This window comes from Schistocerca cancellata, chromosome 1 (assembly GCF_023864275.1).
Source record: "Schistocerca cancellata isolate TAMUIC-IGC-003103 chromosome 1, iqSchCanc2.1, whole genome shotgun sequence".
NCBI lineage: Eukaryota > Metazoa > Arthropoda > Insecta > Orthoptera > Acrididae > Schistocerca > Schistocerca cancellata.
The window spans coordinates 730,267,322-730,844,037 of NC_064626.1; the positions used below are offsets into that span (position 1 = coordinate 730,267,322).

At 40.9% G+C, this 576,716-nt stretch overlaps 3 protein-coding genes and 1 non-coding gene across 8 annotated transcripts in view; 2 read left to right on the plus strand and 2 right to left on the minus strand.

The window, feature by feature from the left end:
• The first annotated feature begins 76,865 nt into the window (after nt 1-76,865).
• On the plus strand, nt 76,866-326,191 carry LOC126185227 (carnitine O-palmitoyltransferase 1, liver isoform). 5 transcript variants are annotated; one of them, XM_049928110.1, is made up of 17 exons: nt 76,866-77,059; nt 152,589-152,682; nt 242,202-242,376; nt 246,734-246,870; nt 260,218-260,512; nt 260,829-260,950; nt 265,495-265,696; nt 267,330-267,529; nt 273,453-273,657; nt 278,417-278,524; nt 278,725-278,750; nt 289,921-289,998; nt 306,457-306,571; nt 307,599-307,733; nt 307,854-307,988; nt 313,427-313,786; nt 324,777-326,191. In XM_049928110.1, the coding sequence occupies exons 3-17, from the start codon at nt 242,236-242,238 to the stop codon at nt 324,864-324,866; spliced, it is 2,349 nt and encodes a 782-aa protein (XP_049784067.1). In that variant the 5' UTR covers nt 76,866-77,059; nt 152,589-152,682; nt 242,202-242,235; the 3' UTR covers nt 324,867-326,191. The 5 variants fall into 5 exon arrangements, with proteins under 5 accessions (XP_049784067.1, XP_049784072.1, XP_049784069.1 ...); XM_049928115.1 differs by lacking the exon at nt 289,921-289,998 and adding an exon at nt 290,764-290,826; XM_049928114.1 differs by lacking the exon at nt 76,866-77,059 and adding an exon at nt 77,124-77,141.
• Nucleotides 191,185-192,237, minus strand: LOC126098486 (micronuclear linker histone polyprotein-like). The gene has a single exon (XM_049910600.1). The coding sequence runs from the start codon at nt 192,235-192,237 to the stop codon at nt 191,185-191,187; it is 1,053 nt and encodes a 350-aa protein (XP_049766557.1).
• Nucleotides 326,192-391,443: 65,252 nt separating the features above from the next.
• LOC126098652 (carnitine O-palmitoyltransferase 1, liver isoform-like) overlaps nt 391,444-576,716 on the plus strand; it is a 201,462-nt gene continuing 16,189 nt past the window's right edge. The window contains exons 1-14 of the mRNA XM_049910601.1: nt 391,444-391,630; nt 469,707-469,825; nt 483,500-483,633; nt 497,719-498,013; nt 511,993-512,114; nt 516,790-516,991; nt 521,698-521,897; nt 531,570-531,774; nt 533,553-533,660; nt 549,857-549,882; nt 563,366-563,437; nt 569,116-569,230; nt 569,310-569,444; nt 574,562-574,696. Coding sequence (XP_049766558.1) covers nt 391,444-391,630; nt 469,707-469,825; nt 483,500-483,633; nt 497,719-498,013; nt 511,993-512,114; nt 516,790-516,991; nt 521,698-521,897; nt 531,570-531,774; nt 533,553-533,660; nt 549,857-549,882; nt 563,366-563,437; nt 569,116-569,230; nt 569,310-569,444; nt 574,562-574,696 — 2,055 coding nt within the window. The remainder of the gene's footprint in view (nt 391,631-469,706; nt 469,826-483,499; nt 483,634-497,718; nt 498,014-511,992; nt 512,115-516,789; nt 516,992-521,697; nt 521,898-531,569; nt 531,775-533,552; nt 533,661-549,856; nt 549,883-563,365; nt 563,438-569,115; nt 569,231-569,309; nt 569,445-574,561; nt 574,697-576,716) is intronic.
• On the minus strand, nt 413,935-414,007 carry Trnat-agu (transfer RNA threonine (anticodon AGU)). The gene has a single exon. It is a non-coding gene; the product is annotated as a tRNA-Thr (tRNA).

Below are 576,716 nucleotides of genomic sequence, written 5' to 3' on the forward strand. Positions count from 1 at the left end.
ATGGGATACATGCGGACGTGCATTGTCCTGTTGGAACAGCAAGTTCCCTTGCCGGTCTAGGAATGGTAGAACGATGGGTTCGATGACGGTTTGGATGTACCGTGCACTATTCAGTGTCCCCTCGACGATCACCAGTGGTGTACGGCCAGTGTAGGAGATCGCTCCGCACACCATGATGCCGGGTGTTGGCCCTGTGTGCCTCGGTCGTATGCAGTCCTGATTGTGGCGCTCACCTGCACGGCGCCAAACACGCATACGACCATCATTGGCACCAAGGCAGAAGCGACTCTCATCGCTGAAGACGACACGTCTCCATTCGTCCCTCCATTCACGCCTGTCGCGACACCACTGGAGGCGGGCTGCACGATGTTGGGGCGTGAGCGGAAGACGGCCTAACGGTGTGTGGGACCGTAGCCCAACTTCATGGAGATGGTTGCGAATGGTCATCGCCGATACCCCAGGAGCAACAGTGTCTCTAATTTGCTGGGAAGTGGCGGTGCGGTCCCCTACGGCACTGCGTAGGATCCTACGGTCTTGGCGTGCATCCGTGCGTCGCTGCGGTCCGGTCCCAGGTCGACGGGCACGTGCACCTTCCGCCGACCACTGGCGACAACATCGATGTACTGTGGAGACCTCACGCCCCACGTGTTGAGCAATTCGGCAGTACGTCCACCCGGCCTCCCGCATGCCCACTATACGCCCTCGCTCAAAGTCCGTCAACTGCACATACGGTTCACGTCCACGCTGTCGCGGCATGCTACCAGTGTTAAAGACTGCGATGGAGCTCCGTATGCCATGGCAAACTGGCTGACACTGACGGCGGCGGTGCACAAATGCTGCGCAGCTAGCGCCATTCGACGGCCAACACCGCGGTTCCTGGTGTGTCCGCTGTGCCGTGCGTGTGATCATTGCTTGTACAGCCCTCTCACAGTGTCTGGAGCAAGTATGGTGGGTCTGACACACCGGTGCCAATGTGTTCTTTTTTCCATTTCCAGGAGCGTAGTTTCGGAACTACTCAAGCTCTTCACGATTTTCAATGAGTAGATAACTCTGGTCCCACAAGTCTCTCACCCCAGTATTACTGGCATCTAGCTGCTCTGCTTGTACTGGTTGATTTCTTGAATGGAGTCTCTTTCATCGTAAACTTGGTATGTCTTTCTGTATGGGTAATACCAGGTTCTCCTGCAGCTTGCATAATTCCTTAAGCAACGTCACAATTCTGCGGATTGCAGGTGGATGGATGTCACTCAGCAGAGTAAGCCAATAAATCGGTGTTGGTTGGATTGCCCCAGCTAGTAATCGCATATTGTGGTTCAACTGAATGTTGATAAAGTTGGTGTGGCAGCTGTTTAGCCACACTGGGGCACAATACTCAGCTACTGAGAAGACCAGCGCAATGGATGATGTGCGCAATGTTTCTGCTGTAGATCTGCGTGTCATTCCACACAATTTCTGAATAATATTGTTACGAGTTTTTATCTTGGCAGCAGTATTTTCTAAATGTTTTCTATATGGAAGGATGCGGTCAAGGGTGACACCAAGGTACTTAGGATACTTGTTATGACAAAGAGTGTTTCCATTAAGTTTCACTCTGAGCTTCACATTAGCTTGTTTGTGTGTCAGATGGAATGTACATACTTCAGTTTTGCTTGTACTGGGTTTAAGTTGTCACTTTCTGAAATAGATGCTCGTAACAGCTAGATCTTCTGTAAGAATTGTCTCCACTCATTCAAGATCCTTGGTTCTACAAGCAAGAGCACTACTGTCCATATAGCAGAATTTTGTTGACCTGGTACTGGGTACATCAGAGACATATAGTTTGAATAATAGAGGGGGCTAAGACAGAGCCCTGTGGTAGACCATTTCTTAATTTCCTGTCCTTACTCACATTTCCTTCCATGTAAACACAGAAATATCTATTATTTATCATGGTGCTGATGAAAGTTACAGTTTTTTGGCATCAGACTGTTTTAAATAATTTTTATATCATCCCATCTCTTCAGACTGTGTCTTATGCCGTGGTTAGGTCTATGAATGCGGCAGATGTCCTCACAATTTCTTGGAAACTAGCCTGTATTAAAATTGTTAGGGCCAGTTCCTGGTCACAGCAACTTCTCTGTGGCCTGAAACCTGCTTGCTCAGCTGGGATATGTTCCAGAATGAAGCCTTTAATTTTATTATACATGAGCCTCTCCAAGAGTTTTTAAGTACAGCTCAAAAGGGAAATTGGTCTGAAGCTTTGAAGGTGGTCAGCTGATTTACCTGGTTTCAAAATTGCCACTATTTTTGTTCTCTTTAGCTCGTTAGGCAGTGATCCACTATCTAGGATGTTGGAGAAGAAACGGACCACCCATTTTTCCCACCATTATCCATGTTTATTAGACTTTCTTGATGTATATTATCCAGACCAGGTACTTCGCCATGTTTAGTTTGTTTCAAGGCCTCATCCAGTGCATTCATTATAAATGGTGAAGAGAAATTGCATTCATTTGGGCATTGAGCTTTTAGAGATGTGAGTTCTTGTTTTATTTTGGAAGTATGTTGTTTGTCACAGGATGGTCTAGATGTTTCAACTATATGGTTAGCGATTTAGTTACCTGAAATACCATGTTTCCGCCCAGGTTTATTGGAGGCTCCACCAAGCTTATGCAGAAGACTTACATGCCTTTCTACTTGAATGTCTGAAGTTTACATTTTCTACCATCTCACACCATCGTACTCGTTTAGCAGTGTCAAGACTTTGGAGGAGGTCGTCTGCAATATCACTGTCACCAGCTTTGCTATTTGTTCATAAAGTTGTTCACATTGTTCATTCCAGTGTGGTATATATTCCTTTGTGTATCCACAAGGGGTAAACTTCTTAGCAGCAGTAAGTACAGCCCTGATGAATCGAGGGTAGTTTTTAGGTTCTGGTGGAATAAAATAGATATATTTATCTAGGTGGTCAGCATAACTCCGCCAATCAGCCTTGCGGAAGTTCCATCTGGCTCACAATACAGATCTCGCTATTGGGGCAGAGAGCCCCGTATCATGGATACTGGCCTGTGCTGGTTGTGCGGGAAATTAAGTATGATTTCTCTGGATATAGGTACTGGGTGCCCTCTGCAATCCTGGGCCACAAAACAAAGATTGGGGTTGTAATCTCTTCACCAAGCGGCCGATATGAAAGTTCCCAAAACCTTGGCATCATAAACCAGGTACAGATTTTCATTTTCAGCCCAGTCATTGAGTGCAATACCACACTCATTGTCACGTGCATGGTTCCAGTGACCATGGTGACTTAAAATCTGCAGCATAAATTGATGGTGGACAGTAACTGACAGAACATCCAGTGGCCATGGCACATTGATGGCTCGTAAATGCTATTTATAATGGTCTCCTCCACCTCCGTAGAGATAAAATGGATCTTGTTTCCTGAGTTCGTTGAAATGAGACATGCATGCTCGATATTGCTCCTTACATACATGGCAACACCATACACACTGTGATATGTAACACCCATAAGATTGTAGCCATGGATCCTGCCTCTTTTTACGCAGGTCTTCCATTGTTGGAGCATGTGTTTCCTGGATTAGAACTATGTCAGCATCATTATCTACAAGGAGTTTAGATAAGTACTCACTTTTAGCTCAGCTAATACCTTCTATGTGTAAATGGCATACTCAGATTGAAGGGCCAAGTCTTACTCAGTTGGTCCTGAAAAGGTCCATTTTGTAAAGCTTTTTGCTTTTGATTTGTCTGCATGTACTGGTGAAGGACATGGTTCAGTTGCTCCAGTCCAGGATGATACCGGTGATGGGGCCATTCCTTTGCAGCTGGTTCTTATAGATTGCAGGAGGATTAGGAAATGTGAGAATGTGGTGCAGGAAGCTGTTTGTAGACTAGGTTTGGGAGCTTGTACCTTTCTGTGAAGGATTTTATAAGTCCTTCAGTGAACTGGGCAAGGGAATTCTCGTTACTGCAGCTAAGCTGTCCATGGGTGGCCAAGCTAAGTTGGAGCCTCTTGACACCCCAAACCCCTTGTCTAGTTCATTAATGATATGAACCAGAGCCAGAACACCAAATCCTCATTTATCCACTGTCACACTACCTTAACTCCTACCCATTTCACATAGTCCTCTGCAGCTCAACGTGCCATCTTCCTGGACATTCACTTCCACCCCACTGGGGCTCCATCCATGCCTCTGTCTAGATGAAGCCCACAGACCATTAATGGTACCTGCATTTTGGCAGTTTCATTCCTTCCACACCAAAAATCATTCCCATTGAGCCTGCCCAACTGTGAACAGCATATCTGTAATGATGAAAGTTCCCCTGCCCAATATGGGGAAAGACTCTTGAATGTATTCACTGACTGGCACTATCCACCAAAAAAGTGTTCAAACAATTTTCTGTACTGTATTGTCACAAACTCCTAAGCAATCCTCCACCCTCTCTCTGACCCGTCAGCAGCTACTCTCAAACCCTTCCTCTTGTACACATAAGAAAATGGTTGACATACTTGTCTTTTAGTTCTCCAACTGGGAACTGTACAGACTGAATTTACCAGAAAAATAACTGAGGCAACTGATGTTCTCGGACAGAGAGTTTATAATAATAAAAGTGTCTTCTCTCAGAACATGAATTATGTGTCTAATTGCAAGTCAGACTAATTACACTTCCACTGTTAAAAGCAGTTGCATTAGTACAGCTGTCCTGACTCACAGTGTTGTGTCTGTGACAATTAGGAGTATCTCCTTCCATTCTGGTGCCTTTTGTCCAGCTAGTGCTGCATTGGGACTGGTATGGTACTTTCCAATTTTGCAGAGAGCTGACCATGACCATCTATAGGCTTTTATTATGATGGAATCACCACTCCCAAAGGCTTGTGTTGCATGTAGTGTAATCACATATTCAAATGTGACATTGATTTATGAAATATATGTGCATCATGTATCTGACCGCTATGCCACCCAGACACAGTGGTCACGATGTCGCTCAGTATACCATAGCATACCTTCCATCAGACCCAAATTCTCAACTTGCATAAATTATGATGGAGACAGCCAACGATCACTTCAGTGCAGATGCACACCAATCTCAAACTCTTATGGGAATCAGTGAGATGCCACAAGTAATGAGGCTAATGAGCAGAGGCAATACATCAGTAGTGGTTGCTGTAAGTTGAGAAACTGGGTTTGATGGGAGGTGTACAAGGATAGTCATTTCAGTTGATGTGACCACTGAATGGTGTAGTGGTCAGCATACCTGCCTGGTAAACAGGAGACCCATTCTCAAATTCTGGTCTGGCAAAAATTTTCATCTTGCTCCATTGATATAAATCAGTGCCCATTGGCAATTTAATTCCTTTGCCCAACAGAACAGACTCCACATGAATATTAGAAGACAAACATGGCAAGATTGTCCATTATAAACAGCCAAAACCTTCAGTCATCTGGAAGTTGGCCTCTCTGCACATGACTGAGTGAAGTGGCCCAGCAGTTAGTACACTGGTCTCTTAATCCAGAGAATAAAAGGACGTAGCTATTTCCTTCCTTCATTTTTCCCCATCTGAGCTTGTGTGTGTGTGTGTGTGTGTGTGTGTGTGTGTGTGTGTGTGTGTGGTGTGTGTGTGTGTGTGTGTGTGTGTGTGTGTGTGTGTGTGTGTGTGTGGGCTCGCGCGCTCTTAAGCACAGGCATGCGTATGCACGTGGCTGCACCATTGACACTATGTCATTGTGCTCAAAGAACTCTGTGAATAGGAATGCACCAATTGCGTTTTATTGTTTTAAATTCATAATGTTTTGTCAGAATGCTGATATGGTTACTAATGTTCGTCAGGGCATTTGGGTCTTCATTCACCAAGTCTTATATGTACCAAATATTGTCAGTTTTGAGAATAATTATCTCTTATTATCCAAGCAGTGCTGCTGTTTTCAAGGGAATTCCATGATTTGTTTCATATAGAAAGATGTATGCTGCTGCCATAAACACTGCAGAACCAAACAACATGGACCAGATTCCCACCAGTCATCATACGAAACTACGGTCGTCTATGCGACTTAAACACGCAATTCATGAAGGCACACAACCCCAAAACCTACCACTCAAAACTTTCTGGAGACCACGCCGCACTGTACATGGCAAACAGAACAGACTACACAAGCCTCGTTAGCTTCCTCAAAGCTAACGGAATCGAGCACATCATGTACAGGACCCTAGATGAGAAGACACAACAGTACGTGATAAAAGGCGTTTACATCACAACACCAAACGACACTGTCAAAGACGAGCTTTGTGCACTTGGCTGGGACTGCGTGAGCGTCAGCCGAATGCACGGGTTCCGAACACGTCAACCACAGCCAAACTGCATGGTTGAGCTGGCCGACACGGCCGCCTCGTGTGACATTCTGAAGCTGAAACTGCTGTTTCATATGGTCGTGACGGTTGGATTATACGAACCACCGCGCGTCCCCCAACAATGCCACCACTGCCAGAGCTTTTCGCACGTGGGTCGACGCTGCAGCATGGCGCCGCACTGCAGAAAATGCGGTGGCAGCCACACAGCACAACACTGCAAACTGAGACCCACAAAAGTGCGGCAACTGCGGCGAAGCCCATGTGGCTAACTACAGGGGTGCACAGCATACCTCTAGGCTCTGTGGCGGAAAAGCAACAGAAACACCACCGCTATCACCCGCACAGGTCTAAGACACACACACACACACACACACACACACACACACACACACACACACACACACACACACACACACACACACACAACGGCGACCGGTAAGGGCGGAGTCTCCTTTGCTGGCGTAGTTAGTGGGAGGGGACGGGCAGAGCACGCGCAGAGCGTGGTAAACACAGCCAACACATCCCCAATAGCAGAAACACAGACGATGCAGACAATGCAAGAAGCTGCACCCGCACCAGAAACCACTACACAACCAACCCTAAACAACACAGTGCCAACGTCTGATACCACTGACGCTGACACACACATGAGAAGACAGAAAACGCATCTACACAGGGAAACCTGAGACCCCAGTGTAGGAGGAGGAGAAGAAACAAAAATCCCAGGAATAACACGGGCTCACCAGAACAACCACACCAGCAACAGAACACCAACACAAGGGAACACAACCCGGACAGACAGACCAGCACACCCACGACACACCCACTCACCACAAATGCAACACAGGCACCAATTGCAGCTACACAAACAAGCAATACCCAAGCCAGCCCAAACCCAGCACCAAGACGTTTACCAGCGGCTGCCAACACAGCACCAAACTCACAGGCTGACACAAACAGTACCCTCACCAACATTGAGAGAATATTGGAAACAGTATTCCCCCAAAACCCAATCGTCGGCTACCTCGTAAGAGCGATCCCGATCATCAGTACACTCATCTCACAGCTTACGTCAGCCCAACCGGGCCAGCATATGACTCACATATTAAACGCTGCAACAATGCTCTTTACTACCTCCAATGGCTAACACACCACCACTGCCCCCTCACGCTAACAACCAAATACTATCACAGATCCTGTTCTGGAATGCAGACGGGATCGAAAACAAAAGAGCCGAACTGGCGGCGCTAATGGAGAGGAGGGGTATCCCCATCGCTCTCATACGCGAAACTAAACTCAAACCGCACAACTTAAACTTCACCGGCCACTGCGGCTATCGTACCGACCGAATGGATGGCAGCGGTGGTGGCGGAACGGCCATCATTGTACACAGAAACATAGAGCACACGAACATTGAGCTCCCTATACTTGAAAAACTAGAGGCTACGGCCATCATGGTCAAGTTCGACGGAGCTTACACAGTGCTGATATCAGTCTACAACACACCTAGGAACATCAGCACATGAGATATCAGCTCACTACTTAACATAGCACCGCGAGTAATCGCCACTGGTGATGTGAATGGCTGAGGTTGTGAATGATCTGCCCACAAACCACACGCCTATAATACTGCACACGGAAGAAAACTGCAGAACAACGAACCACGCAGGATACTGAACTACAATCGTGTGAATTGGACTCTGTTCAAGGAAACGTTGATAGTCGTATTCCTGAAACTCACTAGATTACACAAACAGAACAAATCGATGTGGCTGTTGTAGCTCTCGTCACTGCTGTCCAAGACGCAATGGCTGACGCCATACCAATCCGACCACCACAACTGCCTCAGGAGATACTGAACACTACCTCATTGAGAAAGCGTCTCAGGAGACATTGGCAGAGGACCCGGCACCCGCTGTATAAACAGCATGTTAACAGGCTCCAGGGAATCATGCGGGAGAAAATACATACATTTAAGAACACACAGTGGGATCAAAAACTCGCTGGGATGGATACTACATGTCCTGGAGTGTGGCAATTAGCCCGACACTTCACCAGGGAAAAACACTACCCCACCTACTCCACAGAGGAGAAGGCAGAGCTCATGGCCACTACACTAGCAGCGTCTTTCACACCGAACCTGGCTCCTTCCGACCCAGCATTCACACTTGAAACTGACCAGGTGGTTACACAGCTTGTAGCCCAGCCAGCGCGCACCGAAATCAGATGCACAACAACAAATGAAATCACATGGGCTATTATGCACTCCACCCCTAGGAAAGCCCCTGGTCACGATGGTATTCAGAACCGCATTCTCCAGGAGCTCACGGTCAAAGCCATAGAACATCTCACCTACATTACGAATGCCATCCTCAAACACCAACACTTCCCTGCCTGTTGGAAGGCGGCCAAAGTCCTGATGTTCAGGAAGCCAGGGAAAGACCACTTCCTCCCACAAAATTACTGACATATCAGCCTGCTGAGTGCGCTCAGTAAGGTCGTTGAGAAGGTGATTCTAAAACTATTCACTCGGTTTTGCATTAACAATGACACCCTGAGCCCAGAGCAATTCGGATTCAGGAACCACCACTCGACAACACAACAACTACTGAGAGTCGTGGAATACATAACACATGGCTACAACACGAACAAAGCAACTGGATCGGTGTTCCTTGACATCGAGAAAGCTTTCGATCGTCTCTGGCACAATGGCCTCATCCGCAAACTCACGGACGCTGGGTTCCCCGACGGACTTGTATGTCTCGAGCACTCATACCTCACCAACAGAAGTTTCAACACTGATATTCAGGGTAAACAATCGACACAACATATTATCCAAGCAGGGTTACCCCAATTTAGCATCCTAGGGGCCCTCTTGTTTAATCTCTACATTAACGATATTCCAATGACACAAAACACGACAGTTGCCATCTACACGGATGACACAGCCATCCTTGCGCAAGACTGGAAAGCATCAAATGTTAATAACAGACTACAGACAGCACTCAGAACTGTCGAGCCTTGGTTGGAGAAGTGGTGTATTAAAGTAAACGTCAACAAGTGCAAGGCAGTTCTGTTCACTCGCAGGCCAAAATTACTGCGCAAACACCAAAATTGCAGACCAATAACACTACATACAAGCCCAATATGCTTCACTGCAAGAGTCAGATTCCTCGGTGTTTGGCTAGACCAGAAGCTTACATGGGGGGACCACATAAAATACATGACCAACAGGGCAAACGTGAGGCTCAAACAACTCTATCCTATGCTCAACAGGAACAGTACACTGAATAGGAGGGTGTTTAGGACATTATACATGACACTGATTAGACCGCTGATGACATACGCAGCTCCTGTCTGGCGATACGCAGCATCCACACACCTGGACCACCTCCATAAAATACAGAACAAGGTATTATGTATCATAAGCAATGTTCCCCGATACACACGGACAGCGGACCTTCACTGAGAATACCGATTGGAGACTCTCCAGGAGGTATTCAAAAAACTCGCCACACGACTGTACAAGAAATCAAGTCACTCAAACAATCCTCACATCCTACACCTGGGCAACTACGACCACAACCATAGGTGGAAACAGAAGCGCCCAAAGACACTCCTTAGGGACTAACCATCTATGGTAATTTCGTAACTACACAAACGACACATTGAGGCGAGCCTCTGCCATGAGAACTGGCAATCGCAGGGAAGCCATACACAACTCACAAACAAATCCCCAACACATATCACACTGCCAGTTCCTTCAGGACCATCGAACTGACAAACCTACAATGACATGGCTATGTTACAGGAGCAGCAGCAGCAGCTGACCCAGGAGACATCGTCAGCCCAGCAGCAGCAGCGCTCAGCTCCTCGACAGGACTGATCATTCCATGACAATCTGGCATTGCTTCTATGGTACTGATGCATGATACCCAACCGCTAACATAACCTCACCTTGCACTATCTGTCACAGATAGCAAGAAACCGCTACTGCCCATACTACCCAACCTGACACTGTCGCACGACGGTTCAATCCCGTCTCCGGCCATCCTGATTTAGGTTTTCCGTGATTTCCCTAAATCGTTTCAGGCAAATGCCGGGATGGTTCCTTTGAAAGGGCACGGCCGATTTCCTTCCCAATCCTTCCCTAACCCGAGCTTGCGCTCCGTCTCTAATGACCTCGTTGTCGACGGGACGTTAAACACTAACCACCACCACCACCTGACACTGTCGCAGAGGTTTTTTTTTTCCTTTGGCACTTGCCTTGGCACTTTTTTTCTCTCTGCCCTTCAAACCGCTCTTCTTTCAAGCTTGACTCCGTCGAGCTTTTTTGACCACTTCTATCACCCAGATGTGCACATACTAATGGGTAACCCTACCCAGACGTACGGATAACATCGCAGTTCCTCGCTCCTGCGATCTCTTTGATTCTAAATACTAACAATGCAGAGGTGACAGTAGACCTTTTGAGTTGGTCACCACGCTTTTGCGAGCATGGAGGGGCTGACACCTTAAAAAAAAAGAAAAGGGCCATAAACACTGCTGGACATGGATCTTTAGTACTTCACAAACCTCAAATCACTTCCTACTCGGGTGCACCATGTAAAGAGTTGAAACAAGTGAGTCACTAAGGCATGGTCTTGACTGAAAGATGCCAAAGCCTTCAAATGAATGGTTGCCAGTATTGTTGCAGTCATGTGATAGGCATTTTTATGGAGAACAGTCACATTCCCAGATAACATTCCAGATCTTTCCATATGACGGTATACACTAGTAAAACTGGGTGTTATTTAACAATAACTACATGTATTATCAGTGAGCATTTTGTTACAACAATTTAAAATACATGGCCTTTAATAAAATTCTACTTTGTGTCAGCATTTGGCATGCTGTTTTCATTATACCCCTAAAAAAATTCTGAATTTAATATTTATATCACAAACAACTTCCAGCAAACCTAACACAGCTACTATGCCAGCATATTGCATCTGTTTATAAATATTGCACCTGGATCATGCAACAAACATTAGTATTGCACCCAGGTCAGTTCTGATTGCAGTAAGTACAACTAAGAAAAACTGTCAATAGAAAGCAGTCAATAACTTGATTGCACTTCTTTAATGTAATACCTAGTCATATCTCTGACAAAAAAAAAACAATAAAAAAAATTCAGTACTTGTTCACTACAATCAAAAGCACAAATTTTCAGTTTTTGCTAATGCTATTGTAATCAGGGACAAAGTTAAATTGGTGGAGTTCTGTTAATATGGAATGAACAATGAAAATCATCAGAACAACACTGCAGCAGATTGCTCTTGCAAAATACAGCAGCAGTTTTACTTTCATGTGTACTTCATCAGAATACCACATACAAGAAATTAAATTTAAACTACAAAGTTACGGCAAAAAGTATGTGAAAGGAAGTTGGAAAATGTGGTACAGAATGTCAATGGTAGAAAAAGTTTCACAAAACTGCAAAAATTCTGTAGTTGTTCTGCTTCACTCTCTGAAATGTACAAGACATTTACTAGAAGACAGGAACATTAAAATTTACTGAAGAAAAATACACAAGCTGTTGTTAAAGAGGGACACAAAAATGTCACTGAAATCAGTGAAAGTATGTTTCTTTCAATTTTGTTTTTTAAAGTCAGTTTTATACACTGAAGCACCAAAGAAACTGGTATAGGCACGCTTATTTAAATATAGAGATACGTGAACGGGCAGAATACGGCATGCTGTTGGCAGCACTTAAATAAGACAAGTGACTGGCACAGTTATTAGATTGGTACTGTTGCTACAATGGCAGGTTATCAAGATTTAAGTGAGTTTGAATGTGGCATAGTTGGCGCACAAGCGATGGGACACTGCATCTCCGAGGTAATGATGAAGTGGGGGATTTTCGTGTATGGCCATTTCACAAGTTTACCATGAATATCAGCAGTCCTGTAGAACATCAAATCTCCAACACCACTGCAGCCAAAAAAGATCCTGCAGGAATAGGACCTACAATGACTGAAGAGAATAATTCAACTTGACAGGGCAACCCTTCCACAAATCGCTGCAGATTTCAATGATGGACTGTCGACAAGTGTCAGCATGTGAACCATTCAACGAGGCATCATTGATATGGGCATTCTGAGCCAAAAGTCCACTTGTGTACCTTTAATGACTGCATGACGCAAAGCCTTTGCCTTGCCTGGGCCCGTCAATACCAACATTGGACTGTTGATGACTGAGGACATGTTGCCTGTTTGGACAAGTATTGTTTCGGATGGATGGACGTCTACGAGTATGGAGACAATGGACCCTGTATGTCCGCAGAGGACTGTTGAAGCTGGTGGAGGCTCTGTAAAGGTGTGGGGCACGTGCAGTTGGAGTAATATGGGAACCCCTGATACATGTAGATACGATTCTGACATGTGATACATAAGCATCCTGTCTGATCACCTATATTCATTCATGTGCATTGTGCATTCCGATGGACTTTAGCAATCCCAGTAGGACAATATAACAACCCACATGTCCAGAATTGCTACAGAGTGGCTCCAGAAACACTCTTCTGAGTTTAAACACTTACTCTGGCCACCAAACTCTCCAGACATAAGCATTATTGAGCATATCTGGGCTGCCTTGCAACATGCTGTTCAGATAGATCTCCACCGCCTCATACTGTTACAGGCTTACGGACAGCCCAGCAGGATCCGTGGTGCCCATTCGCTCCGGCACTACTTCAGACATTAGTCAAGTCCATGCCATGTCATGCTGTGCCATTTCTGCGTACTTGTGGGGATCCTACATGATATTTGGTAGGTGTACTAGTTTCTTTGGCTCTTCAGTTTATCATTGTTTTAAAAAAGATATATGTGATGTGAAAAAAGGTTTATGGATGGTAAAGTGATGTTTTATGTGTGAAATAGATTGAAAAATGAGAAAGTTCACTTGAGAAGGTTCAGAATTAGAACTCTGTTACAAAACTTGTGCGCCAGAGGGTGAGTCTTGATCTTTATGTTGGCTAGGTTCTCTAAGTGATGAGAAGTCATTGACAACATGAAGAGATACGACAAATTTCAAGTTAAGTTGGAAATTTCACAGGAGAAAAATGATAAAACAGCATATGAAGCCTGCAGGTTATTGGTTTATGAAACATGCTTCCTCTAGGTGGCTCACATTAGAACAATCAGGAGAAAGACTTTTAGAACAACTGTCAGCTGTTGAAAAATACTTTCTTAGTTCATAGCCCAGCACAGAAACAAGTTGCTGGGTTTCCCGAAATACCAGAATACTGTTAAAATTTTTTTTAATTATATTTGCTTGTGCAGTGCTTGCACATGTGGAGACACAAACTCTATGGACTTCTATCCCCAAGAATATTGCTGCAAAAATAGTATATCTGGATCTTGGGCATTGTGTTTCGAGATGCCAAGTATAAATAAATATTGTGTATGTGAATCGGTAATATTGACAGTCATTACACATCATGAACATCATGTTTGTTACACAAATCCTACATTTGTGACCCCAAGTTTTTCGACAACCACACTGTGACATTTTCGTGTGACCTCGACCCGATGGTCAGCCAGCTGCAGTCAATGATAGCAAGTGTTGCGACTGTTTATCTAATGACTTTTCACCGCTACAAGATGGAAGTTGCAATTCTTCTGTATTTAATACCTGCACAGCACACAATCATTTTCACATCAGTGCACACATAAGGGCTACAATATTGAACATCCATTGACCACAGTGTCTTTAACAAAAACTGAAAATAGTTCTATGAGGCTTATGTGGACATAAACCTAGTCAGACTGCATAACAATGGCCGTACCCTACAGCCCACGCCATTGTCGAGTGCAATATTCAACCTGATATACATTCAGCTAGTATTAATCCTACCTGTAAGTCTCCCTATTAACTGAGTGACTCTAGTGCTGGGTAACAGTGATTTTGAACATAATGGCATATTTCTGCAAACTGCTTTTGCTCTCACATGTCATGCAGGTGACGTCATGGCAGCTGCACCACATACCACGTTACACCTGGGGTATGTCACGAACCTACTGGCCGCACCACTCCCCACACCCCAGCTCACACATTGATACACTGATGCCGACCGCATGCACAACATGACCGCTTTACCACAGCCACACAGCAACAGCTACCTGGTTACCACAACAGAGGCATCAACACCATTACGACCACAAGATGGATATCAGAATTGCAACTTGACTGCTAACCACCTGCACTGACAGTGAGGGGTGTCAAGTTTGAGCCAGACATCACTGCTACACCTGCAGTGAACTTCATACAACATGGGCCAACAATCTACCACGAATTTATCCAGCTGATGATGATTACATGACACACTGCCAATTCTATGGGCACACCACACGGACCCTATGTGCCATGACGGCCTCCAACTGACCGTGACTTCACCCGACCTACTGCGATGCGCGTTACGACCGAGGAGTGCGACGCCAATAACACAGACTTACTTGCTGCTCCACGCACACCGCGCGCTATGTTTCATTACACTGATGCCACCACAACTACTGCAACAGCTGTGACACAACTAACAGAACAGTGTCTGCAATGGACACACAGACAAACACCGCCAGAAAACTGTGATATCCAACAGAAATATATTTCTCTGCAGTCTGCTGATGCCTCTATACATCACATGGCTGACAACACAGATATATCAGCCACACCATGATACCTGCCATTCCATGAGCGTGACATCACCACCCAGCCGCCTGTGCCACACGCTAGACCACTGCTCCAACCAGAATATCACACCACACCATGCTGACAGGTTTAACAAATAGTGGCCATACCTCATCAGGCCACCACAGACGGTCCGAGCAATGCGATGCAAATACTGCATGGTGACAGCTCAGTGGGACTAACACAAAACAACCAATACGGGTACCGCCCACCGTCTAGCAAACTCCACCTGCCACCACAGACTCACCAGATGTGTGGTTTGCTTTATGTGAATGTATGATGACAGCAGGGGTCAAGGACGACTAGAGCAAGCTGTTAACACTTCTCAGCCATCTCGGTGAACAAAAATACTCTGACTGCACACAAGTATGAGATGGTGAAGTCACTAATATTACAACAATTATCACGCACTCTGGGGCAACAAGTGCACCTCGTCATGAGATGACTCTGGGCGACGACACACCATCAGTGTTATGGTGCAAACTGCACCTGAAACTGATAACCTAGTACCAGACCCAGCCCTATGGTCATTATGGTTACACAAACTCCTATAGCAAAAATACAGACAGCACTTCAAGTACATGCAGAAACACCATTGGAAACGCACCTACAACTGGCCGATAGGGTGCTGGTGCTCGCACACCATCGGACACTAATCAGTGTGTGTAGGTACATGGTGAAAGACCCCTCGGATATGGTAAAGCAAAAAAAAAAAAAAGAAGAAAGAAACAGCAATAGACCATAAGCATTGGCAAAGACAGTAATTATGAGTTGAGTTGAGTTGTTTTGGGGGAAGTGACCAGACAGCGAGGTCATCGGTCTCACGGTCTCATCGGATTAGGGAAGGAAGTCGGCCATGCCCATTGAAAGGAACCACACCAGCATTTGCCTGGAGCAATTTAGGGAAATCACGGAAAACCTAAATCAGGATGGCCGGACGCAGGATTGAACCGTTGTCCTCCCGAATGCGAGTCCAGTGTGTTACCACTGCGCCACATTGCTCGGTGACATTAATTATGAATGCACAGTAAGGTGCAGACAAATGAACAAAAAATATCATTCATTTTTCTTTGTACACGATTTTGTACATGGAATGATGGTTAAGATGTGTAGCTCAAAGTATGAAGTATTACAAGTGTTATTTATTGTATGTCAGTCTGAATAAGAGAAGACTTAACAACAGTATTAAGTATTTTTATTGAAGTGAAGAAGAGACAAGTAAGGACGTTTTCCTTCATTTTTTGACATGTGCTGATGTCCTTGAAGTCATCTGTGTGCATCTACAATTGAAATGTAAGAGATGAAGTCCAAATAGTCTAAATTCATACATGCAGAACAATTCTAATAATGCAATTGTACACACATCAAAAAAATGTTTGCATCGCCTCGGTTCCAAGAGGTCCGGAACCTGTACAGAAGCTTGGAATAGATATCAACATAAAAATCTTTTCTGTCCTTTTCATTGCTTATGAAAACCCAACATTGCATGTTGTACCACCATACAGCGAGATCTTCAGAGGTGGTGGTCCAGATTGTTGTACATACTGGTACCTGTAGTACCCAATAGCACGTCCTCATGCATTGATACATACCTGTATTCGTCATGGCATACTACCCACAAGTTCATCACGACATTGTTGGTCCAGATTGTCCCACTCCTCAACGGCGATTCGGCGTAGATCCTTCAGAGTGGTTGGTGGATCATGTCGTCCATAAACGGCCCTTTTCAATCTATTCCAGGCATGTTCGATCCATTATCCTGAAAGAAGTCATTCACAAGATGTGCACGACGGGGATGCGAATTGTCATCCATGAAGACAAGTGCCTTGCCTATATGGTTGCACTATTGGTCAGAGGATGGCACTCACGTGTTGTACAGCCGTTATGGCACCTTCCATGACCACCAGTGGCATACGTCGGCCCCACATAATGCCACCCAAACACAGCAGGGAACCTCCACCCTGCTGCAGTTGATGGACAATGTGTCTAAGGCATTCTGCCTGACCACATTGCCTCCAAACACATCTCTGACGATTTTCCAATTGAAGGCATATGCAACAGTCATTGGTGAAGAGAATGTGATGCCAATCCTGAGCAGTCCATTCAGCATGTTGTTGGGCCAATCTGTACTGCGCTGTGTGGTGGTGTGGTTGCTAAGATGGATCTTGCCATGGATATCGGGAGTGAAGTTGTGCATCGTGCAGCCTGTGGCTGCACAAAAACCATTATTCAACATGGTGGTGTTGCTGTCAGGGTTCCTCTGAGCCATAATCCTTAGATAGTGGTCATTCACTGTAGTAGTAGCCCTCGGGCAGCCTGAGCGGGTCGTGTCATCAACAGTTCCTGTCTCTCTGTACCTCCTCCATGTCCGAACAACATCGCTTAGGTTCTCTCTGAGACACTTGGACACTTCCCTTGTTGAGAGCCCTTCCTGGCCCAAAGTAACAATGCGAATGCGATTGAACCGCGGTATTGACCATCGAGGCATGGTTTGACTACTGACATGAGATGTGTACCTCCTTCCTGGTGGAATGACTAGAACTGATCGTCTGTCGGACTCTCTGTCTAATAGGTACTGCTCAAGTATGGTTGTTTACATCTTTGGGTGGGTTTAGTGACATCTCTGAACAGACAAAGGGACTGTGATGCAAAACGTTTTTTGATGTATGTACTATTACTTTAAATTTCTTTCCATTCATATCTTTTATTTATTATAATACAACTGGCGACCTGAGTGCCATGACTTCAGGGCACCAGTTGTAAGTAGTGTTTGTTAATTATTGTTGTATTAAGAAATTTCTGTACATTGTTATTGGTCATAAAAAGTAATTATCTGTATTTTCTGTTTGCATGAATCACAACGGGGAGCAAGTAAAGCAAAAAGGACAAATTGAGGATGAAATTTTGGAAAGGAATAAGAATTGGACACAGGATATGTAAAATTTTCCATAGTAAGCTGTTTTGTTTGGCGCAGCAAAGGTAGGACGGCTACGCAAGTTGCTTACATGATTACGCTAGGTAGAGCCTGTTTTGATGTAGATAGCAACCTTTTCCTCATTATTCCCTTCCTCGAATTTTATGGTGGAAAATTTACAGGAATTTTTCAGTGTGATATGCGTGATCAGTAAAACATAAAGAATTGCAACACAATAGTTTTTGTATCATAATAGGCGTAAACAGGCTTTAACATCGTGTAAATTAGTTATCAAGTGTAATAATTAGCATATGAAATTTTAACATTTTTTATAAAGTTTTTATTTTTGCATATCATACAACATGACAGAAAAATATATGTCCATTTTTGATAGAAATAGCGAAAACACAATGGGCCAAGATGGCGTAGAATTGCGAGATCGAACAATTGAAGTTCAGGCGCCATGCACGCCTGTTGCAGAAAGTTTAAGTAGGTGAGAGAGGAGTGTCGCACGTGTGACAAATGATAGCGACGCTCCACAGCAGAATAACCTTCATGACACAATGTTTACAATTGTCGAGACAATGTCACACAGCTCCCAGAGCGATGCTATGAGTGTGAATCCTGAATCCTTCCTGGTCAAGCTGACAAAGTTTTATGAATTTATTCGTAAAAGTGAAGACAGTGGGAATTAAAATGTCCTGTGGTTTCTCTCCTGCTCCAAGACGGCCCGTTTGACGTCCTACCCCCTTAAAGTATTGCTTGCAAATCCAATGATTTTTACCTGTGCCTCTTCTCCATTCTTAACTAGGCCTACTTGAAATGGGCAACAACCCAAGTCACTGCATGACGAGTCACAAGTCATACAAAAATCTAAATTAAAGTCTGGATGGTCTTAAATGTTTGCATTCGCCAATGCGTGCTTAATGTTATCAAAATCTTGCTGGTACTGCTCAGACCAAATCCACACCTGATTCTCCTTAAGTAAGCATAGGAGATGCTTACTGTTCAATAGTAGTTGTGACAGGAAAAGTCGAAAGAAAGAACAGTCCTAGCAATGACTTCAGTTGTTTTTTAGTGCGAGGACTAGGAAAATTCCTAATAGCGTCCAACTTACCTGGATCAGGGCGTATACCTTGTACATTAATTATGTGTCCAAGATACCTAATCTCACTACAAGCAAATTTTGACTTCTTTAGGTTAGTTGTTTCACCAGCTTGTGCAAATTAATCCAGAATCTTTTCAAGGGTATCAAGATGTTCATTCCAAATCTTAGCAGCTATCAAAAGATCATCAATATAATGTGTAACAGTCTCAAGTAACTCGTCATCAAGCACAGTATCCAAAGCAGTAATAAATACGCCTGAACTAATGCTCAATCTGAAAGGAAGAACACAGAATTGATATGTTTGCCCCCGAATATGAAAGCAGTATATCTTCTGGAATTAGGAGTTACTGTGACTTGTCAAAACGAATTTGTTAAGTTGAGCGTGGAAAAGTACTTAGCATCTAAAAATTTCTGTAATTGTTCCTCTAAATTTTCTGATTTAGTGTGTACAGGTCGTATAATTTCATTTAGGGCACATGCGTCCAACACCACTCTAATATTTACGTTAGGCTTTTTGACAATAAGTAATGGGCTACAGTAGGGAGATGTGGTAGGTTCGATGAGTTTCTACTCTAACATCTGTTTAAGTTCTTACTACACCGCATGTCATTGAGATAGTGGCACATTATAGGTTTTGTGATAGAAGATTTGGTGAAGCGTGACTTCAGTTTTGTAAACATATGTCTTAATGACATCTGGTCGGTTGGTAAAGACCTGTATATACTTAGATAGTACTTGATAAAGCTCATTATGTAGCCATAGGTTGAGTGAATCCATTGTTATTACTGGCGAGTAATAGCAGTGGTTTCACTCAACTTATGGCTAATCAGTGTTTTCAAGTCATCACATTCTTTATCAGGTGCGAGTGCCTGTAAGTTTGTTCCGTCGCTCTCTTGCAAACATTTAATTTGTACCCTGTACAATACTTGTATATTTGAGAGTCCTGGTATCCAAGTCAGTTGTGATTTTACTGCCCTTATGTCTAAGGAAACATTAACATTTCGAAAAGTCATTTATACTGTCCTTCTCACATAACATATCTAAACCTATAATACAATTGAAGGGGTCAGAGAGATATAGTCATAAGCCACATCGAACTAGTTTTGAGATACAGCGAGTTTAAAGTTCCACAGAGGTCTGAAAATGTGTAATACAAGATAGGAACCTTATTTCTACTGCAAACACTTGCTTAATACTTGCAAAGCATGTTGTTAAATAGTCAACTCTCTGCATGCTATAAAATACTAATTTTAAAATGATTCTAATTAAGATGTAGTCAACGGTGGCTTATGGCTATATCTCCCAAAAAATTGTTTAAAACATAAAGTATGAATTTGTAAGGATTTATTTTAACTACTCTTACACAGCAAGCAGAATATATAATTTTTACACATTAATATATACATATCAGGTATCTGAGATATATAAATTATTTCTTCATTGATACAGTTACATCAAGGAAGTTCCTCTACCTCATCATTGTTCACGTTATTTCCAGTACATGACAGAAAGAAATCTTGATTTGCTGCAGGTATGTATGGCATAAGAGACAGTACATCATCAATTTTTTTCTCGTTAAATGGTAGTGGCTTTCTGTACTTTATTGGCAGCTGATATGGATCTGGTTCAACTAGCCTTCCTTTCTTTTTGACACGAATGTCCACTGACATGAAAGCTCCTATATCTGAATAAGAGTGCTTTACTCTTAGCTTGAAGGGACCTTCAGACTAACTTAAATTGAGTAGCTTCACTGAAATGGTGGGGATCTCCAGACGTGGATTCTGTACGTTTTGAGATTAACGTCTTCAGGCTTTCCAAACTTCTGAAGCCTTCTCTTTCTATTTTAGTTACAATGAAATGTTTTAGTCTCGCAGATTTTATTACTTCTGCCAATTCATCTGGAGTGTACAATATTCGACGTCTGTTTCTTGCATACCGTTCAATGCGACCAAAATCATGATAGCAAGGTAGCATGGTGTGACCTACCACAGGGAAGTAATGCTGGACAGAATCAAATCTTTTGGTAGCAACAAGGGACCTGTCCAAAGCAATAACAGTCCAATTCTTTGCCTGACCCTTGCAGTCGTCTGTGATTATGTGGACATGTTTTGTCTGAGGATTAGTTATCTCCAAGTACTTCAATAAGCAGCTCCCAACCTTATCTGAACCCCGTCCTCCATCTTTCTCGCTCCACAGAAACATATAACCCTTATTTGACCCACAGTCGTGGATACCATAGTTGTATGTCCATATTTTCCTCTTGTAAAATGGTGGATCAACTGTTAGTTTAGGTGTGGGAATGTTTGCTGCATGTCCATTGCTATCACATGATGCTGTTTCGAATTTTCTTTAGCCACAGCAGTTAAAGACGCAATCATATTTTGTCACCTGTCAGCCTTTTTGAGATGCAGTTCATATTGTAGTTTCTTTTCTGTGACTTCTTCTGCATATAATTCTGGGTTATTTATTGCAATTAGAAATCCATCACATTTTGAACAGGTGTCACTTTTTGGTAGTTTGAAGCCTATGTTAAATTCAGATACGATAATTTCTCTGAATTTACTTTCAGATACTGCAGGAACCTGCTTTTCCTTGCAGTATTCTGAGTATTTATCTCTAAATAAGGAAGCAATTGTGAGCTCACAATCTAAATACACTTTATTGGGGTTCTGTTGCCTACTGTAATGACTGTTATATTTCGGTATGGCATTGAGAAATTCTCTAACACTTTGTACAGCTTCATCTTGAAATTTATGTGGGTAGTTTCCATGTTTTCCTGAAAGTAAAAAAAGATGAGCTTATATCCTCTTCCTAATAGAAATATTTGTATACTACTCAGTTTGAGTACATCCCTAACTTATAGCACAGAGTAACATACAAACCTCTTCCATCTTCTTTTGGCACTGCAAATCCCTGCTTCATTTGATGTTGTAAATTCCTCACTCTTCGTGCATGTATCTGTTAGCCATGAACCCTTAATAAAGCTTCCTTGCAGATCATGACTTCTATTCCGCATACCCTCACATTATAAGAAAATGTAACATCCCAGGATGATATTTTCTTGGAAGTCTTTTTTGGATAACTTTAAAAGAAATTATGACAAATATAACAAAATGAAATAAATATACAAAATATTAAACCATTTGTATTTAAATAGTGAACAAACCTCCGCTTTTTCAGTTCCATTTTCATACAGCTCATCAGGTAAGTATTCTGGGCATTAAAGTTTCCTATATCCCAAAATGAAAAATGTTTTCTTCCTCTCCAAGCGGTTTTGTGAATTATTTATTTAAACAAGTACAGGGACTTCCTATAGTAGCAGCCTGAACAGTCTTGTGGGCTTTTAAAGACTTATACTGCTGACCAGCATTTCGTCGACGTTTTCCTTTACTTTTCTTCCACTGATCAATATTTCGCTTTCTTTTCCGTGAAGGCTTTGGTTTTTCGGGTGATTCTTCATTTATTCTACTTATTTCAAGCTATAATATGAAGAGCAAAATAGTCTAAGAATTTGCGTGAGATATAGTCATAAGCCACACAAAACATTAAATTTCGCTAAAATCACATTTATGAGAAAATATTTTTTACACATCTATTGCCTTTGAAACTACATTATTGCACCATTAAGCAGCAATATAAATGTGCCCATCGAGTTTCATCATTAACACACAGGATGGCTGTCAAATGCGTTGGCAATGTTGATAGAAACAAAGTCACAAGCCACAGGAAATTAATCACCAGAAATAAACCGTTTTATATACTTACCGAAACATCATCTGAGCTGGAACTGGTAATCGATGGATGCCAAGATTCATCACTGTCAGGATCCAATGGGTAAAGCTCTTTACTTCCACTAATGTCTGTGTCAAATATGTGTTGAAGCCCCGAAGACACTTAAAAACGTTCCTGACCCACGAGCCATTTTGCTGTGGCTTGTGACTATGTATCTTCTGAATCTACCACCAGATGGCACAGCATAGAACTGCACTCTGTCATAGCCTGCCATCTGTTGCAGTAACACGGAACTTTTTCAACACATTGTGAAGAAGACATTGTTAAGAATGCCGCAACATGAAAAACTCGATTTCGTGAAAGTTGTGGCTTATGACTATATCTCTCCGAGCCCTTCAATTAGTAGCTAGATTCTGGACCACGAGGAATGGCCATTGTACTGTTCCATTGCCTATCTTGACGGTCACAACTCTACTAGACTTATTAGCTACAGAAGTTAAAAATATTACGGTTTTGAACAGAGAACTTTGGGGTGGGTTGGAACGTGTATCGGAAAGGCAGATTAGCTACCGCAGGAGGTGGTGTCTTTATTGCAGTTGACAAAAATATTGTGTCTACTGAGGTCGAAGTAGAGCATGATTGTGAAATTATCTGGACACGTTTAACAGGGCTAGGAGAAATTAAGTTAATTGTTGGGTGTTATTACCAGCCACCAGGTTCCACCGTGACAGTTCTAGAATCATTCAAAGGGAGTATACACTCTGTATCGCAGAAGTACCCGGATCATGCTATATTAGTTGGAGGTGACTTCAACCTACCTAGTATAGACTGGGATGTCTATGGATTCATTACAGGTGATACAGACAAGCCATCGTGTGAATTACTTTAGAACACATTATCCGAAAACTGTCTTGAACAGCTAAATCGGCAGCCAACATGTAACAGAAATAATTTAGATCTGGTAGCCACGAACAGACCAGACATCATTGACGGTGTCAGTGTTGTGACAGGGATTAGTGATCATGATGTTGTCATTACGACTATGGTTACGAAAGTTAAAAAGTCGGTCAAGAAGGCTAGGAGAGTATTCTTACTAGAAAGAGCAGATAAGCAGGTGTTAGTATCCCACTTAGTAAATTTATTTATTTATTTATTTATTTATTTATCCATCCGTGGAACAATAAATATTGTATAGATGTCGTCAGTTTACAACTCATGAGCACACATTTACATTTACAATGAAACAGGTTTCTCATATTTTGTGTAGTTTTTAACTAGTCATACACACATTTATAATTACATAATATTTTCGTGATAATGTCATATGTTGCTAATAATCTACATCTATGTTAAATATTATTTTACAGTATAACAACTTTTACTTACTAAAAAGGTTTTAAGCTTTTGTCTGAAAGTAAGGGGCTCATTTATTTCTTTAATTTCTTGTGGTAATTTGTTATACAGTTTTATCCCATTATAAAATATACTTTTTTGCGTCTTTGCCTTGTTATTTCTATCTAGATGGAGGTGGTAACAAGCTCTTGTTTCATGGTCATGTATTAGGCTGTTTGTGTTGTACATGTTGAGATTTTTCTTAATGAACATTATGTTGTGAAAGATATACTCACAAGAAACAGTTAGAATGCCTAGCTTTCTAAATAATTCTAGACAGTGGGCCCTGTTGTTGCTGTTTGTTACTATCCTTATGGCTCTTTTTTGTACTTTGAACACAGTTTGTATGTTACTGGCACTTGTTCCCCAAAACATGATCCCATAGCTGAGGACTGAGTGTAGATATCCGTAATATGTTATTTTAAGACAGGTATTATTGCATACCGGTGCAAGGATTCTAAGAGCATAGCATGCTGTGGATAATTTCTTTGTCAAAATGTTGACATGGTTTGTCCATTTCAGTTGGCTGTCTACATTCATCCCTAAGAATTTGGTACTTGTTACACATTCTAATTCATTATTATTAACTTTTATTCTAGTGGCGTTGTGTTTTTTGTTCAATTGGAAGTTAATATAGTTAGTTTTCTTTACATTTAGGGTTACTTTATTTTTTAATGACCAGTTGTGGACATCATTGAGAGCCTTGTTTGCTCTTTCTGACAGTTGTGTTGGATTTTCACCTGTTATTACTATGTTGCTGTCATCAGCAAAAAGTATTTTTTCTCCATGTCTGATACTTTGTGGGAAGTCGTTAATGAGTATAAGAAACAATGTTGGGCCTAATGCACTTCCCTGTGGGACGCCTATATTCACATTTTCTGGGTCAGACAGGTGTTTTATAAGGGAATTGTTTGAAACTTGTGATATCTCAACTCGTTGAACTCTGTTTTCCAAGTATGATTTGAACCATTTCTTTGTCACACCTCTTATTCCTATTTGCCCTAATTTGTGAAGTAAGATTTTGTGGTCAACTGTATCAAAGGCCTTGGACAAGTCTAAAAAGATACCACTTACATTTTCACCTTTGTCCAGTGCTTCTAAAATTACTTTAGTGAATCGACTTCATTTACTTCCGGTACGATGGACGTGGAAGAATTATGGGCAAATTTTAAACACATTGTAAATCACGCATTGGAGAAGTATGTGCCGAAAAAGTGGGTTATGGACGGAAAAGACCCACCATGGTTTAACAGCGCAATTCGGAGAATGCTCAGGAAACAAATACAATTGCACTCGCGGTACAAGAAAGATCGGGAGAATGAGGACAGGCAAAAGTTAGTAGAGATTTATGCTGCTGTAAACTACCACTACCACCGTCATACCTTAGCAATAGATCTTGCTGAAAACCCAAGGAAATTCTGGTCTTACCGAAGTGGGTCGAAGGCTTCCATCCAGTCACTCACTGATCAGTCTGGCCTGGCAAAGGAAGACAGCAAAACGAAAGCTGAAAATTTAAATTTAACATTTGAGAAATCTTTCACGCAGGAGGATCGTACAAACATACCGCCGTTTGAGTCTCGTACAGATTACCGTATGGAGGACATAGTGATAGGCATCCCTGGGGTTGTGAAGCAGCTGAATGGGTTGGAAATAAATAAATCGCCAGGTCCTGATGGGATTCCAATTCGGTTTTACAGAGAGTACTCTACTGCATTGGCTCCTTACTTTTGAAGGTATTGAATATACCTGGACCAATCTAACTTGCCATTAATTAGAATGTCCAGGAACTTCACAGATTCAGAAAGTAATATATTTTGGTTATCACTGTTCAAATGCGTTACTTTCATTTTCTTGTCGAGATGCACGAAATTGCATATATAGAGTTTTTTCGATATTTAGATTTAATCGATTCGACGTAAACCAAAGTAAGATTTCTACAAGTACACCATTACATCTATTTTCTAGTTCACTGGTTATTTGGCTTTCAAGCAGAATAGTGTCATCAGGGGACAGAGTAAAGTTGCTCTCAGTTTTTGTACAAAGTAGGAGATTGTGGATGAAGATAAGAAACAGTAAAGATCCCAAAACAGAGCCTTGTGACAATCCACATTTTATGTGCCCCAGTCAGATGAAACATGGCAGCCATCAGTACCATCAAGTATCATTTTACGATTTATATTGTGTAGAAATGATTCAGTCCACCTCCTGATGCCATGATTCAAACCATAAAAATCAGGCTTCCCTAAGAGTGTATTGTGGTCTACACAGTCAAAGGCCTTTGACAAGTCACAGAAAATTCCAATACGTGACTTTTTTTTTTATTTATTGGCTCAAGTATTTCATTTGCTACAGAGAAAGTAGCCTACTCTGTTTTATATATATATATATATATGGTTTATGTAGTAAATGCATAAATAGATATGCACAAGTCAACAACATATAATAATTCAAATATAATAGAGGGAAACATTCCATGTGGGAAAAATATATCTAAAAAGAAAGATGATGAGACTTACCAAACAAAAGCGCTGGCAGGTCGATAGACACACAAACATACACACAAAATTCAAGCTTTCGCAACAAACGGTTGCTTCGTCAGGAAAGAGGGAAGGAGAGGGAAAGACGAAAGGATGTGGGTTTTAAGGGAGAGGGTAAGGAGTCATTCCAATCCCGGGAGTGGAAAGACTTACCTTAGGGGGGAAAAAAGGACAGGTATACACTCGCGCACACACAAACACACACATATCCATCCGCATATACACAGACACAAGCAGACATTATATATAATTGGGTCATATAAGGTGTGGTCAACTTGCATCTTGTTGTAATAAATGAATGGCCATATTTAATGAACCCTAACAGTGCACATGTTCCACTTCAGTTAAAAAGTGATTGTTAAATACATTAGAAATTGTTACTGGATTATGTATCAGCTTATCTCTATGGTATTTTCATTTTTATTGTTCTTGGTGCACTCTCTCTTTATATATTCCAAATTGATTTTATTTTGTTCTTAGATTTATCAATTTCAGATATGATATGTAAGCTTCTTGATTCATTTATCACTCTTTTCAAAAGTTTACAGTACAATTGAGATACTATCTTTCAAGGCATTTGTTTGATGCTCTTAATGAGGCATATAATTTCTCTTAGTCCTGCAAGAAATTTTAATTCCTTCGGTAATCCAGGGTTTCTGGAAGAAACCTTAATGTTCTTCTTCACATTTCTTTTTGGAAAAATCATTTCAAATACAGAGATGAATTCATTTAAGAAAGTATTAAATTTGTCATTTACATTTGTTATCCTATACACTGAATCCCAATCAATCTGTGACAAATAGTGATTGAAGACTGAGTTTCAGTGTTTACACATTTAAAGGACTGATAGATGTAGGAAACTTTTGTTACTCACATTGATGCTGTTGACCTTAAGCAAGCTGGCCATCATGATCAGAAAGACCATTTATGACTTGACTTATATCTGCACTGTTTATTCTATTATTGTCAATAAAAATATTGTCTACAAGACTGTAACTCTCATTTGAAAGTTAACCATAACAGCCAAATTGTAAGAATTCATTAAATGTTCGAGGTCATTCTTGCAAGTGTTTTCAGTTAAGAAGTCAACAGCAAACTCCCCTGTATCTATTACATTTCTGTTTCCCCTAGATAAATTGAAGTTTTTTGGTACATGTAGTTCAATGAATATAGTCTGCAGACATAATTCTGACTGGGGAGAAATCATGTATGGGGCTACTCAAGGCTCAGTCTTAGGTCCACTATTGTTCCTCACATATGTAAACAATCTTTTGTCCAATCCACTGAAAGAAGAATTAGTTCTTTTTGCAGATGACTCTAATATAACAACCCATCAAAGAATATATAAAGAAACGGAAGAAATGGCAAACAGAGTTCTTAAAAGTATTATTGACTGGTTTCCTGCAAATGGTCTCACCCTCAATTTTGAAAAGGCACAACATACTTAATTTTGTACTACACCAGTGACAAGTGTAAAAAATGATGAGCAAATAATGAATACAGTGGAAACTTCATAATTCTTAGGTGTATGTGTCAATGAGAATTTAAATTGGACAAAGTACATTGTGGATCTCCCAAAACACCTTTGTTCAGCCAGATTTTCACTTAGAACTATTGAAAATCCTGGGGAGAGACAAAACCAATAAGTTGACATATTTTGCATCTTTTTATTCTATAATGTAATATGTAAAAGTGTTCTGGGCTATCTCGTCTTTGAGAACTAAAGTCTTTGTTACTCAAAAATGTGCTGAAAGAATGAAATGTGATGCTCACCTGTAATCATATTGTAGACAATTGTTTAAGGAGATAGCATCTGAATATTGCTTCACATTATATTTATTCCTTCGGGGGAAGTTTTTTGTAAATAATCTGCGACAGTCCAAAAGCAATAATGACGTACATAATTACAATATCAGAATGAGGAATGACATTCATTATTCCACATTAAGCTCATCTTTAGCAAAGAAAGGGGTGCACAATGCTGCAACAAAAAGTTTTGGTCACTTACCCAGCAATATAAAATGTCTGACAGATGACAAACTAAAATTTAAGAACAAACATAAAGTTTCTCCATAACAACTCCTTCTATACTGTATAAGAATTTCTATTATTGTAATGTGTAAAAGATGTTGGGCAAGAACTACTAACTCACAGCCGTATATATTTTTTGTTGAAAAGAAAACTTACAAACGTTCAGCATGTAACCATATGTACAAATTCATTTGGGATGTGAATGTAAAATGACTCATTCCATGTCATTACATTGTATTGTGCTAACTGATCAATGGAACATGAAACTAACTAGTGGATAAACCTTTTGCAACAACTAAACTGACTTACATTACCATGTACATGGCTGACTAATGGCAACACTTGGCTGTTCACAGTCCAGCACTTCTGACTGACTGGTTGCAATAGGGAGAATTTACAGATATCCTGGTACTTATGGTATCACTCATAATCCAAGAAGCCAATACTACTACCCAAGTCCAGAAGGTGACCAAGTGAGCTAGTGAAGTGGTTAGCATATTGGATTCACATTCAGGACAATGATTCAAATCCCCATCTGGCCATTCAGATTTACTTTTTCTGTGATTTCCCTAAATAGCTCCAGGCAAATGCTGGCACACCTGATTTCCTGTGCATGCTTTCAAAATCTGAGCTTGTGGTCTGTTTCTAATGATTGCACTGCCAATGGAACATTGAACTGTAACATTCTTACCTTTTCAAATAAGTCCATATGGGTGCATGGTTAATGGCTGCACACACAAATGGAAGAGGTTGCGTGGACACAGCTCTCAGCCTGTTACATCCCATAAGTGGCAACCTCACCATTCTCTCCACATTGGCCAGTGTTTCTGTTGCATCAGCTGTTTCGATATCTCTCATCTCGGATTGGACAATCATGAACAAAATGTGAAGGCTCTCCATACTTTTGGTAAAGGTACCACTTTGATCAGCAAACAATATACATGAATGATCTTCAGGTTGTAGTCCCTCCAAAATATTACTGACAGTTCCTACTTCATTGACCTTTAGGCACAATGCTGAGATAGCAGTTCTAATTTGTTCATTATATTGGACAAGTGTCTCACTGTGAGCCTGTACCTGGAGAAGACGTTTTTAGCAAGCTCATCCCTAATCCTACTGAATAAATTTTCTTGCACAATCTTTTCACATAAACATTTTGGTGTGCCACCATTATACAAAACCTCAGCAAACCCTCTTGAGTTAATGGACTTAATACTTTGAAGAATAACAGAATGAGAAACTTGAAGTATACAGGCATGATGTTCTAATCAAATAGAGAACAAGAGTTTAAAAATCCCTTGGCCTGTTTCAATAGATAAACTACCTATGTGCTGAATCATGGGCAAAATTGGGTATGGTAATTAATTAAACTGTTTTGACATCTCTACACCACCAATCCGTAAGCTGACTCTTGTGTTATGACTCACCTGGGAAAGATTGACGCTTACTATCAAACCAAAAGTAATGACCATTTTTTGCAAAATACACAAAATTGAGTTTTTTGTCATTTTTCATTGTAGCAACCATGCTCTGCTACCACTGAAAAGGTTGTGAGTGAGGAGCTGGGAATGGAAATTTCCAATAAAAACCCGTTGTCCGTCCCTTCTACCCTGTACCCTCCCCTGCTCTTTACAGAAAATAAAATTTATAGAAGTTTATTGCCATAAAGCTTAAAACAAGTAAACAGAAATTAATTAAAATCACATGCTCTACAGCACTAAAATAATTTATAAAATACGTATTAATGCACCCACTTTACAATAAGCAGCTAGCATCTGTCACCAAAAGTCTTAACAGATATACCATCTGGTAAGATGATGCAATTTTACAGTTTTTTCAGGATATTAAACTGGCAACTAAAACATTTGAGAAACTATCATAAAACAAGAAAACAGGTAAAACATACACAATAAAATATATGTATATAGAAACAATTCTTAAAACCACTGGCAGTGAACTATGACAGAACCTCAGGTTATAATAGTTTGTCCAAAAGTAATCACATTTTTTTAAACATTCTTAAAGGAAACATGTAAGCATCTCAATGGAAAACACAACCAGAGCCAGACAGCACTGTAATGCCACTGAAAGAGCAAATGATTGCCAAGGTCAGTCCATGGGAACACACAAGTCACTCCCCAATCCTTTTGTTTTGAAACATTTCTCATAAGATTAAACTTCATTTGGAGTTCTGACTGTGGTGTAGTGAATGAGGTAGACAACTACTAGCACTTCCAACTATAGCAATTCACACCAAGGTCTCTGCAGGTGCTGTATACTGAATGCTTCTCCTGTAACAAACATGAAGGTAGGAGCACAAAACCTGTCAGCCTGAAACTGTCAGAAAGCAGCAATGAATATCAGGCTTCACATACAACACAAAGAAAAACATTGCTATGACCCCACTGAAGCACCTACATCACAGTTACTAACAGTTTTGCAGTTAATCATACTTAAAGCAACTAAGTGAGGAACACACACTGACAGCAAGAGTGAGCTTGCAGTGCTCTTAAATCAGACAGGAAGGGAATGTGCACTTTCTAGTGGAACATAACAACAATTGTTGCTAAGTGCAAAGATATAATAGAGGAAAGACCTCTCTTAATAGTCTACATTCTCACTTTGAAGCCTGTGGAATGGAAATTACTGCAAATAATAAGTCAGTTATAACTTTGGCAGTTTACAGGGCCCCTGCAGGGAAAATATGTATCTTTCGAAATTATATAGTACAAATTATGAACCAAATACATTCAAAACACAAGGATTTAATTATTATGGGTGATTTTAATATTAACTTCTGAACTACAAATAATAGCAGAATAGAACTAGTGCACCTGATGGAATCATTTAACCTAATTTCAATAGTTAATTTTCCCACTAGAGTAATTAGTACTTGTAAGAGCCTAATTGACAATATATTACTGGACAGATACTGAAGCAGCAGTATTATTGTAAGATAAATTCTCAATGGTCTGTTCATTTATTTGAATCCATAAGACTAGCCCATCAAAAAGGATGACTATAGATTGTACTGCAATATTTTAAAAAGCATAATAAAAAAATAACGGCTGAAAGCAAGGGGAAACTACCGCCGTAATTTTTCCCAAGGGCATGCTGCTTTACTGTATGATTAATTGATGATGGCGTCCTCTTGGGTAAAATATTCCGGAGGTAAAATAGTCCCTCATTCGGATCTCCGGGCGGGGTCTAGTCAAGAGGACGTTGTTATCAGGATAAAGAAAACTGGCATACTACGGACCGGGGCGTGGAATGTCAGATCCCTTAATCGGGCAGGTAGGTTAGAAAATTTAAAAAGGGAAATGAATAGCTTAAAGTTAGATATAGGGGAATTAGTGAAGTTCGGTGGCAGCAGACTTTTGGTCAGGTGAATACAGGGTTATAAATACAAATCAAATAGGGGTAATGCAGGAATTGGTTTAATAATGAGAAAAAAAATAGTAGTGTGGGTAAGCTACTACAAACAGCATAGTGAATGCATTATTGTGGCCAAGATAGACACGAAACCCACGCCTACTACAGTAGCACAAGTTTGTATGCCAACTAGCTCTGCACTTGATGAACAAATTGATGAAATGTATGATGAAATAAAAGAACTTGGTTCAAGAATCATGAAAGAAGGTTGTATGCATGGAAGAACCCTGGAGATACTAAAAGGTTTCAGACAGATTATATAATGGTAAGACAGAGATTTATGAACCAGGTTTTAAATTGTAAGACATTTCCAGGGGCAGATGTGGACTCTGACCACAATCTATTGGTTATGAACTGTAGATTAAAACTGAAGAAACTGCAAAAAGGTGGGAATTTAAGGAGATGGGACCTGGATAAACTGAAAGAACCAGAGGTTGTAGAGAGTTTCAGGGAGAGCGTAAGGGAACAATTGACAGGAGTTGGGGAAAGAAATACAGTAGAAGTAGAATGGGTAGCTTTGGGGGATGAAATAGTGAAGGCAGCAGAGGATCAAGCAGGTAAAAAGATGAGGGCTAGCAGAAATCCTTGGGTAACAGAAGAGATACTGAATTTAATTGATGAAAGGAGAAAATATAAAAATGCAGTAAACAAAGCAGGCAAAAAGCAATACAAACGTCTCAAAATTGAGATCGACAGGAAGTGCAAAATGGCTAAGCAGGGATGGCTAGAGGATAAATTTAAGGACTTAGAGGCTTATCTCTTGAGGGGTAAGATAGATACTGCCTACAGGAAAATTAAAGAGACCTTTGGAGAATAGAGAACCACTTGCATGAATATCAAGAGCTCAGATGGAAACCCAGTTCTAAGCAAAGAGGGGAAAGCAGAGAGGTGGAAGGAGTATATAGAGGGTCTATACAAGGGTGATGTTCTTGAGGACAATATTATAGAAATGGAAGAGGATGTAGATGAAGATGAAATGGGAGATATGATACTGTGTGAAGAGTTTGACAGAGCACTGAAAGACCTAAGTTGAAACAAGGCCCCAGGAATAGACAACATTCCATCAGAACTACTGGCAGCCTTGGGAGAGCCATTACTGACAAAACTCTACCATCTGGTGAGCAGGATGTATGAGACAGGCGAAATTTCCTCAGACTTCAAGAAGAATATAATAATTCCGATCCCAAAGAAAGCAGGTGTTGTCAGATGTGAAAATTACCGAACTATCAGTTTAAGAAGTCACAGCTGCAAACTACTAACCCGCATGCTTTACAGACGAATGGAAAAACTGGTAGAAGCTGACCTCGGGGAAGATCAGTTTGGATTCCGCAGAAATGTTGGAACACGTGAGGCAATACTGACTCTATGACTTATCTTAGAAGAAAGATTATGGAAAGGCAAACCCACATTTCTAGCATTTCTAGACTTAGAGAAAGCTTTTGACAGTGTTGACTGGAATACTCTCTTTCAAATTCTGAAGGTGGCAGGGGTAAAATACAGGGAGCGAAAAGCTATTTACAATTTGTACAGAAAGCAGATGGCAGTTATAAGAGTCGAGGGGTATTGTAATTCTGTCAGAGACAGCAAAGGACTTGGAAGAGCAGTTGAACAGAATGGATAGTGTCTTGAAAGGAGGGTATAAGATGAACATCAACAAAAGCAAAACGAGGATAATGGAATGTAGTCGAATTAAGTCGGGTGGTGCTGAGGGAATTAGATTAGGAAATGAGATACTTAAAGTAGTGAAGGAGTTTTGCTATTAGGGGAAGCAAAATAACTGATGATGGTCGAAGCAGAGAGGATATAAAATGTAGACTGGTAATGGCAAGGAAAGTGTTTCTGAAGAAGAGAAATTTGCTAACATCGAGTATTGATTTAAGTGTCAGGAAGTCATTTCTGAAAGTATTTTTATGGAGTGTAGCCATGTATGGAAATGAAACATGGACAATAAATAGTTTAGACAAGAAGAGAATGGAAGCTTTTGAAATGTGATGCTACAGAAGAATGCTGAAGATTAGATGGGTAGATCACATAACTAATGAGGAGGTATTGAATAGAATTGGGGAGAAGAGGAGTTTGTGGCACAACTTGACTAGAAGAAGGGATCGGTTGGTAGGACATGTTCTGAGGCATTAAGGGATCACCAATTTAGTACTGGAGGGCAGCGTGGAGGATAAAAATCGTAGAGGGAGACCAAGAGATGAATACACTAAGCAGTAGGTACTGAGATTTGAAGAAGATTGCACAGGATAGAGTAGCATGGAGAGCTGCATCAAACCAGTCTCAGGACTGAAGACCACAACAACAACAACAACAATTAAAAAATTCAAAACTATGTACATAACATCTGAAATTGATAACTCAAATAACAAATCAAAGACATCTGACAAGTTACAGAAAGGGAGAGTGGTAAAAAAGTAGAGTACATGACTGACATAGAATTGATTCAGGAGGGAAGTATTGTAAAAAATAGCGAGGAAATTGCTAATATCTTCAATAAACCTTTTTTAACAGCTCTTGAAAAAAATGGCTGTGAAGGCTCAGTAGGTGATGTGACAGCCCTCCTGCACACAATGCCAGAGTTTGCCAGTGGCAGATAACCCCCATAACAATTAGTGAGATCAATAAGACAATCAGAGAGATGAAGTCAAAAAACTCTTGTGGGGTTGATTATATTTCAACAAAGATACTTAAGTGCTGTCATGACTATATAAATGCAGTCTTGTGTCACAATTTTTAATGAATCCCTAAAAGAAGGTATTGTTCCACTTAGATTAAAATATGCCTGTGTGAAACCACTTCTCAAGAAAAGAGAAAAAACTGATGTAACAAACTACCAACCAATATCCCTGCTAACAAGTTTTTCAAAGGTCCTTGAGGAACTGGTAAACAGGAAAATTGTTGATCACCTGAACAGCCATAACATTGACAGTCAATGACAGTTTGGTTTCTAGCAATGCCTATCAATTGGTGATGCTGTTTTCTCTTTCACCAATCAAATTCTCGAAGCTCTTAACAGAAAACTGTTACCAATTGGAATCCTATGTGACCTATCCAAAGCTCTTGACAATGTCAACCATGAAATTTTGCTAAATAAAGTAGACTACTATGGGTCCAGTGGAATAATGGGGACATGAATTAAACCCTACCTTACAGATAGGAAACAAAGGGTAATAATTACTGACAGTAATGGACTCCTAGCTTTATACAAGTGGGGCAAAGTCAACATAGGCATGCCTCAAAGCTCAGTATTGGGACTGTTACTGTTTCTTAAATTTATAAATGACCTGCCACCCTACACCATTCAGTGAGCAAGTTCACTCTATTTGATGACAATACTTCTCTTCTAGTTGATAAAGCAATAGGGAACAATCAGCAAACATCTGTGAACAATCCATTTGATGATATTCTGAAATGGTTTAACTGTAATGGACTCTCTCTGAATATAAAAAACTCATTATGTACAGTTTCATATGACACATAAAGAACTGGGGGATATACATATAGAATGTAGTGGGCAACAAATAAAGCAAGTTGACTCAGCTAAGTTCCTGGGTGAGTACATAGACTGCAAACTAAATTGGTCCAACCACATCCTAGATCTAAAAAAAGGTTGCATTCTGCAGCATTTGCCTTGTGCATAATTGCATCAACCACACATAAGGAGGCCATAAGAGCTGCTTACTTCAGATATTTCCATGCTCTTTTGTCTTACAGATTCATCTCTTGGGGCAACCAGTCCTTGGTAAAAAGAGTTTTTATTGCTCAGAAGAAAGCTATATGCATCATGAGTGGTGTGCAACCAAGGCACTCATGCAGGAATCTGTTTAGGAAACTACAGGTATTTACAATGATATCTCAGTACATATACTGCTGTGTATGTTTCATTAATAAAAACCACTCTCTCTTCAAAACCATGGTCACAACACAAGGTCAAATGATGACTTTTGTAGTAACCTTATACAGAAAGGAGTAAAGTATACAAGCATCAAAATTTACAATGCTCTACCCAGTGTCATCCAAGTCTTGCTCCTGAAACACCAAAGTTCAAGAGCAAACTGAAGGAATACCTAATACAAAAGTCATTCTATTCAATTAGTGAATTTTTTAGTGCATAGGAGCAAGTTTTTATTATACAACTGAGTTAGCCATTCAATGTAAGCATAAATGTAAACTATTTGTTGCTGGAGTGTTGTTATATTGTTGCTCAAATACTTGACATTGCTAATTTGAATGTGTACACCTAAGTGTTAATTCTGATGTATGTAATATGTTTTTATTTCTTCTAGTGTTCCATGTTGTTACTATTAGTTATGTCATGAATTAACCATATTGTGTACTGGTGTATTGTTAACACTGTAAAAATACTGACTCGTTCCGTACCATTGCAACTCCATTGCTATCTAGATCAACGGAATCCACAATAAAATAAAATAAAAACAAAATAAGTAGGTTCTAAAGCTACCCTGTTCTGCCATATAATTTAAATATTGTTGAATAACTGTAATAATTAAAAACAATCACAGTTCTGTCTGTGTACACAAGACACAGAACTGATTTAAAGAAATTACAGGACACAGGTGCTAGGTTATTGTGTTAACACTGTATGATGTGAAAGCCAACTGTTGAAAATAATACTCTTCAAATGCTCTTCTTATGTTTGATGCTATTATTATTGTTGTTGTTGTTATTGTTGCTGCTCATTGTTCTGAAATAAAACAGGATTTTGCCAAGGGTGTGCTTGGACCTAGAGATGACAATATTTTAATCTTCTTCTTGGTCTCAGTATTCGGCTGTAGTTCCTTCACCCAACAAAATTGTCAATAATATAATTTATCATGTTCTCAAAATAATGTAACCAGGTATAAATTAAATTCTTTCAAATGGAACATCAATTAGAATTACTATAGTATATATGCTTTCATTCTTAAATACCGTATTTACTCGAATCTAAGCCGCACTTTTTTTCCGGTTTTTGTAATCCAAAAAACCGCCTGCGGCTTAGAATCGAGTGCAAAGCAAGCGGAAGTTCTGAAAAATGTTGGTAGGTGCCGCCACAACTAACTTCTGCCGTCGAATATATGTAGCTCTACACAGACATGCTCTGTAGGCACAAAGATAAATACTGGCGCCAAAACCTCTGCGTCAGTAAATAAATTTAAAAAAAAAGGTGGAAGACGAGCTTTTTTTTCTCCGCCCCGAGTTTTGACCACTGCATTTTCATACATTATCCAACGAAGTAAATACAAATTCCGTATTGTTCATCTTCGAATGTATTAGAATTTCAATGTACTACGAAAATCCGACTGGCAAGACTGTTTGGGATGTTTTTCAATATGGCCAACTCTACGTTCTGAATTTTTTCCTACCTGTGAGAAGAGATGGTTGCTAATAGTAACCTGATGAAATGTGAATCACAAGAAGTATTCTCTTCACCATTCACCATAAGAATAATACGAATATAAACATTTTGCCATGTGTTCTTCCGTGTTTGTTGCTATCTCATTTAAATCCTGTCTGCCTAATAAACTACGAAACTAGAGTGAGACAACAGCAAACGCGGAAGAATACACTTATCGTGTCATGTTTATATTCGTATTATTCTTAGCCTAATAGTGATACAGTCAGAAATGAACCACGGCAACTGACTAGATTTTTAAATCTAAGATGACTCTAATTTCTGTGCAGAATTTGATGTACTAAAGAAGCGGCCGCAAAGATTTTCAAACGGAGAAAAATTTTCGCCTAACTCTCGTTCAGAACATGTTCTATCACACGCAGCCTATTATTTGGTTCTTGTTGATCATTCTCAAAGAAAGCAGCAGTGTAAGTAAACAACAAATAGCAGTCTCTTGACATTGCTTCGCTAATGAGACGATTCGTCTCTTTTTAGCTGTAAGCGGCGGTAGTGCGCACAAAAGCAAGCCATGCCGCGAACGGGGACAGGCCGTAAACACGCACTATCATAATGTGACAAACAATGCATGACACAGTACAGTGATGCATTTTCAGCTTAGAGTGACGTAAACACCTATAACAGAGAAAACGGCACTTATCAGATCAAACAAAATAAGCAATCGATTCAAACCAGACGAAGCACGTGAAAAAGGAAGGGTACCCGTATAAATACGGACGGAGCGCCTGACGCATAGCAATGGCTACCTGGTAAAGCTTAACTGCTAAGCTTACGACTCGAACCAAACTACTGTAGCTGTATCGTCTTTCATTCGACCTAAATTGTGTCTCGTATTACAATGGACCAACTTTGTTTCGATTTGGAGGTGCGGCCTAAAACTTTTCTGTCCCCTTGAATTTCGAGTCTCAAATTTCGGGTGCGGCTTAGATTCGGGAAATCTTTTTTTCCTTTGTTTTGAGTCTCATTTTTCAGGTGCGGCTTAGATTCGGGTAAATACGGTAACGTCAGTTCAGTTTTTCACATTTCTTCATACATCAACAATATATTTCATATGAGTGCAAAGCTGAGTCTTACTTCCCCACATCTAATCATTAACACAGATACATTACAATTTCTGTCTTCCAGTAAAGTTAGTTGCAGCATGGTTCCTATTCAAGTGCAGATAGTGAATTACCACATGATTTTCCACTTCATCAATGGGCTGCACTTCATTTTGTTTGGGCTTCTTTAACGGCATACTGTGGCCCAAGGACTTTCATGTACACCAGAACTACAGACATGTACTTACAAACAACAAAATATTAATTATATAATTTCATTTTTTTCAGGTGATAATTAAAACTTTATGATTACCTCTAACAAGATGTTTCTTTGCTCGTATTTATAAAGGTTCTTCTCTAGTGTGTATTATTGTGGAGATTCCATATGTATCTTATATAATATAATTACCATTTTCATCTGTAATAAAATGAAGCATCAAATTTGCAACCCATTTGGATGTGTCAAGCCTATAAATGTACCATGATGTTGTGTGTAGGACACAGAATCTGTGGCAAATGCAGAGCAGCTAGACATGAAATTATAATGTTTTCTTCATTGTCACAAATTTTTTCAAAATATTTTAGCATTGTACAGGGTGATCCAGAACTCCACCAACATAATTCAGAGGTTATTCAGGGATATTATCTGAATATTTTTGTATAAGGACATGTGGTCACCAGTGGTTCTGTGCACAATACTTGCATTTCATTTGATTTATTGAGCCAAGTTATCTTTGTAACTCTATTCCGCAACAGCACAGATGTCAACAATATGTGTGTCGTGTTTGGAAAAAAAATGTGTCCTATTCGCTCTCTATTCTTGCTGTAGACAACTGTAATGCCTACTTTAATCTTTGCCCTCAAGCTTGTATTCATTACTGCTTGGTCTCTGTCAGGTTTAGTTTTCTGGCAGTGTAAGGTGTATGTTAAAAATGATGCACAGCATTGTGGATAGATCTGCTGATGAAGAGATGGCCTGTATGCTCCACATGAACATGATTCACTGAATGCAGTGGAAGAGCGACATGACAGTGTCATACTGAACTGTACCCACAGCAACGGCAACCATATCACAGTACTTTTGCATCTGAGGATTGTTACATTACTCTCTTTTTAGTGTTGTACATTTGGGTGATTGCACATTAAGGATTTTTCACTGTTGTGAAGGTGTTTTCACAGAAACAAAGGTAATTGGGGTAACAGTCTAAATAAATCAGAATTAGATTGTTATTCTGTAGTCAACCAAGGGAGACCATGAGTCCCTTGTGTGAAAATACACTGAAAATATCCTTGAGCAACTGCCAAAATTTTGTCAGTGGCGTTTGGGCTCATCCTACATATAGGAGAAGAGAGAAACAAGGAAAAGAGCAATGGAGTGGATGTACCAAATCAATGACTCAGAAACCACTTTGTTTGTTTCAGTATCCACTAATGTATTGAAGAAGGCTGGTTATGAGAAGAGTCATTACCTTGAAGAAAACAGTCTATTGACACACAGTCAACAAGGGTTTAGAAAACATCGTTCCTATGAAACACAACTAGCTCTTTATTCACATGAAGTATTGAGTTCTATTGACAAGGGAATTCAGATCAGTTCTGTATTTCTGGAAGGCTTTTGACACTGCACCACACAAGCGGCTCATAGTGAAATTGTCTGCTTATCGAATGTCGTCTGACTTATGTAACTCGATATGTGATTTCCTGTTAGAGAGGTCACAGTTCGTAGTAATTGATGGAAAGTCATCGAGTAAAACAGAAGTGATTTCTGGCATTCCCCAAGGTAGTGTTATAGGCCCTTTGCTGTTCCTTATCTACATAAACAATTTGGGAGACAATCTGAGCAGCCGCCTTTGGTTTTTTGCCGATGATGCTGTCGTTTATCGACTAATAAAATCATCAGAAGATCAGAACAAACTGCAAAACGATTTAGAAAAGATATCTGAATGGTGTGAAAAGTGGCAGTTGACCCTAAAAAACGAAAAGTGTGAGGTCATCCACATGAGTGCTAAAAGGTTACACGATCAGTCAGTCTAATCTAAAAGCCATAAATTCAACTAAATATCTAGGTATTACAATTACAAACAACTTAAACTGGAAGGAACACATAGAAAATGTTGTGGGGAGGCTAACCAAAGACTGTGTTTTATTGGCAGGACATTTAGAAAATGTAACAGACCTACTAAGGAGACTGCCTACACTACAATTGTCAGCCCTCTTTTAGAATACTGCTGTGTGGTGAGGGATCCTTACCAGATAGGACTGACGGAGTACATCAAAAAAGTTCAAAGAAAGGCAGCATGTTTTGTATTACCGCAAAATATGGGAGGGAGTGTCACAGAAATGATAGAGGATTTGGGCTGGACATTATTAAAAGAAAGGCATTTTTCGTTGCGACAGAATCTTCTCACAAAATTCCAATCGCCAATTTTCTCTTCTGAATGCAAATATATTTTGTTGACACCGACCTACATAGGGAGGAACGATCACCGTGATAAAATAAGGGAAATCAGAGCTCATACGGAAAGATATAGGTGTTCATTCTTTTCACGCGCTATGCGAGATTGGAATAATAGAGAATTGTGAAAGTGGTTTGATGAACCCTCTGCCAGGCACTTAAATGTGATTTGCAGAGTATCCATGTAGATGTAGATGTCATCCCTGAACTGCTGTAAAATGAACCTCACACCAGTATTTATGCCTAAAATCACTTTCAACCTTCTGTATCTTACTACCATGTATTATAGATGAGTTGAGCTACTCCACTTCATATGCAAGATAAAGGAAGCACTGTCATTGGACATTGTCAAACAATTAAAGTAATGTTGTTGGTTGCTTGAGAAACATGATGGAATTCATGATCAACTTAAAATGTAACATTCATTAGTGGCTACAAAAGTGGATACTCAACTTAATGTGCCTTGAAGTTTATAATTCGAGATATGTATTTCTTCACTACAAGTTGGCTCCTTGAAAGACTGTCTGGGCTCTTTATGTGTCAGGAGCAAATCATCAAATTGATCAAATAAAAAGGATGTGGTTGAAACAGTTACCTGCTTCAAATAAAATTGTTTACTTGCATCACAAAGATGATGTAACATTGACCCTACAAAATCCAAGACAATACTGGCCATACCATTGTTGTTGCAACTGGTCCTTATACGTACATATTTTAACAATCAGAATATGAAAGTGTCATTGTTTCAAACAGTAATTGTGAAGTTTTCAATTAAAAGCTGATTGGTTTTCTAAGACAAGTTACAGAATTTACATTTAAAATTTGTTACAGTCTTCCCAGAATCATTAATGTGCCAAAATACTACACTTATCATCATGAAATTACATGAAACACCATTCCAAATAATGTTTGAATTAGAAAATTTAATAACTTTTCAAATACACATTTGATTATGATACTAACATTAACCCTGCATCTTTACAGTTAGCTGAACAATAATTACAATCAGGTTTGTGCATATGAATTTGTAAGTACAGGTTTTAACATTTGTTGCACATATTTTCGTACAAACAGTTTTTGATGTTTCTGAGTAACAGCCATTTTTAAATGAACACACCACCATTTCACTGTATTGTTGTTTATTTAATTATGACCCAGGTTTTTGGCCTTTTATGCCATTTTCAAGTGACTGAGTTTATGTCAGTAACATATACTGCAGAACATCAAGCTCAAAATTGGCCCTAAATATTCACTCCCCATGAAGCACCTGCAAAATCATAATCTCGTAAAAAGATCAGGAAATAATAATGGGAGCATGTCTCTGGCATTTTGTGGGAAGTGGATATTTTTCTTAAATTATGGCCAATTTTGAGATTGACATCCTGCAATACATGTTAATGAAATAAACTCAATCACTTAAAAATGGCAAAACCTGCATCCTAATTAAATAAATAACAATAATGTCAAATGGCAGTGTGTTCATTTAAAAAATGTTTTCAGATAGTTCCAATATTTTGTCGCATTTTTATTATATTGCATCATAATTATGTACCAAGTTTTCTAATCACAGAAATATATTGCAGTTATAGTATTACAATGAATGCTCATGTGTTTGTGCTACTTTGCATAATCATTGTAACATAGTATCAGATATTTTGATATAATCAGAATTGCAGTTTCGTTAAGAGTCATCTTATTCCGATACTTTACAAGCTATCTAAGGGAAAATGAAAAGTCCTATCCAGACGATGTAAAATTAGGTTCTGTATAAAGCACTTTATCTCAGAAACCATGAAAGCAAAAGTTTTGAAATTTTCAGGGATTGCAGGTACTTTCATTGTGTAACTGCTGAAGTTATAGGAATTTAATATTATCTTTTACAAGGGAAGATACATTTTTCTTTAAGCTTGATTTTTCCTTTTAAATTTCAGTCCTATGTTCCCAATAAAATATTAAAAACATATCTATACATATCAGAAATAACTTCAAATGGTGCAGAATATATGTCTGATATATCCTGAAAATTTCAGCTTTCTATATTGAGCAGAAACTTAGAAATAGTACCTTTTATATTGAAAAAACAAACTTATGCAAAACAGAGTACAAAGTTGAGACATAAAACCAGTCTACTGCATAGCTTGGGTCCTCTTCGTCTTCGAGTTGTATTTATTTATTTATTTATTTATTTATTTATTCATCCGTAGACAACTTGTGTTATATGGATGTCGTTAACTGTATACATGGGATGAGTATATACATAATAGTACTTCTGGTAGTACATATTTCTATGGTGCAACTTAATCGTTTGTACACAAAACAAATACACACCAATCTTAGTTACAAATAAATATAAATTTACAAATGTATTCTTGCATGGATTACACAAAACAAATACACACCAATCTTAATTACAGATAAATATAAATTTACAAAGGTACTCTTGCATGAATTGAGGTGAACACATGTCATTTACAGTATTCTTTGACAGTATAGTAACATTTATCTGCTAAATAACTTTTTTCAGCTTTTCTAAAGGCATGTATTCCAGTTTCAGCTTTGATCTCCTCTGGAAGTCTATTATACATTTTTATTCCATTAAATAATAAACTATTTTGGGTTTTTGTTTTGTTTTTTCGTATGAGATGCAAATGGTGGCAGGATCTAGTTCAGTGTTGGTGTATAGATCTGTTTTGTGTGTACTGGTCAATGTGTTTCTTTATATATATCACAGTATGAAAGATGTATTCACATGGTACTGTCGAGATTCCCATGGTTTTGAATAAATCAGTACAGTGAGCTCTCTTGCTGCTTTTTGTTATTATTCGTACAGCCGTCTGTTGCAGCTTGAAAATTGCTTGTATGTTCTGCACATTTGTACCCCAGAAGGTTATGCCATAACTAATTATTGAATGCACATATGCATAGTATGTAGTCTTAGAACATGAACTATTACATACTGACATAATTATCCAGAGTGCATAGCAAGCAGTAGCAATTTTCTTTTCTAGTGCTGCTATATGGTCAGTCCAGTTAAGCTGTGAGTCAACATGCATTCCTAGGAATTTCGTGTTTGTGACACAATCTATAAGTTCATCTTTAACTTTTAGGCATATGCTATTATGTTTTTTATTTATGTGGAAATTAATACTGTTTGTTTTTTTAATATTGAGGGTTAATTTGTTGCTTACTACCCACTTGCATACATGATCGAGAGTTTCTTCAGCTTTGTCTCTCAATTTGTTTGGTGACTCATCACTGATAAGGATGCTGCTATCATCTGCAAATAGTATTGCTTCCCCATATTTGACACTCTGGGAAAATCATTGATATATATTAGGAAGAGTATTGGCCCTAACACACTTCCCTGAGGGACTCCTATGCTAATATGTTCCGGTTTGGAAATGTGTTTTGTCAATCTGCTGAACTTCATTTTTGAGATCTCTACACACTGTACCCTATTTTCCAAGTACGATTGAAACCAATTATTTACTGTTCCCCTTATTCCTAGTCCCTCCATTTTGTTTAGTAGTATTTTGTGGTCTACCGTGCCAAATGCTTTGCTAAGGTCAAGGAATATGCCTGTTACATGTTCGCCTTCATCAAGTGCTTCTAAGACAAAATTTGTGAAGTGAGCTACTGCTGAACCTGTGCTTCTTCCTGGCCTGAAACCAAACTGTTCTTTACACAGTAGGTTGTACTTCTTTAGGAAACCCATTAGTCTCTTTTTGATTATATTTTCTATTACCTTGGAAAAGGATGAGAGTAATGAGATGGGCCTTTAGTTTTCTATATTTTCTGGATTGCCTTTCTTAAATAGAGGCAGGACTTTTGCACATTTTAAGTATTCTGGGAAGCAGCCTGCAGTGAAAGATTCATTTATGACGTGTGCCAAAGGATGTTGTATGCTGTCAATGCAGTCCTTCAGTAAGCACACTGGCACTTCATCTAAACCTGCTGATGTTTTATTCTTTAGATTCTTCACAACCATCCTTACTTCTTCTGTAGAAGTCAGTAACAGTAACATTGAGTTAGCCATATAGTTCAATTTTTGTTCAGGCTGTTTTTTGCCAAACTTTTGCTGTAGCTTGGTAGCAACACTGCTGAAGTATTCATTTACAGTATTTACTAGTGTATTTGGGTTATGTATAATAGCACCATTATGTTTAATTTGAATGTTTACTGTTTTTAATTTATTACTGTTTGTTTCCTGTTTGGTAACAGTCCAGGCTGCTTTAATTTTATTTTCTGCCTTTTCTATAATACTGTCATTGTGGGCTTTTTTTTGCATCTCATAATACTCTTCTGTATATTCTTTTGTATGTGTGGTAGTAGTTTAGGAAACCAGGATCACTATGGTAGTTTTTTAACCTGTTCAGTTGTTTGAGTGTTGCAGAGGATTTCCTTATTCCTTTGGTCACCCAGGTATTTCTTTTGTGTGAGTGTACTGCAGTTTGCACCTTTGGGAATGCTTCATCAAATCTGAGTTTAAATAGTGACATGAATTTAGAAAATTTCTTATTTACACTAGTTTCAGCATACACTTCTTCCCAAGTTATACTGTTTATTTGCTTGGCAAATTCTGATCTGTTTGGTTTGGATAAAACCCTTCTGTATGTGTATGTTTTAGTTGTATTGTCTATATTTATGTTTAATTTTAGGATTTGACAGGAGTGATCAGAAAGGCCAAGGTTATCTACAATAATTTCACAACTTTCTTTATCTATGTCTGTGATGATGTGATCAATTGTTGATGATGAGTTTTTGGCTATCCTCGTGGCTCTGTTAACTAATGGTCATAACTTATAACAGCGCAATATATTCAAGAATGAGTTACAGAATCTATCTGGGTTTTGTGTGTTTATATTTAAGTCTCCACAAATGAGAACCTTCCCTTTATGATTCGAAGCCATGTCTAGAATCTGGATTAGTTTTGTAGTGAAAGTATCTATATCACCACTGGGTGAACGGTGAATACATATTATAGTTAACCTTTGTGCCTCATCTGTCTTGCTTATCTCTATGGCTGATATTTCTTTGTGTTTTTCCTCACTTACAGAATTAATATAATTTCTAATTTTATAGGCAATTCCTTGCTTAACATATATACACGATCCACCACCTCTAATGGTGGTTCTACTATAATGACATGCTAGTATATATGAGTTTTACTAGAGAGCTAATACTAGAGAGTGCAGAATACTGTGATTGAAAGTAGCAGTGGCATCATACACCCCAAAGTGTAGAGTGTATATGCCTACAAACACATTTTTGGGTGAATGAGTCCAAACGACATTGTTCATAGACTCATTTGTATTCTGTGTCCTACTATACAAACACTTTCAAAGTAGATCAGTGTTTGACAAGTCATTGAATACTGGTTTTACTGCCTCCTTAACTTCAATAGAGAGGCTGTTTTGATGATTACATTTCCCATGAGTTACTAAACTCTTATTGTGTTTACACCTGCTAGGTGCAAACCATACTGGGATTCATCATTGTTGAACAATGTTTGAAAATACACTGCCTGTATAGATTTCTTCATTGCTTCCACACAATGAGTATATTATCTAATTGTTTAACCATAATAATCTTGGAGTATCTTTATAGCTTGCATTGGCATTCTATCCTTGCCACCAATCAGTTTCCCATCACTAATGCAAGTTTTCCCTAGTGATAACTTCAGTTTTTTAAGACGGTTCTCTTCTGCACATGCCCCACACACTCAAGTTTGTTTACTTCTACCCCATCTCCATATGGTTTGGATGCCCCAGCTTCATTATAGGGTTTGCAGTTTCCATCACTTAAGTAACAGATGTCCCATACATCATAACATAGTTAAGACCATTGAAAAAGTTTCTTCTTTCCTGCCACCTCCATAGCTCCACCTGTACCACTGAAATTTGCTGTACAACTGTCTAAATGAAGTTGCTCTTGTCTTTCTAGACACCTACAAAATTTGGACATAACGGCAATATCAATCACTTCACCTTTGTCCACACTTGTGGCAGTGGTAACACCATTTTTTGAATTGTGGCCCCATTTTCTCCAAGAGCTATCAAATGCTGCACATATATCCTATTCAATGTCAGAGTTTATATTTTTAACACTGCTTCCTCTACTGCAGTTTTCATACATTTATTGGCAACACCTTCAGCTGCAGACCCTAATGTATAAGTGCTAAATTTTGATGGGGTAGGAGGCAGGTTTATTACCTCACATAACATGCCACTGGGTGCTATTCTCTCCCCAATGGAGAGTAGGTAATATACCAATCTAATATTGGAACTGTACTTTTTGTTGTTATTGTCAGTTGTAATATGACATGAAGAAAGAATACTAAAACTATATTTACAATATTTAAAGTTAAATCTAACTCTGCAGCTATTCCGAAATGTTTGGTTATTTCTAAGTTTAAGCCTTTAAACTTAAATTGTTTGCACAATACCTTGTTCTCCAAAACACTGGATAAAATAGAAATATTGCTTATTTCAAATTCTTCACTGCCATTATATATCTCTGTGTGTGTGGATGGATATGTGTGTGTGTGCGAGTGTATACCCGTCCATTTTCCCCCTTAGGTAAGTCTTTCCGCTTCCGGGACTGGAATGACGCCTTACCCTCTCCCTTAAAACCCACATCCTTTCGTCTTTCCCTCTCCTTCCCTCTTTCCTGATGAGGCAACAGTTTGTTGCGAAAGCTTGAATTTTGTGTGTATGTTTGTGTTCGTTTGTGTGTCTGTCGACCTGCCAGCACTTTCATTTGGTAAGTCACATCATCTTTGTTTTCAGGTATATATATATATATATATATATATATATATATATATATATATATATATATAATAGAAGGAAACATTCCACGAAGGAAAAATATACCTATATATATGTGTGTGTGTGTGTGTGTGTGTGTGTGTGTGTGTGTGTGTGTTCAGTTTCTGTTGGGAAAATCTTTCCTTGGGTGTAGCAGTAGACCTATTGAGGTTAGGAGCCACTGGTGAACAATAGATCACATATTTGTTTCTTTGGTGTTTTACACTTTTTCGTCCAATCAACATGGTGTTTGAATATTCTGTTATATTTCCTAGGCATTTTATGATTACAATTCTATTAGTAAGTAATCTGACTGCTGGAGATAACAGTATAACAAGCTTTTCGATTCAGATAACAGCTCCTCCAAAAAGAAAAGTGGGCTTCTGGAAATAGCTCCTTTGTAATTTACAAATGTCTGCTTGTGTCTGTGTATGTACAGATGGATATGTGTGTGTGTGTGTGTGTGTGTGTGTGTGTGCGAGTGTATACCTGTCCTTGTTTCCCCCTAAGGTAAGTCTTTCCGCTCCCGGGATTGGAATGACTCCTTACCCTCTCCCTTAAAACCCACATCCATTCATCTTTCCCTCTCCTTCCCTCTTTCCTGATGAAGCAACCATTGGTTGTGAAGCTTGAAATTTTGTGTGTGTGTCCAGCACTTTCCTGTTTGGTAAGTCATGGAATCTTTGTTTTTAATATATTTTTCCCATGTGGAATGTGTGTGTCTATATATATATATATATATATATATCTCTGGAAATTGAAATAAGAACACCGTGAATTCATTGTCCCAGGAAGGGGAAACTTTATTGACACATTCCTGGGGTCAGATACATCACATGATCACACTGACAGAACCACAGGCACATAGACACAGGCAACAGAGCATGCACAATGTCGGCACTAGTACAGTGTATATCCACCTTTCGCAGCAATGCAGGCTGCTATTCTCCCATGGAGACGATCGTAGAGATGCTGGATGTAGTCCTGTGGAACGGCTTGCCATGCCATTTCCACCTGGCGCCTCAATTGGACCAGCGTTCGTGCTGGACGTGCAGACCGCGTGAGACGACGCTTCATCCAGTCCCAAACATGCTCAATGGGGGACAGATCTGGAGATCTTGCTGGCCAGGGTAGTTGATTTACACCTTCTAGAGCACGTTGGGTGGCACGGGATACATGCGGACGTGCATTGTCCTGTTGGAACAGCAAGTTCCCTTGCCGGTCTAGGAATGGTAGAACGATGGGTTCGATGACGGTTTGGATGTACCGTGCACTATTCAGTGTCCCCTCGACGATCACCAGTGGTGTACGGCCAGTGTAGGAGATCGCTCCCCACACCATGATGCCAGGTGTTGGCCCTGTGTGCCTCGGTCGTATGCAGTCCTGATTGTGGCGCTCACCTGCACGGCGCCAAACACGCATACGACCATCATTGGCACCAAGGCAGAAGCGACTCTCATCGCTGAAGACGACACGTCTCCATTCGTCCCTCCATTCACGCCTGTCGCGACACCACTGGAGGCGGGCTGCATGATGTTGGGGCGTGAGCGGAAGACGGCCTAACGGTGTGCGGGACCGTAGCCCAGCTTCATGGAGACGGTTGCGAATGGTCCTCGCCGATACCCCAGGAGCAACAGTGTCCCTAATTTGCTGGGAAGTGGCGGTGCGGTCCCCTACGGCACTGCGTAGGATCCTACGGTCTTGGCGTGCATCCGTGCGTCGCTGCGGTCCGGTCCCAGGTCGATGGGTACGTGCACCTTCTGCCGACCACTGGCGACAACATCGATGTACTGTGGAGACCTCACGCCCCACGTGTTGAGCAATTCGGCGGTACGTCCACCCGGCCTCCCGCATGCCCACTATACGCCCTCGCTCAAAGTCCGTCAACTGCACATACGGTTCACGTCCACGCTGTCGCGGCATGCTACCAGTGTTAAAGACTGCGATGGAGCTCCGTATGCCACGGCAAACTGGCTGACACTGACGGCGGCGGTGCACAAATGCTGCGCAGCTAGCGCCATTCGACGGCCAACACCGCGGTTCCTGGTGTGTCCGCTGTGCCGTGCGTGTGATCATTGCTTGTACAGCCCTCTCGCAGTGTCCGGAGCAAGTATGGTGGGTCTGACACACCGGTGTCAATGTGTTCTTTTTTCCATTTCCAGGAGTGTGTGTGTGTCTATATATATATATATATAGTTATAATAGAAGGAAACATTCCACGAAGGAAAAATATATCCAAAAACAAAGATGATGTGACTTACCAAATGAAAGTGCTGGCAGGTCGACAGGCACTGTGCCTGTCAACCTGCCAGCACTTTCATTTGGTAAGTCACATCATCTTTGTTTTTGGATATATATATATATATATATACACAAAATTCTAACTTTCGCAACCAACGGTTGCTTCGTCAGGAAAGAGGGAAGAAGAGGGAAAGACGCAAGGATGTGGGTTTTAAGGGAGAGGGTAAGGAGTCATTCCAATCCCGGGAGCGGAAAGACTTACCTTAGGGGGGAAAAAAGGACAGGTATACACTCACACACACACACATATCCATCCACACGTATACAGACACAAGCAGACATATACAGAGGCAAAGAGTTTGGTCAGAGATGTCAGTCGAGGCGGAAGTGCAGAGGCAAAGATGTTGTTGAATGACAGGTGAGGTATGAGTGGCGGCAACTTGAAATTAGTGGAGATTGAGGCCTGGTGGATAACGGGAAGAGAGGATATATTGAAGAGCAAGTTCCCATCTCCGGAGTTCGGATAGGTTGGTGTTAGTGGGAAGTATCCAGATAACCCGGACGGTGTAACACTGTGCCGAGACGTGCTGGCCGTGCACCAAGGCATGTTTAGCCACAGGGTGATCCTCATTACCAACAAACACTGTCTGCCTGTGTCCATTCATGTGAATGGACAGTTTGTTGCTGGTCATTCCCACATAGAATGCGTCACAGTGTAGGGAGCTCAGTTGGTAAATCACATGGGTGCTTTCACACGTGGCTCTGCCTTTGATCGTGTACACCTTCCGGATTACAGGATTGAAGTAGGTGGTGGTGGGAGGGTGCATGGGACAGGTTTTACACTGGGGGCAGTTACAAGGGTAGGAGCCAGAGGGTAGGGAAGGTGGTTTGGGGATTTCATAGGGATGGACTAAGAGGTTAGGAAGGTTAGGTGGACGGCGGAAAGACACTCTTGGTGGAGTGGGGAGGATTTCATGAAGGATGGATCTCATTTCAGGGCAGGATTTGAGGAAGTCGTATCCCTGCTGGAGAGCCACATTCAGAGTCTGATCCAGTCCCGGAAAGTATCCTGTCACAAGTGGGGCACTTTTGTGGTTCTTCTGTGGGAGGTTCTGGGTTTGAGAGGATGAGGAAGTGGCTCTGGTTATTTGCTTCTGTACCAGGTCGGGAGGGTAGTTGCGGGATGCGAAAGCTGTTGTCAGGTAGTTGGTGTAATGGTTCAGGGATTCCGGACTGGAGCAGATTCATTTGCCACGAAGACCTAGGCTGTAGGGAAGGGACCGTTTGATGTGGAATGGGTGGCAGCTGTCATAATGGAGGTTCTGTTGCTTGTTGGTGGGTTTTATGTGGACGGACGTGTGAAGCTGGCCATTGGACAGGTGGAGGTCAACGTCAAGGAAAGTGGCATGGGATTTGGAGTAGGACCAGGTGAATCTGATGGAACCAAAGGTGTTGAGGTTGGAGAGGAAATTCTGGAGTTCTTCTTCACTGTGAGTCCAGATCATGAAGATGTCATCAATAAATCTGTACCAAACTTTGGGTTGTCAGGCCTGGGTAACCAAGAAGGGTTCCTCTAAGCGACCCATGAATAGGTTGGCATACGAGGGGGCCATCCTGGTACCCATGGCTGTTCCCTTTAATTGTTGGTATGTCTGGCCTTCAAAAGTGAAGAAGTTGTGGGTCAGGATGAAGCTGGCTAAGGTAATGAGGAAAGAGGTTTTAGGTAGGGTGGCAGGTGATCGGCATGAAAGGAAGTGCTCCATCGCAGCGAGGCCCTGGACGTGTGGGATATTTGTGTATAAGGAAGTGGCATCAATGGTTACAAGGATGGTGTCTGGGGGTAACGGATTGGGTAAGGATTCCAGGCATTCGAGAAAGTGGTTGGTGTCTTTGATGAAGGATGGGCTAATCAGCATCACCCGACTTAATTCGACTACATTCCCTGATGTAGTAGAAAAACATGTAGTAGAAAAAATGGCAAGAAAAGATTAGGTTTAAACAATGCATAACAATGAAAGAAAAGCTGTCAAACTTACTAAAATACAGCAGACATTTATCCCTACTTTTTAGATGACAAAATCTCAGTCATTGTTTTTTGGCATAATGAAGACAGTCTGTTTCACCATTGTCTCGCAAACATCAAATCAGCAGGTGTAGCAGTGGGCTGTTGCTCCAAATAAGATAGCGCGAGGTCAAGGGCTTCTGTTGTGTCACTGTGTGGCATCAGCTCTCCTTTGTCACTTTCAGGCTCATTGTCACTTCCGTCACAGCAGTCCACTTCTTCCTGGTCTTGAGTCACAGCAGCAACTAAATCAGCATTAGTAAGGTTCTCCACACATGCCCTATCCACTGCCATCCAGTCATCTATGTCTCCTTCACTAGCTTCTTCACATCTTGGAATTGTCTGTATCATTTGTAGTAAATTTTCCTCTTCATTTTCAGCTAGGTTGTCCTGAAATTCAAGAGATGTCCACAATTTTCTCCACAATTTTCTCAGAGTATTTTCTGAAATATTCTGCCATGCCTCAGCAGCCCAATAAACAACATCCTTCACATTGGTCTTTTTCTTTTTGTCACTAAAGGAATGCTATCATCTTGGATCAGCATTCTTAAAAATTCTTTTCTGTAAATCAGTTTTAATGTTTGCTGTATGCCATGGTCCATTGGCTGTAAAAGTGGTGTAACATTCAGCGGCAAAAACTTCACCACAATTTATCCATCACATAATTCCTCAGTGCTGGGGTGAGATGGTGCATTATCAATCAAAAGGATTGCATGGGGAGACAAATGAATTTCCTTAGAAAACTGTCAAATAGAGGGAACAGCTTACCATCCATCCATGCTTTTTCTGGCTGTGGTAATATACGGGCAGGGACTTCATGTTGCAGTTTTTAAAAGGTCTGGGCCTATCAGATTTGCCAATCAGCATTAAAGGCAGCTTGTGATTACCAGCAGTGTTTCTGTATTTTATAAAGTCTTTGAAAAATTAATATACGTCAGGATTGTCAGTCACCTTGAAAAATTTGCACTAATTAGTAAACAAGAATTTGGTTTCAGATCAGGCATATCTACAACTGAAGCAATTTACGCACTTACAAATAATGTTTTAGAATGCCTTGACAAGAAAAAATTACCCGTTGGCATATTCTGTGACCTGACTAAGGCTATCAACTGCGTTGATCACACAATACTTTTAGGAAATGCAGCCCAATATGGAATCCATGGACAAATGGGTAACTGGCTCAGATCATATCTAGAAGACAGACAACAAAAAATAGTATTAGGTGTTAACAATCTACAAGTAGGAGAGGTAGAGTCTGACTGGGGAACAGTAGATCATGGAGTTCCACAAGGGTAGTCCTTGGTCCCCTCCTATTTATTATATATATTAATGACCTACCCCTGTCCTCAAATAGTGCTAGCAGCATCACAATGTTTGCCAGCAAAACTTCCACTGACATAGAGTTAAATGCCAACCAAGAACTTGCAAATGCTCCGAACTGGTTCACGGCAAATTCGCTAGCAATAAACCTCAGGAAACAAATTACATGCATTTCCAATCCAGTTACATAAGCCCAGAAGAGATTAACATTGCACACGAGAGCCAACAGTTGCAGAGCGTTCAGTGCACAAAGTTCCTAGGCGTTCACATAGATAACCAGCTCAACTGGGAATTCCACATACAGCAAACACTAAAAAAGCTTAGCTCAGCAACATTTGCCATCCGAATAATCTCCAAAATTGGAGACATCAATGTATCAAAGTCTGAGTATTTTGGCTACTTTCATTCAGTGATGTGCTATGGAATAATCTTTTGGGGCAACTCACCACTTTCAAAAAAAATTGTGAGGTGATCCACATGAGTTCCAAAAGAAATCCGTTGGAATTTGATTACTCGATAAATAGTACAGTTCTCAAGGCTGTCAATTTAACTAAGTACCTGGGTGTTAAAATTACGAACAACTTCAGTTGGAAAGACCTCATAGGTAATATTGTGGGGAAGGTGAGCCAAAGGTTGCGTTTCATTGGCAGGACACTTAGAAGATGCAACAAGTCCACTAAAGAGACAGCTTACACAACACTTGTTCGTCCTCTGTTGGAATATTGCTGCGCGGTGTAGGATCCTTACCAGATGGGATTGACGGAGGACATTGAAAGGGTGCAAAAAAGTGCAGCTTGTTTTGTATTATCACGTAATAGGGGAGAGAGTGTGACAGATATGATATGCGAATTGGGATGGAAGTCATTAAAGCAAAGACGTTTTTCATCGCGGCGAGATCTATTTACGAAATTTCAGTCACCAACTTTCTCTTCTGAATGCGAAAATATTTTGTTGAGCCCAACCTACATAGGTAGGAATGATCATCAAAATAAAATAAGAGAAATCAGAGCTCAAACAGAAAGGTTTAGGTGTTCGTTTTTCCCGCGCGCTGTTCGGGAGTGGAATGGTAGGGAGATAGTATGACTGTGGTTCGATGAACCCTCTGCCAAGCACTTAAATGTGAATTGCAGAGTAATCATGTAGATGTAGATGTAGATGCTAATGCTGCTTCCCACTTTTTCTATATGGCTACCCCAGGATAATTTTGAATCAATTGAGATTCCAAGGAAATTAACAGCATTTGAGCTCTGCTCAGGTTCAGTGTTATTATTCCATGATACATACAGGTCTTGTATTTTTTTCGGTTGACAGAAAGGGAATTAGCTTTACACCAATTTTCAGCTTTGACAGTGCACTGGTCTGCTTCATATTTCACCTTCTGTGCTGTTACTGCAGTTATACAGACTGCAAGATCATCTGCAAATAAGTAAGTCCTAGTTGACGGCCCAACTATGTTACATGGTAAGTCATTTATATAAATAATAAATAGAATTGGGCCAAGTACAGAACCTTGTGGGACACTCATGCCCACAGGTAAGTAATCTGATTCTGCACCATTAAAAACCACGTTCTGCACTCTATTACTTAGATAAGATTTTATCAATTCCAGAGCACTTCCTGTAAAACCATAGAATTGCAGTTTGTTCAATAAGATTTCATGAGACACAGTGTCGAAAGCTTTTGATAAATCAAAGAGTTTATTCTGAACCACTAGCTTGCTTCACACACTGTGCTAAAAGTGATAAGGCAGATTTAACAGTTCCTAACCCTGATCTGAAGCCAAATTGACCATCAGTGAAGATTTTGTTTTCTTCAAAGTATTTTACTATTTGATTATTTAATATAGCTTCTATCACTTTAGACAATATTGGCACAATTGAAACAGGCCTAAAATTATCACAACTTGAGAGGCTGTCTTTTTTGTGTATTGGAGTGACTTTAACAAACTTTAGTGCCTTTGGGAACTGAGCCTCCAAAATACATGTATTTACTACATGTGTTATCAATTCTGGCAGTTGAACTGAATCTCACTTTAACATGGCTGAACTTAAACCATAAACATCATTACTAAAACTGTTCTTCATTTTCCTCAGTATATTAGTAGCATCCTGTACCTTGACCAGTTTAAAGCTAAATGTACTTTCAGGCTTTGTGGTGTTTCTCAGGTAGTATTTATGGTCAGTGGCTATATTGGAAGTGCCAATCACCTTTATTATTTCTTGCACCTTCTCAGTGAAGAATGTATTTAACTGTGCAGCATTCAGATTACTGCTTACAGCCTGTGAAGTCATTTTCCTGTTGAACTGACTGTTAATGATATTCCACATTGCACGTGTCTTATTTTCAGATGGTAGTATTATATCTTCATTTTTTTTTTACACCTAGCTTCCTTTAAGGCCTGTCTTAATCTTTTCGTTTTCACTGTGAGCATGTCTTTAAATACTTGAGAACCTGTACTTCTATACCAGTCATAATATTGATCACACTCCCTCTTGATCTTCAACACCTTTTCGTCCTTGACCTTATTTCCTCTAAGTGCCTTTTTATTATTTAGTAACTTAATGGGAAAGGACATCTTAGCATATACAGAAAGAGTAGATATGAGTTCTTCCACCTTTCTATCTATTGCATGTTGTCGATAAACCTGCAACCAATTACTTTTATCAATATGAGACTTAAACATATTTATATCTATAGCAGTTATTCTACTCCAGTTAAATCTTTTATCTGTTTTATTCTGTGACTGCAAAAGAAAAACTTTTACATCAGTTAAATTGTCACTTTTTGGTATATACACATTTACTGAATTTATGAAGTGTTCATTGAGAGTGTTACAATTAATTGCTTGCGTCACTGTTTTTATTCATGTAATTAGTCATTTGCAGTCATTGTAAGATAATTTATTTGTGTTGTGAATAGAAGCAGACTCAGTATGAGTGTTTTAGAACTAAATACTTTGTTTGTCCCATTCTGTGTTACAGTTTATTCCTGTAATGCTGTTGGTCTCTGCAGTAATTTGCTTTCTGTTGTATAGATGAGACGCCATCCATGCCAGAGATATTCTATTAGGGGGGGGAAACTATATTACGAGACTGTTTGACACTGATTCTCTCTCTCTTTTTTTTTTTTTTTTTTTTTTTTAAAAAAAGGGAGAATTAATAAGAATTTAATAAAATTTTGATGTCATTTCATTCATGTTTCGAACCATTTTTGTAATTTTTTTTTTTTAATTTCAGCCAAAAATAACAAGGTTATGCTGTGATGTCTGCTGAAGATTGTGAGTTCAGAGTTTCATCTGAAATCAAAAAGGTTTTGATTTTACATTAACTTATTTTCTAAGGACATGAACCTCATTACAAGTGAAATTATGAAAATTAAAAATTTTGCAGGCATTGGAACAATTTACTTCAATTTTCATGATTTTTTCTCTAATTATGCAAAGAAAAATACCCTTAAAATCTTGATATCATCTCACAAGTTGGTTCATATAATTTTTAATTTTATAAAAAATCATATTATCAATTTTCATAATTATTGGTCCTATACTTTTAGAGTTAGACTACACACAAATGTGAAAAAAGTCATTTCAAGATAAACACATCTGAAATTTAATTCTCGGAAACTAGAAATTCAAGGAAGTTAACATTAACATAAAATGCTTACTGATTAATCTGTGATTCCAGCACCATATAGTAATCCTCATCCTTCCTCATAGGCTACATTTTGTTGTTGCAGCAGTGCTTTCCGAGCTTTCCGACCTTCCTTTGATTCCAATGAACTACATCGATTCTGCTGGCTCACACAGTGGTTATCCATTTGTTCGGTATAATTGAAACTTTGCAGACCTACTACGATTCCTGCCTCATTCATGATCATCAGAAGGGATGAATTTCCTTCACTGAATAAGCCTGCTGTTAAATATGATGCCAGTTCAACGACTTTTAGTTTTGAGTGCAAGTGTTTAGTAGCTAATCGCCAAATAGTGGAATTAAAAATTTCATTTGCATTTTGTGAGTGGCCGCCTAAACATCTCTCCAGTAATTCATCCCTTGATAAATATCGAGCCTGTACCCAATGTGTACTCAGTCCTATGCCCATAAAATCTAAATGAATGCAAACTTCACTTTGAAATTTTGACAATGTATTCTTGGATAGTTAAGCTAATGATTTATGCAATAAAAATAAAAAGATTGGACTTTTTGAACCACCTAATGTGTTTTCCCCCTTAATACCATAATAGTCAAGTATCCTAAGCAGAATTCTGTGATTCAAATAATCAAATAACCGTTCAGTGTGGCAGAATATCACATTAAAATAATTTTTATTGTTTAACACACCATCAAGATAACTTTTAATAAAGTAATACCTGGGAACAACAATGGATGATGATATGAAGTGAACTGATAACATAGGCTCAGTTTCACACAAACAAAATGCCAGGCTTCAGTTTGTTAATAATATGTTGATAAAATGCAATTTATCTATCAAAAAATATCTATACTGTAATACTGCACAAATGGATTGATGTTTGAAGGGGAGGAGGTAATACTGTGTTTGGGGCGCTCAGTAGCATCTCATGCCCTCCTTCACCTGGCCCTCCAATTTCTACTAGAGAACTGAACAAATATAGGGCCCCCTCAGGGAACTCAGTCTGGCGGACCTGAGATTCTTGAGAGAGGGCTAGTCAGTACCACTTGTACTGTATAACTATCAGACCTGGTCATGTCTGAATAACCATTGTTAGGTATGTCAGCAGAAAGTTGTTTGCCAGGAGGAATGGAGTTACAGGTCTCCAAGCACTTTTTGATGCAGTTCACATGCCGTTCAAGAATAACAAAATATACTTCCTCCACTTACTACTCCAAGGAAATTTTATATTTTTGGGCAAATGATTGAAATCTTTTGTTGCTGCATATTGAACTTCTTTTTGAGACACTGACAGCTTTAATAATTGGTAATAAAGGTCACCTTTCCCTCTCCATGTAGCAGAGATGCTGATTTGCAGAAAGTCACAACAAAAAGATTCTCACAGTTATAGCTTTTGGCCATTAAGACCTTTTTCAACAATAGACACACACACACACACACACACACACACACACACACACACACACGGTGTGGTGGTGAAATGATGGTTATGTAGTTTCAGAATGGAACAGGGAGAGGGCTGGATGGGTGAGGACAGTGACTAACAAAGGTTAGGTTCACCCATCCAGCTCCCTCCCTGTTCCCATTCCAGCACTTTACAGCTGTCATTTCATCACCACACCCAGTCTCTTCGATTTCTCTCCTTTTCCACTATCCCCCCCTCCCCACCACCTTCTGCCTGCCCTCTGCCTAAGCTGCAGCACTTCATTGTCCACCATCCCCACCACACTATCCCTCCCCCTCCCTGCCCCAGACTCCGCCTTACCTCCACCCAGTCGCCTATCCCATCATGCACTGGTGCTGCTGCTCTCAGTGTGGTTTCAGTTGCCTGAGAGTGCAGTCATGTGTGCAAGCTGTGTTTGCATGAGTGTATATGTGTGTGTATATGTGTGTCTATTGTTGACAAAGGCCTTAATGGCTAAAAGCTATAATTGTGAGAATCTCTTTGTGCTGTTCTTATCTGCGACTCAGCATCTCTGCTATATGGTGAGTAGCAACTTTCCTTCTCTAATATTGTTACATTCTATCCTGGATTTTCCATTGTTTTATTTCGTCTTTCCCTCTAGTGTTGTAGGTATCTGGACATCGGGCTGTAAACAACTTACAAGTTCATGGCACCCTCCATCGGTAATGTTGGAATTCAATATGATGTTGGCCCACCCTTAACATTGATGACAGCTTCCACTCTTGCAGGAATATGTTTAATCAGGTGCTGAAAGGTTTCTTGGGGAATGGCAGCCCATTCATCACGGAGTGCTGCAGAGAGGAGAGATATCAATGTCAGTCAGTGAGGCTTGGCACAAAGTCAGCATTCCAAAACATCCCAAAGGAATTCTGTAGGTGTTCCATAGGTGTTCAGGTCAAGACCCTGTGCAGGCCAGAACATTAAAGGGACATTATTGTCGTGTAATCACTCTGCCACAGGCTGTGTATTATGAACAGGTGTTCAATCGGCATGAAAGATGCAATTGCCACCCCCGAACTGCTCTTCAACAGTGGGAAGCAATAAGGTGCTTAAAACATCAATGTAGACCTGTGCTGTGATACTGCCATGCAAAACAACAAGGGTTGCAAGCTCCTTCCATGAAAAACATGACCACACCATAACACCACCGCCTCCAGATTTTACTGTTGGCACTACACACGCTGGCAGATGATGTTCAACGGGCATTCACCATACCCACACCCTGCCATTGGATCACCACATTGTGAATCCATGATTTGTCACTACACACAACGTTTTTCCACTGTTCAGTCATGCAATGTTTACACTCCTTACACCAGGCGAGTCATCGTTTGGCATTTACCAGAGTGATGTGCGGCTTATGAGCAGCCGCTTGACCATGATATCCAAGTTTTCTCACCACCCACCTAACTGTCATAGTACTTGCAGTGGATCCTGATGCAGTCTGGTATTCTTGTATGATGGTCTGTATAGATGTCTGCCTATTACACATTATGACTAGAGATGGGCAAAACTGTTCTTTTCAGAGATTGGATCAGAACTGCTCACTCCCTGAAATGAATTAGCTCTTTTTCATGACTCACCACTCATTTACAATAGAAAATAAATGGAAGGCACATTGCCCTTTAAACTTGGGTTATTCCAGTACTATACCTGTATTTTGATCTTATTTGATCCTATTTTGAAGTTACACAGATAATGAGTAAGAATTTTGCATTGTTTATTGAAATTTCCACGATATGACAAAGTTTTTGATTATTGATTTATTTTGCACTATCGTGGTTTTTTGGGTGATCGGAAAATGTTGTAACTTGAGATTTACATTAACAATATATTTGGCTATAATGTATTAAAATTTCATTAACCTCATACAAATACATCGCAAGCCATATATTTTTAAAGTGAACGTTTCCTTCCAAAGACGCCTAAAATCGCAAAATCCGTACCAGAATAAGAAAAAAAAAATATAAATTTGACTGTAAAACGAAAGTGCTGCATATAGCCTTACGCAGAATAAAACAAGGAAAATATTGGTGTATCACATTTTGCGATACGTTTATCGGTTCGCTCGTAATTAAAGCGTAAATTCGAGTGTCCATAATAAAAATCCTATAGTAAGAGGAGTCATCAGGAACCTAATCTAATCAGTTTAAACAAATAAAAATAAAGTAAAAACAATTGATGTATACATAACATAATAATGTAATATACATAGCGGTATTACTACGAAGAACAATATCCAGTAGGGATGAACTCCGATGCAGAGGCGCTGAGTCGAGCAGGTCGAGCCGCGAGCTGTATTACTGCGTGAGCTGAGACCGCAGAGACCACAGTGACACCTGAGTCGCTTTGCTCAACGCTCTGGCTAGAGTCAAGACAGTGGGGTGAGCGTTGAGCGGGCGAGTTCCGAGGGTGGGGGGAGCGGTGAACTCACCCGCTCCGAGACAAATCGTCCGTTCCCTTGCGAGCAGGTTGTTGCAAGTAGTTCCTATGTTATCCGCTAGGTGGCTCTCTGTCCTGTTGCTCGCATCAACTGCCCAGAGGGCAGGACGTGCGACTGAAATGATTGCCGACAGAGTGCGATGCGAAGTTAAGCTGCGCCAGACACTGCACGCGGCAGACGACGCACAGAGACGGCACGGCATATGTGAAACACAAAATCCAATGGGGCACTGCACAATGCAGGCAGCCAAGGTAGAAGCAGGGCAGAGGCCGGCACTGGATGTGTTGTGTGGCGTGCACTGTGCTGTGACCAGCAGAGGTGCTGCTGATATGCTCCGTCTCTCTCTCTCTCTCTCTCTCTCTCTCTCTCTCTCTCTCTCTCTCTGTCTCTCTCTCTCTCTCCCTCTCTCTCTGCCGTGGGAAACGTTTGGAGCTACCGTTCTTTTTTTCTGAATCACTGATTGTTCACTCCTTTGAAAGATTCAACTCTATTAATTAGTTCAAGAGCGGATCCCCCATCTCTAATTATGACCCTCTTCAACTGTCGGTGGTCTCTGTCTGTCAAAAGACAAGGTCGGCCTGTATGCTTTTGTGCTGTATGTGTCCCTTCAAGTTTCCTCTTCACTATCCCCATGGGAAACAGTGGACTCAAGGATGTTAAGGAGTGTGGAAATCTCGCATGCAGATGTAGAAACAAGTGACACCCGGTCACCTGACCATGTTCGTAGTCCCTGAGTTCCGCAGAGCGCCTCATTCTGCTCTCTCACGATGTCTAATGACTACTGAGGTCGCTGATATTGAGTACCTGGCAGTAGGTGGCAGCATAATGCACCTAATATGAAAAACCTATGTTTTGGGGGGTGTCTGGATACTTTTGATCACTTAATGTATGTACATCACTGTTCTTCGCAAATTTTGATGCATTATTTATGACAAATTCCATCATTGAATATATGTATTGTGATGGTGCAGTTAAAAATGCCTAGCACCTTGAAGAGGTACCAATGTGACATCTGTGGATGAACACCACATATTATTCTTACTACTTGGTTTAGTGCAACCATTACTTTCTTTCTAAGTAATGAGTTACCCTAGAAAGTTGTTCCGTGAGCAATTATTGCGTGGAAATATGGAAACTATCACAGGAGGTTGAGTCATTCGTTTTCAAGTTTAGCAATTATACGTAGAGCAAAAGTAGCTGAAAACAACTACTTGAAAACCTCAGTAACAAGCTTCTCCCAGTTCAGCTTTTCAACAAGACGTACATCCAAAAAATTTGGAGTATTTTACCCTATTTACTGACTCCTGCTCTTTTGCTAAGTCAATTGTTGGTGTGACTCTGTTGTTAATTGTGCACCTACAATAGATAAACATCAATAACACATCTTGCGATTGTATCTGATTTATTATTAACATAAGACACTATGCACAAAATCAATAAACACATAAGAAGCATCCGTTCACAGACGAGTTAACACACTGGCTGGTCCAAAGGTCTCTGAAAGTCAGAGAGTGCGCACTTCACCAGAGCTGATATCTGCTAAAGAGACCCCTACCCCTTCGGTGTGTGGAGCAATGCGAACAAATGAAGGGGAGGTGAGTAATCGCTTGAGGAATGTGAGAGATGATGTAATCCCCGTACCAGAGTAGAGTGTGCAGCTGAGGACTGAGACAGGAAAGGGGGGGGGGGGGGGGGGGGGAGAGCCAGGGTGTGGTTGTTTTTAAGGTGCATCAACACAGGCAGTAGACATCATTGAAGTGGGGTATTTGATGGAGTCTGCTGGAGATGGAGCAATGTCCACAAGGGGCATGTCATAAAAAGTTGTCCAGCATCCAGGCAGGCTTGACCCGTTGCAAGGATACTGTCTGAAGTTTTCTGTGCAAGAGTATCTCCATTGTGTTGGAGCTGCAACTCAGGACCTTGTGAGGGTCCAAATAACAGAGGTGGAGTGCTGCTTGGACCATATCATCATAGAGCAACACAAATTGACATGTAGTAAAGTCTTTATGGATGAACACTCGAGGTTGAGTGAAGAGCCTCGCAGGAGGTGTGTAAAGACTGGCTGCATGAGAATGAACATGTTCAACAAGAGCAGGCAGATTGTCAGATAAAGGATAGTAGGTGTCCTTGATCAATTCGGCTGGGAGGACCAAAGGCTCAGTTCAGTGAGCGAGGTATCGAGATCATCTCTGTGGGCGGACTGGATATCCAGAATGAATCATTGTAAAGCCTTGGACCAGAGGGCACCATGGCACATTAAAGCTGCCTTCCATGTTCTGTGCAATCGTTCAATGAGGCCATTGCTTTGTGGATGGTAAATAGTGGTGTGATGTTTGGCCATACCGCACAAGGCACAGAGTCGAGTAAATAACTAAGGCTCAACTGGCAGCTCTGATCTGTCATGAGAGAAGTGGGGCAACCAAAATGAACAATCCAGGTTGTGACAAAAGGTCAATCAGCCGTGTCTGCAATAATGTCAACTAAAGGAATGGCCTCCACCCTTCAAATGACATGGTTTGTCATTGAGAGAACACATCTGTAACCCTCAGAAGGAAGAAGGGTCAAACATGTCTATGTGCATGTGATAAAATTGTCCCTGAGGGATGTTGAGCTTCCCAAGGGGAGGTTGGGCATGTCTGCCACCCTTGCTGCTTTGGTACGGAAAGCATGCATGTGCCTAGGTGCAGCAGTCGTGTTTGACACTTGGCCCAACAAAACGTTCAGTAACAAATCATGTGATAGCCTTGATACCAGGGTGGGCAAGTTCATGAAGGGCTGAGAAAATAGTGCGTGATAAGAGGATGTTAACAAGCAGACAGATATTGCCAGTGGAAATGTTACAGAGAATTGGGAGGGAAGTGCTGACCAGGTTACATAGCTCAAGTGAGAGTGAAGTATTGGCATCCTGGTGTAAAAGTTGGATATCATTGTCATCAGCTTGCTGGCATGCAAGGTTATCCAGGTTGAGGGGCAATGAGGTGATACTGATACAAGAGAGGTAATCAGCCACAACATTGTCTGTGCCTTGGATATGGTGAGCATCAGTGGAGTACTGTCAAACAAGATCCATGTGTCACAACTGGTGGGGCAGAAGGTCCCGCATCGGGCTACAAATAGCATCCATGAGGGATCTGTGGTTCACATAAACTGTGAAGGGGTGACCCTCAATGTCATGATTGAAGTACTTAATGGCTTTGTACACTATGAGTAGTTCACGATCGAAGGCTGACCGCTTGCACTGGGCCTTCATCAGGTTCTTAGACAAGAATCTAAGCGGCTGAGTAATGTCACTGACTTGTAGTTGGAAGCATCAGCTGTGAGAGAAACAAGTGTGTCAGGTACTGAGTGGGCCAGCATGACTGCTTTGGGCAATGTGGTTTTGACCATCTCCGGTGCCCCCTGTAATTTATGTCTGCTGGAAGTATTCTTGTCTGCAAGTCCATCACTCAGAAGAATCTGAATAGATGTGGCATGTGGCAGTTGGTGCTGGTGGAAATTCATCATCCTGAAGAAACACTGAAGTTAAAGACCAGTCCTCAGGGAGAGGTAGGTTAAGAATGAAATCAAAATGGGCAGAGGTTGGTAGGACATCTTCAATGAAGACTGCATGCTCAAGGAATGTGATAGTCGAATTGCTCAGCTGTGATTTATTATGATTAATTTCCACACTGTTGACAGCCAGAATAAAGAGAATGTGCTCAAGGTGCTGTAGATGTTCCTCGACAGAGGAAAAAATGAGGATGTCACCTAAGTACGCATAATAGCGAGGTAAGTTAAACAGGACATAGTCGATAAACCGCTGCCACATTTTGGCTGCATTTTTTAGGTGGTGCAGCATGAAATAATATTTGAAGAGGCCAAAAGGGCTAATGATAGCCATTTTGGAATATCTGATAGGTTAATTTGTATTTGGCAGTAGGCTTTGTGACAGTCTAGTACAGTGAAAGTGTTAGAGCCTTGGACCAGCTGGATGAAATTCTGGATGTGGGGGATCAGGTAGTTGTTGATGATAGTAAATGCATTGAGGGACCTGTAATCACCACACATGCAAAAAACTCCACCCTTCTTAAGAACAAGGGGAGTGGGAGAAGACCAGTTATTGTTGGAGGTATAGATGATTCCCAAGTCCAAAAGATCTTGCACAATCTCCTTGGTGCAACAAAGTTTGTGAGCCTGAAGGTGCCAAGCTTTATGATGTACCAGAAGGCCTTCAGTGGTATTGGTTCTGTGGCACATGCCATTAGTGATAGCCGCTAATAACTTGTCACTGGGGATGGGCATGGTGGTCAAGAGGGGAACTTCAGTGGAAGGTACTAACTCACTAACCTTGGTGTGAGGGGTGAACTGCAATATCAGTGATAGCAAGGTACAGTCAGAGGAGTCAGCAGGCAACAGATAACTAGCTGTAGTGGGAGATGTGGACTGCAGCAGCAGAAGTGGTGGGATGCAATTTGCAGAGTTGGAAGGTGCTCTGTCACTAGCAGCAGTATGAGATGTGCATTGCAGCAGAGGAAGTGGAAGGGCAGGGTCAGAGGAACCCCACTGAGTGTCAGCAGACGACAAACTGAGCCCTTGACAGCTCAGTGGATGCGAAAGCGAACTGAGAGCACAGCTTCACATTTTGGGCACAGACTGCATTGCACAAAAGCTTGATGAGCCGTGTGGTAATTTGTGCCAAGAGCAATGCACACTCAGAGAGAGAAACCAGCGACAGGTCAGGAGAGGAGGACGCCTGCGGTTGGTGGGGTCCAGTGGCACATGAAATGTGGGAACCTGAGGAATAGCATAGCAAAGCAGACTGTAGGTTCGGGGATAGGTCATAATGGTTTAAGAAATCCAACCTGATGACTGGGGCATTGACATGTATGATGCTGAATGTCCAAGGGAAAATCTGATCCTGGGTAAACTGAAGTGACATGTTCATGCAGCCATTGACAGTGATGAGATTTGTTAGCGGCAACCAGAGTGAGTTTAGCTGGAGAGAGTGGAAAAGTGTCAAAGTGGTAGCTATGGCACTGATACCTGATCCCACATCCATAAGGAAATGAAGACTTGAGTTGATGTCCATGACATACAGTTGACTTGCCACAGGAGGTGGGATGGGAGTGGAGTTGTGGTGGGACATGGCACCAAAATGTGCCCACCCATCTCATTTGGGTAAGTGCAAGGTGACGCAGTTCTGGGTAGCATCCCTGAATGTGGCATGGAATCAGTAAAATGGATAAAGTGGGTGAGGATTAGGGGCGGGACCGTCAGTAGCCACCGGTGAATACTGCTGTGAGACGGAAGTCTGTTCAGGTGTCAGTTTGGTTGTCATTGGTGGGCATCATGGAGCTGCTGCTGGTAGTGTGGGTTGGAGACTGCCATATACCGGTGCCGCACAATGTGAAACTACTGTATAGATTGAGAACTTGGATTTCAGAGTGTCCATCATACGTGACAGAAGCTGTAATTGCAATTCATACAGCAGCTTCACCAAGCACAAGGTCCATAAAGCCACATCTGGCATCAACTTGATGTTGACTTGTGTGTGAAGATATCACCGAAGTTGAGAGTGTTCATTTGCAGAGATGCTCCTTATGAATTATATGGTGGATGACTACAACTGGTGGTGTGAGAGGTGTTCAATGAGACAAGCCTTTGCCAAAACATGTACTTATATTCAGTAGGTAGCGACAGTAACAGATCACTGATGAGGTCATTGTGATCATGGAGATGATTTACCAAACAGATAAATCATGCACTGTCATTGGTGAATCTGTGGATGTTGAGAAGATTGTCAACAAAGGCAAATCATGCCTTCAGATTATCCTTTTGTAGAGCTGATGATGATGATGATGATTTGGGTTGTGGGGGCACTCAACATCATGATCATCAGCACCCTGACGAAAAGTCAACATGCAAATCTCATGGGTGGGGATGAAGGCTGTCTCCACATGCGGAGCAGTTTATAATGTATTAAAGTCTGCCGCCCTTCCCCACCAGTTTAGGGATGAGGCCTAACCGTTCACAAAATTTCACTACTCTTGTAGCACTGGTATCAGTATATGCGAGGATGGTAGGAAGATCTCCAGCGAGACCGAGGGCTGCCCTAATATCAGTATGCAGGACACACGTAGCCACAATATGCTGAACTGAAAGTGTCATGCCACAAACTTCACAGAATGTTGGGTCCTCCCACCGGAGCAGGAAGCCATGTTGAAAGGGCTATGCCTGATGCACAGTATGGTAAGAAAAACCTCCTTCCAGTGGTGAGGATGACATGAACTCTGCCAAGTCTTTGTGGCCGATTTTCCCACTGACGCATGATGCATCTATCAGAAAATAAGATAATGGTGTGCAACGGGATGGGACATTGATGGACAGCACCATCCCAACATGCTTCCTTGGCAGCTTTGTCAGCCATGTCGTTACCCTGTATCCCAATGTGGCCAGGGACCCAGCAAAAGATCACCACCTTGCCACGGTGTTGGAGGCGCTGTAAGGAGTCATGGATGAGCTGAATCAGTGAGTCTACCGGATACATTTGGTGAAGTGCCTGCAGTGCACTATGAGAGTCGGAACAGACAAGAAAACTTGTATGGTGATGTCTGTGAACCCTCTCCAGTGTCATCAGAATGCCATATAACTATGCAGCATAATTTGTAATTTGTTCTGGAAGACACATTTTAAACACCCTATCAGGGAAAACTGCAGAACAACGAAGAGCATTCTCCTGCTGGGAGCCATCTGTATAAATAATGATAAAACTATGGGACATACTTAAAATAGCGAAAACAAAGTTTTAAAAACCAAATCTGGAGCACAACTTTTCGTGTACTGTGTCAAGCTTAAAATCAGTTTGGGCCTCTGAAAATACCAAGGCAGCAGTGCATTCCATCCCTGGGTCTTTATTTTCATGCCCGAGAGATCCAGATCTTTGAGACAGTCTGTAGCACATATACCAAATGACTGATTCACTTGGGCCCAATTCCTGAACAGTTATTCGAATATGGTTTGGATCACTGAACTAAATGCCAGTGACTGAGGTGACACTGAGATTTTCAGCACCTGGCGAGCCAAAAGGATACATCGCTGAATCCAGAGTGGTGGTTCACCAGCCTCTGCACACAGACTCTGAACTGGGTTAGTCCGAGATGCTCCAGTCGATATCCGAATGCCCTCATGGTGGATAGCATCTAACATCCAGAGGTAGGAAGGACAGACTGACCCATAGACCACGCTGCCATAGTCTCAGCATGATCGAACAAATGCCCTATAAAACTGCAGGAGGCAGGACCTGTCAGCTCCCCATGTATTTCCACCAAGGCATTTCAAAATGTTCAACAACCGGAAGCTCTTTGTTCATACGTCTTTCAGGTGTGGGAGCCATGTTAATTTAGAGTCAAATAATAAACCCAAAAAGTGCACAATGACTTGAAAACGTAAAATATTGTCCTCCACTGTAAGCTCTGGTTGGTTAAAACTCCAACGAGCACGATTAAAATGACACACATTGTCTTCTCAGGTGAGAACCAAAAACCAGTTGTCTGGGCCCAGGTTTCCAGCCTCCTAATGGTCAGCTGTAGCTGCCTCCTTGTCATCGTAAGATCAGAGGAAGAGTAGAAGATTGCAAAGTCATCCAAAAGCAAACAGCTTTTAACAGGGCTCCTGACTGCGGAGGAAATGCCATTGATAGCGATGGCATACAATGTGACATTGAGGATACTGCCCTGGGGTACACCATTCTCCTGAATGTAGCAATCAGAAATGGCATCACCAATGTGATAACGAACACGCTGGTCCTTGAGAAAGGATTGGATCAGAAGCGGCAGTCATCCATGTAGTTCCCATTCATGAAGTTAGTGAAGGATGTTGTACCTCCAAGTAGTGTCGTATGCTTTTTTGAGGTCAAAAAACACACAAACTAAATGGTTTCAGCATAAGAAGTACTCATGTATCGCCGTCTCCAGTAGAACTAAGTTGTCAAGAGTGGAACGGCAGCACCTGAAACTGCACTGGGAATGGCTCAGGTGACCTCGGGACTCGAGCAGCCAGATGAGGCGGCGGTTGACCATGCGTTCAAGAGTCTTATCCATACAACTGGTAAGGGCAACACTCCGATAACTGTTAGGGGCGCTATGGTCCTCGCCTGGTTCCCAGAATGGAATTAATATTGCCTCCTTCCAAGTCATGGGGTACTGTTCATCAAACCAGATCTGATTGAAATGACAGGAGCTGATCTTTCGCTTCAGGGCACAGATGACGAAGAACAGTATAATGGATCTCATCAGGTCCTGGGGCAGTGTCTTTGGCTGCAGATAATACTGATTCCAGTTCCCCCATGGAGAATGGAAGGTTGTAGACTTCCTCATTACACGAGAAGAAATTGAGCTCCCTCATCTCTGCAGACTGAAGGAATACCTGAACAGCAGGATGTAGTAACAGTAAAGAAGTGTTCATCTAAAACATGAGCCATGTCTTCTGGCATGTCCACCAAAATCCCATTATTTGACAAAGCTGTAAGGGGATGTGAATTACCCTTGCCTGAAATCAGTCTTATTGATTCCCAAACACGCACAGCGGAAGTGGACCTATTAATGGAAGTCGTGAATTCCATCCAGGAAGCCCTCTTCCATTCTTTGATCACTTGCCTTGCATGTGCTCTTGCAGACCTGAAGGCATGAAGAGTGTCTAAGAACACACTGTGATAGTAAAGATAACCCTGTAATGCAGGTGTGTCTGTGACTTTAAGATGCATTTGTTGGAAGCAGATGCAGAAAAGTTTATCCTAGACCAGCAGCTGCAATTCTTCCAAATGTGAGCGATATCCACTCAAATTCCACTGCAACACAGAAGTCCCTGTGGAAGCCATTGGTTAGCGATTGTGGTTCTGTTCTTTCTCCCTCAGAGGCGGTGATCTACCGAGGAGGTCAGGGGGAACATTAGCCAATTCTGTGCTCTCTGGATCCTCTGATTGGAAGTCCATATTCTCAAGAGCATAGTCTCCATCAGAAAGTGAGAGAGCTTGTTGATCCGAGGGTTTACCTACCGCTTTCTTGGACTTAGAACTACTTTTCGAAGGATGTTTTTCTTTACTGACAGGAGGAGGCACTTGCCTGGGTTGCGAGGATGGCTTAGTTGGGTTCTGATGTTCGGGAGTAGTATGTGGCTTAGGTGGTAAGCCTATGGCTGATGGCTTCCGAACGACATCAGTTGCAAGTGGAGCGCTTCCCCCCACAGGTACATTGACAAGTGCATGTGCTCGTACTTGAATCTGTGGTCTGAGTTTGTGTGGAGGCCTTACACATAGCGATTGGTGTCTTAAGAACTGATGCAAAAGAAGTAGCAAAAACCAGTGGTTGCATGGCTTTGAAAGCCTTTCTAGCTTCACCGTAGGGTATGCACCTCTTTACTTTCAGCTCTTGAATTTCCCCTTTCCTCGTTGTAAACCCCACACTTTCTGTCCACACTGGGTGATCCGCAGAGCAGCTTACACATTTTGGAGGAAGTATACAAGAAGTCCCTGACTTGTGAGCGGAGCCTCCACAATTGCCACATGTAGCCTTCCTGTTACATCCCATAGTGGTATGGCCAAATCTTTGACCCCTGAGGGGATTTGTAGAGCTGGCAGTTCAGGGTATCTGCCAGGTGCCACCTGTTGTATGGTAGTTAGCAGAGTGTAGACTTGATGGATTTCTTGTGTTGAGTAATTTGTGGGGAGTGCAGAATCTGGATTGTGCGCAATGTGAAGTAGTCCTTTGCCTGAAGTCTCAGTTGCATGGTGAGGACAGTGGCCGCAGGTGGTGAAAGGCGTGGACAGTGCGGATGCACTGAGAACTGCCATAGCAGAGGTGGCTGGTGCCACCATGACAGAGAGCAGATTAGTTACACAAACATGGTTGTAGGATGACATGATGTCATGGACTGGGGTGAAGGGGGCAGCCGGTGCCAGTGCAGAAGCAAGTGGAAGGCATACTGCAGCTGGATCAAAGCATGATGCAGCTGACATGGAGACGTCATAGCCCACCATGGGAGGACCAACCAGTGTCACTGAAAAAAATGCGGATGACGCAGGACATATACTATGAAACCAACGTGAAAACATATGCATGAGCAGTCAACCGGAATGGAAGATTTTGCACTCATTTATGAAACTGCGTATCAGATGAGTGCGGATAACAGTTCCAGGAAGATCCAAACAGTTATGAGGTACTGTAACTGCACTATCCTAAACACGTATGAAGTCAGTGTGTTACACAAACTGTTGCACAGAGTGTTCATTTTGTAGTGCGGTATTATGTGTTGGCCATGTTTAACTGGGTGAGGTAATACCAGTCATACTGTAGCAGGCTGAAGAATAATGAAACTGTTCATGTTTGACATTGTTTCTTATTGTAGATGCAGCAGGCACCTGTCATTCATACACCAGTGTGGACATAGGAAAAACAGTGTTCGATGGAACATTAGTAAGGTGATCCATGTTGTTGTAGAACAATGCATAGTAAGCACACAATAACACACAGAAGGAAGTCATCACTCTTTGTTATTGAGTTTCCACTGTGATTAATTATGTGTCTACAATGGATAAACACCTGTAACATTCCTTGCAATTTTATCTGATTTATTATTAACAAAAAAATAGTATGCACAAAATCAGTACATGCACAAGAAACATGAGTTCTCAGAAAAGTTAACTCACTGACAGATCTCAAGATCTCAGAAAGTCAGAGACAGCATACTTTACTGAAGTTGATGTCCACCACAACTCTATTTGTTGCAGAGAAATGAATATCTCTTCTGTTACTTTCGCTCTAATGGGATTTATTATAAAACTAATGTATCTGAAAAAATTACCAATTCTGCTTGTTAAATGTTAAGTGGAAGGTCATTCACACATACAAGGAATAATTAGTCAAGTTTTAAATTAAAACAATTATCTGTTTCAGTCACTTTTATTTTCTCTTCTTTACCTTCATTTCACTAAAAATAAGTTGTTATTGTCTCACATATTATCATAATATGCCACTGAAGTCTTACATTCTAAACAATAACATTATATCAAAGCTATTTACACATAATTGTGTAGAGGTTAGTGAAACAGAAACATGGTGAAATGTCAACCACCAGGCTCTGAAAGGGATATGCTGGACAATACACTCAGAAAATTCTAAAAGCATGTTTTTACTGGTTATCTAGTCGATTGTGAGAGAAAGAAAGTAGTGGATCTAACCGTTTTTATTAAAAAGCTAGAATATAACTAAAATTTCATCGGAATAATTACAGAGGCACTCCACAGTTTTCTAAGACAAGGCATGTACATTCATACTTTGCAAACCACTGTGCAGTACATGACAGAAGGTATTTTTAAAGTTTCTGCCTGTTCCATTCATGTATGGGGTGTAGGAAAAATGATTGTTTAAGAGTCTATGTGCATGTTGTAATTAATATAATCTTGTCTTTGTGGTCTCTACAGGAATGATAAATAGAGGTCTGTAATACATTCCTAGATCCCCTGCTTAATTTGGGTTCTTGGAACCTTGTAAGCAGTATCTATCTTTAAGCACCTGCAACTTCAAGTTTTTTTTTTTTTTTTTTTTTTTTTTTTTTCATCTTTGCAATTATGCTCAACTGTGGATCAAATAAATGAGTCATCATTTGTGCTGTCCTTGTCTGAATGCAGTATTCCAGAATGGGGGAAAAAGGAAATTTGTAATGAATCTCTTCTGTAGACTGATCGCATTTTCTCAGTATCATACCAATGAAATGAAGTCTGTCAAAAGCTTTAACTAAAACTGAGCCTATGTAAAAAAAAAGTCTGTGCCTAGTTATTGGAAGAAAGCACAAGTCACATCTGTCAAAAAAAGGTCAGTGGGAGTGATCCACAAAACTACCATCAGTATCCTTGACATCCATTTGTTGTATAATACTCTGAGCTAAAATGTAATGTGGTTGTCTCAAACAGTGTGACCTCCTCCATGCCAACTATCATTGATTTGGAAAACACTGGTCATGCAAAACCCAACTTGTGCTTTCCTCACATGATATCCTGTAAGCCATGGATCAAGACAATCAGGTAGATGCAGTACTTCCTGGCCTCTGAAAAATGTTTGACTCAATACGCACCAACACTTACTATTGGAAGTACTGTTGCATGGTGTAGCAAGTGAAATGGGATGGAGAATCAGTGGCAGAAAGAGAAGTAGCTTTAGCTATGTCCTAGAAAGGTGTGTTGGAAGCACTGCTGATTTTTTTGTAATTGGTGAAGCAGTAAAACAGGTGATTTTGAAACATCCATCAGCGATACAAATTAATTTACAGTGTTATAAAAGAAATACAACATGAATCTATAATTCTTGCAATTTAAAATGACTTTCACTTGAAAATGACATCACATAGGTGGCCGCCATTATCCTTCACATACATTTAAAGTGTTTTATGCAAGTTAGACACAACATCTTGTAGGACTGGTACAGTACTGGAATTTGATTAACTTCCTGCCACATTTTATTCTTCAGTTTCTGGATGGTGTGAGGTGGGTGACACTGGAAGATCTGGGATTTCAAATGATTGCAAAGGAACAAATCACATTCTGAAAGATCAGGGGATATTGGAGGCCAAGAAATGTCCCCTGTTCTTGAATATGAGATGACCAGGAAAAAATGGTCTCTACCACATTAATGGAATGCCATGAGGTATGGCATGTGGCCCCATCTAATTTGGAAGAATGTCTTAACAGTTACAGGAAGCTCAGCAAGCTGTTGTACTAGGCAATGGTTCAACATGTGAACATGTTGTTTTGTATTCATAGTAAAAAATTGTCACAATTGCCTTCAAAAAATAAGGTCCTATGATTCCAAGACATGATATGCGACATCACACTATGCTTTGTGGGTGTGACGTGGCATTTCATAAAGCATTTCAGGATTTTTGCATTACCAGTATTAAAGTTTTGCTTGTTAATAAAGCCTGACACACAAAAATTGGCCTCATCATTCATGATCAAATTGTTGCAAAGGCCTAGGTTGTCATTCATTAGTTCCACCAATTTCTGGCAAAAGCATAGCTTCTTTACATGGCCATCCACATTCAGTGCTTGGACTGGTTGAATTTTGTGTGTGTGGTATCACAGTTTCTTATACAGTATTCGCCGTACAATGTGATCTGATATGTCAAGTTGCAGCACTTGTTTGTGTTCTAAATGCCTACGACTTTGGCTGAAGGCTTTTTCCACTCTTGCAATATTATCTGCTCTGCACACGTGTTTTGAATTTCTATTCCTCTTTCACACTGTATCTCCTGTTTCCTCACTGCGTGGTCATATAGCTGTTGTTATTTTTGTAAAACTCCTTCACAACAGTGTGTTGTTCACAGTCCATGATGCTATCTTGACTGAACATTGACATCAGGGTTGATGGCAGTTTGTTGTCAAGATGGCATCACTTGCATTTTCTCACTCCTAATGTAACATGGTATTTCCAGGGCAGCCAAATTGCCTGTTTCACTACCACACCTATTGTATAATGACTTTTCATACACAATACAGTTATCTATAATGAATTACTGTTAGAAGAAAGAAGAATTAAAAACAAACATTCAATCAGGTCTTGATAATAAGATTTCAGTGTAGTGCTTTAAATATCCAGAAACATAAAATTGTGCACGTCACAAAATGAAAAAATGTAATATCCTGTGGCTATAATAGCCTATATAAATAGTATTCTTCAGCTCATAAAAATAACTAGGTGTAACAATTTGTCGGGAGATGAAATGGAATGATCACATAGGCTCAGTCGTCTGTAACACAGGTGGTTGACATTGGATCATTGGTAGAATACTAGGAAAATACAATCAGATTGCTTATAAAACACCTGTGTGACCCATTCTAGAATATTGCTCAAAGACCCACATCAAATAGTACTAACAAGGGACATTGACAGTGTAGAAAGAAGAGCAGCATGAATGATCACTGGCTTGTTTGACCCATGAAAGAGTGCGGTAGTGTTGCTGAAATAAACTGAACTGACAGATGCTTGAAGATAGTCACAAACTATCCCATTCAAGCCTATTTATGTTCAAGTACTAGCTTAAATGAGGAATCTAGAAATATGCTAGAGTCCCTGTGTTTTTCTCCCATAGGATAATGAAGACAAGATTAGACTAATAGCAGCTCACAGAGAGGCATTTAAACAATAATTCTGCCTGCCTCCATAAATGAATGGAGTGGGAAGAAACACTAATAGCCAAGTCATTGGACGTATCCTCTGCCAGACACTTCACTTAAATGATTCAAATAGTGATATAATAGTCATACGATAGGCCCTACTACATTTCTGTGTTTTGTGAAGTACAAATGTACAATTTTACATTTGTGAACATTCAAAGCAATTTGCCAGTCTTTGAAATCTATGAAGACCAGACAGTATTTGTATTGTTTAATTGTGATAGTTTTTCTCTACAACATCAAGAGTCCCAATCGTTGATGAAATCTTGTTGATTCTCCAAAGAAATGACCCCAGTAAGGGTAAAGAATCTAGTAGCCTACAGTGACCTCTGTCAAATTGTTTCTAAATTGGACCACATTTAATGGATTATATTAAAGATTACTATTAATCATTGGCGTGATCATAGTTAATAATTGAAAAATACTGTAGAACATAATCATAACCTATGACAGTCAGAATACTGGAGAAAATTCACTGCAAGAACAATAATAAGACATGTATGAAACTAGTAAATTCTATCCAGTATAAGAGAATATCCAGACTCAAAATCTGAAGCTGTGTTTGTACACCACAGTGCATGTGAAACATTTTTATCCATTGCCACAAGTGGTATTAATGAAAGAGAGATTTCACATAAATGTTAATTACCTAGATTTGTGTTGAGATATTTGTCTAAATGACATTTGTAATGAGAAAAAAATTGAAATCTGCAATGCCTGCAAAAGAAGCAAAAACTATTCATACGGAGATTTTAAATGGTAACGAATGTACTCCAATAAATCACCGGCAGTACCTGTGTGATTCTTTATGATGACTTGTGATTAAGGCTTCGGGGGAATGTTGAGAAAATAGAATCAGACAAAACACAGTTTGGAACTTATAAGTACCTCAGCAAAATCAAACCTGAAATTTTCACTCTTACGAACAGTTATAAGGGAAGGAAATTATGTACCCTGTAGGTAACCGTACCCTTCTTTCACCAACATTAAAAGCGAACTGGAAACATGATGGACCAAAAGAAACCTTCCACATACGACTTGGTAATGTGACAGGAAAGGTGATTTGTATTACTATTTTGAAACAGTTGTTGTCGTGACTGAGTATTTGATGCCTTTTCTCTGCTCCCGCGAAGAGAGCTAACCGTTACTTGGCAGTATATAGCCAATGTAAGAAACGTGTAATCACATGCCGATCAGATGCGCTATGCAACACAGGAAACCTTCACGATTGTTAGTTTGTTTGGCATTATTAATAAATACGTTTCAGTTGCGTTATAAAAAGGAAAACAGAAAGTAAAACTATAAAGTATCACCAGAAAACTGGCCGATCTTTAATACAACTGATGACGAAAACGGCATGCATTGGTAATTTTATATCGAAGTGTCAGGAAGGAAAATACATTAAAAATATTTATTACGAAAATGATCATTTAAGACGCCTCGGTATGTAACTTGTGTCTATGGTTGTCATTCATCTTTGATGTTTGCAAGGCTCTTCACGCTAAATAAACTTCGTTCGACGCAAATGCGTTGGAACTGCTTTGACTAAAGAGAACACTAAATTTCGAGGGGAGGGAACTGGGAAGCACCGCGTATTCGCTTGTGCGTTTTTTAACTTTTTGTGTGAGTTTCGTTTGGAAATAAATTGTGATTGTTCTTTACAAGTTTTGTTAAAATCAAACTTTCGCCGATAAGAAGCAGTGTTCGAGGAAAAGTCTAGAGCCAGCAGCCCAGTCCCACGCAAGGTGAGAACTGAAGAAATAGTTTTGTTTGTAAACATGTATGCTCGCCGTCAGCTGAGAACGTGAAGTGCGGCTGTTTAGCAGTGTAAGTTTTCGTGTATGTTGTAATTTGTTACATTGATTTTTTTTCCTCCGTCAGCCTCCTATCAATCTGAACACTAGATTTGCGAAAATATCTCGTTTAGTTTTTGCAAATATTTGAGGACGGATCGAAACGTTAATTCTTTCTGCCCCACTGCTTAATCCATGTACAGACACAAAAGTGAAAGTGGTATCCTTTGTAATATGTAGTTTCATAGATCCTGGTTGGCATTCACCATTACTTTCATTACATTTGGTGTCATTGAATGCATTTATCAAACAAATTACCAGAAAATTGAAATTTTTTTTTGCTTCATTGCTTACAAAATGACGTGACTCAAAGAAAGAGAGAGAGATCAGTTTTTGAAAGGGCCTTATACCGTTCTTTAGTAGCAGATTGATAACGTTCACAACTGAAGAGTGATTGATCATATTTAGTCATTTCATAATAATGTCTGAAAGTGATGTAGGGTCAGTCGTCGTGCCCATCAAGTTGATGAACGTGTCATAAGAATAACTTTGGGTTGTTTATTACAAACTATTTTTAGCAGAGAACTCATACTTAGGAAGTGTACTGCTTAAAACCCTGCCCAGCCTTCAAGATTTATGTTTCGTCTGTTTCTCGTAAATCATCTAACATGAATCTTTCAATGGTTACATTGAATTCCTTTTCCAACATAGACAGTGTACATTTCTTATGCAAACAGCACCTCTGTCAGTACATATATCTGTTTTCATCAGATGCTTGGACTCTTCATTTCCAACTGCAAGGACTACATTATTTGATAAGTAAATTTACACCATGAAATGTTATTAACTGGCAATTAAAAACGTTGCCTGAGAGGAAAAGTTTATTTGTAATACATGTCTTGGTTTAAAAAGGCACTGTAAAGAGAAGTGATATTTATGTAAAGCAGTCTGTGAAGCCTGTCACAGTTATCGTAAGAAGTAAACTACATAATAAACCATGTGATACTTCCATTTGCAGAACTGTTGTGTGTTCACATATTAAATATACCAAGAAAATCATAGATCTAATATGTTTCTAGCATTAGCATGCTTAATATAATTGCCACTTGACTGAACTTCAATTGGTGCAGATTTAAATACAACTTTTCTTTCATGAGGAAGTAGTACAACATGACTTTTAAGTAGAAACGAGTATAATTCACATGGTACCATTATAAAATGGCAATATAAAATAATGAATAGTATGTTGGTGATGTACACCATTTACATGATACAACAAGACTGTGTGTAGGATATATGAATAAGAATCAAGGGACTGGTCACAACAAAGTTACCTTTGTCATTTGTAGTTAATGTTTGGTATACCCCATTATGAAGATAGAGGTATGTGGCATGAATCAGAATATAAAGTAAAGAGAGAATTAGCAGGCATAAAATGTATTTATTTGTATGTTACTTGAACAACTGCCCTTGGTATGATTAGATAGGCTAGAAAGAAACATAATAAAATTAGAACAGTTATGCCCTTCTCAGTTTTAGCAAGTAAAATAAATCAAAATCATCCCCATTCAGGTATCTGGGTGGGGACTACTTGGGAGGAGGAGGAGGAGGAGGGGGGGGGGCGAGCCAAAAAGAGAATGATGATAATTATGGCCTGCTTGCTACATAGGAAAGAGTAGCCTGTGACAAACAACTCTAATCTTAATTTGTAAACGGCACTTTTTCTGTCTACCAAGAATTGTTTTTCGTGTGTAACGAATTTTTCCAGCTATGTATTTCACTCCTTTTTGTGTCACATTTGATTCAGTCTGTGAAGTATGAGCTCATACTAGCCGTGACAGTGCTCAATTTGAATGAACGTTCACTATCTGTCAGATCATTACGACTCTATATTTCACCCGTCACAAGCAATAATACAGTAGAGCATGCTATAACTGCCTTCTCCCGCCTTCAGCTTGTGAAATGCGAGTGTCTTCGTTAGCCAGAGCATATTTACGAGGCCGGAACTTAATTTACTTTGCACGAAGCAGAGCTGCTTTAATGACTAACAATTTATTAAAAGTGGGGCATAGTCTGTGTACTGCACACGCGCACACAGGCGACGTAGCATTGCTCTGGTGATGCAACTTGTTTGCTACCAGCTTGGCATGACAGGTCGACGGACTTTGGCCCGGCGGCAAAGCACACATTTGCTGGTTGGCCGTCCAGCTCCCGGCCAGTTGTCGAACATCACAACAGCTGTTGTTCTGTCGGAGAACACGTAATTAAAAACTTGTTTTGCCGAACCCAGAATTTAAAGTGTTTGTCAATATTATTTATTGATGATATCCTGTTTCTGTATAGGTATTCTTGTAATACTGTATGGGTCACTTTTTAAATTGGGAGAAAAAGACGATAGGTCCAAAAGTTCGCTAACACAACTCTTTCTCGCCTACGAAGTCGGAACATACTACGAATGTCGAGGGTATATTTTAATTTGGCAATTTTTCGTAAAACCGGCCAACTTGACTTTTGCTTTGCTTGTCAAAACGAAGGTGAAGGGGGTATTACAGGAGGAGAAATCCTTTCTTAAAGGACATTGATCCAAATAGCTCGGGTTGTACTACTATGTACGAGGTGTTGTCATAAAGTTCTAATTATTATATCGAAAAAAATAAAGTTACGTAAATTTTAATTTTTGCTTGGTACATGTATGGAGATCTGATACTGATTGAAATCTCCTCGCTACAATACCTGAGTGAGTCGTTAAGGAAGCCGAAACAAAATGACTCTGCCCATTGATAAACTGGAATCTCGTGCGATAATTCGTTTTCTGCAGCAGCAGAAACGTTGCAGCTGTCAGGACAATCCAGATGACTTTAGCCATCTGGACTTGCCTGACACTGTTGTAACCTTTCCACTATCGTGGAGAACGAACTGCACGATACTCCACTGTATCGACGGACTACGTCATTTTGATTTGGCTCGTCTAGCGGCATGCTACGGTACTATGACGAAGAGATTTCAATATCTACCAAAGGTGCTGACGCTTATGTGCAAAACAAAGAAAAAAAATTACGTCACTGTATTTTTCCGAAGTGATAGTTAAACGTTTATGAGTATCCCTAGTAAAGGTCTCTCACGTGAGCGCGATGAAGACTGCGAATGGGACCAGGCGATCACAGTTACAGAACGGAAGCAGCAACAGTCTGTTAACGTTAGTGACCAGGGAAGCATCATCGTGGAGGAAGGGTTGATTGGTACTGCTGTGACGATATTTACAGGTGGGATTGGGAGAACTTTTAGCCCCTTGGCATAGTGGCATCTGCGAGATGTTTTATTTGTTAGAACAATGCAGCGAGCATTCAGAAGTAATTATGGACAAGAACTGCCATGTAAACAGAACATTGTACAGTGTATCGACAATTTAGGGACTCGGGACTCTGGTTCTCTCTGTAAACAGAGAAGTACCGGTCGATCAAGTATGCCAGATGCAGTCGTGGAGAGGGCGAGGGAAAGTTTCGTACGCAGTCGAAGAAAATCAACGGTCTGCGCAAGCCTTGGAAATTGGAATACGGCAGCAAACTGTGTGGGAGATTCTGCGATAGCGGTACCGACTGCAGCTCGTGCACCAATTAAAACCATAGTATTATATGTCGGAGGGAATTGAGGGTAGTAGCTATAACCGTATGATGATTCATCATCAGATTAGGGCATAGCATCATATAGTAATGTATGCAGTTTCGTTCTTTAAAACTTCATACATACGTCAAAAAAAGCCTGTGGTTTGGAGCTGGATGAAAAGCTTAACCAGAGGCTCTGTCGATTCTGCAATGGTCTCGGGTGCAAATTTCATGTCCTGTGGCACCGGATAGAGAAACGTAGGCATCCCATTAATACGCCGGGCGTTTTCACTCAGCAGAAGCAACTGCTCGTGTACCAGAGTTCGTATGGTGTGTACATCGTACTTTTTGTGAATATATTAGACTAGCTGACAAACCCAGCATAGCCTGGGTATTTATTTGGCCAAATTTCTGTCAGAAACGAAAACAAAAAATGAAACATGTTTGTAGTGTAACGTCGAAAAAAATTTCCTTTCAAAGTATTCGTGGGAACGCCTTTGAAATTATGGACTATGCATTAAGTACAAATGTAGGAGTACAGTACCCCGAGCAGTTTCTGTATGCTGGGCGCAGATGCTTCGCGTGTCTACAACGAGATTTTGTAAACGCTTCTTCATAGCTCTGTAGACGGCTATTGCTTTAGCCTACAGCCATTTGCGCTTCCCAGTTAAAAAATGTTACGAAGCACTGCCAGGTGTCAGGGATTTCCGTAAATTGACTCGACTGTAGGAGTGGCTTAGTATTCAAGAATAAATGTATTAAATCTTGATACGGCGTTTCTTTCACGTATCGCAGTATATAGGACGTCATATATCTTTTTTTGAACTATGTGTTCGTACTATGATATACGCTGAAGAGTCAAAGAAACTGGTACACCTGCCTAATATCGTGTAGGGCCCCCACGAGCACTCAGAAATGCCGCATCACGACGTGGCATGGATTCGAGTAAAGTCTGAAGTAGGGCTGGAGGGAATTGACACCATGAATCCTGCAGGGCTGCCCATAAATCCGTGAGAGTACGTAACAGCACGTGGCAAGGCATCCCAGATATGCTCCATAATGTTCATGTCTGGCGAGAATGATGGCCAGCGAAAGTGTTTATACTCAGAAGAGTGTTCCTGGAGCCATTCTGTAGCAATTCTGGACGTGTGGGGTGTCGCATTGTCCTGCTGGAATTGCCCAAGTCCGTCGCAATGCACAATGCACATGAATGGATGGAGGTGATCAGACAGGATGCTTACGTACGTGTCATCTATCAGTGTTGTATCTAGACATATCAGGGATCCATATCATCCCAGCTACACACGCCCCACACAAATACAGAGCCTCCACCAGCTTGAACGTTCCCCTGCTGACATGCAGGGCTCATGGATTCATGAGGTTATCTCCATACCCGTACATGTCCATCGTCCATCCGCTCGATACAATTTGAAACGAGACTCGTCCGACCATGCAACGTGTTTCCATTCATCAACAGTCCAATGTGAGCGTTGACGGGCCCAGGCGAGGTGTAAAGCAATGGCTCGTACGTTGACACTTGTTGATGGCCCAGTATTGAAATCTGCAGCAATCTGCGGAAGGGTTGCACTTCTGTCCCGTTCTAGCAGGATCTTTTTCCGGCCGCATCGATGTCGGAGATCTGATGTTTTACCGGATTCGTGATATTCACGGTACACTCGTGAAATGGTCGTAGGGGAAATTTCCCACTTCGTCGCTACCTCAGAGATGCTGTCTCATCGCTCGTGCGCCGACTGTAACACCACGTTCTAACTCACTTAAAACTTGATAACCTGCCACTGTAGCAGCAGTAACGGATCTAACAACTCCGGCAGACACTTGGCTTATAAATTACAGGCTTTGCCGACCGCCGCACCGTATTTTGCCGTGTTCCGTCTCTGTGCATCTCAGTGATTAAGACATCATGTCTCCTGAAGGATGATAGTTCTTAACCCTTTAGCGATTGTCGCCTGACTGTAGGAGATTGTCGTGCCAAGTGTGGTTGAAATAGGTCCAGTAGTTTATGGGAAGTTGTGGAACATTCACACATACATGCATTTTTATTATATGTACGGATAAACTCCACATTATACCGGAGTAGTCAGCAACGGGTCACCTGTTCTTAACGAGGGCGACACAAATTATTGCTAGTTAGAAAAAGGAAAAGAAACCAGTAATGGTTAACTGCAGGGGTGTCCAGGATAAATTTGCAGAGTTACCTCTCATTCAGTAACGTTAACCCTTTTGCTACGATGAACTTCTGTAGAAGTCGGGAGCGAATGTGCCGCTCAGCCGGTCATATTTCTCCGCTTCACTACTCTCGTCTTGTGTGGAAATTTGACCTCTGCACCATCTAGCGGCTTTGTTCAAAGTCTGTAGACGGCAGTTGCTTTCAGTTTCAAAGCGTCTAATCAGAAGCGACGCGTTGTTAACCTCAGTTAGTTTCTACTAGAATTGATGTGGTAGACAAGCGATATACTGTGGAGGAAGCTCTTTCTCTCATACTGGGCAGTGACTTTCAAGATGAACGCGAATCATCATCCGAATCTGGCGATGAACATGAAACGCCGAACGCAGCTGCTTCTACATCAGGTACACGTGCTACTCCAGCTATTCCATTGACATCCCCAGACTTGGATTTGTGCACAGATACGACGTACAACATCAAAAACATATGTGATTTGTATAAATATTTTCCCAAATAAATACATATAAAGTTCAATAATTACGGTAACACTACGAGTGTGAAAGCAGGACAGAGTAGCGCCGCGGGGAGCGCGAAAAATATGCCGTACAACGGGCACGGTCGGGCGGGACTGATGCTCGTCCACAGCGCACGACGCAACAGTCACTGCGCCGACGTGAAATGGTTAACAACCGCTCGTTAACACATGTAGCAAAAAGCTGGCTGAAACCATAGATAAGTAGCAGTGAACTATTCTGAATGGACTGCATAGGCTGCGTATCAGTGCTTTGGCTAACTAAGTAGTGGAAGGATTCAGAGAAAGCTGGGAAAAAATCTCAATAAATTCTACGATCATGCCATAGTGACGTGACGTTGTATTAAACGCATTCTCAGAAAATTATTTGGAGGAGCTGATGGGAACCTGACCAGCGAGAAAGACTAACTGAATTCACTCCCAGTGAACAGTTCCAGAACTTCTCAGTTCATTGAGTGTAGAGGTAAGAAACGGCGACCGCAATGTTATTACAGCATCGTTGATCACTGGTGCCGTACGGGAAATTTAGAAATGCAGAAAGGCACATCTACTGGTTCAGATTCGTGGAAAGAATCAAGAGAAAGTGGAAAGTTCAAACATTTTATGTTGTGATTTCTCTGTATCCACGATTTTGGATTTGCACATAGCTGTTGGCAGTATGACTCAAAGCGCGGAGTCAAATTAAAATAAAGCAAGCTGAAAAATGCACCTATTGGAACACAGAGAAACTGAATATGATTACTACAGAAGACTGACAGAAAAGTGGGTAACCATGTGCCTCAATCCTCTTTCCGCCCTCCCCACCAAGAATTTTGGTGCGTGGACACATTCGCGCTCTTTTAACATAGAACATTCTAAATCGTTTTACCCTGTCTCTCATCGTAGTGAAGCCTCCGTACTCAGCCCCTCCCTCTAACTGCCATATACAGGGTGAGTCACCTACCATTACCGCTGGATATATTTCGTAAACCACATCAAATACTGACGAATCGATTCCACACACCGAACGTGAGGAGAGGGGCTAGTGTAATTGGTTAATACAAACCATAAAAAAATGCAAGGAAGTATGTTTTTTAACACAAACCTACGATTTTTTTAAAAATGGAACTCCGTTAGTTTTGTTAGCACATCTGAACATATAAACAAATACGTAATCAGTGCCGTTTGCTGCATTGTAAAATGTTAATTACATCCGGAGATATTGTAACCTAAAGTTGAAGGTTGAGTACCACTCCTCCGCTGTTCGATCGTGTGTATCGGAGAGCACTGAATTACGTAGGGATCCAAAGGGAACGGTGACGGACCTTATGTACATAAGAGACTGGAACAGCACATTACGTCCACATGCTAACACCTTTTTATTGGTCTTTTTCACTCACGCTCATGTACATTACCATGAGGGTGAGGTACACGTACACACGTGGTTTCCGTTTTCAATTACGGAATGGAATAGAGTGTGTCCCGACATGTCAGGCCAATAGATGTTCAATGTGGTGGCCATCATTTGCTGCACACAGTTGCAATCTCTGGCGTAATGAATGCCGTACACGCCGCAGTACATCTGGTGTAATGTCGCCGTAGGCTGCCACAGTACGTTGTTTCATATCCTCTGGGGTTGTAGGCACATCACGGTACACATTCTCCTTTAACGTACCCCACAGAAAGAAGTCCAGATGTGTAAGATCAGAAGAACGGACTGGCCAATTTATGCGTCCTCCACGTCCTATGAAACGCCCGTCAAACATCCTGTCAACGGTCAGCCTAGTGTTAATTGCGGAATGTGCAGGTGCACCATCATGCTGATACCACATACGTCGACGCGTTTCCAGTGGGACATTTTCGAGCAACGTTGGCAGATCATTCTGTAGAAACGCGATGTATGTTGCAGCTGTTTGGGCCCCTGCAATGAAGTGAGGACCAATGAGGTGGTCGCCAATGATTCCGCACCATACATTTACAGTCCACGGTCGCTGTCGCTCTACCTGTCTGAGCCAGCGAGGATTGTCCACGGACCAGTAATGCATGTTCCGTAGATTCACTGCCCCGTGGTTTGTGAAACCCGCTTCATCGGTAAACAGGTAGAACTGCAACGCATTCTCTGTTAATGCCCATTGACAGAATTGCACTCGATGATTAAAGTCATCACCATGTAATTGCTGATGTAGCGACACATGAAACGCGTGAAAGCGGTGACGATGCAGTATGCGCATGACACTACTTTGACTCAGCCCACCGGCTCTCGCAATGCCCCGTGTACTCATGTGTGGGTTCATGGCAACAGCAGCTAACACACCAACTGCACCCGCTTCTCCTGTGACGGGCCTGTTACGGACCCGTTTGTGTGCTGCGACCATACCTGTTGCATACAGTTGGCGGTAGATGTTTTGCAATGTGCGGCACGTTGGATGCTCTCTGTCCGGGTACCGTTCTCCATATACCCTGCAGGCTTCAGCTGCATTTCGTCGACACTCGCCATAGATGAGTATCATCTCTGCCTTTTCAGAGTTCGAATACACCATGGTCACAGTTCCTACAACACTACACTATCACAGACGTCTGGTAACACGATGTACTACAGTTGGTCTGCGTGCGGAGACGAATGCAGAATAACAATAGCAGCAAGCGCTACATGCGGACATTGCGACAGCTAGACCAAACCACAACAGTGCACTACAGCCACACTCGTAAACACGGTCGTCATCGTAAACATGTCCCTGCAGATGCTGCTCACCGATCGTGGCCCGTGTTTGTTACAACACGCAACTGAACGTCGGAGGTTTCAAGCGTCAACTTTGTTACAATATCTCCGGATGTAATTAACATTTTACAATGCAACGAACGGCACTGATTACGTATTTGTTTATATGTTCAGATGTGCTAACAAAACTAACGTGGTCCCATTTTAAAAAAACGTAGGTTTGTGTTAAAAAACATACTTCCGTGCATTTTTGTGTGGTTTGTATTAAACAATTACACTAGCCCCTCTCCTCACATTCGGTCTGTGGAATCGGTTCGTCAGTATTTGATGTGGTTTACGAAATATATCCAGCGGTAACGTTAGGTGACTCACCCTGTATATATCTTCCACCCTCTCCTTTTTCTCCCTTTCTCCTGTCTGTCTCTCCACTGTCACCTGTGCCCCTTTCTCTCGTTCTTCTGTACCACTGTCCCCTTCTCGGCCACATTCACTGTCTAGCTGTCCTACTAACATCGTCTTTGTCCCATTCTTTTTCTCTCCCATTGCCACTGTCTCCATTTCTTTCTCACTTACAGCCTGCTGTCTCTTTTTGACCATCACTGTCTCATCAAATGTGTCCTTGGGGATGATTTGCTCGGGGTTTTGATCCCTAGACCAGGAAACTTTAACGTGTTGGTGTAGGGATAGGGCAGTTTTTTTTCGTTTTGTAGTTCACGGGACTACGAGGGGGAGGGGAGGAGGAGGCGGAGGTCCAGACCTAGACCCCAATCCCCACCCCGAAGCCAGTGTATGGTTTCCACTCATTGGTGTTTTTCATTTCCACTGTCTCTTCTCTCTTTTAATGCCACTGCTACCACCTGCCGGCCGCGGTGGTCTAGCGGTTCTAGGCTCGCAGTCCGGAACCGCGAGACTGCTACGGTCGCAGGTTCGAATCCTGCCTCGGGCATGGATGTGTGTGATGTCCTTAGGTTAGTTAGGTTTAATTAGTTCTAAGTTCTAGGCGACTGATGACCTCAGCAGTTAAGTCGCATAGTGCTCAGAGCCATTTTTTGCTACCACCTCGACCCATCTGTCTTTCTGTTTTACTACCATCGTCTTTCATTGAACATTACTATCGCTTCTCTCTTTGGCTCTCTCTGCTATTATCGTTATCCATCTCTTTTTCTCTTTCACTGCCACTTTCTCTCTCGCATCATCACTGTCTCCACTCTCTTTCTGTCCCACTGACACAGTCTACATCTATATCTACATATGTACTCCACAAGTCACTTTCCTGTTGCACTCTCAAATAGAGCGAGAGGAAAACGGCTCTCTCTACGAGGCCTAATTTGTCATATCTTATCGTAGTGGTCTTTACAGGAAGTGCATGTTGACAGCACTAGAATCGTTCTACAGTCAGCTTCAAATGCCGGTTCCCTAAATTTCCTCAGTAGCGTTCCTCGAAAAGAACGTCGCCTTCTGTCCAGGTATTCCCATTTGAGTTCCTGAAGAATCTCTCTAATACTTGCATGTTATTTGTACCTATTGGTAAGAAATCTAGCAGCCTGCCTCTGAATTGCTTCGATGCCTTCCTGTGATCTAACCTGGTGCGGATCCCAAACCCTTGTGCGGCACTAACATGCTATATACGATCTTCTGTACAAATGAACCACACTTCCCTAAAATTCTCCCAGTTAACGGAAGTAGACCATTCGCCTTACTTGCCACAATCCTTACATATGCCAGCCGTTTCATATCGCTTTGCAATGTTACACCCAGATATTTAAACGACGTGACTGTGTCAAGCAGCACGCTACTACTGCTGTAACCGAACATAATGGGTTTGTTTTTCCTAATCATCCACACTTTTTTCTACATTTAAAGCTAGCTGCCATTCATCACACGAACTAGTAATTTTGTCCAAATCATCTTTACACTACAGCATCAACAGCAAACAACCGCAGATTGCTGCCTACCCTATCTGCCAGATCATTTATGTATATAGAAAATAATAGTGGTCCTATCACTCTTACCGGGGGCACTCCTGAATATAGCCTACTGTGATGAACACTCGCCGTCGAGGTCACCATAGTGGCTTATATTGCTTAAGAAGTCTGAGCCACTCTCATTCCTGTGAACCTGTTCCGTATGCTCGTACCTTCGTTAGCAGCCTGCAGTGGGGCACCATGTGAAATACTTTTTGGAAATGTAGAAATACGGAATCTGTTCGTTGCCTGTCATTCATAGTTTGCAGTATATTATGTGAGGAAAGGGGAAGCTGAGTTTCACCGAACGGTTCTTTTCTGAAACCGTGCAAATTCGTGAATATAAGCATTTCGGCCTCAAGGAAATTTATTGTATTCACACACAGAATATGCTCAAAAATTCTACGGCAAACTTATGTTAAGGATACTGGTATGTAATTTATCGTATCAGTTCTTTTACTCTTCTCATACACTGGAGTCACCTGCGGTTTTTTTTTCGGTCTGTTGGGACTTTTCACTGGGCTTCTACTGTCTGTGTTTCTGCTGCTCCTTTTCAGTACAAAAGAGCGCGAACATGTTCGCATGCCAAAATTTTGTTGAGGAAGCAGAATGAGGATTGAGGCAGCTGGTTCCCCACTTTCCTGTCAAGAGTCTTTAAAAGATGAGCATATTCGCCTTTTTTGTACTACTACAGGAGCAGTTTTCAGCTAGTCGCCTTCTTTTCTCTATTACAGCAGTGTGTGCTGCTTATATCCAACGAATTCTATAGGTCAGTAAAGTTCTGATTGTTCATTACACTGTTGGACCTCCTTTTTCCCGGCTTAGTGCAGCAGCTAGACGTAGCATGCACTCCACGAGTCATTGAAAGTGCCCTGCAGAAATATTGAGCCATTCTGCCTCTATAGCCGACCATAATTGCGAAGTGTTGCCGGTGTAGGATTTTGTGCACTAACTGACCTCTTTATTACGTTCAATGTTGGGCGATCCGGGTGGCCAAATTACTCGGTCGAATTGTCCAGAATGTTCTTCAAACCAGCCGCGAACAATTTTGGCCTGGTGACATGTTGAACTGTCATTCATAAAAACTGCATCGTTTTTTGGGAACATGAAGTCCATGAATGGCTGCAAATGGTCTCCATTGGCGATGATTGCTATGCTCAGGAGAATGGTGTGCCCCAGGGCAGTGTCCTCAGTGTCACATTGTTTGCCATCGCTATCGGTTGCATTTCCTCCACAGTCAAGAGCCCTGTCAAATGCTCTTTGTTTGTGGATGACTTTGCAATCTTCTACTTTTCCTCTGATCTTACGACGACGACAAGGCAGCTACAGCTGACCAACAACTGGTTTTCGGTTTTGCCCGGAGAAGACTACATGTGTCAGTTTTAACCGTGCTCGTCGGAGTTCTAACCAACCAGTACTTACAGTGGGGGACAATATTTTACGTTTTAAAGACACTGTGCGCTTTTTGGGTTTATTATTTGACTCGAAATTAACTTAGCTCTCACACCTGAAAGAAGTACGAACAAAGAGCTTCCGGTTGTTGAACATTTTGAAATGCCTTGGCGGAAAAACATGGGGAGCTGACAAAACCTCCTGCAGTTTTATAGGGCATTTGTTCGATCACACTTAGACTATGGCAATGTGGTCAACGGATCGGCCCGTCCTTCCTACCTCCGGATGTTAGATGATGTCCACCATGAGGGCATTCGGATATCGACTGGAGCCTCTCGGACCAGCCCAGTTCAGAGTCTGTGTGCAGAGGCTGGTGAACCACCACTCTGGATTCGGCGACGTATCCTTTTGGCTCGCCAGGCGCTGAAAATCTCAGTGTCACCTCAGTCATTGGCATTTAGTTCAGTCATCCAACCTACCTTCGAACGACTGTTCAGGAATTGGCCCCAAGTGATGCAGCCATTTGGTATACATGCTACAGACTGTCTCAAAGATCTGGATCTCTCGGGCATGAAAACACACACCCAGGGATGTAACGCACTGCTGCCTTGGTGTTTTCAGAGGCCCAAACTGATTTTAAGTTTGACACAGTACACGAAAAGTTGTACTCCAGATTTGGTTTTTAAAACTTTGTTTTCGTCTGTTTTAAGTATGTCCCGTAGTTTTATCATTATTTATACAGATGGATCCCAGCATGAGAATGCTCTTGGTTGTTCTGCGGTTTTCCCTGATAGGGTTTTTAAAGTGTGTCTTCCAGAACAATTTACAAATTATGATGCGGAGTTATATGGCATTCCGATGGCGCGTATATGGCATTCTGATGGCGAGTTTTCTTGTCTGTTCCGACTCTCTTAGTGCACTGCAAGCACTTCACCAAATGTATCAGTTAGACCCGCTGATTCAGCTCATCCATGACTCCTTACAGAGGCACCAACACCGTGGCAAGGAGGTGATTCTTTGCTGGGTCCCTGGCCACATTGGGATACAGGTTAATGACTTGGCCGACAAAGCTGCCAAGAAAGCATATTGAGATAGTGTTGTCCATCGATGTCTCATCCCACTGCACGCCATCATCTCATTTTCTGACAGATGCATCATGCGTCAGTGGGAGACTGAATGATTGCAGGTGACAGACAACAAACTGCGGTCGCTCCAATCAACCACAAAGGCTTGGTGGACCTCATGTCAGCCTCGCCGCTGGAAGGAGGTTTTGCTTGCCAGACTGCACATCGGGCATAGCGCTTTCACACATGGCTTCCTGCTCTGGCGGGAGGATCCACCACTTCGTTAAGTTCGTGGCGTGCCGTTTTCAGTTCAGCATATTGTGGCTACGTGTGTCCTACATACTGACATTAGGGCAGCCTTCAGTCTGGCCGGAGATCTGCCCATCATCCTCGCAGATACCGATACCAGTGTTACAATAGTGGTTAAAGTTTGTGAACTGTCAGCCCTCATCCCTAAATTGGGGGTAAGGGAGGCAGACTTTAATACGTTATAAACTGCTCCGCATATGGGGACACCCTTCGTCCCCACCCATGAGATTTGCATGCTGACTTTTCGTCAGGGCGCTGATGACCATGATGTCCCCTCAACCCAAATCATCATAATCAGTATTAGGGATTTCAATATTCAGAGATGTACCGTGTCAAGAGGGTCTGAGAATACCACATATCAGGTATTACCTCTCAGCACGGGCAACACAGTGGCTGACGGCCTTCATGTAACGACCGAGAGCAGCGCTGTGTGCATAAAGTTGTCAGTGCTAACAGACAATCAACACTGCATAAAATAGCCGCAGAAACCAATGTTGGACGTACGACGAACGTATCTGTTACGTCAGCGCGGAAAAATTGGGCGTTCATGCGCTGTGGCAGCGGACGACCGACGCTAGAGCCTTTGCTAACAGCACATCACTACCTCTAGAGCCTCTAGTGGGCTCGTGACCATATCGGTTGGACCCTAGACGATTAGAAAAAGGTGACCTGTTCAGATGAGTCCTGATTTCAGTTGCTAAGAGCTGATGGTAGGGTTAGAGTGTGGCGCAAACATCACGAAGCCATGGATCCATGTTGTCAACAAGGCGCTGTGCAAGCTGGTGGTGACTCCATAATGGTGTGGGCTGTGTTTACTTGGAATGGTCTGGGTCTTCTGGTCCAACTGAACCGATCATTGTTTGGAAATGGTTACGTCCGGCTACTTGGAGACCATTGGTAGTCCAACAGCGGTGGAATTTTTATGGGTACTTTGCGCTATGAGACCAGGCCTCAGTTGTTGAATCCCATCGAACATTTATGGGACATAATTGAGGAGTCAGTTCGTGCTGAAACTCCCTTTCCGGCAACGCGTTCGCAATTGTGGACGGCAATAGAGGCAGGATGGCTCAATATTTCAACAGGGGACTTCCGACGACTTCTTGAGTCAATGCCATGTCGAGATACTGCACTACGCTGGGCAAAAGGAGGCCCGACGCAATATGGGAGGTACCCATTGACTTTTGCCATCTTAATGGACTTTTACAGAAATAAACATAAATAATCTGCTATGAGATGCCCAATCAGCTTCCGCGCACGCGTCGTTTCGGATCTCTCTGATTGGTACCAAAGGCCACAATAGTGGCTGTATAAGCGGAATACCGTCCCTGTCGTGGCAGTCAGCCGTTTTACTCCTGACGACAATAGCGGGGATGGCCATCGAGAGTTCGAGAATTTTATTCGAACTCATGCGGCTTGAGAACCGAGAAGATTTTATTCAGACATGCCGCCGCGAAAGACTCGGAGAACACAAGAAGTGCGTATAATACACTGAAAAGCCGTAGAAACTGGTACTGGTCCCCCGCGAGCACGCAGAAGTGCCGCAATACGACGTGGAATGGACTCGACTAATGTCTGAAGTAGTGCTGGAGGGAACTGACACCATGAATCCTGCAATGCTGGCCAGAAATCCGTAAGAGTACGAGGGGGTGGAGATCTCTTCTGAACAGCACGTTGCTAGGCATCCCAAATCGGTTTAATAATTTGGTGGCCAGCGGAAGTTTTTAAACTCAGAAGAATGTTCCTGGAGAAACTCTGTAACAATTCTGGACGTGTGGGGTGTCGCATTGTCCTGCTAGAGTTGCCCAGGTCCGTCGGAATTCACAATGGTCATGAATGGATGCATATGATCATACAGGATGCTTACGTACGTGTCACCTGTCAGAGTCGTATCGAGACGTATCAAGGGTCTCACATCACTCATACTACTCACGCTCCACACCATTACAGAGTAAGCCGGCCGGTGTAGCCGTGCGGTTAAAGGCGCTTCAGTCTGGAACTGCGTGGCCGCTACGGTCGCAGGTTCGAATCCTGCCTCGGGCATGGATGTGTGTGATGTCCTTAGGTTAGTTAGGTTTCATTAGTTCTAAGTTCTAGGGGACTGATGACCACAGATGTTAAGTCCCATAGTGCTCAGAGCCATTTGAACCATTACAGAGCCTCCGTCAGTTTGAGCTGACATGCAGGGTCCATGGATTCATGAGCTTGTCTCCGTACCCGTACAAGTCCATCCGCTCGAGACAATTTGAAATGAGACTCGTCCGACCAGACAACATGTTTCCAGTCATCGACAGTCCAACGTCGGCATTGACGGGCCCAGGCGAGGCGTAAAGCTTAGTGTCGTGCAGCCATCAAGGGTACCCAAGTGGGTCTTCGGCTCCGAAAGCCCATATCGATGATGTTTCGTCGAATGGTTCGCTCGCCGACAGTTGTTGATGGCCCATCACTGAAATCTGCAGCAATTTCCGGAAGAGTTACACTTCTGTCACGATGAACAATTATCTTCAGTCGTCGTTGGTCCCTTTCTAGCAGGATCTTTTTTTCCCGCCGCAGCGATGTCGAAGATTTGATGTTTCATCGGGTTCCTGGTATTCACAGTACACCCGTGAAATGGTCGTACAGGAAAATCCCCACTTCATCGCTACCTCGGAGACGCTGTCCCCCATCGCTTGTGCTCCGACTATAACACCACGTTCACATACATTTAAATCTTAATAACATGAAAGTGTAGCAGCAGTAAGCGATCTAACAACTGCGCCAGACATTTGTTGTCTTACAGAGGCGTTGCCGACAGCAGCGTCGTATTCTGCGTGTTTACATGTCTCTGTATTTGAATATACATGCCTATACCAATTTCTTTGGCGCTTCAATGCGTAAGGTTAACTCACAATCATATCCCATCCAACGCAAGTTCACTTTACACTTTTTTTTATATAAAAATGCACAACATTTTGGCCACACCTAAAGCAGATTTTAAAAAAATGCAGTGTTTGATTTGCAAGTACAAAGAATTTCGTTTTTTGTAAGGTGGTTACGCCGAGTAATTTTCGGGTTAAGATAGTTTGTTTAAGCGTGAAATGCCCAAATACGAAGACAGCGCATCATAGTTTTATTGGTGATACAATGGCGAATAAAAGTTTAGTTTGACGATCTCAGAACCCTTGCCATGTGTTCGCTACGTCAGTTAAAACCACATTTACGTCTCTGCCACGATACTACGTGCATTAAGTATGATAATTTTGAAGCTCTGGAGCTCGGTAACGGATAATGATATGGAAAAAAATTTCGAAGCTCCCTGAGAACATCTTAAGAACAATTCGACTATTGTCCGTGGATAGGAATGATAGAAGTGTCCATTCCCAGAACTGGTACTTTTGATACCCAAAATCATGGCTTTTCTGGGTTTTCTCAAGAACTTCCAGTGACAAAACGGTGCTTTTATAAGCCGTCTAAGACCCCCCATAGATCACTTCTAATGCAAAAGAACCAACATATTTGCTCATTTCGCCCGGGACGAACGAAGTGTGTGATATTTAAATTTTGCCATGTGCTGCAGGCCAGGTAGAGTATGGCCGCTCTGATAGGTATGCAAGTGGTTGCTAGGCCAAGGGCTGTGATCAGTGGAACCCGAGATATGACCGTCTGAAAAATCACGTTTTCGCGTTCCTACAAATTTTTAAGTATTGTTCGACGTTCTAGGACTCCTATCAGGTTAGATTAACGGAATAGATAGAGGAGTTTCGAAGAGAAGAGTTGCACATACCTTTCTTGTTTAGTCAGCGTGGTTGTGTCGTTGAAATGATCAAAATAATTCCACTGAAGACGGTCCAACGAAGGCGTCGAGCATCGCACAGAACTTATTCCTCAACAATACCTAGAGCTCACTTTCCACAAGTCAGAAATTATATCACATTTAAGAACACACGTCTTGGGGAATTACCTCAACGGTAAAATTAGGGAATTCGGGATTGTACGGGAAGGTACTGTCCGCGAATGGGATATGAATGGTGGAAATCTGTATTACTAAACAGGTGAAACGGTTACGCGAGTCCTGTTGCATGTTGCCTATCTAATGACTTCCAGGTGCAACAATAATTTATTTTTCAGAATTTCATTGAACTATTGACCGAATTTAAAATACTGTCATAATCTACTCATTAAGAATTATTATCTTACGTTAAAATTTCAACACATTATGTCAAAAGTTAGAACTGTGTGTGTGTCTGTAGGCAGCTTAACTCTCTGCGCCCTAATTACCCAGACTGTATTCGTCCATGACTTGGGAAAGGGAGCACTTAGCAACTTCCACAAACTTTACACATAATTTCAAAACTTTCTGAAAATGTGTTCTCGAGTTTCACAATTGGGTGTTTGATTCTTTAAAGAATCAGGAGTGCGGGTTACTGATACGATACTGGTACAACACGTACTGTCCACCACACATATTACTGAGTTTGTTGATGAACATGTAGGTATGGTATAAATAAAACAGGATGTAGGGTGCAGCGAAATTCGCGCACTCGGGCTTCACAGCGCGACGTCTCACATGCCAGTGATAAAAAAAATCTCTCTCCCAAAATTTCGTCCGGCGAGTACATCCGGCAGAAAAAGGACGTTAAAGAGTGGTAATCTGGCAACACTGTAACCACATGTATGGTAACTACCTCTGTCAGTACATATTAATCGTGTTGTACAGTTTGTGCAATGGGCAGAATTTTGGGTTAGCATGCAGGAGGTCGAGGGTTCTATCCTGGGTTGGGTTGCATCTTTTTATTTGCTAATTTCATTCCGACATTTCATACTGTAATGTACACCGTTTCTTAGATCACATGTATCCTAAATTTACAACATTAGGTAACGCTAAACATAACAAATACGTGGTTAGACAAATAAAAAATACAGTTAAAACAATTGATCTGTCATAGGACAGAATAACTACAAAACAATATCAATTTCGAGATGCTAAAGATGACAGCGCAGTACAATAACACATCATCTACTTGTCATGAGCGCTCAGATGTCGCACATTAGAAACCAGTGAAAATAATAATGTCCATATTAATGACCACATGATCTTCACAACAGAATACATTGTCCTCAGTACAACAGACGCTCAAAGCGACCTCCCTGCACGTCCAAACACTTCGAAATCTGCCGGATCATACAGCTCTGGACCCTTCACAGCGCAGCTGCATCCACATTAACAAGAGCAGCATGAATACGCGCTACCAATTCTTCCACATTCATCGGTGGAGTAGAGTACAAGTGCTCCTTCAGGTGTCTCAACAGGAAGAAGTTCAGGGGATTTAGGTCAGTTGAACGCGGTGGTCATACAACTGGACCTCCACGTTCGAGCAATTTCCCTGGAAATGTTCTGTCCAAATACTGTCGCACATTCATTCCAGAGTGTGGAGGTGTACCATCATATTGGAACCATATCCTCTGCCGAACATGTAGTGGAACGCCGGCCGCGGTGGCCGTGCGGTTCTAGGCACTCCAGTCCGGAGCCGCGCTGCTGCTACGGTCGCAGGTTCGAATCCGGCCTCGGGCATGGGTGTGTGTGATGTCCCTAGGTTAGGTAGGTTTAAGTAATTCTAAATTCTAGGGGACTGATGACCACAGCAGTTGAGTCCCATAGTGCTCAGAGCCATTTGAACCATGTAGTGGAACATCTAGCAGCACATCAGGCAGATAGTTTGAGAGGAATGCATGATACCTTCGTGCAGTCAGCCGGTCAGGCAACATGTATAGGCACAAACACTTGTCGCCCAATATTCCAGCTAAGACATTGATACCAAAGTGAACTTGACATCGACAGTCACGGATGATGTGCGGGTTAACCTCACACCAATGGTGGGCATTGTGCATCTTGAAGACACCCTTACGAGTGAATGCTGCTTCATCCGACCGTATTACGGTGTTCACGACGTCATCATTGGCTTCCTGTTGTTGTTGCAACCATTCATAGAATTGCATTCGCTGATGGCTATCTGCAGGATGCAGGTGTTGCGTGAAAGCATAATGATAGGGTTACAGCCTATTCTCGTGCAGCACGTTAACAACTGTGCATTGCAAGACACGCAGCTTCCTTGCTAAGCCACATGTACTTCGCTGAGGTTCTTGGTGTATGACCTCCAGAATAGCTTCCTCAGTAGCTGGTGTATGGCGAGTCCGTGGATGACCTCTGTCACGCGATGTTGGAAGGAAAGAACCTGACTCCCAAAGGTGCAGCTCCAGATGACGAAACACATTTTTTTCTGGATGGCGTTGATGAGGATATGTAGCACATTTTCAGGAGCAGAAACACAAGCCCGGTTATCAGATGCACCAAGGTCCAGAAGCGTATCCCCATATTCATCATTTGTGTGTGTCATCCGTCTGCCACACTGGTTTAGAGATTTACAATTAGAAAATTCTGTACATGTATGCGTGCATATTGGAGTCTGTCACAAGTGCGTTACTTCGCTCACAACTAGTCCCTGTCTGGTGGACAGTGCATACGATATAAACATGCTGTCTGTCCTGTGGGCTGTTACACCTAACGTGCATTACACCTCTGACAGATATTGTTCTGCATGATTCATCCCGACACCACTAATTCTGAAATGTTTGGTTTCGAATTACACTTTTTTCTAACGATAATAGACGTGTGATGTTTCCACAATCCCATCAATATAATGCACTGAAATACGTACTAACAGCATGCGGTTACCAGACTCAGTGTTGAAAGGCATAATTAGTGGGACCATGGTGATAACACATACAAATAGTAACCGAGTTTGAACATTATTCACAAAACACGCTGCTAGTCCAACTGGTACCGTAAGGCCATAACGAAATGTAATGGTCTTGAACGAGGCAAGAAAAGTAGTTGGTACTGATCTATGGGACTATTGGAGGAGGGTACAAAGGAAACAGGTTTTGCATCTAGTAGATGAAGTGGTGCGAATAAATTCACGCTCAAGACGTGGAAAGGGCTTCTTTCAGAGCTGACCAGTGTCCCATTTCTACGATTGTATTATGTAAGTGCAAATGTTCCTTAGAGGATCCGCTGCAATCGCTGTTGGCGATTAAGATGCCACATACCATACCACCTGTACTGCATTTACCAAATAAAAAACATATGCATGAAACTAGGATCGAACCATCGACCTCCTTTATGCTAACCCAAAACTTTATCCACTGCACCAACTATACAGCACTACTAATATGTGCTGACAGAGATAGTTACCACGCATGTGGTTACAGTATTGCCAGATTGCCTCTCTCTCTCTCTCTCTCTCTCTCTCTCTCTCTCTCTCTCTCACACACACACACACACACACACACACACACACGTCCTGTTTCTGCCGGATGTAATCGCTGGACGAAATTTTGTGAGAAATATTTTTTTTTAATCGCAGGCATGTAAGGAGTCGCGTTGTTCGCTTCACCTGTATACAACTTCACTTTATTTGGAGTGAAATAAATTATAGAAAATAAATGTTTTATTAGTGGGTTTAAAGCGGTTAAATGTTATCACAAACTTCTTGGTAGATCTTAAAAGGCCTGCAATAAACATTTCCATTGCCCTCGGAAACAACCGCGGGCCTTTTTTTGCTTGAGTGTCGGAAGTAAATGGCTTTGAAATAGATTTACGTAAAAGAAATGTTGCGAATAACAGCTTCGGTACGGACCAACAAAACTTGAAAAGTAATTTACGAGCCCCCTCCAGAGGCGGTATGTTTGTGGTAATTACCTGCATATCCACAGGTTCGGAATTCAAGGTTGTGTCCAGATTGTCGTAACTTGTTACATTTGCATCGGCGTACTCATTGGATAGTTTTCGTGGTAACTGTAAGGTCTTGTTTGCTCGCATGGAAGATCGGTGGAAATGATAAAGCAGAAAATGTAAGTGTGGGGTTTCTATTATCTGTTTATTAAATACCCGTAAAAAGAATGTGTAGCTGTGTTTCAGACACTCGGTCGTTTTATTTTATTTTCGAATCACTGTTGCAGCATACGAGGGGAAAGTTCGAAAAAGACTTTCTCCACCACCACCACCACCACAACTGAATACGCCTATGAGACCAAGTGCAGTCGAAATAATGTGCCGAAGAGGCAGCTTGCCCATGTGCGGGGTTAAATATACATAGTAAGCAAGTTTATTAAAATGAATAGTAAGCTATTTATGTTTCTACGAAATAATTTAAACATTTACGTTTCAGAGCACTCTGGAACTTCCAGAATGAATTTTCACTCTGCAGCGGAGTTTGCGCTGATGTGAAACTTCTTGGCAGATTAAAACTATGTACCGGACTGAGACTCAAACGAGGCCTTTCCCTTCCGCGGGCAAGCGCTCTGCGTCGTGAGTCGGGCTTGGGTAACTTAGTCGGCAAAGTGCTTGCGTCGTGAGTCGGGCTTGGGTAGCTTAGTCGGCAAAGTGCTTGCCCGCGAAAGGCAAAGGTCCCGATTTCAAGTCTAGGTCTGGCACACAGTTTTAATCTGCCAAGAAGTTTCACTCAGAAGTTCTCAGGTACTCTCTGTCATAGTTATGTATGTGTGTAAGAAATCATTTGAACATTTATGTTAAAGAACTCAGAGGTTCTCGAGTAGTCGTGGGAAATACTGGAGATAAATGCATTTGCAGGCTATAAAACTTACATGACGCGTTTTTCTTTGCCGCCATTCTTTTGTCGATTATGAAACTACATTAATTTTTGAAATAGTGCTGCTGGTTCGGGCGTAACTCGTTCCGGTGGTAGTGTGGCCATATCAGAAGCCATTAACTACCTTATCGTGTTTAGTGATGCTCTTTATAGTAGTCCTCCCGCCAGTAGGATGTTGAGCTCTAACAAAGAAAAGATTGTGATGGAAGTTCACAGTTCACAGGATTAACGCGCCGGTAAAGATGATTAAACTGAAGATGCAACTGCTCGGAACCGATTATTGTTTTAGAACTTCCATTTATTCTGTATTTATACCAAACTGCTTAGACATGCATGCCATTAAGATCAGTGCCGTTTTAGCGGCACCGCTAATTTCAGTTTTGAATATTGAACTGGATTAATTTTAGATGTGTATCTACAATTCAAGCGATTTTTTGTCGCTTGTTTATTGGAATTCTAAGATACTGAGAGGAAAAGGAATTAAAACCTACACTATGCGTGATTTTCGAACATCATCGATCTTCATGTTGGGCACAGATAGCTATAACACTCGTATTTAATTTTTGTGCTCTTGGTTGCTGCTTTGAACCTTCATACAGATAAATCAGCATTCTGACGAAGTCGTAGTATAGCACTCGATCGATCTGAGATGTACATATAGCTTTTCGGCACAGAGAAGAAGAAGTATTACTACCAGGCCGCCTGAACTTATTTAACCATTATTTCCAAATCCGTGTTTTAATGGTCAAATGAAGGCTTGAAATAAAAAAGGCTCTAAGTGCCAAATCATGAATTTGAGGAAAATGAGTTTTAAGTATACTAAGTAATAAATACGGTATTGCAGTGTCTATGCGGGTATGTAATATCGTATTTATCCGCAGACACCGTCCAAGCTACTTTCAAGTGAACTGTCTCACCTGTAAGGGAATATATGTGATGGATGGACGAATTCAGGTTGTAGACGCATTGTTGACGACGTATGGAAGTTTGGGTCTGGCCATAAGTTGTGCTCAGATAGCCTAAAAGTAAGGCTACCGCTCGTGATAAGCAGGAAATCCGGGTTCTAGTGCCGGGTACGGCACAAATTTTCATTGTTGTTACTCCATCGTACAGAATGTATAGGTAATTAACGGTCGTAATTGCACTATTTAAGTGTTTTAGTTGAAAGTTAAGCCTATTATGGGTCTAGTTTCCAAAGAAAATTACAAACATTGTGTTGTAAGAGAACTAAAAACTTACTGAAATGCAATGAAAAGCTCTTAGTGCCACGGTTCAGTACTGAGCAAAAAGATAGTAGAAGTTCATTCTGCTTTTGTAAAAGTGTATTGGCCATTGTTTGTCTGGTACTGCATCATTTCAATCAAATATGTCTTCTTTTTTCCGTCCAGGACAGGTAGTTGCATTTCCCTAATGTCCTGTACTCAAAAATGGTTCAAATGGCTCTGAGCACTATGGGACTCAACATCTTAGGTCATAAGTCCCCTGGAACTTAGAACTACTTAAACCTAACTAACCTAAGGACATCACACACACCCACGCCCGAGGCAGGATTCGAACCTGCGACCGTAGCAGTCCCGCGGTTCCGGACTGCAGCGCCAGAACCGCTAGACCACCGCGGCCGGCCAATGTCCTGTACTTCTACATCTTTTCTCAAAATAGATATACTTTCTCCGGCCTCAATTTCCTTTAAGCTTCTTCTCTTTTTAGCTCCGTGAGGCTTATGTTTATTTTACTCCAGAGCCATTGTACTTAAGATCCGTTTAGATTTGCTGTGTTTATATTACAATCTGCTGCTTTGTTGAAATCTAAGAAGTCAAATGCATTCATGTTGGTGACAATAAGTGGCATTATTTGTCTTATTTCCTGGCGATAAATGGCTGTATTTGTCTTCGTTGCTGTATCATGTTCTTTACATCTTCTTGAACAATATGTCTGGTAACGTAAGAATAAACATTCTGCCCAGTTATGGTGTATATTAGCGACTAGTGATGATGAGGCTTACCTCCTGTGGTGGACGATCTTGCACAGGGATACACTTATTATTTGAACTTACGTATTCAGCCCATGTATTTTTCAGGTTTCTCCTCGTTGCCGCCACGGTACCTTCTCCTTTAATTCGTGGTTTCTTTGCTCTCGAATAATAGCACACATCTACCCCGCAGTTTTATCTAACAATGAGGAGTAAATGGGCGGAACATAGGCCATTCATATATTAACAGCAGTCGCTTTTAAACCGGACGCCATATGTTGATTGCATTTGGTACTGCATTTTTATTCATGGCAGTTTGAACCTTTTGTACTTTTATTGGGATTGGCATATAGATCCCATTTCACACAAAACTTCGAAATTCCTTATTAAGGCACTTAGAGCCTTTTTTATCCCAAGTGTTCAATTATTGCTGAATCTCAGAGACTTGTGAAGAGATCTCTCTCTAATTCTGAAACCCTGTCCCTGGCGGACGAAGCCGCAAATTGCGGGAAGCCAAGAAGCAATTCGTACCGTGCGTCTTGTGTTCGTGCTTGTAATTGGTTGCGGCACGCCTGCTCTTGCAGGACCGTCGCTTTCACAGGATGAGTGGCACATGTAGGAGCTTGCAAGTAACGTACTCTGAAAGCGTAATGTCAGAATTTGTCGTTTGAAGTGTGCAGCAGTCCCTCTCCCCTTCCTCCATCTGTTCCACTTCTGAATATCTCTTATGCGTTTGGTCATTGAAGGATCACTCATGAGTCCGAGAATGGATGTTGTTTCGTATTATATCAGATAGAGACTTTCTTAACTACTCTTGAAACTAAAATTTCATTTCGATGATCAATTTGCAAAGAACTTATAGTGCAAGTACGTCGTGAAGCGGATTTGGTTTTGGAAGAAATTCGTACAGTTGAACCAAATTGATTCCAAATGATCGTCTAATTGGGTGTGACAGGCTAAAGGTATAGTTTTCTACAGTAAAACTTCAGTTTGCCTTTCTTTGTATTATTTCTCTAAAACCTGCAGCTGGGTAAGACATAATCAGGGGAACTCAATGCAAGGGTAGCCGAAGCCTTGAAGTTCACCATATGCCGTGAAGTATCTAAACAATTAAAAGAATTGTACCAAATCTGCCCTCATATTAAATCTATGTATTTGTTTAGCAAACATTGAGGCCAGAGATAAAACTTATATTGTCATATAGTAAGCGAGCTGAACTAGTTGGCCGGTACTCCCAGTTTGCGTTAGTTCTATAACTAAGAAAAGGACTCATATGTGTACCAGGGACCGTAGAACTACTTCTGTTAATTACAAAGTTATGCAGTAAAAGAGTATAATATTAAACGACAAGTTGATCTCCGTTTTAGTGGACGATATTCTTTGTTCCTGTTTATGTAAACAATGGTTGCTTGTGAGCACTGTGCCTAGGAATAACGCTATGTAGAGAGCCTACTGGCGTCCTGGGTAAAGTGAAAAGTAGCTCAAAGAGCAACTTGCACCATGTAGCGATATCTTCCCAGCTCAAAAGCGTCGTAACAAGATTGAAACCGAAGTTGTAACCAAGAGCCTTGTCTTTAGCGCGCAATGTTCTTACCGACTGAGCTATCAAAATATGACATGTATTCTGTCTCCTGGCAGTTACACAGAAAACCGCACTTCGATGCAGCATCAAAAATTTGTTCTGGAGACAAACACTAAAGCGGTTTTGCCATTTTTCACAATTTCTCCAAGGACAACTAGTTCTGGCAGAAATGCAACAGAGAACTGGAAAGTACGAGGGAGATGCTGTATTTGTAGGCGAAAGATGTGAAGGCGGGATGTATCCCATGCCCCAATATCTATAAAAGCCTTGCCCACAAACGGCAGTTGTCCGGGTGGGTGCCCAGATCCGACACACAGCTTGTCGAAGGTGATGTTCAGTTGGGTTGACAGTCAGAAATGAGTCGCCAATGGCTGCTACTTGAGTGAAGGAAACTGGAGTGCGCGACTTCGGTTAGGGTACATCGGGAAATAAAATACTTTGAATTTTTGAGAATTATATTCGTTATACATCTTTTCATATCGTTAGTCAATTCCGCAGATGACGGATACTGAATATTTTCACCTTTCCACATATGTGGAATAAGGTCTTTGAAATTCATTTAATTAACATGCGCAACAATTTTAAGTGTTTTAAAGCAATAATAGTTATTCAATCTTACGTTTCAAGGACTTCGTTGAAACGTCTCTCACAGTGTCTCCAAATTTGTTGGAGATACTGTAGATTCCCGGCGTTTTACTGTACAAATTTCACAAACTGTATATCCCATATTAATGGAATTATGTGTAACGACTTTTTTTAATTGGACCGAACGTAAAATTCACGCTGCGCTGTAGTAGTAGATTTCGACATTTTAAAACAGCACCACAATAAAGCCGCCTCCTGCATCGACGACACCTTCTTATATTGTATTTAATACTTCGATTTAGCCTTTCACAGAACTGTTATTCCCATGTTTCCTGTCTCATTCGTTTTTGTTTTCCAACGGCCCACTCCCAAGGATAATGAATTCAAAAAGAAACAGAAAGAGTATAAATGTTACCTGTGCTTACCAATCTCTTCGTAGGCCAGTAGTATTTTATATGATTGTCATATCCTTACCACATATATCAGATTAAAAAACGAAGAAATGCATATTCGATATTTTTAAGAATGCTATCCGGCGATGCCAATCTTGATTGCTCTACCCGATCCCTCAGGGGCCGGGCGGGGGACAAGTTTGAAATTTTAAACTGGTGCATATAATTTTTATTGTAGATTCGGATTCTAAGATAAAAAATTAACTTTTGCATATAACACCTTTGTCGTTTCGCGAGAGATGGCGCTGTAATCGACAAATAGCACAGTAGAGTTCCAAACCAGTATTATCTTCAGAAAAATGCATTGGATCAAAAACGTGAACCAGACATGTTCAGTAACTGGAAAAAGCTTGTTTGAGCTGTGTCCTCTCACCTTTCACTTATTTGTAACAATGTTTTCCCAGTAAGTGTTCAAATTTGTCGCCGCTCACTTCGATGCACCTACTTGCACGCACATAGAATAATTTGACAGAACTGAGAAGTGTTTCCGATGTAATCTGCCGACATGCACTGATACGCTGAATCGTGTTATGGTGCGTTGTCAACCCTTCATTATAAACTTCACTATTCAAATAACACACAAACAAAAGTCAGGCTAACTAACATCTGGTGATCTTCCAGGCCAAGACACTCGACCGCCTCTTCCGATCCACCGACAATATTATACACGCGATCTAATAGTTCCCGTGCTGCAAAATAATGTGCTGGACAAACATCATGTTGGATCCACAGTGTTTGTCTCAGGTTCAGGGGAAGGTTTGCATTCTGCAAGAAAGCAACGCTGAACATCGTTCTCCAAGACTGTTCGGTATTTATCACCTTTTAGGACGGAATCGATAAAGAGTTCCACACCAAACAATCATCTTGGCGTAATCATTGCGGCGTTCCCACATTCTAATAACGCATGTTGTGTAAATTAGCAGTAACGTGGTTCGTGGAGGTCGACTCTTCAGAGAACAATGTCCGAACAGAGAAATTGGAGTCTCTCTGCATTTGATAAAGCGGGTACTGATAACATGTCACTCGGTTCTGACAATCATTGCCATAAAGATCCTGATGGAGGGAAATATGAAATGGATGAAATTTTCTACGTTTCAAAATCCGGCAAACAATAGTTTGAGCAAACAGTAGTGTGACTAAGTCCATATTCACGGCTTAATTGCCGAATGCCAGTGTCAGCCTTATGAGTCATTGCAATTAATATCGCAGTGTCTTTGTTGTCTCTAGCAACTAGTCTTCGACGGTTCCATTTTCATGGCTGTACAGTTCGCTTGGTAGGTAACTGTGGAATAACCCGACAAAAAGAAGCGTGTGATCGCACCGTTTTTGGAAAACGTTGAGCACAGAGGGGTACGGCATTATCGGCATTCCTGCCATTTTCTCCATAAATGTAAACTATTTCAGTTTTCTCTTCCGTCATAATAGCCCGCGTTGTAACTAACGGCGTAGCACAGGCGCTGAAATTCCAAAATTCCTGTGGGTGCATATCAATGGCGAAACGTGGTATACGTTTTCAGGGAATTTCGATATTTTAAAAAATCGTTTCCCTTTATTTATAACATTTTATGAACACTGCGTATGTCAAAAGAGATGTACTGTGATAAAGTAAAATATACCGGTACTATAGATGAAATGAAATGAGCACTGGGGCAATCCTGGAACCAAGGCGACGCACTGATCGAATGTCGGCCCACAAAAAGGCCTCTGGGACTCCCTGGCCCGCAAGGTCTGTCACGGTTGTGGATTTGGGTTGTAAGGGTAAGTTGCTGTAATGAATATTCTCAACATAAGTAATCTTGGCATTAATTTATTTTTCTGTATAAAATTATTAGGCGGCTTTTCTACTTTTAATTACTATTAAAATTCCAGTTAGATCTGTAATTAGCATGTATTGTATAATTTAAACAATTTATATGCACTATGATTGCAAGAGACAGTGATATTATGAACACACTACTAAAAGAAAGTAACGCATTCATACAAATTAAAACGAAAACAATCTTCATAAATACAGTTCATTTTAATTGTGTTGCAGAAAGAGCAGTAGGAAATGTATTTGTAATTGCGAAGATGAAACATCAGTTATATATTGGAATGACGAGAATGAACGGACCGGGACTCGAACCCGGATTTCCCGTTTTACGCGAGAGGTCATCTTGACCGCCTTTCCTTGTGCAGTGGCCATGCAGATCTTCTCTGTCGGTCCAGTTTTAATATATGTACCACCGAAGCGAGCACACCTTGGCTATCCGCGCTTGAATCACGGTCAGACCCAATCTTCCGTATGTCGTCGTCCATGTATCACAACCTGCACTCGTACGTTGTAGATACCACAGTTGGAACTTTAATAGTGGCAACTATTTATTTACAGCTCATACAAAATAGATACGTATTTCAAAGTTTTACTGACCTTCAAAGTAGTCACCAGCATTGTGTATAACCCGTTGCCAGCGCTGTGGAAGTCGTAAGATACTCTTAGCAGTCCCAGTTGTGTTGACAGTTCGAGCGGCGTGGCCTATTGCCCGAAGAATTTGTAGCAGTTCAGAAGCGAATGCCGTGAAGTGTTTACTTCAGTTTAGAAATCGGGTTGCACTCACGAGGGCTTAAGTCAGGGGGTGCAGTAGGTGGTAATAACACTTAGCAGCCCTATCAGTCAAACAAATCAGTAACAGCTTGCACTTTATGTGCTTGAGCATTGTCCTGCAAAATGATGGTCAGGTCCTGCAGAAAATGTCATCACTCCTGTCTCTAAGCTGGTCGTAGGTTGTGTTCCAAAAATGAACAACATAGAGATAGAAGTGATGACACTTTCTGCAGGACCTGACCATCATTTTGCAGGACAATGCTCAAGCACGTACAGTGCAAGCTGTTACTGATTTATTTGACTGATGGGGCTGCTAACAAGTGCTATACCACCTTACTGCATTCCCCTGACTTAAGCCCTCGCGAGTTCACCTCGATTTCTACACCGAAGGAAACACTTCACGGCATTCGCTTCAGAACTGCTACAAATTCGTCGGGCAATGGACCGCGCCACTCGAACTGTCAACACAACTGGCACTGCTAAGAGTATCCTACGACTTCCACATCGCTGGCAACGGGTTGTACACAATGCTGGTGACTACTTTGAAGGTCAGTAAAACTTTGAAACACGTATCTATTCTGTATGAGCTGTAATTAAATAGTTGCCACTGTTAAAGTTCCAACCCTCGTATTTCCGTCCAGGGAGGACACATTTCTTGAGAAACGAGGGTCTGTTATGGGAAATAGCAGTGCCTGTGTTGTTAAAAAGTACGATGCATGCCCGAACTTCTTAATAACACAGCAGACACTGCTATTTCGTAGAAAGAACTATGCAAGGATGATATTGACTTAAACAGAAACTACAAAATAACTCTCTCTCTCTCTCTCTCTCTCTCTCTCTCTCTCTCTCTGTTCGTTTAGTCGGTTCCGACTCTTCGTGACCCCATGAACCAAATCACGCCACTTTTTCCTGTCTTGCACTTTCTCCCGTAGACCTTCCAGGTTGGAACACATTGCTTCTGTGATGCCATCGATCCATCTCATCCTCTGACGTCCTCTTCTTCTAGTTCCTCTCCAAAATAACTATCTTTATGTAAACAATAATAATAATAATAATAATATAGAATGTGAAAAGGCAGTTGAACTACGCAAAAAAGCCTTCGTAAAATACAGCTCGAATAAGAACGAGGAGAATCACCAAAACTTTCTCGAAACACGAAAGATTTGGGGTAAAATTATCAGACAAGAGAAAATATGTAATCCAGCAAATAGAATCAATAGAAACAGATTTTAAAAATTATAATACACGTGGATTCTACAAGACCTTCACAAACCAAATTAAATGGTGTCACCGTCAAAATGTTTGCTTCCGAAAACCAGATGGGAATTTAGTACTAAGCGATGAAGAAAATTGTGAAGTACTAGCCAAGTATTTTGAAAAACTACTAAACTGTCCAGAACCAACAGAAACCCTCCCAATATCCAACACCAAAGCCCCACAACAAAAGGATTCTTCACCACCAAGAGAAGAAGAAATTATCAAACACATAAAGAAACTCAAAAATAACAAAGCCTCTGGGAGGATGGAATTGTGACCGAATTTTTCATAAGTCTAGGGCCTAATTCAAGAAATGACCTAGTAAGAATTATTCAAAATATATGGGTCACCGAACCTAAAATTAATCACAAGAATAAGGAAGATGCAAGGCTTCAAAAAGGCCTATGACTCAAGCCACAAACCCACACTATTTAGGATTCTTGAAGAAAAAGGACTGGATCGGAAAATACAGAAAATCATTCAGTAGACATTAACAAATACTAAATCCAAAGTGAAATTTAAGGTAAAACTTTCAAAACCATTCGAGATAAGAACTGGAATTGGACAAGGTTATGGGTTGTTGTTCTAAGTAGTTCTAGGTAGAGTCATGGCAGAATGGAAAAAGAAACTTGAAGAAGAAAATTGCTGGAAACCAATTTCAGTAGGAACCAAAAAAGTAACCTACCAATCCCCTACGCAGGCTTTGCGGACGATCTCACAATAATGGCAGATTCTTGTGAGATGGCTATAAAACAGATAGAAACTCTAAAAGAATGCGCAAAGTAAGTCGGCCTGTAGATGGCATTACAACAACAAATTTAGAAATTTTCAAATTACAAACCAAATATGGCGAAATTAAGAGTATCACACTTTAAATATCTAGGAGAAATTATCTCTGAAAAATACGCAGAACAAGAAAGAATACAAAAAGCTCGTAAAGGTTTAGGTTAGTGTGAAACCTATATAATAAAAAATCTTATCCTTAAATACCAAAATTAGACTTAACAAAACAGTAATTAAAGCATCAATGTTATATGCCACCGAAACCTTGGCACTAAACAGCAAAACTGATATAGAAAATCTAAAGAAAGAAGAAAAAAAAATAATTAGGAAAATTTTGGGACCAAGATGGACCGAGACTGTATATAGACTACAGAAAACGTGTGAAATTGAAGATTATTCTAACGTAGAGACAGACATAAGGAAAAGACCCTCAAATTCTGTGGCCACATAATGAGGCTTCCCGAACACAGACTAACAGAAAGAATAGTAAGATACATAGATTCCCTCGCTAATGGAGGAGAATGGATCCAAAAGGTTAAAAAAGACTTGTAATTAGCCAAAATCACCAAAAAATAAATACACATAAGGAATAATTTTAGAATAAAAGTAGGAAAATCGGAGGTTAAACCAGAGACAAAATCCCGAAGAACAGGAACAAAATTGAGCTAAGGAAGAAGAGCTAAATTCTCGCAAACAATGAAAAACTGGTGGGCATATAAAAACAAGAAGAAGAACGGGAAATGAACCATCTTTACTTAGCGTCTTCCACACTGAGAACTTTGCGACTAATAATAATAATAATAATAATAATAATAATAATAATAACAATAATAATAACGACATGTTAACGTTTTATAGTGAAACAAATTCCTTCTTACGTCACTTGCACTTAAGAATGTGTTTGCAGTTTTGATAATGTCAGTATTTTTAGACATTTCTTAATGAACATGCAAAATTACCAAATCATTCAAACCTTTTTGGGGTAATTTTTGACCACAAAAACGACTTCATTCGCCAAACTGCTGGAAAGTGACCGCTAAGAGGTACAAGAATAACTGGAATAGTTACAATCATCCGTACAGACTTCACAAACTCTGTATCTCATGCATGGGACCACTGTTTTTTTTTTCTTTTATTTCAAAACTTTGTTGAGTCTGACAACCACTTCTTTCTTCGTTCTGCACACATCCTAAAGCATGAAATGTTAGCTTGCCTATATCAAAGCCCCATACAACTGCAGAATTCGATCAGCCCAATACATCCCATACCAAAAGCTTGAAGTTGCGAAATAAACCCCAAAAACTTCGTTTGAAGTCTACTATGTAGCGAATTCACAGCCACACCAATTATTTAAAAAAATATGTATCTTTACATTTCCTCCGGTGTTTGATACCCATGAGGATCACTACCATTGTCGTAGCGTTTAGGTGTCTTCCTTTTTCTAGGCAAAACTGGTTCACCAATGTTCAGATTCTCCGCTTTCGTCGTGGTTTCACTTCACAACTCGTAGCTTACCGGCAAAGCATCCACTGAAGTTTTAATTTCTCGATACGACAATGATTTCTTCTGAAAAGAAGAATGAAGTTGTTCAATCCTGCCGAAAACTGAAATTAATATTTTCAGGAGATTATGAAATCTGAATTGATGTAGGTTTGAAAAATAGCCACTAGCCTACCCACCGACTTCACTTTTTTTCTTCTGACAGCTCTTTCAAAACTTTCAAGAGAACTTCATAATTCCTTTCCAACGATTTTGAATAGCTCTAGGGTCCAACTGAGTAAACCTACTTTGTAATCCTGTCAATTGTCCAGCGACATTAATCGCGCCATCATAACATTGCAATAAACATGTCTTCAACGTGCAGATTTTTATAGACAAATCCGAAGCATATGGATATTGGTTCCTTCACTGAACCGTCGGAAGTCTCATCTACAACGAGAGAAAAATATTCTGCCGCGTTAATAGATTTCACAATATTTTGCTGTACATCGCTGGATAATGAAGAGACAATTTTATTCAATATATTGTGACAAACCCAATTATATATAGTTTTGTGCAGCGAAGAGCGGGCGCATTTACTGTCCTGAACAGCACAACTGATGACTATTCCATGCTTCATCTGTGTGACCTGGAATTGCTGTTTCTCGCTGACTTAAAAATTGGAGGGACGTTGTTATCTTTAAAATCGCCCGTAGTGCGTTTTTCGTATCTCCTAATTTAGTGTTGAGATAAAATATGACACATTGGTTTCTTGTTTCTCAGATGCCAGAGTATTCATGGCTGAACGATGAAGCGTATATATCTATTACTAATGTACTACAGGAAGTGGAAGAAGACAAATTCTCGGGTTCCTAATTTTTTTTTAACAGGGCATGCTTTTCACTACGGCATGTTCAGTGCCAATACTATCCACCTGTGATACAGAAGTAGTACGGATTTATCCGTAGCGACAAGCAAACCCACAGTTCGAATTCGAAAGTATTTAAAGAAGCAATACTCAGTATTGTGTTTCAGCTTTCCACACGCGTCCAGCAACCGTGTCACGATTGAAAATTGCGAAAATTTTTGCCTGACGAAGAGCTTGTGCTCCAAGCATCTGGTCAGAGGACACTTCTCTTTGTCTTATTAACACGCTAACACCCCTGTTTTTGTCAAACCGAGAATTTCCCAATCTACCATCTAAACTCCCGCGGCCTTCCATTCTCTCGAAGAAGAAACAAAACTCATGAGGCGACTTTGTGCAACGTATATTACGTGGTGTGGTGTCTGGGACTTCTATGCGTAAAACTGAGATTTATAGGGTAAATAACTTGAAATATTTAAGTTATGTAACATTTTTTTTACAATTAGTTCACTGTTGTATAAATACTTCTCGTTGATTTTTTTGCACTAAATAAAACCTGCAGTATTTTGCATTTTAAAATCGCGTACTTTCGTAAGCTTTTTTTTTTTTAATTTTACACATTAGCAAACTTTAGAGAATTGAATTTTACTTTCTGAAAATTATTGTATAATTGTAACTGATAAATTTGCACATAAAACTAAATTCTAGAGTTTAAACTTGCACATCACTATCGAATTCGATAGGACAAAATAAAAAAAAAAAACTGCAGAATTGACATTCACTGTTGGGATCTACATTTTCCTTTACCCCAACTCAGAAAACAGATAATCTTAACTAACACTAAGCAGGAAGGAGTCCAACACGACTGTTCCGAAGTTCTTCCCCTGAATGAAACTACCGTTCGCCAGCAGAATTGTGATCACTGGCTATTGCAAATTCGTCACATTTTTCTACTACTTCTCGATCTATATCACTAACATGTTTCTCTGTTCACCAACCAACAACTCATCAAAGTTAGGATCTTTAAAATTTACATATTCCTCCGAACGCATTTTGTGAGCTAAGGGCTAGATTGCATGAAAACAACTTCACTTAAATCGTAAACCACGCTGCTTTTATCTGATTAAAACAAAAAAAGGATAAAATCAAATATTAAGGTAGCCGGTCACAACTGAATTCCTTGGGTTTCGGTTTATCGGTATTAGTGCTCAGTATCGGCAAGTACTTATTTTAAAACAATTGTTGAAGTATGGAGTGGGCGTATTCCAGCTTGTCACTTCTAAGGGATCATAAAAGCGAACGGAAAATACGAGATTCTATTCACAATATTATTTCCATTGTTATTTTGTGGACTGCCTTTGACTTGGCCAGCGACAGGCAAGGAAAGGGCGAAAGTGTTGCTTGGTTGCCTTTGCACAAACACATTTGACACAAACAATTATGTTTTAGAGATTAGAAATTTTAGCTTCCATCTGAATGTTTTAATAGATTATTGTTTTTTATAATGGCTAGCAAAAATTTTTATTTTGCTGTTACTAGACGAAAAACCTGTGCTCGAGCCCAGGAGCACCCACATAGTCGGTGCGCATGAAACACAGGTTGTGAAGGAACGTATTTAAGGAATGACGGACTCTGTGTATAGATAAATTCAACTAATGAGTGAGTGAATGAATGAGTGAATGTTTCAAATAGCTACTCGGAGAAAACTACAAAACACCGAATCGTTTGGCACACATGTCTCTTTTTATGTATTTGACCCACTGCATATTTCTCGAGATAATTCCGTTTTTGATCTCAATTGAGTTATTTGTCGATTATCGCTGTAGCGCCATCCATCATACAACGAGAAGTTATATATTTTTTCTCATAGAATCTGATCTGTACTGATAACAAAGCTGTAAAACTGTCATATCTGTCGGTTTCTATGTTTGAACATGCCGATCTCCAAAACTGCTAGGCAAATTTTCGTAGCGTTTGCAAAGGCAGCTTGGGCATAGCTTAGGAGCAATGTACAGTCTTTATTTCATCAACATCGGATCACAGAAAAAAATATATCGTGATTTAAAGTTGTATCTAAAATTGTATGCTCAGCTTAGTAGTTCAGATGTTAATCATTGCAGCATAGTACACCAAAGAACCAATAGGTGGGGCTATTATGTTTTTTTTAACTCAGCGATAGATGTACTTTCGGAAATTTGTGTATTTGACAGAATTAAGAGGCGCAATCTTATCTTTACGAATATAAACAAACAGCTAATATGTTGGCTAGGATATACGGATTTACTGATTTCATTTTGTGTATTGGAAACTTACCGGCATTGCCTTGCTTCTTTCGATAACTCTTATTAATATTGTTTGCTAGGAAAAATGGTTTTATTTAAGTTAGCTTAGAAATTTAGGCGCCTACTCATGACATTCTAATTTACTTTTTGTTCACGAATAAAAATGCTTAAAAAACGCCAGAGTCGTTCTGAATACAACAGAACGGCTAAAAACAGAGGGATATGCAGTCTCAAGAGTCCAATCAAGATTGAGAGGTGAGACTTGCTGACGACGCGAGAACGTCAGGCTTTACCCTGCTCTTTGGAAACTGCTTCTAAACACGAGGTGCGACTTAACTCTGATCGAGGGCGTCATGAATTATCTCGCTCCTTAGGACCTTTCACTCACCGAGGCTTAAAATTACTTCTCTCAAACTTGTCATAGAAGTGGAAATTTTGACAGCTAGCGGCACAGGTGAGTGAGTATTTGTACCCCAAAACCAACTTGTTTTTTTTTGTGGTCTTCAGTCCTGAGACTGGTTTGATGCAGCTCTCCATGCTAATCTATCCTGAGCAAGCTGCTCCATCTCCCAGTACGTATTGCAGCCTACATCCTTCTGAATTTGCTTAGTGTATTCATTTCTTGGTCTCCCTCTAAGATTTTTACCCTCCACGCTGCCCTCCAATACTAAATTGATGCCTCAGAACATGTCCTACCAACCGATCCCTTCTTCTAGTCAAGTTATGCCACAAATTTCTCTTCTCTCCAATTCTATTCAATACCTCCTCGTTAGTTATGAGATCACTCATCCAGTCTTCAGCATTCTTCTGTAGCACCACATTTCAAAAGCTTCTATTCTCTTCTTGTCTAAACTATTTATCGTCCACGTTTCACTTCCATACATCGCTACACTCCATACAAATACTTTCAGAAACGACTTCCTGACACTTAAATCTATACTCGATGTTAACAAATATCTCTTCTTCAGAAACGCTTTCCTTGCCATTGCCAGTCTACATTTTATATCCTCTCTACTTCGACCATCATCAGTTATTTTGCTCCCCAAATAGCAAAACGCCTTTACTACTGTAAGTGTCTCATTTCCTATTCTAATTCCCTCAGCATCACCCGAGTTAACTCGGCTACATTCCATTATCCTCGTTTTGCTTTTATTTATGTTCATCTTATATCCTCCTTTCAAGACACTGTCCATTCCGTTCAACTGCTCTTCCAGGTCCTTTGCTGTCTCTGACAGAATTACAATGTCATCGGCGAACCTCAGAGTTTTTATTTCTTCTCCATGGTTTTTTTATACCTACTCCGAATTTTTCTTTTGTTTCCTTTACTGCTTGCTCAATATACAGATTGAATAACATCAGGGAGAGGCTACAACCCTGTCTCACTCCCTTCGCAACCACTGCTTCTCTTTCCTGTCCCTCGACTCTTATAACTGCCATCTGGTATCTGTACAAATTGTAAATAGCCTTTCGCTCCCTGTGTTCTACCCCTGCCACCTTCAGAATTTGAAAGAGGGTATTCCAGTCAACATTGTCAAAAGCTTTCTCTAAGTCTACAAATGCTAGAAATGTAGGTTTCCCTTTTCTTAATCTAGCTTCTAAGATTAGCTGTAGGGTCAGTATTGCCTCACGTGTTCCAACATTTCTACGGAATCCAAACTGATCTTCCCCGAGGTCGGCTCCTACCAGTTTTTCCATTCGTCTGTAAAGTATTCGCTTTAGTATTTTGCAGCTGTGACTTATTAAACTGATAGTTCGGTAATTTTCACATCTGTCAACACCTACTTTCTTTGGGATTGGAATTATTATATTCTTCTTGAGGTCTGAGGGTATTTCGCCTGTCTCATACATTTTGCTCACCAGATGGTAGAGTTTTGTCAGGACTGACTCTCCCACGGCTGTCAGTAGTTCTAATGGAATGTTATGTACTCCTGGGGCCTTGTTTCGACTTAGGTCTTTCAGTGCTCTGTCAAACTCTACACGCAGTATCATATCTCCCATTTCATCTTCATCTACATTCTTTTCCATTTCCATAATATTGTCCTCAAGAACATCGCCCCTGTATAGAACCTCTATATACTCCTTCCACCTTTCTGCTTTCCATTCTTTGCATAGAAATGGGTTTCCATCTGAGCTCTTGATATTCATGCAAGTGGTTCTCTTTTCTCCAAAGGCCTCTTTAATTTTTCTGTAGGCAGTATCTATCTTACCCCTAGTGAGATAAGCCTTTACATCCTTACATTTGTCCTCTAGCCATCCCTGCTTAGCCATTTTGCACTTCATGTCGATCTCATTTTTGAGACGTTTGTATTCCTTTTTGCCTGCTTCATTTACTGCATTTTTATATTTTCTCCTTTCATCAATTAAATTCAATATTTCTTCTGTTACCCAAGGATTTCTACTAGCCCTCGTCTTTTTACCTATTTGATCCTCTGCTGCCTTCATTATTTCATTCCTCAAAGCTACCCAGTCTTCTTCTACTGTATTTCTTTCCCCCATTCCTGTCGATTGTTCCCTTATGCTCTCCCTGAAACTCTGTACAACCCCTGGTTCTTTCAGTTAACCAGGTCCCATCTCCTTAAATTCCCACCTTTTTGCAGTTTCTTAATCTTCAGTTCATAACCATTAGATTGTGGTCAGAGTCCACATCTGCCCCTGGAAATGTCTTACAATTTAAAATCTGGTTCCTAAATCTCTGGCTTACCATTATATAATCTATCTGGAACCTGTCAGTATCTCCAGGTTTCTTCCATGTATACAACCTTCTTTTATGATTCTTGAACCAAGTGTTAGCTATGATTAAGTTATACTCTGTGCAAAATTCTACCAGGCGGCATCCTCTTTCATTTCTTACCCCCAATCGATATTCACCTAATTTCACCATCTGAATAATTTCTTTTATCTCATCATACATTTCTTCAATTTCTTCGTCGTGTGCAGAGCTAGATGGCATATAAACTTGTACTACTGTAGTAGGCTTGTGCTTCATGTCTATCTTGGCCACAATAATGGGTTCACTATGCTGTTTGTAGTAGCTTACCTGCACTCCTATTTTTTTATGCATTATTAAACCTACTCCTGCATTACCCCTATTTGATTTTGTATTTATAAGCCTGTATTCACCTGACCAGAAATCTTGTTCCTCCTGCCACCGAACTTCACTAATTCCCACTATATCTAACTTTAACCTATCCATTTCCCTTTTTAAATTTTCTAACCTACCTGCCCGATTAAGGGATCTGACATTTCACGCTCCGATCCGTAGAACGCCAGTTTTCTTTCTCCTGATAACGACGTCCTCTTGGGTAGTCCCCGCCCGGAGATCCGAATGGGGGACTATTTTACCTCCGGAATATTTTAGCCAAGAGGACGCCATCGTCATTTAACCATACAGTAAAGCTGCATGCCCTCGGGAAAAATTACGGCCGTAGTTTCCCCTTGCTTTCAGCCACCGAGAGAGGTGGCGCAGTGGTTAGCACACTGGACTCGCATTCGGGAGGGCGACGGTTCAATCCTGTCTCCGGCCATCCTGATTTAGGTTTTCCGTGATTTCCGTAATTCGCTTCAGGCAAATGCCGGGATGGTTCCCTTGAAAGGGCACGGCCGATTTCCTTCCCCATCCTTCCCTCACCCGAGCTTGGCTCCGTCTCTAATGACCTCGTTGTCGACGGGACGTTAAACACTAATCTCCTCCTCCTCCTTGCTTTCAGCCGTTCGCAGTACCAGCACAGCAAGGCCGTTTTGGTTAGTGTTACAAGGCCAGATCAGTCTATCGTCCAGACTGTTGCCCCTGCAACTACTGAAAAGGCTGCTGCCCCTCTTCAGGAACCGCACGTTTGTCTGGCCTCTCAACAGATACCCCTCCGTTGTGGTTGCACCTACGATACGGGTATCTGTATCACTGAGGCACGCAAGCCTCCCCACCCACGGCAAGGTCTGTGGTTCAGTGGTAGGCGGTGGGAGGGGGGGGGGGGGGGGGAATCCACTTACACCTTACTATTTACCATTTCGCTTTCAACATGTGCCATTCCCAGTGATCTTAGTTATACCATGACCATAAACAAAGCACAAGGCCTGACGTTGCGCATTGTTGGCGTGGACCTTAGTGTCTGCTTTTCGCACCGTCATCTCTATGTGGCTCTTTCCTGTGTTAGGGGAAAGAGGAAAAAAAAAGGCTCTTCCTTCATGTCCCCGATCAGACTACTTCGCTGTTTCTACTTCGGATTTTAAAGTGACACCTCGACTCCACCATCTGGGGTTGGGCAGGACCGCAGGGGACTTAGTATTGGTTACGCTGGATAACATTTTTAAAACTATTGAACATATATTTTTCTGTTTTATAACCAATGCGTGATTTTTGAGATTTAGTTGTATAAAAACCGCCCTTTATATGAACTAGCGTCGCGTAAAATATCCCCATCACTGTGTTTATGTCTTATTTCCAAGTACTTAACATCCTTCACTTCCTAGGTACGACACTTGCTACACATATAGGGCACAATGAAGAGACTAATCCACATTTTAATTGAACGGTAACGAGTAAATTAACTTCCCCGCGTGTGTAATAAACGTCTGCCGTTTTCAAACGACGACATTTGGTTTTAGAGCCATGCAATCAAACTTCATCAACTAGCTTCCTGAATGCCATTGTCTGGAAGGGGAAGCCAATAACTGCTTGATGCGAGCGCATCTGTTTTGGCTGTATAGCAGCGATCGAAGTCGACGCTTCTCTGTTGTGCGGCTGGTGGTTGTTTATACGTAGGCTACAATTGTAATTTAACTGTGGTTAGTTAATTATTGAGTAACGTGCAACTTCATTTATTTCGGAATTCTTTGTTTTTTGCTTTAGTCGTTCGCAGTTCTGGTTAGTTCGGTACCTATCTCTGCCTGACTGGACGAAAGAGCCCTTCGTACCTCTCCTGGATAAACTGAACATTACGGTAACAAACACTTAAGTTTTTCATTGACGCAATATATAGGTCACAAGATGTCCTGAGGAAACAATTCAGACTGTTTCTCTTCAGGAAACAAATACTGTAGCTACCGTCATGATACTTCCAAATGCAGTAACGCACGTTATCAGGTCTTCCATCGTGCGTACTATTTATTACCAACAATTGGCATCTCTTAAAATACTTCTCTTTTCTTTAATTTAACTAATGCTGGATTTTTTAAACCTTGATAAACATTTTGACAGTTATGAAAAAGATTTTTGTTATCTTGAAGCGACATTGTGGGGACAGATCCACCTGAAAGATCCTGACTTCGTTCTACTGTGTGAGGTACGACTCTATTTCTGTGAGAATAAATACAATCTCTTGGAGTTCCTACATCTCGCCGTTAAGCATCTATAGTCTTAACAATGAGTTTTACGATGGCTTCTTTTATGAGCACGCGCCAACTCGTTGGTCGTTAATGTGGAGTCTTCAGATCTGGTTTGGTCGCGAAGTCTCCGTCGGAGAGTATGCTGAATTTTACTGTCGCACGCCGGAAGAATATTGAACAGTAATTCACACGTAGGGTATGTTGTCCAAGATTGAAGCATTGAGCCGGCCGCGGTGGCCAAGCGGTTCTAGGCGCTTCAGTCCGGAACCGCGCGACTGCTACGGTCGCAGGTTCGAATCCTGCTTCGGGCATGGATGTGTGTGATGTCCTTAGGTTAGTTAGGTTTAAGTAGTTCTAAGTTCTAGGGGACTGATGACCACAGATGTTAAGTCCCATAGTGCTCAGAGCCATTTGAACCATTTTTGAAGCATTGATGACATTCCAAGTTTTATTCGAATCTCGTGGCATGATTTTATTACTGTGATTCTATAATACCTTTAGACAATGGTTATATTAAAATGATAGAGGTTTTGAACGGTCCGATCGAAGTTTTGAACGGTCCCTAGTGGTTCCACACTGTATACTCCAACAAAAGCTGTAGTCAAGCACATTCGAAGATCACGTTCGATGGGGTTGCAGCACACGATGTCCTTAGAGAAGGGCTGAATTACCTGTACGTCTCCGCAGTGTCAAAGGTTGTCAAGAACGTCGCTGTGTTGCAGATTGCACCTAAAACTGTCGTTTGTGTCCGCGAAATATGTGTAAATGCTCGGTCCAGGGGGAGGGGTGGTTTCATTGACGCCCTTTATGCCAGTTCCTGAGACCACCTCTTGTCGATTCTGAGCGGTGGTGTGTCTAGAAGCTTTTCCTCAGCCAGCCATAAGAAAACCGCGTGATTTCGATGTTGGACGTCGCGGTTCTGACCTTCATTGCAGAGGCGTCAAGAGAAAGTGGAAATGTTGGTAAAGGGGGGGGGGGGGGGGAATGGACCTTCTCATCGCGTCAGATGCCAACATGGGATGATTAACCTACCTAACAGCTCACATGAACTTCCGGCCTCTGGCTTTTTTTGGTGACATCGCTGTGCGCCATGCTTTTCCATTACTACCTTTGAGCCAAATTTCACTTTTAATGCATCGCAATGGGAGAAAATGGAGGAGTTTAAAAAATTACCCTTTATTTCTTTTGCCCCATGCACTACTTCTCACGGTACTTTCGCTCACCACAGTCATCCACACGGCACGGATAACCACAAAAGTTTTATAACAGATACAAGGCAGGCAACGTCCCACACCTAGGACCTTGCCCAGGAAAGAAATGTGCAATTCCCGTATCAACCCTAACCCTCGTTTCCCAAGCATGGGACTGACTTTGATTTGACTCTCAGTGCACACTCTGCAACTACCTAAAACCGAGACGCTTCTCTCGAGAAGTCTTAACAAGAGGCCTACTAGAACTAAAATAAGAGGTATCAATATTCCTATTATACAAATCAGTAACGTGAAAAGTACGGTAAGTAATAACATTATGTACATTAAAACTGTCCAGACCACCGATGCTTTCAATGTAACCGCAACGAACAATAGCCTAAGTAATCCAACCGCAGCCACGTAAAACAGCATCTTTCTTCGTATTTTCCATATCTTTGTGAAACTAAGCTATAGATACAAATAAATAAGTAATAAAAAATGTTGGAAAATGAAAATTTTGTTTTCTCTGGGGCTGCTCTATAATGCTGCGGCATCTGCAACCCTGACACATGCAAAGCGCTTCCGGGCTACTGAACAGAACACGCAGGTAACATGCAAATTTCTTCATTTTCGAAAACTCAATATCGGGTAAGCATCGCTGAAATTCAGAAAGTTTTCCTTCTCCATGCCTCTCTTTCAACAAGTCATTTGCTTCCAAATAAGTGAGCTCCAATTGTACGTCAAATGGCACAACATCAAGCTTATATTCTACGGAATACCAGGAACAGAAGAATGCTACTCACAACTCTGTTAAGATCTGAAAATCTCTCCAAAAATGCTTCAGGTCACGAATAATTCACATTTTCGGAAAAATCAAGATTAACGTCTTGTGTGATATAGCACAAAACTCTTTGAAGCAGTAAAAATGAGGAACCTTCCAGTTGTGCTTCAAACATTGACGGATTTCTCCGAAATCCTTTGATGATTCTTCAGAGATCACATATCAGTTCAAAATGGTTCAAATGGCTCTGAGCACTATGCGACTTCTGAGGTCTTCAGTCGCCTAGAACTTAGAACTAATTAAACTTAACTAACCTAAGGACATCACACACATCCATGCCCGAGGCAGGATTCTAACCTGCGACCGTAGCGGTCCGCTCGGGTCCAGACTGTAGCGCCTAGAACCGCACGGCCACTCCGGCCTGTTCAGTTCACTCATGTCGGATATAATGTCGACCAAAAATCAAAACCTTGACAGTTATGCAAGATCTGACAGCTGTGGATCACGTGTGTCGTTTTCAGTGAGAAAAAAAAAAAAACATATATTTCGTGTCGGTGTTTGTAAAAATGAAACATGACTTCATCGCAGATGAGCCACCTCACTGCGGTGTGATAAAGCAAGTCACAGAATACATATTTAGTTTCTTCAGTAAAAGCCTGGAACTGACGGTGATGGAGGGCATGCCCCCGAGTGAAGCTAGCAGCAGAAACAACTAGTTTCAGTTCACAGGAATTATCCAAGTCTTACCCACGGAGTATTTGCTGATGTATGATGCAGAGTATGAACAGAACGTCCAGCATTTGCAAATCTTCCAACTGAGTCCTGATTTGCACGACCAGACCCGTCCTCACTTCTGCCAAGTTTTTTCTTCTGTCACCTGTAACACCTAGGAGCTAATTTTTTACACTTCCATGAAAATATCTTTTCCAGTTGTTGTTCTCCTTGAACGAACACGAGAAGCCTTCTCGCCTGTCTGTAGCACTGTGTTCTTTCCAGTTCTTTTCTGTACACAACTGAACTTGCTGAAAGGCTGATAGTTCGAAGCAAATCGACTTTCGTAGGACACAAGTCATTTGCTGTTTTTCATCACACACTCTTCGATGAAGTTTCCATCGGTAAACGGTTTTCTTCGTTCTGCCATCTTGTGCGGTATGTTGTTAACTTGCATAATGGCAGATTCGTTTACAGCAAACTTTGTAGTGAACAGATTTCTTTGGGTTTCAAAGTTCCATGTGATGGACTCTTATTTCTCAGAGTGTAGCTTTCTAGAAAAGTTTAAAAATATTGATAGATGCTTTGTTCAAGTGTGACGCCGAAGATTGTACTCTTTCGAAACGGCAACACTTTCGCTGCGTATTGTGCGAATAGTTTTCTTGTCCTTTGTTGCCGCGAAGTAGTACTCATCTCCCCATTACTCATTGAAAATGTGACACTCGGGGTGCAGTTTTCTTGTCTAACAAACCATACGAAAAGGAGAAGTACGCGGGATCTGAAAATGAAAGAGATATTGAATTATAAACACAAAATCTTGGAATGGCACAAGCTAAGCAATAACTATAAACAACAAAGTTTAGATACAATAATTTAAAATTGAACATGGCAAATGTAAGGTTCGTAGCTGCCAGGTCGTCTCCGACCGTGTGGTAACTTAATACATAATACTTGACTTTAAAACGTATCACAACATGTCGTGGTCCATAAGTTTTATCAAACAAATATAATCACCGTCGGTGAATAACGTGATTGATGTAATCATCCACTTATTTCGACAGCGTAAGTGTGGGTAAAGGAAGGAAGTTGACAGCTCACTTTGCAAGGATCACGTTCGATCGGATTGCAGCTCCTCGTTGTCCTTAGAGAAGGGTTGAAACGTCCGGAGGGTGTCAACAGTGTCAGCGGTGGTTGTTGCGAACAGCCGACTGGGGATGGCAGTTGCATTATATTGTTGTTTCAAATCGTCATTGCTCGATGATGTAACATTTTGAAACTTCCAGGCAGATCAAAACTGTGTGCCGCACCGAGACTCGAATTCGGGACCTTTGCCTTTGGCGGGCAAGAGCTCTACCATCTGAGCTACCCAAGCCAGTACCACGTCTCGTACGCAACATTTTATTTGTACGATTAACCAAATCTGTAGCATTCGTTCGTTCCTCTGCATTTTCGACACCTCCACTGATTACAGGTATGTCCTGTGGGCCAAGATTAATGAATCGCCAATACGGAGTTTGTCCTTTGGACATGGGTTATGAGTCGCCCTGTATATGTTCTCTCCGAAGATCCGAGATTATGTAACAGATGGTGTCTAAGGAGTTGCCTGCCCATAGACGCCTAGGAATCGATCAAGGGTTGTCTCTGTACATGTGCATGTCTCAAGTGCTCAGCAAAGGTGCGAAGGTGACACCGAGCGTGTTGCCGAACAGGGCAGTGGGAGGGGGGGGGTCCTTAGAGGGGTCCTTTGCTGTTTTATTCACGCACTGTCAATGTCGCACACCCGTCGCTGGTCCCCACCTTCCGTGACGAGACGACATGAGGGCGCAAAAAGTGTAAACACCCTTTGCTGCTTCGGATCACGTTCAAATTTCACCGAATAGTTTCGAACGGTCCCTATTGGTTCCACCGGGGATCAACAATATTGTAGTCGCGCTACGCTCGAAGATTGTTGAACAATTTGTCGCCATAGATTGTAATTTTCACATATTAAAGTGATCTCTAAGTAAAATATTTGTAACTTCCACGATAGTGTAATTCAGCATACTACTGCTGATACAATACCACATAGAACTTGACGGACCAAATATGCAGTGTTCCTTGCATGCAAGAACGCGTTCGGTAAGGAAACGTAAGAAATTTCTCCTCCAATTAATCCTACGCTAGGAAACACACAAAGCGAGCTGACCTCCACCCACTTTTTTCCCTACACTCACATAGACGAAATAAGTGGATATGTCAATCACGATAATTGTTAAATGATTCTCAAATTAACCAAGGTGAACAGAAACAAAAAAGAACAGTGAAATTGTTGTTGTTCAACGAAATCCTGAGCACCCTGAAGTGAAGCCTTTCTGTTGCGTGTTTCGAAATCACTTGGTTCTTTCGAACAGTTGACAGGTTGTTGGCGTGGCCGTGATATGGCGTCACTGGCACGAAGATGCCAATCTGCGTCCCAGCACGGGGCTCGAATTAGTGCGGACTTTGGGCCACCAGTGGCATCCTGCTCTAACCGAAGCAGCATCTCGTAACGCCGTGTGGTTGGGGCCTTTAACGTATGAGGCTGATACTGTGCATAAGGAACCAATCTAATGGCCGTGAACCGTACAATTTCTAAACACTGTTAACAACCCGCACATATTGCTACTTAATGTAAACACCGCAGTGACGTCCCACGATTCGAGAGTGACAGACTGTATTAAAAGTCGATAAGGACTTTGTAACTCACTTGTCGGTTTTTGTCTCTTAGGTTTTCGTCAAAATTTTCATCAGAAGCGCCATCTTTTGTTTCGAGAAGTCATACGACATTGAGAAGGCACTTTTGTGGTTTGCGGTGAAACTTTTTGGCCACTCTGTCAAATACGAAGGCCACGAACACGGACACAGTGCAGTCTAGCCTACTTTCCCAGTATTTTGCCAGGTAAATGTTTGGTTATGAAGCGGAACGTTCGCTGCGTCTGTAGTCTTGACTTTCACCTTAACCAAATTTTTACTTTTTTTTCGAGTAGTATCTTTGAAAAATTTTGTCACGGGCGTTACGTCAGTGTGCTTCTCTCGAATGGCGGTAAACTAAAGGACAACTTGTCGGTAATCAAACCATAGTTTCTCGAGAAGAAATTGTTCGGGCACTTTTTTATCTATGTTAAACACAGTTATACAAACATTAGCAACAAAACAGTCCCCTACCTGTAGCCCGCTTGGCCTCTCAGCAGCAATCGTTACGAAAAATCCGATAACCTGACGACACCCTTAAAAATTAGAATATATATTGACGGTCGCACTATGCTAAACGTCACAGCCATCTCAGCATGCACATAAGCTGCTTGTTTGGTGAGGTTACCGATCGCTTCCGCTATGATATTTTGTCTCGCCGTAAGACATGTGTGCTGTATAGCTGCCACTACATTTTCCAAATTTTTCAATGCTGTTAAGTCCACGGAGCACGCTGACGACGGAACCGAATGAAACCCACACGTTCTAACAGTAAGTCGATTGAGTTCTGCAGGTGAACGGTGTTGGTCACAGAAAGAAAGAAAAAAAAAACGAGGATAGGACAGAAGAAACTACGAAAAGGATATCGCCATGTTTTTTATCGTTATAGAAACGTTTCGGATGAAGTGAGGTCCATACGCCCGCGACTACTGACTATTCTACGCAAAAATAGTCGGCTACGACGAAACTTAGATGCTTGAACCTTAAAATCCCGAGTGAATAAGAGGTTCATGTTCTCTCTAAATTCGGAAACTCAATTGTCGGGCTCGATACTTCTCATCAAAAAACAAACAGTGTGTCTATTCGAAGTCCTCCTATACATTATTTTCGTCAGACCTTGTAGGAGAATCAGCCTGAAACGGCCACGTACGAGCACGGCTAACCCAGGGATTCCGATCTTTGTGGTAGTCAGCGCCGACAATTTTCTTGTACCCCTGTATCAAATCATATTATTTCCGAGCGCATAGAGAAAAGTATTGAGTATTTTAAGGTATTTTAAGTGGGCAGTGATCGTACGCTCATTTGAACGTCCCCTGAGAGTCCAGGCTCCTTGAGTTGGGTTTGCTCACTTTTATATTCAGCAGGTAGCTGATGCTTTGGTTTCTCTTCATCTTCATGGTGTGTGCTTCGATAGAGATTCAGTGTGTGTTAAATGTCATCGGGAACCTCCTAGGCGTGTTTACATGTTAAAGAATTTTTGTTGAGTTTTGTCCCGGCGACGTTAGGAAGGAAGCAATAACGTGAGAATTCCTTCAAGGAGGATCGACGCACCGGAGATGTGCTTAAGGGGTTATCCTTTTTGAAAATTTCAAGATTTTTTTTTTTCATAAAATGTTCATTGGGATGTCCCACTTGTCACAACAAGAGCTCTTGACCTAACTTTAAAACTGTGCAACTCACTGGTACAGCGTGTGTGCTTGTAAGTCACTCACTGTGTGTGCCTAGTAGGATAGTAGTGGGAGATGTATGCACTGGCGTTTTATTTGTTTAGATACATCGCACCGATTCGCTCAAAGATGTACTACCGCCGCCGAGTGCCATACAGTTGACGGGCATCGCTCTTGCGTCAATAGAGATATGCTGCGGCTCCGCAGTCCGCACCGCACTGCATCCATCTGACAACTCCGCGCTGTCCCGCTGCTGTGCCAACCAATCAGCCAGCACAGCTTCACGTCACATAACGTCAGACGGTGGAGCTGGACAAAAATATGGAAACATTGTGAGAAATGCATGCAGATGATAGTCAAGGCTGCAGGTTGCACTGTTGTACGAACAGCACCTGTGTAGTGTACCCAGTTGTGGTCAGAACAGTGTTCTGTCCAGTAGTGAGAGCATTATGTCGAACGAAATGAAATCCAACGTAAGTAATTTGTGGGTGTTCGTATGCCGTAGCCAAGGTAGTCGAAGTGTTTGGTGTGTCAAGGGGCACCATATCGAAGATTTGTATCGCTTATAGGGAAAGCGGAAAACATCATCCACTAAGTCACAACACAGACGAAAGTGTGTGGTCATTGAAGAGGATTGTGACTGAGAATAAGGAGACTACAGCTGCAAAAGTCACTGCAGAACTGAGCGTCACACTCGCGAACCCTGTCAGCAGCAGAATAACACGAAGGGAGCTCCATAAGCAGGGAATCGCAGGCTGAGTTTAAATTTCAAAGCCACTCATTAGTGCTGCAAATGCCCAAATAGGAAAACATTGTGCCACATCCATAAAATCTGGACTACGGAGCATCAGATGTATCTTGTTTCACACAGTTTCCAACTTACCAAGAGTAAAATATGGTGGGCTGTGGCGTAACTAAGGTTTTGGGGCCCTCTGCAAATAAATTTTGGGTTCTTTGTTTACTAACACAAAAAACAAATATGAAAACGTTAGACATCCAAACACCATAATTCAGGTTAAAAGTGAAGTAAACTGATCTGTTGATGAACAGTCCATCGCGCCATTCACTCTCTCCGTCTCCAAATAACCAGCATGCTACACAATACACTACATCTAAAGTAGGGAAATAGTATGTCTGGGGCTGTAGCCGTGAAAGAGCTTCCTTCGCACCACTGAAGCCATTACATCACCACCTCCCGCTCGCGGAATAGAGCTGTGGCGGAACAAGGCAACTGGAAGTAAAAACCAAAACTTAAAGGAAGAGCCCACTGCTAGTTTCCAGCCACCCTACCAGATGTTGAAGACTTTGAACAGACTACTAATTGGAGTCACAAAACTTGAAGCACTGGGACTACGTTACTAGCAATCCAACATGCGGATGTGGAGTACTTAAAGATGCGGAATACCTCTTGGTCTGCCCGAAGTTTCCTTGAGTCAGCACGCCGAAGGAGCTGGTTTCAGCAAATGTTCCAGCAATCAAAACTGCCCAATTTTGGACCTCAAAAACAATTTGACATGCACAAAGTCTTGTATATATAGTGTAGATGTGTTTTAAATTAGTAAATAACTGTACTGTACTGCATACAAAAATAATAATTGCCCAAATCGTTTAATTTTTGAACATAGCATACTTATAATGATAACCACAGCTAAACAATCTTTTGGTCTTAGTGTTATTGAGGCTTGAACGATCTAATAATTATAAATGTTAATTTAGACCCTTCAGTCATTGTATCTTGGAATAATTCTGTATGAGTGCTAAAAGATACATTTTGCTGATTAGATTGGAAGTTGAGAAGAATAATATGTTGGTAAAATGTCAAATCAAAAACACCTTCAGACGTCTATATTTCCAATTTTACATTAATTTGTTACAAGTTTCGGCGTTACACTAAACCATATTCAGGCTCTCCGACCGACGTGTGGGAAAAATCCCACCTATTGTACAGTCGAAATAGGAGCCCGCATACTATCTATGGTATCCACAGACTTTTTTTTAACAACGCGATCCCTTCGATCATCACTTGCAGACTGAAATGCAAGTGATGATCGAAGGGACTGCGTTGTTAAAAAGAAGTCTACGGATACCACAGACTTAATGTTGGCCCCTATTTCGATTGTACAAGAGGTGGGATTCTTCCCATACGTCGGTCAGGGAGCCTAAAGGGGCGTATTGTAAAACCGAAACTCGTAGCAAAATAATGCAAATTTGGAAATATGGACGGCTGAAGGTGTCTTCGGTTTGACCCCGTAAACATCACCGAGCGAGGTGGCGCAGTGGTTAGCACACTGGACTCGCATTCGGGAGGACGGCGGTTCAATCCCGTCTCCGGCCATCCTGATTTAGGTTTTCCGTGATTTCCCTAAATCGCTTCAGGCAAATGCCGGGATGGTTCCTTTCAAAGGGCACGGCCGATTTCCTTCCCCATCCTTCCCTCACCCGAGCTTGCGCTCCGTCTCTAATGACCTCGTTGTCGACGGGACGTTAAACACCAATCTCCTCCTCCTCCGTAAACATCCTACGTAAAGATGGACTGTTTGTTGGTGGTGAAACGGCATCTCTTGCTGGTGTTCCGGTTTCAAATAGTGTTATCACCAGTTCATTTTCACAGCTGGTATCGTGTGCTCTGTGATCCTGGAAAACGTCAGACACGTCCTCCGTTTCGTTCAGACTTTTCCCCGACTTCACTTTCATTACTAATTTAAATACTTCTGTTTTGGACGCGGAGTTGATTTCTAGAAGATTGTAACTGTCTTCATTGTCTGTTCAACTTCTTCGTCTCGACAATCTTTTAACTTTCTCTTTTGAGCATCACTTAAGAGCCAGTTCAAGACATTGTGTTTTTAGCTTTATGCAAACGTTTAGATGAAGAGGAAATAAACTTTACTAGACAGATAACTAACGTACACAGTTGTAATCTCAGTGTCACTTTCTATTAGCAGGTTCGTTGCACTGTAACCTGTGCTGCCAGGTGTTTGATATTTTACCAAACTGTTCAGGGTTTCAGCCTCATGTTCGGTTTTCGGTATCGAAGTATAAATGGTTCGGCATTTTTAGAATTCCATTCATATCACTAATTTATTTATTGATTTGCAAAATTATCAGAGGGATTAAGGCGGTTGCTTGCTGCAATGCCTCTGTGGAAAGGGTCTTCAGTCACTTGAATCATATATGGCCTGAAGCTAGAAACAAATTGAACGCGGATATGATAAAAGCAAAATTATGCATTTGTTGTAATTTAGATCTCGCGGAATACAACGACTTGCACCAAAATATTAAAGTTAACAAACATACGCCCAAAGATGTAACTAGCAATAATGTATTTTTTAAATTTTACTTTACCCATGAACCATGGACCTTGCCGTTGGTGGGGAGAGGCTTGCGTGCCTAAACGATACAGATAGCCGTACCGTAGGTGCAACCACAACGGAGGGTATCTGTTGAGAGACCAGACAAACGTGTGGTTCCTGAAGAGGGGCAGCAGCCTTTTCCATAGTTGCAGGGGCAACAGTCTGGATGATTGACTGATCTGGCCTTGTAACACTAACCAAAACGGCCTTGCTGTGCTGGTACTGCGAACGGCTGAAAGCGAGGGGAATCTACAGCCGTAAATTTTCCCAAGGGCATTGAGCTTTACTCTATGGTTAAATGATGATGGCGTTCTCTTGGGTAAAATATTCCGGAGGTAAAATAGTCCCCCATTCGGATCTCCGGGCAGGGACTACTCAAGAGGACGTCGTTATCAGGAGAAAGAAAACTGGCGTTTTACGGATAGGAGCGTGGAATGTCAGAACCCTTAATCGGGCAGATAGGTTAGAAAATTTAAAAAGGGAAATGGATAGAATAAAGTTAGATATAGTGGGAATTAGTGAAGTTCGGTGGCAGGAGGAACAAGACTTCTGGTCAGGTGAATACAGGGTTATAAATACAAAATCAAATAGGGGTAATGCAGGAGTAGGTTTAATAATGAATAGGAAAATAGGAATGCGGGTAAGCTACTACAAACAGCATAGTAAACGCATTATTGTGGGCAAGACAGATACGAAGCCCACGCCTACCACAGTAGTACAAGTTTATATGCCAACTAGCTCCGCAGATTACGAAGAGATCGATGAAATGTATGATGAGATAAAATAAATTATTCAGATAGTGAAGGGAGACGAAAATTTAATAGTCATGGGTGACTGGTACACGATAGTAGGAAAAGGAAGAGAAGGAAACGTAGTAGGTGAATATGGAATGGGACTAGGGAATGAAAGAGGAAGCTGCCTGGTAGAATTTTGCACAGAGCATAACTTAATCATAGCTAGCACTTGATCCAAGAATCATAAAAGAAGGTTGTATACATGGAAGGAGCCTGGAGATACTAGAAGGTTTCAGATATATTATATAATGGTAAGACAGAGATTTAGGAAGGTGGTTTTAAATTGTAAGACATTTCCAGGACTCTCACCACAATTTATTGGTTATGAACTGTAGATGAAAACTGAAGAAACTGCAAAAAGGTAGGAATTTGAGGAGATGGGACCTGGTTAAACTGAAGGAACCAATGGTTGTAGAGAGTTTCAGAGAGAGCAATAGGGAAGAATTGACAAATACAGGGGAAAGAAATACAGTAGAAGAAGAGTGGGTACCTTTGAGAGATGAAATAGGCCACAGAGGATAAAGTAGGTAAAAAGGCGAGGGCTAGTAGAAATCCTTGGGTAACAAAAGAGATATTGAATTTAATTGATGAAAGGAGAAAATATAAAACTGCAGTAAATGAAGCAGGCGAAAATGAATACAAACGTCTCAAAAATGAGATCAACAGGAAATGCAAAATGGCTAAGCAAGGATGGCTAGAGAACAAATGTAAGGATGTAGAGGCATATCTCACTAGGGGTAAGATAGATATTGCCTACAGGAAATTGAAAGAGACCTTTGGAGAAAACGAAAACCACTTGCACGAATATCAAGAGCTCATATGGAAACCCAGTTCTAAGCAAAGAAGGGAAAGCAGAAAGGTGGAAGGAGTATATAGAGGGTCTATACAAGGGCAATGTTCTTGAGGACAATATTATAGAGATGGAAGAGAATGTAGATGAAGAGGAAATGGGAGATATGATACTGCGTGAAGAGTGTGACAGAGCACTAAAAGACCTATGTCGAAACAAGGCCAATTTGAACTACTAACAGCCTTGGGAGAGCCAGGCCTAACAAAACTCTACTATCTAGTGAGCAAGAAGTATGAGACAGGCGAAATAATCTCAGACTTCAAGAAGAATATAATAATTCCAATCCCAAAGAAAGCAGGTGTTGACAGATGTGAAAATTACCGAACTATCAGTTTAATAAGCCACGACTGCAAAATACTAACACAAATTCTTTACAGACGAATGGAAAAGCTGGTAGAAGCCGACCTCGGGGAAGATCAGTTTGGATTCCGTAGAAATGTTGGAACACGTGTGGCAATACTGACCCTACGACGTGTCCTAGAAAATAGATTAAGGAAGGGCAAACCTACATTTGTAGCATTTGTAGACTTAGAGAAAGCTTTTGACAATGTTGACTGGAATACTCTCTTTCAAATACTGAACGTGGCAGGGGTAAAATACAGGGAGCGAAAGGCTGTTTACAGTTTGTACAGAAAACCGGATGGCAATTATAAGGCCGCGCGGGATTAGTTGAGCGGTCTAAGGCGCTGCAGTCACGGACTGTGCGGCTGGTCCCGGTAGAGGCCCGAGCCCTCGGGCGTGTGTGTGTGTGTGTGTGTGTGTGTGTGTGTGTGTTTGTTTGTCCATAGGGTAATTTAGGTTAAGTAGTGTGTAAGCTTAGGGACTGATGACCTTAGCAGTTAAGTTCCATAAGAGTTCACACACATTTGAACATTTTGCAGCTATAAGAGACGAGGGGCATGAAAGGGAAGCAGTGGTTGGGAAGGAAGCTAGACAGGGTTGTAGCCTATCCGCGATGTTATTAAATCTATATATTGAGCAAGCAATAAAGAAAACAAAAGAAAAATTAAGAGTAGGTATTAAAATCCATGGAGAAGAAATAAAAACTTTAAGGTTTGCCGATGACATTGTAATTCTGTCAGAGACAGCAAAGGACTTGGAAGAGCAGTAAACGGAATGGACAGTGTCTTGAAAGGAGGATATAAGATGAACATAAACAAAAGCGGAATGAGGATAATGGAATGTAGTCGAATTAAATCGGGTGATGCTGCGGAAATTAGAATAGGAAATGAGACGCTTAAAGTAGTAAATGAGTTTTGCTATTTGGGGAGCAAAATTACTGATGATGGTCGAAGTAGAGAGGATATAAAATGTTCACTGGCAATGGCAAGCAAAGCATTTCTGAAGAAGAGAAATTTGTTAACATCGAGTATAGATTTAAGTGTCAGGAAGTCGTTTCTGAAAGTATTTGTATGGAGTGTAGCCATGTATGGAAGTGAAAGGTGGACGATAAATAGTTTAGACAAGAAGAGAATAGAAGCTTTTGAAATGTGGTGCTACAGAAGAATGTTGAAGGTTAGGTGGGCAGATCACGTAACTAATGAGGAGGTATTGAATAGAATTGGAGAGAAGGGAAATTTGTGGCACAACTTGACTAGAAGAAGGGATCGGTTGGTGGGGCATATTCTGAGGCATCAAGGGATCACCAATTTAGTATTGGAGGGCAGCGTGGAGGGTAAAAATTGTAGAGGGAGACCAAGAGATGAATACACTAAACAGATTCAGAAGGATGTAGGTTGCAGTAGGTACTGGGAGATGAAGAAGCTTGCACAGGATAGAGTAGCATGGAGAGTTGTATCAAACCAGTCTCTGGACTGAAGACAACAACAACAGCAGTGTTTTATTCTGTTCACACTCATCTCAGCGAATCCTTTCGTCAGTTTAATCTGGAAATCTTGAATTTAACGCGAAGTCCGTCACAAAGATACAAAAAAAGTATGAGGGATTGTTAGTAGGAGAGGCTATTGTTGCAAACGTCAATGGAAGGAAATACACAATGAAGAAGGTAGCGCATTCCAGAGCGTTGTCTGGCGTAGCGGCCACAGCTTATGCAGAAAAATAGCACTGGTGGAATCTGTGTGCTACGTGCTGTGCTGGCCAACACACGCTGCAGCATTCTGCACGAAATGTTTGCTGGCACACTTCTGTTCGCTTCTCCTTAATGAGTTTACACGGATAAATTGAATACAAGAACACATTTTCAAATGAGTCGCGTAAGTTAGTTTTGATCCCCACAAAAGAATGGGCCGCCCATTAAAACGTCCCCCACGTTCGCACTGCAGGGCCGTTATCTTCACCACTGATGGTGGGGGTCGGTAATGATTTGGGCAGTCGTATCGAGGTATTTCTTGAGCACTATAATAAATCTGCAAATTCTTATTACTGCAAGGATTATGTGACCGTTTTGGCTGATCTATGTGCATCCCACGGTACAGTGTTTGTTTGCGAATGCTGATGATGTGTTCCAAGACTACAGAACCCTGTCAAGCAGCTCGCATCGTCCAATAGTGGTTTTGCGAACACGAAGATGAATTGTTGCATCTCTCTTCGCCACCACAGCCACTAGATCTCAATATTATTGAGCGTCTGGGATATACTTTGGAGAGAAGGGGCCGTGATCGCTGTCCACATCCATCATCGTTACCGAACTTCCCACTATTTTGCAGGGGAATGGTAATAGAGTCTCGTGAGGACCTGTATTTGTCCATACCGAGAAAACTGGAAACTGTTTTGAATGTCATTGGGTTTGTTCAACGCGATAGGCGTGGTAATGTGTTGTTTTTCCAAATTTTATTTTTCCAACCCCTGCATGTATAACGGCGTTATGTGGGAACGTGAGTCACTCGTATTTTGTGCTAGTGTCACGTACAGCCTCTCGTCACTATCAGCGGTAATTTGAGGGCTGTGCATATTCTGAACAGATTCTCAAACCTGTTGTGCAGTTCTGCAGGCAATATTTCGGTGACAGTTTCGCCTTTCAAGTCTGTAATGCACGAGTACACTACTTCACGCACACCTCTTGAGCATCTTGCTCCAGGAGGCAAGAATCAGCAGAGTTGAAAGATATGCGACATCTGCTAACATGAATCCGACTGATCATGGTTGGTTGCACCGTGTCGCCGCAGAAGCCTCTCTCACACACTGGATAACCTACTAGGCCGACGACGAAGAAGGGTGTGAGGGTGTTCAGCAGCAACATCTCGACCTTCTTATGCCGAGCAGGATGCAAGAAGTTGCAACTCGCACGCGGGAACGACCTTTTCCTGAATTCTACGCAGCAGCAGATTTTGAATTCGCGCACTTGTGTTTTCGAACAGACTTTCCTGTATTTTTGTTACTTGTTTTTAACTCACAGCAATGTTTTTTAGTTACCTTATGCTGTTTTTTTCGTTTCCTGCTCACCTTGAGTTTAAGCCCTAGCATTTTAGCTGATGTACATGCGGAAAACTTTCTGAGCCGTTTATCAGTAAGGTACAGTGTTCAGATGTGGATAACGCAAAATAACATGAGAGGCGAGCTGTAACTGAGCATAAGCGTAGTCACTGAACTCTTCTGTGGCACAGTTGCACGATGAACAGTAAAGCGTTGTCAGGATATTTATTGATGATCGCGTATTTGCCAGAAGCACACTCGCGGTATCTAAAATTCCTGCATGTCTACCAAGTTCCGCCGGCAATTGAGCGCTTTTCAGCAAAGTAGGCGTATCTATAACGATGCATGTTTAGTTTATTCCAAGAGCTGAAGTGTCTTCACTTGTAGCACTCACTGCGTACTAAAATTGTACATGGTTCTCCATTACGAGATATTAGTTGTAGCTTTTGGTTTGTTGTAAGACGAAGGGGTTATTGCAGTCATAGATTTTTTGAAAACATGAAATTACTAGATGAGATATTTATGCTTGTCTCAAAAATACGCGAATGTGAGACTTACACTTAGTCTCCCTGAGCAAACAGTTTCTCTGTTCTGTCAAGAGACAGTCGGTCGAGTCGTTGACGAGTGTCTGTTGCAGCGAATGGCGTTCCCGGCCGAGGAACTCGCCGCCTGGGCGGCACGGCGCGGCGCGCCCACGTGTCAGGTTGGCGCCGGATGAGCCCGCTGTGGCCCACTTCTGGCTATTCCCGGACACCGCAGAGCACGGCGAGAAAGTTGGACAGCCAGTAGCTCTCCCCATTGACATTCTGCCGAGTCCACACGGCGCGATTAAGATGACGCCGTAACCTGAATAGCGCGCTACTCTATCGTTACTTTCCTGATACTACATACAAAACATCAGTAATCTGGTGAGGCCACTCCTAAACCACTAGCCTATTCGCACAAAGTTCTGGTTGACTCAATTGTCTCCCGTATGACAGTGGGTTAGTATTACAGAACAACTTCAGGTACCCAAAATGTTTCCGTGGTGTCACCTGTTGACAGGGCAAGTTGTAGTATAATGCGTGGTGACCGTTAAGATTTTCAATTTTGAATAACCCTAATGTTGCTGATCTGAAGAGCTGTAGCGATACAGCAGTCTGTATCAATAAAAGGCTGATCACCTTTGGTATCAAATTTGAGACGTTCTTCACACATCGAGATGCATATATGTTAGAATGATATAGAACAAACCCAGACATATTATGAAATATAGTAATATTAGTGTGATTCCATAGTTTTAACGTGCATATCGGGAAGATGTTCAAAAGCGTTGGGCTGGACCATAGTAGAGCTGCTTTGCTATTGCTTCCCACCGACTTCACATCTTACGTTGCGCTCATTACACTTGTTTTAGATACGTTATCGACAAGGAGAAATATAATAGGAAGGCCAAGACTGAGAGAGAGATCATCTGGTATCATGGGAATGAAATTAATATTTAAATCAGCTCCATTTGATTTATATTACAACACTGCCGCTGGTTGGAATAGTAATACAAGTAGCAATTGTATTTACATTCCACTTTACTTACGTAATGGTCAATAGTCTAATTGTTACGATGTACGCACTACGTATCTCAGACGTGGATCTCGCGGTATCGCAGCCAAGGTTTTGATGGTTTCCCTTGGCTGTATGGCGAATGTTGGAACACTCCATCAAAATCCTCTAGAAATAAGTTCCCAGTCGTGAGCTATGTCCCCCTCTTCCTCCCACCTATTTCCTATTGAAGATGCACAGACTACATGGCCTTAAAGAGGTTCCCTGTGTAATGGCAATCCCGCTCTTTCCGTAGTGATAAAAAAGACAAGAAAAGCCATTAGATTGGTTATTGCACCGCTTTGGTGTGTGCTGATGTAGGCATTTCAGATTTGTAATTTGTCTTCGTTGTGTACTTCAACGAAGTCGGATGTGTTTCGTTTGAACGTCACCACAAAATATTGTTTGTCCTTTACATTCACATAGCTGTTTTCGTTGGATCCTTGAGCTCCATTCTCTCGTGTTCCATTATGTAGATAAATATGCTTATTTAATAGTTTCAATAGCAAGACGAGGTTGCAAAATGGGTTTCTGAAAAATAAATAAGTTGATCGCTGACGATTTTTCTCCTAGTGTGAAACCAACACTGCAAATTCCGCACAGGCTTTTTTTCGGAACTGATAATTTAAGTAAGAACGTCGCTTCTGCTGCGCTATTTCTGCCTAGAATGCAAGTTATTGTACGCGCGTCCAGCATAATTCCACTAGGCGTTTCCGGAGCGAGGAGTGAACAAGAAGACTCAGTCTTCAGCTGTGAGAAAAACTCTCGCCTCGGCGCAGCCATATGGCATTGCAGCTGTGGCCACCCAGAACCGTGGACTATGCTCCGAAATTCCTGAATCTATATATAGGACTGGTCCACGGGCGGCTTTATGGGCGGGGGGGTGGGGGGTGGGGAGCAACAGCTGAGGGGGCCAAATCTTCGCGTTGGCCGTCACCTGTGATAAAAACATGTATACTCAACACGCCCAGTACAGCTATCCAAACACGTGTGATTCTGAAAAATGGATCAGAATCGAATCTTACCAGACTCCCGGCGCCCTGCGTAAGCACAATACGTTAATTAAACATTTAAATTTGATTTTCTCCCTGTCTGCGTAAAACAGGAGACTTTTTTTTACTTATTAGCGGAAACAATCGCCCTTCGTCCTGTAACAAAAGTATCTGTGAATGATTTCCTTCATTAAGATTCAAAATTGGTCCTCTTCGTCGCAACCAGGAAGAGCTGCGATGTTTGCCGTTGACTGGGTGCTTACGTGACAGCACGAGAGGAATCGCAACTACACTTGAGCTCTATGTGATGTGCAGGTGTGCATCGCTATAATGTCATTATGTTGTCGACATTGTAGTCCCTTCCGGCAGCTGTTCGGTTTTACGCTGTGTGAATGAAGGGTATTTCACAGCATCCGTTGTTTGGTTTCGTGGGGAACACCGCTAATAACCGGAAACATTTCGACGTCACCTAATAACTTTTTTGCTGCCCTATTTCGGCCCAACGTTTCCTAGGAATCACTAAACCGGTAACATGTTACTTGTCGTCTTAAACTGTGTGTCTGTGGGGTAACGTCAGTGATGCGACGTACAAGCGGCAGTGACCTGGCAGTTATTCGGTGCAGTGGGATGGCTACTCCGCGCAGTGTGGTTCAGAGGCGACTGGAAGCTATATAGGCGGTATGCTTCCTCGCACATAGTGGCATATAACACACAAATGCTGTTGCTTTTTGTACGAGGGTGAATCAAATGAAAATCTTAAATTAAAAAAAATATTGTTTATTGTGCAGAAGTGGTACAAAGCTGTATCACTTTTCAACGTAATCTCCCTCACGCTCAATGCAAGCCCTCCAGCGCTTACAAAGTGCATAAAATTCCTTTAGAAAAAAATTCTTTTGATAGTCCGTGCAACTACTCATGCACCACGTGGCGTGCCTCTTCATCACAACGGAACTTCTTTCCTCCCATTGCGTCTTTGAGTGGTCCAAAACATACGGAAATCACTTGGGACAAGGTCTGGTGAGTGATGAGGAAGACACTCAGAATGCAGGTCTGTGATTGTTGCAACTGTTGTACGGGCAGTGTGGGGCCTTGCATTGTCATGTTGCAAAACTATACCTGCTGAGAGCAATCCACGCTTTGATTTAATTGCAGGCCGCAGATGATCTTTTAGGAGATCTGTGTATGATGCACTGGTGACAGTGGTCCCTCTAGGCATGTAATGCTCCAAAATGAAGCTTTTTTCGTCCCAAAAGAGAGTCAGCATAACCTTCCCTGCTAATGGTTCTGTTCGAAACTTCTTTGGTTTTGATGATGAGGAATGGCGCCATTCCTTACTCGCTCTCTTCGTTTCCGGTTGGTGAAAGTGAACCCAGGTTTCGTCCCAAGTAACGATTCTTGCAAGGAAGCCATCACCTTCTCGTTCAAAGCGCCGAAGTAGTTCCCAAGCATCAACACATCGTTCTCTCATTTCAGGAGTCAGCTGCCGTGGCACCCATCTTGCAGACACTTTGTGAAACTGGAGCACATCATGCACAATGTGGTGTGCTGACTCATGACTAATCTGTAAACATGTTGCAATGTCATTCAGTGTAACTCGGCGGTTTTCCTTCACTATGGCTTCAACTGCTGCAATGTTCTGTGGAGTCACAACTCGTTGTACCTGACCTGGACGAGGAACATCTTCCACTGAAGTCACACCATTTGCGAACTTCCTATTCTTGCTGCTGTGACAAACATGCATCACCGTACTGAACCATCATTCTTCGATGAATTTCAATATGTTTCACACCTTCACTACGCAAAAACGGAATAACAGAACGCTGTTCTTCCCTGGTACAAGTCGTAAGTGGGGCGGCCATCTTTACACTGATACTGCGACGGTATTTGTGCATCTGCACTATGCTGCCACCTACAGGCCATTCTACATCTACATCTACATTTATACTCCGCAAGCCACCCAACGGTGTGTGGCGGAGGGCACTTTACGTGCCACTGTCATTACCTCCCTTTCCTGTTCCAGTCGCGTATGGTTCGCGGGAAAAACGACTGTCTGAAAGCCTCCGTGCTCGCTCGAATCTCTCTAATTTTACATTCGTGATCTCCTCGGGAGGTATAAGTAGGGGGAAGCAATATATTCGATACCTCGTCCAGAAACGCACCCTCTCGAAACCTGGCGAGCAAGCTACACCGCGATGCAGAGCGCCTCTCTTGTAGAGTCTGCCACTTGAGTTTGTTAAACATCTCCGTAACGCTATCACGGTTACCAAATAACCCTGTGACGAAACGCGCCGCTCTTCTTTGGATCTTCTCTATCTCCTCCGTCTACCCGATCTGGTACGGATCCCACACTGATGAGCAATACTCAAGAATAGGTCGAACGAGTATTTGTAAGCCACCTCCTTTGTTGATGGACTACATTTTCTAAGGACTCTCCCAATGAATCTCAACCTGGTACCCGCCTTACCAACAATTAATTTTATATGATCATTCCACTTCAAATCGTTCCGCACCCATACTCCAGATATTTTACAGAAGTAACTGCTATCAGTGTTTGTTCCGCTATCATATAACCACACAATAAAGGATCCTACTTTCTATGCATTCGCAATACATTACATTTGTCTATGTTAAGGGTCAGTTGCCACTCCCTGCACCGAGTGCCTATCCGCTGCAGATCTTCCTGCATTTCGCTACAATTTTCTAATGCTGCAACTTCTCTGTATACTACAGCATCATCCGTGAAAAGCCGCATGGAAATTCCGACACTATCTACTAGGTCATTTAAATATATTGTGAAAAGCAATGGACCCATAACAATCCCCTGTGCCACGCCAGAGGTTACTTTAACGTCTGTAGACGTCTCTCCATTGATAACAACATACTGTGTTCTGTTTGCTAAAAATTCTTCAATCCAGCCACACAGCTGGTCTGATATTCCGTAGGCTCGTACTTTGTTTATCAGGCGACAGTGCGGAACTGTATCGAACGCCTTCCGGAAGTCAAGAAAAATGGCATCTACCTGGGAGCCTGTATCTAATATTTTCTGGGTCTCATGAACAAATAAAGCGAGTTGGGTCTCACACGATCGCTGTTTCCGGAATCCATGTATGATTTCTACATAGTAGATTCTGGGTTTCCAAAAACGACATGATACTCGAGCAAAAAACATGTTCTAAAATTCTACAACAGATCGACGTCAGAGATATAGGTCTATAGTTTCGCGCATCTGCTCGACGACCCTTCTTGAAGACTGGAACTACCTGTGCTCTTTTCCAATCATTTGGAACCTTCCGTTCCTAGAGACTTGCGGTACACGGCTGTTAGAAGGGGGGCAAGTTCTTTCGCGTACTCTGTGTAGAATCGAATTGGTATCCCGTCAGGTCCAGTGGACTTTCCTCTGTTGAGTGATTCCAGTTGCTTTTCTATTCCTTGGACACTTATTTCGATGTCAGCCATTTTTTCGTTTGTGCGATGATTTAGAGAAGGAACTGCAGTGCAGTCTTCCTCTGTGAAACAGCTTTGGAAAAGGTGTTTATTATTTCAGCTTTATGCGTGTCATCCTCTGTTTCAATGCCATCATCATCCCGGAGTGTCTGGATATGCTGTTTCGAGCCACTTACTGATTTAACGTAAGACCAGGACTTCCTAGGATTTTCTGTCAAGTCGGTACATAGAATTTTACTTTCGAATTCACTGAACGCTTCACGCATAGCCCTCCTTACGCTAACTTTGACATCGTTGAGCTTCTGTTTGTCTGAGAGGTTTTAGCTGCGTTTAAACTTGGAGTGAAGCTCTCTTTGCTTTCGCAGTAGTTTCCTAACTTTGTTGTTGTACCACGGTGGGTTTTTCCCGTCCCTCACAGTTTTACTCGGCACGTACCTGTCTAAAACGCATTTTACGATTGCCTTGAACTTTTTCCATAAACACTCAACATTGTCAGTGTCAGAACAGAAATTTTCGTTTTGATCTATTAGGTAGTCTGAAATCTGCCTTCTATTATTCTTGCTAAACAGATAAACCTTCCTCCCTTTTTTTATATTCCTATTAACTTCCATATTCAGGGATGCTGCAAAAACCTTATGATCACTGATTCCCTGTTCTGCACATAGAGTCGAAAAGTTCGGGTCTCTTTGTTATCAGTAGGTCCAAGATGTTATCTCCACGAGTCGGTTCTCTGTTTAATTGCTCGAGGTAATTTTCGGATAGTGCACTCAGTATAATGTCACTCGATGCTCTGTCCCTACCACCCGTCCTAAACATCTGAGTGTCCCAGTCTATATCTGGTAAATTGAAATCTCCACCTAAGACTATAACATGCTGAGAAAATTTATGTGAAATGTATTCCAAATTTTCTCTCAGTTGTTCTGCCACTAATGCTACTGAGTCGGGAGGTCGGTAAAAGGAGCCAATTATTAACCTAGTTCGGTTGTTGAGTGCAACCTCCACGGCTCCACCTATAAGAATTCACAGGAACTATCCACTTCTACTTCACTACAGGATAAACTACTACTAACAGCGACGAACACTCCACCACCGGTTGCATGCAATCTATCCTTTCTAAACACCGTCTGTACCTTTGTAAAAATTTCGGCAGAATTTATCTCTGGCTTCTGCCAGCTTTCTGTACTTATAACGATTTCAGTTTCGGTGCTTTCTATCAGCGCTTAAAGTTCCGGTACTTTACCAACGCAGCTTCGACAGTTTACAATTACAATACCGATTGCTGCTTGGTCCCCGCATGTCCTGACTTTGCCCTGCACCCGTTGAGGCTGTTGCCCTTTCTGTACTTGCCCAAGGCCATCTAACCTAAAAAACCGCCCAGCCCACGCCACACAACCCCTGCTACCCGTGTAGCCGCTTGTTGCGTGTAGTGGACTCCTGACCTATCCAGCGGAACCCGAAACCCCACCACCCTATGGCGCAAGTCGAGGAATCTCCAGCCCACACGATCGCAGAACCGTCTCAGCCTCTGATTCAGACCCTCCACTCGGCTCTGTACCAAAGGTCCGCAGTCAGTCCTGTCGACGATGCTGCAGATGGTGAGCTCTGCTTTCATCCCGCTAGCGAGACTGGCAGTCTTCACCAACTCAGATAGCCGCCGGAAGCCAGAGAGGATTTCCTCCGATCCATAGCGACACACATCATTGGTGCCGACATGAGCGACCACCTGCAGATGGGTGCACCCTGTACCCTTCATGGCATCCAGAAGGACCCTTTCCACATCTGGAATGACTCCCCCCGGTATGCACACGGAGTGCACATTGGTTTTCTTCACCTCTCTTGCTGCCGTATCCCTAAGGGCCCCATTACGCGCCTGACGTTGGAGCTCCCAACTACCAGTGAGCCCTCCCTCTGCGACCGCCCGGATCTTGCAGACTGAGGGGCAATCTCTAGAACAGGACAAGCTGCCATGTCAGGCCGAAGATCAGTATCAGCCTGAGACAGAGCCTGAAACCGGTTCGTCAGACAAACTGGAGAGGCCTTCCGTTCAGCCCTCCGGAATGTCTTTCGCCCCCTGCCACACCTCGAGACGACCTCCCACTCTACCACAGGTGAGGGATCAGCCTCAATGCGGGCAGTATCCCGGACAACCACAGTCGTAGTCCGATCGGGTGATGCGGGGGACGAGCTGGCCGTCCCCGACAAACCCCTATCCGGACCCCCACAGTGATGCCCATTGGCAACAGCTTCAAGCTGTGTGACGGAAGCCAACACTGCCTGAAGCTGGGAGCGAAGGGATGCCAACTCAGCCTGCATCCGAACACAGCAGTTGCAGTCCCTATCCATGCTAAAAACTGTTGTGCAAAGAACGTCTGAACTAATCTACAGAGAGCACAAACAATGCGACACAAAATTTAAACGGTTATTAAAATACAAGATTGCCTAGTAAATTCAGTAATGCTGCTACTTGCGCACTGCTGACACACTGCTCGGCGGCGGAAGGAGACTACGCGATTTTACACTATTCAGGAACTAAAACGTGATGATGCTACAACTCTCAAATACTATAATACGCCCGAAATTTATGAATTAAACAATGCAAGTACCAAAAACACGCAAAGAAATTAAGAATTAAACTATGTAACAAGTGAGTGAGCTAGGAGTATACGACTTGCTGCTGCAGCTGCTTATCCAACGGCGGCAGGGAGCACACTCTGCACGCTGTATGTAGCACGCTTACAAATTTACTGGGTAACGGCGCGAAATTTCGATTTGTTATTACAAATTTAAGGTTTTCATTTGACTCACCCTCGTACGTGGTTTTGCATGGAAATGTTAGCCTGCTGACGGCAGTTAGTCGTTATTTACTTTCTGTAAGGTCCCTGTATGCGTAAAAAAATAAAGTAAAAATCTGATTTTTATAGATACTGTACGTTAATGATTTACTACTGAGGGTACCCATAAGCGGCAAAGCGGTGCTTTGATGGCAGAAGTTGTATAACGAAGCAACTAACAAAGAGTGTTACAAAAACATTCGTCCAATTTCACAGGATTATGCTGTCTACATGAATTAAGAGAAAAAGTTCAGGTTTTACGCATAGGACTATATAGTTTTTAGTTACAAAAGAACCACTTGTTGTTACAGGAGCACATGTTTTACATGCTTGCACGTACTACGCTGGGATTGAAGTTTTCATTTGTCTTTCACAAATGCCCACCGGACGATGCTCTAGCTGGTCGCATACCTCTGCGAGCGTGTATGCTGCCGTTATACGGCGCTGCGGTTCACCGAAAGTTGCTGAAAGGGGAGGCAGGTAGGAGCACTCTTTCACAACTCCATTCCTCCTAAAAGAAGGTACAAACGACATACCGCAACATCAGCCGCCCTTGAGGCCCGATCAGAGCGAGGTGGCGCAGTGGTTAGCACACTGGACTCGCATTCGGGAGGACGACGGTTCAATCCCGTCTCCGGCCATCCTGATTTAGGTTTTCCGTGATTTCCCTAAATCACTTCGGGCAAATGCCGGGATGGTTCCTTTGAAAGGGCACGGCCGATTTCCTTCCCCATCCTTCCCTCTCCCGAGCTTGCGCTCCGTCTCTAATGACCTCGTTGTCGACGGGACGTTAAACACTAATCTCCTCCTCCTCCTTGAGGCCCAATAGTGCAATGCGAGCTCCGTACGCCTCTTATGGTCAATCCATTGTTGCTCATTGCGAGGAAACTGCTGTTACATGCATGTACCACTGCGATGTGTTCAGTTTTGTTCAGAATTGAAACATTCGCAATGTTACCGAAATTCTGAAAACCGGCCGATCTTCCACATATCCAGGTACTTGATTCCTACAACAATTTTTTCCTCAGAAATAGACGGGCCGTAAATCTTTTCTCGTTGAGCGTCGTAAAACACACTTATCTTTTTTAGTCTCTTTCTGGTGCTTGACTATAGCATGTGGTTGCTATTTACCCTATATTGTTAGTTTGTTAAGGTTTACTTTTCCACTGAAATAGGAAATAGTGTCTTATAACTGAACACTAAAACTTCTATCTCGACTCCCACAGTGAATTTACAAAACTCCACACACGTTTATCACTATCATGATAATCTTATATGGTTTAAAATAGAAATGTCGCCAAAGACACAAATGAGCGCGAAAAAAAAAAACATGAACTGTTGTCGTTGTTGTGGCCATATTATCTCGACGTACTTGGGATAATAAATAGGCGAACGAGCTACTTGCACCAGGCACATCCCTACTGGAAACTTAGAACTGGCGCGAAGCTAAACTTTTAGTTTCGACGCGTTAAGTTAAAATTCGTCGTCGTATCTGTACTCATGTAAGAGATACAGTCTTGTCAAATAGGGTGCATCTAGTTGCAAAGCACTGTAGGCCTCTGTGGGTGAGAATCAGTTCATGATTCAAGCCAAATAAAAATCAGTTTATCATATGCGTTCTGTTAGAGATGGCTGCGCAGCGGTAGCGAAGGCAGCGGCTGGATGTCATCGAATTCCAGGGAATGAACACTGAAACACTCGAAGGAGGCACACATTCCTAACAGCCTACAGCATAAAAACACAGTTACCGATTAACGAGTCGACCGTCACGCACTAGAGTGATTATGTGAACTATTTTGTTTTGTGAATATTAATTTCAATTTTTAGAAGGAGAAGTTTGAAAAAATATTGGTAGATAGGTAATGAACTTGTCGTCAACCCCCTTAAAACAAAAAAGAAGCAGCCGGCCATCCTATGACACAAGACGCTAATCATCCGAGCCGAGTTTTATTTCTTTAACAGCTGAGTGTCGGCGTTGCCATGCTATTTATCTATTCCAATCTTCTGTTAGTCCGTCTCCTTCTTCACCCACTTTCTGTCCATCTCCTCCTCCCCCCTCTCCTGTCCATCTCCTCCTCCCCTATCTCCTGTCCATCTCCTCCTCCCCTATCTCCTGTCCATCTCCTCCTCCCCTATCTCCTGTCCATCTCCTCCTCCCCTATCTCCTGTCCATCTCCTCCTCCCCTATCTCCTGTCCATCTCCTCCTCCCCTATCTCCTGTCCATCTCCTCCTCCTCCTCTCCTGTCCATCTCCTCCTCCTCCTCTCCTGTCCATCGCCTCCTCCTCCTCTCCTGTCCATCGCCTCCTCCCCCTCTCCTGTCCATCTCCTCCTCCCCTGTCCATCGCCTCCTCCCCCTCTCCTGTCCATCTCCTCCTCCCCTCTTTCTGTCGAGCTTCACCTCCCTCCCTCTGTCTGCTCCCCCTTCTGTCCATTTGCTTCTTCCCCTTCTGTCCATTTCCCCCTACCCCTCTTTGTGCCCATCTCATCCTCCCCCCTATCTGTGCCCATACCCTCCTTCGCCCTCGCTGTGTGGCCGTGTCCTCCCCTATCTCTCACAACTTTACCACGCTCACTCCAGTAGGTGATTGGTGGGTCTTATCCCCACAATCTTTCTTTCCAGATCGTAATTAATATGTGTACCAGATTTGGTTGAAATCTTTCCAGGGTTTTAGGATGAGCTTTATTTTGCCCTTGGCTTTGCCCACATAGCACATTTCAGATATAATTCCCGTATATTTAACATATTTTACACGTATTTGTCCGCATATTTGACTTTTATCTCTAGCGAATTTCGCTTACAGTTTCGTTTTCACGCAGCTCAGTTTTTATGACGCCATATCTCCTGAACTATGTGCTGTATAATAATATTATGGTTTAAGTACATTCAGTGGTATATTTGAATACTTTATGCGAATTGTGTGCCGGCCGGTGTGGCCGAGCGTTTCTAGGCGCTACAGTCTGGAACCGCACGACGGCTACGGTCGCAGGTTCGAATCCTGCCTCGGGCATGGATGTGTGTGATGTCCTTACGTTAGTTAGGTTTAAGTAGTTCTAAGTTCTAGGGGACTGATGACCTCAGTAGTTAAGTCCCATAGTGCTCAGAGCCATTTGAACCTTTTTTTTTTTTGCGAATTGTGTTGCGAATAGAGTTAGTAGTAAATGAAAAACGTAATAAATTAAAACGTCTTCCATGATGCATTTTTTCACGCATCTTAGTATTTACGACATATTTCTTGAAGTATGAGTCGCAACTTGATATAATTTTTATCTAAATTTAATGGTATTTGTGAATGCTGTCTGCAAAATGTGTCGCAAATGCATTTAGTAGTAAAGAAGTAATAAATTAAGCTGTCAAGCTATATGCGGCAGTTTTACTGTATGAACGTCGAAAACGTAGTAAGCAATAAACTTTTTTTCCTTTCATCATTATGTGGGTGTCGTCACCGACAAAAAGTTTCGCAAAGGTTGGAAGTTTTGTGTAAAGTGCGTTGCAAGCCTCTAAGTGCTTTCATTCTCAAATACTAGATGGGTTATGGGTGGGAATTCGCTCGTTGTGGGCTCCCCTGGTGCCCCCTGGTGCACACCGCACAGTACGCAGATGACACAGCCTTCTACACTCGAAATACGAACAAGGACCTGGTCATCCGTAGGCTACAGAGGGTTTTAGATGGCACACAAACTTGGGCCCGTCGCTGGCGCATCACCATCAACTCTGAAAAAACGCAGCCTATGATGATCACCCGTATGCTCGGAAGGCATGGACCTCCTCAACGCCCCCCCCCCCTCCACCTACACCTAAACGAAACCCAACACCCCTGCCGCAGAACCCCAAGTACCTTGGCGTAACACTGGACTCTCGTCTTACGTGGAAACCCCACATAGACGAGGTCCACAAGAAGGTCTGTGGCAGAATGTCCATCCTATACCCTGTCCTCAACACATCGAGTTCCCTTACCTGCTCTGTAGGAGTGAACATTTATCAGGCCCTCATACTGCCAGTAATGTAATATGCGTGCCCTGTCTGGGGATACGCGTTGAAGCAGCACCTGGACAAACTCCAGAGGCTGCAGAACCGCGCTCTCAGGAGGTCACTGCACCTACCCATGGGTTTCCCCACCGACGATCTGCACGCCGCAGAAATCCCACTCCAAGATCTGGCAAGGGCTTTCCACGAGAGCTCTTCCAGATCTGGAAATAACCTCATCCACTCCTTAGGTCGGTATGACATGTCCCGCGATAAGCACAAGCGCCCAATGACGATCTTCGACGTCTAAGTCGAAGAGAACATCCCTATATCCAATTCCTAATCCTCCTCCCTCCCCCACAATACCAATCATCTCGCCAACCTCAGGCAAGTACCAGACACACGCACAGAACATTCATCACATCACGCAGACGCCCAGAAACTACAGAAATAATCAATCACACAGGTACATAGCGGAGTAAAAGCCGTAAAGCTACAAACTCCCCCACACACTTCCCCGAAGAGGGGAAGATATTACGTGAGAGTGAGACAGCAGTGAAGATAATCAGTTGCTCCTGGCGATGACAATGGAGGCTATCGTCGAAAGCTTGAGATTTTATCCCGAATTGACGTGGAAAGAAAACCGAGAATGTTTTACATTTAACAGTCACAACGTTTGCGCTGTTGCTATTCGCAACATACGTGATTTGAGTGAAAAGCGACGGCGTACTGCTCGTGACAAGGTTACAGGAACTGGAATCGTTGATGTAGATCATCGTGGGCATCAGGAGAAGACACGAAGAATACGTGACTCAGACAGAGACGAGGTAACGGCACACATTAACCGTTTCCCAGCCAGTGCAGCAGAGCTAAAAGTCCACATAGGAGATACTCAGATTTAAATATATCCAAAAAAACAAATTGGAGATCGTCCAGTTTCTGTGTCATTTTATCGTCATATCTTTAACACAGTATTTAATCTTGGATTTCTTCCTCCTGCATCTGACACCTGTAACTATAATGGCACAACGAAGCGACAACCGGAGACAATGAAGCAAGACATCGTTTCCGAAGACCCTCTATTAAAGCAGGAACAGAGTTTGCATGGATGCAGAGCTATGATGGCACAAGCACTGTTAAAACAAATGGGTGACAACAAGGATCCAACGGTAGCTGCTGTTGCCGTAGACATGCAACAGGTGCTTCCCACGCCCAAAATAAGTTGCGGAATCCGATTTTACAAGAGGAAATTATGGACAGCTTTAATGCATCTTTGGGTTGAAAATACTGGAAAACGAGGCTCTGCTGAAATTGAAAGTTGCCTCGTGCACTACATTGAAAGTAAAATACCACCAGAAGTGAAGACGTTATGTATTTACAGCGATAGCTGTAGTGGGAAGCATAAAAACATGAACATGGTTCTGATCTGCCTCAGATACATCCACGCAGACCGTTTCTCAGCAATGGAAAATGACTTCATGGTTCCCAGACACTCTTATCTTCCTTGTGATCGTGATTTTGGGAAAGTAGAATTATATCTTAGGAGAAGTGTTTACTGAGATTCAGACTGGCCGATAAATATGAATTTGCAGGAGTAAGAACCATTTTGATTTCAGTATGGTAACGAGAGACAAGTTCAAAGATGTAGGAATTTTGCAACAGCATATAACGAAGCGGGATGTTCCAGGCACGAAGTATACAGAGGGAAGAGTTTTTGTTTTCTCTGGCAACTACAAAATGGTATTTGGCATTAAAACAACTTACTGTGGAGAATATTATCAAATGCATCTACAAACCGAATACGTACACTAAACCTGTAGTCGTTTCACCAGAAAAACTTGCAGATCTTCGCCCCCTTCTTCCGTACGTTCCCGCGAATCATCAAACATACTTCACAAGTATATTTACTAATCAAGAAAACATCTATCACACACCAGGAGGAGAAGAGGAGGCAGCAGTGGATGACACTTGACATTACTGACATATTCGTTTCTCACAGCACAAATCAGCCTGGAAGAGTACCTTTATAGCTACCAATTGGACGACTGGCTGTCGGGCAGTCTGCGGACCAATTGAAGCAGTCTGCTTAGAGGCAGTCCAGTCCCACCAGTTTATCGTTCGATAGTTTGGCCTGAAGTGTGCGCCTGCCCTAAGATTAGGTGAAGCGGGGCTCGTCCGAAAACACTGCATTTTGCCACTCAGTTTCTGGTCAATGGAAGCCGACACAATGGAATGCGTGCCACCAGTCCAGCGCACAGCGGATGACGTCGAACCGTCGATGCAGACATGTCCACACCTGTTGCAATCCGCGGTACCTACATGCACACCATCTCTTTACAATAGGAATCATTTATTATGCTTCCACTGTTCTAGGAATCATCTGTTTTTTTGAGTCATTCAGACCGTTCCTTCTAGGTACAGCAATTTCCAGAAAAATTAGCGTATATAGCGCTCTTATGTAGAGATATTTAAATTGCCTTAAATTTATTAATGTACTTTCGTGTTAGAATCACTCCTTCAGACACTTTTTCTCTCGACTGTATTCCTTGACGAAATGAGCCATCTATTTACAATTTTTGAAGTCGCCAACAAATTATATTCACTGAAATTTAAAGTACAGAAAGAAGTTAAATTGCTGCTCGAACTGTGGGTATCCGTCAACTAATACTTTTCCAGTGCCAGACTTACTATAAGCCGCAGATCACCCATCAGCCTATTACCTTTCTACAACCTCGTGAACGTGTCAGTCTAGCTACTTGCCAGAAAACATCCTCTGCTGGAAGAGAAACGTGTTGGCATCGTCACCTGTGTCAACACCGTTTCACACAAATATTTACATAGCTTTCACACGATTGGCCTGACGGAAGCGTTTGAAGCGGTACAGGAAAGAGGCAAAATCTTGTCATCCATGCACATGAACATTGCATCAGATGTAGTTACAAATATTTTTTTGACCGTGAGATTTTTTTAGCTTGCTAGCCATTGTTCTGAACTGTGGGGGTATCCATAAATGTAGAATAGTTTCACTACTATACTTTATCCACGTACATACACTAGAAAGTCTGTGCAGTCTTGTAAGCTAGTGTGGTTCGTGGCAGTTTTGCATTTTGCACTTTGTACTTGTAACTTTTATTACACGTTTATCGAGATTGAACACATAAACAGCAGAATTTGAGTTTTTTGTTGTTATAACATGACTGTTTATTATCTAAGGGTTCATGTGTCATGTAAGACTTTAAAAGACATTTGTTCTATATGTAAGATCCTAATCGAGATTTGAGTAGTTTGGTGACTACGTAACTGAAAAACATTGATGTTTATTATTAACTAAAGCCGCTAACAAACAGATAGTCGTGTAGACGATATTTCCTACTTCATGTGCGTTGCAGAGTAATATCCATAGTATAGTGCCGTAAACAACAGAAGTTGATAATAACGAGAGCCCCGTTCATTTATCAGTTATGCAGTTGCTATTTGAAACTATATGGCTGATCGTACAATAATGTGTTTTTTCAGTTGTAGCATAATGACCAAATAGAGCAATTATCTTTCCACTTGCTTTACGTAGCGTTCACAAGTTTTTCACGTTGTGAACGCCATGTTACCTGTGCTCATCTAGAAGACGATGTACATATGAAAGACAGTGAACTCTTTTATTTTGTCATTCGCTGCGTTTCTGTCTTGAAAAGCATAGCTGATAACTATTTTCGCACAACGAAATGGGGATCACTCATCTCACCGAGCTGCTTCCGTTATGTCGAAGTGTCACCCGTCGACGCGCTGCAAGTAAGCAACATGCAGCTTTCTATCTCTGAGGCTTTCAGTCTCTTCTGCCTTTAATTGTCGGTGTATGTGGTGTTTTAGGTAGGTCTGTTTCACGGGAGCGAAAAAAATATGTGCTGTCCAGTTTAGACCTCTGATGTGACTGCCACTAGAACAGTTCTGGATATGATGAATAGGATTTAGGCCTCAAAGTACATCTTGTCGTCCTAAAAATCCGAGCGCTCACTGATGTGAGGTGGATCGACGGTAAGATCGTGACTTTGATTTGGCGAGCGATGAAACTTCATGTCTAGCCGTTATTGTATTGGATGATAATTAAGATGGCGTACTGCGTAACAAAATGTGCTTTTGAACGAGTTCTGCTTCAACCAGGCCTACCGTGATTTTTTTTTTTTTTTTTTTTTTTTTTTTTTTTTTTTTTTTTTTTTACGAGTGTTTGTCGCAACAGTAATTGGCAGAATCTGGCATGCAGTTTGTTGAGAGGGATAGTGGACAAACGTCATGTGTGATGGTCTGGGATGCTATGTGTTCTGTACTCCTCTGACAGGAGACAATCTGCATAGTGATCCCATAAGGGAGATATTTGGGCTGAGTTACTGCCTCATTTCAGGCAAGTCGGCACGCCATATTTTAGCAGCACAATATTCGACCACATGGAGCGAGGAAAGTGAAAGCGTCCTTCGAAATATAGGTACCACTCCGTTGCGTCACCAGGCTTGCACATTCGCCTGGCAAACAGTGATGATTTTACAGGGACTCGCATTGTCCAGAAATATATTCGTTGTCTCTTTGATGCCGTGACACGAATGTAAAAGGCTCTGCTTTCTGGACGTGGGAGCGTCACACCATCTCAGAGTCGGAGCTCAGGTACTGTTCCACATTCCTAACCATTTATGCATTATCACCTACAGCTTCCTAATTATTTTCAGTTACTTTTATCTGTCTTGTTATTGCTATTTTCACTACTTAGAGCACGATTTAATAAAACCGTAAAAAGTGATACACGCACCAGACAGCGTCAAAACAGAAAACAGTATCAGTCTTGATTAGCAGTGCCTCTGAGGAAACAATTGGAAACTATTGATGATTTCCACATAATTCATTTTTGCTTAAGCCTCAACTCCCAGTAAACCCAAGCAATACGAAATCATTCAGAGTGACTGTGACTACAGAAAGGTTGCATATGAAATTTTCTGCTGTTCACAAACCTATTTGGTTTCTTCTTCTTAAATTTGTTTTCTGCATATCTCATTGTAATGCAGTATTTAACCCCAAGAATACCGATGCCCTCAAAGCGCCGTTGCTATCGCCAGTAAAAGCACAGCATTTATTGTTTGTCCCGCCTACGAAACGTCCCTTTGACCTCCCCATATTGTCGTTGTTCATGTAGGTTTCGCTCTTTTGTGTTTTTACTTGCATTTTCAGAAGCTCCGTTTTCAGTCTGTCTTCATCCATTATTGATACGTGTTCCTGTCTCCTCTTTTTACGTGATACCCTATCCTGTAGTCTCTAATCCTCTGCCCTGTTATTTCGTTTAGTGCCCTACGTTCACAGAACTAAATCAGTGTTGACCCTGTCATTACTGTATAGAATTTAAACGTTGTTTCCCATCTAATATTCGCATAGCTCCTCTTGATTGCACCACATACATACATAAATTTTAGGAACCGTCGACTGGTGCCGTCATTGGAAGTGTGTGTACTGTTGCAACCTAGTCATGAGAATTTGTAAATCAGCTTTTCCGTCTATGATTAGTTTCAACTATCAGTTTTTCTTTCTTTTTGTTAGACGTAGACGACAGTCCTATGTCAGTGAATTTATAACCGCACTGACAACTGCCTACAGTCTATTTGTTTACTATACTTTGTAGCGCGCTGATTGTTGTGTGTGAGTTGCTCTTCCTTATTTTCAGGTATATGTGGAGATGCTGGAGGTTCTACTCGTCCTCTAGCAGAGAACAGGTGCAGCCCTTTGTACCTTCGGACAATATCGATTGAAATTTCACTGTAAGTGTTGTAACACATACAGGAAGACTGCTCCAAGTATAAATACTTAATACTTGTAACGATAATTTCGGTCATTGTCTTCGGTTGTTAAAACTGTCTTCTTGTGCTTCTTACGTAATACAAAAACTATCTTTCATTTCAATGTTCCCAGAAATAATGCTTAGCGATGCATCGCAAGTATCAGTTTGGAAGAAAATACGGAATTTTAATACCTAAAATTTCGTTAATATCACAACTACATTATGATAGTATTATGTGTGAAACAGTCTTTTGTGCTCTTCTTCTTGCAGCAATAAAGTTATATGTTAGAAGTGTATATTCGTGAGAAATTGAACTAGTAACAGTTCTCGGGTTGAGGCTAGAGCAATTCTACCACTGCGGTGAATGCAATAATTTGGCATGCCACTCGGCAGGGAAGCTGCCAAACATTATATTGGTCTTTGTAATAACAGTGTGAACCATGAATTCCTCGACTGCAGGAAGGAGGGGGTTGGTTAGAAGGCCACAGTGCGGCAAATTACTCCGCAGTGGAAGGCGGGGCAACAACAGGTGAGCAGCCATGTATTATCCAGAAACACGAACAGGCTGCAGGGTACAGAAGTCATAGCACGCACAACCGTACGTTTGTCCACCACTGGGCATTGACATTGACATTAACATGGGCATAGGAGCACCGCCATTAGACGCGCTGGACAAAGGTGGACTGGGCTGATGACTTTCCGCCGACAGGAGGTTGTAAGTACATCGAAAACCACTTGACATAATGCATCTCACTTCCCAATATTGCGTCGTATAGGCAAATGTTGGACACTGTTTGCTGATGGGTGATAAATGGAAGTGGGGTCCTTGATAAGTCTGCAATAGTCTCTCACTGGCATAGGCCGAAGGAACATACTACATGTGTGACCCATAGATGACTTCGCCTAGATCGTATCGAGGATATCTGGGGCACCATCAAGTGAGATTGTTGATCAGTCGTGGATTTGGATGAGTCTGCAACGCTTTCCCTGTCTCGTGGAGTCCGCCACGACGCCTCGCGGTCGTCTTATAATCCAGCCAACGGAGGAAAATTAGGAGGAAAAATCATTTAGTCTCAAAATTGAGTACACTGGTAGGTGGCAGTGTCATGAACAACACACTAAATATTCTGACAGGTGGATGTGAGCGTTAGCGGATGGGACCTTGAAAGTCACTTCTTTACGTTCTTCTAGAATAACTTGAAAACCACTACTTCTGTCAAAAATGTTTCCTGATATGAAATAAAATAAAACGGCTCTATTCATTTTCTTCTGGGCCTGCTAATTTCCATATTTCAAGAAATGGAAAAGTCGCAGATTACTGAAAATAGTGTTTACTGCTAAATAAAGTGGGTTAAGAACAAACATTAAATGTGCGTACCACAGCTAAATACAGTGTTACGTTAGTATCATTAATAACTCATATCTGTATTCCATATAGCAATAAAGCATTTTGTGGAAAATAAACACCGCCGGGCTTGTCTGCGCACAATGTCACCATCGATTCATAAGGCATGCTGCGGAGGTCCGTATAACTTTGTGAAACATCCTGTAGTCGCTTCTTGTGACATTGGGGGATAGATGGAGTGGGGAATCACCTGCTTGCTCTTCCGTTTGCAGACCCACGAAAAAGGGAAGTGCATGCCCACAATCTGGCAGCCTACTTTCCCTCGTACTTTCGCCCTCTACCCCCCCCCCCCCCCTCCCCACACACACTCAACTTTTCACCCTGTTACACCCCCAGAACACAGTTTATCCCTTAATATGCTTGTACTCCACTTAGATGTGATACGCAGATTTACTATTTGTTCTTAACCCATTTTATTTAGCAGTAAACATTAATTTTATATCATTAAAACACTATTTTTAAAAATCTACGATTTTTCCATCCCCTGACGTGGAATTTAATAGTTCTTGAGAAAAAATGAATAGGACCCTTTTTGTAGGTAACTGAATATCGTTTAATTTCGTACCGGGAAACATTTTCGCTAGAAAACGCAGTTTTCGAGCTATTGTAGAAAAACTTAAAAAATAACCTTTAAAAGTCCACTCCACACCGGTCGGGATTTTTAGTGCGTTGTTCATGACACCCCCCCCCCCTCCCTACCGCTGTAGAAATTGTGACTAAACGGTTTTTCTATCTGTTCAACCGTTTTTGATCTTCATTAACTGGACTATTAAGGGCGGTTGTGGTACTTGATATCCGGTCCGTGTCCATAATTCAATTGCTCTGCGGTGTACGGCATATGGATATGTATGTTGATTGTTAGAATATCGCATGTGTGGACAATCTCTTTTCTTCCACCGTCTCATTATCATTTTGCTGAGGTTCAAAGAGTGGAAATACATAAATAAAACAAATTACTATTCAATGAATTTAAAGGAGTTGCTCCTCCACATTACATCCATCTTTTATTAATGCTTTGGTATGAAAATTATCATTTTGCACAGTAGACGTGCATGTACGTCTTACTTCAAACCATTTTCCCTAGAAACTGTACATTAGATAAGTTGATAATTGTTTAATTGCTGCGATCTAGCCTCTTATCATTTATTACCGATATTCAGAACTATCGAGCAAAAACTGACCTCTGCGCCATAGGCTCATAACAAAATCTCGATATCAATGCTGCCACTGGACAAAGCGCAATACCTACGCAACTGAAACGTCGTAACATTGTAAAAAATATACACATGAGACACTAATCAGAGAGAGAAAGAGAAAGAGAGAGAGAGAGAGAGAGAGAGAGAGAGAGAGAGAGAGAGCCTCATAATTTCTTTCCAGGCCATGTTAATATGAGTTATGAAGTTACACTGCCCTCTGGCATCTGATTTAAACACGCTTTGTTGATTCAGTCGAGGAGCACATGTATTGTAGCATCTCCCACTTTTTGTTTGATTAAATCCAGGGAAAAGTGTGTAAACCAGCAGGAAGCATTTTTTATTTTTTTCTACAGCGTGGCTTATCCGTTTTAATGACTTTGTGGTCCCGACCCCGAGCGTCGAAACTGCTGACAGGTGAACAGTATCTCACCTGTTCTTTGAATTTAGTTTTTTGCACATATCGGTTCCAGCCGACAAAAATGCAAGTTCTACTGGATGTAACACAGACATCGTTAAGACAATGTCACGAAGAGAGAGTATTATAACTTTTAATACGGTGTAGCTCTCTTTACGAGCAGGTGCTGTCTCTGTGGTGAGAATCCGTATGTTTGTTCGTGGCATTATAATTATTTTTATATCATTTCACACAGCCACCTGAATCATAACTTTTTACGACAAAAGGTAAATGCAGTGGTCGCGGAACTGACGGCCAATATCTTTTGGCAAGTACCAGCCGTATCGCTCAGAGTGAACAGTGGTTCAGAAACAATCTGAACTTCGTATTGACCACCTTAGGTAGTAAGCTTGGCGCCGGGATGTAACTTGGCATCAACTAAAGTTAGTAAAAGTCGCAAAATTAAGAAGAAAACATATTACTAACGATACTGCGAGGCCTATTTTATTCCGAATTACGATAGAAGGTTCCTTCGGACGTGCATGCAGGCTACTACTGTCATTATGAACCATATGAAATGTATTCGCATTTTGGAATGTGAGCAATCATCAGCTATATAATGGAATGACGACAGTGAAAAATTGTACAGGACCGGGACTCGAACTCGGATTTCCCGCTTATCGCGGTCGCCTTTCCATTTGGCTACCCGAGCATGACTGACGGCCAGACCCAGAAATGGTTCAAATGGCTCTGGGCAATATGGGACTTAACATCTGAGGTCATCAGTCCCCTAGAACTACTTAAACTTAACTAGCCCAAGGACGTCACACACATCCATGCCCGAGGCAGGATTCGAACCTGCGACCGTAGCAGTCGCGCGGTTCCGTACTGAAGCGCCTAGAACCACTCGATCACCACGGCCGGCCCAGACCCAAACTTCCATACGTAGTCAGCCATGCGTTTTACAGCCCGTACTCTTACATCCATTATGTATATTTTACTTGAAAGTCGCTTGCGCGGTGTCACGATTTTGCAGTGCTTGCATGTCCGAAGGAACATTACTTCGTAATTCGGAATGACACAGGCACTGCAATATCCTATTTATCCGCCGAAGTTTGGTAAGCGAACTCCTCTGTACGGGAATATACATAATGGATGTAAGAGTACAGATTGTACACACATATACGAAGTTTGGGTCTGGCCTTGAGTTGAGCTTGGGTAGCCAAATGATAAGGCGACCGCTCGCGATAAGTGGGAAATCCGGTTTCGAATGCCGGTCCGTCACAAATTATCATTGTCATCGTTCCATTATACAGCCGATGGTTGCCCATATTCGCAACTGCGAAAACATTTCAGGTATTTCTAACTCTACATCAGTCATAAAGAACGAATGGAGTCGCAGTTGAACATGGTTCATTATCACTAAAATTACGCTGTTGTAGATAGATTCGTAACTTACATGTTTTAAATCGACTGGGGATATAAAATGTAGACTGGCAATGGCAAGAAAAGCGTTTCTTAAGAAGAGAAATTTGTTAACATCGAGTATAGATTTAAGTGTCAGGAAGTCCTTTCTGAAAGTATTTGTATGGAGTGTAGCCATGTATGGAAGTGAAACATGGACGATAAATAGTGTGGACAAGAATAGAATAGAAGCTTTCGAAATGTGGTGCTACAGAAGAATGCTGAAGATTAGACGGGTAGATCACATAACTAATGGGGAGGTATTGAATAGAATTGGGGAGAAGAGGAGTTTGTGGTACAAATTGACAAGAAGAAGGGACCGGTTGGTAGGACATGTTCTGAGGCATCAAGGGATCACAAATTTAGCATTGGAGGGCAGTGTGGAGGGTAAAAATCATAGAGGGAGACAAAGAGCTGAATACACTAAGCAGATTCAGAAGGACGGAGGTTGCAGTAAGTACTGGGAGATGAAGCAGCTTGCACAGGATAGAGTAGCATGGAGAGCTGCATAAAACCAGTCTCAGGACTGAAGACCACATTAACAACAACCCGTGTTAAATGCCATGTCGGTCTCAGTGGAGAACATTAAATTGTGGAAGACGTAAACAGTGAACATCCGTGTTGGTCAATATGGCGAATACCTACAAACGACATTGAAATAGGCTGATGAACTCTGACGACAGAGGGCCCCTGCGAATCTCCTGTACGCTTCAGTGCACTGGGCGCACGCGCTCGTCGCGGTTGGAGTGGGGGAGAGCTTTCTCCGGAAAGCGTGTGAGCCGGCGGCGTCCGCATTGTACGCCCACTTCCGCGTGGCCGCTGCCCGACCTTTGGCCACCTCCTGTTGCGCTGCCACGAGGTCACTCGACTGCGCGTTGTGGAAGCGACGATCCTGCCGCCACTCCGTCTCCTAATGGCAACGCTGCCCGCCGCTGTACTTTAACCGGGGAGTGTTCTAGCGCACTGCTGCCACATCCAGGGCTCGCTGGCACCGCTGTCTGCTGGGGAAAAAAATTAAAAGGAAAGAAAAAGTCACCGTCACCGCCTTCCTGACACATCGTATGCGCCTCCCAACCGTGTCATGCTAGCTTGCTGCTTATGTTGACGGCGCTACAACACCAATGTCATTTCAAACATCTCTGTTTTCTCTAGTTATTACTAAACTTGAAACAGTTTTTACTTCTTGCAGGAATCGTCGCAAAACAGTTAAACACTGGTTTAGTAGGCCGGAACTTTGTAGTCATAATTTCAGTAGGACGTTTTTACAAAATTTTCGTGATTTCTATAAGTGACGCTATAGAGGCTCTGGGACAGTTTCCTAAGAAACGGCCAATCACTCATGACATCTGATTATTTCCGTGCTTGATGCTAACCGCTTCATTTTCGAAGTGCTATATGTATACTGTATATTTCAGCCTAGTCGTCTTAAGTCCTTTTCCACCACCCGAGACAAAAAATGTTCAAATTTGTGTGAATTCTCAAGGGACCAAACTTCTGAGGTCATACACACTACATAAACTAACTTATGCTAACAACAACACATACACCCATGTCAGGAGGAGGACTCGAATCTCCGGCGGGAGGGGCCGCGCAATCCGAGCATGGCGCCTCAAAGCAGGCGGCCACTCCGCGCGGCCCACCCGAGATAGATCTCAGTCGTTAATGAAGTTGCTATCTCATTAAATTGTTGGTTTCCTTCCTTCGCTGCGAGCTGCGTCCTGTAAGCTGCACCAATCGTCGTGTGTGAAATCTAAAGCACGGAGAACTTGGTTCACAGAGGGAACATTGAGAACACTGACTGCCCATAGGAGGCATCAGCCAGCGGACGTCGCTTTGCATTATAAAGGAGAGGTTTGTCTACGAGTCGCCTGCTACTTTTTCACGCATGGACGAGTCCACGTCTGCCGATTATTTGGACTTCCTGTGGGTTATTCTTGTGGTGGATTACCAGCTGCTCACTGTTCATGGGTCAAGGACTAATCACGGGAAGCGCTAATAGCCAGATAATTGTTTCATGTATGAAAAAGAAATCGCACCTTTGTTTCTCTTCAAAGAGTTGTACCAGTCAAATTCAGATAAGGCTTAGCAGTAGGTGGCAACATCAAGGTAAAATGTTCGTTTCAGCCTTATTGGCGTCATCATATGCTTTCTTAACGTCGTACGACGTATCTTAACTTTTACGACATAAACAGGCGAAATTCATTTGAACAGCAAATAGTGGAAATGTTGAAGCGGATGATCACTGTACTACGTAAATCTAGAGCAAAAGCAAATATTTCCACTATCAAGGAGACCTTACGGACTGGCCTCTTTCGATTGTCTTCCTAAACTATTTTCACGTGGGGCTCCCAGAACCGTATTACGTAAACCGACTTCCCAATACTGCTTCTGGTTGGTCCTATAAACACACCAATGCGTTTTCTCGGAACGCGATTTCGACTTGTGAATCGGATTTCCGTTCCCACGTAAACGCGCAACCGTTTGTGAAACGTGTTTGGATTCTTAGGTTACGTCGTTTTTTAAAAATATTTTCATCTGATCTGGACTCAGTTACCTTACTTGCAGTAGAGGAAAAGCAGAAATATTAGACCGAGCGTGACGTTGTCTACCTCTAATATTTATTTGAAGAGAAACGGCCATTGTGCTGACTATATCAGAAACCACAACTGCTGATTTCCAGACACAATTTGTGTCAAACAACTGACGATCTGGGAACCGATATTTGACTGGCCTAGCAAAACCGCTTCAAGCCTTTACATGTAAGCACAACACGACAAAAAAACCTTTGATGATTAGATTTCGAAGCGCGGCTATTATAACACATTTATTTATGCACTACGAACATGAGTTCCGGCAATTTAGTGTGTAACGTAAATGTCATTTTACCTAGAAGTTACATAAATTCCATGTTCATTAACAAACACAAAATTTAATTAACAAATACTTTATCATAATTTTAATAAAAGTAATATATTCTTATTGTCTCTTATCAGATGAATAAGCCCATGTACAAAAAATATATATATATTTATAATTTGATGCAAAAATACGAAACATCAGATAGAAAATAATTTCTTATTTCTACAGATTGAACAGTGTTAATCATATTTTTTAGAACAGTACGACAGTCTACAAGTCCGTATAAAATTTTATTTTTGTTCTGTTAGCGATTAAAAATAAAAATACACTCCTGGAAATGGAAAAAAGAACACATTGACACCGGTGTGTCAGACCCACCATACTTGCTCCGGACACTGCGAGAGGGCTGTACAAGCAATGATCACACGCACGGCACAGCGGACACACCAGGAACCGCGGTGTTGGCCGTCGAATGGCGCTAGCTGCGCAGCATTTGTGCACCGCCGCCGTCAGTGTCAGCCAGTTTGCCGTGGCATACGGAGCTCCATCGCAGTCTTTTAACACTGGTAGCATGCCGCGACAGCGTGGACGTGAACCGTATGTGCAGTTGACGGACTTTGAGCGAGGGCGTATAGTGGGCATGCGGGAGGCCGGGTGGACGTACCGCCGAATTGCTCAACACGTGGGGCGTGAGGTCTCCACAGTACATCGATGTTGTCGCCAGTGGTCGGCGGAAGGTGCACGTGCCCGTCGACCTGGGACCGGACCGCAGCGACGCACGGATGCACGCCAAGACCGTAGCATCCTACGCAGTGCCGTAGGGGACCGCACTGCCACTTCCCAGCAAATTAGGGACACTGTTGCTCCTGGGGTAACGGTGAGGACCATTCGCAACCGTCTCCATGAAGCTGGGCTACGGTCCCGCACACCGTTAGGCCGTCTTCCGCTCACGCCCCAACATCGTGCAGCCCGCCTCCAGTGGTGTCGCGACAGGCGTGAATGGAGGGACGAATGGAGACGTGTCGTCTTCAGCGATGAGAGTCGCTTCTGCCTTGGTGCCAATGATGGTCGTATGCGTGTTTGGCGCCGTGCGGGTGAGCGCCACAATCAGGACTGCATACGACCGAGGCACACAGGGCCAACACCCGGCATCATGGTGTGGGGAGCGATCTCCTACACTGGCCGTACACCACTGGTGATCGTCGAGGGGACACTGAATAGTGCACGGTACATCCAAACCGTCATCGAACCCATCGTTCTACCATTCCTAGACCGGCAAGGGAACTTGCTGTTCCAACAGGACAATGCACGTCCGCATGTATCCCGTGTCACCCAACGTGCTCTAGAAGGTGTAAGTCAACTACCCTGGCCAGCAAGATCTCCGGATCTGTCCCCCATTGAGCATGTTTGGGACTGGATGAAGCGTCGTCTCACGCGGTCTGCACGTCCAGCACGAACGCTGGTCCAACTGAGGCGCCAGGTGTAAATGGCATGGCAAGCCGTTTCACAGGACTACATCCAGCATCTCTACGATCGTCTCCATGGGAGAATAGCAGCCTGCATTGCTGCGAAAGGTGGATATACACTGTACTAGTGCCGACATTGTGCATGCTCTGTTGCCTGTGTCTATGTGCCTGTGGTTCTGTCAGTGTGATCATGTGATGTATCTGACCCCAGGAATGTGTCAATAAAGTTTCCCCTTCCTGGGACAATGAATTCACGGTGTTCTTATTTCAATTTCCAGGAGTGTATATTATTTTAATTAAAAACTTATGATGTATTTGTTAATTACCATTTCTGATTGCTAATAAATATAGAGTGCAACTGAAACTGACAATACTCTAACGAACGAATTAGCGAGTATAAGACTTTTACGCAATGCGGTCAGCTACCGGCAATTATATTAAGAATGCTCAGACCTTTTCTACTTAACAGCTGGGAAATATTCAGATCTTCGAATGCCATTTTTTCGAGTTGCATCGCAGTGCTTTAGGAAATTGTTGTTTGGGAATAGCTTTGGAATCCCTAAGTATGAAGAAAATCGGAGCGGGTTATTCTTTAAGTTCTCATCATCAAGAAAATAGAAATGGAAGAACAGGAGGAGAAAAAAGAAACATTCAGTGTTTAAGAATTGTGAAACAAATTTGAGGGATCGCATTGTTGTACAGGCTGTCGATGAGAATTGAAATGTGAGCTACTGTAATATCGAGACATAAAGCTTTATTTTGTTTCTGCTATTAAGAAAGTTAATCTACCTCAAGTTTCAGATGAACAACTGTGAGATAGTTATCTCAAACTCGAGTGCTTAACAGTTTTTCTTAAACTATTGGGCGAGGGAAGAGGATGGTAACTGGAAGAAATTCGGAACCTAAGAACCAAGTCCTTTGTGGCTATTATTAATATAGGACAGTTATATTAGAGTGTAGATGTTTGGTTTCTAACGACTTGAAGAAACGACGGTCCAAACACTATGTAAGGTAAACTACAGTTTGAATCTTCAGAACTTGTAAAAGATCTGCAGGCTAGATTTTCGTGTGTTTGCTTAATAAAAACGTTTTCTCGTGATCTGTAGATCTATCACTGTCATACATACTTTATATTCTATCTGAGCAGGCCTTATAAAGTCTACAGTACAGTAGTCTGCGTTCCCGCGTATTAATCTAAGTTACTGCGAAAGATTGTTGTTGTGCTCGGTTCCTGACTCGTAATGAGTGTCTCAACACTCTGATGCGGAAGCCGGTGTCTCAGCAACGCGGTAGCTCTTTTCCGCCGGCTGGCTGCGGCCAGCAGGTAATTGTAACGGTCTTTCATAATCGCCCGAGTGAAAGGCCACCCGCTATTGCAGCCAGGAGCCACGGCGCTAGGTGGGCGTTACACGGGCTGCCTTGCTACACTTTAGGCTGTATCTTCTCTCAGAAACCACACACAGATTTGAGGACAGAGTCCATCGCGTCGTCCAGGATTGACTGACACGTGTGCTACCACTGTGACGGAGAAGTAAGAAAAAATGGTCACGTCTGTGTGAACGGTGACTAAGTTATTTTGTAAGCTTTTTAGTGTCCCTCAGTACTGATTCGCAGTTGCTGTGGGCAGACTCGCACTTGGCAACTCATAATGACCACAAGAAGGGTACTGTGAAAGGGTAAGTTAATCGCACTCACGAACTCTGCAACTCTGTACATAGGTAGCTGCACAGCCCAGCCCAACCTTAGATCTGAGTCAAAAGGTGTGGTGTTCCTGGCCCCCAACTGAACTCGTCTGTCCTGTGAACGACAGCAACTCTCTTACCATCTGTGCAGAATCTCATAGTGTTACGTTGTGTAGTTCAAGTTAGTCTTCCACCCGAAAACTATGGCAGGAAGTCTCGTTTTACAACCTATTTTTTGTGACTGTGGTAATGTACATTTAACCTGCGACGGTTATAAAATCAAACTTTGAAGAGTTCTAGGAACTGAAGAACGTGGATGACGATGCTGTAGTAAAAATTCATATTTATCTGTTAAATGATTTACAATAGGGAGCGACAACTTATTTTCGTGTTTGGAAAGCACCTGTGGAATCTCTCTTTTGTAAGCTAGAACGCTCGATAACAGAAGAATGTTATCGAATACGGTTAAAACAAAAGGCAAAGCTTTGAATGGAAGGCCATCTAAGCTTATACACATCGAAGTAGATGACAGCCATACAACCGTGAAGACATTAACAAGGGAGGATGTAAGTATATTATTCGCGCTTGTTTTTTAAGAGTGTGCCGAAACTGCGAAAGTCCCCGTTTGAAATTCAAGGTGCATTGTCGCAGACGGAGGTGACGTCTACGAAAGGCGAAGCCTTTGTCCTTAATGTTGTTGTCTTTAGTCCTGAGGCTGGTTTGATACAGCTCTCCATGCTACTCTATCCTGTGCAAGCTTCTTCATCTCCCAGTTCTTACTGCAACCTACATCCTTCTGAATCTGCTTAGTGTATTCATCTCTTGGTCTCCCTCTACGATTTTTACCCTCCACGCTGCCCTCCAATGCTAAATTTGTGATCCCTTGATGCCTCAGAACATGTCCTACCAACCGGTCCCTTCTTCTTGTCAAGTTGTGCCACAAACTCCTCTTCTCCCCAATTCTTAATAATGATACGGAAAATTGTCGTCTTGTTTTTTCAGCCGGCTCCAATTTACAATACCAATGTAAGCAGAAAACAGTATTGACAGTTGGTACTTTGCAATATGCAGCGAAACACTTTCTCCAGTTATTAATGATCCACAGTAACTTTGGGCGTTAATACGTACCATAAGTGTTTAGCCTTGTAATAGATAGGACGGAATCATATTTGAAAATTATACAATGTTTTCGAGATGAATGTGGGAATAGGCAAATCTTTTAATCCAAAAACGTTGGTAATTCTCTTCGAACAATCCATCCATAAGAGTATTAAAGTTGCCTTTCCATCAGACAAAAATACTGGTTGTCGGTTTTATCTGGCTGAATCTTGGTAAGTACAATTGTAGTTGCTGTAAGAAAACCGTATAACCGTTGGGCGATAACTGTCATAATTAGTATAGAATATTATTTGCCGTTTTTTAAAAGATACTGTATTACCATTATTCCTAAAATTACGTTACTTCTAAAATCAGCTATATGTCGTTCACGCTACCAAGGGTTGTGTACATTGCTTAAGCTGTGGATCTTAAAAAACTTCTGCCGTTTTGGTTTCCACAAACTTTACCTTTTCTTACATATTTCAGATGGTTTGGCTTTGGTGCACAAAGACTAGAACAGTGAAAAAGGCCAGTGGCTGCATTACGTATTTGGGATTAGTTCTGTAAATCCGCAAGATGTTCCTGATGATTTTGTTCGTCACCGAATTTGTTGATAATCTAAGAACCTCCTCACCCAAACATCTTCTCTTTTGTGACATGTCCGAAACATGAACAAACTGATGCCTACATAAGAAATAACTCTGCAAAAAATGGCCGCATCATCAAGACGGACTCAAAAACCAAAGAGAGGCAAGCTGTCCTACAACAGAACTTAGATTTACACAGAAATGGTGAAATTGGCAAATTGGAATTTGTGAAACGTGTTTCATACAAGATAAAAGAAAGGCAGTTGTTTTCAGGAAATATTTATGTGAAATCTGTAATAAAATTTTTGTGTTTATGTGTGATTTGTTTTCTTTTACATCTTTTTTGGTCCAGTATGTACAATATCCTTTAGACAGTTGTAAATAGTGACAGAGGTCGTGCACTTGCTCCCTTCAGGTTTGGAAGAGTTAGCGAGTTTGTGCAGTTGCTCTGCCACGAGCAGGTACAAGTTGCTGAGTTCGCGCGAGCCGCTCAGGAGGCGCTTTGGGAAGATTTGCCGAATTCGATTGTTTAGTTTTCTGGCTGCAGGTAGAAATTGTTGAGTTCGGGCGAACCGCTTGCTGTCCTTTGCAGTGAACGTTACGCAGCTGATATCGAGGAGGTGGGAAATACAAGAAACTTTTACTATCTTGCATGATCTTCATCTACAGAATAACTGAGACATGAATTGTAGGTTTGTGAAAATATGTCAACATAATTTTTCCCGGAGAAAATATAATTTGTTCCAGAATGCCAATATTCTGTATGCTTCGCGTATGATGTGTCTTATAAGTTACTGTTATTTAACCTCGAATCACCCTTCCCTAGCCGGCCGTTGTGGCCGAGCGGTTCTAGGCGCTTCAGTCCGAAACCGCGCTGCTGCTACGGTCGCAGGTTCGAATCCTGCCTTGGGCATGGATGTATGTGATGTCCTTAGGTTAGCTAGGTTTAAGTAGTTCTAAGTCTAGTGGACGGAGAGATGTTTCTGTGTCTGCAATCATTTACTGTCAGATAATTTTTCCTTTGTGATTGCGTGAGTAGAGTTCCACGTTACTTACGGTGAATGCTTCCTATCTGTGGCATATGAAAGGTGCTATATAATCATTATTTGACAATAGTAAATATACAGGTACATTGTACGATTGTCATGTTATGGGCTGAACCGTCAACAACTCTAATGACTTTAGCTTATTTGAAAGTGTGGATCTCTTAGTAAAGATCCGAATGAATATAAAAAAGGCGCCAAAATTTAAACAGGCTCCAAGGAACTATTGTAGAGAGGAACTCATTTACATCGTAGATGTCAAGATACTCTTTCCACCTAAATGCGCAACGCACGGCCTACCCTTTATCGGTTATTTATGAGCGGTTTGTTAAGCAATTTCGTGTAATACTACTAATAAACGCCTGAACGAGTGTTTAATATAATTATGACTTCTTACTCATATTTACGAACTGGCGTGAACGAAAACATGCGAATTACTGCATAGTTATGCCCAGTTCCTTTGGTGTAGCGTACTTCTACATGTATACTGAATGAAATGCATACCTGTACTTGTTACGGATATTGCCACAAAAATTTGTCTCTCCATAGACAAAGCGATAGAAACTCTATGAAATGATCAGAGGAGGAATCAAAATCAAACGCTATCTCTGTTTCTGCCTAATTTCAGAATGAGTGGTTGTATATCAGCACGAAACTGATATCAGACCGATAACTTACGCAAGAATAATCGTGTTTAGGCGCCGGGAAGACGTGAAAATACTTATTGGGTGACACAATCTCTTGCTTTTCCCGTGCGGTATGTTGACAAAAAATGATACCCCTCGTTAAAAACTACACTGATAAGCCAAAATATTATGGCCACTGCCCACCGCGATGTACACTCCTGGAAATTGAAATAAGAACACCGTGAATTCATTGTCCCAGGAAGGGAAACTTTATTGACACATTTCTGGGGTCAGATACATCACATGATCACACTGACAGAACCACAGGCACATAGACACAGGCAACAGAGCATGCACAATGTCGGCACTAGTACAGTGTATATCCACCTTTCGCAGCAATGCAGGCTGCTATTCTCCCATGGAGACGATCGTAGAGATGCTGGATGTAGTCCTGTGGAACGGCTTGCCATGCCATTTACACCTGGCGCCTCAGTTGGACCAGCGTTCGTGCTGGACGTGCAGACCGCGTGAGACGACGCTTCATCCAGTCCCAAACATGCTCAATGGGGGACAGATCCGGAGATCTTGCTGGCCAGGGTAGTTGACTTACACCTTCTAGAGCACGTTGGGTGGCACGGGATACATGCGGACGTGCATTGTCCTGTTGGAACAGCAAGTTCCCTTGCCGGTCTAGGAATGGTAGAACAATGGGTTCGATGACGGTTTGGATGTACCGTGCACTATTCAGTGTCCCCTCGACGATCACCAGTGGTGTACGGCCAGTGTAGGAGATCGCTCCCCACACCATGATGCCGGGTGTTGGCCCTGTGTGCCTCGGTCGTATGCAGTCCTGATTGTGGCGCTCACCTGCACGACGCCTAACACGCATACGACCATCATTGGCACCAAGGCAGAAGCGACTCTCATCGCTGAAGACGACACGTCTCCATTCGTCCCTCCATTCACGCCTGTCGCGACACCACTGGAGGCGGGCTGCACGATGTTGGGGCGTGAGCGGAAGACGGCCTAACGGTGTGCGGGACCGTAGCCCAGCTTCATGGAGACGGTTGCGAATGGTCCTCGCCGATACCCCAGGAGCAACAGTGCCCCTAATTTGCTGGGAAGTGGCGGTGCGGTCCCCTACGGCACTGCGTAGGATCCTACGATCTTGGCGTGCATCCGTGCGTCGCTGCGGTCCGGTCCCAGGTCGACGGGCACGTGCACCTTCCGCCGACCACTGGCGACAACATCGATGTACTGTGGAGACCTCACGCCCCACGTGTTGAGCAATTCGGCGGTACGTCCACCCGGCCTCCCGCATGCCCACTATACGCCCTCGCTCAAAGTCCGTCAACTGCACATACGGTTCACGTCCACGCTGTCGCGGCATGCTACCAGTGTTAAAAGACTGCGATGGAGCTCCGTATGCCACGGCAAACTGGCTGACACTGACGGCGGCGGTGCACAAATGCTGCGCAGCTAGCGCCATTCGACGGCCAACATCGCGGTTCCTGGTGTGTCCGCTGTGCCGTGCGTGTGATCGTTGCTTGTACAGCCCTCTCGCAGTGTCCGGAGCAAGTATGGTGGGTCTGACACACCGGTGTCAATGTGTTCTTTTTTCCATTTCCAGGAGTGTATTTGCAGCCTGGTGACGTTGCGGGCACGTCACGCGGTAACAAAAGTACGTAAGCAGAGCAGACACGGACGGGGTCACCCTACCGAAGATATGGGCTGCAATTGAGATAGGTGATTTTAACAACAAAAAAATCCCAGAAGATTGGAGTAAAGGGGTCATCAATCCTCCGTTCAAAAAGGGCAATCGACGAAAATGTGGGAGTTACAGAGGCATCACGCTACTGTCACACCCCCTGAAGCCGTTAGAAAAAAATCATAGAAATGAGACCTTGGTAAGGTAGTAGATCCTTTGCTTGAGGCAGAACAAAAGTGATTCAGGAAAGACCGAAGTGCTATGGAGCTTATTTTTGCAGTAAGAATGCTGACAGGAAAGTACTGGGAATATAGAAGAAATCTTGTGATCATATTTCTGGACATTGAAAATTATAATGATAGTGTTCTTAGAAACAAGTATGGGAATGTTCGGATGACGTAAAGCTGCCAAGCTACCTAACTGATACAGTCAAGAAGCTACACCAAATGTGCTACAGCTGTGTCTAGATAGGCAACGGACGATCAGAATGGTTTGAAACAAAGAGAGGTGTCCAACAGGGAAGTGCCCTATCACCACTCCTGTTTGTAATAGTAATGGACAAAATCATAAGATCTGTCAAGAAAATAGACAGCGAACGAAACGCCCTAGTTTTTGCTGGTGATTTGATAGTATGGGGAGAGACAGAAGCTGACGCACAGAAGAAACTTAATGACTGGAACAACACATTTAAAATTTTCAGGTTAAAAATAAGTAAAACAAAGATAGTAGAAGTGATCATCAACAGGCAAGGAACAAACTCACATATATTTCTAGGAGTCAAAGTAAAATCTGTTTTAAATTTCAAGTTCCTAGGAAGCGTGATGTCGAAGGACAACACCATTAAGCAGGAGGCATTCAGCAGGACACAGAAAGCTTCCAGTTTTTACAGTCTAATCAGATATCTTACCTGTGAAGATAAAATGCCACGAAAAGCAAAAGCGACTCATGCACCACAACTATTTCGTACCAATCCTTACACGTGGTTTAGAAACCTGTAAACAATGGCCTTAGCAGAATTCAGGCAACAGAAATGAAATTCATTGGAACTATAAATCAGACAACTAGAAAAGACAAAATGGGGAATGACATGAATACAAAAAAGTAGCTGGTATCGAGGTTCCAGTTACCAGTGTCATAAGGAAATACGGGCTTCAGTGGTGTGGGCATATGAGAACGAACGGCGAAAGACCTGCCACAGTGTGTTTCAACCTGAACCTCGTAGGAAGAAAACCACGGGGAAATTATAAGAAAACGCTGGATAGAGACTGTAAGATCACAGGTGGCGGAGAAAGGACACAAATGGGAAGTTGTCCTGGAACAGAAGATGTATGAAGACAGAAGGAAATGGCGAGCGCTTGTACACCATACTAGGGAAACTGGAGTTAGAAAACGGGAAAACGATGATGGTGACTTTCACTAAGGGCAGATTATTATTACGGAGAGGCTGTGAACGAGTATCTCGAAAACGGCGAAGCTTATCGAGTATTCACGTGCTACTGTCGTCTGCATCTAGGGTGAGAGGTAGAAGGGCAATGACTCTTCACAGAAAGTGGGGTTTGGAGGCTTGACTGCTGGTAGATGGTGGTACGTAGCATCTCTGCCGAAAGAGCACAATGCTGGTGCACGCACAAGTGTTTCAGAGCACACCGTTAATCGTACGTTGTTGAACATGGTGCTCCGCTGCAGACCACTCCTAGTGTACACACGTTAACCCAACGACATCGTCAATTACGACAGCATTGGGCACGGAAATATCGGGATTCGACCGTCGATCAATGGAAACGAATCGACTCTTCGGGTGAATCGTATTTTTGCTACACTAGGTCGCTGGTCGTCTCCACAAAATGCATCATCGAGGTGAACGGCGGCTCGAAACGTGCAGCGCGCCCCGGACGCTGGCTGGTGGGAGCAGTATTATGCTATGGGGGATATTATCCTGTGGTTGCATGGGACCTGTGATAGTAATTGAAGACACGCTGACAGCTGCGAACCATCTGCATCCCTTAATGCTTGATGTCTTCCCCGACGACGATTTCATCTTTTAGCAGTACAGTTGTCCGTGTCGCGGAACCAGAACCGAGATACATTAGTTTGAGGAGCATTATAGTGAACTCATGTTGATGCCTCGACGACCAAATTCGTCTAATTTAAATGCTATGAAACCCATCTAGGCCGCTATCGGGGGCCTTCACTATGTACGCAAATCACGTTATTTACGTGAGTTACATGACCTGTGCTAGAAATCTAATGCTACATACCTCCACAAACCTAGGCATCAACAAACTATCGGATCCATGATACGGAGAATCAGTGACATATTTCGTTCCAAAGACGGACAAACAAGCAGATTGTCATAATGTTTTGCCTCATCGGTGTACGATTAGCGGAGAACGTGTAATTTGTTGGGTTCCGTATCTTAGTCGGTAAAAACGGAACCCTTACAGGATCACTTTGGTGTCCGTCTGTTTGTTTGTCTGTCTGTCCGACTGTTCAAAACCCTTGGTCTGTGGTCTGTTGGCGATACAATATACGTTAGCTTCTAAGTTATTGTAATCAAAAGCTACAGCAATTTGTTTCGTATTTTGATACTTGCATCTCACGCATTAAGCGTATAGGACACTTCCCCGTGACGTAGAATCATGAAATTTGGCAAGAAGAAATGGTTCGCAATACAAGTAAAGGAAAAAAAGCAATAAATTGTTAATTTATAATTATATCACAAGAAAAAAATATTTTGTCATTTGTAATACGACTTCAAACGTTAAATTAAAACACTCTCGAAAGTCTTGGAATCCGTGGGACCAATATCTTGCCCGTATCAATGTCGACGTCACTCAAAATTCGTCAAGATCCTCTAGTTCCGGAATGGATGAACTGTCTATATACATAACATGAATTTTAAATTCGGAGACATTTGTATCTATTACCATAAAACGCTATTGTCGTTTATAACAAAAATGAGTATCCCCATTCTGCGATTTCACATGCAGAACACGAAGTAGATGTTATAGGACTGCTAACACTCGTACAGTCTGCCATGCAGTCCTCATACACCTTAGTTGACGTAAATGTGATGATCATATAGTGCCATTCGGGAGTCCCGTCTCACTGTGTTACATTGAATTGATATACAAGTTTTAAATAGAGAAGAAAGTGGAATTAACGTTCTGAAGTATCTTAAATCTCTATCCCCCGAAAAAGAACATGCATGCTTCCGAAGTTTTGAAACGTAGCTCCAGTATATTCTTCAAAGATGAGTCTAAAGATTTAATTACCTTGTGTCAAAATATATGATTGAGAAATTTTGACGATTCTGAAAAAAAAATTCCAGATTGATTCTGCAGATGCTGTCAAACATTCTTCTGACTGTATTTAAACCTGTAAATACATGAGCCGTATCTAAAGACTGTAGCTTATCTTAGCAGTTTTACTGTAACTGTACGTGGTGGTGAATTGAGAATCAAGCGCTGCCTCAAAGCAAGAATGAAAGTAAGATTATGTAGACGAACTCAAGAACAAGTGGAAGTTTTAAGGCTGTCCATGAGGCGTGCTCGGATAACAGAAACAGTGGCGCACTGATAGCGAAAGGCGTAAATCCTAGTTCAAGTCCCGGTCCAGCGCACAATTTTAACTTGTCATATGTCTTCAAGAGGGGAAAAAAAATGTCAAGTGAATATGATAAAATTTTCATGACGTTTGACCGAGGCTCAATTCTCCAAGGAAGTGTCTCCATTTCTTGCATGTAACGATAGCTTTACTTCTGTATAATACGAGAACGGCCTCATCTCATGTCAACGTTATCATTCAAAAAAGAAAATGTTGCTTCTTTATGTAAATTCATAGAGAGAACAATTGTGCTTCAAAGATAAGTGCTTGTTCAGAAATTATGTTCCCATCAATAGACAAGCCAAAAAGATATGTTAGGAAGCTTGATTCTTTGTGGGGCACGTTATACCTTGATAGAAGAGCTGGAGAGCCACCTGTGTTTTGTAGCACAAAATGAATGTCAGATATTCATGACTGGTATAACTCCGTAAGTGAAGAATTTTTTTTTACCTATAAGGATCCTGACTTTATCACTACAGTATTTCATTATATAGGGTGTCGCATGAGGAACGGTGAATATTCAGTGATACGACAGGAACGATCATTCGAAACCAAACCGTCTAGAAAACATAGGCTCTGAAATGCGTACCTTAAGAGCGATTAGCAATTGTTCATCTTAGATACTGTGAAACAAATTTATTCTACTGGAAGCTCTTTGATTTTCATATTTTGGAATGAGGTAGTTTGCACCAAAACAAGAAAACATTATATAGTGAATATGGACTCTAAAGTGCATACTTTAGGAGCTATGCGCATTTGCTCAGTCGAAGAGAAGTGTTTTACATTAGCGAAGATGAAAAAGTGATAATAGCCCTTAAGATATCAGGGCCGATATTTGATGTCACGAAAAGACCAAAGTTGTCTGCCGATGCCCACAATCTATGGTAGTCTCGTCAGACAGGCCACAATCCAGTGCAGATCTTTACGATCCAAGGAACTTTCCCACCTTGGCCATACCGGCCATACCGTGGGAGGAAAGCATAACCAAGATACTTACAGGCACGTCCCTCCTCAGTTCCTTTTTGGCACCTGAACAGACGGAGGGTCCTTTCGCTCTACTAAGCCAGTTTTATTTGTGGAGAATAATGAAAACTTATTTCGCGAGTTCTCTTCCTTAGTAAACTACGAAGTGCTACCGTCTTTGACTGCAGATCCTACCCAATCCCGGGCGTTATTCTCTTGTTACAACTTGATGTACCTGTTACCATAATACTCCATCAGAACATGGTGGATAGTTTAAGTTTTATTGGAACTGAACACTGCAGAGAAATGAAGAACTACGCTCCGACACTTGGAGAAGTGAAAAATCTACTTCGTACGAAGTGTACTTAGACGCCTGCCGGGCGACCAGGTTGACAAGAGTATTTATCGTCGCTTTTGAGGAGGATTCACTTCCAGAGGAGGTCAGTTTCATGGTTTCCGGCTGCGGTGTAAAGCCGTATTTCCCACCCGCCATGCAGCACGATTTATGGAGAGCGTGGCCGGCCACCTCACGAAAACTCACTGTGTGTGCTACCACCTGTTTGTGACATTTGCGCGAAAGTCCACACTCCTCGATCACCGAAATGTGATGCCCTAATTAACGTATGCAATACACAGCAACTGAAGGTATCTGATCGCCTGTCATGTTTCGAATCTCGGAAAAAAATACATTTATTTATATCTTATCTCCACGATATTGACTGTGGCAAGATCGTCAGCAAACAAATCAGTCTGTGGAGGCGATAAGCCCTGTCCTCTAGTGGATACTGCAGCATCATCTGCGGGAACCTCGGCTTTCCGGCCTTGGCCGAAAAACAACATCCTCCTCTGGCGTTCAGTTTTGGGAACTTTCCCTGCAGAAACCTACTGACTACGACGCGACACCAACCACTGGCTGACGAAGTCATTGATTGTGGATCCCAGAGCTGCCCACTCCTGTTCCGCAGCTACACCCACAGGTGATAAGTCCTCACAAGATACTCGACTACCAAAAGCAGTGAAAAATAAAAAGAAAAAATCTCGCGTGAAAGCTACTCCGGTGACCGTGTGGGCGCCAGATCCCCCCAAGCTGTCGGACCCCGAACGATGTTCGTTGATGTTGTTCCATCCCCACTACTAACAGACAGTTTAAACTGTTTTCCTGCCTCTTCACGCCTAATCAGGATACTCTTAACGTGATTATTCAGTGTAATTACATTTGATATTACCGTCACCTGCTAGAACTACAACTAATATCCTACTGTTCAACGATCTGTGTTGCTGTACAAGAAACACACTTCGCTGACGACCATACTCCAGGTCTACAGGATTAACGTGTATTCTGTCGGAACCATACTGGTCCCGAGAGAGCATCTGGAGGGATCTGTGCTTTGGGTCCTACAGATGTCATCAGTGAGTAGATTCCCAAAAGTACCACATTGGAGGCAATAGTATTGCGTTAACAGGCGACCGCAGTGATCACAAATTGTAACGTTTATTTACCCCCAGATAAGACACTACATACCTTGAGGTGATCATCTTAACTCACCAACTCTCCCTCCATCTTTGGGAATTTCATTGCACACTAATTCCTGTGGAGAAGTACCACGTCGTCTGGTATGGGCTTTCTGGCTTTTTTCCTGTCTTGATCAGTCTCTCCTCAGTGACGGTACTCCTGTCCACTTCAATGCCGCCCATAGCACCTGTTCAGCTTTTGACCTTACGATCTCGTCCCTCAATCTCGTGGCTTCGCTACGATGGTCGCTAGACGACGATCTTTGTGACTGTGACCACTTTCCGACGATCCTGCCACTTCCTTGTCACCGCCCGACAGACCAGTTACCACGTTGACCTATTTGCAGAGCCAGCTGGCGGTTGTAGATCTCAGCTGTCTCCATCGCCCCCCTCTCTGTCACATAGCATCGACGAGATTGTTTGAGACGTCCCCCCGCAATCACTCGCACCGCTGGAACTCCCCATTCTATAGCCCGTGTCCTCAGTCGACCAGTGCCATGGCTAACCAAAGACATAGCAATATCTATTCAGGATCGTCTAAGGGCTCTGCAATGGCCAAAGCGACCTTCTCCACACACCACCCTGCTCACGAACTTTTAAGCGACTCATTGCTGTGGCTCGCTGACTAAGTAAGAAGGAATGCTGGCAGCGCTATGTCTTCTCATCGTGTGCCTCATCATCCCAAGTGTGGGTCGAGCTTCGTAGTCTAAAGCGTCGTCAAAGCTCAACAACTGTTCCGCTTCTACTCCTTCAAGTGGTATGTATACCATGCTTCAGTTCTTTCTGAAAAACTTAAGACTCACTTTGCGACAGTGTTGATCTTTTCTTTTTATTCAGCTACATGCCGAAATATTGAGTGCCACGTTGAAGATATCTCCTTCTCCTTTACCCGCCATCACGCCGTATTATACAGCGGGTTTCACAATTCCTATTAAAAGTTTCTAGGATTTGTAGAGAGAGTGAGTAGATAAAGTTGTCTTAAGTAACCCATGTCCAGAAATGGACCGTTTGCATGTAAAATAAGTTTGAAGATCTAATCACTTTCAAATCTCCCGCTTCGTTGTACGCTCACAATGGAGATAATGAGCTCTGAGTTGTGTGCTGTACCGGTGCTGCTGTTTGTTGCACAAGGTGTGCCTTTGACGCATGCTTTATACATACGGTCCACAACCCCAGGTGTGCGTCGGTGGATAACCACTGTCAAGCCTTCTAGTTCCAAACGTACCAGTTCCTCGCAGCCGTTGTTCTAATCGAACGAAAATTGTATGTGAAGGACTTAGGCGATATGGAAAACGTTCTCGATGCATGGCGTTGTGCAGCTCTGCTATTAGGCACCGTGTAGTGAAGCGGAAGATATGAAAGTGATCCGATCTTCGAACTAATTTTACATTATATCCTCCTTTGCGGGGGAAGTAAGATCTCTCCTTACTTGGAGATGGGACTTCATCTGGTGGGCTACAGCACCCTCAAATAAACTCCACGCTATGAAGGAGGCTACTCTTGTATGGCGTTCCCCTTCCGTTCCTCCCGGAAGGAAACCATCGTTACATACCGCCTCCGCATAGGTCATATCAGGTTAATCCATAGTTTCTTGCTATGTACTGAGTAACTCCCATGTTGTCATTGCGGAGCCTCACAGACAATAAGCAGTTCACAATTTGGGAAATGCCCCTTACCTTTGCTTCTCCATGCTAAGCGTGATCGTCCATATTCTCAGCCTGTAACACTGGCGGGCGACGTACAAACGGTTGAAGTTTTTTTTTCCCTCAGAGAAAGTGAGTTTCATTCTCAGATATAAAGTTTTAAACTACATTTGGACGCTGTCAGAGTAGATGGGATTGGGGCGTTTCCCGCCGCGTGCTGGGTCTGGAGAACCCTCTACTCTATGTCCTCTACCAGCTGCCTTAGTCATCCCTCTTCTACGCTGTTTTAATGGCTGTTAGAAGCGGTTGGCCCTGTTTTTAGGGGTAGCACCCCAATGACGAAGAGACTTTAAGGATTCTTCATCTTTGATGCTATCTGATTATGAAAGAACAGTTGAATGGATTATTATTCTTCCTCCGAGGCAGTGGATGTTATTCCCATCGGTAACAATTTGACTATAACGGATAAGAGAACAGCTGTGGGAGGGACTTCGCCCGTTACATGCAGAACCTTGGGGTCCCCATCCACCTAGTGATCAGATTATTTCTGTCATCTTTTTTGTTGTTTTCAGTTTAATTGATGTTGATTACGTTTTTAAACTTCTCGTTTTTACTATTGCGAATATCCGTGCCATAAGGCCTTATTTGCACCATAACTGCCTTACTCCTTAGTCGGGTTGGCGGAGAGTCAGATACGGGTGAGCTTTCTCTCGCCACAAAGGAGTTCTGGGGGAGCTCTCTTCTGCTCCCTATCCTGCATACCGTCCCGATCCGTATAGTATGATCTCTTTACTTCTCAACTCCGGCATCAATATGGCTTTCAATGCCTCTAATTTATCATCCCTACATACTTTCATAATTCGATCAAAATTCTGGCTGACATCACTAACTCCCGATGACCCATCTCTAGACTGATACCTCGCCGTTTTGTCCGTTAACTCCCCCCCCCCCCCCTCCCCTTCTTGCAACCAACCAGGTAGTGGAATCTAGCTTAGCAGAAGTGGGTCGTCACCCATAGGACTGCTCATCGATGAAGTAAAAGTGAATCATTCTGTAAACACAGTGAAGACTGACTGAATGGCTGAAGTATGAACAATCTGCAGGAGCTGCTTTGAACAAGAGAAATCGGGAATCGAGCTCGGGATTACAAAGAGTTAGTTAGGCGTTACAAAAATTTTGTGTGACGTGGAGTGAATGGGGGTGGAACATGTTTACACTAATGTGGCTGTGGATTCTTGTCTTTTTCACCATTGTGCTCAGACTTGAGAGATTGGTGGCTAAGTGGATACAGGAAGCGGCGTGTATCTTTCTGTCCAGTGGTCGAATAAGTGCTTGTCTGAGTGCAGTTATTTGTAGCAGCAGAGCTCAAACCAGTAGAGCAGGACTGTGGAGTAACATTATCTAGGGAATGAGCATCCAGATTTTATCGCCAACATATATTACCACCAAATGGCACGCGACTATTGCGCGGCTTAAGGTTTAGCTGTAAATGCCCTGTAGACTTTAAATATAATTACGTCGGTATTGCAGACAGATCTCGTTCAAAAGTACTGCAGATGTTAGATACCTTAAGAATTTGCAAACCATGTATGGAATGAACTTGGCTTAAAACTTCGAAGAGATCAACTCAAGGGCATGTCACTTATTCGCGACAAATGTCACAGATCAGATATCCCTGTTTTAACAGGGAAAGAAGATATAGCCAGCACAACTTTTTAGGTTTTTTACAGAACTTTATCGTATTTTCTAGTCTTTGTATTAATAAATTATGCTGCAGTGGCATTGCGAAATGGCCTCCTCCTACGCTAAAGTGAAAGTGTCCTATATTATGGAGATAGGACATACAGCAAATTAGCGTTATGTACAACACATTGAAGGATCTTAAGGGGCGAAATTCACCCGTTTTTACTTTCTTATTGAATTTTTCTAATCTTTGTTCATCCTTTCAAAAACTAAAATATGAATCGCTTGTATTCATTGCGACATGGAAACTTTGTTTGACTTCTTTGAAATAAGCGCTATGTTTTGGAAAACTGATTGCTGCGAAAGAAACGACTGATTGAAAAATGTACGCATGCTTTCAACAGCTTGACTGGCAGCATGCTCCTGCACTACCGAATTTCTCCAGCAGCTGTTTTGTAAATATGTAGGCATGTAGCCATATAAATTACCCCTATATTTTTATGCCTTTTGGTCTAGCGGTTCTGGCGCTGCAGTCCGGAACAGCGGGACTGCTTCGGTCGCAGGTTCGAATCCTGCCTCGGGTATGGTTGTGTGTGATGTCCTTAGGTTAGTTAGGTTTAAGTAGTTCTAAGTTCTAGGGGACTTATGACCTAAGATATTAGGTCCCATAGTGCTCAGAGCCATTTTTTTATGCCTTTATTGCAATGTGTCTCGATATTAATCGACGCACAAATCGCCCTTTAACTATGAAAAGCAGCTTTTCCTCCTCTGAGGAATTAAGATTTGCCACGACAGCAACAACAGTGTGGCACTGTTACTGTTCCTCAAAAGTTTCGGCATAGTGCAAAATATAAATAACAGATTCATACCAACGTCACATGGCTGTTTCGGTATAATGTTGTCAATATGCGCTGTTAACTATGTTCACTCTGTAGATTATTCTTACTCTATTAACAGTGCCAAATGTAGATTGTAATTAACCTTGGATGGCGTGCTAAACCGAGGTTGACTATTCGTGTTTAAACAAATTAATGGCCATAATAATGAAGGACGTTTGGCAACAGTGTTTTCTTCACTACCCGTAGGATTATGATGTTGGTTAATAGCATTACGTGGGTCCCTCATCGTCTGGACCTGAGAGAAGAGTGCAACAAGCTTCTTCGAAGGGAAGGAGAGGAACATTTAAAAGCACGGTGCATTCAGTTAAGTTTTCTTAGTTATCATGAAGTGGATCCTTATGTATTTAGGCGACTGTTCTTCGTGCGCGACCAGCTGGAAAATATCTGCCGCAGTGAAGTTTGGCGTCACAAGGTGACGTGCTTCTGAGATAGCTGCCGCCAGCTTTCCAGGACGGAACGCTGCACGCCGCACGTGGCGGCTGCGGCTAGAAAGCCGCCTATTGAGGGGAGGGGGCAGCCGGCACCGTGGTGGAGGGGGCAGAGGCACGCGAGTGGCGGTACTCCGCGCGGCGTCAGTGCGTGAGTGTCTGTGGCGCTGCGAGTGCGTGCATTGTGCGGGCCGCCAGCGGTCTGCGTCTAGGAACAGGAGCGCAGTCCAGCCCGACAGCCACCTGTTCACCTACAAAGTGAGTAGTAGCCCAGCCACCAGGCATGTGCAGGTCAGCGGGAAACGCGCCCCTGGGCTTAGGCAACCCAGACGAAGATCCGATAAACTGTATCGTCTGTCGTCGTCATACGTACCGTTCATTACTTCAAACAAGTATTACAGTTGTTCTGGACTCACTACCTTACGCTACGACGATACTGATTATGGTTTCAGTGTGATTTTGCTGTGCTAATTTAGCCCAGGAAACATTTAACAAATGTGTCGGTTTTCATGGGCCTAGGAACTTCGTGAATACTGGTGATGGTTTCAATATGATATAACTATGCTAATTTACCCTGAATACATTTATAGCAATTCACTTCCGAAACGAAACTGTGGCAAGCTGCGTACCTGTACTAGGAACTACATTGGAGGAAGACACTGAGAGTGAGCATACACAGTGTGAACACATGTCATAATTTTGAAACGTTTCGACAAGTGATGATGTGTTTATCTGCAGAAGCATTGCAGCAACCCTGGTATCACTCAACGGAACGGTGTGCTTTATCAAAACAAATTCGAAATATACTAATATTTGACAGGAAGACGTAAAGATACCAATTTGTGTTAATATCTCCGTAAGGAAAACAAATGGTCCTGTGTAAGAAGGGCAGACCACATTCCCGTCGTGTCATGTTTACATGACAGTGGAGATAAGCTATGCAGTGCCGGTTCCTTCACCTTCTCATTTAACGCCAATCCGTGTTAAGTTATTTAAAAAAGTATCGCAGCAAATATTAGGGAGCATCACGTCTCGTATCTTTTTGAAGAACAAAATATTCCTCCACTGGCGGTAATCTAGTTTCGAAATGTAACCTTTCGTAAAACACTAAATGCCTCCACTTATATGGGACGCACTGCAAGCTTTGATCCATTCGATATAATTTGGGTGTTTCCGTCAGCATTAGATAGCAACACAGTAGCAGGGTGTTTCGGGATGAATTCATAACATTCATTTGTAGAAAACTGGACATGTTTCTTGGGAGACATAGCGTAAATTTTTCTGATATTTTATATGTAGTGCTGTGCCGGAACTATCTAAGCAGTGGTCTAGATAAGTGTGCAGGACTTGCTTCGGAAGTAGGCGAATAGCGTTATGCCTCGTGGGTTCGTCTCTTCCGAGTAAAATCCCCGTATTCTCACCTTACGTTGTTTCAGCTCGTAGTGACACCAGCGCCTCCGTACCCGTAGTTACCAAGTATTCGGCCGCTTTTCAGACCTTGCTAACGTAGTGAATCGTCGCAGCGATTGCTTTTCTTCCATGAAGTGTCGTTGCCGTTCGGTGCTATCACTGGCCACTGCCCCAATTCCGTGGTTGAGATAAGCTGTGTGGATACCAGAGGGCGTACACACACACACACACACACACACACACACACACACACACACACACACACTGCGGAGTCGCGAAGCGAGCCAAATCATCACGATAACGTTTTGAAAGACTGTGTGTGGGAAAAGTGTCACATTTTTTGTGTATCTCCTCAAGATTCTACTTCAATAACTGCATCGATCTCTTTGAGTATTCAATGTCCATCCGTTTCGCTTGTAATAATCTTCCGCGTGTTCGTTTTGATATGTGTGTAACACTTGTTAGGATTTCACACCATAGAAAAGCGGCATAGAAAATAACTCGTTGATCTTGTCCACAAATGAGCGATTAAACATAATCACACTTCAGAGTAGTTGATTCTCTTCGCTAGAGAATTCGAAGTGCAGTTTGTTGTTGGTAGGTGTAAATTAAAATTTATTATAGTTCCCGCTGTTAATTCCCCCAAGACAGTTGCCTTTTCACGTGCTGTATGTGCTTATTGCATGTGTTCACTGCTCTCTCTTCTTCTTGTTCAGTTTAAAATTAGGGCTAAAGTCGCTGTATTTATGCTTCGGCGAGTAGCTTTCTATGTAGATATGCCGTAACCCAAGAGTCGAAGTCCTCCGGTCCACTCTCGGAATAGAAAACGTCTTGGCAGTGTCCACTTCCACTGTGCCACTATGCTTACATGTTGCGGCCATCGTTGCATAGCAACGCCATGCAATTTACTTCGACCACGGTTACACTTCGTGAAGGTGTGAAGGCAGCGTTCATCGATATTACAGTATGAACCTCAAAAACGGTTTCACGGCATTGCGCTTGTTGCTGAGCTAATGCGTTATTGACAGCTGTAATGAATTCCAGTTGTTTACATTACCGGGGAGGGGGGAAGAGTCACTTCTTACGTTAGTATAAAGCAAATGAATATAGCCTCGAACATGACCATGACAAGTAAGCATTGTGGTGTTCTCATCCTCTTTCGCTTGATGAGATATGTGCTTGTAAGACTTTCAGTATTATCAGTAATTGGTATACTGGCAATTAGGTAAGAATTGTGTAACTACGATGACACTGGTGTTTGCATGTCATTAAGCCTCATGACGTCTCGAGAACGATTGTACAAATCATTCTTCGTCAACCTCAAGGGTTGCCAGAGACGCCCTCCGCCAAAGTGACCTCTGTCTACGAAGAGACAAAGCAGTGAGTAGAATCACCTAACCTTCGAATCACCTTAGGTAACGAACCACAGTACCGAAACCTACCGCTCGCTTGAACTTTGTAGTTCTGTAGTGATGCCTTCGACGTGTTAAACCAAATATTTCCGCCATGGAAGAAAACAACTGTTTAATTAAGTAACAAAAGAGGAAGAGTACTCTTTAGAGTTCAAACGAAAAATATCGAAATGTAAATTTTCTTATGGGTCACGTATATCACAGTTATTGAGTTTTTCACAATATCTTTTAATTCCTTTTGCAATTATTTGTGTGATATATTTTTATTTAAATGGTGCTATAACCTTACATTTGTAGCCTTTTTTGTGTTGCAGTCAACTCCTAAGGAGCATCTCGCAAAGTATTCTTTCTTCTGCCTCTTATGCAGATAGCATCACAATTGATTTCACAAAATACTGAAAGTCGTAATTATCAGAATACTCTTTGAATGTTGATGAGTACAATAATAATGACAAGATAAGCATTTAGATCGTAATAATATCTTGGTAAGGTAAATTTTTAATGAACAAATTTACCCAGCACCGTGGGCGCTATAGATGGAGTTTGAGTAAAAATTGCATTGTAATAGAAAACGACAAAAAAAGCATGTGAACATAAGAAGGTGAAACTAACGACAGGAGTAACAAGTGAATTCGCTGAAAGAGGACATGAGGAAGGAATGGAACATGAGAGTGGCAAAAAAAAAGTAACCGAATAATGAGGAAGTCATTGTTTAATTATGTGGCATACAGGAACTAATTTATGCCACATATAGAGAAACTACTCCGATTTTAGTGATTAAGATGCAGTCTTGTGAGATAATATGCAGTTAAGTGAGTAAGAAGCTAAAATTGTGAAGGAGGTAAGTATTCTTTAATAAGGAAGAAAGTCATACAGAAGTCTTTTCCGAGATAATAGCGGCCCTTTTCCTTGAATAGATAATAGCGACTCTGTTCCTTGAATAAATAAAAATATCCTTATACAGTTTTAAAACTTTCGAGTTCAAGGCTTTTCGTGTGGTTGTGTCAGTTGCATACGTGCAGCTACTCTACGGGTTAAACATATCATAAACACTTCGCTTATGAAAATACTGTAGCTCACATAATGAAGACCTAAAAAATGTCGACTGTTGAAAAAGTTCGCGTAGTCTCACATTTTTGTGTAGTGGGAGTGGCGAGCGTCAAAAACAACATACTAAAAATGCTGAGTGCTGGGGTGTGATGTCTTATTCATATTTCCTGTAGACTAAGAGTTTTCGCGTTGCAGGGGATGGAAGAGTCGCTGACTCTTAAAAATAGTGTTTTCATGGTATAAAATTGATGTTTATTATTCAGTGAAGTGGATTAAGAAGAAACAGTGTAGATGTGTACCACATGTAAGTACAGAGAGCTGCATTAAGGGCTAAGTCGTGTTCTAGGGTTTAACAGGGTGGAAAGGCGGGGCTGGAGGTTAGAAGCATGAGGGAAGATAGGTCGCCGGATTATGATTATGCACTTCCCTCCTTCGTATGTTCGGAAAATGAAGAAGGGCAGACGATACCCCACTCTCCGTACCACGCTAAGTAAAAAGAAAGTAAGTTCAGGATATTTCACAAAGTTATATCGACCTTTCCCCAGCTCGCCTTATGAATCCCCGTCGACGCAGCGCTTAAATACTCCCGTGGTGGTGGTGGTGGTTTTTATTTTCCACGAAGTGCCTTAACACTACATTGAATATAGATATGAACTGATAACAGAGTAATACAGATGCAACAAAAACATATGCACGGAATCTACGTAAATCTCTGCACACTGTTCTACACCGCTACAGTGAACGGCAGTTGTCGCGTTCTACCCGGAAAGGCGCCTTCCCCCACCACGAGTGCAGCTCGCTTTTCAATTTAGAGGCTGACTACCCCTATATTGCCCCCAACATTACCTCTTACGTGAGTAGACAAAATAACTTCAGTGACCTGACTTGGTGTAGGGGAGACATTTCCAGCTTCCTGAGTGAGTATTTACTTGCAGTTGTTAAATGAGTTCTTATATAAAAAATCTCAACTGCTGGAGCTGTCCACTATTTGCTGAAGTAGAACCTCTCACACAAATTTTTAAGTCTCTTTGTTCGTATGTCACTATGTCTTAAAAGTTATCGTTAAATCGTGCGTGGGCATCACGACGTACTGATTATGACCGTGTAATTTGGTATACATGTTTGTCATTGAGTAACTATTGATCAAATGTAGAATTTATTTCATGCATGCCGGACATTTCATGTGGACCACAGAAACACTTTTGAACAAACTGATTAGCAAATACAGACCTTCAATGATAATTTATAGATTGGAACGTGTTTTCTGTGCGTTAAATGCGTGTGTTTCCAGCCAATTCCCGTTCCTGTGGACTGGTCGTTTTTATTTATGTAGAGAGGGAAGCCTATACCAATTTACTTTTCTTGTTTTAAAATGCATTTTGTATGTTTCAGAAGTAAATTGTAACTCCTCATGCAATACTAAAGTCGCACAGTGAATATCAAAGCTGTACGCACAGCCTTCATCAATATGGTTAGGCATACCTAGTTTGTGTGTGCCTTCGTTGCCATGGTTGCGAATTCACATTACTTCGTAGCAGTATGATTAGAAATAACGCAAATGCTGTATAAATGCTGAGACGGAGCTGCTGCCACTATCCTCAGCTGTTAGAAGACCTGTAGGTCGCGCTTACGCAGCTATGTACTCTGCTGGTCTGGGTGCAACGGCAACGGAAAAACTGGTTTGTCAAGTGGGGCATGCCAAACGGTGCACCTCCCGTGCACTAGCACTATACTCTGTTCATCATAAGAATAAACCTGATGTAAACAACCACAAACGCGATGATCGGTCATAAGCCGCAGCACACCGTAGCGTGATAATGTGCAATTCGTGGATCGCTGGTTCATGTCTAGCCAGATTCATCTTTTTTTCGTTTTATATACTTATATCTCGTAATTCAAACAGTCATCATCTTTTTTAAAGAATAGAGCCCCTCTCCTTGTTTCTAATTACATATTGCACGCGAAATTCGTGCTTTCATTTCAAATCTAAATTCTTAATTATCGAAATTTTATCAAATATTGTTAATAAAGGTTGCTTAAATTAAGAAAACATAACAATTTTATTTTTAGGGCAAAAATGATAAATAAAATGCTCTTTATTTGCAATATGTCCATTGTTTTATACCACAGATGTGGTATCACATGAACCCGAGTGGTAAGTGTCGTATAAACATGAAAAACAATCCGTTTCACAGCCTCGGGCACACCATACCCCATGCTGCATTTTTACATTTTCCATTGTACCATTACAATAATAATCCAACAAAACTGATCTGGAGCCCAGTTACCGGATTTGGCCCGACAAGTAACAAGACTGTTAAGCTTCCAGATGTACTGGAACTAACGCACGCAGCTTTTTCATACGTCGCTGTCGAACGTTGGCGGGATATAGAAAGGCATGGCGTAAAAGCAGAGGAGAAAATGCAGCGCGTGGGTGGCCTCGTGTATGCTATTGTTGATCGACTCGTTATCAACGTAGCGGATGGCAGTACCAGAACTTAAATGTATTTCACGGATTCTGATGAGGAAGCAGCTAAGAGATTGGCTGGTTCAGATGGCTCGGAGCACTATGGGACTTAACTTCTCAGGTCATCAGTCCCCTAGAACTTAGAACTAATTAAACCTAACTAACCTAAGGACATCACACACATCCATGCCCGGGGCAGGATTCGAACCTGCGACCGTAGCGGTCCCGCGGTTCCAGACTGTAGCGCCTAGAACCGCTCGGCCACTCCGGCCGGCAGCTAAGAGATTACCAGACGACTGACGGTAATTAATACCTTCAGTGACTTAAGTATTCAAAAGTACGGAGAAATCCCTGCAGTATGCTATGCATCAGAAAAATTATGCTGTGTTTAAATTAAGAATTTTCATCACTCTTTAAGTTAAGAATTTTGATCATACTTGTTTGCAACTAGAATGTGTTAGGTGAGAGCGAGAGCATTTTATGCTCTCCATCTGGCCACCTAAGAAGCGTGCTGTAGTGCTGGAGTTTTGCCGAATATTATTTCAGTCTCTTTAAAAATTAAATAACATTCGACATTTCTTCGCTCGTCTCTTTTTTACGTCTGAGCTGCACCTGCTCACATCATTGCAGGTTAGCTGCACCGGCAGGCTGGCCAGTGCTGTCAAAGATTAATGCGTCGGTAAAGCTGTTGTCCCGCATTGTCGCGCAGTCTATATGCGTGTAACACAGCAGAAAACGTAACCTTATGATCGTACTTGACTGTATTGGACACAGCTTGTCTAGAGCTCCACGTGAAACGAAATCCAACGAGATTCGAGCAAACGCGGATGAACACATGGCGTAATGTGAACATCAGGTTCATTCTTATGATGAACGGAGTGTAGCCGTGGTATTGAGACAAGGACGGCAATATGGATCGGTTTAGTGCGAGGGATCGCCCAAAGCAGAAGGCAAATTCTGCGGGTTGCCCACCTTTCCGCTCCAAGACGTCTTAGAGACACACATGAAATATGATCTGAAATCGGTGAAACAACTGCACCAGCATGACTCTTCCTTGTATGCTAGCTGTACCGCTTCAGTAGATTCCAGACATTAACACACAGAACTAAAATGTACGGCGCTTAGAATAAAAATCTCTTGCGATCGGTACGGCCTGCAGAGTTTGCCATTCACCGTATCGTATTAGAAATTGAATTTAAGAACTCAAATGGGAATCTGTTTGGAAAGGCGGCGTATTTCTCGTGAAACCTTGTTGGGAAGATTTAAAGAACCTTCTGTTGGAATGTGTGTCCGCGACAACTCCGCGCTGCTGCCTCGCGTAGGAGTCATGAGAGTAAAATAAGAGAGATTAAGGCGACTACAGAGGCGCACAGACAGTTTTTCCCACGATCGGTACGCGAATAAAAAAGGAAAGAAAATCGATAATACTGGTACGATTAACAGTGTACACTACGACCAAAAAACGACAGCCGAACAGCGACGAGCTGACGGAAGCGTGTGCATTTAAACTAAGTTGGTGCAGCTGATAAGGCTTATGCTATCAGCAGAATTACAAAACCAACAGGAAAAAATACAGAACATAAAAAAAGTAGAATAATGAAATTTCGGGAATACATTTGTCTAGGTGTCTTGGTATAGGTAACTTAAGTGATTAACATTTCGAGATCACTTATTAATGTAAGTGCGAGATAAGCCATTGCAAACGTGAAATGCTGCTACATTAATAACCGGTGTAACCGCCAGAATGGTGAATGCGAGCATGCAAACGTGTATGCATTGTGTTGTACAGGTGCCGGATGTCAGTTTATGGGATGGAATGCCATGCATATTGCACTTGGTCCGTAATTACAGGGAAGGTTAATGCCGGTGGTGGATGACGCTGGAGTTGACGTCCGATGATGTCCCATATGTGCCCCCATTGGAGACAGATCTGGTGATCGAGCAGCCCAACGTAACATGTCGACACTCTGTAAAGCATGTTGGGTTACAACAGCGTTAAGTGAGCGGGCGTTATTCTGTTTTAAGATACTGATGGAATGCGGTCCTTGATGGCAGTACAACAGATCAAATCACCAGAATGACGTAGAATTTTGCAGTCACGGTGCGTGGACTAACTACGAGAGTGCTCCTGCCGTCATACGAAATCGTACCCCAGTCCATGAATCCAGCCAGGTGCAGGTCGTGTGCGTAGCACGCAGACGGGTTGGTTGCAGGCCGTCAGCTGGCCGCCTCTTAATAAACAGACGGGCATCGCTGGCACCGAGGGACACCCAGGTTTCATCAGAAAACACAGCAGACACCCATCTTCCCTCCAATAAACTCTCGCTTGGTACCACTGAAGTCGCAAATGTCGGTGGTCTGGAATCAGTGGAATGCACGCTATAGGGCATCTGGCTCTGAGCTGTCCTTGAAGTAACCGATTTGTAACAGTTTTTGTTGTATCACTGTGGTGCCAACTGCTGCTCAAATTGCTACTGCAGACGCAGAACGATGCGCCAGAGCCATACGCCGAACACGATGGTCTTCCCTCTCGGTAGTGCCACGTGGCCATCCGAAATCCTGTCTTCTTGCGACCACTCTGCCAGCAATCATGAACAGTGGCTACATCCTGCCAAGGCTTTTTTGCGGTATCACAGAAGGAACATCCAGTTTCTCATAGCCCTATTACATGACCTCTTTCAAACTCAGTAAGGTGCTGATAATAGTCTCTTCGTCATCCTAAGGGCATTCTTGTCTAACGTTAACTCGCTACGTCCAGTCTCAAAGATAACTAACACTCTCCACCGCTACAGCGTGTATTTAAAGCAAAACTGATTTGCATCCTCATAGTGGCGCTGCTAGTGTCACTCTTATGCGACTGGTACGAAATTTGAATAGACATCATCTTTCAGATGTAGAAACACGCCTACCAAATTTCTCTTATGTCACACAACTCCTTCTTAGTGTGGGGATTTTTTGTCCAGTAGTGTATTTTAATTATTTGAGGATAATCTTTTTCAGATCAACAGTCAGACCTAAGCAAACTGTAATTTTCTATGCAATGGCTGGTTACATCCGACGAAAGTTTGATTATTAAATCAACTCTAAAAACACCGTAATGCCGTCACTTTAAGGTAAGTGCATGTAGTACTGTAAGGTGCAAATCTAAAGGTCACATGATTCAAGTTTTGCTACTGTATAGAGACATAAAAGAATTTTTTTTCAAAAAGGTATAGTACATCAGGCAGGAATGCCAGTGGAGCTCAATAGCCACAGTGTAATAGAGCAGTAGCTTGGTCGGGCGAAACCGCGCTGCTAGGTACACCCAAACACTGTCGCTTAACGGACGAACTTTCGTGTGCTCGTCGCTGATTGGCCGCCGTATTATGGCCGTAGTTCCACAACGGTGCCTTTCCGGCCTATGGTTACCAGGAAAATTTTATTTCGTTCGGCGTCCCCTACCCTACCATGACCTAAGTGTAGATGCAAGTACCGTGTCCAACTTTCTTGTAAACGAATGGAGGATTCTCAGCCAGAGCGTCCGTCAGTTCTGAGAGTGTCTGGCGTGTACATTTCCTGATCTGCGCAGCGCGGTGGTGAACTGTGGCTTTCCCCTGAGACATTCACGGGCGATGGTTCATTCGTGCATCAGGTGCAGTCACGTAAAATATTAAATTCGTATTTGTAAAATACCGAAGCATTAACGAGAGGGTCCCCGCATTGGTATAACGCACAAGTTGCAGCACTGAGCAAGCTGACATAGTGGTAAAGACGAAGATCTTAACGTTCAGTAAGACATACACAGACGGAAAAAATCCAAAAACCAAGGAGTCCTGCGAGATGAACAAAAGTTGGTGGGCGTGTTTTTACATCTGAAAGATGTCTATTCAAATTTCGTACCAGTGCCATAAGAGCAGCGCTAGTAGGGTCACCGTGAGAATGTAAATCAGGTTTGCTTTAAATACGTGCTGTAACGGTCTTGGGCGTTAGTTACCTTAGAGATTGGACGTAGTGAGTTAATGTTAGACAAGAATGCCTTTACGAAGATGAAGAGGTCATTAGCAGCACTTCACTGAGTTTGAAAGAGGTCTTGTACTAGGGATACGAGAAGCTGGATGATCCTTCCGCGATATTGCAGATACACTTGACAGGGATGTAGCCGCTGGCACTTGATTGCTGGCAGCGGTGGTCACGGGAAGATACGGCCGCAAGAAGACCGGGATCTGGACGGCTGCATGGCACTACCGAGAGGGAAGATCGTCGTGTTCGGCGTATGGCTATAGTGCATAGTACTGCTTCTGCAGCAACAATTTGAGCACCAGTTGGCATCACAGTGACACAGTAGTGCCTTTAAAATCGGGTTCTTCAAGGACAGCTCCGGGCCAGAGGCCATAAGGTGTCCATTCCTTTGACCCCAAATTACCGCCGTTTGCGACGTCTGTGGTGTCAAGCGAGAGCTCATTGCAGGGCGGAGTTTTATCTGATGCCAGTTGTGCCTCGGTGCCAGTGATGGCCGTGTGTTGGTTAGGAGGCGGACAGATCAGCACATGCAACCAACCTGTCTGACACACTGAATCCACACCTGGAGTTATGGTCTATGGTGCGATTACGCTTCACACTTTTGCGTATTCCAAGCACTCTGACTGCAAATTTGGCGTCAGTCTGGTGATTCGACCAGTTGTGCTGCCATTCATGAACAGCATTCTAGTGGGTGTTTGCCAATGAGATGACGCTCACCCACGTACCGCTGTTGTAACCCAACATGTTCTACGGAGTGTCGTCGACATGTTGCCTTCGCTTGCTCGATCACCAGATCTGCCTCCAGTGGAGCGTGTATGGGACGTCTTCCACGCCAGCATTAACCGTCTCTGTATTGACCGACCAAGTGCAACAGGTATGGAAATCAAAAGAATGTTGAAATGTGTGTGAAATCTTATGGGACTTAACTGCTAAGGTCATCAGTCCCTAAGCTTACACACTACTTTAACCTAAATTAGCCGGCTGGTGTGGCCGTGCGGTTCTAGGCGCTTCAGTCTGGAACCGCGTGACCCCTACGGTCGCAGGTTCGACTCCTGTCTCGAGCATGGATGTGTGTGATGTCCTTAGGTTGGTTAGGTTTATGTAGTTCTAAGTTCTAGAGGACTGATGACCACGCATGTTAAGTCCCATAGTGCTCAGAGCCATTTTTTTAACCTAAATTATCCTAAGGACAAACACACACCCCCATGCCCGAGGGAGGACTCGAACCTCCGTCGGGACTACCCGCACAATCCATGACTGCAGCGCCTTAGACCGCTCGACTAATCCCGCGCATGGAAATTCATCCCACAAACTGACATCCGGCACTTACATGATACAATTGTGTGCTTGCATACAACTTTCTGTCGGTTACACTGGTTATTGATGTACCAGAATTTCACATTTGCAATGAGTCTTCCCAACCTTACATTAACTTTTGGACTTGCAACTTTATCACTTAAATACGTTACCTAGACAAATGTAGTCCCGAAATTTCATGACCTTACATCAATTATTTCACGATGGTGGGATTTCTCCCCATGTTTAGATCCCTGTCAATGCATTCATATTCAGGTTTGCGGTTTCCATGAATCGATTCACGCGAAAGCTTGAAAATTTGCTTCGATCTGAACATAAAAAAGTCCTTCCCCATTTCTGATTAATCGAGGAAGTGCTTCACCTATCCTTCTCCCACTTACAGTAATAATCTGGAAGAACTAGAAAAGTTATTCTTTGAACATGTTTGTCCGCATGTATACATTTCGCCTACGGAAGTGCGCAGTCATTCAGTCGGTCAGTCACTTCCTCTAAGTAACGTCTGTGAATGAGACAGAGTGTGAGCCAAACGAAACTGGCACCGCTTTAGCTCCCCATGCCGCCGTCCCTAGAGGTCGTTCGCTGCCGGCCTCCTTGGCGTTCTCAGCGCTTCCTGCATCGCTGAGGACAGCGGGTTATTGCTCTCTGCCGCCCGCGCTGCCAGCGCAACTGCTGGAGTCGTCTTCTTGTCTTTCGTCGTCTTCTTGTCTTTCGTCGTCTTCTTGTCTTTCGTCGTCTTCTTGTCTTTCGTCGTCTTCTTGTCTTTCGTCGTCTTCTTGTCTTTCGTCGTCTTCTTGTCTTTCGTCGTCTTCTTGTCTTTCGTCGTCTTCTTGTCTTTCGTCGTCTTCTTGTCTTTCGTCGTCTTCTTGTCTTTCGTCGTCTTCTTGTCTTTCGTCGTCTTCTTGTCTTTCGTCGTCTTCTTGTCTTTCGTCGTCTTCTTGTCTTTCGTCGTCTTCTTGTCTTTCGTCGTCTTCTTGTCTTTCGTCGTCTTCTTGTCTTTCGTCGTCTTCTTGTCTTTCGTCGTCTTCTTGCCTTTCGTCGTCTTCTTGCCTTTCGTCGTCTTCTTGCCTTTCGTCGTCTTCTTGCCTTTCGTCGTCTTCTTGCCTTTCGTCGTCTTCTTGCCTTTCGTCGTCTTCTTGCCTTTCGTCGTCTTCTTGCCTTTCGTCGTCTTCTTGCCTTTCGTCGTCTTCTTGCCTTTCGTCGTCTTCTTGCCTTTCGTCGTCTTCTTGCCTTTCGTCGTCTTCTTGCCTTTCGTCGTCTTCTTGCCTTTCGTCGTCTTCTTGCCTTTCGTCGTCTTCTTGCCTTTCGTCGTCTTCTTGCCTTTCGTCGTCTTCTTGCCTTTCGTCGTCTTCTTGCCTTTCGTCGTCTTCTTGCCTTTCGTCGTCTTCTTGCCTTTCGTCGTCTTCTTGCCTTTCGTCGTCTTCTTGCCTTTCGTCGTCTTCTTGCCTTTCGTCGTCTTCTTGCCTTTCGTCGTCTTCTTGCCTTTCGTCGTCTTCTTGCCTTTCGTCGTCTTCTTGCCTTTCGTCGTCTTCTTGCCTTTCGTCGTCTTCTTGCCTGTCAACGAGGCAGCCGTGTGATTAGAAAAGTCCGTAGAAAATTGAACGAGTCTTAAACCATACATGATGGCGAATACCTCATAAGAATAATTGTACAGCTATTTTCAGTATTCAGTAGTTGACCATATAGATGTTCGGTATTTCCGAAATAATAAATGGATACTACCATCATACAGCATAAACAGATCGCCTATTTCTTGAGCAGCGGAAACCGAATATGCAAATTAACAGTGAAATAAGAACAGCACATTTACAAATCTGTATCCACATTTACAAATCTGCCCGCGAAAGGCAAAGGTCCTGAGTTCGAGTCTCGGTCCGGCACACAGTTTTAATCTGCCAGGAAGTTTCATATCAGCGCACATTCCGCTGCAGAGTGAAAATCTCATTCTGCAAATATTGTTTATGGATTCTTCTGTCACTTGTTGATGGAACAACTAATTGCACTGAGGTGGCAAGTCACAGGATACCTCCTAGTATCTTGTCGGAACTCCTTTCGCCCAGCGTAGTGCAGATCTCGACGTAGCATGGACTCAACAAGTCGGAAGCTCCCTGCAGAAATATCGAGGCATGCTGCTTGTACTGCCGTCCATAATAGCGAAAGTCTTGCCGATGCAGAATGTTTTGCACGAACTGGCCTCTCCATTACGTCCCTCAAAAGTTCGATATGATTCATGTTGGACCATCTGAGTGGCCAAATCGTTCACTCGAATTGTCCAGAATGTACTTCAAACAATCGCGAACAATTGTGACCCGGTGACGTGGCATCGTTGTAAGGGAACATGAAGTCCATGAATGGCTGCAAATGATCTTCAAGTAGCCGAACATAACCATTTCCAGTCAATGATCTTTCTCTTGCACCAGTGGGCCCAGTCCATTCCATGTAAACACAGCCTACACCGTTATGGAGCCACTACCAGCTTGCACAGTGCCTTGTCGGCTACTTGAGACCGTAGCTTCGTGGATTCAGCGCCACACTAGAACGCTACCATCAGTACTATATTCGGGACTCATTTGACAAGGCCGCGGCTTTCCAGTCATCCAGCCGATATGGTCACGAGCCCAGGACAAGCGCTGCAGACGTCGTACTGTTAGCAAAGGCACTCCCGCCGATCGTCTGCTGCTATAGCCAGATTTCGCTGCACTGTTCTAACAGATACGTTCGTTGTACGTCCCACATTAATTTCTGTGGTTATTTCGCGCAGTGTTCGTTGTCTTGTCGGTTAACACTGACAACTCCACGCAGACGCCGCTGCTATCTATAGTAGGTGAAGGCGGTCGTCCATTGCATTGTCGGTGGTGATAGGTAATGCCTGAAATTTGGTATTCGCGGCACACACTTGACACTGTGGATCGGGGAATATTGAATTCCCCAACGATTTCCGGAATAGAATGTCCCATTCGTCTAGCTCCAACCACCATTCCGCGTTCAAAGTCTGTTAATTCCCGACGTGCGGCCATAATCACGCAGTAAATCTTTTCACATAATCACCCCAGTACAAATGACAACTCCGCCAACGCACTGTCATTTTATACCTTGTGTATACGATACTAGCGCTGTGTGTATCTTTGCATATCGCTATCCATGCCTTTTGTCACTTCAGTGTGTTTTTAGAAGAAAGCATTTCTTTTGGGAAGAAATTTGACCTAAATTATGTGTTTCCCTTTTTCAAATGAAGCATGTGTCGAACAAACTGGATGCTTCATACTCAGTTGGCTTCATGTTTTTAATGGCAGTATAATGTCGAAAACTGCAGATAAAATTTAGTATTGCGGTCATTGTCGCATGACTGTGTCAAATGATTACCGACGAAAGTCGAACCTCACAGACTGGATTCTGATGTTGTCTTAAATGAAGCCTATACCGGCGGTAACTGAAAACTATAAGAGGGAAGCTACTTGCGAACGGACCATCGAAACGACATTTTAGTGATGCAACTCCACGTGCCCGTCTCCGTGGACAGTAAGATCAGTAGCACTGGGTTGCGGATTGGTGGGGAGTGAGTGTATCCTCGGCTGGAACGTCAGCCGACGCCTGCGCATAGCAGGCGGCGCCTGAGCACTGGGTCACGCTTCGCGACTAACGAGGGGCAACTTCCGAGCCAGCACGTGCGGGGCGCTTCTCCACAGCAGTATGAAGCTTATTCGTCCCACATGAGGTTCCCTCTTGTTCATCTCACAACTAGCACAACATACTGCGGACAAAACTCCAAATAACGGTTCTTTTGTCGCATAATCAGAGAAGGAATGGAGCTCCGGTGAGTACCCGGGCAGACATCCATGAGACAGGCAAAATCGCGTCGTCCTCCAACGAGATTTGACCTAACTGTAGAGCCAAAACCTCATGCCTCGATGGACGCAGGCAACGAACAGGGTCGGTGAAACCGAACTTCCGTCTGTGGTATTCGTTCTTCCGGGCACTGATAGGAAGGGTCATTGACCTCACTGCGTATAGGGGCATTGCCCTCTGACATAGTATTTTGTTGTCTAGCTAGAGCATAGGTCTGTGGTGGGACAACACACCTTAACTGAGTGTGTTGTATATTCTGATGAGAGGCCAGCAGTATATTTGAGAGGCTCTTAAAATATGTGAATTTTATGTGCTCTAAAGTAATCTATTTATTTGAGGAAGTTGATATTAGTTCAGTGACCACAATTTTCTTGTCTTATTTTACCTAAAACTTTAAGGACTGACATTGTTCAAGATTTAGTGCGCACACGTTGTGCTTACTAGCAGAAACGTGTAGATTTTTATAGTTTAACCGCACTTGTGTCAAGTTATTTTGGGTGGACGCTAAATACTAAGATATCGAGAACTGAAAAAAAAAAAAAATTATCACCACCACCACTGCCTCACTACCGAAATTGCGAATGAACCTGACATGCAGTAAACAGTGCCCTAACAAAGAAATCTTTCAATGAACTGAATCGTGGCAAATTTGTGCAGCTTCATAATTAATAAAGTTATGTAACTCATACAACCTATATGATGTAACCTTTTCCAGATAAAAGCCCGTTTTAAAGACAATTCTCTTAACAACACTTGCCGAGATTACTAGTTAATTACTTATAGACATATGGGAGGATCAGTTTGAACAGATGCACTTTTTAATCCCAAGTTATCCTTGTAGTGTAAAAGGATATTATCTTTTAACGGATGTGTGTGTTTTGGATATCATATTAAACTGAAACAAATGACCTAAAAACCCCAACAAAACATTGTCTAGCTGACAGTAAATTGAAAAGGAATGAGTCGAAAAGTAATTGATTTTCTGAGAAGTAATCTGCATATACTTTAAACCTTTTGTCTCAGTGGATGATATAAATACTTTTCTTTATGAGGCTTATGGAACCACAGTAAACTGTGCGCATTTACGTGGTACAGTCTCGTTCTTTCCGAAATTATCCCTACTGCTGTATCTCTCAAGATCATACAAAATGTGTTCGCAGAATGTGAAGCTTCATTTGCAGGACGGTGGAAAAGTGTAGCTCCAATAAGTGAAGCATATTCGACGCCATTTACGAGACGTTTGAGTAGATTTTTATCAGCCAGAAAATAAAGTAGCAGGACGTCACCCCTTGGAGTTCAACACACGCTGTTCAGTCCTGTTGTTTCGTTGTTCCATTTCCGTCTTGGTGAGTTGTAAAAGTGCGTTTGTGCTTTGTTTTTCATTGAAATTATAGAATTGCGGCTGAATACTATTTTTGTTCCATCATCATAAACGGTAACAGACCAAACTTTGTCCTAAGAGACGGCGCATTCGGAATTCAGCTTATCATCTTCCTTCAGCAATGCACTCGCTTCTTCATTCAAGCGGCTACGTCGGTGCCTTCGCTATACTAAGAAGAGAGTCCAATTGCTGATTCTCAAAACGCCACAGTGTAACGGGTTTCCTGTGCTATGCAAGTTGCTTTGTGAGCACTGCCCCTGCATTGCACGTTTCTGTATTGATCTTCTTGTATGCTGATGCACGGTCACTACATGCCTGAGGCATCCTATTTTTGTGAAATACTACATTTCATTTAGTACCTCCATAGCTCTTCTGTGTCTCTATGGTAGATTGTACGTAGGTAATTGATCCACTATACATTGACCGAGTTGTTAAGAGCAGGTACCCTACTACCGAATACTCTTCTTTCTCGCGTAGGCAAATCCCCATTGTTTGCTTTCGACTTGCGTGTCACTGTCTAAAGTCTTCTTTTGCATTTTCTAGTTCTTGTAATGTTTCTCATTCTCGACTTTATTCGCGCCTACTGTAAATCTTTTTGTCCGATTTGCTTTTGTATCAGTTGCTCCCAAAAACTGTGTTCATTTCAACTTTTCGGCTTGTATCTGACTTCTTCCATCAATCGAATATATCTATCTTCTTTATGCTTCCACTGTCATTTGGTCCAAACATTCCATCAAAATCTTCACTATTGTGTTTTGATTTCGTTGCGACTTTTCTCGCTGCTGATTGCCTGTGTAAATATCATGACGAACGAGCTGTGGTACTTTCATTAACATCCACAATGAGATATGTAGTATCGTTGCCACAGATACTACTACAACGCCACGCCAGCACAAGGTTGGTAGCCCGTCGTCTGCCGAGCACAGCGCTCTCTAGCGGGCTGTGCAGTTCGACGGATCTGGAGTGTACCTCGTTCTCTTCTTAATTGATTTCAACCTAGGCAGACGCACTTTCATAATCGGCCCTCAGCCAGTTCTGTAATGTTTGCATTGATTCTCTGAGGAGGGCCCATCAGGCTTAGTCCCTGAGAATATGTTGTATTAGTTCATGGTATTCCATGTTACGAGATTGTCAGTTCATAGCTGCTGCTGCAGTCCTACGAACTACTGAAGATTAGTAATTTCGTTGTACTATGTGTTTCTTGAATAATAATCCTTCTCTCTAACAGTGTGCCGTACAGCATATTATTGCGTTCTGGACTCCTTCAGCTCGTATCAACTTGGCCTCCTACTTATTTGCATTTAGTAACGAGCTGAAAACACCCACGCGTTTTGTGCCTCTAAACAGTGAGACAATAAGATATCCTGTGCAGAGTGTGTTGCGTGACTTTGAAGAAGTGAAGCAAACTACCCCCTCCTTGTGACAGACAGCCAGTCGACAAAAGAAATTTCAGCTACCACCTGTCCACTTCTGCCGCTTTCAGTGGGAAGAGAAAAGGATGCGGGACTGGTAAAAAAAGAAAAAAAAATCAGTGATGGGTGTCACAGTAGAGAATCGAGGGGTGGTGGGAGGGGGAGAGGAGGTAGCACTTCGCTTATGAATGGTCACCAATCAGACATCCTGTTGCGCCAGAAGCATCGTCATCAACAAGGGGTGACAACATTTACACCAGCGTCACTAGAATTTTCAAGAAAACTTCACCAACGTAAATAATTTTGCCCCCCCCCCCCCTTTCCCGCCCCTTTGTAATTTTTCGTGGGATCATCTGTCCCCTACTGCGGACATCCACGAGTCCGATCCTGTGCCAAACTCTTCATCTCAGGGCAGTAGTTACTCGATGTCCTCAGTTAATTGTTGGATATGTTCCAATCTCTGTTTTCTTCTGCAGTTTTTAAAGTCCACAGCTCCTCAAGTACCTTGCAAGTTGCTCTCATGCCCTGTCATCCTGCCCCTTCTTCTGTTTATTGTTTTCTACACGTTCCTTCCTTTCCAATTCTCGGAGAACCTTCTCACTTTTTATCTTACCAATCCACTTAAATTTCACCATCCTTTTATAATAGCACATCTCAAACGCTTCAGTTCCGTAATTTACCGATTTTCGTTCTGCCTATGATTCTCGTAAGTGCAGATGTACCAGTCTCAGAAATAACTTTATGAAATTAATACCTCTGTTTGATACTACGTTAGTCTGCTTATTATGTGCTCGTTGCCTCGTACATCATGTGTTATTTTCTTTCAAGATAACAGAATCCCTTCACTTCGTCCACTAAGTGCTTCCTAAGTCTGATGTCAAGTTGATATCATTGATATCCTTTGAACCTCAATTTTAATTCCACTGCTGACACTTTCTTCAATTTCCTTCATTGTTTCTTTGGTGTACAGGTTTGTGAATGGCAGAGAAGAAAGACTTCACTATTGTCTTGACCCATTTTAATCCGAGCACTTCTCTCTTGGTCTTTTATTCTCATCCTCCTCTGCTTGTTGGTGTACATGCTGTACGACTGTACTGCCCGTCTTTCCCGTAAACCAATTTTGCTGAGGATTTCAAACTGTTTGCACCATTTTACATTTGCGAAAGCTATTTCAACTCGACGAATTCTATGACAGTGACCTAATTTTTGTAGGGTTTGCTCTACTATCAACCGAACGTTCAGAACACATCTCTAGTGCCGTTACCTTTTACAAAACCAAACTGATCGTCATTTAACAGACGCTATTTTTTCCAGTTTTCTCAGGTTGATTGTATAGTAGCTCAGGCTTTTATTTGCCCTTGCTGTATTCGGTATTATGTGGATGATATTCCCCTGAAAGTTCGATGATGCGTATTGAGTGTCACACGTTCTACACAATAACTTGAATAATCGTTTGGATGCTATTTTCTCTATGATTTTAGGAATGCTGTATATTCCTTCTGCCTTTTCGATCATAAGTCTTCCAAAGCTCTGTCAAACTCAGATTCTATTGCTTGATCCTCTATGTCCTACAAATTGACATACATTTCTTCTTCTATTGCGTCAGCAGATAGTCTTTCTCCTCATATAGGTCCTCAGCGGACACTTTCCATCTTTCCACTCCGTCCCCTGCGTTTATTGACGTAATTTCTTGTGTATTCTTGGTGTTGACGTCTTTGCTTTATATATGAGCGAGGTTTCTACGGCTGCCGCCGCCTCTCGCATCCCAATATCCATCGTTCACGGTCATTCCAGTCTGCTTCATTAAGACCTTTCGTCGCCGTTGCTTCGTTGACGTCACTTATTTGTTACATAGTTTAATTCTTAATTTCTTTGCTTGTTTTTGGTACTTGCATTGTTTAATTCATAAAATTCGGGCGTATTATAGTATTTGAGAGTTGTAGCATCGCGTTTTAGTACCTGAATAGTGTTAATTCGCGTAGTCGTCTGTCTTCTGTTTTTGTTTTGAACGGGCAGTGTCGGTTGGTCACAGCCAGTGTGCTCCCTGCCGCCGTTGGATAAGCTGCTGCCAGCAGAAAGTCGTATACTCCTAGCTCACTTATTTGTTACATAGTTTAATTCTTAATTTCTTTGCGTGTTTTTGGTACTTGCATTGTTTAATTCATAAATTTCGGGCGTATTATAGTATTTGAGAGTTATAGCATCGCGTTTTAGTACCTGAATAGTGTAAAATAGCGTAGTCTCCTGCCGCCGCCGAGCAGTGTGTCAGCAGTGTGCAAGTAGCAGCATTACTGCATTTACTAGGCAATCTTGTATTTTAATAACCGTTTAAATTTTGTGTCGAATTGTTTGTGCTCTCTGTATATTAGTTCAGACGTTCTTTGCACAACAGTTTTTAGCATGGATAGGGACTGCAACTGCTATGTTCGGATGCAGGCTGAGTTGGCATCCCTTCGCTCCCAGCTTCAGGCAGTGTTGGCTTCAGTCACACAGCTTGAGGCTGTTGCCAATGGGCATCACTGTGGGGGTCCGGATGGGGGTTTGTCGGGGACGGCCAGCTCGTCCCACGCATCCCCCGATCGGACTACGACTGTGCCTGCCCAGGATACTGCCCACATTGAGGCTGATCCCTCACCTGTGGTAGAGTGGGAGGTCGTCTCGAGGTGTGGCAGGGGGCGAAAGACATTCCAGATGGCTGAACGGAAGGCCTCTCCAGTTTGTCTGACGAACCGGTTCCAAGCTCTGTGTCAGGCTGATACTGATCTTCGGCCGGACATGGCTGTTTGTCCTGTTCCAGAGGTTGCCCCTCAGTCTTCAAGATCCGGGCAGTCGCAGAGGGTGGGCTTACTGGTAGTTGGGAGCTCCAACGTCAGGCGCGTAATGGGGTTCCTTAAGGATATGGCGGCAAGAGAGGGGAAGAAAACCAATGTGCACTCCGTGTACATACCGGGGGGAGTCATTCCAGATGTGGAAAGGGTCCTTCCAGATAACATGAAGGGTACAGGGTGCACCCATCTGCAGGTGGTCGCTCATGTCGGCACCAATGATGTGTATCGCTATGGATCGGAGGAAATCCTCTCTGGCTTCCGGCGGCTATCAGAGTTGGTGAAGACTGCCAGTCTCGCTAGCGGGATGAAAGCAGAGCTCACCATTTGCAGCATCGTCGACAGGACTGACTGCGGACCTTTGGTACAGAGCCGAGTGGAGGGTCTGAATCAGAGGCTGAGACAGTTCTGCGAACGTGTGGGCTGCAGATTCCTCGACTTGCGCCATAGGGTGGTGGGGTTTCGGGTTCCGCTGGATAGGTCAGGAGTCCACTACACGCAGCAAGCGGCTACACGGGTAGCAGGGGTTGTGTGGCGTGGACTGCACGGTTTTCTAGGTTAGATGGCCTTGGGCAAGTACAGAAAGGGCAACAGCCTCAAAGGGTGCAGGTCAAAGTCAGGACATGCGGGGACCAAGCAGCAATCGGTATTGTAATTGTAAACTGTCGAAGCTGCGTTGGTAAAGTACCGGAACTTCAAGCGCTGATAGAAAGCACCGAAGCTGTAATCGTTATAGGTACAGAAAGCTGGCTGAAGCCAGAGATAAATTCTGCCGAAATTTTTAGAAAGGCACAGACGGTGTTTAGAAAGGATAGATTGCATGCAACCGGTGGTGGCGTGTTTGTCGCTGTTAGTAGTAGTTTATCCTGTAGTGAAGTAGAAGTGGATAGTTCCTGTGAATTCTTATGGGTGGAGCCGTGGAGATTGCACTCAACCGAGCTAGGTTAATAATTGGCTCCTTTTACCGACCTCCCGACTCAGCAGTATTAGTGGCAGAACAACTGAGAGAAAATTTGGAATACATTTCACATAAATTTCTCAGCATGTTATAGTCTTAGGTGGAGATTCAATTTACCAGATATAGACTGGGACACTCAGATGTTTAGGACGGGTGGTAGGGACAGAGCATCGAGTGACATTATACTGAGTGCACTATCCGAAAATTACCTCGAGCAATTAAACAGAGAACTGACTCGTGGAGATAACATCTTGGACCTGCTGATAACAAACAGACGCGAACTTTTCGACTCTGTAAGTGCAGAACAGGGAATCAGTGATCATAAGGCCGTTGCAGCATCCCTGAATATGGAAGTTAATAGGAATATAAAAAAAAAGGAGGAAGGTTTATCTGTTTAGCAAGAGTAATAGAAGGCAGATTTCAGACTACCTAACATATCAAAACGAAAATTTCTGTTCTGACACCGACAATGTTGAGTGTTTATGGTAAAAGTTCAAGGCAATCGTAAAATGCGTTTTAGACAGGTACTTGCCGAGTAAAACTATGAGGGACGGGTAAAACCCACCGTGGTTCAACAACAAAGTTAGAATCTACTGCGAAAGCAAAGAGAGCTTCACTCCAAGTTTAAACGCAGCCAAAACCCCTGAGACAAACAGAAGCTAAACGATGTCAAAGTTAGCGTAAGGAGGGCTATGCGTGAAGCGTTCAGTGAATTCGAAAGTAAAATTCTATGTACCGACTTGACAGAAAATCCTAGGAAGTCCTGGTCTTACATTAAATCAGTAAGTGGCTCGAAACAGCATATCCAGACACTCCGGGATGATGATGGCATTGAAACAGAGGATGACACGCGTAAAGCTGAAATACTAAACACCTTTTTCCAAAGCTGTTTCACAGAGGAAGACTGCACTGCAGTTCCTTCTCTAAATCGTCGCACAAACGAAAAAATGGCTGACATCGAAATAAGTGTCCAAGGAATAGAAAAGCAACTGGAATCACTCAACAGAGGAAAGTCCACTGGACTTGACGGGATACCAATTCGATTCTACACAGAGTACGCGAAAGAACTTTCCCCCCTTCTAACAGCCGTGTACCGCAAGTCTCTAGAGGAATGGAAGGTTCCAAATGATTGGAAAAGAGTACAGGTAGTCCCAGTCTTCAAGAAGGGTCGTCGAGCAGATGCGCAAAACTATAGACCTATATCTCTGACGTCGATCTGTTGCAGAATTTTAGAACATGTTTTTTGCTCGAGTATCATGTCGTTTTTGGAAACCCAGAATCTACTCTGTAGAAATCAACATGGATTCCGGAAACAGCGATCGTGTGAGACCCAACTCGCTTTATTTGTTCATGAGACCCAGAAAATATTAGATACAGGCTCCCAGGTAGATGCTATTTTCCTTGACTTCCGGAAGGCGTTCGATACAGTTCCGCATTGTCGCCTGATAAACAAAGTAAGAGCCTACGGAATATCAGACCAGCTGTGTGGCTGGATTGAAGAGTTTTTAGCAAACAGAACACAGCATGTTGTTATCAATGGAGAGACGTCTACAGACGTTAAAGTAACCTCTGGTGTGCCACAGGGGAGTGTTATGGGTCCATTGCTTTTCACAATATATATAAATGACCTAGTAGATAGTGTCGGAAGTTCCATGCGGCTTTTCGCGGATGATGCTTTAGTATACAGAGAAGTTGCAGCATTAGAAAATTGTAGCGAAATGCAGGAAGATCTGCAGCGGATAGGCACTTGGTGCAGGGAGTGGCAACTGACCCTTAACATAGACAAATGTAATGTATTGCGAACACATAGAAAGAAGGATCCTTTATTGTATGATTATATGATAGCGGAACAAACACTGGTAGCAGTTACTTCTGTAAAATATCTGGTAGTATGCGTGCGGAACGAATTGAAGTGGAATGATCATATAAAATTAATTGTTGGTAAGGCGGGTACCAGGTTGAGATACATTGGGAGAGTCCTTAGAAAATGTAGTCCATTAACAAAGGAGATGGCTTACAAAACACTCGTTCGACCTATACTTGAGTATTGCTCATCAGTGTGGGATCCGTACCAGATCGGGTTGACGGAGGAGATAGAGAAGATCCAAAGAAGAGCAGCGCGTTTCGTCACAGTGTTATTTGGTAACCGTGATAGCGTTACGGAAATGTTTAGCAAACTCAAGTGGCAGACTCTGCAATAGAGGCGCTCTGCATCGCGGTGTAGCTTGCTCGCCAGGTTTCGAGAGGGTGCGTTTCCCTATGAGTTATCGAATATATTGCTTCCCCCTACTTATACCTCCCGAGGAGATCACGAATGTAAAATTAGAGAGATTCGAGCGCGCACGGAGGCTTTCAGACAGTCGTTCTTCCCGCGAACCATACGCGACTGGAAGAGAAACGGGAGGTAATGACAGTGGCACGTAAAGTGCACTCCGCCACACACCGCTGTGTGGCTTGCGGAGTATAAATGTAGATGTAGATGTCTTTCCAGCATCTCGCAGGTCTACCGCGCTTTCTTCTTTGATGTGGAGTCCATTGGCATACCCGTTTTGGCCATCTTGTGTCTGGCATACGTTGTAAGTGACCATACCAGAGTAGGTACTTCCTTTCTATGTAGTCTAGGATTGTGCTTTTGACATTCATATCCTCTCTGATCCTATCATTTCTAATATGGTCAAGTCTGGAGTATCCACAACTCCGTCTCCATAAATCCATTTCGACAGCCAGCAGGCGATCTTTCTGCCTCTGTGTTAGTTCCCACAACTCTGCACAATATGTTGTGATACTTTCAATAATTGTGTGGTAGATGGTATGTTTTGTTCTGCGCGTTATGTTTTTGTTCCAGAGAATACCATTTAGTTGTTTTATGGCTCGCTTGCCCTGGCCTATTTTATTGTTTACATCATACATACTTCAACCATTGGAAGACAGTGTCACTCCCAAGTACGTAAAATTATGACACCGTTTAACAGTATCAGAACCGAGCTGTAAGTCGTTAACAGTATTTTCTCCCACTTTCAGATATTCTGTTTTAGATACGTTTATGACAAGACCACATTTTTCATATTCTTCTTTTAATTTGCGGAGCATGTAATTTGCATCTTCCTCATCTCCAATTATTAACACTTGTTCGTCAGCAAAAAATACAGTGAACAAGATCTCGTCGTCTATAGGGACACCCATTCCTCCGCATTTCCTTTTCCATGATTGTAGTGCCTCCTCTAGGTAGATCTTAAAGATTGTAGGGGCAAGTAGCCGGCCGGAGTGGCCGTGCGTTTCTAGGCGCTGCAGTCTGGAACCGCGCGACCGCTACGGTCGCAGGTTCGAATGCTGCCTCGGGCATGGATGTGTGTGATGTCCTTAGGTTAGTTAGGTTTAATTAGTTCTAAGTTCTAGGCGACTGATGACCTCAGAAGTTAAGTCGCATAGTGCTCAGAGCCATTTGTAGGGGCAAGTGTGCATCCCTAGCGTAGTCCTTTTGTCACCTCAAACTCTTGAGATAGTTGATTTCTCACTTTAACCATTGCCGTACAACCTTGGTAGAGGAGTCTGACAGCTTTCACATAGCTCGGTGACACATGCTTTTAAGTCTCCGAAATGGTGTCGTCCTGATGATCACTTCTTTTGGATTTCCTCCCATTTCACCAGCAACCATTGCACTTTAGCTTTCTTGCATTTCCTGTCGATTTCATTTCTAAAGTGGCTTCTACTGCTGCATTCCTTTCTTTTACTAAACATTTTTGTATTTCCTTTCTTCGTCGGTTACTTTAAGTATTTATTCTGCTACATACAGTTTCTTCGCTGTTACTTTTCGTCTCTCAGTGTACCTCTATCCAAAGTCCATAGTTATCCTGTTTAGAGATGACTATTTATCGCCAGCAGAATTGCGTATTGTGGTATTCATTATCTCTGTATTTACAGCCTCAGAGAACTACGAACGCACATGGCTACTCCTCAAAACTTAATGTCTCACCTCCTTGTATGTTGATTCTATGTGACGATTCTCTTAACTTCGGTCTACTTTTGACCAGAAGTAAACTGTAAGTGAAGTCTGTATCTGCTCTTCGGTATGCCTTCCATTCCAATACCTGTTTTCAGAGTCTTTCTGACCATTCTGTAATCCAGCTGGTATCTTCTTGTGCTCCCTGACCTATCCAAGTATTCCCCTTTCGTGTTGTTTTTGGATAGTGTATTTGCATTTATCAGCTGAAATTTATTACAAAACTCAAGGAATAGTATCGTCTCTCATTCCTATTGTCTAGCCCCTATTCTTCCTTAACATTATTGTATTCCCCTGTTATATCGTTACAGTCCCTTCTCATTATTAGATTTTCATCTGCCTTTACGTTAACTTTAGCCGTTAACTTCCTTCATGTTGTCAGTCTCGTCATCTTCTGCTTCTGGTCTCAATAGATGTACGTGAACTATATTTATATGCCTTTTATCTCTGTTCTGACGAAAATAATCTACTGTTCGCAGTGTATCACTTTCCTTCCTACATTTATATTCGTAACGAATCCTACACCTGTTACATAATTTTCGGATGTTGATGGTATTATCCTACGTTGATCTCGAGAGACCCCTTAATCTTCTTTCTGTTTCGTTTCACTGATCCATACTAGATCTTCTGAGCTACATATAGTTCACTGATATTTTGCAGATACGTGCAGTGGTGTTAAAAAAATGGCTCTGAGCACTATGGGACTTAACGTCTATGGTCATTAGTCCCCTAGAACTTAGAACTAATTAAACTTAACTAACCTAAGGACATGTGCAGTGGTGTATGTGGATACTGTCAGCAAAATGTGTTGCGGATAGAGTTAATAGTAAAGAATGCTGAAGTTTTACTAAATGAACGGCGAAAAGGTAGGAAGCGATAAACCAATGCCAATCGCGACATTGAATTCCGCCTATTGGTGTTGCGGCACGTAACGTGGTAACTGAAGTTTCTAAGTGGAACAGACGCGGACGAAGGATAACGCTAGCGAACATATGGGCTGCAAATGGGGAAATCCGTTGAGAAAAGCGACTTTGACAAAGGGCAGATTATTATTATAACGGAGAGCCTGTGAACGAGTATCTCTAAAACGGCAAAGCTGTTCGAATGTTCACGTGCTACTATCATGAGCATGTAGGGTAAGAGGTAGAAGAGCAGTGAAACTACCACTAGGGGCTGAATGGTCAGAAGTCCACAACTCTTCAGAGAACATGGAGTTCGGAGGCTTGTCTGCTCTGTAAAGTAGGATAGATGGCGATCTGTGGCATCTCTACCGAAAGAGCACAATGCTGGTGCACACACAAGTATTTGGGAGCACGCCTTTCATTGTACATTATTGAACATGGAGCTCACCAGCAGATCACCTCTACGTGTTCACACGTGAACTCAATGGCATCGTCAATTGCAAATGAAGTGGGCACGGGACCATCGAGATTCGATTGTCGATCAATGAGAATGTGTCGGCTCTTCGGGTGTATCACATTTTTGCTACCTAGGTCGTCTCCACACACCGCGTCATCGACGTGAACGGCGACTTGAAACGTGCAGCGCACTACAGACACAGGTTGGTTCAAAAAATGGTTCAGATGGCTCTGAGCACTATGGGACTTAACATATGTCATCAGTCCCCTAGAACTTAGAACTACTTAAACCTAGCCATCCTAAGGACATCACACACATCAATGCCTGAGGCAGGATTCAAACCTGTGACCGTAGCGGTTACGCGGTTCCAGACTGAAGCGCTTAGAACTGCTCGGCCACACTGACCGACTGTTTTGATCAATGTGACTACTTTGCGATTAACGTCTTTGCTATCGGAATACCGGCATAAGCCCCTGAGCCGTTCTTTTGTTGGACGTTTTAATATTTGCACTGTTGGTGTAGGTCTAGTTACGATGTAGGTACTAATGTCTTCTCCTTAAGTTAACTTTATGTGAGTATTAAGCCCAGTGTGCTTTTCTTAGGTACGCATCGCCTCGGTTGTGTACTCCCCTTCCGCGTCACCATAGTTCAAATTTGTGTATAGTAAAAGGCGCTAATTTAATTGCACCTCGTAAGTACATTGACTTAATGCACTCAAACCAAACTTATAAATCTGTGAAACTAATGCGGTTATGGTGACGGCGAAGATTTCAGTATATTTTGAAAAGTGGGTTGCAGGGATTGGCAATGTGAAAGCAAGCACACAGGAGCGCAGTCATACTTATTATGGGATTTTTAGTGGCCACGATAAGGCTACTTTGAAGTGAGTAGCCTGGCTGCGTAGTCGCCTCCCAGCATCCATAATGAGGACACTCTCAGCAGGCATTGCTGATAATATATCAGTCTAGGAAAGCATAGGTGAACTTGAAAACCCAGTAAATGCATATAAAACAAACGCTATAGACTACCTGAAGCATAAAATGGAAAGAAGGGGGAAGGTCGCATTCAGCTCACTAAAATAAGCAGGACGCCAAGAATACTTCCGATGTCATGGGTATGAGAAGAAATGTCTATCAGTACCTTACCTCTTACGTTACAGAATAAAATTTTCCCTCTGCAGCGTAGTGTGTGTTGATATGAAACCTCCTGGCAGCTTAAAACATCCAGGAGTTCTAGCCATGCAAGTTTCACAGAAGGACTTCTGTGAAGTTTGGAAGGTTGGAGACGAGGTACTGGTGGATGTAAGGCAATGAATACAGGTCGTAAGTTGTGCTTGGGTAGCTTAGTCGATGGAACACTTGACAACGAGAAGTAAAGGTCCCGAGATGGATTCTTGATACAGCACACAGTTTTAATCTGCCAGGAAGTTTCACTTGTTTCATCGCTTCATTGTGTTGGGAGTAAAGTACATATACAAGACGCCGTTAAACTCTGATTGAGAAAATTAAGCAGTTACGTACACACTTGAACCACATTAGTGCTCCCCCTCCCCCCCCTCCCCCCCAGTGGGGGCGGGGGGGGGGGGGTACGAATAGGCCCGAGGTATTCCTGCCTGTCGTAAGAGGCGACTAAAAGGAGTTTCACGCGTTTCGGCCTTTATGTGATGGTCCCCTGTGAGGTTTGACCTCCATTCTTCAAAGGGCACCTTACATAGTGCATCGTGTCCATCGTGCATTGACCGAGCGGGGTGGCGCAGTGGTTAAACACTGGACTCACATTCGGGAGGACGACGGTTCAATCCCGCGTCCGGCCATCGTGATTTAGGTTTTCCGTGATTTCCCTATATCGCTCCAGGCAAATGCCGGGACGGTTCCTTTGAAAGGGCACGGCCGACTTCCTTCTCCGTACTTCCCTAATCCGATGAGACCGATGACCTCGCTGTCTGGTCTCCTTCCCCAAACCAACCAACCAACCAACCAACCAACCATCGTGCATTGAGATCTTTAGCCCACTTTCTCGTCGTCGCATTTCAGTCCCGCTCATTCCCCATCTCTTGGGTGAAGACACCTTCCTGGGTGCGTTTTCCACCATGTCCTATGCAGTGTCGCTTTCTGTGCCGAAAATGACCATCGACTTCTGTGCACCTGATATCCAGCACGGTAGCCAGTCCTTAGGGTGGGGCCGCCATGTACCCTATTGGTGTAGCCCCCTGACAACACAGGGATCGTTCTGCTGACGCCTGCGTCGTCAACTCCCCACGTAATGCCGATGGGTAGATTCCCATCCCCCTGCGGCATCAGGACTCTCGGCAATGGCCATCCTGCCAGGTGGCCTTTGCTGTGGCTGGGTAGCGCCCGTGGGGAGGGCCCCTGGTCGGAGTGGGTGGCATCAGGGCGGATGACAAGCGATGAAGCGTATTCCATCATCTCTTGCTGGTGGTGAAACACCAGAAGTCTCAAAGCATTCACGAGCTCAATTCAACGCACAGGAGTATGACCCCAAATCGTTCCCCTCCCTGGCCACACCATGGGAGGAAAGTCTGGCTAAGGATGGCAGAGGGCCTTATTCGCCACAGTACCTTATATGTTAGAGAGCTGATGGGGAATTTTCCATGATGATGAAGTCTCAGTTTTTTGTTCAGCATTTAGAGGACAAATTTGGGGAAGTGGAGGGATTGTCCAAAACGAGATCTGGGTTAATCTTGATCAAAGCAGCATCCTCTGCCAAGTCACGGACGTTACTCGCTTATGACAATTGGGGGATGTTTCTTTAACCATCACGCCCCATAAGATCTTAAATATGGTTCAAGGTACCATATTTCACAGGGACCTTCTTTTGCAGTCCGACGATGAGCCAATTTAGAGCGGCGAGGTGTACATATTATCCGGCGTGTCCGCCAAGGTCCAAAGGATAATCAGGTTGCCACTGGTGTCTTCATCTTGGCCTTCGAGGGTGATACATTGCCCGAGAAGGTCAAGGTGACGGTCTACTGCTGTGATGTAAAGCCCTATATCCCTCCCCCGATGTGGTGCTTCAAGTGGTGGTAGTTTGTTCATATATCTTCCCGCTGTACTTCCAGCGTCACATGTCGAGATTGTGGACGCCCATCACATCCCAATACTCCATGTGCCCCGCCTCCCATCTATGTCAACTGCAGAGAGCACCATTCACCTTGCTCGCCAAACTGCAGGGATCTCCAGAAAGAAAGGAAAATCATGGAGTACAAGACCCTGGACTGACTGATCTACACTGAGACTGAGAGAAAATTTGAACGCCTGCATCCTGTACTTATGACATAGTTGCCGCCGCTACAGCAGTTCTGGTACCATCAGCTCCACTAACCCCAGTCACATTTCAGAGCTGGAAGACTACACCTACCCCTTAATGGTGGAGGGGCATTTCCCTCCCCATTGCTCCTGCACCACCTACTTCGGGAGCAATACCACCACCACCACCCCTCCGCCCTCCCCCAACCATCGGAGACGTCCGTACCCACTTCTAAGCTGGAGAAGCGTAAGTCTTCTTCGGATTCTCTCGCTAGGAACGGGTTCTTTGGGGTAACTCCCGTCCCAGGTTTCTGCTTGTGGGAAAGATGACGCATACCAGTGTCTGAAGAGCTCAAAAGCAGCTGGTCTTACGGCTTCACACTCATCCTCAGTCCTGGAGACTGAGCCAGTGAAGACCTTCCAGCCAGGGAAACCCAAGGACTAGCGAGAGAAATTCAAAAAGAAGACCCCAAAGACCAAGGAAATTGCGGTGGAACCCACACCACCACTGCCTACAAGCTCTGCATCTGAGGATGGGGTGGAGATTCTGGCGTCCGCTGAAGACCTAGATGTCGCCAGACCCTCATACACAATGGATATAGATTGCTCAGGCAAAAGTCGGTGGCAGGGAAGGGTGCCGCGTATGTCACTGTACAGCACGTCAAAGCTCCTTAATTGCTTCACCGACTTCAGGCGACCACCAATCGACTGCCTTTCGCTGGGGGCACCCTAAAGAGCGAGGGATTGTGTTTTCTGCCACACGACAGTCACCTGCTCAACTATCACATTGATGTTACCGTGTGGGGGAATTTCAACGGTGACAGCAGAGCTGAAAGTTTCCCAAGCCGCCTTGTTTAAAGCATCTGGGCAGGCATCTGTGGGCATGACGCTGGGCAGTGACAGGAATATGGGGAAATGGTCACTACCACACAGGTCATCATGTGCTCTCCAGTGGGGTCATCATGTGCTCTCCAGTGGATATATGGGAGACGTCCTGGGCTGCAAATTGATAAATCAATGGCTGAGTAACTACCTCGAGCCATACCGAAATGTGTGGCGGCCCCAGTATTTAAGAGGCAGAGGTCGAACTGAGACAGTAAAGTTTCAACATCTCTGCCTCGCCCAGTAAGCACGGCGTCACCCTACAAGGAGTTACAGGCATTACAATCTCCCAAAAGTAGGAGAGATTTAGGGAGCTGATCAGTCAGTGCAGCTAATATGTTCAGGGGTGCTCCACCATTTGAAGGAAGATATACATTATAGAAAGTTATTTCTTGCGTCGTCGGTATTCTGACAACCACAGCTTCAAGAGGGGTTTGAAGGGGCACAGTTTCACTACAGACTTAGTTTAGGACATATACGTAAACTCCACCTGACACTAGATTGTAGTCGCTACAGTTCGTGTAATATCCCTTATAGCTTTGGAGCTCAGGGATCCGGATTGCCGGGAACCATGTTTCCTGGACAATGCAGATAGCAGGTGTAAAGCTTAACAGTTGCCATAACTTAGCCAGGCGGTGGAAAAAACCGCCGCAGTTCCATTGGAGGATGACGTCGTCGTGATACAGGGAAGGCACCGAACATTCAATGAAGCAGTTTACACCTCCGGGTCACCTGCTGCCACCGACTGACCAGTCTACATCCATTGTGCCTGAGGGTCCGGCGAGATCGAGGTCCTCAGCGGACGCCAGAATCTCTACCTCATCTGTAGATGCAGAGGTTGTTGGTACCGGTGATGTGGGTGCCACCGCAATTCCCTTGGTCTTGGGGACCTTCTTTTTAGATTTCTCTCGCTGTCCTTGGGTATCCCTGGCTGGAAGGACTTCACTGGTTCAGTCTCTGGGATTGAGGATAAGCATGGACCCCTACGACCAGCTGATTTTGGGCTCTTCAGCCACTGACAGGTATCATTTTTCCCAATAGCAGAAATCTGGGAGGGGAGTGACCCAATGGACCCTTGTCTAGCGATAGAAGCCGAAAGAGATTTACACCATCAAGGGGGAAGGTGTAGTCTTCTAGTTCTGAGAGGCGACAGCAATGTGAGGAATTGATGGGGCGACAACTGTTCTTGTAGCGGCGGCGTAAGAGGATAGCCACAGGATACAGGCGCTCAAATTTCCTCTTAGCCTCAGTGTAGATGTGTCGGTCCAGGGTCTTATATTCCACGATTTTCCTCTCTTTGTATAAAATCCTGCAGTCTGGTGAGCAAGATGAATGATGCTCTCCACAGTTGACACAGATGGGAGGCGGAGCACATGAAGTATTGTGATGTGATGATTTGTAGTGGAAGTCTTCCATGCAGTCCTCTCGCAGGGAATCAGTTGTCCTCTGCCGGCCTTGCGTTGGCCATACATATCTAACGCATGGCTACCTACTCCGTGGCCAGGACCCACCCACCTCTGTGTCGCTGTGGCTCCCAAGCGACAGTCGTCCACCTCTTGCTGGACTGCCACTTTCAGCCGCTGTTTGGCGGACTTTCAACTTTTCCAGCTCCCTACCTTCGGTGTTGAGAAACGATGCCTCAGCGGCTACTTTAGTTTTACGTTTTATCCGTGAGGGTGGGTTTTATACTTCTTTGCAGGTTTTGCGCATGTCCTTTGTCCCACTGTGTCCTCCACCCTAGTGCCTTTAGGGTGGAAGTTTAAATGTCTTGCAGAGTGTCTGGCTTTTCCTTTTTATTCTCGTGGTCAGCCAGCCAATGTAACTTGTAATCTGCCTTCTTGTTTTATTCTCTTCTGTTTATAGCGTCTCTCTGTTGTTTTCCTTGTCCTCTTTTGTTCCTTTTAGTGTTCGTTGCCTGTCCTTCGTTCTTGTGCTTTTCCTTTTTTTCCGTTTTGTGTTATATGTATCGTCTGTTTTATTCTCTCACTTACGGCATTGTATTATTAGGAACAAGGGCCGATGACCTCGTAGTTTGGTCCCTTCCCCCCCTCTTTTAAACCAACCACATTAGTGGCAAAATTTTATATCGTTAGGTCGTTTGGCTAGAGTTCGTAAGGATGAGCAGAAAAAGAAAAGTGAAAGAGAAGTTGCTGATAGTAAGCATAGTTAAAAATATAAACCAAGCAATAATTCGCCGAAAAATACTGGAAAAATAATGTTCTGGTTCATAACAGCTTTTATTTAGTTCTCGTGGATGCAGTGAACTCAGTGGTAGTATAATACTATGTTGATTTGTTGTGTGATGCTTAGAAGCTTCGGGCATTCTCTCCATTCTGACGACACTGTCCCGGTAGTCCTCAATAGAGACGTAACGAAGGTTAATTTCAGCGCGAACTTGGCTGCTGACGACCAAATTCCGCGCAGTATTCGACATCAGTTTGCGGTCTCGTCGTTAGAGTTCTTCGTAATCTCTGGGGAAAATAAAGAAACTTATCGTTAGACTGAAACTGTGCGCTGATCGTGAAGGGTGCTTTGGTGTCTCAGATGTCTCTTTTTTTGTCTTAAGAGATGAGAATTGTTGGCTCATGTGTTTAAGTTTTTCGTAGTTGACATCTGTTAAATGCTTGTCAGAATCTTTTGTTCACTTGTCGTAAATTCATGCAAGTATATTGACATAGCAAATGTCTTGATATAGTGGGGCACAGATAGCGCAGGTGTGTTCGACGCGCGCCCCTATCGATTGAAACTGAGTTGTTATTCGTAATTTACAGTGAGCGTTTTTTTATACCGTGTAATGTGTACTGTTTCACAGTTGACTCCAAACTAAAGCTTGTAGCTTGTCTGGCACATGCTTTGCACAGAATAGCTGAAAATAAAGATTCCTATGTAGTGAAGCGGATTCTGCAATACCCAGTGCAAAGAAGGCGACCATTAGAGGTGCTAGGAGAGCAAAGAGTTTCATCGTGATTTTACTAGAAACACTGCTGCTGCTGCTCCCCAAAGCCATTTTAGCTAGGTGGGATTGTATCTTGTTTATATTCCTGTGACATACTGCTATGATCACTTGGAAAGTGTTATGTAGGTACTTAATTCATCTGTTTCCTTGGAATCATGTTAGCAAGCTACTGAGTTAAGAAACGCTTCGTTGCATAATTTACAGAAAGCTCAAACGAAGACAGTAAAAACACAAAATTATTTACAATAATGTAAACAATAAATAATTCGTGCCGCCGCACGACTCGTAAGTTAACCACGAGGATTGTACTACCTGGAAGATATGTTTCTCATTTTATGATGAAATATTTAAGGTTCTGAGTCAAAGTGTATAAACCTAATGTCATCCAAATTCGAAGTTTTAAAATTTGCGTAATACAATATGACACAGTTAAACTATATCTGAGAGAAATTTGGAAGAAACACTACCAAGTTCGTCGACGAGATCTGTGACTCAAGACTTTTCTTCATCCAGTGTAAGATACTACATTTAGAGTAAACCATTACTTGAGGTTTTCATTTACTCTGAAGGATTTCATCAGACTACTGATACCTGTAATTGTAATTTTATAATTTTTGCACAGGTTTCGCTTGGCCTGAACCTAAAGCATACCATTCAGGTCAAGGCAGCTTTTGTACATCAACTCGTATTTCAGTAAGCTGACATCAGTATTGAGTTATTGCCACGAACAGGGCCACTTTGGTGTCTGCGCTGGAAATATACGATTGCATTATTAACGAGAAGCAGTTTATGTTTAAACTCTGGCAGGTGGATGAAGGGGAAGTGAGGTTTACGTTTTATTGATACTGGTATCAGCGCGGTGGCAGGGGGAAATCAGAGAAGCGTGTGGAGGAGTATACTTCTGTTGACATTGCTGTATTGACGTTCTATCCGCTCCTGAGGTCACGTGTAGTCTAGAGAAACTTTACAAACATGGAAAATGTTATGGCCGGAAGGGAGGGAAGTTCAGAGAATTTGTAAAATTTTTGTCAGTATCTTGTAAAAGATACGACGATAAGTCGCTAAGGAAGGTGAGATTATTGCCGTTGATGTTGAAAATAGCGGTTATAGTGTTCGTCTTTAGGAGTTTCTATTTTATATTATGGCGATAATCCGGTAGTTTTAGTGCATACATGCATGCATATTTTGGCTAATATCAGAGCGGATCAGTTCGCTATTCGTCGCGCGCGCACACGCAGTTGCACTTGAGACATTAACCCCCCCCCCCCCCCCACTCTGTCTTCCGCACATCCCCCCTCTCGTCCCCGCCAGCCCCAGTCACGTTGTTACTTTGCGACGAGGTGCCAATGTACACAATTGAAGAGAAAAGGCTGTTGAACATTGTGACAGGAATCGGCGCTAGCGGCAACTGTTAATAGTATTTCCGACTGTGGCTCAATTAAGATATGAACCAGCTGTCACTTTTCCTTATTACAACGTTAAGTATTATATAAGAAAGTAAAACATTTGAGCGTACTTGGTGGACTGATAGCCACCGTCTCCGGCGCTCTTTGCTCCCGTTCGAATACTGTGTCCACTGTAGCGATAGAGGGTCATTGACCTCCACTTGGCGCGTGTCGGACTCGATGTGGCAGCTGCAGGCGGTTCCTACAATAAGGCAGCAGTGCTTTGTGCGACACACGGCAATGAGGAGATAAAGCAGAATATTGCCGAGACATTGACCCGACGAAGGAGAAACTCTCATCTAAACGGTGCATTACAGGAGATCTAACGCGCATGCAATGGCTGCACATTCCTGTTATTTGTTCACAGTGGCCGTCTTCTGTGAATTACGCTCCGTAATACACCGTTTGTGCAGCTTACCGCAGCAAATTCGTTTTCAGCCATAAACTAAGTGTCTAAGCAGAGTTTAACCTGTTGATCGCGTTTGTTCGCCGTTTCAATTTGTTTCTTTTCACGTGAAGCTGTAAAACTTAGTCAGCGGTGATTAGTACAGTACAGTGTCTTTCTTTCATGCTCATTGATCGGTAGGGTTCAAATGGCTCTGAGCACTATGGGACTTAACATCTGTGGTCATCAGTCCCCTAGAACTTAGAACTACTTAAACCTAACTAACCTAAGGACATCACACACATCCATGCCCGAGGCAGGATTCGAACCTGCGACCGTAGTAGTCGCGCGGTTCCGGACTGAGCGCCTGAACCGCTAGACCACCGCGGCCGGCCGATCGGTAGGGAAATTAACATTGCAGGGAAAGGCGAAACCTGATACTGACAAGTGACCGACTCCGACAGCTGAGAGTCTTACGATGGACCGTCAGTGGCATCATTTATGTCCAAATTCCGTTAGAAACAGCCTGTCGAAAGCTGTTTTCCGCGCCCGTCGGATCCAAATAGAAGAGTGCTGTTGTAGTTTCCTGAACAACACGTCGTCCTATTTCGTTCCATATCCTAGTCCAGAGCCAGCTTATGTTCCGTCTTGGATGATCCACACGATTTTAAGCTATGGGGGTCCTTCCATCAGAACAGGTAAGCCCCAGGTCGGTATTATGAAGTCACGGAGATCAAGCGACTTTTCTGATTAAAGTGCTTACAAGGTTTAGGAGTGGAATAACGAATACTTGGGCCATTTGTTTCTCTGTGTAACGGGAAACCCTTCTTATGGATGGATCTTCAAGAGATCTGTGGCAGAAGTTCAGGAAAAGTCTATTCGTAACAAGAATCTGCAAGCAGGCTCGTCCTTGGAGGACGGCACCATGGTGACAGCGACAGTAGATAAAAATAAACATTTATTTTATAGAATTTGTGCTTGTTCTTGTGGTGTATTACGACTTAATTCTGAAATGACAATGCAACTGGGCATACGCAAATATGACCTTTCCGTATACACATGATAATCGAGGTGATCCTCTGAAACATGTTTCTCTGCGTTCAATCAGCTTGTGACCGACTTAATATTTCTTTGGATTTCTACAGTCTATAACATCACACTTTTATGATGGACAGTACCTATTAAAGTTAAATGTTTGTGGTGGCATGGGCACGTTACTGTATTGAGAAAATCCTGGCAGCTGTCAGGGTTGCTAGTGACCTGTTGATCCTTAGTCTCAAACCTTATAATTTAAAGCAGCTCTGTTTTCGTCATCAGAACACCGCTTGATTTTTGTTTGTTTTACAGTGTTTTATCGTTATTTCTAAAATTTTCTCCGCCGAAGACTTCTGAACAGCTTGGCTGGAGGCTGAAGAGCTCGTGCGTGGAAAACAAACAACTTTGAAATCGACGATATCAGACTTGACGGAGACCTTGCTTCAGGCTGCAACACGAGCATGAAGACAGCTGTTAAGAGTGTTCAGGTTTCAAAGCGAAGTACGTAGGCGTGACTGCTCAAGTATCGCCGTTATAAGAGAGACAACACAGTCACCACACAGAAGGCAACGATGACACATCCACACTGTTAGAGTGCCGAGTCGCATGGCTGAGAGCTGGAAATTAACAAAATTTAATTTCTAATATTGTTTATCGGCTTTAAGAGTACGAGAGTAATTGGAGAAGCGAAATCACGATACAATCATCGTTTCTCTAAGAACAGAAATTTTACTGTATCGTAAAATATTCACGGAACAAAATATTCACGAAACATTATCTATCTTACACATACAAAAGAAAACGGTTCAGTTAAAAAAAAAAGGAAAACCCTTGGTAATAATTTTTAGTATGATAAACAAAAGCCTTCGGATTGGAATCTGGAACACTTAACTGACACAACAAACTGCATTAGCACCCGCCTCGCTGCGTCACTTAACGATCTTCTTCAGTTAATTTCCTTAGAAATCCAGTGAAGTGAACCTGTCCGTTGAGAGATTGCTAAAGGGAATGCTGAATTTTCCATAGCGCAGACTGAAGACATGCGCGGAAAAACGGGCTAACCCTCAAAAATGTAAAAACTTATACACAAGTGCTGCCATCTGTTGCTGGGTACAGGGACTATCAAAAATGGACATTAATCTCGCCCATCTCACCCCCAAATATCACATTGGGACGTAATACAACGCGGAGAATTTCTTGCGTTTCGCTAGATATGAGTTCTGTAATGTCAAAAACGGGCTAACCTTCCGCTGCCCTCCGGCTTCCTTCCAACGGAAAGAAGCTGAACGAATGGCTGAGGTGCACGATAGCCAATACTGTGCCATATGATTAACAGACAATAGATAATTCATTGTACTTTGAAATGTTTTGGAAGCTGAGGTAGATTATATTGGAATTAATCAAAGTATATAATCCTTCTGTAATATTTAATATTAATTACTTTATAAAACTAGTTTAGAGTGTTAGAAGTGTCCAGTTGGCACTTTCAGTATAGAATACATGGCGGATGTAGGAATGGAAACGTTGACGAAAATATGAAAAATCAGTGGAAATTATAGATAGAAGAAGCGTAAGCCACAGAATTGGTGCAAAGAAGTGGAGGAGGAGAAGAAGAAGAAGCGAAACAGTGGTAAAGAGTACAGTAGTTATAAGGGTGTAGTGAAAAAGGCAAAATTACAAAGTTCAGATTGAGACTATGCGAGAAAATGCTTCGATATTGTACCTGCAGGTACACGGGAGAAGTTGTTTCTTGATTTCCGAAATCTGCGTAGCAATGATCTTCAAAATTGTTATATATTTGGTTATGTGAATATGAATCCTGTTAAGCGGAGGTATACTGACGATAAAGAGAGAAGTAGGCGGCAGTCAACCAACATCTATAAGATTACTGTAGGTGTAGTAGACGTTAGAGTTTGGAAGAAATATTCTCTAGCAATCTTCGGTAAGCAATACATACCTGTCCAGTATGAATCAACAAAAGAAAACATCTGGATTTCCTACAGTTAGTATCTGTGTTTCATTAGGCAACAAAACAGTAGACCTACAGTCACAATGATAGATTTATGCGTAACATAACATTAAAAGCTAAATATTTTATTTAAGGTGAATAAGCGTGAGAGGCATCTACATCTACACCACACTCCGCAAGCCACCTAATGGTGTGTGGCGGAGGGTACTTTTCGGTACAACTACCTGATCCCGCCAACACTGTTCCACTCGCAAATAGTGCGTAGAAAGAATGATTGTCGTAAGCCTCTCTATTGGCTCTAATTTCTCGAATTTTCTCCTCGTGGTCAATATGCGAGATGTATGTAGGGGGAAGTAATATGTTATCCGACTCCTCCTGAAAAGTGCTGTCCCGAATTTCAATACCAACTCTCTCCGTGCTACACAGCGTCTCTTTTTTAACGTCTGCCAGTGGAGTTTGTTTAGCATCTCCGTAACGCTCTCTCTCGCCAGCAAAACGATCCCGAGACGAAACGCGCCACTCTTCGTTTGATCTTCTCTATCTCCTCTATCAGTCCTACCTCATAGGGATCCCAGATAGATGAACAATAATCAAGAAACGGGCGTACAAGCTCCTTATAAGCCACGTCTTTCGTGGATGAGCTACATTTCCTTAAGGTTCTTCCGATGAATCTGAGTCTGGTGTCTGCCTTTCCCACATCTGTTTTATATGGTCATTCCACTTAAGGTCGCTCTGGATAGTTGCACCTAAATATTTTACGGCAGACGCTGTCTCCACCTGTTGGTCCTCAATAATGTAGCTGTACAGTAGTGGATTCTTTTCCTATGTATGCGCAATATGTTACATTTATTTACGGTCAGGGTCAACTGCCAGAGCCTGCACCAATCATCATATCTCTGCAGGTCGTTCTGCAAATTCTTAATATCTGCTGGCATTACTACATTGGTACAGACAACTGCATCATCTGCGAGTAGCCTTAAAGAGCATCCGACGCTTTCTACTAGGTCATTTATATATATTTTAAACAGCAACGGTCCTATCACACTTCCCTGTGGTGTTCCGGATATTACCTTTACATCTGTCGATTTTGTTGCGTTAAGTGCAACGTGTTGGGTTCTGTCTGCAAGAAAGTCTTGAATCCAATCGCAGGTCTGCTCCGATACTCTGTAAGATCGTTTTTTTTTTTTCATTAAACGGCAATGCGGAACGGTGTCAAACGCCTTACTGAAATCAAGCAACACGGCATCAACCTGAGCTCCGTCTTCCACTGCGCTGTGGATCTCATCGAGAAACAGCGAGCTGAGTTTCTCAGGATCTCTGTTTGCGGAATCAATTTTGATTTTTTAGAGGAGATGTTCATTTTCGAAAAGTAATAGTTCTTGAACATAAAACACGTTCTATAATTTTACAACATACTGACGTCAACGATATAGGTCTATAATTGACGTAACAATCGCCAAAATAAATGCAGGGAGGAGGACGAGAAATTAGCATGGGCTCATTACGAGTAAATAATTTTCCTAGGCAGTCAAGTCACTACTCCAGCAGAAAGAACTCCTACATGACGTATCTGTGTGCAGATCTAAGCATTAGCAGGATGTGTAGTGTTTATCAAAATACGTGTAAAGACAGCAACAAGGAATCTCTTAGCCTTGGCATGTATTTTAAAATATTTTACCAGTTTTTCGATATTGGCTTTGCAAAACCACGTGTAGGCACCTGTCAAGTTTATCATCTTAAGGTGCAAATTTCATGAGAGAAAAACGGTCAGAAAGAGAAAGAACTAGAAGCAAACTTGAACTTCGATGGTAAACAGGCTAGTGCTGCCTATGAAAATCTGAAAACGTACTCAGAATATGCAAAAACTTATAGTTATTTTCTGGTCATTTCTTTCGTTAAGAGATGCATTGTTTTGCGGTATCAGACTATGATAGTGGCCATTGCCTCGATCCACCTGAAACATACGTGAAGCATTATCACTAATTTTTCCTTTTACAGTACTTCTTACTACAGTTAACCATGAACCATGGACCTTGCCGTTGGTGGGGAGGCTTGCGTACCTCAGTGATACATAGCCGTAGGTGCAAACGCAACGGAGGGGTACTTGTTGAGAGGCCATACAAACGTGTGGTTCCTAGAGAGGGGCAGGGGCAGCAGCCTTTTCAGTAGTTGCAGGGGCGACAGTCTGGATGATTGACTGATCTGGCCTTGTAACACTACCCAAAACGGCCTTGCTGTGCTGGTACTACGAACGGCTGAAAGCAAGGGGAAACTACAGCCGTAATTTCTCCCGAGAGAATGCAGCTTTACCGTATGGTTAAATGATGATGGTGTCCTCTTGGGTAAAATATTCTGGTGGTAAAATAGTCCCTCCATTCGGATCTCCGGGAGGGGACTACTCAGGAGGACATTATTATCGGGAGAAATAAAACTGCCGTTCCATGGATCCGAGCGTGGAATGTCAGATCACTTAATCGGGCAGGTTGGTTAGAAAATTTAAAAAGGGAAATGGATAGGTTAAAGTTAGATATAGTGGGAATTAGTGAAGTTTGATGGCAGGAGGAACAAGACTTCTGGTCAGGTGAATACAGGTTTATAAATACAAAGTCAAATAGGGGTAATGCAGAAGTAGGTTTAATAATGGGTGGGGTGGGTGGTTTTGGGGAAGGAGACCAGACAGCGAGGTCATCGGTCTCATCGGATTAGGGAAGGAAGGGGAAGGAAGTCGGCCGTGCCCTTTGAAAGGACCCATCCCGGCATTTGCCTGGAGCGATTTAGGGAAATCACGGAAAACCTAAATCAGGATGGCCGGACGGTTTAATAATGAACAGGAAAATAGGAATGCAGGTAAGCAACTACAAAAAGCATAGCGAACGCATTATTGTGGCCAAGATAGATACGAAGCCCACACCTACCACAGTAGTACAAGTTTATATGCCAACTAGCTCTGCAGATGACAAAGAGATTGATGAAATGTATTATGAGATGAAAGAAATTATTCAGATAGTGAAGGGAGACAAAAATTTAATAGTCATGGGTGACTGGAACTCGATAGTAGGAAAAGGAAGAGAAGGAAATGTAGTAGGTGAATATGGAATGGGACTAAGGAATGAAAGAGGAAGCCGCTTGGTAGAATTCTGCACAGAGCATAACTTAATCATAGCTAACACTTGATTCAAGAATCATAAAAGAAGGCTGTATACATGGAAGAGGCCTGGAGGATACTGGAAGGTCTCAGATAGATTATATAATGGTAAGACAGAGATTCAGGAACCAGTTTTAAATTGGAATACATTTCCAGGGGCAGATGTGGACTCTGACCACCATCTATTGGTTATGAACTGTAAATTAAAACTGAAGAAACTGCAAAAAGGTGGGAATATGAGGAGATTTAGGGAGAGCATTAGGGAACGACTGACAAGAATGGGGGAAAGAAATACAGTAGAAGAAGAATGGGTAGCTTTGAGAGATGAAATAGTGAAGGTAGCAGAGGATCAAGTAGGTAAAAAGACGAGGGCTAATAGAAATCCTTGGGTAACAGAAGAGATATTGAGTTTAATTGATGAAATGAGAAAATGTAAAAATGCAGTAAATGAGGCAGGCGAAAAGGAATACAAATGTCTCAATAATGAGATTGACAGGAAGTGCAAAATGGCTAAACAGGGATGGCTAGTGGACAAATGTAAGGATGTAGAGGTGCATATCACTAGGGTAAGATAGATATTGCCTACAGGACCTTTGGAGAAAAGAGAACCACTTGCATGAACATCAAGAGCTCAGATGGAAACCCAGTTCTAAGCAAAGAAGGGAAAGCAGAAAGGTGGAAGGAGTGTATAGAGGGTCTATACAAGGGTGATGTTCTTGAGGACAATATTATAGAAATGGAAGAGAATGTAGATGACGATGAAATAGGAGATATGATACTGCGTGAAGAGTTTGACAGAGCACTGAAAGACTTAAGTCGAAACAAGGCCCCGGGAGTACATAACATTCCATTAGAACTACTGACAGCCTGAGAGCCAGGCCTAGAAAACTCTACCATGTATTGAGCAAGATGTATGAGACAGGCGAAATACCCTCAGACTTCAAGAAGAATATGACAATTCCAATCCCAAAGAAAGCAGGTTTTGTTAGATGTGAAAATTACCGAACTGTCGGTTTATTAAGCCACAGCTGCAAAATACTAACACGAATTCTTTACAGACGAATGGAAAAACTGGTAGAAGCCGATCTCAGGGGAAGACCAGTTTGGATTCCGTACAACTGTTGGGACACGTGAGGCGATACTGACCGTATGACTTACCTTAGAAAATAGATTAAGGAAAGACAAACCTATGTTTCTTGCATTTGTAGACTTAGAGAAAGCTTTTGACAATGTTGACTGGAATACTCTCTTCAAAATCCTGAAAGTGGCAGGGGTAAAACACAGGGAGCGAAAGGCTATTTACTATTTGTGCAGAAAGCAGATGGCAGTTATAATAGTTGAGGGGCATGAAAGGGAAGCAGTGGTTGGGAAGGGAGTGAGACAGGGTTGTAGCCTATCCCCAATGTTATCCAATCTGTATATTGAACAAGCAGTAAAGGAAACAAAATAAAATTTTGGAGTGGGAATTAAAATCCATGGAGAAGAAATAAAAACGTTGGGGTTTGCCGATGATATTGTAATTGTCAGAGACAGCAAAGGACCTGGAAGAGCAATTGAACGGAATGGACAGTGTCTTGAAAGGAGGATACAAGATGAACATCAATAAAATAAAACGAGGATAATGGAATGTACTCGAATGAAGTCAGGTGACGCTGAGGTGATTATAAGAGGCGTTCAAAAAGAAACGAGTCAGAGTCTGCAATGTGCAAACCGGTGACAGGAGGGTAATATCGTGGCGTGTGTAACGAGATATGGTTCCGACCAAAGCGTGGAACTTCACAGCCCGTCGCTTGAGTCACACGTGTGCACGGCATGTGACTATACAGAGCTCGTAGCAGCATGCATCATTCGTCCAGCGCTGCCAGTCGCATTGCAGACAGTGACATGGAGGCGTCAAAATAAAACACAGAGTTTTTGTTCGTTTTCTGACAGTGGAAGGAGTAGGAGGAACGGAAATTCATCGACGAATGTCACAAGTGTTTGGCGAACACTGCATGTTCTCTGCAAACGTCAAGGTGTGGCACAAGCGCTTCAGGGAAGGACGGGTTTCGTTAGCACGGTCTGGAGCACCACACTGCATTACCGCTGATATCGTCCAGTTGGTGGATGCACTCATTACCCAGGACCGCCGAGTGACAGTGAAAGCCATAGCCGCCGTGGACGTATTGAGCGTCAGAAATGTTCACACCATCATGAAGGAACGACTGCACAATCGCAAAATGTGTGCCCAATGGGTGCCCCACAGTCCTCAACCACATCAGGAAGCATGTCGAATGGCCCACTGCCTTGCTCATCTGCAGTGCTATGCTCGGGAAGGGAATGCGTGCCTTGCACAAGTGGTGGCTGTAGATGAGTCATGGTGTCCTCACTTTGAACCAGAATCAAAACGACAAAGTCTTCAGTGAAAGTACCCAGGATCACCACCGCCACAGAAAACAAAGGCCATCCTCACGAGTGCAGGAAAGGTTGTGCTAACGTTCTTCTTTGACCAAGATGGCCCCTTTCTGATTCACTTCCTGCAGCACGGGGCAACAATGAATGCCCAGCGTTACTCACAAACCTTGACCACACTTCGCCAAGCGATCAAATCAAAACGACCAGGCAATCCCACCCGTGGGGTCATTCTGCTCCACGACAATGCAAAGCCTCATATGGCCAACACAGTCGCGACACTCCTGCAGAAATTCAAATGGGAGGCTCACGACCACCTTCCATGCAGTCCGGACCCCTCCCCCTGTGATTACGCCATTATTGTTCCCCTTTAAAAGGCTCTGAGGGGCAAATGATTCACCTCGGATGACGACGTCCAGCTGTACGTGCGGAACTGATTAAACCCCAGGAATTTTATGAGACAGCCATTCACCGCCTTGTGCCACAGTCTCAACAGCAAGGGTACAGGTTTCTGTAATTATACCTCTGGCTCGTTTCTTTTTGAACGGCCATTATAGATTAGGAAATGAGACACTTAAAGTAGTAGATGAGTTTGGGAAGCAGAATAACTGATGATGGTTGAAGTAGAGTGTATACAAAATGTAGACTGGTTATGGCAAGGAAAGCGTTTCTGAAGAAGAGAAATTTGTTAACATCGAGTATAGATTTAAATGTCAGGAAGTCTTTTCTGAAAGTATTTGTATGGAGTGTAGCCATGTATGGAAGTGAAGCATGGACGATAGTTTATACAAGAAGAGAATAGAAGCTTTCGAAATGTGATGCTACAGAAGAATGCTGAAGATTAGATAGGTATATCACGTAACTGACGAGGAGGTACTGAATAGAATTGGGGAGAAGAGGAAATGTGGCACAACCTGACTAAAAGAAGGGACACGTTCTGAGGCATGAAGGGATCACAAATTTAGTATTGGAGGGAATCGTGGAGGGTAAAAATCGTAGAGGTAGACAAGGAGATGAATATACTAAGCAGATTCAGAAGGATGTAGGTTGCAGTAGTTACTCGGAGATGAAGCAGCTTGCACAGGATAGAGCAGCATGGAGAGCTGCATCAAACCAGTCTCTGGACTGAAGACAACAACAACAGTGGTAATTTGTGGTTGTGGTTGTGGTTGTTTGATAATGTACAAAACAAATCTTCACATATTATTGTTGTTCTTTATTATTATTTTTCATGTTACGTTACAATATAAAGGATGTGACAAATCAGAAACAATAACTGGTCCATACCGTATGGATTTCCGTTAAAAAAAAAATAATATATTTCTTCCAGTCTCATTTACACAACCCCATTTTCTCCATTTTTAAATAGTGTGGCTTAGGCCATTTTTCCGCGCATGTCTTCAATTGTTAAAATGTGCACCTCATATTGTGAATTAACTCTGAGGAAAATAATGCCCTTTGTCATAACTATCAGGCGTTTCTTCTTTGAACTTTATGCGTGTTTGTATTAGGTCTACAATTATCGATTTCATTGCTTGCGAAGTTTATCTTCTGCTCAGTTACTAAACGTAACTATAGAATAGGGCACACAAGTTTTTTTGGCTTCCTTTATTTTCAGTTTTAGTAAACAGATTGTGTTTATACTGCTTCCCAGACGTTAATTGTAAGCTTTCTTTTCCTGTAATCGTGTATGGGAAATCGTTCATTTCTTCTTTGTCCGTTTGTATGTTTTGCGATTCTTCAGATGGAAAAAGTTGAAATCTTGAGTTGCGAGAATGAAATACCGTAACCCATCTTCCGTTTGAATGGTACCTTTGTTCTGTCAGGGGGATTCAGTTATCAGTTATACTAACAGCAAATGATTGCTTAGAAGTTATGCCGCCTCTGCTTGGCTTCCACAAATTTAAAGATCCTTGAGAACTTTTTGAAATATTCAGATTGGGCAAGCTTATTCCCTCGAAGTTACACTGGACGTATTCTGTCACTTCGCATCATCAAACTGCTGTTACAGTCCATACTAATGAAATAAAACATTATTTATAAAATGATAGAGTTCTTTGATGTCGTGGGATGTCATATTTCACGTTCTTTTTGTGTATAGGAAACAGGTATTACCTGGAAAAAGCGGGACACAAACCTACCAAGAGTATGACAGAGCATCTCTTTTTGGTGATTTTGTATTGCATCATACTGGGAACGGTGGCCGTCGGCAGCGGTAACTTGTCCAGGTTCATTGACACAAAGCTTAATGGAAATAACTAATTATCTTAACTGTTTTCTTATCGGCTTGCGACACCGCTTGATAAAGCAGCGCTACTTGTGTAATCTGGTTTCGTTCTGTTATATCGAGCTTGGTAAGTTTGTTTTTGTTATAGGTAAGTGCCTTGGCTGCTACTATGCCGACATCGAACTCTTCCTTCCTTATGCTTATCTTTCCATTTTCGGATACATAGCACTTACATCATCTCAGTGGCGGCTCATCAAAAATTTTACGAGTGTGCTGCAGTGTCGTGGTCTAAAAACTTTTGACTTACAAGGATAGTAATAGTAACTAAACTGAATATATTAACATATACAAATTAGTCTGTTGAAATAAATTTGTTATTAAATTCTTTCAGTGTATCTGTTGTTCCCAGATTCTCATGTTTCAACATGCGACTATTCACATTACTTCTAATCATAACCACTTACATCTCTGATACTTCAGCGATTAATAATCATCTTGTTTCTCCTGCACCTACCGTGACGATGTACTATGCTTGATTGCGCACATTTTCGTCTCGTATCTACTCGCTACGTGTTTCACGATATTGTTTATGAGTTAAAAACATATCTTTTGATGGACGTGTGGGCGATTTCAAACTGAAATAAAGTCAAACGTGGCGTGCTGTATAGTCCTTTTCGCTCATTCGACCTTTGTTGATCTAAAGTCCGAAATTTATCGTTTGTCTCGTGACTGAAACAACGGAGGGGAAATATAAATTCACAGGGAGAACTCAGTGAAGATTTCCATGTCTGTGAATAATTTTACGATGTATTGCTCCTCCTCGTAATTTGCATTTATAACTCATCACTTACATTTGACGCTCCAGTAACTGCAAAATTGCCACAAGTGACAAAAGGCGTTCATTTTAATCGTGGCCTACGCATTGGTAATAATCAGAACTGTGCTTTAACAGTACAACTCACCATTTTAATCAGTCAGTCAGGTTAGTGGGTCTTACATTTGATCAAAGGCTTAAAAGACTAACCTACTTGCCGTACCTTAAAGTGACTTAGAATCGTTGACATTTTAGAGGGTCTCACTGGAAAATTCTGGGGTCCAGATGGGTCTTGTCTGCCAACAATTCCATAAAGCAATCGCCAGGCCCCATGCAGGACTACAGGCGTTCGATGCATGTTTCAGCCGAAACTTCTAACTAAAGATTTTAGACGCAGTGCATAATGCTATCATTGGACTGGCAGTAGGAGCTTATAGAACAAGTCCTATCCCTTGTCTCTATTCCTGCCTGTCGTAAGAGGCAACTAGGAGTCTCGCACGTTTCGGCCTTTATGTGATGGTCCCCTATCGTGTCTGACCTCCATCTTTCTAAATTTTCCCGAAGAGTGAGCCAATTGGGGAAGGGCGCCTTACATTGTCCATCATGTCCATCGTGCATTGAGATCTTTGCCCAATTTCTCGTGGTCTTATTGCAGTCCCGCTCATTCTCCATCTCTTGAGCGAGGACACCTTCTTGGGTGCGTCTTCCACCATGCACTATGCAGTGTCGCTTTCTGCGCCGACGATGACCATAGAATTCTTTGCACCTCATATCCAGCACGGTAGCCAGTCCGTTGTGGTGGGGCCGCCATGTACCCTGTTGGTTGTAGCCCCCCGACAACACAGGGATCACTATGCTTGATGCCTGCGCCGTTAACTCCTCACGTATGCCATGGAATATGTGCTCATCTCCCTGGGACATCGGCACTCCTGGCAGGTGGCACCCCTGCCAGGTGGTAGTCGCTGAGGCTGGGTGGCGCCCATAGTGAGGGCCCTTGGTCGGAGTGGGTGTCATCAGGGCAGATGACACGCCATGAAGCGTAGTACGTAATCTTTTGCTGGTGGTCCGCCGCCAGCAGTCTCTAAATGCAAATTGTAACTTCAGTGGTAAGAAATATGACCCCAAATCGTTCCCGTCCCTGGCCACACCATGGGAGGAACGCCAGGCTGAGGATGGCAGTGAAGCTTATTTGCCCCACTACCTCGTATGTATGAGAGTTGATGGGGAATCTTTCATATCCTTGAAGCGTCAGTTTTTCGTGGAGCATTTGGAAGACAAGTTTGTGGAGGTGGAGGCCTTGTCCAAAAAGTGGTCTGGGTCAGCCTTGATAAAAACAGCATCCTCTGCCCAGTCACGGAATTACTCGCTTGTGAAAAGTTAGGGGATGTTTCTGTTACCATCACACCCCATTAGAGCTTAAATATGGTCCAGGGTATTATATTCCACAGGGACCTTCTTTTGCAGTCTGACGACGAGCTGCGCTGTGCGCCAATTTAGAGCGGCAAGGTGTTCATTTCATCTGGCGCGTCCATTGGGGTCTGAGGGATAATCAGGTTGCCACAGGTGTCTTCATCTTGACCTTCGAGGGTGACACATTGCCCGAGAAAGTCAAGTGATGAACTACCGTTGTGACGTCAAGCCGTATATCCCTCCCCCGATGTGGTGCATTAAGTGCTGGGAGTTCGCCCATAAATCTTCCCGCTGTACTTCCTGCGTCACATGTTGAGATTGTGGACGTCCATCACATCCCGATACTCCATGATCTCTGCCTCCCATATGTGGCAACTGTGGAGAGCACCATTCACCTTGCTCGCCATACTGCAGGAATATAATGGTGGAGTATAAGACCCTGCACCGACTCACCTACACTGAGGCTAAGAGGAAATTTGAGCGCCTACATCCTGTGGCTATGACCTCCTGGTACGCCACCGCTACGAGAACAGTTGTCGCCCCCATCAGTTCCCCGCATTCCTGTTGCCTCTCAGAACTAGAAGAGTACACCTGCCCCCTGATGGTGGGGGGCACTTCCCTCCCTGTTGCTCCCACACCACCTACTTCAGGAGCAACACCCCCACCTCCAAACATCGGGGCTATCAGTCCCCACTTTTGAGCCAGCTTCTCTCGCTAGGAAGGGGTCACTTGGGTCACGCCAGGGAAACCCAAGGAGCAGCGAGAGAAATCTAGAAAGAAGGTCCCCAAGACCAAGGGAATTGCGGTGGCACCCACACCACCGCTACCTACAAGCTCTGCATCTGCGGATGAGATGGAGATTATGGTGTCCGCTGAGGACTTAGATCTCGCCGGACCCTCAGACACAATGGATATAGACTGCTCAGGCAAAAAGTTGGTGGCAGCAGGTGACCCTGAGGCGTAAACTGCCTCATTGAATGTTCAATGCCTTCCCAGTCTCATGATGCCATCCTTCAGTGGAATTGCGGAGGTTTTTTTCCACCGCCTGACTGAGATATGGCAACTGTTATGCTTTACACCTGCTATCTGCATTGCCCTCCAGGAAACATAGTTCCCGGCAATGCGGACCCCTCCCCTCTGCGACTGTAAGGGATACTACAGGAACTGTAGCGACTATAATCGAGTGTCAGGTGGAGTTTGCGTTTATGTCCTAAACTCAGTCTGTAGTGAATCTGTGCCCTTTCAAATCCCTCGTGAAGCTGTGGCTGTCAGAATAAGGGCAACACAGGAAATAACTGTCTGCAATGTATATCTTCCTCCGAATGGTGCAGTATCCCTGAATGTATTAACTGCACTGATTGATGAACTCCCTAAACCTTTCCTACTTTTGGGAGATTTTAAGGTCCATAACCTCTTGTGGGGTGGCACTGTGCTTACTGGTCGAGGCAGAGATGTCGAAACTTTACTGTCTCAGTTCTATCTCTGCCTCTTAAGTACTGGGGTCGCTACACATTTCAATGTGGCTCATGCTAGTTACTCGGCCATTGATTTATCAATTTGCAGCGCAGGACTTCTCCCATCTGTCCACTGGAGAGCACATGACGACCTGTATAATAGTGACCACTTTCCCGTCTTCTTGTCAGTCCCCCAGTGTCAGATCCACGGACTGCCCAGATGGGCTTTAAACAAGGCGGCCTGGGAAACTTTCAGCTCTGCTGTCACCGTTGAATCCCCCCCACACGGTAACATCAATGTGATGGTTGAGCAGGTGTCTATTGTGTGGCAGAAAACACGATCCCTTGCTCTGCAGGGTGCCGCCGGCGAAAGGCAGTCCCTTGGTAGTCGCTCGAAGTCGCTGAAGCAACGCTGAAGCAATTAAGGATCGTCGACGTGCTCTACAGTGACATAAACGGCACCCTTCCCTGGAGCACCTCATAGCCTTTAAACGGCTCCGTACCCGCATTCACCAACTTACCAACGTCGGAAGCGGGAGTGTTGGGAGGGATATGTCTCGACCATTGTGTGCCATACGTCACTTTCCCAAGTCTGGGGCAAAGATCAAACGTGTTTTCGGGTACCAGACACCCCCAACAAAAATGGCGTGTTATCTACCGACGCAATCGCGATTGCCGAGCACTTTGCTAAGCAACAAATCTAGCGAAGCTAGTGAGCCACTTCTTACATCTTCCGCAGCTACTGACCAAGCAATTTGCATTTAAAGTTAAATAGATCAAATAATTTCCAGCGTCGGCATAATTTTCGTCTTCCAGCTGAACGAAACAGATGCGTATAGCCGATACCGAGGTTTTCCCACAGCGCAAGCAGCCATGTTGAATGGTAAGAGACCAAGAATAAAATTGAAATTGCTTGCGTACCGTAAGCGGAATACAGCAAATTTGATCAACCAGCATACATGCCATTATATTTCAAACGAGCTCTCTAAAACGGCAGTGGGTTACTCTAACGGCTTCAAACAAGGGTACTTTGATGTTCCTTCGTTTTCCTAGACAGCGCCGTAAAGATTCCCATGTCAGCAGAACCCAGTGTCTTCAATGCTGAGGTACATGTGGTGTTAATCGCTATCAGCCTTATTGTATATGGCCGTTCAATGACCTTCCTAGTGAGTGACTTGCAGAGCACCCTACAGAGCGTCAAAAGAATGTACTGAACAGAGAAATTGGTTCAGAACATGGACAGCATGTTGTTTCCACATGAGCATAGGAGAAGATGTGTCACTGCGGCACATAGGGGCACGTCGTAATTTGCTGTAATGAGATAGCAGATGCAGCAGCCAAGCAGATTTTTGATGAAAATACGGTCACCTCATGTGAGATTCCCTTACGGCAAGTTACGTCGCTGGTGAGGAAGACAGTCAAGGGATGTTGGAAGAAGAGTGGCTGGCAACGAGTGAAGCTAAACTACGGATGGTTGAAGTGATCATCCGACCGTGTAGTACGTCTATCCATTTACTCAGACGAAACGAAATTATTTGTATTGTAAAAAACAGTAATAGGTTGCAGATACGACTGTTTTTACAGTAAACTTATAATAAGATTGCTGTATCAATCCACCACCATGGAAATTTTTGAAACGGCATCAGTTTATCTAGTCACTACCATTCAACCCATTGCTTCCTCCTGAATTCAATGCATATGGTGTGTCTGCGGTGTTGTTGTTGTTGTGGTCTTCAGTCTTGAGACTGGTTTGATGCAGCTCTCCATGCTACTCTATCCTGGGCAAGCTTCTTCATCTCCCAGTACCTACTGCAACCTACATCCTTCTGAATCTGCTTAGTGTATTCATCTCTTGGTCTCCCCCTACGATTTTTACCCTCCACGCTGCCCTCCAATACTAAATTGCTGATCCCTTGATGCCTCAGAACATGTCCTACCAACCGATCCCTTCTTCTGGTCAAGTTGTGCCACAAACTTCTCTTCTCCCCAATCCTATTCAATACTTCCTCATTAGTTATGTGATCCACCCATCTAATCTTCAGCATTCTTCTATAGCACCACATTTCAAAAGCTTCTATTCTCTTCTTGTCCAAACTATTTATCGACCATGTTTCACTTCCATACATGGCTACACTCCATACAAATACTTTCAGAAACGACTTCCTGACACTTAAATCTATACTCGATGATAACAAATTTCTCTTCTTCAGAAACGCTTTCCTTGCCATTGCCAGTCTACATTTAATATCCTCTCTACTTCGACCATCATCAGTTATTTTGTTCCCCAAATAGCAAAACTCCTTTACTACTTTAAGTGTCTCATTTCCTAATCTAATTCCCTCAACATCACCCGACTTAATTCGATTACATTCCATTATCCTCGTTTTGCGTTTGTTGATGTTCATCTTATATCCTCCCTTCAAGACACCATCCATTCCGTTCAACTGCTCTTCCAAGTCCTTTGCTGTCTCTGACAGAATTACAATGTCATCAGCGAACCTCAAAGTTTTTATTTCTTCTCCCTGGATTTTAATACCTACTCCAAATTTTTCGTTTGTTTCCTTTACTGCTTGCTCAATATACAGATTGAATAACATCGGGGACAGGCTACAACCCTGTCTCACTCCCTTCCCAACCACTGCTTCCCTTTCATGTCCCTCGACTCTTATAACTGCCATCTGGTTTCTGTACAAATTGTAAATAGCTTTTCGCTCCCTGTATTTTACCCCTGCCACCTTTAGAATTTGAAAGAGAGTATTCCAGTCAACATTGTCAACAGCTTTCTCTAAGTCTACAAATGCTAGAAACGTAGGTTTGCCTTTCCTTTATCTTTCTTCTAAGATAAGTCTTAAGGTCAGTATTGCCTCACGTGTTCCAACATTTCTACGGAATCCAAACTGATCTTCCCCTAGGTCGGCCTCTACTAGTTTTTCCATTCCTCTGTAAAGAATTCGTGTTAGTTTTTAGCAGCTGTGGCTTATTAAACTGATTGTTCGGTAATTTTCACATCTGTCAACACCTGTTTTCTTTGGGATTGGAATTATTATATTCTTCTTGAAGTCTGAGGGTATTTCTCCTGTTTCATACATCTTGTGTCTGCGGTAGTGCGCCATATTTTAACGGAATGTTGTTTATATGATAAGGAATCGTGAAATGGTACGACTGGAGACATCCCCTCTGGTTTAACTTACGATCGGACGAGTGTAGCAAGGGTTTCAAAATTTTGTGAGCAATCGAAGTTTGTATGAAACACATTTTAAGATTTGAATGGCTGCCTCTTCCCGTTTATTTACATTAATGGTTACCCAGCCACGTTTAACGGGAGAAGTTTGGCACCTCAGTTCAGTTAATCCTCATTTTATGAAACAGCATTTTATGTTAAGGTTAACATACTTTTATTTAACTGTTAGTACACGTGCTCCAGTGTGCATCCTAAGCACATATTCAAATTATAAATAATTTTAATTATCTAAGAAGTAACCTGTTATTAGTTTACGTCCAGTAGTCCAACATAATTTAGCAGACGTTACTGAAGTTACTGTTTGTTGCACTAACGAGAAAACAGTATAACTACTTACTTTCGTTAAATTGTGGAAGCATTTTAAGTGTTCTGTCGTTAAGATTGCTGTCTGGTCTATAAATTTTGTTGGTTTTGACCCATTACTTCAACTAAATTAAAATCTCAGGACATAACAGCAGTTTTGTTGTTTTGTAGTGGTGTAAAGGAAGACTCGTATGTAATTGGTCGTTATTAACAACACGACTTTTCCCTCATTATTAACTTCCCAGCGACGAAAGAAAATTCCTCAAAATGTCTACAACCCGACACAACAGGAGTGACGTGTTGACGTTGGAAAGGATTGGGGAGGCTCTGTCTGCCCGCCTTGCGTTCGCAGGCCTGACTAGGAAGGGCGGCTCTCTTCGCCATTCCTAACGTTGACATCGTCAATCCATCACGGGTGGGTGATAAGACAACTTGACAAAATCAACAGTGTCTTCGTCAAAAGAGAATCCCTCCTTGAAGATATCAACATTGCTGTTGCGAACACACTACGGGAAAGAGTGGCGCCGGTATCTCAAAGCGACCTCCACTTCTGTAAACATTTACATCCGAAGTCGACCACCTTGAAGAAACTTGCGAAGCTCAGGGAAGAAAACTGCAGAAATACGAAGAGACCATCAGTTGCATATCAGTTTATGCATGGTACTTCTAAAGCTTTAGTTGTCCAAACCTCAGTACCCAGGAAATCCGTACAGTGCCATGGAGTTAAATCTACGATTTTGTAGATTCGAAAGTGTTACTAGACTACATACAGCACTCCTCACCCTAAAGGTAATAAAACAAATTTCCCCTTGTTTGAGGATTTTTATTGCATTCTGCGTCGACATCTGGATACACGAAATCAGCTGAAAGACCTACGTGACTAGTTAAGACCGGTGTGATCCGTAGAAGGGAGGTGATGGCCATAATAAGTATTAATGGCATGTGAATTATGCAAGGTAACGCCCCGAGAGGTAGATTGGTGGTGACGTAATTGTGCAATTTGGTAGAGGACTATCGACGTAATGTTCAACAGGAAAATAATTATTCCAAAAGTGGCACATTTATGTGATAAACATGAGTACCACAGAGCAACAAGCGGTATCTGGTGCAGTGTCGTGATGTTACAAGCAGTTCTCATATATAATTGAATCTAATTTTGACGAAATTAAGGGCAGTTGTAATATAGTACTTGCCAAATAATTGTTACTGGTGCTGATGCGAAATCTGTGAGGTGGAAGAGTCGTGTGACGTATGAACACGATCTACTACCGTAAGATGTGTTAGGACAGCTAAACCTGCTTGCGTGAATAGGGGTGGTCACAACTGCATACAAGAACAGTGCAAATGCAGTTACCAACAGAAACGTAACGTAAGCAAACAGATTGGGCATGAAGCGAATCCATAGTTGGACTATAAACAAGAATGTCACTACTGGTGACCACTGTGCAATCACATTTGATCTAGGAATTACAGATGCTGATTGGACTGAACAAACTTCCGCGGCAACTGTTTTTGATCTGAAACGTCCCGATTGGGGTCTCGCAGTACTTGTAATACGAGATAGGGATTTCGATTGCATCATGATGAAAGCAGTGTCGATGAAATTGCAATACGTTTAAGATAAAATAATACCCTGGAAAAGCTCATCAAATATTTCAAAAATACCAGTTAATGACGAATTTTCCAGTTTAAGAAGAACGATACATGAAACGCATTGAGTTGACCTATGATCATAAGGAAGTTGAGAACGTGAGCCAGGTGTAGAGAATTACCGACTGTTTAAAGGAAAGCCCAAGGAAAGAATTATTAGTCTTAAACAAATGAATTGGGAACATCTGGGGACAAATATACAAACCGATATCAGGAAAAGTAGTCATCTAAAATTAATTGAACTCGTCGAAGAGTCGATAGAAGTCAGTGAAACGTCTCTGGACACTTCTTCCACATGACTACGCAGCTACAGGCGATTACAATTACATTCGCTTTCGAAATCAAATGCATTTTGAATATCTTAACAATGGCGCTGTACATGTCCGAAAGAGTGGACACCGCACCCATAATTTTATGTATTCGCCTTGAGGGGTATAAGACTATTTCATTAAAGGTGCATACTGCCGTTCGTCCCGTTTCGGTAATACAATGATACTGGGAGCAATGGCGAAAATGAACGGAGTCACATCAGTGGTCAGTAGCAGTTGGGAATTTGAATCGGACGGGGAGGCGTGTACGGATGGCCGAGACGGTCAAGGCAACCATTCGCGAAGAGCGGAGAATCCGGTTTCGAATCCCGGCTCGCTACATCATATAAATTTCCCTTTAGCTGTACTTGATTTCGCAGGGCAACACGTGACCTCAGTCATCTTTAAGGTGAGAAATGGTAAAGTGCCAGGTCCTAACAACATTTGCCCCAAAATCTTTCAGGGTGCAGCTCCGCAAGTGTACCTCCTTTAACGTCTGTTCTTAAGGACTAATTCATATTAAGGCATATACAGGAGTCTGGAAAATCATAGGAGCAATAATCAGAGACGATAAAGACGCGTCAGACTTGAAGAAATCAGCTATCATAAATACCTGACAAGGTACCCGGAGAGGCTTCCGTGTGACTGTTGACACACAGGGAGCTTCATGGGCTGCGCTGTCACGTCTAGATTCAGATCGGGTTGTCGTCGCAGGTCTTTTTAAGAGATGTGGCCACCTAAACGTAGACATGTCACACACATCCAAACAGCCAATGATACATTTCCACGGGCGGTATCACAGTAACATTGTAAGGAAAGACTTCTTTGAGCCACCCATTCCATATATTATATTCATGCCGTTGAATGCTCTGTAACTATCATCACAACAATTGTCGTCGTCGTCGGCGGCGTCGTCGTCGTCGTCGTCGTCGTCTTGAACAAAGAAATATTCCTTCCTGGCGTTTTATCACGAAGCCGCATGTGTACTGCAGAAAGTAACGGCCAAGTATTCAAAGCTTATAGTTGAAAAGTAAGGATCAAGGCCTTAATTGTTTACTGAATGTTGTTAGTACCTGTTTGAAAGACATAGTGATGCCAAAAAATTTCAGCTGGCTGTTTTCACCTTGGATAGAGTAGCTCCAGATATAAATCCTCGCGATAAATAATCACAATGTCACACTTATTCTACACCTTAAATTTCGACTATCATGGTAGAAATGAGAGAGAGAGAGAGAGAGAGAGAGAGAGAGAGAGAGAGAGAGAGAGAGAGAGGGAGAGAGAGAGAGAGAGAGAGAGAGAGAGAGAGAGAGAGAGAGAGAGAGAGGGAGAGAGAGAGAGAGAGAGGGGGGGGGGAGAGAGAGAGAGGGGGGAGGGAGAGAGAGAGAGAGAGAGAGAGAGAGAGAGAGAGAAAGAGAAAGTAGACGTTCATCCTACCCTCGCGACGACGTCTTTATCTGACCTTTGGATATCCTACGTTTCACCCTTTGCCTCTCTTTCATATCCATAATCATCCACATCAAGTTAATTGCAGCACCATACGGCACACATTTATCTCAATCGCTAAAAACGGAACCCTTATAGAACCAGCTTTTTGTCTCTGTCTGTCCGACAGGTAAGACCCGTTTCTCTGAGTAACGGGTGGAGGTATCAAGTTAAAACTTATGTCAGGTACACTGTCTACGGTCCCTTAGCGGCGTAAAAAATTTAAGCTTGTAAGTTAATGTGGTCAAAAGATGCGCCCATACAGGTTACAGATTTTGTTACTCGCAAACTCACATGTCAAAACACTTCATTAATCACCTACATACGCTTCGGATCTGGTGGTCTAGCAGTAAAGCGCGTGCCTGGAATCCGAGAGGTCACGGGACCGAATCTCGGTCGGACCACGGATTTGTCAGTCTTGGTTTTAACCTAGCCTTCACCTCTCATCGATGTGAGTCCCCAGAAACAACACGTGGTTCGGATTCAACCTTAAAATCTGGGTCTCCTTTCCCCCTCTGGATAACTGGGTTAGGTTAGGGACATGCCAGCCGCCGAAGTGGCGTCCAGGCCATTATTATCTGTACACATTATTAAATTTGTACGGAAACCTTAAAGCGCAAGTCTTACTCTTACTAGTCCGGCTTTTTTTCTAAACAACGTGCATAATTGGTTGTTGTACCTATTGTTTCATCTTTTCTTTCCTGTCTTTTGGGAGTGTTTAAAGGGAGATTCTCAACCTATTTGGGGGCACGGATGTCTAATTAAAAAATCTTAAGTACTTCCTTTACAGGAATTAACTCTGAATTTGGTTAGTAGTTTGCACATTTACGAACCACTTCATTGATCCACATCATCTCTCGTAAGTATACCAGAAGTGGTGAGAGTGGTATTTGGGTAGTGCTTGAAGGAGTCACAGAAAAAAAGAGGCCAGTGTTATAAAACCCACAGAGGAAGTATCCTTATTGACTTTTATTTTTTTCCAGTTTGCGTTTCATGATTTTTTGCGATCGATGTATATGTACCTAATGATTTCAGTATAAGACTATATCCTGCGTTTGACGCAAGTCGAAGAGGTACTAAAATCAGAAAAACGGGAATGAAGACATTATTTTCAAAAGATTCGACAAAATCATAATAGTAGAGGAGAGTATTACAGACTTCCAAAATTTGGATTGGAATAGACGGTGATCCCTATGCTCGTAATGTCATCAGTATTTGTGGAGTGCTTTTTCGGCCATTCAAGCTGGTTTCGAAGCCATACACCTTTTGTGGGAGTAAGAGGTGTGGAAGAAGAATACGACGTTTGGCACGTCGTAACATAATTGTGCAAAAATATTGCGAGACTGATTGAAACGGGAGTTCCTCCACTCTTCAAATGACATCAGAAGCTCTTAGCTCCAAAGACACTGTTTAGCAAAATTATATGTATTAAATAAGATGCTTCTCCCACAGTTGGTTACAGTTGTGGCATTAAGATATGGATGACTTAGCAGTGTGCACAGCAATAGTGTGAATATATGGGAGGGAGCGTGTCTCCGTGGTGAAATTTACGAAACATGATGAGCGGATAACTTTGTGAGAGAAAGAGACTTTTCAACCAAGGGCATTACATATTTGCTCACTTTTCAGATCCCTGTTATTACAGCTTTAATACTCCACATCTACTGGAAGACTGTCGTAGATTGTTGTTTCACTGTTATCTGTCATTATGAAGGAACTTTTCGCGATGTATGGCAAATCGTTGTTAGTCAGTACCATGTGTTGGACCAGCTATCTAGCACTTTTGAAGCACAGTCTCCCAGCTGAGACATGGAAATATGCGAAAGTTACACAAATCATCGTTCGCAAACGCTGTAGGTTACATAAGACTTAAGTGTTCACCGGCACAGAAATAAACCGAACTTTGGACAGACGAGAAGGCAGCTGCAAATTTTCAGCAGTGCAAAGTCGAAGGCACTGGGTATTTTTCCTTGCTTAATCACTGCCAATCATGACCACGTGCAGTGAGTAGAGCTGACTGACGACAAGTCAGCACTCTGCAACGCCGCTAACTCGCAATTTTTTTTGGCATTTGACGGAAATTGCTGTGCAGTGTTCTTTTAGATCGAGGTTATGTGAAGCTGAGAATCTTTGAGGACTTTATACGTGTCTTCCAAGGAGAGTGCTGATCTTGCATTATATTTCTGTGATTTCTTACAGTAAGAATTTAATCTATACAAAACGTCCTGGCAGGTTAAAACTGTGTGCCGGACCGAGACTCGAACTCGGGACCTTTGCCTTTCGCGGGCAAGTGCTCTACCCGCGAAAGGCAAAAGTCCCGAGTTCGAGTCTCGGCCCGGCGCATAGTTTTAATCTGCCAGGAAGTTTCATATCAGCACACACTCCGCTGCAGAGTGAAAAATCTCTATCTATACGGCTGGCTCCTTAAAGCCAAGACTGAATATCACTTCACTCCACGTCTCATCATAAAGTGGAAGTTACATTAATGCCTTTTGGGCTGTCCTGAACGAAGAGAACAATGAAAAATAAACAAAGCCCTATTTTAGATGTTTTGCTGAAGTATTGAAAAATACGTAACTACTATTGAATCTATAAAGCACGTGTCAACATGCTAAAAAGGCAAAAGGATGCTTGGGGAAAAAATACACGTTGAATACAACGTAAAAGCTCTTACATAAAGATCACAAGAGCAGCTTAAATTAATTTGGAAGGACATGAAAGCGAAAGCAAAGAAAATGAAATCTAAATGTAATCGAGAACAATTTCAAACTGGCAGTGGAGTAGGTGAGATGAAGATAAAAGCCACATGGTTGTTGATATGATCCCGTAAGTTTTCGAGGGGATAGCTGGAGTTAACGACAATTTCACATCTGAAGATAATGTGATACTTTCAAGCAACTCCGATGATGGTAAGTGCTCTGAAATTAGCAATGAAACTGCTGAAGGTGGAACTTTATCCCATAGTCATGAACTTGACCTGCGTTCAAATTTTGCAGCAACTCTACTATTGTCTCAAATCCGTGGAACTCGGCCATTGGCTTACCACGTTCAAAATCTTCATATTGGCATCACAGATGATTTGTGTATTGATAGAAAAGAAATGCTTGCGATTTCTATATAGTTCTGCTTGTGCTTCGGAAGTACAAAGTATGGGTGTATGTACACAGTCTGTGGCCCCTATGACATTTGGGTATCCACCAGTTTGATAGCTTCCCGTTTGTTCTTTGATATATTTTCTTGGCTCTGTGGCATGGACACGTACAGTGGCTTTAAGGCAATTAAACTGTTTATCACACTGTTAAAAGCTCTTCCAGCAGTAGTGCGATGGATATTAATGAGATCCCCTGCTAGATTTGATAAGTACCTGTGCGAAACATTTGCAGTCCACATAGAAGTTGCAGCCCAGGAGACAAAGCACGGTTCTTGTCAGAATTATGCTGTAGTAATGGCTCCAGCATACCGAACAGCAGCTCAAAATATTCCTTACGAAACCCAAACCACTCTTTGAAATCACTGTCGCTGTAGATCACAAATGGGCCTCTTCTCTCCATTACAGCCCCAATTCTTGGGATGTTCACCTCTTCCTCCATCTCCATATATTTTTCGTAGTCCAGGTAGTCCATAGAATTCGACAGTTAAAACATAGAACTCATAGATTGCACCTTAGTCTCTTACTTTACTCCTACTAATTCACAGGAGTAAATTTTGGCCCTATTTCCTCCTTAAGTTACTCACGTAGTAGCGTACTCTTCAATGGTGCTTCAATAGAGTAAATAAATTTACTTCAGAAGTAAATTAAAAGTTTACTCCTGGAGTAATTTACTCCCATAGTAATTTACTCCCATAGTTCAGTACTATCGACTGGAAGTCGCCGATTTCCTTCTCTCATAATATCAACTAACTAAATTTCACTTACTCCTGGTTGGTGCTTGCCACACTAAATGTAGTATGCCACCAATTTTGGAAGTTGCCATCCCTTTTAATGTATTGAATATGTTTGCTGAGTTTAAAACTATAAATAATACATGGCTGGCTTTTAAATTACATCATCACGAAGACGGCAGGAAACAAAGGATTAACTGGCATGAAGTGTGCCACATGCTTGGATATACTACTAATTATCATTCCTGCACAAGCCACGAAGAGGGTAGGTGTAACGCCATATAAACTCTGAGTGTAAGGAGGGATTAAAGCAGTGGTTTTATCATTCACAAATCGGATTTGAAAATTTATTGTTTGAGAGATGATCATGGTATGCCTCTAATAAGAAAGAGAAACACCTTTCAGTACATGTTGGAATTCACCAGTAGCAGCATTGTGACTAATCGGGACTGCGGTTTATCGTTCAGTGTAATTGAAACTCATGTTGGTCAGGATTCCACTAAAGTCACGTGAATATGGAATCAATAGGTTCAGGAGAGCCATACTGAATGCCATGAAGGATCTCACTGGCGTCACATGACTAATGCCTGACAGGACAAGATTTTTCACTCGGTCATGCAAGCAAAATATTGTCACTAACATATTTTGAGTCAGGAAATGGGCTTGTTCGCAGCAAGGCACCCACACGGACAATGTGACGACATTGCTGTCAGCATGACAACTATTATCACGGATTACCTTGAGCAGCAAAGTCACGCTGGAAATGGAGCATTCAACTATATAATATTGGACTGGAATGAGGAGTAGCACCACTTCGTCTTTCCAGATGAGTCACAGTTCAGTGTAGAGCATCATGACGTATCTGTGTGTGGAAGCTCCAAGGAGAAAGAATGTTGTCAGATTCCGTTCGTCATCATTGTACAAGCCGAGCATCTGACGTGGTGATATATTGTGCCATTAGGTACACGATGCAGTCACCACTGGTTCTCATAGCCAGTAGTGTGGAAAATCGCTGTCCTATCTTTGAGATCTTCATGACAATCTATTTCATCGAGATAATGCAGGACCATGTGTTGCCTATGCTGTCTTGACCTACCTTGACACAAGAGAGCATTTCACTGTTGTCGAGGCCAGCACGTTTCCAGATGTCTCAACCATTGAAAACATTTGGTCATGGGCTTTTGAGATTATAGCAGGCTGTTACTCGCCGGCCACTACAGGTAATATAGCTGAAGTTGCATGGGAAAAAGTAGCCAGTATCTGACATCCAAGCTCAGTTTGACTCGATGCCAAGCTGGGTTATAGTCACTGTTGCTGCCAGAGGTGTCAGCTCTGTGTACTAAGTTTCGAACCCTGCATAGCCCTAAATAGCCCATAAATTGAAACATGTATTCTTCCTGTTATACTTCACATTTGCAATCATTAAAATCTTGTAATTTGATGTCCTTCCTTATGAGACAGTTTTAATGACTAGCAGTGTATTTAACAGAAAACATTGAGAGAAATTACAAATTTATCACCCTGTCACATATTTATATGTCTTTCTGTTTTTGTGACAGGTTACAACTTCTCTGGCAGTGATCAGGTGCTGCCATGGCGGAAGCCCACCAGGCAGTAGCATTTTCCTTCTCAATTACCCACGAAGGGTGGGATGTGAACTTCGACAGAGAGGTTCTTCATCTAGTATGGCAGTCAGGCGTGCGATCCTGGAAGAAACGCTTTGCCAGATTCAAGGTATGAGAATCTTTCACTTTAAAGTGGCTGGTAGTCATAGGGCTTATTTTTGACATACAACTAACTGATTGTACATTTAATCCAAAGAGGAATTATGATAAACTTATTGTAGGTTAAAATTAAACTTTTACAGTAACATTCTTCCACTGAGGATAAAAATAGCTACTGCAGACCTCTAAATACTTGTTACTGTGTGACATGTGGAAGCCACTACTTTAGAGTTTGCTCCTCTTGTGTGAGGTAGACAGTTCATATCCCTATCTGACCATGTAAATTTACGTTTTCCATATGCTCCCTAAATAGTTCAAGGCAAATGCTGGGATGGCTCCTTTGAAAAGGACAAGGCCAATTTCCAAGCCTGTGATCCTCCTTCAGTGATCTTGTTGTCCAGCAACTTTAAACCCTAATCTCTCTTTTCTTTTTGTAATTTGATGTGATCACTATGTTTTCTATTAATCTAGTTCCAAACATATAGCCTGTGTGGAACATTTGCTTTGGAGAATGTGCCTGGTGGAGTTAAATCAGAGTGAAAACAGACAGAAACACCCACTTCTGTGGAACGATACATTTAAAAGTATAAAAAATGTACGTAATTTCCAAAGTGTTAGTTTCTTCTTCAGGGAGGAAAGAACAAAGGTTTCTGTATCCATTCATGCATTGAGATGTATACTGTTGGTCTATATAGACACACAAACACACACGTGCTTTCATGTGTTGCTCTGCCTTTGAAGTTTTAGGATTTGTCTGTGGTTGGAGAGGGCCATGAGCTGAAGGCAAAGAGTGGCAAAGGACAGAAAGAGAGATGGCAAGAGCAAAGAAAGATAAAGAACAGTGTAGAAAACAATTTTACATGATGTTTACGTACCATGGATGAAAAATGGGTCCACCTTATTGCACCGGACACTAAACTGGAATTTAAGCACCATTCGTGCGTAAAAGCTGGATGCTGTGTCCACACCAGAATTAGTGAATTGGATTTCGCCTGCAGGAAAGGTTGTGGCCAGTGCTTTTTGGAAGGTATAATATGTTCTTCCTTCTCAGTGGTAAAAAAATAACTAGTGAATATTACTAGACGATACTCTTGATGTACTACATTAAAAATGGTCCAGCACAATGAAAAAGTACTTTGGCAGTGCAAAAACTTGGAACATTCACACTATTTACCAAATTTGGCCTCCACTACTTTCTGTCTGTTCATACAGTTACAAACATTTTTAGCTGGATAATATTTTGCTTCCAATGAAAAGATTATGGTAGGCTTAGAGTTCAACAGTCTTCCTAGAACTGCATTTTAGGTATCAAATGTACTTATTGCAAAAATGTTACACAACATTTGTTCACCTTAAACAAGTCTGTGGAAAAATAATTGCATTTTTACCTCCAAACACTCATTAACAGTGATCCATAGAACTTTTCCCTGTGGCTTCATACATTTGTAGGTTCCCTCAGATGACACAGAGAAAACTGAATTACTTTTCATACACTAGTCACATCGTGAAATCACTTGTGTTGAAATACACTGACGACTAATTAAGAATTCTCTCCAACTCCAGAGGTCTCAGATCTGATCCACAGCCAGTCCTATGTTTTTTATCTGTCAGTTATGACTTTGTTCACTTCTCACATTGTTTGTTATAGAGAGTTGCACCATGCCTCAGAGCCCACCTTAAACTGTAAGTCCCCCCATAATTGTCTGAAGAAGTCATTTCAAAGGCTGGAGGAAGGCAATGGGATACCACCCCCAATAGGATCATGCTTATTAAAGCACTCTGTTGTTCAGATGATGACTTCTTTACTTTACTTATTATAAGGGCACATTCTACTCCACATCTGTACTTCATATTGTTCCACATACCTGTTACACTGGAGCACATGCTCTATTTGAGTAATGCTGCTGCTATTGGAGAGCATACTAAGTGAAAGCTGGTACAGAATACTGAGCAGTCATTTTATTTTTATTGTCACTAACCATTATGAATATATAGCTTGTCTGTTACCATTGACAACTATAGGCAAACACCGCTGCTCTCAGTTGTTCAGAGAAGGCTATCGGCCACTATGTTGTCCATGGCAAGAGGTAATGCCTGAAATGTTATATTCTTGGCACACTCTTGACATTGTGGTTAATGGAATATTGAATTCCCTAACAATTTCTGAAATGGAACGTCCCATTTGTCTAACTCCAAATACCATTCCGCATTCAAAAAGTCTGTTAATTCCTGTTGTGTAACCAAAAATGACAACTCTGCCATTGAACTGCCCTTTTATACCTTGTGTATGTGATACTACGACCAACTGTGTATGTGCATATCGCTATCTCATGGCTTTTGTCACCTGAGTGTATCTTACTGAAATCCCTGGATGGCTTTCCATGATTATCAACAAAATGGGGCATAGAATATTGTCAGTGTACCACTGTGGTGGAAGGGTACCATGGATGACAACCAAAGGGGTCCAGCTGTGAAAAGAAATGGCACGCCAGACCATCTCTCATGGTTATCAGGCCAAACAGCGGGTGGCAATCAGGTTGGTATCTCTCTGCTGTCTGGGGCATCTTCAGACTCATCTTAGTTTGTTGTTGGGGCTCAGTTTGAAGCAGGACTTGTCAATGAAGACAATTCCATTCCAGTAGATTCCAAGCTGAAGAAGGTGTGTCTGGAGATGCTCCTGTCAGCAGTGGGGTATCAACTTGACTGTTGCCTGACAGTTGGCCCAACAGTCAGGAGTAATCATCTGGGGTGTTATTTCTTTTCATCTCTTTGGTTGTAATCTGCGGCACTCTCATTGCACCACAGTACATCAATGATATTCTGCTCCTATGGTATTGCCCATCATGGGAAGTCATCCAGCAAGATAATGCCCACCTATACACAGTGAGAGTTTTTACTACTTGTCTTCACGCTTGCCAAGCCCTACCTTGGCCAGCAAGGTCGCAGATCACTCCCCAATTGAGAACATTTTTGGAACATTCCAGCCATCTTGGGATCTTGATGATCTAACATGCCAATTAGGCAGAATTTGGCATGCTATCTCTCAGGAGGACACTCAACAACTATATCAATCAATGCCAAGTCCAATAATGGTTTGCATAAGAGCCACAGATGGAGCAATCAATTATTGATTTGTCCTGTCTGTGAAGCCCTTTCTCTTGAATAAATCATCCAGTTTATCACGTTAAAGGTACAATGCATGTATCACTGAAACGTGTGTTTTCAAATGTGAAATGTTCTAATGGAAATTAATTTATTCCTGGTAGATAAGTACAATGTGTTAGACAAGGTTATGAATCCTGTGCTTGTGTTGAGCATTTATTTGAGTATTGGTTCATCATACTGCTTTTATCTTTTAGTAAGTTTAATAACTGTGTACATCTCACTGCAAAGTAAATAATTCATTCCAGTACCTATACTGTTGAGATCATAGGAGCCAACAAATCCTTTTTTTGTGAGGTTAGCACTTCAGCCCCACAGTGAAAAAGATCACTTGTGTGTTGCATGGAAGTAGGCAGTCTGCTAAAACATTGAAGGGGATGGGTGATAGATGATATGTATTCAAATGTAGAAAGCAAATCATGGAGTTATGCTACCTTTAGTGTGGGCTAGTGTTCAGGTGTGGTGAACCATAAGCAGTTGTTGAGCACAATCCATTCTACACCTCTGCCATCACAGTCAAAGTTTTGGAAATGATCTAAACAATGTTAAATTAGAGCTATCGGCATTGATAACGATGCAAAGCAGCAGCTGCCAGATTTAAATTGTATGGCAATGCTGTGTTAACTCTTTATTTGCCATTGTTTAAAATTTTGAGAAACACATTTTCAGTGTTTTTTTTTTAAATGGATGCCTGTGACTAGAATGATAAGGTGGTTTAGCTATGTTTCAATACACATATTCCTTCTTCATTTGCCAACTTTAAAGATCTGAAGTCTTCACCTAGGAATACTCAGAATAGTTCCTTCAATATGAAATCTTGTTATGTGACACCTTATCAATTCTGGATGTCCCACAATCTTGATGATATCAGTGCACATTTCATTAAAACTGACTGAAAAGTGTTTTTAAAAAGTCTTTGATTTCAAAGCTTATATAATAATATTATTTGTTGAACTTAAGACATGCCATTCAAACAAAGCTTTCAACAATGAGCACTTGCAGAATATGGTTTCTCGAGTAATCACCCGTTGTGTAACTGCCTCTCTCCTGTGTTTCAAAAAACATTTGGTTGAAAATCCATGGAAACACAGAATTAATGACTGCATTGTCTTTATTGATTGTGAATGGTGTGTGGAATTTAATTTCTTTGACTTTAAAAGTTGTTAAATTTGATTTAGTAATATTAAATTTATTCTCTTTTACAGAATAACATAAAATGTGGAGTCTACCCTGCTCCCCTTCAAAGCTTGTGGGCCATTGTTGGTCTGTTCACTGGGATGCATTTTTCAAAGCTGGGAATTATCCCCAAAGTTGTTAATAAAGTGATTCTTCATATTCCATGGCAAGTACTAGAATTTGTGATTTGTAGCATGTAAAGAAATTAATTATTAATTATTGTTATTAATTAATTTCTTTGCTGTAATTAACATTGCTTTGTAATGAAAGTGTTGTATGCAAAATAAGGTGAACCGACAAGCCTTTAACACTAGAGTGTCCACAGCTCGTGGTCTAGAGGCTAGCATTACTACTCCTGGATCACGGGGTCCCAGGTTCGATTTCCAGCCTGGTTGGGGATTTTCTCCACCCAGGGACTGGGTGTTTGTGTTGTCCTCATCATTTCATCATCATTCATGAAAGTGGCGAGACTGGACTGAGTAAAGATTGGAATTTGTACGGGTGCTGATAACCACACAGTTGACTGCCCCACAAACCAAACACCATCATCATCAACACTGGACTATTACCTGCCTCCTACTTAACAGTTGAGCAGGAGCAGGATACATTGTAATTTGTTTGGGAGTTCTCAGTTATTTGCTGATTGCATTCATAACATGAAGTTTTGAATCAATCAGATTTTTTTTCTGCACACAAAATTTGCTTCCAACTGTATAAATTGACTGTTTAATGATGTAAGTGATTATATTTAATTTAATCTGTAGTCCTGTATCAACTTCTCACGATTATCTTCTCACTGTTTCTATATCTGTCCACTCTGTTCCACATCTCTTCTCCTGTTGTTTCACTTTCCGGAATTCAGCCTTCCATTGTGCAGCTTTTTTGTATGCTGCTTCTTGGTCCCATGCTTTATTCCCATACAAACTCTCCTCTGCATCTCCTCGCTCTCCGACCAACGTACCACCGATATGCAGCTACTGCTTCTCTACATTCAATATTTTCATACCTAATGCTGTTACCCATCTGTGAAAGTCACTCAGTTAGTTGCAAGTGAAACCTCATAATTTATTGTGTAACCCCAAACAGTAGCAGCCGCATGAAACCCAAATTTTGCTATAATAAGAATAATGTTTTTAACCAATCTTGTAAGAAATTTACATTTTATTTTTTCCTTCTAAAGAATGCCCCAAATGGCTACCAAAAGGTGATACCAAATTGTGAGAGATATGGTAAATCTGGATACCGTCTTTGAATTTAATGCAGATTACAAATATTTTCTGCTTTATTATTTTACAATAATATGTCTTACACTTCCAGGAAGCACTGCAACACTGTAGTCCATTTTATTTTCTAAACAAGTTAATTTTTGTAAATTTAATTGACATGTAAGCTTTAATGCTCAGTATAATGCCTACCACCACAACTCCCTCTGGCCCCCCGCCCCTTCTCTTTCCCATTTTCACTCATTATTTAATCTTTCTTACTGTAGTGTGATTAGATGTGATTAATATGCATACCTTCAATGGTTGCAAAGCACAGTTGTTGTTGTTGTTGTTAATATTAGCATTTATATTCATATCTAATCATACAACAGTAAAATTAAGTAATTTAAAAAGTCCAAATAATGCTTCCAATACTCCCGTAAGATATTGGTTATACATTTATATGCAAAATAAAAATAGCACAAAAGTCTGCTCAGTCAAGCCCAAAGCTGACAAGAGGAGAGAGCTTGTGAACAAACAGTTGTGCTAATCTCTGTTTAAGAGTGGATACAAACTAACATCAGATGTGAGTGATGCAATAAGTCCCTGTAGTACTGTTCATCATGATTTATAAAACATTTTCAAGCACATTATTATTTTAAGGATAATATTGATGATGATGATTTTATGTTTTATCACTAGTCTGACACTTCCCAAGCTTATAAGACTGCAAGATATATCGGTGAGTAATACGTGGAGATTCCAGTATTGTGGTTTTTTGTAGTTGGCAGATACATATTGTATCGGTGCCAGTGGTTTCCTAGTGCCTACTAAAATCATTTGGCACTGCTCCCAGTGTGCTGAGATCTGCTGGGACCATGGTTAACTGTTTCACGAGCTTCTGCACTTTGGATCTTCTGCTGAATTCTCAGTTCTGGATTTGATGGTGTTAGTTCTGATGGCTTGTCCTTGTGCAACAAAAATAAGTCATTCAGTTTGCTTCTTTTAGTTCCCCTGGTCATTCAAAACAATCTCTTTCCTGTATCTGTTTTGCCTTCAATCTTCTACAAAAACTACCCATGCAGTGCTTAACTTTGCAGGCTGTCATTGGAGAACACCTTTCCAGTATTTATTCTACATCTGCTTTACTTTGGGAACCTTTGTTGTTGACTTTAGTGAGAACTTGTTCTTTGCTAGCATTCACATAGTCTGCTAATACATACTTTCCTTCTTCCACTGTCTACCTCAGTTGCAAGAGTCCTCTACGACCTGCTTTTTTGGACAAGTAAAGCCTGTCAGTATCATTGCTAGGTTGAAGTGCATGGTGATTTGTCATGAGTTTTCTTGTTTTCCTGTTCATGTGGTCCAGTTCTACTTGGGTTCAGCTCACAAGTCCTGCAAGTGCATCTGTGCCTTGATGGATGATATTGGCACCATTCAGTTTGCTTTTTAAAATTTTCATGACACTTCGAGTGTACTCTTTGCTGACCACATTTTTTACATGCTCATGCGTGATGTGACCCAGCTGTAAAATGCGTAGATATTTGTGGGCTTCTGCGTGGCAGCACTTCATGATTTGTCCATTTGTTATTTTCGCTTTCACTTTGCAATATTTATTATTACTATTACTATTATTATTATTATTATTGTTATTGTTAAAATGTCAGCTTTGTTAGCTTGTCTAATTCTCAGTACTTTACTCATAAAATTGCTTTTATTGCATTAATAGTAGGATGATATTTTTTTCTGAATGTTCTGCCATATTTCACATTTAGTGCCACCTGTTTCACCAGTATCAGAAGTTTGGAATGTGATGCAAGAAGTTACTGTTTTAGCACTGACAAAGATCATTTTGATTCATCAAGTATTCCATTTGTAGTATTGATATTCAAAGAGAATCCATGAAAAATTGAAGACATTTTCATGCATTTGTACAGATACCCAAGGAAATATATGAAATGTAATTTTTAATACGAGTTTTTGCTTAGCTGAGCCTGTTCTTCATTTTTTCATGAGTGAAAATGAGGTATATTTTCTTGTTTCCATCTGCACAGATGAATAATAAAGAAACCTTATGTTGCACCTTCCTAAAGATCCCATAAAGTAAAAATTCTTCCCAGCAGCTATGACTTCAATACCCATACAGATTCTCCTCTATCAACAGTTGAATATTAAAATTAATTATTATGAGTTGTTAAATGAAGTAACCTTTGCTATGTCTTCATGAGCCCACGCGAATAATAAACGGCTGTGAAAACACACTTGACCTCTTAGCAACAAATAATCTTGAGTTCATAAACTGCACAGGGTTGTTGTAGTGAGATCAAATACTGTAACCCCAAAATCCTCCAAAAATAAATGAAAAATATACCTATTCAAAAAAAGAAGATAAAAATTCACATGTAGCCTTCCTTAGAGACAATCTCCATCCCTTCCAAATTAATGATATAAGTGTAAACCAGATGTGGCTTGAATTCAGAGAAATAGTATCGGCAGCAATTGAGAGATTTTTATATATATATATATATATATATATATATATTTAAAAAAAAAAAAAAAAAAAAAAAAAAAACAACACGCCAAATTTAAACGGATGCAAAATCCGGAAGATTGGTGATCTTTCAACTAATAAAGTCATGATAAGATTAAAACAAACTGCAAAATGATTTAAAAAAGATGTCTGAATGGTGTGAAAATTGACAGTTGACCCTAAATAACGAGAAGTGTGAGGCCATCTGCATGAGTACTAAAAGGAATCAGTTAAACTTCAGTTACATGATAAATCAATTAAGTATGTTATTGTTGTGGTCTTCAGTCCAGAGACTAGTTTGGTGCAGCTCTCCATGCTTCTCTATCCTGTGCAAGCTTCTTCATCTCCCAGCACCTACTGAAACCTACAGCCTTCTGAATGTGTTTAGTGTATTCATCTCTTGGTCTCCCTCTACGATTTTTACCGTCCACGCTGCCCTCCAATACTAAATTGGTGATCCCTTGATGTCTCGGAATATGCCCTACCAACTGATCCCTTCTTCTAGTCGAGTTGTGCCACCAATTTCTCTTCTCTCCAATTCTATTCAGTACCACCCCATTAGTAATGTGATCTACCTATCTAATCTTCAGCATTCTTCTGTAGCATCACATTTCGAAAGCTTCTATTCTCTTCTTGTCTAAACTATTTATCGTCCATGCTTCACTTCCATACATGGCTACACTCGATACAAATACTTTCAGAAAAGACTTCCTGACATTTAAATCTATACTCGATGTTAACAAATTTCTCTTCTTCAGAAACGCTTTCCTTGCCGTAACCAGTCTACAATTTTGTATACTCTCTACTTCGACCATCATCAGTTGTTTTGCTTACCAAACTCATCTACTACTTTAAGTGTCTCGTTTCCTAATCTATAATGGCCGTTAAAAAAGAAATGAGCCAGAGGTATAATTACAGAAACCTGTACCCTTGCTGTTGAGACTGTAGCACAAGGCGGTGAATGAGTGTCTCATAAAATTCCTGGGGTTTAACCAGTTCCGCACGTACAGCTGGACGTCGTCGTCCGAGGTGAATCATTTGCCCCTCAGAGCCTTTTTAAGGGGAACAATAATGGCGTAATCACAGGGGGAGGGGTCCGGACTGCATGGAAGGTGGTCGTGAGCCTCCCATTTGAATTTCTGCAGGAGTGTCACGACTGTGTTGGCCATATGAGGCTTTGCATTGTCATGGAGCAGAATGATCCCACTGGTGGGATTGCCTGGTCGTTTTGATTTGATCACTTAGCGAAGTGTGGTCAAGGTTTGTGAGTAACGCTGGGCATTCATTGTTGCCCCGTGCTGCAGGAAGTGAAACAGAAAGGGGCCATCTTGGTCGAAGAAGAACGTTAGCACAACCTTTCCTGCACTCGTGAGGATGGCCTTTGTTTTCTGTGGTGGTGGTGATCCTGGATACTTTCACTGAAGACTTTGTCGTTTTGATTCTGGTTCAAAGTGAGGACACCATGACTCATCTACAGCCACCACTTGTGCAAGGAACGCATTCCCTTCCCGAGCATAGCACTGCAGATGAGCAAGGCAGTGGGCCATTCGACATGCTTCCTGATGTGGTTGAGGACTGTGGGGCACCCATTGGGCACACATTTTGCGATTGTGCAGTCGTTCCTTCATGATGGTGTGAACATTTCTGACGCTCAATCCGTCCATGGCGGCTATGGCTTTCACTGTCACTCGGCGGTCCTGGGTAATGAGTGCATCCACCAACTGGACGATATCAGCGGTAATGCAGTGTGGTGCTCCAGACCGTGTTAATGACACCCGTCCTTCCCTGAAGCGCTTGTGCCACACCTTGACATTTGTAAAGAACATGCAGTGTTCGCCAAACACTTGTGACATTTGTCGATGAATGTCCGTTCCTCCTCCTCCTTCCGCTGTCAGAAAATGAACAAAAACTCTTTGCTTTTATTTTGACACCTCCATGTCATTGTCTGCAATGCGACTGGCAGCGTTGGACGATTGATGCATGCTCCTACTAGCTCTATATAGTCACATGACGTGCACGTGTGTGACTCTAGCGACGGGCTGTGAAGTTCCACGCTCTGGTCGGAACCATACCTCGTTACACACGCCACGTTATTACCCTCCTGTCACCGGTTTGCGCATTCCATCCTCTGGCTCATTTCTTTTTGAATGCCCCTTATAATTACCTCAGCGTCACCTGACTTCATTCGACTACATTCCATTATCCTCATTTTGTTTTATTGATGTTCATATTGTATCCTCCTTTCAAGACACTGTCCATTCCGTTCAATTGCTCTTCCAGGTCCTTTGCTGTCTCTGACAATTAAAATATCATCGGCAAACCCCAACGTTTTTATTTCTTCTCCATGGATTTCAATTCCCACCCCAAAATTTTATTTTGTTTCCTTTACTGCTTGTTCAATATACAGATTGGATAACATCGGGGCTAGGCTACAACCCTGTCTCACTCCCTTCCCAACCACTGCTTCCCTTTCATGCCCCTCGACTCTTATAACTGCCATCTGTTTTCTGTACAAATTGTAAATAGCCTTTCGCTCCCTGTGTTTTACCCCTGCCACTTTCAGGATTTTGAAGAGAGTATCCCAGTCAACATTGTCAAAAGCTTTCTCTAAGTCTACAAATGCTAGAAATGTAGGTTTCTATTTCCTTAATCTATTTTCTAAGATAAGTCATAGGGTCAGTATTGCCTCACGTGTCCCAACATTGAATCCAAACTGGTCTTCTCTGAGATCGGCTTCTACCAGTTTTTCCATTCATCTGTAAAGAATTTGTGTTAGTATTTTGCAGCTGTGGCTTATTAAACTGGTAGTTCGGTAATTTTCACATCTGCCAAAACCTGCTTTCTTTGGGATTGGAATTGTCATATTTTTCTTGAAGCCTGAGGGTATTTCGCCTGTCTCATACATCTTGCTCAATACATGGTAGAGTTTTCTAGGCCTGGCTCTCAGGCTGTCAGTAGTTCTAATGGAATGTTATGTACTCCCGGGGCCATGTTTCGACTTAAGTCTTTCAGTGCTCTGTCAAACTCTTCACACAGTATCATATCTCCTATTTCATCATCATCTACATTCTCTTTCATTTCTATAATATTGTCCTCAAGAACATCACCCTTGTATAGACCCTCTATACACTCCTTCCACCTTTCTGCTTTCCCTTCTTTGCTTAGAACTGGGTTTCCATCTGAGCTCTTGATATTCATGCAAGTGGTTCTCTTTTCTCCAAAGGTACTGTAGGCAATATCTATCTTACCCTAGTGATATGCACTTCTACATCCTTACATTTGTCCACTAGCCATCCCTGCTTAGCCATTTTGCACTTCCTGTCAATCTCATTATTGAGACGTTTGTATTCCTTTTCGCCTGCTTCATTTACTGCATTTTTACATTTTCTCATTTCATCAATTAAACTTCTGTTACCCAAGGATTTCTATTAGCCCTCGTCTTTTTACCTACTTGATCCTCTGCTACCTTCACTATTTCATCTCTCAAAGCTACCCATTCTTCTTCTACTGTATTTCTTTCCTCCATTCTTGTCAGTCGTTCCCTAATTCTCTCCCTGAAGCTGTCTACAACCTCTGGTTCTTTCAGTTTATCCAGGTCCCATTTCCTCAAATTCCTACCTTTTTGCAGTTTCTTCAGTTTTTTGAGGATGATGCTTTCTGCAAAGAAGTAGAAACACTAGAAAATTTTAGTGAAATTAAGGAAGACCTGCAAAATATTGCCGCTTGATGCAGGAATTTGTAGTTTACTCTCAACATAAACAAATGTAATGTTTCACACATAAATATTCAGAAAGACTTAATAAGTCTGTGATTACACCATTGCAGGAGAATCACTTGGAGGGGTAACATACACATTAGTTTGGTATCTGTACCAGATAAGATTGATAGAGGAAATAAGGAGATCCAAAGGAGAGCAGCGTGTTTTGTCAGAGTTTCATTAAATAATTATGAAAGTGTAACACAGCTGCTCAGCTAACTCCAACGTGAGCCACAAAGAGGCATTATGCATCATGGTGTGGTTTACTGTTAATATTCTGAGAGCATATGTTCTTTGGAGGGTCAATCAATATATTGCTTCCTAGTGCAAATATCCTGCAAAAAGACCAAGTAGGTAAAATTACAGACTTTCCAGTTTACATGGAGGTAACCAAGAACTGCTCTTAACATATACCATTTGTGACCCCTGGAACAGAAAAGAGGGGAAGTGGCACTAATACACAAAGTACCATCCACGACACACCATAAGATGGCGAGCAGAGTGTAGACGTAGATAACAATTTTTACAGAAACGTTTCTAAAATATAATTCCACTTCCTTGTCAGTATTCTTAAATACTAATGTCAGTAGTGTTTATTTCAAATAGTTCTGTTATCTTGCAGAATGGGTGTTTCAATAACTAATCATAACTCTTAATTTAAAAATACAACAAGAAGCAAAAAGAGTTTAGGTGTTTCCAGACTTTGTCAGTCCAATGTTTCAGTATATTGAACTCCAGTTTGCTCTAGTGCTGTGATGGTGTCTGTTCTTTCAGGTGTCAAACGCACTTAAGTTGCTTTTAACATAAATTAATGCTGTATAGGAATGAAAATTTATGAAAGTTGGTATCTTCAATGTGATAAAAAAGGCATCGTCAGTGTTCTTTGGAATTCACTTTGCTTATTACTCTGATATATAATAAGAATGTCACCATATCAGTACATCTTAGGAGATGTAAGATTGAAAAAGGCCAAATTGTGCCACTTTCAGGTACTCATTAGTGACTGCATGTGTCAGTTTCCACTTCAGACAGAACACAAAATGTATTTTATTGCAGGTATATCTTCCTCCCAGTTTAATTTGGAATCAGTGTGAAAGCCAAAAATTTACTGATTGACTTTTTCATCTTTAGGGTCCCAGATGTAGCACCCTGCACAACTTAACCCTGCTGAGCCCTCATTCACAAGTAATTGATAGAAAAAAAATTAATTATTTCACATGTTGCTCTAGATCTTCAAAAATATGAGTACTACAAAAACTAGTGGTGTAGCACAATGCTCAAGGTACATTCCTAATACACAAGGGGTTGTAGGTTCAAATCTCCTCAGGTTTCATGAAATTTTTTATTTTTTAATCTATATTGAAATGACTTTGCTCATTATTTTCATTGAATTAGTTAGTTTAAATGTAATTCTTTTCTTTCTAATTCTTTATCAAATCATTTTAATCATGGCTTTAACTTTCTGATTTGCTCTAATTTTTATTCATTTAATTCATCTTTTATCTGGAATCTTTGTTCAAGTGATCTTAATTATTATTATGTATTAACTGCAATTTAATTTTTTCCATTGTATCATTTTATATTTCCACTCATGTTATTGCATGCACCATTTTTATTCCTCATTTTTGCTTGAATTTATTGTACTGACAATCTCTTCTTTCATTTAAATCTTGAATTGCCTTATTTTGTCCATAGTGGAACAAGAAATTATGTTTTAAGTGTTTGCATGATGATTACAATCCCAAGAAGATGTACATCTTGTAATGAAAAATACATTTTTGACACCTTTGCAGTGTCAATACAAATAGGTTATTTCACATTTTGCTTTTAAGCAGTAGATCAGCATGTTTGAATATTGTGAAAGAGAAATAACAATGATTAAATTCACATGAAAATACATTCCAAATGGGAAAAAAGTGAAAGGAAATGAAAATGAGGGCAAATCAAAAAGTTAAGACTATGATTAAAGTGACTTTAGAAAGGATTAAAAAGAAAGGAACTACAGTTAAACAGATTAATGGAAAATAATGATAAAATCTTCGATAAAGATTTAAAAATAAAAATTTCAGAGTACCTGATTAAAATCAAACCCAAAGCCTTCTGCAAATCATGAATGTACCTTAACCATTACACCATGCCACCAGTCTGTACAGTAATTATGTTTTTGAAGCTCTAGAGCATCACATGAAAAAACGAATTTTGTTGTTGATTTATCACAAACAAAGGTCCACCAGGGTGAATGGTTACAATGTGTGATACATGGAACCATAACTTACATCACTATATAGATGGTTTCAAAAACCCTAGGGGCCTCTACTTGTAAAATTACAAAGTATCAGAAACTAGGTAGCTATTTTCAAATTCAGTTAAGACTGGTTAACAATTTCAGTGACAGCAGAAGCAGTATTTTTAGTGTTGCAGTACAAACTATCCACTAGCAAAGAAATCATGCTTTTCAGAATTGTTGCTCAGCTGGTTTTCTGTAAGAAGCTTGAAATCTTTGGAGAAAACAGTAACAATAAAAAGTGATTGGTAATTCTGGGGCATATGCCTATCTCACTTTTGAAGATTGATAAAATTTCAGCAGAGCTCAGTGGATCAGGGAAAACTCCAGATTTTAATGTTTCAGTTATTGAAAATAAGTGTTTGATAGGTAAGATGTCGTCATCATCATCATCATCATCATCATCATCATCATCATCATCTTCGTTTCCCCTCTATCCAACATCTGGCCGGGTTGGGGTATCAATGGTACTTCGCCACTTTACTCAGTCTTTCCACCATTCTTCTTCCACAATTTGGTTCTGTAGCAGGTTTCTCCTCCTTAAACTCGTCTCTATTGTATCAATCCGTCTTGTTCTCGGTCTTCCTCTTGGCCTCTTGCCCTCAGTCTTGAACTCCATGATTCTTCTTGGTGTTCTTCTCTCTCCCAACCTCCTCCTATGCCCAAACCATTTTAATCTATTCTTTTAATTTTCTCTGTCAACTTCTCCACTCCAATTTCCTTCCTAACATCTTCATTTTTCACTCTGTCTCTCCTCATCTTTCTAGCATACTTCTCAGAAACTTCATTTCACTGGATTGTATCCTACTCTCCTTTCTTCTAGTCATAGTCCAAGTCTCTGAGCCATAAATTAGTGTGGGTGTGAAGTAAGTCTTGCATAACACCAGCTTGCACCTCATTGGAACTTCCCTTCCCCGCACCAAGCCCCTCACACACTGGTAAAATGTACTACTCTGTTGTATTCTTTTGCTAATTTCTGTCTCCAAATGAGCATTCTCCGGTATCGCACTTCCTTGTCTTAGTCCCGTCACATTCTTAAACCATCCAGTTCTTCCAACTGGTGTCTCACACAACTAGAGTTTTTTTCATACATTGCCTGGATGACTTCAAGTGTTTGCTTTCCAGCTCTCCTTCTCTTCAAGGTTGCCCATACCTTTTCCTTGGGAACGCTGTCATATGCTTTCACTAGGTTGAGAAATGTCATCACCCTTCCCATACTCCCAATGCCTTTCCATCAACTGTCTCATACTAAAGATTGGGTTCACTGTTGATCTACCATAATGAAAGCCATACTGCTCCTCTTCTAACTGCCCTTCCACTTTTTCTCTCACTCTTCTTTCCAGTATCCTCGCCATTATTTTTGCTACTTGGGATATGAGTGTGATGCCGTGATAGTTGTCACATACTTTCCTGTCACCCTTCTTGAAAACTGGGATTATTATTCCCTTTCCCCATTCTTCAGGTACACATTTTTGGGTCCAAATGCATCTTATTAGTCTACATAGCCACTGTAGCCCAACTGATCCAGCTGCCTTTATCATCTCCACAGTAATTTCATCTATCCCAGGCACCTTTCCTGTTATCATTTTTCTCAGAGCTAGTTCCACTTCTAACATCGCTATATCCTCCTCCTCCTCCAGACCCCTGCCCCCCTGCTATACTTCTATTCCCTTTCCATTGCCAATCTTCACATTCAGTAATTTATCAAAGTACTCTTTCCATCTTTTTCTTATCTCCTTTGGTAGCATTAATAGCTCTCTGCTTTCCCCTTTCACTAGCTTTGTGTATGTTTTTTCCTTCCTCATATTCTTTATAATTCCATATAACCCCCTCTTACCATTAGTAACATCTTTTCCCAACTCTCGAGTGAATTTCTCCCAGCTTTTCCTCTTTTCTTCTACTACAATTTTCTTAGACTTATTTTTACTATCCTGGTATTTCATTTTACTTTCAGCTGGTCAGTCTCTGTTCCATTCATGCCAGGCTTTCTTCTTTTCTTTTACTGCCTCCTTCACCCTCTCATTCCACCATGGTGTCTCCTTTTCCTTTACCCTTCCAGACACTCTGCCACAAGTCTTCTCAGCAGAGCTTACAAATGCTTCTTTGAACTTACCCCATTCCTCTTCCACATTGCCATACTCAATGTTAGGGATTTTACTCTTAAGTAACTCCTTAAACTCTTCTTGTACCATGCCATCCTTTAGTTTCTACACTTTTATTTTCCTTTCCCGTTCTTCCTTTATGTCTTTCAATTCATCGGATCTCATCTTTGCCACCACCACTCGATGGTCTCCATCAAAAGCCTCTTCTGGCAGTGCAGTTAACGTCCGTCAACTGTCTCCGATTTTTCTTTTCCACCAGAAGGTAATGACAGTCTTCGTTCACCTATCACCCCATCCATATCTCGTTATCTTGGTAAGATGTATTTTTTTTAAAATTATGTTATTTGATAAACAATAACAGTCCATATTCGTGGAACTTTGACACAATATTTATAATAACCATGGGAGTGACATCTTTCTGGTGGAAAGCACCCCTCCTAAGTGGCCTTAGTGCCAAGCATGTGTAATGCACATGTGTCATTTTGCTCGGTTCCGTTTTTCTTGTTTTATAATAGCCCATACTGCCTTGAATTTGTGGGAGCAACTTTTATCTAGTATTCACAAGCATGTTTTTTGGCCAAGACCAGTTTTCTTATGTAATGTCTGTAAGTAGTGTCATTCAGTTGGACAAAAATTTTCCTACCTTCTGTACAGTCTTAGTATCTCTTTCCTAATGTGGCCCAGCTCATGTGCATGCAGTTTTTACCTTTGATTTTTTATTTATCTTTAGGGTTACTTTTTGCTGATTTTGAACAGGAAGTCCCTAAATAAGTGAGCTTTTTAAAGAAAATTTTTGAAAACTGTTCAAACAGTCTCTTTCCCACTCTGTGTTTTGTACACAAAGTCTCATCTGATGTCACATGACCTATCAGTAAGTAAATTAATAAATTCATCTTTCTGGCTTCTTATCTAAGTAACATTTGGCTTGCTGGTGATTCATTGATTGATGTGTCTAAATTTGACCAGTGTTAAAAGCAGTGGTTCACAATGTGCAAGAAGTCCAGCAGCAGTTGACATACATACCGTTTGAAAAATCAGCTGCAATATTAACCAAGCAAGTGTCATTCAATGTGATCTGTAGTTCACATAATGTAGGTTCAATTATCTTAACACGTTAAAAATGTTCTTTTAACTGGCTTATCAATGTTGCCATCTATGTGTTAAAATTGCCACAGGTAATGACTTCTGTTTTAGATTTCAGTATTTTTCTCATAAGTAACCCTTTTTGACAAATGCATTTACATCAATCCCTCAAGATATATTTAAGCTAATGCTAATAACCAACATCCCAGTCATAATTTGTATCACATGCATCTTCTATGAGAAACTTTGTGCCGTGAATGAAACAAATTATTTTGTATCTAGGCTGGATACATGGTTTGCACACATGTAAGGAAAATATTACAAATCAATTGTATGAGCTGTTGTTAGTGACAGATATTCAAGATTCACATATTGTTTCCATATTCCTTGTTCAACAAGTTTTATTGTCAGTAACCCTCAAAAAAATAAAAATTAAAGAAATAAGTGCTCAGCACCTGTAATAACTTATTTCTTGTGTTGAATAAGAACTACATATAAAATTTTGGAATAAATTGATTTTTGATATTGTTCAATCTGATAGCTGAAAATGTGTAGGTATCACCATGGACCGAGGCCAACAGTTGCCTGGGAGGTAGCCGGATGTGCCTTACTTGGCATGGGATCGTGGCTTAGCATTATCTTCACTGTAAGATATTCACTGAAGATGTTGCTCATGTACAAGGGATGGATGTTTGAACAACGTGGCCGTGGTAGCAGAATTTCCTATTCAACAAAACTGTGGATGGTGGCAGTTAAGGTTTTGTCCTCTGGTGGACGACCTATGCTATACAGCTTCCAGGGCTCACTGCCTCGTCTACCCTTGCCCACCGTACATGACACAATGTGCAGGGTGAGTAAACAGTTGCTCATATTTGCTTTGAATGTGTAAAGACAGAAACATGTAAAAATTCACTAGCCTTTTTAGAATCCGAGAATCCATCTGGAAAGTATATACATGTTGTCAGCTTCTGATGCTTATTCTCATTTCTCTAACCTGAATATGTTTCTCATTAACAGTACAACATGTTGTAGCATACATTTTGCACCATTAGACCCAATGTGATTTTCTGGTAAAACTCACTAAGCATTGTTCGTAATGTATTACTCCATATTATTTTAATTTTTATAGTGCTTCTGAATGTTACATGTTTCCTTCAAAATTTCAGTACCTTCGCAGCATTCGGCCACTGTGTGATGATGAACGTTACTCTAGAATGGAAAAGCTTGTTGCTGAATTTGAGAAAGGCATTGCAAAAAAGTTACAGAGATACCTGGTGCTTAAATCATGGTAAGACATTGTTTACATTCAGTACATACTATTAAATGAATGTCATTGAAAAATGAGATTAACTATAGTCAAGTTATGAAGTTAACTGCTTCACATTAGTTCTTACCAATAACAAGCTCCCCTCTCCCTTTCAACCCATCCGATTTGTTCAAGAACCAAGCTTCCATCTATACCTCCCGAACTACGTAGCATAAAGTGATATTATTTTGAAGATACATTCAGTGTAGATACTGCCGGCAAAAAGTGTTTCAGAAAAAGTTAGTAGGAAAGAAGTATTACTTTAAAATGTCAAGCCTGCTGCTGCATTTTTAGTGGATGAACAGTGAAAATGTAGTAAGTAATGAATGTCTTTTCTGTCATTGTTTTGTGGGGGGGGGGGGTAACCATCAAGAAAAAGTTTCATGAAGGTTTGAAATTAAGTGTAAAATTTTGTTGGAAGTTGCTAAGTGCTCTCATTCTCATATGGTGGATGGATATAGTCTAGGTATTTAGCATGTCGTGAGTTACATTGCCTTGTTATTTGAGTTCTTGTGTTAAACCTTTAACATAAGGTTATTGCTGTTAATGAGTATATTACAACAGCACAGGGTGTACATAAAGTCCGGGAACACTTTCAATTCTTTATTGCACAAGAACTAAACATTGTACAGATGTCATACATATTGCATTTTGAAGAGAAACTCTGAAAGCTTTTTTTGCAAACATTTGATATGCAAACCATGAGTGACCCAGCAGACGTCAATACGGTAATCAAATTCTTGCCATACCCATCCCAGCATGGCATTGTCAACTGTGGCAGTCACTTCCCATATTCTCTCCTACTCTGCTACATCACATGGTAGAGGTGGTACATACACCAGATCTTTAATGTGTCCCCACAGAAAAAACACACATGGAGTGAGTTCTGGTGATTGGGGAGGCCATTTCATGTAACAGTTGTCCCCTTCTGTAGCATGGCCGATCCAATGATGTGGCAGCTCCATGTTCAGATACCTATGAACTTCACGATGAAAATGGGGTGGAGCCCCATCCTGCCAAAAGATGAATGGAGAGTCTGATTGCGTTTGAGGCATCAGCCATTGCTGCAACATGTCCAAGTAGGAATATTCAGTACAGTGCTCTCGGTAAAGAAGAGTGGCCTGTACAGTTTTTGACATGACAAGGCTCAAAAAAACATTTACCTTTGGGGAATCATGCTCAAATTCAATGCAGTCTTGTGGATGCTTTGTACCCCAGATTCAACAATTATGCCTGTTCACTTTCCCATTATTGTGAAAAATGGCTTTGTCGCTAAAAATTAAGCAATCAACAATTCTATCCTCATCCTCATTCAATTGTTGCAACTGCCAACAAAACTCAAAATGCTTGTCTTTGTCGTCATCATTGAGCTTCTGCACTAACTCCAATTTGAATGGTTTCACAGGCAGCTTCTGTCACAGGACTTTCCACACTGTCATTGGAGCCATTTCGATTTCACGGGATGTACGACGCACCGATTTCTTTGGACTCCTTATGAATGTCTCTCGTACATGCTCCACATTCACTTCACTCACACTGGGATGTCTGCTTCTCCTTGCCGGGCACAAGCAACCCATCGTAACAAATTTGTTGTGCCAGTGGTAAATGGCCTTCCTTGTTGGTGGCTTCTTACTGTACTTGGTTCTAAAGATCCATTGAACAACTGTAGAAATATTGTTTTTGTCGAACTATCCCATCAAAGGCAGGGCTACCCGTGAAACCAGTCATGTGATTTACAAGCTAAGTTGCAACCATTGTGTTGCATTGTATGTAGGCATGACAACAAGCTGTCTGTTCGCATCAATGGTCACCGACAAACTGTGGTCAAAAAACAATTGGACCACCCTGTTGCTGAACACGCTGCCAAACACGATATCCCTCATCTCCATGACTGATTCACAGCCTTTGCCATATGTATCCTTCCCACCAACACCAGCTTTTCTGAATTGTGCAGGTGGGAACTTTCCCTGCAATATATCCTACATTCCCGTAACCCTGCTGGCCTCAACATTCGTTAGTCACTGTACTCACCCATCCAACCCCTTCCCTGTGCCCATTCCAGCAACACACAGCAGTCATTTCACCACCACACCCAGTCTTTTAATTTCTTTTTATTTCTCTCCTTTCCGCTACTTACCCTCCTCCCCACCTCCTGCCCTCCATCTAAACTGCAGCACTTCACTATCCGCCACACCCACTGTACCATCCCTCCCCCTCCCCGCTCCAGCCTTCTCCTTACCCCCACCCAGTCGTCACTCTCATCATGCACTGGTGCTGCTGCTCGCAGTGTGGTTTCAGTTGGCTGAGACTGCAGACGTGTGTGCATGTTGCATTTGTCAACTTTCCTCCTCTAATATTGTTATATTCCATCCTGGGTTTTCCATTGTCTGAAACATTTTTATACATTTTTCATGCATTAACAGTGTCAGATTTGCGCCTGATGTAGAAAACTGGAACTAAGTCTCTTTCTGGCATTTATGCCTACCTGCTGTGTATGTAGTGGCAATGCAGCTAGTCCTCCATTATACTTGTGTACTCACTCTTCTTTCTATGCTGGTCAAGTCCATTTGTACTTGACATGTCTCAACTCTCCAAGCTTATGGAGATGACAGGTTCGGAGATGCCACAGGACCCACTGGTAAGGTTAAATTGAATATACAGGACTAATTTCTGATCTCTTTTATGCAGGTAACTAATTCACCGGGAACGTCTGAACACTAATAAGAAAATAACAGATGAAAATAATTGAGACATTGATTTTTTACATAATTCTTCTTTATAAGTGAATTATAACACATTTAACCATGGATTTCATAAAAAGTTTTTTCATGACAGACAAGGAACTTCAGGCACTTCTAAGACAGTATGCCATGGTTGTAGTTATTATTATTATTATTATTATTATTATTTATTATTATTATTATTTCTGTTTATATTATTAAAGTCACTAAATTGTCTTATGCTATAAAAAATTCTGTGTTATTTTGTCAAGGTTGATAACATTACCTAAATAAAAAAAAAGCTTCAAATGACCCAAAAATGAGGTTAGTTTTAATTGGATAGATCATATTCAGTGACCATATGTCTTTCAGCCAAAAAAAAGTTTTAAAAAAGATGGACTATTCTGGGAGAACAATGTACGTAACCAGACAAAGCAAGACATTGTTTTTATAGAGCTGTAGATGAATGAGGTGAATAGCTTAATTGCTGAATGTCAGGTTACTAACTAAAAGCTTCATGATCCCTAGTTGGGTTTTGAATTTTTATGGCTTTTCACACCTCTACCAGTAACATTGCTTTATGTTCATGAGAAAATGTTAAGTTGCACCATACTTTTGATTCAACATTAAACTGTAGGCCTCTCTCATAACTGGCTGAGTGAACTGGCTTACAGATCAGAGGAAGACGAGAGCATACAAAATTCATTTTCACAGTTGGACTATTAATGTGGTGCTGTCAGCTTACCTATGTGATCAGTGAGTATTGCAGTTAATTTTTAACCAGAGTTTTTATGTATTTATATGCATAATTGACATAATGTGAAAGCCTTTGTTTTTGAACTCTGAAAGCATTGGCATGTACCACAACTTGCTACTTTCACTGTGGTCAGTGACAATTTCATTTGCCATTTTTCTTCTCAGCTTAGCATCACTGGCCAGATTATTTATTTTGTTCATCAATAACAAAATTGAATCATTGGAAGTATAATACCTCTTTGAACGTTCATCTAGAAGTGACTTTGCATTATGAAATCTCATTCTTCTTGTCCATATTTCCTTCAATAGGAAATATGTTTTAAAAGATTCTGCCTTATGACTGAAGGGAAACAATAAATTGTGTTTCACTCCAAAAAGAATGTTTTTAAAACATGTTTCCTCATGGATACTTGTTAGTAAAATGATTCAGATTTTTTCCTAAGTACGCCCCATATCAGTTGATGTTGCAAAATGAAAATGAGCAAGTTGGAGGCATTGTGTGTGGAAAATACCCTTAAATTGAAGCTGGGTGCAGCGGTTTGTGACTTAATCACATTAATTTATTATTTCTTTGATTTTTGTCATAGATTTGAACTTGCACATAAATCATTCCAATTTTGCAAAAACTCAAGAAAAAATATTCATTTTCCACTGATTTAAATTCATCATTTATTTAATCTGCAGATTTGGAACTGTGCTACAGTTGTTTGAGATCTTTTAACTGTCACTATATGGTCATTCACTGATCATTATACTTCTTTGCATTTTTATTATAATTGTCACAGAGCTCTCATTTATTTTATCATCTTACAGGATAATAAGTTAACTTTCAAACTAAAGAAAGCATAACAGGTGACAATAACAGGAATTGTAATAGATATCAGAAAATTATGATTATTTGGAAAACCAAGTCCACTTAATAGTTTATATATAAATGTTAAATTTTCCTAAGTTTGTGAAAACAGATGTGTCAAAAATATGAATAATTTTAGTGAATGAAAATATAATTTATAACATACATTTAACTGTTTTATTCTGTATATGTTTCAGGTGGTCTACAAATTATGTGTCTGACTGGTGGGAAGAATATGTTTACCTTAGGGGAAGGTCACCGTTAATGGTGAACTCAAACTTTTATGGTATTGATGCCATTCTCATGTACCCAACACACGTGCAGGCTGCACGAGCAGCCACATTAATTCATGGGTGCCTACAGTTCAGAAGACTTATAGAGAGACAGGAGCTGGAGCCAGTAAGTATTTTTTCCCGTTAGTGTTTTTTCATTTTTGATCCTTGCCTCGTATGATTTTAGTCAAAAAATGTAATTGATACAAGGAAACATGATTTATTATGAAACAGTGAAGATAGATAGTGTATCAGGTTTTGGTTGCAAAATTTACCAAATATTTTGATAAACATTACACGTATTCAGTAAAAAACTGATTGTCAACACGAGTGCAGATACTTATCAAAAGTGCTGCTGTGTATATTTTCTGTCTTGATGCTTCAACAGAAGCTAGTGACAGATGTTTGCTGGTGTATTCAGTATAGCTTAAATTTATGTTATGTTAGTGTCATGTTTTCTGTTTTCTGTTGAAATGGAAGTTTGTCTTTTAGTTACTCTGTGAGTGACTGTGAAGTGTGTAGTAGAGCTGTTATTTGTTGTTGCATATATTATTTCTTTCTATTCCATTCTTGGGCAGAGTGTGGGAAGAATGACTGCCTGTATGTCTCCCCTATTTTAATGTTACTTTTATCTTCATAAGCTGTATGGGTTTAATATGTAAGGCGAAACACACCTGATATTAAATTATTCTTTCTTACAAGGGGAGTATGTCAGCTCTAGCAATTGTAAATGAATAAAAATGATTTTAAAATATGGAGATGTGTCTATTGCACCACCTATCATGGTTATTTATCTTTCAAATTTTGCATTCATGTTTCATGTTTGAAGGTTAATGAGTCAAAAAGATTGCAGAAGCACAAGTTGCTGAAAATAAAAATGATACCATGGAGTAGACCTTCCGACTCAAAAGAATCATAAATTAAATACTATTGAGTAAAAAACTAAACATTTACTTGAAACAGTGGGTGTCAACATGTGCATTATTTAGAGTGGTATTTTTCCCAAAACTGAAGTTACTGTGTTGTATGTTATTCCTTAATGCACCATCGTTCTTTTGTAAGTCATAATTCAAGTGCAAATGTGGAGTTTCAATGAAATGATTAAAACACAACAGAATTGAACAGCTTGTGGCAAAGATAAGGATAATATGATCACTGTAGTTTTTGATGGTAGACGAATGCAGTGTGGACACAGAAAATGATGCAGCCTGTCTGCATGTTGTCCTTTTCGTGTGTGCGTACTGTTCCATTTTTTTTCCCCTCTCCCATTTTAAGTTGAATCCTAAAGGGAGGGGGGGGGGGGGGGCAGCCAAGGGAAAGAATTAATTTTGATATATGCCTTTTGAAATTATAGATGTTTCTATTATGAAAATTGAAGAGACAGAATACAGAAAATATACTACTATAAGAATATTAGATGACCACTCATCTTAAATATATATTCATAACCAGTGGCAATACTTGTGCATGCAGGCATCCATGCTCTGAACTTTTGACAAACAATGTAAGCCTGAGAGCTGAAGGTTTTTCAGCTCTCCTCTGTATGCCTCATAATTTCTCACATCTTGATTTTAAACTCGAGTGGTCATTTGACACTAAACGTATTGTATGTCTCTTAAAACTGAAATACTGATTTTCTTTATGTGTTTACAGTTGCTAAGCTGTTAATTTCAAGATTCATTGAGACCTGTTGTCTTGGTTGCTGTTTCCATTTTTACAATATGTCTTGAGTAATTGTTATATTCTTTCTTCCTATACAGATTCTTATACAGGGCTTAGTCCCACTTTGTTCATGGCAATATGAAAGAATGTTTAATACAACCAGAGTTCCTGGAGATGAAACAGATCGCATTGTGCATTATAATGATTCAAACCACATTGTTGTGTATCATCGTGGTCGCTACTTCAAGGTGCCGATTTACTATCAACGCCGTATTTTGAGACCATGTGAAATAGAAATGTAAGCATATCTGTACATATTTTAAATAGTGTATTAAGCTCTCTCTCTCTCTCTCTCTCTCTCTCTCTCTATCTATCTATCTATCTATCTATCTATCTCTCTAACTTGTTTATAACTAACAGGCACCTTTCCCAAGTTATGCTGCCTGCCCCATCATTAGTTTTCTCTCATGTCTCCAACTAAATACAGATGAAAGTCAAACAGTCTGTCATGGAATATTTAACATTGGCAAAGCAAGTAAAAGGAAATATTTCAACTAATAATAATGTAAGAAATCAAAAAGTATTCATTTGGTAGTTGTAATGGCATATTATGCAGTGAGATTTATAATATTTTAGAAAATTTTATTACACAGAAATATAGATGTAAAAGGAAGAGAGATAAGTGCACCAGAATGAAACTGTTGTCTTTTTGGAGAAAAGGAGAGTATTTGTCACTCTCGTGTACTATTATTTTATGGTAACTGTAGATTGTGGAATATAGGATGAAATGATTACTGTATTTTTTCGGACTGTAAGACATACATTTTCTTTGAAAAATTTCCTCCAAAATTCAGGTGTGTTTTCTACTAGAAATTAATATAAAAAGTCCAGTGTTTGATTTAAAATTCCCACCAGTCTTAAAAATAGCCATATACTTGATGCTGCAGGAAACATTCCTCTATCTGGCAAAATTGGATTCAACTGGCAACACCAGTGCACTGGTGCGACGAACATGAGTTGTTGTAGGGATTGACAAGTTTGCTAACACTGCCTACTTTCTGACCCGCCATCACAAACCCAGAACACTATCTCTAGCATATCATGCATCAGTGCAGTCTACAGTGCCAGGGAATTTGAACTGAAAGTGATTTGTATTATCAATAATAGTCCAATATTTTCATTAGTCACTAGTTTTGTGATGGAAAAAGTAAGAGGTCTTCATATGATGCAGGCTATAAATTAAAAGTAATAGTGTAGACAGAACAACATGCAAACAGAGCAGCTGAGCTGCATTTGGCTTCCAACAACAGAAAAAACCATTTGTGAATTGCAGGCCAGTAAAGAAAAACTGAAAAAAAGAGGAAGACTAAATTTGCAAATAGGGGACTGAATGGAAAATGGCCAAAATAGAAAATTATGTACTGAAATGGATTCAAGGACACCATCAAAATGGCGTTGGAATTAATACAGCAATGATTCTAATACACACTCGCTAGTGCTAGTGCTAAAGTGGAACTTAGTCTGTTAAGGGTGGAGTTGGTTGGTGCTTTAGGTTTATGAAAATCAAAATACCTCAGAAAGTGCCACAAGAGTATGAGAGAAAATATTATCTTTCCATCACTTTATTATTCAACATTGAAAGAAAATGAGTGTGGAACTAAGCCAAATAGTGAATATGAACAAAACTCCTCAGACATTTGATGTGCTGAGTAACACAACTGTTGCTATGAAAGGTGCTGAAACTGTATCTATTAAAACAGATGATCATGAAAAAATACTCTACAGTGCTGTCCTTTTGTGGTGTGCTGACAGTACTAAACTTAATCCAGTGATAATTTTCAAGAGCGAAACAATGTCTAAACCTAAAATACTGTCAGGTGGTGTTGTTCACATACACGACTAGGGTTGGATAGACAAGACTGGTATAAAATTATAGATTAACAGTGCATGGGAGAGAAAGAAAGGTGCCTTATTGAAGAGGAGCTCTCTTTTGTACTAGATTAGCTTTAGTAGTCATTTGAAAAACTCCATGAAAGAGAAATTGAGATAGGGAAATACGGTGATTGCTGTTATTCTGGGAGGATTTACTTCACAACTGCAGTCTCTTGATGTCTCGATAAATAAACCACTTAAAGTGTGTATGAGAGAGGAATAGAACAAATGGATGATGAATGAAACCCAACATGAATTCATGCCAAAGGGATCTTTAAAATGACCTGCAAAGTAACAAAAATGTAAGGAAAGACAGATTGCTACTTGCCATAAAGAAGACGTGTCAAGTTGCTGCCAGGTACAATTAAGACACCCACATAAAGCTTCATATCAGCACTTGCCCGCGAAAGGCAAAGGTCCCGAGTTCGAGTCTCGGTCGGGCACACAGTTTTAATCTGCCAGGAAGTTTCAAAAAATTTGTTATTTGTATGAGGAATGAGGTAGTGGATTTGGAACCTGAAGGATGTTGCGGAATGTAGTGTTCAATAGCAGCAACACTATGGGTGTGAGGTATGTTGATGTATAGGAAGGTAGCATCAACAGTGACAAGTAGAATCCAGGAGGTAAAGGCGTGGGAATGGTGGAGAGTTGGTGAAGGAAGTGGTTGGTGCCTTCGATGTGGGACACTGGATTACATGCAATTAGTTGGAAGTGTTGATGAGTGAGGACCGAAACTCTTTCAGTGGGTGCACAATAACCAGCCGCAATGGGGTGTCCAGGAATGTTGTTGTTGTGGATTTTGGGGAGCATATAGGAGGTCAGTATTTGGGGTGTCATAGGGATGAGGAGGGAAATGGGTTCAGGGGAGATGTTCTGGCAAAGGTCTAAAGCTTTAAGCAGGGATTGCAGTTTGTGTTGGATTTCTGGGGTGGGAGTTTATAGGTGTGCTGAGCTTGTGAGTTATTGGTTGCATTTGATATTTAGAAAATTAAGGTTGCCAAATGATGTAGCAGGCAAAGAGAGAAGTGTTTTATCACCTTTTAAGATTTTGTATGATCTATCACTTACTTCTTAAATTGTTGGATTGTGGATTTTAATGTACTGACAGGGCAACTGGATATACCAGGGCTTTTGTAAGTGATCAGTCGGACACACTATCGTAATTTGTTACTTTGGCCTTCTGTTAATCTGTACAGCTTCAGTCTCCTCTCCCAAATCCCTAGGTAGCCAAAGGATTCGATGGTCTCCTGTCACTCATTGTTAAGTGAACATTGGGCAATGGTGTTTTATCTACTTTGTTACCTTTTTTAATTTTCATATTATAGGAAGAGCTGAGGGTGGTTTCCATCTGGACCAGCATTGCTTCTAATTGTTCTGCATCTTCACTTAACACTGCAATATCAACAGCAAATCTCAGCATGTCTATTTTCATACCATGAATTTGAATGCCTCCTGTGTCTCATCTCTCCCTAGCTTCATCTGTTGCCCTCTGAATGTAACTATTGAACAGGACAGGAGAGATTGAGCAGCCCTGTTGTACACCCTGCTTAATAGCAGCTTCTTCTTGATGTTCGCCACACCTTATTAAAATGTCCTCTTCTCTGTATGGTCTCTGCAGGGCTTTTCTGTCCTTATACTTGATGCCAATCTCTCTCAGCATCTTAAAAAGTTGTTGCCAGTCTACCATGTTGAATGCCTTTTCTAAGACAAAGAAGGCAATATATGTGTCTTGACCCTTCTTTAATCTTTTTTCAAGAATTGATCATAAACTGAGTATTGATTCTTGTGTGCGTACACCTTTTCTCAAGCCAAATTGTTCAACTGTAATCATTGCATCTATGTTGCCTTCTATCCAGCGTAGAATGCTAGAAGTCAAGATCTTTGAGGTGTTTGTTACCATCCTATCTTGTTCACATCTGTTTGCAGATGCTTTCTTTCGCATTGACACTGTCTCACAGTTTTTAAAGTCTGTTGGGAGCTCCCTGGTTTCGTATATAAATTGTATGAGATGAAACAGTTCTTCATATAGCTGTTCTTGAGTAGCGTTGATGAGTTCTGATGGTACAACATCAACTGCAGTAGCTTTCCCAGGTTTTAGGTGCCTGACTGAAAGGTTGAGCTCATCACACAAGATATAGTCTTCCTTTTCTTCTGGATCAATTTCCTCAATGTTCTCTAGTTCCAGTACATACAATTTTTCAAGGTATTATTTCCACCTTTCTACTATGTCTTTCTGCTCATATAATAATAATCTATCTTCATTTTGGATTTGACTGTATTTTATTTGTCTGTTTCCAAAGAACTGTTTAATTGATTTATAGGCAGATTGTGGCGTTCCTACCTTGATCATTTCATTCGTTTCTTTGCATTGGTCCTCCAAGAATTGTTGTATAGCCTTTTTCAACTCAAGATTGATTTCATTCCTCAATGCCCTTATGTTGCATTTGTCCTTCCTCAGTGTTGTCTTTTTTCAGGTTACATCTTTTTTTATTTTTGCTATTATGTTTTATCATCTGTCTCCCTACTACTTCATTTGCTACTCATAGCATATTGCTTTTGAAGGACTCCCATCTTTCTTCAACATTTCTGGTGTTGTTAATAACTGTAACCATGTTTGTTTGTTATTCGTATGTCAACATAAACATATTATCCTTTATTCTGTTCAGATTGCATTTCTTACAGTTCATTTCAACAGGTTTCTGAATTTCAGATCACATTCTCCTGTCACTGCATTATGGACACTGTCAATGTCTGAGCCTGGGTAGCTTCTACAGTCTCTTACTTGGTTGTGGAACCTTTGTCTAACTAGAATGAAGTCAACCTGATGTCTCTTCCTATCTCCAGGGGCTTTCCATTTATGCCTTCTCCTTGGACCATGTTTACAGCACCTTTTATCTCATTGTACATTCTTTCCACTTCATCATCATAGGTTGATGTCAGCATGTACACTTGGATTATCACTGTCTTGTGCAGTTTTGTGTCAAATCGTACAAGTGGTACTCTTCCGCCTATTTGTAGGTTATCAACCACTCGACATCTGAGATCCTTGGAAAGGACCAGTGCTACCCCTCCTCCTCTCAGTCATTCCTTTGCACAGCCCCTGTGTATAACCTGTAGTCACTACTCCAGAAGTCTCCAATGTCTGGCCATCTCAACTTTTGCATTCCTAGTATTTCAGTTCTCATTCTTATCATTTCCAGCTTGAGGTTCTCTAGCGTGCTGCGTCTCAGGAGTGTCCGGACATTCCATGTTGCAATTCATTTTCTTGTATTCTTCATAACATTTATTTTATTGGAAGCACAGACTTCTGCAGTCCTCTCCCGGAGATCCGAATGGGGTACTATTTCAGAATCTTTTACAAAAGCGTGCGTCACATACATTTCTTAAATGAAACAAAACTGCTGTTTCTTGGGATATCCTGCAGGTCTTTAATGTGATGGTTTCCCCTAGCCTTCCACATCCTATAGCATTGACTTGTGAAGAGTTATTCCGTATTTAGGAGAATGTCCTTCCTAAGGATAGAGAGTGCCCTACATCTCTACTGGCTCATCCACCCACCAAAGTGACCATTGGCACTTGGGAGAGTGAGTTCCTTATCCCAGAAGTCATTTGGTCCTTGTGCTCATTAGCTGTTTGTATCAGATGTTTCCCTCTCCACTACGGGGAGGTGAGCATCCGGATTTTTCCTTCATTGAGACTAGGACCAAGATGGTATTTCCTAGTCTCTCCAGTTGTTTAGAGAAGGATTAATGTAGTTATCAACCTGCAAAGGTACTCAAGAATTAATTTACAAGTCACATTGTGTCTTTCTGTTACATAACATGTGCCTTCTGTTTGATATTTTGTAGCTAAGTGAGCAAATTCAGGCTGTATTAGATGTTCCCATCTCTTGCCTAACATAATCTCTACTACTTCTGCAATAAAACAAATTGGCAGAATCATAAAAGTACATGTTGGGAAGTATGGGCTGTTGGATAATAAATGATATCCTGTATTTAGTAATAAATCCATTGTTACCTTAAATGTGTTTCAAATTTGATGAGTCATTGTTTTTATCTCCAAGAGGAATGTTTACATAGTTAATGAATCGTAATAATATTTGTTATGTTGTAGTCAATGTTACGGTTTCATTTCTTATCTGGCTGTTAATTTGCCAGTCTTCTAATCATTTTTTGTTGCTCATTTTGTGCATTAATAGGCTCTTATTAATAAATAAGATTTTATGTCCAATACTGAATATTTTTACGCAAATATGACTTAAAAATGGAAAATGTTACTATTGTTTGCAGACAAATAAAAAAAATTTTAGAAGACACTTCACCGCCAGCACCTGGGGAAGAAAAGTTAGCAGCACTGACAGCAGGAGAACGTACGCATTGGTCAAAAACACGAAAAGAATTCTTTTTCAAGGGAACTAACAGACAATCTTTAGATGCCATTGAAAGGGCTGCCTTTGTTGTTGCTCTTGATGATATTCCATATGAATATGATGAGGTAAGCTGATGAATTGTGAAATATAGTTATACACAGTAGATTGTATATACTAGAATACAGTAACAAAGATGCGGGAATCATCATGGCTCAGTTTCTGATTGGGTTGACACAGAAAGGATGTTAGTTAGAGTGAATGATACTCATTTGAGACAAACTAACTGTACATACAAAAAGTCACACTACCTGTAGGTGCTCCAGAATATTCATAAATATGGAAACGGTGATGACTTTGAACAAGAGAATGGTGTTATCCAAGACAGTGTTTTAAGTGTGACTGTATTCTTTGTTTCTGGACAACTTCTCTATATTTTTTCCCTCGTAAAGCCTAGCAATGGCAACTCATCAGCTGCAGGTCACGATCAGAAGTTTGGAGGAATAGACAGAGAAGAGAGATTTTAATTTATCAACAATGTAGACTGTGTCTGAGTCTTTCTTAACTGTTCACGTTTCTTTTGTAACTCACTTGAGTTGAGGATGTAGGGCTTAATTCTCATTTTTAAAGGAACAGTGAGGTTTCTGTGGCCCTCACATTTAGTTATAAGCTTACCTGGTTACCATACAATAGGGACTTGAAAGCTTGCTACCTAAAATCCCTTAATAGTTTAAAACACACTGCTGAAAAAAAAATAATACTGCACCTGGAAAGACTATGTTGATTTTGATGTGATGACAGCATATGCCACCTGGAGGATAGTAGATGCACTGAGAATGGTTTTAACATCATCTACCAACAGATAGCATAGTGCCCTGGTTGCCAGAATGCTATCTATGTGTACCTTGTAATAGGGCATGCTTTCAGCCAGAAGGTTCAGTGTGGTGCAAACATGTGAAGCAAGCAGGCAACCATACAACAGAGGCACTCTCATGCTTCCTGAATGTCCATGCAGTACAGACACACGCCACGTACATCAAATTGTAAGGGCAGCAGTGGCAGCATTAACAGCTGCCACAGCACAGATAAGAGGGCTTGTGAGTCCAGACATGTCACACAAACTGTTGTGAACCAGTTATTAGAGTGGGACTAAGAGCGCACACATCTCTAGCCCATCTTCCACTCATGTCAAAGCATCAAACCTCTGTGGCTTAACTGGTGCTGTCAGAGGATCACTTGCAAGATGGAATGGCACACGGTGGTCTTCAGCGATGAAAGCAGGTTCTGCCCACACTCAAGTGACCATCGTTTGCATGTACAAGGACTACCCAAAAAAAAGGAAAAAGAAAACACAGAATAACATTACCATGGGTGGAGCTTGTGTAGAATGCATTTCTGCCACTAGGAGTGTATACCGCAACTCATTGCCAGTTCAGTGGCACTTGTGTTGTCGACCTCACTTGTTCTGTTCATCTGCAGTGATTGTTTTTGCTAGTGCTGTTTTGTTTTTTGTGATGGTAAGTTTAAGTGAACAGCACGCAGCTGTGAAATTTTGTTTTCTACTCTGTAAAAATGCTGCTGAAAGTGTTTTAATGTTGGAAACAGCTTACCAAGATGATGCTATGGGAAAAACTCAAGTGTACGAGTGGTTGCTGTATTTAGAAATGGCGACTTGTCGATTGATGACAAACTTCATTCTGGACGCCCATCAACTGCCCGAATGGACAAAAATATTGAAAAAATTTGAGAGCTTGTGCTCACAGACCATTTGATCAACTGTTAGAGATTAGTGGCTATCTTGGAGCTCAGTTCAGCAAATTTTAACAGAAGATTTGGGAATGAAGTGGGTAGTTGCCAAGTTTGTTCCTCAGGTTCTGACTGACAATCAAAAGGAAAGATGAGTTGAAACATTGTGTTTTGAAACACCACCTTGAAACTGATCCAGATTTTCTATCAAAGGTCATTCATTACTGGTGACGAGTCATGGTGCTGTGGTTATGAGCCAGAAACAAAGCAACAGTCAAGCCAGTGCAACATGTCCTCTCCACTGTACTGTGTCCAAAAAAAGTCTTGAAGTCAAATCAAACATCAAAACAATGCTGATTTTCTTTTTTGATGCCAAGGGCTTAGTTCATTCAGAGTTTGTTCCCCTAGGTCAGACCAGCAATCAAACCTTTCATTTGGCAGTTTTAAAAAGATTGTGCAACAGTGTTCATTAAAAACGAGCTGGTGCCAGACAGGAGACTTGTTCTTCCATCACGACAATACATCTGCACACAGCCATCTCTGTTAGTTTTCGGCCAAATATGACATAGTTCCCCTGTTCCACGCACCTTACTCGTCTGACCTTGTTCCGTGTGACTTTTTCTTATTTCCACACATGAAAAGGGGTATTAAAGGACACTGATTTGGTAACACTGAAGAAGTCAAGTAAAGAATGAGGGAGAAGCTTTCAGCCATTTCTAAACATGACTGCAAAAACTATGTCAAACAGTGGAAGTGCAGGTTGGACAAATGTATTAGCTGGAATGCAGAGTATTTTGAAGGGGATAAGGTAGGTTTGTAAACAATTTGAAAATATATAGTTTTTTTTGGTAAGCCCTCATAGACCTGGTGAGTGCTGCTTGTAGAGTGCATTCATCCAAGACAACATTGACCCCATCTGCAGTCCTTATAGTCTGGGGTGCGGTAAGTTACAACTCTTCATGTTTGGTGTTTCTGGAGGGTACACTGGTCAGTGCTCAGTATGTGCAGAATGTTGTTAGACCCATTCTTTTGCTGATCATGTGTTGTTCCAAAAGGATAATGGTTGCCCACACACTGTCTGTGAAACCCAATGTGCTCTGCAAGATGTGCAGCAACTTCCCTGGTGAACACAATCTCTGGACTTGTCTCCAGTTGAGTAGGTGTGAGATATGGTGGGATGAGGAGTGACTTGTGTGACTCATGAATGAAAAACTCTTACAGAACTATGTGAACATGTCGAGCAGGTGTGGCATAACTACCCCAGGATTATATTCACTATCAGTATGATCGATTGGATGCCAGTGTCAGTTCCTGCATTGTGTGTGTAGATGCTACAGCACACACTGATATGGGTGTTTCAGCATGGGTTTATACCTGGTACCTCAGAGCCCCTTGTGCTATTGACCTGTGAATGTAATCATTTCATGTACTCCATCTGCACTGTTGCAACAAAACTGAGTGAATTGGAAAGCTCTACAATGGTGTACTAATTTTTTTTTTTTTCAGCAATGTAGATTTAGCCACAGTTCATGGGGAGCTACTACCCTATTTCATAGGGAGCAGACCGCACTTTATGGCTCCAGTTTTACAGAGTCTTTGTGCAAATTCAGCTTGATTATGCATGCACTTTGTATGGTTCTGTAAGACCTTCTTGTATAAAAATGGTGGATATTGTGCACCATGAAAAAATGAAGTTGGACATTGGTGCCTTTAGAAACAGCCCCATACAAAGTCTCTGTGATGAGGCTAGTGAGCTGCTGCTTCATATCAGATGGCAACTCCTCATGGAATGATAAGCAAAAGCAATCATTGATTGGCGGCACCACGGAGTGCTGTGTCACAACGACCCTATATGTTAAATTAAAAGGAAGGTCAGCGTTGGCCGTAATATTGATGTTTTGTTGATATCGGAATCGATTTTCGATCACATAGTGATCATCTTCAGTGCTGTGGTGTACAAATTAAACTCAGACACTGGTATTAAGTTATCAATAACCAAAACTGAGAAGCGATCACAATGAGTTATAAGACACTGGTATCAAGTTATCAATAACCAAAACTGAGAAGCGATCACAATGAGTTATTGTGATTGCTTCTCAGTTTTGGTTATTGATAACTTGATACCAATGTCAGAGTTTAATTTGTACACCACAGCACTGAAGATGATCACTATGTTATCGAAAATCAATTCTGATATCAATAAAACATCAATATTACGGCCATGTAATCTTCAAATTTTGCTGCACCTACTGTGTCGCATTCTACGTGGGCATGACTAACAAGCTGTCTGCCTATATCAATGGCCATCATCAAACTGGCCAAGAGACAGGTGGACAACCCAGTTGCTGAACATGCCACCCAACACAATGTGCTTCACTTTAATGACTGCTTCACAGCATGTGCCATTTGGATTCTTCCTACCAGCACCAGCTCTTCTGAATTGTGCAACATATTCTTTGTTATTGTAACCCCTCTGGCCTCAGCCTATATGCTTCTTTGCCCCCCCCCCCCCCCCCCCTCTTTCCCTATGCTGCCACCAGCAGCCTTATCTGACCCCCAACATCCTTGCACACTTCCACTGGAAACATTAGCATCTTCCCCCCATTCCTCTCCCCCTTCCTGCCCCACGCCACTTGCACATCACCTACCCCAACAGATTGCTGCTTATGTCAGACACACTCGCAGTCAGCCCGCTAGTGGCCAGAGACAGTAGCCATGTGCGTGTAAGTTGTTGTGTGAATGTGTGAGAGTTCTACTTCTGACGGAAGATTTGTGAGGTAACAGGCATATTAAAAACTAGTAACTTACAACTGTGTAGTTGGAAAGATGTTTCTTACCGATTAAAATAAAGGCATACAATTCAGTAGTCCTACAGATTTTTTGTATCCCTGCATATTTATTTTGTAGATTGTGTGCTGTAGACATTCAAACTGTTGAGTCTGTGATATTTTGGGTAGAAGTACACCAAACCGTATTTATGCATGACGAGAACTGTTGTCTTCAAAAATATTTACATATAGATATGAGAATGTTAGTGTAATTAAAGCTACTCAGATTTATCATTGTTATCTAATGTTTCTAAGAAACTTTGATGACAGCAACAAAAATAATTAAAAACTATGGTGTTTTAATCTCTTGCAGAAAGATCCTAGCAAACTAGACAAATTTGGACACATACTACTTCACGGAAAAGGCTATGATCGCTGGTTCGATAAGTCTTTTACCCTTTGTGTTGGATCTAATGGTCGTGTAAGTGTTATTACTTGTTTAATACATTTATTATTAGTAATATTTGGTTTAAATGTTTGTGTAATATTCTTAATAATGCAAATACGTAGAAATTTTCTGAACTGTATTTACGATTTCATGCATATAGTATTTCAAATGTGAATGTAATATATGTGTGTGATGTGTACATCCATTACATGTTGTTTACTTTTCTCTTTCAGATTGGTTTCAATGCAGAACATTCTTGGTGAGTAGCATGAACAAAGAGTCCAATTTTCTTGATACTTTTTAAATCTGTGTACTGGTATTTTACAATAACGATAATAATAATACAAATAATAATAATAATAATAATAATAATACATCAACACAATACAGCTACATCCAAAAATATATATACAACTACAGAAATCTGTAATTATTGATACATGTTCAATTACCCGAAAGTTCCTAAATGCAATGTAACATATATCGTACAGTTAAAAGGAAGTCATGCTTGATTAAGGTCTGCATCACTTTCCATTTTTAACCAGACATAATGTCTGAGAAAGAAAAGAAAGGAAGAAAGAAATAATAATAATAATAATAATAATAATAATAATAATAACAATAATAATAATCATAATCATATAAAGTTTACAAGCATTCTTCAAAAGTGATTGGAGCAGTGTTGCAAAGCAGTTTGGAACTTGATTCTCTCTCCAGTTTTTCTGATTTCTGTAAATCAATTAAAGCAAATGCTGGGATAGTGCCTTTGAACTATACAAAGTCAGTTTTCTTCTCCATCCTAGTCCGGTATGCATTTGTGATTAATCTTTAATGATGTTTTCATCAATGTGTATGTTAAACACTTATCTTTCTCCCTTCCTTTTATAAAATGAAGAGTTCAACAATATAAAGATGAATTGTTATATCCAAAGCCAGTTAAAGCTTAAATAAAAAATTATCTGTGGAACTTGTATTTTGACACCACACTTACCCACTGTTTATTAAACGGTGGGTTTTTCTGAGCTATTCATCTCATATTTTTGGAACTGTTTAAGATATATTTCTCTTTGACCCTGATGTATTGTAAGAAAGTCCTCACTAAAGGATGTATAGTCTTCTTCCATAGCGTTGTTAGAGAGATATCGGTATCGATATCACATTTTCAGATGGAACTATGGTAATTCCTACTGTTAATATTGTGTATATGAAAGAGATGAATTGAGTCTTTTTCTCTTTAAAATTCAAAACGTAGTTTAGGAGTGATCACAATATTTAGAACTTAATATTTATATGTTTTGGACATCAAACTTATTGCTGTATTATGCGAAAATTAGTTACCTCACACCTAAATAAGGAAATAAGTCATGTCAGATAAGGTAGAGAATCCCCTCTGACCGAGGCAGGGTGAGGTTATTGGAGTTTATCTAATTGGTTCTTGGTTCATCGAAGAAACATTAATAGGCAGCAGATTTGCACAATTTCTTTGTGAAGTGCTACCGCTCTTCTAGATGAAGTACCCCTTGAAACATGTAAATAACTGGTAGCAGCAGGATAGTTGTCCAGCTCATCGCTCACTTGGGGCTAGGAAGGTGCTCACCTGCTCTTTACTTGTTCTTGAATGGGAAGTGAAGATGGCATCAGTTGGCCTGCATGTTCACCTGATTTGACACCACAGGAATTTTTATCTCTGCATTAGCCTCAAAGATTAAGTCTTCACAGTAGTTATGATGATCCAAGATATTTTTAAACTTTGCATTGTTGTAGTATGTGCAACGCTATCAAAGGAATCTCTTTACTTTGCCTAGAAATCTCAGCACCAGTAATTGCAAATGTTTATAGCAGTAGAAGATGGGCATTTTGAAAACTGTGGCATACATGGAATTTTATGAACACTTTATTTTGTGAATTCCATTCCACTGCTGTTCCTGATGTAATTTTACAATATAAGTGTGCGAATAAAATCTTCTCAGGCCTCTAGTTGTGTCAAGTGGCTGTATATCCATGAGCTTTTGGCCAAATGCTCCTCAAACATTGTCAACTGTTTGCTGTGTGGCTGCTGTCACAATCCTTATATATCCATGGTTCTAACTGTGACGTTACTGGTGGTCAGTTCAACATCATATGAGACAATACCACTGTTCTGCAACTACCAAACACACTTAATCCTTGCTGTGCTCAGTTGCAAACTGCCATTTGTAGTGATGATGATAACAGATATTTTAATCAGGGTAGCTTCTTTAATTGTACTATCACAGAAACCATTGGCCTTTGCTGATGGCATAAAGTTTCTGATACCCAGACTTTGCACCAGTGTCCTGGTTTAAATACTAGACCTCTCCACAATGTCGCATGAAGTGAGGGCATGAGAGACAGTGGTACATCTGTCAGATGGGAACATTCAGCTCTGTGGCCCCTTGGTGCTCTTTGAGAAGAGCAGTCTGTGTGCCGGCACAGAGCTTTACCCTCTCCTTTCTAGCATCATCTCTAACACAAACATGACTCTGCACTATGCACACACATTACAGTCACCTGGACTTAACAGATACACCTATGCACACAGTTCTCATACTTTGTGAAGGAAAGGTGCCTGTGGGTGCAAAGTACAAGGAAAACCTTTAGATTTCGGTAGCTTTAACTGCTCTTCAGGGTCTTCCAGCCATTGGTGTTATACAACTTCATTTGTTATTAGTCTTTGTGATAAAATAGGGGTCGGTGACTGCAATTTTGTGTCAATTTTCCAATGAGCATTCAGCTAATTCTGATTTCTCCAAATAGGCACCTCTTTTGTGCACACAGTCTGCCTCACATAATGTTATCTGCACTCAAAAGGTATTTTCTGTAAATGTCAATTGTGAGGCCTACAATTTCTTTCACAACTGGATGAATTACTTGATTTATGTATCTTCAGGAGCCACCTAATCTTCCCTGCCACTGAACCTCAGAAAGGCAAAAATGCAACTTTTTACTCTCCTCCTTTTCAGCGTTCCAGTTGCTGATAGATCTTGAAATTGCTTTCAATATTTGTTTGTTGATGTAGCCATGCATATAGTTCTTGTGCCAAGTTTTAAACATCAGAAATGGCTTCTGCTCAATGAACCAAGATCCTGTCACTGATGCACTTTTGGAATGAGCAGTGACAGCTGTAAATATGCAGATGCCAGTTTGTATGAGATGGTTTCCTGTACACACTGTAGCTGAGAACATGTGTTATGTTTCTGTCAGACAAAGATGTCAACCTACACTGTAAAATACACAAAATTGCATTCAGTGACACTTTTATCATCACAAAGGCTAATTTTTCTGGGGTAACATAATTGAAGGATCTATAAAGAGCAAAAATCTGATAACATCATTAATAAAGATGGCAGTTTGCAACTGAGCACACTGTGGAACCCAACCACCATGAGATTGGAGTGGGAGCAGTAAATGTAGGACAGAAACAGATTGAGCGCCAGTGTGTCATAGCCAGTACCATAACAATTCAAGGATGAGGGCAGCAACTACACACCAATCAATTACCACTTGACCATGTTTAGGATCACTCGGACAATAGTCTGTGTCTAAATAAATGCTTGACACAGCAGGAAGCCAGAGAGGATTTTATTGAGTCATATCACCTCAAGACCATATATCCATCGTAGGTGTGTATCAAATTAAATTCCTATTATGTAAAGGTTTTTAACTACTGCTACCAGTCACAAAAACTGTTAACTAATGTATTATTTAATTACTGTGCAACATGTTTCGAGGGTATACCTTATCATTAGGCTATATGGTATTACAAAAACAGTTTCACAATAGGTTCATGCAGATGTTAAAGTCTTTTCATAAATGCTGTGGTTATCCTGTGGAAGAAGAGAACAATTAGTAAGAGGTGATGTCACTTTATAAGCTGGAATGATGTTTGCATGAATGTGTTTTGTAATTAGCAATTGACAATATTTGCATTGCAAATGCAAAGTTGCTTAGTGTGTTTGCTAGGTGCTCGTTGTGTGCCTGCCAGCTCATATTTTTATCCAATAATTTGACTAAATCAAGTTCTTCTATATCTCAGTTGTTGTGAACAATCTTAATCTGCTCACATTTTGTCTGTCTGGTTTGGAATTGCATCATGTGAGTCTTAGATATGTTTAGATGCAACCCATTTAGCTGATGCCAAGTTTCTAAGGTACTGAGGGTGCCGAGACGGATTTGGGAATTTTTTCCGACATCTGATTTGCAACTAAGGCAAAAGTATCATCTGCAAATAGAACTGGTAACTCATTAATATGGAGCCATGTGAACTACCTTAATATATTTTCTTCCAGTGGGAATAGTAATTTGTACCATTTAAAAAAATGCTGACTCTTTGTTTTCTGTTTGTTAAGAATGATTTATGCCATTGTAGGGCACTGTCCCTAATGCCATACTTTTCAAATTTCTAAATAACTAATGTGTGGTTCACAGAATCAAACGCCTTTGTGAGGTCGCAGAAAATTCCTGCCACCGTATTGCTCTTGCCTAATAATGTACTTATTTTCTCAATGAAGATGTTCACTGCATCTGTGGTGTTTTTCCCTTCTTGAAAACCAAATATATTGTTTAGAATATTTTGCAATGAAATTTTGGATTTGGGCAACAGCAACTTCGTCAAATATTTTAGGTATGAATGGGAGAATTGAGATAGGACGATAATTTCCTATCATCTCTCTTGATCCATTTCTGAAGAAAGGGTTGACATCAGCATGTTTCAGTAACTTTGGGAAACAGTCCTCTTCAAAACACTGATTTATTATTTGAACTAATAGGTTTGCAATTTTGTTGTGTACTGCTTTAATAACTTTGGTGGGTATTCCACCCAATCCTGCAAATTTTTTGTTTTTTAGTGCTATGATTGTGTTTTCTACAGCCTTCATAGAAACTTTCAAAAATTTTGTGAATTTTTCAGACTTCTCATTTAGCCCAAATGGGTTTACTTTGTTGTAATAATCTGTTACATTCACATCAGACTTTGCTACATTTATAAAGAATTCATTAAAGACTCTGGTATTTGAGTAGGACTTCCAAAGTGTTTCCTTCAATGTTAATTTCTGAAATTTCTTGGTTACAGGCTTTAGCACATAACCCAGATTTAATGACTGATTTTGTTTGCATAAGGCAGATGTCAACAGTATCCCTTGCAGTTCTGGGATGTCATACATTGGTCATACTTTCAGGACTGTGTATTGAGCATGTGTGTCCCACACACTTAAAACAGTTGACCAAATCTGCTATTACAGCACACTGCCATGGTACCATTCATTGTATGAAATACAACATGGAGTTTATAACATGCACTTACAGCTATTGAGATAATGTTATTAAGGAAGCAGTTGAGATTAAATTAGTGAGTGACCTTGTAAATAGAGACTGAAGTTTTTGCCTAAATTCTGCTTGGAATGTTGCTCTCTACCTGGTCAGACAATGCAGAACCAAGAGTCAATTCTACTCAAGCAGTGGTAATTAATTTTCAGTTTAGGTAACTTCTGACATCAGTCATCTTGGGTTGTGTGGTGGCACAAGTGATTTTGTGTGTGTGTGTGTGTGTGTGTGTGTGTGTGTGTGTGTGTGTGTGTGTGTGTGTGTGTATGTGTTGAGAGAGAGAGAGAGAGAGAGAGAGAGAGAGAGAGAGAGAGAGAGAGAATAACCAAACATCTGTTGGAGAAAAACTTCAGCAGATATAATTTCTCCTTCCTTCTTGTTTCACTTATTGTATTTTTGTGGTTATGAAAGTCGGCATATATTTTTTGTCACATTGTTACGTTCTTCATGTTCCTCAAATTTTATCTCATCTGCTAATCACAAGGAACCTTTTCACCAATGATACTAGTCACTGCTATTTGACATATATGGAAAATTAGGCACAAAGCAACCAATAATGTTTTACAGTAACACGATTTAATATGCATAAAACAGAAACTACTTCATAAGATCACGTTTCTTGTATGGGATATCAATGTGGGAACACCTTGTAAGTTTCATAAGACTTCCTGTAGCACAGAGAGATAGTTTAATATCTGTCTCCAATCATGGTGTAATGAATACATTGATCTCCATATTTCAGAATTTGCAGCTGAATTGGTGCCATCATCACAACTTCCCTAGCTGTTTTCCTCTGTTGTGTCAAATGCATATCCCAATTGCCTAATATCTGAACTCCAACCAGTCTGTGAATTAAAGATAGGCCACATGCCACTTGTGTTATATTGAATATTTCCTGCTGATGACATTGATTTTGTGTTGAGTGTCTGCTCCCAAGGTGTTACTGTTATTGGAGTGGTGTTATTTCCAGCTTGAGCTGCCTACATTGAGTATCAGCTTCAACTCTTTAGTTATTCGAAAGTGTGTACCTTTATTCTGCAAATTACCTGGCACTCTAATCTCTTATCACCACATTTATTGCATAGTCCAAGAAGTTTTGCACCAACACCACTAACACAGCATAGTAGACAAATTAATTTTGTTGGAAGAATTGATATACACAGAAAACCACATTTCTCAATATACTAAGAGTACTTGAAAAATATAGATAGAAGGAAACGGCTAATGTTATGAAAGACTGTCTGGCACACAGTTTTTCCAGTCCACATTTTGGTCGGGTTTCAAAAAGTCACAAGCTGAAATTTGCACTCTACGCACATGAGATGATCACTACAAAAAATATCAGCTGTTGAAGTATTGTGGGAACAGCAGATTTCAGAAATCTGAAGATTATCAGTTTCATTGAGAACTCTTGAAAGATCACAATTATTACATATTCAAATGTACATTTTGTTTCATATGAATTTTGTACTGATTCATAATTTTACCTGGTAGCATTATTTCAGTGACATATGAGAGCTGCCCCAGAAGTACACAGACTAACAAAGTTTGGGAAAAGACAATTTTATTTCTCTGGAAAGTCTCCTTTCAGCTCAATACACTTTTCCCATTGATTGTCAATAGTTTCAATACCCATTTCATAGTGAGAACTGTTGGTCTTCGCAAAATAGCTATCAATTGCAGACTCCACTTCATGATTGTTGGTACTCTTTTTATCACGAAGCCCATTTTTTCAAGTTTGGAAACAGAAAGTAATTGGAGGGAGCTAGAACGAGGAATGGGTGCATGAGAAGACAATCTGAAATTTAACTCATTGATTTTGACATGACGATTGTGTATATGTTAACTGGTGCATTGTCATGATGAAACAAAACTTCAATTTTTGCTAAACACAGCTGTTTTTGTATCATTTTAACACAAAAATGCTGAAATAAGTCTGTATAATGCTCATCATTCATTACTTTTTTTTTTTTGAAGATTTTCAGTGAAAATTATACCATGCGTATCCCAAAAAACTGATGTTGTGAATAGCCTGCAGATAAAACTGTCTGTGCCTTCTTTGGAGACACCTCTCTTTACATTCCAGTGTTTTTACTGTACCTTTATCTTATGTGTGAAGTGGTAGGCCCATGTTTCATCCAGGGTTATGAACTGGTGCAAAAACTCAAATTTTATTGTTGTGAAACACTCTAGTGAAAAATCCTCACAACACTGTTTTAGTTCCATTGTGAGTAAACACAGTACCAATTTTGTGCACAGCTTGATTTGATTTGGACAGGGAATCTAAAACAGCTTAGGTCCAACCCGCCACTGCCTGCATCGAAACCGAGTTTATTGTGTGGTATCACTCCCTGTATATCTAGTAAAGCCAAACAATGGCCTTAAATAGTGCAAGGATCCCTTTAGCAGGTTTTTGTCCTGAAAATTCTGTATCTTTTGCTCTCCAGTGCCATGCATTTGAAGATTAGGTGTGATGCAGTTTCTTCACCCTCATCACAGATCCCACATTTAGGGTCTTCTTCCATTATACCCATTGTGCGTAGTTGTTTCTTGAAATTCCCATAGCTGGTCATCAGTCCAGTCATGAGTTTGATCTCTTTCCTGTTCAATCCCAGAATTACAGAGTTTCTTTTAGAACATGGCTTGGGCATCATTACCTTACCATGTTTTTGTTTATGGACCTTGGTCCAATATTCTACGTGCTATTTCCTGAGCCATTTCCATTAGTTCTAGTTTGATCATAGTGTTGGTGATTGTCAGGACAGGTTCTGGTCCAAAAATGGAGTTGTTGCCCCCATCCTGGCCAATCTTGTCAGCTTGTTCATTGCCACGGATCTCTGAGTGGCCAGAGACCCACACTAGGTGTACCCTATTGCTTCCCTGTAACTCCACCAGAGCCCTGTGGCAATCTGCAACAATCTTAGATCTTGTTGCGGGAGCTGCCAGTGATTTCAGGGCTGCCTGGCTGTCTGATTAGATGTAGATGCTACGGTCATTGTAGCACCTATGCATATTCCCCTCCACAGATGCCTCAATTGCAGTAATTTCAGCTTGGAAAAGAGTCCAGTTTTCCTAGAGAGATGATGCCCTCCAGTCTTGGCTGAGCTCCATATGCCCCTGCCCCAATGCCTTGGTCTGATTTTGACCGATTGATGAACCAAACAATGTCCCCCGTATGGTGTTGAACTGTTTCTTCCCACTGCTCACTGCTTCCAATTATTATATTGTAAGGCTTGTTGAAGCAGTTGGGATTTATTATATAGTCGGCAAGCTTTTCCTCAGCCATTACTGTGTTTACCTCACTCACTATGTTAGTGTGTGAGTCTGGATATCCTGATGAAATCCAGTTTTTTTTCAGTTTTAAGTATGTTGTATGCCCCAGCTGCTGCCTCCATCTTGACACCAAAGGTGTAGTGGAGGCATGTCCAGCATGGCTTCCAGCCCAGCAGTTGGTGTGCTGCTAATTCCTCCTGTTATGGCTAAGCAGGCCAGTCTCTGCACCTTAGCAAGCCCCTTAGCTGCAACCTACAGTTCTACCTTCTTCCACCACACTATGGCCCTTTAGAAAATCCTAGGTCTAACCACTGTGGTGTATACACAGTTTATAGCTTTGGGGCTTAGGCCCCAGTTTTTATCACAAGCCCTTCAGGTACTCACTAGAGTACTTTTTGCCTTAAAGCAGCACAAGCACACAATATTGTTGATATTCCAACCTGGACTTTCCATTGTAAAAATGAAATAAGGCATTAAAAAATATTGATATATTCTGATATTAGAATGCTTAGTCATGGGCAGCCTTCACTGTCATCACGCAATGATAGACGATGACAGAGTGCACATATTGATACCACAGTTAGGTACACAGAGCTACGATCAAGTCTGAAAAAGAGAACTGAACCAGGAGAGCAGATAAAGATGACAAAGAAGGGATTTCTGTGAATCTTAGCAGACAGCTGGCACCATTGGTTTGTAGTCATAGCACAAGATACTTGAGCTTGCTGAGCAAATGAAATGGTATTTTTATGTGGATGACATTACTGTTGGAAAGTGATAAATGTCTGTAGTAAGACATGTCTCTGATGGCGACAAAGCTGCGGCTGCTTGTCTGCCTCAAAGTTCAAACTGAACAGGCAGGACATGGTGATAGCCAGACCTTTTATGGCTTAGTTGACACCATACTCCTGAAAGCTTTTGACTTCAAAAAATAGAGCCATTGTCAACTGCATGAGAGGGCAAGAGCTGAAGCAAACCTGCTGAGACAGAGAGCTGATCACATCAATTTGCCGACAGAGGTTTCCTTTTCTGGCCCAATTCCAACCACTGGGAAGGCAGATACTGCTGTTTCTCTAGGCCACTACAAGGAGGAAGAACGAATGTTTAAAACTTAAGTAGTTTTGAAAAGTTTCCATCATTTTGCATAAATTATTAACTCCTCTCAAAATGACAACAGTCAAAACTTTCTTCCAGAATTTGGGTCCTTAGCATATTGGGAATCATTATCATGAAGGTGCTTTTCTCTTGGAAATTTTATTAGTGGTTTAAATTGTGACTGAATTTTCAAGTAACTTCAAATAAAATTGATAGGGAAATTATAGGTACTCCAATGGATTAGCTTAGCTACCAAAGGATGCTGAATCTGTCATGTGATTAATTGCTTATTAATCATTACTTGACTCTCTTTGTTTGTGGCCTTGTGTGGTCACCCAAGCACGTCTCACCACATGGTGATCCTGAGGAGGTCCATGGTGTTACATGTTCACATTTTTTGAGAAGTAATGAATTTTAGGATATAGTTATCCACATAAGGATGAACAGTATATATTGGTACAGCAGTGAAGGGTGGTTGTCTCCATGATGTGAATTTTCCTTATTAAAAAGAACCATAGGTCTGACAACTTCAGCATAATCAAACTCCTTTTTTTGCCCACTGCCCCACACCGATCAAATAACTGTCGGCTGATCTTGTTGCCATTGCTTTTTTTCTGTTATTCATAACTTTTATGATGAAACGCAGCGCGCGCGCGCGCGCACACACACACACACACACACACACACACACACACACACACACACACACACTCTCTTTTATATAAGACTGTCCAATTTCAATACTGATTGTAGAAATCTAATACTCCATTTTGCTTACTTTCTCATATTACAAGCAGCCTATGCTTTTTTATTTTTCCTTATATGAATAATTGTTGATGGTATAGAAAAGGAGAAAGTTGGTGTTGTGGGTCAGATGTTTGACTTTCTTCCGGTTTAAATTTTGTTAGTTAAATATATATGTAAATATGTGCCATGCAGTATAATCTTAGCTTGTATTTCACTTTAAAATAAAGTTACTGTTAGTGCGGTGTTGAATGAAGAGAAACAGGAGTGTGCTGTTCCCTCGTTGAAGTACTCCTATGTTTAAAGTTTACATTAACTTGAATTAATGGTGCATTTTGTTTCTGATATTGCACACAATTTTAACATGCAGTATGTTGTCACACCAGAAAAGTAATATTTCTTGATTTGTTCACTGCAGAATTCAGTTTTAAATGACTTAAATAGAATTGTCTCCATAACTGTGGACACTCATTTTATAACAGTGGAGGATATTGAGTGAGACATAGAAAAGAAATTTCACGATGTCTGAAGTTTCAGTTGTCTTTGTTAATGACTGAGTATGTATAATGAGGATGCATAATGGCTCCTGCCTGCTAACATTATTCATTTGAAATATATGTCTGTGTGCATTCCTTATAGTGGCAGGCATGTAAAGACATTTACTGAGATAGCTTGTTAGATTTACTGTATTCCATTCTCTACTATTCCACATAAGAGCTTGCTGAGCCTCTTCATACATGCTGAGTCAACTCTGAAGAAGACTTTACAGTTGACTGTTACATGACTATATATAATTTGTATACTGCAGATTCACCAATATGTGGTCACCAGAGAATCCAGTTGAAGAGTTGAAGTGGATAACAATACTCTGTTATTTTTAGGTTATGTCCCTCAGTGGGAGTAATGTGGAGTCATTAGTGTGGTTTACAGAAACCTGATGGTGCAACATGTGAAAGGAGTGTGATGGGTTCTTGCAGGGCAGATGCAGCTATCATGTCGCACCTGTGGGAATACGTTGTGGTCGAGGAGGCAGCAGCAGTTGCAGCGAACAACTGGTAAAACACAACTCCAGCAGACCATTCTGTAGGGGTGATTTGTTTTTGAGGTTCAATTTTCTGTTTGGGCAAATCTTGCAAGTTTTCAGTATAAAAGCCTCAGCAATGTACATTACATAGCCAAAAATTTAACTTATTTGTTAATACTAGCAGAAAAAAGTTATATACACTTACTTGTGCTGTGAATTTTGCTAATCCTGTGCCAAATACTGTGCAAGAGGTGCCAGAGTATTGCATGTGGTACCACTATAACTAGCACAGAAAGTTTCAGTTCATGCAGTAGCATTTTATTTGTTTTTAAAAAGTGGCTGAGGATTTTATACATAGTTTTGTGCTAATACAATTATGACTTGTGAAAAATGCATACCTCTGGTTTTGGTTTATTTTTCAGGTTTATGTGCTGTAGCTACTCTCTTCTTTTAACATTAATTCCATTCTGTACCACTCTCCTGAGGAGCTTGGTGTGGCCTCTTCGTAGCCCTTTTCTTTGAAGCTTTGTATTTGTTTTAAAATGTGCATGTGTAATGTTTGTATCTTTTTCTAGTATTTTTATTTTATCTGTTTGTGTATTTTCAGAAATAGCATATACAACCCAATAATTTCAATTATTTCTTATTTCTGCAAATAATCCTTTCTTCTTATTTGCAGTTCTCCAAAACATTTGATTTTTCTTCTTGCTATGCTGAATATATTGGCTTCTATTAATAACCACGCTGTTTCTGTCTTACGTATAAAATGGCTGTGACTCTTTTCATTGGTTGCCAGGGCTGATGCACCAGTCATGGGCCATTTGTGGGAGTTTTCTTTTGCAACTGAACTCGAGTTGGGGTATGGTTTATTTTTTTCCTTCTGTAACAAATTTCTTAATTCTTGTATTACCCTTGCTTTGCACTAGTGTAGTTCTTTCTTCTGGGCCTCTTCCTTTGCTATGTAGTTCCTGGTTTTATTGAATGTTTACTACATTTTGATGTCAACCTTTTTTCATATATGGTGATGTATGTGTGTTTTTTGTGAAACATATATTAACATTTATGAATCCTATCCAATGTCTCCAAATTTCTTGAAGTAGGAGCATGATAACAGTTTTAATATGAGTGACTTTAAATGATAAATATAATGTATTACATATATTGTGTCATGACATTACCTTTAAGATGAGAAAGAGTAACTTTAGATGTACCTCAAGTGAGTGTTATATAACATTTAAAATTCATGATATATATATTGAAGCCGAAATTTCAGAAAATCTCCCACTGAGATAGGCCAAAGCTTATTGCAGGGACTAAAAATTTGTAGACTGTGATGACAGCCAGTATGAGTGCCATAACAGTACCTTCCTCCTCCCACTCTGCCCCCCCCCCCCAAAAAAAAAAAAACAAAAAAAAAAAAAACACAAACACACTTGTGCATGCAAACTGCATATAGCCATCACACCATACGAATAAAAGGTACTAGTAGGTACAGACAGTAAACATAAATTTAAAAAAATAAACACTTGTGAGGATGTGAAGTGTATGTAGTGAAAAGTGCACATAGAAATCAAGAGAAGAACTTCCTGGACTGCACAGGCCACCAGTATGTAGGCCCATGATGGCACATACATGAAGGAAATACCGTACAAAGTTCTAAGTGGAACCAAAAACCATCAAAACCTAGAGTAAGTGGTGCACCAAAAGCGACTTTTACCTTAATGTTAGGGAATTAATACCAAAGACTGTAATGCAGAAACATACAGACAAATTAATCATATAGCTATCATAATTAACCACATAGCTATTACATACATATGCAGTAAGGAACAAAATATGTATTGAAGTACAATGAAGATGTTTCAAAAATAAAAAGGTGTATGGCAATCAAGCAGCCTTTTATTTAGATACAGACACAGACCTGATACACTTAGATGATGATGTAATCAATTTAGTAACCTAGAAATGACAGATACAAAAAAAGAAAAAAAGGAAGTACCTTACTGAGAGGCCAGTTTAAGGTCGAGGAAGCCTAAAAGCCCTGATGAACGCCAGAATCCTGTTAAGTAATTCGTGTACTTTTTGAAAGTTATTATTCTACTTCCATATAATATGTGATGATGACATCTAATAAAATTTTGTAATCACATTGCCCCATAAACAAAGTTTTCGTGTCTTATACATATATAAAAGAGAAATGAGCATTGTTTATAGTGCATTGTGCTCATATTTTGAGAGTCACACTAATGAAAAAGGAGAAGAAAAAGTGACTGTTAACAACAAATATTATATCTACTATTTCTTTTATGTAATAACCCAGTGACACCTTCCATAGGTGCACGTAAAAACACCTAAAGCTGTTATTAGGACACTAAAATAAACCTGATAAAATTTCTAATTACTGGTTGCTGCAATTGATTGCACAATAATAAATCTGTGGAATTAGACCTCACACTTACAAATAGTGGTTCCTCCCCATCTACTAATCAAAAGTGATACAGGAAAGATGGGAAATGGTGATAGTACACAAAGTATACCTCCACCCCTACTCCTTCACCACACACCAAAAGGTGGCTTCCAGAATAGTATAGATGTAGATGCAGATCCATTTGTAACTAATTTCACTATTTTTTTTCTTTTCCTGTGACATTAGTTAACAGAATACATTTGCTACACATTTTTCTTTCTCATGTATAACAATTTCCAAGTTTTACTGTTGGCCAGTGTGTGTAGTTTAACCTGCCTGGCATAATATTATCAGTAAATTATTCCATTATTAAAACTGGATTTCATGTTGACAGTGTTCTAATTTTGTTATCAATACTTGGTAAGAAATAACTTTAAGTAATTTGTACAATAATTTTGTGTAATGAAACATTGAGTTATTTAGCTGTGGTGACTTACGCACATTATAATACAGGAGCCACAGGGAGTAAAAGATGATATGATAGAAAATGAGAAACAGGAATATCATCTAACTAGGAAAATGGAAAAAAAGAAAAAAACGGGGAATACATGGAAACAATAATGGCTTATAAGCTAACAATTATGGTGGCAAATTAATTAAAAAGCAAATGTAGTAGATTTTAGACCGTAGATCGTTACCTGTTTGTTCACAAAGTAATTTAAGAAGTGAATATGCAGTGATGCATCTTAAAAACACAAGTATCAGCATATTAATAAGAATTGATTGAATTAGATTAATAAATTGCAGCATCAATAATGGTAAATAATAATAATAATAGTAATAATAATTAACAGTAATAATAGTAATAGTAAGATTCCGTCCTGGGTCAAAGAATATTGGGAGTAGTGGATCAAGGGAACTTGGCACATGCAGCTGTTTGTGCATCCTCACCCTGGTACACAGGGTATGGCTGAAAAAACAACAACATAATCGTTAGAAACGCAACAGCTACTATGAACTTTTTTAATGACAATACCTTGCAGTGTTGTGCGGACTTAAGATAGGTTAGTGGAGTCGGAAGAGGATGGAGATGAAATAGGATATATTTAGGAGTATCAGAAATGTGAAACGATTTGAAAGAGCAAATAGAATTAAAATTTGGACATACGTTTAATACGTAGGTGGCAGGGGCAGGGCAGGTCGCAGGGGTAAAATACAGGGAGCAAAAGGCTATTTACAATTTGTACAGAAACCAGATGGCAGTTATAAGAGTCGAGGGACATGAAAAGGAAGCAGTGGTTGGGAAGGGAGTAAGACAGGGCTGTAGCCTATCCCCGATGTTATTAAATCTGTATATTGAGCAACCAGTAAAGGAAACAAAAAAAAAAAAAAAAAAAATTTGGAGTAGAATTAAAAGCCATGGAGAAGAAATAAAAACTTTGAGGTTCGCCGATGACATTGTAATTCTGTCAGAGACAGCAAAGGACCTGGAAGAGCAGCTGAGCAGAATGGACAGAGTCTTGAAAGGAGGATATGTGATGAACATCAACAAAAGCAAAATGAGGATAATGGAATGTAGTCAAACTAAATTGGGTGATGCTGAGGGTACTAGATTAGGAAATGAGACGCTTAAAGTAGTAAATGAGTTTTGCTATTCAGGGAGCAAAATAACTGATGATGGTCGAAGTAGAGAGGATATAAAATGTGTCGACTGGCAATGGCAAGGAAAGTGTTTCTCAAGAAGAGAAATTTGTTAACATCGAGTATAGATTTAAGTGTCAGGAAGTCGTTTCTGAAAGTATTTGTATGGAGTGTGGCCATGTATGGAAGTGAAACGTGAACGATAAATAGTTTGGACAAGAAGAGAATGTAGCTTTCGAAATGTGGTGCTACAGAAGAATGCTGAATATTAGATGGGTAGATCACATAACTAATGAGGAGGCATTGAATAGAATTAGGGAGTAGAGAAATTTGTGGCACACCTTGACTAGAAGAAGGGATCGGTTGGTAGGACATGTTCTGAGACATCAAGGGATCATCAATTCAGTATTGGAGGGCAGCGTGGAGGGTGAAAATCATAGAGGGAGACCAAGAGATGAATACACTAAGCAGATTCAGAAGGATGTAGGTTGCAGTAGGTACCGGAAGATGAAGAGGCTTGCACAGGATAGATTAGCTTGGAGAGCTGCATCAAACCCGTCTCTGGACTGAAGACCACAACAAAAACAACAACACATTTAATATAAAGGTACAGATCAGGAAGGAACTTAAGGTGATGATTATACTGTAAATAATACATTTAAAACAAATATTACTGAAACTGAAGTAGTCTCAGGCATAAGCAGCAAGGCTGTTTTAAAATACCCCATGAAATCCATTTTAGTTCATGCACAAAAATGCTCACATTCTATTGACACAGTAAAAGTTCTCTATTAAGAGGTACAAAAACTGATAAATGACAGCATATCCTGCTGCAAAATGATAGAGGATTTTAATGTAAAAGTAGGACAACATCTGAACAACAGCTTCACTGGGAAAATTTTGATATCATACTGTAAACGGCAAAAACTCAAAAACTGGTAGGTATTGGAAAATGCTGAGAACAACATGCTTTTCTTAGTGCTATTTGGAGAAGAAAATGGATCAAAATACACCTTGCAGAGATGAAATTGAACTAAAATTGAAAGGCAGACAGTTGCAGATACAAAGTGAGAAAATGAAATGAAAACTTCATACAGAAAAGAACAACTGTTAATGAGAAAGAGAGAACTTCAAGCAAACAGTAATAGGTAAATAATTGGCTACTGTATGGCAACTTAAAAAAGCCATGGAAAATCCTCAATGACCAGAGAAAATTGTTGATTTGTGTGTGTGTGTGGGGGGGGGATTGTTTCAGAATGCCTTTTGTCCAAACGCTTACTTGTTTAGCAGTCTTTTGTTTATTGCTGTCTGTGGCTCAAGATCTCCACTATATGGTGAGTAGCAGTCTATCCTCTTAATATCAAATAAAACAAAACTACGCGAGAATATCTTTAAGGGAATGTGGGAAGATGCAATGAAAATGTGATAGGAGAAGCAACAGAAAACAGTGAGAATGAGAAGAAGAAAAATGCTCTTATGTTGGATGGACACCATATTTTAGACACCATATTTTAGCAGTTAACATACCAGAAACTAGTAAGTAATAACAGAAAAAAAATCTCGTAGAACCAACTGAAAATTTTTTAATAAATTTTTGTTGTTTAAGAGACAAAGCAAAAACACAGATAGATGACACTGACAGTAAATACAAGGCAGAAGTAATGCCAGATGAGACACACAAACATGTTTGGGATACAAGGAAAGAAAAGTTAATAGAAAAGAATAGAAAAGATGATAGTTCAACAATGTAGGAAAAGATAAGGGGACACGTGAACTTGCAGACAGACACAATTAAGACACTTACATAAAGCTTTTAGCCACAGCTTTCATCAGCAAAAGAGTGTCACACATCATTCATACAAGCAAGGAAGCACACCTCATGCAACCCGACTGCCAACTCCAGCATGTTGGGCCTGAGATGCAATGAAAATGTGATTGGAGAAGCAACAGAAAACAGTAAGAATGAGAAGAAGAAAAATGCTCTTATGTTGGATGGACACCATATTTTAGACACCATATTTTAGCAGTTAACATACCAGCATGTTGGGCCTGAGATGCTGGAGTTGGCAGTCGTGTGCATGAGGTGTGCTTGCTTGTGTGTATGAATGATGTGTGATTCTCTTTTGGTGATGAAGTCTGTGGCCGAAAGCTTTATGCAAGTGTCTTTTAATTGTGCCTGTCCGCAAGTTAACGTGTCTCCTTCACGGTATCTGGCAATCTATATTTTCATGCGTTGTTGATATTCCTATCTGAAGTGTTCATTTTTTGAAAGATGATATTTCAATAGAAGTAGTTAAATAAAATTTATTTGGAGTATTCCACTAAGCTGTCTCTTTTGGTGCTGTTCCTATTTACATTATGTAATCAATTTTGGAGTTACATAACATTTTAACCCATTGTAGGATTCATGATTTGTGTTGTTATTTCTTAATCACTGAAACCCTGAAAATCACTTTCTTCTATACGTGGAAGAACTTTCCTCCATGGTCGAACTAATGTATGTGGCTTGACTTCCTGCCAGGCATCGGAAATCTTGTGCATGGCATTTAAAATTGTCAGCTTTGTCCAGAATGCTACCAAATCATCCTCATCAGCTAGGATTCTCAGTAGACCAGCTCGGTAGCACTGTTTTACCAATAGAATTATGCCTTGGTCCAGTGTCTGTATGATGGCAGTCATGTTAGGATGTAAAAACTTAGTTATGATTACACTATCAGATATAACAGTCCTCTTGTTGGGGTGTGAAGGGGTATTATCAAGCCTTCTGTGGCAAACTTTTATCTTCTAGAAATTGCCATACTTGCAATACAAAAGTGTGTTGAACCGGTTTTTGAAAATTTCACTATCTATCAATGCTCTTTTGTGTTGTAATAAAGCACAGGGAGAGCCTTAGCCACAATTTCCTTGAATGCTCAAGGTTTTTTTCAATTTCCAATGACTAGTAGCTTCAGTTTGAGGTTCCCAGAAGCATTAGCAGTGCACAAAATTGTAATGCATTTCTTAGACAACTTATATCCAGGAGCACAAACTTTGCTCTTGAAAGCAAGGGTTCTTGTTGGTAGACATACAGACCACTTTTGTGTGCATTATAAATTTGGTTTGGTGTGAAATTTCCTTCTTCTTCAAATAGTTGGAACTCTTTCCAGAAGGAATTGGCTGTCGTAACATTTGAACTAAGTTGCTCCCCTTGCACTGTAAGTTTAACCCTAGAGATTCATGAAAAAATTTAGCTCTAGTGGCAAACATCACACCAGAAACAATGACACCTTCAGCTCATTTTTGACTAAACAATTGCAAAAGAGCAGTATCTAATTCATCAAATGTATCTCTCTTCATGCTTTTTCATGTAAATGGTCCAGAACTAGGATCACATTTCCTGACAAAATCCTGTATTTGCTGCTTATACTTTTTAATGTCCCAAATAGTCTGCATTACAGTACTATAATCAGCACTAAGTTTTGCAGCAGTTTCCCCCTTTTCAAATTTTTCAATTAACTCTAGTTTTTGTTTTAATGTCAACACATTTCTTTTGTTTCTCCATCTTCTCTTCTACAAACTTCTTTTAACTTGAATCATTGCCACTTACACACCTGTTATCATAATTCTAAGTTTGCTTCCGATTTACACAGATGATGTTGGCTGATAACAATGGAAATGACACTCTGTTGTCAGGTGCCAGTTGTTTAAATAATGGAACTGACACATTGACTCACTAAGTGTGTGTGTGTGTGTGGGGGGGGGGGGGGGGGGGGGGGGAGTGATTTGAAAACCGGGTAATCTGCTCATGAATAATCAGGGGTACACTGTGTTTTGGTCTTGGTCTTTTATTATTTGTTATATGTCAGCAGTCTCCTATTTTCATTGTAGATAACAGAAGTTTAGGAATAAAAAAAAACAGTACTAGTCTTCTTACTGAAAAGACAACAAGTGAAATATCTGAAAATGTCAACAGATGATTAACAGAAAATGGATCTTGGATTTTCATTAGATTTAGACAAGATTTGGTACAAACAATCCAGTACTTCTCATAGAATTCCACAGCTCATAGAAATAGTACCAAAACAATGAAGTACAGGAAATAAATGCTGCCTGGTATTTGGGACCACAAGTTGATCACAACCTTAATTGGAAAATCAACACCCTATAATTAATGAAGTCCCTTAATTCAGTTACATATTAGTGTGCTTAATTACAGCTATATGTGATTTAAAATAATGAAATTAACTGCATTCTGCTTATTTTCATTCACTAATGAGCTACAGAATAATGTCCTAAGCCGTGAGTCTTTCTACTGGTTCAGTGCTGTCACCATCTTTTGCTGTCCTCCATCTTTCCGCATCTTGCGTTTCTCTTTTCATCTTTGCATACCTATTACATTACATGCAACATATTTTATAATCCTTAGTGTATTCTAGTTTTGGTGTATCCCTAATAAGTTTCCCTCCTACTGTTCTTTATGGGGCCTTATAAATTATTCTTGGATGCCTAATCAAATGTCTCATTAACCTGTCTTTCAGAGACTTCTTTCCTCACCTGTTCTTTTTAGTACTTTTTATATTTACCTGTTCACTTAATTTTTCGTTTTATATTCTTGTGTCCCATCATGTTTCAAATACTTCCATCTTCTTCATCTTCTAATTTCCAGTGATTTGTGTATCTCTTCCTGACAGTGCTGTACCACAAACATAATCTGCCTGTAAATTCTTTTTCAGTTGCATATCAATATCCATAACAGCAGAACTCCTTTAATGAAGAAAATATTTCACCTGTGCCAATCTACTTCTGACGTTTTCTTTGATTTGGGCTTTCTGATGTTTCATTTGCTTTGGGCATGTGATGTGATCTTGTTTCTTAACTAGGAGACTTCTTTCACTACTTCTACTACTGTGTTGTTTCCAGTTTTGATATTTAGCTAGTTGTTATTCTCTTTTCTGTTACTCTTCCTCTCTCTTGTCTTTACTGTCCTTAAGCCATGTTCCATGCTCAGTATGTTACTTATTTGTTTCAACAGGTCTTATGTTTTCCTTGCATCCAGCCAGAAGGACAATGTCGTCTACAGATCTTAGCTTCGATGTCTGTCCCCCTTGGAATTTTATTCCTCTTATAGAGTTTTATTTCACTTCATGTATTGCTTCCTTGGCATCCAAATCGAACCACAGCAATGTTAATCTTCAAGCTTGCATTACATACTATCACTGTACTTTAGCCCCAACTTGTAAGAATTGTGAATGTCTTACTCCACCTTCATGTTCCATAGCCACTACAACTTCAAGCTTTCTTTCTATTCTTCTGGTATATCTTATACTGTAGCTCACTTGTTTGTCCTCACATCTTTTTTGTGTTGTGTTAAACTCTCACCATATTACAGGACCATGTTATTTCTTTCACATCAGTTTTATCCTCTATTTCTATCATACTATGGGACATATCTCTCCATTGTACAAGTCTTCAGTGTACTCTTGCTACCTGCCTGCCAATTCTTTTGAACCTTGTAGGTTCTTGTGAACAGTGTAAGTTAGCACCTATTTGTTTTACTTCTTTAAAATAATGTTTAATATAACTGTGTGTCATGTCAGTTTTTTCTACTGTCTTATTTCTTACAGTATCTTTACATGTTTCTCTCACCTATTCTTATTTGTCCTGGAGTCATTCATGGCTTCTTTGCCTCTGCTTTTACTATATATTTGATTTCCTTTTTTATTATATTCCTCTTCATAAGTGTTTTGAATGTGCTGTTGCTGGACCTACTGCAGTGTGGACATCAACTAGCCTACTGAATAATACTTACTATTCTACAGTGTACATATGCCATTACATGAAGAGATTTCAATGGCAAATTGATCATTATTTCTCATATAGGAATATTAGAAATAAAGGAAGGATGTGGATAACGAAGTGGGAAAGTAGTGATTCAAAGATCTGAACTGTACTGGTCACTTTTGTACTGATTTGTCAGTGTGTAATTTAAGTGTGGTCCATGTGATGAACGCCCCTTGGATATCTTGGTTTGCCCTATATGAACTAAGTAACAAAGCCTTTGAAAATATGTTGTGAGTTGTGATACTCATCATAGAACATTCATTAATGAACAGTCATCTTTGTTATAATGGTTATTGCATGTAATGTTGTTACCAGTAATAGGCACTTGAATAATTGGACTGTCATCTCCATTGCCATAGGAAAGACTGAATTGGAAGTAGGTTGAGGAACACAGACCAACAAAAATCAGCACCTGCTTGGAAACAAAGTGTGTTATTTTTGGCATTTGAAAATGGGAAGAAGTATGTTGTAGGAAAATGAGAAGTAAACATGTGTGCAAAAGAAAGCACAAAGTAGAGTGAAAAGTATGACTGTCACAAAGAAATCTACTAATGCAGCAAAGAAAAGTTCACAAGTGGGAAAAAAATAAATAATTTGGAATCAATTTTAGTATCATCAATCATGTGTGAAACAAAGGAAAAGTGAATATACAAAAACTTGCTATTTTATAAGTTAAATTTGGAAATCAGGTATCTGATACGTAGAACAACTAGATAAACAAAAGACTTTCCTGAAATGGATAAAGTAATTTGACTTCTTCAAAATGTGCAACATCTGAAAAATTAAACAATTCTGCTTATTGTTTGCTTAGAAAGCTCGCGTAGTTCAGATTACACAGTCAGTCTGTTCCTATATGAGTACTATGTAACTATAGAACTGGAAAACTTAAATATAAATGTGTCGGACTAGCATATTCCTAACATAGAATCAGTATGGAATGAATGATTCTATTTGCTTGTAAAGATGACTTCGATACTAATATATTTAGAGTAATGTATGTTTTGGAAACCTGTGCTCAGGAGCATGTGTTGATACAGATCTCTTCAGAGTAGTGTGTTACTTATAAATTTGGTATGAACAGTGCCATGCTTCATAAGAAGTATTATTGCAGGTGGTATGCTTTTGCCTTCCTCTAACCTTAAAGCTAACTTACTTAGTCATTTATAAGGAACCTGGAGTTTAGTGTGGAATTTAAGCCATAACATACCTTGACATTTTTCACAAATAGAAAGCACTGCCTGAGATGAGTCATTTCCTGTATCAGAAAAGAAACTAGTGATGTGGGGATTGAAAGGTGAACTTTGCAAAATACTCAAATATTTATTTTCCCTGTTGTGTATAAATTATTGTGTGCAATAATTACCAATAATAGGAGCTTCTCAAGGGAACTAGTGAGACTGAGGTATGACACAAGAACAAAGTATTTTTGAATACCTATCAGAAGAGGGTGCATGGGATGATGTTCAAAGTGAAATTTCACATATTATGTTTTAATTTCTACTGGATTTTTGTAAGAAATGATATTAAAGAGAAAAGGGTTGTGAAGGGAATGTAATAGCTAGTCCATAAGCAATTTTTCTGGTGACTTTAACTTGCTACATATTTTAAGAAAAGTGACAGTGACTAAAAGTTTAAGATTGTTGTGATTATGTCAGATATTAATAATCCTAGCAATATTGCAAAGATAATAAACAAGGGACAAAACAAACAGGCATAGGGTGAAATAACCATGAATGACAATTTGTACATAGTAAGTGATTTCGATAGTTCTAAAAAGTGCAGATTTGTCAATCACTTTTCTTTAAAGGAAGCAAGTTACTACAATGTGGCCTCCAAGTAATTTTATCAAAGTGAAATGTGATCCACTTTTAATTTTGTGTTGTTGTGTTCATTAGTCCAGAGACTAGTTTCTCTTCGTCTCTGTGTAATTACTGCAGCTTGCATCCATTTGAATCTCCTTACTATAGGTGTGCTGTGCTATCCCTCTAAAATTATTACACCTACCCCCCTCCCCCTCCCTCCCTTTCCACTACTTTTCCCTATATCATTACCAAATGCCTTAGGATTAGTTCTATAAATGCACCCATTTTTATAATCAAGTTGTACCATAAATTTCTATATTTTACTTTCAAATTTTAAGGTTAAGAAAATCGTTTCTCTGAAAATTAAAGCTGTGGTTAGTAGTATTTTTGACATCTTTGATGTGGGGAGTTTTACATCATATTTTTGAGCTCTACTGTAGTTAGTATGACATGGCATATGCCAGAGATTGTCGAGTATTAGTAATGACATTCTTTTCCAACAACTTGTGGAGGCTCTGTACTCAAATGGTAGAAGTGCTCTGTAGTTGTTAATAACAAACTTATCAAACCACAATTTGGATTTCAGAAGTATCATCATCAGCCAGTCCCATTAATGCATTCTCACCAAATAATAAGACTTAAAACACTCATTCGCTCAATCAATCCAGAGCGTTTTAGTTAGCTACTTAGATCTGTACATCATTGTGTTGCTGTAGAAAAGATACAGAGAGAAGAGTGATATCTGTCATTGAATAAATCAGAAATAATGTAATCAAGGCTTCTGAACATAAAAAGACAAAAACACCACCAAAATTCCATGATCATAGACACACTAGGTATATAAAATGACTGAAAAGAAAAAAAATTACACCCAAATCATTTCCTGTCATTTGTTGTCTTTATAGTTAAAATTTTGTAATAACTGAAGGTCATCCTACATTGTCGTGTTATACCATGGTTTTTTCCCTTTTCAATAATGCTCTGTGTTGTCATTGTCGTTTTCGTCGTCGTCGTCGGCGTCTTTAGTCTGAGGGTTGATTTGATGCGGCTCTCCATGCTAACCTATACTGTGCAAGCCTCTTTGTCTCTGCATAACTATCACAACTTACATGCATCTGAAGATGCTTACTGTATTCAAGCCTTGTTCTCACTATGCAGTTATTACCCCAACACTTGCTTTCATTATCAAATTGACAGTTCCTTGATGCTACAGGTCATTTCCTATCAACCAATTCCTTATTTTAGCCATGCTGTGCCATAAGTTTCCCTTTTTCCTCAATTCGGTTCAGTATCTCCCCATTTGTTATTCAGTCTACCCATCTAATCTTCATATTCTTCTACAGCACATTTCAAAAACTTCTATTCTCTTCATATGTGTACTACTTATTGGCTATGTTTCACTTCCATAGAAGGCTATGCTCAAGATGAGCCCCTTCCAATAAGATTTCTTAACACTTAAATTTACATTAGATGTTAACAAATTCCTCTTTTTCAGAAATGCTTTGCTTGCTACTGGCAGTCTTTATTATAGTGGTATATCCTCTCTACTTCAGCCATCATCAGTTATTTTTCTGCCCAAATAGCAAGATTCCTCTGCTACTTGTAGTGGCTCATTTACTTATCTAGCTCTCTCAGCAACATCAGATTTAATATGAGTATATTTCATTACCTTGTTTTACTTTTGTTGATGTCCTCCTTGTAATCTCTGTTCAAGACACTATTCATCATGTTCAACTGTTCTTCCAAGTCTTTTTGCTGTCTCTGCCAGAACTACAATGACGCCGTCAGGTCTCAATCTTTTTATGTCTTCTCCCCAGATTTTGATTCCCTTTCTCAATTTGTCCTTGGTCTTCTTCACAGCTTGTTCAGTTTGCAGATTGAATAACATCGGGGATAGGGTTTTACCCTGTTCCACTCCCTTCACAAATATTGCTTCCCTTTTATGTCCTTTGACTCTTACAACTACAGTCTGGTATCTGTACAATTTGTAAATAACCTTTTGCTTCCTGTATTTTATCCCTGCTGCCTTCAAAATTTCAAAGAGTGTAATCCAATCAATATTGTCAAAAGGTTACTCTAAATTTATAAATTTTATAAACACAGATTTGTCTTTCTTCAACCTATCTTCCGGGTTACATCATAGGGTTGTATTGCCTTGCATGTTCCTACATTTCTCTGAAACCCAGACTAATCTTCCCTGAGATCAGCTTCTAGCAGTTTTTCCACTCTTCTGTAAATAGTTGTCAGTATTTTGCAACATTACTTATTAAACTAATGGTTTGGTAGTACAATGTTCACAACTATTAGCACCTGCTATCTTTAGAATTGGAATTATTACATTCTTTTTGAAGTCTGAAGGCATTTTGCTTGTCTCTGTACATGTAATACTATCTCCTTTAAAAGTTTCAAAATGCACATATAAAAACTGAGATTTATCTGTAATTTGTCTGTCCTTTTGAACATGCCCGTGGGATAGAAATTCTTCATCCATCTAAAAAAAATATGTAATACCATGTAAACAAACAGTTGTTAGAGGCAACTACCAAAATTTTCCTTCAGCCACTTCTACAATTTGATGTCGTGGGTATTGATGTGTGGACTGAGATAAAATTTCAGTTTATTCTTCTGTTCCCATTTTTATTTTCCTTTAGTGTGTTGAATTTCTACAGGTTTGATACATTTGTTTTAAAGTAGACAACTCATAATTAGAATGCTAGAATAATCCTCAGTCACTGTGACAGTTACAATTTAATATTTGAAAAGTATACACACTGTTTAAAAACATGATCTTCCAACAGCACTAGTAGTCCACAGATGGTGATCTCATTTATTTTGTAACATTTTATAGCTTTTCTTTTTTCCTCTGTGGCTGTGGTATCCCTTGTCACCCAAAATCTTAACTTACTTTTTCCTTTCAGAAAGTTCTCTTTTTGCCTACATTTTCTCACTTATATTCTAATATGGAATAGTAATTACATAGTTCCAATCAGTTGTAGAGCTACTTGCCACACTTTCGAGTAGACTGTCTCTGACTCTACACTGTATCCTTTGAGTAAGCACTCCATTTCTACCACAAAAAAAAGTATTGTGAATATGAAAGATAAGTAATATCTAAAATCCTCTCTTGTAATAGGTTACTCCATTATCTGCAGCTGTAGCAATTTGAGTGTTTTTCGAGTGACCTGGTACAAAATAACCATGTCCTGATGATTCTCTTTAGATATAGACATTTGGTGTAATAAATTGTCTGAGAATATAATATCCTAAAAGATTGGTTGAGTTTCCATTTTTTGCTCACTAATTTTGTTTCCAGGGTACTATTGATCTTTTGATGCTTCTGCCACGGTGTCTTTGGAAAGGCGTTCAGTAGTTTTGGCAATCATAAAGTCAGCACTTTCTGAAGATGCACAGTGTGATTAATATTATTTATGGTCCCATAATGAAAACACATTCCAACTGTATCTTTTACTTTTGTTTCTTTTCTACTCATAATGTGTATTTTTACATGGATGGGCAATGTTGATAAGGTACAATCACAGCATTATTTGTGCATATGGAAAAAATTTTATGCTATTGTACATTAATTTAATTCATTGGACATAATTCTGTCCATAGCAATATAGTTGTTTTTAAATCCAATTTAGTAATACATTTATTGTTAAGACAAGATCGTTGGTCACATTGGTATTCATGTGTTTATAATCATTTGAGAAAATGTACTGCCTAAGTTCCCTTTCAAAAGTATTTCCAATCAATGTCTTCAAATTGGGTGGTAGCAAATTATGGAAAATAGCTTCTTGACACAAAGACTTTTTGATGTTAACATTAATCTTCTGTTAACAATATGAAAATCTATTTTGTGTTTCATATCACAGTTGTGTATTTGCGTGTTGTTATTTGTGATTTTAGTGTCTTCTTTTCCAAACATACTAGTTTGTACCATATATATGGTATAAATTGTGAGAACATTAAAGCTAATAAGTACACCTTTAGAAGTTGTTTCTGATTTCACTTTCACTGTGATCCTCAAGGCTCTCTCCTCCAATGTAAAAATTCTTTCATATTAGTTTGGCAGGTCCACAGTGCTCTTCCATAACATAATGAATAATATATTAATCCGAAATACACAGCCCTTCAGGTTCCATAGTTCAGATAAGGAGATAACCAACTTCATACACATAGACTGGGTATTGATTTATTGCAGGCATGAAGCCTACTGCTTCCATTATTGCCTGTCATGCCTGTAAGCCCAAGAACTCATCGCAAACAAATCTTGAACAGAATCTCATCATTCAAGGATTTTACCTGTTTGAAACATACAAACTTACCACAGAAGATAAAAAAATAATTTTAGTTTAAAAGTTTTTGTGTGTGATGTAAAATATATTTCCACTTTAACGCTAATTTTTTCTCTTGCTTTCACAGGCCACATTATGGGTGAGAACTTTTATATTTTTCGTATGCTATTAGACATAAAACTCGCATGATTATGTTTCAGAACATTAAATTTATTGTTGATTGTTTATAGCAACCATTATCAGATTGAAACAAAACTAAAAAGTTATGTTGAGTTCATGAAAAAGCCAGACATTTTACTTGAATCTGTTTATTCCTGATTCATTGATACTTTTTGTCATCGTTTTCTGAAATAATATTTGCTTTTCTTTCTCTTTTGTCATTAGTGTGGTACTTAAATTAAAAGTATACAATATGCAGACAAAATAATCCTACTTTCAAATAGGGATATTAAATGTGTGTGTTTTTTCTACAGTTGTTATCAAGGTACCTAATAAACCTTTCTTTTAAATTTATTGAACAGTTACACAAATGACGGCCACACTAAAGGGACTCCAGAATTCACTCCTCCTGCACCTGTCAGATTACAGTGGGATCTGAAGCCATCATGTATTACAGCTATTGAAACTTCTTTGCAGGTATATCATAGCAGCTGCCACCAACTCCTCTTTTTTTTATGCACATATGTCTGTTAATGTGGTTTACATATTCTGTGGGTAAGTGCCACCTTATGAATGAAAAAATTTAAATTTTGATTATCAGTTGGTTGAATGACTCTGTCACTGTGATTATTTCCTCCGGCAATGTTTTGTGTATTTGAAAATGCCAAGCTGCACCATTGTGTTAGTTTCACATTAAGCTGTATGTGTTCATATAACTAGCTGGGTGAGTGCATTCAGAGGTATGGCGAAGGCAAGGGTATGACAGTTCCAGTGGAAACTACATCCAGTAAAACACTGTCTTGAACAAATTAATTTTTTGTGACAGCTGCTTTACTTATGTCTGTTAATTAATGTTATCAGTTGTTTAAAAGAGTCTATCAGTTCTGAAGCACATGTGTTGACAGAAGTTAAATTGTAAATACAGTTTGTGCTAGCAAACAGAGCAGGTTCAGTTGTCACAGAAACTGACAAGAAAAGCATAATTTTCTTATTGTGTGCTGATTCATTGTGGGGCAACATCACTTATTGTTCGCCCAATTTCTCAGAACAATTTATTGACAATGTAGGAAAAGATAGATTGCTACTTACTGTAAAGATAACATGCTAAGTTACAGACAGGCACAATTAAGCCACTTACACACAAAGTTTCGACCACAGCCTTTGTCAGAAAAATACAAACACACACCAATCAGTCACACAAGCAAGTACACCTCCCACACAAGACTGCTAACTTAAGCAGCTTAAGCTGCCGGAGTTGGTAGGCACGTGTGGGTGAGGTGTGCTTGCTTCTGTAAAAGAATGGTGTGTGTTTCTTATCGTACAGAAAAAGCACTGCGTGTTAGAGAGAGGTCTCACATAGTTGTGTGTGTTTTTCTATCAGCCAGCAAGTTTCCTTAACCTCTATTAAATATTTTACATACATTATTATTAGATTTCAGAAGAGTACTTTAATTAAAGATTGCCATTTTGTATATTCATAATGTGATGCATTTCTCTTTTTCAGGTTGCTAATGGGTTGCTGAATGATGTTGACTTGCGAATACTCGTCCATGATGCATATGGAAAAGGTTTCATGAAGAGTTGCAGAACTAGCCCAGATGCATATATCCAGATGGCTTTACAGCTTGCTTATTACAGGGTATAGATTTTTATGTTTTTGGAGGCTCACATGTATGAAGTAATTGTAACTAAAAATATTTTTAATCATGTATGATTCTTCACACAAAACCACAAAAACATTTGTGCTTCACATTTTTAGGATGCTGGGAAATTCAATCTTACATATGAAGCATCAATGACAAGACTCTTCCGTGAAGGAAGAACGGAGACTGTTCGGCCATGTACTGTTGAGTCATCTGCTTGGGTTATGTCAATGATGAATCCCAAGTCAACGGTAAGATGGAATTCATTAAATTGCAGATGACGTAAATCAGTTTACTGTCATCTAAACTAGTGTTAAATTGCTTAAAGTCAATCAGTGCAAGCTGGAAAAATTTTTGGTGCAAAAATATGGTATTGTTGAGCAAGAGGTATTTTTCACATAATGACTAGATCACAATTATTCTGAATATCTCATCATATGAAGAATATTGTTAACAATGTATGAGGTGAAGCTATAGCTTTGGCTGGGGACTGGAGTACTTTATTTGTATAATGTATCAATAACAGTCTTATTGCTAATTATGAAGTAAAGATTGATGTGAGCTGAAATAGGGCTTCAAAATAATTCGATGGCGAAAGTTGAAAATTTGTGCTGAACCGGGACTTGAACCCAGAACTTCTGCTTAACATGAGCAGTTCCCTTAACCCTGTCTGTCATCTTAACACACTTTGCATTGACCAAACCCTGCTTGCTTGTAGCTAGTCCTGTATTCCCGCTGTGGGGACAGTAGGTTACTGTGGGTAATCTAATCCCAACAGTGAACCCTGCCTCTCTCAGTTCAACCTCCATACAACTGTGATCCATATGTGGTGACCAGAGGTGTGCATGGGTGGGGTATTTAGTCCATATCAACATCATGGTTTTGAATGGTATGGCTTCTGACCAGTTTTTTTGTTGTCCAGCACTAAATTGGCAAGCCTGTTTTGCAGGGTGGCTGTATCCTGTTGTTGAACCAAGTGAGGAGTGACAGTGGCAAGCCACTGGACTCTCAGGAGGATCACAGTTCAGATTCCAACCCTACCATCTGGAGTTCGGTTTTCTGTGATTTCCATAAATTTCTTGGTGAGTGATGGGATGACTCCTTTGAAAGAGCACGGCCAATTTCCTTCCCCATGTTTCTCCAGTCGTAGCTTGTGTTCCTGACCTTGTTACTGATGAGATATTTTTCTACATCTGCATACATACTCTGCAAGCCACCGTTTTTATGCCTCCTTATCAGCCCTTATCTCACATCTTATATTCATGGTCTTCAGGCAAAATGTATGTTGGTGGCAGTATGATTGTACTGCAGTCAAATTCAGATGCTCATTTCTAAGTTTTCTCAATAATGTTCTTGAAAAGAACATCAGATTCTCTCCAGGGATTCCCATTTGAGTTTCCGAAGCATCTCAATAACACTTTTGTGCTGTGCAAACCTACCGGTAACAAATCTAGCAGCCAGCCTCTGAATTGAATTGCTTTGATATCTTCCTTTGAACCGACCTAGTGCAGATCTCTAAACACTCAATCAGTACTCATGCATAGGTCGCACTATTGTCCTATATGCAGTCACTTTTATAGATGAACCACACTTTCCTAAAATTCTGCTGATAAACAAGTCAACCATTCATCTTCCCTATCACAATCTTCACATGCTTGTTTCATTTCACATTACTTTACAAAGTTATGCCCACGTATTTAATGACATGACTGTGTCAAGAAGCACATTATGAACACTTTATCCAAACATTATAGATTTGTTTCTCGTACTCGTCTGCAGTAACTTATATTTTTCTACATTTAGAGCCAGCTGCCATTCCTTCACCAACTGGAAATTTCGTCTATGTCATCTGGTATCATCCTGCAGTCACTTATCTTCAACACCTTGATATACATCAGAGCACAATGAGCAAACAACAAAAGATTGTTGCCCATCCCGTCCATCGGCTCATTAAAGTATGTAAAAAAGTAATAGTGGTCCTAACACACTTCCCTGTGGCACTACAGATAATACCCTTGTGTCTGATGAACACTCGCAGCCAAGGAACACATACTGGGTTCTATTATTTCAGAAGTCTTAAAGTCAGTCACATATCTGGGGAAACTATTCCACATGCTCATGCCTTTGATAACAGTCTGCAATGGGGTACCATGCCAAATGTTTTCAGAAACCTATAAATATGGAATCTGCCTCTTGCTATTCCTCCATAGCATGCAGTATATCATATGAGAAAAGGGAAAGCTGGGTTTTCACATGAGCAATGCTTTCTAAAACTGTGCTCATTTGTGAGCATAAGCATTTTAGCCACTAAGAATTTTATTATATTCAGACTCAGAACATGTTTTAGATTTCTGCAATATATTGATGTTAAGGATACTGGTCTGTAACTTTGCAGGTCTGTTCTTTTACCCTTCTTGGGTATAGGAGTCACTTGTGCTTTTTTCCAGTCACTTGGAACTTTGTGCTGGATGAGACATTTGCAATAAATGCAAGCTATGTGAGAAGCCAATGCTGTGCAATGTGTTGTTGTTGTTTGTGTGGTCTTCAGTCCAGAGACGGGTTTGATGCAGCTCTCCATGCTAGTCTATCCTGTGCAAGCTTCTTCATCTCCCAGTACCTACTGCAACCTACATCCTTCTGAATCTGCTTAGTGTATTCATCTCTTGGTCTCCCTGTATGATTTTTACCCTCCACGCTGCCCTCCAATACTGAATTGGTGATCCCTTGATGTCTCAGAACATGTCCTACCAACCGATCCCTTCTTCTAGTCAAGGTGTGCCACAAATTTCTCTTCTCCCTAATTCTATTCAATACCTCCTTATTAGTTATGTGATCTACCCATATAATCTTCAGCGTTCTTCTGTAGCACCACATTTCGAAAGCTTCTATTCTCTTCTTTTCCAAACTATTTATCATCCATGTTTCACTTCCATACATGGCCACACTCCATACAAATACTTTCAGAAACGACTTCCTGACATTTAAATCTATACTCAATGTTAACAAATTTCTCTTCTCCAGAAATGCTTTTCTTGGCATTTTATATTCTCTCTACTTTAACCATCATCAGTTATTTTGCTCCCCAAATAGCAAAACTCACTTACTACTTTAAGTGTCTCATTTCCTAATCTAGTACCCTCAGCATCACCCGATTTAGTTCAACTACATTCCATTATCCTCGTTTTGCTCTTGTTGATGTTCATCATATATCCTCCTTTCAAGACACTGTCCATTCCATTCAGCTGCTCTTCCAGATCTTTTGCTGTCTCTGACAGAATTACAATGTCATCGGCGAACCTCAAAGTTTTTATTTCTTCTCCATGGATTTTAATTCCTACTCCGAATTTTTCTTTTGTTTCCTTTACTGTTTGCTCAATATACAGATTGAATAACATCGGGGATAGGCTACAACTCTGTCTCACTCCCTTCCCAACCACTGCTTCCTTTCATGCCCCTCGACTCTTATAACTGCCATCTGGTTTCTGTACAAATTGTAAATAGCCTTTCACTCCCTGTATTTTACCCCTGCCATGTTCAGAATTTGAAAGAGAGTATTCCAGTCAGCATTGTCAAGAGCTTTCTCTAAGTCTACAAATGCTAGAAATGTAGGTTTGCCTTTCCTTAATCTATTTCTAAGGTGCTGTGGAATACACTTTGTAAAACTGATCTGGGATTCCATCCGTACCTGGCAACATATTTGTTCCCAACTTCTTCATTTGGGTCTCTGTGCCATAGATGCTTATCACTACATTCTCCATATCGGATCAAGTGACAGTATGTTTGTATGATTCTTCTGCATGAATGTTTTCTTAAACGTGGAATTTTAAATGTTGGCTTTCATTTTGGTGTCTTCAACTGCCACACCAGACACGTCAATGAGTGAATGGATGGTAGCCTTAGACCTGCTTAGCAATTTTACATAGGGCCAGAATTTTCTCAGGTTCTCAGCCAGATCTTGTGCTAGGGCATGACAAAGACAGATGCACGAATCTGTAATACCTTTTGCCCCTCATCATTTGCACATTCTCTTGTGTACAGCGAGTGCAGCAGCCTTTGCTTCCTCAGCATTTTGCAAATTGGTGCTAAACCATGCTGGGCCTTTTCCATCCTTAATCCACTTACTATGCACATAATTGTCCAGAGCACAATTTACAATGTTTAAAGTTTGCCCATAATTCCTCTATGTCCATCATACTTGAACTAAATAATGGCCATTCATTGTCTAAGTGAGATGTTAACAACTGCTTATCCGCTCTTTCTAACAGAAACACACATAGCCTTCTTGACTGATTTATTAACTTTTGTAACCATAGTCACTATGGTGATGACATGACCACTAATCACCATCTCTGTATTGATGCCATCTTTAAGGTCCAGCCTGTTTGTAGCTACCAGGTCTAAGATATTTCCACTGTATGTGGCCTGCCAAACTAGCTGCTCAAGACAATTTTTAGAAAATATGTTCAAAAGTACGCAAAACTGTCCATCTGTACCCATGCAATGTAACAAGCGTAGACATCCCAGTCTATATTCTGTTGGTTAAAATCACGTCCCACTAGTATTGCATGAATATTTACATGCTACTGACTAAAGACTTCCTTTGAATGACTGTAGAAGTGACACAGCAAAGTCAGGTGGCTGGTAAAAACTTCCAACAGTTAACTTGGTTTTTTCTTAGTCCTGTTATATGGGAGAAGATAACTTCACTGTCACACTAAATTTCAACCTCAGTAGAGACAATATTTTTGTAAACTGCAATGAACTTTCCCCCTCCTATGGCCTAATCTCTCCTTCCAATAAACATTATGTGACTCTCTAAATATCTCAGAGTTTTCTACTTCAAGTTTTAGCCAACTCTCGGTTCCAAGAATAAACCCCATCTCCTTTCTGTTGTGATTATCAATAGCAACAGCAATAATGTAGATGTCCCCTGCAATTCTTTCTGATAGCAACAGCTTTTCCTAAATCAAAGTACACACATTGCACCCATAACTGTTTTGCTTGTGCAAAGCACTGTTCCTCGGAGAGGGAGAGTCCTTTGAGTTGTGTGTCCCTGATGAGGCCACCATCAAATACACTGATATCACACACATTTTCCATCTTGCAAACAACTTTCAAGCCAAAATCCAGTACAAAATCTGATGATATGCTAGTCATTTAATACACTGAATTATTCCTTTCATTGTGGTGACAAGAGTGCCCTCTGTTCAACCCAGAAACTATTTCTAATTCAGTTGTTCATCATGTTTCATTGAAAAATGTGAAACAACAGGTTAATTTTGGGTTTCCCAATGTTGATACTCCCAAAATTTATTGGATTAAGAGTGCTGTTTAATTTGTTGAGATCGCTCTTCTAGTTGCCAGTGGATTTAGTTTGTCATTTATTAATGTGTAACTTCTTTATTATGTCAGCATTTCATGATTTACAGAAATGTGAATTTCTGCATGAAGGATAATTGATTTCTTAGTAAAGAAAACTTAAGAGTTATTTTCTGTATTTAATAATTGTGAGTTTTAGCAAAATCAACAATAAGAATTTATCGTCCCTTCAGTGTTCACTTAAGGTAAATTGTAGAATGATGTTTTGAGAGATAAAATATCGTCATAAATAATTTTAGTTATATTTAGATATAAGTACATTTTGTATTCTCTGTCTTTCCCATTTAACACAACTTCAACTTTTTTCCAGGCATCTGAACGTATAGCATTATTGCAGAAAGCATGTGAAGTACATCAGACTGGATACCAGCATGCAATGTGTGGGAAAGGCATAGATCGTCATTTATTCTGCCTCTATGTTGTGTCAAAATACCTTGAAGTAGACTCAGCATTCCTGAAAGAAGTGTTGAGTGAGCCTTGGCGTCTCTCAACATCACAAACACCTCATGGGCAGACATCAAAGATGGATCTAAAGAAATATCCTCGCTGCATATCAGCTGGTGGTGGATTTGGGCCTGTTGCTGATGATGGTTATGGTGTATCATACATCATAGCTGGAGAAGATTTGCTCTTTTTCCATATAACATCAAAAGTTAGCTCCCCTGAAACGGTGAGTTTTTAACTCATTCATATATGAAAATAATTAGGGCTGTACCACCCAGTTAACATGTTTTGCCGTCAGTTCAGTCTTTTAAAGCTCATGCTTTCTTGGGAAAAAATACATGATTGTGTTTCTAGGACCAACAAAAATAATCATTTTAAGCTTAATTGTAAACAGCACTAACATCAGAGTTTTAGAAATACAGAAAAAGCTAATAAAAAATTAAAGTGAAAAAGAGCAACTGAGGAAAAAAAAACTGTAATTGGAAAGAATAGAAAAAAAACTATGCTGGGAGAGTGGGGTAGGGAAAGAAAAATATATTGGGCTGATGGTCACAAGAGATTACAACAAAAGGGACAGTGAAAACAATGACACAATGGCTATTTGGGGTTTACTGTGCCAAGGTTACATGAATAAGCTCAAATTGTACAGGAACTGTGAATAGTATTGGAAAGTTAATGAGGATGTTGCTACTAACGAGAGTGGCAAGTGCTATTGGCACCTTATATAAGTGTAAAGCTGATTACAGGTAGAAGATAGCTTGATATCTTATGATCATGAGGAATTTACAGTGTTAGGGTCTTGTATAGCTTCCCACATTTTTTATATTAATTATGCATTACATATTTTTGTAGTTTTGCTGCTACTCATGTGACTTACCGATAATTCTCCTCACTTTGTAATTTTGTCTGCGTCTACAAGTTTTTCACAAACTGTGTGTTGTGATTCCATTTCCCCACACTGCCCAAGAAAATATTTCTGTTCTCACAGTTCAAGATTTAGCATTTTATTTCTTGATACAAGCTCTATGGTTAATGCAGATGATATACTTGCACAGACCTATTGGCTGGAAAATCTAGCAAATGGTTTTCTTATTTGATACTCAAGTACTATGCGTACGAATGTTAGAAGGAATCACCTCTGCAAGATTGCTGAAGTCGTATGCAGTGGAACCTTGCACAGTGAGCAGAATTCATTCCAGAATCTTACTCCTAGTGTGAAACACTTGTTAAGCATAACAATTACCACATATAAATTAATGTAAAATATGATACTGCGTTCCATGCAGAAAAAGTACAGAAAGTTTTATCTTACTCATGCCACTTATTCAAAGAAAATTATATATATAGTATTATGTACTTTATTATTCACAATACATAACCAATTCTTTTTTACTATGAAGCTATTTATGGTCATTCGTTCCTGCTGATGCTTCAATACTTGGCAAAAATTCGACACAGCATTATCATCAAATAAATTTGTAGTGACTGTAGCCACTGCTTTATTGGGATGGTTATTTTCAATGTCAGATGCAACTGATTTCCATGCTTCCAGCATTGCACCAGATTGTTACTGCTGTGTTGTTACTACCTACTCCTTCTCTGAATAACTTCCTGCTGTGAAACACACTGAAATTCCATAAGCTCTTCGGTGGTCATTTTGGTCGTTTCTTGGCTGTAATCTTCCACAAGCTCATCAATATCAATGTAAACCACTTCTAGTCCTGTGCTCTTGGTCAAAAACAATCTCATTGACTACAGGCTCCACAGGTACTGACTCGAAAGCCGCAGAATCATACTTGAAACACACTCCTCCAAAGCTTCTTCCACCCAGAAGTGAAAGTTCTCTTGGTAATCCATTGCCACGCCTTTTCCATCATATTGGCACATGCAACGATCTTGAAGTGATATTTCCAAAACTCTCTGAGAGTGAGATACGTAGCTTCAGTCAACTCAAAGCAATGCTCAAAGAGTGCTTTAGTGTAGGGCTTCTTAAAGTTAGAAATAATCTGCTGGTCCATAGGCTGGAGTAATGGAGAGATATGGGAGGCAGAAATTGAATCTTAATGAATTGCAATTCTTCAAGGAGATCGTCTTGTAGGCTTGGAGAATGGGCCGGAGTGTTGTCCATAACAAGAAAGACATGGAGTGGCAGATTCATCTCTAGCAAATATTTTTTCCCGCAGAACCAAATACTTCGTTGATCCAATCACGAAAAAGATCATGTGTCACCCAAAATCTGTTGTTGGACCTCCAAATCACATTTAACCTGCTCTTCTGGACTTTACACTTCTTGAAGGGTCACGGAGTTTGTGAATTGTAAATAAACAGCAGTATAATTTTCAAATATCTGCTTGCATCAGTGCAGAATAGCAATGTGGGACGGTCTTTCATTGACTTGTGACCGGGCATTGCATTCTCCTGTGCTGTTATAAAGGTATGCTTTGGCATTGTTTTCCAGAGTAGACCCGTCTCGTCCCAGTTAAAAACCTGTTATGACAGATAACCCTAAGAATCTATGAGCATCTTGAAGTTGGTGATGAAATTCTCTGCTGCCTTTGCATTGGAGCTGGCTGCTTCACAATGCCTCACAAAGTTGTGGATGCTGGTTCTTCTGTGAAACTTCTCGAACCACCACCAACTTCCCTTAAACACTTATTCAACCACTAATGATCTTGGCATCATCTTAACAAGGTCGACAAAAATCATTCTCACCTTCTCATAACTAATGTTATCATTAATAGTGTCATTGCTAGTGATTCTCATTTATACATATGAGGAAATCTTTTGACATAATCCAGAATACAAAACTGTTAGAATAGGCCTGAGGTATTCCTGCCTGTCATAAGAGGAAACTAAAAGGGGTCTCACCCATTTTGGCCTATATGTGATGGTCCCCTGTAGAGTTTTACCTCAATTTTTCAAAATTTTCCCAAAGAGCGAGCTAATTTGGGGAATGGCACCATACATGGTGCTTAATGTCCATCGTGCATTGAGATCTTTAGTCCACTTTCTCGTTGTCACATTGCAATCTCGCTCATTCTCCATCTCTTGGGCGAGGACACCTTTCTGGGAGCATTTTGCATCATGCACTATGCAGTGTCGCTTTCTGTGCATTGCACAGGGACATTCTTTTGCAGTCTGATGATGAGATCCGTGCCAATTTAGGGCAGCAAAGTGTTCTTTTCGTCTGGCCCATCCATCGAGGTCCGAGGGATAATAAGGTTGCCACCAGTGCCTTCATCTTGGCCTTTGAGGGTGACACCTTACCCGAGAAGGTCAAGGTGATGGTCTACTGCTGTGACATCAAGCCATATATCCCTCCCCCAATACGGTGCTTTAAGTGCTGGAAGTTCAGCCATATGTCTTCCCGCTGTACTTCCAGCGTCACTTGTCGAGATTGTGGACGTCCATCACATCCCAATACTCCATGTGCCCCGCCTCCCATCTTTGTCAACAGCGGAGAGCATCATTCACATTGCTCGCCATACTGCAGGATTTTACGGAAAGAGATGAAAATTGTGGAATATAAGACCCTGGACTGACTGACCTATACTGAGGCTAAGAGGAAATTTGAGTGCCTACATCCTGTGGCTATGACCACATCTTACGCCGCTGCTATGAAAACAGTTGTCGCTCCCATCAGTTCCTCGCACTCCTGTCACCTCTCAGAACTAGAAGACTACACCTGCCCCCTTGATGGTGGGGGGCTCAGGGAAAAAGTTGGTGGCAGCAGGTGACCCTGAGGTGTAAACTGCCTCATTGAACGTTCCATGCCTTCCCAGTCTCACGGTGACGTCATCCTCCAGTGTAATTGCGGGGTTTTTTCCACCACCTGGCTGTGCTAAGGCAACTGTTAAGCTTTACACCTGCATTCTGCATTGCCATCCAGGAAACCTGGTTCCTGGCAATGCGGACCCTTGCCCTCCGTGGCTATAAGGAATACTACAGGAACTGTAGCGAGTATAATCGAGTGTCAGGTGGAGTTTGCGTTTATGTCCTAAACTCAGTCTGTAGTGAAACTTTGCCCCTTCAAACCCTTCTTGAAGCTGTGGCTGTCAGAATAAGGACGACACAGGAAATAACTGTCTGCAATGTATATCTTCCTCCAGATGGTGTAGTATTCCCCAATGTATTAACTGCACTGATTCATCAACTCCCTAAACTTTCCTACTTTTGGGAGATTTTAAGGTCCATAAGCCCTTGTGGGATGGCACCGTGCTTACTGGCCGAGGCAGAGATGTTGAAACTTTACTGTCTCAGTTCGACCTCTGCCTCTTAAATAATGGGGCCACTACACATTTCAGTGTGGCTCATGGTAGTTGCTTGGCCATTGATTTATCAATTTGCAGCCCAAGACTTCTCCCATCTATCCACTGGAGAGCACATGATGACCCGTGTGGTAGTGACCATTTCCGCATATTCCTGTCACTGCCCCAGCATCATGCCCATGGATGCCTGCCCAGATTGTCTTTAAACAAGGCGGACTGGGAAACTTTCAGCTCTGCTGTCACCATTAATTCTCCCTCGCATGGTGACAAGTGATGTGGTGGTTGAGCAGGTAACTACAATGATCGTCTCTGTGCCAGAAAATGCGATCCCTTGTTCTTTAGGGTGCCCCATCAATAGGCAGTCACTTGGTGGTCGCCGGAAGCCGCTGAAGCAATTAAGGAGTGCTGACGAGCTCTACAGCAGAACCCTTCCCTGGAACACCTCATAGCCTTTAAATGGCTCCGTGCCAATGTTCGTCAACTTATTAAACGATGGAAGCAGTAGTTCCGGGAGAGATATGTCTCGACCATTGGGTGCCATACATCACCTTCCCAAGTATGGGCAAAGATCAAACGTGTTTTCGGGTACCAAACCCCAACAGGTGTTCCCAGTGTTAACATAAATAGCATGTTATCTACCGACACAAACGTGATTGCTGAGCACTTTGCTGAGCACTATGCTCGAGCCTCTGCATCGGAGAATAACCCCCCTAGATTTTCGCACTCTCAAACGGTGGCTGGAAGGGAAAGTGGGAAAGTCCTCTCATTTACTACACACCACAGTGAATCCCATAACGCCCCATTTACAGAGTGGGAGCTCCTCAGTGCCCTTGCACATTGCCCCAACACAGCTTGTGGGCCAGATCGGATCCACAGTCAGATGATTAAACATCTATCATCTGACTACAAATGACATTATCCTCATCATCTTTAACTGGATCCGGTTTTATGGCATCTTTCCATCGCAATGGCGGGACAGCACCATCATTCCAGTGCTCAAACCTGGTAAAAACACACTTGATGTGGATAGCTATCGGTCTGTCAGTACTCACCAATGTTCTTTGTAAGCTGCTGGAACGTATGATTTATGAAAAGCATATGACAAGACCTGGCAACGTCATATCCTTGCCACATTGTACAAGTGGGGTCTCTGAGGCCCGCTCACGATTTTTATCCAAAATTTCCTGTTGCTCCGTACTTTCCGTGTCCAAGTTGGTTCCTCCCTTAGTCTCCCCCCCCCCCCCCCCCCCCTCCCAATATCCCGGAGAAAGGGGCTCCACAGGGCTCTCTATTGAGTGTCTCTCTATTTTTAGTGGCCGTTAATGGTCTAGCAACAGCTGTAGTGTTGTCCATCTCACCTTCTCTATATGCAGGTGACTTCTGCATTTCGTACTGCTCCACCAGTACTGGTGATGCTGAGTGGCACCTACAGGGAGCCATCCACAAGGTGCAGTTACGGATTGTAGCCCATGGTTTCCAGTTTTCAGCTGCAAAGCTGTGTGTTAAGCACTTCTGTCAGCGTTGTACCGTTCATCCAGAACCAGAACTTTACCTTAATGACAATCCACTCACTGTAGTGGAGACATATCGATTCTTAGGACTGGTTTTAGACATCCGATTGACTTGACTTCCAGCTTAAGCAGAAGTGCTGGCAGCACCTCAATGCCCTCCGCTGCCTGAGCAACACCAACTGGTGTGCCGGTCACTCTACGCTGATGCAGCTCTACAGAGCCCTTGTTCAATCCCACCTTGACTATGGCAGTCTAGTTAATGGTTCAGCGGCGCCCTCAGCATTGTGTTTACTCAAACCAGTGCACCACTGTGGCATTCGCCTAGCAACAGGAGCTTTTAGGACGAGTCCGTTGACCAGCATCCTTGTGGAGGCCTCAGTCCCTCCATTGCTTGTTAGTCGTGCACAACTGCTGGTCTGTTACATTGCACACATTCATAGTTCTCCTGCGCATCTGAATCGCCATCTCCTTTTCCCACCCACGGCGGTTCATCTCCCGCATCAGCAGCCCAGGTCAGGGCTGTCACTTGCAGTTTGTGTACAATCCCTTCTTTCCAAACTGGAGTCCTTGCCTTTACTTGAGGTCCATTCACGTACACATTGGCCACAGCTTTGCCTTGACCTTTCACATTCCCCTAAGGACTCAGTTAACCCTGCGGCTCTCTGCTGCCACTTCCTCTTGATTCTTTACATGTACTGAGGCCAAGAAGTGGTTTACACCGACAGCTTGATGGCTGATGCTCACGTCTGCTTTGTGTGTGTCCATGGAAGACATATTGAAGAGCATTCCTTGCCTGATGGTTGCAGTGTTTTCACGGCCGAGCTGGTGGCTATATCTCGTGCTCTTGAGCACATCAGTTCATGCCCTGGGGAGTTGTTTCTTCTGTGTAGTGACTCCTTGAGTAGCCTACAAGCTATCGACCAGTGCTACCCTCATCATCCTTTGGTAGTGACCATCCAGGAGTCCATGTATGCCCTGGAATGGTTCAGTCATTCAGTGATGTTTGTCTGGACCCCAGGTCACGTTGGAATCCCAGGCAACAAACTTGCCGACAGGCTTGCCAAACTGGCTAAGCAGAAAACGCTCATGGAGATCAGCTTCTCTGCAACTGACCTGCATTCAGTACTATGCCGCGGCTTTGGGTGATGAAATGGTATAACCTATTCATGCACAACAAACTGTGCCATTAAGGTGACTACGAATGTATGGCAGTTCGATGCAGGCCTCTCGCAGGGACTCTGTGGTTTTCTGCTGGCTCCGAATTGGACACACTTGGGTGACACACAGCTACCTCCTGCACTGTGATGACCCACCTCAGTGTCGGAACAAGGGACTGATGACCTCGCAGTTTGGTCCCCTCCCCCCCCTCCCCCCTTTTAATCACCATCCAACCAACCAACAAAACTGTTGTTTAGATACTCTTGTCACTCCCTGTGAAGCATCTATCTCCTTAATCTTGTCCTTGTTCTTGAGGATACTGCCAACAGTTAATGTACACTGATCATATGTGCGTGCTGGATCAGCAACGCTCGCAACATGTTTGGGTTTCTCAGTGATTTTATATTTCATTTCTAAGGTAATTTTCTTTCTCTTACGGTCGTCTTCTCATGGCTTTATCTTTGGACACATTTCTACGAAGGTTATTAAAGTTTGCAAACAAAGAAACACTGTATGGAAATGAGCTTAGAAAAATGTGTGATCACAAGCTGCACTAATATGGTAGCAGAAAGAGTGCTGAACCCACACTGCAGTACATACTGAAGATATTGTCATACAATTTGGAAAGACATCTTTGATATTTGTAGGTTATATCAATATCTGTGTCTTCACCATATCCAAGGCTAGTTTCTAATTGAGCTTCTATTGAAGCTGAAAGAGTTATAGTGCCTAATTCTATAATGCCTATAGCATTTGGCAGTCAGTGTCTTCTTTATCAAATTGGAGACGTAAGGATGGAATTTTGGTTTAGAAAACTGTGAGAGTGTAGAACATTTTAGGATACACTGTGGTGCCTTTCTGTATATCTGACTGATGTTGACTATATTGAAAAAGTGTGTTCCTAATGATGAAAATGAGAACAGTCCTGTTGTTACTCTTGTTCATCTGCACCATCTTAAGTATGCCTTGATTAACTGCTGTTCAAGTGCACTTTCGTAAATTATTAATAAATCCCTTACATTATATCTGTATGATGAGCAGCATCATTTGTAAACCATCAGAGATTATGTGTAATTTGTCTTCCAGGCTATTTGTACAAAATGCATTTAGCAGCAAACCTGCCACTGCTTGTGTGTGTGAAGAATATTTCTCACAAAGAATAGAAACATTATTCTAGATAATCTAACTTTGTCATTTGTTCTGCTACCTTTCTCATGGGCGGGGCAATTCTCAGTAATATGCTTCTCATTTTAGCTATCTTTTTTTGAACTTGCATGTTGTAATGTAAAAGTGATATAGAAACAAAAATAAACATATTTATGTACATTGGTTGTGATACACTTCTTCGCCAGAACTACATTTGGCCGATCACGTTAACATAGCAGAGCAAAACATATTGTATGGGTATCCACCAAAACATAAATGCAATGTGACACACAAGCCATGAGATTTAATTGGATTTGGCACACCTTATGAAATCTTCTAGGTTACTTAATAAATTGACAGGAAAAAAAATTGCGACTCCAAGGAGTAGTAGTTTACAAAAGTTGGTAGGCATGTTTCCACATCTAAAACATGATATCTGTTCAAATGTCATGCCAGTTGCATAAGAGTGGCACTAGTAACGCCACTATGAGGAAGCAAGTCAGATTTTGTTTTAAATACTCACTGTACTGGCTGTAAGCATGAGTTATCTTTGAAATTTGACGTAGTGTGTTAGGTTTGTCAGGAATGACCTTACGGCAACAAAGATTCCATTTCAGCACCTCACTGTGCTTGAATGAGGTTGTGTAATAGGACTATGGGAAGCTTGATGTTCCTTCTGTGATACTGCAAAAGGACTTAGTGGAATGTGGCCATTGTACACGATTGCTGGGAGCGGTGGTCGCGAGAAGACCAGCTTCTGAATAGCCATGTAGCACTACCAAGAGGAAAGACCATTGTGTTTGGTGTATGGCTTTGGTACATCATACTGTTTCTGCAGCAGTAATTTGAGCAGAAATTGGCACCATAGTGTGAAACAACAAACTGTTACAAATAGGTTACTTCAGGGCATGCTCTGTGCCAGATGCCCTGAAGCATGCATTCCGTTTACCCCAAACCACTGGCATTTGCAACTTCAGTGGCATTAAATGAGAGCTCATTGGAGGACAGGGTGGGCATCTGTTGTGTTTTCTGATGAAAGCTGTTCTGCCTCGGTGCCAATAATGGCCTCATGTTGGTTTGAAGGTGGTAAGTTGAGGGCCTGCAACCAACCAGCCTGTGTGATAGACACACTGGACCTACACCTGGAGTGATCTGGGTGTGCTTTCATATGACAGTGGGAGCACTCTCATTTTATCATGCACCCTGACTGTAAATTTGTACATCAGTCTGATGATTTGACCTGTTGTGCTGCTGTCCATCAACAGCATTCCAGGGGGTGTTTTCCAACAGGGTAACATTCGCCCACATACCACTTTTGTAACCCAAAATGCTCTACAGTGTGTCGACACGTCGCCTTGGCCTCTTTGGTCACCAGATCTGTCTCCAGTTAAGCACTTAATGGGACATCATTGAATGACAATCCCAAGGTCATCCACAACCAGCATTAACTGTTTCTCTATTGACTGACCAGGTGCAAAAGGCATGGAACGCCATCCCACAAATTGAAATCCGCCACCTGTAAACCACAATACAGCCTTACAGCCTGTTTGCATGCTTGCACACAACTATCTGGCAGTTAAACCAATTATTAATGCACCAGAATTTCATATTTGCAATGGCTTATGTTGTGCTTACATTAATGTGTGATCTCTCAAAGTTAATCACATAATGTTTCCTAAACAAATGTATTCTTAAAATTTCACCACTCTACAGCAATTTTTTTTCTTTTTCTTTTTTTTCCCATCTGTGTATGTTATCTGAGGGGAAAAGAAAAGACAAGATAAAATAATAAGCAGTAATTTATGAGCAGTATTTATCTACAAAGAAGTATCCTAATTTGCAACATTCAGTATTCCATTCAAGCAAATCCATATTATAATAATAATAATTATTATTATTATTCTAATAAAAAGCTTGTGTTTGAAACAATTTGGGAATTATGTGAAATTTAGTTTGGTCAGCTAAGTATACAACAAGAAAAGGCACAAACAATATTGATGTAACTTGACGTTGCTGTTGAATGTGTGCTAATTTGTTGTACAGATTGTCTTTAAACTCAAACCCCTTAAGGCCTAGCTACAGGTGATGCAGAGATTGGGGAGATGTGGAGGAAGGGCGGAGTGGAGAAGGGGGGGGGGGGGGGGAGGTGTGAGATCTTGGAAATCTATCATTTTCACTCATTTAGATTCACTCACATGCTGTTATTACACCCTTTGTCACTGAAAAGGCACTAGCAGTTGCTTTCATATTTTCACTTTGTTTGACGGCTCTTTACGAATTGAGCTTGTAGCACAGCCCAAGAGATCACAGCTAGAGTCCACCATATGCCATCTGTTTGCAGTCTTACTATTATTGGTATGCAGATGTCAGTGAATAGAATAAATTTTAACTCTGCAATGGAGTGTTCAGTGATTTGAATCTTCCTGCCAGATTAAAACTGTGTGCTGGGCTGAGACTTGAACCTGGGATGCTTGTCTTTCACAGGCAAGTACTCTGCGAGCTTAGTTATCCAAGCAAGACTCTTGACCTGCTCTCACAGCTTTACTTCCACCAGTACCTCATCAGCTACTTTCAAACTTCACAGTTCACAGAAGTTCTCCTGCAAGTTGATGGATTACCATTCCTTGAAGAAAGGATCTTGCAGAGATATAGCTTAGCAACAGGCACATCTCTGCAATATCCTTTCCTCTACTATTGATTGTCCTGCACGGTTGCTGGAGGAATCCAGTAAGGTTTTGAAGGTAGGAGATGAGGCAAAACTGTAAAACTGTGAGGGCAGGTCATGAGTTGTGCTTAGATAGCTCAATTGGTAGAGCACTTGCCCACAAAAGCCAAAGGTTACAGGTTCAAGTCATGCACCAGCATCCATGTGTTAGTGCACAATTACATTGTTACATTGGCCAGAAAATTATACTCTTAAGAATTATTTAAATCCTCAAGAATTTGCTGATGTTCTCAGCATTAATGTTACAGTAATAATGAGGTTTTGGTGATAATATGGATACCGTTGATAAGTGGGTGCAACAAGTCATCTCAAACGTGAATGAAAGTGCTATAGAGGAACTTATTATTGTAGTAGTATAACATTTAAGCCATGCATTACTTTAAAAAGTACTTTTTTCTTTGATTGCAGGATTCTAGCAGATTTGCTGAACGTATCTGTACAGCACTGAGTGACATGAAGTCCTTAGTTGAAGAGTGGAAGAAGCAGCAAAAGAAATAACACAATGACTGTACTTGTGAAGTTTCAGTGTGTTGATCAACTTGGGCAAAGGATTGACAGCAGAATTTCAGAAATACGTTGAACACATGTTTGGTGCAGGAATATCAGGTATAATGTGGGAGATGAGCTCATCTGTTGTTGGTTTTTAAACTTTATCTTGTCTAATAAGTAATGACATTTTAATTTTATGTGACAAACATCAGAGTGTTATCCATCAGTATTTATGTACTCATGTTACATCCTTTTTCTTGCACTTTTTGTAGAAAATGCCTATGTTGTCATTTCTTAAAAAGTGCAGCCTGTAAATAGTTTAGGAAGTGCCTAATCAAAGTGTAAAATAATCCTAATGTAGGGTACAGTTATACTTATGGAGTATTTGACATACTTGCATAATATATGCAGTACTTTTCATTTAGGTGAGGAATGCACACAAGTACTTTTTTATAAGCTCAAGTTATTTAAAGTTGCAGTGTTTAACAAATAATAATACGAGAGTTTTGTGGGGGAGAACTTACAACCACAGAATGTTGTAGCACATTATTTTACTTCATAGTTGTTATTTCCTTTCTTCCAAAGAACTGACAAACATAGCAATGCAATTTCATCATGCAACCTATCAATGCAATGTTGTGTGTGTATGTGTTTGAATATTTTTGTATGTATATTTGTGGTTTGAAAACGAATGGTATGTTGCTGTTATACGAAATGAAATATAATATTATTGTTAACACCATTTATAAAATGAAGTGTGACTGACTATGATCAAAATGTCAGAGACTCTTGCCTTGTATTGTGTGGAGCATTCACTTCTCATTCAGAAAAAGCATCTGAAGTAATGACATTTGTAGTTCTCTAGCATTACCTGTATGTTGAAACTGTCGTGTTCTTTCTTTTCTCTGTGAAAATCACTTTCCCCAACATTGCTGAACTAGAAAAGAAAATGATATTTAAAGTGCCATCTTATGAATTATTTAGTTTTATTTTTTATCTGTTAATGACTATGTGATGGGGGGAAATGTCAAAACTGTCATACACTTAACAAGGGACTTCCTGTGAGATGAATGTTAAACTGTATAACAGCTTACAGTGTCTGATGTATATATTCTACTATACTTTTGTACGTCTCATTGACTATATTCAGTACATTTCTCAGCACTGTGTGCTGATATGTTGTTCTTGTTGTTTTTGTTTTCAGCCTTAAGAAAGAAAAATTGATCCATTTGCATCCCTTTGAATTCAGTACCTTTTTCTTGAAACCTGTTTGGGAATAATTTGAATAAAAACATTTTTATTACAAATTTGTCTTTCTGTGACAAAATACAATAGAGAGCTTTAAAATTTATAACTTGTGCTTGTTTTGAATTTCCCTTACATGTATCCTGTACCTGGCACTATGCTTCCATACTTTCAGAGAGTAAATTCTCAGCACCATGAGAAACATGTCTGTTGTCATGGTTTTATATACCTAAGAAGCACACTCCTCTTTATTCTTAATATATAATAAATACTTGATCTAAATGATTAATGGAAAATCTCATATAAAGATGTGAAACAAATACTAACAAAGAGATAGAGGGGCTGGCCAGTACTTACCTCAGCTCAGTACACCTGATAGATACACATAAAACAGAACCGAAAATTTTTACGTTCCTAGCTTTCGGAACAAATGTTCCTTCATCGGGGAGGAGAGAGGAGAAAGAAAGGAAAGAAGGGAAAGGAGATTCAGTTACTTACAGCCCAGGTTATGAAGCAACAGGGAAAGGAAAATAGGGAGGTTAGCAAGGATGGAGGCATGGTTGTCAGAGGGAAGCCAAAGATATTCTACTGTAAGTACTGTGCCAGCTTCAAACCAAAGAGGATCCATACAGAAGTAAAGAGGTATATAGTATAAAGATAAACACAACTATGTAGGATGAAAAGATGCGTGAATGGCTAAAGAGGAGAAGACTGAAGAGTAAATGGGAGTGAGGTTGTTTAACGTAGGTTCAGTCCAGGAGGATATCGGGATGAAAGGATGTGTTGGAGTGCAAGTTCCCATCTCCGCAGTTCAGAGGGACTGGTGTTGGGTGGGAGAAGCCAAATGGCACATACGGTGTAGCAGGTTCTTAGGTCCCTAGAATTATGCTGGAGGGCATGCTCCGCTACTGGTATTGGACATCTCCTAGGCAGACAGTTCGTCTGTGTCCGTTCATGCGCTCAGCCAGTTTAGTTGTTGTCATACCGATGTAAAAGGCTGTGCAGTGCAGGCATGTCAACTGATAAATGACGTGTAGTTTCACACGTGGCCCTGCCTTGAATTGTGTATGTTTTATCAGTAGCGGGGCTGGAGTAGGTGGTTGTGGGGGGACGCATGGGGCAGGTTTTTCAGTGGGGTCGGTTACAGGGGTAGGAACCGCTGGGTAGAGAAGGTAGTCTGGGAATATTGTAGGGTTTAACAGGGATGTTACGGAGGTTAGGGGGGCGACGAAAGGCAACTCTGGGTGGTGTGGGGAGAATTTTGTCAAGGGACGATCTCATTTCAGGGGTTGACTTGAGAAAGTCATATCCCTGGCAGAGTAATTTGTTGATGTTTTCGAGGCCAGGATAATATTGGGTGACAAGGGGGATGCTTCTGTGTGGTCTGGGGCTAGGAACATTGTTGTTGGACAGGGAGGAATGTATTGCTGGGCCGGCCGGAGTGGCCGTGTGGTTCTGGGCGCTACAGTCTGGAGCCGAGCGACCGGTACGGTCGCAGGTTCGAATCCTGCCTCGGGCATGGATGTGTGTGATGTCCTTAGGTTAGTTAGGTTTAAGTAGTTCTAAGTTCTAGGCGACTGATGACCTCAGCAGTTAAGTCGCATAGTGCTCAGAGCCATTTGAACCATTTGAATGTATTGCTCGGGAGATCTGTTTGTGGACAAGGTCTGCAGGATAGTTGCGGGAGAGGAAAGCACTGGTCAGGTTATTGGTGTAATTGTTGAGGGATTCGTGACTGGAGCAGATACGTTTGCCACAAATACCTAGGCTGTAGGGAAGGGAGTGTTTGATGTGGAATGGATGGCAGCTATCAAAGTGAAGGTACTGTTGTTTGTTTGTGGGTTTGATATGGACAGAGGTGTGGATGTGAGCTTCAACAAGATGAAGGTCAACATCCAGGAAGGTGGCTTGCGTTTTGGAGAAGGACCAGGTGAAATTCAGATTCGAAAAGGAGTTGAGGTTATGGAGGAAATTAAGGAGTGTTTCTTCACCATGAGTCCAGACCACAAAGATGTCATCTATAAACCTATACCAGGCCATGGGAAGCAGCTGTTGGGTCTTCAGGAAAGCCTCCTCCATGCGGCCCATGAAGAGGTTGGCATAGGACGGAGCCATCCTGGTTCCCCTGATTTGTTTGTAGGTCTGGCCTTCAAAAGTGAAGTAATTATGGGTGAGGATGAAGTTGGTAAGTGTGATAAGAAACGAGGTTTTTGGAAGATCTTCGGGTGGGTGTTGGGAGAGGTAGTGCTCAAGGGCAGAGAGACCATGGGTATGTGGGATGTTTGTGTAAAGGGATGTAGCATGTATGGTGACAAGAAAGGTTTCAGGTGGGAGAGGAGTGGGAATGGATTTGAGGCGTTCTAGGAAGTGGTTTGTGTCTTTGATGTAGGATGGGAGTCTGTGGGTGATAGGTTGGAGGTGTTGGTCTACCAGAGCTGAGATACGTTGTGTTGGAGCTTTGAAGCCTGCTACAATGGGACAGCCAGGATGGTTCTCTTTGTGGATTTTGGGTAATAGGTAGAAGGTGGGGGTACGTGGCTCAGGTGGAGTGAGTAAGTCTATGGAAGCCGTTGTGAGGCCTTGTGAGGGACCTTGGATTTTGAGGATTTTCTGCAGCTCAGTCTGGATGGAGGGAATGGGATCCTGGGTAACAGCTTTGTAGGTTGAGGTGTCGGAGAGTTGACGCAGTCCTTCTGCCACATACCCCACACAGTCAAGTCCCACAGTTGTGGAGCCTTTATCCGCCGGGAGGATGACAATAGAGCGGTCTGTTTTCAGCTCCTTAATGGCACGGGATTCAGCTGGGGTGATGTTGGGGGTTACTTGCTATAATTCTCACGCATGATAGATATATTCACATGCCCCTAAGGTGACAAAGCAGTTAAGATTGCTTCATGGAATAAGGGTAACACTGTTAGAGGTAACTTGTAATTCATTGTGATTGTGTTGCCTTTGTTGTTTTTATTATACACTGAAGAGCCAAAGAAACTGGTACACCTGCTTAATATCGTGTAGGGCCCCTGCGAGCATACAGAAGTGCCCTAACATGATGTGGCATGGACTCGACTAACATCTGAAATAGTGCTGGATGGAACAGACACCATAAATCCTGCTGGCTGTCCATAAATACAGAAGAGTATGGGAGGATGGAGATCTCTTCTGAACAGCACGTTGCAAGGTCTCCCAGATATGCTCAGTAATGTTCACGTCTGGGGAGTTTGGTGGCCAGCGGAAGAGTTTAAACTCAGAAGAGTGTTCCTGGAGCCTCTCTGTAGCAATTCTGGGTGTTTGAAATTGCCCAAGTCCATCACAATTCACAATGGACATGAATAGATGCAAGTGATCATACAGGATGCTTACGTATGTGTCACCCATCAGAGTCATATCTAGACATAAGTCCCCTGCTTACATGCAGGATTCATGAGGTTGTCTTCATATCCGTACACGTCCATCTGCTTGATACAATTTGAAAGGAGACTTGTCTGACCACTCAACATGTTTCCAGTCATCAACAAGGCATAAAGCTTTGTGTCATGCAGTCAAGAGTACACGAGTGGGCCTTTGGCTCTGAAAGCACATATCGATAATGTTTCATTGAATGGTTTGCAGGCTGACGTTTGTTGGTGGCCCAGCATTGAAATCTGCAGCAATTGTGGAAGGGTTGCACTTCCGTCAAGTTGAACAATTCTCTTCTATTATCGCTGGCCCCATTCTTGCAGGATCTATACCAGCCACAGCGATGTCAGAGATCAGATGTTTTACTGGATTCCTGATACTCACGGCACTCTTGTAAAATGGTTGTATAGGAAAATCCCCACTTCATCATTACCTTGGAGATTCTGTATTCCATCACTCGTGTGCAAACTATAAAACCACATTCAGACACACTCAAATTTTGATAACCTGCCATTGTAGTAGCAGTAACTGACTTAACAGTTGCACCGCACACTTGTAGTCTTATGTAGGCACCATATTCTGCCTATTTATATATCTCTTTATTTGAATATACTTGCCCTATACCAGTTTCTTTGGTGCTTCAGTGTATGTGTCTTAGCACCATGTAAATACAGGGACTCGTATGAGGCTGTATCTTCAGGGGCAACATAGAGGGAGGAGGGGTTGTTGTATATGTTAAAAATAACATTAAGTTCAAATGTACTGAAACCAATAGTTTCTGGTTAGACCAAAACTTGGCACTTTGTGCTTGTGAATTGCTGCTAACTGAAAAGAATTTTGTAATCATTGCAGCATATAAATACCCACAGGGAAGATAAAAGAAAGCAAGGAATAGTCTGTGAAGATACTAATTTTAATTTTGTGAAAGTAACAAATTAAAAAAAAAAAAATACGAATGTACTTAACACTTATAAACTGAGTTCAGTTATTAATTTTCACACCAGAATTACACAGGAAACCAGTATACTAACAGAAAATGTATGTGTAAGTGAACATTGATATAAATGTTGATCCAATAGTGAGCAACTTCTCATTCCATGATGCACAACCGGACATTCTTAATAATTTGCCTGATAATAATGAAATGATATCTGTGCTCTGTATCTGATCTCAGTGACAACCACAAAGTGAAAATTGGAAAACTGACAGTAATTAATGTATGCAGACCTCCAGTTATCTCTTGGCCTCCACAGGAAATTCCAATATCACCACTTCCTGCCATATATCTCAGTGATTTTAACTGTCACCATAATCATTGGAAGTATAATGAAAATGGTGAAATCATCATAAATTTGTCAGAAGACAATAAATTATATTTGGTGTTTGATGCAACAACAAGTGGCAAAAATCTCATCGAACATAAGCCTTTCAACAGCCAATGTATATCTTTGTGGAGGACTAATCAAGTTTTCATCATTTTCTTTGCATGATGTGCAAATAATCTAGAATTCAACACATTTTTTGAATTTTGTTTACTGTATTAGTGACAAATTGAAGAGATTAATGTAATCCATCTCTCAGATTTTTAGTAACTAAAGTAGTCGATCAATGACGCAGTGTATTGCAAGCACCCAGGATACATTTTGTTTTAAATAGTTTGCAAATCTACATTAGCATCCAAATATCACAGGTGCTCCATTTTCTGCCACTGATATTGTATTTGATAAACAGACTGCTTTTTCCATGAAATAGTTATTTTAAATATTGATTCAGCATTAGTCTGATGTCCACTTCTCGCAAAGTCCGTAATGCAATGGACATAAGCCAATAATTTAATGCTTCATTATCAGGTAAAGTTGACTCGTCCAGTTGTATGGAGAAATGGGTTGTTTGCTGATAATTACACAAGATGCTCTCAGTATCAAAACCCCTGTCATCTGTAAACCTCTGAACTGCGTTGTCATCTATAAATCTCTGAACTGTGTTGTTGCTCAACTGAATTCTTGTGATATATTATAAGCAGGTTTGTGTAGAACAGTTTTCAGAACCTCTTCTGTGGTTGACAGCATTAACCATTCCATGATGATGGTATGCATTCCAGATTTCAATGTAATTCTCAGATAATGTAAGATGCCCGCAAATCATCATCATCTCTCTGTGATGTTGAAGTGAATATGCAGTCTGCTGTGGGCCTCTTTCAAACTTCCTCTCTAAGTATTTGAAAGTATTTAAAATCTTTACCCATTTTATTTGGGTAACACTTGCTCAGATTAAACTCCAGCTTGGATGGTTTTGTGGTGTCATTGCTTAATACCTCGTTACATAAAAGGCACATAGGTAATCATTTATCTGACAACAATGGGATAAAAACAGCCAAACTTCAAATAATCAACATTTCTTTTTAGATTGGGTTATGCTAAGTTTCAGTTATCTCTGAATGAAGTTAATGTGATGAGATCAAAATCAACCCTCTCAACATCAAGTCATGATCGGCATGACTATGCAATTGAAGGAACTAAAAAAAAGAAAAAAAAGAAAATCTAATAGATCAATTACTTGCTTTACTCTGGCACTAAAAAAAAGAACACCATGACACTGATTCATTTTAATTCACTTTATCTCCTATGGTACATTACTGCAGCCTGTTCACAAACAGATGAATGAGGAAGCCTTAGTTCTGGGTCGGCAGAAGTAGCTTGAAGTCGATAGATTTCAGCTGACATGATTGTTTTGCAATGCTGTGTTCTGTTGTGTCACAACTCGCTACACCTCTTGAGAAATGATAAAGTGGTTCCTGGTCCATCTCAGGCAGCTTCAGATAATCTTTCCACCCTCCATGTGGAAGTAGAAATGTAATTAATACTGTCATAGAATGCTGTGAGCAGGAGAGTAAAAATGAAGAGTTGCTTCACCCACTCTCTTAGTCAGTGAGACAAACTGAGGCACACAGAAGCAAGCTTTAGCTTTGTGAGCATAATTCATTATTTAGGTTGTGACCTACCTAAATGGAATCAACTCTCTTACATCCCCATTTAAATTTAATGCTCCCCCAATTATTTTTTTCACTGACATGGTCCCCTTGCTGATTGGAGTCGTCCTCTGGTGGTCAATATATAGCACTTTGGGTATTACCGACCTAGAATGAACTTTAGAAAAACAAAGTGGGATTCAAAACTTCATGGCAGATTAAAACTGTGTGCCGGACAGAGGCTCGAACTTGGGACCTTCGCCTTTCGTGGGCAAGTGTTCCACCGACTGAGATACCCAAGCACGGCTCACGACCCATCCTTACAGTTTCAGTTCTGTGAGTACCTCATCTCCTACCTTCCAAACTTCACCTTCCAAACTGTGAGGGCGGGTCGTGAGTTGTGCTTGAGTAGCTCAGTCAGTAGAGCACTTGCCCACAAAAGTCAAAGGTCCCAAGTTTGTATCTCAGTCCGCACACAGTTTTAATCTGCCAGGAAGTCTCATATCAGTGCACACTCTGCTGCAGCATAAAAATCTCATTCTGGAAAGTTGGATTTATTTGCTAAAATCTGGATGGATATCTTGTTGGGATTCCCCCAAAAGCAAGTAACTATGGGAGGTTTGTTGGAGCCATGGTAGGTGCAGCAAATAAGACAATCCCTAGGGGCTACTGCAAGCAGTACATTCCACGTTGGAATGAAACTAACAAGAAACAGTATGATGAATTTCTAAAAAGTAGTGATCTGGAAAGTGTGTGTAACATACTTCATAACCACGATACAGTCAGAAATAGTAAGTGGAAGAGACCGTTGACCTGCTCTGTTTTCAAACATCAAGTAGAGAAGCATGCTCAGTACTAGGGAAGTTCCATGGAAAAAAAATAAATGCCAACACTTTGTATCAGCTAATAGGATTGCATCAAATCTACTGTCTACATCAGGGCACCAAGGGATAAATCTCATACAGGATATAACCAATGGAAACTTACATGGTTCCAAAAGAACACCAATGAACAATCTGAGTTCTCACGAACTTTCTGTGACTATGAAATTTCTGCTGTTCTTAAAACTCTAAAACCTGGAAAGGCACTGGAAGTGATGGAATCCATCCTGAATTTCATCTGCCTTGTGGGATCTATGCAAAAAGATGGCTGACGGATGTCTTCTCCGACATTATGATACCTGGTTCAGTCCTACAAAAAATGAATCAATCAAAGAACATAACAATACTCATCCAACTCGCCAAAGAACTATCGCCTGCCTCACTACTTAACACTGTTTTTGGGGTCCTTGATGGAATACTTCTGATTAGTACAGTGATCTTTCAGAATCTCTGTGTTCAGCAAGCTGTATTCCAACCAGGACAGAGCTGTGCTGATCAAGTCTTAATATTAAAATAGTATATTGAAACAGGATACCAAATGAGCTACAAAACATCAATTGCTTTCGTTTATCTAAGTGTAGCATATAACATAGTTTGGAGGTGTGGGTGGTTTCATAAATTATTACAACTTATTCCGTGCAGACTAATTGACAACTTGTTTGCTGGAAGATCATTTACTATAACTACAGGAAAAGACCTTAACTGTACAAAAGTATTGAATAATGGCTTACTGCAGGGATTTGTCTTCATTCCTCTCTTTTTTAAGTTTCTTATATTCTTCCAACACAGTCCAGAAAGTTTAGCTATGTAGATGACTGGATAATAGCTGCCCACCTTAAAACCTTCAAACAACTGTTGAAATCCTCAGTCGTGCTCCAGATATCTTGAGTCGGGATTACATAACTGTCCGATTCCACCCATCTACTTTGACCCATGATGTCATCAATATGGCGGAAATAGCTATTCCAATCATCTCCAATGTGGCGCCTATGATGTCACTACACACACACACACACACACACACACACACACACACATACACGACAAAAAACATGAAAATACCTATAAATAAGACAATAACATCTCCTTCCAAAAATACATTCAAACAAATGAGACAACTGCAGGAAACTGGGGGTTTTATGGTGGGGACAAGCTAAATATAACAAAAACAGCACGATCCCAAAACGCACAAAATACCAAAAGTAATTACAACATGCCACAAAGGAAGTAGGTTACAGTACGCTTGTTCGCCCACTGCTTGAATACTGCTCAGCAGTGTGGGATCCGTACCAGATAGGGTTGATACAAGACATAGAGAAGATCCAACGGAGAGCAGCGCGCTTCGTTACAGGATCATTTAGTAATCGCGAAAGCGTTACGGAGATGATAGATAAACTCCAGTGGAAGACTCTGCAGGAGAGACGCTCAGTAGCTCGGTACGGGCTTTTGTCAAAGTTTCGAGAACATACCTTCACCGAAGAGTCAAGCAGTATATTGCTCCCTCCTACGTATATCTCGCGAAGAGACCATGAGGATAAAATCAGAGAGATTAGAGCCCACACAGAGGCATACCGACAATCCTTCTTTCCACGAACAATACGAGACTGGAATAGAAGGGAGAACCGATAGAGGTACTGAAGGTACCCTCCGCCACACACCGTCAGGTGGCTTGCGGAGTATGGATGTAGATGTAGATGTAGATGCCACCACACCAATAAAATCTACACTTCTCTTGACCTATATAGGTCAACCACAGATGACAGTACCAAAACACTAACACCTACAGCTAAAACTATGAAAATTTGAATTCACTTTCCCTTGAGATATATAGGTCAAACACAGCTGACAATACCAAAACACCAATATGTACAACTAAAACTACAAAAATTGGAATTGGTCATTTCCCTTACGTATATAGATCAACCACAACTATTGATACAAAAAAGCCTACAACTACGAAAAATAAAACCAAAACCTAACACCTCAAAAATCTAAACATCAAACATCCATACATAAATTAATGCACATTCAATACACAATAAATGCATAAAACATCTCAATTCAAGAAGAATGGGGGTGGGGTGGGGTGGGGGGGAATTACTTACCACCACACACACAAACACACACACAAATGTGCCAACACTGCCACATGTACACGTCCCTGGTCGGAAGTGCCGGAACTCTGGTCAATGTCATGTTCTCGCGACAAATACTACACTTCACAATCGCAGCAATCAGTCAAAAAAACTGGAAGAATTTAATAATGAACAACATGTCCTCCCCCATCTCCAACAGCAACGCAGCACTGTGATATTTCATCATAATATCCATACCTAACAACAGAAGCCACACAATAAAATGAACGTCTTACTGCACCTCAAACAGCAAACCAGTAACACCTAACGAAACCACCAAACACATCAACAAACACAACCAGCTCATAAAGTCCACACCGTAGTGACGTCACACTCCACAACACCCTTATGCCATGGGTCAAAGCAGATAGGTGGAATCGGATGCTTCCATTGACCCCTCGAGTCAATACCTCTTTAAATGGAGATAACAACATAACTCAAATAAAACAGAAGTTGCATGTTTTAATATGTCAAATAGATGGGCACATAGAGCTCTTGATTATTTTGAGGGGTCAAAAGTTCATCATAAAAAAAGGTCCTTTTGATCATGTTAGACCGGGCACTTTCTTTTAAGGAACACTTAATGTGAACATCTGCCAAGCTTTAAAATGGAAATAACATATTCCTTGAGCTGTGTGGCACTAGCTGGGCATTGTCAGCAGACACTCTTTGAGTGTTAACTCTTGGATTGGTATACTCAACAGCAGAGTACTGGTAATCTGTCTGGTTTGAAATCAATGTGTGAAAAAGATAGAAGTACAACTTAATGAAATCATAATCATTGTTAGCAGGTTAATAAGATATACTCCCACATACTGGTTTACTGTCTTGAGTGACATTCCATCTGATATTAGATGGAGGTGTATGCTACTATGTGAATATCAAAAGTTTCTTGATAACAGCAGCCTTCCAGTATTGAACGGTGTATTCCTTTTGGAGTGAAAAAGATTAGGATCAAGGCATCCCACTCATATCACAACCAATATTCTTACTGAAAATGATTTCAATGCCATCAATGAATGGAAATGCTGTTGACAACAAAACTGTCCTCTACAGTAACTTAAACTGCCCTGCATCCAGGAGAAACCCCTGGATTTTGACCAGCTTGAGGTGATGTGGACTGCCCTAAATCATATCTGAATGAACCATGGAAGGTGTGCAGACACACTCCACAAGTGGTGAAAGTCTTCTGATCATTATCTTGTGACTGTGGTTCAGAAGACAGACAATTAACTGCTCATGTTATTTCAACATCTTCCTCACATGCCTACACACATCATTTGGAAGAATTCCCGGCAGTGACAAGAAATGTGATAAAACATGTAAAAGACTTTGATATTCACCAATAGATACCGTCATTTGTGTCATGCTATGGTGGAGAGCTATGTTGGAACATTTATATGAAGTAGTACAGTAATCTTTCTATAAGTATAGCTATTCTCATGATTCAAAAACTCTTATTCTGTGCCATATGATAAATAAGTAATCATGGAAAACAGAGTAATTAATGAACAAACAACAGTAACTATCATGGCAGCCTTACAGGAAACAGTAGGGATGTGTATCATGTATGGATGCCAATTCTGATTTCAATGTACTTATAAATGGATTTTTGTCTATCTTTAATAGCAACTTCCCCAAGAAAATATAAAATATGCTCATATAAAATCTCTTTGGTTTTCAGACTGTGTCACTTCAAATAAAACACTTGATCCTTTAACAGTTCTCTCTGTCATCATCATAAAAAGATTCCAGATGCTCCTATCATACCATCCTGTGTAGTTTCTGTTTTTACTCCTGATGACATGGGCAGAGACAATTGTTGAAACCTTGAGAGATTTGTTCGAAGTGTCATAGCATGAAAACAGAGAAGATTTTATCCAGGTGTGCTACTGTGAAAGATTCTGAGGACATTAAAGTATGGCACTAATAGCACACAAAAAAGCCTTGGATTACAAAAGGAATCAAATTATCATGTGCAAGGAATAGAAAGTTATATGAAATGGTTAAGACAAGCAGAGCAGTAGAGCCGATTTCATGTTACAAGAAGCTCTGTGATTTATTATGGACAGTAATGTGAAAAATATAAAATATCTTTGTGTAATGTCTGATATTACTAATTTGATATTAATAATTCAGATCATAAAATTAAATCTACACTCCTGGAAATTGAAATAAGAACACCGTGAATTCATTGCCCCAGGAAGGGGAAACTTTATTGACACATTCCTGGGGTCAGATACACCACATGATCACACTGACAGAACCACAGGCACATAGACACAGGCAACAGAGCATGCACAATGTCGGCACTAGTACAGTGTATATCCACCTTTCGCAGCAATGCAGGCTGCTATTCTCCCATGGAGACGATCGTAGAGATGCTGGATGTAGTCCTGTGGAACGGCTTGCCATGCCATTTCCACCTGGCGCCTCAGTTGGACCAGCATTCGTGCTGGACGTGCAGACCGCGTGAGACGACGCTTCATCCAGTCCCAAACATGCTCAATGGGGGACAGATCCGGAGATCTTGCTGGCCAGGGTAGTTGACTTACACCTTCTAGAGCACGTTGGGTGGCACGGGATACATGCGGACGTGCATTGTCCTGTTGGAACAGCAAGTTCCCTTGCCGGTCTAGGAATGGTAGAACGAGGGGTTCGATGACGGTTTGGATGTACCGTTCACTATTCAGTGTCCCCTCGACGATCACCAGTGGTGTACGGCCAGTGTAGGAGATCGCTCCCCACACCATGATGCCGGGTGTTGGCCCTGTGTGCCTCGGTCATATGCAGTCCTGATTGTGGCACTCACCTGCACGGCGCCAAACATGCATACGACCATCATTGGCACCAAGGCAGAAGCGACTCTCATCGCTGAAGACGACACGTCTCCATTCGTCCCTCCATTCACGCCTGTCGCGACACCACTGGAGGCGGGCTGTACGATGTTGGGGCGTGAGCGGAAGACGGCCTAACGGTGTGCGGGACCGTAGCCCAGCTTCATGGAGACGGTTGCGAATGGTCCTCGCCGATACCCCAGGAGCAACAGTGTCCCTAATTTGCTGGGAAGTGGCGGTGTGGTCCCCTACGGCACTGCGTAGGATCCTACGGTCTTGGCGTGCATCTGTGCGTCGCTGCGGTCCGGTCCCAGGTCGACGGGCACGTGCACCTTCCGCCGACCACTGGCGACAACATCGATGTACTGTGGAGACCTCACGCCCCACTTGTTGAGCAATTCGGCGGTACGTCCACCCGGCCTCCCGCATGCCCACTATACGCCCTCGCTCAAAGTCCGTCAACTGCACATACGGTTCACGTCCACGCTGTCGCGGCATGCTACCAGTGTTAAAGACTGCGATGGAGCTCCGTATGCCACGGCAAACTGGCTGACACTGACGGCGGCGGTGCACAAATGCTGCGCAGCTAGCGCCATTCGACGGCCAACACCGCGGTTGCTGGTGTGTCCGCTGTGCCGTGCGTGTGATCATTGCTTGTACAGCCCTCTCGCAGTGTCCGGAGCAAGTATGGTGGGTCCGACACACCGGTGTCAATGTGTTCTTTTTTCCATTTCCAGGAGTGTACGTCCATTTAGTGCTCATGCAAATATAACTATGACAGACTAAGAAGTGCACACAGTGCTAATGTGGCAAAAGGTAACAAGGTGGCATGCAAAATTAGCCATAAGGTGCGTAGATGATTATGAAGCTATATAAAGCAAATACATTAAAATGCATACTAGATGTGATCAGAAAGTATCAAGAATTTTTGATTTTCTTACAGATTCTTTATTTATTCATAATCAACATCAACTTTGCCCTCTTCAAAATAATCCCCGTCAGATATAATGCACTTGTGCTAGCACTTTTTCCTATTTTGGTAGTGCTTCTGAAATTTACTTTTCGTTATGGTGTGAGATTCCATTTTTACCTTATCAGTGGTGGTAAAACAATGTCATTTCATCATTCACTTCAGCCACAGGAACAGAAAGAAGTTGCAGGGGGCCATGTCAAGCAAATACAGTAGCTGAGGCAATATAATGATTTTGTTTTGTGCAGAAAAATCATGAAAATGCATTGAGGCGTGAGTGGGAGCATTATCATGATGCAATTTCCATGAGGAGTTTTTTCCACAATTCTAGTCATTTTCTTCGGACTGCTTCATGCATACAGTGCACAACTTCCAGGTACTATTCTTTATTGATCGTATGACCATAAGGCAGGAACTTGTGATGCACTATTCCATTGTAATTGAAGTGCCCCAGCAGATAAATGCATGAGCCTAAATGAGGGAATTTGGATTATTATTTATTTATCATACAGCTTTTAGTAACTGCAGTCTCTGAAGAGATGTCTGGTCTGCATTTGATGCAGCTCATTTCATTTATGCAGAGAAGCTAAGTCTTTAGTGAACTGGAATCTGATGGGAAAGAAAGGAATTTGGATGAAAATGGCTATTGCCAGTAGTAAGGAACCAACTCCACACTTGCCTAAGGTGAAAATTGGAAACCACAGAAAAGCCATTTTCAAGACTGCTGGCAGATGGATTCAAACAGTTTCACTTCCTGAATCCAGGGATTGCTAACCCAGAACCTCAGCATCCACAGCTACCTCAGTTGGTGTAAAATTGGGAAAAAACTGGTCATTGTACATTGTTTTAAAATAAAATATACTGCAACAAAAGACTGAATTCTAATATTGCATATTTTTCATTTATCATGCGTGTTAGGTGATTTGATAGTGCATGAATTCATGCATATTTTATGATTTAATTGCACATGAAATTCCTGTCTTCAGTTGTTATAGTGCTACCAGGGCAAAAATAGAATTTGACCAAAAGGGGGGGGGGGGGGGGTTATGCAGAGGACAGTCAGCTTGGACAAATTCAAGCAGCCTGCTGAAAAAGTATTTTAGAAATGATAAAGCTATAGAATGTGCCTTATCACATATCCCTTCCACTCTAAACAACGTAACTGATTACCGCCCGGGTAACCAGTTTGGGTGATATTTTACAGACACATCCAAGTGTATTCTTATGGACTGTAATTTAATGTTATTTGTAATGATGTTTACTGCTATGCTGCCTTGTGAACTGCTGAAATATTGCAAACCCACAGTTCTATAAGTCTCCAGATAATGACTCCAGTGCCAACATTAAACTACTATAGGTAGGTAATTACAGTACTATAGTAGTATGTACATACTTTTAACTTACTATAATGCTAGTGGATGAATCAAAATTCTTACTTGTAACAAACTTACCCATTATTAGAAACTATCAGTACAAAAACAAACAAACACTGTCCAAACAGGCATTGAAGTCCCAACGGTGCCGACCAGGTGCTGTGTCATTCTCAGCCCTTAGCTGTCACTGGATGCAGATATGGGGGGCTTGTGGTCAGCACACCGCACTCCTAGCCGTTCTCAGTTTTTGTGACCAGTGTCGCTACTTCTCATCAAGTAGCTCTTCAATTGGCCTCACAAGGCCTGAGTGCACCCCACTTTCCAACAGACTCGGCAGACCCAGACAGTGATCTATCCAAGTGGTAGCCAAGCTCAGCAGTGCTTAACTTCTGTGATCTGACGGGAAACGGTGTTACCTCTGTGGCAAGGCCATTGGCCACAACACTCAGCACAATAAATAACAGCAACACTTACATTAAATTCAGTGACAAGTACAAAATGAACTAATTAATGAAACAACGGCAGAACTGAAGTAAGGCTAATAATGCATAATAGTTGGTCTTGGATAAAGTAGAGATAGGTGATAGCCAATAGTGCCATTGATAGTTTAAATCTGTCAACCCTCTTGTTGACTTGAAAGTGCATTACATTTTTTGTTTTGTTATTGAAGATCAAAATATCTTTCCATTTCATTAAGGTGATACAGAGGTCCGACACCAAGAAGAGAATTTTTAAAGGTAGGTACACAGCAAGAGCCATGGATACTTTTGCATCCTGTTTTGAATAGCAAAAACCCACAGTCAAATTTTCAAATATGGTGCTTATAACACTACCAGTTACTACCAAATTAGCAGTATACCAATAATGTTACTCCTTTGAAAGAATGCTTATTTGACCATGACCATGTGGAATGGAACCATATCAGACTTTTTTTCTCCCAAAGATTTCTATTGAAGGGAAGCAGTAGCAGAACAAAGGAGAATCAAACCAAGATTCTATTAATAATAAAGTAAACTGCCATTACCTAAAAGGATAAGGTTGATAGCCTAATTAGGCAAAGCTGTACCAAGGAATAGCATGCTTCATAAAGAACGTTAACTATTAGGATTGACTATACTTGATACTGAAATTCTGTATTACTGATAAGATACAAGGCAGTAGCACAATTTAGCAAGTAATGTAAGTGTGGTTGGACATGAACTACACACGAATAATATTAATACATTTAGGCAACAACTGGCTCTCAATAACACTTACTACCTGTACATTACAGTCGGAAGCTAATGATAATTGTAGGTAAATGATTACTAATGGTGGAGCAATACTAACTTAGACAATGGGTTCTTTTGCCAGCTTAGTTATTGGAAATAATCATAATTTATATAGTTTTCAAGTTCTTGTACTTTTTGGAGTGATTATTATTTGTACACTCAAGAGCATACATGTTCTTATACTATTTAGCTCAGGTGGGACATGTGGTACCAGAATCCAATATAGTTTGAATAGTATAGTTCACACGTTATACGAATAAAAATAATACTTCTTAATTACTCTTATTGTAAGGCTGAACACTTCAGTGACAACACAATGTGAGAAACACAATTAATTATATACACTCAAACTTATAAACTTTGAAACCTGCACAATAATTAATCCTTGTGCTGTCCATTCAAAGTCTATTAGACCGTACATCAAACTAATGCTCACTAAATAATTATGAAATTTGCTGTACCAAAAAGTTTATTAACTGTTGTGAAAGTTTACTGAAATTACTTTTCAGTTCAATAATTCAGAAATATCATAGCACTTGGGACAGGAATCTGTCTAGGTAAATGACTAAGGATAAAATACTAGTGCTTAACACAGAGTTTATGGAACACAAACTTATTATTGAAAAAGAAACCACACAACTGTTGTTGTTGTTATTGTTGTTGTTGTGGTCTTCAGTCCAGAGACTGGTTTGCTGCAGCTCTCCATGCTACTCTATCCTGTGCAAGCCTCTTTATCTCTGAATAACTACTGCAACCTACTCTATCCTGTGCAAGCCTCTTCATCTCCGAATAACTACTGCAATCTACATCCTTCTGAATCTGCTTAGTGTATTTATTTCTTGGTCTCCCTCTACAATTTTTACCCTCCTCGCTTCCCTCCAATACTAAATTGGTGATCCCTTGATGCCTCAGAACATGTGCTACCAACCAATCCCTTCTTGTAGTCAAGTTGTGCCACAGATTCCTCTTCCCAGTTCTATTCGGTACCTCCATATTAGTTATGTGGTCTACCCATCCAATCTTCAGCATTCTTCTGTAGCACCACATTTCAAAAGCTTCTATTCTCTTCTTGTCCAAACTATTTATAGTCCATGTTTCACTTCCATACATGGCCACACTTCATACAAATACTTTCAGAAAAGACTTCTTAACACTTAAATCCATACTCGATGTTAACAAATTTCTCTTCTTCAGAAATGCTTTACAGCACTCAACTGATTATTTGAGATGAAGTTAGTGGCAGTGTTTTTCTACTGTGGCTGTTCAAAAAAGGACACAAAAGTATTCATGTCTCTTGCTGTGTAACTAGCTTCAAAAATTCTCTTTTTAGTGTCAGATTTACATAGTACAGAGCCAGAAAATTATATCATGGATAAGCCAAATTATACCTGCATCTGAGGCTATGTTATATAATCTTGTAGTTCTTCTTGCCTCATTCAGTTCCCAAGATGCAAACACTGTCTCCCAGCCACTGACTGACTCTTGCCATAAAGGAGCCTTGTTATTCAACCATCAATTCCATCTTCTGTGTTCCCGACAAGCTAGTTTCATTGCAGATGGGCTTCCCTCCATGCTTTAAATGGTTGCAAACCTACTTTCCCTATGCTTGAACCAATAACAAGTGAAGTTTTAATGTTTCATCCTTTTACAGGACATTATTTTTTAAAATTGCAGCCCTAGATTCATTACATTGACATAAATCAACATAAATAATGAATAAAACATTTAAACAGTGGAAAGTCCAGGATAGAATATGAGACTATTATGAAAAGAATAGTTGCTACTCACCATATAGTAGAGATGCTGAGTCGCAGGTGGGCACAACAAAAAGACAGTCTTTTTGTTGTGCCTATCTGCGATTCAGCATCTCTGTTATATGGTGAGTAGCAAATAAAACATTTAATGATATGAATATAATAGAGGGAAACATTCCACGTGGGAAAAATATATTTAAAAAGAAAGATGATGAGACTTACCCAACAAAAGCGCTGGCAGGTCAATAGACACACAAATAAACACAAACATACACACAAAACTCTAGCTTTCGCAACCAACGGTTGCCTCGTCAGGAAAGAGGGAAGGAGAAGGAAAGACAAAAGGATATGGGTTTTAAGGGAGAGGGTAAGGAGTCATTCCAATCCCGGGAGCGGAAAGACTTACCTTAGGGGGAAAAAAGGACAGGTATACACTCGCACACACACACATATCCATCCATACATACAAGACACAAGCAGACATTTCAAATGTCTGCTTGTGTCTTGTATGTATGGATGGATATGTGTGTGTGTGCGAGTGTATACCTGTCCTTTTTTCCCCCTAAGGTAAGTCTTTCCGCTCCCGGGATTGGAATGACTCCTTACCCTCTCCCTTAAAACCCATATCCTTTTGTCTTTCCTTCTCCTTCCCTCTTTCCTGACGAGGCAACCGTTGGTTGCGAAAGCTAGAGTTTTGTGTGTATGTTTGTGTTTATTTGTGTGTCTATTGACCTGCCAGCGCTTTTGTTGGGTAAGTCTCATCATCTTTCTTTTTAAATAAAACATTTATATAGATGTTACATCAAAGAGCTTGGTGATACAGAAGTCACATTGAGTAAAAAACTGAAAAAGAAATTGGATAAAACATATATAGGTACTAACAAAAATGCTGTTACATGCTGCCCATTATTCCATTATTCAAGCAAAATTTAACGTCAATTCTTTGATCCACTGGAAACGTATAACCTTTTTGACTGTCAGCAATAAACTAAATACTCAAAACAGCTGAAAATACAAACATACATGTACCAACAATAAAAAAAATTAAATTTGATGTATAAAGCCCATGAAATTAAAAAAAAATCCTGTTACTTTTTGATCACACCACATATATGAAAAACATAGGAAGCCATACAAATTACAGAAAACCAAATATACATTAAGATGCCCATATACAAGCAAAAGAATAAGGTAAAGTGATGGTAGCATGATACATAGCGAGTTACGTATGTCACAAAGGCCCAGTAGTGCACAGGAAATTGGCTAAAATTAAAGTGCATGTACAGCACACACATTCAGTAACCAACAAACTCAAACATCAAGGCACCAGAATCAGGAGCTTCAAAAAGAAAAATCTATCTTTAGACATTGAAAATAAAGAAATACAAAAATGTAAAAAAGGAAATATGCCACATACAATAAAATAAATCCCCTAAAAGGTGCTATAACAATCTTCTCCCTCACTTCTCTCATCCCAAAGGGGCAATACTAAAATAATCCTGTTGTGCAAGATGACCTATAACAGAAAACAGAAAGTATCACTGCACCAACATTGTAAAAATTGGTAACATTAAATCATAATACACTTGATTTTTACTAATCTAAAGATCTTTTGGATGAAATGATGAGTGTTATGAACCTTTTTGTTTTGGAAAATAGTCAGTTGATAACTCAGACACATGAAAATAATTTGCAGAAGTTAAGGAGAGTTTACTTTCATCCTGTTAACAGGAGTGATAAGGAAATGAGTGCACATTTTTCCTTTGCTGAGCATGTAAATATGCTGGAGACATATTACTGTAATGCAGCAGTGAGGCTTACTACGTAAAATTCTAAAAGTATAGCATCCAATGGCAGCTGAATGACAGGATGATTATGTATTTGGTGGCAGATTTAAGAATGGACTTGATGCTATGACTGGCAGCAACTCAGAACTTAAAATGATGCATAGGTACCCATAAAAAGTGGATGATAAAGACCAAGTGACTTCAAATTTTACTAACAAAAAGTTAAGATCAGAAGAAGTATTAATCGTTCATCCTGATAATGGTAATACATCAGTCATCATTTGTAGAAAAGACTATATCACTAAGACCTCCAACATCCAACAAATAGATGATGACCCTACCTTGTTCCAAAAATGAGTGATGAATCCTAAGATACCAACCCTTTGTGCTCAAATTAAAAATAAGGACAGTTGCCTGATATGTCTGTTAACTGGCAGTATAAGGAACCTATGTAAACCTTGCTCCAAATACATGTTGCAATTATTACATAAAACATGCCTATGAGGACAATTTTGCAATTTCTAATAGAAAGGAGTTAGTTTAGATTTTAAATGACAAAACTTTCCCACCTGATTGCAGTTTGCTCTCTCTGGATGTTAAAAACTTGCACACAAATGTTCGTTTGAATGAGACAATCATTATTATACAAGAATTCTTTTTAGATATCATTTGATGAACTCAGGTGAGACAGAAGTAGCAGTTGCATCTCACAACTGCTTCTATTAACAGTCATTATTGTTATGAACAGAATGATGGTTTGCCCATTGGCAGCTGCTTAGCAAAGTGTCTCACAGACATTTTTGTCAGTCATTTGGAGTGTAAATATTTTAGGCAGGATGATAGCATTTCTGATCAGGTCCTCTTCTGTCGCTGTTATGTGGACAATATCATTCTTGTCTTCAATGGCCCTGTCTCTGACATTCCATTACTAACCAAAGAATTTAATGCCTTACACCCAAACATGGTATTTACACATGAAGCAATGAATCATAACAGTACACTTAATTATTTAGACTTGCAGCTTCATCTTGATGGGGATGAACTTCTAAATGACATCTATTATAAATCCATGACTAACAACGCTATAATTCACACCTCATCCTGCCATTCTCACCAGTGCAAAATGAGCTTTTTCAGACATGTGGTACACTGCATTAGTGAGATACTGCTCAGCCCATCTTCCATAGAAAAAGAATAAGGGAACTTGAAACTCAACACTGTAAGCAGTCCTTACAGTTCTTCAATAGTAGATAAAGTGTGTAAAGAAAAAACACCAGCAATAGAGCGTAAAGGTCTTCCCGCCTCATTATTTTTGGAATCCAAATTTATGAGGATTCTGTTCATGGGGAATCTCTCCTATGAACTGGCTAATCTTTTTAAAAACCAGGACATGTATGTTGTATTTACTGTTGGTAATAAAATTCAGTAGACATGTGTCCATTATGAGTGCCACCACAGAGATAAGCATGCAGTATCTGGTGTGTACAAATTGGAATGCAGTGATTGTGAAATGGCATATACAGGCCAGACTGTCAGAATGGTTAAGACTGGGTTCAGTTAACTAAGAAAGGCCAGGCTAAATAGCATTCCACTTTCGCTGAGCATCTTAAGTCAAGTGGGCACCAGTTTCCCACATTGGAAAACTTGAGTACTGTGTCTTGTTCAGAAGGCGAAAAGGCTGAATCCGCTCAAGGTGTAAGGGATTGTTAAACACCTTTATGTAGATCAGGATAATTTGCTGAATGATAAACTGAGTAGTAAAAATTGAGTGTATTGTAATTCATTGTTACCAATTTTTACGATGTTGGTGCATTATACTTCCCGATTTCTGTTACGTGTCACCTCACACAACAGGATTTTTTTAATGCATATATGCAAACTGAAGTGATGAATGAAAATTTGTACTAAGGGTGGGATTCGAAACAGGGTTTCCTGCTGACTAGGCAGATGTGCTAACCAGTATGCCACCTTGATACGTGCCTTTGCACTATTGTGCGGACTACCCTAGTATGTGTCCCTCCTCAGTCCACATACCCATTCACATCTCATTTGGTATTACTCCTAGACTTGAACGGCAATAGACTCTCCCAGTTGTCCAAAGCCACCGTGCCAGGGTGGTGTAGTGGTTAACACATTTGCTTAGTGAGATGGAGACCTGGGTTCAAATCTCAGCCTTAGTACAAAGTTTCATTCATCATTTCAGTCTGCATATATACATCATAGATGTTTGAGACTTTAAAAGGTCTGTGGAACCATATAGTTTCATTTGATTGTTTTAATATTGCCCTTTTGATGTAGGAGAAGTTTGGGGAAGATTGTTATGATGTTATTTAGGAGCTTTATTTTATTGTATGTGACATATTTTCTTTTTTACATTTTTATATTTCTTTATTTTATGTGATATATTTTCTTTTTTCCATTTTTATATGTCTTTATTTTAATATCCAAGAATAGTTCTTTCTTTTGGAGACTTCCAATTCTGGTGCCTTGTTGTTTGAATCTGTTGGTTATTGAATGCATGTGCTGTACATGCACTTCAATTTTAGTTAATTTTCTACACATTACTGGGTCTTTATGACATGCTTGACTCACTATGTATCATGCTACCATCACTTTACCTTATTCTTTTGCTTGTATATGGACATCTTAATGTATATTTGGTTTTATGTAATTTGTGTGACTTTTTATATTTTGCATATGCATTTTAGTTTATTTATTTTATTTAGCTTTATACTCATGTTTGTGTCTTATAGCTAGTTTTGCATGCTGTCTGGTAATCTCTACCATACTAGCAAGTGCTATGTGTGCTTTTTAGTCTGTGACAGTCATATATATTTGAGTACTAAACAGACCTATTGTGCCATGCACAACTGATACCGTGTTTATACTTTTGTAAGTGTGGTCCAATGCTGTGCTGCTGTGGCCATCTGCTTAAGGTAAATATACTGTTTCTTGAAACTTCCTTAAAGTTTTCCTGTCTTCTACATACATGTTGTGCATTATTGTCGTAATTTCTTTCCTTTAATTAGGTCCAACTCTCATACTTTAAGACTATATGACAGATGGGTTTTATATCCAATTACTTTTCCATAAATTTTAACATACATTTTAGTTTAATTATTTGCATAGTAGAATAAGATAGGATGATGTCCCTCCCTGCATTTATTGTTTTCAATGGCTTCTTTACTTGTTTTGTAGATAATATGATTATGTCCCAAATGGGTGAAATGCATTATTGAAATGAAATAACTTTTTCAGTCAAGACTGTGTTTCGAGTTCAAATAATTCAAAATGATTGTTATACCAGCCAGCCAGAATGAAATGTAATAAATTTTAAAATTTAAATGACAGAATACTGCCTACTGGTATTTCCTGTAACTTGCTGGAAATATTTGATAATACAATTTGCAACTGTGTCCTATAGTGGCTCAAATTTTATGATATCAAAGATCTTGTTGGCACTTACTTTTGATGCTGTCTAACTGAAAAGTTGCAGTGTTTTGCATTAAGAAACTCAGTCAGTGCATACAGTGAAACAGCATCTTCAGAATGAGGAAAAATCACTACAGGTATACCAAGGGGATGAATACTGGGTTCAACCTTGTCCTTGTTTTGTTTAAATGACTTGACATCATATTTGCAAGAATGAGGTATTATAGTCCAGCCTTATAGAGAGCTTTCAAAATTTGAAAATGTAAATAAAATTTTCTTAAAAGCTAGTAACTGGTATTTAGCAAATGGACTGTCACTGAACTTAGATTTAAAAAAAAAAAAAAAAGAAAAAAAGACCATGTGATTCTGTACTTGGGATTTGGTGATTCTGTATTTGTGATTTGGTACTGCACACCATTAAAAATGATGCATGAGGGTAAAAAACAAATGAAAGAGATTATTCAAAACTATAAGGTCTTTATATTGATCAGAATCTGAATCAAAAATCACACGTTGCAGATCTGAACAACTATACTCAGCAAATTTTACATTATGAATATTAAATTTTGTAGGTGAAACTGTCAAAAGATTGCCTTACTTTTCCTGTTCTTTCTGTTATGTTATACATCATAAAATGTTCATTCCATAGAAGTGTGTAATAAGGATAATATGTGGTACTCACTCCAGAATCACTTATAAAAGCTCTTTAAATACCTGGACATATTGACAACAGTTTCACAATACATTTACTCCTTTGTGAAGTTTGTTTCCAACAATACTGAAGATTCCTGGCTTACTGTTGTATTGGCAAGATTGCAATGGATAATGATAACTGTTACTGCAAGTAGCATGCTGACACCTTAGCATCTGCCAGCTGATTTATTGGTCCTTCAATTGTTGTGCCTGAGCTGCCAGTTTCTGCAGTATCACCTAAAAAATAGTGGCTTGCTACCATATCTCCCTCCTTTGTAACACCCGGTCCCTGTGTCTTTAACTTAGACCAGTCTGCAAAAAGATTCTGTCTACACAGACAACAATGTATAATATTTAGAATTTTTCTCCTTAAGCACTAGGTGGAATGAGCCACAAGGTTCAGAGGCTGTGAATTTACTCTACAGCATTTAGCTCTCTGGTCCCAAGTTCATACATGCACCACAATTCTCCCAAGTCTTTTCTTATAACTAGTAGGTTACATCTTCCATTCTCACTTTTAACAGTCAAACGGTTCCTCGTAAAATTGTACATCGTGACTTACAGCTGCTACCATCACCTCTCGTTAGATGTGCCATCATGAATTTTCTGTACACTTCACTTAACACCACACTGATTTCTCAAGGATCCTATGTCCATCATTAGGAAAATATTTCATAACACTACTCGTATTTCACTGTTCATGCACAGCAATGATTTTCACTCTCCTTATCTATCGTTTGTACCTTGTGCACAATTGGTGATACCATCTATTGAGATCAGCACTACCGAGGGCTCACTTGCATGGACGGCTGTCCACCTAAGGTAGATAAAGGATGCACAAAACAGTCAGAGCTGCTACGGTGCTGGATATTGTGACATTCAAGGTCATGGCCATCTGATACTGTTTCCTGATTCTGCTTCACACTGAAACTCATCCTTCTCGGGTTGCTAAGAGCTGGTTCAGGAAGAGGATTAGGTCCAACTTCATGGTGTTATTGAGCTTGGTGGAATTTTGCACTGGGAACACTCATAGCAGTTTTTCTGGCCAGTGCACCAGTGTCTTATGTTTAACCTAGTCATCTCAGTAATGGTAGCTGGTAGATGGAATGTCAGTCCTGTCATGTCATTAACTGTCTCATAATTAATAACTCACTGCTATGCAGTTCAAGCCTCGTTGCCCCTGTGAGTCTATCCTGCTTGTACCAATTTGCTCCCAACTCTACAGTGTTGTACACTGAGTAGATCCAGTGTAGCCCTGCTTGCTAGAAGTAGGATTGAGACTCCCTATATGTCACACTGATAACCCTAGCCACCTGTTTTGCCTAAGGACAACTGAACTTCACCTGTGCCCAAGCCAGCCTGCATTACTCAGGTTAGGCATATTGTAATCTTTTCTGTCTGACAGTGCTGAAGTTCCTCTGCCACCATTACTGTGTGCCCATCCTCATCCTTTGATAATAGAATTATTTCCTTTGTTACTACCTGTATAAATTTTTCTAAGATTCCCCACCTTAATGTGTAAAGTTGAGTGGTGAAACTCCTAAACTGTGTGTGACCGTTAGCAATTGGGTACTGAATCAGCACATATAGAATGCTTGGTCTGTCTTAACTTCCCCTGTTGATATGTCATAGTACAGCAATAAATTTTGCTTGCACAACTCTGTAATGACTACTACTTCTGGTGGTATCTCCTCCTGTTCATTCCATAAACCAATCAGATACTGCTTTGGGCAAAAATTGCTGAACTTAATTTTCCATGTACTGTGTAGTGAATGGCTTTTTGGAAACTCATCATTACTACCCCCTTATCCCAAATGCTGTCGGCTAACTATTATAGCAACATTGTGTCTGTTACCCTCATGCCCACTACATCCACTCAAGAGTGTATAATTTCTAGAGCCTGATTCATGGTGTCGAAGTTGACTTTGCTTACTGCACTACCTCATTCATCAGTTTCCATAACACATGGATATTATTCAAACCTAGTGTTCCAAAGTTGCCAGCTGAGTGGTATGCCACTCCACCACCACCTCATTCCCATTTTGCAGTTCGGAAAATGGTTTTCAGTATGCTTCCCCAAGCATCTAACCAACCCCTCTTTCATTGCTGCAAGGTGTGTGGCTCTACATCTATTGCTTGCTGCATCTGCCCTCATAATCATTTGTATGACTTGTGCAATTTATTGTATTCACCCCACTTCTCTCTGAAAACACTTTTTCTCTCTGTACATGTTGCAACTCTGAAAACAGGTCCTAAAATTTCCTCACCTAGCTTCTTATCATCCATAAGTTAAAAACTAGTGGCAGTGTACATTGAGGACCAGTGAGAACCACATCTTCTTGCCTAGTAAAATGCAGTCTGCTTTCCAGTTGTGAGTCTCTCAGTGACCTCACTGCACCTTGGGTGAAGAGGTAAAGCACTGTCACCATGAGAACTCCCCTCATTCTCAACTCTGGTACACAGCAACCCAGCAACAGGGAGCCACAGTTATTCTCACTTCCCTCTAAGGAAATGTCTACTGTCACCTGACATAATTCTTACACAATCATTGACCATGAAATCTATACATAAAACTACAATACCTGAAGCACACAAGAGCTTATTCTGTTCATTCTTTTCATAGCACAATGCTGCTTCCTAACAATCACAATCTCTACATCTCAATGCTACCTAACTTCACAACCAATCTGCAACATACTGCAAAATGCACACAATATTACACCTAATTTCCTCGACCTTAATTCGTATGGTACTTCTTGCACAGTTCACGCAACGTCATTGCGCCCCTCCTTACTCTCACCTCTTATCTCCTTTTTGTTTGCTGTGGGTGCTGATACTAATGGCAACCTTGAAAAGGTTGTATGCGTCCAGTGTGAACTGTTGTTGTTCTAACTGGCAACTGAAGCTTGACACTGATTGATGACATTGTGTCTATCACTTGGTACATCCCTGGTAATTTGTCACAAACATTTTTGTTTTACCCTTTGGGGTATAAGGAATTGATAACATTACCAATTGCCCTAGCATAAACTGCGTGTAATTTTCCAGTACTTTTCCCTACTACATCTTGCCCCTCAAAGGCTTTGTTATTTGCTTTCTGCACATGCCTCCATACCTCTCTTAGTGTCTTGGCGAAACAGTGAACTGGCTGTCCGTCCTTAAGCCTGTCCCACGCGGAGTTAAGATTCGCTGCAGTACTTTTTGCGGCTCATGTGACAGCTCCCTTGAGGACTCTGTTGTTTGCTAGCAGGCTGCCCTGCAGGGAGCTGTGTGTGTTTCCCGTGATAGGTCAGGTGGCATTTTTCTTGTGAGGCCTAGTCGGGTTCCCTGCATGCTACCTACACTGGCCAATCAGGAGTCCTATTTGGCGACTGATGTCACAACCTAAAGGGCGGGAGCTCTGAGACATCAGTTAACCCTCGAGACCAAACAGAACGTGCCACGCCCGTTGGCTGACCTGCGATCTTTCTTAAAGGATTGATAGAAACTGTTAGGTAAAAAAAAATTATTCTCACACATGTTATAGTTTCATTCGTCAGCTTCACGATGAACTGCCTATAGTTTCGTTAACTGTCATATTTACTGTGATATTTTAGGATTACGTAAACTACTGTAAGAATTTCTGGAAGTTTACAGTGAAAAATAGAGGTCGCTATGAATTTGCGTTTGTTGCTTGTTAGGTCATATGTTGCTGCATTTGAAACGTAGCAAACATACGGAATTTTCCTTTAAACTTTGAAAATTGCTGCTATCTATCATCAATATAAAGAAAATTGATCGTAAGTAAGGCGCCTTGTCCCGAGCTCCCACGCTAGCGAAAAGGCTAGAACAAAATATTCAAAAAATTCCTTTTACCTCGTGGCAAACGACAGTATTGGAACAAGAGAGTATTTCGCCGTATGATTAATATGCGATATTCAAGCGACTACAGATTTTTTCTTTTTTTTCAATTGAGTAGCCCAGATGCAAAAGCCGCTAACTGCATGTAATCGAAACTGAGATAATCGCGAAAAACTCGCCCCATTCAAACTATTAAAGACTTAATTTATTTTTCAAAAATAAGTAAAAAGTTATTAATTACCGGTACCCAGTGTTAATGGCTGAAATCTGCGATGAAGTTTTATACATTAAGATCTCAAGTGAAATATGACTTAGCGATTTTTGCATCCGATTAATGTAGTTAGCGGCTGTTGCAAATGTATCGATCCAATTGTGAAACAAACATTCGGCTGCAAAACCCGCTATTCGGTAATATGTTAGGAACCAGGGAAGGATGGAATTTAATTATTGCGAATATAAACAGAATACGTTTTATTTCAAAGAGAAGTCTGAAAATTCAACAAAACTGGCAAATAAAAATACGAAGGTGACATTATTTTATCAAGAAAAACTGACTTATTTAATGACAAAAAGAGATCAGAAATGAATGTTCAATATTAAGCTTTTTTTCTAAAAAAAATTCATCTGCGTGCTCTCGACACTAAAAGATGTTGTAGGAAATACAATAAGTTCCAAACTACATCTTAGTGAAACATCGATAAAATTTTTAGAAAATGATAAAATTGATGGAAAGTTGCATCTTAAAATAGCGAAAAAAAAATTGTAGGAAATGAAAGTGGCTGAAATTTGCTTTTAAGTGGCATCGACCTCAACACTGTCCATCAACTCAAAATCGCTTCCTGCTTTCTCCTCGTTCAGAGGGCTGGCAGCAGTAGGAGCGACCTTAGGAGTGCCTTCCTGCTCGTCTAAGAGTTCGTCGTTGGTCGCCCAGCTTTCACCAAACTGAAGATACAAAAGCTTTTCGAGGTCTCCGAAGATGGCTTCTGAAAGTTATACACCGGGTGTGATTGGTGTTGGGCCGTTTGCTTTGCTGAAATTTTTTTCCCTCTTCAGGATGCTCTTCCCCTCTTCAGTGAAGACGATTTTTTTGGCTTTTTGCATCTGGAAATGCCAGTTACGAGTCACTTTGACTAAGCCTTCCGTATGTGTTATAACAATTAGCGTCAACACAGTTTTATTAGTATAATATTGCTTTAATAATACTTTTCATGTTCTTCCCTTTCTGTTCGGAAACATTTCTTTTTCACACGCCGCTTCCTTTTCTGAGAGGGGTCGTCACCCTTTGTCTCGTTCTGGTTATTTTCAACTACTACTACGGGTTCGATTTCTTGCAGAATTCATATTATTCCAATTATTCCCGCGTCGTTTGTACCATCTTCTGCATTTAAACCGTCCATAAATTCACCCATTTTCTTCAAGAAACTAATGCAAGTCCATCAACACACACACACTGCTGGTCAGCTGGACTGTGATTGTGATCACCGGTGTAGTTTTCTAACAGTTCATCGGCAGCCAAAGCTTCACTGTTGCGTACGTGTTCGGTACTGCACAGCCAAACTTAACTCTGAATAAGAAAAATATCCCTTCTAATTCTAACAAACTGAAATTTAGGTTCGAATGTCTAGATTGGTAAGTCTGACGTCAGTTGGCGTGCTTTGCAGCCGGACATGGCACGGCGACCGCCATGCCTGTTGAAATTTGGTGGGCTTGTTCCCGCAGACAATGTGCCGTTAGTGGCCTTTGCAACCGCACACGATTTTTTACAGTCATTTTCAACGGTTTATAGCGGGTTTTGCACCCTGAAACCTATTCCATCGTGCAGAAGCCGAAAAAATCTATACGGCAATGTTCTCAACTCAAAATCGACAAAAAATGCATTATTCAATTGAATAATGTAATATTTAAGCGCCCTCAGTAGCTGGTAAAATGAGAGTTGCTGTGGCTTTGGAACAATATATGTGAAGAAATTACAGTTTACTTTTATACCGAGACTGGGGACTTTCACAAAATAGAGACATATGCACTATGTGATCAAAAGTATCCCGACACTTGGCTGAAACTGACTTAGAAGTTCGTGGCGCCGTCCATCGGTAATGCTGGAATTCAATATGGTGTTGTCCCACCCTTAGCCTTAATGACAGCTTCCACTCTCGCAGGCATATGTTCGATCAGGTGCTGGAAGGTTTCTTGGGGAATGGCAGCCCATTCTTCACTGAGTGCTTCATTCAGGAGAGGTGTCGATGCCGGTCAGTGAGGACTGGCACGAGGTCGGCGTTCCAAAACATCCCAAAGGTGTTCTATAGGATTCAGGTCAGGACTCTGTGCAGGCCAGTCCATTATAGGAATGTTATTGTCATGTAACCACTCCGCAACAGGCCTTGCATTATGAACAGGCGCTCGATCGTGTTGAAAGATGCAATAGCCGTCCCCGAATTGCTCTCCAACAGTGAGAAGCAAGAAGGTGCTTAAAACATCAATGTAGGCCTGTGGTGTCACAGTGCCACGCAAAACAACAAGGGTTGCTAGCCCCCTCCATGAAAAACAACGACCACACCGTAACACCAACGCCTCCGAATTTGACTGTCGGCACAACTCACGCTGGCAGATGACGATCACCGGGCATTCACCATACCCACATCCTGCCATCGGATCTCCACATTGTGTACCGTGATTCGTCACTCCACATAGCGTTCTTCCACTGTTCAATCGTCCAATGTTTACACTCCTTACACCAAGCGAGGCGTCGTCCAGCATTTACTGGCGTAAAGTGTGGCTTATGAGCAGCCGCTCGACCACGAAATCCAAGTTTTCTCACCTCCCTCCCAACTGTCATAGTACTTGCTGTGGATCCTGATGCAGTTTGGAATTCCTGTTGATGGCATGGATAGATGTCTGCCTATTACACATTACGACCCTCTTCAACTGTCGGCAGTCTCTGTCAGTCAACAGAAGAAGTCGGCCTGTACGCTTTTGTGCTGTATGTGTCCCTTAAGGTTTCCACTTCACTATCACATCGGAAACAGTGGACCCAGGGATGTTTAGGATTGAGGAAATCTCACGTACAAACGTATGACACAAGTGACACCCAATCACCTGACTTATACGTTCCGTGAGTTCTGCGGAGCGCTCCATTCTGCTCTCTCACAGTGTCTAATGACTATTGAGGTCGCTGATATGGAGTATTTGGCAGTAGGTAGCAGCACAATGCACCTGATATGAAAACGTATGTTTTAGTGGGTGTCACAAAGTGTATTTACACCAGTTACTGCTTTTTGATTCTATTGCAGTTTCAACTGCATCAGAATTCTGGTGAGATGAGTATTTATAAACTCAGCTGTATTTTGGCGAAAGAAACCGATTAATATGGCAACACAGACTCTTACGCATTACTGAAAACTCGTCACTGATAACGTTTCTCAGAAGAAAAATATAGGTGGTGATAAGTCTACTTCGGTTGAAATTTCGTTGAAATCCTATACCCCAGTGTATTTTTAATGACGAACGATATGCACTGAAACTAGGCTACGGATTTTATTTCTATATCTCAAAAATCTAAGAAATAATGAAAACAGTTAACATCAAATAACACACCATCTTTTCTTTCCTATTCCTATGCAGAATGAGGGATTGTACTTTTCATCACAAAAATCTTTTAGTGTGTCAATAATAATAATAATGTCGTGTGACGAGGGCTTCCCGTCGGGTAGACCGTTCGCCTGGTGCAAGTCTTTCGATTTGACATCACTTCGGCGACTTGCGCGTCGATGGGGATCAAATGATGATGATTAGGACAACACAACACCCAGTCCCTGAGCGGAGAAAAATCTCCGACCCAGCCGGGAATCTAACCCGGGCCCTTTGGATTGACAGTCTGTCGCAATGACGGCTTTTTTTTAAAATCTTATATTGTTCGCTTTTGTTCGTTGCATATGCTCGGGGCGGACGTCGTAAGACATCCATTTAAGTTCGTTGTTGATCGATTAACTCAGTTTTTTTATTACAGAGGGCACGTAACCCTCTGACCGAACACGCTGAGCTACCGTGCAGGCTATCTTTTTTTTTTTTTTTTTTTGTTCGTTTTTGTTCCTTGTATCTGCTCGGGGCGGACGTCGCAAGACACCTGTTTCGATTCGTCGTTGATTCATTAACTCAGTTATTTTATTACAGAGGGCAGCTAACCCTCTGACCGACACGCTGAGTTACCGTGCCGGCTTCCACTCAGCTACCGGGGCGGACAGTTTGTAATTGGTAATCTGTTTACCCCTTGATAGGTAGATGACAGACTTCTGCAATTTAAATGTTTTCATATTTCTCAGATCACTGAGACACAGAAATGAAATTCTTCAGCCAGTGCCAGTCCACATCGTTCATTATCAAAAATACACTGGAGAACAGGATTTCATTAAAATTTAAGCAGAATTATCGATTTATATCCGCCAGATTTCTTATTCTCTTCCATTTTCTTCAGAGAGACGTTATCAGTGTCTAGAGTTTAGAGTAAACGGTAAGTTCTCTTGTTGCCACGTTCAAACGTGCTTCTTTCACCAAAACGCAGCAGAGTTTGAAAATATTCATGTCGCTGACATTCTAATGGAGTTGAAATTGCGACAGAATCATAAAACAGCAACTGATGGAAAGACAAGTCAAGAGTTATGAAAATGCCCATTATTGGTATAAAAATAAAACCACAGTAATTCTCTTTTCACCAGCTATCAATGGCATTTAAATATTACATTACTTCAATGAAAAAAATTTAGTCACTTGAATGTTGTTGTTGTCGTCTTGAGTCCTGAGACTGGTTTGATGCAGCTCTCCATGCTACTCTACCCTGTGCAAGCTGCTTCATCTCCCAGTACCTACTGAAACCTACATCCTTCTGAATCTGCTTAGTGTATTCATCTCTTGGTCCCCCCTACGATTTTTACTCTCCATGCTGCCCTCCAATACTAAATCGGTGATCCCTTGATGCCTCAGAACATGTCCTACCAACCGATCCCTTCTTCTAGTCAAGGTGTGCGACAAATTTCTCTTCTCTCTAATTCTTTTCAATACCTCCTCATTAGTTATGTGATCTACCCATCTAATCTTCAGCATTCTTCTGTAGCACCACATTTCGAAAGCTTCTATTCTCTTCTTGTCCAAGCTATTTATCGTCCACGTTTCACTTCCATATATGGCTACACTCCATACTTTCAGAAACGAATTCCTGACACTGAAATCTACACTCGATTTTAACAAATTTCTCTTCTTCAGAAACGCTTTTCTTGCCATTGCCAGTCTACATTTTATATCCTCCCTACTTCGACCATCATTAGTTATTTTGCTCCCCAAATAGCAAAACGCCTTTACTACTTTAAGTGTCTCATTTCCTAATCTAATTCCCTCAGCATCACGCGAGTTAACTTGACTACATTCCATTATCCTCGTTTTGGTTTTGTTGATGTTCATCATATATCCTCCATTCAAGACACTGTCCATTCTGTTCAACTGCTCTTCCAAGTCCTTTGCTGCCGACCGCGGTGGCCACGTGGTTCTAGACGCTGCAGTCCGGAACCGCGCGACTGCTACGGTCGCAGGTTCGAATCCTGCCTCGGGCATGGATGTGTGTGATGTCCTTAGGTTAGTTATGTTTAAGTAGTTCTAAGTTCTAGGGGACTGATGACCTCAGATGTTAAGTCCCATAGTGCTCAGAGCCATTTGAACCTTTTTCAAGTACTTTGCTGTCTCTGACTGAATTACAATGTCATCGGCGAACCTTAAAGTTTTTATTTCTTCTCTATGGATTTTAATACCAACTCCGAAATTTTCTTTTCTTTCCTTTACTGCTTGCTCAATATACAGATTGAATAACATCGGGGAGAGGCTACAATCCTGTCTCACTCCCTTCCCAACCACTGCTTCCCTTTCATGCCCCTCGACTCTTATAACTGCCATCTGGTTTCTGTACAAATTGTAAATAGCCTTTCGCTCCCTGTATTTTACCCCTGCCACCTTCTGAATTTGAAAGAGAGTATTGCAGTCAACATTATCAAAAGCCTTCTCTAAGTCTACAAATGCTAGAAACGTAGGTTTGCCTTTTCTTAATCTAGCTTCTAAGATAAGCCGTAGGGTCAGTATTGCCTCACGTGTTCCAACATTTCTACGGAATCCAAACTGATCTTCCCTGAGGTCGGCTTCTACTAGTTTTTCCATTCGTCTGTAAAGAATTCGCGTTAGTATTTTGCAGCCGTGACTTATTAAACTGATAGTTCGGTAATTTTCACATCTGTCAACACCTGCTTTCTTTGGTATTGGAATTATTATATTCTTCTTGAAGTCTGAGGGTATTTCGCCTGTCTCATACATTTTGCGCACCAGATGGTAGAGTTTGGTTAGGACTTGCTCTCCCAAGGCTGTCAGTAGTACTAATGGAATGTTTTCTACTCCCGGGACCTTGTTTCGACTCAGGCCAAACAGTGCTCTGTCAAACTCTTCACGCAGTATCATATCTCCCATTTCATCTTCATCTACATCCTCTTCCATTTCCATAATATTGTCCTCAAGTACATCGCCCTTGTATAGACCCTCTATATACTCCTTCCACCTTTCTGCTTTCCCTTCTTTGCTTAGAACTGGCTTTCCATCTGAGCTCTTGATATTCATAAAAGTGGTTCCCTTTTCTCCAAAGGTCTCTTTAATTTTCCTGTAGGCAGTATCTACCTTACCCCTAGTGAGATAAGCTTCTACATCCGTACATTTGTCCTCTAGCCATCCCTGCTTAGCCATTTTGTAGTTCCTGTCGATCTCATTTTTGAGACCTTTGTATTCCTTTTTGCCTGCTTCATTTACTGCATTTTTCTCCTTTCATCAATTAAATTCAATATTTCTTCTGTTACCCAAGGATTTCTACTAGCCCTTGTCTTTTTGCCTACTTGATCCTCTGCTGCCTTCACTACTTCATCCCTCAAAGCTACCCATCCTTCTTCTACTGTATTTCTTTCCCCCATTCCTGTCAATTGTTCCCTTATGCTCTCCCTGAAACTCTGTACAACCTCTGGTTTAGTCAGGTTATCTAAGTCCCACCTCCTTAAATTGCCACCTTTTTGCAGTTTCTTCAGTTTTAATCTACAGTTCAAAACCAATAGATTGTGGTCAGAGTCCACATCCACCCCTGGAAATGTCTTACAATTTAAAAACTGGTTCCTAAATCTCTGTCTTCCCATTATATAATCTATCTGAAACCTGTCAGTATCTCCAGTCTTCTTCCATGTATACAACCTTCTTTTATGATTCTTGAACCTAGTGTTAGCTATGATTAAGTTATGCTCTGTGCAAAATTCTACCAGGCGGCTTCCTCCTTCATTTCTTCCCCCCAGTCCATATTCACCTACTACGTTTCCTTCTCTTCCTTTTCCTACTGTCGAATTCCAGTTACCCATGACTATTAAATTTTCGTCTCCCTTCACTATCTGAATAATTTCTTTTATCTCATCATACATTTCTTCAATTTTTTCGTCATCTGCAGAGCTAGTTGGCATATTAACTTGTACTACTGTAGTATGTAGTAAGCGTGGGCTTCGTGTCTATCTTGGCCACAATAAGGCGTTCACTATGCTGTTTGTAGAAGCTTACCCGCACTCCTATTTTTTTTATTCGTTATTAAACCTACTCCTGCATCTAAATCTACATCTACATCCATACTCCGCAAGCCACCTGACGGTGTGTGGCGGTGGCTACCTTGAGTACCTCTATCGGTTCTCCCTTCTATTCCAGTCTCGTATTGTTCGTGGAAAGAAGGATTGTCGGTATGCCTCTGTGTGGGCTCTAATCTCTCTGATTTTATCCTCATGGTCTCTTCGCGAGATATACGTAGGAGGGAGCAATATACTGCTTGACTCTTCGGTGAAGGTATGTTCTCGAAACTTTGACAAAAGCCCGTACCGAGCTACTGAGCGTCTCTCCTGCAGAGTCTTCCACTGGAGTTTATCTATCATCTCCGTAACGCTTTCGCGATTACTAAATTACCCCTATTTGATTTTGTATTTATAACCCTGTATTCACCTGACCAAAAGTCTTATTTCTCCTGCCACCGTACTTCACTAATTCCCACTATATCTAACTTTAACCTATCCATTTCCCTTTTTAAATTTTCTAACCTACCTGCCCGATTAAGGGATCTGACATTCCACGCTCCGATCCGTAGAACGCCAGTTTTCTTTCTCCTGATAACGACGTCCTCTTGAGTAGTCCCCGCCCGGAGATCCGAATGGGGGACTATTTTACCTCCGGAACATTTTACCCAAGAGGACGCCATCATCATTTAACCATATAGTAAAGCTGCATGCCCTCGGGAAAAATTACGGCTGTAGTTTCCCCTTGCTTTCAGCCGTTCGCAGTACCAGCACAGCAAGGCCGTTTTGGTTAGTGTTACAAGGCCAGATCAGTCAATCATGCAGTCTGTTGTCCCTGCAACTACTGAAAAGGCTGCTGCCCCTCTTCAGGAACCACGCATTTATCTGGCCTCTCAACAGATACCCCTCCGTTGTGGTTGCACCTACGATACGGCTATCTGTATAGCTGAGACACGTAAGCCTCCCCACCAACGGCAAGGTCTATGGTCCATTGGGGGGGGGGGGGAGCACTTGAATATCGCAATAGATATAGAAGTTTGGCATATTAATCATACGGCGAAATACTCTCCTCTTTGTGCACTATCATTTGCCAAAATCTTGTTTCAATATCTGAAACAGTTTTAAGGAATATCTCATTCTGGCTTTTTCGCTGGGCGCGAGTTTGGGAAGAAGCGCTTTATCTCAAATCCATTTTCTCGAGATTGGTAATAGTTAGCAGTATCATTCAAAGCTTAAACAAAAATTCAATATATTAGCTACGTTTCGTACGCAGCAATGTATGACCTAACACGTACCAAACACAAATTTATAGCAATCTCTATTTTTCACTGCAAACTTCGAAATTCTTGCAGTAGTTTACTTTTTCCGAAAATATCACAGTAATATTAACGAAATAATAGGCAGTTTATAAGGAAGCTGGTAAATGATGCTATACGATGTGCGAGAGCCCGCCGGGTGGCCGAGCGGTTCTAGGCTGCGCTACAGTCGCAGGTTCGAATCCTGCCTCGGGCATGGATGTGTGTGATGTTCTTAGGTTAGTTAGGTTTAAGTAGTTCTAAGTTCTAGGGGACTGATGACCTTAGAAGTTAAGTCCCCTAGTGCTCAGAGCCATTTGAACCATTTGATGTGCGAGAATCAAATTTTTTTCCAAATACAGATTAGAAAGATTAGAAAGATTGTAGTTAGGCCAGCTCGTGCCGTTCACGGAATCAAGCCAGCCAGCTAGCTTCCGCGCTGTATCCTAAGAGGTTCAGCATGTGAGACAGCCATCACCACCTGCAAGCCAGCAGTCACGCGCATCATCTAGCAAACTTACGGTGAACCTTACTCCATTGAGACAAGTTTTACTGATTTTCAGTGTGATCATGTCAAACAGTGAAGGCATCTTTCTTCCATACATCATTTCATAAGGGGAAGACGCAGAACTAGTGCGAACCTTCGATTTGTAAGCTGCCAGAACAAATGACAAGTATGTTTCCAAATCATTATGATGAGAGTTCACATAGTAAATCTACATTCTGTCAGTAGTACAATACACTTGTTTCTCTCTGCCATTAATATGTGGGTGCTGCGGACTAGCTCTTACTTTCAAAACCCGTAGCAAATGGCACAGTTGTTTCATCAAGTACGACAAAATTTGTTCCCTGATCTGTGATTACCATCTCAGGTATACCAAACTTGAGCAACGTGTTGTTGACCTTGGCTTGCACCACTATAGTTGCTTGCTGATTCAGAACGGCGATCATTTCCTCTTACCATGAGAAGTGGTCAGTTATCGTCAAAATGAAATGGTTTCCCACTGTACTCCAGTTAAATGGGCCTATGACCCACTCCTATGATCTAAATGGTTTATTTGCTTCTAGTAGCCTTTGTAATGATACTTGATTATGGTTCGTATCTGCTCGCTGTGCACACTGTACACAATTCTTTACGTATTGGACAGCGTCTTCTTGCTTCCATTCCGCCAGTACCATTCACTACCATCTGGTTTGTTGCCCTCTGACCTCCATGCCCAGACAGAATGTGGTCATGTGTTTCTCTTAATACTTTCTCTTTGAGCTTAGCTGGTGCTACCGTGTGCAAATCCAACCTAGTTGACTTACATAACAGGCTATCACAAATGCTGATCTGCAGCGCCATGTACAGCTTGCAGTTGGCATTAGCAAATGGTTCAAATGGCTCTGAGCACTATGGGACTTAAATTCTGAAGTCATCAGTCCCCTAGAACTTAGAACTGCTTAAACCTAGCTAATCTAAGGACATCACACACATCCATGCCCGAGGCAGGATTCGAACCTGCGACCGTAGCGGTCATGCGGTTCCAGACTGTAGCGCCTAGAACCGCTCGGCTACTCCGGCCGGCTCGGCATTAGCAGCTTGCACTGCTTGCCACTCAGTGAGGTCATTGCGGCCTAGCATCTCAATTACTACTACCATCCTGCTCAAACCATTGGCTTTCTGTGTGTCTTGCCTAACTTATGTACAACTTCATGATCAAATTTGCTCAACCTTGATGCTCACCTCGTGAGCCTACTAGAAGTGTCCTTCAATTCTAATAACCATTTTACTGCTGCGTTATTGGTTGCCACCTTGAAATTCTTCCGATACAAACAGCACCAGAATATCTAATTCAATATATTAAGCTGAGTATTTCTTTCTCTGTTGTGGAATAGTTCTTTTCTGCTTTATTCAGTTGTCACAAAGTGTAAGCCACTGGATTTTCTTCATGATTTACTACCTGACTTTAAAACACACGCCATTCCCTGATTGGAAGCGTCATATGACAGTACAAACATGTTCTAATAGTCTATGTCAAAGATTCTTTCAGCCCATTGAATGCGACTTGGTACTTTTTCGCCCACTCAAATTTCGCACCTTTTTTCAATAGTTGCATGAGTGGCTGTGCAACATATGCAAACACCTTCACAAATTTTGTATAATTAGAGAGCGCCCAAAACTACTGCAGCTCTTTATTCACCTTGTTGTTGTCGTCTTCAGTCTGAAGACTGGTTTGATGAAGCCCTCCAAACTACTCTATCCTGTGCAAGCCTCTTCATTTCCGAGTAACTATTACAACCTACATCCTTCTGAATCTGCTTACTATATAAATCTCTTGGTCTACTCCAACGACTTTTACGCTCCACGCTTCCATACAGTACTGAATTGGTGATCCCTTGATGTCTTAGAATGTGCTGCTTCTAGTGAGGTTAGGATCTGAAAAATCTTGTACCGCTTGTACCGATCTCAGGTCAGTCTTTACCCCTTCTTTACTGATTACATGTGTCAAGTAGCCAATTTCCTCCAAGACAAAAGGATACTTCTCCTTGCTTGAGATGTGCAGCATGTAACCTTTGAAAATATGCTCTCAGATATCCCTCGAGAAGACAATTATATCATTGAGGTTTATCAAAAATTTCTGACGTTTCAGCTCTCTTAGTACCTCATCCAAAATCTGCTGAAATGTTGCTGGCGTATTCTTTATTCCAAAGGGCATCCTCTGGTATTGATAATGACACCAGGGGACCGTCTTCGGCTTGTCCTCTGGAACCACTTCTGACTAATGGCACCCACTCCTAAAATCCGTGACGGAGAAGTATCGGCACTGTCCCAAGGTAATTGATGATACCCGTGACATTCCAGTATGATATTTTCACTCTGCAGCGGAGTGTGCGCTGATATGAAACTTCCCGGAAGATTAAAACTGTGTGCCGGACCGAGATTCGAACTCGAGACCTTTGCCTTTCGCGAGCAAGTGGTCTACCATCTGAGCTACTCAAGCACGACTCACACCCCGTCCTCCCAGCTTTACTTCCGCCAGTACCTCGACTCCTACTTTCCAAACTTCACAGAAGCTCTCCTGCGAACCTTGCAGAACTAGCACACCTGGAATATAGGATGTTGCGGAGACATGGCTTAGCCACAGCCTGGGGGATGTTTCCAGAATGAGATTTTCACTCTGTAGCGGGGTGTGCACCGACATGAAACTCCCTGGCAGATTAAAACTGTGTGCCAGACAGAGACGGCAGAGCACTTTCCCGCAAAAGGCAAAGGTCCCAAGTTTGAGTCTCGGTCTGGCACACAGTTTTAATCTGCTAGAAAGTTTCAACCATGATATTGATTACCGGGTATGAATCTGTTGCCGTTTTACAATTAAAATGTCAACAGTCACAGCAGAGGCTGTATTTGTTGGAACTGTATGATGACTTTTTGTGGATGACTATGATGGTGGCTCCCCATGGACTAGTGCTCTCTCCTATTATTCCATCAGCTAGCTGTTGTTGCTTGATGAACTCCTCCATAATTGCCTGTAAGGGCTGTGGTATATGATACACTTTCAGATGGACTGGTGCTTCATTTCTTGTTGGAATTCGATGTTACTACCTTTTCAGTTCCTTCCAGATGCTCTACCTTCTTGCATAATGCAGATTTAGCAGCGGCCAGTGGTCATGATTCACATTTGACGTGTTCCAATCATGCTCCTCTATTTTTCACTACTGACAGTCTCTTTGTAAGATTCATTTCACTGCGCCAAAATTATCTAAATTCATGGATATAATTTTCTCGCCGTCTCCATCTTGTATGTGCACAGTGCTTATTCTCACAAAACAACGTAATGGCTCTATTATACACAACTTATCAATAGGCAACTCAGGCCCTGCACTCAATCAAAGCAACTTCCCAGCGCCCCCTGGCACAATATCATGTTAATTGAGCTTAAGTGCTTTTGTATGCAGTTTAATTGATTTGTTCTCTTAGTCAGAAAAACGATGCAACAGTATTTCACTGGTGACAGTTCCCCTAGCTGGAATGTCGTCCCTCTAAATTCCACCATACGCCGCTGGAGGTCAAATCTGTCGTGATCTAAGAGACAGCGTAATCCCAAGATCATACAGCAACCTTTACTTACATGAGACACTACTTCATCACATTGTTCAGAATGAACCGCCCCAATCTGAAAGTTTAATACTGCTGAACCTTATGTCTTCACATCATTGTGTCTCATCCCAAGCAACCTATGGTGTGGCAGGTTCAATATCTTCTGACCTATGAAGTACTGACATACCACTGACACATGCACCCCTGTTTCCATCAAAAACTTATATTTTCTGCCTTTCAAAATTCCCACTGTGCCACATTTCGCCTCTGCACACGTATCTGTAGCATCAAAACTTAGCAGGAATGCTGCTCGGCAGACTTAGGGTTCTCTTTTGTGTTTAATGACTGTCCACTTACCCCTTGTCTAGGTTTATCAGTGCTTCCACCATCCCATTGTTGGCATCCAGTCACGTCATATCTACCTCACTGAGGCTGCCAACAGTGTTTCTGGACGTGCCCTGAGCGTCTGCATCTATGACATTTCATATTAGTGGAAAGCACCCCTCGCTTGTCACACACACATGTTGCTATATTAATTTCTTCAAGTTACATAGCCAGCCTAACAGCAGTGTATAAGTCTTGCAGGATACATGTCTGAACCTTTCTAGATGTATCGAGCGACGGGCCACTCAGGAAGGTATCTAGTGCCCTATCTTTTGCTTTTGGAGAACAATCTTATTAACCTCGTCAGTGTCCCCCAATTCGTATATTTCTACATTACTCTCGCGATTCCTATTTGCGAAACCTTCTACTGTTTCACCATGCTTTTTCTGCTTAATTGCTCACAGAAAAATCACACACACTTTTGCTTTTTATGCCGTTGTAGCCGGCCTTCCTTCAACTGATTAAATGACCGTGCATTCCTCAACCCCTCTGAACACCGAACAAACGTTTTTGCCTTTCCAACCAATCATAATTTCGTTACCCGCAATAACTGATAATTTGACAAACCTCCCATCCACGCCAATGGTACCACATCATTCAAGAAAGATATTACATCCTCACTGACTTAACAGAAACAGAAGTAATTAAGTTGGTTGTGACTGGAACCATCTGAGTATCAGTCTGCTCAGTTAACGCTAACTGTTCATCTTTAATCACGATATGCCCTAATAACTCCATCTTATCTGCTTTCAACCATGCTGTTTCATTAAGTAAAAACTGTAAAGCGTCCTGCTGGACTAAACCCTGTGTCCCAGACTCTGTCACTGTGGAACCTATATTCGCAGCATAAAAGAAAATATAACACAGCATCAGCCAACACTAGCCCACACAGTCACAATCACAATACAACAACCTACACGTAATGCTTCATCATGAGCCATCTCGATTCTGTGCTTGACTTAGTCATATGGTCATACTGTTGACAACTAAAACTCATTACTACCACTGACTCAGCACAAGGTGGGATGTGCCCAAGTAAATTACATTGGGAACAACTTGCAGAACAGCTTTACTAACGTAACATTTATATTCCACCTAGAACCCATTTCCTCTGCACGCAAAAGTATAATCAAACAGTTCGTCCACTCATCCTACTGTGTGATGATACTTCGAATGCGGCTGTGACGTTGTGCTGCATGAAAATCGAATCTGTGCAGCACTGGGTTTCGGTTGTGAGTCGTGGCGGGGTTGCAGGCTAGTGGCAGCTCCGATAAACAACATCAAAAATCAAATATTTTATTTAAACTCACGTGACTACACTCATAGCGCCACGGTGAGGCAGCCAAGCACCCTCTCAGCATGTGATCAGGACGGCGCGCTTTGCATAACCAGCTGTCGGCCAGTAGGTCTTGACGTCTGCATCTAGGGAAATTGGTACCAGGAGCTCGTTCAGCGATGCATCCTAGTTGGACGTTGCATGGCGGCTCATAAGAGATGCCAGCGGTGCGGAAAACTTTCGGAATATTTGCAGCAGATGACAGCCTCCAGTGATGGATCACTTCTGTGGGGGACAGTACGTGGTGCCAAGGCACCCGTGCCAGTGCAGAATGGTGAGCGAATGCACCGTCCCTGTCTCGATCTGCTGCCCTCCAGGGCAGACGTTTAGCTGCTGGTGGAGTGAACATGGCGGCAGCGCACCAGAGGAAGGAGGACTAGGTGCTAGGTAGACAGTGCGGCTCAGGAGGCTCGAGCTCGTGGCGACTGCTCGCTGTGCATATTGCTCCGGTACCTAGTGCAGACATCTTGTCGCGGTAGGCGCTGCAGGGCTGCCGGTACCTCTGCTAAAACCGACTGTCATTTGTAGGGGTTAGGACCTCAAATGTGCTGACACATTGCTTTCAGCGTGTTCGGAACAACAAATTCATGGCCCAGCAACGCAGGAACAGTCTGGCCCATCTTGCAGGAGCCCTTTCTTACTGTTGCATTGACAGGATTGCGGTGCTTGGACTGGCCCGCCTCACAATGCATAAAGAGCCCTGTTTTTGCCAGCAGCTAGCTGACACCTCCGTCGGCGGCTTATGGCTACTGCGGCTTAGTTGGTAGTTACCGCAGTAAATCCCAAAAAATAGTAGCGGCACTAGAACTTTTCATCTCTTCTGTTATTTTCCATTTCCCTGTTTCAGTCGGTTGTTGTCTAATGCTCCCTTTGAAATTCCACTCAACCTTTTGTTCTTTCAATTCAACCAGGTCCCATCTCCATCATTTCCTACCTCTCTGCAGTTTCTTCGATTTTATTCTACGGTTCATAACCAATAAATTATGATCAGAGTCTTCGTCTGCCCTTAAAGTGTTTTGCTAAAACCGACTGTTAGTTCTGTTATTTTTCATTTCCCTGTTTCAGTCTGTTGTTGTCTAATGCTCCCTTTGAAATTCCCCCCACCCTTTTGTTCTTTCAATTCAACCAGGTCCTTTTTTCCATCATTTCCTACCTCTCAGCAATTTCTTCGATTTTAATCTACGGCTCATAACCAATAAATTATGATCAGAGTTTTCGTCTGCCCTTAAAGTGTTTTGCGCCGGCCGCTGTGACCGAGCGGTTCTAGGCGCTTCAGTCCGGAACCGCGATGCTGCTACAGTCGCAGGTTCGAATCCTGCCTCGGGCATGGATGTGTGTGATGTCCTTAGGTTAGTTAGGTTTAAATAGTTGTAAGTCAAGGGGACTGATGACCTCGGATGTTAAGTCCCATAGTGCTTAGAGCCATTTTAACCATTTTGAAAGTGTTTTGCCGATTAATATCTCATATTGTAATATTTGCTGTACCATTCATTATTTATCTGTATGCCTCGGATGCCCCCACGTACTTTCCGCGTATACAACCTCCTTCCAAGATTTTTAAACCAAGAGTTACGAATAATTAACGTGTGTTCTGTGCAAAACTCTGCCAGGCATTTCCTCTTTCCTTACTTTCCTCCAGTCCATGTCTTTTGCTATTTTTCCTTCTCTTTCTTTTTATACTATCGAACTCCAGTTACCATTACAATTAATCTTCAACTCCCTTAACTATCTGAATAATGTATTTTATTTCATCATACACTCTTTCCGAGCTCTCTATCATTTGCAGTGTTAGTAGGCTTATATACTACTGCAGAATCTATCTTGGTTGCGGTAATGAATTCACGTTACTGTTCATAGTAGCTTATTCACATTCTCATTTTCTTATTTCTTATTGAACCTAATCCTGCATTCCCTTATGTGACATCGTGTTGATAATACTCTACTGACCAGATGATCTGTTCATACTGCCACTGCTCTTCACTATTCCCACGGCACTAATAAAATAAAACCAAACAACAGACTGCTCACATTCGTCATTGACTTCTCCCCAGCGGAACTGAGCTACTAGGTGCCAACTTGATAATCATTGTTTTTGGGTGCAAAGCTCGTTGATTATTCTGAATTATTGACACCTCCTTAATATTGTAATATTATGCACTCTTGCGGGATAAGGAGTTTTGACTTCGTGAAGTGCGAGGAATGTCAATCTGATAGCAAATTTTAGTGATTTAAATAACGCTTTGAGTAGTTTTGTTATATCCAATATAGCTGATGTACATACACATAGCACATAAGGTGAGGAACACTGCTGTTTTGAGAAAGAAATTGTTAATGTCTCGTTTCGAATTCCACTGACTGGAGGTTGGTAATCATCAACTGGAGGTTAATTCTTTTCTTTGATTACAAAAAAATTGAAAAAAAGAGAATTCTAGACATAGGGAAAAACCGTTGCTTGCAAAACATTCTTGATACCTGTTATTGAATAATAATTCGATGCATTAACAGGGTAATTAATAACGGGCCCTAACTAGGTAAGACGAGATGGATAAAAGTGAAACAGCAGGCTCTTTAAAACAGGGGTATCCAACCTTTTAGCTTACTTGGGTCGCACTAGAAGAAAACGAGTATTTTTGGGCCGCACATAACAGAGGCTACTTGACACTAACAAAATCCGGTCGGAGAGGAAAAAAGATAGATAAATAAAAATTTAAGAAAAACAGGATGGACCGATGAGAGAATTACATCGTGTAGCTGGAGTTTCAAATTGAAACTATTCAGTTACCAAAAGTATACTTTTTTTTACCGATATGTGATAAATGCTCACTTCTTCGTCCGCATTGATACTTGCTTTGGGCTGCATGCGACCCACGGGCCGCGGGTTGGACACCCCCGCTTTAAAACGTGCATCGAAGTATCTCTGACACTCTGCACTGTCTTTTCAAGTGCTAGTCATGTAGTGAAATATTATTGATGAAATTTTAGGAAAATAAAAGATTAATGAGTCTGGTAAAATCTAGTAAGCTGCAGAATGTACAACAACATGGCAAGCAGTGTTTATTTTATGGAATATCTATGGGCGTTTCGGAACAGACTACCATTTTAAAACAACACACCTTTTCTCCAGTGGCTTAAAAGAAACCAGACGTATACGCACTGCAATACAACAATATGTGGCTGTAACGATTATTCCGGAAGTAATACTAGATGAAGGTAAAAAGTCATTCGAGAGAAAAAAAAAAAAGGTGGGGGGGGGGGGGGAGAGAAGGCGCCTACAGTGGAGCTTTAATAGAAATGATTGAAATTGGGGGGGGGGGAGTAATACAAAACGATCTTGTAAAATAGTAATTTAAAGGATGCCTGCAGAGGAATAAAAGTTCCTAAAACTGGTGAAATGTTATTATTCTACTTCATAAGAAAGGAGCTAAACGAGCCATATTAAACTATAGACCTTATTGGCCTCTTCTCCTTAATGTTCAAGACAGTCACTAGATTATCGCCAGGTGTGTAGGAAAAACGTTTTACTCAAGCAAATGAAAAACCCAAACTTTAGAAGTGGATATAGCGCAATGGATTATTTCCAAATCCTGAATGAAATTACAGAATGAAGCGATTAATTTCAACTACCACTTTGTCTGCGATTCATAGCTTTTTAGAGAACTTTTCATTCAGTTCCAACCAAATCTGTACCAGCAGCATTTGACCTGCCCTACGTTAGTACAGTGAAGAATATGAACGTTAATGTACGAGACTTCTAGTTGGGGGTGGATTGCTGAGATGCAGAGTTTACAGTAATCGAAATATCGGTCGCAAGCAGGAATATGACAGCGAAGTAAGGAACACGGACGGGATATGTAAAACTCACAGGTAAAGTGTACCCACTATGCTGTTAGCGCTTTTCAAGTGAGTCAAGCGCCATCATTCAGCCATTCGCATTTAAATTAACCAAAAGATCCAGACCCGGCAATTAATAAAATCACTGGCAGTAGACGGCTCAGGAGCTCTCTTCTCTTCAATGTCTTGAGTTAGTTATAAGTTTCTTGTTAACTGTTCATTTTCTGTTTTCAACATTCGAGAACACAGCATAAAACACGTCACTCTGAACTCGTGTGTATTTTTTATAATTACTTTACTTACTTACTTACTTACTGTCCATGAGGTTGCTTTGGGAGAAAACCATCAACTGCACAGGTCCGGCAAAGCTCTACACCACAGCACGAATGATTCACTTTGAAGTTTGTACTGCGAAATACACATTCCATTTACTGTGGCAACAGCATATCTTAGTACTTTATTGTCAGATAAGAGAGAGACAATGTTTACCTCTGTTCGATCGGTCGCGAATACTGCGTTCAATTTACAGAGATCGTCAGAGATAAGCGCATTTAATTTTTAAATACAGACACCTTCGACCAGACAGGGACAGGACTGTGGGCGAAGTACGAGTCCAAAGTACGCCGGTGCGTCGCGCTGAGGACGCCCAGTCCAAAAAGAAGTCGACTTTTAGCAAAAAAGAATCGCAGCAGATAAAGTAAAGAGCTCCCCAGCACGTGCAAAAATACGCTGCGACTGTGCTGATCAGTAGCTCTGTAGCGGCGCGTTGGTCGGACTCAAAGAGCATTAGATAATTTTTCCACTCTCTTGTAATAATATGTAGAGGTGGTATCTAGGCTACCTCTCATCAACTTAACTCGGAAACATATAGAGTTACGAAAAAGGAAATTAGCTTCTAACGACACAGCCTATAACATCGAAGTCGTTAGACACGGTGGACAAGTTTGAACTCGATAAGAAGAGGCATGAAGGCGGCTGTGACCTTTTCTAAAGAACCGTCAATGCACTTATCTTAAATAATTTAGAGAAACTGCAGAAAACCTAAATACGAGGATTGGAACTTAAATAGTGGCAACTATTTATTCACAACCGATACAAAAGAGTTACAAGTTTGTACCTGTTACTGTCCTTCAAAGTAGTCATCAGCGTTGTGTAGAACTCGTTGCCAGCTATTTGAAAGGCGTAGTAGACCGTTAGCAGAGCCTATTGTGCTGATGGTGCGAATGGAGCGGTCTAAAGTAATAGTGATTCTCGTGTACGACTGTGATGGTGTTAACCTAACCTAACCTAACCAATGCATCACGTTCCTCCACAGCAGACCGTCAATGCACAGTATTTATTACTCTTCGTTTTTGGAGCATCACCTGCGACGAGCTTTGCGAAAGAAGCGACGACGCTTTTTGCGCAACCCACCCATCATTTTGAATGACAATGCGCGGGCGCATACAGCGCAAACTGTGGCCGCTCTGTTCGGTCGATGGAACTGGGAAGTACTGTACCATCCACCATACTCCTCGGACTTAAGTCCTTGTGACTTTGATTTGATTCTGAAGATGAAGGAACCACTTCGTGGCATTCGCTTCGGAACTGTTCCAGAGATTTGACAAGCAGGAGACCGCTCCATTCGCACCATCAACAGAACATACTCTGCTATCGGTATACTACGCCTTCCACATTGCTGGCAATGGGTTCTACACAACGCTGGTGACTACTTTGAAGGACATTAACAGGGGCAAACATGTAACTCTTTTGTATAATAGGTTGTGAATAAATAGTTGCCACTATCTAAGTTCCGACGCTCGTATATATGTCAGAATACGATTTGAACTCTTCATTTCTTGTCGAATGTTAGTGCAGTTTGCTACCAACTACCCTTCCGAGCATATATATATGCCTGAATATTACTGAGATGTTTACACGACACATATGGGTTCATCTGTAACAATACACCGAGTTTTGTGAAGCTGCAGGAGAAGGCCACCAAGGGCGCTGTTGAACTTTCTCTCGAGAAATTTTGGAAAAATAAATTCAGAAAACTTGAGATACGTGCATGGAGAGTTCTTCACAGACGCAGAAGTAATTATAGGTGTTCTCCAGTGACGCGTGATAGGACCATTAACTATTCGTGCTGTAATTTAATGACTTAGCAGATAGCATTAATTACATTCTCAGGCATTTTGCAGATGATGTGGCTACTTGGAAGTGTCGATAAAAGTTATGGCAGTGTCTAGAAGGACCTGGAAAATATTCAGCGTGCTGCAAAAGCCGACAACTAGCACTTAGTACAAAGAGTTGTAAAAGTATGCACTTCTCAAAACGTCAATAGAGTGACTGCGTTTGGCTGCATAATTAATGAATCACAGCTGGGGTAATTTGTGTCACATACATATAGGTGTAGCAACCACCAGGGTTGGATTTACGGACAGGCCAGGTAGGCCCTGGATTTAGGGCGCTAATAGGAAAGGAGGCGCAGAGAGATCTCAGTCGTCGCTATTTGGTCCTACACAAAAATAAGGGCAAGTAATTTGAAAACGTGGAAGGCAAGTCTGCAGCAGTATCGATAGCGTGGCGTTTGTTTCATTGTTGAATTCAGTCGGTGGGCGATTGTTTAATATTGTTAGTCGCAACTGCTGTATAATAGACTATTTTCCTCTGTTAAAAATATGGTTAGGATTGTTGTTATTCTGATTGATTATAATATCTAAATAGAATTTACAGTCAATATTGTCAAAAATATCTCTTATTTTTATGTAATTGAAGCTTAAAAATCATTAAATATCAAGATCTTGTCACGTGATCGAAAACGCTATGTTATTGGCTGATGATCTTGTGATGTCACAGTCTAGGAGTACGAGGCCTACGAGAAAGGCTGGTTGCTGCGCTTACGTCATGAAGGTAGGCCGAGCTCGCTTGCTCGTTCAGCTCAGCAGACGAACTGCGTTTCTACGCGTGGTAACTTGTAACTGTGAGTATATGTAAAAACCATAATTTCATCTTCTATTGGAATCCACTGTTATGGAATATTACTGTTATTTGTCCTACAATGATAGAAAGTCCATAGGCCTATTAATTATTAGTTACTGTTATACATCTTCTATTGAAATACACTGTTATGGAGTATTAATGTTATTAGTCCTACAATGAAAGAAAGTCCATAGGCCTACTAATAACTTGTTACTGTTGTACTGCGGTACAAGAAAATTAAAATCATGCCAAAATGATTATCACCTGCATAAGGCACGACATCTTGTACGAAATGAGGACTGTTACGCATAAGAGACTAAATGCTATAAGCAAGCCGTTATACTGTTTATTTCAAGAATTGATCTTAAATTTTGTTGTACGACTAGTAATCAGTAAGCCTTCATAATACATTCCAGTACAAGATGCAATTCTCGTTAGTACGTACATACCCATTTGCAAGTTAATCAGTTTAGAAATGCATTTTGTCTGCTGAGCTGAGCGAGCGAGCTATGGACTACTTTCGTGACGTGCGCGCCATAACTTGCCTTTCTCGTTGTCATACTTGTGTTACAGTAACGTTAGTCGAAGGTATGAGGTTCTTACGTACTTTTACTGCAAACAGTTTAGCTATTTAGTGATCGGAAATGCAATTACAACTTTTAAGTAACAATGGAAAGGAATTTTGTGAACGCTGTTAGTGGAAGCCTTGCGTAAGTTGACGCATTTATGCTCCACTTATTTAGAGCGACGAAATGCGCAACGACGGACGTTTTTTTTTTTTCTGTGCTCTCTGCAACATCATTAAACTCGCTCAAAACTAAGGAACTGTGGAATTTTTGCAAATGCGTCCGTATATTGTTACTATATTGTCGATTATCAGTCATGAGCTACGACCCAAAGCACAAATAATCAGCAGAGATACTACCCTCATCAGGTGTTCCGCGGTGCAATGGATAGCGCATTTGACTGCAGTATATGCGGTCATATGTTTGGATTCTGGAAAAATCAAATATTTTTAAATGTTTTACATGAAATACGAAAACAGCGTTAGCAACAACTGATTGTGGCAGTTATTTCGATTGCGGGATGTATTATACATAACTTCACATTAGTCTTAGTCTAAGAAACGGACAACAGAGGATAAATGCATTTACTTTGCGATCAAACAATTCACTTTTTTGGAAGGCATTGCTAGTTGTGAAGATATAACCGTATGTCCACAGTACAACGATATTTAAAACAACAGGTTATACAGATAGATATAAAGCGTGCACAACATTTAGGTGACACAAATGTAAGGGCTGTGATGTTGGTGAGTGTAAACTAACGTTAGCGTCTGAAGCAGACTTACTTCATCTTTACGTAAGATTATAAAACAGCAAAGGTTTAAACAATGAGAATCCTAGGTAGACAGTGCAAACATAAAAACATAGTTTCTAATGCGGCAAAATGTGTGTGGTTACATGAACCAGAAAATATCTTTTTAAACGTGACGCATGTGAACAGCAATTGCAAAAGTAAGCGCATGTAAACAGCAAGGAAAACACAATAATATTCTGTTTAAGATCGGTGTGGTGAAGTTTTGTAATTATGATTTTGTTTTCATATGAGAGTACTGTCGAGTCGTTTTACAAGTAAATTCAAATGTTCTTTCTGGTTAAATTCGAGCCAGTCATCTATGGACATCGTCTTATAAAATTCTACGGTTTACCTGTTTAACAACTGAGCTCCGAATAATTAAGGTGGTGTTAGGTAAAACGACAATTTTCACTTGGAATTTAATTTCGTTGAATGACACTGTTCTTCGTTGTAACAGTGGCAGAGCATATCTCGGAGATAATGTTAACTTCACAATGCGACATATTTTTAACTATTTCAGCGAACTTGTGCGTCGACATGGAGGCAATTTGCCAGGACAGTGCAACCGCATGTTACACATCTTCTCATTCTCTGGAACACTCAAAAAACAACTTTTCAGGAGTTTTTGTAGATGTATTTGTACACTATGGAACTACATACCATTTGTAATCCATTTACCGAAACGTTAATTCCAAAACAAGACATCACTGCGAATTAGCATTATGACACTAGCAGCAGCGAGCCAGCCAGTGACGTCATAGGCATCACGACTCGAATGGTGCGCTTTAGCGGGCTTTCAAATTATTTCAATTTCATTTCCGTTTTTATAAAAGAATACTGAAATTCAGCCGACCGAGGTGGCTGAGCGTTTCTAGGCGCTACAGTTTGGAACCGCGCGACCCCTACGGTCGCAGGTTCGAATCGTGCCTCGGACATGGATGTGTGTGATGTCCTTAGGTTAGTTAGGTTTAACTAGTTCTAAGTTCTAGGGGACTGATGACCTCAGCAGTTAAGTCCCATAGTGCTCAGAGCCATTTGAACCATTTGAACTGAAATTCAAGAGGACAAAAAGCATATTAGATGCATAAAATGACAAAATTAATCATTTAACAAAATTTCCAGAAAATAGTCAAATACCCTATTGTGTTTTGCATTGATTCGTGTACAAGCTGCTGACATTGTTCTGATTGTCAGTTGTCACGATTGCACATGTTAGCTATTATTGCTTTTACTTTTTTTTTTCGAGTAGTCTCTCCAACGCGATGGGGGACATGGAAATAAATGATGTACAAATTGGGAATGAACAAGAAAAAGGAAGATGCCGTTAAAGCTAAGATAGTTGGCGAATGTTTTCGTAAGTGTGAAACTGCAAATCTGAACAACCCTGATCAGTAGTTCTGACATTAAACATTAACAGGCAAGGCGAAATTTTAACATCATTTAATGAAAGGTTTGCTGGCAGTAAAATATTTGGCGACTGATGGGAGCGAAGAAGCGACATTGTTATTGGTGTAGATGCTGAAGTGGCATGAATGATGGGGGCTTGCGATGGTAACATGACCATATTTTTATTATGAAACTTAACCTTCCGCTGGGCGCGGTGTTCTCCGCTATGAAATCTGGCGCGAATTATCAGATTAATAACATCGCTTATTCGCTTGACTTTTTTTTAATTTGCACTATTTATACACATAATAAAAGGCAAATACATTTATAGTAACATAAATATGACACCAGTGCACAACAACAACAATAGTATTAATGATTAAATTGTCTCATCATCATCATTGTTGGTCTGTAGTAACAGGTGAGTAATTTCACAGCATTCAAAGCAAGGAGTTTCAGTGCGTGTCGAAGAGGTTGGATTTTGATATATTTTATAACGATATTTAATAAATCTTTTATGAATGTGTACGTATACCATCATTTCTTTCTGACTCCGCTTCAATTTTCTTCAGTTCTTTCGTCTTCTGTTCTTCACACGTTGACCTGTACAGTTTTAGCCTCTGCTGAAGATCCATTACGAATTCGTGAGGTCTCTATACTTCTTCAAACCCTATGAGGCAAAAGTGTCACAGGAGAGTTTCTGATCTATTATTAACGTTTCCTCAGAGAGAATAGGACTTCTGGCAGTTTTGTACAAACACAGAAAATAATTCCTTTCTATATCTTTAAACTTTTTTTCCGAGGAAGTTATACATCTTACGTAACCTGCTATGATCAGGTACATCCCTCATGTATTTTACATTCTAAAGTAGGCTTGTACTACTTACGAGGATATGTTTGTTAACTATGAAATATAATGTTGAAATGAAACGGGAAGGGACGCAGTGTCTCAAACTCGGCAGTCAGCATAAATTTCGTAACAGAGCAGTCGCTCCGATACTGAAGCACGTAACAATAAAAAAGAGTGCGGAGAAGACAAGCTACTAGGGGGACGACATCGTTTCTGTTGACTGGTAACAAATAATTGACAGAAAATTTCGATTTGTATCAGTTTGACCAGCCGTGCCCAATGTAATGTTAATTCTGTTGGGCAATAAGACTTGCACGAATACTAAGAACGTCGAAAGTCGAAAACAAATGAGTATGATATGAAATGGAGGGACCAAGTAGTCTCAAAATAAATGTGAAGCCAGATCAGCTGTATATGAAATGACATGGTCCTGCACCTATTCATATGCAACCAAGAGTTACTGCGTCCACCGCATGCGAAGCGCCTTGACCCTTCTCGAGCGATACAGAAATGTGGAACAATAGAGCGTGCTAAGGCAAGTGAGAACGCCGACGGGAAGATGCCATTAGCTTGCAGGGAGCGTGAAGCCACCATATCAACATTGCTTGTATCCAAGATACAAGGTGGGTTCTAAATTCTAAGGCGTCGGCGATGCCTTTAGTACTGCCGCGACGATGTAACTGTGGTAGTGAGCCACAGGATTCTGCAGTTGAAGTAACTCGAAAATCGAATCACATCATTTCATTGAAGATTGACGCAAGTAGTAAGTGAGTGTGGTGAGCGCAATAAGATGTAGTTACGTGAACACGTGAACAATATTTTTGACAGATTAATTTAATATTTACGTACCCACTTACTACTTTTATATAGCTTTTTTTCTGGGCGCACTGAACACAGTCGAATTAATTGAAATTTTTGTCAAAAAGCGAAAATGTTCCCCATCGAACAGCTGGTTTCCGAGTTTCAGGCCTCTCACCCTGTGTACACGACACATCACGAAGACTAAGTTTGGAATTAACTGAAACATATCATTTTCTTTTGGGCCTCTAGTAAGTACACAGGCGAGGATGGAAAACATTTTGTTAAATGGATGGTTGTCTCGACATTTTTGACGCACTTATAATTCCATCAGATTTATTGCCACAATCCTTCAGTCGACCTACTCACATAGAGTTACAGAGAATATGGTTCGAAAGTTTGTATGTATGGTTGTTATTTGAGTGGCAAAGTTGATTCGAATTTAGCCATTTTCGTCTGTTTATTTCTCATGTAAAATAAATTACTTTCTTCAAATAGGTAAAAAAAATCACTTCACTTTACAAAAATAGACAACAAACCTGCACATCTTGGAGATGGCTAATGAAGGTCAACGACAGTCAAACGAAGGTCAAACCAAGGCTGAACGTTAAAAAACGTGGATTTTAAACTTTAATAATATTAAAAAACGTTTTCCCTTGGTTTGACCTCTGTCGACCTTCATTAGTCATCACTTGTCTCCAAGATGTCCAGTTTTTTGTCCGTTTTTGTTGTTCGTTTTTTGCTACCCAATATTTGTGTCGCAAGTTCTAGAGTCGTCCATTTTTTGTGTCTTAAATCCTAGTGCACTCAGATTTAAAAATATAAAGCAAATTAAGTGTCAGTCAACCACCAACAGCATGTAACAATTATCAACAAATAAAAATTAAATCCATCTTTCGTAAATTCGATCACCACTGTAATTTTTTTATAGTGCCTTCTCCAAATGCTTCTTTATACCATTGATTGTTATCTATTTCGCTTTGTTCGCTAGAAACCGACTGGTCTTCTTCCAAATAACATTTATTAATTGCCTTAAGCATCTTTTTTACATATTTCTCTCTACTACATATATTTACCGATTTTAATTCTTCAAATACATCTTTTTCTTTATTGTAAACAGCAATTTTTTCACAACTTTTTTAGATAAAATTACAACCAAACTATCTACTTGGTATTCTTCATCTAGTAAACCATTTGGTTTTTCTCTTGTATCTTGGTGACGCATTTTATTCTTATAAAACAGGTCTATAATTTCAGCATTTCTGTTTGCCTCCATATATTACTATAAACTGTTATAACAATAGTAAAATGTGTGTGGAATTTTTGTGTAGGAATCGAATACATTACTGTCCTATATATAGCTAAAAATCTTCAACAAGCTCTGACAAAAGTTGAATTTTTATGTGGGCACCAAACAAGAGCCACACAAATGTGTGCTAAAAACAGAAATAACTATAAATTTAATACTAAAATAATTTTAATTGAAATAAAAGGATAAACTAATTAGTCCTAAGGATGTAATATATAGTGCCTTGGGAAATGGATAGGTGCATGCACATAACAAAGGAAATTATAGAAAATCTGTTATTATTAGGTTATTTAGGATGTAATATTTACCACATTTATAGTGCAGAAGATGATATTTAATTCGTCCTTTTTCGAGATTATTATATTTGCAAATATAGAGCAAGTGTAGTTGGAATGATTAATGAATATCCACAGTTAATGTTAACATTTTTAAAGAGAATAATGTAGTTATTCCAGAAAAGTTCCAGTTAAAACAGATAAATTGCAAGCATCACACATAAAAATAGAACAACAAACACAAGCCCATCCTTTCAGTTATTTGGTGTTGTTTTAATTCCATCTCGTTTGATTTTACTCGTGTAATTTAGATCTATTTTTTGTTATTTGAATGTTTTCCTCAAGCCAGTGACTGGAACAGAAATAATCCTGTATATTTTCGAATTCAAAAATATACCTTAACTCCTGTCAATAATTATCAATGACAATATTGGATGTAATTAGACCTAATCATTCTTGTAGATCTATTAGTCATTTAAAGTGTTTTATTCTTATATTTCCTACTATTTGGCTCATTTTTATATTTTAGATTGTTTCTTAATCACCCTCTTTATACAATAAACTCTCTTTGATTCCGAAAATGGGCTATGTTTTATGTAAATTATTCTGGGGAAAGAATTTCCATTAAAAGTAGAAAAACTATCTGGTTTTATTTCCATAAATGTTTTTTCTTAGGATATTAAAAATTTTCTAATTCTTGTTCATTACTACAATATAGAATGCAAATAAATCCTTCTTTTCTAAGAATAGTTCTGTTTTACTTCATTTCTATAATTCTTTTATTGGGACCTTTATCAATATGTACAGATTTTTTACCATTTTTTAACCCAATACACGTATATATGTGAACTTGTGGCTACGAAGACTTTCCCGGCATAATAATTGATAATATTCTTCTCGGGTATGCAGCCGGATCATAACATCTTCATGACACTATGTGAACTTCTTTTTATCGTATACCACAAAAGCATAAATTTTATAACCTCCACTTGTGGTAAAATCTATCCATTTTCATTTAAAACAATTTTTTATTTCTTTTTCCTTTTCTCTTATTTTTTGTTCCTTTTCCAAGATATTCTTGTGTTCTCATTTTTTAGTAGGTTCTAAATAGACCTTATTAGTTGGTTTAATTTCTTTGATTGTATATGGATAAAGTTGCTGTGTACATTTGTTCTTTTTCTACACACAATTGGGATAATATTATATGTTTCTATTAGTATCAATTCTACAATATTTATTTCTCTGGGTATTGTATAAAATATGCTACTATATTTAGAGAAATATGTGTCTCCTGATTTTATAAAGCATGTTTGTTTTACAGAAATTACGTTCACTGTCTCTTCAAAAATTTCTATTTGCTTAATAGGCAACAAGTTAAAACTATAAGCTGATAAAAAATCAGTTTTTCTCTTTCTTCCTTATTATTTGTTCCAATTTTTATTTGCACTCCTGTAAATTTATATGTATTTTTGTTACCTCAGTAGACATCTTGTAGTAGATTTTTGTAGATAAGACACAACTATTCTCTAATGAATCTGTTAATTTTTGCAACAATTTGGATAATGGTACAGAATAAAAAGAAGCATTGTCGAAATATTTGCTGTTATTTGTTATTAATACTATACAGATAGTTAATGGATCGAATTCTTGTTCTCTTTGAAATGTGGATCAGTATAATTATAGATTGTTGCTTCCAGTCTTGTAACTCCATTTTATTTAGCTAATTTACAAGCAAATGTTTCCTGTCTCGACAATTTGAAAAATCTATAATGATTTGCCTAGCTGTTTGACAACTCGTGGACTTGTTAAATGGCAAACAAATTTATTGTAGATTTTTCACTTTAGAATTAGAATTTATTCGTGCTAAGCATCATCTCCTACAGAATTACTATTGTTAACTATTGCACTATATTCTTATTTATACTCTCCTCATATACGAAAATTAAAATTATTTCTTAAATATTTGCACATTTCGTCTTTTTTAAAAATTCCCACATTGTCTTCAAATATGTCTAAATCTAACAAATAATAGTGTTCTTTATGAAGTTCTTGCAGCATTTGTGGTAGTGCTTTTAATAATGTGTAAAACGTGGCATCTGCTAATTTTGTCTTGTAAGGAATAATGACTGAATTAGTATATTTATTTCTTTTAATATCCATAGAATTGGGGAGACGAGGAGCTTGTGGAACAACTTGACGAGAACAAGGGATCGGTTGGTAGGACATGTTCTGAGAAATAGAGGGATCACCAATTTAGTATTGGAGGACAGTGTGGAGGGTAAAAATCGTAGAGGGAGACCAAGAAATGAATACACTAAGCAGATTCAGAAGGATGTAGGCTGCAGTAGGTACTGGTAGATGAAGAAGCTTGCACAGGATAGAGTAGCATGGAGAGCTGCATCAGACCAGTCTCAGGACTGAAGACCACAACAACAACAACAACAATATCCATATGTACATTAATAGCTTGTTTAGTCCCTTTATGTGTTTTTGTATTCGAATCTATAAAAAAAAGATGTAACTTAGCTTTAACAGCTTGTTTTGCAGAACTAAATTTAGAAAATACTTGCAAGAAACTATTGAATGATTCAAATGATTCCTTTTTAAGTAAAAACTGATTTTTACCTACATCTTTTGTACAGTGTATTAAATCTATAATTTTAGCTACTATATTATTATTGCGGAATGGTTGTGTAATTGGTATAAATTCTTCTATTTTTTCTCCTTTTGTGTAATTAATATCCCCAATACTTGTAATGGGATTATTATTATTCAGTTTTCTGTAGGTAACTATAAACCTTATCTTTTGTTAGCTGGTTTTGTTTTATTTTCAGGAAGCTCTGTTATGGAATATTTTTCATTTGCAGCACATTTTATTTTCAGCATATAGTTATAGAGAGAAAATACATTGGATTTGTGTAAAAATAGCTACAATTAGAGGTGCAAAATTATTATTGAAAGACATAATTTTTTTTCAAAAAGTAGCTGAAAGTAATGTAAAGGGATTTTTTTAACTATTTTATGCAAGCTCCATTTACATTAATATGGGAAGACACTTCATTTCAGATGTAAATTATTCTCTTTTGATACTACTTTCAGTATTGTCATTGACATTTACACTTTGTTTACAATTCGTCTCTTCAAATACATGTAATATTATGAACAAAATAATTTATTTTACATGCAAGATAAACATATGATAATCACTAAATATGAACAGCTTTATCTCTCAAATACCAACAATGTATATACAAACTATTGACCCACATTCTCTGTCAAATTCTACGTGATTACATCAAGTGAAGGATTATGGCCATAAATCGGATGGAGTCACAAGTGCGTCAAAATGTTTTCTATCCTAGTCTGTGTATTTAACAGTGATCCAAGAAAAATGGACTGCTTCAGTAAATTCTGACGTTATTCATTGTGTTGCATCACATACATTTGGTCAGAGGCTTGAAACTTGGAAATTATGGGAAGGTGTTCGATAGGAAACGTTTTGCATTTTTTGACAAAAATTTAAATTAACTTGACTCTATTCAGTGTACCCAGAAAAAATGCTATATGAGGGTAGTAAGTGGGGTATGAAAATATTAAAATTGATCTGTCAAAAAGCTTGTTCACATAACCACCTCTTAGTGGGCTCAATGTACCCACTTACTACTGATGCAAGTACAACTACTGTTTGAGTGATATTCTATTATGTCTTACAAACTAAATGAGCTGGTGCTGAAAAACAAGAATTCTAGGAGAAACTGAGCCTCTACAATCAAATTAGGCTATATCTTCAAAGGAACATACTATCACTGATGGGACCTCAACAGACAGTGGGAAAAGCAAGAGATGGATATGTGCATTGCTATTGAGAACAAATATTTGGAATGAAAAATGAAGACAACTGCAAATTTTTTGAATTTTTTATGTTCATGGTTGAGACCTAACCAATACGTTTTTCAAACAGAGAGCTACACATCTCATCATTTACGTCTGTGATGAGCAACTCATGGAGATTAACTAGTGGTTAGTGTGATGGCACAATCTCAAACTGGTGGTAAACACAAAATTAATACCATCTGAAAATATTGCACCTGACTGTCGATTGCTTGTTCTGGACATGCAAATTGTGAAAACTGAGCCTAAGAGAATAAAGTGGTGGAATTTCAATGAAAAGAAACGATTATTTGCATCTAAGGTCAAGATGCTGAATGCAAACGCTAATCAACCAGCAGGGACCACACAAGGGTGAAATTGCAGTTCAGATCCATTCACTGTCAGCAGCAAATGAAATCCATAGACAAACCAAGCATTGTAAGCGATTTACCAATAAACAAACGTGGTGATGGAATGAAAAAGTGCAGCTGAGTTGACTACAGAAACAAAGCAGCAGTCGCTGAAGACCTGGTGTCAAACAAGGCTATAAGTGAAGACCTTGCACTGTTACAAAATCCGGAAATGAAGAGAAAACAATGTCACCAGGACAGAGAATCACCTTTTCAACTTCCAGATGATGGTTAATTGTTCAGTATTCAAAATTAGAATGAAACCTGATCTTGGTTGCTACTACGAATTTTGTATTCCAGGGAAAAGCTTTGAATGAAAAAATTCTCTGCAAACGGAATCTAATTAAAACAATTAAAAATATGCTCTGTGTTGATACTAAGATTTTCAGCCGAAATTGCATCACGAAAAACCTCCAAAATATGAATTAAATTGTTTCCTGAGAACATCAGTGAACATCGATATTTAAAACGCAATAGAAGTAATTTATGTATTGTTCCTAGAATCAGTTGTAACTGATGGCATACATGAGAATAATAGTATGCAAAGTGTAACAGGGAAGACTTACGATTCACAGTAACGTATCAAAGCATTTACAGAACTAGAAAATCTTGGCTATGGAAGACAAAATCACTCTCACTTATAGTTTCCCATAAACATCAGTTGCTATATTAGAAATTAAAAACTAAATGCTAGAGCTATTATGCACTCAATTTACTTTGGCATCTGGACTTACTAGTCCTGAACCTGAGAAAAAAAGCAGCCTATAGTGTTATGTGCCAATTCACTGCATGCAAATAAAGTTGTTGATTTTGTGCTTCATACATGTAATCTGTGGCAACAAGGATCACTGTTGAACATATCACGGTATAAGGTGAATCCAGTTTCAATTTCGGTTACACAAACAAGTAAAATGTTTATTAGCTTCTTTACCACATTTGCTTTCATGAGGAGCTGCCAAAGAAACACAAATCAAATGGATGTCATCTACATGGTGTGAGGAAGGAGGGACACGTTTCCACCATAGTGATCCTCCAGCCACTTCTTCCACTATCAGATCTTTCCGTTAAAAAAGGTTGTGATAAAGTTTATAATATTGTCAAGATTGTGAAAAAAGCAATCTGTCTGCATTGTTGAAACAATAACTAAAAGGAACATTTGCCATGTGTTTCTTCCTGTGGTCTTGAATCTCCATGGAGTTTGTTGTGAAATAATATTTCTCAAATTACACAACATTAAAAATTCTGATATCTTTCTTTGTTTACTGATAACTTGTGGCGAGCTATTTCATTTATAAATTTACCACCATTTTATAAACAGCTAAAACCGGAGATGTTCTGAAACAGTCCTCTTTCGTTAAGCCATCCAGTAATAACCGAGGTATCATCATGGAAGTGGTTTCTCTTTTCACGGACTGATTCTTTTCAGGATAGCTCCAAACATCAACGAATAATTCGCATACAAATAAGGAATACAAGGGAATGTTTTCCTCCTCAACATTTCGCTTTAGCTGTGAATCATCTATCTATTGGTGATGAGCTTTTGTGATAGTTGACTATGTACCCTTGCATCAACAACTCCATTTTGCGCCATGATGAAGCGACTGGCATAGATCCCTCCTATCATGCCCTCCTCTTACACATATTGCGTGTCTTCCATGCCTCATGTTCCTAGCATCCAGTGTTGCCTGGGTAATACATCCAGAACACGTCGCTAATTCACACAACACAAAATCAACGTTGATATAGGACATTTCTATGATACGAAACTAAAGATAACTGTGAATAAAAATTCCCTCCTAAAGGCAGTCTGTCTTTAATAAATGCAACACCTGTGCCAATAAGTATTCACGAAGAAAAGCATGCCTCATATCTATACTGTATGAAGTCTTTTCTAAACTTCACTGCGCATTATCGTTTTCACATATACATTACTGTTCTAAAGTATTGCACACCCTTGATTGCAGTGATCTTCTTTTGTTAGTTGCACATCTTCACACATAAAAGTACATCTGTTTTTTTTGGGGGAGGGGGGGGGGGAGAAAGAGATGTCTAGCAACAACGTGGTCTCATACTGCCGAATATTGCCTTCAGAAAGCGCTGTGTGTTAACTGAGGTTTGGCATTCGCTAGCTTTGATGTCAAAGTATTGCTGGATCTTTTAAATTTTTTCCATTATATATACGTGCATCTACTGTCATTGTGAAAAGTCAAAAATTAACACCTGGAAAGAAAAAGTGCAATGAAGTTTTACACAACGAAGGCCTAAACAACATTGAAATTGCGAGGAGATTAAACTGTTCGAGGTTGGCTGTGAGTCGAAATCTGCAGCTGCTGAAGCCCGAAGGAAATTGGTAAATTTATCACGAAGCATGCGCCCATATTTCTTCATCCCTGGGAGGACAGAATACTTCGTCGACTAAGTCGTAAAAACTTCAGTTGAACTAGCAAAAGCTTGGCAAGAGGCAATGGGAATTGATTCCAGCTCATCAGTTGTTAGGAAAAGACTCTGTGCAATGGGACAAAGGCTAGAGTTGCCAAGAAGAAGCTATTTTTAACTGCTGCAATGAGGAAAAAAACGTTTGCATGGGCCAGACTACACATAAACCGGACAAACAAGCAGTGGAGAATTGTGGTATTTTCACCTGAAAGCCGATTTTTCCTGGTGAGTGACAGACCACAGCTCGTCTGTTGTGAATACAATGAAAGGATGGATACTGGCTGTCTTGAGTAAACCACGAAACATACATACTAAGGTACTGGAAGGCTGTACATTGTTCAGGGAACAATGAATAGTGGTCAATACGAAGTTTTGATTCAGTGGCCTCTGATGTTCACTGCACTTGATGCTTTCCTGGATGTGCAGTGGATTTTCAACGGGATCTGACACCATGACACACAAAAAAGGTAAGATTTGGTTATTTTATTTTGATAATACAATTTCCAGTGTTACTACTGTTACATATCGTCAAAATCTGTCATTTCATCGTTCTTTTGTGAATGAATTGGGTATCAGAGAACTCCTGTTGTCTGGAAATTCTCCAGACCTATCCATTTAAGAATTTGTAATGACTGGTTACGAAACGGGTTCAAAAGAAGAAGCTTACAACAAAACAGGAGCTGCTGGAGGTGATTGTGGAAGTATGGCACCATGAAATTGACCAGTTCCATTAGAAAATTGATCGACTCCATGTCTGACAAAGTGAAGGCTGTTGTAAGGGGCAAGAGGGGTCCAACAAATTACAAAGATCATTTAAAGTATGACTACTGTACAATGCACTTGTGATATACAATATTTTACACTATGACTAAATTAAATGAAAATTTCATCAAAACATTTAATGTTTAACTTTGATATCATCAGTAACATGGCATGGTTGAAAATGGTTCAAATGGCTTTGAGCACTATGGGACTGAACGCCTGAGGTCATCAGTCCCCTAGAACTTAGAACTACTTAAAACTAACTAACCTAAGGACATCACACACATCCATGCCCGAGGCAGGATTCAAACATATGACCGTAGCGCGGTTCCAGACTGAAGCACATAGAACCGCTTTACCACACCGGCTGGCACGACATGGCATGTCATTGCACAGATACATATGTACTGTTCATGTATTTCCTTGAATTAAGATATTAGAAACAATCTTGACCTTTATTATAATGTTCCTTCTCACTTCAAGACTATCCTTATTTAATAAATGTTTCAAATTTGAACAAGGAATAGATTTTTAGAATTTCTATATCGAAATTCCACAGGGATGTGCAATACTTTAGAACAGTAGTGTACCAACCTATCGTGTCAGTCCAAGAAGTTTCGAGACTGGGCTAATAACAAATAGAGAAAAGTTAAGATGACGATTTTAGTACTACATATTTAATATAATATATTTAATATATAGTCTCCCCCCACTTGAATATGACAGACAAAACGCACATACAATCATGTGAAACTATCAGAAAAGTCCTTCCTTGGGGTGTTGTTCAACTTGTGCATCACATTGACTTGAATGTTGGTTATGTTGTGAATATCTTGAAGACTTTATTTGGAGATGTTGCTCCATTATGATTTGTGACACAGTAACGTGGACACAACAGGGCTGCACGCCCAGTGCTTATCACTGCTTGCTCAAAAACTGACTGGTCAAATGCACATCTGTTTACAGTTGTTAGTTCAAGCTACTACAGAAGTTACTGCTTTGAATTCATTATATGCCAAAAATAAAATTGGACTAGAACGGTTTGAACGACTGTGTATATTCAAAGAAATATTTATAATGTAATTCTTCCCGAATATCCAAGATGTCATTTATAATGTAACCTACCATTAAATCAATGTCCCTCACTTTTCTTATCTCTTCGTATCCCACTGTCAGCCTGTCTACATATCCCGCCACCTACAGTCAATTTTCATCACAGTCATTATTATGTCCTCCTCTCCAGTCTATGTCCTTACATATTTATTTGTTTTTCTGTCTCTCTGGAAGAAGGAAGATAGGTTTCCAGTCAACCTCATTAGAGACAGAGCACAAGCTCGAATTGTGTTAAAGATGGTGAGGGAAATCTGCTGTGCCCTTTCAAATGAACTATCCCGGCATTTGCAGGAGTGATTTAGGGAAATCACAGAAAATCTAAATGGATAGCTGGACACGGGTTTGAATTGTCATCCTCCACCCTGTCTCTCCGAGTAATTCCCAATATGCATCTGTCTGTTGTTCACTGGGCTACCATAAGTTATTAAATGGTTTTCGCAATAAAGTCCATATCTCAGTGCCCTAAGTCAAAAGTATCAGTACACCCTTACTGATGACTTCCAATTTCAGACAAATTGGAAACTTGGTTTTGAATTCTCTACTCCATTTATCGAAGTCATGCATAGTTGCTCTTAGTAGTCTACCTATTTTCTTCGCTGCCCATCCAATCACATGTTCGACTGATCTAAATAACAGCACAAAGGACTGTAAGCTAGTCACAGACGAAATTACTGAACTGAAGAATAAGTATCGATTGCAATTTTTGGCGATATTCATTTTCCGAAAATTCTAGACTCAGTTTCAGCAAAATCTGCACTAAATTCCCTTTAAAACCAAGATATTGAGTCTGGTTATGTTAATTTGCTGAATAATATGTAAATCAGTATGACAGATTTTCCAGAATGAGATTTTCACTCTGCAGCGTAGTGTGCGCTGATATGAAACTTCCTGTCAGATTAAAACTGTGTGCTCGACTGAGACTCGAACTCGGGACCTTTGCCTTTCGCGGGCAAGTGCTCTACCATTTGAGCTACCGAAGTTTCATGACAGATTTTGTTAATACTTCATTAAAATAGGGGAAAAATTAACTGTTGCAAAATGTGTCATGTAAGGAGAATTGGTATCACCAAAATTATTCATAGCAGCCCCTGAGGAAAGTCCCAGACACTTGTAATGGTAAAATAAAAGAGGAATACATATTAATGGAACATATCAGAAACTCTTTGTCTTGTTGGTGAGATTCTATTGTACTCTGCAAGTATATATAAACTCCAATAGCAAATGGAAGTTTGAAAGTATTAGTGAAAAAAATTATAATAAGACTCTGCAAGTATATGTAAACTCCAATAGCAAATGGAAGTTTGAAAGTAGGAGTGAAAAAAATTACAATAAGGCTGAAAGTAAATAAAACAAACTGACAAATATTGTCATATCAACAGTCGGCGAGTCTTTGTTTCGGTTCTCTATTTTCATGAGAAATATCTCAATCTCATTATATGTAACTATTGGCGGCTGAAAGTCATTTAATCGGTTTTTAGTCTCAAGTGCTGAAGAACAAAAGAAAAATGTTGAAAAACCGAAGCAAGGAGAAATACCGGTATTTAAAGTGAAGAAAAAAACTCTCTGATCACAATTTCTTACTGTGAAGAGGGAAAAGCTGCCCGCAGCAGCATTAAATGCGTGTAGTGTAATGAAATGTGGATCATATAATATGTATTTACGAAGTGAAAGATTGAACAGATGTACTACCGACGCAGCCGTCGCCTACCTTATTAAAACTCAGTGGGTACCGGTAGCGCACCTGTTACCTTTGGACTTTGAACTTTGTAACGCTACACTTTCCCTAACTGTGACTTAACTCTCGCTATCGACAGTCGTTCCGCAAGACGTAGCCCTATTCTGCTTCAGATTGAGAAGTGATAAGCCTAGTTTCCACATCCACTATCTTTTGCGTACATGCTGCACCTGCAACTGTGCGTCAGCTGGTAATTATCGATGTCCAGCGGTGGTTGCAGTATCGATAAGTCGATGCGTACTTTGACCCGTGACGCAATGGTGGGGGGCAGGCGGCGTCGCGTGTATACAAGCGACGAGCTCAGACGTCTGGCATTCGCCGGCAGGTGTTGCAGAGGCGAAGTGCAGCGCACGAGGATTTCCGCAAGACGTTTCAGCCCATTCTCCGGTAGGTCACCATTAATTTCGCTTGTTACTTGTAATTAGACCTGTAATTTACGCCACCCCTCGAACCGCAATTGTGCAACGTGCCACTGAGAACATTTAAAACAGTGGACGACTACCTAGGCAGCATGCGGACCTCTCTTCCAAAACAGACACTGTCTGGAAAGCGGCGCCCTAGGGTAGTTATAAATATTTGGTAGTCAACAACCAGCAATAGAAGGTTTCACTGGATCCACTTAAACAAGCTTTTCGAGCAATAATTATGTAACTTAAGCCACAATTCAGGGACTTGTTAATAAAACAATGTCAAGAAGCTTCAATAAATTTGTATCTGTAGAGATTGTACGTATATGTCTAGCTGAACTATCTACTAGCACTTCTTCATAGTCATTATCATAATATTACTTTTCAGTTACTTCGTTTTTTTCCGCCAACAATCCGATGTGATAACACTGTATAGTGCTCAGTTTATTAGGTGAAGCTACGGTACTAGACTTCGCGTGATGCCTATAAACTTTGTACCATGTATTGTGAAATTATGCCATCAGTTTCTTAGGCAGTGCGCGAAGAAAGAAGAGGTGTACCTTAGAAGCCCTAACAACTTTAGTAGTCGACAGACATATTGACTTTATTCAGAGCGTTTTCCAAAACGGGTCGTAAATCTGGAGGTGAAGTTATTAGAGACGGAACACTACCTCACTTGAACAAAGGTGTTAGTGGGAACAGACTGTGGCTGTGTTCGAAGCGCATCTTCCGAAAGGTCTCGTAAATATAGATGATATGAACTGCAAAAAGGTAATTTAGTGAACTGTCAATTGCGAAGCTAGAAATGGAGCACTTGCTTAGCTGCTCTTGAGTGCCGAAGGGGATTCACCGTCTCAGTTTGGAAACCACTGCTCTGGAGTTATGACAGTATAACAGTCTGACATAGCTCGTAGGATTCCTTCTGCTACTGTTTCCAGATGTGAGCAAGTCTCTCATCTGAATGAACGTGTTTCTCCGACATGCGTAGGTATCATCATCTTTTTTCTTTATTTTCATTAAACGAAAGTCGTGGATATCTGACAATTAACTAACATGTCGATAGAGTAAACGAACTGTTTCGAAAACCAGCTTAAATTTAAGGCTGAAACTGTCATCTGTATGTTAGTTACAGATTATTTCTTAAGACTTGTGACATTTTTGTATGTAAATAACTGAAGTCACATGGCATTATTAATTAGAAATGTTGTCTTGTTCGCCCACTCTAGTACAGTTCTATGTGAAGCGTTACCGTTTTAGTGTATGTGACTGTGATATGTGCATGTGGAACGTAGCGTTATGTTGTTGTTCACAAGACAAAAAGGAGAGTGTTAACTCTGTTGCCAGAACACAGTCTTCTCTCCAACAGCACCGAGCTGAACATTCTCATCCGAAGGTCGAATCACTTTCAACAATGTTTATGACCGCAACTCATGAGGTATTGCAGAGAAGACAGCAACTCAATTAATCAGACTAGAGCATAATGTAATAATAAGAGCATGTAGGTCATAACTGTTTTTCCACTTGCTGGTCAAATTCTGCTGATTATCATTCTTTCGTCATCAATATTCGTCCTGTGTCCCTTCTGGTCGAATGACACTGCCTGTCAGGGTTATGGACATGATCTTTTTATTGTATGCAACTAGAAACATATCCTCGTGAATGAACAATGTATACCTTACTAATTTTAAAACAGATTTTATGGCGGGATTCTTCATTTGCGTATCACTATGTTACTTGTGTAATTTTCCAATTATGTTCTCATATCTCAGTGCCACTGCCAATACATAACCTCTTATTTTAAATTTAAATGATGATGGATATAAGGTCCTCTTAGAAATGCATGACATGACAGCTATTTCTCAATACTTCAATTTTCAGAAAATAAATTATTACTCGTGTATGAGCTCACAAAGATGTAAAAGCATGGGTAGATGTTGATGCTATAAACCAATGGCTGTGGCAAACAAACTATTCTCGTACCAGGTGTAACCAGAAACATATGTGAAGCCTTGCCATAGAGCTGCTCAGCTTACCTCTGCCTAATAAAGAAGACGGAACCAAGTGTCCGCAGTCGTGGTTTTATTGTACGCAACAAGGAAATGGAATGAAGCTTATAGGAGAACATCGACAAAAAAGATCATTATTTACTTATTTATTTATCAGTTTACTCTAGACCCTGGGCGCCAAAGCTACTTGGTTACGGAAGGAGTCAGCTGATAGTTTACAAAATACAGATTAGAACGTTTGTAAACAACATAATTAATAAAATACAAATAAAGAATTGTCAGAGAGTATATGAATAAATAACGCTTTAGACGTAAAAGTTCGGAACCACTGCGAGGAACTCCTGTGACGAATACTTGAAACATTATGGCATTTGGTTGGTGTCACAAGAAAACTTTTCAATTTGGATTTGTTACTCAGTTTTTTCAGTTCTCCTGGAAGCCTGTTGAAAATGAAACCCGCTGAACTATGCACAGCTTCCTGTGCAGTGCTTAAGGAACTCTTATCCAAGTGCAGATCGTCTTTCTGTGTAAATGTTCACTGTTTGAATGTTGCAGTTTCTTCTGAATGAGGCAATATTGTCAACAAACAATCCGTTGGTGGCATATACACTGCCGGAAAAAATTAGTACTCCCTTTTAGAGGTTTCCAATTCACTCAAGGTTTATTGTTGCAACAGTACGTATGCAGTACATCAAATTATTACATTACAGACCAATCGCACGATCGGTCCTGAGGTAACAGGTATTGACTCATGCTGAAACACTCATATTACTACGTCGTGTAGCCTCCACAGACAGCAATGCAGGTGCAAATTGTGGCATTCAGTCGATCGTACAGCTGGCGAATACTGTCCTGGGATACGTTATGACACGCCTGCTCGACCCGTTCATGTAATCTGCAAGAGTTGTTGGTTGAAGAGTTGCACGAGTCACTTTTCGTCCCATCATAACCCCACCCCACACGTCCTCGAATGGAGAAAAGCCTGGAGACCGTGCTGGCCAGGGAAGCTGCTGCACGTCTTGCAGGGTACGTTGAATTCCACGGGCAGTGTGTGGGCGAGCATTATCATGTTGGAACAACACATCACCTTCCTGTTGTAAGAACAGTGAAAGAACAGATCTAACGACATTCGGCACGTACCGAGTGTTGGTTAGCATCCGCTCCGCCGGCCGTTGTGGCCGAGCGGTTCTAGGCGCTTCAGTCTGGAACCGCGCGACCGCAACGGTCGCAGGTTCGAATCCTGCCTCAGGCATGGATGTGTGTGATGTCCTTAGGTTGGTTAGGTTTAAGTAGTTCTAAATTCTAGGGGACTGATGACCTCAGATGTTGAGTCCCATAGTGCTCAGAGCCATTTGAACCATCCGCTCCAGAAACACCAAAGGTGTACGAGAGTTGTAGCTTATGGTACCCCAGACGATAAGCCCTGTGGTGGGGCTAGTGTGTCTTGGACGAATGCAGCGTACGAGTCAGCGCTCAGCAGGTCTACGTCGTATGCGCAAACGACCACCACCTGTGTGCAGGCAGAGTCTGCTTTCATAGATGAAGACGGCGCGCCACTCCATCTTCCAAGTGATCCTCTGACGATACCAGTCGAGATGTGCACGACGATGCTGTGCCGCCATACGAAGGCGGGCTAGAGATGTGCGTGCCTGTTGACCCTGTACTAGTAACCGGTTCGCAACAGTTCCTGTTGACACGTTTGGGTTCAAAGCCCACTTTTTTAGTGCAGTGGTAGCTGTACGATCTGCTCCTGCTGCCTTTACGGTATGCCGATCCTGGTGGACGTCTGTGCTGCCTGGACGACCAGAATCTCGCCTACGGGTGAGATAATGTTCTCGTGACCACTGATACCAGCGTCGTTGCACAGGTGACACAGCACTTCCAACTTGTGTGACAATTCTCCTTACGAACCATCATGCCACTCGGAAGGCCACGATTTGACCCCTTTTAAATTCGCTCAGTTGGCTGTAGGAAGCACGAGTGCATAACCGTGGCATGGCTGCCTGCTTGCTTCACACGTCTGCATCGCACTGAGCCATCTGGCTGTAACCATTCCCTATTAAGGGGAACATAAATATGCCGCTCTGGTAGCTATTTCACTACGCTATCTGTTCGCGGACGACGATGGAACTATTATCAGTACGTCTGCTAGTCCTCAGGTGGCTTATGCCGTCATAGGATCAACATCGACGTCGTCTTTCCATGTGTGCTAATTTTTTCCAGCAGTGCATGTACAAGGATGCCAGAGTTAGAATTCCGAGATAGCTCAACAACGGCTACACCAAGTTCGCGAACTGATACTGCATATCAGTCCGACCGCCTTTTTCTGGCGAGTGGACAGAATTGTTCACAACAGAATGAAAGTAACGACAGTAAAAAAGCTTTCGAGTTTCAGTATCAGAGACAGAGGAGATTTTTCTTCGAGTGAAGATAACCGCATTCAGTTTTTGCACAAGAAATTGAACGTCATACTTCCAAGAAAGCTTTCCATTTACCCTTAGCCGTGAGTTATTTAAAATGGTCGACTTCATGGACCGTTCGATAATCTTGCCGCAATAAAATTTCGCTTTTACAAGAGTCACGTGTCAGAAACTGTATGCATTAAGTTTCGTTGCAGTTAAATGTTAATCTATTCTCTGAAAGCCACGTGATGGTATTACCGACTGCTCTATTACTACCTCATTAACTCATTTATATTACGTTCCACATGCTTCACAATAAAACTTGTGTCTTCTGCAAATACAAAAAAATATGGATTCATCTATCATGTTTAGAGGCAGGGCAATGATATACGTCAAAAAAAGGAACGGACTCATAATAGATCTCTGTGGCATCCCCCTCCCAATGTACACGACACCAGTGGGATTCGTACCTCTTCCTTGTTTCCTGACGTCGGAGGGAAACCTTCTGCCTTCTAATTTCCGGGTGTGAAGTGAGCTTTCTCCGAATCACTTTTGTTAAGTCAATGAAAACACTGTCCACAACCTACAGTTTAGACCTCCTAGTGCCTCACCAGCAAAAGAATAAATTACAGTTCCTGTATATGCTCCTTCCTTGAAGCTGGTCACTAGCTCAACTAAATGAGGAAAGAGGAGCAATTCGGCCATGACCTAGATACACGGATCATCAAAACAGTCACATCAAGTGCTTTAGGTAAGTCACGGTAAACGTAAATCAGAAGGGACGGAAACCAATGAAAGCCGAGAATACAAGTTAAGTTTCTTAACCATTGCGTCATCTCACCTGACTGTTGGATCTCGAAAGAAACAACGGCGGATGCTTAACGCCTCCGGGGAGGAGGGAGCGGCAGTTTCAAACGGCGGCCGAAGGTGCTGAGTTGCTCAACTCACTTTCCACGCACGCGTCGTTTTTGCTCTCTGTGATTGGTGCCAGCGGACGTAATCGTAGGTATATAACAAGGAAATAGTGTTAGCCCCGGCAGTCAGTAGTTTTGCTCATGACAATGATGGCAGAACTAGCCGTCGACAGCTCGAGAATTTTATTGGATCTGACGCAGCTGGAAAACGGAAAAGATTTTACTCAGACTCCGAGGACAAATATCTTTCCTCTACGGTGAGAACGTCTTGCGCAGTGTGAGACTGCTGGAAAAACTGCACAGGAAGAAATCACGTCTGCCAAGTTCTTTAGCATTTTTGCGACGCTGTCGGGACAAGGACGTAATTCTTCGCTTTGCTATAGTTAAGCACCACATCAGAACTGTAACAGTGGACAGAATTTTGAAGAGGACAAGTCATGCAACAGCGGATACGGCAGACGAGATATGAGCTTGATCTTAATGCCATAAACCTGTTTGACTGTCATCAGTTTTTGTCATCAACTTTGTCACCATTCATTTGGGAGTGGGTAGACGTAGCCATAGCAGCACAACAGCGTGCTAGTTTGTGTCCAAACAAGAACTGGACGACGGTTCTGTGGCAGCGCTGAGTAAAGGCCTTAATTTTTCGCCAGTCCCACGTCGTTTGCCAATTTTGGAGATTATTAGTGGAATAGAGCATTGCATTCGGCATCTCTCCATGACGCAGCTGAGCACGTCAGACTAACCGCCAGCCATATACTCTCGAAAGCTAAGGCATCGAAATCAAATATTAGCCAGGAGGAGCGACGTGGCTTACGCTTATTGCGTGAAAACGAGAACTTGGTTGCCTTGCCAGCCGACAAAGGAAAGGCCACAGTGGTTCTAAACACTGAAGACTACCAGCTGAAGGTGCTAAACTTATTAGATGACGAGTATCGGAAGCTTAGTTGCGATCCGACACAGCCTTAGTCAGGAAGATATGGAAGTTGAAGGAATCTGGCTTACCAGATGAAGTGGTGAAGAAATTAATGCCTCGCGCCGCCAGACCTCCCAAGCCTTATGGACTACCGAAGATACATAAGGAACACGTTCCTCTTAGGACCATTGTTAGTGCAATCAGATCGCCCACCTACTGTGATAATCCTTTTGCATTTCCTTTATGTTTTCGTCTTCTTTAAAGGCAAAGAGAGAAGATGAAGCGGTAGCCCATCATAGAGCCTATGCCTACCGTCATGTATTTTCTTGACTTTCAGTTGTTAAAAAACAGAGGATTTTTTCGGGTACCAGTAGGAGGAAGGAAGGATTCGCGCTCAGCTAGTGAACGAGTGAGAAGCACGCCATTTTTAGCGAGTAATTGTAGACCGCCATTTTGGGGTCGCTATGAATAAGTGAGGAGTATGTATTTCATATGTGCACCGTTGAGAAAAATACAGTATTGTTTTATTAACAGAAAGGTCGTGTGAGTTGTTATTTCAAATAGTACAATAATTACAAGAACTGAAGCCCACCCGTGTACTTTGGAAAATTACGAAGATCCGATAAGCTTAATGGGAACACGGTCAAGACTTCAAAGGTGAACACGGCGACCAAACGTAGCATTATAAAGAATAGTAAGCACAAATCTACAGAGGAGAAAGAAACTACTTCGCCCTGCAAAATAATATGAACTAATACGAACTTATTTCCAGGCATAGCTCAGCTTATTGTGCTTGTCATTCATGCCAAAAAATTAATCTCATTAATTCAATACATTTTAAAAAGCCACGCATTTTATTATCATCTATTCCATTATTTTATTATATTATAAAGTGGCGACCGTGACAGGACATAGTAATAAGACTGCTGATAATTGTAAAAGGTTAGAAGAACATATCCAGGATTCGCGTGAGGAAAAAGCTCGCATGCGAAATGATATTACTGACTTAACCAACGTCTTGCGGGATTATTAGTGCAAAAACTCGGATATTGTTAACTCCACGTAGTAAACAGACATTTGTTGAAAAGCTCAAATGGCTCTGAGCACTATGGGACTCAACATCTTAGGTCATAAGTCCCCTATAACTTAGAACTACTTAAACCTAACTAACCTAAGGACATCACACACACCCATGCCCGAGGCAGGATTCGAACCTGCGACCGTAGCAGTCCCGCGGTTCCGGACTGCAGCGCCAGAACCGCTAGACCACCGCGGCCGGCTGTTGAAAAGCCCAAGAAAATGAAAATAGGTCGAAACGACATAATGGTTAGTCTGGAAATGGTGTCTTTTTACGAGGGTTCCATTACAAGACACGCTGGATCTTTTGGCCCAACAGTCTCCACCTGGAATCGTCAAGTTGTTCCTTCATGTTCTAACGACAACGTACTTCTTGTAACACGACGAACATTGTGAAATAACGGATGGCACTGTAGTGGGCTCGCAACTGTCTCCTGCAGTCACGAATTTCTTCGTGGAGCACTTTGGCGAGCAACTCTGAACTCTGCGGTGTTGCGTCCGTCTTGCTTCCTTAGGTACATCAATGAAACCTTCCTGAAATGGCCTCACGGTGAAAATACACTGCAGCATTTCGTGGGCCAAATGAACGGCGTCCATCCCTACATTAAATTTACCATGGAGATGGTGAAGCATGGCAACTACGGTGCTTAGATGTTTCAGTTGAGCAGAAAGCACAGGCCGGCCTGATCATTCAGTCTACGGGAAACCGACCCACACGGATTGCTATTTGAATGCCGGTGGTTTTCATCACCCTGTATACAAGAAAGCGGTCCTGAATACGTTAATACACAGAGCTAAAATTATTTCTGACGACGACCATGTACAGTCTGAATTGCAGCACTTGAGGCTCGTGTTCAGGGAGAATAGCTACAGCAAAAGAGACGTTGCAAACGCTTTCAGGTGTCACCGAAGAAGGGCGCCTTGTGAAGCGGCAGAAGAAGCCAAGGTGGCGGGTTTCCTGCCATACTGTGGGACAACGAGAAGCAAGTTTGCACGTGTATTGCAGAGACATGGATTGAGACCAGAGTTCCGGCCCGCCCCCAAGATACGATATATGCTGCGACCTGTTAAAGACACCACAGCTCATCGTGTGCCCCGTGTGTATGGTATCCCTTGAGAGGGCGGTAGCATCTATATAGGCCAGACAATTCCCACAGTTGCAGAGCGTTGTACCTAGCACAAGAGACATGTCAAGCAAAGCGATCTGGCCAAGTCATTCATAGCTGAGCACTTTCTTCATAACGGGCACAAAATACAGTGTGAGAGCACAAGAGTCTTGGCTCATACGTCAAGATACTGGGATTCCACTATAAAAGAGGCGGTTGAGATTAGAATGAACAGCAACAATTTCAAAAGAGACCAGGGCTACACAATGAGTAGGGTGTGGAGGCTGGCTTTGGATGTCGAAAGGAAAAATGAAATGTCGTGTGGCTATGGCTCCCGTCGGGTAGACCGGTCGCCTGGAAACAACGGCGGATACTTAACGCTTCTAGGAGGCGGGAACGGCAGTTTCAAACTTGGCGCCAACCTCTCGCGCCACCTGGCGTCACTCGGTCCCAAGGCGGGCCGGAGTTGCTATGAGTTGCCCAACTTTTCGGGCGCATTGTTCGGCCCTCTCTGCTTGGTGCCAGCGGCCTTAATCGTAGTATACAGGGTGGTCCATTGATCGTGACCGGGCCAAATACCTCACGAAATAAGCATCAAACGAAGAAACTATAAAGAACGAAACTTGTCTAGCTTGAAGGGGGAAACCAGGTGGCGCTATAGTTGGCCCGCTAGATGGCGCTGCCATAGGTCAAACGGATATCAACTGCGTTTTTTAAAAATAGGAACGCCATTTTTTATTACATATTCGTGTAGTACGTAAAGAAATATGAATATTTTAGTTGGACCACTTTTTTCGCTTTAATGGTCACAAATATATGGCTCACAATTTTAGATGAACAGTTGGTAACAGGTAGGTTTTTTTAAATTAAAATACAGAACGTAGGTACGTTTAAACATTTTATTTCGGTTGTTCCAATGTGATACAAGTACCTTTGTGAACTTATCATTTCTGAGAACTCATGCTGTTACAGCGTGATTACCTGTAAATACCACATTAATGCAATAAATGCATTTGGCAATAAGTGTAACGACATTCCTCTCAACAGCGAGTAGTTCGCCTTCTGTAATGTTCTCACATGCATTGACAATGCGCTGACGCATGTTGTTAGGCGTTGTCGGTGGATCACGATAGTAAATATCCTTCAACTTTCCCCACAGAAAGAAATCCGGAGACGTCAGATCTGGTGAACGTGCGGGCCATGGTATGGTGCTTCGACGACCAATCCACCTGTCATGAAATATGCTGTTCAATACCGCTTCAACCGCACGCGAACTATGTGCAGGACATCCATCATGTTGGAAGTACATCGCCATTCTGTCATGCAGTGAAACATCTTGTAGTAACATCGGTAGAACATTACGTAGGAAATCAGCATACATTGCACCATTTAGATTGCCATTGATAAAATGGGGGCCAATTATCCTTCCTCCCATAATTCCGCACCATACATTAACCCGCCAAGATCGCTGATGTTCCACTTGTCGCAGGCATCGTGGATTTTCCGTTGACCAATAGTTCGTATTATGCCATTTACGTTACCTCTGTTGGTGAATGACGCTTCGTCGCTAAATAGAACGGGTGCAAAAAATCTGTCATCGTTCCGTAATTTCTCTTGTGCCCAGTGGCAGAAATGCACACGACGTTCAAAGTCGTCGCCATGCAATTCCTGGTGCACAGAATTATGGTACGGGTGCAACTGATGTTGATGTAGCATTCTCAACACCGACGCTTTTGAGATTCCCTATGCTCGCGCAATTTGTCTGCTACTGATGTGCGGATTAGCCGCGACAGCAGCTAAAACACCTACTTGGGCAACATCATTTGTTGGAGGTCGTGGTTGACGTTTCACATGTGGCTAAACACTTCCTGTTTCCTTAAATAACGAAACTATCCGGCGAACGGTCCGGACACTTGGATGATGTCGTCCAGGATACCGAGCAGCATACATAGCACACGCCCGTTGGGCATTTTGATCACAATAGCCACACATCAACACGATATCGACCTTTTTCGCAATTGGTAAACGGTCCATTTTAACACGGGTAATGTATCACGGAGCAAATACTGTCCGCACTGGCGGAATGTTACGTGATACCACGTACTTATACGTTTGTGACTATTACAGCGCCATCTATCACAAAACGAAAAAAGTGTTCCAACTAAAACATTCATATTTCTTTACGTAGTACACGAATATGTAAGTGAGATATTTGGCCCGGTCACTATCAATGGACCACTCTGTATAAGCGGGAAATAGTACCAGCCCCGGCAGTTAGCAGTTTTACTCCTGACGACGATGGCGGAGCTAGCCATCGAAAGCTCGAGAATTTTCTTGGAATTGACGCGGCTTGAAAACCGTGAAGATTTTATTCCATCTCGCTCGGCTGCTTCGTGTAAAGTTTCTTTAAAATATCCTTAAGTGAATACTGAGACGATTCGTTCCACACCCCTAGGCCAATTCCTTTCTCTGTCTGTGCAAAGGTCTCCATTGTTAATAACCCACGTGCCGACGGATGATGGAGTCCAAAATGCTTCCTGTATACAATTTGTCAAGTGGCAGTAACATCGTGAGGAAAGTGTGCATACAAATAAATGTACTCATTTCTTTCAGCTGGAGTTGCATAGATATTACTAAAGAGCTTCTAACTCGATAGCGCCAACGTGACGAGAAATATCGAAGTCTGAATACGCAGTGACATTTGGAGCAAGATGCATCAGATATTGCTTGGCCCACCAAATCTAGAGTGCTGAGTGTATTTTAAGACATCATCTGTCAGCGTAGATAGCACTTTTTATTAATAACAAGAACTTCTAAGCAGTTAACTGACACTAAACCACATATACACATTCAAAAAAGGACCTCTCGGTGAAAGTGGTATGACATTTTGTGTTGATGCAATCTGGTGAGAGAATGCTGGCAAAAGTGCCTTTAACAGAAGCGCGCTATCAAAATCAGAATCTCTCTTGGGTTCGCGAACATATTCTTTGAGCACTGAATGGCTGGAATACATCGTCATGCTTTGATGAGTGAAGATTTCAGTTGACGGTATTTGGAAGTTACCAGGTACCATGATTCATGGCTTGTAGTTATCACAACCCATTGTGTGCGTGTTTTGATTGACCCAGTCATTTCATTTAATCGTGTGGCTAGGGCCCCCCGTCGGGCAAACCGTTCGCCGGGTGCCGGTCTTTCAATTTGACGCCACTTCGGCGACCTGCAGTCCATGAGGATGGTCGGATGATGATGAGGACAGCACAACACCCAGTCCCTGGGCGGAGAAAATTCCCCGACCCATCCGGGAATCGAACCCGGGCCCAGTCCGTCACGCTGACCATTCAGCTACTGGGGACGGACAACCCAATCATTAAGTAAAACTGAAGGACGAGTTAGATAAAGTAATATATCATATTAACTACTTGGTGGAAATGAATGAAGATGCGGGAGCATGTTACCAGAAGTCTCGCAGTCGTGCACAGAAAGTTGGACGTTATACGACGTGACATTAGCACGACTATAGCGCCAAATGGGACTGGCCCAGTAACACCAAGCGGCGTGACTGAATAAAAGACAGCGTCTGGCATTCAGCGAGCACTTTAGTGGTGTTCTTCATTACAAAATGGCCTGGAGATAACATAGGGATGACTTCCGAAGGGGCAGAATCTTCGGGAAATCGGTAGAAAGTTGAAGTGCGGCGAGTATAGCTCAGGAGTTTGGTATTGCCCACAGCATTGTTTCACGTGTATGGGGCAGGTTCCGAACGACAGGCACAGTTGCCTGAAGGACAGAAGGTGGTCGAGCTTGGTCTACTCCAGCAGCAGATGACCGTTACATTGTGCAACAAGAAAGAATCGACCCACGTTAAACAAGGGGCGCAATTGCAACCACATTCATCAGGGCAGCAAGACGCGCAGTTAGTTCGTTCAGTTCCGCTGACAGACGCACATCGACTGCACCTTTTGCGGTGAAGCCAAGAGCATAGGGATCGCGTGCTCTTCTCGGCTGAGAGCAGGTTCAATCTGAGTGACGATTCTGGACGTGCCCTCATAAGGCGAGAGATGGGAGCACATAATCCACGAGGGAATATCGTCGAACATGGGTGTACTGACCTGCAAATCTTTGAACATGGTGCCCTCACCGTTCAACATTATTATGACACTGTACTCCTTCCCCATGTGCGTCTTTTCAGGCTGCATGTAGACCTGACTTCATTTTAATGGGTGACAATGTGCGACCGCATCGAATAGCGCAGGTGTAGTAATTTTCGGAATTAGAGGACATTCGGCGAATGGACTAGCTAGCCCGTTCTCCCGACTTAAATCCCATCGAGCACGTGTGGAATGAGTTAGGGAGATATATTGTAGCTCGTCCACAAGAATTCCTTACCAACCTAATGGTCAGCATTGGAGCGCGATGCAAAGCGTGCATTGCTGTCCATGGTGACCACAAAGCCGATTAAGAACCATGTTCCGCCTTTTGTGATCATATATAGCGATGACTTCAGTGTAATTATTGTCTTTGAATAAAAATGTCATTTCTGTTCATCTCATTGCATGTTTCTTTCAGTTATATTCGGAACTATACTGAAGCAGTTCTTTCTACGTACGGTCAAAGTTCTTTCGAGCTATTTTACTTGGTAGTGAAACATAATGCGAAACTTACTTTCGTCCTTAAGTTTTGCACATGGTTGTATATACGCCGTGGTCTTTATGCGTTTCCATGGCATTTTACAGAAAGAACACGCATCGTGTCACTGGGATAGATTCGTTCTCATTTGGTATTTTGAACGCTTGGAGTGTGTCCAAGAACTACCTGGTAACCTTGATAGATTGAGTAAGTATGTGCCAATTGCAACATTGCACAATTATGGATGAGTTACTGGGACGGCAAACCTGAAGCTAGATCCGGAAATTCTTGATTCTTGTCGTTGTCTGTAAGGTGTCGACAAAATTTGACAGGATAAAGAATGTCCAGCGTGATATTAGGCCCAATGCAACACAGTAAGTGACGACCACAGCCAACACTCCTGAGATCCTACGTCGTGCTACACAAGTAACAAGTAAAGGGAACAAATTCATCCACAAGGACACGTATGTGAGTTGCATGATTGAACTGTACTACATTATAATGACTAGAGCAGAAAGCAATCTAAATTCATTCGCTCTCATATAGTAAACAAAGTTAAAAACACTGTGCAGCTGTGAAAAAGTAAATTGCATGAAACCAATTATTATCAGTTTCATTGTGCTGATAGTGAATATCACAAAAAAACTGAAGCTTAGCTCCAATTTTTGTTTTATAAAGATTTTCATAGGGAAAGGAAAATAGAAAAGAAATTTATTTTGCCGTCAGTGTATGTATAATTGTTATATATGACAAGAATGATAAAAATGTAATAAAAATATTATTCGGTGTAGATGTCATACCAGCTCAATACATTACTTCAGTTAGTACTGTAGGTTCCAGTTATTGCAATTTGTTCTTACTGTTTCTTCTGAAGAGATCTTTACATAACTCTTGAAAAAAATTAGTAAAGAAAATGAATCACAAAAACGAGGTCTATAATGAACTGAAAGGAAAATACGATTGAATGAATCACATGTCAGAGAGGGTATCTTCATTTTTCCACATATTCGAGAGCTTTTCAGAGACTACCTGTATGATGTAATGTTACAAGCCGATAGAAAGGTTCTCTGGAAACTTCTTAAGAATATTTGTTTCAATTTCTAAGGAAATAAGAGAGGTCAGAATTATAAAGAGCCGTGGTTGAACTCATGTGGTGTTACGAAAAACTTGGCTGTAACATGGGTCCGAAATACACTGCCTTTATGCCCACCTAGATTTTCTCCATGAACATTGCGGAGCGTTTCTGACGTACGAGATAATTTCATCATGATATTGCAATTAGTCGTAGAAAAGAGCGGATAGGTGGAAAAAGTGCACTGAAGGCCTCTACGAGGGGTTGTGATGACGTGATAGAAGAAGAAACAGGAGTCGACAGGAAAGAGAGAGGGGATCCACTATTAAAATGAGAATTTAAAAAAGCTTTGGAAGACTTAAGATCAAAAAGGGCAGAAGGAATAGATAACATTCCATCGGGATTTCTAAAAGCATTGGGGGAAATGGCAACAAAATGACTATTCACGCTGGTGTGTAGAAAATGGCTCTGAGCACTATGCGACTTAACTTCTGAGGTCATCAATCGCCTAGAACTTAGAACTAATTAAACCTAACTAACCTAAGGACATCACACACATCCATGCCCGAGGTAGGATTCGAACCTGCGACCGTACTGGTGTGTAGAATGTATGCGATTGGCAATATCATCAGTTTATCGGAAAAAATATTATCCACACAATTCCGAAGGCAACAAGAGCTGACAAGTGCCAGAATTATCGCACAGTCAGCTTAACAGTTTATGCATCCAAGTAACTGCCAAGTATGATTTACAGAAGGATGGAAAAGAAAATTCAGGATCTGTTAGCGGACAGTCAGTTTGGCATTAGGAAAGGTAAATGCAGCAAAGAGGCTGTTCTGACATCACGGTTGATAAAGGAAACAAGCCTTTAAAAAATCATTGGATTTGTGGACCTGGAAAAAGCGTTCGACAATATAAAATGGTTCAAGATGTACAAAATTCTCAGAAAAATAGGGGTAAGCTATAGGGAGAGACGGATAACAGACAATACGCACAAGAACCAGGAGGAAACAATAAGGCTGAAAGATCAAGAACGATGTGATCGGATTAAAAAGGATGTAAGGCAGGGATGTAGTCTTTCGCCCCTGCTGTTCAGTCTATACATCGAAGAAGCAATGACGGAAATTAAAGGAAAGGTTCGAGAGTGGAATCAAAATTCAGAGTGAAAAGATATCAGAGATAAGATTCGCTAAATACATTGCTATCCTCAGTGGAAGTGAAGAGAATTACAGGATTTGTTGAAAGGAATGAACAGTCTAAAGAGTGCAGAATATGGACTGAGAGTAAATCGAGGAAAGAAGAAAGTAATGAGAAGCAGCAGAAATGAGAACAGCGAGAATTGGGGATCACGAAGTAGGCAAAGTTAAGGATTCTACTACACTCATGCTCATAAATTAAGAATAATGCTGATACATGGTGAAACAACGCTCTGGTGGGCGGTTTGCGGGCTTAAATCACCTCGTGGTATGACCATTCGGTGCATTTGACCTGCTGTCGTCGCGCGGTGGCGCTGGCAGCAGTCCAGATACGCAGAAGTGTGTCGGTGCATGTCAGAGTACTGTGCAGCGAGTAAGTGTGCAGACGTTTTCAGACGTGCTAATGGTCACTGTGTGTTGAAAATGGCTCAAAGAACACATACTGATGACGTTATGAGGGGTAGAATACTAGGGCGACTGGGGGCTGGTCAAACACAGCAGGTCGCAGCACGGGCCATCCGTGTGCCACAAAGTGTGATCTCAAGATTATAGCAAGGATTCCAGCAGACAGGAAACGTGTCCAGCCGCTACAGTATGGGACGTCCACAGTGTACAACACCACAAGAAGACCGATATCTTACCATCAGTGCCCGCAGACGGCCACGGAGTACTGCAGGTAGCCTTGCTCAGGATCTTACCGCAGCCACTGGAACAGTTGTCTCCAGACACACAGTCTACAGACGACTGAACAGACACGGTTTATTCGCCCAGAGATCTGCAAGGTGTATTCCACTGACCCCTGGTCACAGGAGTGCCCGTAAAGCCTGTTGTCAACAACACAGTACATGGTCATTGGAACAGTGATCCCAGGTTATGTTCACGGACGAGTCCAAGTATTGTCTGAACAGTGATTCTCGCCGGGTTTTCATCTGGCCTCAACCAGGAACCAGCTACCAACCCTTTAATGTCCTTGAAAGGGACCTGTATGGAGGTCGTGGTTTGATGGTGTGGGGTGGGATTATGATTGGTGCACGTACACCCCTGCATGTCTTTGATAGAGGAACTGTAACAGGTCAGGTGTATCGGGAAGTCATTTTGCACCAGTATGTTCGCCTTTTCAGGGGTGATGTGGGTCCCACCTTCCTCCTGGTGGATGATAACGCACGGCCCCACCGAGCTGCCACCGTAGAGGAGAACCTTGAAACAGAAGATATCAGGCGAATGGAGTAGCTTGCCTGTTCTCCAGACCTAAATCCCATCGAGCACGTCTGGGATGCTCTCGGTCGACGTATCGCTGCACGTCTTCAAACCCCTACGACACTTCAGGAGCTCCGACAGGCACTGACCCCAGCAGCTGCACGACCACCTGATCCATAGTATGCCAACCTGTTGTGCGGCCTGTGTACGTGTGCATGGTGATCATATCCCATATTGATGTCGGGGTACATACGCAGGAAACAGTGGCGTTTTGTAGCACGTTTTTCGGGACGGTTTTCTCAACTTATCACCAATACCGTGGACTTACAGATCTGTGTCGTGTGTGTTCCCTATGTGCCTATGCTATTAGCGACAGTTTTGTGTAGTGCCACGTTGTGTGGCGCCACATTCTGCAATTATCCTTAATTTATGAGCATGAGTGTACCTAGGCAGCAAATTAACCCATGACGGACGCAACTAGGAGCCCATAAAAAGCAGACTGACACTGAGAAAACGGAATTCCTGGCAAAGAGAAATCTGCTAGTATCACACATAGGTCGTAATTTGAGGAAGAAATTTCTGAGAATGAGAATGTACGTTTGGACCACTGCATTGCATGGTACTGAGTCGTGGACTGTAGGAAAACCGGAACAGAAGACAATCGAAGACTTTGAGATGTGGCGCTACAGAGAATGTTGAAAATTAGGTGTACTGATACGGAATGGGGAGCTTCTGCGCCAAATTGGCGAGGAAAGGAACATATGGAAAATACTGACAAGAAGAAGGGACAGGATGATAGGACATCTGTCCGCAGCTCGTGGTCGTGCGGTAGCGTTCTCGCTTCCCACGCCCGGGTTCCCGGGTTCGATTCCCGGCGGGGTCAGGGATTTTCTCTGCCTCGTGATGACTGGGTGTTGTGTGATGTCCTTAGGTTAGTTAGGTTTAAGTAGTTCTAAGTTCTAGGGGACTGATGACCATAGATGTTAAGTCCCATAGTGCTCAGAGCCATTTGATAGGACACCTGTTAAACATCAGGAAATAGAGAGAAGTGTAGAGGGTAAAAACTGTAGAGGGAAACGGAGATTGGAACACATGTAGCAAATAACTGAAGATTGAGGACGTAAGCTGCAATTGTTACTTTGAGATGAAAAGATTGGCCACGGGAGAGGAATTCGTGGCGGGCCGCATCAAACTAATCAGAAGACTAATGACAAAATAAGGGAAGAAGTACATTATATAGGAAAGTGACCCTCTGCTATTTTGGCATGTTACTAGACTGTGGCTAAGGATACTCCACATGTAACTTACAGGAGAGCGGAAATGCGCAGCCCATTAATAATGTGATAAAAAATTCATCACAGTGTCAAGTCAGAACACAGATGACGGTAGAACTGTTTACAGTACTGAAGATTACATACTCTAGCAATAGTTTCTGTTATTTCCTTTATCCATTTTAAAGTAAAGGATTGTTTGTGCAAGTTTGATAGTTTCTATAAGAAACTATAAAAAAACCAGAAAAATACTTCAATTAATTTTCGTTTAATTTAGAAATTTTGTGAAGTGATGTTTACTCAACTTTATCGAAGCAACTGTTTCAAATTATTCGAGAGATTCACCGCAGGGATTCAGAATTATTAACACGTTTCCTATACTAAACATTTCCAACGCATATTTCTACTTAAATAATTATGAATGTTAATGGTATAAAACAGAACACTTATTTCTGAAGGTGCAGCCAAGTATATCCTTTAATAGCTATTTTCCATTGCACTGCGTTAAATGAATGAAAAATCCTAAATATAAGTAATTTACAAATTCTCAATAAACATTTATTGCACAGTATAACTGCGTAAAACTAAAATTGAGTTAATGACTGTTACAAATGATATTTAGTCTTATTTGCCGAGTTGCTCCGGCGAACGTGCCATTGAGGATGTATGGGTCCACTTTTCCAATGAGTGAACAACCACTGGCCATTTTGATGCGACGACCTTCCAGAAAATCATTGGCTGTACGATATAACATACTTTGCTGATTGACTGGCATTGTATAGAAAGTAAAATTGCCTATTTATCATGGGACATGTTCAAAGTTGTCTTAAACCATGACCGTATATGATGGAAAGTAATTTTGTTAATGTACCTGTTTTCTCCATTTTACGCTCTAACGAGCTAGTCTTGAGTGCCAAAAACTTGCTATCGAACGAAGACACATGGTCAGAGCATCAATAAAAAATTAACGACTCGAACAGTAACCAATCAATCCCTGTTCAACACTAGCTTTTGTTTCATTGCTGATACGATTGCCAATAACAAGCTGATCTTCACGTTATTGCGACATTGTTCAGTAAGATTTTTATACATAACACCGGTTATAGATCTCTTTGCATCTTTTCAGATTTGTGAAACACTCTGATGCAAATTTATTTCATTATGTGACAACCGATGTGAACAAAATGTAATAAATATATTAAACAGAAAGTAGTTAGTGAATGGTTCATTACATCTGTATGGCACAAAAAAGGAGGCTGGAAACTTCTCGCTAGCACTATGAAGTTTATTTCAGTCAGTGCTCACGTAAATTGTTTAGCCATTAAGTAATGTATGTGGCCACCGATTGAGATAAAGTTTATAGTTAAAAACAATGTGCTCGCAGATTCTGTTTGCCAATAACATGGCACCTAATTCTCGTCTATACTATCTTAAGCTTCCTCCCCAAGAAATCAAACTTATCACTTTCACACTTAGAAAGTACACAATGCAAGTTGACGAGAAGGTTGCTGAAATTTAATCAAAAGTATAAAGGCAATATCATTAAACAAAATCGTCCCCTTTTCAAATTGATGAACAGCAACGTATTGAGTCTGTGTATTGCACATGTACTATGTAACCAGGGGCAAATGCAGTTCACAAGGTTGTCTTATACTCTTTATTGCTCAAACTCATTATTCGTTCTCCTAACAAAAAACAATAAATCAGTCAGTGAGAGACTATGAATGTTGCTAAGACCAGATATGGAGCGATAGGCGAAAGCCAAACCTAATGAAAATGAGCAAAATTATTTTCTTGTGGAATCCTGCGCTGAAGACTCACTTGAATAATATGAAACACGTGCACTGATAAAATTGAGTAAACTTAAACACTCAAAATTTCTAAGTTAAACGACAGTAAAATGAAGAATTTCTACGTGTTTTTAGTTTCTTACATAACTTATCAAATATACACAAACAATCATTTAATTTATAAACAATAAATAAAATAACAGAAGTTTGGTAGCGTGCGTAATATTCAGTACTACAATCAGTTTGACCTGGTATTGTGAAGAATTTTTGATCAAACTAGAAATCGAATGAGAGAGAGAGAGAGAGAGTTGTAGACATACATCAGAAGGTTAGACATATGCCTCTCTGTTGAACAAACCTGCTAATGGTGAACTCACAAAACTTTGTTAGTACCTGTGCGGTGATGGTTGCGAAAGTCTGCGGAATGAATACAGCGAACGATTGGCCATTTCCTTGGTTAACTAAATACACAAAACGGCGTTTTTTTCGGATAATAACGTTGTGCTTTTTACTTAATGACTCATTTCGTAGAGGTAGTGAGCCTTTATGGTTCATATCCGATAGTGATTTTATTTAAGCTATAAATTTTTAGATACACGGCGACAAAATAGATCGCCAGAGTAGGGAAGTAAATATGTCTTCGGAGCCGTTGCTGTTGAGGTTAGGGAGAACATTTCTCAACCATTTTAGATCCAAATATCCCGCCTGATCAGAAGGAATTAGCTAGAAGTCTGATTATTTTAAGCCAAGCCTGGCTAGTTTTGGGAAGGATTATAGTCACTATAAAACGCTTCTGCAAGAGCCGATAGACCAGCTTAGATTTCTGAGGGTCTCCCATGATAGAAACTTTTCGGGCCGCTAGGGTGGAAACAATGATAACGAAAGGTCTTTCGCGTATGAGGGGAGGCAGCAATTACAGTGTTCGATATTGAAGCAAACGTCAATTAATCTGTAATGACAATGCTGTGTGGTTGAAAGGTTGACTGTTGACTTCATTCTGAAACGTGCTCAGGTCTCGATGAGTCTGGCGGAGCGCTTTACGAAATGAATTGCAGAAGGCTGACGTCCGGAGAGATCTGCAGCGTTGAGGTTTACAGGTTAAGAGAGAGTGGGAAATAAGTTTTTGATCCCATCGTAGGTAGCAAATGTACACTATTTGTTAAAAGTATTCTGACATCTAGTAGTGGACAGTAATATGGGGAATGTTCATCCTTCGCCTTTGCAACGGTCTGAACTCTGCTGGGGACACTTTCAAAAAAATGGTTCAAATGGCTCTGAGCACTATGGGACTTAACTTCCATGGTCATCAGTCCCCTAGAACTTAGAACTACTTAAACCTAACTAACCTAAGGACAGCACACAACACCCAGCCATCACGAGGCAGAGAAAATCCCTGACCCCGCCGGGAATCGAACCCGGGAACCCCGGCGTGGGAAGCGAGAACGCTACCGCACGACCACGAGATGCGGGCGGGGACACTTTCAGTAAGGTGTCTGAGTGTCTGTGGAGGAATGGCAGCCATTCTTCTTCAAGACCCGAAACAGCAGAAGCTAGTGTCCGCCCCCGGTAGCTGAGTGGTCAGCGTGACAGACTGTCAATGCTAAGGGCCCGGGTTCGATTCTCGGCTGGGTCGGAGATTTTCTCCGCTCAGGGACTGGGTGTTGTGTTGTCCTAATCATCATCATTTCATCCCCATCGACGCGCAGGTCGCCGAAAGGCGTCAAATCGAAAGACCTGTACCAGGCGAACGGTCTACCCGACGGGAGGCCCTAGCCACACGACATTTCATTTCAGCAGAAGCTAGTGTTGTTAGACGCTCTAGTCTGGGACGAAATCGACGTCATAACTCATCCCAAAGGTGTTCCATTGGATTCACGTCGGGGTTCTGGCAGACCAGTCCATTTCAGGAATGTTATTGTCCACAAACCACATAGTTTCACAGATGCTGCTTTGTTACAGAGTGCATTGTCATGCTCATACAAACACTCATATTGTCCGAACTGTTCCTCTATTGTGTGCAGTACTCAATATTGTAAAATGTGACGACAGAGTTCACGGATGAACAGCCGGGTGTTAGTGTTCGACGGGCACAATATTTCGGCAAGCGCCACCTTGTGGTCAAGGTGGCGCTTGCCGAAATATTGTGCCCGTCGGACACTAACACCCGGCTGTTCACCCGTGAACTCTTTCGTCAAGAAGTACGCCGTGAGAAATTGAAGAGTCACACTGTCAAATGTCTGCCCCCTGTAGCTGAGTGGTCAGCGCGACAGACTGTCAATCCTAAGGGCCCGGGTTCGATTCCCGGCTGGGTCGGAGATTTTCTCCGCTCAGGGACTGGGTGTTGTGATGTCCTAATCATCATCTTCATTTCATCCCCATAGACGCGCAAGTCGCCACAGTGGCGTCAAATCGGAAGACTTGCACCCGGCAAACTGTCTACCCGACGGGAGGCCCTTGTCACAGGATACTGTAAAATGTGTTCACATCCTTCCGCATTTGGAGTTTTCTCCAGCACAATAAGAGGACCACACCTTAACCGCGAAAGACTACCCAAACTGTAATACCACTTCCTGCGTACCTCACTACCGGCACTGTACACGATAAAAGGTAACGTTCTCCGTGCACTCGCCAAATCCAAATCCTTTCAGATCTTATAATTTAATTTTCCCCGAGATATTTAAGTCTTAATTGAAGAATTGAATTACAGTTTGAGCTGCGGCCGGGACTCGAACCCGAGTCTTCTTGCTTACTAGGCAGAAATGCTAACCATTACACCACCACAGCACTATGGTCACGAACTACACGAGTCGAATGCCCTCCACAACACAAACTTCAATTCATATCTTCAGCTTATTTTCCCCCTACATTGTCATTACGTCCAACGCTGGGGTGCTATTCCAATGCCGGAGAGCCTTGGAATAGTGACAATGTATGGGGAAAATAAGCTGAAGATAAGAATTGAAATTTGTGTTGGGGGAGGGCATTCGATTTAGGTAGTTCGTGCAGGAATTTTGATCATAGTGCTGTGGTGGTGTGATGGTTAGCATTTCTGCCTAGTAAGAGAGAAGACCCGGGTTCGATTTCCGGCCGTGGCACAAATTTTAATTCAATTCTTCGCCTTCCATCATTATTGTAGCCAAACCTTTCACCGGACTGCCACAGAGCACAGCATGATTCATCACTTTTCCAGTCATCCACTGGATAGTGGCTTCGCTCTTTACACTACCTCAAACGTCGCTTAGCATTGAGTACAGAAATATGTGGCTTATGAGGAGCTGCTCGGCCACTGCACACCTTTCGTTTTATCTCCTTACGCACAGTCATTGTGCCAGTTGGACTGCTGGCAGCACTTCGGAACTCGCGAGTGATTCCTTCGGCTGATTTCATGCGATTAACAACCGCCCTCAGCAACGACCGACGGTCCTTGTCCGTCAGTACATGAGGTCTGCATAATCTGTGTTTAGCTGTGGCTGTTCCTTCGCGTTTCCAGTTCATAATCAGACCACCAACAACAGACTTGGACAGCTTTAGAAGGGTTGAAAAATTGATGGATTCGCTACTCAGGCGACATCCAATGACTAGTCCACTTTCTAAGTCAGTCAGCTCCCCTGACGGCCCATTATGCTGTTACTGCACTCTAGTGACAATACAGAACTCCCAACATCCTTTTATAGTATCGAACCCGCCTCTCGTGACACCTAGTAGTCAATTCCGCATTACACACGCATGTCCGGATACTTTTGATGAGGAAGGTCCAATGAAAGTTCAGAGTTGAAGATCTAATCATCAATCGTGTGTAGCAGTTTGAATTCAGAATGCAGAAGCTCTGAGGGCAGTCGGTCAAATATTGTGCTACATTGTCAACTGCAGCCATATGTTAAGATTACGACAATATCTGAAAGAGGGCTATCATGTCCTCCACCCAATCTCTGCCTGGACATTGAATCTAGTCCTATCGTTTGGACAAGTATCTGATCTTCGTTTACTAAAAACGAGAATGGAGAATACTGTTGCCGTTTAGAAAGCAAAGGCCCCTCTTCTGCCGATTTTGATCTCGGATCAAGTTAAAGGAACACAGGACTGTAAGGTTTTCGCAAGCTACCAGTCGGTAGAGTTTTTATGTGCTAAGACAGTTGACTCATAATGACCAGGTTCCAGGTTTCCTTTTCCTTTTCATAGTTGACAAATACCGTACCAGTTCCTTCTAAATGGCCGCAAATGTTTCTTCCCTTACCTTTTCCAACCAGAGCCAATGTTCCATCTGTAACAACCTCAATGTCGACACAATGTCAAACTGTAACCGCCCGTTGCTTCCTTCGCTCACTGGCTTCTTCCTTTTTTTGTTTACGCTTATGGCCGTTAAAACTGCAACACTAGGAAGGATAGAAAATAACGAAATTTTGTTATTGTGCGGGTGAAATACAGTAGCAAAAATACGTGACTGAATTTGTAGGTGATTTTCCTGTGTGAGGAGTTCGAAATTTTGTACACAGAGCTGTCGCCTCTAACAGTGGTCCTAACTCGGCTGGGTATCTAGTCGAAATGAGCTTGGATGAGAGATAGGAGCATGCAATTTCATGTAGCTTTGTCTCTGTGCCAGAGTCCATTAATCGCAGTGGCTTGCGAGTGGGTGCGTGCACTTCTCTCGGAAAACCGTGACTAGATGTTTCCAGTGAATGAGAGATCGCCGGCCGCTGTCGCCGGGCGATGCTAGGCGCTTCAGCCCGAAACCACGCGGCTGCTACGGATGCAGGTTCGAATCCTGCTTCCGGCATGGATGTGTGCGATGTCCTTAGGTTACATAGGTTTAAGCAGTGCTAAGTCTAGGGGACTGATGACCTCAGATGTTAAGGCTCATTGTGCTTGGAGCCAACTGAACAATTTTTGAATGAGATATCTGGAGAATGTGCTGACCAGGTAAACAGTCGAACACCATCTGCACCGAGGTAGGTCAGGGCAGAACGGGCAACGTGTCCTCTTGCATTATCTTCTAGAAAGGTAAGATGACGCTGACTTCGACGATAGGACACGTCCATCGGCTGTATCACATCATAAACGTATTGGATGATGTCCAGAGGCCATCGTGAAATGTATCCAATGGCATCTCGTGTTATAACTTGAAGTATTGGCCCCGTGTGACGATAACGAATGCATTCTGGCAACGTTCTTTCTCCTCGGAGCCTGACGTTCATTGTAATACTGCAGAAGGAACCGTGATTCGCCTGACAAGACAACGTGGTGTCACTCCATTTCCACTGTCATCGTTGGGCGACCTCCGGCGCGCTACTCTGCTACCGCTTCAAGGAAAGCAAAAACAATATTGTCGCCGTGCTCAACAGTCCGAGGTGCTCCAGACGCTGTTGCACTCTTCGTGTGGGTGCTTGTCATGCAGCAAACAAGCCTGTGCATGAGATGGCTCTACGATCCTGCACAGCCGAGCCAACAGTATGTCCTACCGGTATGCTGAGACCCTGCATTGCGTTGGATACGACCCCTCCTGAAGCCATCGATTCCATGTTCGCATAACAATCGTGGGAGCCCGACCAACGCGAGACGTAATATCACGGAACAATAAACTACATCGTCAATAGGCCATAATCGTGCTGCCTTCGAAATCGTACACATGCCGGTAGACGTTTCCCTGCTTGCCGAGACACATGAGATCTTCACATAAGTATCCAACATTCAAATGCGATCACTGAATGAGATACCCTCTGCGTAGTCTTTCTTTACGCAGGGTGGTCAGAAACAGTCTGAAGCGTGTAAGACCTTGCAGGGTAGGTTGTGCTGAGAAAGAAATGTTAACAAAATAATTCGATGCGTTGCTCCGTTTTCTAATTAATTAGCATGAAAGTTAGCCAGACAGGTCGTTGCGGCCCGCAAGAGACAGTGTCGGCAAACATTATCTTCGTTTCGTTTCCTAAAACAACGATATAAAATAATGGATATGGACGGTAGTAACGATCGAACCCGAGCCACGGCTGCGCAGTCTCGTGCGTAATCATCTACGTTACGAGAACACCAGACACTAATTGTATCTGGTGGGCCGCTTGAATTTGCGAGTTCAACGGCCTCATTGACGAACTTCAATGTTAACCTGAAAAAGGCGCAATGTATCGATCTTTTTCTTAACAATTATTTCTCAGCGTAGCCTACACTGCGTTCCTTACAAGCTTTTCAGACTGATTCTGATCGCCTTGTAGCCGGTCGCAGTTCTAGGGGACTGATGACCAAAGAAGTTAAGTCCCATAGTGCTCAGAGCCATTTGAACCATTTGAGCCTTTCCAAGTACCTGTGTGAAAATGAGGAAGATGAACTAAACCTAAACTAGAGGCCAAGTCAACCAAACTCATCTCATTAGTCAATTGGGTGCAGTTTTTTAACAGCTGGGGTACAGATAGTTTTGAGTCGTCAGTGCTGCGCACCGATGGGTCCTCTCACCGTAGGAGGAACCTATGTGTCGAGTCTGGAGGCGAGTGAGAAACACTTCATTTCACATTTGTGATTGCAAAGAAGCTTGCCGAACCAGGTAGTGATTTCATCCACAGTATCTTGTACTTTCTCATTCCCAGCACCTCCTCTTCTAAAACTCGGAAGGTCCTGCCTCATTGAAAGTGAAGTTGCAACATGTAGAGGCATGTAAAATGTTGCCTGGCACTCAGCAGAATATCGTCTTCGTCTCTACACACTGTAGCTGAAGGTGGGATCCTGGCAGGGCCGGTTCGAGAACGTTTTTCCCACAAGCGACTTACCATTTCGCCGCTCGCCCCCTCCCCCACTGTTTCCGCTCGTACACTTTCGCCTGGGCCCTAAACTGGCCCTGGATTCTGGAAGAACTGGTCTTGTTTCTCTGCTGAATACATGCTCTAAATGGCTTATATTCCACTCACGGAGTCGGAGTTGAGGAGTTTTGTACCTCGAATACATCTCAACTACTCCAGTGATTACTCTTATCTTGGCGTCATGGACGGTAAAGTATCGTGGCATGTACAGAATAGTCAAAGTAGATTCATCATTGTATATTGTCATATAATAGCGGTGTTGCCAAACAGTGTTATAAAAATTCGTTTTATAAATGAATTCTGGAATAGTACACCTCCTATCTTCCAGTAGATCTAAAATTACCTCCGCTCTCTCGTGAGTTTAGTGTGGCTGTCTGCCGGACCTCTTGGCAACGACTGGAACCTACTCACACTAAATGCTACTAGTTCACTAATGGTTCGGATCCTAAGTGGCTTTGTCGCTCGTGAGTGATGTGACAACGTAATTTCAATAGGTGGTCACTCAACTAGGTGGAATGGTGGTGACTATGGATTAGACAATATTCTATATCGTCGCTGGACGATTATAAGGAAATGCGAGATCACTTCAACATTATTCCCACTTAGTGTAGTGTATGATAGCTTTCGTTACAGGTAAGGAAATGTAAGATAATGTCCCTAACAAAGGGGAAGAAGCTGACAGTGTCCGATTACCAGGTTAGTGATAAGCATGTGAGTCTGTCACGTTGTTTAAATATCTAGCTACTAAGCGATGTGGAACAGGGTAATAGTGCCAGGAAAAGGGAATGGGAGACTTAATGCTGTCAGAATGCTTCTGGGAATGCCGGATGCATCGGCAATCGAATACTACATAAGTATTATAGCATTTCCCCAGTGATTAGAGTCCTTGTCAAACAGAAGTGGCAGCGAACGAATTACAAGACGCATTGTAAAGATCGTAAGTCAGTGTAGCCCAGTCTAAAATTAACTTAGATGCTCAAGGAGATGAAATGGGAAGTTTGGAAGGAAGGCGACATTATAGCGATATATTTTTGGGAAGATAGACAGAACTGTTATCAGAGGAATATTGAAATCTGCTGCTTCCATCGTGTAATGGCGTAGGGCCATGAGAATAAAGATTCAAGGGCGGACAAGGGGCTAAGGTCATTCTTCTCTCACTCCATAGGCCGATGAGATAGGAAAGAAAGTCAGTAGTATCAGTGTTGCGAATCAGATTCTTGAACAATTTTGCTTTGTGGTTTTTCTTACATAGCCATGGCCTTTTGCTGTTTCTACAGATCAGAGTATGACTGAAACTAAGTGAAGAAGTCAAAACTGGACCTGAGTGGTATTTGTTCCACGTTGACAAAGAGTCGCACTACAAACAAACCACAAATACTTCTTAGGAACACGATATTCAAACACTTTCGCACTCATCTTACAGTCTAGATCTGGTGCCATGAGATTCCTTTCCCTTCGCAAAAGCATGACAACTATCCATCAGAATTTGGTTATAGACGAAACACTTATGCGTATAACTTGAAGGAAAGTGTGTTGAGTCGATGAAGGCTAGATTTCCGACAAATCAGACGTTTGTTTTACTTTTTATAAGGTTTTGGTAACGTACTGAAAAGACTTCGGTTGTAAATCTAACTAAAGGAGATAACTCGGTCACCGGCTGTTAACGAAGCGGCATGCGCAGTTATGCGTGTTCTTGAAGCTTATGAATTAAAGGATAAGCTAAACGGTAAAATTTCGATTGTTATTAGTCCAGAAGAGCGCAGAGAAACTTGTAAGTGTATAAGTCATGCGTAGATGAACTCATTCCCATTGTGACGCAAGTTCGACTCAGTGTGCCACTTTCTGTTTTCCTTTAACAAAAGGAAAATGTTTCATACGTACAGTGAAACATTCAGAATATGAAATTTTCAGTGCAGTTTCTGTCTTGAGTAACGGAGAGTTTATGAATGACGTATTAAGGTCTCATTGTCACGGTTCGGAGTGGCGTACCGTTACTCTCGCAAGATTCTACGGATACTACGAGGCAGGCAACGGAAATGAGGTTCCCAGACGATTTCCATCCTAGCGTATATGAGTGGCACTCTATGTAACAAATTCCAGTTCACCTTTGCTGTTCTCAGCTACTTACAATATTATTTGTATTTGAAATCAACATTTACAAGTACACTCCGCAAGCCATCTCACGGTGGGCGGCGGAGGGTACATTGTGCACTACTGTCGCTTCCCCCTTTCCTGTTCCAGTCGCTGATGTTTCGCTGGAAGAAATCTCTGGGTTCTACTCGAGGATTCCAGCTTTGTCATCGCATCAAAACTTCATACAAATAAATAAACGATGTGTACTATGATTCCGAAACACAGATTAAATGGGGTAGAAAAACGAAATAAGGTTTTACGGAAGTGAGTTTGATTTAGTACGAAATGTCTTTCCGTAAATGGATGAGACGCCGTTGTAGCGATTGTTGACTTGTGAAAATGCTTGTTTCAAATATCTGCACTAGAAAATAATTAAGAAAAAGCGCTGAACCGGCAATCGTAGCCACGACGATCAAACATAAATATTTGTTGAAAACTTTTACCCCATACCTACAATGAGTTCGATAAAATATGATACTGTCAAAGACGGGGAAAATAGACTGTTTTCAAAGAGCAATAAGTATTGCATTCAACGTCCTAATGTAGTTGCTCTCACGTCTCAGGGGCTGCATTTGCGTAATCGTAGCGAACAATCATGGACAGCAAACAACAGAAACCAGATATAGAGCTATACTTGGCAACAATTAGTGCTATCTATCAGAAGAAAACTTTAGATCGTACCGCATCATTAAGATTCTTCCCACGTTACTCACCTGTGGATAATGAAAAAGATTACTGTTTATATGCTGCAGATTGTACCGATATCAATCTAATCTTACCTTCACTACCTAGATATAGCTTGGTTGTAACAGATTGTGCCATATTCCGAGATTACTTAATTGAAAATAGTTCCGTGATGGTTCCTTCAAAAACGTCACGGTCGGTTTCTTCGCTCGTTGTAGATATTTCTTCAGTGCAGCTCGTCAGTATTCTTCCAACAGATGTGCGATAGAAATTTAAAAAGGAGGATAAGCTCTCGTTGTTCCTTATTAATTCGGATAGGAAATGTAAATAACGAACTGATTCACCTGTTTCATTATTGAATGGATCCAAAGGATTCTCAGATGCTGACATCATTGATGCTGTTCATCAAGAATGCAGAAAGGAAGCAGACACATGTAATCCGTATTCCTTGAAAACTCATTAGCAGCTACGACTGAATGATATCTACTTGGCACTCGATTTGTATCGCTTTTGATGCCAAATTTTTGTAGAAAAACATTCGGAAGTAGGCGCCTTCCTGCTGCAGTCCAGCAGTATGCAAGCAAGCACAGCCGACTCTTACTATTAGTGCGCAGCTCCTGATGCGCATACTAACCTTCACGAAAGCTTGCGATGTTAGAGCTTTTACAGCTCATCCACTCACGAACGAACGAACACATATATCAATGACATTCCGAATTAAAGAAAAGTTTTTTTTAAATTTAAGCTAATTTTTTCTGCAGTAATGTATGACGTAAAATTCACTGTACATAAATTAAAGGGAGGTTATAAACAGTTTTTAGTACGATGAGTTGAAATCATAAGCAGACGATTTATTTTTTCTATGTGATTGGAAAATTCATTTATTTAGAAAGCAAAGCCAGAAACACGTGTGGCGTACTCGTATCTTCTTGGCAGCGCTTTTGCAGCAACGAAGTTGGAAAAGTGATTTTTCATCATCTGTAAACCGATAGAAACGTATGGATATTGTAGCTACGTAACACAGCAGTTCACGAAAAGCGAATTGTACAAAAACAGATATAGTGTATTACTTGAATTATAAATACACGAATACGGTGCTTTCCTGGTTGCCATGCTCACTCGTATTATGGCTGGTCTAAAGACGGGAGCGATGTTAGATAACTGGAAACAGACACCGAAAATATTTGAGAGAAGATATAGATGGACAGGAAATTGATCAGAACAAATGAATGCAAAGAGATTCCTATTTTGACATCTAGTGATGTAGTACTCAAATTTCAGGTACTGCTTAATCAGAAACTAGGGGAAGAAAACTAATAGCCACCCACTTTTGAAGCGAAAGTACTGAAAAAGTACTGAATAAGAAAAGAAGAATATCAGAAAATCTGTTAATGTACACAGCCGGAAAAAATTAGTACACCTGGAACGATATTTTCATCCAATGCCACCTGGGGAATAGTAGATGTACTGATAATGGTTTCAGCGTCGTCTGCTAACAGATGGCGTCTACATTAAATATATTCGCAGTTGCGAATATGGACAATCATCAGCTGTTTAATGGAATGACGAAAATGAAAATTTGTGCAGGACTCGTACCTGGATTTCCTGCTTATCGCGAGCGGTCGCCTTACAGTTTAGCAAGCACGACTCATCCCTAGACCCAAAGTTCCATAAGTCGTCAATGCTGTGTGTATAGCCTATACTCGTTCATCCATTGTGTATATTCCCGTATAGGGGAGACATATTACTTCAAAGTCGCTTGCCCGGGGTAGGCGGATAAATACATTATTGCAGTGCATGTGTTATTCTGAATTACCATGCAGTGTTCCTTCAGCAGCTCACAGTTGTCCATATTGGCAACTGCGAATGTATCTAAAGTATTTCATAACGGCTATAGTCGTCACAGTACCTGAAGGAAAACTGCATCGTAATTCAGAATAACATAGGCACTGCAGTGTCATATTTATCCGCCGACACCGGGCGAGTGACTTTCAGGTAAAATGTCTGCCCCGTACAGGAATATAAATAATGGACGTACGAGTACAGGTTGTAGACATATGGTTGACGACATATGGAAGTTTGGACACGGCCGTGAATCGTGCTTGGATAGCTAAAAGGTAAGGCGACCGCGTAATTCAGAATCACAAAGGCACTGAAATATCGTATCGTATCGTTTCTTATATAACGGAAGCGTAGTGGCATAGCTACCAGAGCGCCATCTGTGACTACCCTTTAAAAATGAATGCTCACAGCCAGAAGGTTCAGTGCGGTGGAAATGTGTGAAGCAAGCAGGCAACCTTGCCACGGAGACGCACTCGTGTTTCCTACAGCCAATTGAGAGAGTTTGAAAGTGGTCCGGTTGTGGCCTACCGAGTAGTGGGATGGTCCTTTCGGAGAACTGCCACACAAGTTGGACGTGCTGCATCACCTTGTGCAACGATGGTGGTATCAGTGGTCACGTGACTGTTGCGACGTGATTATTGCTTAAGGGACTACAGGCACGTACACCTCCAGCCTGTCTTCCACTCACGCCACAGTATCAACGTGCACGTCTCCACTGGTGTCCTCAGAGATCACTTGAAAGACGGAATGACGCGCCACGGTCTTCAGCAATGAAAGCAGATGCTGCCTGTACACAAATAATGGTCGTTTGCGCATACGACATAGACCTGGTGAGCGCTATGTCGTAGAGCGCATTCGTCCAAGACTGGCCCCACACCAGGTCTTATAGTCTGTTAACATTAGTCTCGTTAACATTAGGCGTTTCTAGGGGGGGGGGGGGGGGGGATGCTAACCAGCTCGCGATACGCGCAGAATGTTGTTAGATCTATTCTTTTGCCGTTATTGCAACAGGAAGGTGATGTCTTGTCCCAACAAGGTAATCCTCGCCCACACACTGCCCGTGAAACTCGATGTGCTCTGCAACACGTGCGGCAACTCCCCTGACCAGCACGCTCTCCGGACTTGTCTCCAATTGAGCATGTATGGGAAATGGTGGGACAAGAAGTGACTAGTGTGACTCGTAAACCAACAACTCTTACTGAACTACACAAACAGGTCGAGCAGGCGTGGTATAACGTATCCCAGGAGAGTACTTGTTATCAGTGCGATCGACTGGATACCAGAGTCAGCACCTGCATTGCCACCCGTGGAGGCTACATCACAAAATATGAGTGTTTCAGCATGGATCGATACTTGGTACTTCAGAACCGCTTGTGTTATTGATCTGTAAATGTAATCATTTCATACACTCCATATGCATTATGGCACAATAAATGTTGAGTGGACTGGAAATCTCTAAAATGGTGTACTAATTTTTTCCGGCAATTTTGATCGAAAGAATGTGCTAAGATTTAAAGAATATACCGGAATAACGATGGAAACTTCTGACAGCACGTGGAGCACTATTTGATTGCCCTCTGAACTTGACGATAATAGTCTCCATTGACAAATTATAAATGATTTAGAATGCTTCATAGGACCCCTAGCCAAGCTAAACTACACTACTGGCCACTAGAATTGCTACACCAAGAAGAAATGCAGATGATAAACGAGTATTTATTAGACAAATATATTATACTAGAACTGACAGGTGATTACAAAAATGGCTCTGAGCACTATGGGACTCAACATCTTAGGTCATAAGTCCCCTAGAACTTAGAACTACTTAAACCTAACTAACCTAAGGACATCACACACACCCATGCCCGAGGCAGGATTTGAACCTGCGACCGTGGAAGTCCCGCGGTTCCAGACTGCAGCGCCAGAACCGCTAGACCACCGCGGCCGGCAGGTGATTACATTTTCACGCAATTTGGGTGCATAGATCCTGAAAAATCACTACCCAGAACAACCACATCTGGCGGTAATAACGGCCTTAATACGCCTGGGCATTGAGTCAAACAGAGCTTGGATGGCGTGTACAAGTACAGCTGCCCATGCAGCTTCAACACGATTGCTGGCCAGGGCAGCAGTCGAACATTTTCTGTATCCAGAAAGGCCCGTTCAGGACCTGAAACATGCGGTCGTGCATTATCCTGCTGAAATGTAGGGTTTCGCAAGGATCGAATGAAGGGTAGAGCCACGGGTAACACATCTGAAATGTAACGTCCACTGTTCAAAGTGCCGTAAATGCGAACAAGAGGTGACTGAGACGTGTAACCAATGGCACCCCATACCATCACACCGGGTGATACGCCAGTATGGCGATGACGAATACATGCTTCCAATGTGCGTTCACCGCGATGTCGCCAAACACGGATGCGACCATCATGATGCTGTAAACAGAACCTGGATTCATCCGAAAAAAATGACGTTTTGCCATTCGTGCACCCAAGTTCGTCGTTGAGTACACCATCGCAGGTGCTCCTGTCTGTGATGCAGCGTCAAGGGTAACCGTAGCCATGGTCTCCGAGATGATAGTCCATGCTGCTGCAAATGTCGTCGAAGTGTTCGTGCAGATGATTGTTGTCTTGCAAACGTCCCCATCTGTTGACTCAGGGATCGAGACGTGGCTGCCCGATCCGTTACAGCCATGCGAATACGATGCCTGTCATCTCGACTGCTAGTGATACGAGGCCGTTGGGATGCAGCACGGCGTTCCGTATTACCTTCCTGAACCCACCGATTCCATATTCTGCTAACAGTCATTGGATCTCGACCAACGCAAGCAACAATGTCGCGATACGATAAACCGCAATCGCGATGGGCTACAATCTGACCTTTATCAAAGTCGGAAACGTGATGGTACGCATTTCTCTTCCTTACACGAGGCATCACAACAACGTTTCACCAGGAAACGCCGGTCAACTGCTGTTTGTGTATGAGAAATCGGTTGGAAACTTTCCTCATGTCAACACGTTGTAGGTGTCGCCACCGGCGCCAACCTTGTGTGCATGCTCTGAAAAGCTAATCATTTGCATATCACAGCATCTTCTTCCTGTCGGTTAAATTTCGCGTCTGTAGCACGTCATGTTCGTGGTGTAGCAATCTTAATGGCCAGTAGTGTAAGAAAGACGACACGTTGCGGCCAGACATGGGCCACACTCTCTCGGGCTAGCGATGACTGCGATGGCAACCGCGAGGGTATTAGGAAGGCGATGGGGCCGGCATCAGCTGCACAGCTCCTGCTGCTCATAAACGGGCAGGCGTGACCACCAGCTGCAATTAAAGCGGTAGCAAAGGCAGACGGCCGATGCATCCGTCGTCCGTCCTGCTGCGACCGGCAGCCCCCGAGAAGCCATACAAACGCCACTAAGCGCTTTATAAGTACCGTGCCTCCTTACTAGCCGTCCTTTGTCCGCCGAAATGGAGTCCAATGCTCAGACAAAGACATGAAGCTGCTTTCCTCCCAGTTAGCTTTTCTCATTTTTTATATACTAAAAAAATTACGATTGCACCAAACATTCATCTATGAAACTGAAAATGTTGAGTACAAATGTAAGAAATTCGAGAGAATTATGAATTGCGCCGTGGACAGGTATATGCCGAGCAAAGCTGCGCGGGACCCTGAAAGACCCACTGCGGTTCGACAGCTGCCTTAGAAAGTTTCTCCGAAAGCAAAATCGGAAATTTTGGTCTTACGTGAAGGCAGTAAACGGATCAAAGGAATTTGTCCAGTCACTCTGTATCCATAATGGAACCGAAACGAAAGATCAGGTCAAAATATAGGGTGTTTCAAAAAGTATCACCTGATTTGGACGATGCTAACTACGAAACATGGGACGTGCCGGTTAGGAAAGGTGTGTTGTTTGAATGGGCGTAGTCTGGGGTTTCAGGAAATCGCTTTTAGATATCAGCCATTGTGTCTTCTCAGTTTGCAGTCAGAAGTAATATGGCGTCCGCTCAACAGAAAGAGTTCTGAGTGCCGCAGTTTGCATTGAGTGAGTCAGTGATTTCGGTCCGGCGTCTTTTTCGACGTCGTTTTGGCATTGATCCACATGCGCCCTCAGACATTCGTCGTGGGTATCGCTAACCTGAAGAGACATGATTCTTGTGCAAAGATAAAGAGTGCAGGTCGACCTCGCACTTCTAATGACATTGTGGAAAGAATTCAGCAAATGTTTGAGGGTAGTCCACGGAAGCCTAGTCGCCGCGCAAGCAGAGAGCTGTCAGTGCCTCATACGACTGTCTGGCGAGTGTTAAGGCGACGTTTGGTCTACAAACCGTACATGACTAAAATTGTCCGCCGCTCGTGGTCTCGCGGTAGCGTTCTCGCTTCCCGAGCACGGGGTCCCGGGTTCGATTCCCGGCGGGGTCAGGGATTTTCACCTGCCTCGAGATGACTGGGTGTTTGTGTTGTCCTCATCATTTCATCATCATCCAGGAAATTGGCGAAATTGGACTGAGCAAAGGTTGGGAAATTGTACGGGCGCTGATAACCACGCAGTTGAGCGCCCCACAAACCAAACATCATCATCATCATCATCATGACTAAAATTAGTGCAAGCTCTTCGGGCTGTTGTTAAAAGGAAACAGGTTGACTTCAGCAATGTTCTGTTGGAGGACATGGAAGACGATACATTTTTACCACGATTAATTTTGAGTGATGAAACATTTCATGTTAGTGGTAAAGTACGCCCTTTTACCTCGTGACAGAAGAAGTGAATAACAGAATGGCAGTCGCCATAACGTCTGTAAAATCAGTTACAGTGCATAAATTTTATGACGAATTTGGTTGTCGTCCAGATGTTTGTGTTGCAGTTGGTGGACACGCAGAGCATTTGTTATAATATAGCTAAAAACTTAAGATTTTGTGAGTATTTTCCAATTCATCCCATATTTGCAGTAGTTTTTATTAATAAATTTGGAGTTTTGAAATCAGGTCATTCATTTTGAAACACCCTGTACATTCAGTTTTGCGGAATTGTTTCACTGAGGAAGACCGTGTTACGATTCTTCATTTCAATCGTCGCATTGGGAAATTGCTCATGTCATTCCATTTTTAACAAAGCTTGTCAAACATACGTAGACAACTAAAGGCCGATATCGCTGGCGTCAATCTCTCGTAGAATTTGGGAATACTTTTTACGCTTACTTGTCATGATATTTGTGGAAAATGAAAATCCGCTCTGTAGGAATAAACATAGATTACGCAAACAAAGATCTTCTGAAACTCGGCTCACTTTGTTCGCTCGTGAGAACCAGATGGCACTAGATGCCGGCGTACAGGTTGACGCTATCTTCGTATAATTCCACAGTGCGTTCGACACAATTTCGTGCTGTTGCCTAGTGAACAAAATACGAGCGACAGGATCATCAGACCAAATTTGAGATTGGAATGAAGATTTCGAACCAAATAGGAAACAGCATGTCGTTCTTAACGGAGAGAAAGTTAATAACGTATCCAAAAGGCGTGTTGCAGGGGAATTAACTATTCATAGTATACATAAATGACCTAATGACTAACATTGTCCGCAGCTCGTGGTCGTGCGGTAGCGTTCTCGCTTCCCACGCCCGGGTTCCCGGGTTCGATTCCCGGCGGGGTCAGGGATTTTCTCTGCCTCGTGATGACTGAGTGTTGTGTGACGTCCTTAGGTTAGTTAGGTTTAAGTAGTTCTAAGTTCTAGGGGACTGATGACTATAGATGTTAAGTCCCATAGTGCTCAGAGCCATTTGAACCATTTGACTAACATCGGAAGCTCCGTGAGGCCGTTCGCTGTTGTGTATACGGAATTAGCAACGCTTGAAACTTATGGCGTAATGCAGGAAGATCTGCTGAGCGTCTACTATGCTTGCTACAGAGATTGGCAGTTGGCCCTTCCATAAACAAATGTAACGCATTGCACAGTAATAGACGCGAAGACCTGTTATTGTCTGAATACGTGATTTCCCACTAATCACTGGAAGCAATAAATGAAAACAATTGTCATGGGGCGAGGGAGTTATTGGGACACTGTACATCTGACTTGTTTTCGGGAAGAGAGGGATTCCAGTCTCTGTACAGTCATCTTTGTTTTCATTTATTTAAATTTAAAATTGTCAACATTTAGTCATCAAAAATTTTGTTCCTGACTTTCACGCGAGCTGCAGAGCACAGAGCATATAAAAGATTACATTTCGTGGTTTCTTTCAAAACATTTCAGTGAGCGAGTTACTGAAACGAGACTTAGCTCGATATTCTTGTCCAAACCGAGTAAGCGATTCCTTTCCTTCTCTTTAATTCTAAGGTTCTTATCTTTCTGCCATCACAAGTCTGTGACGTTATAAGAGGCAACCAAAATGTTTCCGTCCGAAGCCCACACTAGCCCTTCGCCAACATCTGAGTGCTTACACACCCGGATCGCTCTGGTTGTATACGCGGTGCAGCAACGTCTGAAACGGTAACTGTTTGATCGTTCATTATACTTAGAGACTACACCTGCGATTTACGCTCGCAACTCCCAACTGACAAGGAAAATCTTCTAGCAACGCTTCCAAAACGGTATTCACAGAAAAAGAAGACCAAATAATGATTTAGTTCGACAACACTAATTAGAAAGAATGGTATCTGGAGTTCTGAATCCTGTTCATCGTATCATCCTGAATATTTCTGGCTATAAGCATCGCGTGATTTCTGACATAGTCATGTGACTATCGGTGTCTTGTCATCAATGATATTCGCTGTACCTGACGTTTGTTGTGGTATGACAAGGGAGCAAAATGTAGACACTAACGCAGGAAAGCTCTAATATTAAACACTCCCCAAGTAACTAGAATAGTTGGAGGAACTTAACAGTCTCGATGTTGACTATTTCAACCCAACACGAAACGCTGTACTAGGGTCATACATCACTGTTGGAACCAATATGTGAGACACTCTTTTTACAGTAAATGAACCTTGGACGAATCACTTTAAAATGAGTCCAAAACCGCGTCAAAACGCTGGTTCAACTTCGGGACTGGTGCCCCGAGTAAGAGGGTAATTCTGAAGAATGAGGCAAAGAAATATCCAAAGTTTTCAAATGTTTCAAATGGCTCTGAGCACTATGGGACTTAGCATCTGAGGTCATCAGTCCCCTAGAACTTAGAACTACTTAAACCTAACTAACCTAAGGACATCACATACATCCATGCCCGAGGCAGGATTCGAACCTGCGACCGTAGCGGTCGCGCGGTTCCTAAAAAAAATGGTTCAAATGGCTCTGAGCACTATGGGACTCAACTGCTGTGGTCATAAGTCCCCTAGAACTTAGAACTACTTAAACCTAACTAACCTAAGGACAGCACACAACACCCAGCCATCACGAGGCAGAGAAAATCCCTGACCCCGCCGGGAATCGAACCCGGGAACCCGGGCGTGGGAAGCGAGAACGCTACCGCACGACCACGAGATGCGGGCTCGCGCGGTTCCTGACTGAAGCACCTAGAACCGCTTGGTCACAGCGGCCGGCTCCAAAGTTTTCAGTGTGAAGGATGAATGCCACGGAAATGTACAGTGATACACTCTGCAGTGTCATCGTCAGTTATTCGACATCCAGTACTGCATATTTGCCTCCTCCAGAAATTTCCATGTGTTACGAGCTTAAGCTACAGCATCTATGTTGCTCCTGCATGTTTTATAGTGTCAGCTGCATAGAATCCATTAAGCCGTCGCTCGACTTTTTTTTTTTATCTATTGGGATCCAGCGAAGATACTTACTTGGTCCATCTATGATCTATTCACTCACCTGCCTTTCATTTTCATAGTAATCGTCACTGCAGTCTGTCGCTGATCCGTTTGCTCGTATTACTATTTCTCCTAGCAATTCCCAACGCGAATCTACCAGATGGTCTCGTAGCAGTTTTCAGTTTTAGAAGAGTTTTCGCATTAAAAGTTCATATCTCACTGCCATAAGTCAAAATGCGAAATACACAATAACTGTGAACTTTGCATTTTATACACATAGGAACTTTTTGAAAATGTTGTATAGTTTACCAGACGTTGTCTTTTACCACCCTTTGCACAAAAGCTCATCAACTATTTCTATGATTTCGGTTTATATTTGAGCAGTTTTCTTTTCAGTGTAATGATTCCGCTTCATTTTACTCTTATTATAATTGCTTTCCAGTTCCACTTTCAAACGTTCTTTATTAAGCTGCTCTATTTGTTATTGAAGTTTATGTATATCAGAGACAAAGTGAGGCTCTCGCGGATATTTTCCATCAAAATGTCGGTTTTGCAGGTTGAGGATTTCAAACCTTGCCCTAGAACTGCTGACAATAGTTCTGGTGAGACATAATTTATTACGCCTACTCCTACTTCACTACCGAATTTTTTACTATTTTGATGAAGTCTGACGGATGCTGTGAGAAGCAGTGAGATGTATGCTCTTGAGTTTACTAAGACAGGTTGAATCTATGCTTCGTTTCTCAGTGCAGATTTTGTTGAACCCGAATCGGAAGCTTTCTCAGAATCTACGAACACCCGACAACGTGGCGATTCTAGATCGTTGCTTCATTCTCTAATTTCTTTCGCGATATGCCAATGGTCCATTGCGCTGTATTTATTTCTAAATCCAGCTGTTTATTTGATTGACTGAAATCCAACGTTTATTGTATATATGCGGCTGTATATACTTTTCGTGGGTATCCTATGAATTTTCATTATAGCCCCTCACATCATTTCAGTAACATTTCTAGCAAGTATTGTTTAATTTGTTATATTCTATCTTGTTCAGTTTATCGTTTACTGCGACCTCACGCCTTCTGATAGAAGCCGTGTTCCATTTGAGATTATATTTTCACGGCCTTTTTCATTTTCACATCAATTGTTGTTTGTCGACTTCCCGTTGTTAAGTAATTGGCCATTCATTTATGGCTCTATAATCTTCATTTCCTGAACTGTGGAGATGGCTGCGTAACTTAATCTGTATACAGTATCTCCTATTGTTAAACAAATCCACATAATCGCGATCCGGATTTTCCTGCCCGATGAGTTTGTTTATTTGCAGATTTGTATATATTTTACTGTATATTTTATTAATCTATGTGCACTTGATATTATGGGATAGTTAGACCGTCACATACTGTATTGTTCATTTAGTGTTTGGGAAAAAATAATTCATATAATTTGTAGTTCAATTTTCTCCTTGCCGTACCCATTGTGTTTTTATTATTTTGTGGAAGAATAAACGCGTTCTTCTTCTCTTCCGATAGTAGTACTATACGAGAGATATTCACAAAATATCAGTTATTACCTGTAAAAAATCACGCTGCGAACATAGTATTAGTGTTACTCATTCTCTATATATTCACTCTCCAATGCGACACATGTTTGTCAACGGTGGATGACTTGACGGAGAACTTGGTTGTAGGAGTCTGCATTTTGGCTGTTCAGGATATGCCCTACCTTGAAAATCACCTCTACCCTCTTCGTCCCCCTTCACCCTTTCCAAGATGTAATTAACACTTCTCTTCTCAGTTCTTAGTAAGCTCATCTTTTCATCCCTTTTCAATACATGTGTAACAATACTAGATTGTCAATCAGCAAGTTTCATTGTGCGTTCACAACGATAAATGAATGCATAGTGGGCAGATAAGAGTTCCGAGAGGAATGAGTGATTTCCTTAAGATTTACAGAGAAAATGCGTGTGAGAACTGTTATTGTATGCTGAAAATTTCTTCACAGACTATAACTTCACAGACATGTTATGTTTAACTTTGGAATGACAAAATTGGCCGAACAAGCAAGTCATGAGGCGACATAATTTCTCCAGTGCGAAGAGACATTTAGTAGTAAGCCTTGTCGACTCGGGAAGTGGTATCAGCTGTGACTGGAAGTAGTAACTATATTGATCTAATTTCAAAGAACATTAATTATGATGGAATCTGTCGAGGTCACGACAGGTATTGACCGCAGCGTTTATGAAGCAGTTATTCTTGCATTCTCTGGTCTTGAAACATGCGGCAGTTACTGTCCAACATGAGACAGTACAATTCAGTATTGCCGCCTCTGTATAACCCAGACAACATACACTTTTCTTTCAGAACTGATCACTGAGCGCCCTAGTTATATTACGAACCATTGGCAAAGATTTATTTACTGGGTAGCAATGCATTATAGGTACTGGAATCAGATAAGAACTAAAGGTCCAAACCCATGAACATACTCCTACTAAAAGACTTCCGAATTACGAAGATTATGCATCATCACCTAAATAAAGAAAAGATAGCCTAACTCTTCGTCTAGTAAATAATTATATGCACTTCAAAGACATGAGATTTTCGCTGTGAAATAGCACCATCAGAAGAAAGGAATAACGGAAATTTAAACACTTTACCTATTCGTTTGAGGCAGTGAGAAAGAGAGCAGTTGGTCACTTGAAGGAGAGAAGGAAGTACCGTATCCTATTTCAGAAACTATTCCTGTATTCGCCTGAAAGTGTTGTAGAGATAACATGGAAAACCTTAATTAGGATGACGGAATAAGGATTTGAACTCCGCTTCTTCCAATGCGAGTCTAGTGTCTGAATCATTGCGAAACATCTCCATGCGCTGTCTCTAGTCAACAATTTGAGAATGAACTAACCTGTCTCTGTTACGTATATATATTCATTAATGAAAGATTAGGCTGTTCATTAACAAACAATATCTCAGCGATGTAAGGAACTAGGTAAATGGGACATTCCATCTTCGAAATTTTTCTGATAGTCAGAATTCCTAGTCAAAGCGGGTATCGGTCAGGCTATTCAGTGATAGATACCAGTGTCGACCAGTTTAAACCGTCACACTGGCTCACGTGCCATTAGAGTTCAATGCGTCATTGTGAGGTGTTTGAAGCTTACATTACATTCAGAACAGAGGACTTGTCGAGTGTCTACAATGAGGCCACGGCATGGAATGCAGCACCGGACGCCAGGTGAAGCACACACGACTGCCAGCATGCTGACGCGTTAACGGAACTGATTGTTCCAAGACGGTGGTCCCTTTCGAATGGAAGGCTATACCGTGTAGCTACGCTATAGAAAACAAAGTCGCTGGACTGGTTGCTTGTATTGATACAGAGTGGTTACAATTAAACTTTCGCTACTTGAGACAGTCTAAACGGAAAACTATTTGCCGTACGGGTATCCAACTTTATAGGAATTACCTGCAGACTGTTCGCTGCAGGATTTGTGTTGCTAGCAGTGTTAGTGTCATGAGTTGCCGTTAGGCAGCGCTACTGGTACGGCAACATAGGTTGAAAAAAATGGTTCAAATGGCTCTGAGCACTATGCGACCTAACTTCTGAGGTCATCAGTCGCCTAGAACTTAGAACTAATTAAACCTAACTAACCATCCCACATGAGATGTTTCGGGCAGCTGTAGAGCACTCTCTAGTGCAGTTCCAGGCTGTCGTGGTTACAGATGATCACATTGAGCAATGTTTGTAACCTGGAATGGAAACATGATACCCATTTAACATATGTTACCCTGTCATGTGGAAATTAAAATGTGTTTATTCGTTATCTCTCTTCGGCATGTCCTTACAAATGCTTCATACGCTACTCGTTTTGCATGGGGTTCTCTCAGGTACCGATGAATCATACCACCCTAAGCATTATGTTTGGAGAGACAGTAGTGGAGCATTAAATTGAGTATAATCTTTTAGCGGGCGATATTTTTCTTGATAAAGAGTCTAGTTGACAGTGTTCTCAACCCTTGACAAACACTTACTTCTGTTAACTTTTCTGGTGCAGTAAAAAAAAAATAAAAAAAATAAATGGACTACCAGTTTGTAACACAGCGTCACAGGGAAGCTGTTTCAGAAAAGAGTCAGCACAACGAAACCGACTGAAGCTATAACCGATAGTGATATCTTTCCCAAGGCTGTATGCACATACAACATGACGCATCCGTTTTCTCTCTTCAGATATCAGCAAGCGCTTTTAATCGGGAGGTTCACAAGTCAATTTCGTATCGTTCAAAGTCCTTTAATTGCACGAGCATCAGGCTAATCATGTGGACGATAGGAAATAAGTTATAAGACTATGTTGTCAAGCTACGGAATCAGACTGTCAAAGTATGTTGTCGACTGTATCTGTTTTTATCGTGAAGGCAACTGCAGATAGAAAGTGAAAGCTTTAGTGACTTGCCTCCTTTACGTCTATACATGTTTATTCGTTTTTCATGCTCAGTAACCAGTCACCATTATCCGTTACTGGAAATCAGTGCATCAAATTTTAATTGTTGTGTTATTGTTCAGCACTTTGTCATTCGAAGGGTTAGTTACATTCTCGAATTCTGATAAGATTGTGGTCTATTGCCAGTTTACGTATCCACTATGTAAAGGTTGTTGTATCCACTAACAACGTACGTAATTTATGTTAATTATCGGCTGTGTGCAAGTTGTGGTGGTGGAGGCGGGGGGGATATAATCGAAATGATCATTTCATCTATAATTTTATGAATATGACCATAATGATACGCACAGAAATTCACAGAAAAGTGATGGACGGAATGTACTTGTATGTACAAAAAACACCAAATTCATTATGTGTTTTTTTTCTATAAGGGGCAGTCAAATGAAAACGAAACAGATTGAAAACAGCAAACAAACTGTTTATTATTCCAAAAGTGGTCGCCGTAAACTATTAATACATTTTATGCAACTGTGAGACAAGACGATCATTGGATTCATGGAACTATGTTTGCAGTAGCCCACATAACCATGATTGTTCGCAGGCGAGCACCTTTTCACCTGAAGCAAATAGACTGCTATGAATGTCTTTTTTCTTCACGTCTCCAAAAATATGGAAATCGCGCTGGGAGGGATGCGGACTGTATGAAGGATATGTAAGGGCTTCCCAGCGAAACTGCTGTAGCCAACTCGAAACAACCTTGTAGGAGTTTCGCAGGGAAGCCCTTATTTATCCTTCGTACAGTCCCGACCTCTCCCTAAGCGACTTCCATATGTTTGGAGCCCTGACGAAGGACATTTGTGGCTCTGGATTTACTTCAGACAAAGAGGTGCACGCTTGCAAACATTCATGGTTTCCTAGGCAACCGCAAACATCTTCCTAAGAATCCATTGACCGTCTTGTCACACTGTGGGATAAATGTGTTAGCAGTTATGGCAATTACTGTTTTCCAGTTGTCTCGTTTTCATTTGACTGCCCTTACATATTGCATCGGAGCTTATTCCCTGGATGACACATCCTGCTTCTGGCATGCTGGATAATGTTTTCCAATTATAAATATAACTGTAAATTCACCATCGAAAATGGATTTTGGTTTCTCTCGCCAAGAAAATTTTTGGAAATTTGTGGTAAGTTCCTGTGGGACCAAAGCGCTGAGGTTATCGGTCCCCAGGCTTACACACTACTTAATCTAACTTAAACTACCTTACGCTAAGGACAACACACAGAACCATGCCCGAGGGAGGACTCGAATCTCTGACGGGGGGAACCGCGCGAACCATGGGAAGGCGACCTAGACCGCACGGCTTCCCCGCGTGGTCTCACCAAGAAGCGCAAATATTTAAAAAAAAGCCACGTCAATCGCCATCTCCTGTAGAGAAATTAGTTAACCTCTGTCTCCTGCAGAGCTGGCACTTGTATCATATCTGTGCTATAAAAACATAGATCAAACAGATTGCGCTTGGCTTTTCACCTACAGGTGCAGCCCAAGGACCTGTTGCTGGGCAATTTTTGCCGAAATAAACGTATTACACGTTATCCATGAGACGATGGATGCACGTGGAACGAAATTCACGGATCATACCAAAAGCTTTTGGTAACGTCAAAAACACCTGCAACCGAAAACGAATTGCGGCACGATACGTCACTTTACGGGTTGCACCTTTTTATATGAATGTTGCTGTAACGGCGTGCTAGGTACTGTGGCGTTAGTATTTCAACATGTACCTACAAACAAACAACTAATTAATTACGTAACTTTATTTTTTCGAGGTGATAAGTAACATTTTATAACTACTGCTGATATATCGTCCAACTGGTATAACATGTACGTCAGTACTCCGCAAGCCACCTGACGGTGTGTGGCGGAGTGTACTTCTGGTACCAATAACTGATCTCTCCCCGTTCGTGTTCCACTCGTGAATGGCGCGTGGGAAGAATGATTGTCGGTAAGCCTCTGTGTTAGCGTTACGATATTGCAGTGCATGTGGTGTGGCTAGGGACGAAGCATTCCACTTTACTGATAATGCACGTCGTAAAATACTTCCAGGCTAGGGACGGAGCCATTCTGTAATACAACAAACGTCCGGCGACCACAACAAGAAACCACCATACAGACTACATGAGGCAAGTCTCGCGCAGTGCATGTACACGCCATTATCCAATAGGCTACGCCGCGTAGTAAGGGGTACATTATCGTCTCAGCAATGCTGTCCGATTCCTATGCCATGTGTTTGCTACTCGTTTCAGTCGCCATTGTTATTAAAATAGTATTGATTGTTTCTGACATTTCCTATAATAAGATATTTCAAAGCAATAGAAATTTTACCAAAAAACTTTACTGTTTTTTTTTTTTTTAAATTAGCACTGCTGCTATAGCCAATTGATATTTAGGTTATTTTACCCAGTTATTAAAAAAAATAAAAAAACACTTGTTATAACTGAGATCAAACAAATACTAAAAATGCCGGTTATTCAGAACTAACATTCCGATATCGGTTTTAGCCGTTCGGTTTTTCGCATTCCTAGTTCCTTATAAGTTAGCTAACTTTGCGGCTGTGGTTTGCACGGAAGCCTGCCATTGTTCTGCTTAAGGCTAATGCTTCGATAACGATCTATAAACTTTTTACTGTACGTAAGGTTTCGAGTGACTTACGGGACCCTTGCACTCCGACTTAAAAACCTTAAGTATCTTACATCTGACTAATAATTATTTTAACTTATTCACTAATTGTTATTATAAACCTCATAGAGATTCCTGACCGGGTCCTTATCGACGTGTGAAATGAAAGCATTAACTTTGTATAAAGTCTTACTCTTGTGAAACATACACGTGACTTCGCATCATGTCAGACATAGGAATTTATGAGCCTGGATTCCACGATTAGCTTGTTATTCACGTGCAGAGCTGACCGCAAGTGGTTTGGTCAACTTGTCTGTTACAGCAAACCTTATTCTTCGTGAATTATCGGTAGGTACGATGATATGCCGTAGCGGCGTGCTACACATGGAGTCTAAAGTGAGCAAGAACTACGCAGGCGCAGACGAGACGGCCTGCGTATTGGTCAGTATATACGCCAAATATAGTACTCAGCTACAGATTCAGGTCGCTCGGTCAATCGTTACCGCATCACGGAAAACAGAGTTTAAGATATTTAAAGCATTTATGTAGCCAACTTCTGAAATAATCTAAATAATCTTACATGTTGTGCCCGATAAGCTCTCAACAACAGTACGGACATTTTCCAAGAAACATAAACCTATTACTATTAACTGATAACACCACTATACCATTAATTTCGGTAACTACCTGTTTGTTGTCAAGGTGAATTTATATTGAAAAGAATAAACAAACACATGATTAAGATGTCACTGAGGGAAAGGAAAGTAATAATAATAGGAAGTGGTGCCCAACGATTTTTATTGCCGCTATCGATAAGTAGTGAACTACCAGATGGATGTCATCAAATACATTTTATGTAAGTATGGTTACAATTTGTAAGGGAATACTAAGGCAATGCTGTTCGGCAAATAACTGAAACTAAGTGAGTCGTTAGCGGATTCTGTTCTATTTCTTTTTGTGTTTATCTTTGGTTGTCCGTAAATACTGAAGTCAAAGTTTCGGGATATAACTACAGCTAATGGAATTATACTTTGATGCTTCTTGTTTTAATTAGGATATTTTTATTCTGTCAAATGATTGCCATAGTGGCACACAATCATTCAGCATCGCTCCGTGCAATAATTTCAGGCATGAGATGCTGAAAACTATAGAGTTTAATGGAGTTGAATTAATTCGGCATAATCAGCCTCAGAACGGAAGACAAAAAAATATATCGTCCCGTAGATGATGAAATCGTTAGCGGTTAGCAAAAGCTCGGACTGGGCAAGGATGGGTAGGGAGATAGGCTGCGTCCGTTTCAACAGAATTATCGTGGCCTTTGCCTTAACCGTTTTGGAGAAACAGCAGCAACAGGAAGTTTTCTGGTTCCTGTATTTCATAAATAAAACTCGAGCTAGATATATTAATCATGTGATAGAAACAAGCACAGATACTTATCTGCTAGCCAAAATCAAATTAACTTACTGTAACCAACGCATTTCGATATGTGTAGAAACGCAAACTGTCAGTTCACTTTTATAATTCAGTAGTCACACTTTCAGACATTGATATTTAAATTTCACACTCTAGCCATACGTCTGTAGTTAAAAGGTCATCACATATAATTTAAATGTCATTTGCTTCAAGTCTACTTAACTTTCATCAATAATACACCCAACACACATAAAACAAAGAACTGAAAATTTTGTATTAGGCGCCGTCTTACCTTTATACCGCTATGTCGCCCGAACTTAATTTTTTCTTAATATCTTTACCGTGTTCACGAATTCCTAAATTGCGGCATCTGGTTAAGATTTAAGATATTGCTTTATCCTCTTGTGTAAACTGAGTCATCTAGCGCTACGTGATTCAGAAAGAGCTCATATTAAAGCTTTCATCTTTTTTGTCTGGCAACGAACTTAATATATCTTTTACAAAGACTTTATTGTGCGTTGCTTGCATTAACTACGCTACATAACGTTTGTAATATTTAGCGCCATGCAAAAATTTATGTTGAATGACATTGTATTTTCGTCGTTTATTAAAACACCTACTCACTCTAATCGCATTTTCTTACAATATGCGCCTTCGTGTTGGCTGGCAGGTTGTTGTGATATATAGGTGCACCTTACAAACACAACCTGAGTCTATCCAACAGACAGTCAGTATTTCTATACATTGTAAGTAAAACTGACCACAGTCCAAAGATTGATATGACCTCCAAATTGCTTTAACGGGTAGGACAATAACCCATTAGAGGTGGGATACGCTCTTGCCTTTCCCCGATGTGTGGAATACATCCATTTACAAACGACCTGCAGTTTAATGAGGAATCTGGAACTCATTATACACTCCTGGAAATTGAAATAAGAACACCGTGAATTCATTGTCCCAGGAAGGGGAAACTTTATTGACACATTCCTGGGGTCAGATACATCACATGATCACACTGACAGAACCACAGGCACATAGACACAGGCAACAGAGCATGCACAATGTCGGCACTAGTACAGTGTATATCCACCTTTCGCAGCAATGCAGGCTGCTATTCTCCCATGGAGACGATCGTAGAGATGCTGGATGTAGTCCTGTGGAACGGCTTGCCATGCTATTTCCACCTGGCGCCTCAGTTGGACCAGCGTTCGTGCTGGACGTGCAGACGGCGTGAGACGACGCTTCATCCAGTCCCAAACATGCTCAATGGGGGACAGATCCGGAGATCTTGCTGGCCAGGGTAGTTGACTTACACCTTCTAGAGCACGTTGGGTGGCACGGGATACATGCGGACGTGCATTGTCCTGTTGGAACAGCAAGTTCCCTTGCCGGTCTAGGAATGGTAGAACGATGGGTTCGATGACGGTTTGGATGTACCGTGCACTATTCAGTGTCCCCTCGACGATCACCAGTGGTGTACGGCCAGTGTAGGAGATCGCTCCCCACACCATGATGGCGGGTGTTGGCCCTGTGTGCCTCGGTCGTATGCAGTCCTGATTGTGGCGCTCACCTGCACGGCGCCAAACACGCATACGACCATCATTGGCACCACGGCAGAAGCGACTCTCATCGCTGAAGACGACACGTCTCCATTCGTCCCTCTATTCACGCCTGTCGCGACACCACTGGAGGCGGGCTGCACGATGTTGGGGCGTGAGCGGAAGACGGCCTAACGGTGTGCGGGACCGTAGCCCAGCTTCATGGAGACGGTTGCGAATGGTTCTCGCCGATACCCCAGGAGCAACAGTGTCCCTAATTTGCTGGGAAGTGGCGGTGCGGTCCCCTACGGCACTGCGTAGGATCCTACGGTCTTGGCGTGCATCCGTGCGTCGCTGCGGTCCGGTCCCAGGTCGACGGGCACGTGCACCTTCCGCCGACCACTGGCGACAACATCGATGTACTGTGGAGACCTCACGCCCCACGTGTTGAGCAATTCGGCGGTACGTCCACCCGGCCTCCCGCATGCCCACTATACGCCCTCGCTCAAAGTCCGTCAACTGCACATACGGTTCACGTCCACGCTGTCGCGGCATGCTACCAGTGTTAAAGACTGCGATGGAGCTCCGTATGCCACGGCAAACTGGCTGACACTGACGGCGGCGGTGCACAAATGCTGCGCTGCTAGCGCCATTCGACGGCCAACACCGCGTTTCCTGGTGTGTCCGCTGTGCCGTGCGTGTGATCATTGCTTGTACAGCCCTCTCGCAGTGTCCGGAGCAAGTATGGTGGGTCTGACACACCGGTGTCAATGTGTTCTTTTTTCCATTTCCAGGAGTGTATTTATCATTTTATGTAAATCACACATGCATTACCAGAGAAGAGTGCCTAATCATACTTATATCATCTCCAAGAAAAAGAAAGCTGTTGTCAGGTGAACAGCCTTATTCGTGTGGACTCGCAACAGGTCTGCTTATGTCTGTGTTGACGGTTACGGAAGCATTCTTATTGCGTATTTGCTGCTCAGTACTGGAGAATGCTAAGAAATGAGTGCAATTGATATTAGAAATCTACAAATCCCTCTTAGACAAAGCGACAGGGATCAGCACCTTCCGCAAAGAAATGACTGTAGTTCACAACGTTGGCTGAAATTTATGATGAATGGTAAGCTTAGTGTATATTTGGTAACTATAGCATTCCAGTAACTTTTTCAATTGTTTTCCGCCTTGCAACACAGTCACACCTCATTGCAAAGAATTTCATAGCTGGCCAAACCGAAATACGCTTCATGCATTTTGTCCACAGCACCAAGCGCAAGTCGCTAAAAACAACGAGGGCACAACCTTAAGGTCCTCTAACAATGCAGGCGTTTTGTGTTTTAACCGACTGTGCATGACTACTTTACATGGAGACCAATATCTCGATCATCTACCAGGTACATGCCAGTTGCAAGTAGCTTACGGAGTAAACTTTATTTTATTGTGGTGTTTTCAGTCTTAATTTGTTAAATGTTTACCATTGTGCAGCGTTTGGTTACACGGGGAAGTAGGTGGAAAGCAGTAACATATCGCTCCAAGGTAAAGTTATTTTAAAAATACCAAAGTTTTGCTGCCACCTTTTCTTAGATAACTTAACTGACTTGTAAGCTGAAGCTAATGAATACTGAAAGAAAATAGCTTAACATTATCTCTCTGACATATAACTGAGATAACCAGTGACATTCCTGAACATGAACCTTCATGTGACGTTCTTCCAATCCATCTGTGGCATGAATCAGCAAACCAGTGTTTAATAGTATTAGTTGAAAACAATCTTGGTTGCAATTTTAGTTTTTTTATTTATCAACTACGCGTTTGACCTTATTCAGTCATCTTCAGGCTGATCTTAATTTGGTAGTTCTTAGGACGATCCTTAAGACAGTGTAGCTAAAGGGCATCGTCGAATACGTCAGGCCAACATCGCCTTCGTTAACCTCAGTAAATACTTTCTAGACCAAATTAAGATCAGCCTGAAGATGCGTACATAAGGTGAAACGCGTAGTTGATAAATAAAAAAACTAAAATTGCAACCATGACTGTTTTCAACTAATACTAATACCATCATGTGACAATAATGATGTTATTGGTTAATAAACTAAGATTCGATGAGAAAGTATTGTGGAATTATTGTTTTAAAATGGGAGAAAACTTACAGAAAAAAACCGTTTGTCTGTCATCTGATCTTGGGTACTGATCGCCTATATTCAGTAATGGATGATTATACCATGGAAGTTTGAGGTAGCGCTTTCGATTCATGAAATTTCCTTACGCTACACTATAAGGCACTAATGAGATACTGGATTCTCGAAATTATGACATTGAAATGCTTTTTTTTTTTAAGGCACAAAGGGAGATGTCGGTACTTCCAAACTCCACATACTAACTTTTTCCCGAAAACAGGGATGCAACAATATGGTAAATAACATCAGTAGGCACATTTATATGCAAGTGAAATAAAGAGTGGGACAAGGCAGAGTTTTCGATCGTAGAGAGAGGTTTGAAGCTATCTGTTTCATAAAGTTACTTGTGGTCTCCTTGTCGCCTCTCTGAAACTTTGATTTGTGTGCACGGAGCAAGTGTTAATGTACACGAAATATTTGCGCTCGTGTTAAGAGTTTTGTTATTATTGTTACTTGGTAAAACCAGCCAGTGGTACGATGCGTGCTTCTGCTGAAATTTACTAAGTGCGCCACTACCCTTGCTCGACAAAAGAGACACAATTTCACTCTGTAGCACGCCAATGCCAATCAACGACAGCTTGTCATTGTAAATATGTAGATACATAGGAAGGGAGGTATGAATTAAGCATGTTGGAAATACCTAGGGTGCCTTCTTTCAAAATCGAACAGAACACAAGAATGTGACTGGCGTAATTGTATCAACATACTGCAACAGTTCTGTCGCCACATGTGGGAAATGAAAGATAATAGTGGGAACCAAAGGAGTACAGCGGTGCGGTCGCACAAATAAAGAAAATCTGATGACTTGTTTGAGAGCAAGTTGACTTCGGGATGGAACTGGAAAAGAAAATTCGACTGTCACGGTCTCTAGAAGTACGCCTTCTTATCCATAGCGTTGAAATAACTGCCTGCTCAACTGAAACAAACGTCGGAGTATTGAAACTTTTAGCAGCTTGTTAATAAGTTATTTGTTTGGCGTAAGGGATTAGATATGTTGCGTTTAATATTGTGCAACTTTCGGACTTTTCCTTACGTCAAACAAGCGCAGCTTGTTTTTGATTGTAACAAAATACAATCTTCTCTGTGGTCGACGGGGATCTCAAATTATGATCTTTGCCTTTCGCGTGTATTCGCTTGTCAGTGCAAAAGTGAGCACACTTCGGCGGCCGATTCAAAGCTTTCGTCGATTGCTATACATCTCCAAACAATGTATGTTATAGCATGTGGATAAGAAATTTTCTGTTGTATAATTCGTCTCACATGCACTAGAACTGGCGCTGACAGGAGGAATTTTCTAGAACTTAAGAGATGGGAAAGAAATTGTGTACTGTCACAGCTTGGGGTCTAGCGAAGCAGGGGATACGACACGTCGGCTTTGACCAATGACGTCATACGTTACTCATAGATAGTAATGTCTTCACTTTCAGCCTTAGATAGTAAAATAGTTCTGTGTTCCGGATAAGCGCTATCATTGTACATTAAAATAATTGAACGTGATTTTAAAAGAGATCGCAACATATTGCTCAAAATATTCTTCGTGTGCGTTTATTTAAATAATTGGTTGTTTGCAATTCATTCGGTACTTAATTTCATTCTTATTGATATTGAGGTAATTTTGACTATTAGTTTCTTATTTTAGGACAATGTTTAGTATCACAATTCCGTTTGTAGATACGGATTTATCTGTTCCGATGAACCTGGATGATTTAAGACAGGCTGTGGGCGTAGACACGTTGGCCACGATATGTTTTTTACAAATGTGTGGTCTCGTTACCGAGTGTGTTCGATGTGAGTGCGGCGAACATATGCAACTCGCAAGTGTATCTTGTCGCCGTACTCACGACTTATTCGTATGGCGCTGTATCAAAGATCGGTTATGGCGGTCCATTAGACGAGGGACGTGGTTCGAAAAATCTAAGCTCGTCTTGAGAGACATTATGAAAATCACGTACTGTTGGTGTTTGAGATATCTTCTGTGGCTGTTTGTCCATGAATGTCGTGTGAGTAAGCATACAGTTATGGATTGGTATTTTTTGTAGGTACGTTTGTGGGGAATACATCAAATGTAGGGGGCCGTGGGGGGGGGGGGGGTGTTATGGTCTAAATTGACGAATCGCATTTTGGCAAAAGGAAGTACAACAGGGGGGAACCTCCGTTGGGATTATGGGTTTGAGGAGCTGTAGTTTCAGGTCAAGAGTGTGACGATGTAGTGTTTAAAGTAGTACCCAATCGAAGGAAGGAAGTTTTGGTCAGCTTAATTGAAGATCACGTTGCAGAGGGTTCCATTGTAATTTCAGATGGTTTTTCTTCATATAGGGATTCAGGGGAAAGGGGTTATCAGCATCTCGTAGTTAATCACAATATTGAGTTCAGATCATTATCCACAGGGGCTTGCACAAATAGCATAGAGGGTTATTGGTCAGCTGTGAAATCTCTTGTAGGGAAGGGGAAACGCCGGATTTCCACACTTCAAAGTCACTTAGACGAATATTCATGGAGGCGTAGTATTCCCCAAACATATTGCCCGTTTAAAAGTTTTGTTAGCTAATTTCACATTGGGATGTGTGTGTGACGTGTGAGCGTTTTCGTAATGTTTTGTTTGTTGTGTATGTGGGTATGTGATTTTTGTTGATGTTTTTCTAGGCGAGCTTCGGTTCTTTTAAGAAGTTCCCCTGTGGTAAGTTCAGTTTTCCATTTTTTTTCTTTTACTGCATTTGACTATTATGACGTATTTCATTGTTGTGTTACACCATTACGTGTACTCCAGTACGTAATAGAAATTTCGCAGCTGTCGGTCTTCTTTCGTTTTCCAGTACTAGTATCACTTTTTGAATCTGTATTAGCAATATTAAAGGCGAAACGCCTGACACGACTAAAATTTGTATCCCGTCATTCACTTGACCTTTACACTGACACTACCTATTCGAAAAGAACGACATGTGTAACGTTGACGAGATTTACCTATATACACTCCTGGAAATTGAAATAAGAACACCGTGAATTCATTGTCCCAGGAAGGGGAAACTTTATTGACACATTCCTGGGGTCAGATACATCACATGATCACACCGACAGAACCACAGGCACATAGACACAGGCAACAGAGCATGCACGATGTCGGCACTAGTACAGTGTATATCCACCTTTTGCAGCAATGCAGGCTGCTATTCTCCCATGGAGACGATCGTAGAGATGCTGGATGTAGTCCTGTGGAACGGCTTGCCATGCCATTTCCACCTGGCGCCTCAGTTGGACCAGCGTTCGTGCTGGACGTGCAGACGGCGTGAGACGACGCTTCATCCAGTCCCAAACATGCTGAATGGGGGACAGATCCGGAGATCTTGCTGGCCAGGGTAGTTGACTTACACCTTCTAGAGCACGTTGGGTGGCACGGGATACATGCGGACGTGCATTGTCCTGTTGGAACAGCAAGTTCCCTTGCCGGTCTAGGAATGGTAGAACGATGGGTTCGATGACGGTTTGGATGTACCGTGCACTATTCAGTGTCCCCTCGACGATCACCAGTGGTGTACGGCCAGTGTAGAAGATCGCTCTCCACACCATGATGCCGGGTGTTGGCCGTGTGTGCCTCGGTCGTATGCAGTCCTGATTGTGGCGCTCACCTGCACGGCGCCAAACACGCATACGCCCTCGCTCAAAGTCCGTCAACTGCACATACGGTTCACGTCCACGCTGTCGCGGCATGCTACCAGTGTTAAAGACTGCGATGGAGCTCCGTATGCCACGGCAAACTGGCTGACACTGACGGCGGCGGTGCACAAATGCTGCGCAGCTAGCGCCATTCGACGGCCAACACCGCGGTTCCTGGTGTGTCCGCTGTGCCGTGCGTGTGATCATTGCTTGTACAGCCCTCTCGCAGTGTCCGGAGCAAGTATGGTGGGTCTGACACACCGGTGTCAATGTGTTCTTTTTTCCATTTCCAGGAGTGTATGTCAACTGGAGAGCAGGATACAAATGTTGTGTGTAGCTATATAACTCAACTTAGAATGGGATACTATTGTCACTGCTGTGATCAAAACTATAACTTTCAGTTGATATTGTTAGCATCGCAGGCGGAAAAAGAACTGTACCCCATAGTGAAATACGGGATACAAATTGTATATAAGTCTTATTGCCTCTTCAACTGAGGTACAGGTTGCAATTGTAACGTACGTCCATTTCCACGTTTTCGTTAGCAGTGTACATATATATAGGTCAACGGAAGTATGTGATACAAATATTATGTACGTATCTCCTTCTGCCATCGGTAGTACTGTTATCTACGTAGGAACAGACTATTAGTGGTAGCGGAGGAGAAAGAAACCACACATGTAAAATTTGTATCCCGTGCTTCAGTTGACCTATATAGTTCAACTGAGCCGGCTGCTTTGGCCGAGCGGTTCTAGGCATTTCAGTCTGGAACTGCGCGATCGCTACGGTCGCAGGTTCGAATCCTGCCTCGGGCAAGGATGTGTATGATGTCCTTGAGTTAGTTGGGTTTAAGTAGTTCTAAGTTCTAGGGGACTGATGACCTCAGATGTTAAGTCCCATAGTGCTCAGAGCCATTTTTTTTGAGTTCAACTGAACAACAGGATATTAATGCTAACGAAAACGAAGAAATCGAAGTACGCCAAACTTGTATCCCGTACTGCAGTTAACCAATACAGTTCAAATGAGGTTCGAGAGGCAATCCATATATACTCGTATGTGACGAGAGGAATTCTATGCTACCAATATTTCCATCCATTTTTTCCCATTCATTTTCCACAGTAATAATACGATACAAACACGCGACATCCTTAACGTGAAAATATTACTTGCCTTGATGTATGTCAACTATATTTTTCGTCTCTCGTATTCCTTTGTTTCTGAACAGTCTCCAGCTAATTCATCTGTGTATTAAATGCTCTCTGGCCAGTTCTGACGTCATTCTGCATCTACATATCTACATATATACTCCGCTAGTCACCAAGCGGTGTGTGGCGGAGGGCACAATTCGCGCCAAAGTCATATTTCCCCCCTTCTGTTCCACTCGCATATCACACGAGGGAAAAACGACTGTCTGAACGCCTCAGTACGACCGAGCCGTCGGGTTGTATCCCCTGCTTCACTAGACCCACAGCTTGGCATCGAATCGTAAGTCCTATTCGGATAAATCAGTTTGAGCAATGACTATGAAAGAAGGAAATACCCTTGCGATTTCGACTCTGGAGCCAAATCGAAATCACATCAACATTACTTTCTTTCACAAGTGAAGTACCGGAATAGGTAGCTCAAACTAAGTGCTGAGATGATTCCTTTGAAGAGGAAATGATCAGTTTCCTTCCCTGTCCTTGTCAAATTCGAGATTGTGCTCTGTCGTTAATGATATTGTCACTGATGGGATGTTAAAACTTAATCTTCCTCCCTTCCTTCACAATCCATCACAAAGTTTCACATCGCTACATTCTTTGCTAAAGAAAAAGAGGCGTGACTGTGGTATTTTGTGAGAACGTATACGTATGTACAATGACGATAGTGGCAAGAGAATGATGAAAGTGATAATAGACTACTGTTGTTATGGGAGAAATGGATGGATGGCAGGATTTTGACTGCTCAACATCTTGATCTTACTGTGATCTTACGTGATGAATTAGAGAAAATACTCTTTTGATATACATGAAATAGTGATGTAGAATGTTCAGTATCTCCGTAGTGACAAACGCTGAACTTATATTCGGAGGTACTGAGATTATGCCGCGCGGGATTAGCCGCGCGGTCTGAGGCGCTGCAATCATGGACTGTGGGGCTGATCTCGGCGGAGGTTCGATCCTCCCTCGGGCATGGGTGTGTGTGTTTGTCCTTAGGATAATTTAGGTTAAGTAGTGTGTAAGCTTAGGGACTGATGACCTTAGCAGTTAAGTCCCATAAGTTTTCACCCACATTTGAACTTTTTTTTGAGATTTTGAATATGGTCTGGATATTTTTCTTAACCATATATCTCCTACTGATTCTCTATACTGACAGAAATGGGAAGTGTAACAACATGAAACTCTAGTCTGATATTTGTGAAAATTCGTGCAGATGTGCATCACATAACGGTTAGCAAATTATAAATCTTTCACTCTATTAGAAACTGATGTACGTCATCATTAGTATGAACTGTGACACCCGTGGCATTAATACACTCTTCTTTTCATTGTGGAATAGAAGCATGTTGCTGTTGTGGTCTTCAGTCCAGAGACTGGTTTGATGCAGCTCTCCATGCTACTCTATCCTGTGCATGCCTCTTCATTTCCGAGTAACTAGTGCAACCTACATGCTAATGAATTTGCTTAGTGTATTCATCCATTGGTCACCCTCTACAATTTTTAACCTCCGCTCCCTCCAATACTAAATTGATGATCCCTTGATGTGTCAGAACGTGTCCCACCAGCCGATCCCTTCTTCTAGTCATGAAGTTGTGCCACAAATTCCTCTTCTCCCCAGTTCTATTCAGTACCTCCTCATTAGTTGCGTGATCTACCCATCTAATCTTCAGCATTCTTCTGTAGCACAACATTTCGAAATCTTTTATTCTCTTCCTGTCTAAACTATTTATCGATCGCGTTTCACTTCCATACATGACTACACTCCATAAAAAAACTTTCAGAAAAGGCTTCCTAAACCTCACATTATACTCGATGTTAACAAATTTCTCTTCTTCAGAAACGCTTTTCTTGCCATTGCCAGTCGATATTTTATATCCTCTCTACGTCGACCATCATCAGTTATTTTGCTCCCCAAATAGCAAAACTCATCTACTATCTTAAGTGTCTCATTTCCTAATCTAATATCCTCAGCAACACCTGATTTAACTCGACTGCATTCAATTATCCTCATTTTGCTTTTGTTGATGTTCACCTTATATCCTACTTTCAAGACACTGTTCGTTCCCTTCAACTGCTCTTCCAAGTCCTTTGCTGTCTCTGACAAAATTACAATGTCATTGGAAAATCTCAAAGTTTTTATTTCTTCTTTATGGGTTTTAATTCTACTCCAAATTTTTCTTTTGTTTCCTTTACTGCTTGCTCAATGTACAGATTGAATAACATCATGGATAGGCGGTTTCTGTATAAATTGTAAATAACACTTCGCTCCTTGTATTTGACCACTGCCACCTTCGAAATTTGAAAGAGAGTATTCCAGTCAACGTTGTCGAAAGCTTTCTCTAAGTCTACAAATGCTAGAAACGTAGGTTTTCCTTTCCTTGATCTATCTTCTAAGATAAGTCGTAGGGTCAGAATTGCCTCGCGTGTTCCAATTTTCTACGGAATCCACCTGATATTCCCTGAGGTCGGCTTCTACCATTTTTTTCCATACAGTTTGTGAATATCATCTTGAGGAATTTCTTAGCGTGCCTGAAACATATGCTTTGTCACTTCATCAAGACTGCTGGCAAGAAAGCAAATGTCTTCCCATCGCATCCCATTCATGCTCTGTAGAAGAAAGATGAAGGAATCTAGCAGGCCAGTCAAGAATCTGTAGATCTCAAGGCATATGTGGTATGAACTGAACTGTAGTGTGGGGTGTTGCATAATTCTGATAGACTGTTTTATGTGGAACCCTGGAAATGAAGAGTATGGCAACATATTGCCGAGCATTCAACCTTCCTTCAACATTTGTCAAATCAGTGTTGTTCTCTTATCCAATAGCTCCCCACACAGTAACTCCAGTAGTTGGCGGGTTATGGGGCATCGATCTGACTGCCGTAGACACAAGCAAGATTCATCACTGAACGCCACTGAATACCACTCAATGCCGCAACTGACTATGTATCTATACTAAGCGATTATCTGCTTTCTTTTGTATGGTGTCAGCAGTAAATTAGACACAGTAGCTTAAGATCTCAATAAAGCTTCCAATAACCTAGACACAAGGGAATCAATGACATTAGCTGTTAGTGGACATTGATTTAAATCGACGGGGAAGTTGAAAATTTGTGCCAGTCCAGGAGTCGAATCCGGGTCACCTGCGTAGTAGGCAGATGCGCTGACCACTGTGCCATCTGGACACAGCAGTTATTGCAACTGCACAGGCTACCTAGCACGTCTCCCGTCAGACCCGAACTCTCAGTTTATCTACTCCACTGATGCAGTGACCCTTGCCCACTGCCGGCCGCAGTGGCCGAGCGGTTCTGGGCGCTTCAGTCCAGAACCGCGCGACTGCTACGGTCGCAGGTTCGAATCCTGCCTCGGGCATGGATGTGTGTGATGTCCTTAGGTTAGTTAGGTTTAAGTAGTTTTAAGTTCTAGGGGACTGATGACCTCAGATGTTAAGTCCCATAGTGCTCAGAGCCATTTGAACCTTGCCCACTATCCTCATTACTCACGGCATTTCGCCGATTCCTGTAAGAATACGAGCGTGGTGTGCGTGTTCGAAGGAACAGTATCACATACACAAATGGGCCAAAACATTTTTGACCACCGCGTAATAGCTTTTTTGTCCGTTTTGGAGCGAAGTACATTTCTGATTCTACGTATCAAAGATCTGAGAGTTTCTTGGTAGGTTTGTGGAGGTCCACAGGTCATGTAATTCCCGTAAATAACGGGCCGCTGATTTGCATACGCGGTGATGGCGGCCGCTAGCGACAAGATGGGTTCCAAAGGATTTACATCAAGCTAATTTGGTCGAGACATCAAGCTTCGAGATGCGGACAATTATTCTGCTGAAAGATGACATCGCCATCGGGGAAGACATCAAGCATGAAGGGAAGCAGGTGGTTCGCAGCTATCAACTTGCCTTCTATTACTACCACAGGTCCCATGCAAGCGCAGGGGAATCTTTCCCATAGCATAATACTGCTCCCATCAGCCTGCGTCCGGGGTGCGCTGCACGTTTCGAGCCGCCGCTCACCTCGATGGCGGCGTTTGTGGAGACAACTATCGACCTAGTGTGGCAAAAATGTGATTCGCCCTAAGAGCCGATAGGTTTCCATTGATTGGCGGTCGAATCCTGATGGTCCCGTACCAACTGCAATCATAATTGACGATGTCGCTGGGTCATCACGTGAATTCGCAAGGGTGGTTTGCTGCGGAGTTTCACGTTCAACAACGTACGATGAACGGTGTGTTCCGAAACACTTGTGCGTGCCCCAGCATTGTGCTCTTTTGGCAGAGGTGCCACAGATTACCATTTATCCTATTTTACAGAGCAGACAAGCCTCCGAAGATTAGATGTTCACAATAGTAATAGTTCGACCAGTTTCGCCGTTTTAGAGGTACTAGTTGACTGGCTTTGTGTAATAATAATCTCTACTTTGACGACGTCTTAGTGGATTACCCCATATGCAGCTCATATTTTCGTTAGGGTGACTCCCTATCCGTCTACGCTGCCCTTACATACTTTTCATAGCTCGTCACGTGCCCACAACGTCACCAGGCGGCATCCAAACTCGCGGTGGGAATGGTCATACTCTTTTGGCTTATCAGTGTATATAATGGAGGCAAGGTTGACCAACTAATCACTTCAGTGCAGATGGATACCACACTCGAACTCTTAAACAAATCAAGGAAATGCCGCGAGTGATGAGGATAATTGGCGAAGGAAACTACATCAGTAGTGTGTGTATAAGTTGAGAATTTGGGTCCGACGGGAGGCATGCTAGGGTAGTCCATGCAGTTGGATGGCGCACTGGTCAACGCATTGCCTCGTAGCAGGAGACCCGGCTTCGACTCCTGGTCTGGCACAAATTTTCAACTTTCTCCATTGATTTAAGTCCACGCCAACTAGCAGCTAATGTCATTTATTTCTTTATCTCTTCATTCATAGTGACTGAAGAACCAAAATTGTGTCTGCTCTTTTTCCGTCATGAGCGAAAGAATAGACACAATATACACTACTGGCCATTAAAATTGCTACACCAAGAGGAAATGCAGATGATAAACGGGTATTCATTGGACAAATATATTATACTAGAACTGACATGTGATTACATTTTCACGCAATTTGGGTCCATAGATCCTGAGAAATCAGTACCCAGAACAACCACCTCTGGCATAATAACGACCTTGATACGCCTGGGCATTGAGTCAAACAGAGCTTGGATGGCGTGTACAGGTACAGGTGCCTATGCAGCTTCAACACGATACCACAGTTCATCAAGAGTAGTGACGAGCGTATTCTGACGAGCCAGTTGCTCGGCCACCATTGACCAGACGTTTTCAATTGGTGAGAGATCTGGAGAATGTGTTGGCTAGGGCAGTTATCGAGCATTTTCTGTATCCAGAAAGGCCCATATAGGACCTGCAACATGCGGTCGTGAATTATCCTGTTGAAATGTGGGGTTTCGCAGGGATCGAATGTAAGGTAAAGCCACGGGTCGTAACACATCTGAAATGTAACGTCCACTGTTCAAAGTGCCGTCAATGCGAACAAAAGGAGACCGAGACGTGTAACCAATGGCACCCCATACCATCACGCCGGGTGGTACGCCAGCATGGCGATGACGAATACACACTTCCAATGTGCATTCACCGCGATGTCGCCAAACACCGATGTGGCCATAATGATGCTGTAAACAGAACCTGGATTCGTCCGAAAAAATGACGTTTTGCCATTCGTGCACCCAGTGAGTACACCATCGCGGGCGCTCCTGTCTGTGATGCAGCGTCAAGGGTAACCGCAGCCGTGGTCTCCGAGCTCATAGTCCATGCTGCTGCAAACGTCGTCGAACTGTTCGTGCAGATGGTTGTTGTCTTGCAAACGTCCCCATCTGTTGACTCAGGGATCGAGACGTGGCTGCACGATCTGTAACAGTCATGCGGATAAGATGCCTGACATTTCGACTGCTAGTGATACGAGGCCGTTGGGGTCCAGCACGGCGTTCCGTATTACCCCCCTGAACCCACCGATTTCATATTCTGCTAACAGTCATTGGATCTCGACCAACGCGAGCAGCAATGTCGCGATACGATAAACCGCAATCGCGATAGGCTACAATCCGACCTTTATCAAAGTCGGAAACGTGATGGTATGCATTTCTCCTCCTTACACGAGGCATCACAACAACGTTTCACCAGGCAACGCCGGTCAACTGCTTTTTGTGTATGAGAAATCGGTTGGAAACTTTCCTCATGTCAGCACGTTGTAGGTGTCGCCATAGGCGCCAACCTTGTGTGAATGCCCTGAAAAGCTAATCATTTGCATATCACAGCATCTTCTTCCTGTCGGTTAAATTTCGCGTCTGTAGCACGTCTTCTTCGTGGTGTAGCAATTTTAATGGCCAGTAGTGTACATTCCAGTAATCTGTTCACGATGGCCTGAGGTGTCATTTCCTGTAATCTCTGGCCAGCTACCAGCCGGTGTCATCCGTTTATTTTTCAGAGCTAGCTGAACAGCCCTACCATCGTCTTATCGTGTACTTCTTGTGGAAGGATCGGTGCCAACTGGCTCTGAGCACTATGGGACTCAACATCTTAGGTCATAAGTCCTCGGTGCCAACTCACCCTGCCACACTGTTGCGCTGAGCCCATTTCACGACTACTGTTTCTGCAGCCACTGCATTACAGCCAACTACCTGTGTGTCTACAAGACGCTCCCACGTCCATCATGCCAGTGAATTTTCTCAAATTCCGAAAAGTTGCATGTGCACATGCCTGTCCTCGAAAACTTCCAGTAGCGTCAGCCACACGGAAAACTTATCATGTACTCACACCATTCTTCATCTACAACGACTTCTTCCCGTACTGAAAATAATCTTACACAAATATCTCACGTCCCACAGAAAGGACCGGCATTAGGCAGAGGTTGCAATGTTTAATTTCTAAAATTATAGGTACCGGAACGCATCTCTTCGACCATAAAACTCACCCGCTTCCTCCCCGGCCATGAGAACCACAAGTGTCGATTTTTGAAAACTTGTGATAAAACTTGCAGCGAGAAATCATTTTTTAAATGAAATACTGTTCTGAAATTCAGGTTTTTAAAACATAATCTATATATATATATATATATATATATATATATATATATATATATATATATATATATCACTGTCTACAAGAGATTTCCTAATCTGACTTGAAATATATATGTGTATGTAGTATATAAAAGGGAAAAGTTGTCACCAAAAATCTCAAAAAATTCTTGGCCAATTTACTTTAAATTTCTACTCGATCTCCTAATGAACATTTCGGCGGACATAGGCTATATACACTCCCGGAAATGGAAAAAAGAACACATTGACACCGGTGTGTCAGACCCACCATACTTGCTCCGGACACTGCGAGAGGGCTGTACAAGCAATGATCACACGCACGGCACAGCGGACACACCAGGAAACGCGGTGTTGGCCGTCGAATGGCGCTAGCTGCGCAGCATTTGTGCACCGCCGCCGTCAGTGTCAGCCAGTTTGCCGTGGCATACGGAGCTCCATCGCAGTCTTTAACACTGGTAGCATGCCGCGACAGCGTGGACGTGAACCGTATGTGCAGTTGACGGACTTTGAGCGAGGGCGTACAGTGGGCATGCGGGAGGCCGGGTGGACGTACCGCCGAATTGCTCAACACGTGGGGCGTGAGGTCTCCACAGTACATCGATGTTGTCGCCAGTGGTCGGCGGAAGGTGCACGTGCCCGTCGACCTAGGACCGGACCGCAGCGACGCACGGATGCACGCCAAGACCGTAGGATCCTACGCAGTGCCGTAGGGGACCGCACCGCCACTTCCCAGCAAATTAGGGACACTGGGTATCGGCGAGGACCATTCGTAACCGTCTCCATGAAGCTGGGCTACGGTCCCGCACACCGTAGGCCGTCTTCCGCTCACGCCACAACATCGTGCAGCCCGCCTCCAGTGGTGTCGCGACAGGCGTGAATGGAGGGACGAATGGAGACGTGTCGTCTTCAGCGATGAGAGTCACTTCTGCCTTGGTGCCAATGATGGTCGTATGCGTATTTGGCGCCGTGCAGGTGAGCGCCACAATCAGGACTGCATACGACCGAGGCACACAGGGCCAACACCCGGCATCATGGTGTGGGGAGCGATCTCCTACACTGGCCGTACACCACTGGTGATCGTCGAGGGGACACTGAATAGTGCACGGTACATCCAAACCGTCATCGAACCCATCGTTCTACCATTCCTAGACCGGCAAGGGAACTTGCTGTTCCAACAGGACAATGCACGTCCGCATGTATCCCGTGCCACCCAACGTGCTCTAGAAGGTGTAAGTCAACTACCCTGGCCAGCAAGATCTCCGGATCTGTCCCCCATTGAGCATGTTTGGGACTGGATGAAGCGTCGTCTCACGCGGTCTGCACGTCCAGCACGAACGCTGGTCCAACTGAGGCGCCAGGTGGAAATGGCATGGCAAGCCGTTCCACAGGACTACATCCAGCATCTCTACGATCGTCTCCATGGGAGAATAGCAGCCTGCATTGCTGCGAAAGGTGGATATACACTGTACTAGTGCCGACATTGTGCATGCTCTGTTGCCTGTGTCTATGTGCCTGTGGTTCTGTCAGTGTGATCATGTGATGTATCTGACCCCAGGAATGTGTCAATAAAGTTTCCCCTTCCTGGGACAATGAATCACGGTGTTCTTATTTCAATTTCCAGGAGTGTATTTTTGATATGCACCATAAATACGGTATGTATCCCGAACTGTGCCGTAAACTCTTCGAACTTTTCGTGTAGTGCATCAAACACAGTCATACTTGAAACAGTGAAAACTGAGCTGAAACAATAGAGAAATACAGTGAGTTACTTATCACAAAAGTTACAACAGATGGCGCAGTACTCAACTTTACAGATTGGTGAAGACGTATTCATTCGTCGCTTTGCGTTGTCACCCAGCAATTCAAATATGCCCTTCGATTTAAAGCGATTGCAGTTTGCCATGCGTTTTGCCTTCGCTATGAATATCGACAAGGCACAGGGCCAGTCACTTTGTATGGCAGGGAGCATCTCGTTGGTCACGCGTTGTTACGTTCACTGGTGCCCGTGCAGCGGCAAATTATAATTACGTTGCGATTAAATAGAAATGTACTGTTTTAAATCTACGAAAAAATAACTGCGAGGTGCTGGAAAGCCGTTGCGGCGCGTTCGGGCCGAAGTACTGGGGCGGAGGGGGGGGGGGGGGGGGGGGCTTATGCGTGGCACAAGTACGCTGGGCCCAGATGCATAACTAAATAGAAAACAAAGGGAAAGGAAAGAAGATTGGGTTTAAGGTCCCTCCGACATCGAGATTATTAGAGACGGGGCACAAGCTCGGGCCGGCCGCTGTAGCCGAGCGGTTCTGGGCGCTTCGGTCGGGGACCGCGCTGTAGCTACGGTCGCAGGTTCGAATCTTGCCTGGGGCATGGATGTGTGCGATGTCCTTAGGTTAGTTACGTTTAAGTAGTTCTAAGTCTAGGGGACTGATGACCTCAGATGTTAAGTCCCATAGTGCTTAGAGCCATTTGAACCACAAGCTCGATTTATGTCAAGGAAGGAAATCGGCCGCGCCCTTTCAAAGAAACCATCCCGGCATTTCCCTGGTGCGATTTACGGAAATCACGGAAAACCTAAATCTGGATGGCCGGACGCGGGTTTTAACCGTCGTCGTCCCGAATGCGAGACAAAAAATATAAGTCAAACGCAAGTTTTAAAATCTGTACCTACGATTCTGTACAAGAGGCTTGAGCACTAGAGGCCTTCACTGAACTTGTGGGCTTGTTTTAATGATTGAATTAATGCCAAATGCTTCTACTTTGCATGCAAGGCTCGACCAATACGTCAGACTCCGGAGAATAAAAGATATTTTTATTGCATACGTGCATCTGTTGTAATACTTCTGAACATATTTTAATTTCCGGCAATTGATATCAGATTCTAGCGGAAGTATAAGATTTTTTTACTGATAGTTACTTTTATTGTCATTAGACCTTTAGGCCATTTTATCATCAAATAAGTTTATTTCTAACTTATCACACTTCTACATTAAATAATATGTACGAGAATGAATGAAGGAATTTTAAGTTTTACACCTCTCTTCAACTTCTGGTTTTGTATACAGAATGAGCTGCGGCGCTCGTTTTAACACTTTTTGACTAATTTCATTTGACAGATAAAGAATATAAGTGTTAAAAGCAAAGTAGCTAGCAAAAGAATTAAGTGTCCTAAAACCGTTTTTTTTTAATTTGCACACGAAATAAAAGCGTTAAATACTTAAAAAGTTCAATTAACTGAAATCTACAACTTTTGTATTTAAAAAGATTAATTAATTGACATAAACAACTTTTATATTTAATATTTTCTTTTCGTTACGTCAAAACGATTTGCGTCCTTCTTGGTTTGATGTTATCAGGGAAGCAAGAACAACATTGGTCAAGTCCGCCGCTGCCCGCGCCTAACAGGGTTTATTGTGCTGTATAGTTCCCTACGTCTCTAGTAAAGCCAACCAATGTATTTGAACAGTGCAAGAAGATCCTTTACCAATGCTTTGCTATACACAATTTCTTCAGTTCTGGCTGAGCCGAATGTTCTGTGTCTTTTAATCTCCAGTGCTTCGCATTCGAAGATCAAATGTGGTGCGGTTTCCTCGCCCACACCACACATCCTACATTTGAGTTTTTGTTCTATTATCCCCATTGTATGTAGGTGTTTCTTGAAATTCCAATGGACTGTCAACCATGACTGTTCAACCATGAGTTTCATTTCTACCCTGTTCAAGCCCAGGATTGAGAGACTTTTCTTAGAACATGGCTTCGGCATCAATACCTTGCCATGTTGTTGCTTCTGGACCTTAGCCCAATATTCTACAAGCTGTCTCCTTGTCCAGTCTCGTAGTTTTATTTTGATAATCGCCGTGGCAATTGTCAGGACAGGTTCCGGTCCAATAAATGGTGTCATCGCCCCTATCCTGGCCAACCTATTGGCTTGCTTATTACCACTAATTCCTGAGATACCAGGGACTCAAAATAGGTTTACCCTAGTGATTTCCCCTAGCTTCGCAAGGACTTTGTGGCATTCTGCCACAATCTCTGATCTTGTTGCAGAGGCTGCTAGTGCTTTCAGGGCTGTCGGAAAAAATGAAAATGCTACGACCTTTGTAGCACCTCGGCAAATTCTCCTCCACGCACACCCTGATAGCAGATATTTCTGCTCGAAACGCAGTAGCCATCTTCCCTAGAAAGATTGCGCTCTCCAGCATTAGGACGATATTGTAGACAAAAATCTTTACGTTTCGGTTATTTTAAAACTGATTACTATTTTGCTTTTGTTTACTTGAGAAGGCAGCCGGCCGGCTGAGTACTGTCAGCATGCTTCTGCTGCGAGCTACATGTGCTACCAGCCCAGCGATCGGAAGCAAGTTTTGAAAAGCCGAGATTACAGTATTGAATTCGTGCGAGTGTGGACATTGTTGTTTTTGTTGTCTTTTGTATTGTGGCTTGTCGCTACTCATAAGTAGTGTTCAGAAGCTAGGCTGCTGCACGGTCCCCGCTATTTGGTAGTTATGTAGAAAGTTATGTTTTTTGTATCGTTGCATCATACCGTTTTAAAAGTTTTGTTATAATGGAAACGAATGATCCGAGTGTGAGACATATGTTACAACATCACGTTATCAAAAGCCAAAGCGTAAGGCTGAAAAAGATAAAGCAACGAAAAAGAGATACACATTGTTGCCCTTTGTGCCACGCAACTCGCTAAACGGGCAATGCTGTGGTAGTCAGGACACGGAGACGACATTGAAGCCTCCGTAATTGATAGAGAGCAGGATCGATTCTCAGGAACAAGGTACGTCGTTAGTTAAGAGAGTTCCACTTATAACCGTTTAAGGTTGTCGTGAAGGTATGTACTTATGAATGACACTATCGTGCAAAAATTAGTGTCATTTTGCAAATTATTCAGTTTTGATATGCATAAGAGACGTTGTTTAGAACCATCTGTTGCGTAAGGGATGCAGAGATGGAACCACCTCGATCCAGAAACAGTCGTCAGTTAAGGGTGGCATTTGTGTTGGGGAGGAGCGCACACAAAGAAGTGAAAGTGGTAGTATCAAAGCAAGCGGCAGTGACAGTGACGAAATCGTTCCAGAAAACGCTACAAATAATTCAATACTTTCTCTTGCTGACAGTACGGGTAATGTAACTGATGATGATAAACAGAAGGCCGAAATTCTAAACCTAGCTTTCAAAAACTCGTTTATGGTAGAGGACTGCAGCACCCTTCCCCCTTTCAATCATCGAACAAACGATAGGACGCTTGACATAATGTTTAGTGTATGTGGAATTGTTAAACAGTTAAGATCCTTAGACGCCAGGAAGGCACCTAGCCCAGACGGTATCCCCGTAAGACTTTATGTTGACTATGCTTCAAATATAGCACCATTCTTATCCATCATCTATCAGAGATCATTGGAACAGCGGAAAGTTCCACGGGACTGGAAGAAGGCCCAGGTCATAGCAATCTACAAAAAGGGTAGAAAATCGGATGCACATAATTATCGGCCAATTTTACTGACATCGATTTGTTGTAGAATCATGGAACATATTTTGTGTTCAGGCATAACGACCTTTCTAGACTCTGAGAAGCTCATCTGCAGAAACCAGCACGGTTTTGGGAAACAGCTGTCATGCGAGACACAACTGCCCCCCCCCCCCTCCCCCCCTCTTTGTGCATCATATACAACAGGCTCTAGATACCGGCTCCCAGGTTGATGCCATACTTCTCGACTTTCGAAAGGCGCTCGACTCTGTTCCGCACTGTCGCTTGCTATAAAAAGTGCGCGCTTACGGTCTTCCCGATGACATATGCGGTTGGATAGAAAGTTTTCTAACAGGCAGGGAGCAGTATGTCGTCCTGAACGGAGTGACTTCAACGGAAACAAGCGTAACTTCAGGTGTGCCCCAGGGCAGCGTAATAGGTCCTCTGCCTTTTACGATTTACATAAACGATCTGGTTGATGGTATGGCCAGCGGACTTGGACTGTTTGCCGATGATGCTGTAGTCTACAGAAAAGTAGTATCACACGAAAGTTGTGAACAAATCAATGAGGATTTGCAGAAAAAAATGCGTGATGTAATGACTGACAGTTATCTCTCAATATTAGTAAGTGTACCCTATTGCGTATAATAAAGCAACAGTCCTCATTCATGTACGATTACAAAATAAATGCCCAGTCTTCGGAAGCGGTAACGTGTGACTATTCGAAATGATCTCAAACTGAATGATCAGATTACACAAGTAATGGGTAAGGTGAACTCTAGATTGCGGTTTATTGCTAGAATCCTGAAGCGATGCAGTCCTTCAACAAAGGAAATAGCTTACAATACGTTAGTTCGTCCAGTCTTGGAGTATTGTTCGTCTGTATGGCAATTTTACCAGTTGGGCCTGATTCAAGAGATTGAGAAGGTCCAAAGAAGAGCGGCAAGATTCGTGACTGGTACATTTAGCCATCGCGAGAGCGTTACAAATCTCATAGAAAGTTTGAAGTGGGACACAATTGCAGACAGACGGCACGCTAAACAGAAGGGGCTGCTCACTAAATTCCGAAATCTGATCTTCACCGAGGATGTAGAGCGTATATTATTACCACCAACTTTCAAATCACGCAATGATCACCATTCAAAGATAAGGCAAATAAGAGCTCGTACTGAGGCATTCAGACAGTTGTTTCTCCCTCGAGCGATCCACGAGTGGAACAGAGGGAGGCGGAATATGACTTTGGCGCGAATTGTGCCCTTCACCACCCACCGCTTGGTGGCTAGTGGGAACATGTTTTAACGGCTAGATTGACATGGAAAGAGGATCTTTTAGATTTCGATATCATCCCTTCACAAGCTATCGGATACAAGGTGGTCCGCGAGGTCCGTGGGCCTATGCAGTGCGGATAATACTGTGCCTCCACTTGCTAAGCATTTTCCAGGATTACCAAGTGTGGTTGAACTTGCTTTTAACTTTAATTTGACTACAGAGGCACATTCTGAACTAAGGGCACTCCGAAATGTTAGAAATCATATCAATGTGTCTTGATGTCCTTAGTGTAGTACGAAGTATTACTGTTACTGCAATAAACATACATAACACTGTGCTTCAAGCAAGGAGAGCTGCAGTAGATGTTTGGCGTGACAGTATTAAGATCCTAGCAGAAAATTTCGGAATATCACCTAACTTGAATGTAGCACTCTTAGCCCCGACAGTCTGAAAGGCAGAAGGAAACGCTTTGTACATCAGACACCAGAAGAAGATTCAAACCTGAGCCTGAAGAACAGTTTTAAACTGAATGTCTTCAGTGTTATTCTAATATAGCCCTAGGAAACTTAACCATAAGGTATGTTGCCATAGACAACATGATGGAAAATTTTGATTTTCTGGTCATTGTTCATCCTTTACCAGGTATATAAATCTGTTGACTTGGTGTCTTCATCTGTTGTTCCACAAAATTTGATGCCAAATTTATCTTTTTTACTAGCCATTTATTGTGTAAATCTGCGCCTGTACATAATGGGAAAGAACAGTTCATCAGTTGTTATATTTTAAACTTTTATCACTGACAGCAAAGTGTAAAAATGTTAATAATGTCCCTATAACTCTCTCTTGAGATAGTTTTGCAAAAGAACTAAGGGCCTCAGTTTTCTGCCACAAATTATCAATTTGAAACAATAAATACATCTAGGTCAGAAATAGAAAAAAATGCAAGCTGTTTTCCAGTTGTCCATGAACTTTTGCCTGTACACAGTTTTATATGTTTTATTATTGCATCATCTAAAGCCAGCACTGTGAATTTTGATGTTTCTCTTTGTAAGTGGCAGTTATTCTGCTCTCTGACATAAAGCATTTCTTCCAGGGGCATTAAAGTTCTGATTGTAAGTCTCTCATTTTGTCCTGTTTCTTCTGTATTGGTTTCAGATGACATCTCTTCATTAATGGTACGCTGGTTTTACTGCAAGAGTTTATCTTACTGCAGTAACAGTCATTGGTCCAACTTCTCCAGAACAATTCACAATTACTTCCACTTGATTCAGCTCCTTATGGAATATAATAATTGCTACATGTTTCAGCTTGTCTTTCAGTTTCACAATCTTCAGATTCTTTCTCTGTAACTTCCTGCATATGTTCTAACTATTCCATTACTATCTTGTCTGATAGCTTATGAACAATTATTAAAATATGTATAAAGACTTATACACAACCAAACACCATAGTGAAATGCAATAACCGGCTCAGAAGTTTCAGTATATAATGTAACATCACATCACCTTTTGCATAGTAAAATGTAGTCAGCTTAATCAGCTCAGAAGCTTCAGGATACATTGTAATGTCATGTTACTGTCACATGCAACATAGCTGAGCATTTACAGTACTCATGGGCAGCACAGGTGTGAAAAGAAACTCTTTTATGATTGAAATTAGCACTGCCAGTGCTCTGGACATACAGTATACAGTAAGACTGATGAGCATAACCACAGGTCTGTAAATTTTACAGCACTGTCACTGGTAAAAAGAAATAAAAGCCACAAATTTTAAAGATTTAAGAAAAAAAATACTGTTGTTACAGGCAGCCAAAATCTCTAAATGGTCAGTTTGTCTGCTTACATGTTTCAGGTGTTGAAAGGTAATTGTGTCAAAAACTAATATTTTACCCAAGTTGAGTCACAAAGTTGTAATATATCTCTTCTGAAGTAGCAATAATCATAAAGGTAAACATTAATCAATGGAGGTGCATTTTTGGTTAAATATAATACCAGTCTTGCACTATGTAATTATAACTTGGAAGAAATAATTACAAATGATAAAGATTTACTTATTTTTTCTGTCTCACTTCCAGCTCTGTGTCCAAAAGGCAGGTTTATTGTTGTAGTGATTGAAACACTTTGCTGCCTTTCATTTTTTGACATTATTTTCATCCAAGCAAAAAATATGACAGTCTCATCATGACATATTACAAAACTGAGCGTGAGGTGTTGCACAACATAAAAATTGAATAAAAGAATGCAGTTAAAGCACATTGCTCTTATTGATATCCTTATTTTTGATGTACAGACCTTCTTGGAAAAAAACTTTTTAGATCATTACAATTTTATGATTAGAACATGAATTTTAACAAAAGTATATCTTTTTGGAAACTACTATTTTAGTATTATAAAAATATTGTATTTGTTATATCAATTATTTTCAAATTCATAATGGATTGTTGTTATATCAGGGACTTTCTTACTGCACATAATTCTATAATCACAATATGTTTTAGAAACAAAATTAACTTTTTCACTCTGTAAAAAATGAAGTTTCAAATTAGTTATGTGAATCTTAATACAATTAGCTTTTATCAGTGTAGAAATGTGATATAATGTATATTGTTCATACAATGTATTTTCATACTTTCGATTAAATAAAATAATTTTTACTGAACTCAATGAATTTTTACATTTTGGATATTGATGACTATATACTAAACAATAAATTTCAATTCAAAATATTCTAACTAAAATTTTGATATTTCTCTGAAATATGTGTATCACTCACTATGTAATTAATAGAGTGTATAAGGGAAAACTACTGTGTTAAATAAGTAAGTAGCTCCTAGTTTACATTTATTATTACCTCCTCTGTTTCCAAAATAATGAGATGATGAACCTTTACTGTTATATGTTTAACATATGTATTGCACAGAGTGAGAAGGGGGAACTTCCTAATTTAAAAAAAAATCATAAAACAGAAAATATTGGAGATATCAATTTAAGTCTCTTTTCTTTACATAGAGTTACTTTTAAGGTTTTATTTCATTATATTTTGAAAATGATGTCTCCCGAGAGTCGTGTACCTGTGATACAAGTACCAGAGGATCCCATCTCCTCTGCATAAAGTACAGGATCTGTCAATACTCATCCACTTGACTATGAATGGCACATCATTGGTAGATATAGGCATCCTGTACAGGGTGGACGGAGAGCAGGGAGGACTCATGTTGTTGTACTGATCGCCCTAACCAACAAGTTTGAGATGCTGTCTTTCACCAAAATGAAAACTGAGTGAGTGGTATTCACTTCTCCCATTTTGGGGAAACCTGTTTTGTTCAGAGTCTAGAGGAGGCAAACACAAAAGGGTAGAGGTCTATTAGTCATCACTGTTTCAAATGCTTGGTGAATGATGATGTCCCTTAGGGAGATGACAGCTAGGGACAGGAAAGGACACCAGATGCACTCAGTGTGTATGCCTGGAGGCGTCATTCAATATGTTGAAGAGACTATTCCAGCAGCCATTTATGCAACCAGCTGCAGACTGTGGTGCACGTTGGAACAAGCGATGCCTATCATCTGGACTCCGAGGTCATACAGGGCCATTCCAGTGACTGACAGAGAAGGTTGAGAAGACCAGCCTCATGCATGTAGTTTCAACGTAGCTCTCACAATTTGCAGCATCGTCCCTAGAACTGATCATAACTGTTTGGTTCTGAGTCAAGTGGAAGGACTGAACCAAAGACCTCGTAAGTTCTGTGACAAGCTAGGCTGTGATTTCCTGGACTTGCACCTTAGGGTTGAGAACTGTAGGGTCCCCCTGAATGGGTCAGGTTTGCACTACATGGCAAAGGCTGCTTCTCAGGTAGCTAACTACATGTGAGGTGCACTCAAGGGTTTTTTAGATTAGGCAACTCTCCATTCAATACAGATAACAAATACCTGTAGAAACCCAAAAGTATCAGTGTAAGAATGAAAGAAATGCTTCCTATAGGTGTAGTGTTAAAATCCTAATGGTTAACTGCCAAAGCATTTGCAACAAACTGCCGAAGTTTGAAGCACTCCTGCAAAGCAGTAGAGCTTATGTAGTACTAGGTACAGAAAACTGGTTTAAACCTGAAATTGATAGCAGTTAGATTTTTGTGGAAAATTTGAGCGTATACTAAAAGTATAGGCAAATGGAAAATGGGGGTGGTGTATTTGTTGCAGAAGACAAGAAACTTAAATCCAGTGAGATAGAAACTGAAGCTGAATGTGAGATTGTTTGGGCAAGACTCAGTATCAGGAGTGGGCACACAGTAATAACTGGATCTTTCTGTCACCCACCATACTAGTCTCTGATGGAACAGAAAAACTTAGAGAAAACTTCAGTTCACTTGTAGATAAATTCCCCAGTCATACTGTAATTGTCAGTGGGGCTTTCAACATCCCATAATTTATTGGGAAAATTTCAGTTTTGTTAGTGGTGGGCATGATAAGACAACCAGTGAAATATTACTAAATGCCTTCTCTGAAAACTACCTAGAACAGATAGTTAGGAACCCTACTGATGATGAGAGTACATTGGACCTACTGGCAACAAACAGACCTGACCTCTTTGAGGATGTCCACATCAAAACTGGTGTCAGTGGCCATGACGCAGTTGCAGCAACAGTGATCACCAATGTACAAACGACATCTAAAATAAGCAGAAAGATATATATGTTCAGTAAACTAGATAAAAAATCAGTAGTATCATATTTCAGTGAGGAACTTGAAACTTTCAGCACAGGACAGGAGTTTGTAGAGGAACTATGGCTCAAATTTAAAAGAATAGTTAACCATGCACTGGATAGATATGAACACACTAGAACAGTTCATGATGGCAGGGACCTTTCATGTATACAGTCACTGTAAAGAAACTTCTAAAGAAATGGAGATTACTGTATAATAAGTGTAGAACAAAGCATATGGCTATAGATAGAAAGATGCTAAATGAAAAGGGTTTGGCTGTCAAGAGATCAATGTGTGAGGCCTTCAGTGGCTACCATTCCAGAATATTATCAAATTATATTTCATAAAACCGAAAGAAATTCTGGTCATATGCAAAGGCTGTTAGTGACAACAGAGTTAGTGTCCAGTCCCTAGTGAATGAGACAACAACTGAAATTGGTGGTAGCAAAACAGAAGTTGAAATGCTTAACTCAATTTTCTAATGTTCCTTTACAAAGGAAAACCCAGGAATACTGTTCCAATTTAATCCTATTACCATTGAAAAGATGAATGAAAAAAGTATTAGTGTAAGTGGTGTTGAGAAACAGCTGAAATCATTAAAATTTAACAAAGTTCCATGGGCTGATGGAATCGCTATCAGATTTTATACAGAATTTGCATGTAAGTTAGCCCCTCTTCTAACAATAATCTGTCATAGATTCCTTGAACAAAAAACTGTGATTAGTTCTTGGAAAAAAGCACACACCATCCAATAACTTTGACATTGACTTCTTGTAGAATCTTAGAACACATTCTGAACTGAAACTTAATGGAGCATCTTGAACAGAATGATGTCTTCAATGCTAACCAGCCGGGATTCCAAAAAAATCAATCATGTGAAACTCAACTCACACGTGATAACCTTATTGCCAAAAGTACAATCATGTGGGGTAACAAGTGAAATCTATGACTGGATTGAGGACATTTTGAAAGGGAGGATGCAGTATGTTATCTTGGATAGAGAGTCATCATCAGATGTAGATGTAACTTCAGCTGTGTCACAGGACAGTGTGTTGAGACAGTGTGTATAAACGACCTTGCAGACAATAGTAATAGTAACCTCAGACTTTTTGCAGATGATGCAGTTATCTGTGATGAGTCACTGTCTGAAAGAAGCTGCACAATTTCAGCCAGATCTTGCTTGATAAGATTTCAAAGTGGTGCAATGATTGGCAACTTGTTTTAAATGTTGTACAGTAAAAAGTAATAAATGAGAGTTTTCAAATACATACAACGTTATTTTTATTCAGATAAGTCATTGTTGTCAAATATGTCTGCAGTAATGTGATATTTTTTAAATGATAAATCCCACCCAAAATTTTATGCTTAATAATTTATCAATGGGGACTTAACACTGTTACTTGCAAACTGAGTGCACTTAACATAAGCCAGCATTGACCTGTCATTGTTTACTTACTGGGTGAACTGTTTCAGTTTTTTATACCAAGATCTGCATTAACGACTTCTGCAATAATAAAGTATAAGAACCTCAAAATAAGTTTATGATTCAGCACAATATAAAATTAATTTTAGCAAGAACCCTAGTGCAACATGTAAACAGTGTTAAGGATGACCCTAAACATTTCTGCCACCACTCTCCTCTTGTAAATTCATATCGTCTATTGTAGGGGACAGAACTTAACATTATTTAATGAGCCCCTCAATCAGGTCATAAATACCCAAAGGTTGTTGACTGGCTGCCATGTCAGCCTCTACCTTGTGGCATCACGTGAAAGTAATATGGAGGGGAACGTGTTCTGCTCACCACTCTCCTGGCCATTTTGCCAATTTCTCAGATCTTGGAGTCGCTGTTTCTCATTCGAGTAGCTCCCAGTTGGCATGACGAGGCCAAGTGCATCCTGAACCAGTTCTCGCACCAAGTAAAAATCCTCAGTAGTACCAGAAATGGAGCCTGGTTCCTCTGTATGGTGGGCATCTATGATGACCACTCAACTATAGAGGCTGAGTTAACATTGTTTATTTGCCTAAATATATGTTCACATTTACCTGGTTAACAACAACTTTTAAAGTGAATTTACATTCAGGAACACATTTTGGATCAATTTGAGTCATAGTTATCCACCCAATCCACTGAATTGTACAAATTGTCCCTGACAAACATATTCCAAACACGAATGCTGCACTTATTGCTACTGCCGGCAGCCATGTTTTTGGCACTTACCACTGTTTACACACCCTGAAAAGTTGCTGTTAGCAAGAATCAGAAATTAGTGATGGATCTGCCATGTGTCAGTTTATTGTGGAACTATCAACTAATGTGGATAAAGTACCTAACTTAGAAAGTTTTACATCCATTAACTGAATTAATACTAGTTAATCTACAGGCATGCAGAACTCCTTTTCCTATCTATAAATACACAGCATGGGTAATTTCTTTTGTTTGCCCCATTGTTTATATAGCAGACATTTCAGTTTTTCTTTTTTTTTCACTGTGTGTACTAAGGTCACATCTGACCATAACCTGCAACTGCACCCTCCATTTTTTTACATATGGTATTTTCAATCTTGTGGAGACGTTCTACAACTACATCATAGATCTCAGATCTTGATAAGATTTCAAGTGGTGCAAAGATTGGCAACTTGCTTCAAATGTTCAAAAATGTAAAACTGTGCATTGCACAAAACGAAAAAAAAGTAGTATCCTATGACTATAATACCAATGAGTCACTGCTGGAATCGGTTAACTCATACCAATACCTGGGTGTAATGCTTTGTAGGAATATGAAATGGAATGATCACATGGGCTCAGATGTGGATAAAGAAGGTGGTAGCCTTCAGTTTATTGGTAGAATGCTGGGGAAGTGCAATCAGTCTACAAAAGGAGGTTGCCTACAAATCCCTTGTGTGACCTGTTATAGAGTATTTCACAAGTGTGTGGGACCCATACCAAATAGGACTAACATGGGATATTGAATATATACAGAAAAGGTCAGCATGAATAGTCACAGGTTTGTTTGATCCATGGGAAAGTGTCACAGAGATACTGAAGAAACTGGACTGGCAGACTCTTGAAGATAGATGTAAACTACCCTAAGAAAGTCTACTAACAAAGTTTCAAGAATTGACTTTAAATGATGACTCTAAGAGTAAGCTCCAACCCCATTCATATTGCTCACATAGAGATCATTAGGATAAGATTAGAATAATTACAGCACCCGCAGAGGCTTTCAATCATTCATAACACACGTCATGCATGATTGAAACAGGAAGAAACCCTAATGACTGGTACAGTGGGGTGTACTGTCTGCCATGCCCTTTGCTGTGATTTGCTGGGTATATATGTAGGTGCCAAAAACATTGTTTTTCATAATAATTTATAGTGATACTTACTGTGTTTTCATTGTAGCAGTATTCTGTGTTGCATACTATTGAAATATGTGAAAAGAGAAGCTCTGCTTCCAGTTTTGAATTTTGTTTGATGTGAACTGGATATATAGGTGCAGAATTGTTAAATCTCAATATATTACAGTTATAAGGCAACAATAATTCTGGGCATTCAGTTTTAATTCTGAATAGGTTACAACTGCTTTTTAATCACTGTAAAGTTTGTGTAAGTCAATAGAAGAATGTATGTAATCATTGATGTAATATTTCATCTTTTTGCAGGTTCTTTATATCTTGTCTTCACTGCTGCAGTAGAGATGACTTATTCTTACAGTTCTGTGTCTGCTGAAGAACAGAAACCTGTCAGCTACTCCTTCAGCAGGTTCTTTAAGAGGCAGTGTGTAAGTAAAACTTGTGGTTACCATTTAAAAACATTTCTCATAGTAACAGCTTAAAGAACCCATGATAAAAGAGCAACCTACATCTGTAAGAAGAGGGGACAAGGAATGACAATGGAACAAGAACCATTGCAGTGCAATAGCCAGTATTTTTAAAATATTGAAGAGATATCTAGTCTTGAAACTGAGTTTAGTTCACATGGAGATGAGTAGACACAGGCATAAAGAACAACACCCAACGAACTGCAATAAGTGTCACAAAAAGATCTCAGGTTTTCATAACTTAGTGAAAAAAAGAAACGTGTAAGGGGCAATTGGCAGCTTAATGTCATGGGCCTTTTTCTGTTCACCTTACTAGTAGACACAGCAGTTTCTGTTTTGAATGGAAAACGTTCCTTTTACTTTTCACTTGTTATTTTACTTCTCTACAGGTCCCTTTTACCTTAAAAATTTTATTTTGCATTTGTAAATAGTGTGAAAGATCAAATCATGAATGGAACTATTAGTATAGCTTTATACACTGAGGTGACAGAAGTCATGGGATTGTGATACACACACATACAGATGGCATTAGTATCGTGTACACAAGGTATAAAATAGCAGAGGATTGGTGGAGCTGTCATTTGCATTGGTGGAGTTGTCATTTGTACTCAGGTGGTATGTGTGAAAAGGTGTATAATGTGATTATGGTTGCATGACAGGAATTAACAGACTTTGAACATGGAATGGTAATTGGAGCTAGATGAGTGGGACATTGCATATTCAAGAACACAAAGTTTCAGGCATTACCTCTTACCACATATAATGCAGTGGCCGACGGCCTACATGTAATGACTGACAGCAATGTTGTTTACAGACAGTTGTCAGTGCTAACACACAAACAACACTGTGTGAAATAATCACAGAAATTAATGTGGGATGTATGACAAATGTATCTATTAGGACAGTGTGGCAAAATTTGGTGTTAATGGGTCATGGCAGCAGAAGACAGATGCGAGTGCCTTTGTTAACAGCATGACATCACTTGCAGCACCTGTCCTGGGCTCGTCAGTATGTCGGTTGGACCCTAGATGACTGGAAAACTGAGCCCTGGTCAGATGAGTCTCAGTTTCAGTTGGTAAGAGCAGATAATAGCGTTTGAGTGTGGTGCAGACCCCAAGAAGCCATGGACCCTAGTTGACAACAATGCACTGTGCAATCTGGTGGTGGCTCCATAATGGTGTGGGCTGTGTTCACATGGACTGGACTGGGTTCTTGATTACTTTCGGTTACTTGGAGACCATTTGCAGCCATTCATGGATTTCATATTCCCAAACAATGATGGAATTTTTATGGATGACAATGCACCATCTTACTGGGCCACAGTTGTTCACGATTGGTTTGAAGAACATTCTGTGATGATGATGATGATGTTTTGGTTTGTGGGGCGCTCAACTGCGTGGTTATCAGCGCCCGTACAATTTCCCAACCTTTGCTCAGTCCAATTTCGCCACTTTCCTGGATGATGATGAAGTGATGAGGACAACACAAACACCCAGTCATCTCGAGGCAGGTGAAAATCCCTGACCCCGCCGGGAATCGAACCCGGGACCCCGTGCTCGGGAAGCGAGAACCCTACCGCGAGACCACGAGCGGCGGACTGAGAACATTCTGGACAATTCAGACAAATAGTGTGGCCACCCAGATCAGCTGACATGAATCCCATCATGCATTTATGAGACACAATTGAGAGCTCAGTTCATGCACAAAATCCAACACTGGCAACTGTTTCACAATCACGAATGGCATCAATGGCAGCATGGCTCAATGTTTCTGCAGGGGTCTTCCAGTGACTTGTTTAGTCCATACCATTTTGTGTTGCTGCACTATCCTGGGCAAAAGGAGGTCCAACATATAATAGTGATTGTAAGGAAACTGCAAATATCAAAATAATGAACACTAAATGAAGTTAAGTGTATGTGTTTTGGAGCTAGGGAGCAGAGTATTTGATTTGATTTGATTTGATTTTTCATTCGTTCCTGTTGATTGCATATTGTACAAGTAGTGTACTAGTAATATATGACAAGTCAAGTGAAATAGTACAGTATTATGTGAAGATTTTGTATATTACATGTATAACAGTTTACTTATTTTCTAAAAACAACTTGTAATATTAAAACACATAGTTTACTGGCATAAATTTAAGTGAATGGGTAAAATTGTAAAATAAATAAAAATAAAGGTTTTTTCCTAATGTCGTACATAAATAAATAAAATTACATCTTACCATCATGATTCAAATTGAAATTCAAAACCTCTTTTGAGAGTATGTATTTTAGCATAATGACATAATTAATGTTACATTTTGTTAGAAGTACACAATAAAGAAACAGAAAAGACTTCAAAATCAGATGGATGTGTCACAGATTGTAACTAACTTCACAACACAGTATGTAGAAACACTTCCTCATCATAAGGGATATGGGTCAAACAAGACTCACCCTTTGTGCAGATAGCTCCTTGAAACATTACATCCACTTTATGTTTGTGAAATTTTACAATGCCAGAAAGAATGGCCCAAGTGAGAGCAAACTCAGAGCATGTGTAGAAAAATTTACTATCAATTAGTGACTTAAGATTGCAGACAAATAATATGCGTGTAGGCCCAGCAACACTGTCTCTTGTATGTGTGCACTGGTCAATATCTTGCTAAACTTATTTGTGAATAGCGATGAAATGACATAGAAACTTGAAACTAAATACCAGTATACTTTGTTGATTCCAACAAAGCATTTGGACAGAATGATCAGCTTCGAGGAGCTGGGTTTGTCAAACAATGTATCCTGTCTCATACAGCACATGTTGAATGGAAAACAGACAGTTGTATTGGATAGCAGAAAAGATGTCTGAATATCATCAGAATAGGGTGCCATCACATGTGGAGTGCATCAGGGCTTAGTTCTGAGCTCCCTACTTTTTATTAATTTTATTAATGCTCTACCTCTTTGTACAGAATATGGGAAATTCACCATCTTTGCTGATGAGACTGTGCTACATGTTGATAATTCATCAGAGAAACTTTAGGTGTAATCTAAAAAATGTTCTCAGGGATGTTGTGAACTGGTTTAATATACATGGTCTTTCTGTTAATCACAGTAAAACGAACTGTATTCAGTTTCAGATAACCTCTAAAGAATGAAAAAAATAGGAGAAAAATTAGATGACCAGTAGATTTCTAGGATGAATAGTTCAAAACACCTGGGCTTACATATTGATAGCAAACTAAACTGCTCAGATCACATCCTCTGTCTGTGCAAAAGACTGAATTCTGAAGCTTGTGCTTTACATGTTGTTGTTGTTGTTGTGGTCTTCAGTCCTGAGACTGGTTTGATGCAGCTCTCCATGCTACCCTATCCTGTGCAAGTTTCTTCATCTCCCAGTACCTACTGCAACCTACATCCTTCTGAATCTGCTTAGTGTATTCATCTCTTGGTCTCCCTCTACGAGTTTTACCCCCCACACTGCCCTTCAATGCTAAATTTGTGATCCCTTGATGCCTCAGAACATGTCCTACCAATCGATCCCTTCTTCTCGTCAAGTTGTGCCACAAACTCATCTTCTCCCCAATTCTATTCAATACCTCCTCATTAGTTATGTGATCTACCCATCTAATCTTCAGCATTATTCTGTAGCACCACATTTTGAAAGCTTCTATTCTCTTCCTGTCCAAACTATTTATCGTCCATGTTTCACTTCCATACATGGCTACACTCCATACAAATACTTTCAGAAATGACTTCCTGACACTTAAATCTATACTTGATGTTAACAAATTTCTCTTCTTCAGAAACACTTTCCTTGCCATTGCCAGTCTACATTTTATATCCTCTCTACTTCGACCATCATCAGTTATTTTGCTCCCCAAATAGCAAAACTCCTTTACTTCTTTAAGTGTCTCATTTCCTAATCTAATTCCCTCAGCATCACCCGACTTAATTCGACTACATTCCATTATCCTTGTCTTGCTTTTGTTGATGTTCATCTTATATCCTCTTTTCAAGACGCTGTACATTCTGTTCAACTGCTCTTCCAAGTCCTTTGCTGTCTCTGACAGAATTACAATGTCATCGGCGAACCTCAAAGTTTTTATTTCTTCTCCATGGATTTTAATACCTACTCCAAACTTTTCTTTTGTTTCCTTTACTGCTTGCTCAATATACAGATTGAATAACATTGGGGAGAGGCTACAACCCTGTCTCACTCCCTTCCCAACCACTGCTTCCCTTTCATGCTCCTCGACTCTTACAACTGCCATCTGGTTTCTGTACAAATTGTAAATAGCCTTTCGCTCCCTGTATTTTACCCCTGCCACCTTTAGAATTTGAAAGAGAGTATTCCAGTCAACATTGTCAAAAGCTTTCTCTAAGTCTACAAATGCTAGAAATGCAGGTTTGCCTTTTCTTAATCTTTCTTCTAAGATAGGTCGTAAGGTCAGTATTGTCTCACGTGTTCCAATATTTCTACGGAATCCAAACTGATCTTGCCCGAGGTCGGCTTCTACCAGTTTTTCCATTCGTCTGTAAAGAATTCGTGTTAGTATCTTGCAGCTGTGACTTATTAAACCGATAGTTCGGTAATTTTAACATTGTCGACACCTGCTTTCTTAGGGATTGGAATTATTATATTCTTCTTGAAGTCTGAGGGTATTTCGCCTGTCTCATACATCTTGCTCACCAGATGGTAGAGTTTTGTCAGGTCTTTACATAGGTGTGTTGTTATGGAACCCATTAAATCCGGTTATTGCAGTTATTTTCTTGGCTACTGCAGCATATGGATTCATGTTTTGAGGGAAAACAGCCACTAATAGAAAAGTACCATACACACAGGAAACAGCCATGAGTCAAGTCAATCCTAGAGCCACTTGCAGAAATCTTTCTAAAGAAATTGAAATCCGCACATCCAGTGCACAATATATATTCTCCCTGATGAGTTTCATAAGGAAAAAAAGGTCCTTTTTAAACCTAATAGTGTATATCATGGCCATAATACTAGAAGAAAGAAAGATATCCACTATGAACATACAAACCTGGACATGGAACAGAAGGGGTTCCATTTCAGTGGCTACAATATTTTTAAAGCCACCCCTTCACAAATTAAGTGTTTAGTAAATGATGAGCTCTTGTTCAAAAAGACAATGCAATGCCCATTGCAGGGGTGATTTAACACTATAAAAGAGTTCCTGAACCACAATGAATAATACCCATCTGCCTGTAACTCTCAGATACATTCCCAGATCCTTATTTGTGATTTTGTCTATTTATTATTGTAAACATATCTAATTTTCCATATTAGATTCTTGTGTTATTTATCTGCAAAATTTATTTTTCTGTAACAGAATCTAAGTTATATATTGAGGTGACAAAAGTCATGAGATAACTATATGGATGTACACAGATGGCAGTAGTATCATGCACACAAGGTATAAAACATCAGTGTATTAGTGGAGCTGTCACTTGTACTAAGGTGATTCATGTGGTAAGTTTTGCAACGTGGTTATGGCTGCACAACGAGCATTAACAGACTTTGATCATGGAATTGTAGTTGGAGCTAGTTGCACGGGACATTACATTTCAGCAATCATCAGGGAATTCAGTGTTCTGAGATCAACAGTGTGCCGAGAATACCAAATTTCAGGTATTACCTCCCATCACAGACAAAGCAGAAGCTGACAGTGTCCTCTTAATTACGGAGAGCAGCGTTGTTTGCGTAAAGTTGTCATTGCTAACAGACATCCAACACTGCATGAAATAATCACAGAAATCAATGTGGGATGTATGGCAATCGTATCCAGTAGGACAGTGAGGTAAGATATGGTGTTAGTGGGTTATGGCAGCAGAAGACCGACATGAGTGACTTTGTTAACAGCATCATTTCACCTGCAGTGCCTCTCCTGGCCTTGCAAGCATGTCGGTTGGACCCTAGATGGATGAAAAACAGCACCCTGGTCAGATGATTACCAATTTCAATTGGTAAGAGCTGATGGAAGGGTTTGAGTGTGGTGCAGACCCCAAGAAGCAGGGACCCAAGTTGTTAACAATGCACTGTGCAAGCTGGTGATGGCTCCATAATGGTGTGGGCTGTCTTTACATGGAATGGACCAATTATTGACTGGAAATGGTTATGTTCAGCTACTTGGAGACCATTTGCAGCCATTCATGGATTTTTCAAAAAAAAAAAAAAATTTTATGGATGGCATTGCACCATGTCACAAGGCCACAGCTGTCCACAATTGGTCTGAAGAACATTCTGGACAGTTCGAGCAAATTACATGGCCATCAGATTGCCTGACATGAATCCCATCAAACATTTATGTGACACAATTGAGAGGTCAGTGTGTGCAAAAACACTTGCATTTGCAATGCTTTCACAATTACAGATGACTATAGAGGCAGGATGGCTCAATAATTCTGCGGGGTATTTCCAACAATTTATTGAGTCCATACCATGCTGGGCAAAAGAAAGTCCATCATTATATTAGGAGGTATTCTATGACTTCTGTCACCCCAGTGTAGATACTTTGATAAGAAACTGATTAGTACTATTACAGAATACCATAGAATGTTACCTCAACAAATTTGTGGAACTGACGTGTTCCATATCCTGAGATGTATTCACAACATGGATCATCAGAACACAAAATAAATAGATAAAATAAAACAACCATTCTTAACTTCTGTTATTTAAGGGGGGGGGGGGGGGGGGGAAGGGGAGTTGTATCTGGGCAGCAAGCATTACATCAGGAAGGTTATGGTGCCTGAGATCCTGTACCTCTGCCAGGAAATTCCACATGCCATATTTCAAAAAGACAGTGTCAGGTCACTGGGTCAAGGAGTGTGCAACCCTTCTTCAAAGAGCAGTGGGTGTCATCATCCTGAGACATCTTATTCAGCTGTGTTCTCCAACAACCATATCTTTCTGCAAACACTTATAATAGTTTGTGGATCTATAAACAAACTATGTGGTGGGGGATTCACTGAAATATACCCACATCCTCTTTAATCACATCAGACACTTTCTCAAAACTGTCTGCTGCACTTTTGTAGAAATCCTGGTAGTCTAGAATCTGCAGAACCTGTTGCAAGGGAGGGTCTGGGTATTTAAGGATTTATTCCTGAATTTGAGAGTCAGCTACATTGTGCATGATGGAATCATGAACCATTATATCACTGTAATATCTGCCACAGTCAAACTTGAATTGACACAGTCTAGTAAGGCCTTGCACTTCAGTCACCCACTAATGGTACACCTGTCCTTTTTGTTTATGTGATATAAAGAACCTGTAAGGGGCAGCTGGCACTTGTACCTTATCCTCATAATACTTTGTAAGCACCTGCAGCAGATCTTTGTATGTTACTAGTTCAGGGCAGGGTGCGAGGAAAAGTTTGGTGCACAATCTAAAAGAAACCACTCCCACTGTGGCTGAGAAATAAGAATGTTTGTTGGTTCATTGAATGTAATGTGCTGCAATGTGTGCATTGAACTGTGCAAGGTATTCTGTCCAGTCCTCCTTCATATCATCAAACTCATGAAAGGGCGGTGCATTTGCAGGTGGTGCAGGCAATGGTGCTGCCCTAGGGTGTTATACTCAGACAAAGTCTCAGACAATCCCCAGAAACATTATAAGGACAATGGCAGAACATTAACACTGGTGTTACTTCCACAGCTTGATGGGCACCAGCCATCTAACATTACTAAAAATAACAGAGAGAGGTAGTAATAAAGATGAGTATAGCTGCCATTTGTGCAAATAGGAGTGACAGTCTCCTCTTTCAGAGGTTCCATACACTGAGGTAATGATCTGGTATGTTCCAGTATTTTAATAAGGAAATCTGCCTTGGTGTCTTTAATCAAGTGTGGCAGACAAGAGAGTATACATTTTGAAAGGGGGGGGGGGGGGGAGAGGAGGAAGAGGGAAGAGGATAGTTAGGGGTGTGGAGGTGGACAATACTAATTCCTCATAAACCAAAGAAGAACTGTACTTATATCACAGCATGCTCTTACTAACAGTGTGGAAAAGACCTAGGAGTGAGAACTACCATCTAACCTAGATTCTGGAAACCCAGATGTTCCTTATTAACCCCCAGTGTGGGTTTAGAAAAAAATCATTCCACTACTGATAACCTGACACAAAAGAGTATGCTACTCCAGATTTTAGCCAGCCCATCACCCTACAAGATTATGCTCACAGGTTTTTGAGATATAAAAAGTCATTATAATGCAGGAGCACTCTGTGGTGTTTCAGAAGAAGACTGCACAAAAATTACGACATAAAGATAGGTATCAGTGGGCAGAGACTCTCTTGAGGTTTAGGTCTGTAATATGCGCCACAGCATAATTGCAGAGTGCATCACCAAGGAACTGTCAGAACATGACATATAATGGAGGGATGTGTGCATTTTGTGTCCTTGAATTTGGTAAATGTGGGTCAGTTGTGATGGTTCAGTGATGATTTTGTGCCAAATATAAGGTAAAAGCTCCAAGTGTGAAGAAAACAAGCTAACAGAGATTGAGGAACATGTGTAGGAATCATTTGTGAGGTGCCCAAAGAAATTGGTGGTATGTGTGAGTAGATAATGGCAGATACCACACTCAACTGTTTGACACTTTTTATGGAAACATTTGTGAGTGAATCTGTATTGGCTGCAACTGTTAAATGTGCTGACTACATATTATAAAAAGCTTCATTCTGGCTTTTGCAATGATTTGCAGCAGCTACTGGAGGAAAAAGCTTTTCACAGAAGCTAGTTTCCTGTGGCGAGAACTTATGATGTGGTTGGAAAGGTGAATTGTCATAATGTGAATGTTTGGGACACAGAATATGCACATGAGATTATGAAACGTACATGTGATTCACCTAAAATTAACATCTTATGTAGCTTGTCATCAAAAGTTTATAGACCATTTTTCTTTGTGACTTAAAATGACTGGTTTCATGCACCTGGATGGGCTAGTTCATTAGTTACATGTTCCATGGATCATTTGGCACAATAGGTCATAATGATGCAGAATGAGTCATTGTCCATTCACATTGCAAATTAATTTATATGTATGGTTACATTCTGAACATTTTGAAGTTTTTTTTCTTTTTTTACAAAAAGAAAAAAAGATATAGATATGTGAGTTAGTAATTCCTATTCAACACATTTTACTCATTACCATAATAGAAATTATTATATAGAATAGAGGGTATTGTTAAGGAGAAACTTTCTCAGTTTGTCTTCAAATTTTACTTTGCTGTCTGTCAGACATTTTATATCACTGGGTAAGTGATCAAAACTTTTTGTTGCAGCAACAGCTTATGCCACAATACAGCAAGACATAGGAGACTTCATTTTGCAAAATTTTCTTTCAGACATTTGTGATGCTTGATGCTGAGCTTCCTCAGTGAGGGATTGGGCATACTAAGCCATCACGAATCTCCTCCTCTTCAGTGACCCCAATGTCACCTTAGTTACCTGCATGTGATTTCTTCTTAAGGGATTATGTCAAAGACATGTGTTCATGCCTCCATGACCACTTAATTTGGAAGAGATGCAGGAAGCATAATGATGCAATCATTGATGTCAACCATAATATGTTGGGATGCGTGTGGCAGGAGTTTGACTGTTGTACTGACATTTGCCAAATTACAAATGATGCCCATATTGAGCACCTGTAACATCAGTTAAAAACTTGTAGAGATGGTCTATCCATTGTTACATGTCTAATACCTGTATTTCTCATTATTTATACACAGCTATGCAGTATGAGAACTTCATAAAATAATAGTTGGAAATGTTGTGAACATTTACTGTAAGATATCTGTGTTTGGTTTTTGATTGCTTGTTGGAAGATGCAATGTCTTTAATGCAAGTAATCACACAATACTTTTGACAAATGACACAAATGTTATTTATAGCTGGGTTTAGGAGATTATAATGCAATTGGATAGTAACTATGCTGGACAGTTGTTTTGAAAGATGAACTGAGTCTGTCTGATACTATGGGTACAGATGTATGTATTTAGTTTTGAATTTTATTTATCCTTTGTCCTCTTTATTTGCTAACTGTGTGTTATTTGACTGTACATCTCCATTGTGTCCCCAATTTTCTAAATTAGGAAAAAATTAAGAGAAAACTATCGAGACATTGTAGTTCAAGTTAATTCTTGGTTTACCTATTTCTTTTTGGTGGTTTCTTTACTTCCTGGCTAAATAAATATTTAATATTCCATGTTACCTTAAACTTTAGTTTATCAGTTTTCAGAACAGAAAACTTGGGGAGTAAAATGAGATCTGCATGAACAAAATCCAACAGACTTGTTTAATTTTCTGATGTGATAGTAGCAAAACTATACTATAATACTATTCTGTAACCTTTGTACAACTGTGAATATGATTTTATATTGAGTATTACTAGTTTCCATTTCATCCTAGCTGTACAAAATTGTGGAGTTGGTAATACAATACAGTCAAAAAATTTCTGACTGAAAATGTCCAGGGAGAAGAAAACAGTAGATATTGGATAAAAGACAGACAGTGGATTACCCAACAAATATTTGTCTCATGAGCAATGAATTTGAACTTGCAGACCATCGCTTTTGAATCTGTATAACTAAAGAGATACTAACAGTGGAAAGAGTATGAGATGACAAAATGAAGGGAAAACAAGTGGCTCAGAAGCCCAAAGAAAAAGAAAGCACCAGATGAAGAGAGACAGAGTAATGTGTAAAATGAACTTGTTTCAGGTTAGACTCTGAGATCAGAGAGATTAATTATCTAGCCATATATTATTACTGAATATTTAGAAATGCACAATGTCAGCACATATGACATGAGAGAAATATACTGAAGAGTCAAAACACTTTGATAACCTGCTTAATAGTATCAGTTCACTTTTGGAATGCAACATAGCAGGAATTCTGCATGACACATCCATGACATGCAAATCCATATGGCACCTGATATCTCTGCATAGGTCATGCAATTACAGGCCAGAGGATTGTGCACATGGCGCTGGTGCCCAGTAGCATCCCAGATGCACTCCATTGGTTTCATATCAGGCACGTTTGGTTGCTAAGACATCAGTGTGAGTTAACTATACTGCTTCTCAAACCACTGTAGCATGGTTTTTGTCTTGTGATGTGGACAGTTATCCTGCTGGAAGATGTCATCACCATCAGTGAAAACATCAATCTTGAAGGGATGCAGGTGGTCCACACTAATGTTCACGTAATACATAACTGTCATGCTGCGTTTGATTACGGTGATAAGACCTGTGGAAGCACAGGTGAATATTACCCAAGGTACAATACTGCACTCACCAGCCTGCATCTGTGGTGTAGTGCATGTTTTGAACACCCATTCCCTGGATGACAGCATATCTGGATGCGCTCATTGATCTACAGAAGAAATAAACATGATTCATCTAATCAGCAATGTGTTTCCATTGATGCACTGTCCAATCTTGATGAGGAAACTGTAATATGAGGACTGGATGTTTCCTGCAAATAGAATTTATTGCTTCAGATTTTGGCTATATTTTACTAACCCAATTTCACTCCCTTAAGCCGTCAGCACACGGACTGTGCATCAGAACGTTGAGCGTTGAGTGCGCTGAGTTTCTGATGTCATAGCATGCAGCACATTTGGGAGTCTTTCCAAACATGCAGAGCAATATCTAGCATGCCAGATATTCTGAGCATGTGTCTGAGCATTCACCAATGAGTTGGCACAACACCACCTATGTCACATGCATGCCATCTCCCTTCAGCAAAGAGTTGTGAGGTACCATATTGGCATTCATTTCAAGCCTTTACATATATAAGCTGTTTCTGAGCACTAGCAAATTGAGAATCGCTGGAAAACCTGTTGTTAGCTGTATGATTCATTCCAATAAAATAATGAGAAACATCATATTCATGGAAAAAGAATTATTGTAACTTGCAGTATGAGAGTATGCTATTTGAAGGCAGCAACACACTGAAGATTCACCCAAAACCCATTGTTCTTGGTGCAATTTGTTATAATTAAATTTCAGTCAGTAACATATTTGTGATTAAAGTTTTCAGCTAGTGGTAACATGCTGTGATTGGTTATTGGCAGTGTGTTGTTGGTTTAGCGTAGTGAGTAGCGTCACTAATCCGTACAAAGATTGAAACGTAGGGCAGTGGTTCACATCAAACAACTTTCAAATTTTTTTTGTCCTAACATTTGTGTTTTCATTATGTTCTGATACTTTCTTATTAGTTTAATATAAGTATATACTATAATATTTTATGTTATGTAAATATAAGTTCACCTTTCTTCAAGGCGTGAGTTTTTTCGATTGGCTTAATCTAGAGGACAGCTTGTGCTACTTGTATAAAGATAGTTTGCTACTTTTTCTTTTATGCTTCATAATTCACATGTTGCAAAGATTCTGCCACTGGGTAGGAACAGTGATCAAGTAAGACTGATCTTGGGGTTTTACTAAAATGTGGGAATGATGAATATCTTATGTGGAGAAGTATTGCAAATTTGTATCTTACTGTTTGTAATGGAACTTCTATAAGCCTGTGTCCTTATTGATTGGACATGGTACTTTCCTTTTCATGGATGATGGAGGAAATGTGCATTTTAATAGAAGTAATGGGGAAATTCTACGTACGCCCTTTCAGTAAACAGTGTGATTTACGAACTAGAAACATCCTGCAACTGCTGCTGGATTGCGTTGTGATTGCATATACCAAATTGGGGCCCACATACTGTATTCACAAGTCACATCATTTCTGAGCATTCAGCAGCACATTGAACTTAGCACGCTCAACGTTGACGTTTGACAGCACGGTCTGTGTGCCGACGGCTTTAGTATAAGTGAATGAGTAAGAAATTGAGACTATTGTATTATTCCCAGTTTAATTCACAGTAATTCTTCATTCTATGAGTATGTTGTTTGGTTCTCTGTACTCTTACAAGCATACCAGTGGAATTATAGACCACTTTAAATCTTTGCTGTCATCAGTCACATATGCAGTTCAAGCACCACATAAATAAAAAATATCTTCTATGCACTCGTGAGACAAGACATTTTACAACTGCTTGCACAAATATTTCCTTGTTAAGTAAATTGTATTGTAACTGTATCATGTTCATTCATCCACACTCTACTAAAATGACAAGGAAGAGGTGTGGTTCAGTAATTTCTTGATACTCTAAATATCTTTTGTCGTAGATGGGTCTTGCAATGAGGTCTACAGGCAGTTTAAAAACAATGTACTTAGCACAATTTCATTCAATTTACAACTGAAGCTTGTTATTATTTAATTATAACAAATACACAATTTGTCCATTTGTAAGATTAAAAATTATAAAATAGTTTTCTTATTCTTATAGCAGTATCATGAAATCTCTATACAATATTTTAAGACTGAATTTTATTTTTTTGATTTTTCAGCTGTTGATGCATAAGACTGTCAGAAACATATTTTCTGAATGGTCACTTACATTCATTGGATTTTGCTTTATGTCTCAGTCAGTATAGTTGAATCTGAATGTCTTCTCAGTGGGAAATGTGTGCTTTGTATCTCCTGTTCTTGAGCTGTTACTGGTGCACTAATTAATTATGGTTGTGATAATGTAAAGCTCTTCACAGTTAACAAAATGTATCTTCAATTTACAGAATAAGTTAAGAAGAGCAGCATATCCGGTTCCTTTACAAACTTCAATTGCAGCTGTTGGAGTTTTCACAGGCCTCCACTATTACAACTATGGACCAGTGCCAAAGATTGTGTCACATATTGCTGTAAAAATCAGGTAAAACTACTGTGGCATTTTATAGAGACTTATGGCAGTTAAGAATAGTCCCTGTAAGAGAAAACATTACAAAAGCTTAAACGTTTTGGCACAGTTTAAAAAAATAATTTCATTGTTCTCTAAACCTGTCACTTGGGAGCAAATTTATGGTTGTGATACATTTTGTTGCCTTTTTTATACATATTGCTGCTTTATGATAGTTAAATGGTGTTGGGCTACAAAAGATCCTGTGTGTGGGTTCACAGCCATCAAACATTGATTTAATTTTTTTTTTTTCCTCACTAAGTCTGTATATTGCTTGAATTAGATGCTTTATTCACCACTGTTTTCCATTTTCAAATGTGAATGTACATATATTTGATCATACATAAGCTATCAATATGTGGGGATAACTAGCCCAGCAATGAACTGTAGTGTCTCTTAGTTCTGCTACAAGGAATATCTTTGAAGTTACTGTCATTGGTGAGATATCTGTGTTCATTTACAGATGTGTATTTGCACTGCAATAAATAAAAGATAATTCTGTACGTATGTTGTTTTACATGCTGCGTAAGCCTTAGTTATGTAAGTGGTGACCCAGACATGGTATGAACATGCAATCTTCTGATCTGCAGTCAGTTCACTACCAAGATTACCAGCAATCTGGAAACAACTTTATTAATATTTGCTGATAACACAGGCATTTCAGTCAACAGTCATCAAAATGCATAAAACCCTGTACTTACCCAAATAATCATAGTGATCTGGAATCAGCAAGATGGATCACAATTTGAACAAAAAGTGATGCCAGCCATAGACACAAGATAAACAACAGGCAGATCATCATCACACAGCAGTTAACAAGCCACACTGAAACAGTTGGTATGGCCATGGCAGCAGTATGACATTCAAACAACTCCACAAATGGTACAGCTGCCAGCATACCCCACCACATTGCAGCTGTTGTATGTATCAGACAGGCATACACGCTTGGCTTCCTGATTGCATGCTTACAGCTCAGTGCACATCTGACTATAAGCTAGATGAACATTCATGCTTGAAAGCACTAACAACTCATCTATAGCCACAACGTACTGACTATTGACTTAGGCCTTGGTACCCCTTTCACACAGACATTTGTATTAAGGTGTTGCCAAGCCAATATTAAGCACCAGCTTCATTGCTCATTATGTATTAATGGAATATTCCACAGCACAGTAATTGGCATACAAGGGTATCCTGCCTATGGCACAATAAGGAGGATAGACAACACCAATGCTTATGAAAACCTACAGAAGTAGTCTCTGACTAATTTACAAATACCAACAGAGCATAGCAGTGTAAAGCACAACACTGTGCATCATATTGGTACCACAACTGAAAAAGTCATTTTGAAGAATGCTGGCAGAATTTTCCTGGAGCACAAAACAGAATGCTCGAAGCTGGGATATTCATTGTTCTGAGAGCCTGTGGTCTCCACCTTTGCACCTAGTTCACATAAAAGACTGATCGTGATGCCCCTGTAGTGATTACCATACTTTATGTGATAGGACAGTCCCAGGCAGGTGCACTTTTCTGAACTTCCAAGATTTCAGGTGAGCATTTGCCACCAGAAAAGTTTTCAACATCACAAATTGCTGCAGCGAGTTCAACAAAATAGATGTGGCACCTCATGACATCTTGAAGATAGCAATAATTACACTCTTTGACCTGTTTGAATTTTTATTTATGCCATTAGGTCTCAAAAATGCAACAAGGACTTGGCAACATTTTGTGGATGAAGTGTTAAAGGAGCTTCCATTTTGCCTCACATATCTTGATGAGATTCTAATGTTCTCATTAAACTCCCAACAACATGAAACACATGTGCATCATGTGTGTCAGCAGCTATATAACTACTGTATAGTATAGAATGAAGAGAAGTTTGTCATAAACAAAGCAGAAGTAATCCCCCTGGGACACATGGTTTCAGCAGATGACAATTATCTATTACCGGAGAAGACAGCAGCTCTACAAGCCTTTCTGAAGCCACTAGACTACAAGCAATAATGATATTTCCTGACAATGGTCTGTTTCTATCACTGACACTTCTTGGCAATGGGGGCTACACAAACACCACTTACAAGTGTGATTTCAGGACACTTCATCACAGGTCAGCAATCTCTCAAGTGGATCCCAGAGATGGAAAAAGCTTTCTGCCTTCTTCAAGTGTGTCTAACTAGAGCGCAGTGCTCCTTGCTCATCCATGGCCATCTATGCCCCTGTCAGTAGTCAGAGACAGTAACCAAACAGCAATAAGTGCAGCCCTACATTAATAAATCAACCAGCAATGGCGTCTGTTAAATTTTTTTTTTTTCAAAACGTTGCAACCAGCAGAACAGTGTGAGAGAGAGCATATAACAGAGTACTGCTTGCAGTTTCGCAGTTTATGAAACTTTTAATTATTTCTTAGTGCGAAGCTCACCCTGCGACAATGTACACCAAGCACAAACTGAAGATGTGTGCCACATAAAAGGAGCAAGAAACATCGTGACTGATTGCTTAACTCTCCACCGCTCAGACTGCTACAGACTGCAGCTACAGCATTTATTGGCTGAACTTTCCCCAAGACTGCACATTACCCAAATCCCAATGCCTAGCACTAAGTTAACACTGTCATGCAACAACTCTTAGCAGAAGCCAAATCCTCCATTTCACCAAAACTCCAAAAAGTTTCTTTTGACACCATGTTCACAATCTGAGGCATCCTGGAACAAATATGACCACTGTTTTGTGGTCATTGATTAAAAAAGATGTCCGTATATGGGCATGTTATTGTATTCGTTGCTATAAATGCAGACTGGGGTAAAATGTGCTCACTGACATTGGACAGTTTAAACAGTGTCTGGCAGGATTTGAACATCCACATCTGTGATAGCTACAGGTATCTTTTCACAGTGGTGTTCAGCTGTACACAATGGATGGAACCTATACCCATTGAGGACATTTCTGCTGAGACAACAGCAAAGACATTTGTTGCCACCTGGATAGCAAAACTCATTTACTCTTTCCACACACTACAGATGAGGGCCAGCAATTCAAATCTCTTTTGTTCCAAGAACTGTCCAACATGTGCAGCATACAGCATCATCATATGGTAAGTTACCATCCCACCAATAATGGATGGTAGAAACGTGACACAGTTCCTAAAGGCAGCTCTCATGTGCCACAGGGAGATATGGGCCCCTCGGTCTTTTTAGGCCTCCGCACAGTGTACTAGCCGGACATTGGAGCATCAGTAACAGAAATTGTGTTTGGTGAACTTTTACCCATTCTGGCAGACTGTCTCACACCTGCACTGCTGCCACCTGCAGCGGAACTGCCACAGTTGGTTCAACAGCTCCAAGACAACATAGCCAAGATCTGTCATCTACTTGCTTCGCATCATGGCAGATGCCCCAATTTTGTTCAGTACACTGTGAGTGGATGTACTTGCATTATGCTCCACACATATCTCATCAAACTACACTCCACCCACTGAATTTTGACCCTTTTCCAGTGTTACAATAAGGAGATCACACCAATGAGATCTTGCATCGGCAAAACTGCAAAGGTCTCTGTTGTGTGGGTCAAACCAGTGTGGGTCCTCCTCCTACAGGACATCATGCCAATACTGCAAGCCTTACTACGTATGGAGACATCTGTGCAGACATCACCTAGTTGCAACTTCCTCCATCAGCTAACAGCCATTTCACTGCCACATGCAGTAGCTGCCCCATAGTCAGCAATCTGCACAAGAGCTGGCCAGCAAATAGTGTTTTATTTTCCTTGCATTCCATGTTCTTTGCATGATGAGGCTGTGGGAATAATTAACCCATCAACCGATTTTAGGGTGTGTTTCCTCTGGTACAGGAGGTATCTTAGAAGTTACTCACAATGTTATCAGTGGTCATTAGTGGATGTTGATGTGTTGCAAAAAATAAATGGTACTTCTGTATACTTCAGTCCTATGTAACTTTTTTGTGTGGTATGTAAGCCTCATCCACTGGTAGATTGGACATGAACTCAAAAATAAAGAGGCATGTTCCAAATTTATTGTCAATCAATTAGGACATCAATAATCTTGCAAAACATAATACTAGGAAACTGTGTTCATACCTGTTGCCTAATGACTAAACAGCCCAGATATGTTATAGTGTACCATGTAGGTCTGGATCAAACTACCAGAACCAAGTATTTGTGTGGCCTTTGGTTCTGAGCCATATTTTATAACAATATACCTCTAGCAACTAACCGCCAAATCCAACAAAGACAAATAATGTTAAGAGCTTCTTAAGAGTGTAGTTTTCCTGTTCAGTAACTAACAAGAACACCCACAGAAACAGTAATATTTCAAAATGTACTTAATTGTAATTGGCATTTGTCAATTCACATGTGAGCTAAGTAAGGTTGACTGCTTACCCCAGCAGCAGCACGGTAAGTAGAATGGCCACTGTGGATTTAGAGGTTGTGAGAGAGGAAATGTTTTTGGGACCCTCTCTTAAAGTTTTGAAAGGGAAAGTAACCTTTGGAGCTGGTCAAGCTAGAACACAATGATTCTGGTGTGATAAGTGGCTGAGCGCACAAGCAGAAAATTTATTGGTTTTCTTAGTTTACACAGGCATTTATAGGTATACAGAAAAATTGTACTTTCTTTTTCTTAAACATAAAACAAATAATCCATAAAACATTACAATCATGCAAATTTATAAGAATGTTGACTGAAGTTCTTAACTTCACAAGTTTCTTTTTTTTAATGCATCAGAACCAATAACCTGTTAAAAAAACTTAATATAATTCAAAATATTTAAAGGTAATTATGAAAATCTGAATTACCCAAAATTACCTTTTCCTTAAATGCTATAACCAATAATCTAAAAAAATTAAAATCATCCAAGGTATTTAGAATAATCATTGAAGCTCTAGATTGCCCAAGTTTTCTTTTCTTTAAACATTAAAACCAATAACTTAAAAAAAATATAATATTCCAAGGTATTCTTTTTAAAACAATTAAGCTGAAGTTCAAAATAACTTTCACATAATTTAACCATAACTGGCTATAGGGATACTGACATGTGATTAATCAATTCGATTATCATAAAACCAGTGTTAGGATAGTTATCAGAAAAACCTATAACAAAATTTAACTCCAATTTACAGAAGCATAACATGTGCTGATGCAGTTGCACACAAATCAACCTTTCATCAGTATCAGATACATCAGTAAGTGGGTCTCTTTACTACATTCCCAAGCTAAGAACAATCATTGCAAACGACAAACTATCACTATCAGTCTTAACCAACTTTATGTTCACCTGCCTCTTGAACATGAGACATTTTGTAACAATATGATTTAACATAGCTTTGTGATCACAGAAATTTATTCACCCCCTTACATGTAAATTTCAGCCAGTGGAACCTGAAAACATATATTCACAATTATGAAGTGCCCTGAAGCTGACATCACTTCTCTAGAATACCATGCACATAATTCAATATGATTTGTCAGACCGGAAAGCATCCAACAGAAAGGCATCTCATTAGCCACATGTAACATGGAAATTTGCAGAACACTGCCAGGGTACAATTTCATGACACTACAGCTAATGATAAGCCCAATCCACTTTTCAGTGCTACATGCAATATGATGTGTCCCAAAATAAATGGGAAAAATGCTCCTGAGACTTGCCAACCGAAAATAGCTAAATTTAGAGGATGACCCAGCTTGCGACTGGATTCGATCACAGACAGACAAATTATTGTTCCAGTGGAGGTGAATGATTCAGTTCAAATTCCAAATGCCAATCTCACCAAATTCAGCAGCAGTTTAGGCACTAATTCTGATGTGATGCACTTCTCACCATACACTGACTAAACAGCAACCTCTGGGCTGCCAATCCATCAAATACACAATGCTACAGCACTTGCCGTGCTTCAAGTACACAACTAGCATGCGCCTTGCCTTCACTACATGGCTTACTCCACCTTCCATCATCCAGAGTGCCAGTTACCTAAGGCTTGTCCAGCATGTGCTTAAAACTGCTATTCCTGTATGGCATATCTGGCCACAGAACAATTTTTATTTGCATAAAGGCACACTGATGCTAGAAATCAATAATTTGGACTGCTGGAAGCTGTAATCAATCATGGTACTTTTACTTGGTAACAACCACACAAATCTAGTAAATGCATCTGCAATGACAAACAGATATTGATTACCATCCATAGTGCATGGAAGCAGACTGAGATAATCTATGAATAATTTATCCATTGGTTTAAATTGCCTGGTGGAACATAAAATCTCTTTCTTTACATCTGTATCCGCCTTTATTTCAGTTTTGATCTTGTGCACACCCAAATGCTCTCAGCACAAGGATTGATGGATGTAAGTGAAAATGGCAGGCACCAGTTTTTGCAGGACATAAATCTTTAACCTGTCATTGTACTTAGTACAGTAACACAACTGCTACATGTGCGAGAAATAGCCTTCCACCTCATGTCCTCCCTTCAACTGTCCAATAACTGGATTTAAGTCCTGATCTCTATGTTGTTCCTCCCCTAATTCTCCAAACAGCTCAGGAATCTTGGTTAAAGTAGCTGCCGCCACTATTCCTACTGGATGTTCCACCACAGCTTCCACAGGAGGTGGGGCTGAGATAGTCTCGTTTGGATCTTCCATAACAATATCCTTGAACATACAACTCAGGGCATTCACCACCTGATTGTGTGTGCACCTAATATGTTCAACATTTAACTAAAAGGCTGAAATTTGAACTGCCCTGTGGGCTACTCTCCCAGTCTTACATCTGCACACCAGGACCCAGCTTAAGGCTTGATTATCTGTTTCTACATGGAATCTTCCATGTTCAAGGTGGAATCTAAACGTCCCCAAGGCATACAAAACTGCCAATGCTTCAAGCTCATATACAGAATAATGAGTCTCAGGTCCTGATAACGCCCTCAAGGCCTAAGCTACAGGCCTACATTATCTCTCTTGCTCTAGCAAGAGAACAACCATGACACCAGAATTAGATACGTCTGTTTGTACGATAAATGGCAAATTGAAATTAGGAATGCCAAACACAGGGAAATTACTCAAGGCACATTTCAAGGCCTCAAATGGCACTTGCTGTGAGTCCCCCCATTTTTATCTTTCACCCTGTTAACGAAGTCAGTTCTGGAGAGCAACAGTTTTTACCATTCCAATGAAATGAACTATGTTTTTTTTCATTCCATTGTCTAGGAAACTTGTAAATTGCTTGTGTTCTACATTGGCTGACATTCATCCTTTCGGCAGATGCAACATACCCTAGGAAGGAAATCTCTTCCCACACTAACGTGACCTTAGAGGGTTGCATGGTCAGCCCAGCTTCCCTAAGGCGAGTCAGAACTTGCCTGAGGTATTCTAGATGTTCTTGGAAGTCCAAGCTATATACCACTATGTCATCCAGATAATTGAAGACGCATTTAAACTTGAGATATCTTAATACTGGACCCAATAAACAGGACAGCTCTGCAGCTCCTGTAGCCAAGCCAAAAGGTACCTGTTTAAACCCAAATAGTTTATAAATGGTACAAAATGCTGTTATCAGCTTAGACTGTTCATCAGATAGTATGCTTGATTTAGATCAAGAACAGTGAAGATCTGTGCTCCACTAAACCAAGTAATGCAATTTTTTAGGTCAGGAAGAGGTACCAACTCCAGTGCTACCTTTTTATTCAGAGCCCTGTAGTCAGCTACTGGTTTAGACCCAGAGGCATTAGGCTTGGGCACGAGTAAAATAGGTGCTGCATGAGGCAACACAGATGGCCTAATCACTCCATCTGTTAACAACTGGTTGACAATCTCATGCAATTCCTGCATTTTGGGTAGCAAATGCTGATAAAATGGTCATCTCACTGGTATATTATCCGTTAAACTGATCTTACAATGTATATCATTAGTTACCCCTAACAGATCAGTAAGAACCTGCAGAAACTCCTTTAATAAACCAATTAATTGCTGAGCCTGGTTGGACAGTAAATGCTGAACATCGAATGGATTTTCTTTAGTTTGAATCTGACCCACTATGGAAGAATCCTGGTGAGCACAAAGTGGAATCCTTTCCTCAGACAGAAATTTAAAATACAACCCCTCGCTGGAATAATCTAGACAGCACTGGGTCTCTTATAAAACATTACATCCTAATATTGCTGTTGCATAGACAAGGCTTGCTCTCGCAACTTAGATATAACTTCAACCTTCTTAACATCCCCATTTATTGAATGGACTTCATTAATCCTATTGACCAAATGATATAACTTCAATCCTCTTAACATCCCCATTTATTGAATGGACTTCATTAATCCTATTGACCAAATGATCTGCCAGAGCATGCAATCATGTGAGCTTGGCGCAAGAGGGGGAGGAGCCTTCCACTAGGGCAATACCTTTCTGAATGATGACAAGCAATGATGAATATGCTGTACTTGCAGCACTTACCTCCTTGACTGTCTGCAAGGTGATGTTTACAGACTTCTCCAATATCCCCTGCAGCCACTGGCATACTTCCACAGTTGTGTCCTCCTCGGATGCCTTTCTAATCAAGAGCTTGTACTGCAAGCAATCCTTATGTAGATACTTTAGCCCCAAGACACCTCATGAATCCATATTAAACCAAAGCTGAAACCACAAAAACTACAAACAGTACCAGAATAAAACAAAACACTTCCTTACAGTTCTAATACAACATAGCTTAAATACATCAGTTTATGCCTGTGTTAAACTTTGTAATTATGCTCTGTGCTAACATTTGGGATCTTTTCTTAAGGATTTGAAAGGGAAAGCCGGCCGCGGTGGTCTAGCGGTTCTGGCGCTGCAGTCCGGAACTGCGGGACTGCTGCGGTCGCAGGTTCGAATCCTGCCTCGGGCATGGGTGTGTGTGATGTCCTTAGGTTAGTTAGGTTTAAGTAGTTCTAAGTTCTAGGGGACTTATGACCTAGGATGTTGAGTCCCATAGTGCTCAGAGCCATTTTTTTGAAAGGGAAAGGTAACCTTTTAAGCTGGTCAAGCTAGAACACAACAGTTCTGGTGTGATAAGCAGCTGAGCACAGTAGCAGAATATTTATTGGTTTTTTTTTTTAGTTTACACAGGCATATACAGGTACATATGGAAATTTTGTACGTTCTTTTTCTTAAACATTAAGACAAATAATCCTTAAAACATTAAAATGAATCATGCAACATTTTTAGAATATTGACTGAAGTTCTAAATTTCACAAACTTCCCTTTTTTTCTTTTCTTTTTTTCTTTCTTTCTTTTTCTTTTTTCCTTTTTTTTTTTTAAATGGCAGAAACAGGAACCTTTTAAGAAAACTTAAGATCATTCAGAATATTTAAAGGCAATTACTCAAATTCTAAATTACCCAAAATTTCCTTTTCCTTAAGCATTAGAACCAAAAACTTAAGAAAAGTCCAAGATATTTAGAATAATCACTGAAGCTCTTGATTGTCGAAGTTTTCTTTTCTTTAAACATTAAAACCAATATCCTTTTTAAAAATTAAAATCATCCAAGATATTCGTTTTGAAACAGTTAAGCTTAAGTTCAAAGCCACTTTCACATTAGTGCACCATAACTGGCCATAAGGATACCAATATGTAAATAACTTAATGGCAGATCAACTGATCCGGTTGTTAGAAAACAAACATTAGGATGGTTACCAGAAAAAACTACAACAAAATTATTTACAATTTACAGAAGCATAACATGCAGCTGCACACAAATCAACCTTTCATCAGTATCAAATACATTGGTCCATGTATCATTTTACTACAGTCCCAAGCTAAGACGAACACTGCAAACGACGATTTATCACTGCCAGACTTAACCACTTACATCACCCTGGCTCTTGAACATGAGATGATTTAGGATAATACAGTTAAATGTAGCTCTGTAATCATAGAAATTAATTAACCCCCCTTGTATGCAAATTTGGGCCAGTGGAACCTGAAAACATGTATTCACCATTACAAATTGCCCGAAGCTGAGATCACTTCTCTAGAATACCATACTCATAGTTCAACATAGCCCAGAAAGTCTACTACAGAAAGGTATCCAATTAGCCACATGTAACGTGGAAATTTGCAGAACACTACCAGGGTACAATTTCTTGACACTACAGTCAATAATAAGCCTAATCTACTCTTCAGTGCTACATCCAATATGATGTGTCCCAGAACAAAAATGAAAAATTCTCCTGAGACTTGCCAACGAAAAACAGTTTAATTTAGAGGATGACCCTGCACACAATCAGAGTTGATCACAAACAGATGAATTAAGGTTCCAGTGAAGGTGAAAGATTCAGTTCAAATTCCAAATGAAATGCCAGTATTCACCAAATTCAGTAGGAGTGTGAAGCACTAATTCCAATGTCATGTGCTTCCTGCCATCTGCTGACTAAACAGTGACCTCTGGGCCTCTGACCCATCACACAGACAATGCCGTAGCACTTACTGCACTTCCATTACACAACTAGCATGTGTTTGGCTCTCACTACACGGCTTACTCCACCCTCTGTCATGCAGACCACCAGTTACCTTAGGCTCACCTGGCGCGTGCTTAAAACCACTATCCATGCCTGACATATCCGATCACAGAACAATTTTTACTTGTATAAAGGCACACTGGGCAAGAAATTGATATGGTCGCATGTATGCACTGCAGAAACACAAACCAAAAATCATATGACTGTGTGAGCTTTATTGTTTGTCTTCAAGTGCTGACAACTCACTGGCATGCACATCTTGTAGTGATCAGTTGCTATGGTATAAATTTTAACATTGAAGCAACATGCATTCATGAATGCGCATAACAGAGATATTCATACTCAGGTGCCGTACTTATTTGTATCAGGGAATATAAAATTAAATTAAGACTTACTTAATACCTCATGCAGAATGAAAATAAAAAAGAAAATGAAAGACATGGTTATGGCCTGAAAGAAAGAAGTGTAAAGTATAAGCTAGGGAGAGAAATCTTAGTATTTGGGAAGCAGAAAGTATGAGCAGGACATTAGAGTCAGAATCGCACCTGTGAGACAGGCAGAAAAGATTCTTAGCTGTTGTTTTGAGGATAGAATTTAGAAAGTGACTTGTAAAATTCATGATACATAGCTTGGCCTTGTATGGAGCAGAATCATGGACACTGAGAAAGTAGGAAGAGAGGAGAATTGAAGCTGTGAAATCTCAACACTGCCCAGAATGGAGCTGATCACCTGGACTGATAAAGTCAAGAATGAAGCAATACTGATACGATTGGAGGATTTTGCTGACAGTGAAGAATAGGTTGCTAAACTGGGTAGGACATAATTTGAGACGAGATTGCCTTCTGATAGAGGCAGTTGTAGGTTTTATTATGGGGAAGAGAGAGTGGGGAAGAAGAAGGTGCTAGATGCTGGATGATGTCAGTAGTCCACAATGGGGTTACCAAAGAATGAAGGGGTTGAAGAAGACAGAGAAACATGTAGGATTATGAAGTCTAACGTGTCACAAGTGGAAGAAAAATGACATCCAAAAAATGAAGTGTTATGAATGATGCTGACTTTTAATGGTAAGTACTTGGGGGCCACAGCCATCTCATTGCACCCTTAATACAGCTATTATATTGGGGGCTCATAATGTACTAATTTATGTAGGTTACCAATTAATAATAAGACCGGTGCCATCTCACAATGTCAGTTTTGGGTCTTGAGCAAAAATGTTTGATGACTACTGGTCTAGATTACACATTTACTCTTGAACATAACTGTTAGGATGATTGTGATCAATAACAGTGAATGAAGCATCTTATTCATATAATATATAGTCTGAATAGAATCATGAATTTTTTAAATTTATGTGTGGCTTAAGTGAATGCATAAACAACCAACATTGATATAATTAACTAGGGAGAATTATATTGGAACTAGACTATTCATACACATCTTGCTTATTGCTTGCATTAGATTGACACAGACTTTTTGGTATGAAAAATGTTACAAAATGATATTTTAAAAATTTGGGAGATTTTAGAGGATGCACTTTGGAAAATACTGCAGCAAGGAACCTGTAGCTGGAAATGTGAAATAAAGTTTCTATAGCAGGAGGAGGTATTTGTCTTCCTGTCACTTGGATAGCTACCATTCCATACACTGACTTTACATTGTTGTTGAAGATGAAAGACCGGAAACTCACAGCTACAGTAGTCTACCTAAGTATGTGTATAGAAAGTTGTTTACTTAGTGTTTGCCATCTTTCAGTTTACCCATTCCATCCACATGTGCTGTACTCTCAACATGCAGCTAGTCAACATGAACCACTGTGCAGTTGTCTGATTATTGTGCTTTATGTGCTGTAGTTAAGTTCTGATACCATGAAGGCAATTACACATTTGGAGAACTTACTGAAATGCATTTGAGATATGGTGGAGCTCATGGAAATGCCAGTGCAGCTCTTCAATTGTATGCAGGAAGATTCCTAAATAGGTGACTTCCTAGCATCCCATAATTGACCATGTTGATCAGGATTGTGTGTGTGTGTGTGAGAGAGAGAGAGAGAGAGAGAGAGAGAGAGAGAGAGAGAGAGAGAGAGGAACTGTGTCAGATGATGCACATCAGGTAGGTGCAAGGAGGAGGATATGAACCCCCAAATTTTAAAAAAGACATTATGGAACCTGTAGTTGCCAATCCTAGATCAAGCACATGTGCAATTGCATAAATAAATCACATAGACCATGCTCAGTGCTCGGCTATATCTGTTCTGCAATTGACCAGTTAAAACTATAGGACAGTCTCATTTTGAACCATGGCAGCAATTCTCACAGTGGTTTCTTCATTGTTGTGCTGCTGTCCCTAATTTTCCATACCTTGTGCTGTTTACTGATGATTCCCCTTTTACAAGGGAGGATGTTTTTAATACCTGCAATAGCCACAAGTGGGCTGCTGAAAATCCATACACTAGCCATACAAGAAGTGACATCTTACCAGATTATTTAGACTGTGAATGGTATTTGAACACCTCTAGAGACTGCCTTGCTCAGACCTGTATAGGATGTTCCCTTGAAAGCGCATGTTTGTTTGTGGTTTCAGAATGATGGTGCTCCAGTACACTTTGATAATCAGACCTGGGAATATCTCATAGACAACTCCAGGGAGAGAGTAATCATAAGTAGATGCTCAATTCTTTGACCCATGCGCTCCCCTGACCTCAGTTCATTGTGTACTCAACACCAGAAGGAACAGTACATTTTCTTATTGAACACATTTTACAGCATCAGTACCATCAGAGGGGTCTGTGGAATCTTACAGAGAATCACACATTATGTAGTGAAGTTGGCAGTTCTCACACTGAACATTTAATCTAAAGTAGTGAAGTCACAGATCTGGTTTAAGGTATTTGACTGTACTCAACTGGTTTGTCAGTAAAAGTTTCCCAAGCTACACTATTCTGATATTTCATTTAACATACCAAAAGCAAAGAAGGTGCATAGAAACTTTATTTCACATTCCTCACTGTAGGTTCCTTATTGCAAAATGTTCCAAACTGCACCATCTACAATTTTTAAAATGTCATTTCGTAATACCCTGTAGAGGTTAAATCATTTAACTACCTACTAAGTGCACAAAACATAAATATTTGTAACTGTATATGTAATGTTTCATTATAGACCAGAGTGATAGGCTATCCTAACCTTCTGGCTAGTATTTTCTAAGGAATTGAAGGGTAGCAAAATGAGAGCATCACCTATCATCTGCTAAAAAATGATCTCAAGCTATGATCTTTAACAGATCATATAATAGTAATGTCATATTAATCTCTTTTTCAGGAACAATTTGTTATGGAAAAAATGAAACCACAAAATGATATCTTGTTTAGTCAGCAAATATTTATCCAGTTGAATAAATACAAATAAGGTGATGTACCAAATGCAAGGGCATAGGAATAGTGACATTTCAGTTGTGGGGACACAAATTCCAAAGGGAAAAATTTGCAATTGTATTGATCACAGTTCACGTAAAAGATGTTTCCCTGTTTTTGAAAACTAATTTCTCTTTTGTTATTTTTCATTGTAGTGGAGTTCAGAAAGGCTGGCAAATATTGTGCAGTGAAGCTGCTGTATGCACAGTACTGGGAGTGGGCTCTTGGTCAGTTCTTGTATTAGCTCTGCGTTACACTCTCAAAGCCCTTTTCACATATAAAGGTTGGATGTATGAGGAAGGTGGTCGTGGTCGAAGTGTGTCATTGGCTACCAAACTGTGGCTTCTCAGTGTTAAAGTGCTCACATTTGCAACAAAGCCCTCACTGTATAGTTATCAAGGGGTTTTACCAAGGTTACCAGTGCCTCCCTTGAATGAAACAATAGAAAAGGTAAGCTGTATATTAAAGTATCATATTACATTTAAAAGACTTACTTTTTGTTGCAGTGATATTAAAAAAAGTCAGTATTGGTCAGGGTGTAGACTGTTATATAGTCATAAAACACTCCACAGAATTAGATATTATAAATGACGTAAGTGGTTTGGGGCACCAAGGATTGACAGATGACTTAATCTTCACTTTAATGCTCTTCTGTAAATTTATATTATGTAGATTTGTTTACAGAATTTGCATTCTATAAATCTATATATTTATAGTATAAGTCATCTGTGCCTCAATAAATGTTTCTGTAAATAAAAGAAAATTGTCATGTGGATAACATATCAGATGAGCTCTATACTATAACAGTGTTAACAAAACTCATTATTAAAGTTACTTGATCAACACTAGATATGACTGGACATACTAACTCAGTCTTACAGTTCAGACATATGTACAATAAAATACATACAATAGTGAAAACATAAGTTAGTATTTAATTTCATAAATAATAAAGGAGGTATTTAATGGCTTACTCAGGGACAGGAAATTTCTTAAGAATAATAAAATTAGTTAAGACACAATGCCACTATCAAGTTTCATTGCACATTATAGTTGTTTCACACATTTTCTACATCAGTGTCAAAAATGTCATTAACTGAATATGTTGAAATTTTGTTTGTACCTATTCAAAATGTGCATATCGTGCTTAAGAAAGCAACAAATTAAACATCGTCAATGTCACTACTGGAAATCGGACAAGTGCTTTGGTTAACTGACATCTTGAGATATTTCAGTTTCTGCTCTTAGAACTAATATAACTTGGTGTAAGAAAGTTCCTGTAGGAATTTATACTTTATTTTAAAGGAGACTGAAAAGCAGAAATGATGAATTGGCGGTAGGCACACACAAAGAAAGAGAACTTGCTAGCTTTTGGAACTATCCTTTGATAAGCTAGAGTAAAATGCACACACACAAACACACACACACACACACACACACACACACACACACGTGAGTGAGTGAGTGCACTCATGCGTCTCTGCCCCTACATAGTGCTGACTGGACTAAAGTGCCAATGCTTTGTTTCTCAGCATGTGCACTAGTTGTGATGGCCATATTTTTGGGTAGGATGGGTAGAGGGAGAGAAAGGTGGGAGGCAGGGAGAGAGACTGGGGGTAGGTGGATAGCAGGTTGGAGGGTGCAGTCAGTTTGCCTGCTAGAAATGAGTTAGGCAGTGATGGTATGTCTAGGCATGTAATGCATGATTGTGGGTGCCACTGAGGAGTGGCATATATTGCAGGCTATGTGGGGATATGGCTTGGGAGCGAGTGACAGGACAGAGGAAATGGAAACTGTTGGTTAGAGGGGACAGTGGGTTATCTGAGATTGAGGTGAGGACAATTACAAGAGCAGAGGATGTGTTGTAAGGATAGCTTCCAGCTGTGTAGCTGAGAGAAGCTGGTGGTGGATGGACAGATCTATATGGCCTGAGTTGTGAAGCAGCCATTGAAATTGAGCATGTTGTGCTTCGCCACATATTATGTCACCATGTGATCAACTTCGTTCTTGGCAAGAGTTTGGTGGTGGCTGTTCATTCTGGTGGACATCTGGTTGATGGTCATACAAAAATAGAAAGCTGTGCAGTGTTTACAACATGGCAAGGTACATGGCAAGGCTGCTTTCATGGATGGTCTGGCTTCTGAAAGGGTGGGTAGGATAAGCTTGCCACAGCACTGGAGTAGGAGGTACTGGTTGAGTGAATTGGGCAGATCTTGCACCTTGATCTGCCACAGGGATATGATGCAACACTACTTTAGGAGGCATGGAAAGCATCTTGGGTAGAATGTTCCTCATTTCAGGACAGGATGAGAGATTATAAAAGCCCTAGTGAAGCATGTAGTTCAATGTTTCCAGTCCAGGATGATATTGGGTGACAAGGGGCCACTCCTTTGTAGCTGATTCTTTTGGATGGTGAGAGGATCACAGTTGTGTCGGGATATCACATTAGAAATATTTGTAGATTAGGTTTGGGGGATATTTGCCTGTGTATGATAACCTTTGTGACACCTTCAGCATACTGGCCAAGCGAGTTCTTGTCACTGCATATATATTGTCCATGAGTGACAAGGCTGTGTGGGAGGGATATTTTGGGGCTAGATAGGATGGTCCAATTGTTTTGATTGTGATTATTGCATCTACTGAATCATCAAGTAAATAAAGTAGTCGTAGTGATGGCAGAGCAATAAAAATTAGGGTCATTGCTGGTAATGCAAGATGCAGTTACTGTTGGTGGTTTGCAGATTTAATGTGGACAGAGATGTGGAGGGAGCCATCAGAGAGGCGGAAACCAAAGCTATGGGCATGGGAATCCCTCATGCCCATGGCCTTGCTGCTATCTAACGCTACCTCTCCGAACATCTATCATATTCCAGACCCGCTACCTCACTCCTTATACACCTTACCAATGATGTCTTGACCATCAACTGTGTTTCCTCTGAAGTGAAGGCATGCCAATCTGTTTATAGGTCATCTACAGGAAACTTTTCTTAGACCTCCCAAAACTCCCAGCCTGTAGTCTGGTTCAAGTTCTTTGATGGTATCTTCATGATGTGGACTCAGGTCCAAGACACCCTACCCACATTCTTTCACAACCTCAACAACTTCTCTCCCATCTCTGATGGCTTCATCCACACTTCTGCCCACATTAAACGTACTAACCACCAACAATATCTGCATTTTGACAGCTGCCATTCATTCCACACCAAAAATTTCCCCTCATGCAGCCTTGCTACTCATGAAAGACGTATCTGCAGGGATGATAACTCCCTTTCCCAGTATGCTGAAGACCTCATGAAAGGCTTCACAGGCAGACAATACCCACCAAACCTAATCAACACACAGATTTTCCAAGCCACTTTCTCAAACACCCCCAATCCTTCCACCATGCACAAGAATCAGCTGCAAAGTAGTGCCCACTCCATCATGCAGTATTACCCTCGACAGGAACAACTGAACCATATCCTTTGTCAAGGCTTTCATCATCTCTCATCTGCCCTGAAATGAGGGATATTCTACCCAAGATTATTTCCACCCCTCCTGAAGTGGTGCTCAGTCACCCACCCAACCTACACAACATCCTAGTCCATCTATATGCCATTCCCATTCCCTTGGCAGACCAAGGTGTAAGACCTGCCCAATCCATCTGCCCAGAACCTCCTACTCCAGTCCTGTCACAGGCCTTTCCTAGCCCATAAGAAGTCGAACCACCTTTGAAAGCAGTCATTTCATACACCATCTCTGCTGCGAACACTGCATAACTTTTTATGTTGGTATGACTACCAGTCAGCAGCACACCAGGATGAATGACCACCACCACAATTTCCAAGAACAAAGTTGACCACCTGGTGGCACAACATGCAGCTGAGCACAACATATTCAATTTCACTGGCTGCTTCACAACTTGGGCTTGGGCCATCTCGAGCCTTCCTTCCACCACCAGCTTCTCAGAACTAAGCAGGTTGGAGTTATCCTTAAAACACATTCTCCACTACCATAATCATCCTGTCCTCAAGTAACCCACTGTCCCTGCTTCCTTCACCCAACAGTTTCCCCTTCCTCCATCCTGTCGCCACCCTTCTAATTCACATCCCTATGTCACTTCAGTGTGTGCCGCTCCCCACTGACACCTACAGTTGCACATTACATGCTTAGCCAACGTACACAGAAGTGCCAAGGAAACTGGTATTGGTATGTGTATTTAAATACAGAGATATGTGAACAGGCACAATATGACCCTGAGGTCGGCAACGCGTACAAGTGTCTGGTGCAGTTGTTAGATCAGTTACTGTTGCTACAATGGCAGGTTATCAAGATTTAAGTGAGTTGGAATGTGGTGTTATAGTCAGCGCACGAGTGATGGGACACAGCATCTACAAGGTACTGATGAAGTAGGGATTTCCCTGTACAACCATTTCATGAGTGTACCATGAATGTAAGGAATCTGGTAAAACAGTGAATCTCTGACATTGCTGCAGCTGGTAAAAGATCCTGTGAGAATAGGACCAATGATGACTGAAGAGAATCATTAAACATGACAGAACTGCAACCCTTCCACAAACTGCTGCAGATTTCAATGCTGGGCCATCAAGAAGTGTCGGTGTGTGAACCATTCAAAGCAACCTCATCGATAAGGGATTTTGGAATGGAAGGGCCACTCCTGTACCCTTGATGACTGCATGACACAAAGCATTATGCCTTGCCTGGAAACATGCTGCCTGGTTGGACGACTCTCATTTCAAATTGTATTGAGCAGATGGACATGTACGAGTATGGAGACAACCTCATGAATCCATGGACCCTGCATGTCAGCAACGGACTGTTCAAGCTGGTGAAGGCTCTGTAATGGTGTGGGGCATGCACAGTTGGAGTGATGTGGGACCCCTGATATGTCTACATACGACTCTGACAGGTGACACATATGTAAGCATTCTGCATCCATTCGTGCATGTTGTGCATTCCAACAGACTTGGGCAATTCCAGCATTACAGTGCAACACCCCACATATCCAGCATTCCTACAGAGTGGCTCCAGGAACACTATTCTGAGTTTAAACACATCTACTGACCACCAGACTTGCCAGACATGAACATTACTGTCTGGGATGCCTTGCAACATGCTGTTCAGAAGAGATCTTCACCCCCTCATACTCTTACAGATTTATGGGCAGCCCTGCAGGATTCAAGGTGTCAGTTCCCTCCAACACTACTTCAGACATTAGTCGAGTCCATGCCACATCATATTGCGGCACGTCTGTTTGCTTGCAGGAGCCCTACATGATATTGGGCAGGTGTACCAGTTTCTTTGACTCTTCAGTGCACTTGCCACACCACTCTGTCTCATTGCTAGCTGCAAACTGACTATCTCCCTCCAAGCTGTTGGCCAACCACTCCCAGTCTCCACCTGCCTCTCACCACCCTCTCCCTCTACTCACCCCACTCACTACTACCCCCAGCACCTGCCAAGAAACAAAGCATTGGCACTTTGGTCCAGTTGCCAGTTGTTACCAAGTAAGAGCAGAATTGCGCACACCTTTTGTGTGTGTGTGTGTGTGTGTGTGTGTGTGTGTGTGCACAGTTGTTTTACTCAGCTTGGTTGAGGGATAACTCTGAAACCTAGCAAGTTTTCTTTCTTTTGTGAGTGCCTCCAACAACTCATTGCTTCTGCTTTCATTGTGTGACCTCCCTTATTCCAAAAGTATGCAAGTAATATAACTTGAAATTCACTTGCCATACTAAAGGTTTTCAGAGTTTCTTTTACATCATTGAGTCAGTTGAGGGCATACTAACCATGATTACTCATACATGGAGGAAAATAGATTTACATTGGTTCAACTTCATACTTGATGTAATAATTCTAACTGCATTCTTGTAGAGTAGCAGGACAGTATTACAGTCCACTGAGTGACCCTACAACTGCTTTCTATAAATGATGCGTTTGTTAAAGAGTGTACTATACATACTGGTAAGAGTTATTAGATGTGTTAATTGTTGTAAGAGGTATGTGAGGTGTAAAAATCTTTCACACTCCTTTGAAATGTGTTTTTGACATCTGAGCTTGCCGTCAGTCATAAAATCTAGAACTTTCACATTACCTACATTATGAAACGACCCACTGCCACCAAGAAAAGCAACTGGAATCACTCAACAGAGGAAAGTCAAAGTCCACTGAACCTGACGGGATACCAATTCGATTCTACACAGAGTACGCAAAAGAACTTGCCCCCCTCCTAACAGCCGTGTACCGCAAGTCTCTAGAGGAACGGAAGGTTCCAAATGATTGGAAAAGAGCACAGGTAGTCCCAGTCTTCAAGAAGGGTCGTTGAGCAGATGCGCAAAACTATAGACCTATATCTTTGACGTCGATCTGTTGTAGAATTTTAGAACATGTTTTTTGCTCGAGTATCATGTCGTTTTTGGAAACCCAGAATCTACTCTGTAGGAATCAACATGGATTCCGGAAACGGCAATCGTGTGAGACCCAACTCGCTTTATTTGTTCATGAGACCCAGAAAATATTAGATACAGGCTCCCAGGTAGATGCTGTTTTTCTTGACTTCCGGAAGGCATTCGATACAGTTCCGCACTGTCGCCTGATAAACAAAGTAAGAGCCTATGGAATATCAGACCAGCTGTGTGGCTGGATTGAAGAGTTTTTAGCAAACAGAACACAGCATGTTGTTATCAACGGAGAGACGTCTACAGACGTTAAAGTAACCTCTGGCGTGCCACAGGGGAGTGTTATGGGACCATTGCTTTTCACAATATATATAAATGACCTAGTAGATAGTGTCGGAAGTTCCATGCGGCTTTTTGCGGATGATGCTGTAATATACAGAGAAGTTGCAGCATTAGAAAATTGTAGCGAAATGCAGGAAGATCTGCTGCGGATAGGCACTTGGTGGAGGGAATGGCAGCTGACCCTTAACATAGACAAATGTAATGTATTGCGAATACATAGAAAGAAGGATCCTTTATTGTATGATTATATGACAGCAGAACAAACACTGGTAGCAGTTACTTCTGTAAAATATCTGGGAGTATGCGTGCGGAACGATTTGAAGTGGATTGATCATATAAAATTAATTGTTGGTAAGGCGGGTACCAGTTTGAGATTCATTGGGAGAGTCCTTAGAAAATGTAGTCCATCAACAAAGGAGGTGGCTTACAAAACACTCGTTCGACCTATACTTGAGTATTGCTCATCAGTGTGGGATCCGTACCAGATCGGGTTGACGGAGGAGATAGAGAAGATCCAAAGAAGAGCGGCACATTTCGTCACAGGGTTATTTGGTAACCGTGATAGCGTTACGGAGATGTTTAACAAACTCAAGTGGCAGACTCTGCAAGTGAGGCGCTCTGCATCGTGGTGTAGCTTGCTCGCCAGGTTTCGAGAGGGTGCGTTTCTGGATGAGGTATCGAATATATTGCTTCCCCCTACTTATACCTCCCGAGGAGATTACGAATGTAAAATTAGAGAGATTAGAGCGTGCACGGAGGCTTTCAGACAGTCGTTTTTCCCGCGAACCATACGCGACTGGAACAGGAAAGTGAGGTAATGACAGTGGTACGTAAAGTGCCCTCCGCCACACACTGTTGGGTGGCTTGCGGAGTATAAATGTAGATGTAGATGTAGACTACAAAGTATCTGTTATGCATAACCTTAATTAATTTTAATTTTGTTTACCATGAACCAACCTCTGACTATACTGAATATTACATCTATTTGTTGAATTGCTCAAAGAGGAACTTTCTCACTACATAATAAAGTAGTTTCATATGCAAATGATGCCACCTACTCATTACAGTCCAGGCCATTTACAAATACTGAAAATAGGAGTGACCCAATCTTGGGTTCCTAATAATGCTAATAATAATGCTGTGGTGTTCTGGCTGCAGATGAACCAGTCTTGCTTTACCAACTGTTATGTCATCCATCAGCCATTGGTGTCACTTGGTGGCAGTATGGAGGGATTTATGGAGAGCACACTGCTTATTTGGCTGTTTTCACTTTAGTAGGCTGAGAGCCATGGCTACTCAGTTATGTGGCTCCTCAGTTGACGTCATGAGGCTGAGTGAACTCCATTTCAGTCCTCCCACCATGTAATAGTCTCTGACAGAACCAAAAAATGAGTCCAGATCCTCTATGTGACAGCCATCTACACTGACTGCTTAGTTATGGAGGTGGACCTAGCTTCCTAAAGCACTCCATATTTTAGCTTCAGTAGCTGTTTTTCATTACAATATTTGTAGGCTCTATAACCAAATCTAAATCTCATTTATAATTATTCCTCTATTCTCACATTGTAATCTTTAAGCTCATCAGAACAACTAGAATTTACAGCAACTGTTGGTTCTGTTCTGCTTTCTTGAGTAAATCCCAGTTTGCCTGCATGGATTATGCACATTTGCAATGTAAATGTCATTACAATTCCTTTTAGCCCCTCTGTTTCCTTCCTTGTGTAATATTTTTGCCTGTTAATAGTGACAACAACATAGATTCTTTATAGTGGCTTCAGTCGCAGCTTGAAAGTGGTCATTTAGAATAAGTGCAGTGTATTTTACATTGTATATGCTTGATATCACTCAAGGAAGGGGGTGATTTAGAGTAATATGAGATACAGAAGTAAGAACTTCAAGTGTCAAGACTGCTAATTATAATTTTATTTAGTGCTGGTTTTGGAAAATTTAATTGTCCATCATCAGATCTTATGCAAATACACCTCAATAAGTCTCCATCATATGCCAGGTCATAACACATCATTCAAGGAACATGAAGAATGTGATGCAATGGCATGTCAGTAATAAAACAAGATTTACATAAAATATCATGCATATTTCACTGACTACACAAGCTCATGTTCACACAGTAGATGAAAGACTACTTCAATAATTAGCTATCTCTGTATTTGAAGTTTTTACTTCTGTATTTCACATTTTATATTAGCTAATTTGGGAATGCCCCGTAATTTTGTTTCATTATTTTTTCTCTTTCTTGTGGTTTGCTCAAGGAATAGTGAATTGAATTGTAAATGATCCTCTAATATTACACTGTTCACAGCAAATGCACATGTCATATAGGACACATCAAAAGCAGCAAGCATTCAGTATCACTTATTTCCTAAGGAGCAACCACTTTGATTATAAAGAACAACATATAATTTGAAAGGTACTCTTAACATTAAAATTTCTTTTCCACTATACAGTCTTCGAGTTGTTCAGAAAGTTAATGTCATGTACTCATATACTATCTTGTAGATTTTTGTATGGGCTTCTTAATACTAAGAAAACCCTTATGCAAAGAAGAGAACAAGATATATTGTCTTCTGGATTCAGTTTGGGAAAACATTTGTTTTGTGTACTACAAATGTAGATAAAAAGAATCAGGAATTGTACAGCTCATATATGTTATCTGGAAACATTCACATTCTCATGATGAAAACTGAAAAATATTAAATACCCCCCCCCTCTTCTAAAAAAAACTCCCTTTCTTTAACAGTTACCCCCTTCCAGATTGTTCTTCTCTTCTTCTTTAGGTCTCTTTCTTTGCACATACGAGATGTGAGTGAGATTGCAAAAACTTACTTCATTTAATCAGTAGCTATTACTGCAGAGAAATTAACAACTCATTTCTGCTTCATGAGGATCAAAGGTACATTCAGGACTCATAGTCAGAACTGAAATTATACACATGTTAACATAAATGCAAACAAAGTACTACATTGATAATTAAAATAAAGTAATTTTGGGGGAGTAGTAAGACATATTTCTTGTGTGATTTATTTTACAAAAAGTTTATACGACAAACAATATGAAACAGGTGACAATGAGTTTGAAGTAATAGCCAGCTGTATGGGAGAATTTACAATTTCCCTACTGTTACAAAAAAGGAAACTGTTACTACAACATTAGTTACTGAAAGCCTGATGGTCTTTGTCAAAAAGTGATGTGGCCGCAAGTTCAGCATGCTGACTGTGACTAATGTGTAAATTGAGTTTTATTGTTTGAATCAATTAATCTGATTGACATGAATAAGTCTCTTGATAATTATTTCTTCTTACCTTCAAATAGCTTTTGTAGGTATTTCAGCTATCTTTAGAGGAACTGCTGCTGGAGTTCCTTCTTGTTTACAGTTTATAAAATTTTTAGTTTGTGTGTATCATAGTCAGAATGTTATCTTAGTAGCTAATGTAATCATCCTCATCCAGTAAAGAAGTGCACTGTAACTTCAGTAGCTTTCTAGTTGCTGTTGGCAGGTGCAACGGTGCTGGATAAATCATAAATGGAGAATGTTCTCGGACGAGATCAACCATAACCAATGATACAGATAGTAAAATGTGAATAAAGAACCTTAAACTTGTTGCTTCCACAAAATAATCATTCAATCACTAACTTGTGAACTCTCACATGCAACTGCATCAATAATAAATTGTAAGTTAGAGCATTATTGTTTATGTGTGACTGGATTTTTAAGCGTTGGCTATGCTACAGTCTAGGCGCCAACCAACACATCTGTTGATTAACCCTAAAGACATCCAGTCACAAAGTTCAAATGAATGCAGGCAGGAACTTGTGAAATAATCTTTTTAATCTCACAGGTGACAATGGGGATACATTATCTAACATTGTACAGTGAAATATAAATGAAGAAGTTTGTCAAAAGAATTAAACTAAAATTAAACATTGACAGAAAACATTACACTTACTATGAACCTGCAGAGACAGGAGTACATAGTAGTCACAAAATGATATCTTTTGGGAGCAGAGATTTCTTCATTTGGAAAAACAAAAAGTATTGGGAAACTCAAGAAGCACTTATAGAAGTCATTTGGGACCCTAGGAAAAGAGGTCCAGGGTGGGAGGGAAATTAACAATGAAAGTATACTAACAGATGAAACTTGGAAACCTACTCAGTGTGCCACCACACCATTTTTTGGTACCAACTTTGCATTGTACATTAGCAATCTCCAATTTTAGAACTCAGCTGAAGATGGCTGCCCGGTTGTTAGCTGAAATCCCATGGTAAGACATTACAGGAGTGAGTAGAAAGAATATCCAAGCCTTATTCAGACTGCAGAAAAGAGCAATAAGTATAATAATCAAGAGTGGCAGCATGGCTCACTGCTTTAAATGCTGAATATCTCAACTGCCCTTGTGAGTATATTTTTCAGTGTTATTTTACATAACACTGGTTCAGTCCTAAAATTTTAAGAGTAAATTTGCTGGTCAATCTGAGTGAAATTATAGGGGTTTCTCATAAGCCCTTAGTTAAATGTTGAACCTTGGATTACACTTTACACAAATGGCCCAACCATGTAGCTTTCAAAATGCTTTTGTGCATCTTAACTTAATCCAGTCATTTTTAAAAATAGGAAAAAATAGAAAAAAATATTGACTGCTCTGTTCACAATTGTTAATTAATGATCATTAAACTAGAAACAGGTATAATTTGTATATGGACAGAAAAAGTAAAGTAAAAACAATTATATAATAAATTACCACAAGAAATAGAAGACATAGTTATGATCGGGTCTTTTAAAACAGAAGTAAAAAAATATTTGCAGAATAAAAGTTTTTGTATGGTTGTGGAGTATCAGAAGTAAAAAGTGTTACCTAATTAAGAAATTCTGTATAAAAATATAATGGTATGTAGAAATAATAATTATATACCACTAAAAAACTAATGTAAATATAGATTAAAAGAAAATGCGTTGACAATTAAAGTGTAAGAAATTAATCTTCAACTGTCAATTTGTCTATGTTTTGAATCACAAAATCTATACAATGTAAATTATTTCATGGATTAATAAAGAAATCAAATCATTGGAAAGATAGCATCCCAAACTTTTCACTTCACATTCTCATGCTCCTACTTCTCCAGCTGCAGAAAAAGAACAGGTTCAGCACAATGTTGCATGGAAACTGTTCCTAGTCTCACTCAGATTCCCTCGCTTCACTCACCAGCACAATATAATTATGACTGTAGTACATCTGGCTGACATCCATTCCTAACTTCCACAAGGACACAACCCTTACTACTGCTGCACAACTTAATCTCAGCAGTAGTTTTCCACCCACAAAAGGATGTGTCATGGCTTCTTGAGACTACATCTGATTGTACATGACACTGTGACTGAAACAGTCTGAATAATCGGGCACACTATACTGTTGTTTGTTCATTTATGCTTCATATCTGGTCAACAATACAGTTGGAAAGATAAAATCTTATTTTCTGCACTAGAGGAGAGGAAGTTGGCACCTTTTTGATTTCTCCAGGGTGCTCTACAGGACAACATGTAGTCATAGATTTGCAAATTCAACCTCTCAGCTGACATGGATACACAATAATGATTCAAACTGGGGACAGAAGGACAGCCCTGGTTCAGTCCTAAAATTTTAAGAGTAAATTTGCTGGTCAATCTGAGTGAAATTATAGGGGTTTCTCATAAGCCCTTAGTTAAATGTTGAACCTTGGATTACACTTTACACAAATGGCCCAACCATGTAGCTTTCAAAATGCTTTTGTGCATCTTAACTTAATTCAGTCATTGTTAAAAATAGGAAATATGAAATTTATGCAGCACACCTTTTAACATAGACAGATGTAAAGTTTTGTAAGTGATAAAATTGTTGTACACACATCAACAAAAGTCTTGCATCACCCCTTTATTTCAAAATTCATGGTTTACATTCAGAATCAGAAATATTAAGACTGAAAAATGAATATGTAAAAAGTCCTAGTTGTGATAAGTGCAAGTGTGAAGATTAGTCAAGAGTGAGAGTGATCAGTTGATTGTGAAGTATTAATGATAGAATTCATCATTTAAGGAAGAGAACCACAATTGTAATTTTTTTAGATCATAAGATGGCAATGGACTAAAACTAAATGTAACTAAAACCAAAATGATGCAATTTGAAGCTAAATCAGTAGAAAGGAGTGAAATAAAGATAACTTGCAATGATCAGGATATCACAGAAGCAAACCATGTGAAGTTCTTAGGTCTAAATCTTGACAAAAATTTAAATTGGAAGGTACACATAGATCACTTAGCAAATAAACTGAACAACTTAGCATTTGCAATGTGTATTTTGTCAGGTTCCACAAACATGGATACCAGAAAGATAGTTTATTACTGCTACTTTGAGTCAGTTATTCGTTATGGCATAATCTCCTGGGGAAATTCAGAAAATGTCACTAGGCTCCTAGTATTACAAAAGAAAATAATTAGAAACATGTGTGTTGCAAAAAAAACGGGAATCCTGTCGACCACTGTTAAAAAATTTAAAAATACTATCTATCCCCTCACTTTACATATATGAGATGGTGGTGTTCCTATATAGAAATCAACATACACTAGACACTTTCCATTTTGACCACAACTACAGCACTCGCCACAGAGATAACTTCAGACTTCCAACGCATCATTTAAAACTTTATGCCCAAATGCCAGAGTATATGGGGTTAAAAATTTTCATTAAAATAAAAGGCAGTAATATATTTAAAATGGAGATTGGTTCACTGAAAAGATTGCTCTTTACTCTTCTGGTGGAAAAGTGTTATTATTCTGTCGATGACTTCATTGAGGACAGCTTCACAATCTGAACACAGGGATTGTATTACATGTATTATTTTATGTACATGTGTAGCTGTAACTTAGAAATGTGAGATATAATGTAAACTTTTGTATTCCTCTTAAAAAAGTGAAAAAAGTTTCTTTTGTAAACCTTGACATGTCTCCTGTACATCAAATCAAATGATTTAAAAATTGTATGTAATGAGATGAATAAACCACAGTCACATATCACATTGTCTTGTGTATGTGTATAATCAGTTTAAATAAAACTTTCTTAAACTTTGCATGTGACGTGATTATTTTTTTATTACAGTAAAAGTAAATGTAGCTCAAGATATCTTTAGCGCCCCTCTTTGAGGTTTGTCTGTATCTGCTACTGGTTATTAGAAGACATAAAATAAGTTATTTATAATATTTGTGGATTCAAAAGGATATTAAAATGTGTGTTATTAGACACTCATAAAAGTTCTCTTATTATCTAAGCTATCTGAATGCATTCATTTCACAGTTAGTAAAGCCCTTTAGTCTGATGAATTTTTTATTAAACAAAATAATGAAAATGGACCATTGTTCTTGTTCTTTTTCATGTATGATTTTTATCAAAGAGAAATCCTTAGAGTCTATAAGTGTAAGGAATTGATAATCTTTTGTTTGTGTCCAGCTATGTCTAGGTTTCACTTTCCCAAATGTCCTAGGTTTCCCTTTCCCAAGTGTCATCCATAACTCCTCATTTATAACAGTTGTGCCCAATTGAGAACAGATTTTGCCCTTCCAAAATACGTTTGTGCATGTGTTTTCTTTATTACTCTATAATTCATGTATATTTAATATACTAATAGCTTGTTGTGTGTTGTTGCAGTATCTCCAGAGTGTTCGGCCAATTTATGACAATGAACGCTTTGATAAAGTACAAAATCTTGCAACAGAATTTAAGAATGGCATTGGGAGGAAGTTCCAAAGATATCTAGTATTTAAATCATGGTGAGAATGGATCTTTTTGACTTACCATTTAAATATTTTAGCAAGCAATTAGAATTATTAAGTACTGATAACAACATTTGGTAATTTGTTCACTCCAATTTTTGATTACATAGATGACTATTACACTCATCAAAGACTCTTCAGAAGTTTCAACATGTATTGAGAGCACAAGTATGTGAACAAATGCCCTCACTCCAGAAATAGAATTTTGGTCACTTACTTCATTAAACTCCATGTGTAAAGTTTCAGTTGTCTACATACAAATAAAATTAAAGTTGAAGCAACCCGATAACCTATTAAAAATCTTATTTCAGCTCGTATCATTTTCTTGATTTCTACACAGAAGTATTAATATCTTGTACTTTTACTCACTGATGTCATTCAAGGCAATCTTCTGCAACACTGTAGTCAGTGAAAATGAAAGAACTGTGTATACATGAGCACAAGACAAGATTAAAATAAATAAATATCTCCTTCTGATCTGTGTACCTTTGCCTATTGTACAAAGTAGAATTCTTTGTCTGGTATCATCTTCATTAACCACAAATTAAACATTATTTTAAGAGTTTATCTTATTATTCATTGTTCCTATAAAATATCAAAATATAAGATTTTCAAAAATTTGTGTGCATAATAGGAAATAGTATTCTTGTTAAACAAGCCTGTATTGTTACTACAGTTCATAATAGTAATAATAATAATAATAATATTAATAATAATAATAATTATTATTCAAAGGAGTGAAGGTAACAGTTCACCATACAACAGAGTCACTGGTCAGTGGATTGGCACATAAACAAGACTGCAGACATTTGATAAGTGTTCAGAGTTAACTGACACACACACAAGTGAGACACACACATACACACACACACACACACACACACACACACACACACACACACACACACCACACATGCACACTGTCCCAGCAGGCCACATTTTACTGCCACTGTAGCTACCAGTCGCAGTGAGTAGCTACCCAGGTTTTTCCATTGTTGAGTTCATAATAATAATTATCCTTCAACAGCTACCAGTGTAGACACATCATTTTTAAGTGTATGGTAAATGAATCAGTAGCTACTGAATAGTGGAAGAACAACAGACTTTTTCAAGGCAGCAATTTTTGTGCTAAGAATGCAAGATGCTGATTTCCACCCATTTTAAATGTAAATAGAAGGTGGTTAGTGACTTAAATATGTTAATCTAGCTATAACTAAATGCAAACTAATCTGCATATAAATTAAGGTATGGGCTTATAGGGAGCAGGGAGTGAAAGCATCAACTTTATGAAACTAAAAAGTAATTGTACTGCCAATTAGAAACAAAATAATAACCAGATAACGGCAGTCTTATCTGAAAGTGCATATCCATGAAATCAAAATTTATTGCTGAATAATGTTCAGTATTATGTCATTCCACCCTGTGCATTGTAATATACTTGGGTTTTTCTTGATATGTTGTTGACAAAGTGGTTGAGATGTTAGTGCTCATTTTGTCACACTCTTGGATGGTGGAGGTCCTTAGCTCATCCATTGTGTGAGGGGAGGCTATGTTTTGTGATGCTACAAGTTTCAGTTGGTCCCAAGCAAGATGAACCAGGTTCGTATCAGAGGGTACATCAAGTCGTCCCAGTCAGTTGATATTTATGTCCCATATGTAGATGTTCACGGAGCAGACGCATGCGATTCAAGTGTTATTGTCCTGAAAGACAAACACATTACTGAAATGTTGACTGGAAGACTGAAAAGTAGATTGGAATATTCTGTTTCAATATTCCACAGGCATCAAAGTATACTTGATATCAATAAGAGGCATCTGGTATCCATTGCATACCTTCTTTGCACACCATGGTGCTTGGGAGGTTTGTACCATTGTTCATAATAGACACCTGGAGGTCATATTGCTCATGTGGAAATGGTTGCCTACTGCCTGAATCAGCACAATACTTCTAGTTGCCTTCAAAATGGTAGTGCAGAGTTCTACTGAATTCCCTTTATGATATGTATGAGCCACATTTTGTAGGTAGCAGTCATAAGTCAATGATGTTGGCCACACTTGAACACCATGAGGCATATCTTGAATGTTTTGAGGCTCATAATATCAGTTAAATTTTTGGATGAAATTGCTGTGGTTGAGTGCCAATTCGGTGAGCAGCTTCCTACGCTGAAAACCCCTGACAGTACAAGCATGGTGTAATAACACTGTGAGCATGGTGTAGTAACTCTGTGAATTAGAAAACACTACTGCACTCCACATAGGGGTGCTGAGTGTGCAGATTTATATAGGAAGGTAGGCTACAGGTAACAGGTTGAAGTTGTTGATCTCTAAGGGCAGAGTTTCTCTTCGGTGGAGCACAGTATCCAGCCACAATAAAGTGGCATGGAGGAGGGAGATAAACTCTTGGGAAGGATCTACAGATCTGAGGAGGGACAGAAGATTGTGATGCTGGATTTGTGGAATGGGGTAACTGTGGCAGGGCTTGAACTTGACTCACAGCCTGCAGAGCCCTTTGGCCATATAATCCCTGCAGTTCATACATAACCACAGTGGTAGAACCTTTGTCAGCAGATAGTATTGTAAGTTGGTAAAATTGTTTGGGTGTTGGGTTGCAGTTCTTTTTGCAGTTATAAGCTTGATTTCCATATTGAGGGATTTGGGGAATGATGGGAAGACAAAGTTGGAGGTCAGAAAATTCTCAGAAGTTATAAGGGGATGATTTAAGAGGAGTGGTTATGGAACATGGCTAGTTGGAGGAGAAAATTGAGTCATGGTTCAGTATTGATTTTGGGTTGAGTCTGATTGCTAGGGTTGATGGTGAAGAAATGTTTCCACTGTAGGGAGTGGGAGATGGAGAGAAGGTCTTGAACAAGCACAACATGATTGAGTTTGGAAATGGAGCGGAAGGTGAAGCCTTTGAAAAACTGATGCTTTTGTAGGACTGAGGATTTTCTAGGACAGGTTTTTTAAAGTGTTTGATGTAACATTTAACCATTGGGTGGGGGTGGGGGGTCATAGGTATGCATAATAATAATAATAATAATAATAATATGCATAACTTGTCTGGAAAAAGGAAGAATTTTTTTATGGAATTTTGATGTTTGATACATAATTAAGTATTGTTTACAGCAAGAATAAAATAATGTATAAGCTTTCACTACTCTTTATTCTGGATTTTTGTAAGTGGGAGTATTCACGCTTTTTTTTATTTTTTCAGACAACTGTAAAAGATCGCTAATACGTGTATTAGTTAACAAACTGACTTCTGGTCTGAAAATCAGGCATTCTTATGTTGCAACTTATGCTTATTATACACTTCTTTGTTAAAGGTTCACTTGTAGTCACACTTATTTGATTTTGTCACTTTCTCAGAGAACAGATCTGGTTTGGGAGGTTGTACTTCCTTTGCGGCTAACTTTTCCTGGTAATTTTCTTTTCTGTTAGTGCTTACTACAGGTCCAACTGAGTTCATGTTGACACTGCACAGCAAAGCCAATTCCTGCACAGTAAACAACCAACTCCAAACACAAACTGCCATTTGCAGAAATTATTAAATTCAAGTAGTACTGTCTACCAACAAGGTCACTTGACTAGAACAAAAATGAGGCACTGAAAACCATAAGGGCCAAAAACACATCATCTTCAACCCCACATATTTAAATGAATATCAGAGAATTCAGTGAGACAGCTTTTTTTGAATGTTCAGACGTACATACAGTGTAGGTCTACAGCACAGGTAAACCTGATACACCATAAGGTCAACAGATGTCAGAAGCATGAGTAAATGCAACAGTCTCCCAAGCAACAATAATGTTCTTTATGGCCTTCAGTGCCTTGAATAGATTACTGTATGATAAAATCCAAAACTTAATATACCATATCTCATTCAGCAGCCCACAAAATAGGTTTTTCTAGGAGTATAACTATAACATATACTGATGTCTGATCTAATTTTACTCTACAATGAGTCGATTGACATATCTGTGGAGTGTTGCTACTGTCTAGCAGAATTTGTGCCAAGCAAATGTGGAAAAGTCTGCTGCATTGTGCTTCCACCTAGTGGCATTGACATAAACTTGTAGTTGAGTGGTAAGAGCTACATTGTCCAGCTCACCATCAGAGACACAGTGCACTGTATTGAACTTTTACTTTTACTTCCAATACACAGGTGTCTGTCTACAGTTATTTACGGTGATCAAAACTATTGAGAAAGAGAACCTATGCAAGTTATGAGGGTGGTGCAAAACTTCATTTGAGTAGTTTATTTATCAGAGCATAGTGCAAGGGCAACTTATGATAGCTGCATCTCTGTTGTAATATTTATCTTGACTGTTTTCACGTTCTTATTGATTCTGCTTCATGATAAGGTTCATCAGAAACGATATGTAGATGATTCAAACAGTGTAATTTTTGTTGTTGAACTAATATAATTTTTTTACACCACAACAATCCAAAGCAGACAGAAATTTCATATCATTCCCGTATTCTGTACAGTCTCATTCACAAAAGCTTAAAATTTATGTGACATGGAACATATTTTTCTTCCTCAAGTGTAAATCTACTGTTAACTAGCATCATTATGGGTATGCTGCAGGTCATTTGTTGTCTGTTTGATAATGAGTAATGTGCTCCTGTTTTGTCTAATTGTTTCATTGAACAATAATTTTTTTTTCAGGACATCTGACAATTATGTCACTGACTGGTGGCAAGAATTTATTTATCTCCGTGGACGATCACCCCTGGTTGTGAATTCAAATTATTATTGCATAGACACAATTTTGTTGAATCATACCAATCTACAGTCAGCACGTGCAGCAACAGCAATTCACAATTTCCTTCAGTTTAGAAAACAGATTGATGATGAAACACTGCAACCGGTCAGTAAAATATAAAGAAACAGCAAATGTAATTGATGATGTTCAGTTGTTATTGCATCATTTCCTTATTTGTTACTAAAGAAAAGTCATTTAAATGAAAGATTTAATACCTTTTGAAACAAAAATGTTTCTCTACATCTATTGAAAACAAATGGAAAGTAATGTTTGTGCCAACTTGTGTTGTTGGGTAGTGACAAATCTAGTAAAATTTTAGCATGATAAATGTCATGCATTTCTTAAAGTGGAATTTCTCTATAATCCAAAATATCCACAGTAAGAATTTATTTTGGATTTACTGGAAGACTGTTTAGCACAACACAGTCCCCATGATATAAACTGGATATTCTATTTCGACATAATATTGTGGCATCCCTATACAGAGCAAATATTATGTGTTGTCAGAACTATGCAAAAAGATGTCTGGTGAATTTCTTTTCTGACGTTATGATATCTGGTTCAATCCCAAAAAAAATATGAACCAATTAATGGCAATACCCAAGCCTGGTAAGGCCTCAGACCTGCCAGAGAATGACTGCCCAGTTACACTACTGAGCACTATTTATAAGTTCCTTGAAACAATTCTATACAGTCGGATTAGTTTGGGGATCTTTCAGAAACTTCCTGTTGAGCAATCTGGATGCTGACAAGGATGGAGCTGTGCTGATCTAGTCTTAATGAAAAAAACATTTGTTGAAGCAGCATAGCATTGAAGCAGAAAACATCAGTTGCTTTCATTGACCTAAGTGCAGCATATGTCATGGTGTGGAGGCATGGACTATTTTATATTTATTACAAATTGTTCCATGCAGATGGACAAAAAATCTAATTTACAACATGTTAACTGGATGGATATTTCCTGTAGCTACAGAAAAAGGCACTAGCTGTCCAAAAGTGTTGAATAATGCTTTCCACAGGGATCCATCCTTGCACTTCTCTTCTTTTATTTAGATATATCTTATAATTCTCCAACACAGTTCAAAAAGTTTGGCTATGTAGACAACTGTGTGATAGCTACCCATCTACCCAACACAAAACCTTAAAAACATCTGAAGAAATCCTAACTTCTGATCTAGACATCTTATGTCAGTATCTTAATAAATGCAGGTTAGAAGCAAATTAAAATAAACATAAGTTTCATGTTCTCATATGTCCAGCAGATTGGCATGCAGAGCTCTTGGTCTATTTTGATAGAGACAGAAATTCATCATAACATACATCCAAAATATCTTGGGGTCACATTAGATGGGACACCTTCTGTAAGGAGCACCTGACATGAACATCCATTAACCTCAAAAGCAGAAACAACATTCCATAAACTCTATGGTATTAGTTGGGGATAATCAGCAGACACTCATTGAGTATCAACACTGATTAGTATACTCAACAGCAGACTGATGTGCACCTCCCCAGCTTAATAGTCCATATATAAAATATATATATGTACAACTTAATAACGCCAGTGGGTCAATATGATCTATTCCCATGTACTGGTTGCCTGTCTTGAGCCACATTCAATCTCCTGATATCAAATGGAAGAGCACATTGAAATGTGAATACAGGAAGACTGCTGATAACTCTGACCTCCCAATATCCAATGATGTATTCCCTGCAGAGTGAAAAAGAATAAGGTCAAGACATCCTACTCTTATCAAAGTCAGGGATCTTACAGAAATTGAATTCAGTGCCATCAGTGAATGGAAACAAGGTTGGCAACAAAACCGTCCTCCACAATGTATGAAACTGCCCTGCATCCAGAAGAAACCCCCTAGATTTGACCAGCCTTAGGCAATTTGAACTGCACTAAACCATATCGGAAAGGGCCATGGAAGATGTGTAGACATTCTTCACAAGTGGGAAAATCTTCATCACCATTTTGTGGCTGTGGCGTGGAACAACAAATAGTTGCTCATGTTGTATCAACATTTCTGCACATGCCTACAAGGATCTTTTTGATTTCATGACAGTAATGAGCAGTGGAATATTTATTTATTTTATTTAGAGCATGGCGCTACATACATGGTTTACACTTATTACATTATGAAATTATATCATAAAATACGCTATAGAATACATAAGTGAAGGATACATATTCAGATAAAATATAATACATAAACACAATAAAAATTAACATCACAGCAGATATTTTGTGCTACACAAGTCTTCAAATTCTGACCTCCAAATTGGCAATCCATTCGAGGCAGGGCGGTGTGGCATTGAAGAAGTCAGCCCGACTACCCTGGTAGGCTCTTAATTCACAGTCATGGGCGATGTGCTGTGTTGTTTGATTAGGTGCCCCACAGTCACAGCTAGGGCTGGGAAGCTTTCCCCACTTGTGTAGATTGTGTGCACATAGTCCATGTCCTATTCGGATTCTGTTTAGGCTTTTCCATAGCTGCCGTGGATGTTCAAAGCCCTTAGGTTTCTCTGATGGACCGATAAGTTCATGGTTGTCAGGGGAGGCACTATCACTCCAGCTCTCGTGCCATTTACTATCCATGCTGAAGTTGTCAGCTGACAGTTGTTGGGTCAGTCTTAAAGGGGGATTTCTGGAGTGGAGCCGTGTTCTTTCCAAAGTTGGGACATCTTCATGGATAGAAAGTAGGGGGTTATTCATTATTTTTGTGTATTCCTTCATCATAGCTTCCTGTCTTCGTAGGGAGGGTGGAGCTATGTGACTAAGTGTTGGAAACCAAAATAGTGGGGTAGTCTTTATGCATCCAGTTATGGTTCACATAGCAGCGTTGAGCTGGGTGTCCACCTTATTTATATGCTTGCTGGTTAACCATGCTGGTGCACAGTACTTGACTGCAGAGTACACTAAGGCGAGTCCAGAGGTTCGTAGTGTGTCTGCTGCTGCTCCCCAGTTAGTGCTGCAGAGCCTCTGAATGAGGTTGTTCCGTGAGCTTATTTTATTGGTCACATTTTCCAGGTGCCTTTTGAAGGATAATGTCCTATCTAAAGTGACCCCCATATACTTTGAATATGGCTGATATCGCAGTTGACTGTTATTCATATGAACCTTCAGCTCATATCCCATCATTCTGTTGTTCATATGAAAACAGCTGACTCCATTTGGTGAAATACTCATGCATTTTGTTTAGGCCAGTTGTGAGGATGTTTTCATTGTCTTCAAAGTGCTTGCTTTGGATAGCTAGGGCCATATCATCAGCATAGCTGAACTTCCTTGAGGTGGTTTCAGGCAGGTCAAAGATGTATAGATTAAAGAGCATTGGTGCTAAAACTGATCCTTGAGGCAGTCCATTGTTCAGTTTCCTCTGTTTGCTTATGTCATTACCCTGTATCACCTGGAAGTATCTATTCGAAAGCATGTTGTTGATAAGTCTCAGTGTCATATGGCAGGGGATTACTTTTATCAGTTTGTGTAGAAGTCCTTCCTTCCATTCAGTGTCATAGGCAGCTGTTAGGTCTATGAAAGCTACCGCAGTCTTTATTTATGTTTGAAAACCTGCTTCAATATATGTCGTTAGGCTTAGATCCTGGTCTGTGCAGCTCCTATTGGGTCTGAAACATGCCTGCTCTAGTGGGATGACTTCTAGGATTCGTGGGCCTGGTCTGTTGATGAGTAACTGTTCCAGAAGTTTGTAGCAGCAGCTGAGAAGAGCGATAGGGTGGTAACTTTTGGCTTTATCTGATGGTTTGTTTGGTTTCAGCACAGCAATTATTTTAGTAATTTTAAAAGCTTTTGGCAGGCAGCCCGATGTTAGTATGCATGAGTAAAACTTGGTCAGCCATTTCTTCGTTTCCTTTCCACATCGAGTCAGGAATTCAGGGTGCATTCCATCATAACCAGGTGCCTTACCCATTTTAACATCACTGAGAGCAGCTTCTAGTTCTTCAGTTGTGAAGCTCCGAGAGTACTCAGTTTCTTGAGGAGTTGTTCGCTGTATGTTTCTGTATTCCCTTTTTACTTTTTGTGTATGGTGTTTGTCTAGTGGTGCTCTAGATAGAGATACAATTCGACTTGCTATCTGGTCTGGTAGCACTGTACAAGCTACTTTGATTGGTGGTTTACTTCCCCCCAGCTTCTTTAGTAAGCTCCGAGCTTTTCTGCTTGACTTCTTAAAATCCATTTCAGCAGTTGTCTTAATCCATCTATTTCTTTGAACCTCATCCAGTGTCTGTAGCAGTTCATCGGCTACATTTGTATCACCATGTTTTACGTATGTTTCAAAAAGTTTCTCACAATCTTTGTTCCAGCCCGGAATGTATTCCTTGCGGTACCCACATGGGATACACTTTTTTGCTGTTGCAATCACTGCACCTACAAATCTGTTGTAATTTTTAGGTGTTGCTGGGATCCATCTTACAGGATCCAGTAGAATAAAATGCATAAAAGACCTTGGTATTCAACCTATAGCTGTTGTCATTTCCATTATTTTATGCTGGTTACTTGCGTTTAAATGTTGACTTATAGTATTTTAGTGATATGTGTATACATAGTGCCATATGATAAATAATAAGTATTATAAATACCTAAGATATTTGATGTATGAAATTATGTTTCATTTAGAGAATTCTTGCCTCAAATACAAGGTGTTCTTTGGAAAATTTGATAATAATTTGTTATTGATGATAATACACCATCTAAAGTGGTTGTTTTGAGTAAATATGTAAATGCACTGATAATGATTCTTATATCTCAGTCCATATTGATTATTTTAGTGTATATATTTTAAATTTTACAGATAATTATACAAGGCCTAATTCCTCTCTGTTCATGGCAGTACAGTAGAATTTTCAATACAACTAGGATTCCTGGTGATGAAGCTGATGTAACTATGCATTACAAAGACTCAGATCATATTGTAGTTTATCACAAGGGACGTTACTTCAAAGTTATTGTTTGTTATCATGGCAGAATTTTAAAATCATGTGAAATAGAACAGTAAGTATCATGTATCTTATTATTTTCCTCATGCTTTTTCATGTGTTAGTTTCCAAACTAATGTGTTTCAGTAAATAAATTGTTTTAAACAACTTCTATAAGCTCTTGTGAAAATGTTAGAGAAAAAGTCATGGCAGTTACTAAGTAAGATGGAAGAGAAGCTATTATAACTTTCTTTACCAATGTAATTGATTCACCTTTGCATTTGTGAGGGGAGCAGTACAGTAATTAAGCTTAAAGCTTTAAGCAAAGTATAGTCTCAAAAAAGGGTGTAAATTCTGTCAGTTACATTTGCAAGCATTTCTGGAAAGTGAACTAAATAGATAATGGGTTAGTTAGCTAGTTTCATGTTCCAGGGATCATTTGCACGATAAATCATAATGATGTGGAACGAGTCATTTTGTAATAGAATAACAAGTTTATTTGTAAATATGGTTACATACTTATCATTTTTAAAGAATGTACAGATATGAGTTAGTAATTCCTCCGCATCAGCTTTTGTACATTACAATAATAGAAATTCTTCATTGGAATAGTAGTTGTCAAGAGAAACTTTTTCAGTTGACAAATTTTAGTTTGTCATCTATCAGAGAGGTTATATCATTGAGAAAGAGATCAAAATTTGTTTGCTGTGTCATGCACCCCTTTTTGTGCTAAATACATCCAGCATGTGGATTGATGAATGTCTATTTTTTTCTTCTGATTTTTGTAACTAAGTACATCATTGTTTCTTTTAAACTCAGCGAATTATATGCAACAAACTTCACAATATATACTGTAAAGCAATAGTCAGAGTGCCTAACACCTTAAGCAGGTGTCTACAAGATGATGGTGGGTGAGCACCACATGTTGTTGTTAAAGCATGTTTTTGAGCAACAAATATTTTTTTGCTAAAGATGAGTTAGCCCAGAACATTATTGTGTGAGACATTATTGAATATGCAAAATATGTCAACTTATTCATTTATCTCTCCCCAAAATTTGCAAAGATCCTATGTACAAATGATGCTAAAATAAGTTCTTTTAAGAGTTCCAAAATGTGCTTTTTCCAGTCTAAATTCTAATTAGCATAGATGCCTAAAGTTTTTGAAGTTTCCACCCTCCTCATTATTTCCTTGCCATGTGTTACATTTTCCATTGGTGTAGTACCTGTAGATGGGCAGAACTGAATATTGTGTCTTTCTGAAACAGAGTGATACCATTTGCAGAAAACCAGTCAATGATATCTTTAAGAAGATTGTTTATCAGTTTTTCTGTTGTTGAATTTATGTTTGTTTGGATTGATTATGATACTAGTGTAACAGTTGAGTACATGTGGATACAACATAAATGAGGTACGACATTGTATGGAAGACTTAGTGTGAAATACTGAAGGGAAGATGAGAGTGGCGTCAGTGACTGTGGAAGCAGTTAGTTAGTTACTTTCATGCTCCGTGGGTCATTTTGCACAATAAATTGCCATGATGTGGAATGCGTCATTTGACATTCATACTGCAAATTAATTCATACTTCTATTTGTACTCTACACATCACCATATAATTACGTACCCCTGCCCCTGAAATGAAAACAAGATATACAGACTGAGTTATCAATTCCTACCCATCACCTATTACATACTACAAACATAAAAATTCTTCTACAGAATTGAAGGAGTTGTCAAGGAGAAACTTTTTCAGTTTCTTTTCAAATTTTACCTTGCTGTCTGTTAGACATTTCGTGCCACTGGGTAAGTGGTTAAAATTTTTTGTTGCAGCATTGTGCACCCCTTTCTGTGCTGAAGACAACCTTAATGTTAAGTTATGAATGTCATTTTTTCTTCTATTATTGTAATTATTACTTTATTACTGTATCTTCGTCGTTTACCAGCCATGGCTGGACAGACTACGTCACAAATACAATGTTTATCAACTCACATTTATACAACACCATATACAAATTTTATATTACAAATAAAAGAAAATATTTATGCAGTGCACAAAAACACATAGAACATAGAGGGAATGAAATATAACTAAACATGAAAGTAAAACTTCATAGCAGCAAATGAAAATACCATAAAGCAAAATGTTTACAAGTCCATGTAGATCATACACACAAAGTTTCATTTTGGCAAAATATGTACTTTAAGTAAAACACAATATTAAATGTGCAGTTAACATAAAAAGAAGATTAAATTTAGGCAAAATTATATAGAAAACATAACTATATTTATTATTTTGTCAATTCACTAGAACCGCTGTTGAAAAACTCTTCCAAGGAGTATAGTGGATGTTGTTTCAAGTCCTGAGCAATTTTTTTCCTAAATAATTCAGGTGGCAGGGATTTCACTTCTGGAGGCAGTTGGTTGTACATTTTTAGGGCGACTGTTGGAAAGCTGTCTTGTGTACTTGATAGGCGACACCTTGGCACTTCAATGTTCCTCTTACAGCGAGTGTCATGATTATGTATTTCTTGTCTTATGCTAAAATTTCTTTGATTTTCTTTTATATAAATGAGGCAGAAAAACACATACTAGCTAAAAACAGTCATTATGCCTAGCCTGGTGAAAATAGGCTTACAGTGGTCCAGTCTTTTGCTAGAGGATATGATCCTGATGGCTTTTTTTTTTTTTGTAATAACAACACATCTTTGCTGCCTGAGGAGTGTCCCCACAACAACAGTCCATAGCTAATGTGGCTGTGGAAGAGTGTATGGTTGACAGTTGTGAGAAACTGGTCAGTTATTACTCTCTTCAGCTTCCTCAGGAGGTATATCACTCAAGAAAGTTTGGTGCATACATATGCAGTGTGATCATTCATGGAGAGTTTGCTGTCAATCTTGAAGCCCAGTAGTCTGACAGTCTCCACGGTTTCTTGGTCTTCAATGTTGGTTAGACTGCATATCAAATGTTGGGTTTTTTCTTCATTGATCTTCATTTTGTTTATTACGAACCACTCTTTTATTTCTTCAAACATCAAATTTGATGCACCAAGAGCTTCTGCGGCTGTATGTCCTTTGGCAATAAGGGTAGCGTCATTTGCAAACTGCAACATTTGACTATTACAGCTCATATCATTGACATATATGAGGAATAGGAGAGGTCCTAAGACCTCGTTGTTCCTTTTGAACTATAGTGGATTATTTACAACAAACTTCATGAGGGAATAAATATACTGTGAAACAGTAGTCAGTATGCCCAACTCCTTAGACAGATGTCTACAATATGATCGCGGGTGAGCACCACATATTATTCTTACCGAATGGTTTTGAGCAATGGAGACCTTCCTTCTTAAAGGTGACTTACCTCAGAATATTATTCCATATGGCATTACTGAGTGAAAGTAAGCAGAAAATGTCAACTGACTGATTTCTCTCCCCCCAAAATTTGCTATGATTCGAAGTGCAAATGTGGCTGAATTAAATTGTTTTAGGAGTTCAAAAATGTTTCTATGCATTATTTCTTCACCATGTGTTACACTTGTCACTGGTGCAGTACCCCTAGAGGTGCAGAACTGAATATGACATTTCTTTGTCAAATTCAGGGTGAGACCATTCACAGAAAACCAGTCAATGATACTTTTAAGAACTTTGTTCACCATTTCTTCAATTTTTGTGTGTATACTGGGAATGATTACAATACTGGTGTCATCTGCAAAAAGAACTAATTCTGTTTGTTGCACATTAGATGGCAAATCATTTAAATATATGAGAAACAGTAATACACCTAAGATTGAGCCTTGTGGAATCTCATACATGATTTCTCCCCAGTCAGAATTATGTCTCAGGATTCTGTTGGTTGAGTTACTACTTAGTACAACTTTCTGCCTTCTTTAGGTTAGATATGACATGATCCATTGGTTGGCTATACCATCAGTCCCACAAAACTTCAATTTATCTAGGAATATACTATGATTCACACAGTCAAATGCCTTGAATAGGTCACAGAAAATACCTACTGGTGCTATTTTGTTATGTAATGCTTGTAATATCTGGTGTGTGGACGTGTAATGGCATTCTTAGTAGAGCAACCCTTCTGAAATCCAAACTGTGATTTGCTGAGGATATTATTGTTGTCAAGGTAAGATACTATTCTTCACAACTGTCAACCTTCTCAAAAAGTTTGGAAACTGATGTCAGCTGTGAAGTAGATTGATAGTTACTGACCTCTCTCTTATCACCTTTATTAAAGAGGGGTTTTACAACAGCATATTTTAGTCTCTCTGGAAAAATGCCTTGAGTTAGTAATGCATTACATATTTTGGATAATACCGGACTTATTATATGGGAACAAATCTTTAGTGCTCTATTGGAAACACCATCAAAACCAGAAGAGCTTTTATTCTTGAGAGAATGTATGACCCTCTTAATTTCAGAAGTAGAAGTTGGTGGTACATTTATATAATGTAATTTTATGAGAGTTACTTCTTCGACATATTGCTGTGATGTTTCTCTTGAACTGTTGGTCCCTATGCTTTCTACTATGTTTAAGAAATGATTATTAAATACATTTGCTACCTGTGACTTGTCATTTATAACCCTTCCATTCAATTATATACAATGTTATCGTCTTCTATGATTGGTTGTCCTGTCTCTTGCTTCATTATATAACGTATTCCCTTAACTCTGTTGTCTGATGTACTGATTTCTGACATTATGTGCATGTTTCTTGATTTTTTAATAACCTTTCTTAGTAATTTTGAGTAGTTTTTGTAATATGCAACTACTGCAGGGTCTCTACTTGTTCTTGCCAAAAGATACATTTCCCTTTTCTTTTCACTAGGTACTTTAACCCCCTTAGTAATGCATGGTTTTTTATACAGCTGTTTAATGTTCTTTCTGATTAGCCTATGTGGAAATCTATTTTCAAATACTGATATGAATTTATCATGAAATAGATTAAATTTTATATTGGCACTTAGTTCTTTATAAATTTAATCCCAGGTTGTTTCTTGTAAACTAATCTTAAAAACATTTGCCCTGTAGACATCAATGATTCTAACTGACTTCCACTGAGGTGTACCCACACTGTTAGGCACTATGTCATTCATACTGATGAACTGTGCATCATGATCAGAGAGAGCATTTGTTACTGGGTGAACAGTTATTTTCTTGCTTTGGGCTTCATCAAAGAAAACATTGTCAGTTAGGGACCTACTTTCTTTTTTCCACCTGTGTTGGAAAGTTAACTACTGAGAGCAAATTGTAGGATCCAAATACGATTTCCAGATAATTTTTTCTAACAGAATCCTTTAGAAAATCTACATTGAAGTCAACACAGACTATCAACTGCTTGCTGATGTCTGACAGGCGGCACAGTAAGAAATCCAGGTTCTTCATAAATAAATCAAAACTTCCCAATGGGGATCTGTATACTGTTACAATTAAAAGTGAACTGTTTTTCAGCATTAATTCACAAGAGCTCACTTCTGTGTGCTGATCACTACAAAATCTACTTGTGTCAGTGATTTTGAACTTGTTTTCTGTCTTAATATATGCAACAACTCCTCCTTTTTCCAAATTACTTCTGCATGAGTAAGCTGCTACACTGTAATCTTTTATACATAACTTATCTAACCCTATGGTTATCTGGTGCTCAGACAGGCATATGATGTCTATGTCTCCCTCTAGATTTTGCAAGCAAGCAAGAAGCTCTGCTACTGTATTACTTAATCCACTAATATTTTGGTGGAATAAGCTAACCTCACTTTTCTGTGCATTCTTATGGGGCTTTTCTGTTATAGTGACTTCTTTTGAAACAGGATGCCCCAAAACTTGATTCTAACCTAAAAAAGGTGCCCCACTGACACCAGTAACCACAGGGATCTGACGGTCTCCCCCCCCCCCCCCCCCCCCCCTTCCTGTATATTTACTCCAAGAAGTTCAGCCAAGCCAACCTATCTTTCCCTCTCCTATTCAGATACAGACCACATCTAGTATAATCCCCATCTCCCAATTGTAGCAACGGGCACTGCACTCATATGAGAATTCATTTCAGTCAGCAGTAACCTGCTCAACTGAATTAACATGACTCACAGCAGTATTAACTCATGGCTGGTCACGGCACTGCAGGACCTCCATGAAACTCACATTTGTGTGTGTAGTAGGTACATGATTGCTTGCACCAGGGCTGGTATGTTCATGAGACACAAGTAAGCCATTTATAGAAGAGAAGTTGCATAGATACACATGTTCAGTCATGCCATGGCTCACACCTTTGTAAGACATGACAGTACCATCTCTCAATGTGATGATGTGCAGATGAGCATGACTGGTCGTGCCATAGTTGGAACTTTTGCAAGAAATGCCTGGACCATTTCTGGAAGTCACAGTGGATGTGGTATGAGTGTTGAGTATGTGGTGTCATGGTAGTTGACATGGCAAGTGTTTGGTGCATCAACAAAGGATGTCAGTGGTAGGACTGAAGAGATGAGGGCTGGCTGTTGGTGGCAAATGTTGGCATGCCAGGGAGACTTTGATCTGATTAAAGTGATGGCATATGTAGAGTGCAGTGTGAGTGATGTAAGTCACTAATTTATTGGCCGGGTTGAACTTCGAAGAATGTGGGCAGTGCGGTGGACATCGGTGGTGGATTGGGACCTGTGAGGAGGCAGGAAGGATAATTACTGATCCGTTTCAGGCTATGGTTGACATTGGTTTACACAGAGATGTCATCACAGAGTCTGGCATTGCTACGGTGATATATTGGGAAGAGGTGCTGAAGTTGTCAGTGGCAGTTAAGGGTGAACTATGCAGTTGAAAGTGGCAAATTCTGGGTGTGGCATTGCAGAGCATTGTCAGTATGTGTAGATGTGTTGAAGTCAATTGTGAAACAAGGTGGATGTAACCAGTGGGTGTGGTGTTGCCATGTGAGGATCAGCAGCGGGCAATGTTTGAGCTGAGTGGCAGTGAGTGGTATGCAAGAGATGTGGTATGCGAGAGATGTAGTGACTATGTGCTGTACAGCTTGAGGGGTGTTCCTGGTGATGCCAGGGGTGGGGCAGCCTGGTGGTGAGGTAAAATGCTTTCTACCAGTGGGTGTGTTTTATTGTGTGTCCAGGATTGTTGACAACACAGATGCTGGTTGGAGCAGGGAGTGTGGATGATTGGACATAGGGTGTTCATGACTGGTCGGTGGGACTGGTGTCATGCCTGATGCAGCAGTCTGTGTCAAAGTACAGGAGTGCAGCATATTATGCAGCCAGCATGTCATTGAAGTGGTTATGAATTCCATCCATAGGCCCGGTTGTATAATGTGCTTAACAGAGAATATCCATATGAGGTCTCGGGGTGATAATAGTTGTAGGGTGCAGATCATGGATCAGTGCACTGTGATCAGCGAGCTGGAAGCTTTGTGCAATTGAGGTGCCATAGGTTCATCCATTATCAGTGGGCTGTCAAGTGGTAGTGAGTTAGGCCAAAATGTGGTTCGTTGGAGGTGATGAGGCAGGTTGTGTGATTGAAAATGCAGTGCTTGGAAGTGGGATGAGTGAAGATGGAAATCCCACAGTATACTCATTGGAGTCAAAGTCGATGAGAACATTGCATTCATGTGTGCAGTCAGAGCTGTGAAGACTGGTAGCAGTCAATGTCCATTGACTGAGAGAATATTTGCTTCTTTTTAGAGCATTTTGGTGACTAGAATAGTCTTCTTGGGTAGATGAACCTGTTGTGGGTGCTGTTGGGAAGTCAGCTGCTTCAACATGGACCTTGTAGTGCATGAGGCATTTGTCATTGTGGCTGGAGCTTACTGTGCCAGGTGGTGGTGATGACATATGTTGCCTGGTGTTGGTAGAAGCGGTTCTGCCTAGGTGTGGTGTGGTCATCGGCATTCTGCGCATACCCAATCTCAGTGTGCCCTATGGTGTTCTGTGCAGACTTGGTGGTGACTCAGGTGATGATTTTCTGCACAGGTGCAAGTGAGTACAGCATGGGTCGCAAGGAGGTGGGGGTTTGTTGATGTTGTGTGAAGGTTGCTGCACCAACAGGATGCAGTGATGTCAGAGTTGATAGCAGTGAGGCAAAGTTTGTCAGGCTTGGCCACTGCTTGGAAGTAAGCACACTGATGCTGCAGCATAAGACTGTCAACATTGTTGTCAACAATATAAATACATTGTCAGTATTTGATTGAATGTTCTTAATGTAATTGTTCATTTGTGATGCAAATCATCACAAATTAGTTGTTGACAATTGCAGATCAAGCTTGAGGTCATTCCAGGTAAAAGTGAGTATGCTTCAGATTTTTCCATGGCATAATGAGAATGTTCAGAATCCAGGCAGCTGGCAGTATCAAAGGCAGGTCAAATAAATTCACAGGTGGTGCAAAAGACATGGCATCTATGGCAAATGAACATGACTCTGAGTAGGCTGAATGTTGCAGTTCTGCAGTTTCATGGTGTTTTGCTAGATGAGAACAGTGATGAGATGCCACAGAAAATTGTTTGTTGCTCTCGATTGTTTGGCTCCACAGTCATAAGTTGAAGCATTGTACTGGAGCATATCACTTGTACAATTGTTCACTGTAGGTGATTGGTTTAGAAACACTGCACTGTCCACAACAGGAACTGTTGACATGGCATGTGAATTTTGGCACATGGAGGTTACTTGCAGATCACATTGTCATAGTGTAGAAACTATATCAGCATGAAAATTACGTCATATGTGGTTGTTGCAAATTGTCAAGATCACCAGTGTGGAAGTAGAGTATGATGTGGATAGGATATAAATGAGGTATGACATGGTACAGTAGACTTCCACTTTATTGGACAAATATATAAACAGCTAAAAGACACACAACTGTTCACCATGGATGTCAAGAATGAAATGAAGCCTCTGGTCAAGTCACAGGTATCCTATTCCCATCATATAAGCAATGGATGTTGTAGTGGATGTCTCCACACTAATGTCATCTGCAAAATAAATTAACCCTGCTTATTGCCTATTACAAGGAAGATAATTTATGTATATGAGGAACAACGGCAGACCTAAGATTGAGCCTAAACCCAAATGTGAATCCTCCCCACAGAGGAATCTCCCATGATTACACTGATTGAATTACTAACTAACTTCCTGCATTCTTTTTGGTAGATATGACATTATCCATTGGGTGGCTGTACCATCAATTTCACAAAATCTCAGTGTAGCTAGGATAATGTTGTGATTCACACAGTCAAATGCATTCAATATGCCACAGAAAATACCAACTAGTGCTATTTTGCTGTATGAGACTGGGTTCCACCTGCTTTTGCAGTGCAAGTGCAATTATTTTTAATATTATTATCTTAACTGCAACAAGTTGTGAAGAATCTGTGTTCTGCAAAAACAGATGGAACTAAGTCCTATTATCTGTCTGCAAATGTGGACACTTTATAAAGCATCACAAACCATTGTGTGATCATTGTTAACAGATTATTTGCCTCATGAAGTAAGATTCTTGCCTACTTATTTAGATACTCTGGCTGTTCTCTTTGTTCCTCTAAATAAGAATAATAAAGGCAGATCAATATTGCAGAGTTATGGCTGTGTTTTTCTTATTTCATTTTCCAGTTATTTTGTTAGATGTAAGATCTAACAGGTAATTTGTGTTTGTTTTTAAAATACTGTTTAATAGATACCAAAGTGAAGTTTAAGTTTCTTTAAATACTGAAGTTGCTTACCTCATCTAAAGGCAATTTTAACTCCATATTGTTTATCTAGGCAGCTAATGCAGATACTGAATGACCAATCATCACCATCTGCTGGTGAAGAGAAACTTGCAGCATTGACTGCAGGAGACCGCACTCATTGGTCAAAAACCAGGAAGAGGTATTTTTCTGATGGTGTGAACAAATGCTCCTTAGATACAATAGAAAAAGCAGCATTTGTTGTCTCCCTAGATGAAGAGCCTCTTGAATATGATAAGGTAAACTGACCATTACAAGTTTCTGTTATAAGTGACGCTCCTGTGTATTCTGTTAGCTACTCTCTAACATTAAGGTAAAAAAAAAGTACAGAACATGGGTTTATATAGGTGCAAAAATATTGAAATGAGTAACAAATCAGATGACAGACCCACAAGTACAGTTAAGGAATACCATATTATTGATAATGCTAAAACTGGGTACTCTTCATTGTAGTTTACTATTAATCCACAGTCCACGTAAACAACCATGTTACAACTCATGCGACATGACTCGTGCTTTCATGACCAGATTCCTTGAATTGTGTAGCTGAGGATTGTCATGTAGCATGTTATACAGGGTACCTCAGAAATACTTTTACAAGTTTCTAATACAAAACCAAAAAATAATGTATAAACAGTGTCTGAAATATATCACCCAGTGCATCGTGAACAATGTGATGGATATATACGGAAGGCCCACCAGGCAAAAATGACATGTGCTATTAAGTTTGTCGTGAATAAAGATCTTGTAGACTGCAGCAATAAGATCTGCTGGAAGAACCTGTGGACTTATCAGACACTCACATACAATAGCGTTCCATAGATTAATCTTAAGCTGCTATTGGTGTCTGGCTTGAAAATTACAATGAGGATTTTTGTCTGCTCACAAATGTTGGTTGTTCTGTCTCCTCCAAATTTTGCCCCATCTTCAAACAAGCCTGAACATGTAAACAACTGGTCGGAGATTTGTATAACAAACCATTGTCAAAAGTTATGCTGTGGTTGGTGGTCAGCAAGTAACAGATGTTGTAAATACTGGATATGTTACATGTACAATAACTGCCTATGAAATACCTTCCATATTATTAAAAGGATCACATGATATTCTAATGTGTGTGTTGGTAACTGGATTTTTCTAGTGATACATATGAGTGAATTTGGGTCTACCTCCATCCATACTTTTTGATATTATGGATTCTGTCTTAATAATTGGACAATGGTCTGGAAACTCATTCTTTTTACAGCAGTCCTGTTCACAGTCATTCCCATTTAATTGCTCTACAGAAATATAATTTTTTGTGTGTCCATGAATTGAATATGCTGCTATGGTTAAATGGAATATTTATGAGGACACTAGCTGCTACCAAGCATATGGAATGCTGAATAAAGTCTAAACTCAAATGCACAAACTTACCCCAAAACACATTGAAAATAAACTTTAATTAATAATTCCAAAACAAAGAATATTAGTGTTTATTATGTTTATAAGGACTTTATCCTTGTTTTTATGTGAGGAATCTGCTCCTTAAAATTTGTGAAATTTTTTAATGGTTAAAAATCATAGTTCAATCACATCTCTATGCTTACGTCAAAAACATGAAATTTATAGTTGCATCTTGATTATTGGGCTATTTTCAAGTAATTCCAAGAAGCTGTTATGTGGAACCATAGTTTCAAGCTTTAGAGAGTTCATAGCAATTGTGGAACCCAAAGTAGAGAGCTTTTTGTAAAAATATTTTTTGATATATCTTGCAGTCTTGTAATCCCTCTGGCATGAACCTCCATCTTTCACTTTCATTCACAGCTTTGACCTCTTGCCATTTTCCTGCCTCCAACATTCTTCCTTTTTCACTTTCCATGTCATTTGGATTGCAGTTCTCTCTCTCTCTCTCTCTCTCTCTCCTCACTCCCCCCCCCCCCCCCCCCCCCCTTTTCTTTCTTTCCCTGTGTGTGTGTGTGTGTGTACTCTGAAATGATGTGCTGTGATTTTAATGTTACAAATTTTCATTACACTTCAGGAAGATCCCAGCAAACTTGACAAGTTTGCTTGCAGTCTACTTCATGGCAAAGGCTATGACCGTTGGTTTGACAAATCAATTACTCTTTGTGTTGGGAGTAACGGACATGTAAGTAGTCAGATTCATACTTTCTCAAACTTAATTTTATGCATTAAAGTGTCCTGTAATTAAACATCATGATTTGAATCTGATTGTAAATACAGGGTTTTTATAATTGAAGTTAAAGTTTCAAAACACTGTAGAAATAACACCACCAGTCAGAATCACGTCAAATTGCATTGGAATATTATTGGAGAAGGGGGAAAACGTATGGAAGAAGGAAAAAAAAATGTTATCAATAGATGGCGCTGTATGTGTCTGAATATGTAAAACCTGTCATGTGCACAACCCACTGAGCTGATATAAACACACCGGATACACAGCTTTTCCTGGTTTCGTGTCTGCGACGTTTGCCATGACTGTCCCCAATGCACGATCGCACTCTGCTTGTAAAGCTGAATTACAAGAATGTTGACTGTGCACAGGCTGCTCTGCAGAAGTTCCAGACACTGAAAGGTTTGAAAAAAGGCATTGGTCTGATGACTGCCATGCATCTGGAGAAAATGATTCAGAAATTTGAAAAGATAGGTTCTTTTGGTGTGCAACCTGGTAGAGGAAGGAAACGAATTGATTTGACGTCAGTGGAAGCAGTGGCTACAGCAATGCAGGAGGAGGTGATTGGTGATGTGCAAACATGTAGTGCATGGAGAATTGCCCGAACATTGGACATACGCATGAGCGTAAAATTGTACAAAACATCCTTCTTTGCTATCCATTCAAAATTACGCATGTGCATGAGTTGCTTCCTGTTGACCTGCCAGTGAGAGAGACCTTTTGTGGTGTCACCGCCAGACACCACACTTGCTTGGTGGTAGCCTTTAAATCGGCCGCGGTCCGCTAGTATACGACGGACCCGCGTTTCGCCACTGTCAGTGATTGCAGATCGAGCGCTGCCACATGGCAGGTCTAGAGACACTTCCTAGCACTCGCCCCAAGTGTACAGCTGACTTTGCAAGAGATGGTTCACTGACAAATTACGCTCTCATTTGCCGAGACGATAGTTAGCATAGCCTTAAGCTACGTCATTTGCTATGACCTAGCAAGGTGCCATTATCATTTGCTATTTATCTTGTGATGCATGTACCGTCAGACCGATGTTCACCAATTATGGATTAAAGTTAAGTATTCCAGAAGCTCCGTACTTTTTTACTAGACTTAACTCCTTTAACTGTTCCAGACCTCATGCCAGCCTGCGTGAGCTTAAATGCGTGCCCTTCGGCCTCCCGTCCCTTTGCTTTAGAATTTCTTGCTTGCATGGAAGAGGACAGTGATTGGCCTTGGAAGATTTTGTGGACAGACGAAGCCCACTTCCATCTGACAGGATATGTCAATACCCAGAATTGTCGAATATGGGCAACAGAAAATCCATACGCAAATAAACCAGTATCACTTCATCCTGAAAAGGTCACTGTGTGGTGTGGGTTTACGGCATCATTTATCATAGGGCCATATTTTTTCAAGGAGATGGATGCTTCCAATCTTGTTACCTGTACTATCACTGGTAAGTGCTATAAGTGTCTTTTACACATTCGTGTCATTCCAGCTCTCCAACAGTGTGGATGTGTGGATGGGATCATTTTTATGCGAGATGGTGCACCTCTGCACATTGCAAATCCAGTTAAGCAGCTGCTGAAGTGCCATTTTGGAAATGCTAGAATTATCAGCCACCATTTCCCTACAGCCTGGCTGTCTGATCACCTGATTTTAATACATGTGACTTCTGGCTGTGGGGCATTCTGGAAGTCATTGTATTCAATGTTCCAACTGCAAACTTAGCTGCATTGAAGGCATGCATAGCACAACATGTTCTGAACGTGAACCCTGAAACACTTTGATCAGTTGTGGAACACGCTGTTTCTCAATTTCAACTTGTTGCAGAAAATGGTGGACAGCATATTGAACATGTTTTGCATCATTCAAATGGAAATTAATAATCCGATTTGACTTTGATTGATGCTTTTTATGTGATTTTTGGCCTCAGGACAATTAAAAAAAAATGTTTCCCATCTGATGTGATATGACGTTGCTGTGATGGATGGGCTATCACACCTGTACACCCATGCGGACAGAGTAGAACAGTTTTTTTAACATCAAACATACACCCTAGGCATTGTTGTATGATTCATTTGTCATTTTTAGTTCACCACTATTAAATTATGATGTTTACAGCACCATCTAGTGCTACATTTTGTAACTATTTGCTTTTCTTCTTCCATGCGTTTTCCTCCTTCTCTGATTATATTCCGCTTTAATTTGACATCATTCTGATTGGTGGTGTTATTTCTACAGTGGTTTGAAAGTTTAACTTTAATTGTAATCACCCTGTACTTGCCAGAAAACAGACGTATTGTAAGAAAAGTGATTCTGTACTGAGTTTATTGTGTATAAGATGTATAAAATTTGTTGTGAGGCATTATGCTTAGTTTCACTGGGGGTGGTGAAAAGTTCTTGACTTTTGCTTAACCAGCTTAGCATTCTGTTATCTGTCTTAACTGCTACATGCTTAATCTGAATTTGTCTGTGCCCCTCCAAAAATCTTCACATTTATCATCATTTATACTCCAGTTAGATGGGTAGATCACATAACTAATGATGAGGTATTGAATAGAATTGGGGAGAAGAGAAGTTTGTGGGACAACTTGACAAGAAGAAGGGACTGGTTGGTAGGACATGTTCTGAGGCATCAGGGGATCACAAATTTAGCATTGGAGGGCAGTGTGGAGGGTAAACGTCGTAGAGGGAGACCAAGAGATGAATACACTAAGCAGATTCAGAAGGATGTAGGTTGTAGTAAGTACTGGGAGATGAAGAAGCTTGCACAGGATAGAGTAGCATGGAGAGCTGCATCAAACCAGTCTCAGGACTGAAGACCACAACAACAACAACATACTCCAGTTAGTGCATTACTATTTTACAGCAACACAGTTATTATGATCAATGCTGAAAACTCTACACTTTTACGAGACAGATTAAAAGATGATGGAATGACAGAGGATTGTTGAAGTAGGAAATAAGAAGACAGAAAGGATGAAATGAACAGTCTGAGGAACACTACCATCTACATATAAAACACATACATGAAGCATTGGCATGATAATTTTCATTTTATTGTACACAGGCAAATACCACCTGTGAAAACACAATCAAGCTAAACAGAACAGGAAGCTCTAAGAGCATGAGAAGCTCATGAAAAACTGCAGTTGTCACATATTGATTAGTTGATTATTTCACTCCCATGCAGTCACTCCCTCCCCCTCCCTTCCCACTCACCTACGCAAAGTGCAGAGCATCTGATATATAGGGAAATGTTAACTTGATCTTGTGATCAGCTCATTATGTGGACAACTGGGTGGAATGGACACATAACTCAGTAGGTGTGACAGCTGGTTGGAGCCTGGAGGTCAGAATGTGCGTCGTTGGTAGGGGACAGTGTGACAGGAGTGTGAGGTGTTGGTTCCCTCATGTCATCATTACACCATCAGAAACTGGTGATAAAACCCAAGTAGGCTTAACCCCACCCTGTGGAGACTTTAGTGTACTTGCTGTTTCAAACTATATCAATTGTGTGTTCGTCTCTCTGTAGAACCACAAAGGGCCTGGAGTAGGGATATTGTAGCAGAGCGTGGTTGAGAGACTGGAATAGAAGGGAGAACTGATAGAGGTACTCAAGGTACCCTCTGCCACACACTGGTAGGTGGCTTGCGGAGTATGGATGCAGATGTAGATGTAGAAGTGTGACATAAGAACAGACTGCTAGTGCCTTCTGTGTGACAAGAAGGTGAGATCCATGATGTGATTAAGGAGGTTGATGTATCCATGCTATGTGTTCTCACAATGACTGTGCCAAACGGGAAAGCTGTGGCTCATCTGTTAGTGATGATGGGGCAAGGAAATCTGCTGGAATGTGCACAGGTTCACTGTAGACCATCTCTGCTGACAAGCAACTGAGGTCTCCTCTGAAGGCTGTTCATAGACGTAGAAGACCCAGGTGCGAAGCTTGAGTTCAGGTATCATTGTGGCACATGAAGCTGCCTTCTAAAGTGTGGTGCCATCTCTCAACAATGTCATTGCTTGCTGGGTGGTAGCTTGTGGTAAAATGATAATGCTAACTGCATAGTTTTGATAGCTCATTGAAAAGGTTGCACTCAAACTGTCACCCAACGTCTGTAGTCATGTGGAGAAAGCAACCAAAATGAGCCAACCATGTTTCAATGGATGTTCTAGTGCTCATATCAACAGATATGTTGTTGACTGGAGCAGCCTCTGCCCACAGTGTGCATCTGTCCACCACCATGAATATATATCTATAGTTTTCAGATGGGGGAGGAGGGATGGCTAAGTCAATCTGGACGTAGCCAGACTGAAGCCCAAAAATGTCCCATATTTGCATACACATGGCATCCAATCTTGTTGTGTTGGCAGTATATGCATGTGCAAGCCAAGGCAAGTGTATCTTTCCTGATTGAAAGCCACACAAATTGATCAGTCATCTGTTTGATGTAATATTGGCTCCAGGTTGTGGATGCTGTCAAAAACAATCTGCCTGAACTGAAGCATGATGTAAGGCCTTGGTTTGTTTCTAGATACATTTTGGTCGCAGGTTCGAATCCTGCCTCGGGCATGGATGTGTGTGGTGTCCTTAGGTTAATTAGGTTTAAGTAGTTCTAAGTTCTAGGGGACTGATGACCTCAGAAGTTAAGTCCCATAGTGCTCAGAGCCATTTGAACCATTTGAACATTTGAAGTTGTTGATCGGAAGACTGAGTATGGGAGAGATCATTGTAGTTCAAACCCAGAATTAGGCTGCTGATGTGAGAAAAGTTCTCAGCTACAATGTTATCAGCACCATGAATGTGGCAGATATCAGTGATAAATTGGCAGACATATTTGACATGTCTAAATTGTTGTGAGAGCACGTGTGACTGATCTTTTGGAACACCGACATGATGGGTTTGTGGTCAGTGTAAATGGTGACAAGAAGGGCACTAACAAGGGAGCAGAAGTGTTGAATGCTCCAGTAGATTGCTAAAAGACCCCTGTCATAAGAGCTCCAACATATTTGGCATGTGGCTGGGTTGCATGTTTTGAAGGAGAAAGTCAGAGGAAGCCAATTTCCATTCATTTTTTGGTGTAGTGCTGAGCCGATAGCATATTGGCTGGTGTCAACAACTAAAGCTAAGTGAATGCCAGGAGAGGGGTGAGCAAGTGCCACAGCATTTATGAAGCTATCTTTCAAGTCCTTGGAAGCAGTTTCCATTTGTAGTGTCCACTGGAAGGGGTGCTTTCCTATTGTGTTATGGCCTGTCAGTGCATTTGTGAGAGGTATTTTTGTTTTGGTGGATCCTGGGAGATGGTGATGGTGAAAATTAACCATGCTGAGGAAGTGCCTCAGTTGTCAATAATTCTGTGGCCTTGGAAAGGCACATAAAGTATCCAACTTCCCAAGGATGGGTGTGACGTCATATGCTGACACTAGACAGCCAAGGAAGGTTACCATAGGTATACTGATGATGCAGTTGGTCCCATTTGGTGTATTTCGGTAGTCAGTTAATCTCAGTTGCACCATCCTTAAGTGCATTTTTCAGTAAATAGTAGTGTGTCACTGAGGTAACTGAAACAAAAGGGAGGGCCCCTTAGAACTTCATCCAAAAAATGTTGCCATGTTTAGATCACATTTTTGAGCCCAAAAGGCATAACCAAAATTCAAACAGTCAAAACTGTGTTATCTCTGAGGTGAGGTTTAAGATATGTCATCATTTTCCATTAAAATCTGATTACGTGCTTTTTGGCAAACTAACATGCTAAAAGCAGTTGACCTGCTAGAGAATTTGTGAAGTCCTATATATTTGGTACTAGGTCACTATCTGAGGTTCTTTTTGCATTCAGCATCCAATAAGTTGCTGCAAGGACACCATGAACTGCCCTTCTTGCATACTAGATGGACTGGTGAAGACCATGGGCTGTCTGAATGGCGCGTGACTCCATCCTGCAGCATCTCTTCAAAAATGATCTCCTGTAGTCTTGTGTGTGTGTGTGTGTGTGTGTGTGTGTGTGTGTGTGTGTGTGTGTGTGCACGCACCTTGTGTGACTTCACAGTCTGCTGTGTTTCTGAGGACTTTTGCAGGCTGCTTTGTTATTCACATTCTGGCACCTTTAGAATATCTCATAACACATTATCCTCCATGCATATCCTGGTACTTTCATGCTTGGCTCTTGTGTAATGAGTCTGGATAGGAACCTGTGATGGCGGGACACCCACTGTGCCCTACGGTCCTTTGAGGCAGAAATACTTAAGTTGTCCACCCTGTGACTGGTGTGTGTTGTTGAATGACCCTTTACACTGGCCATAGTGTGACCATTGGCAGAACGTATCAGGCAAGCATTCTGTAAATCCGCAGTCAAAGCACCCTGTGTAAGGAAATCTGTCCCCAAAACAGGTTAAGTCATGTCAGTTAATACAAATGTCCACTTTCAGTGATCAGTGGGACCAATGTCAAACACCAAAGTCTTGTGACAGCACATGCGCATGACAGCTTTCTTGACTGCCATTACCATATTTACTCGAATCTAAGCCGCACTCGAATCTAAGCCGCACCTGAAAAATGAGACTCAAAATAAAGGAAAAAAAAAATTTCCCGAATCTAAGCCGCACCTGAAATTTGAGACTCGAAATTCAAGGGAAGAGAAAAGTTTTAGGCCGCACCTCCAAATCGAAACAAAGTTGGTCCATTGTAATATGAGACACAATTTAGGTCGAATGAATGACGATACAGCTACAGTAGTTTGGTTCGAGTTGTAAGCTTAGCAGTTAAGCTTTACCACGTAGCCATTGCTATGCGTCAGGCGCTCCGTCCGTATTTATACGGGTACCCTTCCTTTTTCACGTGCTTCGTCTGGTTTGAATCGATTGCTTATTTTGCTTTGATCTGATAAATGCTGTTTTCTTTGTTATAGGTGTTTGCGTCACTCTTAAGCTGAAAATGCATTACTGCACTGTGTCATGCATTGTTTGTCGCATTCTGATAGTGCGTGTTTATGGCCTGTCGCGGCTCGCGGCATGGCTTGCTTTTGTGCGCGCTACCGCCGCGTACAAATTAGGCATAAGAATAATATGAATATAAACATGACACGATACGTATATTCTTCCGCGTTTGCTGTTGTCTCACTCTAGTTTCGTAGTTTATTAGGCAGACAGGATTTAAATGAGATAGCAGCAAACACGAAAGAATACATGGCAAAATGTTTATATTCATATTATTCTTATGGTGAAGAGAATACTGTATGTGATTCAAATTTCATCAGGTTCCTATTAGCAACCATCTCTTCTCGCAGATACGAAAAAATTCAGAACATAGAGTTGGCCATATTGACAAACATCCCAAACAGTCTTGCCAGTCAGATTTTCGTGGTACACTGAAATTGTGCTACATTCGAAGATGAACAATACGAATTTGTATTTACTTCGTTGGATAATGTATGAAAATGCAGTGGTCGAAACTCACGGCGGAGAAAAAAAGCTCGTCTTCCACTTTTTTTAAAAAAATTTATTTACTGATGCAGAGGTTTTGGCGCCAGTATTTATCTTTGTGCCTACAAAGCATGCCTGCGAAGTGCTACATATATTCGACGGCAGAAGTTAGTTGTGGTGGCACGTACCAACATTTTTCATAACTTCCGCTTGCTTTGCACTCTATTCTAGGCTGCAGGCGGTTTTTTGGATTATGAAAACCGGAAAAAAAGTGCGGCTCAGATTCGAGTAAATACGGTAATGTGGCTGTACTGGTTTGTTTGGCATCAGGGTAGTAGATGGCTGGCAGTGTGCTGCAGTCTGTTCCTGTGTTGATTAAAAACGCTAAGCCTGAAGAATGGCCAGTCATGAACAGCCTCTGTGATGTAATGGAATGTAGTCACACTGGAGGTGACAGTATTGGAGTTGTACTGCAGTTGTCGGCGTGGTGAGTAGCTCTACATGGCATGTGTATCATAGGGCAATGATGGTTCTTCTGTGGTAGGTGCTGTGGATAGATGTCACAATCTGTTGTGCCTAAACCAGAACATGTTTGGTGTTTGACTGTGACATGGTTTCATGCATTTCATAGCCTTGTGAACAAAACATCTGTGAAACCAGCAATTATCTGTCTGAGGCATATCATAACTACAAGATTAGGATGGAAGGGTGTGGTATACACATGTGCTCTCTGCAGAAGTGATCCATAGTTGCAGTGTCTCTGCTTGGTTAGCTTCTTGATGGTGGTATGGGAGAGTTCAAATGGATGCCTTTGGCTGTGCTTGGCAGTTATCAGGCAGAGGTGGCATAGCAGCAAAGTGTTGATTCATTGGACTGGCCTGGAATGGATCAGCTGTAATCAGTAGTAATGAAAGTAGAAGCAGAATTGTCACCATTGGATTCCAAAATGTAGCAGGTCTGAGGTAGCTGTGAGAAAACTGGAGGGAAACATGAGAAGCTCTTGCTTATCAGGATGGGTTTGAGTCTACTTATGGGTGTGATAGGATCCATAGATGGTTTGGGAGTCAGGGGAGATGTGTGGGAAATCTGTTTATAGTAGGTCTTTGTTAAGTTATTCAGCTTAGGCAGTCTTCCAAGTATACTCTAATTTCTGGTGCAGCCCAGAGTTCCCTCATAATATTTTGGCTTTGTAGCTGCAGGCAATGATGTACAGGCATTGCACTGATGTCTCTGGTATGTGAGGCATACTCACACAGCAGGATGGGGCCACACTGCAGTCACAGCAGCCACCACATCTTCTCTACTACAGAAGGTAGCGCTGTTCCACCTGGTGTTGAAGTCTCGACCTATACTGAAGAGCAGGGATGGGCAGCTCACAAAGTGTTGGCTGCCCAACGTGGTCAGACATGTGGTGGTTATTGGTTTGCAACCCGGCAGCAGCAGAGTTATGGTGATGGATTTGACTGATGCAGACTAGGTGTCACATAATGTCCAGCTGGCCAAACAATGATGAGCTGGTTTGGCCATAGTTAAATACTGGTTCTCCCTGCTGATTCTTGCTGTGTACATTGATTAGTATGCCATGTCAAATCATCTGGAACATGTTGTAATTAGGTTTCAACATTCTTATCGTCTGTGTCATACATGAGAGGTAAGAGTACTCTGTCATCACAGAAGTGCTGTGAACCCCTGACCACGCAGTCCCCTTACTAGTTGTGACCAACTTAGTGGTGATCCTCTGCTGGTTCCAAGTCTCATTTATAACTTTTCCCCTTTATAGTAGAAACCAGGATTGTTGTGGTGGCAACTGTGGCATGTGTGTTGAACACAGTGTGCACTCTTTTGGCAACTTGGAGCAGCTTGTATAATGGCTGTCCTCTGGGAGCAATTAAGGTTAGCTGAACACATGGTAGCAATTGTAGTTGCCAGATGAGTAGCAGCAAAGTGTCTGAAAGGAAACTAGCATAAGTCATTCTGTGAAAATGTCTCCTGAATTCAGCTGGTGTTATGTGAGCATCTGATCTATGGGTCTCATATTTGCAAACATGATGCAGGAGGACTGCGAAAGCCAATGGGTGGAAAGTCTGTTGTTCTTGTGGGACTGGCATAGTGGAGGGACTGGGAGCACACTCACATTGGACTTAATATCACTAGACACTGCTGTGTGGCAATGTGAAACATCATTCTATGAGTGCATCACTGTAACTGATGGCACAACTGGTGTGGATGTCACTATGATGTTTTGAGTTGGATCAGTATGTGGTGCAGAATCCAGTGGCTGAAATACAGTAGATTTATTTATTTATTTATTTAGTCCTTATAATTCTGCATGTATAGAGTATATACAAGGATACTGGACATGGTTAAGTCTTTACAACATAAAATACAGTTTGTATTGCATTCCTAGGTACTAGATATTTAAGCAATTTAGCAAAGAATCATATATACAGTAAACATTATACAGGTAATATGGTTAGGCAGATTATTGTAAATATTTACACCAATATGTAGAGTGCCTTTTTGGCATAACGGTGTTCTCACCTACTGTATTTACTCGAATCTAAGCCGCACTTTTTTTCCGGTTTTCGTAATCCAAAAAACCGCCTGCGGCTTAGAATCGAGTGCAAAGCAAGCGGAAGTTATGAAAAATGTTGGTACGTGCCACCACAACTAACTTCTGCCGTCAAATATATGTAGCGCTACACGGGCATGCTTTGTAGGCACAAAGATAAATACTGGCACCAAAACCTCTGCGTCAGTAAATAAATTAAAAAAAAAAGGTGGAAGACAAGCTTTTATTCTCCGCCCCGAGTTTCGACCACTGCATTCTCATACATTATCCAACGAAGTAAATATAAATTCCGTATTGTTCATCTTCGAATGTAGCAGAATTATAATGTACTATGAAAATCCGACTGGCAAGACTGTTTGGGATGTTTGTCAATATGGCCAACTCTACGTTCTGAATTTTTTCCTACCTGTGAGAAGTGATGGTTGCTAATAAGAACCTGATGAAAAGTGAATCACATACAGTATTCTCTTCACCATAAAAATGATACGAATATAAACATTTTGCCATGTATTCTTTCGTGTTTGCTGCTATCTCATTTAAATCCTGTTTGCCTAATAAACTACGAAACTAGAGTGAGACAACAGCAAACGCGGAAGAATATGCGTATCGTGTCATGTTTATATTCGTATTATTCTTATGCCTAATAGTGATACAGTCAGAAATGAAGCACGGCAAGATCCAAGATGACTCTAAATTCTGTGCAGAATTTGATGTACTAAAGAAGCGGCCGCAAAGATTTTCAAACGGAGAAAAATTTTCGCCTAACTCTCGTTCAGAACATGTTCCTATCATACGCAATCTATTATTTGGTTCTTGTTGATCATTATCAAAGAAAGCAGCAGTGTAAGTAACGTCTCTTGTCATTGTTTCTCTAATGAGATGATTCCCCCCCCCCCCCCCCCCCCCCCCCCCCTCTCTCTCTCTTTTTTTTTTTTTTTTTTTTATTGTACGCGGCGGTAGCGCGCACAAAAGCAAGCCATGCCGCGAGCCGCAACAGGCCGTAAACACGCACTATCAGAGTGCGACAAACAATGCATGACACAGTGCAGTAATGCATTTTCAGCTTAAGAGTGACGCAAACACCTATAACAAAGAAAACGGCACTTATCAGATCAAAGCAAAATAAGCAATCGATTCAAACCAGACGAAGCACGTGAAAAAGGAAGGGTACCCGTATAAATACGGACGGAGCGCCTGACGCATAGCAATGGCTACGTGGTAAAGCTCAACTGCTAAGGTTACGACTCGAACCAAACTACTGTAGCTGTATCGTCATTCATTCGACCTAAATTGTGTCTCATATTACAATGAACCAGCTTTGTATCGATTTGGAGGTGCGGCCTAAAACTTTTCTCTCCCCTTGAATTTCGAGTCTCAAATTTCAGGTGCGGCTTCGATTCGCGAATTTTTTTTTCCTTTATTTCGAGTCTCATTTTTCAGGTGCGGCTTAGATTCGAGTGCGGCTTAGATTTGAGTAAATACGGTAATTCATATGAATATCAGATTTTTGTCTTGTATTGTATGCATGTACATCTTCATTTTTTAATAAGATATCTGGGTGTTTATAAATATATTGTTTTATGAAAACTAATGTTTCAAAATAAAAATGCAAAGAAGAGGAAGAATTGACTTTTTTTTTGAATATGGGTCTGCATGATTTCCTATTTTTTACCCCTTAAATAATTCTTAATATTCTCTTTTGTATCCTGAAAAGTTTAATATGTGTTGTTGCATTGCCTCAGGAGATTATGCCACATTTAATTACAGAATGCACATAGGAGTATTATACATTTAACGGGTTGTCTTTGCTGCAACAGCTTTTTAAGATCTTCATCATGTAGCAGGTCTTGCTTAGTTTTCTTCAATGTGTACCTCCCATTTGGTGTTGTTCTGGAGCCAGAGTCCCAGCAATTTTGTGCTGTCAACACTTTCCAATTACTCTGTCTCTTAGTTCTATTTGTATATTTGAGAGGTGCCTTCCTTTTAGATTCTAGAAGTTCAGTGCTGCTGTCTTTTCTTTGTTTATAATTACCTCGTTATAGCTGAACCACCATTCATTGTTAGGATAGCAGAGTCTTTTAGTTTTACTTCTGTTTTTCCACTAATAAGGAAGCTTGTATCATCTGGAGGTTGGAGGGTAGTTTGGCAGTACTTGTAGTATATAACATAATTGACATAGAGGAGAAAGAGAATGGATCCTAATAGTGATCCTTGAGGGACTCCGTACTTCACATTTTCATATCCTGAATAGTAGTGGCTGATTTTGTTGTGGTCAGTATATTGCACTCCAACCACCTGTTTGCATTCACATAGGTATGCCCTAAGCCACTCATTGGATATACCTCTAATTCCTCATTAGTCAAGCTTCTGCAGTAGGGTAATATGGTTAACAATGTCAAAAGCTTTGGATAAATCAAGACATATGCCTGTCACAAAGTCACTCTCATCCAGTTTAGGATAGATTTCATGAAGAAATTCAAATATTGCACTATCAGTTGAAGAGCCTTTCCTGAAACCATGCTGTGAGGGAGAGAGAATTTTATGTTTATTTCATAAATCAGACTATCTCTTATAAAAAAAAAATTCTAACATTTTTGAAAATACAGGCAGTAGTACTATTGGCCTATAATTTGAAACGTCTTCTAGATCTTTTGAGCAGTGGTTTCAGTTTTGTTATTTTTATGCATTCCAGTGAGTTGTTGCACAAGTATGTCAAGGTTTCAGCTAAGACAGCATTTTTTAATAATCATGTCTGGTATTCCATCAGTTCCATATGGGTACCCTGTTACCAAGGTTTTTATAACTGATAAAATTTCTTCTGTACTTGTGGGTGAAAGGAACAATAATATAGACACATTTCTTATGCTGTTGATGATGGAGGTGATATTTTGTTGTGTTCTTCCAGTCCATTCACTAACTGTTCATTTATGTTTGGAAAATACCTCTTGAATTTATTATTTTTATTGGTCAAGAAATCATTAGTCCTTCATAACATAAAGTTATATTCTTATATTGTTTTGTTTCACTTGCTGTTTGATTTTTGATAACTTCCCATATAGCTTTGGATTTGTTTTTTTGAATTTTCAATGTATTTGTTATTTGCCATTTTTTAGCTTTCCTTATGACATTTTTGAAGATCCTATTGCAATATTTCAGGTATAAATGAAATTCATGAGGCATGTTCTGTGTCTTTGCTATATTGTGTAATCTTCTCTTCTCTGCACAAGAGATTCTAATACCTGTTGTAATCCAGTTGTTCTTTTTGAAGTTAAGTTGGCATATTTGTTTTTTTTTAATGGAAATGCAGCTTCAAAGTAGGACATAAAGATTTCCATGGATTTTTCAAACTTTTTGTTGGTATTTTTACAAGCATATACTTCATACCATGTTTCTTTACTTAATCTCTGTATGGGCATTGGAGAAGCTCAAGCTTGTGTTTAATGACCTGAATGATGTCAGCGATGGCGTGCAGTAGGTTACTCACAGCCGTCATGACTATAACGTATCTCTGTGAATCATGGCAGTTAACATACCTACAAGAACACAATTTCTTATTCCTCGTCACCAGTTATGTAGGAACACTGCTGTCTATGTGTAAAACTCATACAGGAACATTAAGATAATGTTCATTTTATTAGCCAATATCACCATGTAGTAGTAGTAGTAGTAGTAGTAGTAGTTTATTCATCCAGAGATTATTTCATCAAAAATACATGCAAAAATATATGCATGCTTAATAGAACAGGAAGCTCTAAGAACATGAGAAGTTAAAGAAAAACTACATGACACTCATCAATTACTCAATTATGTCACTCCCACAAGTACATTATAGGAGGGTGTGGGTGATAATGGTGCAGGATGGTGAATGTAACTTAGGACAGGATTGCAACAGGGATTTAATTTACTGTTTTAACAAGTAAGCATTTTACTTAATGGTCCAATATGAACCCAATGAAGAATATAAAACTTATACTTCTTTTCTTACTCTTTTCCTTTTCTACTAAAGAAGTATGACAAACACACAAAAGGCACTGAAGCTACACTCCTGGAAATTGAAATAAGAACACCATGAATTCATTGTCCCAGGAAGGGGAAACTTTATTGACACATTCCTGGGGTCAGATACATCACATGATCACACTGACAGAACCACAGGCACATAGACACAGGCAACAGAGCATGCACAATGTCGGCACTAGTACAGTGTATATCCACCTTTCGCAGCAATGCAGGCTGCTATTCTCCCATGGAGACGATCATAGAGATGCTGGATGTAGTCCTGTGGAACGGCTTGCCATGCCATTTCCACCTGGCGCCTCAGTTGGACCAGCGTTCGTGCTGGACGTGCAGACCGCGTGAGACGACGCTTCATCCAGTCCCAAACATGCTCAATGGGGGACAGATCCGGAGATCTTGCTGGCCAGGATAGTTGACTTACACCTTCTAGAGCACGTTGGGTGGCATGGGATACATGCGGACGTGCATTGTCCTGTTGGAACAGCAAGTTCCCTTGCCGGTCTAGGAATGGTACAACGATGGGTTCGATGACGGTTTGGATGTACCGTGCACTATTCAGTGTCCCCTCGACGATCACCAGTGGTGTACGGCCAGTGTAGGAGATCGCTCCCCACACCATGATGCCGGTTGTTGGCCCTGTGTGCCTCGGTCATATGCAGTCCTGATTGTGGCGCTCACCTGCACGGCGCCAAACACGCATACGACCATCATTGGCACCAAGGCAGAAGCGACTCTCATCACTGAAGACGACACGTCTCCATTCGTTCCTCCATTCACGCCTGTCGCGACACCACTGGAGGCGGGCTGCACGATGTTGGGGCGTGAGCGGAAGACGGGCTAACGGTGTGCGGGACCGTAGCCCAGCTTCATGGAGACGGTTGCGAATGGTCCTCGCCGATACCCCAGGAGCAACAGTGTCCCTAATTTGCTGGGAAGTGGCGGTGCGGTCCCCTACGGCACTGCGTAGGATCCTACGGTCTTGGCGTGCATCCGTGCGTCGCTGCGGTCCAGTCCCAGGTCGACGGGCACGTGCACCTTCCGCCGACCACGTGTTGAGCAATTCGGCGGTACGTCCACCCGGCCTCCCGCATGCTCACTATACGAACTCGCTCAAAGTCCGTCAACTGCACATACGGTTCACGTCCACGCTGTCGCGGCATGCTACCAGTGTTAAAGACTGCGATGGAGCTCCGTATGCCACGGCAAACTGGCTGACACTGACGGCGGCGGTGCACAAATGCTGCGCAGCTAGCGCCATTCGACGGCCAACACCGCGGTTCCTGGTGTGTCCGCTGTGCCGTGCGTGTGATCATTGCTTGTACAGCCCTCTCGCAGTGTCCGGAGCAAGTATGGTGGGTCTGACACACCGGTGTCAATGTGTTCTTTTTTCCATTTCCAGGAGTGTATTATTTACTACTTGGAAGTTCATTCTGGGAAACTATTCAGTTGCTGATTATAATGGAGAGCTACATCAAACCAGTCTTTGGGCTGAGAATGACAATTGCACAATTGCAGCAACAATGACAGTGTTCAGTTACTAGATGAGTATTACTTATGTTCATTTGTAAAACTTTCTTTTGAATGGTATGAGGTTAAACAATCCTAAACTAGAAAAGGAAATTGAGAAATATGTGGATATCATATTAATTAAATAGAGAGGAAAGAAATATTCATAAGCAAATTGCTTTCTATGCAAAAATTCACATCCAAGTAAAGCTCACACATCACTAGGATGCACTACATTGAATTAAAGCAGTCTGATGTTATATTGGTTAGAAGAATCAGATTTTCCTTCCACTTAAATAAAATTTCATCTTTCTTCATCACATTCAAAAAATTTGCATCTATTTTTCCTTAATTTTGGGTAGTTGTAAGACATATTATTTTTCTTTGCAAATATCATGAACATAATTCTTAATATTCACAATGAAAGTCAAGAACATTTTTTTCTGAACATTAACTATTTTAAAGTGTTTGGTAACACTTTTTAAGATTTATTTTAGAACCCTCATCCAGGTTTCAAATGTTGCTATATACTGTTTCAATTGTAAATGTTAGTGAATGTACGAGATATTTCATATTAATTGCTTACGAATAAAGTTAAGAGATTCATCTTAAAAAATGACATTTTTCTTCTTCTTCTCTCTAGATGGGCTTTAATGCTGAACACAGTGGGTGAGTAAAACTATACACATAATCTTTTGTCTATATCTTTAGTGTCAGGTATTTGGAATTGCTTGTGGCTTGCATTCATGATTTGGAATTGGAAGAATGGCTAACTGAAACCAAATTTGATTACTTCAACACCATATTTTATATAAGGCAGTAATAGGTGACAATGTAAGGAAAAGGATAGATTCCTACTCACTAAAAGATAACACACTGAGTTGCAGCCGGGCACAACAAAAAGGCTTTTACATATTTAGCTTTCGGCCAAAGGAAAACACACTCACATTCACTCACATACGCAAGCACACTTCACGCACCTCTCTCTCTCTCTCTCTCTCTCTCTCACACACACACACACACACACACACACACACACATGACCACTATTTCTGGCAGCTTGGACCAGAATTCTGGGACTTTGTTCACTTTTAATGATTTCAGATGCTTTTCAACACCACTGACACTGATAACCCTCATCTTTTCAGTGGTATGAGAATTAAATTGGGGCAAAACTGCTGGGTTTTCGTTTGTAAAGGAACATTTGTGAACAAAGTTGAGCATTTATGCTTTTGCTTTGCTGCCCTCAATTTCAGCTCCTGTCTCATCTATGAGTGACTGGTCACTAACTTTGGTGTCACTAACAGCCTTTACATATGATCATAATTTCTTTTGGTTTTGTGAAAACTCTTTCAACAATATTCTGCTATGATAGTCACTGAAAGCTTAACAAATTACTTTTCTGACAGCCAAATGTGTTTCATTCAATATCTCTCTACCTACAGCTCTCTAGTTTGTTTTTCATCTGTTGTGCAGTAGTCTCTGTTTATTTAGGAGTTTCTTTAAACTGTTTCTGAAATCTTGTTATCTATTTGAGAATATTTTTTTGAAATCTTATTATCAGTTTTTGCAAAGGTCATCAGACATTTGACTTCTTAGTCTATGTTCTGTTTCTGACGTCAATTTTCTCATTTTTTTGAACTTTTGCTCTAGCATGCTATCCTTCTGTTACAAAAAAGCTGCCCACACCTTGACTTAGTCTTGAACAATAAATCAAAAAATAAATGTATTATATAAGTGTGTGGTACTTACTTTGTCACATGTAAATACACAAACACAATCCTATCTTCAAAATAGGTCACCCTGTTCTCAGTGTTGTCAACATTTTCGAAAACAACCTTCATGATTTGATCAACTCATATATTCCTAAATTATTTTACAAAAAATAGTAAAATCCATTATTTTCTCCAAAAAATGTATTGTGGTCATGGCACCAGTTGTGACCTTCCCTTGAAGTCTTGGTGGTAGAATTTAGATATGCTATCACACCTGATGTGAGTTTGCCACTACAGACTCCTTTTTCACCCAAGAAAATGAGGTTGTGTTAAATGCTTAGCTTGGGTGTTGATGATGTTGTTGAAGTTGGAACTGTGTAGGTATTTTCTTATTTTATTTTATTTCTTTATTGGCTTTTGGTATGTGCCCATACCACCATCTCAATAGGAAATATCAGTTGTGATGATATGAACATGAGGACAACACAACACCCAGTTCCTGAGTGGAGAAAATCTCTGACCTGGCCAGGAATCAAACATGGGCTCCTTTGGTTAGCAGTCCACTGCACTGACTACTTGGCTACTGAGGTGGATGAAACTGCATAGTTAGTATCTCCAGATTTGTAGTCACAGCTTTACAGAAATTTGCATAATGGATTTTGTGATCTTAATTGCACCTCATTAAGAAAAGTGTGCTAGTTTCACTAGACTTCAAGGTTTATTTGTTGCTGTGACTGCTTGTCCTTTCATATATAAAACACATTAAAGTTTCAACATGGGTGTTAACACTATATGCCATTTTAACATATATAGAAATTACAAATTACATCTTTCTCATAAGCAACCTGATGAGGGACTCATTTCTCCATTTTTAGATTCCAAACATGACACATCCCTTCAAAGCCAACACAATATTTACATACTGAGTGATTCAGGAGGAATGTCACATAATTTTTGAGGTTATTCTGCATGTAAAAATAAACTGAGAAAGTCCTATGAACATGTGTCTGATCGTTGATCATTATGGAACTGGAGCAGTTTGAAGACTACACACATCCATGAATGAATATGAAGAAAAATATGAATTTTACTTACCAAAATTCTGTGCAGGCAGTGTGATAGGTAAAATACTGGTGGGATAGATGACTGATCCACCCTATAAGATGTGTGGGTGTTCTCCAACAGATGGCAGCACTGCAATGTTGCACTGAATCAATAGCAGGAAGTGTACCTATTGTGCAATCATGGGGTGGATGAATGAACAGTTGTGACACCTTGTGCATGTCATGCTTGAGTGTTGTTTAATTGAGCAAGACCAATGTGTAATGGCAGTGCCCATGTGACTGTGACAGAATACCAGAGAGAAGTCTGGAACAGTGGTGGACCCATTAACTGGCATGCCAGACCACCTGACCTAATCCTACCAGACTTCTGTTTATGGGGGCTGGTTAAAGGGGTAGGTGTACAAACAAAAGGTGAACACATGAAGAACTTGTCACAAGTGCTGTTGCCTGCACTAAAACCCACCAAGATGATGTTCGATGAGGAACAGTACACACCCTCAAAAATGCACTGACAAGTGCATCAAGATGGGTGAGGGACTTTTTGACCCTCTTGTGGGATGGATCAGTCACCTGTCCCACCATTATTCTGTTCATCACAGTGCCTACACATCATTTTGGTAAGTAATAGTCACACTTGTGTTCATAATGGTTCATGGATGTTTACAGTCTTCAACCTGCTCCTGTTCCATAATGATAAAAAATCAGACATGTGTTCATAGGACTTTTTTGGTTTGTTTCCATGTCAAATCACCACAAAAATGATGTCCTTCTGAATCACCCTGTATGTACATTTATATGCAAGTCACTGATAACTACTCAAATTTAGGTTAAATATTAAATAGATGTTGGTAATTGTAATACAATATCTCCATTTCTTCACAGTGGTCACAATCTGTATAAATACAATTTAGCATTTCCATTTTCAGCAGTGCCAGGATAGGTTGTGTTGTTGGTGGTTCTTATGGATACACATAGAAACAAAATTACAGTTTAATGTTGTCTGTTTCCTGAACATGACTTTTTAAGTCTTAAATGTTGTTTTGGTGTACAAAAATGGAAACATAACATTAGTAACAGTATTTGTGTAAATTAAGCATGTTTTCAGAATTCCAATTTGAGAAGGAATTTATGTAATTAATTCTTGAATTTTATCCTAACTCAACAGTTTTGACATTATCTAAACTGTATTTTGTTTACTCTGACCTCTGCACTTTTCACTATGATATAAGTTATTGAAAGGTAATAACTTCCTGGCAGAACCTACTTAGGAGGGATGTCATCACCAAAAGAAACAAAACTAGCATTTTATGAGTCAGAGTATAGAATGTTAGTAGTTGTAGTAGTAGTAGTAGTTGTTGTTGTTGTGGTCTTCAGTCCTGAGACTGGTTTGATGCAGCTCTCCATGCTACTCTATCCTGTGCAAGCTTCTTCATCTCCCAGTACCCACTGTATTTACTCGAATATAAGCCGCACTCGAATCTAAGCCGCACCTGAAAAATGAGACTCGAAATAAAGGAAAAAAAAAATTTCCCGAATCTAAGCCGCACCTGAAATTTGAAACTCTAAATTCAAAGGGAGAGGAAAGTTTTAGGCCGCACCTCCAAATTGAAACAAAGTTGGTCCATTGTAATATGAAACACAATTTAGGTCGAATGAATGACGATACAGCCACAGTAGTTTGGTTCGAGTCGTAAGCTTAGCAGTTAAGCTTTACCAGGTAGCCATTACTATGCGTCAGGCGCTCCGTCCGTATTTATACCGGTACCCTTCCTTTTTCACGCGCTTCATCTGGTTTGAATCGATTGCTTATATTGCTTTGATCTGATAATTGTCGTTTTCTTTGTTGTAGGTGTTTACGTCACTCTAAGCTGAAAATGCATTACTGTACTGTGTCATGCATTGTTTGTCGCATTCTGATAGTGCGTGTTTATGGCCTGTCGCCGCTCGTGGCATGGCTTGCTTTTGTGCGCGCTACCACGCTTACAATTAAGAAAAAGAAGAAGAAGAAGTGAGGAATCATCTCATTAGTGAAACAATGGCAAGAGACTGCTATTTGTTGTTACTTACAGTGCTGCTTTCTTTGATAATGATCAACAAGAACCAAAAATAGTAGACTGCATAAGTTAGAACATGTTCTGAACGAGAGTTAGGCGAAAATTTTTCTGCGTTTGAAAATCTTTGTGGCCGCTTCTTTAGTACATCAAATTCTGCACAGAAATTAGTCATCTGAGATTTAAAAATCTAGTCAGTTGCCGTGCTTCATTCCTGACTGTATCACTATTAGGCATAAGAATAATACGAATATAAGCATGACACGATACGTATATTCTTCCGCGTTTGCTGTTGTCTCACTCTAGTTTCGTAGTTTATTACGCAGACATGATTTAAATCAGATAGCAGCAAACACGAAAGAATACATGGCAAAATGTTTATATTCATATTATTCTTATGGTGAAGAGAATACTGCATGTGATTCACATTTCTTCAGGTTCCTGTTAGCAACCGTCTCTTCTCACAGGTAGGAAAAAATTCACAACATAGAGTTGGCCATATTGACAAACATCCCAGTCTTGCCAGTCGGATTTTCGTAGTACATTGAAATTCTGCTACATTCGAAGATGAACAATACGGAATTTGTATTTACTTCGTTGGATAATGTATGAAAATGCAGTGGTCGAAACTCGGGGCGGAGAAAAAAAGCTCGTCTTCCACCTTTTTTTTGTTAAAATTTATTAACTGACGCAGAGGTTTTGGCACCAGTATTTATCTTTGTGCTTACAAAGCATGCCTGTGTAGCGCTACATATATTCGACGGCAGAAGTTAGTTGTGGTGGCACCTACCAACATTTTTCAGAACTTCCGTTTGCTTTGCACTCGATTCTAAGCCGCAGGCGGTTTTTTGGATTACGAAAACCAGAAATAAAGTGCGGCTTAGATTCGAGTAAATACGGTACTGCAACCTACATCCTTCTGAATCTGCTTAGTGTATTCATCTCTTGGTCTCCCCCTACGATTTTACCCTCCATGCTGCCCTCCAATACTAAATTGGTGATCCCTTGATGCCTCAGAACATGTCCTACCAACCGATCCCTTCTTCTGGTCAAGTTGTGCCACAAACTTCTCTTCTCCCCAATCATATTCAATACTTCCTCATTAGTTATGTGATCTACCCATCTAATCTTCAGCATTCTTCTGTAGCACCACATTTCAAAAGCTTCTATTCTCTTTACCGTCCATGTTTCACTTCCATACATGGCTACACTCCATACAAATACTTTCAGAAATGACTTCCTGACACTTAAATCTATACTCGATGTGGATTTAGAATGTTAGTAGAGACCTTAATTGGGCAGGTAGGTTATAAAAGTTAAAAAGGGAAGGGATAACTTGAAGTTATATATAGTTGGAATTAGTTAAGTTCAGTGGCTGGAGAAGCAGGACTTATTGTCAGGTGAATACAAGGTTACAAATACAACATCATATTGAAGTAGTGCAGGAGTAGGTTCAATAATGAATAAGAAAATAGGCATATGCCTAAGCTACTATGAACAACATAGTGAATGCATTGTTGTTGGCACTATAGACACTAAGCCCACATGTACCACAGTAGTACAAGTTTATATGCCAACTATGTCCACAGATGATGAGGAGGCTGAAGAAATATATGATAAGATAAAAGAAATTATTCAGATAGTTAAGGAAGACAAAATTTATTTATGATGGGGAATGAAGGATAATAGGAGAAGGAAGAGAAGAAAAACTAGTAGATGAATATAGACCAGTGGAAAGGAATGGAAGAGGAAGCCACCTGGTACAATTTTGAACAGAGCATAATTTAATCACTGCTAACACTTGATTTATGAATTGTGAAAGAAGGTTGTATAAGTAGAAGAGACCTGGAACACTGGAGATTTCAGATTTATTATATAATGGTAAGACAGAGATTTTGGAACAAGATTTTAAACTGTAAGACATTTCTAAGGGCAGATATGGACTCTGACTGCAATTTATTGTTTATGAACTATAGATTAAAACTAAAGAAATTGCAGAAAGGTAGGAAATTAGTTGGATGGGATCTCGACAAGTTGAAAGAACCAGAGGTTGTTGAGTTTCAGAGGGAGAATTAGGCAGTGATTGTCTAGAACAGGGGAAAGGAATACTATAGAAGATGAATGGGTGGATTTGAGAAATGAAATAGTGAAGGCAACAGTAGGTACAAAGACAACACGTAGTAGAAATCCTTGAATATCACAGAAGATATTGAATTTAACTGCTGAAAGGATAGTATGTAAAAATGTAACAGATGAAGCAGACAAAAGAGAATACAAATGTCAAATGAGACTGACAGGAAGTGAAAAATAGCTAAGCAGGAATGGCTAGATGACAAATCTAAGGATATATAAGCATATTTTGCTAGTGGAAAGATAGATACTGCCTACAGAAAAATTAAAGATGCCTTCAGTTGTATGAATATAAAGAGCTCAGCTTGAAAACCGGTACTTAGCAAAGATAGAAAAGCAGAAAGTTGGAAGGGATATTTCTAAGGTAGATGAACTTGAAGGCAAGAGGGAAGAGGACATAGATGAAGATGAGTGGGAGATATGATACTGTGAGAAGAATTTCACAGGGCAGTGAAAGACGTAAGTCAAAACAAGGCCCCTGGAGTTGATGTTGTTTCCTCAGGGCTACTGGTATCTGTGGGAGAACCAGCCAAAACAAAAGTACTTCACCTGGTGTGCAAGATGTATGAGACAGACAAAATACTCTCAGCTTCCAGAATAATGTAATAATTTCAATTCCAAAGAAGGCAGATGCTGACAGATGCAAATATTACCAAAATATCAGTTTAATAAGTCACCATTGCAAAATATTGACATTAATTATTTACTGAATGGAAAAACTGGTAGACACTGACCTCAGAGAAAATCATTTTGCTATCCGGAGATATGTAGACACCTATGAGGCAATACTGACCCAGTGACTTCTATTAGAAGACAGATTAAAGAAAGGCAAGCCCACATTTATAGCGTTTGTACACTTAGTGAAAGCTTTTGACAATGTCAACTGGAATTCACTATTTGAAATTCTGAAGATAGCAGTGGTAAAATAAAGGGAGTGAAAGATTATATACAATTTGTACAGAAACCATACAGCAGTTATAAGAGTCGAGGGGCATGAAAGAGAAGCAGTGGTTCAGAAGGGAGTGAGACAGGGTTTTAACCTATGCCCGATATTATTCAGTCTGTACATTGAGCATGCTGTAAAAGAAATAAAAGGAAAATTTGGAGCAGGAATTAAAGTTTATGGAGAAGAAATAAAAACTTTGTGGTTTGTTGGTGACATTGTAATTCTATCAGAGACAGCAAAGGACTTGGAAGAGCAGTTGGATGAAATGGACGGCATCTTGAAAGGAGAATATGAAATTAACAACAACAAAAGTAAAACAAAGGTAATTGAGTGTAGTCAAATTAAATCAGGTGATGCTAATGGAAATAGATTAGCAAACAAGACACTAAAAGTAGTATATGAGTTTTGTTGTTTGGGGAAAAAAAGAACTGATGATGCCCAAACTAGAGAGAATATAAAATGCAGACAGGCAATGGTAACAGAAGCGTTTGTGAAGAAGAGAAATTTGTTAACATTGGGTATAGATTTAAGTGCTAGGAAGTCTTTTCTGAAGGTATTTGTCAGGAGTGGAAACCTGTATGGAAACAGTCTAGACAAGAAGAGTGTAGAGAGTTTTGAAATGTGGTGCAATTGAATAATGCTGAAAATTAGATGGATAGGCCACGTAACTAATGAGGAGGAACTGAGTAGAATTGGGGAGACAAGAAATCTGCAGAATTACTTGACTAAAAGAAGGGATCAATTGATAGGACACATTGTGAGATGTCAACGGATCACCACTTCAGTACTGCAGGAAAGTGTGGTGGGTAAAAATTATAGAGGAAGACCAAGAAAGAAGGATGTAGACTCCTGTAGCTATTCAGAGATGAAAAGGCTCGCACAGGATACAGTAGCGTGGAGAGCTGCATCAGACCAATCATGAGACTAAAGACCACAACAACAATATTGTTTTTTAAAATATGCAAGTTTTGGAGCTAAGTGTTTCATCAGATTATGTATGACCTAGTGTTCTTTAATAATTGGGTTGACTTTTTAGTTTTTAATCCACATGTACATCTATATTTACATTTACACTCTCCCAAGTACTGTGAAGTGCATGGCAGAGAAAAGATATGTCATTGTTGAAGATAATCAAATATTAGTCACAATTAAATTGATTCCAAAGTTATTGTGTATTGATTTGTGGATGGTCCAAAAAAAGGTTGTAATTGCTGTTCATTAGAAACTTTTCCCTCCTTTATTGGTTGCAGGAATATAAGTTGAACATTATTAAGTTCTGTAATATTGATATCAAAGATCTATATGTTTATCTAACTATTGGTTTATTTCCCAATATTGAGAGTAGAAAACATTATTTTAGTGCCTGATCATGGCAACATAGTATTGTAGTATGCAATACACAGAAAAACAATATTGTAGTCTCTGATACACAGTAAAGTAGTATTCTGGTATCTGAAACAGCCTAAAACAGTATTGTAGTATCCACTACATGATTAATTTGTATCACTAGGCAGGGAGTTTTTATAAAGTCTGATTTTAAGGTTTCAAATGCTACCTGGAAGGCAGCTGTCCAAAGCAATCTGAGATGCCTGTGGTATGAATTTGGAGTAGTAATTTACTTTCCCTAAGAATACTTACAGTTCCTTTAGATTTGTTGGTGTGACAGTTCTAAGCTCCTACTGCCAAGTTAGGGGCTTAAGTATTCCACATGAGGTTGGGAGAATCATTGTTTACCCAACTTTCACTCTATAGCATTCTGCTGGAGCTTGAGGAGAAGCAGATGCAGGTTGTGTACATATTTAGTTTCTGTTCGGCATGTGACAGTTGTATCATCCAAGGAATTGCCACAACTGGAGTTGCTGAAGATAAGTTGTTTGAGGTAATGCTGGAAAATTGCTAGGCAGCTAGCAGTACTGAAATGCAATTGATAGTAGCAACACAAACCAAATGTCATGTTAACTACCACATATGAATGGGCTATTTGCCAAGTGGAAATGGGAAATATGCTTCACCAAGATTGAGCTTGGAGAAGAAATGGCCACCTCTGAATTAGGTCAGAAGGGCTTTTGGGCCAGGAATTCTGTATTAATCAACCACAGGTTGAGCATTCATAAGGATCTGTAGTAGCAGCAGCAGAGGTGAAGTTGCTGTTAGGTTTCTTTATTATGACTGGAGGCATAGCCCCTTGGCTGAATTTCACCAGTATCAGAATGTGTAGACACTTGAGATGATCATGTTCTTGTTTGAGGGGATTGTGGAAAGTGACTGATTAGGGCAAGCATAGTAGCTGTTAGGCTAGTCACAGATCTCAGCTTGATATGTGCTGTACACTTTTTGGCACAACCAAGTCTGACATCAAGGGGAGAATAATACTCATCACTCAGTCCACAACTCATGGTTTAGTGGTTAGCATTGCTGCCTCTAGATGATGGGGTTCCCAATTTGATATCCCAGCTGGGTAGGAGATTTTCTTCACTCAAGGGCTGGGTATTTGTGTTGTTCTAATAATTTCATCTCATCTCTTCATCACAGTCCTGAAAGTCACCAAAGTGGCATCAAATAGAAAGACTTGCACCAAGTGGCCAAACAACCCCAGATGAGTTTGTTGGCCAATAATGCCATATGATCATTTAGTTTTATTTATCACACAGTGCCTCTAAACTGTCCAAGGTAAATAACTGTGAAAAATTATTTACTTTGTCAATGATCTGAAAGCTGAAGCCTTGAATGGCATCCAAGCCAAAAAAAAGTTCTGCACTTGGACAGAAGTGACAACTAAGAAGGAGAGATGGCATGAGAGCTTTTTGTACATTATGTCCAATTCACTGACATCCAGAAGCAGAATATTTTCTATAAGAACAGGGCCACTGCACAAAAAGCTCGATTGGAGGTGCACCTAGCTTTTTGTGTGTAGGATTAGTGATTGAAGAGACAGTGGCACTCATATTGAGCTGATATTGAATAGGAGTTCTGTTAATGGGAAGCTGAAGGATTTATGGTCAGGTCTTTCTGTGATCATCTTGAAGGGATTAAACAACTTGTTGACATGTTTACAAGAGTTTGCTGATCATTGTAGTGGAAAGTGGGGCTGTGTGGGCCTCCAAGGTATGCTACAACAAACATCAGCTGTATTCAGAATGAGATTTTCACTCTGCAGAGGAGTGTGCGCTGATATGAAACTTCCTGGCAGATTAAAACTGTGTGTCGAACCGAGACTCAAGCTCAGGACCTTTGCCTTTTGCGGGCAAGTGCTCTACCCTCTGAGCTACCCAAGCATGACTCATGCCACATCCTCATAGCTTTACTTCTGCCAGCACCTCATCTCCTACGTTCCAAACTTCACAGTAGCTCTCCTGGAGAGTTGTCTGGGACTGCAGTCATGTGTGCAAGTTGTGTGTGTGTGTGTGTGTGTGTGTGTGTGTGTGTGTGTGTTTGTCTATTTTTGACTATGGCTTTATTGGCTGAAAGCTTTATGTGTGACAGTCTTTTTATTGTGCCTATCTGCAACTCAACATTATACGGTGAGTATCAACTTTCCTTTTCATAATATTGTTACATTCCATCCTAGATTTTCCAATGTTGATATTAGAGTTTAAAATTGTTGGTAAAGATGCAGCTTTCAATTTTAAGAATTTCTTGTAAAAATACCCATGTATCACCAGAATATTTAATGATAAATCTATTCTGACTGTAAGGGTCTCCCCGGATGCAAGACCAATGTCTTAACCACTGTTTCACCTTGCTTGGGTGTAGACACTGTTCTATAAATTGTTTGAGCTTTTATTCATTTGCATAATTGCTTCCTGGATATTTCAATTCTCACAAATGTTAATTTATTTTAGACTATATGGTCTACCTATATGTCACATCCTTCCAGTATGCATCAGATGAAAAGATGTCATGCAACTGGGGGCCAGGAGTGAAGGGAATTCTCTGTCTGATCAGCTAATTTAAATCATGTAACTCTGCTTAAACCATACAGCTATACATTTGCATGACACTTCTCTTTTCTCATGTATTATGTTAATATACACATACACTATGTGATCAAAAGTACCCAGACACCCCCAAAAACATACATTGTTCTTATTAGGTGCATTGTGCTGCCACCTACTATCAGGTGCTCCATATCAGCAACCTCAGTAGTCGTTAGACATTGTGAGAGAGCAGAATGGGATGCTCTGTGGAACTCATGGACTTTGAACATGATCAGGTGACTGTCACTCGTGTCATATGTCTGTAAGCGAGACTTCCACACTCCTAAACATCCCTAGGTCCACTGTTTCTGATGTGATAGTGGAGTGGAAACATGAGGGGATACACACAGCACAACAGCATATAGGCTGACCTGATCTGTTGACTGGCAGAGACTGCTGACAGTTGAAGAGGGTTGTAATGTGTAACAGGCAGACATCTATCCAGACCATTACACAATAATTCCAAACTGCAGCAGGATCCACTGCAAGTACTATGACAGTTAGGCGGGAGGTGAGAAAACTTGGATTTCATGGTCAAGTGGCTACTCATGAACCACACATCATGCCAGTCAGTGCCAAACAATGCCTCACTTGGTGTAAGGAGTGTAAACATTGGACGATTGAACAGTGGAAAAACATTGTGTGGAGTGATGAATCACGGTACACAATGTGGTGATCCGATGACAGGGTGTGGGTATGGCAAATGCCCGGTGAACATCATCTGCCAGTGTGTGTAGTGCCAACAGTAAAATTTGAAGGTGGTGGTGTTACGGTGTGGTTGCATTTTTCACGGAGGGGCTTTCACCACTTGTTGTTTTGCATGGCAGTATCACAGCATAGGTGTACACTGATGTTTTAAGCACCTTCTTGCTTCCTGCTGTTGAAAAGCAATGCAGAGATGGCGATTGCATTTTTCAACATGATCGAGCACCTGTTCATAATGCATGGCCTGTGGCGGAGTGGTTACACAACAATAACATCCCTGTAATGGACTGGCCTGCTTAGAGCCCTGACCTGAATCCTAAAGAACACCTTTGGGATGTTTTGGAATGTCGATTTCGTGTCAGGCATCACCAACCAAAATTGATACCTCTCCTCAGTGCAGCACTCCATGAAGAATGGGCTGCCATTCCCCAAGAAACCTTCCAGCACCTGTTTGAACATATGCCTGCGAGAGTGGAAGCTGTCATCAAGGCTAAGGGTGGGCCAACACCATATTGGATTCTAGCATTACCAATGGAGGGCACCTTGAACTTGTAAGTTATTTTTGGCCAGGTGTCTGGATACTTTTGATCACATAATGTACAGCACAGATCTCCTCAGTAGTGTGGCTCTAGCTTGAGCTCTCTCTGAGATGTCTAGAAGTGGAAACATGGTTGAGAGCTCTCTACTGGACGCACATTGAAGGCCTATCTAAAGTGACAAAAGTAGACAGTGGCATTCAGTGTACATGGCATTCCAGCTCTGTATTGAGAGTGGTCTCAGTATATTTATCAGCTTAGAAAGCAACAAAAGTGTGTTTCTTCCTTGGTGTAGAGTCAAAGGAATTGTTAGAGCCTTAATACATGAATATGGTCTATAATATGAGTTGATATATTTAAAATAGTTATCTGAATGCTCAGTAAATGACTAAATGTTACTGTCACTAACCTCATTATTTAGAAGATTCAGAATATGTTTCAGATTGAAGAGTTTACTTTGTTGCTATCTCACGTATATTCTTCAAAATTTCCAGACTTTATTTTAAGTGGGTGTATTTAAATATGTGTTGTAAGTTTGCTATTGTGCTCCATAGTTCTTGGGATATTATGGACTATATTTATGTTCATCTTAATCTGAAGATTGCTAGAATGAATATGGTCTTTCCTTCAATATTTCAACAGGTCAAGAACACTTTACGTCTGTTACTACTACTTTCATTATCCAATATGAAGGTATATTAAAATAGAAACAGGTATTTCTGTATTTGCATATGTCTGTATTTGTTTTACTTGATTTTTCTCTGCAGATTAACACATAATGAAAATTTATGCCCAGGTTCTTTATGATCTTTTCCAATGATGATGGTTTGTACCTTCTCTTGTGACACTTTAAGGAATGATATTGCACAAGAATCTCATATTTCCTCTTTAATGAATTAGTTTGATAAAAAATCTTGCAATACTTCTAGATAAAAAATTACACTAATTGTATTCAATGAGTATTTATACTCATACTTACCTTATTTATTATTGGAAAGTAATGAAAGTTAGTTTCATTGTTGTTTCAGAGCTGATGGAGCTGTCATGGCCCATACTTGGGAATATGTTTTACAAGATGAGTTGATACCAGATCACCAATGGTAAGAAATTTTTCAATGCAGTGTTTTTGGTTACAATATTTTTTAGTGAACCTATATGAAAATAGGAATTAATATCTTTCTATTTGTGAATTTCATGCATGTCTGAGGCTGCATTTCCCTCTGTTACCAAACTGATTATTCCTTGATGCTTCAGGGTGTGCCCTATCACCCAATCCCTTCTTTTAACCATATTGTGTGCTTGCTATTCAAATAATCTTCAGCACTCTTCTGTAGCAATAACTTTCAAAAGCTTTGTCTCTGTTTGTCATCAATGTTTGACTCCCACAAAATGCTGCATGCCATGTAAACACTTTTGGAAAATACTTATTAAAACTTAAATTTATATTTGATGTTAAGACATTTCTTTTCTTGAGAAAAACAGTCCTATTGCCAGTCTGTATTCTCTTTACTTCTACTATTGTCAGTTATTTTGCTATCCAAATAGCAAAACTAACTACTGTCTTTATTGTCTGACTTCCTAAACTGATCCCTGTAACATTACTTGGCCTAATTTGACCACACTTATCACCCTCATTTTAATTTCATTTATGCTCATCTTATAACTTAATATCAAGACAATACCTATTCAGTTCAAGAGGCCTGTCAGATCTATGTCACTGGACTCTTTTGTGGTGGCTTATCTAAATAAAATTTTCTCAATTTTCAAGCTGCATCACTTTAACTAAATTACTCGAGCCTTCAACAGCTGTCTGCACTGTTGTCATTAGGAGCAAAAACCACTGACTGCCAGGGGATGGCATGGTGTTCCACTTATAAAGGCACAATTGCACCATCTGGAACCTTCCAGAGAGGACCAAAGCGATGTATGTACAAGGAGGCAAGTTGGGCAGCTCATAACAGTGCTGGCACACTGCAGGAACAAATTATGTCAGGTTGTGTGAAAGGTCAGGCCCACTTTTAAAAATGCTGCACCACCTCTCAGCAAGCAATTGTCATGCAAAAAAAAGCCATAAGTACCACCAATTAATGCTTCTGTAGTTAATAATCAGGAATCCAGCATCATCTTCCATGTGCATTGAATATGACTCACACCAGTGGAGATATATAATGAAAGGTTTGATAATCATGTCCCAATTTCTCCTTGTTGGTCTTCACCCAACAGAATTCTGCTTGTCTTATGAGTTGGCGGCATGGGAAAGGGGTATGAGACATGCCAACAGAAATTGAGGTCATGAGGCTTGGGAGTATGAAAGATCATTATAAGGACAAATCCCATCTACATAACTCAGAGAAACTGGTTTAGAGGGAGGGAAGAGGGGGAAGGGAATAAGACTCCATACAGATAAAGGTTCAACCAATGTTGTGAAGAACTGCAGTGATTACCTGACAGGTGGTGCCTGTCGAGAGTCTGACTCTGCCATGTATAAGCCCTACCACAGTTATCCCAAACCATAAGTCTGGCATAACCTCCAGTCCCTACTCAGATTCCCAGGAACATGCTAGAACCTCTTCCCTGAATCCATCTCCTTCGTCTCTTTTCCTAAAATCCATAAACCTAACCATCATGAATGCACCATTGTAGATGATTACTGCACTATCAGAGAAAGAATCATGGGTTTACATCATCAACTCCAACCCACTGCCTGCAGCATAAGTTCCTATATACAGGACACCATAATCCATTTACTTCATCCTCACCTGCCCCCCCCCCCTCCCTCCCAAACCATCCAGATACTTGCTTGTCACTGATGACACAAGCTCCCAGTGCACTCATACCTCACATACTCATGGCCTTGCTGCCACTGAGCACTACCTCACCTAACACCTCTTGTGTCCAAACCACCAATTCATGCCTTATACACATGATTGACTACTTGCAACTGCTTCTGCAGCAATGGGAAGATTTACAAACAAAGCCATAAAAGGCTATGCTTACTACATTAGGAAACAAAAATATTTCATTTCTATTTGACTGAAATTTAATCCATGTACAGAAGTTGGAAATGAATTAAAATTTTTTTTTCAAACAGTTTAATGCTTTGTAACTTGAGCTCAGTGTATTTCATTTAAATCATTGTTACAGAGAACACCTCATTATTGCATGGCAACCTGATGTGCCTACAGATTTATGGACTGTCTAAAGAAAGCCTTTCTAGTCACCCAAGATCCTAAACTGCTCTGCTGATCCAGGTTAATTGATGATATCTTCACAATATGTCTCCAGGTCTGGGACACTTAATCCTAAACCTCTGTGACCTTAACACCTCCTCTTCTATTTGTTTCATCTGTCCCTTTCCAATTTAGCACATCACCTTCGTGAACATGAACCTAAACACTCTGATGTATCTGTCAAAACTTCTATCCGAATAAAGCTTACCAACCATGAACAGCACGGCCACTTAAATAGCTGCCATCCCATTCACACTAAAAAGTCTCTCTTGCATAGTCTGGCCATCTGTGAATGTACATCTGCACTGATGAGTAGGTCCTAGCCCAGTACAATGAAGACTTGCTAAAGGCTTCGCAGACAGTCTCTACCCTCCAAACATTGTCCATAAACAGATCGCCATATCCCCAAATGTCTCTTATTTTCCAACTATCCATATGGATCAGCTATAAGTGAGCAGAATGTCCGTTACCCAGTAACACTCTGGATGGTAACAACTTAACTACATCCTCCACCAGGGCTTCTACTACCTTACCTCATACCCTAAAATGAAGAAACTTTCAGGTTCTTCTTGTATCTCCCAAAAAGGTATTTTGATATCCACCCAGTCTATGAAATTTCCTAGTCCATTCTTATGCTACCCCTACTTCTGACTCCTTGCCACAAAGGTCATATCTCTGTGGAAGGCCTAGCTGCAGGACTGTCCTATGCACTCTGAGCACATTCTATTCCAGTCCTGTTATGAGCAGGCCAAAGGCTGTTCAACCTGTGGAAGAAGTCATGCCATATACCAACTCTGTTGTAAGTTGTGTGTAGCCCTTTTTGTGGATATGCTACTTACCAGCTGTCCACCTGAATGAATATTCACTACCAAACTATAGTAAAAAGTAAAGACAATCACCCAGTGGCAGAACATGCTGTTGAGGTCAACTTCCGTGCCTTCCAAGTGCCTGCTTAGTAACAGGAGCCAGTTATACCCCCACCCTACCCCTTTTACAACTTCATCTTCTCTGAATGATGTATATAGATAGGAATTATCCTTACAACACATCCTTCTATACTGCAATCCTCCTGGATTCAACCCCAGTTGGCCACAGTTCCAAAACCACCTCCACCCCTGTCATGTCTTCCTCTTCACTCCATCAATCTACAACCACAGTGTTATTTTTGTAATCTCTCCTACTTCCCCTGTCCTGTATCCACCCACCTCTCCCAACCCACTCCTCCACTTCATAATGTCACTTGCAACTTCTACTGGCTATGACAGGGTGAGCTCAGTAGTGCCACAGTCCAGTTTGTTTTCTACTTCTCCCTACCAGCAATCATCCTATCTCTCCTCTATCCCTCTCCTTGTTCCTCTCATTAATCAAGGTAACTGCTCATCTTCAACAGGTTACAACACTGGTTACTCAGTTAGCTTCAGGAAAATACGTCTTTCACAAGCTTAGAAATGGTTTCAGTCTTGTTTATGTGCATGTTGGCCACCACATGTCTCAACTATATTGTGAATTGTTACCATCACTCCTTCCATTGTTTTTGTCTTATACACACGCATGTTGTTGTTGTGGTCTTCAGTCCTGAGACTGGTTTGATGCAGCTCTCCATGCTACTCTATCCTGTGCAAGCTTCTTCATCTCCCAGTACCTACTGCAACCTACATCCTTCTGAATCTGCTTAGTGTATTCATCTCTTGGTCTCCCCCTACGATTTTTACCCTCCACGCTGCCCTCCAATACTAAATTGGTGATCCCTTGATGCCTCAGAACATGTCCTACCAACCGATCCCTTCTTCTGGTCAAGTTGTGCCACAAACTTCTCTTTTCCCCAATCCTATTCAATACCTCCTCATTAGTTACGTGATCTAACCATCTAATCTTCAGCATTCTTCTGTAGCACCACATTTCAAAAGCTTCTATTCTCTTCTTGTCCAAACTATTTACCGTCCATGTTTCACTTACATACATGGCTACACTCCATACAAATACTTTCAGAAATGACTTCCTGACACTTAAATCTATACTCAATGTTAACAAATTTCTCTTCTTCAGAAACGCTTTCCTTGCCATTGCCAGTCTACATTTTATATCCTCTCTAGTTCGACCATCATCAGTTATTTTGCTCCCCAAATAGCAAAACTCCTTTACTACTTTAAGTGTCTCATTTCCTAATCTAATACCCTCAACATCACCCGACTTAATTCGACTACATTCCATTATCCTCGTTTTGCTTTTGTTGATGTTCATCTTATATCCTCCCTTCAAGACACCGTCCATTCCGTTCAACTGCTCTTCCAAGTCCTTTGCTGTCTCTGACAGAATTACAATGTCATCGGCGAACCTCAAAGTTTTTATTTCTTCTCCATGGATTTTAATTCCTACTCCAAATTTTTCTTTTGTTTCCTTCACTGCTTGCTCAATATACAGATTGAATAACATCGGGGATAGGCTACAACCCTGTCTCACTCCCTTCCCAACCACTGCTTCCTTTTCATGCCCCTCGACTCTTATAACTGCCATCTGGTTTCTGTACAAATTGTAAATAGCCTTTCGCTCCCTGTATTTTACCCCTGCCACCTTTAGAATTTGAAAGAGAGTATTCCAGTCAACATTGTCAAAAGCTTTCTCTAAGTCTACAAATGCTAGAAACGTATGTTTGCCTTTCCTTAATCTTTCTTCTAAGATAAGTCGTAAGGTCAGTATTGCCTCACGTGTTCCAGTATTTCTACGGAATCCAAACTGATCTTCCCCGAGGTCGGCTTCTACCAGTTTATCCATTCGTCTGTAAAGAATTCGTGTCAGTACTTTGCAGCTGTGGCTTATTAAACTGATTGTTCGGTAATTTTCACATCTGTCAACACCGGCTTTCTTTGGGATTGGAATTATTATATTCTTCTTGAAGTCTGAGGGTATTTCGCCTGTTTCATACATCTTGCTCACCAGATGGTAGAGTTTTGTCAGGACTGGCTCTCCCAAGGCCGTCAGTAGTTCCAATGGAATGTTGTCTACTCCGGGGGCCTTGTTTCGACTCAGGTCTTTCAGTGCTCTGTCAAACTCTTCACGCAGTATCGTATCTCCCATTTCATCTTCATCTACATCCTCTTCCATTTCCATAATATTGTCCTCAAGTGCATCGCCCTTGTATAGACCCTCTATATACTCATTCCACCTTTCTGCTTTCCCTTCTTTGCTTAGAACTGGGTTTCCATCTGAGCTCTTGATGTTCATACAAGTGGTTCTCTTATCTCCAAAGGTCTCTTTAATTTTCCTGTAGGCAGTATCTATCTTACCCCTAGTGAGATAAGCCTCTACATCTTTACATTTGTTCTCTAACCATCCCTGCTTAGCCATTTTGCACTTCCTGTCGATCTCATTTTTGAGACGTTACACATGCATATATTAGCTGAAAGGCTAGGAGACTACTGTCTTTGTATGTATATTGAATGTAATTCTGAATTTTTCACCTATACATTTTGCTTTGTTGGCAAGGGACAGAAAATGTGACATTATTATATCACTAATACTAAAAAATGATAAAGAATTATTTCTCACAGTTATACTGCTGATGGGCATGCTTATGGTACTCCAGAAGTGACACCTCCAGCACCAATTAGGCTGCAATGGGATTTGAAACCAGATTGTATTGAGGCCATTGACACCTCATATAAAGTGAGTATAGGTTATTCAAATCACTTATGTTGTTTACTTTATTAGCACAAATATGTTGATACTTTTGTCATTTCAACAGGTTGTCAGTGAACTTATCAGTGACCTGGATATGCATCTTCTTGTGCATGATGCATATGGAAAAGGTTTTATAAAGGAATGCCGTCTCAGCCCTGATGCATTTATTCAAATGGCCATCCAATTGGCTTATTACAGGGTATGATAAGTGCTGCATTGCTAACACCAGCTAAATAATTAATCTAAAGTAGTATTTATCTTTGTTTATTTATTGTCTATATGGTGTGTTCCATAAGGAAAGGTAAATTGTGATCACAGAAATGACCATGATATGTTTCAAATATTTTGCAAGAGAAACCTCTGTAGTTATTTATTATGAACTGATTTTATTTTTTATTTCATGAATTATGTATTAGGTTACAAATGTAGAACTATTTATAACACAATTTCAACACTTATCAATAAATTTAAATGAATTTGTGATTAAGAAATTCACTGTCATCTTCAGTGCACTTTTGGAATCTCAGGAGAATAGATTCCATTGCTTGGTTTCATAGTCAAACAATAGCACCATAAATTGTCCCTAATTATGATCTTGAAAAAAATTCTGGGGTAGTTTGGAGCTGTTCTTTCAAAATATAGCATCCTTCAACCTGACATTCATTGTGTTGGTTGGTCAGAATCCAAGGCACAAATCTGACAGTGGCCCTTCTCACTCTCAAATCATCTGTTAAAACTTTGGAAGCTAAGACAATTCAGTTAACCTCCCCTTGTGTCCAGTGAGCCGTCATTGGTCTTCAAGCACAGTTTCACATGGGTTATTGGAGTTTTTATTTGTTTGAGTAGTTGACAAGAAAAGCACTTATACATAACATCATCTTTATAAGCTGTTTTCAATGTCACAACAGTTTTTGTGGCAGTTTTCCTGAGCAGGAAGCAAAATTTCACAGCCAAGCATTCTTACTTGCACACTCCATCACAAAAGATAAATCAAGGAGAGCAAAACAGTTGTGATGAAAACAATTCACTATGAACTGACAAAATATTCCTGGCCAAGGCTGAAAGCAGGACTGAACTTGCAAAGAGTTCTGTGACACAATCCTAGCAAGAAAAATGTGTACTATGCAAGTTTTTTCAACATCAGAATTATTCCAGGAGCTTTTCAGTTCCTCCTTGCATATTTAGAATGTACCTTAAGCTATTTTTCTACATATTGCTACTGTTATTGACGTGCATCATAAGCCAGAATATGTTTCATATTCCAGTACTGCAGAAATGTTTCACTTACCTGCTCAATCACTCTAACATTGATTTGTGAACTGTGATGCCCTGTGTAACAGCCCTACTTTCCCAATGCCCCTTCAGCTTCACAAACAAGTAAAAGTCTTTTGAAATGAATGTTGTTGTTGTGGTCTTCAGTCCTGAGACTGGTTTGATGCAGCTCTCCACGCTAATCTATCCTGTGCAAGCTTCTTCATCTCCCAGTACCTACTGCAACCTACATCCTTCTGAATCTGCTTAGTGTATTCATCTCTTGGTCTCCCCCTACGATTTTTACCCTCCACGCTGCCCTCCAATACTAAACTGGTGATCCCTTGATGCCTCAGAACATGTCCTACCAACCGATCCCTTCTTCTGGTCAAGTTGTGCCACAAACTTCTCTTCTCCCCAATCGTATTCAATACTTCCTCATTAGTTATGTGATCTACCCATCTAATCTTCAGCATTCTTCTGTAGCACCACATTTCGAAAGCTTCTATTCTCTTCTTGTCCAAACTATTTACCGTCCATGTTTCACTTCCATACATGGCTACACTCCATACAAATACTTTCAGAAATGACTTCCTGACACTTAAATCAATACTTGATGTTAACAAATTTCTCTTCTTCAGAAACGCTTTCCTTGCCATTGCCAGTCTACATTTTATATCCTCTCTACTTTGACCATCATCAGTTATTTTGCTCCCCAAATAGCAAAACTCCTTTACTACTTTAAGTGTCTCATTTCCTAATCTAATACCCTCAACATCACCCGACTTAATTCGACTGCATTCTATTATCCTTGTTTTGTTTTTGTTGAAGTTCATCTTATATCCTCCCTTCAAGACACCATCCATTCCGTTCAACTGCTCTTCCAAGTCATTTGCTGTCTCTGACAGAATTACAATGTCATCGGCGAACCTCAAAGTTTTTATTTCTTCTCCATGGATTTTAATACCTACTCCAAATTTTTCTTTTGTTTCCTTTACTGCTTGCTCAATATACAGATTGAATAACATCGGGCGTGTTCTCGCTTCCCACGCTCGAGTTCCCGGGTTCGATTCCCGGCGGGGTCAGGGATTTTCTCTGCCTCGTGATGACTGGGTGTTGTGTGATGTCCTTAGGTTAGTTAGGTTTAAGTAGTTCTAAGTTCTAGGGGACTGATGACCTTAGATGTTAAGTCCCATAGTGCTCAGAGCCATTTGAACCATTTGAATAACATCGGGGAGAGGCTACAACCCTGTCTTACTCCCTTCCCAACCACTGCTTCCCTTTCATGGCCCTCGACTCTTACAACTGCCATCTGGTTTCTGTACAAATTGTAAATAGCCTTTCACTCCCTGTATTTTACCCCTGCCACCTTTAGAATTTGAAAGAGAGTATTCCAGTCAACATTGTCAAAAGCTTTCTCTAAGTCTACAAATGCTAGAAACGTAGGTTTGTCTTTCCTTAATCTTTCTTCTAAGATAAGTCATAAGGTCAGTATTGCCTCACGTGTTCCAGTATTTCTACGGAATCCAAACTGATCTTCCCCGAGGTTGGCTTCTACTAGTTTTTCCATTCGTCTGCAAAGAATTCATGTTAGTATTTTGCAGCTGTGGCTTATTAAACTGATTGTTCGGTAATTTTCACATCTGTCAACACCGGCTTTCTTTGGGATTGGAATTATTATATTCTTCTTGAAGTCTGAGGGTATTTCGCCTGTTTCATACATCTTGCTCACCAGATGGTAGAGTTTTGTCAGGACTGGCTCTCCCAAGGCCGTCAGTAGTTCCAATGGAATGTTGTCTACTCCGGGGGCCTTGTTTCGACTCAGGTCTTTCAGTGCTCTGTCAAACTCTTCACCCAGTATCATATCTCCCATTTCATCTTCATCTACATCCTCTTCCATTTCCATAATATTGTCCTCCAGTGCATCGCCCTTGTATAGACCCTCTATATACTCCTTCCACCTTTCTGCTTTCCCTTCTTTGCTTAGAACTGGGTTTCCATCTGAGCTCTTGATGTTCATACAAGTGGTTCTCTTATCTCCAAAGGTCTCTTTAATTTTCCTGTAGGCAGTATCTATCTTACCCCTAGTGAGATACGCCCCTACATCCTCTAGCCATCCCTGCTTAGTCATTTTGCACTTCCTGTCGATCTCATTTTTGAGACGTTTGTATTCCTTTTTGCCTGCTTCATTTACTGCATTTTTATATTTTCTCCTTTCATCAATTAAATTCAATATTTCTTCTGTTACCCAAGGATTTCTACTAGCCCTCGTCTTTTTACCTACTTGTTCCTCTGCTGCCTTCACTACTTCATCCCTCAAAGCTACCCATTCTTCTTCTACTGTATTTCTTTCCCCCATTCCTGTCAATTGTTCCCTTATGCTCTCCCTGAAACTCTGTACAACCTCTGGTTCTTTCAGTTTATAAAGGTTCCATCTCCTTAAATTCCCACCTTTTTGAAGTTTCTTCAATTTTAATCTACAGGTCATAACCAATAGATTGTAGTCAGAGTCCACATCTGCCCCTGGAAATGTCTTACAATTTAAAACCTGGTTCCTAAATCTCTGTCTTACCATTATATAATCTATCTGATACCTTTTAATGTCTCCAGGGTTCTTCCATGTATACAACCTTCTATCATGATTCTTAAACCAAGTGTTAGCTATGATTAAGTTGTGTTCTGTGCAAAATTCTACCAGGCGGCTTCCTCTTTCATGTTTTAGCCCCAACCCATATTAACCTACTACATTTCCTTCTCTCCCTTTTCCTACACTCGAATTCCAGTCACCCATGACTATTAAATTTTCGTCTCCCTTCACTATCTGAATAATTTCTTTTATTTCATCATACATTTCTTCAATTTCTTCATCATCTGCAGAGCTAGTTGGCATATAAACTTGTACTACTGTAGTAGGTGTGGGCTTCTTATCTATCTTGGCCACAATAATGCGTTCACTATACTGTTTGTAGTAGCTTACCCGCATTCCTATTTTCCTATTCATTATTAAACCTACTCCTGCATTACCCCTATTTGACTTTATATTTATAACCCTGTAGTCACATGACCAGAAGTCTTGTTCCTCCTGCCACCGAACTTCACTAATTCCCACTATATCTAACTTTAACCTATCCATTTCCCTTTTTAAATTTTCTAACCTACCTGCCCGATTAAGGGATCTGACATTCCACGCTCTGATCCGTAGAACGCATTTTCTTTCTCCTGATAACGACATCTTCTTGAGTAGTCCCCGCCTGGAGATCCGAATGGGGGACTATTTTACCTCCGGAATATTTTACCCAAGAGGACGCTATCATCATTTAATCATACAGTAAAGCTGCATGCCCTCAGGAAAAATTACGGCCGTAGTTTCCCCTTGCTTTCAGCCGTTCGCAGTACCAGCACAGCAAGGCCGTTTTGGTTATTGTTACAAGGCCAGATCAGTCAATCATCCAGACTGTGGCCCTTGCAAATGAATAAGGTGACAGAATTCAAATAGTTCTTATGGTGTAAGAATTTTGAGTGCATTAAATAGTATCTCCAAACTGCACTGCATACTTTGTTTTGATTAGCCAAATCTCACAGAAAATGTCAGCATTAATAGTGTATACTTAAAAATGTGATGTGAAGTGATCCTCCCATGTGCAAAAATAAGTTTGTCTGCTGTATGAAGCTGAATTTTTGTCTTTTATGGTGAGTATCTGGAATGTCATTCCAGTGACTGACACTTATTCTCAGTTACACAGGGAACTAATCAAATTTTAACGTTTGCTTACACTAGTGTATAATGAATCGCAGCATGAATTTCATACTTGGAATGTGAAATTGTCACAATCATTTTAAATTCTGTTTTGAGGACAGCTCTGTTTCAATTGAGGTCTGATGTATTGTAGCATATACAGAGAACAAAATAATTCAAAAACCATCAACTTAGAGAAAATAAGTATAACTGCATTTCCATTAGGTTTGTATTTTCATTTCTGGTTAACTTTAACAATAACTACATAAATGTAATATATAAGAAACAGTTGCTGACAATAAAAATTAACTCGAATATTTTTCTTGCAGGACATTGGGAAATTTACTCTTACGTATGAAGCATCAATGACACGGCTGTACCTGAAGGGTCGAACTGAGACTGTTCGCTCATGCACAACTGAGTCAGTAGAATGGGTGAAATCAATGATGAATCCTAATTCCTCTGTAAGTTAAATTCATCTTGAGAACTACTTGAACTGCACAATATTATAACTTAAAATCATGAGGAAATTGAATGACTGGGCAGTATTTACCTTCACTGAGTGAAACTCAAATGCTATTGATGTAACAGTATTAAAAAAAAACTGTGCTAAATCTTTGCCTCTCCTTTTACTCTCAACAGGTGGGCTCCTTTTATCTAGGGGTCTGAGTGACCTGCCCCTCCTGTGTAAACTTTCACAGTCCATCTCTCTTTCACCTCTAGTGAAAGTGCTAATAGTTGTGAAGGCTAGGACAGTTATCTGTAATTTTGTATGTTTATATTGGAAGTAACACAATTTTGCTCCTGTAGATAGGTACTGGTCAGCGATCTTGTCTCCAGTTTTCTCACATGAATTTTCTATTACATACAGTATCAACATCTACAGTTTTATGAAATGAGTCAGTTTTATAGTTTAATAAGCAAGGTAAATACTTAACAGTTTTAAGTATTATAAATTTATTTTATTATGGACTTGAAACAGGTAGTAGAAGTAGATAGTAAACATAAATAAGTGTTTCAAACAGAGTTCCATGTAATGTACAGCTTTTAGGTCACAAATATATGGACAAGCACTATGGCATTAGAATATTTATATATGCTAGTTGTGCTGCAAAGAACATGTCTGTTGTTGACTGTGAATTGATGTGAGTGCTTTCTTTGATATTTATACTTTCTATTTTCAGTGTTTGTATTTGATTTATCACTCCTATCTGAAATATATCAGTTTCCATTACTTTTTAGGATTTTACTCAAGTCTCATAAATTTTAATGAAGGTCATAGAGCCTAACCTATTGAGGTATAGTACATTTTCCCCCAGACATTTGTCATTCAGAAACTTCTTTGGGTCTTTGAATACTGCCCCATACCTTTCAGAGTGTTCGCTAATGACACTTACTGTTGTTTTGTAATGCTGCTAATTACCAGCCTGGAGGTTGTGTAAACAGATTTTATCAATCTAGGCAGATTTCATGTCTTACTTATGATTTCTTCCTCACTGTTGATGTGGATAGAATTTGTACCCATGTGGATTAAAACACTTTTGTAATTATCTATTTATTTATTTAGTGCCCATATTATCATATTCATGATATTGGACTTGTCAAAGCACAGAACAGTATAAAATATTACATATTTACATCATGTACAAAATCTTATCATTGGCATCAACACATCTTTATATCAAAAACATTATTCTGCTTACGTACATACAGATAGAAGAAAAGCTTGTGAAACCCCTTGGTTGATTTCACTAAAGCTATTAAATACCGGTACTTTAGTTAACTAGGCATTGTAACATACAGCACAAAAGCTAGGTGCATATCTTATCTAGGTATGGTTGATAATTATGAATTTTTGTTTAGAGAGTTATGAAGTAGATCTACAGATTTGAGCAAAATTCCAGTTATTCATTAATGCTGCAGAAGCTGTTGTTTATTAGTAGATTTTTAAGTTCTTTATTGAATGTATTACTGTCTCGTATTTTTTGATGCTATCTGGCTATGCACTGTACAGAATTTTTGGTTTGTAAACAGCACTGTCTTGATAGTTTGATTTTCTCTGCACATCCCTATGATAGTCATCCCTGTTCCCTGTTTGATAATGGTGGATCTCACTATTCAAAGGTCCTTTCAGTTTCATTATAATTTTTAGCTGTGTTGCTTTTCTGACTCAGCTCATTTTTAAAATTTTTGTTTATCTGATAGGATTGAATCCTAGGTCGAACATCAGTCATATAGTCTGGGCAGTAATTTGTTTTAACATAGAATAACCTATTAAAAGGAAATTGTTTCTGTCATCTCCTTTTCTTTATCACCTACTTGTTTGGCCTTTTTGCTATAGGTAACCATTTAGCAGATTTGTATTTATCGCTTGCTATTCCACTGACGGAGTTCTCTGTATTATTTTTCATTTTATTACACATGTGCAAATACCATAGAATAACCTATTAAAAGGAAATTGTTTCTGTCATCTCCTTTTTTGTA

Excerpts from the sequence above, each read along its gene's own strand:
- LOC126098486 (XM_049910600.1), bottom strand. The coding sequence starts at position 192,237 with ATGTATGGTTTAAGACTCGTTCAATTTTCTACGGACTTTTCTAATCAC.
- LOC126185227 (XM_049928110.1), top strand. The coding sequence starts at position 242,236 with ATGGCGGAAGCCCACCAGGCAGTAGCATTTTCCTTCTCAATTACCCAC. Across the intron at positions 246,871-260,217 it reads GTGATTCTTCATATTCCATG|GTATCACCATGGACCGAGGC; the intron begins GCAAGTACTAGA and ends GAAAATGTGTAG. Across the intron at positions 307,989-313,426 it reads TGATGAATCCCAAGTCAACG|GCATCTGAACGTATAGCATT; the intron begins GTAAGATGGAAT and ends ACTTTTTTCCAG.